The sequence below is a fragment of the Antechinus flavipes genome, chromosome X (genome assembly GCF_016432865.1).
Source record: "Antechinus flavipes isolate AdamAnt ecotype Samford, QLD, Australia chromosome X, AdamAnt_v2, whole genome shotgun sequence".
In the NCBI taxonomy this organism is placed as follows: domain Eukaryota; kingdom Metazoa; phylum Chordata; class Mammalia; order Dasyuromorphia; family Dasyuridae; genus Antechinus; species Antechinus flavipes.
This window is the reverse complement of record NC_067404.1, coordinates 27,652,953-28,229,668: the sequence shown is the minus strand read 5'-3', so window position 1 is coordinate 28,229,668 and position 576,716 is coordinate 27,652,953. Positions and strand designations below refer to the sequence as shown.

The window sequence follows — 576,716 nt, the reverse complement described above, 5'->3', positions numbered from 1 at the left end:
AATAGTTAACATTATTAACTTAACTATGTGCTATAAGGCTTTACAATTATTATCTCATTTGATCCTCACAACAATCCTGAGAAGGAAGTACGATTATGATCTTCACTTTACAAAGCAGAAAATTGGGCAGAGGTGAAGTGACTTATTGGAAGTCAAATTGTAAGTGTCAGTTTTGAACTCAGGTCTTCCCGACTCCAGAGAGAATGCTCTATCTACCATAGTACCTAATTGCCTTTAATAAATACTTATCAGATAGAATATAATCCAATTAAATGAAGACATGTAATAGTGAAAATAATAACAATAGCTAACATTTTTATAATGCTTCAAGGTTTGCGAAGCTCTTTCATTTGAACCTCATGCTATTCTCAAGAGCTAGATACAATCATCATTCCTGTTTTTCAAATGAGGAATGAGAGAAGTTAAGTTACTTTCCTCCTGTTAAGACTGGGTGACTAAGCTCTCCCTCTCTACCTCTTTTCCTCCCTCTGTCTCCCTCCACCTCCCCCCCCCCATGTCTATAAGAGATCTTTCTGTGCTTCATTTCTTACCTAGCTTTAGTCAGGGATTGGGCATTTCCGCAAACTGTGACATGTTAAAAACCTTAGCTTAAAAAGGTAAAGGTCTTCCTCTTTATCTAGAGCCATTTCCCGCCATCCTGATTCATATTTCTCCATTGGGCCCAGATGCTTCTGGAGGAGAAAGTGAGACTGGTTATTTTGCACAGAGCTTCCTCAGTTAAATCCAATTCACTTGCATGTCATGGCATTATCTCCTTGGTGTCATGGTTCTCTTCAAGAGAGAAGAACAAATGATAATAGCATTTTCTTTCCTTAATCTTTCCTTTTTCCCAAACTTGCCTCTCTATCCATTGATAGAAACCATCCTTCCATTTAGCTGTGATCATAACCTTGGAGTTTTATCTCTACTTCATGCCCCACATCCAGTCAATTACTAAGTCCTGTCAGTTTGATACTCATCTCTCAAATCTGTGTCCTATCATCCACCTTTTTATTCATAAGGCCCCTATCCTAGGTCAGGCCCTAGTCACTTCTTCCCTGGATTATTGTAATTTCACTCATTATAGGTGTGACCATAGTTTTAATTTTTGACCTACTGGAATGAAATTATTCAGGGACTATATTGATTAGGAGAAAAATAACAGAACAGGGGAGAAGGGAAGGGGATATAGAATCAAGATAAATATTAGATAAATGTCTCTAATAAGGCAGAAAGATAAGGTAGGTGGGTTCTGATAGTTGTTGTCCTTGTCTTCTCCAACTTCCTTACATTGTTGTTGGTCCTAATATACATTTAATTTTTTGAATAAAGTTCCAAAATATTAATAAACTTTCTTCCTACCTTTGCATTCTCTAAGTCTATTTATTTTTAATTTGTGGAATAAAGCAAGCTTTTTAGTAAAAAAAAAAAAGATTACACATGAAACTGCAAATCTATTATAACTTGCTATTTATTTTAAATATGTAATAAAGTTATTGTGTAAAAAAGATAAGTGGCTCTAAAAATAATGTAAAGTGAAATGAATGGTATATTTAGAGTCAGAAGAGACTCAGGCTCAATTCTCACCTCTGACAGTAACTGTATGACTATGGATAAGTCATTTAACATTAACCATGAATCCTCAAGCATCTTATCTAAAGAATGGAGATAATAGAACCTATAGTACTTTTCTACTAGGACTGTGGTACTTCTCACATTAAATTAATAAATTTCTTGGTAAACTTTAAAGCACTATGTCAGTGTTTGTGATTGGTAGTTGGTGGAAGCAACAACCTCTGAGACAGGTGATGTATGCAAGATGTGTTCTGGAATCAAGGGGTAGAGGAGGGTTTGTATAAGGGAGTAGTGGAAGAAAATGAAACTGGAGAAGTAGAGGCTGAGGGCTAGGATAAACTGTGGAACTTCCTGAAGCAATTAGATTTTTATCTTTATGCACTGAATAGCCCCAGAAGATTTTGTATCAAGGGAGCGACCTGTGTAAGTAGGAAGAAGATACCCCATTTTAGAGGAGAGAAAAAGTTCAGCTTTTGCTTGAGTTAGGAGAATAGGCAAGTACGAGAAGAAAGGAATGGTCATTAGTAATAGATGCTATTGAGAAGCAAATTGGGGAACAAACATTGAGAAAAGGTCATTGGCTCTGACTATGAAGAAGTAATGGATGTTTCAATACACCAGTTGGGAATGAAGCCAGAACAAAAGTAGTCAAGGAGTAAGTGAGTAGTGGAGTGGAGGGCACTAGCTAGGCAACCCTTTCTAGAAATTTGGCAGTGAAGGGAAATACAGAGGACACAAGCTTGAGGTGGTACTAAGGTTCAAAGGAAACTTTTCTTTAGGATAGGAAATGTTCAATTTGAATGTAAGTAGAGGCTATTGGAACCTTTCTAGAGAGAGTGAAAATGCAAGATAAAGAGAAATTCATCTTTATATACATATATAAACACACACAGTATATGCTGAAATTCTTCAAAGAAAATGTTCTGAACAATCCAAGTGTAGTTGTAAAAAGAAATGCTCAAAGAATTATTCCTGAAAACCTTAAAAGTCTTAAAAAAGAAACTATGGTTAGCACTCCATTCATTTCTCTCTAGTCCCAGGAGAACATTATTAATAGAGCTTATTGTAATAATTGAAAATAATATAGACCATTTCTGAGGCCTTCTCACTCATGGGACAGCTGATCTGCTGTGATACCTAACCTTCTAAAATAGATTGGGATACTAGGAAACAGGAGACCATGTACATTAAAGTAGGTTTTTTTAAAGTATTGATCTAAACCAGTTAACTCATAATTTCTATGCTAATGAATTTAGCATAATTTCCTAAACTTAAATAATATGTGTCAGATTTCCTTATTTTTGCATTCTCCTGAAAATGTACTCTTTCTCCCTGTACTCAAGTCATGATGGGAAATATGCCTTGAGCACTCAGAAATACATCAAAATTGAATTTGCTTGACAGCTGAATCAATAATAGGAAATTTGATGTTTCACAAAATGATCTGGTTGGAGGACAATGCTGATCTCTGCAAACCTGACCCTGATGGCTTTTTTGTGTTAGTTATGCAAAAGATACATTCATAATTATACCTTTTGTGTATTGGTTGTCTTATGGCAGACCAGAAGAGGATATCTGGGAAGAGTCCAATATTTTAGGAGGATACATGTCAAAATGTAGGAAAGATAGATAAGAGATAGATATGATAAGAGCCTATGTACTCAGATGCTTGGGGAGTAGTCAGTCCAGGAAGGAGTAGATATGTTTGGATTTAGGTTCACTACCTTCATTGTGTCATGGACTCCCAACATTGACAGTCTGATGAAGCCTATGGCTCCCTTCTCAGCTTTATGATTGTTGCCTACCTTAATGTCTTAAGGAAATGAGAAATTTCAGTTAGAAAATAAAAATGCACTTTCCCTTCCACATCGTAACAACCTATGGCCAAAGGTTGGTTGACCTGAGGATTCTCAATTCTTTCCATTTTGGACAGAGAAGAAACCATTATGAGGTTAGCTCTGGGACTGGAGGGGCCAAGTTTGACCACATTCCAACTAGGTTCAAAGGAGTTTTTAGATTATTGAGGAAAGAGAAGTTTAGGATGGGACAATAGCAACAGTGCAGATGTATTAATAGGCACTGTTGACCACATCAGCAGTTTCCACCACATCTGAAGTTTTTGTTTTCTAGGACCTGAGAAATGAAGCTAGTGTTCTTAATAGTAGTGCTGAGAAAAAAAAACAGCTGGAAGGAACAGGCTATCCATACCCCACTCTTGCCTTGCTTCTGTTTAATTGTGTGTGTGTGTGTGTGTTATTCTGCAAAAGAACACATTTATTTAATTTAATATTATTTCCAATAATACTTAAAATTTAATATAAGTTTATAATTTATATATTTATAATATATAATAATATTTAAATGACTGTGGTTGATCTCATCCTTATGTTGCCTGGTGTTCCTTTGTTTGTGCAATGGGAGCCACTCTGAAGAGAGAGGTCTTTCCCAGTTGCAGGACTAGGAGTTCCATCCTCCAGCCCATTGTTGGAGAGTTATGTACCCTCCACCTGGAGGACACAAGCAGGACCTATCTCATAACTACCTATCCAAGTATAGAAATGCTATGAATACAAATCATATCTTATAAAAATGCATTATAGAGTTGAACCTAAGTGATATTACCCCATCCAAATGCATGCATCTCAAGTTAAGGACCTCTGCTTTAAATCTTAGTAATCTGAAGTCACAAAGAGAAATAATTAAGAGAAGGACAATGAGGAGGAGTTGTTGAAAGAGACTGACAGCGGATGTGCACAGAACACATCAACCAAATCTAATTTTAAAAAGGTATGTACAGTTAAATGGAAGCAGCATCGTTTAATCAAAAAAATGAATACAAAACCATAGCCTGTAAGGATGATATCACAAGTTCCATGGGTCAAAATGGGTTGCTGCTGGAGAGAAAACTAAAAATGACAAATTGAAGGATTTTTCTAAACTGAAATGAGGGAAAGAGGAGGATCACTAAAGGAATAAGTACACTGCTCAGGACAATTCAGATGATAAACAGAAGCTAGATGGTACAATGAACAGAACACTGGATTTAGGAACACCTGAATTTGAATACTGTCTTAAGACAGTTACTTAGCTGTGTGACCCTTGGCAAGTTATTTAACCTGTCTCCACTTGCCATACTTTATCTACAAAATGGAGATAATAATATTACCTGTCTCACAGGCTTATTGTGAGGATTACATGATCTAACACATACAAAGCATGTTGTAAACTTTGAAATGCTACAGAATTCTTATTATTAGTTTAATAGATGACATGTAAACTCTATGTAAACTCCTCCAGGACAGGAATTTTTTTTTTGGTTTGCCTTTGTGCTTAGCACAGGGCATAGAGCTTATTGAATTAAATTTAATCCTGACAACAAGTCTGAAAGGTAGACAAGGACAAGTAACATGCTTTTGATGAGGAAAACAGCCTAGAGGACTTCCAGTGATTAATCCAATGTCATTTGAGCACATGACAAAGTAATGAATTCAAATCAAGCTTCCTGAACCTAATTTGTCTTTCATTTCACCAAGCCACCTTCAAACCCAGACTGGCTTTATTTTTCCTATTGTATGAGAATCAAAGAGGAGAGAAAATGCGAATGAGTTGTGATCTACGCTAGTGGGAGAGGTGGCCACATTAATGATGTGGCAGATCCAGGTTACTTGGAGATGCTTTGAAAAGGCTTGGTTGAGCACAGTGCCGCACAGCAGAGTCTGTAGGAAGATGAGAGTAAAGGTCTTTACAGATGGAAGCTCTGATTTGAGAATTCTAGGATGAGTTTGGAGCTTGTGTATGAATGTGAGTTTCATCATAGTAAATTTAAAATGGATATGAAGAAAAGGCCAATCTTCAATATATTTCTTTTTACCCCCTTCAAATGAATTCATGACTTTGAAAATCATAAATAAAATGACAGTTTTATGGTTCCAAAGAACAAATGCTTATATTTAACCAGAAAACAGTTGTGTGTCAAGAGTAGGAGGGGTGCCAGCTTTGGCTTCTAAAAACTGTTCTGCAAATGTGCCTCAATAATGAAAACCTAGTCTTCTTTAGAAGATTCTTGAGCTTCCCAAACTCTGATCTCCCACACTGGCTGGGTTCCCATGAATACTCATTGTGGGTATGATTTTCAGAGTATGTCAGGTGCGTGATGGTTGATGACCACCAACTGATTTCTTTTTTATCTTTTTTATTGATAATCTTTATTTTATGTCATGTTTATTTCAAAAGATGCCTCTCCCTCTCCTTTGTAAAAAAAAAAAAGCATAAAATTTTAAAAAGAAATAAAAGCAATTCAAGAAGCAACCAAATCTAATAGTATATGCAATGATCCACACCCATATTCTACCATTTTGAGGAGGTACAAACTTGGTCATTATAATTATACATAATTCAGTATTTTCCTTTTTTCAGTTTGTAAAGTCATAGTCATGTATGCCTATATATGCATATATTCATTCAGTCAGTCATTCACTAAAGCAGTAAACACTTACCAAATACTAATTCTATGTCAGGTACTAAGCTAAGTGTTAGAGAAACAAAGACTATATTGTTTGCCTGGTTTTGGTTACTTCATGCTATACTAGCAGTTCACATAAAGGCTTTCTGCCTTTCTGAATTCTTCATGTTCCTCATTTTTTATCCCCAACTATTTGCATTCCACTAATATCCCACAGTTTGGCCATCTATTGGCCAAATAATGGGTATCTACATTTTCCTACAGTTTTGTTACCAGAACAATTGGAGTTATAAATATTTTGATGTTGGTGAGACCTTTCTTCGTGTCTTGAATTTCTTAGGGGTATATGCCTAGCAATGAAGTATGGATGCTTAATCTGTGCTCTGTATCAAAGGCCATGAATATTTTAGTTGCTTTTTATTATGATTCCACTTATTTCCAGAAAGGCTGTACCATTTCAATTCTTCAGCAACTGTATTCTATAGTTCTATGGCTCCTCCACCATTGACTTTTTCCATCTTTTGATATCTCTGTCTATTCACACTAGACTTTTTCTGCCATGACCTCATACTGGAAACCTTTTCTTCTCCCCCTCTTTTCAGTTTTTTTCTGTATGTTTTCTTCCTCCATTAGAATGTAAATTCCTTGAGGATAGGGACTGTTGCTTGTATTCCTATCACTTAGCACAAATTAAGTTATTAATAAATGATTGTTGTTGATTGATTACCTGACATTTGTGTGAAACAAGATGACTTATTGTGCCAGGAACAACAAGGAGAGAGTAAAAATACTTTCTAATTTCTCAGTCTACTCTCTTCTTTCTGTTCAATTCTTAGTGCCATTGGTATATTTGCAGTGGATGTCACAGATTTATATGTATAGGTATGTACAGTGCCCTGAGATTTACTCAATATATTGAACAGTCTTCCAGTCGAGGGAGGGAAGGGGAGTGGAAATCCCCTGGGATCTCTTGAAAGAACTAGGGATGTTTAGTCTAGAGAAGATACAGTAGACAGCTAGGATGGTTGTTTTCAAGTATCTGAAGGGCCATTGAGTGGAAGAAGGATTTGACTTGTTCTGATAGGCTTCTAAGGCTAGAGTGGCAAGCTTTACAAGTGAAAGCTGTAGAGAGGCACTGAGAGAGGCACGTTCTGGCTTGATGAGAGGAAAAAGCTAGTAACATTTAAAGCTATATAAAAGTGTAATAGACTGTCTCTGGAGGTAGTATACTCTTTCTCAATGGATGTCTATGGTAATAACTGTGACAAGAAAAATAATAACTAGCATATTAAAGCATAGAGCTTTAAGGTTTATAAATATTATTTTATTTATTCTTACAACGACCTTAGGAGATAAATCCTATGAGTATTACCATTTTATAGCCAGGAAAACTGAGGCAGAAAGTGATTAAGTGGCTGTCCAGAGTAAGTGCCTGAGGCCAGATGTAAATGCAGATCTTTCCCACTCTGGGCTTAGCTCTGTATCCACTGCCCCATTCTTCAAAAAAAAAAAATGGATGATGGCTTGTCATGGTGGTTGTAGAGAGCTTTCTTGTTCAGATAGATGGATAAATAAAGTATTAATTAAGTGCTTACTATGTGTCCTGTGCTCTATGCTGAAGATACAAATCCAAACATACAACACAGTTTTTGCCCTGGAGAAACTTACATTCTAATAAGGAAAGATGAAATTTTCGTTAAGAGAGTAAAAGAAGAAGAGCAGAGTAGGGAATAGTCCAGAAGGTAAAAATATGATTGAGATAGTCTGAAGTCCCTGCATTTATTTGATCCCATAATCCTATAATTTTACTAAATATCTCTTGTTCAATCTTCAGCCCATGACTTTTAATCTTGGTACATTAGGTTGCTCGGTTGAGCTAAAATGATGAATAGATTGGTTTTTATCTCATGATATGTGATTATAAGCTTGGCTCTGGTGCAGTGGTCCAGCTCTGTCAGAATAGCCTCTTCTCCCAAATCAAAGATTTTGTCAGATAATAGAGAGGATCTTGGTATAAACAACTTATTTCTGCAAATATTTATTAAGCTCTGTGTTTGGTATGGGTAATACAAATGTGTAAAATCATTGCCACCAGAGTTCTTAGAATCTATCTAGAAGAGGGGTGAGACTTTTTGCTCTGCATTGCAAATTAGAAAATGATTAATTACGTAGGAGACATTGGTGGACATTACAGATTCAAGAAGGAAGACATCAATCTGACCAGAGCTGGAGTGACAGGTGCGTTAGTATCAGAAGTAATGTCATGGAGGAAGTGATATTTCAGCTGGGCCTTGGAAGACGAGAGGAATTTCAATATGCAGAAATGAAGGTAGAGAGTATGCTGCACACATGGGGATGTTTATGTACAAAAGGATTTGCAAGCTCCCCTGGGAGAATATTTGGGTATCATTCTCCTTGCAAGAAGCAGAATATTCTCTTTACAGATTATTTTATTCCTAGGGTAAAAGTAGAAAAGTGGACATTGCAGGTGGGATGGCCCATAAAATCATTAGACATGTAACCTCTTTGTTAGTAGGTAAATCAGTATCCAGCATATAACTGTGTCAAGAATGTGTAATCCATATTATGTTAAGTGCTTTCATAGATACCTGCTGAGAGCCATAAGCAGCTTGGTGTAACTGAGATTTTGCCTCAGGATGTCAGCATCCAAGAGGTTTACTTTCTCTCTGTAGCAATCACTACTCCTGAGCCTTGCCTCAAAGTGCTTTATCTCCTCACAGTACTTCTTTAAGGGGCCTTTCCTGACAGTGTCCCTCTCATGGGGTGATCTCCTCTCGATCCCCAAGAAGTGTTAGATTAGGCTCTCTGGGGAAAGGACTTTGCCCAATCTTACTACATCTTCAGCCTGATTGTCCTCTATATGGTCAGCACCACCCTTCCCAGCCCCTTTCCCCACCTTCCCCCGCCACTTACATCAGGTATAAACATTTCTTAGTTCTGCATTAACCTAACCTGTGAATTTCAAAATGTTATTCCGCCATCTCTCAGTTGCCCCTCCCACCTATGGCCTCAAGCACCAATCGTCTGGACAAAAGACAGAAAGACTGGTGATTTATGCCCCAATATAGAACCCAGAGAAATGGTGGTAGGTAGTATAATATGAATATGGTTGCCATAATTATGCTAATATCAAATGATCTAATCAGTCAAAAAATTTTGTGCTCCAGTGATTTTCCACCTAAAATGCCTTAAGAAATATGAACAAATTCTATCTTGTCCAGGGCTGCACAAAAGAAATGAATCAGCTATATAGTAGCTGCAAGAATGACCTTGCCTTATTGCAAGCATTCTTCCCTTCATTGCTTTAAAATGTCGGAACTCATCTCTTTATAGATTTATTTTAGTCACATCATTAGTTGAAATGATGTGATTGTTCATTGTGAAACCTTGGTAAATTGTGTGTGTGTGTGTGTGTGTGTGTGTGTGTGTGTGTGTGTGTTTAAATCAAATATTAGCCAAAGGGATTGTGGGCGGCAGCAAGTTACCTGCTTCAGCCAATGCCTCTCTTGATGACTGTTTCATTGATGTAAACTCTGAATATGGTAATTTATTTTTTCTACAGCCCTTTGGTGCAGTAGAAAAAAATCCAAGGACCTGAGTTTGAATCCCAGCTTGGTCCTTAACTCGCTCTGTGCCACTGGGCTCTCTAGATCTAAATTTTCTTTTCTGTAAAAGGGAAAAAATAGGACTGGATGGCCTTTATGGTCATCTCTAACTTGATATACTTTAATCTGAAAATAAATATGTTAAAACTGAAATCAGGAGATGTTGGGTTTGAGTTCCTGCTTTGACAGCTGGCTGTGTAATGACAGACAAATCATCCGATCTCTTGGGGCTTCAGATTTCTCATGTGCAAAATGGGGAAACATTCCTTGCATCCCTGTCTCATAGGATGGCTGTGAAAGAAATGTGTATAGCAATCTAGAAATGTGGCTCTTATGAAATATAGCACTAGAGAAAGTGGAACAATTATTAAAGGATCTCAGTATTTGATTTTATCATTTTATTCTAAATGTCCGTTGATCTACTTCCACCAGATATTTATTAATGCCTTGTTGTATGTATGGTGCTAAGAGCTATCAGCTTTAGATAAACCAATATCCCCACCATCATGGTCACATGGACAAGTTAAGAGATGTAAGTGTATTGGCCAGAGCCCACACATCTTGAAGCTCATGCCACATCTGTACGTGAAGGGACCAGGGGTGTGGCTGAGCAGTTGACAGAGAAAATGACCTTACCCCTGAGGCTTAACATGCCCCTACTTTTCTTACCCATAACTGTCACATACATTACTTGTTAGCACTTTTGTTCTGAGTTTTTAAGAAAGCAGCCTTGCTGGGTGGGATTGCTCTGAGAGGTGGAGTCTGGTTCTAGATAAAGTGCTGAACATCCAGAGACCTAGGTTTGACAGCTGCTATTTTGTGGGATTATGAGCAAGTCATTTTACCTTTCAAGGACTGTTTGCTCATTTGCAAAATGGCAATAATGATACCCTACTTACCTCAGGATAGTTGTCAGGAAAGCACTTTCCAAGACTTAGTGCATTATCATACATTGGTATTATTATATGACAGCAAATATGCAAAACAAATGCTGATAATTTTTAATACAACTTTGTGATATCATTGGCAAAAGGCATGCCTACTAATGCACGTTGACCTCTCCTCTGCAATTTACAGTCTTGGAGACTTGCCTTGGGGTACTGAGACATTAATTGACTTGTAGAGAGTCACACAGTCAATATGTGTCAAAGATGGCACTTGAAACCATATCTTGCTTATTCCAATGCCAGGCCACTATCCTTCATGTTGTGCTGCCTCTCATGAAAATTAGGAAAAAATAATTAGTGGATTAGGATGAGCTATGTCTCAGTTTAATGGAACATAATCAATCTGGTGGTCAGTACATTCCTAGGCCTGAGTGCCCTGGAAATATAGAAAAGGTCAGTCTGGCTGATCTGCCATGCATAATACTGAGTCTCCGAGCTTTAGATGGAGAGCTATTTTCTGCGGGCTGAGATGCAGGGTGTGGACAGCATCCCAATGGCCACTTTCCAAATACTATCTCATCGGAGTCCACTCTGGAGACCCAATAGCTTCCAGAGATGCCCTGTCCACTCAGAACTCTGCAGATGTTTTTTTAAGCACACCATAGCCTAGCATTCCAGCTCAACTTCCCGACCCTTCCCTCGTCCTGCTATCCTGAACCCTGAACAAAAATGGCATGTCAACATGCAGGATCTTTTCTTTAAGTTTAACTGGTTAATGAAATGTTGGTGTCTAGATTGGGAACTCCTCAAGGGAAGAAACTATATTTTCCTCTTTTTGTATTCCCAGTGCCTGGAATATAGTAGACACTTAATGAAAGATCTCCTGTTTGGCTGTTTTCACCTTTACAATCTTCTTACACTTTCCTGTATGCATTCTACAATCTATTAATACTGGCATTCTTCCTTTTTTCTCACAATATGCACTCCTTTTTTGATGATATATATTTTGGATGCTCTCTTTCCTCACCTCCACTTCCTGGCTTCTCTGGCTTACTTTAAGATTCAAATCAAATAATCTTGCTTTCTTTATCCTGCTCCCCTAATATCTTCCTCAACTAATGCTTTCCCTTTGATATCACATTTCATCTACTCTCTCTCTGTACATAGTTATTTGCCTGTTGTCTTCTTCATCAGAAGATGAGGAAGCTTTGAGAGCAGAGATGGGTGTTTGTCTTTCTTTGGGTCACCAGTGCTTGGCAAATCACCCTGTACATAGGAAATACTTAAATACTTGTTGGTTGGCTGGCCTTAATCCATGAAATGTCACAATATGGGAAGAATCATAAGAATCACAATCACCCAAAAGCAATGGAAAAACAAAGACTAGCATATTACCGGTGATGGCACACATGTGAAATGGAGTTTGAGCAACATCATCCCTGACATAGATGATGAAGAAAGGAGGTGGGATAGTTATTGATAAGTGAGAGACAGAAGTGATAGCTTGGGCATAACTTTGGTATCCACAAAATATAAAAAAAAATGCCTTATAACATATGGAAGATATTGCCAGTGCTTTATGGCAAGACAATGGGCTGAAGTTCCTATGGAGAGGATACTCACACTAATGAGTTCAGTGAAGTATTGTTGTATATGTATTTGGGAGGAGAGGAAAATCATCCCTCCCTCCCTCTCTCCCTCCCTCCCTTCCTTCTTCTTTTCCTCCCTTCCTTCTTCCCTCTCTCCCTACCTTCTTCCCTCTCTCCCTTCCTTCTTCCCTTCCTCCCTTCTTCCCTTCCTTTCTTCCTTCTTTCCTTCCTTCCTTCCTTCCTTCCTTCCTTCCTTCCTTCCTTCCTTCCTTCCTAACTTCCTAATGTCCTAACTTCCTAATTTCCCTCCTTCCTTCCTAACTTCCCTCCTTCCTTCCTTCTCTGCATGCCACAATTTATTCTTAGTAGAACATAAGAATTATTACATCAGGTCAGCTGCATTTCCCAGTCAGGGAACTTTCTTTTCTCAATGGTATTTCCTCAATGTTTAGGGAGGGCCTCCAAAGTAATCATTGTTTTCTTTAATGACACACCAGACTTATCATCCATGCATTTACCTAAACTATTGTGGATCTCCAATTACAGATGTGAACGTAGGACCACTTATAGACACAAACAAATTCTTTAACCTTACTCTTCATTGTGCTAAGGGGTGCTTGCTCTTAATCACTGCATTCTAGCTTTAAAAGGAGTCTACTAGAAGAGTCACTTTATGGAAATAATTGGTTTTGTTGAGATCAAGGTTTGTCTTTTAAATACCTCCCTTTACAGTGGAGGGAAAAGACAGAGTGATGTAACTACAGTAGAAAACACTGCTTAATGGTCAGAAGAGCAGGGCTCTAGTCTCAGTTTTGTCTAAATTTACTAGAATTAATTTATTTGATCATCTGTAAAATGGGGTTAATATTTGTTTTTACCTGTCTCACATCTAAAGGTGTTGTATATAGTAGATGTTTTCTGAGGTCTCTTCCAGCCCTGAAATCCTAGAATTTGGTGACCACAAACAAATGCAATATCACCCTTACAACTCTATATTTCTTAGAGCCAGTGATGAGAATTAGCATACAACTATGTCTAAAATGGGTCTGCTTTAGGGCTTCCCCTTCACTCATTCTTTATGCTACCCATTCCATCTGTAGCCTTGGGAAATTATTGGCAGTGCCCCAAATGTGTAGACGTTCTCAGACTGAATGCTAGAGTTCCCAAACATTGATCTTTTCTCCCTTAGTCCATATGTATTAGGCAGACTGCAAGTCCAAAGTGTGTGTGTTTGATTTTATAAATTAGATTGGTATGGTGTTGAGAAAATGCCTTAGAAAATAATCCAAGGAACACATTCATGTTCTGCCTTGTTTGGAGTAATGAAGAATATGGTCAAAGGACTTGATTTTCTCATTGACCTTTCCCAATTCAAATAAGCAGCATCCAGCTCATACTAGTCCAGTTGTTGCCTAGTAATTAATCTATCACCTGTCTTTTAACAGATTATACAATTCTTATTTATTAGCCTTTGTTTCTCAGGATTCTTGTAGAAGACTTGAGGTGGGCTATCACAATAGGATGCCTGCAGTTTTTTTGCATCTTATTCATTTTTTATTTCATATTTAATCCAAAAAGTATCTCTCTTAAGCTCATAAGTATTTGTTTTTTGAGGAGGTTCTTGTGAGATGAATGCAAATCTTCCTCTGGTTTTTGTGACATAACATGTATGTCTAAAGCCACAAATTGTAATATCCTTAGCAATTTTCATATAGACTAGATTTGAAGTATACCTGCTAGAGATCTCTAGCTCTTCTGGATGTCAGTTGTAAATGAACCTGTTGAGAATGAAGGGCATGTTCTTGAGATTTCTGTAGTCCTGGTATAGCTTTTTGGTTGCATTTTTGCTAGCCCAGTGTCCTTATTGTTGGTTGATACAAGTACAATGGAAGTCGTGATATTCTTTACATAGGATTGACATTGATACTGATTGAAGAGCACCAATATCATGGTGGCAAATGGCCTGAAAATTGGCCCCTTATCTATGCTTAAGTAGCAGAAGAGCATAGGAAAAGGCAGAGGGCTGATACAAATCCAGAGTAGCAGTTACAGCCTGGAATGAATGAAAAAGAACAATGGAAAGGAAGATAGATTTGAACATGGGGGAAGACATTCCTTTGTATATTATTTCCAAATTGACATCTTGCTTTCATGGCTTGTGGAGGATTCTCACATGAGACCACTTGCATCTCCTGAGGAATCCAGCCTCTTTAGTCCTGAGACATGAGGGGAATTTATGACTTAGAAGCGGTAACATGAAAAAGATCCCATAAATCTGCTAGAATTTGCAAAACTGACAGCCAGTTATTAATTTGGAATTGATCATTAAAAAAGAAAGGGAAAGTGGTTGTTAACAAAGTAGAGGCTAGTAGAAAGATATTAATAAAATAGCTAATATTTTAATAGCACTTATAATTTGCAAGACAGTATGCTAAACAGAGGGCATGGAGGCAAACAGAATTGCTTAGGTTCACACAGCCAATAAGTGTCTGAAGCAGAATTTGAACTCATTTCTCAAGCCTAGTGCTCTATCTACTGCACCACCAGACTGGGGAATCAGAGAAAGAAAAACCACCAAGAAGATGTGGGCCAAATATTATGGATTTTAAGTCACAAAACTGCTGAGATTCTTCAGATACTGATTTCCTAATTTATTTATTTATTTATTTATTTATTTATTTATTTATTTATTTATTTATTTTTGCCATTTGAGTTTCTAGTAAGGCAGACTATAGATAAGTGAGAAATGTTATGCTGTGATGAAGGGTAATGCTAATATTACTCCATTCCAGATAGTTATTTGAACCAAAGAAAAGCTTGGGGAAAAAGTACAAAAGAAAAAAAAATCAGTCAAGCAAATTACCTGGTCTTGTATATCCCAAATCCAGTTACCTTCCCTAAATTAAGTTTTGTTTCTTTATTGAATTCAGTCAAATTGTATGATAGAAAGAAGCCAAAAACTTCCTTTCACATATATGATTAGCCTTTAAAATGTAAGCTGATATGGGAATACATTTCTTGATGGAAAAATATTGTATTTGTAAGAATAACTTAAAACCCCACCAAAATATATTTATGCTTCAACCATGAGAGGTGAATCAAATACTTCTTTTTCATTAATGTGTATGTGTGTTGATCATTTTAACACACTCTATGACACATAGTTCTGCAAAAAGAGAAAAGGCAAACTAAGAAGAAGTTTGGAGAGGGAAAGAAAAGACACATTATAGATGAGGAGAAAGGAAGCTGGACATACAGATAGGCAGCCATGGTCCACTGTCAGATTTGTTTTAAACTCTCTGGGATTTTTCATAGCTTTCCTTTTTTGCCATTGAAATCTTGCCTCACTTACCTGCAGGGTGACCTTTGCAAGTCAAATAATTGCTCCGTGTCTCAGTTTCCTGAAGTGTAAAATGGAGATTGTATAATATGAGAGGGAAAATAATACTCCCTGAGTCTAGAAAGATTGGTTGGGGCCAAGTTTTAAGGGTCTTCAAAAGCTGCACCAAGTTTCTATTTAATCCTAGAATTAATAGTGAGCCATTATAGTTATTTAAGTAAGAGAGTGAAGGTCATATTTGCACTTTAAGAAAGTTATTTTGGCAGTAGTATATAATGAAGTGGAGAGAGATATGAGACAGGGGGACCAATTGCATGACTATTGAAATATACCAATACAGAGAGAGAATGGTTTAAATGGTATTCCTAAACTTTGTCTCCTTGGGACTTTCTCTGCATCCGCTCCAGCCAGCAGAGCGGAAATCATAATTCTTGGTCAGAGCTGATAAAGTTTCTCTCAGATTGGCAATCAGTTTTTGTTTATAGACTATAGCAGAAAGCAGCTCTATGTATCTCTTTCTAGAACTTCAACCTAAGGAAATGAAAGTCTGATTGGTTTGCTTAAGGGAGTAATATCAATAGATTTTTCCATCTCAGCACATGCGATCATGCTTTTGGATGCTGGCGAAAGTGAAGGGATTTGGTAGAGTTACCTTACTACTGACTTAACTCTGAGAACAATGAAGTTGACCATCCTGAAAATGAGACACCTTCAAATTAATTAATATCCAAAAGATACACTACTTGAATTTTATAGAAAATAAGTTTCATTCACTGTCTTCCACTATTCATATTGAAGACTAGAAATATAAAATATTGCATAGCTCATAAAATGATGCTGCTTACTGCAGTTAGGGAAAGTATGGATGACAGCCAACAGATGGTATGTCAGAGATGAAATGATGAAAAAGTCCCCAATTATATTACTTGCACACAAAATCGCCTTGATACTTAATATTAGAAGGTTTAAGTACAATCATTATTTTCATTTTTAATCATTGTCTATAATTTTGGGGGTAAAGTAAAGCCTTGGTCTTTTCCTTGAATTTTTTAAAGGATTATCCTACCCATAGTAAACTTAAAAGATACAGATATGTGATAAAGCCAGTCTTGACCCAAAGACCAATGTTCCAGGCCAATTAAGCAATGAGTTAATGATTAGTTTTCCCAGAAAATCCAAAACCATTTCCAACAATTCCTCAGGTCATCTGGCATGATAATCTAAGATTCATCTTTGGGTATTTTCTCTCCTTCATTCTCTCTATCTCATTCACCAAGTGCTACTGAGTCTCTTCAAATTGTCTCTCATATCACTCTATTCTGAGTTATTTAATCTGTCACATCAAACTTAGATTGTCACTCCTGCAAACTGGGCTCATTGATTTCACTCTCTGCCCCCAATTCATCCTATGCACTGCCAATAGACACGGTTCCCTATTTAATTTGACTCAAGATTTTTTAAGCACACACCACGTGCAAAATAGTGTTCCTAAATTGTCAATAGTGCCTCATTACCAAAAGTATCAAGGACACAACAGGCTATGGGTTAACCTACTCATCCAGGTTAATCTCCTCTTGTTTCCATCATGAAGCTTCTGCTCCATTATCATTTGTCTCTATGCAGGGGCAAGAACACACCATGTCCATCTTTCTCTCTCCAGTTTTGTGTTGTTCTTCTCTTAACTGTAATCTTATTTCTTCAGCCTAGGTCATCTATCTATGAAACCTTCCCCAACCACAATGGATCAGTTATGGATTGATTTGCCTAAGATAAACTATGCTTTTGTGATCAGAGGAATCCCTAAAGCCATTGGATCCAAATCATAAGACAATGCCTTGCATATATAGTAAGTGTTTAATAAATGTTGAATTAAACTGAATTAGCAACAAAAAAATCCCCTTCATTCCATCACCAGCAGGTGGCCCTCAAACCTCTACCTGAAGATTTCCTTTGAGAGGAACTTTTGAACTAACTTTTGAACACTATAATTGTTAGGAAATGTTTCTATAAATCTGCCTTTCTTCAGCTTCTATGTGTTGATCTTATTTATGGGTCCAAAGGTAATAAATCTAGTTCCCTTTCCCCATGACAGAACTTTAAAGACTTGAAAATGTCTCTCATCTCTAACGTAATCCCCAAATCTTTTCTTCTCTGGCTTAAACAGTACTATCCATTTCAACAAAGCCTCTTATTGAATGAAGGGTTTTGATTCTTCTTAGTGTGTTAGTCATTCTCCTGTGGACATGTTTGATCTGGGAACCATTGTTTCTAATATCTGGTAAACAGAATCAAGGACAATCCACATGTGGGCTTATTATGACAGTCATTCCTAGTTTTGGCCTCTTATGATACAGTGAAGAGTCATATATTGTGGCCTGGGGGACACTGGGGTGGGGTGGACTTGTGTGTTTTACTATTGACTCATTGAACCAGAAGTCCACTAAAGCCTCAGATCTTTTTTCACATACACTGTAGCTTAGTCATATGTTTCTCAACTTGTATTTATTAGGCTAATTTTAATACCTAAATTCAAAATTATAAATTTATCCCTTATTTTGGTACTTCATCATAAAACACCCCATTTCAGGTTATATTTTTATCCTTTTCCTTGCCATCACCCTGATTCAGCTCATATCACCTCTTAATCAACTTATTGTAATAAACTCCTTTTTTTAAAAAATAACATTTTATTGATAGAACCCATGCCAGGGTAATTTTTTATATCATTATTCCTTATACTCACTTCTGTTTCGATTTTTCCCCTCCCTCCCTCCAACCCCTCCCCCAGATGGCAAGCAGTCCTTTACATGTTGAATAGCTTACAGTATATCCTAGATACAATATATGTGTGCAGAACCGAACAGTTCTCTTGCTGCACAGGGAGAACTGGATTCAGAAGGTATAAATAACCTGGGAAGAAAAACAAAAATGCAAGCAGTTGATATTCATTTCCCAGTGTTCTTTCTTTGGGTGTAGCTGCTTCTGTCCATCCTTGATCAATTGAAACTGAATTAGCTCTCTTTAATGAAGAAATCCACTTCCATCAGAATACATCCTCAAACAGTATCGTTGTTGAGGTATATAATGATCTCCTGGTTCTGCTCATTTCATTTAGCATCAGTTCCTGTAAGTCTCTCCAAGCCTCTCTGTATTCATCCTGCTGGTCATTCCTTACAGAACAATAATATTCCATAATGTTCATATATCACAATTTACTCAACCATTCTTTAATTGATGGGCATCCATTCATTTTCCAGCTTCTAGCCATTACAAACAGGGCTGCCACAAACATTTTGGCACATACAGGTCCCTTTCCCTTCTTTAGTATCTCTTTGGGGTATAAACCCGGTAGAAACACTGCTGGATCAAAGGGTAGGCACAGTTTGATAACTTTTTGAGCATAGTTCCAAATTGCTCTCCAGAATGGCTGGATGTGTTCACAATTCCACCAACAATGTATCAGTGTCCCTGGTTTCCCACATCCCCTCCAACATTCCCCATTATCTTTCCCTGTCATTCTAGCCAATCTGACAGGTGTGTCGTGGTATCTCAGAGTTGTCTTAATTTGCATTTCTCTGATTAATAATGATTTGGAGCATATTTTCATATGTCTATAAATTGTTTCAATTTCATCATCTGAAAATTGTCTGTTCATATCCTTTGACCATTTATCAATTGGAGAATGGTTTGATTTCTTATAAATTAGAGTCAATTCTCTATATATTTTGGAAATGAAGCCTTTATCAGAACCTTTGAATGTAAAAATGTTTTCCCAGTTTATTGTTTCCCTTCTAATCTTGTCTGCATTTGTTTTGTTTGTACAAAAACTTTTCAATTTGATATAATCAAAATTTTCTATTTTGTGGTCAATAGTGATCTCTAGTTCTTCTTTGGTCATAAATTCCTCCCTCTTCCACAGGTCTGCGAGATAAACTATCCTATGCTCTTCCAATTTATTTATAATCTCATTCTTTATGCCTAGGTCATGATCCCATTTTGACCTTATCTTGGTGTACGGTGTTAAGTGTGGGTCAATGACTAGTTTCTGCCATACTCATTTCCAATTTTCCCAGCAATTTTTGTCAAATAATGCGTTCTTATCCCAAAAACTGGGGTCTTTGGGTTTGTCAAACACTATATTATTAAAGTTATTGGCTGTTTTGTCCTTTGAAACTAACCTATTCCATTGATCAACTAGTGTATTTCTTAGCCAGTATCAGATGGTTTTAGTAACTGCTGCTTTATAATATAATTTTAGATCTGGTATAGCTAGGCCACCTTAATTTGATTTTTTTTTCATTAATTCCCTTGAAATTCCTGACCTTTTGTTTTTCCATATGAACTTTGTTGTTATTTTTTCTAGTTCATCAAAGTAGTTTTTTGGGAGTCTGATTGGTATAGTGCTAACTAAATAGATTAATTTAGGTAGTACTGTCATCTTTATTATATTTGCTCGCCCAATCCAAGAGCATTTAATATTTTTCCAGTTGGTTAGATCAGACTTAATTTGTGTGGAAGTGTTTTGTAGTTTTGCTCATAAAGTTTCTGATTTTCCCTTGGCAGATATATTCCTAAATATTTTATACAATCAGTAGTTACTTTCAATGGAATTTCTCTTTGTAACTCTAACTGTTGGGTTTTGTTAGTGATATATAAGAATGCTGATGACTTCTGTGGGTTTATTTTGTATCCTGCAACTTTGCTGAAGGTGTAGATTGTTTCTAATAACTTTTTGGTAGAGTCTCTGGGGTTCTCTAAGTATACCATCATATCATCAGCAAAGAGTGATAGTTTGGTTTCCTCATTGCCTATTCTTATTCCTTTAATCTCTTTCTCAACTCTTATTGCCAAAGCTTGCATTTCTAATACAATATTAAATAGTAACGGTGATAGTGGGCAACCTTGTTTCACTCCTGATCTTATTGGGAATGGTTGCAGTTTGTCCCCATTACATATGATGCTTACTGCTGGTTTTAAATAGATGCTCCTGATTATTTTAAGGAAAAGTCCATTTATTTCTATACTCTCAAGAGTTTTTAATAGGAATGGATGTTGGATTTTATCAAATGCTTTTTCCACATCTATTGAGGTGATCATATAGTTTTTGTTAATTTGATTATTAATATGGCCAATTATACTGATAGTTTTCCTAATATTGAACCAGCTCTGCATTCCTGGTATAAATCCTACTTGATCATGGTGTATTATCCTGGGGATGATTTTCTATAGTCTTTTTGCTAATATCTTATTTAAGATTTTAGCATCAATATTCATTAGGGAGATTGGTCTATAATTTTCTTTCTCTGTTTTCAACCTACATGGTTTAGGTATCAGTACCATATCTGTGTCATAAAAGGAATTTGGTAGGATGCCTTCATTCCCTGTAATAAACTCCTAATTGATCTCCATAGTTATGACACAGTAGATATTGAACCAAGGCTGGAATCAGGGAGATCTCAGTTAAAACCTGGCCTTATATACTTACTAGTTGTAAGGGAAAAGTCATATAAACTCTGTCTACCTCAGTTTACCTAACTTTAAAATGGGGATAATACCATAATTGTTATGTGGATAAATTGAGATAATATGTGTAAAGCACATAGCACAGGGCCTGGCTCTTAGTAGGTATATAATAAATGATTTTTTTCTATTCCTGTACAATACAGTCTCCATATATTTACCTTAAGACATAGTTTTGACCATACCATTCTCCTCTTTGCAAAATCTTCATTGGTTCTTTAGCCTATTAGTTAAAGTACTCTTTAATTCTTATATTCTATGTTACAACCAAACTGGACTACTAGTTCTTCATTGCAAAAAGTCCTCTATTCTTCCCACCTCCATGCATTAATGTAGACAATTTCCCATGTCCATGTCATACTCTTGTTCTTTTTCTTCATAGCCTGCTGCCTAGTTTAGGTACCAGCTCATCTGTGAATCCTTTCATTTTATCTTAACTAGGCCTCCCTCCCTTCCTCCTTTCCTTTTTCTTTCCTTCCTTCTTTCCTTCCTCCGCCCTCCCTTTCTCCCTTATTTCTCCCCTTTCTTCTCTCTCTCCTTTCCTTCCTTAAGGTACAAGCCTTCTTATTGTACTTTGGATCTCTCCTTGTCCTCAGAGTGTGAGCATTCTGCCTTGTATCATATTTGTATACATGTTATATTGTTTATTCAGTTGTCAATTCTTTGACAGGCCAGGAGCTGTACCATTTTTCATCTCTCTATCCCAGTGCCTGGAACTTAATAAAAGCTGTCATTCTTATAGTGCTTCATTACTTACAAAGTTCTTTGTTCACTGTGGTGTTCTTTTTCTTCTTTAAAATATATAATATGATGATTCTCTCTGGGAGTGAGCAGGTTTCTTGGGGAGGTTTTTTGGAGCCAGCCTTAGTTGCAGTTCAGATCAATAATTACCCCAAATGCAGCCAGGTGATAAAAGTTCAGATCTTTTATTGTCTCCAATATAGCCCAGTTAGCTTAGAGGCCTATCTCTCTGCTTGGTTCTAAGAGCTCTTGCAGCTTTGTCCTTTGCTTCTGCTTCTGCTTTCTTCAGCCTCCAGAGCCAGCACAAAGGTGAATCTGTCTTGCCTCTGAGAGAGGGCTTCTTGCTCTCAATCTCCCAGAGTGCTCCTCTCTGACCCCAGTCAATGTTCTGAAGTAAGTCTCCTCACTCAGAGAGGGCTTCTGGCTGAACTCACTTGACGCTCCCTTCTCAATCTAAATTCAGCTCCACTCTCTTCTGCCACCAACCAGCCAAGTGGAAAATGGAATGAATCTTTCTCCAATTGGGCCTCTGCTTTCTTCTTATATATCAGAGAGCGGGATTATGGGTTTCTCCCAGAGTGCTCTCTGGCCCTAAGAGCTTCAAGGGAGGTGTGAATTCACAAAGTTACAAAGTTTACTTTGTGAATCTCCCATACTTGTGAACTCCAATGAGTAAAGGTGTAAACACAAGCATTGTATCAATTAGTTCTACTTAGTACCTTGTTTCAGGTTCTGGCCCAAAACATCTCCTTGTAAGATCAGATCAATAATCTATCAACTCTAATGAGTTAGCAGTTTGTAAAGATTCCAACAGTTCACAACAACCCTGTATGGTGAAGTACACGTATTGTTGTCATCATTTTACATATGGGGAAATGAAAATGAAGAAAAGTGAAAGAACTGAACAATGGCCACATAGCTGGTAAGGGGAAGAGCTGGACACAAACCCGAGCTTTTGGCCTATAATACCAGTGTGCTATTTCTACTAGGCTACAGTGCTTGGTAAAAGTGCGTCATTTGTCATTTGGAATCAGTCACCATGTCCCTCATGAAACTATCCTTTTCCACTTCCCTTCCTTGCTTCCAAATGAATAAAGCATTTTTTCCCTTCTCTAATTCCCTTAAGCTGGCCTTTTCCTTTTAACTGATCTCAGCTTCCCTTGTATCACCACAGCTTTTTTTTGACTTATTTTCTTCACCCCCATTAGCCTGTAAACTCCTCAAGAGCAAAGTCTGTGTTTTTTTTTTCCTATGCTTGTCTTCCTGGTAGTGAGTGGTGATGTGTACAACAGGTGCTTAATAAATGTTTGAAGGAATAAAAGAGAATAAGCAATGAAATGTAATAGGGAATAGCTAGATGGCTATGCCTTCTGGGAAGAAAGGAAGAATGTTTCAGATAAAAAAACACATACCTTGAACGTAGGAATGGCTTCTTTGGGGACCATGCTTTCGATCTTTTAGTTGCCATACATTCTGTGTTGAGATATAGATGATCATATGGCTCTTGTACCAGTCGGGAGAATCCATTTGCTTCAAGTTTCCCCTCAGGTAAAATGGGCATCATAGTTGTTGGACTTTCGTGCATTTCTCAGTTATGGAGCTGGTCTGTTCATTTTTTCTATTCCATGATTTCAAAGACCAAACGCACTGCCAAAGTGTTCTTTAGAATCCCCTTGGAGACTCATTGAAAATCGCAGATTCCATATGCAGGATAAAAGCTTGAAATATTCAAGTTTAAGTCTATCTTTCCCTGTGTGAAGCTTTGCAAGACCTCATGAAACTGGTTTTATGGTTATAAGCTTTTAAAATAAAGCAAACACCCATTGCCAAGAACCCAGGAGACTAAGGGGAGAACAGTTCTTTTTAAAAATAAAATGTTTTCAGGACTTAGTTCCTGAAGTGTTTACTTTCAAATGGAGTAGATTTTTAAAGGCTGGACTGGAAAATTCCCCAAATGGCAGGTTGGAAATAAATATAGAAGGATCTTCATTTACAGCAAATTTATAATTGGGAAAGTCTGATGGTTGTGTATTATGCTTAGAAATGCTCATCATGCTTCCTTTTTTGCACAATGCCAGGGTAGAGATAATGTAGCTGCTTTGGAGTTATATTGAACAAAACCGAAATTTACTGCTTCCATTATTATTTTTTATTATACTTTTAATTTTACTAGTTTGAAGAGCTCTCTGTGAGGAACTTCCTCTGGTAATACAGTTTGGCACCTTATCTGAAATATAGACTCTTCCTAAAAGATTAAGAGACTGGGAAGGGATCATATAGCTTGGAAAAGTCATAGCAGAATTTTAACCTGCTTCTTTCTGATTCTGAGGTTAACTAGCTAGCCTAGACTGCCTTCAGTGAGCTTCTCAAATATCAACTTTTGTTTTGTCAGAGAATTTGTTAGATAATGTGGAATTATGCAAGAAAAGTCACCCGATAGTTTATACCTTTGACCCAAATGATCCCATTATTAGACATGTACACCAGTGATGTCAAAGACAGAACTAATGAACATTCCACATTCCACAGTATTCACAATGTCATCCCCCATCACACCACCTAGCTGCATCCCAGTCATCACTAGTAGCAAAAAACCACATGATTGCATAAATAGATTTAGAAAATACCTAACCACAATATATCACTAAGTTCTGTAAAATGCTAAATGTGAATAGATGTATCTTTCCTAAATTTTATAAAAACAATTTTCTAAGACCAAGTGCTGGCTTAACCAAAATGCTAGGACCTTTCCCAGTAAAGAAGGTAAAGAAGGGTAGCCACCATCTCCACTATGATTTAATAATGGATAGCATTTCTATGTTTGCAAAGCTCTGCAAAGCACTATATGTATTATCTCATTTGATAATAATGACCATCCCTCCATTTTTATTTTGTAGCAGTTTTTGTGATGAGAACAAGGGGTATGCATCAATTGTGGAATGGTTGAATAAATGGTGGTATATGAATGTAGTTAAGAGCTCTTGTTAACTATATGAAGAACTTACACCTGTGAAGGCTCATAAAGAATCATGCAGTATGGAGTAAGTAGAACCAGGAGGACAATACACATAATTGCTACAATATTACAAATATAAAAAAATGCTAAAAAGAAAGCTTAACATTGAGTAATCATAATGACATAGATGCAGAGATTCTTGAAGGGGGAAGGGAAATAGAAAAACAAAACAAGATATTGAAAAAAAAAAAACATCATATCTCCTATTCCACATCTGTTATCCCTCACATATGCAAAGGAGGGAGGGAGGGAGGATATTATTATATCTGATGTAATGTAATATTGTTACACTAAGAATTGTCAAGAATTCAGAGAAACAAGAGAAGATCTGTATGAACTGATGATGAAAAAAGAAAACAGACAAATGAATAATGACTCCAAACATATAAAGACAAAGCTAAAAGGTAGTAGACATTAGGTCAAATACCTTTCTGTTAACAGACAGCTTACAAAAGTGGAAAGTTACATGTAGTGTTAGTGACAATCTCTATATTTGATAATTTCACTGACTGGTTTCTTTGGAAGAATGATGTTATTACCTGGGAGGTTTCAAAACAAGGTATCTATTCAAATTTTAAAAGTGATTTTATACCAAGATCACACAGCTAGAAAGTGTTGTGTCTAAGGCCAGATTTGAATTCAGGCCCTCCTGACTTTAGGACTAGTGCCCTAACCATCGTGCCACTGAGCTGCCTCCCAAAAGTGATTTTATTGAAAAAAAATATATTATTCAGAGATTAGAAAACAGAATTTGCCACGGTTGCTACCTATTTTGAGTGAAGGAGACCATGTTTTCCTTTGGAATATATTCATCTTTGAGATCTTGAACAAATAATCACTAAGTTTGTAAGATTATGTTGCCTCCAATACAGATTTCTTCTTTCTGTAGTCTATCAGGTCTAGATAACTCTTTTCACCTTTATCTCAAGTACCATTACTTCTCATAGTCGATCAGCTATTTGGGAGAGCCCAAATGTGGTGGATTTGCTGCCATTGTTGAACATAAATTGGCATAGAAATTCCAACAAACATTTCATTTAATGTCAATTGGCTTTCATTTTCTCACTTTCACCTATAGATGGTCTTGGCATGATTTTACAACATGCCTTGTACAGGTCAATTTTTCTCAGACTTCTTTTCATTATTTTTTTTTTCCTCAAGGCAATGCTGCTTGTATTCTTCTCTCTACAGTTTGCAAATGAATTTATACTCTAACCAGTGTTTCATTTGTCTACCATATCTTTCTACTTCAATTTAAATCAAGAAATATTTAATTTAAATCCTAAGTTGTGTAAGACTGCTAAGTTTTGAGTATTTGAAAACAAAACAAAAAAAAAAGGAATGAAAACAAGGAGATAAAGTACTTTGGAACTGAGGCAATTTCTGGGTTCTTTTGGTTTCCTCATTTTTGTGATTACTTTTCATTGTTTAACTTTATCTTAGAAATGATGACAATCATTGTTTTCCTCTTGTTATGGTTGATTACTTAAAATCAGGTCTAACTGGAAATGTTTTTTACATACATTGTCTTCTTACATTTGATTCTAATAATTTGAATCCAGGGATTGCCAAACTCAGGCTCCAAATCCAGCCTGATGCTTTTCTTCAGCAAACTTAGAGTATTTTTAAAACATATTTAATGAAGTTTTTATTTTATTTAAAAGTTTTAGATTAGAGTCTAATCAATGAGCTGATGACATTCAGACAAATGATTCAGAACTGACTCCCATGCCAGTAAACATTTGTTTCTAATCTGTTGAGATCTGATCATTTTTTATTTTGTTATAAGGTAGGGTTTTTAATGGGGGAAAATGTACATGGATAAATAATTGTGATGGGAAGAGTTTAAAGGGAAAAATTAAAAGTAAAATAGAATAATTTTGAGTATACATGTGAAGCTTCTGAGTAGAATATTTATTAAGCACAATATATTAGAATGAATATATAAGCCTCCTTTGATTTTCTCTCTCTCTCTCTTTCTCTCTCTCTCTCTCTCTCTCTCTCTCTCTTTTTCTGAAGCAATTGGGGTTAAGTGATTTACCCAGGGTCACACAGCTAGGAAGTGTTAGTGTCTAAGACCAGATTTGAACTCAGGTCCTCCTGACTTCAGGGCTGATGCTCTGTCCACTGCACCACTTAGCTGTCCTGGCTCCTTTAATTTTCATTGTGTTTTCAAATTTTCAAATGTTTTCTTTTTTTTTTTTTTTGTCTTGTGCCCACTTTTACAATGAAGTTGCCAATAACAATACTTGGTTAGTTTGAAAGATCTTGTCTTTACTCATAGAATTGTTTAATAATTTCATCCTCTGTAAAAGATATTGATACATACTTGTTCTTATTTTCATGATGGTCTTTTTATGTTTACCATAATCCCAGCAAGTTAGGGTGATCAAGTGTGCCATCAATCAATCAATAAGCATTTATTTTTGTTGTTCATTTCTTTTCAGTCATGTCTAACTCTTCCTTTTGGGGGTTTATTGGCATTGAAATAGTTTGCCATTTTTTTCTTTACTTCCTTATGTAGAGGTGGAAATTGAGGCAAAACTGGGCTAAGTGACTTGCTTTGTGTCACACATATAGTAAGAGTCTGAGGCCAGATTTATATGTAGGAAGATGAGTCTTCCTGACTCCAGGTCTGGCAACTCTATCTACTGTGCTACCCTTAAGCATTTGTTAAGTGCTTACAAATAGTTATTGTTATCTCTAAGAAACCATTCTTTTATAGAGTCTCTGGTGGAGAATCTCTGACCCTTTCTTTCACATAGCTACAACTTCTCCATTTTTTCTGTTTTTTTTTTTCTGTGTGTGTGTGTGTGTGTGTGTGTGTGCGTAAAATGTCAGCTTATGTATCAGTATAGTGCATACAGTGATTAACAATAATTAAATTATTTGTAAGTGATCTAAGAGCTGTTCTGTTTTTAGTACCCTCTGTCCCATTATGTACCTCTTACTACCATATGATTAGAAAACTGGACGCAACAGGACTGAGGGCCATTTTGGGTTTTTTTTTTACCTGTTTCCAGAATTGTCCTGGCCAAAAAAATTAGTCATCTAGTGGCCAGACATCTGGTGAAGAGCCTTTCTATATTTAACCAGGCTGTTCCTTGGACACCACGCACACTGGCTTATTTTTGAATCCTTTTCTGCATGGCATAACATTCCAGAACTTGGGCTCTGCTGAAGTAGCTTTTGAGAATACCCCTTCATGCCATAATTAAGCACAAGAAGGGAAACTTTGGTAAAAACATTGATTTTGGACACAAGAAAATAAAATCCAGCTCCAATTCTAAGGTCCTTTGAAATGAATAAGAAATACAACATTGATAAGAAGTCAGTCCTCCATTTGAATGCCTATGGCAACATCTCTCAAGAGAATTCTCTCTATCCCATTAGAAGCTAGAGATGAATATGTTCTTTGAGTGGTAAATTAGAGATGCAAGAGAAGGGGCTTTTCGTTCACTTTGTTCAATTACTTGAGGGTGACAAAAAATAACATTTCTTGGAAGCTGAATAATTTCATGATTATAAAGAAAATTTCAGTTGCATGTTCGCTTTCCGTATTCATTTCATAGCCATTAAGGGCAAATTATGCCACCTGATTTAGGAGGAAAATAAAAGAATTGGGATGTTTCTCAGAAATAACAGCTCTTATGTTTGACCCCTGTATTCAAGCACATTCAGCTGTATCTATTTGTACAAGAACCAGCAAACACATGGATTGAAAATGAAAAACAAAATGTCAACAACAAAGGTTAGAGTAGAAAAGAACAACTCTTTTCAGACACAGATTGGTATTTGACATACTTATCCAAAATCCCTTATAAATGTAGGCATTAAATTGTTGGAGATCATCTTTAGAAGGAACTAAGTTTCAATAGCCTATACCAATTGTATTTTCACAAGTCACATATTTACATCGATAACCATATTACTCTCTTAATTAGAAACCAAGATAATGCCTCAAATGAAAAACAAAGTCAAGGTCATATTTCTATCCCTTCAGAGAGACGGCCTTTATTCCTCAATTGAAAAATTCGTGTGCAGAATCTTCAATAGTGTCAACAAGTTGTTTTAGCATCTAAAAGAGAACATTCCTGTTAAATATTCAATCAGTTGATGTTTTGTCATTCCCCCACTTACCTCCCACAAACCCAAAAGATAAAGTCTTGAAAGTGTTTTCTCTGGGGGAAAAAAGGGTTTCAATTTTCAAGATTCACTTTTTCAAGAATGTTTTATGTCCTTCGTGTGAGCATTACTTCTGCCAATCCTGGTTAAGACCTTTCCTTGTAGAATTCCTCTCTACAATAATCCTGACAAGTACCCAAATTTTTCTTTGTTCAGATGCTTCCAGGGATAGAGAAACTCACTACCTCTAGAAGCACCACACTCCTTTTTTTCAGATTGCTCGAACTGTTAGAAAATGTTTCCTTAAGTTGGGATCAAACTTGCCTGCCTGTATTGTAGGTCACCAATTTTGCTTTCTGGAAATATACAGAATACTGATTCTTCTTCAGTAAGAGTTTTTCGATTCTGAAAACATCCCCCTATTTTCTCCTTTAAGTGTAAAAATCCTCTTTGCTTTCAAATATTGAATATAAGTTTTTAATCCCCCCCCCCAACAAAACTCCTGATTCTGCCTTGCACATGCCCTTGTTCGTCAATGTCTATCTAAAAGTGTGTTGGCCATAACTAACTTCAGAAGTGATCTCACTAGCCAAAAATACAGTAGGGCTGCTACCTTCCTGATTATATTCACCATATTTCTTTTAATGTACTCTGACATCACATTAGCTATTTTGACAACTATATTTCACTGGTGACTTATTTAGATCTCCAATAAAAGTCCTAAAGTACTTTGGGTTTTTTGTTTGTTTTAACATAAATGTTTATGTAACTAGGTCTCTTTCATTCTGTACTCATAGAGTTGATGTTTTTTTTCGATTTTTGACATTTTTAATTTTAATAAAGGGATAAAAATATTGACCTCAAAAAATTTAAACCTGGTGCCAACCAAATAAGGAGGGTGACAATTTTTCACTCAAAAAAGATAATTGTTCTGATATCGTGTAGCCACACTTTTGGGCAAGGTATGGTAGAACATCCTTCTATTAGTGTTAATAGCATCTGGAAGCCATATTTGCCTTTCAGAGATTTAACCTATATGTCCAAAATGTTTTAGCTTTACAACAAAATATTCTTCAAATGCCTCATGGTGGCAAGGATGTAAACTTTAGTACTCTAACACTTCCAGCTAGATGATGAACTGTAGATCTTATGTCCAAAGACAAAGCCTAGCTATGTACCCATTAGTGAAAGGTTGGTGAACAGTGGATAGTTTGGGGGTCTTTGTCCATAGTTACTTCATGAAAACCATTTAATAAGTTATAAAGAGATTGCAAAATGAATTCTTCAGAGAAGTACTCATAATGACAAAAATAAAATTTTGAAATATTGTTAATAGTGGTTCACAAGCTGTAAAACGTGATATATCCTATTTCTTGTATATATCAGTGTTAACAATATAAAAAGTTAAGACAATTTTTGCAAAGTGAGATAGGCAGATTCCTATGCATTCAACCAAAACTGCTTCAGATAATATATAGTGGTTTCTGTTTTCCTATCCCTCAGAGGAAAGTAAAACATGTGTCTTGCTATACTGGCCAGGCAGGGGAAATGACTTGGGGATCTTTGGACTGGTTCAGTTCTGGTAACAACTTGGATTAAACCCACAAAGGACACATGGATTTCATAGAGGATTCCCCATTTTTCATCACTGGGTATCTTGAGAAGTGATAAGAAATTTAAAAAGCAAGTCAGAGAAACAGTTAGAACAACTTGCCTGCAAATTTAGTCTGGTCATGGAGGACATATCATGTCACATCAGTAAGGAATGATTAAATAGCTAAAATGTGCCAGACATTGTGCTGAATGCTAGAGATCCAAAGAAAGTCTGAACATAATCCCTATCCTTAAAAAGATTCAAGTGAGAAAAACAAATAACTATATTCAAAAAAGTTATATGTGTGTGTGTGTATATGTGTGTATGTATATACATATTTTTTTTAGTATATAGATAGTAACTTTTTACAAGAAGGAAACCAGGAAATTCAAGAGGTGGAAATGAAAAGCAAGGAAGGAGGCCAATATCACTGGGTCTAGAGTGTGTGGAGGGGCATAAGGTATTAAGAAGACTGATAAGGAAGGAAGAGCTATGGTTCTAAAGGACTTTAAAAATAAGACAGAAGATTTGATATTTGAGCTTAGTAGGTACCCACTGGAGTTAGTTGATTTGGCAGCCAAACATGATCAGATTGCCATTTAGAAAGATCACTTTGGTAGGTGAGTAGAGGATGGACTGGATGTGGGGAGAGACTTTAGACAAGGAGACCAACCAGCACCTATTGCAGTAGTCCAGGCATGAAGTGATGAGAACTTGTACCCAGATGGTGGTAGTGTCAGAGGAAATTAAGGGGCATTTATGAAAGATGTTGAAAAGGTAGAAATCAACAGGACTTGGCAACAGATTGGATATGGGAAAACGTGAGAGCCTGAGATGTTAAGGATGACCTCTGGCTTTGAGCCTGGATGACTGAAAGGATGATGTAATAATATAACAGTGATGGGAAAGTTTGGAAGGACAGAGGTTTGGGGGACAAAGATGAGTTCAGTTTTGGATGTGTTTAAGAAATCTACCTGACATTCAGTCGGAGTTGTCTGATAGACCCTTCAGAAAGTGAGACTGTAGTTTGGAGGAGAGGTTAGAGTTAGTTAAGTAGATCTGAGAATCATCTTTATAGGGAAGATACATGAAATCATGGGATCTAATGAGATACACAGAAAGAGAATATGAGAGGGTCTCTCTGCAGTGTGGCTTCTGACCTTATTATTCAAATGAAACATCTCTCTCCAAAGATACTAGTGATCTCCTAACTGAAAAATCTAATGCCCTTCTCTCAGTCCTCATTGTTCTTGATGTCCCTGCAGTCTTTGACACTGTCAATAATTCTCTTCTCCTTGATACTTTTTGGCCTCGGTTTTTGTGATCTGCTCTCTCCTGGTTCTCATCCTATCTGTCCCACAATTCCTTTTTAGTCTTTTTTGCTGGATGTTCATCTAGATCTTGACCAATAACTATGGGTCATAGAAGTATCAAAAACTATAGTTACCTTTATCAAGTGGTAAATATGAATTGAAAGAACTTCAAAGGATGAGAGATTATTATTAAATGATGATGATAAAGGGAGAACCTGGAAGCGACAGCGGAAAACAAGGAGTATTTTTATGCTACCACCTTGATCACTGAGTTGGGGGCATGAATAAGAGTAGAACCATTGCTGGAAAGGGTAACCAGAGATGCATGCCATCAGAGTGGTATTAGGTCTCATTGAATGCAAGAAGATGGAAGGAATGAGAAAGGAACAGGTTTAAAATGAAAACAAGTTTGTTATCTATAGTGCAGAAAATCCAAAGAGTTACAATGGAAGGGGTGAATAGATCTTGAATGGAACTTTTGAAAGGTCAAGTTGATGGGAATAGGAACAATGGAATGGAATAATGGAGAATGGAGTTTATACAATGGTAACCTTGGTTTCAAAATCACTGGGATGGGGAGGTTAATGGTGGTTTGAAAGTATGATGATTTATTGAGAAATGAGTCTAAGGTAATCATTCTTTTCAGGGGGCCAGGAAGACTTAGTAGAAGTGGGACCAATCAGAGGATATCAGTAATAGAGAGGAAGTAGTGAGTGGGTAAGCCAGTAACGGAGAGCAAGTAGTGAATCTAGACTGGCTCATGTTATGAAAAGCCCTGATAGAGGTTCACCAATCATTGAATTAGTCAGAGAGTCATCTTCTCAGGGCCCAGGCAATGGTATGTAGCTGGAATTGTTGTGTGGGGTATGGAGCAGGCAAGTTCTGTGGAGTTGTAGCAGGTCCCTGGAGGACTGATGAAATGGCTCATCCAGCAAGGTCCTCCTTTTAGGATAAGTCAGTGTGAAGTATATTATAACTAAAATATGTCTACATGATCCTACATCCATGATAAGAAAGTAAAAATACCCTCCAAAAATGTGAGCTCTCTCCCCAGCAAGATGACATCGCAGATATATAGTCATTTAGAAGCCTAGATCCCTAAGGGTTATTTCCATTTCATGAGATTCTTTTCCTCCTATATTTTTGCCTTCATTCTGTAGTGAACAATTCATTCATTGCTCATGAATACATCCTGTAGAAAACCAGACTCTGAGTAAGTTTATAATCATGTAGCCCTTGATAGATGTTATCTCCTTTGATCCTCACAACAACCTTGCAGATGGGGTGATAATGATGATGGTGGTGGTGATTATCATTTTACAGAAGTTGAGACTCAAACAAGTGAAGCAACTGAGTTAGGACTTTCTGTTGGATATGGAAAGGGCTTTAACTATCAGTTAGAGTAGTCTTCTCATTACCTAGATGAGTTAACACAGGTCCAGGATAGGGAACTGACTTCCTCAAGGTTATGCAGTTCCTTAAGGGCCACTTCTAAGTTCTTCCAAGACAGCAGTCAAGTGCAAATTTTCCAATTCTGATGCCAGTTTTTCCTCCATTTTTACTATGTGGCCTTCTCAATTTTGATGTCTGTGAATTGCTCTGTCAAAAGTGAGGTTGACAGAACATTGTATGCAGCAGCAACAAGATTATATGATGATCAACTGTGATGGACTTATCTCATTTCAACAAGGTGATTCAAGCAAATGTTAATACACTTGTGATGGAGAGAGCCTTCTGTAAGAGAGAACTATGGGGACTGAGTTTGGATTGAAGCATAGTATTTTCACTTTTTTGTTGTTGTTTGTTCTTCCTTGTGTTTTTTTCCCTTTTGATTTGAATTTTTTTGATGCAGCATGATGAATATGGAAATATGTTTAAAAGGATTGCACATATTTAACCTATCAGATTGCTTGTTGTCTTGGGAAGGGGGGAGGTAAAGGAGGGAAGGAGAAAAATTTGGAACACAAAGGCTTTAGAAAAATGATTATTGAAAACTGTATTTACATATATTTGGAAAAATAAAATACTATTGAGAGAGGAAAAAGTAATTGATGTCCTGAATATATACATAAAGCAGTTAGATGGCTAAATTGATTAGTATTATTAACAAAAAACAAAAAGCAAAACAAAAAACCCTTGTTGACTTTTTGTCTTTCCGGAGGGAAGTGAATGGTCAAACTGATTTGTTTAAGCAGATGATAGAAAATAAGATTTTATACATATTATGTCCTTCTTCCAATATTTGGCTAAATATTGTGAAGAAACTATGTGCACTGGAAGGTTTGGGTCAAACATTGACAAAGGGTTTTAGTACTGAACACAAGAAAAAGTATGGGATAATTAGCCTGAGAAATCTCAACAAATGCTTATACTTGTTTCTGCTTATACTAACACAAAGGGGGAAAATCCTAGAACATATGCCAGGAAATTTTAAGCTTAAATGTCCCAAATTTAGGATCTTACTCAGTAGCTATGAACAAAAGAAATTCTGGAAGTTTTATGAGATTAATGATTTTATATTACATATTATATATAATAATATATTATTATACAATAGATATATCTTCCAATGAATATTTTGTTATTCTTTCTAAAGGCCCTCTTCTGGGGGAAATGATCCTAATTCTTGGCTCAAAGAATCTAGAGATAAAGAGGTAAAAATGGTTGGCTTCTCCCAACTTACTTGTGTCTTCAAGTTAAAAGATGTCCAGACTTGTCTGTTATTACCATAGCAACATCCCACCCTCACCCTGTATCCTCATGTGGTTAGGCAATCTCTGGCTTTCAATTCAGTCTAAAAACATTGTTCCACAGGTGAGCTAACTGTGGATCCAGTTACACAAGTTCATTTACAGTAAATTATGATGATCAGACAACCAGCTTGCTAACAGTCAATCCCTGAAAACAAATCAAAATTGTATTTACTCAAACTGAGTAAGAATACACAGAAAAAAGTTTCTTTAATTTCTTCAGATCACAGAGCTGAAAATGGTTTGCATTATTAAAAAAATAAAATAAGAGAACAGACAGTTACATTCAGGAGTTATCTGAAACTGTCAGAAAATGAGTATTGTATAAACTAGCTATTTCCCAGCAGTAAATATAGTAAATACTCTACTGTATCTATGATCTCACTGCTGTATGTATTCATTCCAGTGGTAAAAATTGCCACACATACAACCTGCTCCTCATCTTATGTATAAAACTCTCATCTATGTCCTCCCATGAGTTAATGGATATTGGGACGAAAATGAGATTCAAATAATTTACTTCACATCCCATTCTTCATTCAGTTGTTTGGCATTGGAAAAAGTGACCATAGTTTGAAGGATGCCTACTAATTGTGGATCCTAAAGTAAACCAATATAAATTAAATCCTTTTTAGTTTTTCCTTAACAAACAAAACAACAGATACTAATTCTGCCTATAGCTAGATATAAGCCTATATGCCTTAACATTTAAAATGTTAATTAAATAGCTTTCATTGAATTCTTTATCTGTTTGAATGGTGGTTTAAAATAAAATACTGCTGATTTCATAATTATCATGAAAGGAATTGGCTCAATCAAATCTAATAACATTGAAATGTCTGCGGGATTTTCATGAATGCAGAACAGGTAAGTGCCTTCAAAACTATCACCCACCATCGTCATTTCCCAGCGAAATGGATAGTCACACTGCCTGGTATGAATACAAGCTTTGTCTACATGCATGAACCAGTTTCATAGTTTGGATGATAGTCAGCCAAGTCCATAATTACACATCCTTCTCTTCTCTCCTCCTGATACACTGGTTTTCTCTGTACATAACATCTTATATGAAATAGTGATTTATCCAAAGTCATTATGATAAATGAGAAATTACTAAGTGGATTTTCTTTTTGTTTTTAGTGAGGGGCTATTTGACTGCAAAAAGTGTTGGGGCTTGAATTCAATGGCATTAATTATGAGGGGAGAAAGGTTTGATTAAACTTTTTACCTTGGTATTATAGTCTTTTCCTTAAAAAGTATGACTAGATAACAGTTGATGTACAAAAAGATCTGCTCTGGGGTTTCAGTGCACAACAAGTTCAAATGGAATTAGCATGTTTATGTGGCGGCCCCAAAGGTCACAGAGATCACAGATCTAAACCTTGAAAAGACGTTAAAGGCCATCTGTTCCAAAACCCTTGTTTTATACTTGATTGGCCACCTATTGGACCTTGAACAAGTGACTCCACCTTTTTGGGTCTCTTTTTCATCTTCTATAACATGAGGTGATTAAATGAAATTACATGTAAGTCCTCAATGGCTTAAATATCTATAGTCCTATGGCACTCTGCCCTAATCTGGCGCTGTTCAGTTCTGAGCACCAACCTTTAAAAAAAGTCATTGCAAAGGCCATGGAGTTGGAAGATAGAGTGTCATATGTAAGGAATCTCAAGAAGGCTACTATTGCTTATGGAGCTTTAAAAGCCAAATAGAGAAATTTATATTTTATTCTAGAGAGCTACTGGATTTTAAGCTGGGAGGAGTACACAAATAATAACATTGATCAGAGGCAGAATTTATTTGATGGAAAAGGTGGGGGTATTAATAAGGAATCTCAGTCAAACTTTTAAAAAATTCAGTTAAAAGAGAAATCTGCATTACATGTCAGCCTTGTTACTATTTATTGTTTTAGATATATGTGTACATATGTATATATAAATGTATATGTATATATATGCATAAATGTGCATATGTAGATTTGTGTGTGTGTGTGTGTGTGTGTGTTTATATATACACACACATATACCTATATACACAAACTTAACTGTAAATTCTTGGGGAAGGTTGGGGAGAGGAAGGGAAAAAATGAAAAGTAAAAAGTAAACAGCAGAGTACAAAAGAAAACATACAAAGAAACAAAGATAAACAGTTATGAATACAATCACTTCTATTATTATATTTGTTTTCTTGAAATGGAAATTTATTGTTACATATTTTGACTCCTTCCTGATATTCTGCTGGACACATGACAATCTTTCCTTTTTCTTTCTTGATTTTTCTATTTTTATTAATTTATTTTTATTTGTTTTATTTTATTTATTTTATATAAATAAAATGTATTTAAAAATAAGAAGAGAGGAATGATATGGTCAGAACTCTGATCTTTAGAAAAATCAGTTTCCTGGCTATATGGAAGCCTAAGTAGAGCAGGAAGAGACCTGAGACAGTAAGGACAATGAGGAGGTTCTTGTATTGATCTACATGAGGAGTGTTGGTTTTAAATACATTGCAGGCTTGCGCCTTTTCAATGGCCTGATGTTTAATAGTACTTTCTGGTTATCTTGGGTGATGTTTCTCTTATTAGTTTTCTAGACTGGGAGCTCCATGAAGACAGGTACTATGTTATATTGAAATGTTTGAATTTCCTTCAGAAGTGAGCACAGTACTCTAAGCCCAGAATGCTTAATTCAATGCTTCTTTTATTGAATTTGTTTTCAATCTTGTTCCCAATCTCAATTGATCAGCCTTCTAACTTGAATCTATGTCTCAGGAGGTAATAAGCTTTTAACTGCCCAGGTGTGCCTATTCAAAAGGGAGCAACACAAAGGAAACCTTGCCTTTAGCTCACCAAACTTCTATCAGGTACCTGTTCCTATGTAAAAGGCCCCTGTTCTAGCCTCTAAGTGAAAAATGAAGGGAAATTAACAAAAATATGTATAATTTGGTTGGAGAGATAAGACAAAAATCTCATTCACATTCACCTTTTCAAAACTTGTGTTCTAGAATTTTCTCCCTCCTTTCCTCACCCCCTCCATTAGACAGCAAGAAATCCAGTATATATTAAACATGTTCCATTCTTCTATACATATTTCCACAATTATCTTGCTGCATAAGAAAAATCAGATCAAAAAAGGAAAAACAAAATGCAAGCAAACAAGTAAAAAAGAGAAAATTGTGTTGTGATCTACACTCAGTCCCCACAGTTGTCTCTTTGGATGCAGATGGCTCTCTTCATCACAAGACCATTGGAAATGGCCCGAATCATCTCATAATTGAAAAGAGCCACATCTGTCAGAATCGATCTTCATATAATCTTGCTGTTGGCGTGTACAGTATTCTCTTGGTTCTGCTCATTTCACTCGGCATCAGTATCTGTAAGGCTCTCCAGGCTTCTCTGAAATCATCCTGCTGGTCATTTCTTACATACCAATAATATTCCCTAGCATTCATATATCACAACTTATTCAGCCATGCTCCAGCCAATAGGTATCCACACATTTTCCAGTTTCTACCTAAGAAAAGGGCCGCCACAAACATTTTTGTACATGTGAGTCCCTTTCCCTTCTTTATGATCACTTTGGGATAGAGACATAGTAAAAGCACTACTGGATCAAAGGATATATATATAGTTTGATAGCCCTTTGGGCATAGTTTCACATTGCTCTCCACAACAGTTGTATCATTTCACAACTCTACCAAAAATGCATTATTGCCCCTGGTTTCCCTCATCCCCTGCCACATTTATCATCATCTTTCCCTGTCATATTTGCCAATCTGAGGGGTGTGCAGTAGTGCCTCAGAGGTGCCTTAGTCTGCTTTCTCTAATCAGTAGTGATTTAGAGTATTTTTTCATATGACTAGAAATGGTTTCAATTTCTTCTGAAATTGTTCATATCCTTTGACAATAAAAGAGCTGATTTTCATTACATGAAATGGAAAACCTCTTACACAAACAAAATGAATGCATGTAGAAAAAGAAGGGCAATGGTTAATTGAGGAAAAACTCTTTGTAGAAAATGTTTATAAGGATTTGATAGCCCGTTATAATGTAGACCAATTGCAGAAAAACTCGGGTCATTGGCTCCACTGGGAATCGAACCCAGGACCTACCGCAGGCAAAGCAGATGTGATAAGCACTACACTATGGAAGCCAGCAAAGTATTTGGCTCTGCTTTCAGTCTTAAAGAGCTCATGCAGATTCATGCAAGTCATTTCATATTCCTTATTGTCAGTGGATGTGTATAGCTGGTGGTTCTGGCGTGACTCTGAGTGCTTCCTAATCAAGCAGGAAACATTTATTAAGTGCCTACTATGTGCTAAGGACTGTTGGAAGGCTGAGGATAGGTAAAGAGGAAAAAGACACTCCCTGATATTAGGGAGCTTACAGTCTAACTGAGGAGACAATATGCAAACAAAAATATACAAAGCAATCTCTCTGCCTGTTGAGTGGGAAATAATTAACAGAGGGAAGACACTAGAATTAAGGGGCTTAGGGAAGGCTTCCTGTGGAAGGTGGGATCTTGGGTGGGGCTTAAAGGAAGCCAGGGAGATCAGAGCAGAGGATGGAGAGCCTTCCAGGCCCCTGACAGCTAGGAACAAGGCAGGATCCCTTTCAGAGCTGTCCCTCATTTGGGGTGCCGATCAGTCATTTCCATGATGCTTTTTGACCCCATCTGGGGTTTCTGTGCAGACATACTGGAGTGTTTGTCATGTTCTTCTCCAGCCCATTGGGCAGATGAGGAAGCTGAGGCATTCAGGGTTAGGTCACATGACAAGGTCAGTCAGCTAGTAAGTGTCGGAGCTGGATGTGCTCTCTGGAAGAGGAGTGCTCCTGACTCCAGGCTATCCACTGTCCCAGGAGGTGCCTCCTCAGTCTAATAAAGCATGCACAGTACTTGTAGAGACACATGTACCAAATTCTCTTAAAAAATAAAAGATTATCTGAAGTTCATGGCAATAGAACCAACATTGATTTAACATTTTAATGTTCTCTCAATGAAACTATAAAAATAATGATTTCAAGAATTTATAAGATTATATGAAAATTCATTTGAAGGGACAAAAGATATCAAAGGAATTCATGAAAAAGGTAAGAATAAAGTGGAGCAAGTAAATGGTGGTTTCAAACTGCATTATGGAGCAGTAGTCATCAAAAACCTTTTGATACTGGATGAAGTAATAGGAAAATAGATCAATAAAATAGACTGAGGAAGTATCAGGAGTCATGTCATTCAGTTACCTAATGTTTGAAAAATCAAGAAACTTAAATTGTTTTGAAAACAATTTCCTGTTTGATATAAATTGCTGGGAAATCTAAAAATCAATATGGTAAAAATTAGACTTAGACTAATATTATATATTCGATCATTATGTTAAAATGAACAGATCCCTTAAATATTAAAAGTTATACCTTAAAAATTAGAAGAGAACAAATTATGTACTTTTCACTGTTTTACATTTTGCAAGAAATTCATTCTTAAGCAAACAAGGGATTGAAGTGATCACAAAATAAAATAGATTTTTCAAAAACTCTTTTGTTTATTGAAAAGAGGCTTAGCTGTTTCAGGTAAGTTTATACATACCACAATGGTACTTTAAGACAGTAATGAATATGTACCATTAAAATAAGGCTACAATTTATATTCTTTTTTTGTCAATAATAGTTTTTTATTTTCCTTTTCTGAAGATGATTGATGGATTATTTCACAGACTATTTCTCCGTCTATTTCCAATATATGAGGGCAGTTTTCCTTGATGATCTTTAGAAGAATGCTATTCAGGCTCTTTTTTTGGTCATTGCCTTGAGGTGGACCTATAATTTTTAAATTATCTTTTCTAGATCTATACTCCAGGTTGGCTGGTTTACCAATGAGGTATTTTTCATTTTCTTCCATTTGGTTCATCCTTTATAGTTTGTTTGACTGATTCTTGATGTCTAATAAAGGAATTAGCTTCCATTTGCCCCATTCTACTTTTTAATGTGTGATTTTCTCCAGTTAGCTTTGGTTTCTCCTTTACCATTTGAGTAATTCTACTTTTCAAGATGTTGTTTTCTTCAGTGGAGTTTTGTTTTTGTTTTTGTTTTTGTTTTACATTTGGCCTATTGTGTTTCTTAGGGGATTGATTTTTCAGTGGATTTTTTTTTTTTTTTTGCATTTGCAATTTGTATTTTTTCAGGAATTGTGTTCCTTTTCCAAACTATGTCTTCTGCTTACCTCTCATTTCTTTTCTCATTATTTCTTTTACCTCTCTTATTTGCCTTTTTACAATCTCTTATGAGCACTACCAAGAAGCCTCTTTAGGCTTGAGACCAATTCACAGTTCACTCTCTGAGATTTCCTCTGTGAGTATTTTATCCTTGTCTGAGTTGGTGTTTTGATCTTCCCTGTCACCACTGGAGGTCTCCCTGGTCAATGTTCTTTTCTGTTTCTTGCTCCTTTTCTTTCCCTTTCTTTTGGCATTTCTTCTTTTTTGTACTTTTATGGTCCAGCTCTGTACTTGGGGTAAAGGGGTAGCTGTCCTAAGTGTCTTATGTGGTTCTGAGCCCTAGCCTTGAGCACAGAGGCTGTTTGTTGTTGAAAGTTTTGCCCACAACAGGGGTAGTATTCTTGTTCTTTCCAGGAAACAGCCTGATTTCCCAGAATTCCCTTCTAGGCTTGAACTGGAAGCTGCCCCAGTGGTCTGCTGTGCTACTGAGCATCAGTCTATGTAAATCTTTCCTGGCCTTTCTAAAATCAGCTTGTTCATCATTTTTATAGAAGAATTATATTTCATTTCTTTTGTGCCCCACACCTTACTCAGCCACTGCCTGATTGATGAGCATCTCCTCATTTACCCATTCTTGGTCACTAAAAGGAAGGGCTGCTACAAACATTTTTGCAATGTGCACATTTTCCCTCCTCTATGATTTCTTGGGATATACACCTGGGAATGGCACTGCTGCATCAAAGCGTATGCACAGTTTGATAGCCTTTTGGATATAGTTCCACATTGCTCTCCAGAACAGTTGGATCATTTCACAAATCCTCCAGCAATGCAATATTATCCCTGGTTTCCCACTTTCCATTCCATATCATCTTTTCCTGTCATATTTGCCAGTCTGTGAGGTGTGTAGTGGTACCTCAGAGTTGCCATAGTCTGCTTTTCTCTAATCAGTAACAACTTAACCATTTTTTCATATGACTAGAAATAGTTTTAATTTCTTCTGAAATTGTTCTTATCCTTTGACAATAAAAGAGCTGATTTTGATTCTAGGAAATGGAAAACCTTTTGCACAAACAAAATTAATTCATGTAGAAAAAGAAGGGCAGTGGGTAGTTGAAAAACTCTTTGTAGAAAATGTTTATAAAGATTTGATAACCATGTTTATTTAGACAAATGACAGAAAAAATTGGCCCCACTGGGAAGAGAACCCAGGACCTTCTGCGGGTGAAACAGACATGATAACTATGAAATCTGCTCTGATTGGAGCCTCCATTCGGTCTTATGGAACTTATGCAGATTCATGTCAGATATGTCAGATTCCTTATCATTGGTGGAAGTTTATACCTGGTCGTTCTGGCATGACTTTGAGTGCTTGTAAATCAAACAGGAAACATTTATTAAGTGCCCACTATGTGCGAGGCACTCTGCTAAGGCTGAGGATACACAAAGAGGAAAAAGACAGTTCCTAATCTCAGGGAGTTCACAATCTAACTGGGGAAACAATATGCAAAGAGATATATACAAAGCAATCTGTCTTACAGTTGAGTTGGAAATAATTAACAGAGGGAAGACACTGGAATTAAGAAGGGTTAGGGAAGCCTTCCTGTGGAAGGTGGGATTTTCGTTGGGGCTTAAAGGCAACCAGGGAGGTCAGAGGTCAGAGCAGAGAAGTGAAAGCCTCCCAGGCCCCTGACAGATAGGAACAAGGCAGGATCCCTTTCAGAGCTGTCACTCATTTGGGGTGCTGGTCAGTCATTTGGGTGGGATTCCTTGGCAGAGATACTGGAATGTTTGTCATGTCCATCTCCATCCCATTGGGCAGATGAGGAAGCTGAGGCATGCAAGGTTAGGTCACATGACAAGGTCAGTCAGCTAGTAAGTGTCTGAGCTGGGTCTGCTCTCTGGAAGAGGAGTGCTCCTGAGTGCAGGCTATCCACTGCCCCAGGAGTTGCCTCCTCAGTCTAATAAAGCATGCATAATACTTGTAGAGACATATTTACCAAATTCTCTTAAAAATAAAGGACAATGTAATTATCTGGAGGACAGGTCAACAGAACCAAAATTGATTTATTATGTAAATGTTTTACATATTAAATTGTGAAAATAAACCTTTCCAGAACATGATAACATAATATGAAAATTCATTTGGAAGAGAAAAAAATGTGAAAATAAATGATGAAAAAAGGCACGAATAAAGGGGGCAAATAGCTCTAAGTCAAACTACATTATGAAGTACAATTATTAAACCATTGGTTACTAGTTAAAGAAATAGAAATATAGATTAATAAAATAGATTAAGCAAGGAAGAATCAGTAATTGACAGATAATAACTCTATGTTTGTTAAATCAAAAAAACTTAAATTAATTTGGAAACAGCTTCCTATTTGAGAAAAATTTCTGTGAAAAGGGAAATTCAGTATGGTAAAAAAAAGTTTAGACTAATATAATATATTTCATAATTAATTTAAAATGAATACATGACCTGAATATTAAATATTATACCATAAAAATTAGAAGAGAAGCAAATCATGTACTTTTTTCACTATTTCAGATTCTGCAGCAGATGAATTCTTCAGCACAGAAGGGATTGAAGTGATTACAAAAATTAATATAATTTTTTAAAGTTTTCTATTTATTTATTGAAAAGATGCTTAGCTGTTTGTGATAATTTTATATATAACACAGTAGTATAGAGTGTAATGAATATGTGGCCTTAAATTAAGGCTATTTTCTCTTTTTTTAAATAATAGCTTTTTGTTTTCCCTTTCTGAAAGTGATTAAGGGATTCTTTCAGGGAGTATTTCTTCATCTGGTTCCAGGATATCAGGGCATTTTTCTTTGATGATCTCTGGAAGAATGCTATTCAAGCTCTTTTCAGATAGACCTATAATTTTTAAATGATCTCTTCTGGGTCTGCTTTCTGGGTTGGATGTTTTTCCAATGAAGTATTTTACATTTTCTTCTAATTTGTCAATTCTTTGTAGTTTGTTTCACTGATTCTTGGTGTCTCATAAAGACATAAGCTTCCATTTGCCCCATTCTAGTTTGTCTTCAGTTAGCTTTTCTTTCTCTTTTACCATGCAGTAAATTCTCCTTTTCAAGGTGCTGTTTTCTTCAGTGGATATATATTTACATTTGGGCTATTGTATTTTTTTTTTAAGATTTTGATTTCTTCAGTGGCATTTTTTTGCATTTGGCTGATTATAATTTTTCAGAAATTGCCTTCCTTTTCCAAGCTGTTGACTTTCTTTTGCATACCTCTTATTTCTTTCCTCTTTTTTTCTTCTTTTTCTCTTATTTTCCTTTTTACAGTCTTTTATGAGCACTTTCAAGAAGCCACTTTGGGCTTGAGATCAATTCATCTCACCTTTTGAGATTTCCTCTGTTTGTATTTTGTCTAACAATTTGATTTTCTTCTTTCCTTTCTCTAATTAAATTAACTAAATTATCTAATTAATGGTTTATCTATTTTGTTGGGATTTTCATAAAATTAACTCTTAGTTTTGTTTATTAGTTCAATAGTTTTCTTATTTTCAATCTGATTAATTTCTCCTTTTATTTTCAAATTTGATATTTAATTGGGTTTTTAAATTGTTCTTTTTTCTAGCTTTTTTTAGTTGCATACCCATTTTATTGAACTTTTATTTCCCTATTTTATGCAAGTAAACATCTGTAGTTATAAAATTTCTCCTAAGAACTACTTTCTCTGAATCCCATAAATTTTGTTGTGCTTTCTCATTATTGTCATTCTCTTGCATGAAATTATCGATTGTGTCTATGATTTATTGTTTCACCCACTCATCATTTAGAATTAGATTATTTAGTTTCCAACTAATTTTTGGTCTGTTTTTCCCTGGCCCTTTATTACATGTAATTTTTATTGCAACATGATCTTAAAAACATGCTTTTTACTATTTTTGCCTTTCTGCATTTGATTTTCCTAACACATGGTCAGTTTTTGTTTAGGTTCCAGATACTGCTAAAAAAAATCAAATGCATACATTATTTTTTTTCTTGTTTTTTATTGTACTAAGGTAATTTATTTTTATACACATTGCATTATAAATCATGTTGAGAGAGAATAATGAGAGCATGAGGGTACAACCATAGGGAAAAATTTTAAAAAACCAGAAAAAAGAATTGAACATAGCATGTGTTAATTTATAGTCAGTCTCCTTAGATATTTTTCTGGATGCAAATCGCATTTTCTGTCCAATGTCTACTGGGATTGTTTTAAACCACTGAACCACTGAAAAGAACCAAGCCTTTCATAGTTGATCACTACATATTCCTGCTGTTATTGTGTACATTGTATTCCTGGTTCTGCTTGTTCCACTCAGCATTAGTTCATGTAAATGTTTCTAGGCCTTTCTATAATCAGCTTGTTCATCATTTTTATAGAACATTAATATTCCATTATCTTAATGTACTACAACTTTCAGCCATTCCCCAATTTATGGGCATCCACTTCTTTTCCAATTCTTTGCTACCACAAAAGGAGCTGCTACAAAACATTTTTGCACATGTGGATCCTTTTCCCTCTTTTATGGGGATACAGAACCAATAATGACACTGTTGAGTCAAAGGATGTGTACAGCTTTAGAGTTTGGGGGCATAGTTCCAGATTGCTCTTCAGAATGGTTGGATCATTTCACAACTACACCAACAATGCATTAATGTCCCAGTTTTCCCATATTCTCTCCAACATTTATTATTATATTTTCCTGTCATCTTAGCAAGTCCGATAGGTGAGAGGTAAGGTGATACCTGTATTGTTTTAATTTACATTTCTCTAATCAATAGTGATTTGGAGCATTTTTCATATAACCATAAATGGCTTTAATTTTGTCATCTGAAAATTGTTCATATCCTTTGACCATTTATCAATTGGGGAATAACGAATATACTTATAAATTTGACAACAGTTCTTTATATATTTTAGAAATGAGACCTTTATCAGGAATATTTGCAGTAAAGATTTTTCCCCAGCTTTATACTGCCATTTTGATCTCATTTCTGTTGGTTTTGTTTGTGCAAAAGCTTTTAAATTTAGTGTAAACAAAGTTATCCATTTTGCCTTTTATAATATTTTCTAGTTTTAATTGGTCATAAATTCCTCACTTTTCCAAAGATCTCATTGGTAAATTACCCTTTTTTCTCCTAATTCATTTATGGTATCATTCTTTTTTTTTTTTAACTATAGCTTTTTATTTACAAAACATATGCATGGGTGATTTTTCAACACTGACCCTTGCAAAACCTTTTGTTCCAAATTTTCCCCTCCTTCCCCTACTGCCTCCCCTAGATGGCAGGAATTCCAATACATGTAAAATATATATTATATCCAATGTATGTATACATATCCATACAGTTATCTTGCTGCACAAGAAAAATCACATCTAGAAAGAAAAAAAAAAAACCTGAGAAGGAAAACAAAAATGCAAGCAGACAACAACAGAACTAGTGAAAATGCTATGTTGTGATCTTCATTCAGTTCCCACAGTCTTCTCCCTGGGTGTAGATAGCTCTCTTCATTGATAAACAATTGCACCTGATCTGAATCAATTCATTGTTGAAGAGAGCCATGTTCATCAGAATTGATCATCATATGGAAGTGGATCTCTTCGATAAAGAGAGCTAATTCAGTTTCAATTGATCAAGGATGAACAGAAGCAGCTACACCCAAAGAAAGAACACTGGGAAATGAATATAAACTGCTTGCATTTTTGTTTTTCTTCCTGCGTTATTTATACCTTCTGAATCCAATTCTCCCTGTGCAACAAGAGAACTGTTCAGTTCTACACACGTATATTGTATCTAGGATATACTGTAACCTATATATCATGTAAAGGACTGCTTGCCATCTGGGGGAGGGGGGTGGAGGAAGGGAGGGGGAACATTGGAACAGAAGTGAGTGCAAGGGATAATGTTGTAAAAAATTACCCCGGCATGGGTTCTATCAATAAAAAGTTATTAAAAAAAAAGAATTGATCATCATATACTCTTGTTGTTGCCAATGATCTCCTGCTTCTGCTCACTTCACTTAGCATCAGTTCATGTTAGTCTCTCCAGGTCTCTCTGAAATTATCCTGTTGGTCGTTTCTTACAGAACAATAATATTCTGTAACTTTCATATACCATAATTTATTCACCCATTCTCCAATTGGTGGGCATCTATTCAGTTTCCAGTTTCTAGCCACTATGAAAAGGGCTGCCACAAACATTTTTACATATGTGGGTCCCTTTCCCTCCTTTAAGATCTCTTTGGGATATAAGCCCAGTAATAAGACTTCAGGGTCAAAGGGTATGCACAGTTTGATAACTTTTTGATCATAGTTCCAAATTGCTCTCCAGAATGACTGGATGTAGTCACAATTCCACCAACATTGTATCAGTGTCCCAGTTTTCCCACATCCCCTCCAACATTAGTCATTTTCCTGTCAGCTTAGCCAATCTGAGAGATTTGTAGTGGTATCTCAGAGTTGTCTTAATTTGCATTTCTCTGATCAATAATGATTTGGAGCATCTTTTCATGTGGCTATAAACAGTTTCAATTTCTTCAGCTGAAAATTGTCTGTTTATATTCTTTGACCATTTATCAATTGGAGAATGGCTTCATTTCTTATAAATTTCAGTCATTTCTCTATATATTTTGGAAATGAGGCCATTATCAGATCCTTTGGATGTAAAGTTGTTTTCCCAGTTTATTGCTTCCCTTCTAATCTTGTCTGCATTCATTTTGTTTGTTTAAAAAAACTTTTTTAATTAATATAACCAAAATTATCTATTTTGTAATCAATAATGATCTCTAGTTCTTCTTGGGTCACAAATTCCTTCCTCCTCCACAGATCTGTGAGGTAAACTATCTTATGTTCTTCTAATTTATTTATATCATTCTTTATGCCTAGATCACGAGCCGATTTTGACCTTATCTTGGTATATGGAGTTAAGTGTGGGTCAATGCCTAGTTTCTGCCACATTAGTTTCCAATTTTCCCAGCAGTTTTTGTCAAATGGTGAATTTTTATCCCAAAAGCTGGGGTCTTTGGGTTTGTCCAACTTGTTATAGTTATTGACTATTTTATCCTGTGAACCTAACCTATTCTATTGATCAACTAGTCTATTTCTTAGCCAGTACCAAATGGTTTTGATGACTGCTGCTTTATAATATACTTTTAAATCTGGAACAGTGAGGCCACATTAATTTGATTTTTTTTCATTGAAATTTTTGACCTTTTGTTCTTCCAGATGAATTTTTCTGATATTTTTTCTAGGTCAGTAAAATAGTTTTTTGGGGAGTTTGATTGGTTTAGCACTAAATAAATAGATTAGTTTAGGTAGTATTGTCATCTTTATTATATTTGCTCGCCCTATCCAAGAGCATTTGATATTTCTCCAATTATTTAGATGTGACTTTATTTGTGTAGAAAGCATTTTGTAGTTTTTCTCATATATTTCCTGACTTTCCCTTGCCAGATAGACTCCAAAATATTTTGTACTATCAACAATTATTTTAAATGGGATTTCTCTTTGTATCTCTTGCTGTTGGATTTTGTTAGTGATGTATAAAAATGCTGATGATTTATGTGGATTTATTTTGTATCCTGCAACTTTGCTAAAGTTGTGAATTATTTCTAATAGCGTTTTATTTGAGTCTCTGGAGTTCTCTAAGTATACCATCATATCATCTGCAAAGAGTGATAATCTGGTTTCCTCATTACCTACTCTAATTCCTTTAATCTCTTTTTCATCTCCTATTGCCAAAGCTAGCATTTATAATGCAATATCGAATGATAATGGTGATAGTGGACAATCTTGTTTCACCCCTGATCTTATTGGGAATGGTTCCAGTTTATCCCCATTATATATGATGCTTACTGATGGTTTTAAATAGATGCTATTTACTATTTTAAAGAAAAGTCCATTTATTCTTATATGCTCTAGTATTTTTAGTAGGAATGGATTTTGGATTTTATCAAATGCTTTTTCTGCATCTGTTGAGATAATCATATGTTTTTTGTTAATTTGGTTATTGATATAGTCAATTATGCTAATAGTTTTCCTAAAATTGAACCATCCTTGCATTCCTGTTATAAATCCTACTTATCCTGCAAATGACTTTCTTCAGTCTCTTTGATAATGTTTTATTTAAGATTTTTGCATCAACATTCATGAGGGAGATTGGTCTATAGTTTTCTTTCTCTGTTTTCATCTTACCTGGTATAGGTATCAGTACCATGTCTGTGTCACAAAAGGAATTTGGTAGGAATCCTTCATTCCCTATTTTTTCAAATAGTTTATATAATGTTAGAGTTAATTGTTCTTTAAATGTTTGGTAGAATTCACACATAAACCCATCTGGTTCTGGGGATTTGTCTTAGGGAGACGATTAACAGCTTGTTCTATGTCTTTTTCTGAAATACGACTATTTAAGCAATTTATTTCCTCCTCTGTTAATCTGGGCAATTATATTTTATATGTATTCCTCCATTTCACTTAGGTTATCAAATTTATTGGCATAAAGTTGGGCAAAGTAACTCCTATAACTATTGCTTTAAATTCCTCTTCATTTGGTGGAAAGTTCTCCCTTTTCATTTTTAAGACTAATAATTTGATTTTCCTCTTTCCTCTTTCTAATTAAATTTACTAAAAGTTTATTTTGTTGTTTTTTTTCATAAAACCAACTCTTAGTTTTATTTATTAATTCAATAGCTTTTTTAGTTTCAATTTTATTAATCTCTCTTTTTATTTTTAGAATTTCAAGTTTGGTATTTGATTGGAGGTTTTTAATTTGTTCTTTTTCTAGTTTTTTTAGTTGCAAACCCAATTCATTGATCTTCTCTTTCTCTGTTTTATGCAAGTAAGCCTCTAGAGATATAAAATTTCCACTTATAAAAACTTTGGTTTCATCCCACAAATTTTGGCATGATGTCTCATTATTGTCATTTTCTTGGGTGAAGTTATTAATTGTGTCTATGATTTGCTGTTTCATCCATTCATTCTTTAGGATGATATTGTTCAGTTTCCAATTACTTTTTGGTCTATTTTTTCCTGGCTTTTTATTGAATGTAATTTTTATTGCATCATGATCTTAAAAAATGCATTGACTATTTCTGCCTTTCTGCATTTGATTTTGAGGCCTTTATATCCTTAAATATAATTAGTCCTTAATATGGTCAATTTTACATAGGTTCCATGAACTGCTGAGAAGAAAGTGTACTCCTTTCTGTACACATTCAATTTTCTCCAAAGATCTATCATACCTAACTTTTCTGGTATTCTATTTACTCTAACTTCTTTCTTATTTATTTTGTGGTTTGATTTATCTAATTCTGAGAGAACAAGGTTGAAATCTCCCACTGTTATACTTTTGATGTCTATTTCTTCTTGCAGCTCTCTTAACTTCTCCTTTAGGAATTTCCATGCTATGTATTTAGTATTGATATTGCTTCATTATCTATGGTACCCTTTAGCAGGATATTGTTTCCTTACTTATCTCTTTTAATTAGATCGGTTTTTGCTTTTGATCTGAGATCAGGATGGCTACCCTGCTTTTTTTACTTCATCTGAAGCATAATAGATTCTGCTCCAGTCTTTTATCTTTACTATGTAGGTATCACTCTGCTTTATATGTGTTTCTTGTAAACAACATATTGTAAGATTCTTTTAATCCAGTCTGCTATCCATTTCCGCTTTATGGGAGAGTTCACCCCATTCACATGTATGGTTAAAACTTCTAATTCTGTATTTCCTGCCATCTTATTATCCCCAGATTATACTTTTCTCTTTCCTTTTCCCCTTTTTCTCCTCCCTAGTATTTAACTTATGAGCACTACTTGTGTCAAGCAGTACTCCTCTTTTAAAGTCCCTCCCCTTTTCTTATACCTTTCCCCTACTATTTATGTTTTCCCTTCTATTTAGCCTACCCATTCCCTTGTTGCCTTTCCCCTCCCACATTTCAATAAGGTGAGAGTAGGTTTCTCTGTAAACCAAATGTATCTAATATTTTCTGTTTGAGTCAAATCTGATGAGAGTAAGATTCACATCCCCCTCCCTTCTTTCCTTCAAATGTAATAGGTTTCCTTTGTCTCTTCATGAGATGTAATTTCCCTCATTTTACCTCCACTTTTCCCTTTTTCTGGAACAATCCCCTTTCCACCTCTAGTTTCTTTTTTATATTATAACAGTAAAATCCAATTATATGGGGACTCTCTCTGTATACCCATAACAGAAAAAGAGTTCTCAAGAGTTCTTTTACCTTTTTATGTTTCTCTTGAGTACTATATTTGGAGGTCAAATTTTTTGTGTAGCTCTGTTTTTTTTTCATTAGAAATAAATGGAATTTGCCTATTTCATTGAATGCCCATCTTCTTCCCTGGAAGACAATGCTCCGCTTACCTGGGTAGTTTATTCTAGGCTGCATTTCAAGTTCCTTTGCCTTTTGGAATATCAGATTCTAGGCCCTTTGATCCTTTAATGTGGATGCTGCTAGATCTTGAGTAATTGTTATTGTGGCTCCTCTGTATTTGAATTGTTTTTTTTTCTGCCTATTTGTAGTATTTTTTCCTTGTTGTGATAGTTCTGAAATTTAGCCATAATATTCTTTGGAGTTTTAATTTTGGGGTCTCTTTCAGGAAGTGTTTGATAAATTCTTTCAGTGGCTATTTTACCTTCTGATTCTATGACATCGGGACAATTCTCTTTGATGATTTCCTGAAAAATAGTGTCTAGGCTCTTTTTTTCCATCATGGTTTTCAGGGAGTCCAATAATCCTTAGGTTGTTTCTCCTAGTTATATTTTCCAGATCAGTTGTTTTCTCAATTAGCTATTTTACATTTTTCTATTTTTTTTTAAAAATTTGCTTGACTGATTCTTGATGTCTCATTGAGTCATTCATTTCCATTTGTTCAATTCTGATATTTAGTTAATTATTTTCTTCATTTGCTTTTTTCATTCTTTTTGTATTTGTCCAATTGAATTTTTAAATGAGTTGTTTTGTTCTATGGAATTTTTTCCCATTTCACAAATTCTATTTTTTAAGGAGTTATTTTCTTTTTTCATTTCATCAAATCCATTTTGTAAGGAGTTGTATTCTTTTTCCATTTGCTAAATCTGATTTTTAAGGAATTTTCCTCAAACAGTTTCTGTGTTTCCTTTTCCAAACTCTCCTGCAAAGTTTTCATTTCCTTTCCCCACTTTTCTTCTAACTCTCTTTTAAGATCCTTTTTAAATTATTCCAAAAGAGCTTTGTGGGATGGAAACCAGCTCATATCACCCTTTTAAACTTTACTTGGACATGTTTTACCTTTAGTGTCCTCGGGGTTTGAGCTCTATTGTTCTCTGTCTCCATAAAAGCAATCTGTGATCAGAGTTCTTTTTTTTAAAGGTTAAGGTCTACTCTTAGGGCAAAAAGGAGATTATCCCAAATTTCCTCTATAGGCAACAGCAGCTTCATGCTGCCTTGGGGCCAGTGTTACTGGCTTCTTGCTTGTGCTGGTTGTATGCGGCCAAATTCTACATTATTCTGGGTTTTAGGGGCTCACTATTTGCCTTTTGTAGTTGCATTGGGTGTCTCCCCTTACACCTCCTGGCAGATTCTCAGCACTTGGAGGGCACTCTGCCCTGGGTTCCAATATTGCATCTGTACTGGACCACCTCCCTTTGTGGTTGATTAAAACATCTTTCTTGAAATTCTTCCAAAATATCTTGTGTTGGAAATTTGTTACACTTTAGACATTTCTGACTTCTGTCCTTGCAAAACAAGTTGAGAGGCTTGATCTGGTATTGATTTGAAGGAAAGCATGAAGAGCCTAGACAAAGAGCTGCCTACTCTACTCCATCTTGACTTCCTAGAATGTTTTCTTTCAAAAAAAATTCAGATTGTGTTTCCCTGTCTTGGCAAGGCTGGAATGACAGGGGTTTCTCCTGTGGTGATCCCTCTCCTGATTCGCATTAGAACACTTTCCTGGGTTAGTTTATCCCTCCTTAGATAAGTTGGTGGCCTAAAGCAAACCAATTATATGGAAATAAAGGCATAAATTTTTCCCCATCCAAGTTCATTGATCTCTTGAAATCTTACCACAATCTAAGAAATATCAAAAATTTTCCTAATGCTAATATCCTATAGCTCTGCGTGGTTTAAAGTTGTATTTTATTTGGTTCCAATCTCATCAATAAGAAGACATCTTTTATGTATGCAAGTCATCACTCCACCAAACTTTCTGTTTTTATAGTCTTGCTTGGATCATAGAAAACTTTGTTTTTATAGAATCTTGCCTTTATCATAGAATCTTTACATAAGTCTTTCATCTGAGCTGTACCTAATGGCTTAGGACAACAGAAGTATTCCTCAGAAAATAATATCAATTTGTTGTGAAATGGATCTTATTTGGTAGACATTTTAGGTAGATCAGTAGATAGATAGGGCAGTGTGACATGGTAGATAGTTGGGAAAATCATGATGGTTCAAGTCCTTTTTATGACACATGCTAGTTTTGTCATGCTGGGTAATTCTCTGAACCTTTTTAGAGCCCTCTCTAATACTTGAAATTAGAGTTGAGGTTCCCATTTCTATTTGATCCTCTAATCACAACCCTGATTAGAACACAAGAAAAGTCTCCAGAATGAACTCTTCATCATTGGAGAGAAGGGCTATGTTGTGAAGATGAAAGCAGATAGATTTAAGTCTGATGCATTTCAATAAAACCTGTGATGTGGTAAATGCCTTTTTGAAAGGAAGTATATGTTTGAAAAATAAATAATCTTCCCTTTCTAACCCAACTCTGTTGGGTTGGGAAACCCTAATTTTAGTGGGTATATGAGATTTCTTAAAAACTTATGCAAACAGTTTTGATTAGTGGATAATAATGTGAATAATTTTCTCTCCCTGCCTTCAGTCTATTGGATTGGCAATCCCCAATTGCGCGCGCGCACGCGCATGTGTGTGTGTGTGTGTGTGTGTGTGTGTGTGTGTGTGTAAGTGTGTTGTGAGGTTTCTTTAAAAGTGACGCCAAGCTATTTCAGTTAGTGGGTAATGATGTGGAGCAAAGAAAAGCAGCTTAATCAGCAAAACATCAATGCTATTTGGCCTGTGTTTATGGCAGTGATCAGGGCACACTGCTTAAATCACACACATTTTGAAGGACAGTTTGAGAGATTTACTTAATTACATTGTCCATTTAGATTCTTAGTCTCTATATGTGTGATTGTCCTTTTAATTGCAGCTGTTGGATACCAGTTTTTCAGGTTAAAGGCAAGACAGAGCTTTTGTGTATATGTTGTATGTAGTTCCTTATAGCCCTGAGCACGAAGCTCTTGCATAATGATGATCCTGTGAGTGTTTTTCTCATACCATCCGATCTCTGGCAACATCTGAAGACCTAGAAGGGCTGCCAAAACATGCTGCTGGGAAAGCCCTTGTACCAGGCAGCAGGATTGTAGAGGATCCATGGGAAAGAGTTGAATTGACAAAGAGAATTGATAGCATTTCCATCAATCAACTTCCTGATGAGTGTTTTTAACCTGCTTGTGTCTGTGTTTATCATTCCTATGCAACAGAGATGCCTCCATGGTTTAAATGGTATCAAAGGGGACTCTCCCTAAGTAGAGCTATATGTATGCCCTGTACAAATTCCGTTGTCTCAGAAGCCCTCTGCTGAGTGCCTCTCAGAAAAGGTCATGTTTGACATTGTCCACTTGTGATTTGGGTATTTGTATTACGTATGTCAGTTCCTCTGACTTCTCAAGATTCTAAATACTTAGAAAAGAGCAATTACTCTGAAATTTTCCATTTGCTTTTAGAATGATTTTTAGATTGACTTTTCTCCCTTGCCAAAGTTCCCTTTGTTTTATGCTTTTTTACAAATCCAACTTCAAGGAACTTCATCTCCTCTCTCTGGGGTATAGTGGCAAGTCAGTCAGTCAATAAGAATTCATTAAGAGCTTATTATGTGCCAGATACTCTGTCTGCTAAGCAATGGGGGGTATAAAGAGAAGAAAAAATACTGATCTTCCCTCAGAGAGTCACTGTCTTCAAGAAGCTTACATTTTAATGGAGCAATAATATGCAAATAACTGTGCACAGACATGATCTGTACAGCCTGAAAACTGGTCTTGGAGTCAGAAAATAGGGTTATTAGGATTGGCTCTGCCATTTATGTGTTCCATCTGTGAGAAAATCACATCCCCTTTCAGAGCCTTAGGGCCCTTTTCTGTAGAATCAGGGACTCTATCCATCTGCATGATCTCAAAATTTCCGTCCAGCTCTGACTTCTTAAGATCCTGTGATTCATCAAACCTCCTATCTACCCTTTGCCTAGGCAGGCAAACTGTTTTCCTCTCTTCACCATCACATGATATATTCTACTTCTCCTTTTCTTCTGTCATATGTACAATTACAGTATGGATTACTAAAAATTACAAAAGGATTACAAGAATGTAATACTTTACCAAAGAAAGATTCAAAATAAACTTCTCTGGTGATATTGCCAAAAAGGATGGATTCTTAATTTCATGGGAAGATTTTTGTGTAGCTTGCCCAACAACCAGAGTTTAGGTTAAATTACCCATCCACCAATTTCTGTCATTCTGAGCTACTAAAACTCATGGGCTGCCTGTATTCTGCAACTTGAGATGCAACATAGGACAATGGAAAGATGACTAAATGTGGAGATGGAAGGTCTGGGTTAGTCCTGATTCTGCCATTTATGATACATGTGACTTCAGGCATATTAAAGCCTCTAAGACCTCATCTGTAAAATGAAGATAATACTTGTCCTTCCTAGGACTAGTAAAAAAAAAGTATATTTCTTTTCATTAGGAAGAGATCTTAGTCTTTTGCAGATAAATTATTTTGGAATTCAGTACAAATATTGAATTAATTAGAGCTCTGTCTCTATCATCTATTTCTGAACATACTATTGCCAACTTTACCAAAACCTATATTCTGGGCCTTTCATTGAATCTGACTTGGGGTTAGAAAATCTTTAAATTATACCAACTACTAGTGTTCAACCTGAATGCTCCTTATGTCGTTTCAGAGGCTGCCTTCCAGCAATCCCCAAAGGGTTGTCTGGCTCTGAGATACCATATTTTTCCTCAGCCTTCTAGAATTCTTTGGATCTTTTATGAGTCTGAACAAGTATAAAAGCTAAATAGAGAAGTCAAGATAGTTCTCTTTCTTCCATCCCTACATGCTGCCTTTCTTGTGTATATTAAGCTTGCAATAAGTCTCCTAGGCCTAGTGACTTCCTACACTTAATTTTCCATCTTCTACATCCATCCATTCATATAACAATCAAAGTTACTGTATGCTATGATATTATGGGAATATAAATGAATAAAATCTGAATCTGATATGATTCATATTAAAGCTCTGAGGCTCCCTTTTCAAGGATGAGGACCCTTTTTCAATGTCCAAAACTTTTATGGATCCTCCCATATGACAGCAGTTTTACTGTTACTTTATGTTGATTGAGAAAATATCACAAAATGTTGAAAAGAAACTACTGTGAATGAACACTTTTAAATGAATTTGTATTTCATTAATCATAGTAGCATCTGTATGATTTTGAAAAACAGCGAAACTAATATATGCAAGACATTATTCATTCAGCCTGCAGAAGGTATGTTTGCCTATTTATTAGATTGAATCATACTCCATATTTTATTGAATCTAAATAAAGATCAAAATGGCATATGGCTTTATAATCCCTCTGTTATAGCTCTGTGGCTCTCCAGGGGTCCTTAGCCTATAGTTTGGAAACCACTGGAATGGTAGAAACAGTATTCAGGGTTTTGGGAGGCCTGGATCCTGATTCAGATTTTGTTATTAGTGGTGTGACTTTAGCAACTCCTTGCTGAGCCTCACTTTGCTCCTTGGAAATAGAAGAGGATTAAATTAGATGAGTCTAGCTGAGATAGATCCTTTCAGCTATAACATTCTAGGGATCAGTGTAGTAGGAAAGAGAAAACAGACCCATAGAACAGTAGCAAGAAAAGACCATCTCATAAGAATGACTGATGGTTATATTGTGCTTTACAAACATCTCCTAAGATCTTCTTAGCAACCCTGTGAGATAGTTTCTACAAATCTTATTCCCATTTTGTTTTTGAAGAGACTGAATCTTAGAGAAGTCTGTAGTTTGTCCATGATTGTGCAGTATATAAGGATTAGAGTGGGAAATTGATGACAGGCCTTTGTCTGAAAAGCTTTAAAGCACCATATAATTCTAGCTATTATTGTTAGGGTGACAAAAGGGTAACTTTTAAGACTAACCTTAGAATCAATTCAATTCAATTCAATAAACATTTGTTAACTGCAGTTATGTGTCAGGCAGTGTCAAGAAATAAGGATCTATAAGAGAAAGAGAAACATTTCCTGCCCTCAAGGAGTTTGTAATCCAATGGAGGAAGACAACCCACAAAAGGAAGCTGAAGAGGAAGTGAGAATAGGAGTGGAGAATACCAAGTGGTACCTGGAGCTGAAGCATGTTGTTCCATGGATTTGAAAAGCTCACATCCAATTTTAGTTTGGATATTATGTAATTTCAATGGAGGGAGTCATAGCTCACACTAAAATAAAAGCCCCAATAAATGAAATAAAAGTAAAAGCCTCTGCTAAATTATGCCATAATCCTCTGTGAACTTTATCTCATGGTATAATTCTGAGATTCCAAGAAACACATGGAAGATCTCACTAGGGGCTAACCAGTTCTGCGAGGGTTGCAAAAATCAAATCAAATCAAATAAATGTGAGCCCTCTTCTCCTGTGAAGACTTCCTTTCACATTCCAAAATAATGCAACTGCTCAGACCCATTGTCCAGATGAACCAGTAAAGGGTAAACGGACCCCAGGTACTTGTGGATAGATCAATCAGAAATAACCCTGACAAAAATTGTTAGGTTGGTCTACTTCTTTGGTTGTTGAGTCGATTCATGTGCCTTATGGATTCTCTAGGCACTCTGGCTTCATTCCATCCAAATCTCACCAGGCTTCCTCACTGGTGGTTCCCACACATTTGTGGAAATTCATGACTAAAGTTTATTATTAAGAAAATCTTATATTTTGTTTTGGCTTGAGAGGGAATCAGTATCATAGCTTGGTTGTCTCACCCATTTATTTATAAGCTCCTTAAAGGCAGGGATCATCTTGAGCCTCCTTTTGTATTCCTAATGCTTAGCACAGTGCCTGGCACCTAGTAGATACTTAATCAATATTTATTGCCACTTATGAGGGATTTCCAAGCCTCCCTTTGGGAACCTCTAAGAATTTCTATGTGCTTGCCCTTTAAGCCTGAGAAGCCCTGTAGTGGAAAGGGAAGGAGCTCTGTGATTGACTAGAAATAAGAAAGAGATTCCAGTTCTAGTCCTGCTGCTAATTTCTTCACTCTCCTTCTTTCTCTTGGTCTTTGTTTTTGTTTTAAAGTCATTTTTAAAGGAGTTTGACTGGCTGATCTCAAAGATCCAGAGCCATAAAAGAATAAGTAAACCAATGCTTTGTCCCTATAGAGATAAGATTAGAGGGTGCTAAAAATATTTGTTGTCCTTCAGCAACATAAAAACAACCAAGATAAACACCTGGTTAGAAAGAATAATTGACTTAAATAGAAAGCTACCAGATGGTGAGCTGGAGTCTTGCCTTACTCTGCCTGAATAGAGGCCTCTGGAAATTGGGTAGCCAAGGTCTGTGTCTCCCTTTCATGGGGCAGAATATTCTTCACTCCTCCCTCCTCCTCCAGGGTATTCTTCATACATGGTTTAAGGTACCCCAGGTGCATAATGTCCTAGTTATGGCTATGCCAAGGTTCCTTCAGGGTCTGACCTTTGATTTTAAGTTCAACTCCTGTGTCCTATTTGGAGTACATCAGTTCCACAAGAGGGTGTGGAGGATGAAGAAAATTATGCCGCTTTGGCATCTGCATAGAGGTTTATTACAGTGACAAGAATCCTGAATTTTCAAGTAGTAGACATGGATTCAAATGCCTTCTTTATCAAGTACTTATCTTTGTGTGGTCCTTGGAGAACTTTGTTCTTTTGTCTGGCTCTCAGTTTCCTCGCTAGTAAAATGAAGGAACAATAAGAGATCACGTCTATGTTGCCTTGCAGCTCCAAATGCTCTATTGCTTTATTACTTTTGGTTTGACATTCAGCTGCAAATTCCTGGCTTCATTTCTTATATTTTCTTCTCTCAGTGTGTATGCATATGTGTATATGTTGTATATGTATGTATTTCAGGAAAAGGGCATATGGAATTTTATTTTATTTTACTTTTAATTTTGAGCCTTGAATTGCATTAGTATGTGAAAACTCCTGGTGTGGAAATGGAGATAAAAAATCTGCAGTTACAAATAGTCCTAGAGAGTTGTTTTGGGACTTAGGTCAAAGACATGCTAGTAGTCATGCAGCTTGTATATGTCAAAGGTAGGACTTGAACACAAGTTGAATTCATGCCAAGCTAAGCCCTCTGTTATTTATGGTGTGCTGCCTCTAATGGAATGTACTATATGTGGCACAGAACACATGGGGGAAATTTATCCCTCTGTACTATTTTTTCCTAAGAACTGGATAACTTTAATTAACTTTAATTCCTGATGACATTCTAGGACATCTTATTAAAGGTATAACCCGTGCCCCTGTTTTACCCTCATCTCTTTGGATTTTTTAATCCAAAAACCCATTTTTAAAAGTTTTGACTTGCAAATTCTATCCCTTTCTCCCACTTCCCCTTTCTCCTCCCTGAGATAGTAAGCTATGAGGATATAGGTTTTATATATTGTGCAATTTTAGAAAACATTTCCATATTAGTCATTTTGTACAAGAAGACTCCAAAGAAAGAAAAAGAAAAGCAGCGTGCTTCAGTCTGTATTAAATCAACATCACTTCTTTCTCTGGATATGGATCGTATGCTTCATCATTAGTTCTTTTGAATTGTTTTGGATTGTTGTATTGTTGAGAGTAGTTAAGCCATTCACAATTCATCATTGAACACTATTACTATTATATACACCATTCTCCTGATTCTGTTCACTTCACTATGCATCAGTTCATGTAACTATTTTTGGTTTTTTCGGCAATGGTACTGCTTGTCATTTCTTATAGTGTAGTGCTCTTCCATTATAACCATATACCACAGCTTGTTTAGCCATTTCAAAATGTATGGGCTTTCCTTTGATTTCTAGTTCTTAACTCATTATACAAAGAATTTCTATAAATATTTTTGTATAAATAAAACCTTCTCCCTTTTTTGGATGTCTTTGAGATATAGATCTGGCAGGAGTATTGCTGGATCAAAGGGCATTCAGCATTTTATAACCCTTTCAGCATAGTTCCAAATTACTCTCTAGAATGGCTAGAGCAGTTCACAACTGTACCGACTATGCATTAGCAAGTTTCCTCCTATCCCCTCCAACATCCAACATTTTTTTTTCCTTTTGTGTCTTATTAACTCTCTGATAGGTATGAGGTTGTACCTTAGAGTTGCTTTATTTTTCATTTATCTGATCCATAGTATTTATAGCATTTTATATGAGTATAGATAGCTTTGACTTCTTTCTCTGAAAACTACCTTATTCACATCCTTTGACCATTTATCAGCTGAACAGTGAGTTGTATTCTTGCAAATTTGACTCAGTTTTCCATATATATATGAGAAATGAAGTCTTCATCAGGGATGCATGTTACAAAATTTCTCCCCAGTTTCCTACTATCCTTATAATTTTGGTTGTATTGATTTTATTTCTGCAAACACTTTTAAATTTTATATAATCAAAATTATTTATTTTATATTTTGTAATGCTCATTTTATCTTTTTTGGTCCTAAATTCTTTCCTTATTCATAAATTTGACAGATAATCTATTCCATGCTCTCTTAATTTGCTTAAGTTATCATTCTTTATGTGTAAATCATGTACCCATTTTGATGGTATCTTGGAATATGATATGAGATGTTGGTCTATATCTAGTTTCTGCCATACTATTTTCAGGTTTTCCTAGAAGTTTTTGTTGAATAATGAATTTTTATTCCAAAAGCTTTGAATTTTGTATTTCTCATGTAATCAATTACTGTGTTCATTGACTATAATGTACCTTGCACCTAATCTATTCCATCACTCTATTTCTTAGCTGGTACCATATTGTTTTGATAATTAACTCTCTGTAATATAGTTTATGATCTGGTAGGGCTAGACCACGTTCTTTTGCATTTTTTATTGATTCCCTTGATATCCTTGAGCTTTTGCTTTTTCAGATGAATTTTATTATTGTTTTTCTCTCTAGTAGGATAAAATAATTTTTGACAGTTTTATTGATATGGCACTGAATAAACAGATTAATTTAGGTAGAATTGTCATTTTTATAATATTGGCTCAGCTTACCCATGAGCAATTAATATTTTTCCAATTATTTAGATATAACTTCATTTGTATTCGAGGTGCTTTATAATTGTGTTCACATAATTCTTGGGTTTGTTTTGGCAGGTAGACTCTCAAGTATTTTATATTGTCTACAGTTATTTTAAATGGAATTTCTCTTTCTATCTCTTCCTGCTGGACTTTGTTGGCAATAATATATAGAAATGCTGAGAATTTGGGTTTATTTTGTATCCTCTAACTTTTCTAAAGTTGTTAATAATTTCAAGTAGTTTTGTAGGTGATTCTCTTGGATTCTCTAAGTATACTATCATATCATCTGTAAAGGATGATAGTTTTGTTTCTTTATTGCCTATCCTAATTCCTTTAATTTTTTTCTTCTCTTATTGCTAAAATTAAAATTTCTAGTACAGTATTAAATAATAGAGGTGATAAAGCATCCTTGCTTTGCCCCAATTGTACTGAGAAGACTTCTACCATATCCCCATTACAGATAATGCTTACTGATGGTTTTCATCCTGCCATCTGGGGGAGGAAGTGGGGAGAAAGGAGGGGAAAAATTGGAACAAGAGGTTTGGCAATTGTCAATGTTGTAAAGTTGCCCATACATATAACCTGTAAATAAAAGGCTATTAAAATAAAAAAATAGATAAATATTACTTATCATTTTAAGATAAACTCCATTTATTCCTATATTCTCTAGTATTTTTAATGGGTAGGGATGCTCTACTTTTGTCAAAGGATTTTTCAGCATCTATTGAGATAATGTATGATTTCTATTGGTTTTGTTATTGATATGGTCGATTATGTTGACAGCTTTCCTAATATTGAACCAGACCTTCGTTCCTGGTATAAATCCCACCTAGATCCACTGTACTATTCTACCTCCCATTTCTTCAAACATTCAGCCAAACTCCTTGATCCAGAGTCCTACAGATGTACTCCTTTGAACATAGTTTGGTTGATGGTTTTCTTGTGGTGTGATGAACTTCAAGGGCCACTTTTCTTCATCCTGGAATGTTGTTAGATCATTGTTGGAGAGAATCAGCATGTAGATTGGAGGCACCAGTATGTCTTGATGATAATCTTGATGTCAGGCGGTGTCCTCAATATCACTTTGATCAAATGTTCAGTGTGGTCCAGTGATTTTTGGTATCCCAAGACTATTCACCCTAGTCTTAGAGTTGTATAGCCTTCTAATTATAGTCAAATCTTTAAAAAATCACCTTAATTTCATCCAGAGAAGAAATTATATAACTTTGTTAAAGAGAAGGCATAAGACTTGGAATCATTGTTTTAAGAAAGTAAAATTGTGTAGGTTTTTTTTGGGGGGGTGAGGATGGGAAAGAAAACATTTTTAGTAGAAGATTTCATAATTGTCCTCAGTAGAATTTAGATCTTTGCAGTGAAGTGACTTAAGTACGTGCTAGTTGTGGTGTGGGAGGTAGTTATCATTTAAGTTCATACTGTAGTTAGTTCAATTGATGTTGGTGGAAATAAGGAGCAGTTCATCAGAATATTATTTTTGTTGCCCCAGAGTTGTCTGTGATAATCCAATACTTGATTTTTATATTAAGATAGCACTTTTATATTAAGATAGCACTTTAAAAAATCATGAATCATCTTTAACTTATTAATTTACATTAATATAATTAATATATAGTGTAAGAGTTCAAATGTTGGGTTCTTGTTCTTCTTTAAAATATTAAAAAGTTCTCTCTGGGTGCCTTCCCTGGAATCAGGATTTTGTCAGGTCCCTGTTCGGGCGCCAAAATGTGGTGAGCTTTTTCTTCTCAAAACACAGCCAGGTGATAAAAGTTCAGATCTTTTATTATCTCCAATATAGCCTGGTTAGCTTAGAGGTCTATCTCTCTGCTTGGTTCCAAGAGCTCCCTTCGAATGTCACCAAATCCAAGGGTTTTGGTCTTTCAGCCTCTGCCTCTGCTTTCTTCTGCCTCCAACCAGCACAGAGATGGAATGAATCTCTTGTTTCCTTCACTTGGGGTCAGCTAGCTTTCTGGTGAGTCTTTCAGACCAGCTTGGTCTCAGTGGGGGGCGTGCAGGAGCCCAGCCACCTACCACAGTGGTGTGAGATGAAGATGAATCTGGTTGTGCATGATCCTTGCGATATATTGCAGTAATCTCTTTTCTAGTATTTTATTTAAAATGTTTGCATCAATATTCATTAGGGAAATTGGTCTGTAATTTTCTTTCTCTGTTTTGGCTTCTCTTTGTTTGGATATTAACAACATATTTGTATCACAAAATTTGATAGCACTCCTTATTCACCTAATTTTTTTTTCAAATAGTTTATGTAGTATTGGGATTAATTGTTCTTTAAATGCTTGGTAGAATTTGCTTCTGAATCCATGTGGTCTTGGGATTTTTTAAAGGAAGTTCATTATGGTTTGTTCAATTCCTTTTTCTAAGTTTGAATTATTTAAGTAATTTATTCTTTCCTTATCTGGTATAATTCTGACTGTAGCTCCATGATATTTGAATCGTTTCTTTTTGGCTGCTTGTAATACTTTCTCTTTGATCTGTGACCTGGAATTTTGTTATAATGTTCCTGGGAAATTTCAAGTCTTTAAGATGATGATTGGAGATTCAATTTTCATTTTACCCTCTGGTTCTAATATATGAGGGAAATTTTCTTTGATAATTTTGTTGTCCACTCTTTTTTATTGTAGCTTTCAAATAGTTCAATAATTCTTATACCATCTGTCCTGGATCTGTTTTCTAGATCAGTTGGTTTTACAATAAGAAATTTCATGTTTTTTTTTTACTTTTTTGATTTTTTTTTGTATCTTGATGTCTCATAGTCATTAGTTTCCACTTTTCTTTTTTCTTTTTACTTTTTAATATCTTAACATTTTGTTTGCCCCAGTTATGAGTAAAGAAAAATTTTGACACTTGTTTTTTAAAACTTTGAGTTCCAGATTGTTTCCCTTCTTCCCCAATTCCTCTCATTCAAAAGGCATATGCGAAGTTATGCAAGACATTTCCATAAAAATTATGTTGAGAGAAAAAAAAAACGACCAAAAAACAATCAAACAAAAAAAAAAACCATATATTTCCTGCCCTTTTTTTTTCAATTCTAATTTTTGAGGAATTGTTTTCTGTAGTGAGCTGTTGTATTTCTTTTTCCATTTAGCCAGTTTTATTTTTTAGGGAGCTATTTTCCTGTGTAAAGATTTTTTTAATCTTTTCCCATACTATTGACTCTTTTTTCATGATTGTCTTGTATTAGTCTCATTTCTTTCCCCAACTTTTCATCTACTTCTCTAATTTGATTTTTGAAATTCTTTTAAAGAACTTTCAGTAATTCTTTTTAAGCCTGAGACTAAATTATATTTTTTCTTTGGGGCTTGGTATATATACTTTTGGTGAATGGCTGAATAAGCCATTCACCAAAAGATGGACATCCACTCAGTGTCCAGTTTCTAGCTACTACAAAGAGGGCTGCCACAAACAATTTTGCACATACAGGTCCCTTTCCTTCCTTTAAGCTCTCTTTGGAATATTAAGCCCAGTAGAAGCACTGCTGGGTCAAAGAATATGCACAGTTTGATAGCCCTTTGGACATAGTTATAAATTGCTCTTCAGAATGATTGGATCAGTTCATAGTTCCACCAACAATGTATCAGTGTCCCAGTTTTCCCACATCCCTTCCAATATTCCTCATTATCTTTTTCTGTCATCTTAGCCAGTCTGAGAGGTGTGTAGTAGTACATCAGAGCTGTCTTAATTTGTTTTTCTCTCATCAATAGTGATTTAGAGCACCTTTTCATATAACTAGAAATAGTTTTAATTTCTTTTTCTGAAAATTGTCTGCTCCTATTCTTTGACCATTTACCTAGGTAAATTCTTAGGCAGTTTGTAGTTGTTTGGAAGGAAATTTGGAAGGGCTTCAGAGGATTCCTCTTTAATCTGTTCTCTTGGCTTCAGAAATTCCCTCTGTCCTATTTATGCATCCCAGAAGCTTGAGTTGAAGTCATCTCTATTAGAGAGGCAGTTTAATCCAGTAGATAAAACTTTGAACCAGGAGTGAAGAGAGACCAATACTTACTAGATGTATGGCTATAAGCAGGTCACTTAAATTGTATGAGCTTCCATTTTTTTAACTGTAAAATGTGGTTAATATAGCCTACACTAGTAATCATATAATATTTTGTTATTTTGAGGCATTAAGTGATCTGGCAACTTTTCAAGTGTGGAAGAGATGCCAGTATGACTATCCACAACCATCTCTTGTTCTTGCATAGAAGATGGCCTTTTTGGCTTTTTGCCCATGGTACTCCTTTTCCTTTGTCTTCAGGAATCTTATGTCCGGTCATTTGATTCAGGTCATTAAGCATTAAGTAAGCCTTTCTTAGTCCCTGGGATTACAAAGGCAAAAATGGAAATAGTCCTTTCTCTCAAGGAGCTTATGTTCCTCTAGTGTGAGTTTGTGGATGAAAACCCATGCATAGGAGAATAATGTGCAAAATACTCAAAAGGGACCATGTGGGGAGACTAAAGCCTACACCTATAATCCCTGTAGTTAGTAATTTTTGAGACACTGCCTTTATTAACATGGCCATAGACTCAGATTCCAAGATCACTATTGCAGCTTGTCATATTAACTTAACTCCATCTGCCACCATATTTGTATATCTGCCAGTACAGATGAATGTTATCCTTCAGAAAATAAGCAAGATTAGGGCAAATGAAATTACCAGTAAGTAATTTCTTCTTTCTGCACATAAACATAGAGGTGAGATGGAGGGTGACAAAAAGTAGTGCTCTTGATGGATACAGAAGCATAGATAGGAAATAATTAAATGTCCACCTATAAGATGCCAATAGAAAGCTTTTGAGTATTTTGCACAAGGCAGATGCCTCTAGATTTGACCAATTCACATTTATTAATTATCCATTGCAAAGTTGCTGATGGAGGAAGCCACTGAAAAGCAGGAAGATCTTGCAAAGTTGCCATAAAATGAAATGAAAATTTCTTTATCCAGATCTTTATGCTGACCTATTTTCCCCTTTTTCTTCACCTCTCAGAGGACGAAATGAGTGGAGGCAGAACTGAAGGAGATTAAAGAGATGATGGCTACTTGGAGCCAAGTTGCAGAGTCAACTCTTGGTAATTTCCATGAAAAACTAACACTTATTGAAATCTCTTGCCATGTCAAATAAGCAACCAGGAAGAGGCCTTGCTAATGTCTCAAGGGCACTTTAAACAGAATTATTTTATGTAGGATGAATGGAAACATCCTATTAGTGCAAATTTGCGACCAAAGTCTCCAAATCCAATTTAGGTCTTTATCTAATAGGACTTTGCTTCTCTGTGATAACTGTCTAGATATTTTTCTTTAGTAGATGCTGCCCCATTGCCTGACAATAGTTTACATTCCCAGAAATATTGCTGTTACCATTACCACCACAAACAGTATGAGTATGATAATTTTATTGTTGTTAGACTCAGTGGCATCAGAGCTGGGTGATGTCATCAAGACTTCCAGGCAGTGTCTTTAATAAACCGTCTTTGTTCCTCTATGCTGTAGTTTATTGGTTGCGATGTCTTCATGCATTTGTAGGGAACAGATAGCCTTTTGAATTGGAGGCATCCAAATGGGGCTTTGAAAACAATGAATATGGTCCCCATATATGACAATTCATCTCCCACCACCCTCTCTGCTTTTGTAGAGGCTCCTCCCCACTTCTGTCTTTGGAACCCTTCTCTTTCTACAAGAATCAGCTCAAATGCTTACCTCCTACAAAAGACCTTTCCTGATTTCTCCCAATGTTTAGTTTTCCTGCAGCCCTGGGGAATGACTCGGGTTTGACTTTGTCTATATTTTGTGTAACTTGGGGCAAATCAATGAGCAGTATCTCAGTGCTCTAGGCAGCCCTCTGAAATTCTGTATTGCCGAGAAGATGTTAATGTACATTGGTAGAAGCATTTACTCCCTATCTGCATTCATGTATATATATTTTTATTACTCTACATATTTGGGTTTTTCTCCCAGAAGCATATAAATTTATTGAAGTCAGTGCCCAACACATGGTAGTTGCTTACTCAATACTTGTTGTATTGAATTGAAATTAATACAGTTAAAGGTTGTTACATATAGTAATGATGATGGTTGACTTTGTACAGTGTTTGGAGATTTTAAAGGTGCTTTATATGCATTCTTGTATTCTTTTATCCAGTGTTAACCATCAGAAATTCAATGTAGTAATTTCAACCACAAACATTTTTAAGCACTTATTCTTGAGGGAGTCCTAAATATATGGAATTCAGTTCCTTTCCTCAAAGGAGCATGTAATCTAGTTGGGGAGATAAGGCAGGTATACAAATAGCCACAATATAAATTAGAATGGAAATACACAGGAGATGTACAAATCAAGTGTTTAGAAGAGAGAGATTACTCTTGTCTGGAAAAATCAGGGAAGGCTTCAAAGAGGAATTGACATTCTTTTATATGATTCTCTTGGACCACTATGTTTCTCCTTGTCCTTCTTACCTTTTCCATCTGTTACACTTGATCTTATCTAGATCTGATTATATATCGTGTCCATTCCATTAGTGGATGAAATTCTCAAAAGAGATATTATCCCTTTTCTCAAGATGTTTCAGAATTCTCCATCAGATCCTCTCTTTAACTAGGGGAGAATGAGATATGAAAAAAACCTACCTCGTAGTTTGTTATGAAGAAAACCCCTCAGAAACCTTAAAACAATAGAAAAATGAAAGATGTCTGGTTTTTGTCATTGTTGAACCCATGGTTTCTTTGATCTAGAAACTCCCTGTGCAAAAATTCTTACCACAGATGAAAACTGACAAATTATCTATGACAGGATTTAAAACAGGTGTTTGTAACTCCAAGGAATGCATGCTGTTTATTACATACCATCATCTCTCCTAGTAGTGATAGCATTTTCCTCATCTATTTCATTGGGGTTAAGATAGAAATTACCTTGGGATAAGTCATACTTCACTTCAATTACTTCACTTACAATTAAAGCTCTGTAGACATTATATCCCTCTCTGTTCTAGTATATAAAATACTAGGGCTTTGGTAATTTTCTGAAAGTATTGGTATGCAAGCTTATCTCACTGAAATCATCTTTGGGGTATCTAGTGGCATACAGGATGCTGGAAGTGATATTTATCTCATCCTTTCCTATACAATTTTGATTTCTTCTGCTAGGATTCTATATTTCAAAAGCTATTCATTCACCTAACGTGGAGCTTATGGGTATTTGGTGAAACAACATCTCTTTTTTTTTTTTAAAGAAAGATTGATATCATATCTACATGATTATGGGTGATAGTTTTTATTTGTTTTATAATGTTTTCATTCTATGACAGTTGTTGAATTTTCAATGGTAATTTGAGGTCATTCTTTGGAATTATAAGGGCTTATTATTTATTAGTTAATACGAGATAGATAGCAAGCCTCTAGTGGATAATTTTGGCCAAGGGACCATACCTATAGCTTTATAGGTACTGTAGGTTTTTAGTACAAGTGGCAGGTGCTATGATTCTTTGCATAAGCTTTATTTGTCAATATATCTAGACTCTTTAAGGTTAACATTTTTGAAATTTCTAGAGTTGTCTTCATCTTGTGTCCCTATCATAATCCCATTTGTTTATATTAGTGTTGCCATTGTGATTAATAGTGCTGATAATAATTGAAATAGCTAACTTGCTCTTGTTTGCCCCCTAACAAAATAAATAAATAAATAAATCATCAGCGTCATATTCAGCTTTGAAAAAGCTTTGAACTCATCTTAATTTCATTTGAGACAACGTAATAGGCCTTTTCCTTTGTTGGGAAGACCCATGGTTTAAAAATTTGACATTTCGATGATTCCTTTCCAACCAATGCCTTTTTTTTTTTTTTATTTCCAAAGCACATACTGAGTAGCTTTTCTCTCTGACAAGAACAGTTATAGATATTGATTAGATGAATACATTTGCTTCATGGAATTCCATTTCCCAAGGCCACCAGATGGACATTTTAAGCCTTCAGTAAATGCCCAGGAAACCAGATATTCTGCTTGGCTGATGCATGAGCCCAATTTAAGCTTTAGTTTTGGCTGAGTCCAAGATGAATGGGTCTCACTTGTTTAGCTAGATGGATTTAACTTGTTGAACTGGATAGTGAATAAATTCAGTGCTAAATGTTAATTTGCCAGTTTGTAATAATCATATAAATTAATCATATAGCAATTTACATATCGGCAGTTTTCTGTTTTTTTCCACTAAAGGTTATTAGAAGCAACACTGTCATTACATAAAAGTAGGGAGGGAAGGGTGATTCAAACACATTGCTAATAAGGAGCCACAAAATAAATGTATAGACCACACAGCTGCTTATTTCCATAATATATATTATGGAAGAGATCCTAGGGAATAACTGTCTTCAGTAGTTTTCTAATGTGATGAATTCATAGGCTTTTCTCATTTTTGTTTGGAACTTTCCTGAGTCTGGGAATGCTTAAATGATACATGCACAGAAACATATGCTGGAAACATTATGTATTTTAAAACATGGATTAAAGTTCAGTATAAGTGGAAGTGAGATTAACAAATCTTGGCATGGTTATCATAACCGGAAGCTTGAATGTAAAATTAACAAAGCCAGTCTCCAATAAGCTCCAGGATTAGCCTCTGAAATATTTGACAGGACCTAATGAACCACCATCATAAGCAACTGAGTGTTAAAATGGGAAAAAGAAATTGCTTCAAAATGCTTTTTTTTCCCCTCTGATTATTTTTAGATTTTTTTTTTTTTTTTTTTTTTTTTTTTTTTGCAGTATGATTGTCTTAATGCAAATGGCATGTGATGGACCATTCTTTCAGAGCTCATATCTGAAACTAATGGATTGTGACCAGATAATGAAGTATCATCATTTACCACAGCATAGTTTCTTTGATCCCAAACCCACTTTGGACATGCCTGTACGCCATATAGCACTATGCAAAATGTTATGATTCTGTATTCTTTAACTTTTTTGCCTCTTCAGTGCAATTCAGTGGGCATTGAAGTGCCTTTTATGTGTCAAGCACTGTACTAGGCTCTGAGTATACAAAGGCAAAAATGAAATAGGTCCCTTCTTCAAGGAAATTATATTCTTTTGGGGGAGGCTATATAAAAATATGTGTATATATGTGTGTGTGAATTTATATCCACACCTAAATCAACACAGAACAAGTCACTAGTAAGAGATGCACAAATAAGTTAATGAAGATGATAAAGGATTTGAATAATCAGTATCAGAAGGATTATGGAAAGACAGGCTCCTATAAGAGGGCCTGCCAACATTCCCCCCCCCCAGCCTTGGACATCGCACAGGGCATGGCTCCATAATCTGAGGGTAGCCTTGTACCTTCTTGAACAAGATGGCTCCGGGAGGAAAGGGGTCCCACCCAAAGGAGCACCGTGGCAGTTCCCAGGGGAGGAGTGCCGGAACTTAGAGGGAAGTACTTTGAATATCCTTATTAGGAAAGGAATGTACACAACACATCTACGTGTAGCTTCCTGTAGAAAAGCATGTACCTACTGTAGGCTAGAATGTGATTATGTATGAAGTAGTAACTAGAAACAAGATGATAAAAGGACCTGCAGTCTTTATAATAAACAGTCTCACACCACCCTGGTTCTCGCCCCTTGTTACTTATAGTCTTCGCCATTCAGGTGGACAGGCAGTGCTAGTCACAAAAGGCTAGTTCCACTCCGGAGTTAGGGCCAAGACTCCTAACAGCTCGCTAATACATTATTGATAAAGCTGGATTGACCTAACTATTCTGAAAAAGTTTCCAATTATGTTAAGCACGTAATAAAAATGTCCATACCTTTTTACCTAGAAATTCCATTACAAAGAAATACCTCAAGGAGATCAGAGGCAGAAGAAGAGGTCTCATATACATCAAAATATCTGTAACACTTTTTGTAATTGTAAAGAACTAGAACCCAGAAGCATTGGATGCAGCCTCCTTTCTCCAGGAAGTTGCTTGAGAAAGTGGAGAAAGATATTGGACATTAACTAATTGGGATGGTTTAAACTAATGAAGACTTTTTAAGGATGGTAGAGATGTGCATATGTTCTTAGGCATTAGAAAAAGAGCCAGTAGATAGGGAGAGACTGAAGATGAGAGAAGGGTGTGTGTGTGTGATTGTGTTGAATTTGTTAGAGAAGACTAAAGGGGTAAAGTCAAGGGGTACAACTAAATTACTTGTTCTTGTTAAGAATGAGGGTCATCTCTTTGCTAAAAGCTTAAAGAAAGGATGAGAGACTGAGGAATAATAGAAAAAAAAACTTGTCTTATTTTCTATGCTTCTCTCATTTTTCAACTCATTGCAATATTCATTTTCATTTCACCAGTTAACATTTAGTTAGCATCTGTTCTCTTCCAGGTATTGTGCTAAGCTCTGAGTATACAAATACAAAAAAGAAAGTCCTTGCCTTCAAGGAGTTTACAACATAATAGGAAAACACAACATACAAAATGAAGGAAAGAAAAATATATGGTGTTGTGGCATGATGAAATCTAGAGGAATGCAGATAGGCTGTATTGGAAAGATGGCTGACTTGGGCACCCTCCAAGGAGTTCTCCATTCCATCCTCCATTTAGAAAGGTCCAAGGAGAAGAGGGTATTGCTGTGGTTTGAGTATCAAGACTGATTTGATCCTATAGGATGCCGAGGTTCTTGGGAACATGATAAACAATGAAATACAGTTGGGTGGGAAACAAAACTCTCCAATGTTATTTCTGCAAACTTTGGCACTGATGACCCTTTCCTCTTGGCTATTCCATCTCTGAATTGTCATGGTGCAACTCTCTCTAGTTTCTTTTCCTTTCTATATAGCCACTCCCCATTCTCCTTTCCTCTCAACCTTTTTTATCACCTAGGCTAACTATTAATATTCCCTCAACTCTAATTTGGGCTCCCTTCTCTTCTTCTTCTTAGATTCTCTCTCTTGGCAAACTGATTGGCTGCCATGGGTTTAACTATCATTTCTATGCAGATGACTCCCAGATCTATATATAAGACTCTTTCTCTCTACTCACACAGCTACCATTATAGTTCAGTCCCTCATCACTTCTCATCAAGATTACTGCAACAGGTTCCTAGTTGGTCTCCTTGCTTCAAGCCTCTTACCATTACAGTTCATACTAGAAACTCCTTCTAAAGTAATTTTTACCCTTAAGTATATATCTGATGATATCACTTCTCTACTTAACTAATTCCAGTGACTCCCTATTGCCTCTAGTATAATATATAATTTTCTCTATTTAGCTTTTTCTGTCCTTTATAATCTTGACCCTGACAGCTTTTCAGTCTCATTGGATATTAGTTTCCACCCTTCATTCTATGATCCAATCAGAATGGCATTTTCACTTTTTCTTACATATAACACTTCATCTTCCAGATGGAAGACGTACAGATGTATGCCTTGACACTGACCATCCTTCATGAAAAAACACATCCCATTTCACTTCTTTTTCTTCGAGGTATAGCTGAAGTGCTACCACCTGCATGAAGTCTTTTCTGATCCTAACCCCTGATGCTCCTCCCATCTCTCCCGCTTTCTTTTGTTTTAGAACATAGGGTGGTCATGACCTCCCTGACTTCTTAAGGAGGTAAGAACCCCCCCCCCCAAAAAAAAAGGTGATCAAGCCTTCCCTGACTACTCAAAAAAGGAGTGAAAACACCATAAAAAGAAGGTGGTCACACCCTCCCTGACATCTCAGGAAGGGAGATGAAAACACCAAAGGAAATAGGAAATCAACTCAGATTAGCGGGTTTCTGAAGGGGCTCACTTGAAAAGGTACACATAAATCCATCAATATGGGCCAGAACTTGAAACAGATATACATGGTACACATAAATCCATCAATATGGGAGGCATTACACATAATTTACATAAACACATAGCAATATAACACAGGCTAGTAGTAATGTAACAAATAACATGAATCAACATGAGAATTTATATATGTCCATAAGTCCTAGAAATAGTCCAAAAGGAATCCATTGTCCATTAGTTCATGTTCCAGGAATCCAATAGTTCCTGTAAGCTCTGAAGTACTGCAATAGTCTCATCAACAATTTTTCATCTCAAGGAATCCAATGATTCTTGCTGGTTTTTCAAGAACTAAAACAGTCTCATCTTATGTTAGAAAATGCAATGATTCCTGAAGATTTTTAAAAGTTCTTTTAACAGTCTCATTGTCAGCCATGCTCTTTCAGTGTCAGATGTTTCTTAAATCTTCTTCTTTGTTTTGAGGTTTTTCTCTTTTTCTGTTTCTCTCTGATGGACAAGGCGAATACAGCTCATTGGCACCCATCTGATTCCTTCTCCTCCTGTAGAGATACAAGCAAACCCTCTTCCCATGCAGTTAACCTATTTAATTCCCTTCTTTTTACCACTTTTGGGATTTCTCCTTATCATCTGGTAATTACATTGGAGCTCTTTTGCACTGGATACTGCCTAGTTGGGTTAAAAAACCTATATTTTCCCCAACTGTAATCCTGATTGCTTTTCTGTTAGTTGATGACATCAGAGTCCTGAATTTCTAAGGACTCTTTGGCTGTAACCTCAGCTGCTATCATGTCCCATCTATCTTTTGGTTGATACCTTGGAGCTGGGCCCTGCCTCTCATTTCTCTGAGTCAATCTACATTCAGAGGCCCAGTGAAAGCCTTGGTTACATTTTGGTCATGGGGTTTGAGGTTTTCTCTCACTCTGTCCTCTCACTCTATCTCCATATCTGCATTGAGCTCTCAAATGTCCAACTTTTCCACATTGAAAATATCAACGAGTTTCTCTAGAATTCCTTTGACAAGAAGAACCCTGCCTTTCCATGTTCATCGTCGTTTGGGTATAATAAGCGTTTGTGCCCACTGTGGCACAGTGCCTTATGATCTCCTCTAAAGGAGCATCTTTGTCTAGCCCCCATATAATTCTTTTGCAAATCTCATTGGCATTTTTCTTAGCCAGATGGCTGATCATTATTTCTGTGGCAGCATTATCTCCAATGGTTCTTATTACAGATGTTTGTAAATGTCCCACAAAATCAGAAAAGGGTTCATTAGGACCTTGCTCTAGTTTTGTGAAAGCTTTATTTCCATCTTTCTGTCCAGGGAGAGAACTCCATGCTTTTATTGCAGCCTTAGAAATTTGCTCATACACTGTTATGGGATAACAAATCTGTTCTGAATTCTCTGCATACTGACCTTCACCAGTTAGTTGGTCAAAAGTGATTTGTCCAATAGCTCCTGTTTGCCTATTGTGTTGGGCTTGAATCCTACATAATTCATGATACTTTGAAAGCCACAACAAATTTTGTCGGTTCTAGGCATGTCCTAACTATGGATTTCCAATCATTTGGGGTTAGGATTTCATAAGACAAATTATCTAGTAACAGCTTAACATAAGAGGATGTAGCCTCATAAAGAGTGCAACCCTTTTTCAAATCTTTAATTTTTTCCAAATTAAAAGGAGTGTATTTTCTCTCTTTTTGACCTGAAGAGTCAAGCTTTTCAATCACAGGATATGCATTTATAAAATCAGATATGTCTTCTCCTTCATTTTTTGCCTTAATTAATGCTTTTTCTGATCTTGTCATATTCTGCTTTACAGGAGACGCTGACTGTGTTTCTGCCTCTCTCCCTCCCCTTTATTCCTCCACCCATGAAGGGTTAATTGAGTGGGGAGGGTCATGAGATGTGGAATGATCTAATTCCTCCTGCTGTGAAGTATCACACTCAGAATTGTACTTAACTCCATTCTTATCTGATTCTTGCTGATTTTCATCTAGTTTAGTTGGCACCTCTCCCTGCTGCTGTTTCTTCTTTTTCCTTTTTTTAATATTTATAAAATTTCCTAAAGCCAGTTGTATTAAATTATATGTATTAAGCATATCTTTGGAAATTGAGTTAAGTCCATTTTTATTATAGAATTGACAAAGATCCTCTCCTACTAATTTCTACTTGTCTAGATCCAATTCTTTTTCCAGAGAGAAACAAGGACATATGTTCTTTACAGTTTCTAAAAGTTCAGTGATCTGCTGCAAAATTATAATCAAACTTTGGCTTTCCATAACTTTGACAATGCTTTCTAAACATTTTCCTTGAAAAGAAACAGAAGGCTGTTTTCTTAATATCTGTCCCATCTTAGCTGAAATTCTACTTTAACTCTTTTAACAAAATTTGTTTGTTGTACTCACCCTAATTTCTGGGTTGAGGAGACTTTTCCACTGGATCAGGATCAGAGGCTTTTCCACTGCATCAGGATCGGAGCTTTTCCACTGGAATCAGGATTTTGCCCCATGTTGGGTACCAAAATGTGGTGTTTTTCTTCTTTAAAATAAAAATGGTTCTCTCTGGGAGCAAACAGGTTTCTCAGGGAGGTTTTCTGGAGGCAGTCTTAGTATCAGTTAAAAGTAAATAATCACCCAAAATGCAGCTAGCTGGTAAAAATGCAAATGTTTATTTTCTCCTTTCAAAATAGCCTGGTTAGTTGAGGACTATCTCTCTGCTTGGTTCCAAGAGCTCTTGCAGATTGTCCTTTGCTTCTGCCTCTGCTCTCTTCAGCCTCCAGCCAGCCAAGTGGAAAATGGAATGAATCTCTCTTGCCTCGGAGAGAGGGCTTGTGGGCTTCCTCCCAGAGTGCTCCTTTCCGACCCCAGTTAATGTTCCGAAGTAACTCTCTCTAACCCGAAGTAACTAACTAACCCAAAACTAAGAGCCCCTTTATATATGATCACCCAAAGGTTGACTCCTCCTTCTGGAGGCACACCTAAGGGAGGTGTGAATTCACAGAGTTACAAAGTTTACTTTGTGAATCTCCTATACTTGTGAACTCCAATGAGTACTTAAATACTTCTTGCTTATATGAGCTCTCTAAAGATGTGAACACAAGCATTGTATCAATTAGTTCTACTTAGTACCTTGTTTCAGGTTCTGGCCCAAAACATCTCCTTGTAAGATCAGATCAATGATACTGAACCAGGCTAAATTAGATAATTATTGTCTCTATCAACTCTAATGACTTAAAAGTTTGTAAAGATTCCAACACTCCCAGACTATTCTGTATTTATTTAATACTTTGTATTTATATTTAGTTTTCCTGTTAAAGTTTTGCTTGTATTTCCCATTAGAATATAAGCTTCTCTAGGGAAACTGTACTAGATGTCAGCCATATTAATCAATATTGTTTTGGACTATTGGAAACAACTATATGTTATAAGGTTGGAATATTGTTGTGATGTAGGATATCTACATAGAGATACATATGTGTGTGTGTATGTATACATACACCTATATTTATATCTATGTAAAAATACATACTTTATTCTAGCCATCTTAGGGGTAGGGTGGGGGAAGAAGGAGGAAAAAGAATAAAGAAAAAGGTGCACATCAGAGAAGAAAATAAAACCTACAGGGAAACAAAGAAAAGATGGACAACTCTAAATACAATGTGGAGTATTTATTTAGGTTTCTTTTTGAAATGGAAACTTATTGCTTTATATTTTGAATCCTCTTTTATGTTCTGCTATGCACATGGCAAATTTTTTCCTATTTTGTATTTAAGCTTAAATTAAATAAATAAAAATGGGAAAAAAGGTTAAGTTGAAAGAATAGAAGTTCCATACAAGTATGGATCATTTTATTCCTTTTATTAACATATCCAGTGCCTCATATAATGCCTGACAAATGGCAAATAATTGATAAATGCTTGTTTTTTGAGTGATTGACAGATACAAATCAGGAGCCATTCTCCATGCTGAGCTACAGTCTGAGAATGCCAATCAACTACTGGACAACATATAGACCTCTCCAAGTCAGTATGTCCAAAGCAGAGATTATCTTTCTCTAGCCACATTCTACTTTCTGAACTTTGTTATTTCTGTCAACTTTCTTGTCATCCAGATTTGCATCATTGATCAGTTTTTGACTTCTTGTTCTCCTTCATCACACATATCTAATCAGTTGATAAATCACATCATTTTTACTTTCACATACCCTTCTTTCTGCTCACACAACTACCTCCTAGTTCAGGCTCCCAACACATCTCGCTTGGCCTATTGCAATAGTCGTCTTATCTCAAGCCTCTTCTCTCTATAATTCATCTCCCATATGGTTGCCAAATTGATTTTGCTTAGGCACAGGTCATTCTTGCCCTCAATTGGCTCTCAAATGTTTTCAATTCATAGTGCACTTAGAGTCTCAGTAATTTTTCCCCTGGGCCAAAAGCAAATGATGATTATGATGATGATACCTAGCATTTATGTAATTCTCATTGTGTTGTACATTGTTCTAAGCCCTTTACAACTATTATCTCACTTGATTTTCACAACCACCCTTGGAGGTAAATATTATTATTCTTGTCTTACATTTGAGGAGACTAAGGTTAACAGAAGTTAAGTGACTTGTCTAAGATCACACAGCTAATTAGCATCTGAGACTGGATTTTAATTCACTTCTTTCTGATTCCAAGCCTTGCACTTAATTTACTGTGTCACCTACCTGCCAAGTTCCATTAATTAAGTTATGTTCCAAACAACTAATTAACTTTTTATATCCTGAAAACTTAGTAGCTGTTTGATAAAAAAACAGTATACATAAATTGGAAGAAAAAAATTTCTTTCTTTCTTTTTTTCTTTCTTTCTAAGCCTCTATTACTAATAGGGTGTATGTACCTGTTGGGCACTGCAAACTTGGAATCAGATTACACCTCATCACTGTTGTTTTCTTTTCCATACTGATTTTCACATGGTTCTTGGTTTTTATCATATTAACTGTCCTAAATCCAACTTTACAAAGATACTGTGTCTCAAATTAGAAAGTCTGAAAAGTTATTGGCCATGTTAAAATAAACAAAATCATAGCTCAAGTGTTCAAGAACATCATCCAAGAGAATGTAGTGAGATCCAATTTTGAAATTATGACTATTACTTAAACAGTGGTTTGAATAGTGTCCAGCAGATATTAAGTATGGTTTTGTTTCCATTAAAAATTTAAAATATGCAGCAGTATTCAATTTGGAAACTGTGGCCCTACTCAGTAAACCGAGTTGACTCCCTATTATCTTTAAGGTAAATTTTAAACCTCTCTTTGGTTTTTAAATCTCTTCACAGCTTGAACCTAACATAACCTCACTTTCCAGTCCCATATATTGCTCTTTCTTGTACTCCATGGTCTAGCTAAACTGGCTATCTTGCTGTTACTCATGACACTCCATCTTTCATCTATAGGTATTTACCTTGACCATATCCTGTACCTGGAATATCTTCCTTCAACATCTCCACCTTGTAGAATCTTTCTATTCCTCCAAAACTCAGCTCAAGCTATACCTTTTCCATGAATTTTTTTTTCAGATGCTGTTTCATTCCCTCTTAAATTTCTTCTACTTTGTATTAAATCTTTACATATCTATATTGCAGGCATTATTAACCTAGGGTCGTGAACTCTGGGGCTTTTTTGAGTCTGTCTCCCTATCTCACTTAGGCTGGAAGTTCATTGGCAACCCATTGGTCTGATCCCAATCCTGATTGGCAGGGAAGCTTTAACCTGCTCCATTTTTCTAATCTGAGATAGCTTATTCTTCCTTAGGCAGCTGTCCATTTCCAGGAACTCTTCATATTGGTCTCAGATTTAGTGTAGATTCCCAATTAATTTTAACCTAGTTATAACCCAGGACTCCCACATTCAAGAGATCCACTAACCTTTCCTTTCCTAGAAGCAGGCACTACAGAGCCATATGCTACAATGACTCCTCCAACTGTAAAAATATTTTGATAATAATATTCCATTAAAATTAATTAATTTTGTAATTGTATGAATTTTATTTTATACTTTGAAAAAACATTATTCTAAGAATTGATTCATAGACTTTACCAGCCATACTGGCAGAAAGATCCAGGATACAACAGAGTTGAAGAACTCTTGCTATATATAATTGAAAAGAATTAGGGAAACAGGACAGCTTTTGAGGGGATGGAGCCAAGATGGTAGAGAAGAGACATCTTTATCTGAGCTCTTCCTGATGTCCCTCAGATCAACACCTAATCAAACCCCTGAACTGGTTTTGGAGTGACAGAATCCACAAATATTTGGAGTGTAACAAATTTTGGAAGACTTCAGGAAAGGTCTGTTTCAATTAGACCAGGGAATCTACTGGGAAGAATCTACAGCAGTGTTGGCTAGTCTGTCCTGGTTTCAAGCCAGTGGTTCAGCAGACTAGCTGTCACACATCCAACACAAATACAAAAGGCAAATAGTGAGCCTCTGAACCCCAGAATTAAGTGGGACCTGGCCACACTCACACAGCACTGGAAGTTAGTTAGCACTGACCCAGCATAACCACTGTCATCTGTAGAGGAATCTTGGGACAATCTCTCCTTTGCCCTAAGAGCAGACCTCAACCTTTTTTTTAATGAGCAAAAAAGCAAAAAGAACTCTGACCATAGATAGTTTTTATGGAAAAAGAGAAGAACAGGTTTCAAACCCTGAGGACAATGAAAGAAATCATTTCCAGATGAAGCCCCAAAGGGTGATATGGCTTGGTTCCCATCTCACAAGGCTCTCTTAGAAGAATTCAAAAGAGATTTTAAAAGAGAGAAGAAAAATGGGGAAAGGACATGGGAACATTTTAAGAAAATGTGGAAAAGGAAACAGAAATTATCTGAAGAAAACTCCTTACACAATAGATTAAGTAAAATGAAAAAAGCATATAACTCCTTACAAAAGATTTGACAAAATGAAAAAAGAAAACAACTCCTTGGAAAACAGAATTTGTGAAATGTAAAAAAAAAATCCTTTGAACAAAACAAATAATTTAAAAATTGAATTGGCCAAATGCAAAAGGAACTAAAAAAAGTAAGAAAATAATTTACTAAAAATTAGAATTGAACAAATGGAAATGAATGATTCAATGAGACATCAAGAATCAGTTAAACAAAACCAAAAAAAAAAAAAAGAAAAGAAAAGAAAAGAAAAGAAAAGAAAAACTAGAAATAAATATAAAATACCTCATTGGAAAAACAAGAATTAGTGAAGCAGATCAGACTGCTTCATTGTCATTGACTGCGCTTAATCATGAAGCTATTTTTCTATCATATCCACTAATTATTCAAAGATTTTGGTTATACTAATTATAAATAAACTTCTTCTTTGATGCCAACCACTTATTTTTGCAAACTAATCAGGAAGTGTTGCATTTAACTTTTTAATACAAGTATAAATGTACATTTGATATATGTAGTTAAAAAATGAAATTCTTCATTTGGAAGATTTTTAAGCAGTTTGGAAAGTTAGGTTTCTAGTATTTAAAATATATAGATATAAGCGTTTCTGTAAATAACACACTTCATTTATGGAACCCAAGTTTAGTTTTCTATTGTTTTACTAATTATGTGGATTTCATATTATCATTAGCTAATAATAATGTTCAAGATACAATATACACTTAGGACATGATTCGTTGTTAATTAATAGTAGTTGCAAATCCACATTACAAAGAGTCCTCCTGACAATTTTGAATGTTTTAGTTTGACTACTTATCAGACATGATTAGATCATCATTGTTTTTACTTTGCAAATGTGGCTGATGAAGAACTCTTAGTAGGTATGGAAGAAATATTACTGTTCTCATTTTCTGCTTTGCTTTTGCTTACATTATTTTCTCACTATTTTCTATACTGGGGATTTCTTTGTGGGGATCCTTTTTAGCCTCTTGAATATTTTGTGAGGTCAAGTTTCATTAAAACTCGATAATATAGTCCAGGGATTCTTAACCCTTTTGGGTCATTGACCCCCCCCTTCCACCCCCACCCCCATATAGTCTAGTATGATTTTTTTAAAAAAGAGCCTAGGCATCATCTTTCAAGAAATCATCAAGGAAAACTGTCCGAATGTCCTAAAGCCAGAGAGTAAAATAGTCTTTGAAAGAATTCATCAAATACCTCCTAAAAGAGATCCCTAAATGAAAACTCCAAGGAACATTGTGTTTAAATTTCAGAATCATCAAATTAAGGAGAAAATATTGCAAGCAGCAATTCAGATATTGAGGAGCCAGGATCAAATCAGGATTACCCAGGACTTAGCAGCTTCCACTTTAAAGGATTGAAGGGCATGGAATCTGATATTCCAAAAGGCAAAGGAACTTGAATGGCACCCAAGAGTCAATAATCCAGCAAAAGTGAGCATCATCTTTCAGGGAAAAAGATGGACATTCAAAGAAACATGTAAATTTCATCTGTTTCAGATGAAAAGACCGGAGCTGAATAGAAAATTTGATCATCAAATACAGAACTCAAGAGATGCATAAAAAGTTAAAAAGGAAAGAAAAAAATAACTTTCTTTTAAAAGTTAAAAAGTTTATATCCCTATAAGGGAAGATGATATGTTTAACTCTTGAGATCTGTATCTCTGTTGTGGGTATACTTAGAGGATGCAGGTATAATTTGATTTTATTGTGATAATTGAAAAAAGAAATGAGAGGAAGAAAGGTGATTCTACTGGAACAAGTGGAAAATGGAGTTAAAATAGGGTAAATTACATCTCATGAGGAGGCTAAAAGGACCTATTGAAATAGAGGGAAAGAGTGGAGGGGGATGAGCATTATGTGTAACTTACACATTTGGCTCAGAAAGAGACTATCAGACACATTTAGCTTCACAAAGAAAGATGGAAGCTAATAGAAGGGAGAACAGAAGTAGAAAGTAAAAAGGTATATAAAAAGGGGGTCTGCAAAGAGGAGGGCTGTTTGAGGGAGAGAGTTATCAGTGACAAAATACTGGGCAGGAGGGAAAGGGGGAAAGAAAAGAGAAAAGTATAACTGGAAGGAAACAAGATGGCAGAAAATACAGAGTTAGTAATTTTAACTGTGAATGTGAATGGGATGAATTCTCCCATAAGATGGAAGCAGATAGCAGACTGGATTAAAAGCCAGAATCCTATAATCTGTTGTTTACAAGAAACATATTTAAAGGAAAGTGGTGCATCTAGCATAAAGGTAAAAGGCTGGAGCAGAATCAATTGTGCTTCATCAGAAGTAAAAACAAAACAAAACAAAAACAAAAAACAGGGTAGCAATCCTGGTCTCAAATCAAGCAAAAGCAAAAATAAATCTAATTAAAAGAGATAAGAAAGGAACCTACATCCTACTTAAAGATACCATAGATAATGAAGTAATATCACTATTAAACATATATGCACCAAGTGGTACAGCATCCAAATTCCTAGAGGAGAAGTTGAGAGCTGCAAAAAGAAATAGATAGAAAAACTGTACTAGTGGGGGGATCTCAAACCTGCTCTTTCTGAATTAGATAAATTGAATCACAAAATAAATAAGAAAGAAGTTAAAGAGATATGTAGAATCCTGGAAAAGTTAGAGATGACAGACCTTTGGAGAAAATTAATTGAGACAGAAAGAATATGCCTTTTTCTCAGCAGTACATAAAAACCTATACAAAAATTGACCATATTTAAGGGCATAAAAACCTCAAAATCAAATTCAGAAAGACAGAAATAGCAAGTGCATTTTTCTCAGATCATGATGCAATAAAAATTACATGCAATAAAAGGCCAGAAGAAAATAGACCAAAAATTAATTGGAAACTATATAATCTAATCCAAAGGAATGAATAGGTGAAACAACATATCATAGGCACAATCACTTATTTCATCCAAGAGAATAACAACAAGATAACATACCAATATTTGTGGGATGCAGCCAAAGCGGTTATTAGAGGAAATTTTATGTCTATATGCTTACTTGCATAAAATAGAGAAAGAGATCAATGAATTACGCTTGCAACTAAAAAAGCTAGAAAAAGAACAAATTAAAAAGCCCCAGTTAAATATCAAATTTGAAAGTAGAGACACTTGTCTTCAATTATTTTAAATGGAATTTTTCTTTCTATTTATTGCTGCTGGGATTTTTTTGGCTAAGTATATAAAATGCTGATGATTGATATGGGTTTCTTTTATATCTTGCAACTTTGCTAAAATTGGTAATTTTTTCAACTAGTTTTTAGTTGATTTTCTAGAATTCTCTAAGAATATCATTATATCATAAGCAAAGAGTAATAGCTTTCTTTCCTTGTTGCCTATTCTAATTCCTTCAATTTCTTGTTCTTTTCTGATTGCTATAATTAGCATTTATAATCCAATATTGAATAATACTGGGGTTATTTTTTCTGTGCTTTCTAGTATTTTTGATAGGAATAAGTGTTGTATTTTTTAAAAAGCTTTTTCTTCATCTGTTGAGAAAATCATATAATTTTTATTGTTTTTGTTATTGATGTGGTCAATTATGTTGATAGTTTTCCTGATATTGCATTCCTAGTATAAATCCCTATCACAGTGTATGATCTTTGTGATGTTTCAGTGATCTCTTTCCTTGTATTTTATGTAAAATCAATAAATGTATCAATATCCATTACGGAAATGATCTATAGTTTTCTTTTTTTTAAAAAAAAATTAAGTTTCAAGCTTCAGGCTTTGTTACACTGCCATTTTTATAACTAGTTCTGATGCTTTGGGAGTTTTCAGTACTTCCAAGGTTGTGTGATCTGGGGCGAGATATGGTTCTTGCTCTCTTGGTTCCTTATTCAGGAAAGGACCCTCATCCTGTAGGATTGTAATCAGTACTTTTCCTCAAGGTCCCTGCTCCCTTGGAGCTGGAAACAATATTGTTCCTCAGGATCTCTGATCTCTTGGGACCAAAAACACTACTGTTCCTCAGGACTTATGGTCCCTCTTGACCAAAAGTGCTCCATAGTGCTTGTGAACTATGACTGAAAAGTGAATATAGGCAATGGAGTTGCAATAGCACTTTCTCTTATGTCCAGTGCTAGCACAGAGTACCTTATAATCTCTTTCTGACCACCTAACAGATCCCCTTGCTTTCTCTGCCTTGAGAGTTCCTGAAGTTGCTGATGTTTCTATAATCACCACCTAGTCCCACTACTGGTGTTTCATCCACATAGGCTCCATGGCAGCCTCTGCCTCCATGTCACAAGTATATCTGATCTCTTATGTTGTCTTAGACTGTAAGAATATCTCATTCTGACCTTTTGTTGGCTCTGCCAGTGCACAATTCTATTTGAGGCATTATTTTTAAATTATTTGGAGGGGAATGTTGATAGAGCTCTGCCAAGGAATTTCTCTACTCTGCCACCTTGACTGTGCCTCTGCAAGTTCCTAAAAACTGCATTTTTATTTCTTGGACAGGAATCTCATACTTTTGAGTAGGCAATCCTTAATGGGGAGTTTACTGAAATTATGTAAATCTCTATGACTTCCTCGGTTGGAGACCTCTTTTCACAAAGACAAATAGTAACCCTACCACGCTTTTTTCTACTGTGTGACCCTCATCTAGCTTGGACTTTTAAATATTCCATAGATTACTTAACTACAGAGAAATTGGAACCATTTTTCCAAGTCAAACTTTGAAGAAGAGATAGTGGCATTTCTTATCTCCATCCAATTTGAATTAATTTCCAAATAAAATGTATGAGCAGTTACATGGAATATTTCATTAAATAACCTTTACATCAGCTATGTTCTGCTCATTTTATGATTTTATGATTATATCATTAAGTACAAAATTAATCTGGGACCATTTTATCTAGTTATAATCATTAATTGAAATCTAAGGAAATTGAAAGAAAATATACCCCCCCCAAATTGACCAGTTTCTATTAGTAGCTGTCAATATCATTAAGAATTTAATTTGATTAATATAAAAATACTTTCATGGATCCTGGCTGGACTGAGCTATAGTAAAGATTAATGTTAAACACTGTAGTTGACAGTGATATATTAAAATAGAAAATGCATTGAGTTGTCGTATATTGTAATATACATAATTGCACTTAGAAAGGGACTAGAGCCAACCATTTGAAATAGGCTTGAATCTTTATGGAAATAACTAAGTTTACTGTTAATATATTTCTTCTGCTCTGAGCACCATTTTTAATTTGAACATAATCACCTGATTCACTGTCATTGTGAACAATTATAGCTTCTATATGAGAATAATGTTAATGGATGATATTTACATAGCATTTTATCATTTGCAATGAGTTGTATATAAATTATATAATTTGATCAAAACACATGTTGTATATATGTATATTCATATTTAATATATACCACTATATAGGGAAAGGTGTATGGAGGAAGATAGAGCAAGCTTTGGGAGGGAGAAGAACAAAAGGAGGAGAGGAAAGAGAAAGAGCCAGGCCTATGGTCTGCCTAATCTAGTGTTCTGTTTCAGAGAGGATCACTGATGAACATTTTGAAAAAGAGTATGGTTTTCCTATTACTTCTTTGTCTCAGCTCTCTTAGGTAACATAGCTTGAGTTCAGAGAAGCATCATTTTAAAAGGGCAGCTATTTCTAGTATGACATACATACCTTATATGAGAACTGACTTTCGTTGGATCAGAAATGGCGCCAAGTTATACTATGAGACAGAAAACACCCCCAGAAAGTGACTCAAACACTCACACTCCCTCAATTGTTCCCCTAGTTACATCCATCCCATTGGGTGTTGTGGAAAAGTAAGACAGGAAAATGTCTTCTCAGAAAATGAAGACAGCACAGTGGTCTTTCTTACACCCTTGTACCCTCATTTGGGGAATACTGAACTGTTAAGAGGCATGAAATGTCAGGCAGTCCATTTCATTGTACTCACAACTAGCAATTGCTCTTCCTCTCCTGTTCCTTGACAGGATTTGTAGAGGCGTGTGAACCTCATCAGTTCCCAAGGTGCTTGGAGCATAAATTTCCAGCTGAATGGGATCCAAGATACCATCTAATTGAACTCTCAATAGGAACAAATTGAGTTCTGGGGTGGGGAAATGACTTGGCCAAGATCAAACAGGTAATGGGAGAATGGAAAATATTTATATAGGATCTACTATGTGTCAGATAATGCTAGAGCACTGGGCTTGGACTCAGGAAGACTGAGTTTAAATTTGACCTCAGACTCTTCCTGAATGTGTAGCCCATTTGCCTTAATCTGCTTGAGAAAAAAATGGCAAACTACTACAATATCTTTGCCAAGAAAAACCCATGGACAGTAAGGGCACATAATGGGCCATGGGGTGGCAAAGAGTCAGATGCCACTGAATAACAACAATATGCCAGGCACTGTGCTCAGTGCTTTACAATTATTATCTTCTTTTTATAGATGAGTAAACTGAGGCAAATAGATTCAGAATGACTTACTTAGGGTCACCCAGTTGGAAAGTATCCAAGAACAACTTTGACCTCAGGTTTTCCTAATTGCAAGACTAGCACCCTATTCACTGTGCCACCTAGCTGTCACAACTAAGTGACAGGGCCAGGATATGAATCCAGGTCCTTTGCTTCTAAATCTAGCCTTTTTTCAATGCAACCTGCAGTGTTCCCACAGAATGTATTGGTACCCAGAATATCCATAATTTTGCTTTAGTAAAATTTGCTATCCAACTCATTTTCCAGATAAATTCTTTTCAATGTTATTTCAGAAATCACACAGAAGTGGTTGAGACACCAAGCAGAATAGTGAAACATATTAAAATGCATAACAAAGTATTAGTTTAAAATTATTTAAATAAGTTTAAGCAAATATTGGAATACGTTTAGAAGAATTGCACATATTTAACCTATATTGGATTGGTTGCTGTCCCTGGAAAAGAAGAAGTGAAGAAGGGAGGGAGAAAGATTTGGAGCACAAAGCTTTTCAAGGGTGAATGTTGAAAACTATCTTTGCATGTATTTGGAAAAAATATAATACTATTGAAAGGCAAAAAAGAGAAATAAGTCTAAGTAAGCTCAGAATATGGGGTCTGATAATGCTAGCCAAGAGTGGAGGCATTCAGAGGAGATGTTAAGGATACATGGGTGCCTATACCTGCCAATTAAGCAGAACTATAATGTGATTTGTTTGTGTAGATAGTAGATAGAAATGTCTATTTGAATTGATAATTCAGGGTGCAGCAAAAATTACTTTACAGGTAAAATATTACAATATTCAGTTCATTTTCTAATTAGAAGAAAATCTTTGTTTTGTATTCTATTCACTTTTTTTTTTCTATTCTCAAAAGTGTACCATTCTATAGTACCTTTTGACTCACCTTTAATTAAAGAGGTTAGGCTATCAAAACAAGGCATGAACATCTGTGGTACCAATCTTTTTTGCAAAAATTAAAAAGGGATGATATACAGAACTATAACCAGGGTAAAGTGACTGGGTGTCAGATTTATAATGCTGCCAGTTCTTTGACTTCTTCAGCTGTTAGAAACAGTAGAGCTTTTCACATAGCAAAACTAATTAGTGAAAATTGGGAGCTATTAGATGGTGAACTGGAGTGACCTTCTTCCTTGCTTCTTCCTTGCTTTCTTCACCCAACCTAAGCCCAGAAAGTGTCTCTTATCCTATTTACTGCTTGTGGTGCTTACGCCAGGAACAACAGTTGCTAGTTTTAGCCTTGATAATTTGGTTCTTAACTATTAACTTTTTATGTTTTTTAAAATCTTTTATTTCATTGAACAGAGAGAATCCTGTGGTTTTCCTCATACTTTAGAGTATTTGGTTAACATTATTTGCTTAATAAAAGACAGAAACCAAAATTTTGAGTTGAATTGCCTTAACAAGTTCTTAGTTCTAGCCCTGGACAAAATGGCACAATAGGCATGAGGTTTTCCTGGCTCCTGCATTGCATTTCGGTACCATTTATTCCCCTCACATTCCCTTCTCTTCCCATTTGCTGTATGGGACTCACATATTTCTCCTTCCTCACTTGTCATGTAGGAAAGAAATTTCTCTTCTCTCCCCTTGCTCATCTTTCTGGTGAAATTGGTTCTCCAAAGTTACCAGTGATGTCTTGATTGACAAATCCAGTAACCTTCTCTCAATCTTTATTCACTGCCTCCAGGATCAAATACAAAATCCTCTACCTTGGGTCCAAAGCCCTTCTTACCATAATCCCCCACCACCACCACTATGTCTTTCTAGTATTCGTGCACCTTTCTCTCCCATTATGCTCATATTCTTTGTTCTGGTGACACTGGTCTCCTTGTGCTTCCGCAAATGAACATCTTTATATTCCGAGCATTTTCTCTGGCTATCTGGAATGCCTGTAATTCTTTTCCTCCTCAACTCTGCCTAATGGCTTCCCTCGCTAACTCCAAGCCCCAACTAAAATTTTCTTTTCTACAGAAAGCCTTTCCTAATCCCTCTTAAATCTAGAATATTTCTTCTTTTAATTATTCCTTATTTATCCCGTAGCTAGTTTGTTTATAAATATCTCTTTGCTTGAGGGACTGTCTTTTGCCTTCTTTTGTATCCCTAGAACATAAGCACAGTGCCTGGCACATAGTAGGCACTTAATAAATATTTATTGAATGAATGATATAAGCAATGTGGAAATTTGTTTGTTAAACTATACATATTTGTTACAAGTGTTTGGTCCTTCTTTTTCTTGTATTTCAATGAGGAATAAGTAGGAGAAAGAGGGGATTAATGGTAGAATTTTCCTCCCTTTCAAATGAAAAGAGAACAGAAGGTGGGCCAGAAGGAATCACAGACAAGCCGGACAGCTTTGAAAGTTACTTGCTAAATTTACTATATACTTGGAAAGCAAATTGTCCATAGTAGAGATTCATACTTTCATTTATGATCCTTTCAGTTTCACAGTAAAATTGCTTATTGGCTTTTCTTTTTATATTTATTAAGTTCAGAATAAGAAAATGGATTAAAAACAAACAAAAAAAATTAGGGCAAAAGAGACTTCTAAAAGTCTTTCAAATTATAACACTATACAATGGCAGTACCTCTGCTCAGCTGACCCAGCCTTCCAAGGGCTTGCTCCTCAGCTCTTTTTTACTGTATTCCATTAAGGGAATATTCTAATAACAAAAAACATGCTTAACTAATGCTTTACATACTTCATCTCTCTTCCTAACAGTCTTCCAAATCCTGGGCTCTTTGTGCTGCACTTGTTTATATAAATAGAAATAAGATTGCAAGATCTTTGAGATCAGAGAGGATTTCATTCATGTATTTTTACTCTCAGAACACAACATCATTTCTGGCACATAGAGGATAGTTCATAAATAGCCATTGTGTGTTTGAAGAATAACTAGGAGTTTATACTTCATTCAATTCAGTTCATTTCTTTGAGACTTCATATAGAATTTGGAAATTTTATTTTCTCCTCCCTAATTTTTCCTACCAAATGCCAGTTTGCTCTCTGGGAGGAAAATCTTAAATACTTGTATTTTCCCCTAGAAAAATAGTCGCTCAAGTAACAAAAGGCTTTAAGAAAGAGTGGCCCATTTTAATCTAATGATGCTTATTTAAATGAATATAATAACATTAATAATATGAATTGTATGATGTTCTACTAAAAATTTAGTGGACATATTTCCATCATTGGTATTTTAATGACTTAGGGTGATTTTTAGTTTCTTGTAAAACCATAGTTTATTCAATATTTACATTTCATTTTAGGGGAACTTAGTCATTTTATTGTTATTCAATTTTACATTGTCCTTTTATTATTTTTCACGGACATGAATAATAATTGGAAAGGGAAATATATGTGGAGATGGAAACATGTGCATTTAAGTATTCGGGAGGGGGATTTCATCAAGGAATTGGGTTTTGAAACAACAATCCTATTACAAAAGTAACATCTCTTGCTGTGTCATTGTGTCACTGAACAAAGCCGGCCCATAAAAGTTTACAATGTTGGCCTTCTATAGTTTCAGATGAGTAATTAAAAATGCATTCAATTTTCCTTTCACCATGAGTCTTTTTGGGATGCAAAGTATGTTTGTTTGTTTTTTTCCTTCTTTGTAATTATGACTCACATTTACTCTAGAATGAGTCTCATACCTGAAGGTTGCAAACACAGTCTTGAAGTCTGGCTGAACGTGAGCTTGAAGGTCAAGGTATATTTACAGATATATTGCTTAATTGGACAATTAAGCTCAGTGGTAAAGGGCCAGTGTTTGGGGGCAAAATATGGCACTAGAGATGGATAGTATATCTGTTGCACAGATAAGAGACTGGTAGTTCCAGAACAGGATTTTACTGTCATCTAGTCCAGGGGTTCTTAACTTTTGGGGGGGTTCTTAACCCCTTGGGCAGTGTCTGGTGAAGCCTACGGACCCCTTGTTAGAATTATGTTTGCAGATGCATAAAATAAAATACATAGGATTATCTAAATATTTTCTTTAAAAAATCCATACAAAAACATCTTATTAGTCTAACCTTTCATTAGAAAAAAAATCTAAAATGGCTTGTCCAAACCCATTTTGCTAGTTAGTAGCAGAGCTAAGAAAATAATCTATTTCTTTTGACTCACAGTTCAGTGTACTTTCTACTATAACACTGCCTCTTCACCTTTCTTAGATCAATAAGAAAGTTTAATTATTCCAGGCTACCTAACTATTTCTAAATGTCAGTACCCAAAATTCATTTTGAAATTTGCAATCTTTCTGCTGTATTCTGTGAGCCTTATTAACTATGTGTGGCCTTTACAAAGCTTATGAATACATAGCTGTATCTGAAGACTGTACATAAATCATTCTGCCTGTGTCTAAATTGGTGATAACTGAGACAACTGCTTTCAGGCTATACATAATTCTCATTTTTCATTGTAACATAGATTTAAAACTAGAATGGCCCTAAGAAGCCATTAAGTCCAAGTTCTCTTATTTTACAAGTGAGGAAATTGAGGCTCAGAGAGTATAAATGACTTGCTCAGGTTATACAGCTAGTATCTGAGATCAAATTTGAGCCCAACTGACTTCAAGTCTAGTGCCTTATCCATTATTCCATGCAACCTGTAATTCTTTTGGACTTTGGGGTTTCTGTACAAAAATAGAGGCTTTCCTCTCCAGTTAAGTTTACTTCTAAAGCATCACTATTTGCTGGAAATCATTCTAAGTTCTCCAAGGCTATGCTCCTTCTAATTGTTTCTATCAAGTTGGAAAGGTTTAGAACTGGATTACATCTCATAGATTATCTAGACTAACCCCATTATTTTATAGCTAAATAAAGTAAGGTACAATAAAATGAAGCACAGTCACACATGTAGTAAATATCAGAGGTGTTACCATGAACCAGGTTCTCTCACTCCAGAGAAAGTCTCTTCTAGGACCCAAGTAGTGAACCATGAGACTTGTTCCCCAAACTGGTCCAGCTAAGTTTACAGAGGCTCATTTCCAGAACTACAGACTACAAAATTCTATAGTAGTAGAATACCTACTGTTAACTTTGGAGAAAGCAAATCACAGTAGGGGACTGAAGAATTTTGAGTTGCAAGGCTTTATCTTTGAACCATATGAGACACTTAGAGGCTTACTCAGAAAAAGAAGGAAAAATTATTTCGGAAAAAAAAATTCTAAGAAAAAAAAAGATACATGCCAGTGAGATGCAAAGAATCTCTCCTGAAGAACATGCTATATTTTACAAAATGTCTATAATAATTTTAATTAGTGATTTTTTTTTGTTTTCTAGTTTATTTCATGTTATTTTTCTCCCTTACTTGGAAACATCTTAAATTAACCCATCATGTTGATTGTGTCCCTGTGTATAATGAGCATCTCTTAGGTAAGGTTATAAGTTAGGATCAAATCTAAAGTGTCAATTATTTCTAGTAAATTAATTTATTTTTTAATACACATCACTCTGTGAATCATGTTGGGAGAGAAAAACCAGAGCAAAAGAGAAAAACGATAGGAGTGATAAAAAAAAAAAACCAGAAAGAAGTGAACATAACATATGTTAATTTACATTCAATCTCCTTAGTTCTTTTTCTGGATGCAGATGGCATTTTCTGTCCAGAGTCATTTGAAGTTGTTTTGAATCAATCACCAGACCCCTGAAAAGAATCAAGTTTTTCATAGTTAATAATTACACATTCTTGCTGTTATTGTGTACAATGTATTCCTGGTTCTGCTCGTTACATTCAGCATCAGTTCATGTAAATCTTTCCAGGCTTTTCTATAATCAGCTTGTTCATCTTTTTTTTTTATAGACTAATAATATTCCATTATCTTCATGTACCACAACTTATTCAGCCATTCCCCAATTGATGGGTAACCATTTCATTTCCAATTCTTTGTTACCACAAAAAGAGCTGCTACAAACATTTTTTTTGCACATGTGGGTCCTTTTCCCTCCTATATGATTTTCTTGGGGTACAGACCCAGTGATGGCACTGTTGGGTCAAAGGGAATGCACAGTTTTATAACCCTTTGGGCATAGTTCCACACTGCTCTCCAGAATAATTGGATCATTTCACAACTCCACCAACAATACATTAGTGTCACAATTTCCCCACATTCCCTCCAACATTTATTGTTATCTTTTCCTGTCATCTTACCCAATTTGAAAGGTGTAAGGTGGTATCTCAGAGTTGTTTTAATTGGCATTTCTCTAATCAATAGTGTTCTAGACCATTTTTCACATAACTATAGATAACATTAATTATGTCATTTGAAAATTGTTCACATCCTTTGACCATTTATCAATTGGGGAATGATATGTATTCTTATAAATTTGCCACAGTTCTTTATATATTTTAGAAATGAGACGTTTATCAGAAATACTATCTGTAAAGATTTTTCCCAGCTTTCTTTTAATCTTGTTTCTGTTGGTTTTGTTTGTGCAAATTTTTTTTTAATTTAATGGAATCAAAATTGTCCATTGTTCCTTTCATAATGTTCCCTAGTTCTTCTTTGGTGATAAATTCCTCCCTCCTCCAAAAATCCGATAGGTATATTTCCCTTGTTCTCCTAATTTATTTATGATATTATCCTTTATGTCCAAATCATGTACCCATTTTGACCTTATTTTGGTATGGGGTGTGAGATGTAGGTCTATGCTGAGTTTCTGACATATTATTTTTTAGTTTTCCCAGCAATTTTTGTCACATAGTGAGTTCTTATTCCAGAAACTGGAGTTTGGAGCTTTATCAAATATTAGATTGCTATAGACCTCAATTATTGTGTCATGTGTATCTAATCTATTCTACTGATCTACCACACTCTTTCTTAGCCAGTACCAAATGGTTTTGAGTACTGCTGCTTTATAATATAGTTTTATGTTTGATACTGCTAAGCCACATTCTTTGTATTTTTTTCATTAATTCCCTTGATATTCTTGACCTTTTGTTATTCTAGATGAATATTGTTATTATTTTTTCCAGTTCTATAAAATAATGTTTTGGCAGTTTGGTTGGTATGTCACTGAACAAGTAGATCAATTTTAGGCAGAATTATCATTTTTATTATATTAGCTCGACTTATCCATGAGCAATTGATATTTTCCAGTTGTTTAGATCTGACTTTATTTGTGTGAGAAGTGCTTTGTAATTGTGTTCATATAGTTATTGGGCTTGTCTTGGCAGATAGACCCCCCAAAAAAAATATTTTATTTTGTCTACAGCAATTTTAAATAGAGTTTCTCTTTCTATCTATTACTTCTGGGCTTTGTCAGTAATGTGTAGAAATGCTGATGATTTGTGTTGGTTTGTTTTATATCCTGCAACTTTGTTAAAGCTGTGAATTGTTTCTAGTAGGTTTTTGGATGATTTTCTAGGATTCTCTAAGTATATCATTATTTTATCTGCAAAGAGTGACAGTTTTATTTCCTCATTGCCTATTTCCCCAAAGCCAACATTTTAGTACAATGTTGAATAATAATTATGATAATGGGCATCCTTGTTTCACCCCTGATTTATTGAAAGTGTAGCCAGCTTCAACTGTCAATAGTTATCTCTGGACCTTTGTGCAAATCAGTTAGCATTTCTGGTTCTCAGTTTCCTTTCTTGTAAAATGAGAATGTTGAACTAGATAAATATTCAAGATTCATAGAACTCTCTATCTGTGATACTTCTATGACATACTGATGAATTTCAGCCATTGCAGCTCACCACCTACTAAGATACTAAAATATACTTCCTACTTGGTAGGAAGACTGTACAAACTGAAAATTTTGAAGTATTAGAGACTTTTTTGGTCACACAGTAGATTTGTGGCTCTTTTATTTTATGGTAATTGTAAATGGGGCTCCTGAGAAACCAGTAGTCACAGAATACCTGTACTGAGAAAGCAGTCAATGAGTCCATCAGCTGGTGGTTTTACTCCAGCCAGGCTGATCTATTGACAATTTTAGATCAAACTTGTCCAGCATTTTGGAATCATACAGTCACATTTTTCAAATCCATCTCCAAATAAAAAAATGAAAATCTTGTCTAGATAATCCAAGAAATAAAATACCCATTCATTTTATTGCATGGGAAGGAGTGGTGATAAATTATCCATATTTCCTGTCTATGTTGTCCTAATTAACCCAGGTTCTATGACTCTCCAAGTGACTAGGGCTCTCTCTCTCCTTGTAGTTACCTTCTATCTGCTTTGTGCTATCTGTATGTAACATACATATACATATATATCTACATACATACATACACACACACACACACACACACACACACACACATACATGTGTGTGTATTTCCACCAGAACTGGACTGTCATTTGATTCCTTTACAGTAGCAATCAAGCAGTGCCTTTCATTAATAAAGAAGGATGGTTTTGAAATTACATTAGCCTTTTCTAAATGTCCTAGGAGGAAACTAACAGAGAAAGCCATCACAATGGCTGTTCTATAATGGCTGTCCTCTGTGTGTGTGTGTGTGTATGTATAGCCCCTCCTGCTATAATGACAACTCCTTGGAGGTAGAAGCTATCTTATTTTCATGAAACTAAGGCACAGGAACTAACTTATCCAGGGTGACCTAGCTAGTAAGTGTCTATGGTAGAAAATGAACTCAGGTCTTCCTGACTTGAAGTCTAGCACTCTCTCCACTGTGACTCCTGGCTATATTATTTAGCCCCGAATTCTATCTATATGACCTTTCTTCTCAGGGAACTATTTTTTTTTAAACTCCAAGAGATTTTGAGAAAGAACATTGCTCTGTGGCTTCTTTGTACTGTGAACATAATTGATTTTTGTGTATTTGAACAGTTTTCTTTAGAGTTTATAATTCTAGGTTGAATCATAACTGAAAGGTGCTGAATGCCAATTTTTTTGATGACTATAACAATATCTCTTGAATATTCTGACAAACATTACCCATGAGATTTGACGTAGACTTAACTCACCTCTTATGAAACAAAATTGGACTGTCATTCAATTGCTCTCCAGTGGCAATCAAGCAATGCCTTTCATTAATAAAAAAGGATGTTTTTGGAAAGACACTAACCTTTTCTAAAGGCCCTAGGAGGAAACTTATAGAGAAAGCCATCATAATAGCTGTGCAAGTGTTGCCATTCAAGGGACTACTACAATTGAATATAATATAATACTCAATTTTGCTTTTAAAAAAAGTAAATACCATTTCCCCCATAGTCAAGAATTCAAATCCTACTTCTATGGATGACTTTGTGACTTTGAGTAAACAAATATGACTGTCCCCTAAAAGGTCCAAAAATACTAACCTATGTTTATTGAATTGGAGGGAGGCATCTAGATCAAAGGTGATTGTTCAGTCCTTGACATTTCTATAGAAACAACTATTGAAATAGAAAAGGTGCTAGGTGCATAGCAGATTTAGTGCTCTCCATTATTAGGCCATTGGAAATATTTGGACTGGCTCTAGCTGTCCTTTCCTCCTGAGAGAAGCAAGATTGCCAAATATTGCTGACTGTGCAAAAGTAGACATTACAGATGTGTTTGTGTTTATAAGCAAATCACAGTAGGAGCTTGAAGAATTTTGTGTTGCAAGGTTTTATCTTTGAACCAAATGAGACACTTGGAAGCTTACCCAGAAAAAAAGAAGGAAAAATTATTCTAGGAAAAAAAAAATCTAAGAGAGTGGGTATCCTCATACATACATATATATATATGTGTGTGTGTGTGTGTGTGTGTGTGTGTATACTAGTGAGATGCAAAGAGGAACTCTGAGGTGACTAGGGAAGTACAGTAGAAAAATGCAGAGGACTTGTCTGACTTTGGTAGTTAGGTGATTAACCTTTCTAAGCTTTAGTTTCCTTATTTGTCAAATGAGGAGTTTGGACTCAGTCTTTTTTTTTCTTGCATGGCAATTGTGGTTAGGTGACTTGGCAGCTAGTAAGTGTTAAGTGTCTGAGGATGGATTTGAATTCAATCCTCCTGACTCCAGGGCCAGTACTCTATCCATTGCACCATCTAGCTGTCCCTTTTGGGCTCAGTCTTTAAGGCCCCTTCTAACTCTCATGTTCTATAACCATAATTCCACATCAGGTGAATTTGTCGTTTCTCCATACTGCTTCACTCCTTACTTCTCAGACATTTGCATGACTTTGAAGACATGGTCTACTGCAGAGAACTCTCTACAAAAGATTGCCTGTTTCTTGCTCATGTTTTCATCAAGAATACCGTAAAGGGTTTATAGACCACACTTATACATATTTTATAGAGATACAGAAGTAGGGATATAAATAAGCCCTTATCAGCCTTGGAGTGTGTGTGTGTGTGTGTGTGTGTAAAACTTTGGAAATTTCTATTCATGTAGTCATTATTTCAGGTCACTTAATCATCACTTCAGATCAATGCTCAGGGATGTTGAATAGAGTAATAGAAAGGAAGCTATACTTATAGCCAGAGGTTCTGGGTTCAAAACCCTGCTCTTATAACTAGGAACTTTGTGATCCTGGGCAATGTTCTTCCCTTCCTGCGCCTCAGTTTTCTCCTTTGTAAAATGAAGCAGAAGGGGAGGAAGAGGTTGGACTGCATTATCTTCAAGGTTCTATCTCTCTCTGAATCTAGAGTCTAGGTGCTTTTTAGTGGGTTTTGACCAAAATTACAGAGTCATTCCAGTGGTAGAAACAATGTCTCTGGATGAACAAAGGGGAAAAAAATCTAAACCCATATCTCGCATGTTGACAGTCAACATCTCAGCTATTCTGAGAGGTTTTGTAATATGCCCAATTACAAGTGTTCATTTAATTACTGTTTTGAGTAGGGCGATGTTCCTGCTTACCTTGTTCCTGACAAAAGCATGTACCTTATATAAAAGCCATCAGATATTTTTCCAATTAATTTTGTTTCCTTGATGTTGTTCCAGAAGAATGACAAATGTGCCTGAAAAATAGAAAAGCTACAATAAAGTCATCAGTCCCAGACTGAAGATATGGATCAATAGAATAGCAATGTCATAACAATGCCATCATTTATAGTGATACAACCAGAATGAAAGAAGGAACAGATGCTCACCTCTGGAAAAAGGATAGTGTTCATGACCATACCCAAGATAGTATAAGAGGAACCTGAGTAGTGTCAACTCATTCCTCTCTTGAAATGCATAGGGAAAACATTCCAATCATTATCTCATTACAGTAACAATAAACATGAATGAACTCATTTTTTAAAAAAATGTACAATCTGTCTTCTCAAAAAAAAAAAAAAAAAAGATTGGCATCTTGCATGATTAAAAAATAATACAAATCAGGAAAATTGAAGAGAAAACCAGAATAGACACCATCTAGAAGGAGCAGAGGGAGTAGATGTCATCAGGCACCTGAGATAAGTTTTCTGAGTTACTTGGCAATAGAGATAGAAGAAAACTCTGCAGGTTGCATAGTTTTGATTGTATGACAAAAGGAAGCAGACAAATTCATCTGCTGAGACAGACCTCTTCCTGGAACTAAACTGGAGGAGTGATTTATCATTCAGAGCTTTGTATAATGGGTATTGGATCACATGGTGATAATATCTTGAACTCTGATTTACCAAAGACATAGAAGCACTGCTCAAATGGGTCATTCTGATATCGACTGTCTATAAAGGCTGAGGGCATAACATTAAATCGTAACTCAGTGAAGACATTTCTGCAGACAGTTGAGATGATATGGCCCAAGTACTTGGCTTCCTAATAAGCTAACATAATAAGGGCAGAGACCTTGGAGAATCACGAGGAATGACTGGTTAACATGGCTCAGGTATGCCATGCATCAAAAGCAAACTTTTTGCAGATGATAGTTGTCAGTCAGTTCATGAGTAGATTCTGTGAGAAGTGTGTATAATGCAAATAGATTGTGTTGTGAATAAAAATGAGCTATAGTATTTTTAACACCCACACATACATACATACATACACACACATATATATTATATTTATATAAATATAAATATTTATAAATAATATAATTTATAAATATTTATATAAGTATGCAATTATATATATCTTCTGATTTTATTGGTGTCAGCCTTCCTGCTGAGGAAACCCCCTTAACCAATATATTTTAGAACCTAAAGTCTTAGAGAATTCCCTGTAGCCATTGAGAAGTTAAATGACTTGTTCAGGGTCTCATAGCCAGTGTGTTATCGAAATTTGTTTTGAACTCAGGTCTTCCTGACTCCAAGACCAATACTCTATGTACCAAGACACAGTATTCCTCTGTAGAAGTCATTTAAATGAGGGACAGAGATGAGACTCTTTTCATTCAATATTCTCACCTGTGGCTCCAAGACGTTGTAGAACACACAATAGCCAAATCCTGATAAATGGTCTCAGTGAAAAGGGCTGATCCAGGCTAATTGAGGGGCCACAAACCTGTCGGTGAGTTAAGGAACTCTCTCCCCAAGCATGTGAAGACTTCCTCTGGCAGAATGGGTAGATGAAAATGATTTGTTCCAATGGCCACAAAGGAGACTGAAACAGGTACTATGGAATGCTTAGAGCTTGATCAGACATTGAAGACACTAAGGTCATATATTGCATCCTGGACCATTACCAATGTCTAAACTTGCTTGCCACTAGACCTTGATGTCTCTGGAAGGGTGAACCTGACAACTCTGCTTGGCTCTGTCTTAACTTCAATCCAATTCATGCGTGAGTCAAGACAGCCCCTGATGGCATTGGTCTTCTTCAAAATGGAAGAATGACTTCTTTCATTGTATCGAAAAGACCTGAGTTTTAATCTTGCTTTTAACATTGACTATATTATCATTTATATTTTTTGGATCTCTACATCTAAAAATGAGTGGAGATGGTTACTAATATCTGTAGTACTTTCCTTACTCAGTGTCTGTATATAGAGTATTTTCTGTGCCCTGTAAAGCATATACAAATTTCATTTATCATCAAAGATTTTACAGAAAATAAAAGGGAGACCTAGAATTTCAGGCAACAGATCTGAGAAAGCTGTCCCTCTAAAAGCCAAAGAATTAGACCATTTGTGGGAGGTTTTAGAAATAAAATAAAGATCTGGCTCAGAGCTTAGCTTTCCAAAACTCAGAAAATAGTAACAGATTTACCCCAAGTATGTGAACTCCCTAAAAGATGGACAATTTTTGTGATGAGTCAGAGCTACACCATTGAAATCTTCATAAATTAAGAAAGCCTTAAATTTTACCAGGTACACACTGTTAGCTGGCTTAAATGACAAGAAACTGACTTAAGTTCCCCTCAGTGGGTTAGCAGTAATTGTTCTCAATTAACCCAGCTACTGTGTTCAGCAAAGACATTTTCCGAGTGGCATGAAAATTTTTTAAAGCAATATCCAAATTCAGCCATCAAAGGAACCTTGGGTTGACTTTTTGATGGAAACCAGAAATCTTAAAATGTAAGCTTTCAACTAAATTATGTCTAAGATTCTGTTCAAAGGGACCAGGCTCACTTTTAGAGGGTTAGAGGAGATGGAATTCCTCCATTAGTTAATGTAATTGCACCCAATATTTGGGCCATGAGTTCAATTTAGTTTAAATAATCATTTAATAAGTATCTGTTGTTGATAAGGCCCTGGATTTGAATATACTTAGGATACTTGGATGCTTAAAACAGTGAGAAATAGTCTTTGAGGGAGAAAGAGATAAAATAAAGAGGAGATCCCATAGGGAAAAGCTAAATTTTACTTAGATCGTAAGAAAAGATTTGATGGTAGGCTTTCAGGTTACTGTGAGGAATGAGGTAAGCATCCAGAAGATAGGAAGCAGAAGACAACTTTGTATAGGCTTACCTAAGTTTCTTCTCTTGGATGTGTCTCTTGAGTACTGAATGGAGTCTGGGGATGAGCTGAAGTTGAAAGTCTGGTAACAAAGGGGATATTAGGAACTTGATGCTCACCAGACCTTTGCTGATCTTATGTGTGGCTCTCTCCACTGAGAAGAGAAAGACCAAGGCAGTAGTCATAACTTAGCAAAGGGGACCAGGACTCACAGAAGCTTAAGAAGCCCTACTGTAAGTGACCCTCTTTATTTTAGGCCTGGAGAGACTGAAGCCCAGAAAAGGGGTTTTGACTAAGGTAACGCAAATAGTGAGTACACATGAATTCAGCCCTTCGCTCTGTAGGCACAGGCTTCTTTCTCTAGCACCTTGCTGTGGAAAACCTCATCCAGAGATTCTCCCCTAATTGGGCCAGAGTCACCAGCTGCAGTGTGTGCTATGGCATCCTGTAAGACATTTGTCAGAGAATTAATCAAATTCAATGATCATCTTAGTTCTTTTTGTAAAATGAACATTGCTAACAAATGTGGGGAGAGCTGTCCAGTTGAAAGATACCTACCCTAATTGTAAACACACCAGCCATTCTGGAGAGCAATTTGGAACTATACTCAAAAAGTTATCAAACTGTGCATACCCTTTGATCCAGCAGTGTTACTTCTGGGCTTATACTCCAAAGAGATACTAAAGAAGGGAAAGGGACCTGTATGTGCCAAAATGATTGTGGCAGCCCTGTTTGTAGTGGTTAGAAACTGGAAAATGAATGGATGCCCATCAATTGGAGAATGGCTGGGTAAATTGTGGTATATGAATGTTATGGAATATTATTGTTCTGTAAGGAATGACCAGAGGGATGAATACAGAGAGGACTGGCGAGACTTACATGAACTGATGCTAAGTGAAATGAGCAGGACCAGGAGATCATTATATACCTCAACAATGATATTGTTTGAGGATGTATTCTGATGGAAGTGGATATCTTCGTTAAAGAGAGCTAATTCAGTTTCAATTGATCAAGGATGGACAGAAGCAGCTACACCCAAAGAAAGAACTCTGGGAAATGAATATAAACTGCTTGCATTTTGGTTTTTCTTCCCGGGTTATTTCTACCTTCTGAATCCAATTCTCCCTGTGCAACAAGAAAACTGTTCCGTTCTGCACATATATATTGTATCTAGGATATACTGTGACATATTTAACATGTAAAGGACTGCTTGCCATCTGGGGGAGGGGGTGGAGGGAGGGAGGGAGGGGAAAAATCAGAACAGAAGTGAATGCAAGGGATAATGCTGTAAAAATTACCCTGACATGGGTTTTGTCAATAAAAGGTTATTTAAAAATAAAAATTAAAATTAAAAAAAAGAAAAGAAAGATATCCACCTTCCCCCTCCCCCTGCAATTTTTTTGGCTTGGACTATAAGCTAAGAGAAGTATAACAGCCTGCTCATCACACACACACAAACACACACACACACACACACACACACACATGCTGCAATTAACTTAGGACCCTTGTGTCAGAGGCATCTCTGACATAAAGGTTACAATAGCTTGACAGGACATATCCAATACTTAACCAGTCAGTCCTGATGGATTTTATGCCATTTCTCTGGCATGTTCCTGACTGTGGTATAATTAATCCAAAGTCTAGCCTTCTGCTCTCAAAACAGTGTGTGTATCCAACAGCTAAAGAGTGCCTGAAAAGTGATAGATGGCTCTCTGGTGACTCTGCATCTCTGAAAAGAGGCCATCGTAAGCTATATAAAATAGGACAGAATGAAAAAAAAAATTATCCATGTGCCTTCCTAGGAAAAGTGTGGGAAATGGGGTTCATGAGTGTGTCCTGCAGGGGGAAAGAAGTGAAGTAGAAGGAATCAGGAGATCCAATCTTGGTTACTGATGAGCTGTGTGATCTTGAAGCTGTCCCTCAATTTCTCTTCCTTTGTCTTTGAAATGAATAAGGTAGAGTGAACAGTCTCTAAACACTTATCCAGCTCAAACATTCTATGAGTCAGGGCAGCCTAAATTTTTAGTGTTTTAGCTTATATAGCTTAAAATTTCCTAAGGTAGAGAGTGAGAAAGAGAGACAGACAGACAGACAGGGAGAGTGGAGGTGGGGTGCATGAAGGGAAGGAGGGAGGGAGGATAAAGAAAAAAGGGAGGGAGAGAGGGAAGGAGAGGGAGAAGCAGAGACAGAGACAGATAGAGAGATAGAAAAAAGAGAGATGAGAGTCAGAGAGAGAGACAGAGAGATGAGGTAAGTGGTTAGAGAGGAGACCAGAGAAGACTCATGCATTTTCAAGTCTTGTAAGAGTTTTGTAATTGTGGTTAGCGTTCACTATACCACTCAGGAAACTCAGCTGGAGAGGCAATGTTAAAATATAGGACTTGTCAATACAATTTTTCTCTAATGTAGTATTGCAGAGAGATGAACCTGAGATAGGAAATCCTGGATTCAAATCTCACTTCATTCATATGCTTATTAGTTACATTATCTTGAACAAGTCATTTAAGCTTCTGGGAGTCAAGTAAACAGTAAATCACCATAAATCTCCCATATTTACCTACAAACAACCACAAAATAGCACTCCAAAATAAATCCTGGAATAGCCAAAAGATGGGGTGCAATTATTTTTTAGCCCAAGAAACCTGGAAGATTGACAAGAAAGGTTTATCTCATTCAAGGAAAAGAAGAATGCAGTCCACTACAGGAAGCAGCCCAGCAGGTCAGCAGCAAGCCCCAACTCAGCAAACCAGTGGTAGATTCTGAGACCCACTGTGGTAGAGTGGAGCAGACAGATGTTAACACTGGGATTTCTCACATGCTTCAGCATAGTCAGGGGAATGGGCAGACTCCATCTCCTAGACCTGCCACATGCTTCAGCATAGCCCCCAGGCAAACAGGTAGACACTAACCCTAGCATGCCTAAACCAACAGGCAGGCACCGTTTGCTTCATTATGGCCCTTGCCTATTCTTATATGAAGCTTATGGCCTATGCTTCAGCATAGCCTTGAGGAAACAGGCAGGCACCAGTGTTGAAGCACTCCACTAACCTCAACACCCACTAGATACCAGCACTAGCACTGTAGCTCAACATCAAGCAAGCTGCCAGACTCCTACTGCCTACCCCCCATTCCACTCTCTCAGTGAAGCCCCAGATACAAAGATTCCCCCATGGACTTAAGGGAAACATCCGTGGAATACCAGGTAAATAGCCAGGACCTGAAGCCCCTGGCACAGGAATCCCGAGACAGTGCCCCTTCCGTCCCAGGAACAGATTTCAAATTTTAAAAAGAAAGAAAAAAATGCCAAAAAAGATGAGCAAAAAACAGACTCCCCAAAAAGCATCATAGAAATTATGATGGCAGAGAAGATCAAGACAAACTGAAAAGAGGACAATAATGTCAAAAACCTGTAGGTAAAACCCCCAAGGAAAAATAGGAAGTGTTCTGTAGCCCAGAAAGAGTTCATGGAAGAGCTCAAAAAAAGGAGCTTAACAATCATATAAGAGAAGGGAAGAAAAATTGGGAAAAGAAATGAGTGATACAAGCTTGGAAAAAGAAAACAACTGCTTAAAAATAGAATTGACCAAATAGAAAAAGAGGGACAAAAGCTCATTAAGGAAAATAACTTAAAAGGTAGAATTGGGCAAGTAAAAGCTAATGACAATGAGACATCAAGAATCAATCAAAAAATTTAATAGTATGAAAAAGTAAAGGAAATGTAAAATATCTCATTGTTATAAACTGACCTGCAAAATAGATGCAGGAGAAACAATGTCAGAATCATTGGTGTATCTGAAAGCTATAATCTAAAGGAGGACTCTGATGGTATCTTTCATGTCCTGATATTCTGGAATCAAAGGGCAAGATAGACATTGAAAGAATCCACCTATTACCTCAGGAAAGAGATACCAAAATAAAAACTCCAAGAAACATTATATCTAAATTTCAAAATTATATGGTCAAGGAAAAATTGCTGCAAGTGGCCAGAAAAAAAAATTCATATTTCGAGGAACACAGAATTACACAGGAGTTAGCAACTGCAACATTAAAGGACTGAAGTCCATAAAACGTGATATTCTAGAAGGCAAAGAAGCTAAGACTACAAGCAAAAATCATATACCTGGAGAAATTAGGCATAGTACATCAAGGGAAAATATAATTGTGCCATAAAATAGAAAGATCTCAAGCTTTCATAAAAAGAAGACAAGAATTTTAAAAATTTGATCAGCAATCTCATGACCCAAGAGAAGCCTAAAAAGGTAAAAAGGGGAAAAAATAAGGGATTCAGTGGAACTGAACATTTTTTGTCCCTACATGAGAAGATACTTTCAGTTCTTAAAAAATATGCCACTAACTTACATGAATTGATGCTGAGTGAAATGAGCAGGACCAGGAGATCATTATACACTTCAACAACAATACTATATGATGATCAATTCTGATGGACGTGGCCCTCAACAATGAGATGAACCAAATCAGTTCCAATAGAGCAGTAATGAACTAAACCAGCTATACCCAGTGAAAGAACTCCGGGAAATGACTAGGAACCACTACATAGAATTCCCAATCCCTCTACCTTTGTCTGCCTGCATTTTTGATTTCCTTCACAGGTTAATTGTGCCCTATTTCAAAGTCCGCCTCTTTTTGTACAGCAAAATAACTGTTTGGATGTGTATACTTATATTGTATTTAATTTATACATTAACATATTTAACTTGTATTGGTCAACCTGCCATCTGGGGGAGGGGGTGGGAGGAAGGAGGGGAAAAATTGGAACAAAAGGTTTGGCAATTGTCAATGCTGAAAAATTACCCATGCATATATCTTGTAAATAAAAAGCTATAGTAAACAAGTGCCACTAATAAAACAGCTAGAAGGAATATACATGGATAGAGGGTACAGGTATAAGGTGAACTTGAGGGAATAACATAAAAATAATTAAAGAATGAGAATGAGGACTATACTGAGTACAGAAAGAAGGAAGAGGTAGAGTGGTGTAAATTATTTCAACTCTAAGAGGAGTGAAAAACCTATTGCAGTGGAGGGAAAGATGGAAGGGGTAGCATTGAGCATCTCTTGAATCTTACTCTCATTAGTATTGGTTCAAAGTGGGAATAATATACACAAACAATTGAATATAGGAATCTAATTACCTTACAGAAAAAATATGAATGGAAGCAATTAAGTAAGATAGGGAGAAGGATGACTGACAGAAGAAAGGGTTGACCAGAGGAAGAGATAGACAGAAGCAAAACACTGTCAAGAAGCAAAAAGGGTGAAAGGAGAGAGAAAGGATAAACAGAAAGAAATATGAGATGGACGGGTTAGTAATCATAGACTACTATGTGAATGTGAATAGGATGACCTCTTCCCTAAAATGGAAGCAGATAGAAGAGTGGCTAAAAACAGAATCCTATAATATGTTGTTCAGAAGAAATTCACTTGAAGCAGAGACACATGCACAGGGTAAAAATAAGAATTTATTACTTCAGTTGAAGTAAAAAAAAGTAGGGATAGAAATAGTAATTTTAGATAAAGCAAAAGCAAAAATAGACCTCATTAAAAGAGATAATGAAGGAAACTACATTTTGTTAGAAATTACCATATACAATGAAGTAATAGCCATACTAAACATTTATATATCAAGTGGTATACCATCCAAATTCTTAAAGGAGAAGTTAGGTGAATTACAGGTTCATGACCAAACAAGAGACAATGAGCATTACAAATGTAAAATACATAATTTTGATTTTATAAAATTAAAAGGCTTTTGTACAAACAAAACCAATGCAACTAAGATTTAAAAAAAAAAGCAGAAAGCTGAGAAACAATCTTTACACTATGTCTCTGATAAAGGCCTCATTTCTTAAATATACAGAGAATTGAGTCAAATGTACAAAAATACAAGCCCATTCCCCAATTGATAAATGTCAAAGGCATTAGGCAGTGTTCATATGAGGAAATCAAAGCTATCTCTGGGCATATGAAGAAGTGCTTTAAATCATTTTTGATTAGAAAAATGCAAATTAAAGCAACTCTGAGGTATTACCTCACACTTATCAATCTTATCAGATTGGCTAAGATGACAAAAAGGGAAAATGATAAATGTTGGGGAGGATGTGGGAAAAGTGAGACACTAATACACTATTGGTAGAGAGTTCTGAACTTATCCAGCCATTCTGAAGAACAATCTGGAACCATGCCCAAGGGGTGACAAAACTGTTCATTCCTTTTGACCCAGCAATATCACTACTAGGTTTAGATCCCCAAGAGATCACAAAGAAGGGAAAAGGAACATGTGCAAAAATATATCTCTCATCTCTTTTCATTGTGGCAAAATATTGAAAATTGAGGGAATGCCCATAAATTGAGGAATCCATACTGAAATAAAAAAATGATGGACTCTAAAAGCAGATTGAAGCACACTTTTTTATTTACCTTATTCTTTTTCACAGTTATTTTCCTTTCAATCTGTTTCGTCTTTCAGAACTGTGACAAATATGGATATATCTTTTATATGAAAGCACATATATAGTAAATTGCCTACTATTTTAAGAAAAGGAGAGGGGAAGGAAGGTGAAAGAAAAAAATTTGAACTCAAAATCTTATAAAAATGAATGCTAAGAATTGTCTTGACATGTAATTGGGGAAAAAATGAAATGCAATTAAACAAAACCCCCAAACAAAAAATAAAGTTGCTTAAACTTTTTGAGAATCAGTTTTCTCATCTGTAACATAGAAATAATAATAGTATTTACTTAGGTTAAAATATGTAAAGGACTTTGAAAACTTTAAAACACTATGTGGATGCCTGTTGTAGCATCAACATTGTTAACTTTTCTTTTTCCTTCTCCTCCTACTACTACAACTGTTGATGCTGCTGCTACTGCTACTACTACTAAACTCCCATCACCACCACCACCACCACTACAACTATTTTGTGTATAATGACAAGTATAATATGCTGAGCTGGGACATTTATGGCCTGCCATTTCTATGATGACTGGCCATAATCTGTGGCGACAGTCAGGGAAACTGTGGTGCTACTAAGCATCAAGGGAATTCAAGGCATCTTTTTTTTCTTAACTCTAGTAATGAAATACAATATGAATTATCTCTTCTATTTTGGACCTGCCGCACTGAAGTCACTAAATATTTCCCATGTTGTTAAAGAAATCTAACATAGAAGAGGCAACTCCCCCTCCCCCTCAAGATCTTGGTTATATTCTCTGACTTTTGAGGACCATGCTCCTATACTGTCATATTCTTTATCAGTTTATTACAGAAGATTTGAAAGCTGGCTCCCTAGGTGATTTGCTTGTGCCCCCCCTCCCAACTTCCTTGAAGTATCCTATGTGAGGGATAGAGCCTTTCTTCTTTCTTCATTCTGCCTGTCTACTTTCTATCACTACTTGCAAAAGTATATTCGGCACATTAATTTAATGCCCCAGAGCAGTTCCCATTCTAATGGAAAGGAAACCTGACCCCTTAGAATCCCGCAGTCTGAAGACTTATATTGTACAAAATCCAATATATTTTCTCTAGTGCTCACCGTTTTAACTTTTTCAGCAAAGCCCAGGGCTATGGAATATGAACCTTTAATACTTATGCCTAATATGAAAAATGTTCTAATGTGGTGTGATAGATGGGGAAAATATTAGTTTGCTGTGAGAAATACCTTCAATTGTGCATATCAAAAGGAAAAAAGAAAACATGGAGCAATTTTTTTCCACCTTTGGCTTGACAACTTGAAAGAATACGTTTTTATTCCAAAGAGACCATTTTGAAGCTTTTTCTGAAAGTCAATACTAGGTATTTTGGAGGAGAAAGGAAGATTACATTTCTTAGAGCCTTTTTTACATCATTATTTGGGTCCGTTTCTTTTTCTCTCTTGAATTGGGAGGTACTATGAGCTATGAAATCAGTGACTCTTAACCCAGAGTAAAATAATCCGAAAGAGGAGACTTATTCTTACTTTTTCTTCTTTTTTTTTCCCATTGGCATCTCCAGCCCTCTCAAAGGAATCCCAAGCACTTTAAACATGTTTTGGTCTCAGTTGACATTTGATTATCTCAGGGCAGGAGAAAGAAAGGTAATATTAAGGTAATCCTTGAAAGACAAAGAGAAGCTGAGACCTCATGGCTTGTGATTCCCAAGAGTAGAGATCAATGATCTCTTTGGCTGATGTGGTATCCAACAATTTTGTTTTACTTTTCTGATAAATATGAATCTTCTTGATGTTTTACAAATGCTTTCATCATCCTCTGTGCTCTCAAATCAGTGATATGTTTTTAAAAACTATAACATCATAAAGCCTAAATGTACATACAATTATAAAAGACATCTGTGGTCTCTTTATTTGATCAACCTCAATAATGAATACTAGGTGTTCATTTCCAAAATGACCTCTTTATTGTATTCTTCAGAGAAATGACATGGTATCATGAAAACAAACAAACAAAAAAACCTACCACTAGTGCTGGAGTCCAAGGTCCTGAGTTCAAATTCCATCCCTGGCATCCTATTCCACATGGGACCTTGGCAAGTCACCTCTCCTCCATGGGCCTCAGTTTCCCCCACTATAACAAGAAAAGGCTAGACTAGATGGCCTCTGAGGTCCCCTCCCATTGTAGATTTGTGAGAATACAATAACACAATCTTGCTTACTTTGACCCAAGCAATAACCATTTCCAAAATCACTGTTTTGCAGTTATGAAACCATGTTCATAATTATGTTTACTCTGATAAAAGACTATTTCAGTGACCATTTTGAAAACAGTTATTTGTTGTTGATTGTTATTTATTCTTGCAGAAGGCCATGACATGCAAGTGAATTGGATTTAAATGATGGTGAGCCATGTAAAGTCACCAACTTCACTTTTTCCTCCAGAACCATCTAGGTCCAGTGGCAAGATTTGGTGATTAAGGCTGGAACTGGGACAAAGAATGGTCTCTTTTACCTAGTCAAAAAGAAAAATCCAATCTGGGAGGAGATGACCCTCAGGGTTGCTGGCCTAAACTGAAATAATTGCTTATTTACATTCACTCTGAGTCAATCCTGGCCCAAACAATGACCAACTGAGGCTTGGCCTGAGACCTATTATTGGCCAATCAATGAATGCCAGAGTGATTTGGGTATGATACCTGAAGAAAGAAATCTAGCAGCTAATCCCAAGATATCTTGGGAGGTTTCAGCTATCAAAAAAATCCTTATTCCTTTCCCTATGAAAAGAGACAGAAAGACAAAGAAAGAGAGAGGGAGATGGACAGAGACAGAGGGGGAAAGAGAGAAAGAGAAAAGGAGACTGTATGAAAGACAGAGAGAGATAAAGAGCCATGTTGCCCAATGGAATGAGTTGTTGCATTTGGTTCCTCAGTGGGGCAGCTTTACTGATCAAAGTTGTTTGTTCTTCATTCTCAAAGAGGCCCATGACATCAGGGAGATGATGCCATGACATGCAAGTGAATTGCATTTCAGTGAGGGAGCCTGTGCAAGGTCACCAGCCAGTCTCACTTTCCCCTCCAGAGCCATCTAAGTCCAGTGGTCAGATAAAGATCAAGATGACTGGAGATGGTCCTGGATAAAATGGGAGACCTTGGCCTTTTTAAACTAAGGTCTTCAACAAGTTTCACTTTCAGGAAATGCTCATTCGTAATTAAGGCTAGGTAAAGAACTTTTCTTCAAAAGATAATTATATCATTAATCTCTTCTCCCTTTCCTTTTCTGTTTTCCTTTCCTTTATTTTCTTTTTTAGAGGTGATGAGACCCAGTCTAGACCTGTGATTTGATTACTGTGAGAAACTCCCAGTGAATAAACTCCACCTGCCAAAACAGATGAATGATTTGTCTACAACTCTTAGTCTTAGGATTGCCTGAGGATGCTATGAGTACTGAAAGGTCTAGTGCCTCTCCAATGGTCACATGATGACAATATGTCATCAGCAAGATTTGAAGACACATCTTAGTGACACTTAGGCTAGCTCTTTTATCCACTGCACCATTGCCATTATTTTCCTGTTGTGATTGCGTACATTGTAAAACTTCCAAGTTTTTGGGGGGTGACCAAGATCTAGCTTACAATCCAAATGCACCTGGAAGCCAGGCTATGTTCAGCTTGGCCAAGAGGAATATGTGATCAGTCTTTCCCTACTTTGAGATGTTACTTTTGTACCATGTAGTAAGATTCTATATGTGTTCCCCTTTATATGAAAACAATGCTCACATCCATTTATGTGTCCTTGGTTTCACTTTCATGCAGCTATACCCACAAGGGCTATTTGAAGAAGTTACAATTTGTTAAGCTTCACTATATGATGAAAAATGCTTAAGCAGAGAAACCCTTTAGAACCATCAACAGTACATAGTGCATTGAAATTGACCTGATGATTAATGAAATATGATTTAAGTATACATATCTGGCTTAAACACACATTTACTTCTTTTTATTTTGCATGTGTTCTCAGCATTCTGCACATGGAGACAAACTTAAAATCTAGACAGGGTCTATTGGAACAACTATTTGTAGATCAATCACCGAGTCCCTGCTGCTTCAAGGAGAGGAGAATGCTCATGTAGACTTGATGCTGCTCTCACAATACCAATAGATTCTGGTACTGGAAATGAGTTAAATTTGGAGGCCAACAATCTGGTTTGAAATCCTCCCACTGATTATTCATTCTTCTCTGAATGAACTTGGACAAGAAATTTAATGCCTATGAGTCTTAGTGTCCAAACTTGTAAAATGAGAGCCCAGGTTTGCCTCTGGGGTTCCTTCCAGCTCCAAATCTGTAATCTTATGAAGTAGTTTTTATTTTCATTTCATTATGACTATTCCAGAGATGATGAACTTTAACTATTCTGATTCTTTTGTTTAAAAAATGAAATATCTGTTCTTGCCTGAAACATATTGTGATCATATTAATTGGTGTTCAGATGCTAGTGGCTTTCTGTCTTAAATCATCCATTACATTGTCTCTATAAGAGGAATCATATTGGAAATAAACATAATAGTGTTCAGGCTGAGAGCAAGCTGGACTTAAAACATGCAGGTGATTGAGGAGGCAGAACCAAGATATCTTAGAGTAAATAGGTCTTTGTATGAACTCTTCCTGGATTCCCTAAAATCAATACCAGATCAAGACTCCGAACAAGTTTTGGAGTGATAGAACCCACAAATTTTGGAAAAAGAGAGGATATCAGATATATTTAATTTGAAAGACAAACTTGTCTCACCATATAGGAAAGTAGGAGGGGAAAGAGGAAAGGGAAGGGGGAGGTTAAAAGAAGGGAGAACAGAAGTAGAAGAGAAAAGGAATTAAAAAGGGGGGAAGGGATATAAAACGGAAGGGCTGATTGCAAGAAATGATGGTCAGAAGCAGAATACTGAGGAGGATGGAAAGGGGGAAGGAAAAAGAAAAGTATAACTTGGGGAAAATAAAAATTGCAGGAAATACAGAATTAGTCATTTTAATTGTGAATGTGAATGGGATGAACTCTACCATAAAAGAGAAGCAGATAGTAGACTGGATTAAAAGGTGGAATTCTACACTATGTTGTTTACAAGAAACACAGAGTAAAGGCAAAAGGCTGGAACAGAATCTATTATACTTCTGCTGAAGTAAAAAAAAAGAAAGAAAGAAAGAAAGCAAGCAGGGGTAGCCATCCTGATCACAGATCAAACAAAAGCAAAAATAGATCTAACTAAAAGAGATAAGGAAGAAAACTCTATTTAGCTAATGGGTACCATTGATAATGAAGTAATATCAATACTAAACATATATGCATCAAGTGTATAGCATCCAGATTCCTAGACGAGAAGTTAAGAGAGCTGTAAGAAGAATTAAACAGCAAAACTATACTAATGGGGCATCTCAACCTTGTTTTATCAGAACTAGATAAATTGATTCACAAAATGAATAAGGAAGTTAAGGAGGTAAATAGAATTTTAGGAAAATTAGGTATGATAGCTCTTTGGAGAAAATTGAATAGGGACAGAAAAGAATATTTTTTCTGGGTGTACATGGAACTTACACAAAAATTGACCATGTATTAGAGCATAAAACCCTCAAAATTAAATCCAAAATGGCAGAAATATTAATGGATCTTTTTCTAACAATCATGCAATAAAAATCACATATTAAAAAGGGCCAGGGAAAAATAGACCAAAAATTCATTGGAAATGACATAACCTAATCCCAAAGAATGAGTGGATGAAATCAAAAATCACATACAAAATTGATAATTTCACCCAAGAGAATAACAATAATGAGACAACACAGCAAAGTTTATGAGATGCAGCCAAATTAGTTCTTAGGGGAAATTTTATATCTCTAGATGCTTACTTAACTTGAAATAGAGAAAGAGATCGATGAATTGGGCATGCAACTAAAAAAAAAAAATAACAAATTAAAAAGCTCAAATTAAATACCAAATTTGAAATTCTGAAAAATGAAATAGGAGATTAGTAAAATTGAAAGTAGGAAAACTATGAAAATACCAACAAAATCAATAAAACTTTAGTTAATTTGATTAGAAAAAGGAAAGAAGAAAATCAAATTGATAGTATCAAAAATGAAAGTGTGAACTTTGCACCAATGAAGAGGAAATTAGAGCAATAATAAGCAGCCATTTTCCCCAGCAGAATATCAATAAGTCTGATAATCTAAATGAAATGGATGAATACTTACAAAAATATAAATTGCCCAGATTAAAAAAGGAAGAAATAAATTACTTAAACAGTCCCATTTTTGAAAAAGAAATTGAACAAGCTATTAATTCACTTCCTAAGAAAAAAATCTCTCATGTCAGGTGGATTTACAAGTGAATTCTACCAAACAATTAAAGAACAATTAATTTCAATACTATACAAACTACTTGGAAAATTAGGGAAAGAAGGCATGCTACCAAACTCCTTTATGATACACATATGGTGTTGATACCTCAACCAGGTAGGCTCAAAACAAAGAAAGAAAGTTGTTTCCCTCATGAATATTGATGCAAAAATCTTAAATAAAATATTAGCAAAGAGATTACAACAAGTTAAACCCAGGATAATACACCATGACCAAGTAGGATTTATACCAGGAATGTAGGACTGGTTCAATATAAGGAAAACTATAAACATAATTGACTATATCAATAATTAAACTAACAAAAATTATTTGATTATCTCAATAGATGCAGAAAAAGAATTTGACAAAATCCAACATCTATTCCTATTAAAAAAAATTAGAGAGCATAGGAATAAATGGAGTTTTCCTTAAAATGACCAGTAGCACCTATTTATTTATTTATTTTTCAGAAAATATTTATTTTTAATACACATGTAGTTGATGACTACAGTAATCTAGCATTTGATAATCCCAAAGATCCCAGCTTCTGGAGTGATAACTCACTGTTTGAAAAAATTTGGGGGAAAATTTGGAAAATAGTATGGCAGAAATTAGGCACTGACCAACATCTAACACTGGATACCAAAATAAGGTCGAAACGAGTTCATGATTTAGACTTAAAGAGTGATATTATAAGCAAATTAGAAGAAGAAAGGATATTTTACCTCTCAAATCTGTGGAGAAGGAAGAAATTTGTGGCCAAAGAAGAATTGGAGAATTTTATGAAATACAAAATAGGATGATTTTTGATTTATATTAACATAAGAAGTTTTTGTAGAAACAAAACCAATGCAGAGAAGATTAGAAGGGAAGCAGAAAACTGGGGAAAAAATTTTACCTCTAAGAGTTCTGATAAAGGCCTCATTTCTAAAATATAGAGAGAAATGACTCAAATTTATAAGATTATAAGATAATTATATAAGAATATGAGCCATTCTTCAATTGATAAATGGTCAAAGGATATGAACAGACGATTTTAAGATGAAGAAATTGAAATCATTTCTAGTCCTATGAAAAAGTGCTCTAAATCACTATTGATCCAAGAAATGCAAATTAAGACAACTTCTCAGATTAGCTAAAATGACAGCAAAATATAATGACAAATGTTGGAGGGGATTGGGAAAATTGGTACACAAATGCATTGTTGGAGGAACTGTGAAATCATCGATCCATTCTGAAGAGCAATCTAGAACTATATCCAAAGGACTATCAAACTGTGCATACCCTTTGATCCAGTAGCCTTTATACTGGATCTGTATCCCAAAGAGACCATAAAGGAGGGAAAGTAACCCACATGTGCAAAAATATTTGTGGGAGCCTTATTTGTAATGGCAAGGAACTGAAAACTGAGTGCATGCCCATTAGATGGGGGATGACTGAATACGTTTTAGTGTATGAATGTAATGGAATATTATTGTTCTATAAGAAATGATCAGCACGATGATTTCAGAGAGGCCTGGAGAGACTTACATGAACTCATGCTAAGTGAAATGAGCAGAACATTGTACATGGCAAAGGCAAGATTATATGATGATCAATTCTGACGGGCATGGCTCTTTTCAGCAATGAGGTGATTCAGGCTCATTCCAATAGTCTTGTGATGGAGAACCATCTGTATCCACAGAGAGGACTGTGGGAATTGAGTGTGGATCACAACATAGTATAAATTATAACCATAAAACATGTATTTTCACCTTTTTGTTCTAGTTTGCTTGTTTTTTTGTTTCTTCCTCATTTTTTTCTTCTTTTTTTTGATCTGATTTTTCTTGTGCAGCATGCTAATTGTAGAAATGTGTTTAGAAGAATTGCACAAGTTTAAGATATATTAGATTTCTTGCTGTCTAGAGGATGGGAAGGAGGAAGGGAGGGAGAAAAAAATTGGAACACAAGGTTTTGCAGGGATGAATTTTGAAAATTATCTATGAATATGTTTTGAAAATAAAAAGCTACAAAAATGTAGATGACTGCCTGACTACCTGAGTAATGTGATATTGGGAATAATATTAGGCCAAGAGATATTCCTGTTTCAGTCTTATTGAGCAGTGTTCTCCTTCATGCTAGGAAGGCGATGGTCCCTGGGAGAGGCAAGAAAAACTTCCTCCATTGACCCTCTTGGGTAAAATAAAAAATATAGATAGCTTTTGCTAAGAGACTTACTGAAGTTCCATGTATCTGGAAGCCACTGGTTCCTTGTGTTTTTTTTTTCTAAAGAGTAAAAATAAAGGAATTTGGAGAGCACCTGTCACTAACAGCTGGCAGATATCCAACTATGCTTGATACTTTTCCTTGCCTCCTACAGACTGGTTTCATCTGGGCCATGTACATTTTTTTAAAATTTTTATTTAATAATTACTTTATATTGACACTCGTTTCTGTTCCGATTTTTTTTCCCTCCCTCCCTCTACCCCCTCCCCTAGATGGCAAGCAGTCCTTTATTTGTTGGATATGTTGCAGTATATCCTAGATACAATATATGTTTGCAGAACCGAATAGTTCTCTTGTTGCATAGGGAGAATTGGATTCAGAAGGTATAAATAACCCGGGAAGAAAAACAATAATGCAGATAGTTCACATTCGTTTCCCAGTGTTCTTTCTTTGGGTGTAGCTGCTTTTGTCCATCGTTTATCGATTGAAACTCAGGTTCCTTTGTCAAAGAAATACACTTCCATCAAAATATGTCCTCATACAATATCGTTGTCGAAGTGTATAATGATCTCCTGGTTCTGCTCATTTCACTTAGCATCAGTTCATGTAAGTCTCGCCAGTCCTCTCTGTATTCATCCTGCTGGTCATTTCTTACAGAACAATAATATTCCATAACATTCATATACCACAATTTACCCAGCCATTCTCCAGTTGATGGGCATCCATTCATTTTCCAGTTTCTAGCCACTACAAACAGGGCTGCTACAAACATTTTGGCACATACATGTCCCTTTCCCTTCTTTAGTATCTCTTTGGGATATAAGCCCAATAGAAACACTGCTGGATCAAAGGGTATGCACAGTTTGATAATTTTTGGGGCATAATTCCAGATTGCTCTCCAGAATGGTTGGATTCATTCACAACTCCACCAACAATGCATTAGTGTCCCAGTTTTCCCGCATCCCCTCCAACATTCATCATTATTTTTTCCTGTCATCTTAGCCAATCTGACAGGTGTGTAGTGGTATCTCAGAGTTGTCTTAATTTGCATTTCTCTGATCAATAATGATTTGGAACACTCTTTCATATGAGTGGTAATAGTTTCAATTTCATCCTCTGAAAATTGTCTGTTCATATCCTTTGACCATTTATCAATTGGAGAATGGCTTGATTTCTTATAAATTTGAGTCAGTTCTCTATATATTTTGGAAATGAGGCCTTTATCAGAACCTTTAACTGTGAAGATGTTTTCCCAGTTTGTTGCTTCCCTTCTAATCATGTTTGCATTAGTTTTATTTGTACAAAGGCTTTTTAATTTGATGTAATCAAAATTTTCTATTTTGTGATCAGTAATGGTCTCTAGTTCATCTTTGGTCACAAATTTCTTTCTCCTCCACAAGTCTGAGAGATAAACTATCCTATGTTCCTCTAATTTATTTATAATCTCGTTCTTTATGCCTAGGTCATGGACCCATTTTGATCTTATCTTGGTATATGGTGTTAAGTGTGGGTCCTTGCCTAATTTCTGCCATACTAATTTCCAGTTATCCCAGCAGTTTTTATCAAATAATGAATTCTTTTCCCAGAAGTTAGGGGCTTTGGGTTTGTCAAACACTAGATTGCTATAGTTGACTATTCTGTCTTGTGAACCTAACCTTTTCCACTGCTCAACTAATCTATTTCTTAGCCAATACCAAATGGTTTTGGTGACTGCTGCTTTATAATATAATTTTAGATCAGGTACAGCTAGGCCACCTTCATTCAATGTACATTAAGGCTTGTTTTCTTTTATGCCCCTCCTCAATCCTTTGCCCTACTCTCACAGGTCTTCTGTCCTAAAGTACCAGAAAGGAAGGGTGATTGCTGTGAGGAGTATGTAGATGTGTCCTGTTACTCCCAACCTGAACTAGGGCAGAGTACATTTTTCGCTCTGAGATGACTCAAATTCTTTTCAGACTACAAAAGCTGAGCCATCTCAGGATTCTGGACTACTTTTCCTCAACTAGTCTTCATCTTCCTGAGCTGAGTGTATTACCAGGAAGGACAACTAGCAAGCCAAACTCGGTGTTAGTTTGAAATTGACTACTTTAGGGATTTCAACAAACTGGGTTACTTTTTCTCATGTTGTATGCAGGCCTTAAGGCTTATCTGAGCAATAACAAGGGCATGCTGTAAGTTTGGGATACTTTGTGACCTTGGGCAAGAAGCATGAAAGATATCCTTGTTTGAAGGAAGAGGCTTGCAAACAACTCTTACTTTTGTTTATTAATTCAATATATTTTTTTTTTACTTTCAGTTTTATTAGTCTCCCCTTTTATTTTCAGAATTTCAAATCTGGTATTTAATTGGGGGTTTTAATTTGTTCTTTTTTAAGCTTTTTTAGTTGCATGCACAATTTATTGCACTTCTCTTTCTCAATTTTATGCAAGTAAGCATGTAGAGATATAAAACTTCCCCTAAAGACTACTCTGGCTGCATCCCACAAGTTTTGGTATGTTGTCTCATTACTGTCATTCTCTTGGATGAAATTATCGATTATGTCTATGATTTGTTGTTTTACCCACTCCTTAGGATTAGATTATTTAGTTTCCAATTAATTTTTGGTCTATTTTCCACTGGCCTTTTATTGCATGTAAGTTTTAGTGGATGATCTGAAAACCATGCATTTACTATTTATGCCTTTCTGCATTTGATTTTGAGATTTTTATGCCTTAATACATGGTCAATGTTTGTATAAGTTCCATGTACTGATGAGAATAAAATATATTCCTTTCTGTCTCCATTCAGTTTTCTCCAAAGGTATATCATACCCAATTTTTCTAGAATTCTATTTACCTCTTTAACTTCTTTCTTATTTATTTTGATTTATCTAGTTCTGAGAGAGCAAGGTTGAAAGCCCCCATTAATATAGTTTTGATGTCTAATTCTCCTCATAGCTCTCTTAACTTCTCTAGGTATTTGGATGTTATAACCCTTGGTGCATATATGTTTTGTATTTATATTACTTCGTTATCTATGGTACTCTTTAGCAAAATATAGTTTCCTTCCTTATCTCTTTTAATAAGATCTGGTTTTGTTTTTGCTTGATGTGAGGTCAGGATGGCCATCCCTGCTTTTTTTTTTTTTTTCTTCAACTGAAGAATAATAGATTCTGTTCCAGGCTTTTATTTTTACTCTGAATGTATCATTGTATTTTAAATGTCTTTCTTGTAAACAACAAATTGTGGGATTCTGGCTTTAATCCAGTCTGCTATCCACTTCCATTTTATGGAAGAGTTCATCCCATTCCTATTCACAGTTAAAATTACTATTTTCTGCTATGTTGTTTCCCCCAGTTATACTTTTCTCTTTCCTTTCCCCCTTTCCCTCCTGCCCAGTATTTTGCTTTTGACCATCCCCTCCCTCAAACAACCTTCCCCTTTTACATCTTCTCCCCCTTTCTTATCCATTTCCTCATCTATTTCTGTTCCCCATTCTATTAGCATCTCCTTTTCCTTTTCCCTTTCCCCTCCTACTTCCCTATAAGGTGAGACAAACTTCTTTGTGAAGCTAAATGTGTCTGATAGTCTCTCCTTGAGCCAAATCTGATGAGAGTAAGATTCACACAGTGTTCATCCCTCTCCCTTCTTTCCCTCAATTGAAATAGATCTATTTGGCCTCTTCTTAAAATGTAATTTACCTCATTTTAAGTCCATCTTCCTCTTCTTCCATAGAATTACTGTTCCTCCTCTAGTTTCTTTTTTACATCCTCACAATTAAATCAAATTATACCTCTACCCTCTACATATACCCATAATAGAGAACAGATCTCAAGAGTTAAACATGTCATCTTCCCATATAGGGATATAACCTTTTTAACTTTTAAAAGAAAGTTATTTTTTTTTCTTTTCTGTTTACCTTTTTATGCTTCTCTTCAGTTCTGCATTTGAAGATCAAATTTTCTGTTCAGCTCTGGTCTTTTCCTCAGAAATAGATGAAATCCACCTGTTTCATTTAATGTCCATCTTCTTCCCTGAAAGATAATGCTCAGTTTTGATGGATATTTGCTGCGCCTTTTTGAATATCAGATTTCAGGTTCTTCAACCCTTTAAATTGGAAGCTGCTAGGTCCTGGGTAATCCTGATTGTGATTCCTTGATATTTGAATTGTTTCCTTCTGGCTACTTGCAATATTTTCTCCTTGATTTGATGATTCTGAAATTTAGCTACATTGTTCCTTGGAGTTTTCATTTTGGGGCGTCTTTCAGGAGGTGCTTGGTGAATTCTTTCAAAGGCTATTTTCCGCTCTGATTCTAGGACATCAAAGAAGTTTTCCTTGTTGATTTCCCAAAAGATAATGTTTAGGCTCTTTTTTCATCATGATTTTCAGGAAGTTCAATAATTCTTAGATTGTCTCTCCTAGATCTGTTTTCCAGGTCAGTTGTTTTTCCAATGAGGAAGTTTACATTTTCTTCTATTTTTTTCTTTTTTTTTTTTAATTTTGTTTGATTCTTGAAGTTTCATTGAGTTATTTACTTCCATTTGTTCAATTCTAATTTTTAGTGAATTATTTTCTTCAGTCAGCTTTTAAAATCTTTTGCTTTTGGCCAATTGAACTTTTAAATGAGGTGATTTTTTTTTTCATTGCATTCTTTTCCATTTCACAAATTCTGTTTTTCAATGAATTGGTTTCTTTTTCTTATTTATTTTCTAAGGAGTTATATGTTTTTTCCATTTCGTCATATCTATATTGTATGGAGTTATTTGCCTTTTCTATTTCACCAAATCTATTTTTAAGGAGTTTTCTTCAAATAAGTTCTGTTTTCCTTTTTCCAAACTCTCTTGCCAAGTTCTCATTTCCTTTCCCCATTTTTCTTCTAACTCTCTTTTAAGATCCTTTTTTGAATTCTTCCAAAATAGCCCTGTGAGATGGGGACCAACTCATCACCCTTTGGGGCTTCATCTGGAGATGATTTGCCTTTAGGATCCTCAGGGTTTGAAGTCTGTTCTCTTTCTTCATAAAAGCTGTCTATGATCAGAATTCTTTTTGCTTTTTTGCTCATTTTTTTTAAAGGTTGAGCTCTGCTTTTAAGGCAAAGAGGCAACAGCAGCTTTAGTTTGCAAGGGGACAGTGCCTGCTGACTGACTTCCAGTGCTGGGTAAACATGGCCAGCTCTTGTGTTTTTCTGGAGATTAGAGGTTCACTATTTGCCTTTTGTATTTGCTTTGGGTGTCCCAGAGTAAATATGCTAAACCACTGGCTTGTAACCAGGACAGAATAACTCTAAGAGTGCCTCAAAGTCCTGGTTCCCTGCCCTGGGGCTCCTTGCGCTGTGGTCTGGGCTTGGCAGCCAATTGAAACACACCATTTATGAAGTTCTTCCAAAGTATCTTCTTCTGGAAATTTGTTACACTCCAAATATTTGTGGATTCTATCACTCCAAAACCAGTTCAGAGGCTTGATGTGAGGGACACTAGGAGCCTCGGATAAAGATGTGTCTACTCTCTGCCATCTTGGCTCTGTTACCAACTTTGGATATTTTCAAAAAATATTTATTATCCAAGCTTATCATCACAGTCATGTCATAAAGAATGTCTGTAAATCAGTGTAATTAACTTAAAAGACAAAACAACTTGGTGGATCATAATCAACAATGTGTTGGGGTCATAATCCCCTGTTTCCTCTCTGTCTCAGGTTATATGCATTCCATCTCCCTCTGCACCTTGTATTCCTGTAACTTGTTGAAATAAAATGACTTTTCTCTGAGAATCAGATAAAATTTCTTGCTGCTATCACTCCCTTTCATAATTCAAATTACAATCTGGAGGCAAAGGTTCCTGATGTGACCCCAACCATAGTGGGTACGAAACATCAGATTCAATGTCTTTCATTAGCACGAGCTCAGTTATTGCAGTGACTGTAGCTAGTCCAGGTCCTAGACCATCAGCTTGGTCTCAGACCTTTAAAAACTGAAGGAACTTGTTCTAATACATGACAGGATCAAAAGCTCAAAGATCTAAAGTTAGAAAGGACCTTAAGCCCTTTCATTTTGCAAAGGAGGAAACTGAGGCACACAGGTGAAATGCCTGAGGTTATTTAGCCATTAGGTCATAGAAATAGGATTTAAACCTAGGTTTAAAGAGAATGTGTTCTTTTCATTACATCTTGCTATCTTTCATATTGTTAAATGCCCCTTATAGTTCTGTGTTCATACTTCTCTCAAGCATTTTTCCACACTGGTATTTTTCATATTCATTTTTATTTTTCTTATTCATATTTCACATTCATTTCAGTTTTATAACCTTTCCAACTCTCCCACCCATTCCTTCAGTTCCCATATTCACCAAACTAGATAGTAAGCTCTTCAAGACCAGACACAGTAGTATAAGCCTTTTTGTAGCGCACATAATAGATGCTCTATAAGTAATTATTGAGTTCAATAGAGTAAAATATTTTATACTGCAACTTTGTAGTTCTATATTGAATAATATAGATATCTATTAGTAGTCTCAAATAAGAGTATAATCAGATTTCCTGGAGTTGTTCTGGACCTGTTCATGTAGTTCGCTGAAACAAAAGGAATCCATTGAGTCAGAAAAAAAAAATGTGAACCTTTTTTTTTCTATCACATGAAAGTGAGAGCAACAGACACTTTCACAAAAGGGCTCAAATTTTAAGAGATACTGACTGCATCATAGACTTGAGAAAGGCAACCTCCCTATGGAATAAATTAACCTTCTACAGGTGTACCTACTTCATTGTCTTCTGTGACTCATGATGACACGTACTTAAAATGTTAGATATTACACAATGTTTTTATATTTGGCTCACATCCACAGAGGAAATAGTCTTATTACACAGAGAAATATAAAAATAAGAAATAAACCAGGTACTCTTGGGAACATACAAATCTTTAAGATTTTTATATTTTGGAGAGTTTCAAAAATGTTTTCTCATAAACTTCATGTTGCATATCCATACAAATAAATATATTTGCTTAGTTTCTATTTACAATTGCATGAAGTAATTTCAATTCACAAAGTGTGCAATACTCTTTTAGTCATTTCCTTTAAGTCTTGTTCAGAACTTTGTTCATTTGTTGTTATTCAGTTTTTCCCATATGATTGTTTTTATTATATACACCATTTTTCTGGTGCTGGTTGGAGGCTGAAGAAAGCAGAGGCAGAGGCTGAAGGACAGAACTTTTGGATTTGGAGATATAACTTTTATAATATTTTAAAGAAGAACATTTGAACTCCCCACATTTTGGCACCCGAACAGGGACCGACAAAATCCTGATTCCAGGGAAGGCACCCAGAGAGAACTTTTATATTTTATAGAAGAACAAGAACCCAACATTTGAACTCCCAACATTCCATTTTATCCAAAATATATTTCCAAGATTTTTTTAACACACCTTTTTGCCTCTCTTCATTGCATTACATTTATATACCACAATTTATTTAACCATTCTTTACTTTTATAGTTGTTTCTACTCTCTTAAGAACTTTAGAATTGATTGTATGACATGGGAGACACTGGCACAGGACCACCAGCATGGCATGGTTTCATCAGTTAAGGTGTTATATATACTCTATGAGCAAAGCAGAATTGAATTAACTCAGAAGAAAAGCGAGTTGCACAAAGTTAGAGAAGCTATCCCAAATGTTCATAGAGACTCTTTGTGTTCCCCTAAGGCAGAGCATTTTGAGCTCATTTGGGTCTGATCAGCCCCAGTCAGACACATTGTAATTCGACTCTAACAAAGTGATGTCATTTTGGTCCTTTTTAAGAACCAAGAACAACAACCAAACTGAACCAAACTGAAACTTTTTGCAATGTATGTATACATCCATGAATAATACTGCTATGAAAATAATAAAACAGCTAGGTCACATTTAGGTGATATAGTTCCCAGAATGCAATTATGGAATCAAAGAGTATCATTCCATACCTTTTATTATGTACCACCACATTGTATTCCAAAAAAGGATTCTATAGGTTTTTAGTGAATACATAATTGCCTGTTCCATACCTTTGCCAGTGTCTAATTTCATTGCTTTTAATTATGTGGGATAATTTGAAGGGTCACCAAATTGTTTCAATTTTTAACTCTTTAATTATTTGTAAGGTTAATCATTGTCAGGTGATTTTTAATTATCTGTGTTTTCTTTTGGGGTATTGACCATTTCTCCATCAAAAACTGGAAATTATCACCAGAACTTTTTTTTAACAGTTCATATGTGTATATGTCTAAGGTGTTACATTTTTACATGTCTTATTTGCTTTAAGAATTTTTCCTGATTTGTTTTTCTTTCAATGAGATTTCCTCTTCTATAAAGAATATTTTTACTCATTGAAAATATTTTCTCTTTCCAATTCTTGAATTAAAAAAATATATTTCTACAATGAGGATAATTATTTTATTTAATTTTCTTGCTTTTTATGTTTAAGTCTCTTATCTATATGAAATTGAACGGATTATGTAGTATGGGTCTATATCCTTTTTTGCAAAATTGGAGACCAATTTTCTCAAGTACATTTGTTAAATGATGAATCCTTTCCCTGGGAAGGTAGGAGGCACAGTGGAAAGGGTGCTGGGCCTGGAATTAGGAAGGCATGAGTTAAAATTAAGCTTTGTATACTTACTAGCTTTGTGACACTGGGCAATTTAACACTTTGCCTCAGTTTCCTCACCTGTAAAATGAGCTGGAGAAAGAAAAGGCAAATCCTCCAATATCTTTGCCAACAAAACTCCAAATGGGATCACGAACAAATGACTGAACCACAACAACAAGCCTTTCTTCAAATTTTATTTTTTAAGGTTTGTCTAACACTAATCATTTGCATATATTTGACTATATGCCTGGCATATAACCTTATAATTTCTGAATCATATTAATGTGATGGAGGCTTGGTCAATAGAGTACATCTTCAGAGCATGTATAATATGCTGTGCCTGCTATCTGTCCATGTGGCAGTGTCTGAAAAGCTTGCCTCCAGAAATGCATGATGACATATAATAAAAATGCCTTGCTCCCCAATTTGGTAGCACATATTTTGTAACTGATTCATTCTAATAATCATGCAGTTAAGAGATAGGCTGTTCATTGACTACTGAGCCAGAATTAGGGTACATTCAAAAGACACTAATCATCTATTTAAAACCAGCAGTAAGCATTATATGTAACGGGGACAAACTGCAACCATTCCCAATAAGATCAGGAGTGAAACAAGGTTGCCCACTCTCACCGTTACTATTTAATATTGTATTAGAAATGCTAGCTTTGGCAATAAGAGTTGAGAAAGAGATTAAAGGAATAAGAATAGGCAATGAGGAAACCAAATTATCACTCTTTGCTGATGATATGATGGTATACTTAGATTCTACCAAAAAGTTATTAGAAACAATCTACACCTTCAGCAAAGTTGCAGGATATAAAATAAACCCACATAAGTCATCAGCATTCTTATATATCACTAACAAAACCCAACAGTTAGAGATACAAAAAGAAATCCCATTTAAAGTAACTACTGATTGTATAAAATATTTAGGAATCTATCTGCCAAGGGAAAATCAGAAACTTTATGAGCAAAACTACAAAACACTTTCCACACAAATTAAGTCTGATCTAACCAACTGGAAAAATATTAAATGCTCTTGGATTGGGCGAGCAAATATAATAAAGATGACAATACTACCTAAATTAATCTATTTATTTAGCGCTATACCAATCAGACTCCCAAAAAACTACTTTGATGAATTAGAAAAAATAACAACAAAATTCATATGTAAAAACAAAAGGTCAAGAATTTCAAGGGAATTTATGAAAAAAAAATCAAATGAAGGTGGCCTAGCTGTACCAGATCTAAAATTATATTATAAAGCAGCAGTTACTAAAACCATCTGGTATTGGCTAAGAAATAGACTAGTTGATCAATGGAATAGGTTAGGGTCAAAGGACAAAACAGCCAATAACTTTAATAATATAGTGTTTGACAAACCCAAAGACACCAGTTTCTGGGATAAGAATGCATTATTTGACAAAAATTGCTGGGAAAATGGAAATCAGTATGGCAGAAACTAGGCATTGACCCACACTTAACACTGTACACCAAGATAAGGTCAAAATGGGTTCATGATCTAGGCATAAAGAATGAGATGATAAATAAATTGGAAGAGCATAGGATAGTTTACCTCTCAGACTTGTGGAAGAGGGAGGAATTTATGACCAAAGAAGAACTAGAGATCACTATTGACCACAACATAGAAAATTTTGATTATATCAAACTGAAAAGTTTTTGTACAAACAAAACAAATGCAAACAAGATTAGAAGGGAAAAAATAAACTGGGAAAACATTTTTACAATCAAAGGTTATGATAAAGGCCTCATTTCCAAAATATATAGAGAACTGACTCTAATCTATAAGAAATCAAACCATTCTCCAATTGATAAATGGTCAAAGAATATGAACAGACAGTTCTCAGACGAAGAAATTGAAACTATTTATAGACATATGAAAATATGCTCCAAATCATTATTAATCAGAGAAATGCAAATTAAGACAACTCTGAGATACCACTACACACCTGTCAGATTAGCTAAGATGACAGGGAAAGATAATGGGGAATGTTGGAGGGGATGTGGGAAAACAGGGACACTGATACATTGTTGGTGGAATTGTGAACACATCCAGCCATTCTGGAGAGCAATTTGGAACTATGCTCAAAAAGTTATCAAGCTGTGCATACCCTTTGATCCAGCAGTGTTTCTACACCCCAAAGAGATACTAAAGAAAGGAAAGGGACCTGTATGTGCCAAAATGTTTGTGGCAGCCCTGTTTGTAGTGGCTAGAAGCTGGAAAATGAAAGGATGTCCATCAATTGGAGAATGGTTGAGTAAATTGTGGTATATGAACATTATGGAATATTATTGTTCTGTAAGGAACGACCAGCAGGATGAATACAGAGAGGACTGGCGAGACTTACATGAACTGATGCTGAGTGAAATGAGCAGAACCAGGAGATCATTATATACCTCAACAATGATACTGTTTGAGGATGTATTCTGATGGAAGTGGACCTCTTCGATAAAGAGAGCCTTAATTGATCAAAGATGGACAGAAGCAGCTACACCCAAAGAAAGAACACTGGAAATGAATATAAACTGCTTGCATTTATGTTTTTCCTCCCGGGTTATTGATACCTTCTGAATCCAATTCTCCCTGTGCAACAAGAAAACTGTTTGGTTCTGCACACATATATTGTATCTAGGATATACTGCAACCCATTCAACATGTAAAGGACTCTTGCCATCTCAGGGAAGGGGTGGAGGGAGGGAGGGGTAAAATCGGAACAGAAATGAATGCAAGGGATAATGCTGTAAAAAATTACCCTGGCATGCGTTCTATCAATAAAAAAAATTATTTAAAAAAAAAAGACACTAATCAGCCTAGGAGGCTTTTTCTCTTTTCTTTCTTGATGGCTTTGTTGAGAACTTCTACAAGACTTCAGTGGAGAGAGAAGCTTTAAGCTTTTGTCTCCCCACCAGTCCTTGACCACATGGACACATGGAACTCTTGTTGGTTCTGTCCTTCTTGTGACTATTTTGATGGCTTTGAAAAAGGCATATTGGAGATATCTTGGATCTTCCCAGCTTCAAAATACCGACACAACAAAACCCAGAAATCTTGGCCCTAAAATCCATACTGGGATTTGTGAAAGAACAAGCCTGGGTAAGGTGATATTGAAGAGAGGCACTGAAGAATGACCTCTTAACCTAGCCCACTGGTAGCAGAGACTCAAACTCATCCATTTGTTGGCAATGCCATATTTGGAACTGAATTTGATGGGGAAAATGCTTTGTAGTAAGTTCTTTGAGTGTAATTCTATTTTTCTAGGGACTGAGGTGATAGGAGAATGTGATTTCCTTCATCCCCTACTTCAGGGGTTGGCCAAGAGGCTTTATAACTTTTGTTCTTCCTTTGTCTTTACAATAAATATCCCTTTCACAAATACAAAAACAAAAACCAAATTAATGTTTATTGTTCAAATTAATCTAAGGCACTAATAACTGTTGGTTGATATTGAAGAGAATACACTCAAATTGGGGCTTGAATTGATAGCAAATATCTTCTCTAAAAGATACCCCATTCTTTCAGGATACCCCTAGAATCCTGATGGGATAATAGAGGGGACTCAGCTTACCATTGAGAGTGGCAGTTATGATAAGGATCATCAGAGGGGCCAAGTAGATGATGCAGTGGATAGAGCACTAGCCCTGAAATCAAGAGAACATAAGTTCATACCTGGATTTAGACACTTAATGCTTACTAGCTGTGTGACCATGGGCAAGTCACTTAATCCCAATTGCCTCAAAAAATAAATTAAAAAAATTAAGGATCATTAGCATTTATAAATCCCATATGAGTTCATATAGAGGAAGGGAAAATAAATATTTAAATAGCACTTACTGTGTGCTAAGCACTATGTGCTTATTATCTTATTTGGTCCTCACAATAGCTCAAGGTAGATGCTATTATTATCCACATTTTATAGGTGAGTTGCCTCCAGTAACACAGCTAGTGAATGACTGAGGCCAGATATGAACTTAGGTCTTCTTGATTCTAGGCCCAGACCTCTCTGAACTGTACCACCAGCTGCCTTTGGTGAACTAGAAACTGTGAGGACCATTATACATTCTAACTTACCACTACAATGAGAATACTAGATATTACTGATAACACATCAGAGTTTTAACCTTCATATTCCTATGGAAAGAGATAGTTAAGGACTAAAAACAAAACAAAATAAAACAAAAATTTTTTAAAGCCCGCAAGATGCAGAAGAATTGAATTTAAATTCCAGGTTTGATCCTTCATAGCTATGTGTATTTGAGAAAGTCCTTTCCATTGTCTAAAATTTTTTTCTTTTCAATAGTAAGAAAATATTAGATTAAACAGTCCGTAAGGTCCTTCCAAGCTCTTAAATTTTGCTAAAAGCCTGTCACCCTTGCCGTGATAGTCTGGGACTCTCCTATTTTTACTCTGTTACCTTCAGTCCCCTTGGCTCAAAATCCCTCTCCCTCATCTGGCTTAGCTGCCCTCCACCAATTGAGAATGAATACCATCTATGAACGTTATGGAATATTGTTGTTCTGTAAGAAATGATCAGCAGGATGAATACAGAGAGGACTGGCAAGACTTACATGAAGTGATGCTGAGTGAAATAAGCAGAACCAGGAGATCAATGTACACTTCAACAACGATACTGTTTGAGGGTGTATTCTGATGGAAGTGGATCTCTTCGTTAAAGAGAGCTAATTCAGTTTCAATTGATCAAGGATGGACAGAAGCAGCTACACCCAAAGAAAGAACACTGGGACATGGATATAAACTGCTTGCATTTTGGTTTTTCTTCCTGGGTTATTTATACCTTCTGAATTCAATTCTCCCTGTGCAACAAGAAAACTTTCAGTTCTGCACACATATATTGTATCTAGGATATACTGTAACCTATTTAACATGTAAAGGACTGCTTGCCATGTGGGGAGGGGGTAGAGGGAGGGAAGGTAAAAATCAGAATAGCAGTGAGTGCAAGGGATAATGCTGTAAAAAATTACCCTGGCGTGGGTTCTGTCAATAAAAAATTATTTAAAATTAAAAAAAGAGAGAGAGAGAGAATGAATACTATCTAGTGGGAAATTTTCTGTGTGGTTGATGACAACTCCATCTGGAAGACTGAATTCAATCAATCCCAGTTGTAAAAAATGTTAATGAAAAAGGACAATGTGGGAGTAGCCTTACTCTTTTGGGCAGGTGATATACTGTTAATGGTGAAAAAAAACAGAACTACTCAGATCATACTTTGTATCTGTCTTCTTTTAGAAGGGAAAAGGTGTCAAAATGGTGAAGACAGACTCAACAATATAAGCAGGAAATTGTAGTCCAAGGGAGATAAGGAGCCGGTAAAAGCACACTTCAGTGGTTTGCATTGCATCCCAGGGTACTGAAGAAACATTCAGATGCAGTCTGGGAAAATTCTTGGAGCTTTGCCAGAAGTTCCAGAAGACTGGAGATAGTTAAGTATTGTTTGGTTTTCTAAAAGGGGCTTTATAGATCTAGAGAATTATAAAATCAGCTTGACACCAATACCCAGTAGCATTTTTGAATATATCATTAAAGAAATGTTTTTGACCAATAAGGTATAAACATAGTGATTGCTAGGAGTCAACATGTTATCTTGAAGAATAACTTTAGTATTTCGGTTATTCACCCTTTTTATGATCTTCAGCAGTCTGATTAAGCATAATAATACTATTGTGATTTGCTGTCTACATTCATTCCTGAAGGAAATGTTAAATTTCAGGTAGAGATTTGTAAAAGTAAAACTGAATTTTTTTCCCTTCCAAGTTTATAGACCCTCTGAAAGCTGTTCACAGACCCTCAGGGTATATGGATTTTGACTTAAGAATCCTTTCTCTAGCAGAAATAACACTGGAGTTGGAGTCAGAGAATTCTATATTGAAATTCTGACTCTAATATTCACTTATTACTTCTATAACCTAGGATAGGTAGCTTTCCCTCTTGGCCTCAGTCTCTCCTCCCTAAACCCCATAAACACGAAGATGATCTCATAGACACCATCAAGCTCCACTTCATGTACCATGTTCCAGCCAAAATAGATTGCTAGCTGCCTCCCCAACTTGCCATTAAGACTCTCCTCGCTACCACTATACACACACACACACACACACACACATACACACATTTTTCCCATGTCTAGAATATTGACCCTCAGTTCTGCCTCTCAGAATTCTTATTGTCCTTCTCTGTTGCCACTTTCTTTGTGAAGATTTCTTCTCCCACCCCTGCCCATTGTTGGTGTTCCTTCCCTCTGCAAATTGTCATAAATTTTTTTGTCTCCATCCCTGCTATAGTCAGTCCCCTTATAAAATGTGAGCTCCTTGAGGGCAAGAATTATTTTTTTTTGCCTCACAATGCTTAAGACTGTACGTTGTACATAGTAGAAACAGGGGTAAGCAATGAAGCTGCAATCATTGATATAAAGAACTTCTGGATGTGGAAATTTCCTCCACCTATGTAGGTCAGCACATTTTTTGTAATTTAGAATCTCAAAGATTTTCATAGAGCAATAAGAAATTAAATGGCTTGCTCAGAGACAAGAGGTGTGTCAAAAGTGAGACTTAAGCCCAGGTTTTCCTGAATCAGAAGCCAGCTACATGGCTTCTCTGCATAGTAGCTGCTTAATAATACTTGTTGACTGATAGAAAGTAGGCACTTATATTTTTAGTTGAATCTATGTCATAAAAATTTATGCCGTACTCATTTTATATATATTTAACAGAATTGTTTGACTGGTAGAGCTTAGCGATGCCATCGACATTGTGTAATTTGCTTTTAGCGAGGCATTTGACAAAAATCTCTTTGAATCCATGTGAACAGGATGGTGTATTTTGGTCTTTATGCTACTTCTGTTAGACATGTGCATAGTTAGTTGGGCTACAATATTGGTGACCATTAATTAGGGAACCTGAGTCCATTTGGATAGATAGCTCTGAGTGGATATCACAAGATTCTACCATCTACCCTCTGCTGTTTGGCATTTGGGTTGTTACCTTAGACATAGAAATAGCACTTATCAAATGTGTTCTTGACACAGAGGTTGGAGACATCAGTCATCAGCCCCTGTAGAGATGGAGCCTGGCAGCTGTTCCTGCAGGGCCTACAGCCACAGCTACTGAAACCCAGAAAAGAAACTGCTTGCCACCAAAGCCCATGATATTGTCAATTGGTTTAACTTTAGAAACTGATATGATTTTATAAGGAGAAATGACTTTAAAGAAGTGGTGTTACCATCTGCTTTTCTGCTTTACCCTAAGGATCATGAGACCTCTCCATCTGACTTGCAGCCAAAACCGCCAGTAAGTGTTGTGTCCCCCACTAGAATATGAACTGCTTAAGAGCACGGACTGTCTTTTCAGTGTTTGTGCACATTACTTTGTACATAGTAAGTGCTTAATAAATGCTTTGTTTATCAATTCATTCTGGAAGTAGATGAATTGAGATTCAAAATGATGTTGATAGGATGCAATACTAAACTCAAACTCAACAAGATGAAACTCAGTAGCAATAAATCGGATTGATAGAAAGTAGGCATTTAAATGTTTTTTTTAATGTAATCCATTAAAATCTGTCATGTAAATTTATGCCAAACTAATTTCACATACTCTTTTAACAGGATTATTTGGCTGATAGAGCTTGGGAATGCCATAGTCCTGGTGTAATTTGATTTTAACAAGGCATTTGACCACAATCTCTCTGTATCCATGTGGTGCATTGTCCATCTTGACTAGCCTTGATGCTAGTTCTGATTTTCAGTACAAGAACAGAATGGAAGAGACCTGGGAAGCTATCAGTTCATTTGAAATGTATCTGAGGTTATAGCTCACCACAAGTTCAATATGTTCAAGAGTGGAAATCTTGCCTAATGGATTTTTGGGGTCCAGGGACCTGGCTTTGTAATTCACTTTAGGCAAGTGAATTAAGCTTTCGAATCCTCAGGGTTATGTTTTTGCCTATAAAATGGAGTAATGTGACTTGTACTCATCACCTAATAGAGCTACCATTAAGGAAAGTCCTATACAAACACGTGTTGTTACTGATAATCAAAGAGCATGATATACAACTGTCAAAAGAAGTAACACAGCCCCAGGAGTACAACCTCCAGAACTGGGGAAACAATTCTTTGTACCACAGTTGAACTGTCTTAAATTCTAGAGGCCAGAGTTTATGAGGGACATTGGCCAGTGGAATCTAGTCCAAAGGAGAGATATAAGAAGGAGAGAGAACTCTAAACTCACCATAGTACTTAAAGCATCTGGAATTTTGTGTATCTGAATACTTCTTTCACCAATGCTAATTGCAACATCTCTGTGACTTAGTAGGGAGTCTTTCCGAGCCATTATGCTAAAAATAAATCATCCCCTGTGGTTGTTCTGGTGATGAAGCTCTCCAAACATAGCCAGGCTGCTGTCAGATCTTTCAGGGCTCATGTTTCACCAGCATTGTTTTTCAAGACGCAAGGATCACCTTTATGCCATAAGAATGAATTTCATACTGGGGAGCTTTTTTTTGAAGGCAGAAGACCCTAGAATAAAATCTCATCTCTCCTTACTGAATACCTTGGCTAGGCTGGTGATCCATTCACCAGACTTTGGTTTCCTCAGATGCAAAATTACGGGTTTGATACAGATAAAATTCATGGTCCTGAAGTCAAATTATTCCAGAAGGAATTAACAAGGCTCTGTGAGAGATTAAATATGAAGCATTGGAGCATGAATACAGCCAGAGATGGTAGTGTCAGAAAAATAATACCTGTGAAGGGTCTGTTGTCATTCTGATCTTCTTTATATTAGTCTTCCTTCCCCATAAAGTTGTATAAAGCAGGCCTGTGTGTTGACCTCAGTTTGCAACAATATTCTGAGCTGGAATGTGTTCTGCTTGGTCCTTTCAGCTCTTTCCTGTCTTTCATCTCCTCACTGGGGCAGTGCTAATCCCTGCAGTCACTCACAAGAGCACCAGTGTTTCCACTTTTAAGAACTTCTCCCTCCTTATAAAGAGGAAGGCTCATTGGTCCCCATTTGCAATCCTGGTCCTTGCATTGTCTTCCCATGAGCTTCTGCTAGTATCAGCAAGCACCAGATCTCCCTGTTCAACTGCCAGGGTCTCTAGGAGACTTTAGAAACCACACAAGGGCCTCAATGCTATTTGTAATGCTGTTTTAGGGGACTGTTATTTGGTGAGTTCTTGAAAATCCAAACCTTTATAAAGCCCAGCTTAGACCTTAGTGGACAATGTTTCACCAACATTTTTCTTCTAAGGGTCAGAGTCCAGATCAATACCTTGGGTGCAACTGTTACAAGGCAGTTTGTGCACACCAGGATGACTGGGAATATAGTTGGGTTGAAGACAGGAAATATGGACTTTTCTCCAAAGACGCCGAGAACCTCTAGCACTAAGTACTATTTCTAAAGAGGAGAAGGGGCATGTGTAGACATGCTGACCAATAAATTGATCTCAATTAAAAAAAAAACAAACTCTTCTTTATCCATGCCATAGTACTTATTGGTCTGGGCCATTGATTAAATATTTTTTCTCATAAAATCCTGCCCACCAGACTAACAGGGGACCTGTTATAATACCATTATCAGAATTAGAGAATTCAGATAGACATAGGAGATATTTTGGGATGGAGGAGGGATAATGAATTTGCTTTTGAATACAGTAACATATCCCACTGGAAATTAGTGGGTAGTTGAGGAAATATATTTTGTGCTTCGAAAGAAATCCAAAGTAGAGACATAGGTTTGAGAATCATCCATAAATACTTGATGTTTAAAACTAAGAAAGTGAGTAATTCTCCAAGAGCAGAATATTTTTTAAAAGAGCAGAAAGAAATTAATGGATGAGAGGAGAAAGAGGAGTCAAATTATCCAAAGAATTCTTATTCTGTGAAGAGAGGTGGGGGAGAATCAGGAGAGTAGAGTGTTGCAGATGTTTTAGAGGGAGAGAACATCAAGATGAGTGGTTAGGGGCATGCAGCATAAAGGAATGAAGGAGGGGTTAAAGGGAATGAGAACTGAGATAAGAACACTAGTATTGGTGGTAAGAGGCAGAAAGTAGCTTCATGTCAAGAGGTGAATATTGTTAACTATTAGAGCTATTCCAATGTGGAATGGGTTGTCCCAGGAGTGGAATGTAAGTAGAGATGTTTAGGTAGCATAATGTGTGAGAGATGGACTTGGAGTCAGGAAGGCCTGCCTCATTCACTTACTTGTTAGGTGAACCTGTCTTAGTCTCTAACCTCTGTCTGCCTTAGTATTTTCATATGGGAATAACAATACCACCTACCTCACATATAGAATGTTTATGAGGATCAAATAAGATAATAGATGGAAGGGCTACTCATGGTAAGCAAATTGACCACAGAAGGAGTTCAGAAGAAGTGACTGCTTCCACTCATCCCCATTTAAACAAGGTACAAGGAGATGATGCTGCAGTAGAGCAGTGGCTGGAAGGTAAATTTTTCTCCTTCCTACTTTCCTGTGGACAGTCTCACAGATGGTTGCTGCTTTTGTCTGCCATACTCAAAAGGTGTAAGTGTTATTTAATTTCCACACGTTATTCATGAGATGAAATCTGAGTATGGCATTTGCCAATGCAGTCATGTAAATTGCATTAGCAATAATGGGTTTGATGTAATTTTCGAATGCTAAAGACAATTTTTGTCGGATGTATTCACAGTTTAAAAGATGGGCTTGATTTGAGATGGGTAATACAAAAGGGAGATATTCTAAACATATACACACAGGACAGACAAAGGCAAGCATTGCCATGGCAACTAGAACCATGTGAGAGCTCTAGGCAAACTTCTGCTCTCCACCATATCCTCTCCTCCCACTCTTTTCCTGTCTGCCCAGGTTTTTTTTTTTTTTTCCCCTCTCTCCCTCTCTCTCTTTCTCTTCCTCAGCGGTTTGCAAAGCTTTGAAAATCAGACAGCCAGTCTTCGAGTGTGCACCATGGAAAATAGACTTCCAAAGGCAAGCTCAAGGGCTGCCTAAGGTTGAAATCGGTATCAATCACACCTTTGTCTATTTCAAGATGGCAGAGAAGGTCGATGATGGTGGAGGGCGAGGGTGTTAACTGTTATTTTAAATATTTGTCCATGACATCCCTTGTAGTCTTTGAGAATAAGAAACAAGCAGCTTTTCTGAGAGCCTTGGGCCAGACTTACCTGAATGAAATTTTAAGTTTTGACAAACAATGAAATAACCTGTAGAGCTATAGAGGCCACACGACTTTATGCCCCAAGGAAATACTTCATTAAAACCCTGGCAATGAGTTCAACCATCTGGTTTAGGGTTTCTTTACCCTCTTTTGCTCAGCTGAAGTTATCTGTTTGGCCAGCAGGCAACATCACTTCCTCCCACCCCACCTGCCTTTTCAATTGGGAAAAGTTGTATAATAATTATGCGGGGTATATTGAAAGAAAGACCCTGCCTTTAAAGGCTGCTGAACCAACTCTTTTCTTTGTTTAAGAGGGGAAACCAAGGCAAAGGGAAGATCAACTTATTTTACCGGCTTATAGTAAAAATGAAACGTTAAGTGTAACAAACTATAAAACAAATTGTTTGATTCTTTGTAAGGATTCAAAATGCATCTCCCTGTGATTTCATCCATGTGAGTATCCCTTCCAATGATGCATATCATGATCTATCTATTCCTACCCATCTCACATAACTGATGTATGTTTCTTGCCTTATTTGTCCTAAAGGATCCACCCAACATCCAAGGGATCTTCCTCAGGTTCTTTCTATGGTGATGATGAAAACAATGGTGATAGCAATAGCAATAATAATGATAAGTGCTGTAATGTTCACAAAAGTGCTTTATTTCAAGTTGCTATTATTATCCTTTTTGTACAGGTGGGGAAACTGAGGCAGACAGAGACTAAAGAATTGGCCCAGGATAGCCCATTTAGTAAGTGTCTGAGACAGTATTTGAACCCAGGTTTTCCTGACTCTTGTCTAGCCATCTATCCATCGTGGTACCTTACTGCCTCTTGATATCTTGCTAAAATACCAAGAGAGCATATGGACTATGCATGGGTAATTTCTGACTCTTGCCAAAGAACTAGCCCATCTTTTTGATACATGGCAGCTAGGTGGTACAGTGGATAGAACACTCAACCTGGAATCAGAAATACATGAGTTCAAATTCACCTTAGGCACATACTTGACTGGCCAAGTCATTTTACTTCTGTCTACCTCCCTTTCCTCATTTATAAAAAGGGGAATTATGACAGTACTTTCTTCCTAAGGTCATTATAAGGATAAATTGGTATATTTTTAAAAGAATTGTAAAACATTAAAGTGTTTATAAATGCTAGCTATTAATATTATTATTTTGCTCAAACTTTTTAAATGACATACTTATTTAATTTCTCCATAATTAGGTATTTGTCATGTGTGTTTTGTATTTGTATTCTCAGGGCCTATCATAGTACCTGGTGAAGAGTATAGAATAAATGTTTTTTTCTGATACGTTTCTACCCACTCATACCCACCATATGCCTTTCCATTCCCCTCAGTCTCATTTTTACTTCTTTAGAGATAATGGTGTTTGTTCCATGATTTACAGCTGTAGTGCACAGAAGAATATGGGTATTTAAAGATGAACCTACCTTTATTTGATTAGCTAGATGGTACAGTGCATAGAATGTTAGGCTTGGAGTCAGGAATACTCATCTTTTTGAGATCAGACACTTATTGTGTGACTGGGCAAGTTACTTAATTCTGCTTGCCTCAGTTTCCTTATCTGTAAAATGAACTAGAGAAGGAAATCGCAAACCCCTCTGACATCCTTGATAAAGTCAGACACAAATGAAAAACAAGAAAAGTGCATTTCAGAAAGAAATTGGGTTATTAAAAAACTTTTCTATGTTTGCTTTTAGAAAATGTCAAAGTGTATGGTTACCATATGATAATTTGTCTGAAACGTTACCATCAAGTCTTAGGGAGTCCTCATATTACGTCACAATATATTAAAAAATAACCCAACTACAATAATAATTCTTCCACTAATGTGTGTTCTTCTGCTATCTTGCTATAGGCTGCTGGTGACCTTGTATTCTCAAAAGTGATGTCCAAAGAGTGAATGCTTGAAAGGCTTCAAGTTTATGTGGGTATTAGCATTAGATGATTGGTCATAGACCAATGTGTTTTTTCAACTGTGGGCAATCTATGAAGTGCTTCCACTGAGGTTGTGGTTTGTTTCCAGGGAGGAATTACCAATAAAATCACGTCCCCTTTAAATAATAATGAAAACAATACTATTGGCAACAAAAAGATTAACAATTGAAGTCATTGTGAAAACAGGAAAATTAGAGTAAATCTCTCTCTTGCTCTAGCTCTCTCCCCCCTGCCCCCTTTCTCTCACTTTGGGAAACTCAGCACTGGACTTGTGAAGTTAATGTTTCTAGCCTTTTGCCAGATGAAAATATTTTTATTGATATGTTTTAAATATTACTTTAGATTTCTCCTCTCTGTCCCTTTCTACTCCTAGAGAACAATAAATTATAACAGAGATTTACAAAGAAAGGATGGAGAGGAAAAAAAGTATCCAAAATAGTCAATACACACACACACATATATAGATAAGACCTTTTCATAATGTATCATGATTTTGGACCTCTACCTCTGCACAATAGTGTGAGCAGAAGTCTTCTCATATCTTTTCTTTATGGCCTATCACCTTCTTTTTAAATTTTATAACATTCATTTTGATTCTTTCATGATGGTTGTTATTTCCATTTATGTCATTTTAGTCATTTTGTATATTGCTTTCCTAGCCCTGCTTTATATCAGTTCATATAATTCTTTTCATGCTTCTCTGTATTCATTATTTTCATTGTTTGTGTTGTTTTTTGGCAATAAAATAATGTTCTGTTTTATTCTTGTACTATTTATTTGTTTGGCCATTCTCGAATGAAGTTTGTTTCCCTTTCTTTACTATAAGAAAAAGTCCTCCTATGTATATAGTGGTGTATATGGAGACTTGTTTTCTGCAATGTCTTCCTTGAGGTATACACTTGTCAGTAGAATCTACATTGCCAAGTCTTCATCCTAACCAATTATTTAATGTGCTTGGTCAGTGCTACCCAAATATTTCTGTATGGAGTCTTCTGAATTCATCCCCTTCCTGATCCTGGTGAAAACATCTGATTTTCCTGTAAAATCTTGAATTCACAGCAGTTTCAGTATTGAAAAAAAAATTTATAGATGCTAACTATAGTTCTTCCAGTGTTGTTTTTATTGTTTATATCTTATATTCAATGGAATTCAAACAGAGATGGTCCTAAGAAAAGTTTCAGTCCTACTGCTGTTCTTTTATTTTTAATGTTCAGTAGACTACTACACAGGTTTATAAAATTGCAGCTTTTTATAATTGATGAAAAGTGATAGGATGTGAGTTTTTCCTTCATAGCCTCACTGAAAGCATCTTCACGATGAGTCTAGTAACAACAGAGCAATGAGGTGTGCTACATAAACAAAGAGGATGGCAAAGCTAATATTTTTCCTGAAATAGTGTTCTGAGAGATGCACTACATTGAGTATGTTCAGTGGTTTAGTATCCTTGTGTTTCCTATACTTAGTTGTCCTTTTTTTTCTTGCTGTACTCCATTATATGATTAATATTAGTACTCATGCATTACTGTAGTTTAGATCTGCCATTCATAGTTGAGAAACAAATTTCATAACATCACCACATGAAAAGAAAATAACCTACAAGAAGAACAGGTACAAATGGGCCACTCAAGAACTAAACATACTCCAGGGGTAATGTAGGTTATCAAAGCATTTTAAAGCTACATTAGTAAAACCTCATCACACCCTTATATTGTGAGTATTATGATCTCCATGTTAAGCTGTAGGAATTTGAGACAGAGAGAGTCTCCATTATTTTACCTAAATCACAGAGTGAGGAAATAGAACAATAATGTGTCAGCCTAGAACTGGCTCTCAATTCTGAGCTTGAACACTGAAACAACTTGCTTTCCTCTCAATGTCTCTAGTTCTCAGCTGTGCTCTAAAAGAAAATTAATGGTTGGGAGTTAGAATAAGAAATAAATAGAATCACTTAATTCTCAAATGCCAAATAAAGGTTCTGAATCTTAATGAAATGTCAAAAGAGCCAGTTAAATCAGTCAAAAAAGAGTTAATTTTGTGGGGAAAATAGTCTAAGTATGATATTTTTCCCTGTCATGTAAACCTTTTACTGGGAGAGTTCCCCCAAGGCCCTTTGCTCTTCTCTCTTGACATGTTTTCCCTCAGGGAACTTTTCTCCTGTCAACCTTTTGACTATTATGGGAATGATGCACAAATCTGTCTCCAGCCTTGACCTTCTGGCCAAACTCTAATTCTATATCTTCAGTTGCCTACTTCAAATATCTACTCATGTGGAAGAAATATTAGCCTTGTTCTGCTTGGCTAGGTAAGGTGGGTCAGGGCAGAATACTGGAATTGGGTTGAGGATAAAGGCAGATTTCATCTTAGTAAGAAAATATTCTAAATAATTAGAGCTGTCCGAAGGTAGATTGAATTGCCTCAGAGGGTAAGAAATTCCCCAACACTGGAGCTCTTCATTTGGAAATAGAAGGATTAGTTAAGTGTATATTATGGAAAGAAGTAGATTTTTCAAGCCCTTTCCATTTCTGAGATGCTGGGATTCTCTGCTTGACATTTTCACTTGGATGTCTTACTGTCATCTCAGGTTTAACATGTCTAAAGCCAAATCAGTAACCTTTTCCCCCTTAATCAGCTGTCCTAACTAAATTTCCTGTATCTTAGATAAAAACAAGTGTTCTCTTCTACAATAGAAAATACACAAGTTCAGAGATGTCCTTCCTTTCCTCCTTCCCTCCTTCCAATCTTCCTCCCTTCCCTCCCCCTCTCCTTTTTTTCCTTCCCCCTTTCCCTGCTTCCCTCTCTCCTTCCCCCCTCCTTCCTTCCCTCTCTCCCACTTTCCCTCTCTCCTTCCCCGCTCTTTCCCTCCCTCCCACCCTTCCTTCCTCCTCCCCTTCCTCTTTCCCTAATACCTGGCACAGAGCCAAGCATATGGTAGACATTTGATGAATGTCTGTTGGGTTATTGATTTGAGCTCTTTGCACTCTTAAGAGTCATAATGCAAAGGAGGGTCTAGGAGAAACACACCATCTCCACTGCCCATCCACTCCTACCCCATATCTAGTCACCAAATCTGATTAATTGTTCCTTTACAAGTTTTTCTATATCTATCTAGCCTTATTTGTTCTTACTTATGTAGAGGGCTGAAACTATTGAGTCGATGCACTGAGATCAGGACTGCCGAGCACTTGAGGCTAACTACCGATTGGATAATACTCTATGGGCATATGCTTAGAAAATGGTCCTTTCCATTATCTGTGCTGGCTCGATAATTGGTGTATACAGAGGACTGTAGGAGGGACTAGGGGGTGGAGTAAGACTAGCCAGAGTCACTCTTTGATGGTAGACGAGGGAGAAAGCAGTTACGGAGATTCTGCTTCCATCCTGTTCAATCCTGCATCTAAGACGAAGAATAAAGACTAAGGACTTTTGCTTATCCTAACTCCAGCTGGTTCTGGGGTGTCTGGGGTGCTAGCGCAGTCATCACATACTTACTTTTTCCTGGGAAAAAAGAGAGGAGGACCATAACAGTCTGAGGAGAAAAAAATGAATCAGAGCTTGACTTCTTGGACATAGTTCCCAGTTTTGGTGGGAATTCAGAGCAAAGCAGGGGAGATGAGGATGATGCCTGAAATGCAGGCTTTGTGGTAAGGAAATAGCAAGGAAGTAGATCACAGATGTAGAACTGGAAAGGACCTTGGAAGTAATTTAGTTTCTGACCACCACCTTCCTCTATCTTTCCTCTCTTTTTTCAGCCCCTCTCTTTCTTATCCTTTACCCCTTCTACTTCTGCCCTCCCTTCTATTAGTTTTGACCTTTTCTTTCTTCTTCAGCTCCTACTTCCTATAGGGTGAGACAAATATCTATACCAAACTAAATACGTATATTATTTCCTCTTTGAGCAAAATCTGATAAGATTAATGTTCAAACAATGCTCACCCTCATCCCTTCCTTCCCTCCACAGTAATAGGTCTTTTGTTCCTCTTCATGTGATGTAATTTATCCCCTTTTACTTCCCCTTTCCTCTATTAGAAGTTATTTAGAATAACCCCATTTTATAGATGACAGAATTGAAGTGCAGAAAAACGAAGTGGATTTCCTATAATCACACAGGTAGAATGTAGCTGAACCAGAGTTCAAATTCCAGGCTTCTGATTCCAAATTCAGTATTCTTTCTACTTTACTACAATGCCCCCCATTTAAATGGAATTGAGACTAATGCCTCCCTCCTATTTAATAAAGGGCCTGATCAGTTGTCCAACTGCATTATCTGTATAAGATTCATGTGACTCTTGACAGGGACCATGGCTCCTAATCCCACTACATGCCATTCTCTGGGCTGTATATGGCTTTCATCCACTTTATTTTTCTAGTAGAGATGACAAGACTGATGTTTTTCGGATGTCTATAGATCTCTTTGAGGAGGTAATGTAATTCTCTACAGCTTGATACAATCTCTACTGTCACTTAAATGCATCTAGAAAATCTTGCTCTCAGGAAAGTTTTCTATTTGGAAACTGTGCAGGACTTACTCTATAACAATTATAAGCATCTTAAATGAGCAGCTCCATCTTCTCCTACTTGGAAGAAGGTAGGTGTGGTTTCCTTGTCTATAGTTCCATCTCATTCTCTTTCATTTTAGACATCATCATCAGATTAAATCACCTTTTCTATCAGGTTTTTATCTGGCTCAAAAAGCCACTTTTCTCACTTCTGTGGGATCAAGTCCAAGTCCCCTCATTTACCACTTCATAAATTCTTCAATATTTTCCCAGTTTCCTCTCTTGTCATTTCCCACTATAACCTCATAACTCCAGACAGTCTAAATGTTTCATTGTCCTTTGAACAGACTTTGTATATTGCTGTCTTTGCGTCTGTTACCTGCTCACGTCTTTAGGAAAACTCTTTGCTTTCTTCTCTGCTTTCCCAAATCCTACCCACCTTTTAAGGCCAATTTTAAGGTTAGATTTTTACCTCCTCTGGGAAGCTTTTTTTTTTAACTGAGTCAATTTTAAAATAAATTTAATCTGTACTAATCATTTGGCACTTCACCATAAACTCTTATATCTATTTCACTTTGCGTAAATTTTTGTCTCCCCAACTAGATTATAAGTTCCTTGAAGGAAAGTTCTTTTTCTTATTTTTCTTTGTGTTCCTGTAGCACCTATAAAATGGTATGCACATAAAAGAACTTTGACAAATTATTTGTTGAATTTACCTGGGTGGGGGGAAAATGAGATTGGTTTAATGTTCCATTTTTCTTGGTCTGATACAAAGCTTACTTGAATTTAACTGAGTACTCTCTCATCCTTTGGGACAGAGATATCATTCACACATGTACAGGATCCTTTTTACTTTCAAGCACTTACAACATTTTCCCTGCCCTAGATTCTTTTTTGTCTTTTACACAAGTAGCAGAATTAGGAAGGATACTTTCTAACTACATATACATTAAGGTTTTTAACTTCTACCACAACTCAAAATGAAAAATCTAATTACTTAACATATTAGGTGATCATAACTCTAAAAGGGAAGATTGTAAAACAAAGCATGCTGCCAAAAAAGAAATCTGGTGAAAAACATAAAAGCTAATATTTTTCCTTCTATAGTATTTTATTTTTCAAGATATATGTAAAGATAATTTTCAAGATTCATTTTTGTAAAATTTTGTGTCCCAATTTTTTCTCATTTCCTCCTTTACTTCCCCTCCCCTAAGACAGCAAGCAATCTGATAAAAATTATACATGTATAATACTTTAAAACATATTTCCATATTTGTCATGTGCAAATCAGACCAAAAGGGAAAAGACACACAAAAAAGAAAAGGCAAATAAACAAACAAAAAGATGAAAATACTATACTTTGACCACATTCAGTCTCCATAGTTCTTTCTGTGGATGCAGATGACATTTTCCATCCCAAGTCTATTTGAATTGCCTTAAATGCTAATATTCCTGAAAACATCATATATTAGCAATCCAGTACTCCAAATGCTAGTTCTATATTCAGCCAGACTGGGAGTGATTCTTTTAGAGTTGGCAGCTTCCTAAATACTTACCACCTCTTTGGGTAACTCTTTGGGAAATGATTTTATGATGGCCCAAAAAAATCACTTTTTCCTTTTCTTGCTTTGCTCTCAAATGAACAGTTTTTTTCTCTCTTTTAGTTGCCTACTGGAATCTGGAGTCCAAGTGAATAATTAAAAGTTAAATATAAAGATTATATCTTGCAGGCTGATTTGTACTATTCCAATGTCAGTTACTGAGAAGCTTTTTGTTTGTTTGCAAAATTTTCCAGAGTAAAGCAAATAATCTGTTTGGTCAGCTGATTCCATTTTGACTAGAAACTGACATCGAAACAGTAAGACATGTTTGGTTGTGAAGACCCTCTTATCACATGAATTGAAAGTCTCTGTGTTGTCTCCAGCAAAACTGGTATATCACTACGTAAACATCATGATAGTAAGAAATCCTTAACAGTCACTGGTAATGTGTAGTAACTATGTGTAAGCATAGTAAGTAAGCAAGTAAGCATGTGTAAGCATGCCAGAAAAAGTTTGAGTAGTACCTCACTCCTTCAATGTATCTGTGATGTCATCATCAATTTGAATGTTGCCTCCAATGATATAGGCCCAGTGGTGCCATACTCAAATAGAAATGAATCCCTGTGTTCATATATGACTTAGCAAATAACAAATTAACAGACTCACTTTGATAATGTCTTGAACAGAAAATGTATTAGTACTCACACAACCTTTCCACTGAGAGACAATCAACTTGGTCGTTGTTACCATCGTTATCATTTCTCTTCTTGTTGAACCTACTATCCTATAGAAACTGTCATCCAAAGAGATTAACGCTTAGTTAATGTAATTATTTTTCCACAATATAATTAATCAAAGCCACTAGGGAAGTCATGTGGAAAATTCAATTTTTCACTCAACAGTTTTCTTCCCTAAAAAATTCTTTTGACTTTCATCAATGGCTCTATTTATGAGTCCAGTTCTCTGAAAGCGCTTTATGCCTTTGCATAAATTTCTGGAGAATTTCTGGAGAATCTGCTGAGACTATTTGTCTCCCAAAGGAGGCAATGGTTTCCATGGAAGTAGCTCCTCTTCTGCTCTCCATTTTATTTGGAATTTTAATGCCTTTTCAACAATGAAGGAATTAAAAGCTACCATAAGTGCAATTTCCTGACAACCCCTAGAGGGGCAGATTATCTTTGGGAATAGAAAACAACACAGTTTAAATTATAAAGACTAATAGCTTCAAATACAAATTATAGGTTGGCTTTAAACTCATGGCACTTACATTTTGTACCACTGGCTAATTCACAAAGATTTGTTAATCCAACAATGCAGTTATCTGAACTAGGGGTTAAAAGATGACACAATATACCTTGGCAGCTAAAAGAAGCCAGATGTTCCTCCTGGACTCAGATGACAACTCCAGATATCAGTGGCTGCCAGACATTTTAACCCTAAGCTACCAGTATGAGAGATTATTTTTGATTTTGATGATGTGAGCATTCCATTTCCTGGGAATCTGTATTCTAATGTTAGTAATAAAGGATCAAGAAAATTTTAATTTTCAGGATTTCCAGCAGTGGTACTCAACACAAAGTCTATTAAATTCTTTCTGTGGTCTGTAGGATATTTCTCAGATTACTTTCTTCCAACAATCATTGAGATAATAGGACAATATTTTTAAAATTTCTCATATGAATTGACTATTTACTTATGATTTTCAAAACTCACTGAACATTCCTTCAGCTGTATGTCATCAAAAATAAAATATACTCAGCCTCTTAGTGTTCTTTATTTAGCATAATCTTATCTATATAGGCATGGCTTGTTTGAGCTTTAAAAGTACTTCAAAAGTAAAAGAAGAGATGCAGAGAAAAAAATTGAGAAAATTAATGAGAATAAAATTATGAAAAAAGTTAATAGCTCAGTAAAAGAGGCACAAAAAGTACTGAAGACAACAATACCTTAAAAAAAAAACAAAATTGGCTGAATGGTAAAAGAAACTAAAAAAATCCACTGAAGACAACTCCTAAAAAAGCAGAATTAGCCAAATGGAAAAAAGGTATAAAAATTCACTGAAGACTTCTTAAAAACTAGAATTGACCAAATGGGAAAAAGATACCCAAACTCATGGAATGAAATTATTCCTTGAAAATCAGAATTGTGCAAATAAAAGTTTATAATTTTACAAGACATCAAGAATCAATGAAATGGAGTCAAAGAATAAAAATATAGGAAATGGGGAACGAAATATCTCATTAAAAAACAACTGACCTGGAAAATGGATCCAGGAGATATAATTTTAAAATTGTTTAACTGCCTAAAAGCATAATAAAACAAAGAGAATCTAGACATCATCTTTCAAGATCTTATCAAGGAAAACTGTTCTGATACTCTAGAAAAAGAAGGTAAAATAGAAATTGAAAGAATCCACCAATCACCTCTTGGAAGAAATCCCAAAATTAAGACTCCCAGTAATATTATAGACCAATTCCAGAGCTCTCAAATCAAGGAGAAAATATTTCAAGCAGCCAGAAAGAAACACTTGAAATCTCACCGAAGCACAGTCAAGATCTCACAAAACTTAGCAACTTCTACATTAAAGGATCAGAGGACTTGGAATATGATATTATGAAAGGCAATGAAGCTAGAATTATAATGAACAATAACATACCCAGCAAAATTGAGTATAATCCTTCAGGAGTTAAATAGATGTTATGCAACAGAGGACTTCGAAGCATTCTTTTTTTTTAATTTTTTTTATTTTCTTTTATTTTTTATTTTTTTATTTTTTTTAATTTTATTTTATTTAATAATAACTTTGTATTGACAGAATCCATGCCAGGATAATTTTTTTACAACATTATCCCTTGCACTCGCTTATGTTTCGTTTTTTCCCCTCCCTCCCTCCACCCCCCCCCCAAGATGACAAGCAGTCCTATATATGTTAAATATGTTGCAGTATATCCTAGATACAATACATATTTGCAGAACCGAACAGTTCTCCCGCTGCACAGGGAGAATTGGATTCAGAAGGTAAAAATAACTCGGGAAGAAAATCAAACATGCAAATAGTTCACATTCATTTCCCAGTGTTCCTTCTTTGGGTGTAGTTGTTTCTGTCCATCATTTATCCATTGAAACTCAGTTAAGTCTCTTTGTCATAGAAATCCACTTCCATCAGAATACATCCTCATACAATATCATCGTCGAAGTGTATAATGATCTTCTGGTTCTGCTCATCTCACTTAGCATCAGTCCATGTAGGTCTCTCCAAGCCTCTCTGTATTCACCCTGCTGGTCATTCCTTACAGAGCAATAATATTCCATAACATTCATATACCACAATTTACCCAGCCATTCTCCAATTGATGGGCATCCATTCATTTTCCAGTTTCTAGCCACTACAAACAGGGCTGCTACAAACATTTTGGCACATACAGGTCCCTTTCCCTTTTTTAGTATCTCTTTGGGGTATAAGCCCAATAGAAACACTGCTGGATCAAAGGGTATGCACAGTTTGATAACTTTTTGGGCATAATTCCAGATTGCTCTCCAGAATGGCTGGATTCGTTCACAACTCCACCAACAATGCATCAGTGTCCCCGTTTTCCCGCATCCCCTCCAAAATTCATCATTATTTTTTCCTGTCATCTTAGCCAATCTGACAGGTGTGTAGTGGTATCTCAGAGTTGTCTTAATTTGCATTTCTCTGATCAATAGTGATTTGGAACACTTTCATATGAGTGGTAATAGTTTCAATTTCTTCATCTGAAAATTGTCTGTTCATATCCTTTGACCATTTATCAATTGGAGAATGGCTTGATTTTTTATAAATTTGAGACAGTTCTCTATATATTTTGGAAATGAGGCCTTTATCAGAACCTTTAATTGTAAAGATGTTTTCCCAGTTTGTTGCTTCCCTACTAATCTTGTTTGCATTCGTTCTGTTTGTACAAAGGCTTTTTAATTTGATCAAAACTTTCTATTTTGTGATCGGTAATGGTCTCTAGTTCATCTTTGGTCACAAATTTCTTTCTCCTCCACAAGTCTGAGAGATAAACTATCCTATGTTCCTCTAATTTATTTATAATCTCGTTCTTTATGCCTAGGTCATGGACCCATTTTGATCTTATCTTGGTATGTGGTGTTAAGTGTGGGTCCTTGCCTAATTTCTGCCATACTAATTTCCAGTTATCCCAGCAGTTTTTATCAAATAATGAAATCTTATCCCAAAATTTAGAATCTTTGGGTTTGTCAAACACTAGATTGCTATAGTTGACTATTCTGTCTTGTGAACCTAACCTTTTCCACTGATCAACTAATCTATTTCTTAGCCAATACCAAATGGTTTTGGTGACTGCTGCTTTATAATATAATTTTAGATCAGGTACAGCTAGACCACCTTCATTTGATTTTTTTTTTCATTAATTCCCTTGAGATTCTCGACTTTTTATTGTTCCATATGAATTTTGTTGTTATTTTTTCTAAATCATTAAAATATTTTCTTGGAAGTCTGATTAGTATAGCACTAAATAAATAGATTAGTTTAGGGAGTATTGTCATCTTTATTATATTCGCTCGGCCTATCCAAGAGCACTTAATATTTTTCCAATTATTTAAGTCTGACTTTATTTGTGTGAAAACTTTTTTGTAATTTTGCTCAAATAATTCCTGACTTTCCTTTGGTAGGCAGATTCCCAAATATTTTATGCTATCAACAGTTATTTTGAATGGAATTTCTCTTTGTATCTCTTGCTCTTGGATTTTGTTGGTGGTGTATAAGAATGCTGAGGATTTGTGGGGATTTATTTTGTATCCTGCTACTTTGCTAAAATTATGAATTATTTCTAATAGCTTTTTAGTAGAATCTCTGGGGTTTTCTAGGTATACCATCATATCATCTGCAAAAAGTGATAGTTTGGTTTCCTCATTGCCTACTCTAATTCCTTTAATCTCTTTTTCGACTCTTATTGCAGAGGCTAGCGTTTCTAATACAATATTGAATAATAATGGTGATAGTGGGCAACTTTGCTTCACTCCAGATCTTACTAGGAAAGGTTCCAGTTTTTCCCCATTGCATATGATGCTTACTGAAGGTTTTAAATATATGCTCCTAACTATTTTAAGGAAAAAGTCCTTTTATTCCTATGCTCTCAAGTGTTTTTATTAGGAATGGCTGTTGGATTTTATCAAATGCTTTTTCTGCATCTATTGAGATGATACTTCAAAGCATTCTTGATGAAAATACCAGAACTGAATAGAAATTTTGATTTTCAAATACAAGACTCAGGAGAAGCATAAAAAGGTAAAGAGAAAAAGAAATCATAAGGGATTCAATAATGATAAACTTTTTACATTCATACATGGGAAAATGATAACTGTAACTCCTAAGAACTTTATCATTATCAGGGTACTTAGAAGGTGTATGGGTGTGAATTGACTGGTGAGATGATTTCAAAAAAACAAAAAGAAAGGATGAGAAAGAGGGATGCCTGGGAAGAAGGGTAAAGAGAAAGCAAGAGCAGGGGAAATTTTCTCACATAAAAGTTGTACAAAAGGAAAAAAAAATTTGTGTAGTGGAGGGAAACATGAGGAGAGACAGGCAATACTTGAATGTTTCTCGCATTGGAATTGGATCAAAGAGGGAATAATATGCATATTCAGTTGGGTATAGAAATCTATCTTATACTGCAGGGAAACAGAAAGGGAGGGGGATAAAGCAAGGGGGAACTGATAGAGCTGAGAAAAGATGAGAATCAAAACAGAATTGTGCAGGGACAGAATAAAAAAGAGAGAAGAATTAAACAGAGAAAATTAGGGATGGTTGGTAATATATCCTTAGCAATCATAACTATGAATATCAATGGGATAAACTCACCCATAAGATGGAAGTAGATAGCCGAATGGATTAAAAAACCCCAAAATCCAACAATATATTGTTTGCAAGAAACATACTTGAGATAGAGGGAGACACACAGAGTAAAAATAAAGGCCTGGAACAGAGTGTGTTATATCTCAGCTGAGATTTTTAAAAAGCAAGTCTAATATTCATAACCTCAGATAATACAAAAGCTAAAAATAAGCCTAATTAAAAGATATGAAAAGGAATCCTCCTTTCTCAGAATCCTTATCATATTTTCAACTCTCTTATATATTGATTCCCCACAGCAAGATTAGCTATGTAACTCCTTCAGAATTCTTGGAATATCCTGAGAGGATGAGGGTATCTTTTAGAGAAAAGACTTGCTATCAGCACCAGTCCCTATCTGAGTGTATTATCTTCAATATCTTCAATATCTCATAGGAGATGTTCCTCTAGCTAGGTGGTAGACTTGAGTTTAAATTCATTTACAACCTGTGCAATTCTGGTGAAGTTATTTATGTCTACCTTTGTTTCCTTATCTGTAAAATGGAGATCATAATAGCCTCTCTCTCCCAGGATTGTTATGGGATTAAATAATATGCTTGTTAAGCTATTAGCAAAGTGCCTTGCATCATAATAGGCACTTAATAAATGTTTCTTCCCATTCCATGAGGCAACTAAGAGGCATAGTGGATACATCACTGGATCTGGAGTTAGGAAGATCAAATCTAGTCTCAGACATCCAATAGCTTTGTGATTTTGAATAAGTCATTTAATTTCTGTTTGTCTCAGTTTCCTCAGTATAAAATTGAGGATTTATATAGCAGTTATTTGACACATGGTATGTGCTTTAAAAAAATGCTAGCTAAGATTATTAATTCTCCGTTCTTATGACCTCTTCCTTTTATCTAATATATTCCTTTAAATAAGTTATGCCCATCTATTGCTATATTTCACTTGTGAATCACATCTCTCTATGTCTTAGAGAAGGCTTTGAAGTTTAATTTATCTTCTTGGGTTAAGACCCCTACTTGACTGTATTTATCATCCATACTTTGCACATTGACATATAGATACCTGAAGCTCTGTTTTTTTTTTTTCCTTCAATGCAATTGTCTATCAATTACTGGATCTTTCCAAAGATGTTCTTATACTGTATCTACTAGTCTGTCTGATCTGACTTAATAGATAGATGAGAGCATTTCCCCTCTCCCAGTTCATTTGTCATCTTAAAATCTTCAATTATACCTACTAGTCTCCTGGCAAATATATTCTTCCCAGCCCTCTTTAGATATAATCTATTTCTCTAAGAGTTTATGATTTCTTTGTCTTAATCCTTGGTCAAGAAATCTAAGTTCTATTTTCTGACTCTGTCTTCATAAGCCAGGGACTAAGGTGGTTACTAAGTAATTCAAAGCCCAAAATGAAACAGTTCTTGCTCTCAAGGAGACTGTATTCCATTGGGAGAGACAACACATACAAAAATTTTAAATGTACAAAATGAATGCAAGATAATTGGGGGGGGGGGCGTATTTGAACCCAGATCCCCTGACTCTCAAAACAGTGTTCTTTTTTATAAATTCTTTTAAACTGACTAATTAGGAGATTTAACTAATTAAGTACCATAGATTCCAAGAAAAAGATTTATCTGGCATAGACACTGCTTTGGGTACTTGATTTATTTGAGAGAAGGCCTTGAAAAGGAAAAAGAGTTGAAAGCATTTGTTAAATAGCTTCATAGAAGGAGTGAGGTATACAAGAGGAAGGAAGAAGAGGTATGATGTGTCCTTATTATGCTTTTCAACAATGCTTTAGGGAAGCAACATATCATAAAGAAAGCCCCAGGCTTTATTGGCTGTATTTCAAAGCTTGCTTTTTGAGCAATACCCTCAACATATACACAAGGGTGATGAGGACTTTTCCAGTACAGAATCATGAAATGACTAAAAGGCAATGCCATTTCTACATTGTGGCTCCAAACTGACATTCAACAATAAATGTTCCCCTTGGCCAAATCCTCCAAGGAAAATTCAGCCCTGCCTAGTCACAGTAGCACACTCAGGACAGACCAACAGCATAGAGATTCAGACAAATAACAAGGCAGTGCTTCAGATGGCAATTATATATTGTGACCTTGTTGCCACCAAGTTTGCCAAATGGCATGCATGCATCCATGCATGTGTGTGTGTCTCTGCGTGTCTCTGTGTGTTGCATGCATTGATGGGAGTCCTTTCTGGTTGGAGTTTCCTACTTCTACTATCAAGTTGCCCACCAATCATACTTGCTCACAGCAACATTTATTTGTGGTACCTCCAGGAAAAAGGTCAACAAATCCCCTGTTTTAGTATGTTTCTTGTAGCAGTTAGGGTAATGGGGGAAAAAACTGAGAACAGTGAAGTATTCAGGAATAGGCGTTTTCTTCTTAGGAGGCAATAAAGACATTCTCAGTTTATTTCCACCAGAACTTTGTCTCACACTAATCAGAGGCAATCTTCTACTGTGCAGCCCTCCCTACCTCCATCATGCATGCCCTCAGCTTGACTATTCTGATTGTACCTGTATATATAGACTTGTGGGACTCCATTTGACCTGGACATATTCCCCCTGCTGATTGGTACATCATACCTGCCAGAGCTGGAACTAGTGCTTTTTGTGCCTAAGGTTAGCACCACAAATGATGCTAAAGGCAAGAAGTTTAAAGTGGACCTTCATTTAAAGAAAGCATGGCACCCCCTTTAGGAGGGGAAGGTGGAGAGGATATATGTGGTCACTGCTGCTGTGGGGTAGGAACACCATTCTGTGAGAAAAAAGCAAGGACCTGAGAACACTGGAAGAAGGATGCTGCTCGGGATAGGGATAACGGGAAGAGTAGAGCAGGGTATAGTAGAATAGTATTTCAACTAATCATTTGGTCGTTTCCTATATTGACTGGCTAAGTTTTATTGTTTCTATGTTGCTGAAGAAATGTGATTGCCATCATTACCCCCGTGCCATGGGGTAAAACCTCATAACCTTGTCCCTAATACTTGTAACAGTGACGCTAAGCTTATCCCAACAGCTTTTCCAAACAGCTTTATTTATTTATTTAGATTTTTTTGGACTAGATAAAAAAGAAGATTCTTTGACTCAATTGCTACCTAGACTTAATCACTGATTGGTTGCTGCCTCAGTCAAATTGAGACCTGTTGAAGACCTCAGCTTAAAAAGGCTAAGGTCTCTCCCTGCATCTAGAGCCATCTCCAGTTATCTTGATCTGAATCTTGCCACTGGACTCAAATGACCCTAAAAGGGAAAGTGAGGCCAGAGACCTTGCATTGCCCTCCATCACTTAAATACAATTCACTTGCACATCATGGCATCACCTCCCTGATGTCATGGCCTTCGTTGAGAATGAAGGACAAATAACAGCAATCATCAAGTAAGGGAGAAATGGATTATAAGATCATGAATTTAGAGCTAGAAGGGACTTTAGAGGCCATCCAAGCCAATTCCCTCATTTTACAAATGAAGAAACTGAGGGCAAGAGAGATTAACCGGAGTCACATAGCTAGGAAACATCTGAGTCACAATTTGAACTTAGATCTTTTTAATTCTAGGTCTAGCATTACAATCTCATGTGGAACCAAAGCACATTAATCCCCTGCAATCTGTGTACTGGTCATCACTGGCAAATCCAAATGAGCTAAAATTCATCTGGCATTCCTTAGAAGGAATCCATTTCCTGTACAAAGATTCTGGTTTTTCAAGGCTCAAAGTCAGAACTTAATTTTTCTTTTAAAAAAATCACCGTCCTCATTCAAAAGGGAATCTGAGGTTTTGGTTTCTCAGGTACAAACTCAGGAATCCTTGGAATATTAAAGCAAAAAGAGGCCTTAGAGAAAATGTCATCTAACTTCACTGGGAAATTGAAGGTCAGTGAGGACAGGTGCATCACAGAAGTTCACACAACAAATTAGTGGCAGAATTAACTCAAACTCAAGTTTCTTCACTTCAAATGCAGACCCCCATGGCCCTGTAAAATAAATTGTAGATCCTCTTACCTGAAGAAAACTTAAACATGGCTGAGTTGAGTATGATCATCCCAGTTCTCTAGAGTTCATTTAAATGACTTCAATGTTTTATAGGTCTCCATAGATTACAGGGTGACAGGAAAAACCCATCAGTCAGTTTAAATGATTTTATCTCATTCAACACAGTATTACAGATTTGTTATTAAGCATGGAAACATAGCATTGACTTGATATAACCTCTATAAAGACAGAATAAAGAAAAGAGAGTTGGTTTTGTCACCAACAAAAAGCCACAAAATGTTGTAAAAATATAGATTCAGCCAAAGATATCACAAGGTATCTGGATGCATTACTTTGAAGTTGGAGTTTCAGACTGTTTCAGGGATAGTGACAAGCAAATGTGATGGCATATTTCTGCATTGTCCTAAATATTGATAGTTTTTGTAGTGGGAATTTGTTCTAGGCCTCTTCCCTTGGGTGACCCCCAATCTATTCAGCACAATTTTTGAGTTGGCAAATAAAGCCTTTTTACAATGTCTCTGATATTGATTGAAAATGATGGAACTTGAGTGAAACCTAATGAGTCTGTTGCGTGATTAATGGACTCACATGATACATGGCTGAAGTTTAACTCCCCAACCCCACTTTCCTGCAGGAAGCTTTCTGTAACGTTACCTGACTCCAAAGTTATTATTATTATTATTAACAATATTAACAATAATAATAATAAACACCTCACATGGTTAATTTAGTTAAAGTAGCTCATGGATGCAAATATACCAGTGAAGAAAGGCATGGGGCAGAATCAAAAGGTTAAAGAGTTCTGGGCTTTGTGTTCATGCTGTAGACAAATACAAGAATGTGTTTGTTGCTGCTGCTTTCATGACCAGGTGGAATAGCTACCCTGTTCCTTTGGAAGGATGAAAAGAGTTTTTTTTTTTTTTAAACACTCACATAGCTTCCACAAAAGGAACACAAAATTGGACAGGTTATAACAAGTTAGAAAAACTAAACATATGAGTTCCTAAAAAGTACTCCCCTATGTAAAATCATGCAATAAAATCCATGGGCTTATGGGGAAATGGGGCTGAGGAGTACAATGCTCCTGAACTGTGAATTTTTTAAAGAAACCTAATAAAAATTTGTACATGTAAATGGTTAAAAATACGTATACAACAATAAGTGGTGATGGTGATGGTGGCCTCAAGTTGCTTTTCAGTCTGCACTCAGGTTCTCAGGAAACCATAGTTTGGCGCCTCAGTGAGTAATGGTAGGAGATGAGAGATGGGGTAGGGCCAGATTAATCTTCTTCAATCCACAGCTCCTAATATATCACAAGACATACAATAAGCATGGCTCTATACCTTGAAAAGGACCTGAAGTTTGCTTGTGGGAGTCAGTGTCAGAAGGGTTGCTACTAGCGAATTATTGTGAAATGGTATTATTCAACCTTGAGAGAGAGACAATGAACTCAATCTACTTGGGTAGCAGGTAATCGAGATGAGTGCATATATATGCTTGTGCTTGGTTCAACTGTGTACCATTTTCTTTTTCTCACTTATTAAATCACTCATAAATAAAAGTGAAATAGGCTCAACATTGTTCCCTAATATATAAATTTCATTGGAACAAATTTGTATTTTCAGAACAAGTGTTATAGCAAATGTGACTACATAGGACTAGTAATAATACACTATGTAAGCCCAGGGTCAACAGAATTAGATATAGAAAATATAATTGCCTGAAGGTTGGCCATTAGTTGAGGAATCTTTTGGCCTTGGCTACCTGTGAAACAAATGAGAATATGAAACATACCTAAATTCTGTGTGACCTATTCACTTGTGCCAATGAGGAAGAAAACATGGCAGAACTGAGACTCTTGTTCTTGTGGTATACTCGATCTATATATATGTACATGTGATCTCCCTAGAGCCACTTGAACTTCTCAAGTTTCACTTTGCCTCTATATCCTCAGCACAGTGCCGGGCACATAGGAGATGTTTAATAAATGCTTATTGATTGATAAGCAAACTAAGAACATTCTTTTTTACTGTTAATACTCCTGATGTACAATTTTTGTTCGCTGGCCCAGTACTGGAACATCTAAACCACATTCACATTGATATTTTTACTATAAATTCAGCCAAAAGATATAAGGAAGTTGGACCTAATTGACTGAGGAATGGCTAAACAAATTGTGGTACATAAATATAATGTATTACAATTCCATTGTAAGAAACAATAAATAGGAAGACTAGAGAGAAGCATAAAAAGGCATATATAAACTGATGCAAAGTGAAGTAAACAGAATCAGGAAAGCAATATGCACAAATGGCTACAACAAAGTATTTGGAAAAGACAAACAAAATGTATTGGATATGAGTTATAATCCTCAAATAGCTCCATAGAAGAGATAGGAAAATGTATCTTCCTTCCTTCTTTGTGATAATAGGGAATTGTAAGTGGAGAACCCTGAAAATAATGATGTACTTGATCTGTGTTCTTTTTGCTGAGTACATGCTACTTTTTTTTCTTTCCTGGCCTTAGGTAAATAAGTATCCAGAAAAGGAACAGACCAAGACAAGACTTCTTAAATTTCATAAGATTGGAAGAGCCATCAGAAAGAGGTAGGTCCCCTTGGCAACCTGTGTCAGTAAACAGACTGCAGGAGCTTCCAATAACTGCATCTGATAAGGAGCTAGCCTTGGCAAGTGACCTGCTTGAGTCAGGCCCCAAAGTGGATTGACCCATCAGGCTAGATGTTGCATCTTGCATGGAGATAGGCTGAGCAAGGGGAGAGAATCTCCCATTGGTGGAGATCTCATTGTTAAGAGAAAAGGACTTCCAGAGCCAGGAATCACTAAAGTATCCCTCGGCTCCAGGTTTTCTACATATGTGTTTCAAGAAATTTATGGTTTAATTTTTATTGTACTCTACCCAGGAACCAAATGCCTCGTTGTGGATAACATGCCCCCAATTGGGGTATGCTGGTGTTGATTTATGACTTCTGACTTCTTAGTAAACTTCCCTTTGAAAAAACTAATTGATATGCTGATGAGAGCTTGAGTGATGGTAAAAGAAGCCATAGTTTAAAATCCTATGAAACCTGAAGTCATTCTCCCAATGGGGACTCAATTGCCAATGTGAGCCAGGGATTTGCAGAGTAAGCCTAGAATAGTTGCTGCTGTAGGTCAAAGCTTTGTCTAGATTAAATTTGGATCTTTCTGATTTATGGGGAACTACTAGAGATATTCTCCATGTAGGATTCCCATTAATGGATATTCTAGTTTCAAGGATACATTATGGAAAAAATCAGCAGTTTATCTTTTGTTTTAGACCCCAGTCAGACAATTTATTTTCCATTATATTCTCTTTAAAAGTTTGATGGGTTTCTTTGAGATAACTTTTGATTGTGTGAATGCTTATGTACTAAAAACTGTTGTAGCACTGTACTCATTTGTTTAAGATCACCCAATTATTTAATTATTTTTATGGATCATATATAATAATTTCTTTCTTACATGTAAGCAGATATACATTGTTTGCTTTATTGTGGGATTCATATGGACTGCTGTTCATTAGAATAAGGCTTACTAATAGGTCTAGAGATCTTTTAAAAATTATAATAACTTTTTATTTTCAAAATATTGGCAAAGATAGTTTTCAACATTCACCCTTGCAAAACCCTGTGTTCCAAGTTTTTCTCACTCCCCTTCCTCAGATAGCAAACAATCCAATATATGTTAAACATGCGCAATTCTTCTATACATATTTCCACATTTATCATGCTGTATAAGAAAAATCAGTTCAAAAAGGAAAAAAAAATGAGAACAAAAACAAAAAGCAAGCAAACAACAACAAAAATGGTGAAAAAACTATATTGTGATCTAGATTCAGATCTGACAATCCTCTTTCTGGATGCAGATGGCTGTCTCCATCACAAGTCTATTGGGACTGTAGGCCCAGAGATCTTGAGTAATCCGTACCAATTTCATTATCCCTTTTACAGCCTCGTACATCTTTAGGACTTAACTGATGCTTTTTTCTTTCTTGTAAAACTGAACTTGTTTGTCATATTGTTGAGCAAGTGTGGAATTCCATGTGCATGTCTTTGCAGTGGTAGGAATCCATTGAGCAAATTTTAAGTGTCCTTTGATATAGGAATCCAGAAGAAATGTTCTTAGAGTTTTAAGGGAGAAGGACTCCTGGAGAATTTTTGATGTGCTCTATATAGAAAGAGGCAATTAGAGATTTTGTTCAGACCCCAGTTAGATAATCCGAAGTGTTGAGGGAATCTTGGAAGAATTTTTACACTGGACCATTTGATTTGTCACCTGAAGGTAAGGAGCCCCTATCCCTACTTTGTAGATTACAGCAATACTCTGCACTTAAAAGCCATCAAGAAAGAGGGAGATTGTCCCTGCAAACATGTTATATGCATACCTGGTTCTGGCTTAGCATTTAATAAGTCATCAGTTCTTTCAGCTACTGAACCAACTTGAAGACTTTTCATTATCAAATAGTACAAATCCCTTGGTTACCATGACTAAAAAGTGACATCCAAAGTTCTATATATTGGATTAGCAGCAGGAATATCATACATGCCCTGGACAACCAATCAGGAAATGTGAATCTGCTAATTCTTTAGGACTGACCCCTCAGTAGCCAATTCCTCTTTCATAAGGAATGGTTCTTTGGGTAAGGTAATGGAAAAGATATATTGGGCAATGAATTTGACATAAAAATAAAAGGCCATGAATTTTTTGAATTCTATTTTTTTTTTAGAAAGAAATTGGGGATAAATAGGTGTTTACCATAGTCATGGAATATATCTTATGCACAATACAAATGAAAGAGTCTCTTGGTGCTCCTATTTGCTCATATTATTGTGTTAATTACATTGAATCCTGGAAAAATACAAATCCTCCTTGATGAATTTCATAGTCATTGGAAAGGAATAGGCTGAAGCACTAAACAAACTAAGCAGGTGAAGAATACCAGTTCTGTAGATTATGGTCTCCATTTTTCCAGACAGCCCAAGGAGATTGTGTTCTTTCCCTTCCTCCCTCTTCCCCTTTTCTCTCTCCCTCCCTCCTTCCTCTCTCTTGCTCTCTGTGTCTCTTGCCTCCCTCTGTTTCTCTCTCTGTGTGTGTCTCTCTCGCTCTCTCTCTCTCACCTTGTCTATCTGTCTATATGTCTGTCTCTGTCTCTGTCTCTTTCTCTCACTTCATCTATCTATATCTATATTGGACAGCACTGCAGACAAATCCAGAAATAAGAACATGAGGCTATATTGCTTTGAGGAGATTGTGCAGTTTTCTTTATAGGTCTAAATGGCTGGCTGCCACTGAACCTATCTTTTAAAGCCAACATTCTCTCTGTGATGCTAGATTGGTGAGAATTACCACTGTAGGTGGTCCAAAGGGGAATAGAATGATTTTAGCAATGATAACTTTCACGCAGGGAGTGGTGTAAAAGACAATGTTGAGAACATGTATGACTCTAGCTGTAGCTAACATTTATACTTTTTTACCTACCAGGTGCTGTGCTAAGCTCTTTGTAATTATTATCGCATTTGATCCTTACAACAACCCTGGGAGGTAGGCGCTATTATTATATCCATTTTACAGATGTGGAAGCCAAGGAAGACAGAGATTAAGTTATTTGCCCAGGGGCACAAAACTAGTAAGCGTCTAAGGCGGGGTTTTAACTCAAGTCTCACTTAGTCCAGAGCTAGCCCTCTGTCCACTGAGCTATTTAGCTACCCCAAAAGAAGGTAGATGGAGCATAGGATGAGAATGAAGGCTAAATGACAGCTTTCCAGAAGATTCTACTTAAACAAAACAAATATTTGGAAGGTTCTTGATAGGGCTTGGTGGATATAGACACAATGTGGGTCCGGAAGAAGGGGATGCCAAGGTGTGCAGCTGTGGTGGAAGTGTCCATATTGATAAAAGCAATCTATTACTCCACATATTCTAGGGCCTTGGTACTTACCCCTGGGGAAACCTCTCAATTCTGTTCTGCTTCTGTGTCTTCAGTTGTGATGCTTAGAAAAAGGATATTTTTCGTGCCCAAAGTAAAAATAATACATGCAATAGTTAATTGTCTATAGTCACCTTGATGAAAAAAAGAAGAAAATATTTTGACTAGCAAAAGAGTACTTTAAAGGGTAATCATGGAGCTTAATTAACATTCCTAAAATTACCAGCAGATCCCCAGATGGAAGTGAAGTACAATGTGCTATTCTTTATATTAATGATCCCCATTCTAATGAGGTAATTAAGGGGGTTATCAGTACTCTCTAAATTTATGGTACAATGCATGGATTGGATTTTTAAAGCATATTTAAAAGTACAAGCTATTATCAAGTCTGTTTTCTAATTATGAAATATTTCTGTGTCTGATGTCATAGATCATACAATTTATAACTCCTCCAGGATTGTTGATTTGGCCTGGAATTTGGGAGAAAACAAGGCTGTGATCTCTCTTGATGTTAGTTTCAGATCTTGATTTCATTTTGTCAGTATAACTGATCCTGGATATACCGAGTACATTTCTTTATGAGCTATGAATTTGCTACCCAAAGATAGCACCTCCTCACCCTGGCATAGCTGAATCACCGCCATCTTGAAGGAGGAAGTCTATCAAATTAAATCCCACCAAACCTCAAAATTAGAGCTAAAAGACTGATAAAACTGCAAAACTGGAAGGGTCCTTAGAAGATCACTGAGTCCTAATTAGGATTCATAATAGAGGGCAAGGGGAAGAAATAATAGAAGACTAACTTTAAAATCAAGTATAATGTGAAACTCTATGTGGTAGACATGATAGCACATTGCTATTAATCCCAGCTGTTAGTGAGGCTCATCTAGAGTGAATCGCAGGGGCCCTGGAGCTGTGAGCTCTACCAGAGCTAAAGCTGATCAAATGTCTACAGTATCTGGCATCAGTATGGTAAACCCATGGAAGATATATAATGCATGAGGGCTACTGAGAGGGAGAGAAAGAGGAAAGGAGAGGAGAGAAAGGGAAAGGAGAGGAGAGGAGAGGGAGAAATGACAGATAGATAGGGACAGAGGCAGACAGACAAACACAGAGATACAGAGAGATCGAGAGACAGAGACAGAGATAGGGAGACAAAGAAAGAGAGGCAGAGACAGAAGGAGAGACAGAGACAGAGAGATAAACAAAGAAAGACAGAGAGAGCAAGAGAGAGAGAGAGAGGCAAACAGAGAGAGGCAGAGATGGAGAGACAGAGAGGAGAAAGACAGAGAAACAAAGATGGAGAGACAGAGAGAGAGACAGAGCAGAGACCGGAGAGAGAGACAGATAGAGAAACAGAGACAGATAGAGAGAGATAGAGACAGAGAGAAAGTATATGAAATATACATCTAGACATTATTGAAGGAATTCAAAGGAAGGCAAGACCTTCACAACTTGGGAGGTTGGGATTGATAGGGAAGGCTTAAGAAAGGAGTAAGCTTCAAATATAATATAGTGAATTCCCTGAGAGCAGGGATAGTTTCATATTTTGTCTTTGTTATCCCCCAAGCATAGTGCCTGCCACATGATAAGTACTTAATAAATGAATGAATGGATGAAGAGGTACATTGATAGGGTTTCAATTGTGAGGAGGGAAAGGAGGAGGGGAAGAATTTCCAAAAAGGCATGAGCGAAGTTTCTGACATAAGGCAATGCAGGACATGTTTGGGGATGGCATGTGGCTTGTTTTGTTTTGAGTTTTGGATATGTGAAGGGGAGTACTGGTACATAAGGCTGAAAGGGGAGGTCACAATCATGGTCACATTGATGGAAACTTTTGATAATTTTTTGATAATAACCTTTTAATAATAACTCTGGGAGACAGGCAATGGAAAGAGTTCTGGATCTGGAACTAAAGGATCCAAATTTGAATCCTGTCTGCCATTTACAACGTATGACTGGAGAAGCCATTTCACTTCTCTACATTTCAGTTTGCTCCTTGGTAAAGTGAGGGTCTTGGATCAAATGACCTCTGAGGCTCCTATCTCCAATAGTCATTGGTGAGTTATTGCACTTTTAAGCAGAAAGATGGAATCAGCCTTGCACGTTAAGCACATTTCTATTCCTTTGGCAGAGACGGGAAGGATGGTTGGCAGTAGGGAGAGACTGGAAGCAAGGGGATTGATTAGCTTGAAAGCTATTGCAGAAGTTCAGATGACCCCTAGTGAGGACCTAGCATGGGGTATAAGGGTGGAAATAGGAAGGGGGAGGTAAAAGATGCAGCAGCACTGACAGAATTTGGTGAATGAGTGGCTGCTGAGAGATGGAACAGAGGCAGAGAATTCAAAGATGTTTTGAGCTGAGAAACCTGGGGAAATTACTGTGCACTACATTGAGATCAAAAGGCTGAAGCAAGTGAAATCTTAGGGGAAAACAAGGCATAACTGCAAAAGGTCTTTACAGTTAGAGTCAACTCATTAAATGTTTCTACTATGACACACTTTGACAGCTGGCTAATTGTAACATATATATCTTGATTAGAGAGTGAATCTTTATGCATCTAAATTTTCTATAATGGTTCTTTCCGTCTGATATCTGTTACAAACTGAAGGAAAACATGGCAGATCTTTAATAAATGTAGTATTCTTAATCCCCAACAATCATACCCTTATTGTTAATAATATGGTGAAAATGCCAGATCATATTTAGTGAATCAAAGAGAAAGCTGACACTCACTTACTAAACAGGCCAGAATGCACTACCCTTGAATAATCCCACACCCCTTGCCTTCTATTCCCTCCAGTAAGATAAGAGTTGACATTTTCTACACAGCTTAATGATTTACAGAGTGCTCCACATAGACTACAAAGCAATAAATTTAGATCTGGAAGTCCAGTGACCTCCTTTTAAACATGAGGAAACTGAGTCCTAGAGAGGTGAATGAATTTGGTGAAAAACACGAAAAGAACCAAGAAAACATTGTACAGAGTAACAAGATTATGTGGTAATCAACTGTGATGGGTTTGGCTCTTTTCAATAATGAGGTAATTCAAGGCAATTCCAATAGACTTGGAAAGAACCATCCACATCCAGAAAGAGAACTATGGTGAATGAATGTGGATCCAACAGAGTATTTTTCACTTTTTTGTTGTTGTTGTTTACTTGGTTTTTTTGTTTGTTTCTTGTGGGGTTTTTTCCCTTTTATTCTGATTTTCTTGCAAAATGGACGAATATGGAAATATATTTAGAAGAATTGCACATGTTTAACCTATATCAGATTACTTGTTGTCTTGGAGAAGAGGGAGGGGGAAGAGAGGAAGAAAAATTTGGAATACAAAGTTTTGCAAAGGTGAATGTCGAAAACTATCTTTGCATGTATTTGGAACATACTATTTAAAAAGAACCAAAAAAGAATATATAAATAATAAAAGACAAGAGACAAGTTGAAACTGAGGCCTTCTACTTTCAAATTCAGTGTTCTTTCCCCTGTATTCTTACAATAACCTCATGAATAGGGATGGCAGGTCAGGTTATACTCATTTTATGCCTGAGGAAGCTGAGACTGAAGAAATTCAATGCCTTGCCCAGGATTGAAGTTCTCTGGTGTCAAATTCAGGATTCAAATCCAGTTCTACTGTGACTCCAAGGTCTGTGTCCTTTCTATTACACTATGCTGCTTCCCCAAGGGTATTATGCACTCTGGGCCTCATACATGGCTTCCCAAGGAGCAAGCAGAGTTAACTATAAAGAATAAAAAAGAATCCTCAGGAGTAGAGGAGTGAATTGTCTGAATGTCCTGATTCTTACAAAGATATTTAAAATATGAATATTATCAAGGGAGAAACTACATTTAACCACAGCTACATGTTCAAACATTTGTTGAATTCAATGATAAAAAAGGCAAAATAGTTAAGTGACAACTGAATTTTAATTTTTTTTAAATCAGCCATCAGGTTACATGGGGAAAAGGGCAGTGTGGGGGAAGTTTTTGCTAAACCAACTTATTCTTTGAATCAACAGAAAAAATAGAGTTTTGTCTTCTTTTTGGCCAGTTTTAACAACCATACTGGATCAAACTACTGGCCCAATCCATTTAATGTCAAAATCAGTCATTAACTTGATAAAAAACAAACAAATAAAAAAACAAGTACCAGATAAGGATTGTCTATGATTTCAGCTTATAGCCCAACAAATCAAATTCTTCACATAAAGAAATAGTTCTTTGAGGTTTTACAGAAAACCATGTTGCCATAATCTGTAATTTCATCAGTGTGTGAGTTCTTTCCACCAAAGCAGAGCACAAGTGGTCTCTAACATAGTAGGCTAGTTTTAAGAACTAGTTCCGAAGTTCAGAGAGATTAACTGACTTCTGATAGGATTATGCAACTAACAAATGTTCAGGGTGGGATTTGAACCCATTTTTTCCAAACTCCCAGTCCAGTACTCTAGTTGCTATGTCTCACTGTCTCTTGGGTTTCCAAATATGTTTTTAAAATAAGGGTAAGGGATAAAAGAGAACATGTATCCTCTGAGGCAGGACAGCTTACAGGCAAATAAGACAACCACACTAAAATAGAATAAAAAATGTCACTCCAGGGGCTTTTAAGACACAGAAGTGAATATTAGAAATGAAAAGGTCCTCAAGACATAGTTGGATCAGTTTTATCAGTGGGCAAACATGATGTCATTTCAAGAAAACCAAAGGGGGAAAAGTCAGATGGGCTTTTAGAAATTCTTATAGACTTAAGAAAAAAAAGATAAATCAACTCTCAAAGCATATCCAATATAAGGAAAATTTAACATCTGCAAACCGTAAAGTCTAGGTGATGAAATGTAGTAGCTAACAATTGCTTAAAGACCAGCCAAACACTAATATACTGTTGGTAGATCTATGAATTGGTACAAGTATTCTGAAAGAAAATTTAGAATTCTGGGAGAAGTCATTAACTTGTATATACTTTGTCCCAGAGATCCCACTCCAGGGTGTATGCTCCAAGGAGGCAAAAAGAAGAAAGATCTTATATATTAAAGTATTTGCAGAAGCTTCTGTTGTAGCAAAGAACTGGAAACAAAATGGTTGCTCATTGAATGGAAAATGTCTAATCAAGCAATGGTACCTAAATGTGATGGAAGATTATGGTTCTAAAAAAAAAATAGAAAGTATAGGTAATAAAAAGAAATTTGTGAAGACTTATATGCAGTAAATATTATAAGTGAATAATAACTAGAAAACTTAAAAACATGTGAACTCTCATGAATTGTAGTGAACAATCTCAATTCTGGAGAACTGATAATGATAGACACATCCCTCCCTTCTTGGGAAAAGGAGGTGGGGAGTGCTATGGATGTAGAGTGTACTGTATATTTTCTGATATTTTCTGACACGGGCACTGTTATTGCTTGACTTCGTTTACTTTTTTTTTTCTTTATTACAATGACAAATTCAGTGGGAGTGAGATTGAGAGGAAATAATTGGTGTAGACATTGAAGAAGCTGACAAACATTTAAGAAACAGGAAAAAATGGAATTGCAGTGGGCAGAAATGTTCAACTTTGCTGTGTTACGTGAAAGAGCATTAGACTAGGAGTTGAAGTACATTGATTTGAATGCTACATTTGACCCAGGCTAGGTATGTGACCTTGGACAATTTATTTCCCTAATGTTAGCCAAAGTTTCTTCATTTGTTAAAATTGATCACTGGTTCATATTCAGTGGTCTGCAAACCCATCAGTGGGCAATGGTGATCCAAGGGGTTTGTGCTAAAAATTTTTTAATGATTCCTTTAAAAATAAATAATTGTCCAATTATGTTACAAACATATTATTCTACTTTGACCACAAGCATACACATCATGAGTTTGTTTTTGCAGTGATTCAAAACCATAATGACCACAAGCACAAAGATAGTGGTGTTCAGACAGTGATCACATCAAACTCAACTGCTTCTGAGTAAGAGCAATGTGTCCCTCCAGTTTATCAAATTATCAATTGTTTTCAGTTTTTAATTTAACTGAAATTCCATCACAAGGATTTGACATGTCAGCTCAAACTGATGATCAGACACATGTGTGTATCCCCATTTGTATTCTTTCCATTATACCAACATAGTTCCTTTTACTCTTTGTGTCTCATCAGCCATGTAATCACATGATCAAAATGTGACAAATAGTTGCACTTTTATAGAACAAAGGTCAGGCAGTTTGAAAACAATATCATTGGACAAGACTTCTGAAGCCATCTTGAAACCATCATAGACCATCACAAACTTCTGCACAAAGAAATCTTATATTGTCTCTCAATGCAATAGTAAGATGGTTTTATTATTTACACTTTCTTTCTGCTTATGTCACTATTCTTCTATGGGATAGATTTTCAAGTGAAGTCATTGGTAACACTGGGTAGTCATTTAGTAGAATTTCTATGACGTAAAAGCCTATTGTGTTATTAGTAGAAGAGAAAAAGGTCACAGCAAAAAAATTCTTTCCTTGCAAAAATTAGTTTACATATAAATATGAGGCATCTTACATAAAAAATGAGGCAATATATGTAATTGAACATTAAGTACATTTATCATTTAACATAATGCTTGACATTAGGCAGGAGAAAATAAATATTTTATATTTATTCATGTATGTCAATTGACTAAGTAGCTCAAGATAAAAATATTTAATTACCATTTCTCATCAAGACAACATGTAAAATTCTATTATTCTACTATTTTCTGTAATAATATTCTACTATTGTCAGTGAACATCTTTACTTTTTTGTTTTAAATAAAAATATAGAAATAAACTTGATGTAGAATGAAATTTAAGGTGATGTTTGTTTAGTGTTAGGTCAAATATTATACACTTTTGTTCAAATGAAATGTCCAATATCAAAAATAAATGTACATATGAATATTACATTGTATTAAATATCTTTCAAGTAATTTATTTCATGAAAATTTTCAAAAATTTTTTTTCAACAAAATTTGTAGAATAAAGAAATTTAATATGATGACTTACAACAGGTAATGGATAAACACTTAAGATTTCACTGGATTATTTTTAATTCGTATAGCATACCCCACATAAAAATTTCTAACTATTTTATAATTAGTATTATCATCTTATTTTTCATTTTCATAATTGCAGTCTGATTAAATAGCATATAATTAAGTTATATAATATAATTTTAAATTTGGCACTTTAGGGGGGAAGAAGTTATCATTACTTACTGTAAGCACTTAATGAATAAATCTAAAAGAATGACAAACAAAAAGTATTAAGAACCACTGGACTAGATGATTTCAAATAACTAGTTTCAGAAGATTGTTAGGTATAACTTTTCACTGTATCAACTATAGCTCTTTTAACCTCTAATGGTGTCTCATCAGCTGTGCTGTGTGTCATCAACACATCAGTCAAGCACTACATCATGGATAGAAAACAGAATTCAGTCAGGAAGGCCTCTATTTACCTACTGTCTTTGTGATCTTGAGTAAGTGGGTTAACTTCCCAATGCTCCCAGGCAGCTATCTGAGATATAAGTTATAAAATAGTTGCTGATCTACATTAATATAGAGTTCCATATGGAAAATTCTGCATACTGATGAAAACACAAGTCTAGATATAAAAAACAATAATGGAGAAATACAAGAGACATGACAGAGTAAATTTGTGTGAAATTATTAGTTTACAGAAGAGAAAAAATATAGCCTAAAAAGAGATTTCATTGTAATTAATGTGACGTGCTTAAGATAATGTTAATAACTGCAGATTTTATGACTCTGACCTGTAAAAACCAAAGCAACAAAAATGAAAATCTTGTGAGTTTTCACTCACAAGAGCTTTTCACTTACAAGAGCCTTGTGAACCTCTGTGCTTGTAAGGAGAGTTGCCAACTCAGAAGTTGAACAGGGTGAGGATGGAGGTCACATAATGATGTGAAAAGTTCCTTGAAGAGTACTTAGGCCCTTTGTGCACAGAGGAAGCCTCTGCCATGGAGTTTGTTCTCCTCGATTCTTCTCATTATTTCTACAATGCAACTTTCCTTATAGTCTATGCTGCCTTTGGCTCTCAGCAGATATTACTAATCACTGTTCCCATTGTAGCCTCCTGTCCTGGTCCTTTTCACCCTTCTATTTTCATTGGCCTCATGCGTTCTGAAGTTTCCTCTAATTTCCAGAAGATGGCAGTCATTCCCTTTATTAGGGGATCAGCTCTTCTGGTGAACCCCACCTTTATAATGGAAACATTTTTTTCTGTGTACTTAAATTCCCTTAATATCTGCCTCATACAGAAAGGACATTTCAGAGTGTTGATTCCCACATACCTCATAAATGGGACTCCTTTTTTCCGTGTAACTCTTCATAGTCCAGCTCTTTTCTCTTCTCTTAATGCCTAATAGTATGCCCTTTTGCAGACACATTAATACTTCCAGTGGTTCTAATACTTCTAGAGGATACTCCCCAAATTTTACTTCATCATATCACTCCATAATAAATTTGTTATTTCAGTTGTTCATTCATTCCAAACATGCCTGACTCTTTATGACCTTATTTGGGGTTTTCTTGGCAAAGATAGCTTTTCATTTTCTTCTCCAACTCATTTTACAGATGAGGAAACTGAGGCAAATAGGGCCAAGTAACTTGCCCAGGGTCAAATAGCTTAATAAGGTCAGATTTGACCTCAGGAAGATGAGTCTTCAGGCCTAGCACTCTATCCACTGCAGTGCCACCAAGTTGCCATAAAAAGGCCCTTTCTCTGAGTATAATATGATTTATTAATAGGGCATGCAATCTATTAATAAAGGAGAGGTCAATAGCATGCCTTCATTTGTACCAAAAATGTACAAGAATAATAGCTAACAATCTATATAGTACTTGAAGGTTTGCTAGGGCTTTTAAACTATTATCTCATTTGATCCTCACAACAACCCTCTGAAGTAAGTGATATTATTTTTCCAGTTTGACAGTTGAGGAAGCTGAGGCAGACTGAGCAGTTAAATGACTTGCCCAAGATCAAACAGCTAGTAAGTTTCTAAGGCCATATTTTGAGTTCAGGTCTTCCTAACAGCGGCCTATTCATTGCACCACCTAGCTGCCTCTGTCACTTTTTCACCTAAGGCATCTGGGAAGGGTTATTCATATTGCCCAAGATTATATTCCAGCATATCTAGAAGAAGAGGAGGGAGCTATATATTATTATTATTATTATCCCCATTTTACAGATAAAGAAACTGAAACTCTGAGAGTTTAAGACTTGGAACATGTTCCCATAGCTAGTAGATGTTAAAGCCAGGATTAAAATCCTTGTGGTCCTGGTGATTATAGTGGTTAAGAAAAAAATAGAATGAAATAAACCCTAGTCTAGAGATGAATGACTTTGGAAAGTAGCAGAAAAGGAAACTTCCAAAATATGAAGAAAAATGAACCCAGTTCTCACCATTTTGAAGTGTGAGGCTAGTAATTAGCAGGATGACTCTGGCTACTTTTCTTTGTGGAGCTTATCAGAATAAAGGCCTTTCATTTTCTTCAAAGGGTTCTCTGCATTTGGATGAGTTACACGAGTAGTAAGCAAGATGAGAAAGAGGTCTCTTGCATTTATTACAAAAGCTTTTTTCAAATAGTAAAAGAGCTTTAAGGGTAGTGAATGAAGAGAAGGTAATAAATCTATTTTCTGACTATCATCACACACTGGCTCTAATGTAGACATTCATGAGACCATTCGGGTACACGTTCCTCCTCAATGATAATGCAGAAGTGTCGAGCATGACATGTTCATCCTGGGCTGTCCCTTTTGCCTATAAAATCAATTACAAACTCCTTAGCTTGACACGAAAAGCCTTTCCCAATCTGACTCTAGCCAACTTTATCTCATTCTATTCCCCCTCAGTTATTTTAGCATTGTGACAAATTGAAATATTCACCCTTTCCTTGTATGTCTTTCTGATTCCCACCTCAGTGAATTTCATTACCTCAATCATTATCCTAGGATGCCCTCCTAGCCCCGACTCTTACATCTATCTGTTGACCTGTTAATATCCTACCCATCCTGGGAGGTTCCCTGATTCCTCCCTCTCTCCAGACATTCACAGTGATCTTTCCTTCCTCCAATCTGTCATAGCAATTTGTAATTTTTCTCATGCACTTATTATTTATTTCATATTTTAGTTGCTGTAGGTATACATAGTTTGATTTCACATTACTATGACATACACATGACGATGTCACAGATTACAAGTCTGTTGAAAGTAGGGTCTTTGACTTTCTTCATAGCTCCCTCAGGACATAATAGGTTCTCAATAAACATCTCTTGACTCAAGTAGAATTGCTATTATGGTACAAAAGGGAGCATATAGCCTCTTTAAAGGGTAGCACCTTGCCAGGAAAGGGCAGCTTGATAGCATAATTCAATAGAGTGGTAGCAGAGTGAGCGGAGTGCTGGACTTTAAGTCAGGAAGATCCTCTTCTAAAGTTCAAATCTGGCCTCAGACACTTAGTAGCTATATGACCCTAGGCAAGTCACTTAACTCTGTTTGCTTCAGTTTCCTCATCTGCAAAAAGAAATGGCCAATCACTCCAGTATGTCTGCCAAGAAATCCCCAAATGGGGTCACAGAGAATTGGACACAACTGAACAACAGCAACAACTTGGGGAGGTGGCACAAACAAGGGAGACCTAAGTATTGGAGGAATATATAAAATCATCTTTCGATGCATTGGGAAAGAATCATCAACTAATATTCTCAGGGAAGTACTAGAAACAAGAAAAACTATTCAGGGCTTTAGTGATTGGTGGCACAGTTCTATAGCACCATACAAAAAGTAGAGTGTCTGTTTTCTAAAAAATGCACTTGTGACCAGATGTGATGTAGGCCTACGGAACTGATATATTAGGCCTAAGCCAGAGAGTCTGAGGCTGCTAGATGGCACACTGGATAGAGCCCTGGATCTGGATTTCAAAAAAACCCAGTGGAAATATGGCCTTAGGTGCTTACTAGTTGTATGACCCTGGGAAAGTCTGGGTAACTTCTCTCTACCTTAGTTTCCTGAATTGTAAAATGAAGATAATAATAGCATCTCCTTCTCAGCTTTGTTGTGAGGATTAAATGAGATATTTGTAAAGTGCTTAGCAAAAGTACCCAGCACTTAGTAGACACTTAATAATGCTTATTTCCTTTCCTCCTTCCTTCCTTTCTTCCCTCCCTCCCTCCCTTTCCTTCCTTCCTTCCTTTTTCCTCCCTCCCTCCCTCCCTCCCTTCCTTCCTTCCTCCCTTCTTTCCTTCCTTCCCATATATTGCATACTATCCCTGTGTTCCCATGATCTTTCCACATAGTTATTATCCCTGTATCCCTTGTTCAAAATTCAACAAACACATATTAACTGCTTTCTATGAGCTAAGCATTGTGCTAGGCTCTGAGGAGACACAGGCAAAGATCAAACAACCCCTGCCTTCAAGGAGATTGCATTCTACTGGGAAAAAATAAGAGTAAGTAAATATGAAATACAATAAATACAAAGTAATCTTTCCTTACTGTGTCTCACTCCCTGCCTCCATTCACTCCTTCATTTATATTTATCATTGAGATACTAAGATTCTTCTGTTTTAAGATACAGTTTCTCAATGTTTTATTTGAATCAGGACAACTTATTATTGTAGAATGTATTATTCTACAATGTTCCCCACAAACTGCATTAAAGTATAGGTATTCATGAGCTCCAATGGAAGACCATTTCTTTCCAAAATGATGTGATTGATGATGGTTTACTCTAGCTGAATAAGCCTTATGGGGTGACCTAGGCAAAAACCAAAAAAAAAAGTTATCCCTAGTGGAAAACCTCTTGGGGAAAAGATGGAGAAAACCTGAGGGGAAAAGTATGTGCAAATAGCTCCTAAGGCTAGTAGGCTCTTCATTCATTATTATGCTGTCTACACCTTGACAGAAAAGTAAGCCCAGTCATGGAAGACAAATATCCATGCATAGGGCTGGTGTCAGGAGTTAGAAAATTCCACTAGGAATGCTGTTCACCGGGAAGATAACTGGGCAAAAAGGAATATGGTCCAAATTGCCTAATACCTACTCCCTAAAATCTACAAATGAAGACCTATTCGGACAGGGAGAGAAGTTGATTCAATCTTTCAACCAGTTGCTTTGCACAGATTCCAAACAACCAGCTTGGCCGTTGTCCCTGAAATGACAGGCTGTCGGCCCAGTAGAGCATCTCCACGTAGCAGAGTTCCCTGAAATCTACTGAGAGAAATGTTTCCATCAGGACCACTATTGAGGACAAAAATGATAGTCTATTCTAAACATGAATATTTGATAGGGAGCTGGAGACCTGAGAGAAACTGGAATTTGTCTGAGTCCAGGGACCTTTCTCTGTGTGCATAATTACTTACGTTTGTATATGACTACAATTTTTAAAGTACTTAATGCTTAAAGCTTCCTTTTCACGTGACTCTGAGATTTTCTTTTCTCAATCAACCAGTAAGTAGTTATTAAGCATTTATGATATGTCAGCCATTGTAGGAAGAAAAAAGGAAGAGCCCCAGTCCTCAAAAGGGAGTGGAAATAGGGTTTTAGAGCATTTAGTGTATTATTTTGTTTATAATAGGTACTCAATAAAAATCTGTTCCATTGAACTGAATTCCTACTATGGCACAAGAAACATTTATAGGTATAAAGACAAGAGATACAGGATTGTTTGAGGGGAGAAACACACACTCTCAGTTTGTTGGGGAGCATACCCAACATAGGCAAAAATGAATGAAAGAAAAATCTTTTATAAGGTGTGTCTTTATTAGGTGTTTAAGGTAGGCCAAAGACTGGTAAAATTTGTACAATCTGAGATTTAGAGGATCTTAGAAAGTAAAGTGGGCAAGATCTTAAAAACCGTCTAGTCTTGTCCTCCTTTTTTCTAGATGAGGAAATGAGACCCAGAGTGGTTAGGTGACTGTCTAAGCTCCTGGGGTCAGGGACCTGGGCCATCGCCATCAGGCTCTAAGTGGAAGTGGTGGGCAAAGTGTTGGTGGCAGTTCGACTTGTCTAGCACTTGCTATCTTCTCTCTCTCCCTAGCAGCAGACTAGCTTGCCTGCACCATGTGTAGTATTTGGTGAAGATGGCTGACCCCTTTCCTCTAGGAACTGCTTCCCTAAATGATAGCTGGGAGAGATGAATTTAAAGCAGGACTTCTGTGAAGAGCTCTTCTGCTCACACACCTGTTGGTGGGAGCTGGTCAGCAGGTGACCAACCAGATACTTGACTACTTTGCCATTTCTTTCTCCAGCTCATTTGACAACTAAGGAAACTGAGGCAAATAGGGTGAAAGTGATTTGCCCAGAGTCACATAATAGTTAAGCGTTTGAGGCCAGATTTGAACTTTGGAAGAGGAATCTTTCTGACTCCAGACCTGGCACCGTCTAGTTGCTTTGAGAAAGGAATTAACTTTGCATTGACTTCATTTGATCTGCAAGTGTGATTTTGATGAGATTCCGCTCAGGGCAGAGAGTTGTGGGAACCCCTTTTGGTTGGCGCAGAGGTTCTTCGTGAAGGAATTCACAAACCTGAAAAGTTAGACTGGCAAAAAGAAGTTTATCGTTGGAACTGAGAAGTCAGCCTTTGCTAGGAAGACTGATTTCCTCAGTAGCAAGGTAAAGTTCCTAGCACAGAAACCCCCGCCAGAGAGGTAAAAGAGGGGTGTGGTCCTGTTAGAGAAATAGGTGAGAGAGATAAAGGGGTTAACACTGAAAAAAGAATGTCTTCTCAGTGGGCAGGGGCTCCTCACAGGCGGCTATTGCCAAAGGGAGAGGGGTTTCTTGACAAGGCATTGTCCTGCTTTGGCCCTCTGCAAAGAAGTGCCACAAATTGCCCCTTTTTATAAGGAATTTGAAACTTATTTTATCTTTGTTAGGGGCTGGGGGCAGTTTGAGTTGAAATCAGATGGAGATCTGGGAATTGAAAAGAAGTTTCAATTGAATGAGTTTATTATCCCCAGGCCATTATTTCCAGTAGAATGGGACAAGGTTACTGGGAGTGGTCTAGCCAATTTTCAGCTCAATAGAGGTCCATGGAAATCTAGATCTCCAGCTCTGGCTAAATAGGCGTGGTCCTGGACTCAACTTGTCCCACCAAGATAACAGAATGAAACCAACTTTATCTTGATTCCCTGGGGTGGGTCTTTCTCAGGGGAGAGCGAGCTTCTCTGAGGGTTTAAGGAGAATTTTTCAAGCGTTTCCCCCAAAGTCAGAGGACAGCTTCAGGGTTCCCCTCAGCAATATTATTGCATTCTAGACCCTCAGAATTTCATTTTTGATTGTAGCAAAGTAGGGAAAGGGAGGGTGGGCGGGGGCAAGGAAATGCCAGTGGGGAGGGTGAGTGAATCAGTGAGTGAGCTCAGTCTTTCAGTTAGGAAAAGATAGGGGGAAAAAAATTTGCTCTCCTAGATCTAGGCCTTTGATGATAGTCCCTTCTGACTTCATTTGCTTTACCATATTTACAGCTACATTTTCCATTTCCTTTTACTTACCTTAGCCTTTTTTTTTCTCTTCTCCCAATAAAAAACGCATAGAATGCCCTTTGGTTTCCTTCCCTATCTTGTGAGTTGTGTCTGTAATGTTTTCCTGGCTTGAATTGGACTAGAATGCGGCACTCGGAAATGCTATTCATGTTTATCTCCCTGGCTAGCCTGTAGAGTTTGTAGCACTATCTGAGGCTACTGAAGAGGAGATGTGCCACTGGTGAGCACAGGGCCAGTTCAATAGCCTGGGAAGCAAAGGAGGCCAGCCAGTCTCCCTGGTGACTGGATAATGTCTTCATGATGAAGCTCATTGTCAGTTGTCATCAAAATGAAGAAAAGGCCCCTTCCGTAATGATGATCAATGGACTCTTTAATATAGCTTGTGTAATAGTGTCATTCAGCAGCAAAATGAACAGTCTTTGCTGAAGAGTCTACCACATACCCAGTATGTGTGCGAGGCAGCTTGGCATAGCGGAAAGAGAGCTGACATGAGAGCCAGGAAGGCCTGGATTCAAGTGTGGCCTCTGGCACAGAGTGGTTGTGTGAATTTGGGCATATTGCTTAACCTCCCAGTGACGCAGACAACTTGTGCAGACTCTAGATTGCAGAAAAGGTGCCAACTTGTACTGGTGGATGGAGCTTTCTCAATTGGAACTTCCCTGTACCAGTGATATCACAGTCTAATCCCTGTTCCCAATCCCTTTTCTTCTACGTGTATGGCACATGGCTGTAACTAGGCATTGTTGTATCCAGACAAATAGCATAGCACAAAATGCTCCCAGGTCAAGTGGCACAGGAGGAGCCCTCAGAAGCTTCTGGGTAGACTGCCAATAGGCCAGAGGGAAATTCGCTTGGGATTTGGCTGCTGATAGGGTAGAGGAAGTACACGCCATCTGGTAGCCTCCTGTTTTAACAAATTATTCTTACTAACCAGGTGCTAAATTCAGTTGTTTCTGCCCTTGTCAGAGACTTCAAATGCTGTTGGCTCTTTCTAGAGCCCTAGAGCAAAGCTATCCTTACCCCACCCTAGTTACAGCTCTCTCTAGGTGCTTGTGAGAAAAAGACAGATCTGAAATAGTCCCTGCCTTCAACTTTTCAGCCTTTCTAGGGAAGAGGAAACTGGCCATTCTGTTATGAAGCAGGTGTCTGCCTTTGTGGTGAAGTGAGAAAATACTCCTCCAACTTGCTGGTTCTTTGGCCTGATGTCTTGTCTTTTGCTGGAAGAGGAACACAACACCATTACAATTAAGCACCAGACTCTTTTCTTCCTGGAAAGAATAGAACAGATGTTCCATTAAATCTCCTGCCTTGGAGTGTTTCTACTGGGCTTATACCCCAAAGAGATACTAAAGAAAGGAAAGGGACCTGTATGTGCCAAAATGTTTGTGGCAGCCCTGTTTGTAGTGGCTAGAAGCTGGAAAATGAAAGGATGTCCATCAATTGGAGAATGGTTGAGTAAATTGTGGTATATGAACGTTATGGAATATTATTGTTCTGTAAGGAACGACCAGCAGGATGTGACCCGTCCCAGCAGGTCATCAAAGTGTGGGTCTCGAGGTGGACATTTGCCTGTAAGGCTATTGTCTGAAAAGGGATGGGGTTAGAAATGAGGAGGGAGACGAGCTGAGGTGGAGCAAAGTCTCAGTTTATTGAATGAAGAGGGTCTAGTTTTATATGATTTCTGGGTGGGGGGTTGCAATGTAAAGAATGTCAGACCATAGGTGTGGCTGACATCCTGGGGCATACTCGTTATCTAGTTCCTGGGCGGGTAGGGCCAATTTCCTGGGACACACATTATCTTGTCTCAGGAATTTAGGATGTATTGTTTGTTCATGATAAGGTCTTAGCTCAGAGTTTACAGGCAGGTAATCACGTTCTTCTTTAGCTCTTTGTTTCCAAGGACATGTTTTCTGGCAAAGATGAATACAGAAAGGACTGGCGAGACTTACATGAACTGATGCTGAGTGAAATGAGCAGAACCAGGAGATCATTATATACCTCAACAATGATACTGTTTAAGGATGTATTCTGATGGAAGTGGACCTCTTTGATAAAGAGAGCCTTAATTGATCAAAGATGGACAGAAGCAGCTACACCCAGAGAAAGAACACTGGAAATGAATATAAACTGCTTGCATTTATGTTTTTCCTCCCGGGTTATTGATACCTTCTGAATCCAATTCTCCCGGTGCAACAAGAAAACTGTTTGGTTCTGCACACATATATTGTATCTAGGATATACTGCAACCCATTCAACATGTAAAGGACTCTTGCCATCTGGGGGAAAGGGGTGGAGGGAGGGAGGGGAAAAATCGGAACAGAAATGAATGCAAGGGATAATGCTGTAAAAAATTACCCTGGCATGCGTTCTATCAATAAAAAATTATTAAAAAAAAAATCTCCTGCCTTGGGAGAAGGGTAATAAAACCATATCTTTAATATGAGGCATCTGTCTCCGGACTGGAACTAAGGCTCCAGCTAAAGCCAAACCCTTATGAACAATTGAGCTCCTTCTCTCCCCCACTACTGAGTTCCTCATTCCCATCCTCTTCTACCCACCTCCTCTCCACATCCCCCTCTAAAGCTACTTACCCTTTCTATTGTGTTCTCTAAAATGCCTTCTCCATAAGCAACAGACTTGTTTTCAGCTTAAGTCTTTAACTTTCCCACTCCTTCCATCTTTGGGCTTTTACTGAGACAGGACTACTTCCTGAACACATGGTCTCTCTGGTTCTCCCCCCGCTCCCCCTTTCCAGTACTAACTACACTTTCACTCATTCCTCCCATCTCACAGATAGGCCAGGGAGTTGAAATCCCCCTCATTCCTTATTGCCACTTTTTAGAGTCTCCTTCTACCATACATCATAACCTCCAACCCTTCAGCCTTTTTCCCGGTCATCATCCCAACACTAGCTACACTCTCCTCCTTTCCTCACTTTGACCCTTTGGTGAATAGCTCAATTCTCCCCTGTCTTCTTCTCTTGAACCTCTTGTCACCTTTTCATATCAGTGAAATTGTCATTCAGAGTCTCATCCTTGAATCATTCCCACCAGCCTTCATTCCTACAATGTGCTGCTGAATGAAATTGGAGAAAATCACAAAACTCCACTACAAATTTGTGTCATATCATCTCAACTGGGTCATTTTTGCTTGAAAGCATTCTTTACAACATCCATAACTCATTATTCTCCCACTCATCAGTGACTCATTCAAACCTTTTCATCCTTCCTCAAACCTTCATGTTTCATCCTCCTTTTCCAAGTAAGACCATTTATAGAAGTTCATTTTTTGCTTTCCTTTTCATCCGACATCACCTGGATGCCCTCTGCCATTCTTTCCTCCTTTACCTCTGTCTCATCGAGTCAGGTGGCCTTCTCTCTGCCAAGACAAATTTTGTATTGTCGATCCCATTTCATCCCATTTTCTCCAGCATATCACCTCTGCCATCATCCCCACTGTCTGGCTCATCCTTTTCCTGTCAACTGGTTGATTCTCTCTCCTTTCTTTCTCCCCCTGGGTTTGCCCTACTCTGATCATCATTCTCATTGCTGATAGATTCATCTTCTAATGACACCTTGATGATGTCACTGTCTCTGTTCAGAACCCTTCTGTACTTTCCCATGACCTACTTTGGAAAGTCCAAATGCCTGAGACCCCGAGGTCATTATTGATCCCTGTTACTAGACTCTAAGCTTCTTGAGAGTAAAAATTGTGTCTTGTTCATTTTTTCATCTCACGTAGTCCCTTAGCCTTATACATAGTACATAGTACAGAGTAACAGTTTGGAAAACATGTTTGTTGAAAAATAAGTATAAAAAACTTTCCTGGTCTCTTTCAATATTTGTATTGGATTCACATTCATAATGTTGTTTTTCAGGGCCCTAATTCCAAGCCACTTCTTCCCACTACTTTTCTCTAGTTTCCCTGTCTTTCCTTTCTTCTCCTTCTCTAATCCTCCACACTGAGAGCTTCTCTGTGCCATTTCTCCTCCTTGCCCATTCTCAAACACATCTGAGCCTCTGTTTCATCACCTGCTCGTACTTCCATTCCTTCTCTTGTTCTTGCTGGTTATGGCCTTCCCTTTTTCTCCTGTTCATCTTTCTTCTTGCTGAGTTTTCTTCTTGTTCCTTCTTTGATTCCTCTTGGTCTGGCTCTTTGGCTCTCCCTCCCTCCCCAATTCTCTCTCTTCTCTTTCCTCTTTGGTTCTACTTTTGAGTCTGTTCTCACTTACTGGATTCAAGTAAAGTCACCTCTCAGTAGTGGGAGAGGCCAGTTTGAATGAATAACAAGGTGGAACAACAAACCATTACTGGAGTATTGCAATTGTTTTTTTTTTTAACCTCCAAATGTATGCACCCATTAGCTTCTGGGCAGGAAGTGGAGTGCAGGGCTGTCTTACCTAAAAAATGCTTATATATTTGAACAAATACTGTAGAGATGGCTCTGCAGATGCTGCAGCTCTAGTTCTTCACTTATGATTCCTATTTCCCTGGTTCCCATTATTAATTTGCATAGCCAACCTTTTTGAATAGATACAAATCAAATCCAATTAGATAGGAAAGGGTAATAGCTTTGTTTTCTTTCCTCCAGGAAAACCCACCTAAATTCTTAAGCCATAAGGAGATCCTGGGACTCAGGCAAGCCAAGAGGCATAACTGGGTAATACTTGGTACTGTGGAAACAGCACAACATTCAGAATCATGAGATCTGTATCAGAGGCTACTTACTAATCATGTGCCCTTTCCCTCTCTGGTCCTTAGTCTCTTTCTCTGTAAAATAAGAGGGTTGGAGTGAATGGTGTCCGAGATCCATTCTGTCTCGAAATCAATGAGACTCCCTCCTCCTGAGGGAGCATTTATAGACCTTCTCTTTACTTACTGACTTACTGGAACAAATGCTGAAGTATTTGTCTCTTTCCCTCTCTTATTTGTGAAGGGCAATAGGTGGGACTAGTAACGGGTAGAGACTAAAGAACGGAGAAGGAAGGCAACCCAAGAGGGGGACAGCAGCAAGAAGGTGACGGAGAGTTTTAGTCTTCATCTTACAGCAGTAAGATTGCATTGAACAAAGGAAAGGGAAGGGGAAGGGGACAAGCATTTATTAAATACCTAATATGTGCGGGGCACACTGCTAAGCACTTTACAAACAATTGGAAGACTCTTGAGATGGGCCTTTGCCAGACTAGAAAAACAGTGGCCTCAGTTGTCATCTTGTCAAATCACTAGGATTTGGAGAAAATTGTAGGCAAAGTATCCCCCTCTCCATTTGGAGAAGTCAGGAGTAACAGGGCAGGCATACCTAAATATGGATATGTGTATACGTGCACACATAGCTCATATATACATCCATAAGGCTTTGTATTGCATGGTTATGCATGTATATACATATATGTGTAATTGGAGCTAATGGGGGCTCCTGGCAAGCTCTGTGTTTTGTTTCCTTCTTTTTGAAAATAAAATTGAGAATTTAACAACGAGCAAATAGTATAAACATGTTGATATGTTTTGTTGAATAAGAGGATTCTTTTTCATAAAATGAACTCCAGTGACCCTGCAATCAGCATACTTGCCACTGAGAAGTTGGTATTCATGGGGTGCTTAGATTATATGATCCTAGGTTTCCTGTGTATATAGGGTGAGACAAGGGTGAGAAAATCCACTACTGTAGAGGTGTCAAACATGCAGCCTGCCATTTGTAGCCTACAGTACTCCCGAGTGCAGCCCGAACCACATAAAATGTAATTGGCAACTATTTACTAAAATGAATAAAAGCAAATATCACATTTTAGAACTCAGTTAATCTGTGGCCCACATGGATCCTTATATGTGCTTCAATGGCTTCCATTTGTATTGGAATCTGACACCATCGCCCTAGAATATACTACAGCCCTTGGCCGCATTAGAGAGACTTTGAATGAAGGAAGGCATCATTCGAGAAAGACAGGATTGGTTGGGCCTTGTTTTGATTCTAGTTATTCTAGATGTGACTCTGAACCCTTATCTGTAGTGACTGCTAAACTACCGTGGAATCCTGGAACCCTCCCCATGTCTTCTGCCCTATTTTACCCATACCTTCCTCTTCTCTCGCCTCCCTCCTTCTTTAGGAAGTGCAAGGATTGAGCTGGTATGTTCCTTAGCGAAGGAGAGGAGAGACACAGGAAAAAGGTCCATAGGTACCCAAAATTCTTGTAATGTCACTTTGGGAGTAACAAAGACCTGGAAACATGGTGGGCACTCAGTGATTAGGGAAGGGATGAACACCCTTTAATCTAAGAATATAATGGAGTGCTGTACCATAAGAAAGAATGAACATGATCAGTTCAAAAAACTTTGGGAAGAGTCATATGAAATAATGCAAAGGTGATAAAAACCAAGAAAACAACTTACACAATAATCCCCCAAATAGGATAATAATTAGCATTTATCTGGTACTTACACACCAGGCTCTCTATTAAGCACTTTACCTATCTCATTTGATCTTCATAACAATTCTGGGAGGTAAGTACCCTCACCTTTTTTTGTTATTATTATTATCACCATTTTACACTCCAGTACAGACTTACCCAGGATCTCATTGCTAATAAATATCTGAGGCCAGATTTGAACTCAGATTTTCCTTTCTCCAGGCCTACAGTTTTAGTTGTTCTGCCACCTAGCCTCCTCTCACATTCTGACATTGTTGATGTCCCAGTCTTCCTTGATAATTTCTTCCCTCTAAGTTTTCATGACACTACTCTCTCCTGGTTTTTTTCCTATTCCTGTGACCACTCCTTCTCTGTTTCCTTTGCTGGATCTTCATACAGGTCATAATCACTACCAATTGGTTTCTGACAGGGAACTTTGCTGAGCTCTTTTCTCTTTTCTCCCTCAAATAGTATATTGCACTTTGTGATGCTACCATCCTCCATGGATTCAGTTATCATCCCATAATTGATGACATTCTGATGATTCACAGATCTACCTATCCAGCCCTAACCTTTCTCCTGCCCTCCAGTCTGGCATCACTAAAAGTCTATTAAACATCTCCATAAATATCTTAAACTCAATATGAACAAGACTTAAATCCATTCTCTTTCTAGCCAAAGCCTCCCCCCACCTTCTTCATTACCAATGAGGGTCCACCATCCCCAAATCACTCAGGCTCAAAACCTAGATGGTTTCCTAGACATATCTCTGTCATATCCTATAGAATTCTGTTGCCAAGCCTTACCGATCATTCCTTCATAATAACCTCGTGAATATACCCCCTTTTCTCTGACTTCACTACTTCTGGTACAGATCCTTTTCACTTCAAACCTGGGCTATTTACGTCAGCCTACTGTTTAAGTTCCCTGCCGTAAGTCTCTTCCAGTTTTAGCTTTACCTCCATTTACCTGTCAGAGTGATCTTCCTAAAGCCTGAGTCTCTGTCAACCTGCCATCGCATCCACACTCTCTAACCTATAAGATTGAATATAAACTCTATTTGGCTTTTAAAGCCCTCCCCTATCTCCCCAATCTATACTATAGTATGAGACATACATTACTAAAATACAGTGTGCTGTTTTGTTTTCCTTAAATGTACTTCTTACTTCCCAGAAAAGATTCTATATAGGTAAGACAGGACTTTGGGAATCAAAAATGCCCTTTTAAAAAGCATTCCTAAAACTTTTTTTTTTGCTGAGGCAATTGGAGTTAAATGACTTTCCCAGGATCACACAACATTTTTTTTTAAAGAAGAGGCAATAAAAAGATTAACTGTTTTGAATGACTTTGAAGTGAAGTGAGGCTTAGTTTGCAAAGATCCCTAAAATTCATTGAGTAGGCAATCATCTACTTCACTGTTGCCATAAGCCATTTCCTTGGACACCAAGAATTTAGTGGTCTCCAGATGCCATTCCCTTTCTCTTAAGAAGTCATCTTTCCACTGATTTATTCAGATCCATTCTTTAGGACCACCCAACTAGAGAAAACAGCTCATTTTGTTTCTACTGTTAATATTAACCTTTAAACTAAAATTTTCCAAAACCCATTGCAATTGATCTCTCTCTCTCTCTCTCATACATACACACACACACACACACACACACACACACACACACACACACACACAAATTTCTACTTTCCCTACACTGTATCCTAAAGCAGACAGGGACTCAATTAAGAGTAGGTATATTCAAAACCTAAGGTTTCCTAATGGAAAAATGCATAGTAACCTTAGACTTCACATAGCAGAGAGATACACAACTGCTCTTTACTGAGAAAGAAGAAAAACACAGGAGGGATGGAGTGAAAAGGAAGAAGAAATTTCTAATCACAAAAACCAGGGGCTAGGGAGCACTGGAGGAAACTTAAAGACCCCTATGAGTAATCAGTGTGGGGGTTATGATATTTTTGTCTCGAATGGAATTGTGACAGGGAGGAAAGTAGGGAGAAAGGGAGGGAGAGAAAGGGGGGCAGGGAGGGAGAGAGAGACAGAGAGATAGAGACTGAGAGACAGAGACAGAGAGAGAGAAGGAAGAAGGGAGGAAGAGAGAAGGGGGAGGGGAAGAGAGAGAGAGACAGAGAGAGACAGAGACAGGGAGAGAAAGAGAGATAGAGAAATTCATTCCTTTCATCAGAAAATGCCTATAAGCACATTCATGGCAAAGAATTAGAAAAACACAAATCACAGCAAACAAAAGCTTGCCTTGTGCTTAGCAGAATACACCCACCAATGCAAGTGGGAGTAAAGCATCACCTTATACTTTCAAGGTTTGAAAAACAATAACCCCCAAACTACCTTAAGGGCTTCTTTGGTAAGAAGGAAACAAGTTTGATAGGAAAAAATACTGTGGCTAGGCCCTTATAATTCAACATCTGGACAATGAATTCAGTCAGTCATCTAAATGGTTTGCTTAAAAGAATGCCAAATATGTGGGTTGGATGAAATTTTGTCTGAATTGGGTACAGGAGAATTACGGAATTGTGAAAAAGGCCTTAGAGATCATCTAGTCCACCTCGCTCTTGCATTTGGCAGAGGAGGAAACTGAGGCCCAGAAAGAGAAAGGGATATGTCCAGATACATGTGGTACTAGCTAGCCCAAGACTTGGGGTATCTACTAGATGAACATATAGATACCTGGGGGGAGGAAACAAATCTCAATTTAATAGCCACGCCAGAGTCCAAAGAAAGCTTTGTATTAGGAATTATTTTTCTCTTATTCATTGCCCATGCTGTTCCTCTTCCCCTGATAAACTATTCAATGCTATCTCCAACTCCATTTGATCAGCTAAACTGAAGTAAGCAAAGGAAAGGGACTGTAAAATAGTAGCCCTGGACTGATATATGCTGAAAAAAAGTGAGTGTATGGAGCTTCTAGTGACACTATTAGTGCTCCTAATTAGGTGCATTCAGTAAGAAAACAAGAGGCCGATAGAAAGGTGTACTGAACATGGAGGACTAGATAAAGGTCTGGCAATCGATGCCTCTGAGAAGGCGCCATAGTATCTCCTTCATGCTACTTGCCTCCTCTGTGCAGTATTCTTTTTTTTTTAATAATAGCTTTTTATTTTCAAAATACGTGCAAAGATAGATTCCAGTGTTTACCCTTGCAAACCTTGTCTTCCGATTTTCTTCCTCCCTTTCCCCCACCCACTTCCCTGGACAGCAAGTAATTCAATATATGTTAAACATGTACAATTCTTCTATACATATTTCATTTATCGTGCTGCACATTGTTATGGGCCAGAACTCTGAAACAAGGATTCTTCCAAGATATTAGGCCAGTGGAATTGACTTAATAGTTCTCTAGTTCAGTACATGTACTTAGTACTTAATATAGTTCCACAAGATTCACATCTATGATAATGGACTATATAACAGCCAGCAAAGGCTGAGACAGATTTATTCCGTTGTCTGGCTGGAGGCTGAAGCACAAACTTTTGGACTCAGAGAGATTCATTCACTTCGTCTCATACCGCCTTGGTGGCAGGCTCTCCTCCTTCGCTTCTCCACTGAAACCAAGACTCCGGAAGGCTTCCAGAAAACTAGCCAAGCCCCAAGTGAAGGAGATAGGACTTTGAAGGAGACAATAAAGGATTTGGGCTTTAACACCTGGCTGTTCTTGTGGTAATTATTACTGAACTGAAATGAAAGCTGATCCCCAGAAAACCAACCGAACCAGAGAACAACACACAAAAAATCAGATAAAAAGGGGGGAAAATGAGAATAAGAACAAAAAGCAAAGAAGAACAAAAAAGGTGAAAAACTATGTTGTGATTCACATTTAGTCCCTGAAGTCCTCTCACTGGATGATAATGGCTCTCTCCATCACAAGACCATTAGAACTGGCCTGAATTAACTCATTGTTGAAAAGAGCCACGTCCATCACATTTAATCATCACTGAATTTTGTTGCCGTGCACAATGATCTTCTGGGTCTGCTCATTTCACTTGGCAGTTCACATAAGTCTCTCCAGGCCTCTCTAAAATCATCCTCCTGATTGTTTCTTATAGAATAATAATATTCCATAACATTCATATACCATAACTTGTTCAGTCATTCTCCAACTGCCGGATGGGCATCCCTTCAGCTTCCAGTTCCCTGCCTCTACAAAAAGGGCTGCTACAAACATTTTTGCACGTGTAGGTCTTTTTCCCTTTGTTATGATCTCTGTGGGATACAGGCCTAGTAGAGACACTGCTGGATCAAAATCCATGTAGTATTCTTGAGAGTCTGGTATACTTTTTAAAAACTACTATCACAAAGGCAACCTTGGATCATTTCTAATTCTTTTGAGCTAATCTTAGGCCTGGAAATAGAAAAGTCTTCCTCTGTTAATGCCTTTCTCTCTTGCTGTATGTTAATCAGTCTTTGGGTTTTAGGCAACGGGCACGTTGACCAACTGAGAATTGTTTGTCTCTTGTTGTGTCCTCATGTATGATGGATGGGTTAAAAGTCATAACCTCTAGAAGAGAGATCCATCCTAGAGAATGGGATGTCAAGTACCTAGGCAAACCACCAAAAAAAAATTTCTACTGTGCCTTTTGTACAAATGCCTTGGCATATTTTGCCAATGTTTCTGGGTGACATGATATCTTATATTTCACAAAGTATTGACCTATATTACATCTGAGCATATGTGCGCTGAGTGGGATCTGAAAGTCAGTTTGATTTGAATAGCAGAGCCAGAAGAGCACTAGAAAGCTAGAAATACATGTGGGATGTCATGCTATAGCAGGAACTACTAGACAGCAAAACTCAGTGCATGTTGACTTGAGTAGGCTGGGTTTCTAACTCTCAGACTCTAGCTTCTTGTACTCATTCTTTCCCTGGCATTCTTCAACCTGAGATCTAGAACCAGGTCTAAATCCTTTACAGAGTGGTACAGTGTCAAAATGCTCAGTTTGGACTTAGAGAGCTTAGGTTCAAATCCCAACTCTGGATTGGCCATTGTGGCACATGCCTATGAGTTCTGATGCTTGGGGAGGATAAGGCTGGCAGAGTTAGTGAGCTCAAGAGTTCTGAGATGCAGAGGTGCTAAAGCTGGTCAGTGGTCTGTGCTCAGTCTCAGAAGTGGGGAGGTTGAGACTTGGCTTTGTAAGGATGGATCATATCCAAGCTTTTTGATCTTTCACTAGTCTAGTTTGATCTTTCACTAAAGATTCAGCATGGGTGTTGATGTCGGCTTTGTTCAGAACCTCTGAGTTTGGGCAGCCTCCTGTACAAGTTGTGTAGGTAGTTGCCTCTGAGGGCAAAAACCCCTAGAAACCTCATGAGTATCTTCTTTATGACTGGAAACAATACCTTATGATCTGCTATTAGAGATGAATCATTGGGCAATATGGACTACATATGTCCTATATATAAATGTGAATACTTCTGTATTTATGAATATATTATGAAGATACTGGACATTGAATTCAACCCACTTTTCCTGAAGACTGGAAATATCTGAGTTGGAAAGGAATTCAGAGGCCCTTCAGTCCAACACATGGCTAGCCAAGAATTATATTCTACATCATAACTGATGAATGATCATCCACCTTTTCTTTGAGTACTGCCAGTGGGGGGGAGCTCACTGTCTCCCACACAGACCATCCTACTTTTGGATCATTCTAACTGGTGGACAGATCTTTCCTCATCTAAATGGGAGTGGGACAAAATAGAGTAACTCTGCTTCTTCTTCCTTATGACAGCCTTTCAAATATTTAAAGATAGCAACAGGTATCTGCTTTCTCTGAGTCTTCTCTTCTTTAGACTAAAAATCCTTGGGTCTTTCAACTAATCTTCTTTTGTTGTGAACGCATATGACAGGAGTTCAAAGCTCTTCAGCGTCTTGGCTTCCCACTTCTGGATTCTCTCTAGCTTCCTAAAATGTGGTGTTGTTGTTCATTTATTTTTAGGGGCTCACATTCGGGATTTTCTTGGCAAATATACTGGAATGGTTTGCCATTTTCTCCTTAGTTTATTTTACAGGTGTGGATACTGGGCAAGTCACTTGCCCAGGCTGATGTCTGAGGTCAGATTTGAATCCAGGAAAATGAATCTTCCTGATTCTAAGCCCAGCACTCTATCCACTACAGTGCCATTTAGGTGTGATCTGAACATGAAATAATATAGGGAGACTGTTACCTCCTTATTCAAGACACTGTTTCACCACTTAGCCTAAGGCCCCATTAGCTTTCTTACCTGTCATAGCACTCTATTGACTCTTTGAGTTTACTTACATAGCACCAAAGCTCCAAAAATTTTTTTCATACCAACTGCCATGTAACGAAATACGCCTCCTCATCATGTATTTGTAACATTAACATTTAATCCAATCTTTATTAAACTTGGTCCATAATTCTAGTCTGATGAACTCTTTAGAATTTGACTCTGTCATCCAATATGCTAATTATCCTGTTTAGCTGTGTCACCTTTCTATACTTTCCATGTATCTTCACCTTAATCCAATCTATTGATAAAAGTCTTAAATAGCACAAGGCTAAGGGCAGCTTTCCATGATACTTCACTACCTATATCCCTCTATGATGGCACCAAATCATTAATAGCACTTTTGTGGGATTCATAAGAATGGAAGAACTAGAATAATTTAGGAGATTTCTAGCCTAGATCCCTGGGAAGATGCTGCTGCTATCATAAAAAGAAGAAAAGGGCAATTTCTTAGGATAGGTGTTGGGTAGAAGGGAAGATGATGAGCCTAGTTTCAGGTACTGAGTTTGAAATGCAGGAGGAAAATCCAGGTAAAGCACACTGGAATGGAAATTCTGATTTGGGAGTCTTTTATTTTTTTCCCTCAGAGGTGATCACTGAAGCTATGAATACAAATGAAGTCACCAGTAAGAACAAGGGTAGGATCCCATACAGACCACCTTATAGAATGCCTGTACAAAAAGGTATTTAAACCAATACCATTACATTTGAAATGAGGAAAACTAGTCGTAAAGTTGTTAAATGACCTGCCTAAAAGCATATATATGACTTAACAACATACTGTAGACAAATCAAGGAAGGGGAAGATGGGGAAAAAAGGCCATTGGATCTGTTGATAAAAAGATCGTTAGCAACCTTAGATGAAGAAAATTCAGTAGATTATTATAGGTAGAGACCATATTATAAGGGATGAAGACAGAATTGGTATAGTGGAAAGGATTTGGAGTCAAAAGAACTGAGTCCCTATGCTGAAAAGCACTATTTGGTTCCTTTGTAGCTTTGAGGGAATCACTTTGGTTTTCTGGGCCTGATTTCCTCATGTGTAAAACAAGTGAATTGAAGTAGATGAACTGAATCTGGTGCCTTCTAATTCCATGATCTGATTCTGTGGGTTTAGGAATGGGTATACTGAGGAGGAGTGAAGACAATTTTAGATTCCTCTTTCTCAGAGTTTGTCAGCAAAGGTAAGGGAAGAGGCTATCATGGACAGTTTCAAAGGAGAGGGTTTTTTAAGTGCTAGGGTGCCTTCTGGTTCCAAGGGGAAGGGGACAGTAGAGGGAGAGATTGGGGATTTGTAAGAGAGGGGATGATTGATGGCACAAAGTCATGGAGGATACAGAAATGGATTTGATCATGGACACAAGTAGAGGGATTAGCCATGACAGAGCTACCTCATCCTCTGAACTGGGAGGATCTTTAATTGTCATGTTAATAAAATGAGGGGAGTGGAAATATTGTTAGGAAGGAGAAGGAAGAATAATGTTTGAATATAGGACACTGCTCTTCTGGGGCCAGTGGGGACTCACCTCGGGCTGCTGTGGCCCTGACGATATTGAGAAAGAGTGTGAATGTCAAGGCATTGAAGACAAAACACCTAAATCTCGGAACAATTTTGGTTTTTTGGGGGAACCATTTAACAAACTGTAACCAAGCAGACTTGCCAAGTCTTTCCCTCAAGTCTGCCTCCAGATAGAGAGGTGTGGTGATCTTTTTCTTCTTTAAAATAATATAAGAATGGTTCTCTCTGGGGGAGAAGGTAGGTGGCTTGGGGGAGGTTTTCTTGAAGGCAGCCTTAGTATCAGTTCAGATCAATAATTACCCCAAATGCAGCCAGCTGGTAAAAATACAAATGTTTATTTCTCCTTCCAAGTCTTGTCTCTTTCCTTGGGCCCGGATAGCTAGATTCTTAGAGGCCTATCTCTCTGCTTGGTTCCAAGAGATCCCTCCGAATGTCTAAATCCAAAGGTTTGTCCTTCAGCCTCTGCCTCTGCTTTCTTCAGCCTCCAGCCAGCACAAAGATGGAATGAATCTCTTGTCTCCTTCACTTGGGGCTCGGCTAGCTTTCTGGCAAGTCTTTCGGATCAGCTTGGTCTCAGTGGGGGAAGTGCAGGAGCCCAGCCACCAACTACAGTGGTGTGAGATGAAGATGAATCTGGTTGTGCCTCTGAGAGAGCCTTCTCAATCTTCAGCTCAACTCCGACTCATGGCTTTTTGTGACTTGACGCTCTTCTCTTCATGTAATTTGGCTGAATTCTGTCTAAGAGCCTCTGTCTCTTATATATGAGAGAGAGGAATTGTGGGATACGAGAGAGAGGGATTATGGGTTTTCTTCCCAGAGTGCTCTCTGGCCCTAAGAGCTTCAAGGGAGGTGTGAATTCACAAAGTTACCAAGTTTACTTTGTGAATCTCCCATACTTGTGAACTCCAATGAGTAAAGGTGTGAACACAAGCATTGTATCAATTAGTTCTACTTAGTACCTTGTACAGGTTCTGGCCCAAAACATCAACTCTAATGAGTTAGCAGTTTGTAAAGATTTCAACATCTCCCCCTTTCTTTTGTTTTAGAACATAGGGTGGTCATTACCTCCCTGACTTCTCAAGGAGGTGAGAACCCCGCAAAAAAGTTGATCACACCTTCCCTGATACCTCAGGAAGGGAGATGAAAACACCAAAGGAAATAGGAAATCAAATCAGATTAGCGGGTTTCTGAAGGGGGTCACTTGAAACAGGTACACATGAATCCATCAATATGGGCCAGAATTTTGAAACAGATATACATGCTATACATAAATCCATCAATATGAGAGGCATTACACATAATTTACATAAGCACACTGCAATATAACACAGGCTAGTAGTAATGTAACAAATAACATGAATCAACATGAAATTTTAAGTACTGCAATAGTCTCATCAACAATTTTTCATCTCAAGAAATCTAATGATTCTTACAATTATATAAAACACATAAGCACATAGCAATATAACACAGGCTAGTAGTAATGTAACAAATAACATGAATCATCCTGAAAATTTATACATGTCCATAAGTCCTAGAAATAGTCCAAAAGGATTCCATTGTCCATTAGTTCATGTGCCAGGAATCCAATAGTTCCTGTTAGCTCTGAAGTACTGCAATAGTCTCATCAACAATTTTTCATCTCAAGGAATCCAATGATTCTTGTTGGTTTTTCAAGAACTAAAACAGTCTCATCTTGTGTTAGGAAATCCAAAGGTTCCTGAAGATTTTAAAAGTTCTTTTAACAGTCTCATTATCAGCCATGCTCTTTGTTTTGAAGTTTTTCTCTTTCTGTTTCATCTCAGGGAATCCAATGATTGATGCTGGTTTTTCAGGAACTGAAAGCTGAAGATTTTAAAGTTCTTTTAACAGTCTCATTGTTAGCCATGCTCTTTCAATGGTGAACACAATCAGCAACAGGACCACCTGATATTTCTTGGGTCTTCTCCTTCGTTTCAAGGGTCTGCTCCATCTCTCTGCAATGGACAAGGTGAATACGGCTCGTTGGCACCCATCTGATTCCTTCTCCACTTGTAGAGATACAAGCAAACCCTCTCCCCCAAGCAGTTAGCCTATCTGGTCCCTTCCATTCACCACTTTCTGGATCTCATCATATCATCTGGTGATTATCTAAAGATAGTGAAGCTGCTCACACTGGACACTGCTCTTCTGATGGGTTATAAAACCTGTCTGCTGGAGCCAGTGCATCTTTGTCAAAGATTTAAAAATTAATGGTATAGAGAAATAAATTTAGAAGTTCTCTAGGGTTACCTGTGGCTCCCCCTTTCTTTTGTTTTTGGAGGAGTGTCTTAATGTCCCATTTCTTCTTTCTACGATTGCCTGACCTTGAGGATTAAAGGGTATGCCAGTAGTGTGTAAAATCTTATACTGTGCACAGAAGTGTTCAAAATGTTTGGAGGTATATGCAGGTCCATTATCTTTGTTTATTTCTTGTGGCACACCCATAATTGCCAATGCTTGAATGAGGAATTCAGTGACCACTCGGGCTGTCTCTTTTGCTGCTGGTATGGCAAAAGTGAATCCTGAAAAGGTGTCTACTACAATGTGGATAAAAGACAGACGACCAAAAGATTTATAATGGGTCACATCCATTTGCCAGATTTCATTGGGTCTCAAACCACAAGGGTTCTTCCCTGGAGGGAGCATAGGAGGGTGGAAAGGAAGGCAATCTGTGCAGCTTTTTACTATGCTCCTAGCTTCCTCTTTTGTTATCCCAAATTGTCAACGCAAAGCTCGAGCATATGGTATTTAGAATGGGATTCCTGGGTCTCCTGAAATAAAGGCATACTGGCTAACATAGTTAAAAGGCTATCTGCCTTTGAATTTCCATCAAAAATAGGACCTGGAAGTCCACTATGTGAGTGGACATGCAAGATATAAATCTTTCCTGGATGCTTTCTCACTTGCTCTTGAAGTTCCTTAAAGAGCTGATATATATTAGAAGCTGCAAATTTTATTTGGGCTGTGGCAATGCTTTGTAACACACCTACTGAATAGGCTGAATCAGATATTATATTTAGGTCTCCTGGGTAATAAGTAAGAGCTAGCATGATCGCATATAATTCGTTCTGCTGAGTGGACTAAAAAGGAGTTCTGACTACTCTTTTTATGGTTAAATCATGAGAGTATACAGCACAAATATTTTGTTTGGCTGCATCTGTAAAAATAGTGGGTCCTTTAAGAGGAACCTTAGAAACCTTCTCCTCAAAAGGAGAATTGTCCATTGCCAATTATGCAGTAGTCTGGTTTTCTTTAATGGAGATCCATGTGCAAAATTTGGAGCCATGGCCAATAAAATTTGCCACTCTGGGATGGTCTCGCAGCATATATTAATTTGTGCGTTTGTATAAAAGGTGTATATCTTGTCAGGTCTTGTCCCAGATAATTGCACTGCTCGCTTAATGGCCTTTAATAAAATTCTAGCCACAAGCACTGGGTAAGGAGTAAGGCTTTGTTCTGGTTGTGCCGGGAGGTTCACCCACTCTATCACACTGTCTCCTTGATGAAGGACTGCTGTGGGTGCTTCTTTCGTAGCAAAAACTGATATTTCCAAGGGTTTTTGAGTGACTCTTTCAACCACATTAGATAAAGCCAGTTCAACTTCTCTCAAAGCCTCTCGCACTTCTTTTGTAAGCTGGCATGGTGAATTTAAAGCAGTGTCTTCCCTTAAAATGTCATATAGGGATTGCAATTGATTGGTAGTCAAACCTAACACTAGACGCATCCATTGGATATCTCCTATTAATTTTTGGAAATCATTTAAGGTGTTCAACCTCTCTGTTCTTAAAGACAGTTTTTGTACTGTAAGTGCCTTAGGATATATTTCATATCCTAAATATTGAAAAGGAGCATGCCTTTGAATTTTTTCTGTAGCAATATGAAGTTTGTAGTTTCTTAGTCTTTCTATGGTCTTTTGTAGACATGCTTTTAACATTCGCTCCTCAGGTGCACATCCCAATATATCATCCATATAATGTAATAGCATAACTTTTGGAAATGCTTTTCTTACTGGAGCAAGAGCAGCAGCAACATACATTTGGCATATAGTAGGGCTATTTTTCATTCCCTGTGGCAAAACTGTCCATTCATATCTTTTATAAGGCTCAGCTAAATTCACACTGGGCACCGAAAAGGCAAATCTTTTCATATCCTCCTTATCTAGAGGAATAGAATAGAAACAATCCTTGATGTCTATAACCCAAAGAGGCCATTCTCTAGGCAACTGAGTAGGAGATGGAAGTCCAGGCTGAAGAGTTCCCATAGTTTCCATCTGTTCGTTCACTTTTCTTAAATCAGTGAGCATCCTCCATTTTCCTGATTTCTTTTTTACAACGAACACTGGTGAATTCCAAGGACTTAGAGAAGGTTGTAAGTGTCCTTGGTCAAGTTGCTCCTGTACTATATCTACTAAGGCCTGAATTTTATATCTTGTTAAGGGCCATGATGTTGGAATCTTTACAAACTGCTAACTCATTAGAGTTGATAGATTATTGATCTGATCTTACAAGAAGATGTTTTGGGCCAGAACCTGAAACAAGGTACTAAGTAGAACTAATTGATACAATGCTTGTGTTCACACCTTTACTCATTGGAGTTCACAAGAATGGGAGATTCACAAAGTAAACTTTGTAACTTTGTGAATTCACACCTCCCTTGAAGCTCTTAGGGCCAGAGAGCACTCTGGGAAGAAAACCCATAATCCCTCTCTCTCATATCCCACAATTCCTTTCTCTCATACATAAGATACAGACAGAGGCTCTTAGACAGAATTCAGCCAAATTACATGAAGAGAAGAGCGTCAAGTCAGCTCTCTCAGAGGCACAACCAGATTCATCTTCATCTCACACCACTGTGGTGGCTGGGCTCCTGCACTTCCCCCACTGAGACCAAGCTGATCCGAAAGACTTGCCAGAAAGCTAGCTGAGCCCCAAGTGAAGGAGACGAGATTCATTCCATCTTTGTGCTGGCTGGAGGCTGAAGAAAGCAGAGGCAGAGGCTGAAGGACAAACCTTTGGATTTAGACATTCGGAGGGAGCTCTTGGAACCAAGCAGAGAGATAGGCCTCTAAGCTAAGCAGGCTATATTAGAGACAATAAAATATCTGAACTTTTATCACCTGGCTGTGTTTTGGGTGATTATTTACTCTTAACTGAAACTAAGGCTGCCTCCAGAAAATCTCCTCGAGAAACCTTAGGCCTCTAAGAATCTAGCTATCCGGGCCCAAGGAAAGAGACAAGACTTGGAAGGAAAAATAAATATTTGTATTTTTATCAGCTGGCTGCATTTGGGGTAATTATTGATCTGAACTGATATTAAGGCTGCCTCCAGAAAATCTCCTCGAGAAACCTTCTCTCGCAAAAAGAACTATTATATTTAAAAGAAGAAAATCACCACAGAGAGGGAAGCCTTTATTATGAAGTTATTTATCCATTTGATAATTCAGTATGAAAATTTATTTTAGAGGGTCCAAACTTGTGAATTAGGACTTGAAATATAATTATTAGTACCTTCAAGACAGTCTGTGAATGTAGACTAAATCATCCCTTGTAAATACTGTTTTTCTGTATATTTCTCAAAGTAAAGTTTACTTGTTTTTGTTCTCTCTCTCTCTCTCTCTCTCTCTCTCTCTCTCTCTCTCTCTCCCCTTCCCTCCCTCCCTCCTTTCCCCCCTCCCTCCCTCCCTTTCTCTCTCCCTCTTTCCCTTTCTCTCTCCCTCTTTCTCTCCCTCTCCCTCTCTCCCCTACTCAAGAAAATCATTTGACTACACAGAACCAAATTCAGTTCAAAATTAGAAAGAGAAATTTCTGTCCATAATTAGCAAATTTTTTTGGTGATGATTGTTCAGAAATAGTCTGGTGGGCCATAGCCTGCCACCAGAGTCTCTGTGCTATATTAGATTCTCCTTTAAATGAAGGAAAACTGTGGAACTAGAGTCTCAGTTTAAATTACAGTAGAAGAGTATTGCAAGAAACTAACCTTTAGATTACATTTGCCAGGCTCACAAAATAACTCCACATTTTCAATCCTGGATTCCCACAACAAATGCCAGAATATCTTATCATTTCTGGTATGAAATTGTTACTAGACTGCCATCTTCAGTGCAGTATACAAAGTAGATTTTTTCCCCCTTTATAGAGTTGTACACACGTCAAAGAATTTTCTTTAGGGAGGCAGATAGTCAAAAGAAAATATTAAGAACTGAAGAAAGTAAGATTCCATCTGATTGTGTTTCATGTGCCTAGCAACTGGGCTAGACTGATTTGTTACTGAAACGATACTGTGGTGTCACATAGATGCTATATATAATTGAACTATCCCATATCAAGTGACCAAGCTTCAGAAGAAAAAAAAATTTTTGTAAAAGTTCTAGTTGAAATTAATTATAGCTTCTTGAAGTTGCAAGGGCCTTCAAGGTCATCTAGATCATCCTCTCTTCTATAGCAGGAAAACTCTCTACAATATTCCTGGAAGTAAATCTTCCCTCTGACTGAATATTTTGAGTGACAGGAAGCTCATTACTCACATGAGATAGCATGAAAGTTCTACTTTGTATGGACCCCAAAAATAGCGCCCTATTTTTGGTAAACATATCGTGCCCCCTTGAGTCTCAGAGAATGTCTCCTTCTGCCATGATAGTCTTTCAGCTATTTGAAGAGAGACATCCAACAGAATATTTTTAGGTCCTCCCTGCTCATGTCATCTTTGGAAAGAAACCTGTATCTTTGCATACAGATGGATTTAGCTACATTTTGAGCAGCATGTTAGAAATGAAGGTTTGTCCTCCATATGTGTTGATTACTGTTGGTATCTACATGAACAGCTGGATGTGTGTGTGTGTGTGTGTGTGTGTGTGTGTGTGTATTTGGGATTCAACAACTACGATAGTGCTTCCATATTTGAAGCTACAGTAAACCCAATGAGCCTGAGCCCAAATGATGTACAGAAAATAGATCTGCTATATGAGTGGGGACTTCAACTTCCCTCCAAATACTGACATCCAAGCTTAAGATAAGAGAAAGGAAAAAGTTCAATACTTCAATTCTTTCTGTTGTTTGAAAGGCTTTTGTCCTTTGAGAGGCTGCATTGGTATTTCTGTGAACCCTGATGACTTGATCCAATGCACAGTGAATCTTTCTAGTTCTACATCAGAAAGGCAGCCTTTTGAATTTCCATTTTTGAGAATTTCTACGACAGGATTTCAATAGTTTCGGGTCTGTGCCAAATGGGAGCCAATGAATATTTGATACAAGGGGAGACCTTCTCAGAAAGGATTTGTACAATCCTAGAAAAATAACAACAGGGTTTATGGCAACACATGGCAAAGCTCACCATCTGTCAACAAGCATACATTTCTTTAGTTATTGCAATGAATCCAAAACTAAAAGCCCATTTCCTCTGGTAAAGTTACACATGCTAAAACTTGGCTTTCTATATAAAGGAAATCTTAAGTACCATAAGAAATAGCTCCCCAATTTTGATGTTGTTTCTAACGATTTCACTACTATCTTGTCTTATTTCTGGGTAGGCATGGCTTCCTTTGGCACTTCCTTCCAATGTTGCATTTTCCATTGCCATTGGTTGCCTAGAAGTCAGAGAAGGAATTGGGTGGATATAAACAGATGCCTTCACTATATAAATAGCCAAGAGTTTCCAAATGATCTTTCCCTAACTGGATCCACCCTTTGTAGGTGGGCAAAGAATAAGGCTCTCTATTGACTAATAAATATTCAAATAGGCAAAGACAGAGATTCAACATGGGAGTAATGGAAAGTGAACTAACTAGATTCTGAGCCAAAAGAACCTGGCTCTACTATTCAGTAGTTGAATAACCTGGAGTGACTTAACCTTTTTCGATCTCATTTGACTCATCTGGAAAATGGGAGCACTCCTAAATCAGAGAGTTCCTATGAAGATCAAATGAGATTATGTATATATGGGAGTCTCTAAAGAGTTTTCTAATTGTAGTAACATCCACAGAACCAGGCTAGGTATTTCTAGAGAGTAGAACTGACCAAGTTGGACTGTGCTTTCTGACTTTGCTTTTCCTTCTGCAACAGACTGAAAAATATCCATAAGCTACCTGGTGCCATAGGTTGTATCTGCTGTTTATAAACAGCAGAAGAGAAGAATTTCCAGCAGTGAGGACTTGGCAAGCCTGAGTCATCCTGCTATGGAACAAGGGAATCTGTGGCAAAGTACATTGGTTTCCTGGGGTTCTTCACATGAATTGGCCTCTCCAATATATCCTTGGTGATTTTCATTGATATGAAGCTTCTAAAAATTAACAAGAGCCAACAACAACAAAAACAATAGTCTGGGAACCTATTATCTCATGTTTTAGAATTCTCATATTCATTGCAAATTCTTTGCAGTTCCCCATCAAAATGAAATGTATGTATGATGGCCAAAGCTTCATCTTTCTATTCCCCACCCCCCTGGAAAAGAGCAATACTTACCTATTCAGGACTAAGGTTCTATCCAGACCCGGAGGACATAGGCCTTTTTGAATAATTCCACCCATCAAGCAGTTAATTCCTCAGCCACTGACTAAGGGTTTCTGCCAAAACAGCCAGACTGGTTCCTTTGTGTGGATACAGCCCTAATTTCATCTCGGTTTAAGAAAAATAGAAGATTTGGCCATGATCCCAATCCAGCAATTGTTTCATCTGACAAGTAGACATTTTCTCTTAAGGCCCTTTAGCCATCTACTTCCCTGATCTTACACTCACACATTACTCTACACACAGTAGGAACCCAATAAATGTAGTCGACTATCCACTTTAAAAAAAAAAAAAAAAAGGAAGTCTTCCACGCTGTGACTTAATACAAGTTCTCACTTTGGGGCCCTTCAGCTGAGATCGAGATGTCCTCATAAGCCTCCCCTGAATAAAGTCTATTACAACCCACACTCTCTGGTTGCCCAGGGATTGCATTAAACACTAAATTTTGCAAGCTTCTCAACATTGAATTGGAGCATGTCAGAACTAGCAAAATTTCAGAGAGATCATTTAGTTACTAGGTGCCTAAAATGTAGTCTCCAGGCCAGATGTAGCCTTCCAGATCCCAGGTAGTGTAATGGATGGAGATCAGTTACCTAGTTAGCTAGCATGCACCTGTCCATCACTAACTTTGCTTAATGGACTGCTGCTAGCTGGCATATTAACAGGACCAATTTGTAATTGTGAATGTGACAGCTTCATGTGGTCTGCATACATCTGGACTTCTGATCGCATGCCTGTTAATTGAAAAAGCTTGGATGGCACTTTGCTGGTTCAATTCCCCCACAGAAGAAGAGAAAGAGAGGCTATACATGATAAGTGACTTGCCCAAGATTATAAAGATGAGCAGCAGAATTGGGAGTAGAACCCAACATTCTGACTTGTTGGCCAATACTCTTACATACTGACTGACACCACCACCAATGATGATGATGATAACTCGCATTTAAATAAGCCCTTAAAGTGTAAAAGTCACTTTGCATATATTATGTCATCGATCCTACTAGGACAACTGATGGTATACTAGGACATATGTGAGAAGGAACAAAACTGTAATCTTAGAGAAAAACAAATTACTGGAAATCAACGAAGTCCCAAGAGGCACACAGAATCTCATTTGTGTTGCCTGTAACATAACAGCCTAGCTTAAATTAGAAAAAGAAATGGCACACTGAGGCAGCCAAAAAGAATCCAACCTGAAGCACCCACTTTTCTTGGAAACTGAGGCAAAAATAATCATCATTCTTTTATCTAGAAAATTACTTTAGCACCCCAAATCATCATGTCTGGGTAGGTACAGTTCTAGCTTTTTTGAATCAAAATCTGCCTGAAGTTCTGTTGGGCTAAATTTCTAAATTCAAAGGTGTAAATAATTAACTAATAAACACACTAATGTATATCCTTGGTGATTTTCATTGATATGAAGCTTCTGAAAATTAACAAGAGCCAACCACAACAAAAATAATAGTCTGGGAACCTATTATCTCATGTTTTAGAATTCTCATATTCGTTGCAAATTCTTTGCTGTCAGTGTAACCTTTAAGAATTATTTTTATTGGTAAAAAACAGCATTAAGAGTAGCGAATGGTCATACTAGAATTCTTCCCTTGAGTTTCAACTCACATACTATGTGCCTGTAAACAGGGATAGCAGTTCTGAAAAAAGAACAGAGCCTTAGAAATGCATTTTCCAACAGGTGCCATAAGTGGCTCCTAAACAATAAGCTTGCCCTAAGGTGTTAGCCTAAGTGGAAGGCTAATATGGGAAGGAATAAGCCTGGAAAGTAGGTGTAGTCTCACAGATAAAAGGAAAAAAATGCAATTCCATATGTTGCAAGGAATCTTTCTCAGAGCTAATTGATGTCAAAAGTGACATGATCAGTGTATTCATTTTATATCTATGTGTGTGTATGTGTGTGTGTGTGTGTGTGTGTGTGTGTGTGTGTGTGTATGTGTGTGTGTGTAATGCAAGGACCATTTCAATGTCTATATGACTAAACAAGGCAATTTTACAATTATGATATAGATTGGGATTATAAATATGCTAACTGCACTGTATTTGGATAATTTAGATATTTTCTAAAAAGGGAAGCTACCATGGACTGTTGAGAAATTATCTGGTGAATTGGAACTGTGTAGACAATTAAACTGGAATTTGGCTTCAGAAATGTTTCTCAATAATTGTTGTTTTGTTTTGTTTTCATTTGGGACAGAGTGGGGAGAGGAAAGGAACAGGCCAGGCAGAAGGTGGGGAGGGAGAAGGACAAATGTTTTCAAATAATTTGTTTCAATGTTCCACTTCTTTTTTTATCCTGACACCAGAGTCACCAATAAAAAATTATTTCCCTCCTCAAAAAGGGATATCAACTTATTTGTTATCAGGCACATGCATACACATACATACGCACAGGCACACACACACACACACACACACACACACACACACACACAAACACACCCCCCCCCCCAAAAAAAAAACCTCACAGGTTGTTTTTGTTAAATCAGCGTTTTCCAATGTAGTTCAAACATATTGTGCACACAAGCATAGTTAACACTTAAAAAGAAATGACATTGAAACTAAGATAAAGTACAATTCTGTACAGTTAAAACAATCCTTCTAGACACTCCACATAACCTATTGTGTGTTTTGTATGAAGGCTAGGTCTACACTAGTATTTCAGAGTGGAGAACTAAAAAATTACTCAAATAATTAAAGGGTTTTTTTTGTTGTTGTTAAGAATGCCTATATAATGTAAGAAAGAGTATTTTGAGGATTTATGTGCACACTTGCAATAATTCTCCACTTCATTTCACAAATATAGACCTAGCCATAGAGTAGCTACTTAATTCTGTTCTACACAGCCAATCTGAAATGGAAGGTGGGGCAGTTATCCAGGTAAAGCAAGCCAAAAATTATGTTCTGACCACAGAGAATTGAATCCTTTCTGGAAAATAGGACTGTACTCCCTTCCCCACTCCCCAATCCCAACCATATAACTGGATGGTTGGGAAACAAAAACCAGTAACTCAGCAATTGTTCCTTAAGGAAAGCCAAGTATAGTAGGGAAAGCCTGCAAGCCTTTGAATGAGCTGCTTGTAGCTTGAAAACAAAAGCAACAAAAAAATTAAACTGAGACATGTCCCGACCTACCCAGATTGACTGTCTATGCTGTTAGATAATTGCATGACCTTTTCTTTAAGGTGGTTGTGTAGATCAGATCCCACAGTAATACATCTTTTTTTCATTGCTATTTTCTATCAGGTAATGTCCTGTACATAAATATATTCAGTTAACATTTATTGATTAATACAGATGGTTCACATTCATTTTTAGTTTCAAACAACACTGATCAAACAAGATTCAATCAGTTCATCTTTTTTCCCCTACATTACAACCACAGTGAACTGATGAACTGGTTATTTGGATAATTTTTGAAACCAAATTGTATAGAAAGTACATTGCCATGGATGGGTAATTGGACTATAAAGAACCAAGCTGGTGGCTTGTTATAAACTCAGCTAAACTCTATGATACAGTATCTGACTGTTATTTTTTATGTCAAATAACAATATTTGCCAATCAGCAATGATGCCAGATGCAAAACAATTGTTCCTAACAATTCTCCAAGGAGGTTGCTGGTTAGAGAGAATATAAATTGAAAATATGGTTGAAAACAAAACATTTCTTACCATAGGTTTGAGAATAAAATCAAATAAATAAAATATCCTAAGCAACATATCTTTATCCTCAAACCTCAGAGAAATAGCAATTTGTTCACCATTGCCTGATTTCTTCTGATAATGAGTGGAAGGATAAATATATTTAACAAACTCTAGCTTCAAAAAATGAATGTCCCAAACAGTTTTATTAATTTCCCATACAAAATGGCATTTAGTAAATTTTGTCTAATACCTTGATGTTGCTGAAAGCAAACAGAGGTCATTAAAACACTTTCTTTTCAGTGACCAAATAGCATTAACTGTATTTTATACTATAAACTAATCTAAAAATATTAATGATCAAAGCAGGGTAAAAACAATACAATTTGTTTCTTTACTTTATTTCAAAATAGTGATTATAAATACATTCTTATTATATTTCCTCCCCCAGCTCTTTGGATGCAACAACAATAATGACAAAAAAAAAAAAAACCTCACTGTGCTCATTTCATACAATATCAATGTACAAATCATGCAAAAGATAAGATAGATTAATAATATCACCACCATAAATTTCTAGTGTGATGTTATATCTGAAATATCTGTTAACATTAGTCATGAGGCCATGCCCTTTATAATGTATGCATCCTTATGGCTTTTAAAACAAAAGGAAAATAAAAGGAAACAAAGGAACAAATCTAATAAACCTGGCTTTAAATGATTTTCTGATTAAGATTTTTATTCTGTTTAATATTCAGCAAGAAAAGCTAAATTTTGACTACACATCAGCTTACACTGTACTTGAACCACTGTTCTTGAATAGCTGCTTTCTGATGAAATTACACAAAGATGTACTCTTTCAAAGAAATGATTAATCTTTATTAATTTTCATAAAAAAATAATTTGAGACTTGAGAATACATGGACACAATATATTTTTGTAACCCTTCCATTACTGTTTATACCAGCTCATTTCCCTTGCAACAGTTCTAAAAGAATCCATTCAAATGTGTACAGAACCAAGAAAGCCATGCTGACAAGCTGTGGTTCTTGGGTTTTTTCCATTTGAATGCAAGGTCTACTAGAAATGTTGAACCAAAATATATGCACTACCTCTCCAAGGATTATACTAACATCAAGATTGTATTTATACCGACAAAATGTGGAGATATAGTATCTTGACAGCTTTTGCACTCAACCCAAAACTTACACCTAAGTACAATACTGTAAAATTTTCAAAAAAAAACTGTGGACAGACCTGTGCAAAATAGTATACACTATATAATGTAGGCACAATGAATTTGGTTAAGGATAGCATCTCGGCCTTAACACTAGTCTTCTAACCACCATTCAGTTACAGTCAGTACCTCCAAATAACCATGCTTCTGGAATTTCCTTTTTTTCATTGAACATTTTATTTTTGTTTTTTCGATCTTTCTTAAGAGACCAAGATACAGGCAATATGCCAGCTAGTTACAGTCTTCAGATTGTGGCAGGAAGTCTTCTCACTGCCGATCTTCTGGCAACCTTTTAGCCTGCCCACACTGGATAAAAGGCATCATCCCAATGGCCTAGCGCCCCCCCTCCCCAAATCGCTGATGAAACTAAACTATTAGTGTTCACTACTGAAGCGTCCACTTCAGGTTTCACAGTCCTTACTTCATTGATCAAAGGATCAAGTAAAACACTTCAGAGTTTTTATTCCTTTTTGTCTTGTAAGATCTCTATACATTTAGGAAGCCTTGACTCCATGGATGAGTACTTGTTTGGTAATGACATCATAGAATTTCAGATGGCATTTTAGTTGAACACCGTCTGTTACACATGTAACGTAATGCAAATTTTAAACCTTGGAATTCAATAGCTGTTTCAGGCTTTTTGTAAATGTGTATAAATTTCTCACACAAATTTTGTGTCAAGGAAACCGCACATCTTAAAGTTCTAGGAGCACCACCAGCAAGAAGATGTGAAAACTGAGGAGAGAATTCTTTTCACTCTCCTTTTAAATATGTTTAAAACCAATTACATATATATATATATTATGTATATATATATATATATATATACATATATATACACACACACATATATATGCATACATATATAGATATACACACACACACACACACATATATACACACACACACACACACACACACACACACACATATATATATATATATTTTTAATCTAGATTGTATGCCAAACATCCTCCCAGAGTAAATGCAGAAGGCCCTGGAAATGAAGAGTTTATCACCAAGATTGTTGTTAGAACTTCTGCCACAGTGTCATCTCAGAAGTGCCACTTGAAAAGCATGAAGAAAATCTGTTTACTTTCCTTGTCACTGGATTGATCAATGTATTGATTAGAGAAGGTGGCAGAGGGCAACATTATGGAGGCAGGTCAAAGCAGAATGGCTTTCCCATTGGTATTTTGCCAAGAGGGAGAGAGTCTCTGTATCTTGCAAACACCTTCGATGAATGGGTGTTTGAGTATCTTGATCCGTTTGACTCCCACCTTATCTGCCAAAACAACCACAATGGTGTCATTTGGGGAGTCATGGGACTATAAAATACTGTGAACTGAACTGAGACCAATAAATTCATTTTACAATGAGGCCTCTACCAGCCAAGATTACCATGTTCACTGTTCCACTTGATTATCTGACCTTGATCAGAGATTGAAGGAACAGTATACTGGTGCATATTTAGATTAAGCTATTTATTTACCTTACTTTTTAGTTTTTTTGTAAATATTTGTAGTGAAAACTATTTATATTAAACTGTAGAACCCTGAAAAGCAAGACAACTGATGGCAAATACCAACTGTCCAAGAGACACGATACTATAAAACTAATGAATCTATTTTAAAATGAACAATTGGTAACAAATCTGAAGATAATATGCTAATTTCACAAGAATAGCACAGACAACCTTTTGTTTGTTTGTTTGTTTGTTTGTTTGTTTTAAATTATACCTGATCACATTATTCAGAATAGTTCTATACATTTCATCTCTTGCTTTCGGTTTGGTATATTTTCTCTGTTTAAATGTCTATTGAATGATAGATGCACTGTGATCAGGAAAATAACTCAGGCATATTAAATACATATTAAGGAGTACATATTTTGCTATTTAGTGTACAAGGTATTTCATAAATATGAATTATATTACAAAAATAGTTTCTGGTGCGCTCACATGGTAAGCATTTGGCTAGTTTTGGCCAACCTTAGAGGATTGTAGCTATTTCACATAACTGAGGACAAACTCTAGTCATAGTTTGAATTTTGAGTTGTATTTAATTCTGCATTAACATCAATTATTTCTTCAGGTCACCACAAATGCTGTATAAATCACATTGATTTTTTTTCTCTTTTAAATTTTATGTATAGACAGGTATGCTTAAAGTGTTCAAATTTATTTTCATCAGTATGTAATGCATGGTATATTTTAAACAAATGTTTGCACAATTTAACATCAGTAAATCCAGTGGTTTCAAGATGCAGGCCAGAAAGGTTACCGATTTACAAATACTACCGAATGTTCTCTCTTTGCATGCTTTTAAAAAACTTTTCAGAGAATCTTTAAACAGAGTTGTTACAATGCCACAAATCAAAGGATTACTCCAGTTCCACCACCAACTTAATCCACGTGCAAGATGAAGGACCCAGCTGAGGTACAAATACTGCTACCAGTTTGCTTGTGTTTGCTTTAACAAATCACAGGGAGGCGAAGGTTTTGCAGTGGGGGAGGGAATACAAAACCAACTTGCCCCTTGTGGTTAAATTCAGCATAATATGTATATAAAGCATCCCTTTGGCAATAGAGTTTGCAGTATCCCCACAGGATTCCACAGTCTAAGTTTTATGGAGTGAAATCCATTAAAGGTCAAAATCCTTCTCTATTTGACAACTCATATATGACTATAGTTAATCTGACACCCTTGGAAACACCTGCCTCTATGCCTATTGATAATATAGAATTTGGAAGTTAGAAGTCAACAAAAGGCACTTTCATCATTAAATAAATGTCCTCTGTAGGAAATAAGACTGCATGACCTATATTTTGTTCAAAGCTGTTTGCTCTTCAAGGACTTGTAGGTAGTCAGGAGAACTCTGAAGTTTTGCTTTTAGTTCAAAATATTCACTCTTTCTCTGCTCTACAACAATTTTACTATGATTACCTCCTATTAGTGATTTCTTATTTTTCTTGTCTTGCTGCTTTTCTGGATAGCGGATCTCAAAGCCACTGACCCCGATGCTGTTGTACTCCTTTTTGCTCTCCAGAAAATTCTGAATGAACACATTTGAATCTCGGCCAGGGAATAATTCATCCAACTCATCGATTGTGCTCAGTCTTTTCCTGGTATCCACATGGACAAGATCTTTGTCCTTTTCAGGAGCATTTCTCAGGATGACTTTCTGTCCTGGTGGCTCAGAGAACATGAAACCTGCTTCAGACTCTTTCAAGCCACATGTGTGGCTCTTGCTCATCTGCTCAATGGTCTGTGGGATGAAGGCTTCTGCTGCAAGCCCATCCTTCTTGTTGGTCTTGTGTTCATGCTTCCTTAGCTGCAGTTGCATAGAGCTGCACTCTGGGTTTCCAAGGCCTTCGTGTTTCACGATTGGCTTTTTGTTGCGCCGGAGCACAAAGACTAGGAGGCAAAAAGCAACAAACACAGTTAAAATCAAGACCACCAGAATGCTCAAGATTAAAATGGACAGAGGGACTGGGCCTCCAGGAGGACTTCGGATGGGTCCCATGGGTGTCGTGAGGGTAATGGCAGGTATGGGACTAGTGAAGGGAGAAGAAGGCCGGTTGAGCAGCTTTGGACACAGGATTTCGTTTTTGAGGGACTTCAGTTCGATGCTGGCAAACTGTACAGGTGTTTCACATTTCAGTTCTTTCATCACAATGTCATCTTTCAGTTTCTCTAGCCACAGCTTTAGGGCCACTAAGTCACAAGTGCAGTCCCATGGGTTGCCCTCAAGGTCTATCTGTGTAAGGGACTGAAGCTGATCGAGCACCCCACTCACAGGCAGGTACATGAATTTGTTGTTCCTCAGGTTCAGGCGAGCAAGAGGAGCACCTGCAAAAATGTAAACCGGCAGGCTCTTTAACAGGTTATTGTTCAGATACAATAACTGCAAATTGGGCATGGAGTCAAAGGTGCCAGCTAAGATTTCGATGATCCAATTGTATTCCAAATAGAGATACTGCAGGTTGTACAGACCTGCAAACATTTCAGGGTACAGCCGTTCTAGCTGATTGCCATTGAGATAGAGTCTGCGGAGATTGGTGAGATTCCGGAACACCTCTCCCTTGATCGCTGTAATCTGATTGCTACCTAAATGGAGTAGATCCAGACCTTCAAACTCAGTGAAATCTGAAGTGTCCACATCTTTAATCTGATTGCCATTGACGTGCAGCTTCTTGGCATTTAAGGGTTTGGGCATCAACTCCGCCATCGACTGGATGTTTTTTTCTTGGCAATTGACACTTAAGCCTAAATCGGAAGGATGAGTTTTGCAAAAACAAGGGATCGGGCAAGGTGTCAGTGGTGGTACCCTAGTTTGATAAGATACAATTTGACTCAGATTACGATTTGAGAGGGCTTTGCCTGCAACTATGCTAGAGATCTTTGAAGGATTAGTTGTTTTAGGGGGCTTTGTCACTAATCTCTGTAATGAAGTTTGGGTTGTATGGCCATTGGGTGTGGTATAGCCATTTTCCAGCTGAGAGGGTGGTAGGATCCGCACATCAAAATCACTCCCAGTTCCCATGGAACATAATTCCTGTTTATTGGTTTCCTTCAGAAGCCTCCCATACAAGTCACTGGGTGTTTCACAGATAGCTTCTCCTATGTAGATGTTATACGGCATGTTCTCCAGCCATGCTTTCAAAGGCAGCAAATCACAACTGCAATTCCAAGGGTTATCTTCGAGCTGTAATTCAACGACACGGCCAATGTGTTCCAGCACACCAATGTAGGGCAGCTTCTGTATTCGATTCCCACGGATATCCAGATGGGTCAAAGATGCGAATCGGAAAATATTATCAGGAAGGAACGAAATCAGATTGTCATTCAGAATGAGCACTTTCAGTTTATGGAGTTTATTGAAGGCTCCCCGTTCAATATACTTGATTAAATTGTAGTCAGCCTGGAGATACTCCAAGTTCTCTATGCCAAGGAAAGTGTCAGCTCGGAGAACCTTTAATTCATTGTTATTCAAGTGCAACTGTTTTAATGCACTGAGCCCCAGGAAGGCCCCTCCCTCAATGTTCTGCAATTTATTATTCCCCAGCTGCAAGGAGACTGCATGTGAAAAATTTAGAAACGTATTGGGATAGAGGACAATTAACAAATTATTTTGAAAATTGAGGTGGTAAAAATTTGACCAGGGTGGTTTCAATTGATTTGGTCTGAAGACAGAAACCTTTTCACAGTTGACATAGAGCACATTCTCCACCGACACACAGGAGCATACATTGCAAATTTCCACTGAGGGGTCAGACTCTGCATTTGTCGAAGCAGAAATGGGGGGAGACAAAACCAGAAAGAGCCAAAGTAACATCTTCTTGTATTCAGCAAACAACTTTATGCTTCTGAATAAAGATAAAGAATCTAAAAAAAAAAGAAAGAAAACATTTTTTTCAATGGTCATTCTCTTGAAAATTCATCTGGGCAGAAACTAAGCCCTAGTGAATTATTAGGCAATATATGTCTTTGTGTGTGTGTGTGTGTGTGTGTTTGGAGAGAAAGATGTATTCATATATATCTTTATATATATGCGTACATGTCTACACACATCTATATATGCATACACAGATATACATACACACATATATAAAACATATATATTTAAATCACCAAAATTCAATATCTACTAAAACACACCAATGATCCCACCCAGAAAACCCAATCTAAACAACATACATCTTTGGCTTTAGTTCTAATGATTTGTAGGGAATGTACACGATTGGATAAGGCAAAGACAGCAAATGCAAGGAAAGATTCCTAATTATGGCAAAAGCCCGACCACTCCATAAATATTTTTCCTACCTAACTTGTGCCAGAGTCTTCTTTAGCCTCTACCCCAGGAAACGTCCCTAGTCTTTGTATGCTCAAGTCCAGAACAGAACCACAAAGGAGTTCCAGTGTGTGAATTTCAATTCGCTAGGTGTTAGCATAATTAGAAAGGTAGATCAGAAAGCAGAATAGCATAAGGTCTGAATGAGGAACAAAATAAGAGGGCTAGATTAGTGTGGAGCCCAGGGAGTTAAGAGACAGAAGCAGAAGGGACATAAGATAGATATGAGCAGCAGCAACAAGATCTTTACATCAGTTCAAAGTCTGCAAATTCCTTTCATATCCCTCATCTCCTTTAAGCCTCACAGTATCCTTGTCTCGGAGATAGTGTAGTCAGTATTGTCTCCCTTTCTATGGCAAGGAAACTACATTTTAGAGAAAGAAAGTGAGTTATCCAAGGTCACTCCACTTTTCCTTCCAAGTGCCATGGTCTTTCAACCACACCATTTTGGTTTAGCTTAAGTCTATGGCTGAGCTGAATTCTGTTGAATAGTTCCCTCCTATGCTTTTCAATCTAAGAGAAAGCAGATGTTGTTATAGGAAGAGGAAAAATAATCTGAGTGATAGAAGGGGAAACATTTGTTATCTGGATAATGTCTCTAGCTACTGGACAGCCATCACACACACACACACACACACACACACACACACACACACACTAGCAACGACCAAGAACAACAAAACTTGTCCTGAGGGAGTCCACAGAAAGGAATTTTCTATTTGAATATAGAGATGAATAGCTGATCTATCTTGGCATTTAGAGAGACTGTTGCCTTAGTTTACTTCATGTCTCTCTTCCTTTTCCTTTTTAGCTTCAGTCCATATGGTGGCTGCTACTTAGTCCAAACTCCTGCTCCAGCCTCCTTTTACCACTGTCCACCACTGCCTAGGATATGGAGTTCACACAGCGGCATTCCTCTGTGGCTCTAGCTGGGGAGCTAGATATATTCTGTAGTCACAGCAGATTCTTGTCTTAAATTAATCAGTTCCCAGCTGTTCCCCCTTCCCCCACACACCCTTCTTACCCCTGATCTCTAAGCAAATAGAATAACATTTGTTGGTAGAGTTTATGCTTAGCAAATTAGCCCATTTTCTCCAACTCTTCACATATTTCAGCATAGATACACGAATTTCTGCAAGACAGATTTCCATAAACATATAAAGCATGTATTTTCTTTTTCTTTATGCAGGTTTAGCCATGTCATTTCTTTTCACGGTAAATAGCAAGAAATTGCTCTTTCAAACTGGTTACCTTCATACCATAATGAAAATCTATAAATTACCTAAGAATACACAAGAGGAAAATTTTGCAGTGAAAGACACATCCTATAGACACCCCTTTGTTTATTTTGCCCATGAGGGACGTCTATAATAATAACATAGCACATCTATAAAAGTAGACAAGCCATTATGCATGACCTACAGAGATCTGTAGTTTTAAGGTGGGCCAAACAGAAACACAGAAGAATGCTGCTGCCAGAATGCTAATTGGATGCTGGGAAGACATACATTGACCCTAGTTGGTGTGATGACATGACTGGTAGTGCAAAAAAAAAGTCACAATTCATAAGAATGACATCACCAAAATCTCAAAACAACTCTCTTTGTCAAATCCAAGATTTTTCCAGGACCATTTGCTTTGACGTGACCACGGATCCTGGGCTACCCACGTCCAGTTCGGCCATTTCTAGACACTTTTCTTCCTCAGGTATAGACCTAAATCTTCACCAGAAACAAACAAAAAAGCACACCAACAGAGCCTCGATTGAAAAGGGGGCTCCCTTCCCCCTCTGCATTGCTACCGTGGGTAACAAAAAAGGGGGGGGCAGGGAAGAGCTAGGAGGAAGTTAAAAAAAAAAAAGGCAGCTCCCTTCGAAAAGGAGGAAACAAGAGCCACTTGGAATGGGAGAGAATAGGAAAAGAGGGAGTTCCAAGGAGAAGAGAATGATGAGAAGGAGCCAGAAAAAGGAGCGAGGGATTAAGAGAAACTAGAAAGAGGGCAGAAGGGATGGAGGAGAGTGAAAACAGGGCAGAGGGTAAAAGGTCAAAGTCAAAGAACCGTAGGACTAAACAAACGTTTAGCAAACGATAGAAAAATCAGGCACTACTTAAAGCACTCTTGGGATGCTGCTAGGCACCTCTCCAGCCTTCCCAACTATCCTGTGGGGTGCTTTGTCAGCCAGATGCCCCTCTCGAGCTCCCGGGGACAGGCAAGCATACACATAGGAAGTCTTTGCAAAAATCATTCACCCACTCTAGGAACGTATGATCGCATCTCCTGCCTGCCCGGAGAGGGTGGGGGAGGGAAAAGAGAGGGGGAGCGGGGGAGCAGAACAGGCACAGGGCTAGTGGGAAGATGGCAAACGAAACCGCCGCTTGCCTGCTAGGGAGAGGCGGAAGGAACAGAGATGCTGCCGCTCCGAGCTCCGAAAGGAATCCCGAGGTGGCCGATGACAGCCACAGCGAGTACCGCATTGCCGCAACCCCATGCCCAGGGCCGGGGTTGGGGCCGGCCGGGCTGCTTTCCTGGGTGCCCCCTTCAGCCACCTAGGCTGAGCCACTGGCACAGGGGCAAGTCTTATCCCAACCCACCCAGGGTAGCAGCTGGAGTTTCCCAGACGCCTTTTTAAAGGCACGGAGAGATGAGGGGGGAGGGGGCAGGGTTGAGGAGGCCAGGCTTCGAAGACTGGAGTCTCTCCGCAACCCCCCTTTCTTCCCCCCTCCCCCCTGTCCTAAGTACCCAGCTCTCCACCACCCACCCACCCCTGACTCTCAACCCGTGCCAGCCTAGAATGAACTAGAGCAGAAGGGGAGCGGTATTCGGGCATCTCCATCCTGCCAGTGATCAGAAGGTCCCCCCAGATCCGGCCAGAACCCCGACCTTTCAAAGTCCCTCTTTTCCCATCTCCACCCTGGCTTCGGCTCCTCTGTTCTGGAGCCCCCCTGCTTACCCACCAGATCGAGCTAGCTGCAGCATCTCCTTAAGGTCCCAGGCAAGTGCCGAGCCCTGGCCCGACGAAGTGGTGGCGAAGAGTCAGAGGTGGAGAGAGAGAGAAAGAGAGAGAGAGAGAGAGAGAGAGAGAGAGAGAGAGAGAGAAAGAGAGAGAGAGAGAGAGAGAGAGAGAGAGAGAGAGAGAGAGAGAGAGAGAGAGAAGAGAGAGAGAGAGAGAGAGAGAGAGAGAGAGAGAGAGCGCACCTAGGTGGGCCAGCTGGCGGGCAGCGAGCGCCTGAGCCAGGAGGCGACTAGGTCCCCTTTGGGTGCCCGAGCCGCCGGAGAGGATTTCCCCGGTACCCAGGGGCTAAGGAGGCAGCAACCGCACGCCCTGCGCTCCGAGGACACCCAGCAAAGTCGGGATGTTCCCCCACCCCCAACCACCTCGCCGCCTCCCCAGTGTGCCTGGATGGGAGGGCAGGCCAGGGTGGGGGATGGAGCGCCCAGCCTGCCTCCCACTGGCCGGGCACCTACCTCTCCTCTCCCCTCCTCTCAGCTCAGCTCCGCTCTCCTGCCCTAGTCTGCTTAGCTTGGCTGCTTTGGTTGGGCTGGTCGCCTGCGGTCCCCTCCCCTCTGCTCTGCTCGCTCTCCTCTCCTCTCTTCTCCGATCCGGACACATCTAAGCCTGCCCGGCTGCTCCTGCCTGCCTCCCTCCACCCCTCCTCCTTCTCCCTCCTTCCCTCCCTCTCTCCCTCCCTCCCTCTTTCTCTTCTTCCCTGCCTCCCTCCCTCCCTGCTTGCCTTCCTATCTGCTCTGCAGTTTTTGCGATTGTCTGTCTCTACGTGATCTGGACTTCTGCTCCTCCGCACACTCTCACTCCTGGTGCGCGCATACACGCGCACACACTCATACATACACATCTACCCGGAGAGAGGGACTCACAGACAGGAACATACACACACATATACACACTCACAGCCGTGCGCACTTGGGCGCGGACAGACAGACGGACAACATACCGATTCCTCTGACAGCCAGGGTGCACCTTTATATACACTCACAGAAGTCTTTCCTCCTCTCTCCTCTCCATGGGCATACGAGCGCGCGCGTGCACGCGCACACACACACATACACACACATATAACCCCTCCACAGCACTGCCTCTCCCCAAGCACATTCCTGGTCCCCTACCTCGGCCACGGTGCCCTAGTCCCAGGCGCGCGCACATCTGCGAGCGCGCGCGCGCGCACACACACACACACATAAAGAGCCCACTTTTTTTCTGTCCTCCCCCACTGCACACTTTCCCCAAAGAGGCTGACCCCACACACACACCCCGCCTCCAGGGACCCCCTAGAGAGCGAAGGTCCCCGCCCCCCCCCCCAAGTCATTGCTCCCACCCCCGTCCATCCTAGCGGGAATGCGCGCCGGCACACATGCACGCACACATACATACGAGCGCGCACTCACAATCAATCAATCAATCGATCGATTGATCAACAAGCAGATGTCTCTGGGAACATTCCCGGGAGACGGCAAGCAGGCACTCACAGCTGGAGAAGGACCCCTTCCAGGGCGAGGGGTGTGGGGTGAGGGCAGGGGGTGGGGTGGGGGATGGAGGGGGTGGGGTGTCACGCAGCCGCTGCCACAGCCACGGAATTAAGAACTACGAGGCTAGGATGCAGGAGGGGGTGAAGACACGACAAACAACGCCAGCACTTTGGGATCTAGTTACCGTACCTTTCTCCTTTCTCCTTCCTCCCTCCCTTCCGTCCTTCCGTGACAGCTGATCAGTCCGAAGCCCAAGGAGAAGCAGCGGCACTTCTGCAGAGCGAGCGTTCCTTAGGTAGGGGCTGAGTTTCCAGAATCCCAGAGGCGTCGCGCTCGCCCAGCCTACCTGTGTGTCCGGGCCGGGGCTGGAGCCTGGAGTGAGACTCCAAAGTGGAAGGGGGGGGGGGGCACGAGGCTCGTTGACCCCTACCCCCACCCCCGCAGAGCAGAGGGTGGCCTCCGGCTGGGATGCCACAGGGTTTAAGGGGGGGGCAGCCGGGGGCTCGGGCCCGGGAAGGGACTGGGGAGCCGGCGGAGGTGTGGGACCGGGGACATGCCGCACTTGCGACCACAAACCTGCCGGGGCTACTGAGCATGCCCAGATCCAGGGCTATAGCCCTATAAGAGAAGCATTGTGTGCATTCCACTCCTCCAGGGTTTGGCTGTGGCCAGGAGGGGCTGTGCGGGGGACAGGCAGGGGGAGAGGACCCCGCTCCGAGGCGGGGAGGGCTGGCTGGGAGGGACTGTAAGCCGCCGGCCGGGGAAGAACGGGCCCAGGAAAGTGGCTTCTCGCTTGACAGTAGTTCATTGTCGTGATCAATATCCGAAAAAGCAAAAGCCCCAGGCTCCCGCTTATCCTGGGCTTGAGCTGGCCACTATGCGAATTATCTAGGCCTCTTCCCTCTATCTATTGCCTTTTGGTAGCGAGTCCACTAGGGGGTAGGAAGGGTCAGAGAAAAAGCGTCAAATTCAAACAAGTTATTTTTTCTGCCAGTCACTAGCTATGGCCAAAAAAATAAAAATAAAATGAAACTCAACAGGGAAAAAGGCTCGGTGGGACAGGAGGGTTAAAATCAAAGTGACTTGGGGAGCTCTGTGGGCATTTCCAGGCAGGCTGCAAAAATAAACCTTGACACAAGCCTCTCTTCTATTCTCCCCAAGCCCTTGCTGATATAGGCTCTTTGCAAATGAAATCAACTGCCTCTTTTTTGTGAGGTGTAAGTGAACAGCACCCCCATTCCCTCATCCCCATGCAACAAATATTTATCAAGGCCTACTCTATTCAGAGCCCCTTGTTACTATATGTGGGGTGGAGTGCACAGGCACAAATAAAACTGGTTCTTTCTCTCTCTCTGTCTCTGTCTCTGTCTCTGTTTCTCTCTCTCTCTCGTTCTCTCTCTCTCTCTCTAGCTCTCTCTCTCTCTCTCTAGTTCTCTCTCTCTCTCTAGCTCTCTCTCTCTCTCTCTAGTTCTCTCTCTCTCTCTGTTTCTAGCTCTCTCTCTCTCTCTCTCTCTCTCTCTCTTTCTCTCTCTTTAGTTCTCTCTCTCTCTCTCTCTCTCTCTCTCTCTCTCTCTCTCTCTCTCTCTCTCTCTCTCTCTCTCTCTCCCGCACACGAGCCCTGTGTTTAATCCAACCTTCTGCCCGATCTACCAGCAGCATTCCTTAGTGGCACTAGCAGCATAATGGGATCTATCCAGTAGTCAGCAATGATTTCTGTTTAAACATATGAAACCCCTAAAGCTGAAAGAGGCAATGGCTTTGGGACCAGACTTTGGATGCTGGCTGAGATCTGCTGCCTGAACATTAACCAGAACCACTGATTGTTTAAAGGGCCTCTTTCTCCACATGCAACCCTGATGGGCAAACACTTTGTGAGAGTGCAGTCCTACCCCTTTCTAAGGAGCTAATGCGGCATCTTTCCATGTGCAAGGGACTTCTCTGTCATTCAGTGCAGCCATACCTCTTTCCCCAAATGCATATATATATCTCAGGCCCGAGTTTGAATTCCTCCACTGCCTTGTGCACATGTAACTACACTTTTTACAAACATGGTTATGTGTTACACCTTGTAAAAAGGGAAAAAAAGGAAAAAAAAGAAAGAAAAAGAAAAAGAAGACTTTCCAGAGACACCCCTCTTTCTCCTGTCCTATTAAAAACAATCTAGGGAAGAAATTGAGTGGGCAGCAGTGATAACATTTGCTATATGTTATGGGAGATCCATTCTGAAACAGCCCTGCTTAAAGGAAACACCAAGGGCTTTCCCCTCTAACACTATGAGTATTTGTGCAGCTCATCTCTGTGAGGTGAAATTCTTCTCCACCATAGGTAACAGCTGCACCGTGGAAAAATTCCCTCTACTGTGCTCTACTCAAACAAAACAGACTCTGCTAATTAGGAACTCAAAATTTGCATTATATTGCATAATGCAATTGGGAAGTAACAACGGATACCAAAACAATGTGGCATTTCTTCTAACTCACTCTATACATCTCTAGCTATATATAGCTAGAAGATGTATTCATTATCAGGATCCTGGGATTGTTTGTACTTTACCATAAATGTTAAGAAGACTATAGACTATAGGGAAAACCCAGACCTGCCACAAAAAAAGACACAGTACAAGGATTGAGGGTATCTGCCAAGACCCGGGCAGTAAGTAGCAGACAATTTAAGGGCCGATCTCTCTGGAGCTTTGGAGATAGCTAATTGAAATAATCGTGGGCAGTTCTCCCTTCGTGTGGATAGGTGGAGACCTGAAAACTACGGTGTGGGGAAATGTCAGTAAGTTACAGAGCATCATAGTCCCTAAGAGGTATTATTTTTAAAATATCATTTAACTAATATGCAGTCTATTCAGAAAAACTGTTAGAAATGAAATACTGGACTGTTTCAAGATAAATTCTCTCAGAATGAAATTGAAACAGCACTCCCAGCTCTTATAGGTTGCACATATCTTGCTTTCAGATGATGGGAACCGTCCGTTCTTTAAGACCCCTTCTCTTTCCTGCTCCCCACCACCACCACCATCACATACACACAGTCTGCCTCTTGGAATCATGAATACATGACTGGTTCCTGCCGGCAAAGGGGAAGGGGTGTCCCAGATGCAAGCAATCCAAGTTTATAAAACTGCCACTCACTATCCTTGCTCTTCCAAGAAAGATGCAGGTAGGATCCCCCCTCCCCAGCCCCTTTTTAATGCATTCTTTTCCTAGTCCTTCACAGTATGAGGTTACCTGAGATCGCATACGATGCACTGATATTTTTACTCTGGGTCTTAGATAGGGAAAGTCAGATCAGGGATAGAAAGCTTTCCTTATCGCTTCTCTACTGGAGGGGGAAGCCCCCAGTGGGGTCTAAATACAACTTTTAACTTGTTCACCTAGTGGGTGTGCCCCCAACGACTCCTCCACTTGTAATCGTTACCTCAAGTTCCACTTACTACGCTGGTCCCTTTCTGACTCTCCCTCCCCTACAACAGATTGTGACTATCCTCTCCCTGTCCTGCCATTCTTTTATATAACTTTTGTTTTTGCTTACCTGAGCGTATGTTATGACCTTACTGGACACCCCCAGTAGAATGTTAGCGCCTTGAAGGTAGGCAATTTGGGGCTTTTTCAGTTTTGTCTCTGCATTTACAATGCTTGGCACATAGAAAGCATTTACTAAAGGCTTATTGAATTGAATATGAGGTCTTGGAATGGAAGTTGGATAATCACTTGCTAGGATGTTAAAGAGCAGATTCTTGTTCTGGCAGGAGCTGAGCTCTATGACCTCTGAAGCCTCTTCTAGCTCTGACATTCTGGGATGCTGTGGACAGCCTCAATTTGGAGAATGGGAAGCTGAGTTCCCACAGACTCCCTGCACATAGCCAGCCAGCAGTCAGGAACCCCAAACTCCTTATAGAACTTTGTTTTCTTTTAGGTTACTGTAAAAAAAAAAACAGTTTGGGATATTATTTGTATGTTTTATTTGAATCTTGGAATCATTCAGCAGTTGTCCTACACAAAGTTGTCATTATCACAAAGCTGCTGTTTTAAAACTGATCTGGTTCTTATTCTCTCCAAAATACTGTTCTCCTCCAAATGGTCCATGCTACTGGAACTTGGCTTTTTAAAGAACTCCTTAACTGGGACCATAGGGCAGCTCTGTTCTGTTCACTCTCCTTCCTTAAGATACATAAACTATCACATTAGAGTAGAAACAATCCCCCAGACAACTCTAAGTTTAAAGGCAGTTGCCAATGATTAAAACATGAATGGTATCAATGTCAAACACTGTGAAATGAAAATAATTATAACAGCAACAAAACTTTGCCATAGCCTCCAGTGGCATTCACTTTCACCTGATTCATTATTTATCCCCGCTCTTTACAATCATAACAAGGCTAAGATTTGCCATATACCAGTCAAAGGGAATGCATTTTTTTTTTCTTTAAGGGAGAGTATACTTTGTCACTGTTCAGGTTGCTAAGTATTCATTTCCACTAGAGCTGGAAGAGATCATAAATTTAAAGCTGAGAGGGACCTTAGAGTTCATCAAGTCTAAGTTTTTCATGTTACAGATGAGAAAATTGAGGTTAACAGAGGAGGAATAACCTGCTAAAATTGAAATTCAAGTCTTAAGAACATGGATCTTAGATTTAAAGCTAGACATTAGAGGCTAGCTAGTCCAACTCTTCCATTTTACAGCTGAGAAAGTAAAATGACTTACCTGGGATCACACAGCTAGTAAACAACAGAACCAAGGCCCAGTGACTCTGAAAGCAACATTCTTTCCACTGTATCATGATATCACCACTCTAACTTCAAATTCAGTACTATTTCCACTATACTATCCACTCTAGAGAACATCATTAACCCTACCGTACTTTACAAAGGAGGAAATGAAGGAAATGTAGGCTTTTGAGTATATTGGTGGGGGAGAGGGGAGAGTAATCTTTGTTTTTTAAACATTCAGAAAACCAGCTTTCACAGGTTTAAATACAAATGCTCAAAACAAGATTGAAAGTAAAAATGACATGAAAAGTCCTGGATGTAAAATATTCCTGATGAGGCTATTTTCAATCAGCTAGATCGAATCTCAGACAGATATGGAATTTCTCCCCATTTAGAATCCATCACAGTCTCTGAGTCTGAACTTGCAAAGATGATTTCCACCACTTTCATTGTATCTTTTGTCATTGCACGGTGGAAGACCTAGGAAAAAATGACAGGCACATCTGTAACCTTCTGGAAATACAAAATAATAAAGAACTGTGGGGACTTTACATGTACCCCTCTGTGGGACCAAATAAATTGAAAGAAATGTGAAATAGATACCTATTTGTTTCATCTCACTTCTAACTAAGCTGGCCTTCCATTTTTTCCCAGGATATCTTTCTAAAAGTCATGGCTAGTAAGTAACCTGTCACCTTTTCCAGAAATCATTATTTCAGCTGTGAATACATAACAAGTTTTCTTCTCTAGGCAGTGAAAAATAAAACAACTGGATACCATTTGCTGATTATTGGGGAGGATAATAGAGGAGTATGCCATCCTTTTAGGGTCATGGTTATTTCGTTGCCAATGAGTACTTGTCTGGTAAATCCTTCCTGTACTGCAGATACTTTCTAGAATATCATTTCACTAAATCATAGCTACCAATGTGACATTGTCAGGGCTGTGGTTTTCTTTTTCTTTCCATGTACTCTGTAACTTGGAGAAATTTCATCTTCCTTGCTTGCTGTCAGAGATTACTGCCCTCAGACAACTCAAAGATAATAAAGATTGGGAAATAAAAAATAAGACGTTAATAGCCAAACAATCCACTGTGAGAATTACTCCCAAGGGCAATACAACCCTATAACACCAACTGAAGCTCAGTCAGAGACAGAGAATGTTCTTCCGTTTTTACCGTGCCCTATTCTATCTGGGGAACCAGCATGTTGTCTTTGGCTGACAGAACCATTTCTTCTTTAAAAAAAACAAACAAAACAACTATTGAGGGTCTTTCTCTTCAACCCTTTCCAAAATGGATTTTTCATTTTCTTTTTCTTTCTTATCAACAAATAGAGCAACCTTTTCTTTCTTTTTTTGTACACTCAGAATTTCAGAACTGAAAGGAAATGTTAGGATTTATTTCGAAATGTTCTTTTGGATCAATTAAAACTTTTATCAACATTATGTGGGATGAGGAACTTAAAAAAGATGATAGAAGGATGTTTTCACATATGATGTTCCACAGATATGACTATATAGAAACTCCCTTTATCAGTGCAAATTTGTAACTGCTCTGCAACTTGTAGTCTTAAAGAGGCTCTTGGGCTTTGCTCAGGGTTCCATAGCCCATATGTGTCAGAGACAGGGAACTGAACCCAGAGCTTCCCAACTCAGAAACTGATTGTACCATACTATTTCTCAAAAAACAAAACAAAACAAAACAAAACAAAAAAAAAAAAACTTTTACTCAGAATTTTGGGATGTTAAAAGTTATCCACACTTTTATATTTGTGAAGTTGACTAAAAATAATGGAAAATCAAAAGAACTCCATGACAAATCAAAAATCCTATATTGATTTTTAAATACTTTTTTTTTTTTAAATAAGCATCTAGGTTGGAAAAGATGCTGTCTTGAGGGCTCATTTCTAATCATGTATCCTCTGCATATATTCAGATAAGATGATACTCCTTCAAAGATGTAAGAAGAAATGGTAACCTTGTTTGATCTATTTTCTGATGAGTAATGTCAAACAAAACATAAGATAGGGAGACATATGCTTGGAAAAGGTGGTTACTGCCATCTCTAAGAAGAACATCCAGCGCAGTTAGAGGAAGACTTCCCTGTAGGAGGTGGTGTGGTTCCATATATGATGTATCTGTTTGGCATTGTATCAAGCCCTAGAACAATAGAGAACCCACTCAATGACCTTCACAATTACTCAAATCCATTTGGGACAACTATCCATACATGAAACACCAACTGGATGAAGAATGCCTAGTTATGAGCCTATGGTATACAGTTAGATGAACTGTGCATAGAGCTGAAGGAGAGAGAGAGAGAGAAAGAGAGAGAGAGAGAGAGAGAGAGAGAGAGAGTGAGCCCAAGCTTGACTGAGGATATATAAATGAATTGGGCTCAAAAATGAAAAGGAGAATTAACTGGATTGCTTTTGGGAAACAGCACAGTTCTTCTCATGACTCCAATTTTCCCCTCAAAACAAAAGCCCATCTTTTTACCCCCATATTCTTCAGGCTGTCCTATATACCTGAGAGACACAAGATACCTCTGATTCTGGTGGATTGAATGTGCTGGTCACCCAAAGCTCAATGAAGAGATTCATAAAAAGGATAAATAGGCTGAAGCATATTAATTACACTGTGCTCAGTACCTTGAACACTCTTGATGCTTGATAAATATTTGATTAATTTAATTGATGGCATTGATAGGACTTACAAGAGCTTTTCCTTTGTTGACATGGGATTCAAGTATCCCAATTATACACAAAAGGGGTCTATATACATAAAAGTTTTAGGGTTTTGAGCATTTAATTGTCAAGGTATCAAAGTGGGGAAGATACCAAAAACCGAGGACAAAATCTAGGAAAGGATTACATTTTTAATGTGGTAATGAGGAAAGTATCAATGAATACTGATCCAAATGTCTAGGATCAAATGAATTAACGTAGGGAAAGCACTTGGAAAACTTGTACTATATAAATGCTATCGTCACCATCATTCTATCAAGCATGCATTCATAGATGATGTCCTACAATAGACTACATCTTTAAAGTTATGCAATAGACTGGAAAGTGTAGAAAGTACATCTTTGCTATTTGTGATGATTAAATTAATTCAATAGAACAAAATAATGCCTTAAAGGACTTCCACCAACAAGGTATCTCTCATGCAAATGTTAAAATCATGTATGATTTTTTTTTTGTTGCAAAACAATTGGGTTAATCCACTTATGTGACTTGCCTAAGGTCACACAGCTAGGATATGCTAATTGTCTGAGGGCAGATTTGAACTCTGGTCCTCCTGACTTTAGAGCTGGTGATCTATGCACTACACAATCTTGCTGCCCCTGATTTCTTGAAATACATAACAACAGAGATAACTCAGTTCAGTGGCTCTCTAGTTATTAGTATCAAATAAAGCATAAAGTAGGGAGACACATGCTCCAGAAAGATGTTTGCCTCTGCAATAGAGGAGGTTCGAAGTAGACTCCATATTGAAGAGGAACTTCCTATTCATTGTGAATCACTAAAACAACTTGTCACTTATGGATATTTCACTATACAGAGAATCAAAGAGGATTGATTGTATATGAGACTGAACCTCAGTTACAGTTTTAAATATCTACTGAATATCATATTGTAGTAACAATACTGCCCTATTTTCTGTGCCTCAACCTTTTACCTGAAACAAAGGTCCATCATTTTAACATTAGTTTTTTGTCCAATGGTGTTGTATGAATATGAGTCATGAAATATCAAAACTCTAGATAACCTAAATTGAAGATCACCCAAACGGAAATACAGAAGCATATATATAGTGAACATAAGCTGGTTGGATTACATTTTAAAAGAAGAATTATACAGAAGTGATGTCAAAGATTTAATAACAGAAATATTTGAAAGGAAAAATATGATGGATCAATCATAATCATGAGGGGTACTCTTTGGATAGCCATATATTCCATTTGTATCTAGACAAAGTTAAGAGAATGAAAGGAAGGCCCCAGCAATGTTGTTAATTAATAAGAGGATATGGAGAAAGGATACAGAGGATAAGCAGGCATGAATGGGTTGCTATCCACATGATACTCCTATCATATCTAAATGATAATAGTATCTAAATTAAAGGGATATCTAAAATGAAAGTTATCACAGTTCCATTGGAATATTAGAGTACGATATTTACAAAATTAAAATTATTCGACTCAACAAACATATATTAAATGTGTTTTATATGTAAAACATTGTGTTAGATGTTAAGAATACAAAAACAGAAGTTGAAACATTGCCTGCCTTCAAAGATCTTATGATCTACTATGTGAAATACCATATATACTAATAACTGTTTGATATAAGCTAGGAAGTAATGAGGGCAAAGGAAAAATCTAAGAACAATGCTTTAGGAAAATTTAAGGAAAGACAGGAAGAATTCCAGCTGGAGAATATTAGGAAGGATCCAAAAAGACTTCATAGAAGCAGCTAAAGTAAGCCTTGAAGAGAACTATTCTGAAAAGTGGAGATGTGGAATCAATCATGGAGAAATATTCTCATTCTCTCTTCCTCCCTCTCTCTCTCCCTCTCCCTCTCTCTCCCTTTTCCTCTCTCTCTCTTCTTCTTCCTCTCTCTCTTTCTCTCTTCTCTAAGTCTCTGTCTTTCTCTCCTTCTCCTGCTCCTCTTCCTCCTCCTTTTTTTCTTCCCTCTCAATTTATATCTGTATAGCTATCTATATGGGTATCTATCTCAATATAAATATATCTCCTTTTATATAGAGAAATCATCTTTCTGTCTCTTTCCCTGCTCTTCTCCCTCAAGTGATATCTGTATATCTATGTAAATAGCTACCTAAATGGGTAGCTATCTCAATATAAATTTATCTCCCTCTAGAGAAATCATGTCTCTCTATATGTCTCTCTCTGTATGTCTCTGTCTTTCTGTCTCTGTCTCTCTGTATGCCTCTCTCTCTCTCTCTCTCTCTCTCTCTCTCTCTCTCTCCTTTTTCTCCCTTTCTGAGTTGCTGCTGGGACCAGGGGGACTGGAGCACTGTTTCTACCCTGTTCTGTACCAAGGGCTCCTCTATAACAAACCCCTGCCAGTCTTGGGGGAGCCTGATTTCTTAAAATAGGGGTCAGACTTCTCTTTTTGCTTGATTTAGCTCATTATACCCTCTCTCCCACTTCGTGATGGCCTAGGAAAGAGTTACAGTTTAGTTTGGGGCTTGTGTCTAGAGTCTCATCAAAAAGAGAAATAAAGAGTACTCAGTATTCAATATAAATCTCAGGTACAGGCCATATATTTATTTCCTACACTCAAAGGAAATACTGACAGGACACCCAGGTAATGTAGTGCACAGAGCACTAGGCCTGGTACCAGAAAGACCTGAGTACAAATCTGAGTTCAAACACTTTCTAACTATGTGACTCTGGGCAAGTCACTTAATCTATATTTGCTTCAGTTTGTAAAACGGGGATAATCGTAGCACCTACTTCCCAGGGTGAGTGTGAAGATCAAATGAGATAATGATTATAAAGAGTTTAGCATAGTGCCTGGCACATATTGAGGTATATGTAAATGTTATCTATTAGCTAAAAAACACAAAAATCTCACAGTCCTCATTGATAAGCCTAAAGCAATCAAATGATTGCTTCGTCATCCTTAAAGTGTTTCAGTATTGAGTTATACTTGGCATTCAGAAGTAGCCAGAGAATTCACTGAACTAATACCCAAGGTCAGCTTGAAGCCAGGGCAGTGTCCCTGTCCTGTTACATGTATAAGCATTTATATGCATACATATAGGTGCAAGAATGAACAGTGTGAAGAAGGGCCTGATGAGTTTGTTTGTTTTTGAACAAACAGTCCATTTTTGAATCCTCTCTAGAAAGCTGGGTGACATAATTTGAATGTGGTCTAATTTTTTCTCCTTTGGTATTTTCTTCTTGAGTTACTTTTTTCTAATCTAATTTCATCTACTATTAGGTTTTCATTCAACAAAAGCCTTTGTAGGGCTGAACTTCAAAAACTATTTCATTATTTAAAAGAAATAGTCTTTCTTACCAGACAGGTTTCCCTAAGCTCTCACTCACAAGACCATAAAGAATTCTGAGTTACCACAATCTGAACAAAGCATCTTGTAATCAACCAACAGAAGACAGCAGAGAATTTCTTTTTCCTCTGAAAATTGTGACTGAAGATTTTTCTTAGAAAAACAAACTGAAAGAAAATTGATCAATATTTCCTATAGGTTAATAAAACTGTTTACTATATAGCACAAAAAAAAAGAATTCAAAACTGTATTTTCCATTATTCACCATCTGAAAGTCAAGACCTTTGCTGAATACTATCTAAAATGTTTTCCAATCCATGCTTCTGAGGATGAATCAGAGAATGAAGGCCCTCTCAGAGACTACTGCATATCCTGAAGTCATGGTCCTATTTCTTGAGTCTGTCTCAGAAGATTCATGAGATGAGAAAGTCTAAAACATTACACTGTTAGCACAGCAAGAAAGGCAGGGCTGCTGAGCTGTGGCAGAGATGAGGTAATGTTGCAGGCATTTACTCTGACAGTAGAGAGACTAGTATCTCTTCCACAGTGGGATTATCTGCAATCAACCCTTAGAAGAAATTTACTGATGCTGCCAGAGACCAGCCCTTGGGATGCTTCTTGTGCAAGTCATTTCTGTGTTAGAGGAGGAGGAAAAAGAGACAAGTGGGAAATTGTCATGGTAGAACAATGTGGCCGTGGAGTTTGGATATTCTAGAATGTGTTTTCCTGTGTTTGAGTGTGTTTCTCTGGTGTTTTTTCTATGTTCCCTAGGGGATTTTTTGTTGTTGTTGTTCTGGAACATGATGCTAAACTAACAATGACCTGAAGTGTAGGGGAAGACCAAAAGGTATGATAGTGATGAAATTATGTCACAGAGATACCATGTCCTTCATATTAAGTTGTTATCTGTTATTTAGTATTTTGTATGTTGGTATATGAAATTGAGAGATGCCTGTAATCAGTACCTGTGGGACTCTAACAATAAAATCAATTAGGCTAGGGTGAAACGCAGAATGGTCCCCGGAATGAGGTCATTTTATTTACCAGGGAAACTCCATCAATATAACTGACCCTCTTTGGAGAGCTCTTGGTAGATTCTACCTGAGGATGATCCTTGTCTTTCCTCCTTTGATTCTGGTCTAATTTCTTGATCCTGACTCTGTCTATGCCTTTTGGACACTAAATCATTTACCTTGACTCCTTCAATAAAGAACACATTCTTGACTTAACTGACCTTGAACCTTAACTTTCCATGACTATAAAATATATGTTCCATTTCTGAATAACAAGTCCCATTTCTTCACCCACTCCACTTAGTCAAGTAGAGTACACTCATCTCACTTCAGGCAAGAAAGATATATCCTGGGGAAGACTTAAATGCCTTAAACTTTTCATTGATAGGAAGTGTTTTTTCTAACATGGCCAAATAATATTAGTTAAATAATACTCAGAGCTGGCAAGCCTCCTTTTAAGCATATTTCAAATAAGTTCTACATAGTAATAATAATAAATGGCATTTACATACCACCTTACATAGATTATCTCTTCTGATCCTCACTACCATCTTATGAAACCAAGGCCACTGGTATTTGGATCCCTATTTTACCGGTGAGAGAACTGAGACTCAGAGGGATTATGATGTGCCATTGGTCACATAGCTAGTGAACATCAGAGGCAGATGTACGCAGGTATTTCTGATTCCAAGGCAATTGTCTTTCAATTAGATCATGCCGCCTCTGAGATGACTTCAACCTGTATCATCCAATAATGATCAAGGGGAAGTAATGGAGAAAGACAATTTGCTTTAAGCCATGGTTATTTTTATTTTCTTTTAATAAATCAGTCATCTCAAATGTTGAAGTTAATTACTTGCTTTCTGATTTCTGTTGGTACCTTCTGTGGATGGAAAAGAAATTTGGGAGTATAATACTGTGAAATCTGGGATACTGTGGTGAGATGTCCCATAGTCATTATTTAAAATCTATCTTCAATAACAGGAAGGATACTGCTTATTCTTTTAGGAAATCATCCCTTCTTGCCATCAGTTTATTTTTTTAATCTCATAATGGGAGAAGCTTTTTATAATCTAACTACTTTTCCACTTATTTAGAGAGACATAAAATTGTTGGGCAACTTACTCCCAAAGTCATTTTCCTGAAGTATAATTTCCTTTTCATTGACTTAAAAATTGTTGTATAGATAGAAGAAAAATCCAGAAAGCAAGAGCTGCCACAGCAGGACCATCAGAAAAATCAAGACCACCAGCAGACTATATTCATGGAGGATCTTCTCAATCCTCTCTTTATATATTAGGAAATGGGTGTTCCTTAAGTACAGATGAAGAGAGGCTAATTAGTCTAACATCTGTAAAAGATTCCCTGCTGCAACATTACTCCTAAGGTGGCCATCCAGAGTTAGCCTGAAGCTCTCTAGTGATATGGAGTCTACTCCCTCCAGAAGGCCCATTCCATTGGAGGATAATTCTGATTGATAGTATGTTGCTCCACACATCAAGTCTAATTTATTTACTATGTATCTTCTACTCATTTCCCCTAGTTCTCCTCTCCGAAGTCAAGCAGAATGAGTCGTATCTCTTTCCTATATGATTCCTTTTTCTGAAAGGACTTATGGCTGTGGCCTAGAATCAAGGGTGCTCAGAACTAGAGGGATTTCAGTGGGCATCACAACTAGTTGAACAGGAATCTCCTCTACAAAATTCCTGAGAAATTGTCATGCAACCTTTACTGAAAAAACACTCTCAGCAGAAACCTAAGAATTCTTCCCCTTTGCTGAGGCTGGCATCAATAAAAAGCCCACAAAACTTTCTGCTGCCTTTTTGGTTATTTACCAAAACATACCACCTCCCTGGGATGGCTATAACATGAACTTGTGCTGGAATGACCGAGCAGAACAGATGGCCTCCTAAACATGTCCTTTGCTGTCTGAAAAGTGATCTGCCTGTCACTGGCAAAGGTCCTCCAAGTGATGACCGTTGAGCAAGATAAGAGATATGTATATTTCTCTGCTGTTCTGACTAGTGTTGTATCTCTGAACTATTACTTTTGTAACTGATGGAGGTCAGTCCTATCTTTGCCACTATTTTCCCTGGATAGTGACACTTATCCTTACAGAGACTGATTCTACTATTCTATTATCCTACCCATGCTAGCCTATGGGGAGAGGATTGACTCTCAAAGACAGTTGCCGTAGACCTTAGGATCATATGATCACGATTTTCAAGCTGGAGGAGAACTTAGGGGAAATCAAGTCAAATCCGCTTATTTTAAAGATGTGTAAACTGAGGTCTGCCGAGGTGAAGGGATTTGTCCAGAGTCACACATGTAGTAAACACCTGGGGCCAGATTTTTATGTACATCTTTCTGATTCCAAGTTGTATGAGCTATCCATTCTAGACACTGCTTCTGTTGGATTATCTTTCCTCTGAGGAGTTCCTTCACAACCTGCAGATATGAGCAGTGCAACAATGCAAGCAGCTTCTCTGCTCTCCAGATGGAGATGAAGCTGGGCCTTCTTCTCTGTTCATCCTACCTTTCCAGATTTATCTTGTATTACTCCCCTGCACATATTCCATGTTCCAGCAAAATTGGCCTACTTTCTACCTCTCCCACCTCACATCTCATGCTTGCTTGCTTCTGTGCCTTTGGTCACTTGTTTCTCATCTCTTGAATGCATTTCTTCTCCTCATTTGGCACCAACGGAATACTTTGCCTGCACTTTAAAGCCCAATTCAAATGCCATTGCCTCCACAAAGCCTTCCTTTCTCTTCTATGTTGGTATTGCCTTTATCATTACAAATACTCTTTTGCTACCTTGCAGGAAAATAGCTAATATTGTGTACTTGAGCCATTTGCGTCCTACTTGAATGCCTTATCATGGTATGAATATGATTGTTCTTGGGAACTGTGCCAGTACATTCTCCTAAGTGGGGAAGACTTCCCTTCTATGCCCAATGATAGAATGTTTCTGTGTTTGTTTTTGCCTTTCTTCGTATCCCCAGTGCTTAGCATAGTTCCTGATACATAATAGCATTTCAATAAAAATGTTGTTGACTGACTGTCAGAATGGGACCAAACTAACTCCCTATCACCAGAACTATGGCTCCCATGTAACAAACTTATTTGTTCTAATGACTCAGGGTAACCACCTACTTCTGGACTTGCCATCTTCATTGGTTCAGGGAGTAGCCGCATCCACAGATTCACTGAACTACTGAAGAACATGGTCATTTCTGTCTGTGTCGTATTTCCATAGTAGCCTGACGAACTCCATTAAGACATCAAGTTAGTCATCGGTCTTTCTATGTCTTCTGTCATGTCCAGAACTTTTTCAGTGTTTGTTGAACTATGAGTCTAAATGAATCATAAACAGCAAATATACAGAATTCATATAAACATAGGAAGCTTTGCATGGACTGAATCAAAGCAAAGAATGCAGAAACTGCAGATTACAATACTATCAATGAAAATAACCCTAGAAGTGAGAGGAACTTGGACTGAAAGACAATGTTCAATATTGATGCTGGTGGAAAGAGAATAACATGTACCTCCTTCCTCTCAGTATAGGATTCTACACATGCCAAATGTTGCATATGCTGACAGATAGGATTACTCTTCTTTCAGTTTTCCTTGACTGTTGAGATTGTCCAAGTAGGGAAGTAGATAGAATGCCAGGCCTGGAGTCGGGAAGATGAGTCTTCCTGAGTTCAAATCTGGCCTCACACACTTACTTGTTGTGTGATCCTGGGCAAATCTCCTAATCCCATCTGTAAAATGGGCTGGAGAAGGAAATGGTAACCCACTGTAGCATTTTACCAAGAAAACCCCAAATGAGTCACCAAGAGTTGGACACAACTGAAAAACTGCCTGAACTGCAATGATGGTTCTATTGGATGAGACGGGAAGAATGGATTATAATAGTTCAGCATATTTCTGGGTTGGAAAAAACCCACCAAAAGGCATCTATAACCTGTTCTTGAAATTTAAAAGCAAAAAAAAAAATATGATGCAGAAAATTGTCAGTCTAAATTGTCAGGCTAAAGTTTAAAAAGATTTTGAAAGATCATAAGACCGGGTGAAGGTCTTGAAGTCATACTCTGTAACTAAATTTTAACGCTTAGATTCATAAAGCCTTGGCAAGAGCTTCTCCTATTTTTGTTAATTAACAGTTGTACAAGGTTAGGAAATTTAACAAAAGGTGCACCTACAATGGTCTCTTGCTCTAAAAGAAGAAATTAGTTTGGAAAAAGTCATGAAAACTCCATAAGGGGAAAATTTCATATCTAATCTCCATGGTAACAAACAAAATTTGTGATTAAGTGGCTCTTAGCTTAAAAGGTAAATGGTATTTGGGTCTCTTTTAAGCTCATTGTTAAATATTATTTTAAAGATATCTCCAACTTATTAGAGGTCCTACTTTTATCATTTATTAAAATTTGTAGCAGTAACAGAATAGAACAAGCCTAGAATGTAAGACTGGGGAAAAAAGGGAGAGACTCAGATGACATTTTTAGTGTAATATAAATATGGCATATTATGTTACAGATTTTAAGTATTTTATTTTTCATTCAATTCACTAATCATTTTTGATGTCATCTTTTCTTCAACCGTTTTACCAGTTTTATTCATGACTAAAAGTTCTGTATGAATTACATTGCTACTCACAGCTCCTCTGAGTGAATTTCTCTTTTGTATTTCAGTTATCAAATCTCTAGATAGACATTTTAACTCTCATATCACTTAGGCAGTTTCATCCCCTAAATCCAGAATTTTCCACAGCATGGTTGAACACATAGAGGGAGTGAAAAAATTACATTAAAAATCAGTATTCTTCTAATTAATATCAATTCTCGAGTACAAAAAATCCATTTATAGACTTCTAGATGAGATTAATTTCAGTTTATTTAAAAAAAAACTGAAAATGAAGGTTGCTTGACCACAAAGCAGGTCATAATGGCCTAGTAGAAGGTGCCTTGGATTTGGAGTCAAGACATTTGGTTTTGAATCTCACTACAAATACTTCATTCACTTGTTCACCAAATATTGATTATTGTAGTCTACTATATACTGGGCCATGGAGATACAAAAATGTCTAAATTACTCTAGGACCTTACTTACCTTTTACTAGATGGGATATAACATGTGTATAAGTATATGAGAAGTGATATATGAAGACAAAACTCAGGGTGGATTGTGTGTGTACGTGTGTGTGTGTCGTGTGTGTGCGTGTGTGTGTGTGGTGATGATGATGATGATTACTACCCTCATGAATCTGAAAGATTGTCATATTCAGGAGAGACTTGTTGCATTTGGCCCCAGAGAGCATCCAGCAACAGTAGATTAAAATTGCCCAGAGAACAATTTTGACTTCATGTCAAAAAACCTTTTTAAGAATTATAGCTGTCTAAAAGCAGAAAGGGTCACCACAAGAGATGACAGACCTCCTAGGAGGTCTTCAAACAGGAACTAGATGGGTGATTGTCCAGTATATAACAGAAGGGATTTGGGAAGGAAGGTGATGCTGGTGGATTAGACTAGTGATTCTTCATGTTTGGGAGTGTTGTGGACTCATTTGGCAGTCTACTAAACTCTATGAACCCCCCTTCTCAGAATAATGTTTGTAAATGAATAAAATAAAATCCCTAGAATCACAAAGGAAAACATAGATTAGTAAAAATAAAGATATATTTTTTTTTCCCTATCCAACTTTATGGATCCCTTGAAATCTACACACAGACTTCTTGTGTTCTGTTGACTACAATCGACAAGTTAACAAGCATTTATTACGTACCTACTATTTGCCAGACACAATGCTAAGTCAGGGTGATACAAAGAAAAGCAAAAGACAGTCTCTGCTTTCAAGGAGTTGCTAGTCTACCATGGGAGACAAGATGCAAACATCTGTATACAAACAACATATATGTAGGATAAAGGGAAAGCAGGAAAAAGGAGGTTAAGAACCTCGGTGTTTACTAGAAAACAGTTTGGCAGAAACTATGGCCCAACATTTCATACCATAAACCAAGATAGAGTCAAAATGAGAACATGATTTAGACTAGAAGAGTGCTTCCATAAGAAAATTAGAGAAGCCTATGATAATTTACCTGTCAGATCTATGAATAAGAGAAGAATTTATAACTAAACAAGAGATAGACAGTATTACAAAAGATAAGCTGGATCCTTTAGTTTGTATTAAATTAAAAAAGATTTGCCAAGAAAACCAAAACCAATGCAGCCAAGATTAGAGAGAAAATAGAAAGCTGGAGGAAATGTTTATAGCAAGTATTTCTGATAAAGTCCTCAAATATTTAAAGAACTGAATCAAATTTATAAGATTACAAGTTGTTCTTCAAGGTGGCTGGACCTGGAGTTGGGAAGATTCATCTTCATGAGTTTAAATCTAGCTTCAAACACCTAATGGTAGGTGACCCTGGGCAAGTCACTTGACCCTGTTTACCTTCGTTTACTCATCTGTAAAATGAGCTGGAGAAAGAAATGGCAAACCATTTCAGTATCTTTGCTACTGAACAACAACAAAGGATATGAACAGCGATTTTTCAAATAAAGAAATCAGCTATCTCTAGTCAGATGAAAAAGGGCTCTAAATCACTATTGATTAGAGAAATGAAAATTATAAGAATTTGGAGGTGCCACTTCATGCCTATTAGAGGGGCTAATATGGCAGAAAAGGAAAACGATCAATGTTGGAGAAGATGGGAGAAAATTGGGACACTAATGCATTGTTGGTGGAGTTGTGAATTGATCCAGCCATTCTTGAGAGCAATTTGGAACTATATCCAAAGAGCTATCAAACTCCATAACCATTTGACCCAATAATAAGACTACTAAGACTATATTCCAAAAAAAAAAAAAAAAAAAAAAGATAAAAAAGAGCCTATCTGTACAAAATTTATAGCAGCTCTTTTTTTTGTGGTGGCAAAGAATTAGAAATTGAAGGAATACCCATAAACTGGGGAATGACTGAACAAGTTGTGGTATGTGATTGTGATTGAATACTATTGTATTACAAGAAAGGATAAGCAGAATTCTTTCAGAAAAGCCTGGAAAGACTTACAGAAGGTGATGCAAAGTGTGATAAGCAGGACCAAGATAGCAATATTATACTTAGCTTTTTTCACCAATAAGTGATCCAAGACAATTCCAAAGGACTTATGATGAAAAATACTATCCACTTTCAGAGAAAGAACTGATGGAGTCTGAATACAGATTGAAGGATACTATTTTTCACTTTATATTTTTCATGTTTGGGGGGGGGGTCTGTATTTTCTTTCAAATCATGACCAGTATGAAATATGTTTTACATGATTGCACATGTATAACCTATATCAAATTGCTTGCAATCTTGGGGGATGGGGGGGAAAGGGAGAGTAGGAGGGTGAGAATTTGGAAGTCAAAATTAAAAAAAAAAGCAATGAATGTTAAAAATTACTTTACATATAATTGGAAAAATAAAATATTATTTAAAAAAGAACTATTGTTCTTTGATGGCTGCTGAGGTCCATTTCAACTCTTTCATTTTGCAATACTATGATTATACAATACAAAGTAATTTTAAGAGAGAAAGAATGTTAATAACTAGAGGGACATGGTACTTTAACTTTTTAGACTCAATTTTCTCATCTGTAAAATAAGAGTAGCCATGTCTGCATAACCTCAACCTTGAAATTCTATATGAATCTGAATTATGGTCTTCACGAAAGAACTGTTCTCGACCCCATAAGTACTATACAAATATTAAAGTACAATTTTCATGATATGACAAAAGATTCAACACAGAAAAAACTTCTTACTTGTATAAAATCCTGTGAAATCCTATATTTGAAGGCAATGAGGGTAAGCTTTCATGGCACTCATTCAAGGAAATTAAGGAAATAAGAACAGAGCCTTCCACCAAATGTCAAGGTCAACAGCTCTTATGTCCTTCTAGAGATGACAAAGTCCAAAACTTTGGTTTTTCTCCAGAAGACACAGTCACAATTTACTATGTGCCAGATATATTTGGAAAGAATATTAACAGGAAATGTTCTATAAAATAAAAAATGAAATCATTTAGGAAGCCAGGAATTAGAATAACAACTATAAAGGGAAAAAAGCCAGTTCTAACAACAAAAAAAAACAAAAAACAAAACCCCAAATCCAAAAATATCATGGTAAAAAATATCCTAGACAATGAAGAAATTACCAATGAGGACCCCCAATTCAAACCTTAGAAGAACATAAACTAGAAATGCAGAGACCTAAAAGACAAGGCTGAGGATTAGTTATAAGAGAAAGAACTATACTTGTATCAAGTATTCTCTCCAGAATTAGCTTGATGAGGACACTTCCTGTTTAAAAAACAAACAGATCATTAGACATTGCTAATTTTGAGCCAGAAGGGATCTTTAAAGTCATCCAGGTTAGTTCCTTCATTTAAAAAAGAGGAAACTGATCCACAGCAATAATCAAATAAGTGGAACTCAGGTCCTTTATCTTTAAATCCAGAACTCTTTCCACTCATTCACTGCCGTCAAAATGATCCTATGTTGTCATGCTACTGCTTTCTCTTAGTTCTCCTATCTGTGTGGCTGCTACCACTTTATCTCCTTTGCTGGTTATTATCCATATATTCCTGTTGATGCACACTATCTCACAGGACTGTTTCCTCTTCTCGGTCTACTTTCAGCTGATGACCTCATCAGTTCCCAGAGATTTGTTATCTCCATGAAAATGATTCCCACATGTATATATCCAGCTTTACTTTTTTTTCTTCTGAGCTCTTATCATACATCAGCAACTAACTGCTGGACATTTCAAACTGGATGTTTCATGGGGCTCAAATTCAACCTGTGCAAATCATAGCTCATTATCTTTACCCCAAACTTAACCATTGTTCCAAAATTTCCTATAATTAATGAAGGCACCACTATCCTTTCATCAGCTAGTTTCACAAAGTCAGCATTATCACTGATTCCTCAGTCTCTCTGACTTTATCCAATCAGTTGCCCTTTTTTGTTTATATATATATATTATATATATATATATATAAATATAAATAATATGTATATGTATATATATATATATAATATACATGCATGTATATATGTATATAAATATATTTGTATATGCACACACACACATATATATATATATTTATCTCTACAACAGCTTTCTCATCTGTCTCCTTCTCTCTACTCACATACCCTCCACCTTAGTTCAAGCCTTCACCACCTGTCCCTGGACTATTTCAGTACTCTCCTAATTAGCATCTTTGCCTCAAGTCTGTCTTCAACCCAAATGAAATATAAACATACCACTCCTCTACTCCCAAAATACCAATGGCTCATTGTTTCTTTTAGGATCAAATATTGATGCCACTGTTTTACTTTTTAATGACCTGTCCCCAATCTACCTTGCCAGCCTTATATGTTATTATCCCTCTGACACTGTGTTCTCCATACTAACTGACCTTGCTGTTCCTCAGACTTTGTACTCCATCTCCCACCCCCATGCCTTTGTACTAGCTGGTCCTCATACCTGGAATCGATCCCCTTGTCTCCTCTACTTATAGTCCCTTATTTCCTGCAAAATTCGTCTCAAGCACTACCTTCTATATGAAAACCTTCCTGAAACCCCAGCTACTTCAGTTCTCCTAAATTATCTTTCATTTATTTAGTATATCATAATATATGTAAATTCTATCTTCCCTGGTAGAGTTAAAGTTTCTTGAGGACAGGGACTGTTCTGGTCTTTGTCTTTGTGGGTGGGAGGCCACCATTGTACTTAGCACATAATTGTTTCTTAGCAAGTGCTTCTTGGTTAGCAGATTTTGGATCTATCAATAAATTGTGGGCCTATTGTCCAAGAATCTATCTCTGCCTGACAGTGATGCCCTCTAATTGTTGTGTATAGATGCTAAGAGACTTCGCACTTCTTTGGGATTTAGCCCAGTCTAAACTTAACTTTCTCTCCTCCTTCTCCAGAAGCTCCTCCTTCTCCTCCTCTTCCTCTTCCTCCTCCTCCACCTGCTGCTACTGCTCCTCCTTCTTTTCTTCTTTCTTTTTCTCATTCTTTTCTACTTCTTACTCTTCCTCCTTTCTTCTTTTTTTCCTTCCTCCCCCTCTTCTCCCATGGGTTATCTTTCTTTCTCCTCAGCTCTCCATCATTTGAGGGAATTTGGCACTTGTATTTGTGCTTAGGTCATCAGCTGGGTGCTACTGCTTCATAGCAACTTCCTGCCGCCATTCTGAACCCACCCACAACCCTTCCCCCCACAACAACAACATTCGGTATTTTACATCTTATGCTGGAGCTCCTTTTTACTCTTCAATAAACTGGATGCTTTTTCATTAAGGAAATAATTTAGGGGGGAAAAAGCACATTTCCTGGGTTGTTTTTTTTTTTTTTTGACTGATTTTCCATTTATTAGTCATTCATCTGGATGGATGCCTGTACATTTTCCAAAAGGTTTGATGTGGAAAATTATATCTTTGACCATATGAAATCCTTGCTCAAAATTACATTTTTTTCCATATCTAAGGAGCTTAGGGTACTCTGCAGATATTTTCTTATTAATGCTCAAAACTCACTGTGAGATATATAGCAACAATTATAGAACCTATTTAGAAAGCAAGCAACAAAGAATAGAGGAGGTTAACTTCTTTAATGTTCAGGTAAGCTATGAAATATGGGGAAAAAAAACCTGACTTTTCCTAAAATTTGTCAAAAGTAGGAAATTTACCTTTTTCATATTAGTATAATTATGAATATAAAAAGTCATACCAACCATTACTGCTCTGTATTTATCTTGTTTAAACTAAGTTATGTATATGTTGTCTCCCCCATTATAACTTGTTTCTTGAGGGGAATGATTTTTTTTTTTTGGCTTTTTCTTTGTATCATGAGCACTTAGTGCAGTGTCTTATGCATAGTGAATACTTAATACATATTTATTGATTGATCTAGAAAATTCCTCTGAGAGGGGGGAGATGGAGTTAGCAAGTGATATGAATAATTTGTGGCATAACCTTTGATGTGGATATCATATATAGTAATAATAATAAGTAATGTTAGCTTATTTATGTAGCACTTTGTTTGCAAAGCACTTTCACAAATATGATCTCCTTTGATCCTCATCAAAACACTGGGAGGTAGGTGTTATTATTATTGCCATTTTACAGATACAAAAACTGAGACAGCAGAAATTATGTGAACTCCCCAAGGTCAGACAGCCAGTAAGTTTCTAAGGCAAGATTTGTACTTAGGTTATCCTAATGCCAGGCTCAGCCTACCACTCTATCCACTGAACCTCTATCTGCCTAATACGTTCCCCTTTGCGATCTCTAGCTCTCTGAGGAAGAGCAAAAAAGAAATGTTGGCAAAAATGTAGGGCAAGCTGGTGACTATTGTGGGATGGGCCATCGGAAAATATTGCGATATGATTGGCTGTGTCAAGCAAACAACTTTGTGTCATTAAAAGAAAAGTAGGATTTCCCAAAAGATGATAGATTAAGAACCAGAAAGAATTTCTTGGGTGTAATAATCCACTGCTTTCATTTGACAGAGAAGAAAACTCAAGCCAGAGAAGAATTGACCTTCCCTAAATCTCATCGGTAGTCAGCAGAGTCATGATGGAAAGCCATGTCCTTTTAGTCCTGCCTATTCTTAGCCTCCTGTCCTATTATGAGTCTGTACATATACATACAATACCTATGTATATACACATATACATATATAATTGTATATATACACTCTCTCTCTAGTAGACTAGCATTATGGATTGTCAATCTAATTGTCCATCCTAGGAGAGCTATAAGCCTTTCTTGTCCACTTAGTTTTTCCTATATTTTTTTTCGAGTTTTCCCAACCACAGGAATGGAAAAAAAATGCTAAAAACATTGTATAAAGCTTGAGTCACTTATAGCCAGTTGCCCGTCAATTAAAGCAAAGTATTAACTGGCTAAGAGTTTTTGTCTGGAAACTTTTCTCAAGGTAGACTAGCAAAGGCTTTGAAACAGAAATGGAAATAAAGATTTTTTTAAAAGTTGCTCATGTCCACATGTGCAAGCTCATTCTTTCTGTATACTTCTAAGTTCTGTTGTCAACTTATTTGATTAATTTTTTAAAAGTCCCATTAACACACAAAATGATTTTCTCACATTCCTTTCCCTTACAATAAAACCTTCTGGAGTTATTGATTTCCAGCATTTGAAGTGATAGTATCCACATTGGAAATGATTTCCGTTTTCCCCTCAAGTAAGTCCTTTTCTAATTTAATGCAAATTACTTTGGAAGGTGGAAAATTCAAGGTACTTTAATCATCTTTTCCTTAAATAATTTTTAATCAACCAAAATTATACAATCTTGCATGCAATTAAGAATGTCATAGATGATACTTTGAGAAATCCTCTTGGTTCAGTACTTCTCTTAATATAGTTTTGGATTGCAGGGTTTGGTTTTCTTTCAATGTTTTTGTCATAAGGGAGGCAGATAATAGTTCAGGAGGACAATATAAGCCATTAGTGTCTAAACAGAATCACCAATTTAAGGTAAAGAACTCTTTCGGTGAATGTGAATTCGTTTGTCCTTTTATTTAGTTATTTTGATTCACTGAGTATATTTTTATCAATATTCAGTCCCAATCAAAAGAACATCAGCTACTTGGATGCAAAGATATTTTTTTTCCCTGGTGGCTAGCATTGTGCCTACAATATAATCATGGCTATTTAATACATGTTTGTTGAATCTGACTGACAGTATAAAACCTTTCTCCTCAATCAGCATATCCCTTGTTAACTTCTCTTCACTGTCTCTGTCTGTCTTTCTCCCTCCCTCCCTCTTTTTTCTCTGCCTTTCTCCCTCTCCTTTTTTTCTTTCTCTCTCCCTCTCTTTCTTCTCTGTCTCTCTCTGTCTCTGTCCCTGTCTCTGTCTTTCTCTCTGTCTGTCTCTGTCTCTCCCTGTGTGTCTCTGTCTCTGTCTTTCTCTCTGTCTCTGTCTCTCTGTATGTCTCTGTCTCTGTCTCTTTCCTGCCTTTTCTTGCTCTTATAAGGTTGTAGACCCATTTTCAATGGAATATTGCAAACTTCTATCACATATCTCACAGGACTCTTGTCTAGTTGATTGACATCAGGCTACTGAAGTTGAATTCTTTCTTGCAATAGCATTACCATGATTCTCAAAGTCCTTTGGTGATTACACATCATTGGCTTATGGACAAGATATAACCTTTGGTGATCTTCACCAAAATGGACAGAATGTTCTTTTCTTTCATTAGAAAATATTTTTAAAATATTGATTAAACATCTCAATGTGTGTACGACACACTGTTAGAAACTATGGGGAGAGTCCAAGAAGTATTAAAATATCAACTTTGCCTTCAATAAGCTTTTAATCTACTTAGAGAGAGAAGAAATGATTCTGTGATAATATAAGTGGTAATAGAAGAATAAAATGATAGTCTACAAAATTGACCTTGACAGACAGAGATGGCTCTAAGAGTTTGGAGGCAAAGGTCACTTTTGGTTGGGATAGTAATAGAAAGTTATGGAATGGCAGCAGCCTGCAGGATGACTGAGATTTTCACTGGCAAAGCAGAAGAGGAAGAGGTGGCCATTAAAGGTAGCTGCCTTGCTGAGTAGAATATAGTTGTTAGAATAGTAGCCTATTTTGCTGTCCCCATTTGTCTTAGACCTATTTGTTCAAAGTTCCTGTTGTATAGTCATATCATTGCTTCCCCTGAGATTTTTCCAGAGTCGTGCCTTGCCTCTGGAGCAAACATTTCCATTCCAAACCAACAAAAGTGATCTCTCATCAACATTGTGGTACTGAAATCTTGCATCTTTCACAGAGGAGAGCTATATATTTTTTCTCTTTCTGCTTCATTTGGACATACAACTGCATTGCCTGGCTATTCTCCCAAATCTCTTACCTGCATGGCACAGAGTCCTGGCTTGAGAATCAGGAAAACATGAATTAAAATCCTCTCTCAGACATTTATTGACTGTGTGACCTTAGATAAGTCACTTAACCACTCTCCACCTCAGTTTCCTCATTCTTTTCAGGATTGTTGTGAGAATCAAATGAGATGATATACACAAAGTATTTTGTAAACATTAAAGCACTATCTAAATGGGAGTTATAATCATTATTGCCCATTTCTTCTAAAATTCATTGATATCACTGAGCATTTTGTTTATCTCCTTACATGTTTGCTCTTGTATCTATCGGGTTGATGTTTCAATTCTACTATCTTCATTTCCTGGATCTGTGCATTCTTTTCCTTGCCGTTGATGTCGGCAACCAGGGGAGCAAGGTCTGTGCCCCACAGTTGGCTTTCTTACATCACATCTAGTCTAGCACTGGGCATAAGGATGCATGGTGATAACTCCACTCTTTTCTAAGAGGGAAAGCCCTCTTTATCTTTATAAGGACTGTTTCTCCCTTTAAAGTTTATACTGACTTCCTTGGATAGGCATACATCCTCTAGTTGTCAGCCTTTCACTGTTCCATTGTTCCTGACCATATTTGTCTGAAAAGGGTGACTTTTCCTTGCTCCATTGTTGTTGTTTAGGGGGAAGAATGTCAGGGTTTTGCTAATATTACATTGTGTTTAAAACCTCCTTCACTCCTTATCTCTTCTAACTTACAAAGCATGTTGCATTTTCAAGAATTCTGCCCAGCAGTCAGCAAGATTTCCTCTTTAGGGATGAATTTAAAGCCATTCCGGCATCCAGGACAACGGACTCAAATATTATGTGATCATTATATCTGTACCAAAAGATAACATGCTGTACTTTTTAGTTTCAGTGTAATGCAACAAATAAGTACTTATCGACTACCAAGTGGCAGAAACTGTGCCAGGGCCTAGGTTTATCATGACAAGAATAAATCAGTCCCTGTTATCAAGAAACTTCTTTTTATTGGAAGACAAATGATGTGTGACAGTTGGGTGACACTGCAGTGAATAGAGGGCCAAGCTTGGAGTCAGGAGTACCTGAGATACTTCCTAGCTGTGTGACCCTGGGCAAGTCACTTTACCTTGTCTGCCTCAGTTTTCTCATTTGTAAAATTAGCTGGAGAAAGAAATGGCAAACTATTCCAGTATCATTGCCAAGGCAACCCCAACTGAGTTTATAAAGAGTTTGACACAATTCAAAAACAGCCAAACAGCAATAAAAGATGATGTGTTCAGAGTCATACAGGGCATCTTCAAACGTAGAGAGATTTAACGAGTAGAAAGCTTAGGGTAAATCTCAGCTCGCAGTAACACCTTATCTGTGCATCGAAGAAAGCTAGGAATAACTACAATAACAACATTTATGAGGCACTCTGCAAAGTTCACAATGAGCTTTACACGTGTTATCTCATTTGGTAATAAGAAACTGAGGTGAGGAAGAAAAGGAGGAGGGTGGTACCTTCCAGGCAAGGGGACCACTTTATGCAGACCTAGAGGCTAGAGATGGAACTTCCTGAATGAGGAACTGCTCGATGTACACGAAAAGTCCAAATAAATTTCCCATTGCTGCAAATGTTGTTCTAATTCCCCACGAGAGGGAAAACCAAGTTTATAAAAAAGTTCTTTCTGAAATCTGCTAGCACCTCCAATTTAGACAAACTATTTAAACACAGCTTCCTTCATCACAGCTGGCTTCTTGTGAATGAGAAATATTTCAATGCACTGCTAAAATGTCCTAAATGGAATTTTTAGAAATCCCACATTATGCATCTGCATATGCAATTTCGACTAAATCATAATACTGCACAGTAGTAATGTATTTCTTACTTTGCTAATTACTTTATTAGCTAATTGGTATTAAAACAGATTGTTCAAATACCTAATATGATTTCCTAACTGCTGCTTGGTGTTAAAGTGTGAAACTGCAGCCACTGTTAATTCACTGAGAGACTTAAGGAAGGCATCATCATGGCAATAAACATTGTGAATGATCAGAATATGCAGAGAACCCAGATATACAAACTCTCCACCTAGATGAGTTCCATGAGTCATTTGATTTCCCTACAGAATTCACTTGTGAATTTGTGAACAAAGGTCAACTCATCAAAGGCCTAACCATTTCCATCTTATGAGACAGCATGGCAAAAAAAAAAAAAAAAAAAAAAAAAAAATCATGGATTGAGGCTTGGCTTTGAAATCAGAAAGACTGGCTTAGAAACCTACCTCAGATGCTAATTAGTGGTGTGACCTTGGTCAAATACTCCACATCTGTGAACCTCAGTCTTTTCATCTATAACATGGGCTCATCTCCCCAAGTGCTAATAATAACACTTCTCTCCCAGGGTAGTCATGAGGACTGAATGAGATAATATGAGTAAAGCTCCTGGCAGACTTTCAAGAACTCTATGGATGCCAGATACTATTAATCTAGGCAGGTACTTGGCCCGCAGTGCAGTGATTGGAGCTCAGCATCACCAGCTGCTCTTCTCTTCCTTTCCCCTGCTTGGGCAGCCACACAGACCTGGGATGGGGTGGGAGGTGGGGGGTTCCATGGGGATGCAGCCCATAAGTGCTTACCTTTTTTCCCATAGGTGGAGAGGTGCCGCTATTTGACTGTAAGCTCTCCAGGGGCAGGGATTCTGTCTTAGTTACTTTTGCATCTGCCCTGGTGATTCACATATGATAGGTAGTCGATAAATATTTGTTGAATCCTCCTCAAATGACCGTGGGCATATGTATGGGTGTAAATTTATCTATATTTTAACATCTATTGTCCCTCCCACAAGCAGAATGCAGGTTTTTGAAAGGCAGGATCTGGATCTTTCTTAGCACATAGCACAGCACATATCGGAACTGAAAAAAATGATTTTTTGATTATTGAATCATAATTTAATTTGGAATCTAATTTGCGTCCACACGGGGCATTAAGAACTCTCAGGGTACCTAGTGTGTGCCTAAGCCTGTTTTGTTGAAAATGGAAAAGAAATCAGTGGCCCAGCCCCAACCCACAAGGAGCTATAGTCTATTTAAGGGAGGAAAATATATAGAAAATTTCAATAAAACATTTAAACATTTCAGGAAGAGAAATATTTATCTGAAATAAAAATAGTAATGCTAGAACATTACATGGAATGAATGGAAGGAAATGGTAAAATCTTCACTACCAGTCCCTCTGTATTTCAACAAACAATGTGCTTCAGACTTGGTCCAGTCACCCATATTTCTGAACACCTTTCCCCCCCCCCCCCAACAATATTCAGAGAAATGTGCATTCATTCAAAGAGTATTTTTTATCTGGTGGAATATGCCAGAGACCATGCTAGCCAGTGGAGAGCCAACTAGTTTAGAACTTTCAGACAGGCAATCCACTCCCCAGTGCAGCACAGATGAAAATGTCATTGAGAAATATTTAGCAACATAAATAATGGTACAGTTAGTTGTAAAATATATATATATATAATATATATATATATATATATATATATATATATATATATATATATATATTTTAAAACTAAGTCAGTTTGCAGTCACAGTGATCCTTAGGTACAGTTGAGTGGCCCATTTCTATTAGAATTGGACAGTACTGCTCTATTCTCCTCCCTCAACAATCCATCCTCTACGCAACTTGGCCAGAATGATCCAGGAATAACTCTGATCATGCCATTTTTCTGTTCAAAACTCTTCCATGGCTCCCTATTACCATATAGAATAAAGTATTTCCTTCTCAGCCTACTATTTGAGATCCTTCACAATTGATTCTACCAACCTTTTCAGTTTGTTTCATATCATTCTTCTTTGTTCACCCACGTTTCAACATGAGCTGTTCCCTAAATTTGACTTGTCATTTCTTGCTTCTAGATAGGACACATGCCATTTCTCCTACCCTGGATTGCATTCCTTTCTTAGATCTAGTTTTCAGAATCAGAGGTGCTAACTCTGTCCAGAAGTTTTCACTGACTGACCTCACCCCTTAGGCATTAATGCTCAATTAATTAATTAATGTTCCTGGCTAATGCTTAATTAATGCTCTTACCTCAAATCACTGTACATTAACTAATCTGCAAATGTATTTAATTGCTCAGTAAAAGGTAAGCACCTTGAGCATAGATCATTGCATTTTGGTGCCTTGTACTGTGTTCTCTACGTTCCTTCTACATATTAAGACCTTAATAAGTATTTGTTGATTTGAATTTCATTATTATGTAGCTTTAAAATGTTTCCATTCCTAAAATCATATATTTAGACCAGTTTCCAATTTGGGGCATTGAAACGTCTTTGTTGTTTGGTTGTTTTTCAGTTGTATTCAACTCTTTGTGATGCCATTTGGGATCTTCTTGGCAAAGGTATTGGAGTGGTATGCCATTTCCTTCTCCAAGTCATTTTACAATTGAGGAAACTGAGGCAAACAAGGTGAAGTGACATGCCCAGAGTCACACAGCTAGGAATTGTTGGAGGCTAGATTTGAACTCAGAAAGAGGAGTCTTCCTGACTCCACTGCAGCGCACTTAGCTGAACCTTTACTTGTTCAAATATTCGATGATGCCCTACCATTCTTAATGGTTCCTTTTCTACTTACATTGCCAGTTATAATCAGTTCAACCCTATGATATGTATCACCAATATCTTCTCATTCAGAAGGATAAATGGGCACCCATCTATCTATATTTGTAGATATCATAGTATCTTTATATTGTGTGTGCTTTGTAGGTGCAATATTGTAATGTACAAAAAATTAACTGGAGAAATGTTTAGTAAAAAGAAAAAATAATGTATATACTTGAAGTGGGGAAATACTCAAATCCAAATCCTACCTCTGGCACCCATTAGTCACACAACCTCTAATAAGTTGACTAACCTCTTTGAGATTCGTTTTCTTCATTTGTAAAATGGGAATAATAAGACTTATTTTGTATACTTTGTAAAATCATTCCCTAAATGTCTTTTATTTTTATGAACAATCTTATTACACCAACTCTGGATGTCCTTTCAAGTCATAGCTGGTTTTTATGACAACAGTTTTTTTCCTTTCCAGTTTTCCAGTCACATAGAGATAGAGTTAGACATGGGCAGAATGTCTCTCCTTTAACTGATGCGTGGTCTGCCCCCTCCAACTACAAATCATTGACCTTGTAGGGCTTTCAGCACAGAAGGAGAATCATCCTCAATTGGGCCTATTTTCAGATATCTCTGGGTCATGTTACAGAAGGCATAGTATGATCCTCACCTGTGAAGATGGTCATAGTTAGTCCAGCAATCTTCACCAACTGAAAAAAAAAGCACTCCCTATTTTCAGCTACCTCCTTCTCATTTTAACAAATGATTGCAGTGGAAAAGTAGACCTATATTTCATAGGTTCAGAGCCACAGTTTTCATTTTGGTGACATCCAGGGTAAGACCATCTGAGAAAAGAGGAGTCGGGGCACCATTCTTGTATTAGGCTGAAGCCATCTAGAGACAGTGGTCATGGGATCTGGAGAGACTGAGGACCTTTGTAGCCAGGGTGTTTGAAGGCAGGACGAATTCTAGAACCCATTGTGGAGGAGATAAAAGTGACCTGGAAGTCTCCAGGTATCAGGAACGCATCACTGGGTAGGATGGAGTGAACCTGAAAGGAGGTGAGGATGTGAGAAAAGGAGCAGCCAGCCTTGGTTAACACATGGTGAACAAGTGAAGTTTTCTCGAGAAAGCCTGGCTTCTGTGAGCTACAGTAGAATGGATGTGAGAGGAAGAGATCTAAGACCAACAGGAGTTTGGGAATAATAGAGTAGGCTTCCAGAGAGCTATGTGGAAAAGGAAGGCAAAGAAAAGAAGAGAAAAAGGAATGATTTATGCTTATGACCCTTACTTCTGATCCCCCTAGTTTTTTGCTAGATCCCAAGCATCTTTTATGATACAGGCTACCAGTGGGAGCAGTCCTCCCACCCTTTGATAGAAAGTCAGATCTCAGCAAAAGGGCATAAATCCATGGGACTTGGTAGTATAGTATCTCAGAGGCTTTGGGGGTGGAGGGGGTGTTAATTCAGTACCTGGTGTTAAATTCCTATATCTTAATGCTAATTCTTACCCCCCACACACAGTCTACAACTTAGTAACTAAGTGATGAGATTCCCTTGAGGTCCCAGAGTATATGACTTATCCAGTGACACAGCTAATAAATATCAGAGACAGCATTTGAACCCAAATCTTCCTAACTCCAAATCCACCACTCTATCCACTCTGATAAGTTGCCTCCAAATGTTAAAAAAACCAACTATAATAATATCAAACTAAGTACTTGACAAGAAAAGCAGATGAGCATGGCAAGAATGTCGATTGTTCAGGCATCCAGAATATTTGTCTAGTTGAATGCCGGATTCAAAAGTGGTCAATGAGATTTCCCATCGTTCTTTGGCTACTGTGTAGTAGGAAGTAGAGAAATGCTTGTCGCTTATGTCTTTATTAGAGTTTCCCACTGAAGTCTTTGAGACTTTGACTTATAGGTTTTTGTGGATCCACTTCTCTGTCTGTTTTTCTTTCAGCCACCAGGTGGCATTGTCTTTGCTACCGAAATGCTCAGTTGTAAGACCTAACCTAAAGATGTCCCATAGAGATCAATTTTTTATCTCTTGCACAAAAATAATGAGGGTGAGTTTTTATAGCTCATACCATTCTAGATCTAGGGCAAAGGGACCTCAGAGGCCATGTAGTCCAACCCCCTCGTTTTTCAGAGAAGAAAACTGAGGCCCAAGAGATAGAATGACTTTCCTAGTCACATAATTAATAGTTGTCCAGAGTGGGTCTTCGTATTCTGGAGCTAGAGAAGATTTTTCTCCATTATGCTGACCCGTTAGCAGGCTGGTGAAGCCTGTGGACCGCTGCTCAGAATAAATGTTTTACAAGCATAAAATAAAATAAAATACAAAAGATTAAAGAGATAGGAAGAATGTTACCCTTGTAGAGAATTTGGAATCAAGAAGATATGGTAGGATTCAAATCTTGCCTCTGCTACATACTAATTATGTGACCCTGAGCGAGTCACTTATGCCCTTAGTGGTCCCCAACAACCTTCAGAGAAAACAAATTGCTGATGGACTGTCAATCTGAATTGAGAGAAGTTTACATAGGATGTTATGCACATGGATAAAATCCCAGGCCCAGAAAGCTTTCTGTCACTAAAAAAATTCAGAAGTAAGATTGTCAACTGAAAAAAGCTACCAGAATTGCACAATTATGTAGGATGATATAATGTTTATTTATGAATTTAACCTCATTAAGGTCTTGGCATTACTAAGTCAAACTAAAATATCTGTTGTCTCAAGAATTTTGAACACTACTTATTGAAGAAAGATCTATGACTTACTGTGAATTTGGAAATAGAACAAATAAAGGTAGAGGTTTATCTTGCTTTTATAAAATAACTCTACCTAGAGAATGATGGTTCATTTTATAGCGATAATGGCTGACATTTCTATAGCGTTTTAAGATTTACTAATTCTTCGCCAGTATTATCACATTTAATCCTCACATCTACCCTGACGGATCGTTATTGCCATTTTATAAATTAGGAGGTCATGTAATTTGATTCAAGTCATCAATTTAAGAAGTCTCAGAGTCTGTATATGAACCCAAGCCTTTTCTGACTCTACTTTGAGGTAATCTTTCCACTATGCGGGAGTTAACTACAGAGTTCCTTTAACTAATGAATACTCTTGGTGCAGCTGAACTATGACTTGATTTAACAGATAACAACAACAAAAATTTACTTATAACTTTGCAGAAACACATTTTTGTAAACATTATTAAATCTTTTGTTTTAATCAAAACACTAAAGTTTCTCTCAGTGTCACTCTCATTTCTCCCTCCCTAAGAGCTATTTAACTAAAATAAAAACTAAAAACTAAAAATTCCATTTAATTAAAAATATTTTTAAAATAAAAGAAGAAAAAGAGAGGGAAAATGAGCAAAACTAAAGAGCACATAGAAAAAGTCTGAAAATATGTGCAGCTCCTCCTAGCTGTGGACCTCTCATCTCTACAAAGGGTGGGGTGGCTGTTCTTTCTTGTAGTGTTAGCACTAACCTTATCTTTGATCATTTTGATTGTTTTATGGTTGTTGCTGTTTTTCCCTTGTTGCAAATTTTACACATCATTTTCTTGACTCTGCTTACTTTATTCTGCATCATTCAGCTCATGTAAATCTTTTCATGTTTCTCTGTATACATCAAATTAATCCTTTCTTATAGCACAATAATATTCCATCACATTTACACACCACATTTTATTTAGCCGTTCTCCCACTTGATAGTAGTCAACTTCTTTATAATTCTTTTCTACCACAAAAAAAAAAGTACTGGTACAAATATTTTGACAATTGTCTTCTTATCAATGACCTATTTGGAGTATAAACCTAGTAGTAGAGTCCCCTCTGTTGAAAGGTATGGGCATTTCAGTCACTTTATTTAATTCCAAATTGCTTTCTAAAATGGTTGTACTGGTTCATAACTGCAGGAACACATCTCTTAAGGAAAATGCTTACCTGTATTTTCTTAATTTAAAAATCCTCAGTGAACATTTGAATAAAGATACTATTAAATCTTTTATACCATTTTCTGTTTTATTATATATATATATATATGTACATATATATATATATATATATACATATATATATATATATATATATATATACACAATGAAAAATAATCATCTTTACTCAGTAGAGACTTGCTGTAATCACACAAGTAGATTCCAAACAGTTTTTATGGCTGAACTCAAAGAGTAATCATTAGTAACTTGATGTCAACTCATAGGAAGGTCTCCCATGAAGCATCCCAAAGATCTGTACTTGGTCATCCATTACTAAATATTTTTCAATAACTCAGATAAAGCCATAGATTTTATACTTGTCAAATTTGCAGGTAACCCAAAGCAGGGAAGGTTATTTGGAATTATATTGACTAGCTAGAATGGTGGACTGAGCCAAATAAAAAAGAACCTAGTAGAGATAAATGTGAAGTCTTACATTTGGGTTAAAAAAATCAACCTGACAGGTATAACTTGATATTTGGATTTTAAAAATACTGACCCAATAGATATAAGAGCCTTTGTAGTCATTGATCTAAAAAGTTTTTGAGAGTTTAGTAGATTGAAAGCTAAAGATGACAACCAAAAAACCAATTGTGATCTTAGGGTCCATTAGTAGAGGTATAATTTCCACTATTTAAGAGGTGATAGTTCCATTATCTTATGCCTAGAGTAGACCAGTTTTGGAGTACTGTATGTAGTTCTATACCATATCATAGGATGGGTATTAGTAAAGTGGATGATATTTAGAGGAAGATAATCTGGAAGACAGAACCCTTAAGTTCATGTCATATAAAGAGTAATGGCAGGAACTTAGTCTTACCATGGACAGCACTGATATGAGGTATGAGAAATATTTTGGTCATTGACGCTGTAAATAGTCTGTAGATTTTGTAACCCATGGAGGCATAAGGGGAAAATCACAAACTCCCAAGGTTAAAAGGATCTATAGAGGTCCAATTCATATCTGAATTAGAATCCCTTTGCACTATACCAAATGAGGGAGCCTTTGACTGGACTTTCAATAAGGAGCAAACTACTGCCTCGAGGATGGTCCTTTCCACTTTTGGCTAGCTCTATTCATTTGGAAGTTTTTCCTTACATTAAGCCTAGACAGCATGCCTATCAAATTCACAGATGAAACAAAACTAGGAAGTATAGCTAGCACACTAAGCTCTTACTGGCTAAAAAATTAGATCGAATCTAATATGACAGAATGTAGTGTTTGTTGTTCAAAGGAAAGTCTTATATTTGTCTTCAAACAATTAACTTCACAAGTCTAAGATAAGGAAAGGTGAGACAATTCATTTTAAAATGATCTGGAGACTTCAGTAGATTTCCATGCTCAGTGTTCAGCAGTGATCAGACATGGTGGTCAAGAAAATTAATGCAATTTTAGACTGTATCTAAAGAGACATAGTATTTAAACCTAAGGGGGTACTCTTGCACACTCTTTTCTGGAATATGTAGAACATTATGTTCAGTTTCAGTCACTAGCATTTTAGGAAGAATACTGATAAGGTGGACTGGGGAGCATCTGAAGGAGTGTGTTCGAGATAAAAGGCCTTGAGTTTATATTAAGTGAAAATCACTTGGGTTCTGGAATGTTTAGCCTGGAGAAGAAAAGATGTCCCCAAATTTTTGAAGGGTTGCCATGTAGAATTAGTAATAATTTTTGTTTGTTTGTTTGCCCCCAAAGGACAGAGCTAAGAACAGTGGGCAGAAGTTGCTAAGAGATAGACTTAGGCTTAATGTTAGGAAAATGAGGGGATTCTTGTTCACATATAGGTTGGACAAAATGATTTCTGAGGGCTCTTTCAACTCTGGGTTTCTGTGATTCTCTCCTTATGCCTCCACAAGCTACAAAATCCATATACTACACATAGCTTTAGTGAGCAAAGTATTCTTCATGCCTCACATTAGCTTTGTCCTCAGTAGGCTCTCAGACATCATCTTTTGGGAGCTCCTATAGGACTGGATGAACAAATGGAATGGATTAATTAATGTTCTCTTTGCCTTCATTGTCTATATCAACATTTGCCTCCTTTGCATCTTTATGGTGGCAATTGTTCTCAGTTTTCATTTCACCATTGCTAGAAGCATGTTTATGGTTCTTCTTTGTTTTTCTTTAGGCTCAAAACTGGAACAGAAGATAAGGTATTTTTAATCAAGGATGAGAAAATTTAATTTTGACAAGTTTTTCCTGAATCACTTTTTGTTTGTTTTGCAGTGAGGTGTTTTAGAAAATCTAATGCTTCAAGTACTGTACTTTCTGCCAACAAGTAGATATGTTTTTTTATTTTTTATTTTTTTGCTTTGAACCAAACACCAAAAAAGAGCATTTCCAGACATATCAGAAAAAAAATGAGAATTCTTTATGAAAACATGAATCTCCATGTCACCTTACTTGCTTTCTTTTTAGTATTTAAGAAATTCTGCACCTTAGTTTCTTTTTTAATCAATCAATTAAATATTTTCCCAGTTACATTTAAAGCAATATTTTATATTTGTTTTTAAAACTTTTGAGTTCCAGGTTCTCTCCCTTATCTCCATCCCCAATTAAGAAACCACATGTGAAGTTATGCAAAATATTTTCATAAAAGTTATGTTGTGAAAGAAAATATAGATCTCCTGCCTAATTTTAAAAAATCAAGAAAATTAAAGTTAGAAAGAGCGGGGATTGGGGGGGCGAGGAGAAGAAGAGGGAGAGAGGGAGAAGAGGGAAAGAATATGTTTCAATATGTATTCAGATACAATCAATTCCGTCTCTGGGTATAGATAGGATTTTTTTTATAAGTTCTTCAGAGTAGTCATGGATGATTGTACTAGTGAGAATAGCTAAGTCATTCAAAGATGGTCATGCAGGAATATTGCTTTTACTTCATACATAGTATATTTCACTTGGCTTGACTTCATGGAGGACTTTCCAGGTTTTTTCCTGGAAGCATCCTGCTCATCATTTCCCACAGAACAATGATATTCCATCACAAACACATACCACAATTTACTCAGCCATTTCCTAATTGATGGCCATCCCCTCAATTTCCAATCTTTTGCCCTGAGAAGAGAGCTGCCATAAGTATTTTTTGTACATACAGGTCATTTTCCTTTTTTGAAAAAAATATTCCTTTTGATACTCATGCCTAGAAGTGGTGTTGTTAGGTCAAAGAATATGCATGAATTTATAGCACTTTGGCATAGATCATCTTTTGATCATTTATCAATTGAGGCATAGCTCTTGGTTTTTTTTTTTTTTTATTAGTTTGACTCACTTCTCTCTGTGTTTGAAAAAGGAGGCCTTATCAGAGAAGCTTGATTCAACATTTTGTTTACAATTATTATTGTTAATTGTATTTTCCCCTCCATTTATTCTTTCTCTCTCTTTTCATCCTATCCCTCTTCAAAAGTGTTTTGTCACTGACCACTCTCTCCCCCAATATAACCTCTCTTTTATCGCCCTCCCTCCTTTCCATAGTCCATCCCCCTCCTATTTTCCTGCATGGTAAAATATATTTCTATATCCATATTGAATGTGTATGTTATTTCCTCTTTGAGCCAATTCTGATGAAAGTTAAGAATCATTTTGACTCTTTTTTTAATGTCAGATAATATACATCACACTATTTCTCCCTTTCTTCTCTATTCTTTTTATGGCAGGTAATTTATACCACCTTACTTCTCCCAGTATGTTACTCTCTTACTTCTCAATTTCATCACTTTTTAAAAAGATATTATCCTTTCATAGTCAACTCTCACCCATGTCCTCTGTCTATATATACTCCTTTTAACTGCATTAATGAGAAAGTTCTGAATTACAAGTATCATCCTCCCATGTAGGATATAAACAGATAAACCTTATGAAGACCCTTATGACATCACTTTCTTGATTATCTCCTAATGCTTCTCCAGAGTCTTGTATTTGAAAATTAGCTTTTCCATTCAGTTCTAGTTTTTTCATCATGAATACCTGAAAATCCTCTATTTTGTGGAATAACCACCTTTTTCTGAAGAATTATACTCAGTTTTTCTGAGTAGGTGATTCTTGGTTGTAATTCTAGCTCCAATCCTCTCTGGAATATCATATTTCAAGTCTTCTAGTCCTTTAATGTAGAAGCTGCTAAATCTTGTGTTATCCTGACTGGGACTCCATCATACTTGAATTGTTTCTTTCTGGATGGTTGCAATATTTTCTCCTTGACCTGAGAAATCCAGAATTTGGCTACAATATTGGCTATAATATTTGGGGATCTCTTTCAGGAGGTGATTGGTGAATTCTTTCAATTTGTTTTACCTGCTGGTTCCAGATTATCAGGGCATTTTTCCTTGATAATTTCTTGAAAGATTATGTCTAAGCTCTTTTTTTTTTATCATGACTTTTAGTAGACTAATAATTTGTAAATTTTCTTCCCTGAATCTATTTTCCAGGCCAGTTGTTTTTCCAAAGAAATGTTTCACATTTTTTCCTATTTTTTCATTTTTTGTTTTGCTTTATTATATGTTGATTTCTCAGAAAGTCATTAGCTTCCATTTGCTCAGTTCTAATTTTTTTTTAATTAGTTCTAATTTTTAAGGAATTATTTTCTGTAGTGGGGTTTCATACCTCCTTTCCCATTAGGCCAATTTTGCTTTTTAAGGCATTGCTCTCTTTAGCTTTTTGTATTTTCTTTTTCATTAGTCTCAGTTCTTTTCCTAATTTTTCTTCCATCTCTCTTGCCTGATTTTCAAAATCCCTTTTGAATTCTTTCATAGCCTGAGACCAATTCTTATTTTTCTTGGAGGCTTTGGATATAGCAGCTTTGACTTTGTTATCTTCTGAATGTGTGATTTGATCTTCCTTGTCACCATAGTAACTTTTTGTAATCAGAAACCCTTTCTGTTGTCTGCTCATTTTCCTAGCCTGTTAACTTGGCTTTTAACTCTTTGTTAAGATAAGGCTCTGTTTCCAGGATGGCGGGTATACTGTCCCAAGCTTCAAGAGGTTTGTGCAGCTGTTTTCAGAAATCCTAGGAATCTGACCACAAGCCATCTTTTCTATTCTGGAGCTGTTAGGAGTGTACCCACCCCACTGGAGCTAGAAGATCTAGTGTGATAAAGCAACAGAATCTTACTTAGTTTGTACTTGGGCCAGGGCCTGAGTCTAATTCTGGGAGCTGGGACTGGGGCTGTACCTTCCTGGCCTATCTTAGAATTGCATGCTGGACTCCTACTGTATTGCCACAGATCTTTTCTTCTGACTTTCCAAATCCTTTTTGATTTGTCTGGGCTGAGAGATCTAGAAACCATTAGTACTGACTCTGATTTAGAGGTCCCTAGAACCATTCCTGCTTTACTGTTTTGGAGCATGGGCTGGAGCTGGAGCCAGTGAAGCCACTACTAGAGGCTGCACTGGCACAGCCTTTAACCAGGACTGCATGTTGGACTCCCACCCTAGTGTCAGAGATCTTCTCTACTGACCTTCTAAGTTGTCTTTGGCTAGAAAATGTTCTACTCTATCTTTTTGGATGTTGTGACACTCTAAAATTTGTTTAGTGTCATTATTTAAAAGAATTGGGGAGCGTTTTGGGGAGAGGTTGGGCTTTGCCTCTCAATAGCCTTGCATATCACTTTCAAAATTACGCTGCTTGTTTGTGCTTCGTTCTGACCTTCATTTTGTTTTCTGAGCATTTGTGAAGATGTTTTGATGGTTCTATTATTTTGGGCATTATTTCTGTTAACTCTCTTTTCTTCTCCCTTACTCCCCCAATTAAAACCGAAGGATCCCTAGCCCTACCCTCCCCCCAAAACCAAGCAAACAAAAATCCTTGTAACAAATAAGCATAGGCAAAACAAATCCACACAGTGGCCATGACCAAAGATGTGCCTTTTCCTGTACCTTCTGTTAATCACTTTTCTGTTGGGAGGTGTGCAACATGTTTACCATGGATCCTTTTGGAACATCATTGGTTATTACATTGATCAGAATTCTTAAAGTTTGAGATAGATTCTTTGTTGTTTTGTATTATTTTGTCGTGGTTCATACGATCATAAAGCCTTAAACAACCCTTGTAGTTTCCTATTTGTAGGCTGAGATTTGTAGCTAGCTCTTCTTTTCTCTTCCTCCAAGAAAATCCTACCCAGACAATCACAATTTGTTTGTTGTTTTCACCAGGGGGCAGTTTGTTTGCATGGCTCTCTTGTGAGTTGGATCATGTCCTACATCTTTTTCTTTGCTTTATTATTTCATAAAGGGGAAGCTTTTCTCTTGTGCCTGACTGTTGTGGCTTTCTGCCTTATGGGCACAACTGAATTACGTGAATGGAGAGTGACTACTTGAAGAAATCAATGATTGGTTTCCTCTTGAACAACCAGGCAGAAAAACTGCAACTTCATTTGGTGTCATTGGCCCTAATTTTGATATCATTACTAAGTAATATGAAATGATTTTCTAAATGAAGGAACAGTTTACATATTAAAAATCAAAGAAGTTTGATAAAATCAATGTACATTAGGCTTTCATTCCCCCCCACATACAATTCCACCTGATAAAGCTCAAGTGTCTTTAAAATATCCTAGAAAAGACTTTATTGAACTATTTATAGCCAACACACATGATTGAAAATCATGATTTAGACATTACTAGAATGCTTTATATACTGTGAGTCAATCTCAGATAAGTTCTGCATGTTTGAAGGCATCTTGGACCTGACCATAACACAATCTTCAAGTATTCGGTCAAACTGAAGAGTTCAGTAACCTCAATAATAATAGCAAATCATCATAGTTAGAATTAGTTATGCTTGATTCCTCCATCTACCCTACACATTCAGCTATGACCTTTTCTTTTTTAAAGAATTTATTTTATTTTATTTTTCTCAATTACATGTATAAACCTTTCCAACATATTTTTGCAATAATTTTTGAGTTCCAAATCTCCTCCCTCCTCTTCTCCTACCCCCTTCATTGAGAAGAAAAACACTCTGATATTGGTTATACAATGTGCATGTGCAGTCATGAAAATATTTCTATATTAGCCATGTCATAAAATATATAGACCAAAAAAAAAAGAAAATTTTTAAAAATGTATGTTTCATTCTGCACTCAGACTACATCAGTTCTTTCTCTGGAGGTGCATACATTTTTATAAGTCTTTCAGAATTATCTTAGATCATTCCATTACTGAAAATAAGTCATTCACAATTGCTCAGTGTACAATATTGATATTACTGTATGCTATGGTTCTATATCTTGACTCTGCTGACTTCACTTTGCATCAGTTTATATGTCTTCCCAGGTTTTTCCAAAACCATCCTACTTGTCATTTCACATGGCACAATAGTATTCCATCACAATTTTATACCACAACTTGTTCAGCTATTCTACAATTGATAGTATCACTTCAATTTCTAGTTCTTTGTCACCATGAAAAGAATTGCTTTAAATATTTTTATACATATAAGACCTTTTCCCTTTCCTTTGATCTCTTTGGGATACAGAGCTAGTAGTGATATTTATGGGTTAAAGGATATGCATAGTATTTTAGTCCTTTGGGCAAAGTTCCAAATTGATTTATGATCTTTCCTAAATAGTTTGTTGAATAAAAAAATAGTATGTCTAATATCATCCCTGTCCTTGACTTTTTAAGTCTTGGTCTCAAACAAATCAGATCTGAGTTTCATATTTTCTCTTTCACTCATCGTGTCCACTGAGAGTTTACACTGAGAACATCACTAAATATAGATTAGTTCTACCTCATGATAGGTTTTTTTTATTTCACACGTGTGGGTGACAGGGTCTCCAACACATAGACAAGCATTCAGGGTAACGAGTTTAAAGTAAGGACAAGTCAACTTTTATTTTCACCTAACTTAGTTTTATGCTTTTTCAGTTATTACTTTCTTTAGTGAAGGAATTTAAAATTATTTACTGGTTACATTTCATTACTTATTTTTATTCTCTTTTCATTACAGGTAGGAAGAACCTATAGACAATAGGTAAAAATTAAGTCTCTGTGTCCATATGTAAAGTGCAGTAGAGAATTAGGACAATTCTCCATTGTGAGTGAAACTGATTCTCTGAAGGAGGCTGATGAAATAGGCACCATGCAAAAGCTAATAGGGATAGTTTCCAGGGACAATAAGTCATTGTTGCCGATTCCTCCATTCTTGGAAAAGGACAGAGGTACAAAAGTACAAAAAAAGGACTGATTCCATGTCTAAGTCACCAAGCTGAGACTTTCTGGACTTTCTGGACAGGTCTAATTTTGATTCAGATTAAAAATACTTTCATTCAAAATATACAGGTAATGGAGGCAAAGGTAGCTGCTTAATTGTCTCCATCCTTCACTTTACTTTATGTGTGTAGTCACCTTCTAAGAGGAAATTGAAAAGAGATATTCCAATTACATTTTTTTTTAATTTTTGAAAAGTGATCCATTTGGGCTCGTGGCACAAGTGCCTTATGGGAAATGATAGTCATACTATATTTCAGGCACAGATGCAAAATGAAATAAAATAGGATATTTCAGGGGAAAAACACATTTAGGAATCTGAATTATTCACAGAATTTGACTCAATTTTGCACTTTACTTGGCATGTAAAAGCTCATAACCAAAATAACTGACCTGCAATAGGAAGCATTAGGCTCAGCCATAAACTTCCTGTGTTACCTCAAACAAGTCATTTATACTTTCTGAATCTACATTTCCTTAAGAAATCAGTGGAATCCCTTTCAGCACCAAAACTGGGTAATGTGGATGATGCCAAAACAAAATTTTAAAATTAAATTAAAAAGAGATCTTTGATAATGTTAGAGAGAGCACTTTGAGTGGAATGATGAGGTTGAGGTCAGAAACCAGACTGCAAACTTAAGGATGAGTGAGAAGAAAGATAGTGGAGGCAATGAGTCTATATAGGTAGCTTTTTCAAAGAATTTGGGACATGGGGATTTGGGCCTCAGTTTCCCTTTCTGTAAAATGAGAAGGTTAGACTAGATGGCTTCCAAGATCCCTGCCACCTCTGGGTGATCTTGTGATGTTGTACTGTTCCTCCTGTGGCACTTGATCATTCTCAGAGAACTCCTAATGAACCAGTTCACGTGGAATAGAGGAAGTGAGAAAAAGAGAAAGTATAGCCAAATGAAATACATGGAGTGAACTAAAGGATGACATAATCTCTGAAGATGCTATGTGTCATGTGGTCTTAGGCTTCTCCAAGAGCCATCTAAGGATCCAGTAAAATGAAATCATTTGATCTTAGGGAAAGAAGGGATGGCATACATTTTTGCAATTTTAAAAATTTCTTTGCTTTAAAAAGCAATTTCCAAGTGGAAGTTATTTTATATTTAGGCAAGATAGATAGGTAATTATATCATTGTTCTGGACTATCTTCTCTTGTCCCTCTATATTCTCTTAAAGACATTATCAGCTCCCATGAGTTTAACTATAATCTCTTTGCAGTTGACATTTATATGTATACTTATGCATATGCATACATATATATACACACATACACACGTACACACAGATACATACATATGCCTCTATGTATGTTTGTATTAGGACTGGAGATATAAGTATGTATACATATATGTATATTTATATACATATATGTAGTCTGTGTGTGTGTGTGTGTATATGTCTATTTCCAGCCCTAATATCTTCTCTGAGCTTTAGTCCCCTATCACCCATTGCCTATTAGACATTTTCAATTAGATGTACTGAAGACAAATTAAGCTGCCCAAATATGAACTCATTCTTTTTCTCTTGAGACTTCTCTCCTTTCCAGATTTACCTATTTCTTTTGAAGGCATCAATATCTTTCAGGCATCCAAGATTCCTAACCCAGTATTGTTTCAGACCCTCATTCTCCTTCCCACTACACATCTAATCAGTAGCCAGATATTGTCACTTCTACCTAAACAACATGTCTTGCATTTAGCCCATTCTCTCCACTCACATAGCTACTACCTTAGTTCAGTTTGTTACCATCTCTTTCCTAGCTTATTCCAACAATCTCCTAATTGTTCTCCCTGCCCCAGGTCTCTCCCAATTCTGGCTTATTCTCTCCTTGGACTTATTCTTTCCCATGGACTGTGAGATCCAGCCAAAGTGAACTCTTTGTGCCTCAACTAGAATGCTTCATTTCTCATATCCTTACTTTTGCAAAGACCAGTCCCCGTACCTCTTTCACCATATCTCATAAAGCCAATCTCTTCCTTTAAGATGATGCTTGACCTGCTTTTTTTGAATGAAACCTTTCCTTGCCCCAACCCCTGTATCCCTGACTGGCTAGAGCCCTCCCTCTCGGACTGCTTTGTATTTAATTACTTTGTAAATAGTTGTATTTATATTTTTATAAAGAGATACACAATTAGATATTAGAGAGGAAGTGAATTGCCTAAAGTTACAAAAGTAGTAAACGGAAAAAAAATAGAATTTGCACTCAGGTCCTGTCACTGCAGATCTAGTCTTTGTGTGACTTCTTAGGATTGAAGTGGGAAAAGAGTAGAGGCATTAAGACCTTTGGGGAAAAATGCTTTCAATTTGCCCCAATCCTACCCATAATCATTCAGCTTGTCTTTGAGATCATTCATTTTGATAGTGCTTCACCCATCTTGCTTTTTAATTATGTTTTTTAAAAGGATTTTTCAAGTTAAAATAGGCCAATCAGAATTTAAATGACAAAACTTCAGTTCTATAGCAAGATCTGCATGGATGTTAAATGGAAATTTAACATCTTCATCTCTCATTACCTTTCAACATTTTCATTTGCTGCCATGGATTGGTCACTTATTTTATCTCTATCCATTTTTTTTCTTATGGCATATAAGTAGTTCAGGTAGGGAAGTGCCTGGCATAACATCAATTTCCTTGGCATTGAGTGCTTTGTATAACCGTGAAATGAAGGCTTATGGTCCCCCAAGACTATCTTTAAGAATTCTCGACTTTGCATGTAATGTTTTGATTATTTCTGAAGCCATTTTCTAGGCCTATAATAGCTCCATGACACTTGTCTGTAGCCACTTTCAAAGTGGGTCTATTGATCTATTTTTTCCTGAAATGCCGGAGCAACAAGCAGTGGCTGATGAAGAATTTCAGACCAGTTAGTGTGACAGCTCTAGGTTGTGTCTGTGACAAAGAATGGGATAAAAATCACAGAAAGTACATTTCCTAGATGTTTTTAAATAGCCAGATGTGTGATGCTGTATCCCATGAACATCTGGATGATTGATTTTCTTAAAAACTTTAAATCTGTGATATTCCAAGGGACTAACATAGTTTAATGGAAGATGGATTTGGCATCAAAGGGCCTGAGTTCAAATTCTGGTCCTGATAACCTCAGAAAAGTCATTTGCCTTATTTTATCCTCTGTTTATTCATATCTAAAATCAGCGGATTGGTCTAGATGACTTTTAAGGTCCCTTCCAGTCAAAATTTAATAATCCTATGCTTCTATCCACTAAACAACTCTAAAGAAGTGGGCTGAACAGTTGGTCCCAGAAAATTATCTTGAAGATGACTTGGATGTATTGCTTTTGGTTAAAGGGCAGTTCCTTCCTTTAGGCCTCATCAATTCTTGTTCTCACAGTAGTTAGAATTGCTAATGATGGTAGAATTTATTAGTGAATCTGATGGGACTTGTGGCACAGCCCTGGAGCCAGTGTCAAAAGAAAAGGAATATTGCCACTTTATTTCCCATGGCCCCCAAAGCAGGTAGAAATGGGGTGGCTTTAGTTTTCTAAATCAGAGATCTAGCATGCTCAAGTCTATCAGAGGTTATTCTTGACACTGAAATTTACTTGAAAGGCTGCCAGACTGTAAGATTGGCTCTCCAGGGAAGAAAAGAAATTCTTGGTTCTTCCATCACTTTTTTTCTCCCCCAAATAGCGGTGTGGGTGAAGAACTCATATTCCAAACAACAGAGCACCTCATCTCTCTTTCCATATTGCTTCTACAATCTTGGATAAGCACCCAAAATTCTCAAGAGATGACTTGTCATCTTAGTAAATTATAGCTAAGGAAATGGTACAACTGGGAGGGACCTTCGGGTCATCTAGTTGGGTTTAATTTTGCATTGGCCAGGGTAGTGCTATATTCTGAATATAGAGGATTAAACAGATGCAGTGTCTGCTTTTTGTCAGCTCCAAGGCCAATTCCAATTTAATAACTTGGAATAAACAAAAAATTTGAAGAGAAACTTTTAAAACACTGTTCCTAGAATCGTTGAGTAAAAGAGTTAGAAGGGACTTCAAAGTTCATCTGATCCAGTCTCCTATGGGACTAGTAAGTCTTGGCTTAAAAGGCCTTTTCAGTTTGGGCTGGACTCCTGTCACTGGGTAATCATTTGCCAGAGATGAGATTCCTGATTTGGACAGGAACTTGATTATGTGACCTTGAAGGTCCTTCATAAATTTGAATTTCTGTGAATTTCCTGAATGAGCCAGTAAAGATTTTGTTGTTGTTGAGCCTTCATTTTTGAAGTAGGCTGGTGACATCATGGCATGTTTGGGGTGGCACAGTGAAAACCTAGCTAGACCTCTTGAGCTCCCACCCTGTTGACTCATGCTGCTTGTATTTAATTTGTTCTTCAGTTATCTTTGATCTAACTAAGGTGGATGCTTCCTCCATGGTATAGATCCAAAGCTAGCAAATGCCCTCTCAAAGGTGCAATCCTGGTCCATATTCTCCCCTAAATCCCTCACCCAATATGCTAGAGGTCTCTTTTTTAAAATTCAAGGGTTCTTAACATGGGATCTGTGTACTTGTTTTTTTTTTTTTAATATTTTGATAAAAACTGATTGCAAAAATGTCTTTACATGTAATTGGGAAATAACAAAATATTATTTAAAAATATTTTGATGGCCGCATTTCAACCTGATTGGTTTGCACTGTTATGAGATGTAGTCCATAGGTTTCCCCAGCATGCTGGCCAAAGAGCTCCATAGCACATAAAAGGTTAAGAATTCCTGCTTTAAGACTCAACATTTTGCAGGACAGCACTTCAGCTGTCCATCACTTCAGCCCTCTGTTCTTGTGTCATAAGCAGCCCACCTCCTTTTCTGATCACATATTTCCTGAGATATGTTTGATAATGCTGCAGAGTGCTTAGGTGAGTCTCCATTATCATTAGGGTTATTTCCAGTTTTGATTCTTCAGAGATGATGATGTTCCCTATACCACAGCTTGATGGTGTCACTGAGAATATTGGTGTTAAAAAAAGATATTTTTTCCCATCAGGTAGCAATTTGGCCTCACTGACAATGCCAGAGAATTTCTTAACTGCAACCCGAGTGATCCCTTTCTCCTGTTCACTTATGGCCCCAGCTCAATGTCAGGCACTCCCTCCTTCCCCCCCACCCCCAGCCTCCAGTATATGTTGTGATGGATTCATCTAAAAAGCTATCCACTCAACTCTGTTTCATGTAATGCCAGAGAAATTGAGGCAAGATAGAGATTAGAGAGTATTTAATAATTTATTACATGGGAGAGATTTACTGGGACCAAATGGATCCATATTTGGTCCCAGGACTGAATGAGACTATCGTCTCCAAGAACCCAGCAAATAATCAGAGTTCTCAATGACGTATATACACATGGCTCAGACTCAGGGGATAGACTGAGGCAGAAGCGGAGTCAAGGTGGTGAGAATGGGAATTGGACTCTGACAGGGTGGGGTGAGCCTCCAGAGATGAGATGACAGCATCTTGATAAGACAGTATCTGATATTCCAATAGCTTGGGATGGGGAGAAGCATTCTGATATTCTAAAACATAAGATCTTTTATCCTTATCAAGTATTCTGATAAAGAGGGAGGGGAGGTTTTGCAGGACTGAACTTTTAGCTGAAGCAGAGAGACTGAGTCAGGACTGGGTCAGGATACCAAGAGAAACTGAGAACTGTGGCATAACAGTCACAGTCTGAGCAAAAGATGGTTTTTCATCGTTTCACAACAACAATGTGCATTTCGTTGTTTGTTGGGTATACCTCTCTTAAGCCTCTGACCACTTGGAAGAACAGAAGGTTAGGAGTTTGGAGCTTTGCAGTTCCATGGTCCATTCCATCCACTTCTACCTAGCTTCCTTCTGTCGTTGCATACTCTGATTTTTTCTCATGTTTCAATGTGATACCTATTGGGCCAATTTGTCTGACTTCATGTCCTCATAACAGTAATTGTAGTCTCCATCTCAGAAAGATTTGGCTATACTTACCTTTTCTTCTGAACTTTTTTTTAACTTTAAAACTTTGTGTTCTTCTGTAACTCGTGAAAGTTATTTTCTGAAGCATGTGGTTAAATTGGCTTGGTGAGAGAAACAATTCCCTGGAAATGGTTGAAACTGTACATCTTGCCTGCTCTATAACAGAAGGCACTATTACTGGTATTTTATTATTATTTGAATTCTGCCACTTCTGTGTACTTTCCTGATGAAATAGCCCAACCCTGAGCACATTTCCTTGATGGGGAGGCTCATTTACATTTTACTTGATTTTATTCAGTGAATAAACAGCTGTGCAGAGTGCTTAGGTGAGTCTCCATTATCATTAGGGTTATTTCCAGTTTTGATTCTTCAGAGATGATGATGTTCCCTATACCACAGCTTGATGGTGTCACTGAGAATATTGGTGTTAAAAAAAGATATTTTTTCCCATCAGGTAGCAATTTGGCCTCACTGACAATGCCAGAGAATTTCTTAACTGCAACCCGAGTGATCCCTTTCTCCTGTTCACTTATGGCCCCAGCTCAATGTCAGGCACTCCCTCCTTCCCCCCCACCCCCAGCCTCCAGTATATGTTGTGATGGATTCATCTAAAAAGCTATCCACTCAACTCTGTTTCATGTAATGCCAGAGAAATTGAGGCAAGATAGAGATTAGAGAGTATTTAATAATTTATTACATGGGAGAGATTTACTGGGACCAAATGGATCCATATTTGGTCCCAGGACTGAATGAGACTATCGTCTCCAAGAACCCAGCAAATAATCAGAGTTCTCAATGACGTATATACACATGGCTCAGACTCAGGGGATAGACTGAGGCAGAAGCGGAGTCAAGGTGGTGAGAATGGGAATTGGACTCTGACAGGGTGGGGTGAGCCTCCAGAGATGAGATGACAGCATCTTGATAAGACAGTATCTGATATTCCAATAGCTTGGGATGGGGAGAAGCATTCTGATATTCTAAAACATAAGATCTTTTATCCTTATCAAGTATTCTGATAAAGAGGGAGGGGAGGTTTTGCAGGACTGAACTTTTAGCTGAAGCAGAGAGACTGAGTCAGGACTGGGTCAGGATACCAAGAGAAACTGAGAACTGTGGCATAACAGTCACAGTCTGAGCAAAAGATGGTTTTTCATCGTTTCACAACAACAATGTGCATTTCGTTGTTTGTTGGGTATACCTCTCTTAAGCCTCTGACCACTTGGAAGAACAGAAGGTTAGGAGTTTGGAGCTTTGCAGTTCCATGGTCCATTCCATCCACTTCTACCTAGCTTCCTTCTGTCGTTGCATACTCTGATTTTTTCTCATGTTTCAATGTGATACCTATTGGGCCAATTTGTCTGACTTCATGTCCTCATAACAGTAATTGTAGTCTCCATCTCAGAAAGATTTGGCTATACTTACCTTTTCTTCTGAACTTTTTTTTAACTTTAAAACTTTGTGTTCTTCTGTAACTCGTGAAAGTTATTTTCTGAAGCATGTGGTTAAATTGGCTTGGTGAGAGAAACAATTCCCTGGAAATGGTTGAAACTGTACATCTTGCCTGCTCTATAACAGAAGGCACTATTACTGGTATTTTATTATTATTTGAATTCTGCCACTTCTGTGTACTTTCCTGATGAAATAGCCCAACCCTGAGCACATTTCCTTGATGGGGAGGCTCATTTACATTTTACTTGATTTTATTCAGTGAATAAACAGCTGTGCAAAGTGACACCACTTCAGCATCAATGGTGCAAAAAAGCAAGTACTGTCATCATTCGTCCAGCTTAGGCTCAGATCTATGTACATAACCTGAGTTTTCTTGGGTTTTTCTTTTTAGAGAGAAAATAGAGCGCTGAGCTGTGTTGCTGGTCACATGATCAGTGCCTATGTCATTCTGGAAAAATCAGATGATCCCCAAGGTAAAGGAAATGGACTACTATCAAGTGACCTATGTGTAGGGCCATAGATTTTGGCCAGATGACATCTCACAGGCCATGGGATCTAGATTCTATCTCTGGACGGGACTTCAGACATCACCTAGTCCAAGAGTCCTTACTTAGGGGTTCACAAACTCCCTTACCCCCATCAGTGGATAGATTTCAAGAGGTTCATGAATGTGGATGGGGAAGAAATACCTCTTCATTTTCATTAACTTTTATGCTTTTGTAAACATTATTCTGAGAAGGGGTCCATAGGATTCTATAAACAGCCAAAGGAGTCCATAACACAAGAAAAAGTTAAGAAGCTCTCATTTTACTGATGAGGAAAGAAAGTGTTGAGGAGGTAAAATGACTTGTCAAGGGCCACTGAGCCAGGAAGTGTCAGAGGTAGGATTTGAATCCTGGTCTTCCTGCCACCAAATCCAGTACTCAGTCCACTATACCAAGGTTCCAATTCTAGCATTGCCTATGCTGAATTATCTTAATTCTGCTCCTCCTTGCCACCCTGTCATATGCAGCTGGGTTTTTGGACTTTTTACATCACATCAGAGGCATACAAAGACAAGTTGAATTACTCATTAATTTTATTTCTTTCTTTTTATTTTAAGTTTATTGGAATTTCACTTACCCTTGTAAAAATACACACCGAAATGCAGCCAGGAAGTAGAGAGCCAAATACCAAAGTGATCAGCATTGCAGAAGCATTCAGACTCAGAGAGAAAATGTCCTTGAGCCAGAACCAAAGACTAGCATGTCAATAAATGCTCTGAGAAGCCACGGCTCAAAGGCTGAGGAATCCTAGTTGATTTTCCCAAAGTGAACAAGAGAATCATAAATTCAGATGATTATCCATGTACAGCTGAAACAGAATTTGGATGTTATCAAGTTCAATTCCCTTATTTTTCAGATGTAGAAACTGAGGAACAGAGAAGTCGAGTCACTTGTGTGTCACACAGTTGGTCAGTGTCTGAAGAAAGATTTGAATCCAACTCCTATGGATTCCAATTTCATTTTCCATATTCACTATGTTAAAAAATATCTTTCAGATTTCTAGTCAAATACCTAAGCATTGAAACAAGGGGAAAAGGGAAGTATGTATTCTAAGAAATGTTGACATTGTTGACTTGACAAGTTTGCCCTAATCTGTTCTGCTGATCAACACAGTGAAGAAATGCTTTATGGGAAGCTCAGTGCAGTGGACTCAGGAACAACTCAAAAGCTGAAGAGTAGACAGAATAGAAGCATTGTGGTCCAGTGGAAAGAGTCCTGGATTGGGACTGGAAAACATAGCATCTAGACTCAGCCTCTAGCATCTTACCAGTTCCCATGGATTCAATTATCATCTCTGTACAGAGCTACATATCCAGGCCTCACCTTTCATGTGATCTCCAGAGCCACATTTTAACTGCCTTCTGAGCATTTTGGGCATGTCCCAAAGACATCCAGACTCATCACATCCAAAACAGAGCTTGCTATCTTTCTGCCTCAACCAGCTCTTCCTGCTTACTTACCTGTTTGTTTCTGAAGAGAACATTCCCATCCTTCCACGCCAAGCTCAAAAAGTTGGCATTTTCTTTAACTCTAGCTCCCTCTCCCCTTCACATGCAATCATCTGTCAAATCTTGGCGGTTCTACCTTCACAATAACTCTCAGGGGGTCCCTTTTGTCTCCTTATGGCAAAATCATCTTAGGTCTTCCTTCTTTTAGGGAAATGGCATCCTAATAGGCCACCTTATATCTAACCTCTTCTCTGATGAATCCATCATCAATTATCAGTGGTTTCAAACTCAAATAGAAATGGGAGCCACTAAAACATGCACAAGAATCCTTATTGGCTGCATATTGACTTAGAAAAGCACATATTAACATTCTGTCTATTTTATTCTCTTTTTATTTATTTTGTTAAATATTTCCCAATCAAATTTGAATATGCTTTGGGCCCATTGGGAGTGATGATGCTGCAGTGAAGCCATTTTTGACACCTCTCGTCTATATGGTTGCCTAGTTGATATTTTGAAAGCACAGTGTCACTCCTCTGATTAAGAAGGCTCATTGGCTCCCCGTTACCTATAAGACACTTAAAAAAAAAATTGGCTGCAACCTGAGTTTCATTACTCTTCCTAATGCTCTTTATGGTCCAACACAAGTAGCTTAATTGCTGTGTTCTGTATAGAATATTCCATCTAAGGACTCTGGGATTTTACATAGATGGTGCTTCATCCCTGGGATGATGTCCCTCCTTAATTCTGCATCTTGAAATTTTTAGCTCCCTCTAAGACTCAGCTCAAAGCCCAAACCCTATAGGAGGCTTTTCCTGGTTCTCCAAGTTTGAGTTTTGTCCTTCCAACTATAGGATTATAAATTAGAGATTTAGAATCTTAGGGGGCATTTAATCCAACCCTCATTTTATAAAGGAGAAAAGTGAGCTCTAGAGAAATAAAGTGATTTGTTCAAGGCCATTTGATGATTTTTCAGATCCCTTACCAAAAAAAAATTGGAATTTTTTTTTAAAGAATCTGGAATGGTTCTTTTTTCCTCTGGCTTCAGGGCCTACAGAAGTTGTTGTCTAAAAGTCCTCTTTTGCAAACCCAGTGATTTGGTTTGGGACCTGTTTCTTCAAGTTTAGGGTATTTTGGAAGTCATTAACAGCAATGCTGATAAGCCAATGAGGTTCTTTCTATTAAAGTTTGACAGTGTCCTCACTGAAAGCAGTGGTCGTGGCATCTGGCATCTGCCAGTCATGTGTCAAGATGGTCCTACTAACATGCTGTTCAAAAGGCAGAAGCCTCATATGATTTTCCCAATGGTTAGGATTGAATTTGTGTTTCTTCCTTTGTTTTTTGACCCCATGGCCTTATTCATACCTATTCATATCCATACCTATTTCAGTTTGAAGGCTGCTAGCCAATCATTATATAATAATAGGATGAGGTGAAATGAGTTCAGGGTTACCACACTATCTAGCCCCCAACAGCTCTGTGCTAGGTGGCTTTCTGGTTTCAGTTGCATGAAGTAAAAAGTGGGAAGGTGGAGAGCTGAGGATCAGAAGGGCAAGAAGGCTGACAAAATGGCTAGAGATTAAGAAGTGCTTTGAAAACTTTGAAGTATTATATAGGGATGCATTATGATTCCTGGCAGCAGCAAGAATAAGTGTCCATTGAGGATCAATCTGTTATACTGGGTGGTTAATACTGTGGCAAGAACCAAAACTTGAATATGATCTTGGGCTACATTGAGAGAATGTCCAAAGCAAAGGAGGTGATGCTTGTGATGTTCTTTACACTTGTCAGACCTCATATGAGTATTATGTTCAGTTGTGAATAGCATAGATTAACATAGATTTTGATCAGAAGTAAGACAACTGAGCACCTATCCTACAATAATGTGTATGAAGGAACTAAAGATGTTGAGTTTGGGAAAGGCTGAGAAGGTATCCACAGGTAATTATTGTCTGAATATTTGAAGAGCTATGGCCATGGAAGGGTGTCTTGTGGTGACATTACTTTTTTTGTTTGGTCACAAGGGAGCAGAATTAGTGGAATGGGCTTCCTAAGGAGGAAGTGGGGTAAAGGTAGGATGGTTATTTCCTAGGGATTTGGTAGTGGAAATTTCAGTTCAGGTGAAAAATGTGTGTTGAATGGCACTTAATTTGGAGCTTTGATGTCCCTGCCACTTGAGATTCTGGGCTTCTGTGGTCTCCAAGGGCTTCATGGCCCAGGCAAGACTTGGACTGAAAGATAGGAATTAGTCATGCCATGACGGGAGGGAAGCATTCTAGAAGATATTTTTGTTTTCTCTCTATGGCAATTTGGATCCTTGCTGGGTGGCTAAGGAGACCATGTCTGCTTTTGTAACAGGAGATGTTCTCAGGGTGACCCTGCCCTCTTCAAAGCAGGGTCTAGGGCTTCACTGCAGACTGAAGGAAAGCTGCCAGGATCAATTGCTGCTGACAGTGCAGAAGCCCAGCCCCTGGCCAAGTGTGGGCTCATGCTCCTCCTAGCTTTGGAAGCAGCCCAGGACAGCAGGGACAGTCAGAGACAGGGTTTTCCTTGGGGCTTTCAAGCCTGCTCCAAGCAGAGCCAATCTTCCCCTTAAGCCAAGTCTGTGGCACTCAGTGTGGTGTCATTTCAGAAGCCCGGCAAAAGCTTTGCTCCGTTCATTTCAAATCAGTATAGCTTCCATCTGGCCCGAGGAGAGTGGCACTCCGACAAATGTCAACACTTCTTGGAGAGGCAGCAATCAAGCCCGGACCATCATCTGTATTGGGATTAATAGCCATGGAGTCTACTTGGCAGTATTGGTGGTCCTGAGTCATGTGGGCCTGAGTTCAAATTCAGCTACAATTATTTTCTAGTCATGTCACCTTTCTGAGTCTCAGTTTCCTCATTTATAACATGTGAGGCTCTTGGGCCACAAATCCCAGTTTCCTTTAAAATCTGGCCTTTAATAATTCACTGAACCCTCCTGGACTTTGGCAAATTTCTGAGGATCAAGATAAAGCACAGATGGATTCAAATATATATTTATGCATGTGTATATATAGCTTTCTTTCTCCTTCCTTTCTTCCCTCCTTTTTTCTTTTCTTTCTTCTTTCTTCCCCTCTTTATTTCCTCCCTACTTCCCTCCTCCCTTTCTTTCTTGCCTCCTCCTTCCCTCTCTTCCTTCCTTCATTCCTTCCCTCCATCCCATCCTTTCTTCCTTTCTCTTTGTCTCTGTCTCTTTCTCCTCAATCAACACCCACCATAATGGATAGAATGCTGGGCCTAATTCAAATTCAGCCTCACCTACTAACTAGCCCTATAATCCTAGCCAAATCATGTGATCTCTCTTTGCCTCACTTTCCTCAACTGTCAATGTGGATCATAACGCCACCTGCCTCTCAGGATTGTTGTAATGAGCAAAAGAGATACGTGTGTAAAGCAGTTGGCTTAGGCACTTTATAAATGCTTACTCCCTTCCCTTTTCCTCCTGCAAAACAGTAGCTGCTTAATTTCTGACAATTGTATTGAATTGAATTCATCCATTTATCCAAGGAACTGAAGCTAGAAGGAATTAACTGACTAGCCCAAAGTCACATAAATAGTAAATTTCTGAGGCAAGATTATAAATATTGATTTTCTAGGTTCCAAATATATCACTCTATCCCCTTTCCCAACCTTACATGAAGAAATAAAATGATGCAGGAAGTGGACAGCTAGATGATGCAGTGATAGAGTATCAGCCTCAGTAGGACCTGAGTTCAAATCCAGCCTCAGACCCTTAACTTTTACTAACCGTGTGACCATAGGTAAGTCATTTAACTCCAAATGCCTCTCAGAAGAAACACTGCAGAAAGCTTTTCCAATAGGCTAATTTTCTCGTTCCTCATTGGATGCATATCTGAGCATTTTGATGGGTTTTCTTTTTTTGTAGTTTGTATTCTGTTGTGAAGAAAGAACACTACTCACAAACTGACCCAGTAGTGTAGCAATAGGATGGCAAAGGCCTGGGATTCCATTGGAGAACTTGGCTTTGAGTCGATATTTTTATATAGCCTGGGAGACTGTGACGAAAAAACTCAGCTTCCAAATTTTATGCCATTCCATATCCTTTTTCATATTTTCTGCTTATGGGGAGATCATGACATATAGATAGCAAAGTCCCTGCAAACACACCAGAAGCTCCGCCCCCCCCAAGGGACTCTCAAAGACTGTACAATATAAATGAAAAGATCAATAAAAAAGACTGAACTCTGAGTAACTCAAAAGTCAGTAATGATTCCTGATAAGATAATGAAAAATCCCTCCTCTATGCAGACATGGGAATATTATTACAACACAAAGCTCCATACATTGCCAGACATGGTGACCATAGGGAATATTTTTTTGCTTAATTCTATCTTACTGTTGTTGCTACAGAGGAAGGTTTGGTTTTGAAGAAAGGGAAGAGAAAGGGTCAATATTTTCGGAAATACATGTGATTTTTTTTTTAAATCAAAAGACATCAATAAAAACAAATACAATTTTTTGTAAAGATACTGATTGTTTTGGTAGAAAAAAATACTCTTTGCTTTCGATTTTTTCCCCATGTTTTCAGGGAACATATTCGCATACATATATAGATATAGCACTGTTCAAGTGGAAGTATGCAAGTATTAATAATTAATATCGCTGTAGTGATTTACACAGTCATTTCTTATCCCTTTTCTCATTCATTCCTCATTGCCACCCTGAAATATAGATAATATCAGTATCATCATTCCCCTCATACAGATATGTATATCAAAACTCGAGGAGGCTGAGGTCACACAGCTAGTAAGCTGGGATTTGAAGCACAGTCCTGGCTTGGATTCTGACTCTGTATGGAGATCTTCATTTTCTACAATCAGTGTCTCCCTCCCAAGTCAGATAGGAAATGAGTGATTGCAGATAGAATAGTATCCAGGAATTTTTTTACTTGTCCCTTAATGTCTCAGTTTTGAAAAGGCATGTTTGCTTATCGTTGTATATCCGGTGGTGTCTTTATACATCAGGGCCACACTCTCCTTTTCAGCAGGCAGCCCTATGGACATTTGGACCAGATAGCTAGCATAGAAGATATAGTCTCATATTTATAAGATATGTGGGTGAAAGGGGCACACATGTTGAGCAAGCACACCAGAAAGCAATTACAGGACTGGTGCCAGGCTGCCCGATTTGCATAAATTTGCATGGGTTGTGCATAAGGATGTGCTCCCACATTTAATCTTAATTATATTATTTGGCTGTCTTTAAAATGAATGAGATCTTGTGTTGTGAAGAGACAGAGGTGAATAAGGACAGAGAAATGGAGGTCTATTTTGGTGTCTGGTCATCCCTTTTTATTCACATCTGTCTGGTTAAGGAGAAACCTGCAGTCTCAAACTCTGAATATAGAACATCCTGATACCTCCCTGGTGCACTCATATGTAAATGAGTATGCAAATGACCCAAAAAATAATACAGCCATCAGTGTTCCTATAGAAAATAACTTCCATTTCTACCACTAGGTTAAAGTAGACACATAGAGGGCTAACTACAAATGAGCTCTGTAGTACTTGACCAAGGCCCCTGTAGTAGATCCACAAATTAGAAAGAGAAATAGCTCCTCACTATTTAGATGATTTAAATTTCGCTCTGTTTATCTAGGGAACAGCAAATATCCACAGAGTGCTCGCGTGTGCTTGCACTCTCTCTCTCTCTCTCTCTCTTTTTTCTCTCTCTGTCTCTCTCTTTCTCTCTCTTTCTCTCTCTGTCTCTGTCTCTCTCTCTTTTTTCTCTCTGTCTCTCTCTCTGTCTCTGTCTCTCTTTCTCTGTGTCTCTGTCTCTCTCGTTGTGTGTGTGTCTCTGTCTGTCTCTGTCTCTGTCTCTCTCTCTGTCTCTGTCTCTGTTTCTCTCTCTGTCTCTGTCTCTCTCTGTGTCTCTGTCTTTCTCTCTCTGTTTCTCTCTCTCTCTGTCTCTGTCTCTCTCTTTCTCTGTGTCCCTCTCTCTCTCTCTCTCTCTGTGTCTCTGTCTCTGTCTCTCTCCTCTCTCGCTCTGTCTTTGTCTCTCTCACCTTCACTGACCTCTCTCAGATGACTGGTGTGTCCCTATATAGACAGTTCATCTGGGATCTTCAATCTCAGTGTCAAGGCAGAAAGATTTAGAATCATCAACAAATCATCAACCCTATCCTCTTCCCACTGAGAAGGTAGAAAATGACTGACTTTAGGTACCCTGGGGCAGTGAAGGAAACTGCTGGAAACCTACTCCACCTGATGCACATGCTGCAGGCCTGGAATGGGACACTGCACAGAGATAGGGCTAGCTGGGAGTCCCCAGTGGAGGGAAAGCTCTCTATCAAATTTTCCTTGAGCCTTCTGTTGGGGAAAATCAGAAAGAAACTGCAAGGGGAGCAATGGACACTTGCTTCCGGTTTGATGCAACTTTAATGTTTATGATAGACCTGTTCTGTGCTAAAGAGGAGGAGGCTGGAGGGCAGAAAAAGATTCAGCCAGACCCTGCCCTTTGGGGGCCCACAGTCTTTTGTACGTTTGTTAATTGTACTCGGTATGGGCTCCTTGAGAGTATAAACCTCCAATCTGAAAGGGATCTCACGATCATCCAGTCTGACCTTTGCCTTTTACCAAGAAGGAAATCAAAGCTCAGAAAGAGTAAGAGATAATTGCGGATGAAATGCTGAGCCAGGGAGAAGGGAGAGACAGACAGAGAGAAACAGAAAGGGAGAGGGGGAAGAGGGGGGGAGAGGGGGGGAGAGAGAGAGGGGGGAGAGAAAGGGGGGGGAGAGAGAGAGAGAGAGAAGGGGGGAAGAGAGAGGGGGGAGGGAGAGAAAGGGAGAGAGAAGGGGGGTGAGAGGGGGGGAGAGAGAGGGGGGAGAGAGAGGGGGGGAAGAGAGAGAGAGAGAGAGAGAGAGAGAGAGAGAGAAGGGGGGAAGAGAGAGAGGGGAGGGAGAGAAAGAGAGAGGGGGGAAAGAGAGGGGGGGAAGAGAGAGAGGAGGGGGAGAGAGAGGGGGGGAGAGAGAGGGGAGGGAGAGAGAGAGAGAAGGGGGGAAGAGAGGGGGGGAGAGAGAGGGGAGGAGGAGAGAGGGGGGGAGAGAGAGGAGGGAGAGAGAGGGGGGAGAGGGGGGGAGAAAGAGAGAAAACAAACAAGACCCCACCTCAGTCCTACCTCGTGGCTTACAATTCCCACCCCCACCTAAGTTCTCCTGCTGTTGATTTTAGAGATAATGAAAAACACCTGAAGCATTTCAATACAAGTAGAACTGAAGAACCTGGTTTTTTGTTTTTGTTTTGTTTGTTTTTGTTTTTTGTTTTGTTTTGTTTTTTCTTTTAATCTCTCAATCCTTCCTAGAATTTCTGGGAGATAAACTTTAGGAGACAGCTGCCTGATTTATATCTACACAACACCCCTTTCTCAATCCCCCAGAAGTCACACCTTTAATAGTTTAATAGTTTTAATAGTTAAAAGTTTAACAGATTAATAGTTTTAATAGTTTAATAGGGAGGCCACTCCCTCCACCACCACTCCAGTAGTCTGCCACGGTTTCTCTAGTTTTAACTCTTTGCCAGTGTGAGAACTACTGGAAATGATTCAGGAGCTCCTCTAGTTTTCCTCTTCCCTCCTCCAGAATACTGAGGCCTATTAAGGAGAAGAGCCCCTTTTGGACATGGACTTCAATGGAGGTAAAATAGAAGCTTCTTGAGAGTAGGGGGTGTTAATTACTTTTTGCCTCCCTATCCCCAGCAGGATGCCTTGTAGGCAGTAAGTGCTTAATAGGTGCTTGTTAAATTGAGTTGACACTTATTCTGTGCCTTATTTTCTCTGAATACATTGAACATGACTAGCAACAGTTTAATTAGTGCTTTCTTAAGAGTGACAGAACTGAAGCAGAAAGAACTGCTATTGCAATTTCAAAAAAATTCAGTACAAGACATAAACTAAGCATTTCTGTTCTATAGTTGGCCGGGCAATTAATGTCCCTGCCCAGCCTATCATTGTTATCATGTCTTCTGTTTGGCTGGGAGTCAGAGAGCACCAGTTGTTCTTTCCTACTCAAAGGACCTATTGCCCTATAGATATGAGAGATAATGTTGGCCAGTTGATGGAGCTCTGAACTTGGGGTCTGAAGACATAGGATCACAGTTAACCTTATGACCTTAGGCAAGTAATTTTACCTCTTTGAGTCTCCTTTACCTTCATGCTGCCATAATTAACTTCATAGAATTGTATCCTGTAACTGAGGTTTAGGTTTTGGGGGTTCCCTTTTCAGGAAACCAAATGATGAGGTTTAGAGTTAGGGAACCAAAATGAGATTGGGGTTTCTGGTGGGCAGGGAGTTCAATGATAAGGTCTAGTGGCAGGTTCGGGGTTCAGGTAACCAAATGGAGAGGTTTGGCTCCCCTACACCCCCTTGGGATTCAGCACAAGGGTAGGGAGTTTTGGGGAACCCCCTTCTGGCGGTCCAGGGATTCTCTGTAAAGGAATTTATAAACCCAAAAACCTAGATTGATAAAAAGAGGTTTATTATGTTGTGCCACCGTTCCCTTTTAATGTCCTGACCTATTTTCTCACAATTGTCCTATTTAGTTACTCTGCCTCAGGTTATAACCTTTCCCTCTTAATGTTTGATGAGATAAAGGTTTATATCATTCCTTCTTAATGTTTGACAGGATAAAGGTCTACCCATTTTAGACATCATTAGAATATCAGTAACCTCTCCAGTACCTCCCTCCATTGTGTCATCCTAGGTGCCTCCCCCCATTAGGTTATCTTCATCCAGGTACCTCCCCCATTATGTCATTGTTCTTGTTACCTTATAAAAATCTTGCTGTCCCGATACTCAGGACTGGATTCTTTGAGATGATAGTCTCTTTCAGCCCTGGGACCAATCATGGATCCATTTGGTCCCAGTATATCTCTTCATTTAATAAACTATTCAATTGGCCTCTGTCTTGCTCAGTTTCTCTGGGGATTGGGAAGTAAAGTTAGAAATCCCAACAGAGGCATAAAGTCTCTTTAGGGAAATAGGTGAGGATAAAGAGAGGGTAGTACTGGAAAAGAATAATATTCCAGTGGGCAGAGGCCTCCTTATCATAGCATGGCATAGCATGGCATGTTTAGAACTTCAGCAAAGAGGATTTTAGATTGGCTATTTTATAATAGAAACTTTTGCTATAAACTGGGTTTCAGTTATTTGAATAGAATTGAAGGAGTTTCTTTAGTTGAATAGGGTTGGAATTCTTTTGCTCTGGACTGAACCGACCCCACCTAGATAACAGAATGAAGCTCTTGTTTCCCTCAGGCAGGGTCCCTCACTGAGGCAGAGTCCAAGGAGAATTTCTCCTTCAAGGTGTTTCAGAGTTTGGGATCCCTTCTTCATAACCTTTCTGATTACATTCAGAGAGTTGAGGGTTGGGAGGGGATCACATCTCCTTTCTCTATTTTACTATATGAAGGTGCATATCAGTAACCTTTCCAGTACCTCCCTCCATTGTGTCATCCTAGTTTATTACATTGCTGATGAGTTTTTCAGCATTTAAATGTATTTATATATCATAGGCCCAGGACATCTAAAGTAGGGATAAGCATGTTATTCAATATATGATGCACCAATATGGTATCATATAGTAGAAATGGTGTTGGATGTGCAGATTGAAGATTAGCTCTGCTACTTTCTACCTATTTTAAGTTGGGCAAATGACTCAAGGGTCAGCTGGGAGTCCTCTTTATCACTTGATCTAATTCCCTCTTTCTCCTAGTTACATCAATGATATCAGCTAAGGCTTCCTTGTTCCCCTCAGTCATTAGCATATAGCAAGTATGGCTTAATTATCCCCTAAACTATGTGAAGATTCATTTTGGAATTTCCAGAGATTACAGAGTTCAACATGTGCTTCAATTCTTCATCCCCTATCTACTAAGAAGGAACCAAAAAATCAAATAACAGAATATTTAATTTGGGTAGAATAGCAAAGGAAAAAGGAAAAAGCCAAGGAATAGATATTATCAGCCCTCTTATATACAAATAAACATAATTTCCTACAGATGAATATGCCACAGAGAAGTGATTAGGGACTCTTTCCCAAACAAATCGGTAAAGTATTCAGGTTATGAGGTAAGGGAGCATTGTCTGTCCTGCATCAGTATTGGAGGATTTCTGCTGTTTAGGCCCTCACTGTCTTATGTCCTAGCAGGCAATTCTAAGTCACTGCTTTTGGTCCTATTTTCCTCTGCTCCTTGACTTGGTCCTTTGCTGGTGTTGTTCTATATTTGTTTCCTGTCAAGAACTGAAATTTTCCTACTCCGTGGCCATATTCCACATCTCTCCCAACTATCCACTAAAGCTCTACATGTTATTTCACTGCAGCCTTTGTTATAGGCATGTTGCCCAGGTCTTCTGCTTCCCATAGTCTCTATGGCTTCCATGTGCTCAAGTTCTGCCTGTTGCTGCTGGGAACAGGGAAGTGTCCTAGCTCTTTTAGAGCTTTCTTTTAGAATGGTGCCATTCAGATTTTGTTCTGGTGGTTTTGCTGCCTCCTGTGGCTGGTGTAAAAAAAATGCTCAGGGTGATATAAGACTTCAGATTTACCATTTCAGGAAAAGGTCCTCAGACTTTAATGTTAGCTGACTAAGAGAACAGAAGAGCTGAATCAAGGAAATTCCAGATGCAAATGAAGGAATTCTCCTAAACAAACTGAAAAAAAGGTTGTAAAAATATTTCCCTAACAATCTAGTGAGATAATAGCCAGTTGGCCATTAGATAAAAGCAAGCCACACTACAAAAGAGACCCATAGTGAATGACTGAGAAACATCGATCTGACTTTTGGCCTTTAGAAATCAAGCTGGTCCTACTCTCAGTCATTCTGAGGATTGGTAAGGAGAAAGGACTGATTTCTGGGTAAAATTCTGAGGACTTAGGACTTGGTTTTTTCCCTTTGACAGAGTGCCCAATTTGAGAAGGGATCTCTCCCTTTTAACTGCCTTTCATCAATAGGAATCACTCTTAGAAGCAAGGCACAAAATAATCGTGACGTCAAAGGACTAATGATGAAACCTACCCTATATCCCTTGTCAAGAGGGGTGAGGGACGAAAACTGAAGAATGAGATATACTTTCTCACATGTTTATAGTGATTTGATTTTGGGACTAACCTGATTTGTTATGAGGGTAGAGTTTCTGGGAGAAAATGTGTGTGCATGCTGCCCAAAGAGGGATATTCCTTTAAGGTCTTGCCTCCTAAGCCATAACTTTCTGTGGAGAGGAGGAGGGGTTCAGAATTTCCCAGGTAACTTAAGACCATAACCTAGTCTTTTAACAGAGAAAGGGGGCTTCATTATGAAAGTACCAACTCTGAAAGTTGTCTTCTGGCTTATTTCAAATTCAAGTATTTCTAACTTCAAAAGTTTCAGGTGCTAGAACTCATAGAGATAAAAATTTTCCTGATGCATCCTGCTCCCCAGAGGATAAAAAACACACTTCTCATGATTGTTGTATATTTTCCTGCCAGGAGGGCAAGACCTACTGTGCCAGCATGTGAAGATGGTAGACTGCAGCCAAACAGTGCCCACCAGTGATCGGGGTGGCAACATCCCAAGGATACTCCAAGATCAAGGTCATTGAGAGAACTTGGGGACATCATTGACCCTGCAGCACTGGAGGGTGAGTTCTCCTTCCTCAAAAATGCCTTGGCCACCAGTGTTCTCTATATTTGTAGCCTTCCTCAAGAATTCATTGAATATATCTAGTTATTTATAGATATACACTATATGAACTATATATATACACACACACACACATATATGTGTGTATATGTATATCCCCAAACAAATATATGTTTGTCTCCCTATTTATGAATTCTTTGTACATCCATTCTTTGCCATGTGTAATTATAATTATGTATATATAAAATATATAATGATAGTGCAAATTAGAATATTATACACAATGCACTAAACAAATTATGCTTAAGTGGGTTGAAGAAAAACCTCATGGAAATATTTGAATCGGGCATGCTTTTGACAAACTAGGTTATGATCTTAAGTTACCTGGGAAATTCCGATGGTTATACCTTTAGACTCCCCGCCCCTCCTAGAAGGAATCAAGATGAGGTACCTTCTTATTTTATATCTCGGTGGCTTTGCAACTTTTCATTTTGAAATATAACATTCTGAATTATAAGGCCTTTAGCCCTCTTTGTACACATACATCTTTTGAAGTGAACTTGGCCCCAAAATATGGTGTTCTTTAATTTACTTATTACACGCCATAATTTTTTTCTTAATGCTATGTTGATCAACCAATCTGGAACCCCATTTTTGCCTGCTAAGGCTAATGTTATTGTTTCTAGATTTTAGTTGATTCTGTAGTGTGTTTGGAGGGGTCAGAGATTAAGAATGAGGGGGGGGGGTCTAGAGCTTGGTGATCAGGTAAAAATCAAAAGCTGTCCAGAAGCAACCATTCCCCTAGTGTAAAATGGCTGGCAATACTGAAGCACATTTATTCAAGTGTAATGAAAATTTTCATTAGATAATTCATCTACTTCCTAATCTTTACTGTCTTGCTGTCCCCCTGAAGATTTTATTATTGGTTCCTGATTGCCTCTCAGGTGGATCACCTTCTTATTTATGTGACTTACTGGAGGTTTATAGACCCTAGTGTATAATTCATTCGACTTCTGGCTTGTTTTTGCCCGAGTCTACACAAGGTTGCTTTCCTTTGGGGACTAAGCCCTTTCTAGATATGCTTATCTGAGCAAAATGCACAGAACCACAAAAGAGCCAGCCAAAAGGTAGCAAAATAAAGTTTGGGGGCTTCTCAGTGCTTATCTCTTGTCGGGATGTACGTTGGGTGCTGTGGGTGCACTTAGGGAGAAGTCTTTGGAATGGCATAGGGTTTTCAGCATTTGTACCTTTAGCAGCAAAGTTGAGATTTGTGATTTGGAAGCTTTGTGGAATGGATAATCTCAATTCTATTGAGACCAGTTTAGTAAACAGCAAATCTCAGTGGGGAAAGCAAGGCATAGTAGTGTCCTATTTCTGGGGGAGGAGAGAGAGGAGGCGGAGATGGAGGGGGGAACGGGAGAGAGGGAGGGGGCGTGTATGTGCACGTGCTGCCTCTCTAACTCCAAATTTCTTTGGGGTACAAAACAAGTATTTGTTTATCTTTGGGTCCCCTATGCTTAAAATGATAGATTTAGGACTGGAAGGTCCCTCAAAGGTTGCCAAGACTAACCACAATAATGTTTCAAATGAGAAATATGGGGCTTGGAAAAGAGGTGGGATTTAGCTAGTCACATGGTAAGTATCAGGGCAGAGATAGGAATCCAGTCCTCTGACTCCAAATCAGCCCTCATTCCATTGTATCCATGGCACTTACTTGGTATGTTGATTTGAATTGACTTCAAAAGGGGAGGCAGTACTAAAGAGGGAAAAGAGTATTGATTCAGAGATTAAAGAGTTGGGTCAGGTTGCTGCTGCACTGCTCATTAGCCCTATGACTTTGAATAAAGCATGTAATCTCTCTCAGCATCAGTTTGCTTATCTGAAAACTGGGGAGAAGTTGGTCAGTGATAAAATACATAATCTCTTATGATGCCTTACAGTTCTAATATCTTAGAGACGTGCCAAAGATTTCTCAAGGACAATGTTGATAGCAGATCTTGACAAAGGGCTTGTCATCATTAACAGTCCTGCTGATATTGGGTGGGTTTTGTTTTTTTTTTAAATTTTGTTTTTGGTCTTGCCTCTGTTCTTTGGCTAGTGCGGAAGGTTATTTCAGTATTTGGTTTCCACTGACATTTGTCTTGGAAAACTATTTCTCAGTGACAGAAGTGGATATTTGCAAGTCTGCAAGGGAATTTCCATGCTCTGGTGGAGCCTAATGACATTCCAATTCCTGGGAAAGTATCTACCATGGAGGAAAATTCATCCTATCCTGATTGTAATAATAGAAATGATCTTTGTGATCATAGTACCCTTCACAAGTTTTCTGTTTAAATTTTGTGTGTTTATAGGTGTAGCTAAGCTAGAAAAAAAATTTTTCAAAAGATTCATTTGAACCCATTAGCTATAATTAATTCATTAAGATAATGATAATAGCTGACATCTACATAGGGTGGAAGGTTTGCAAAGCTCCTTCCAGATTCTTGTACCAGTTCTGTGATGTAGATGCTATTAGTATAATCCCCTTTTTACAAATGGGGAAACAGAACTTCAGAGGCTTAAGCATTTGCTCAGGATTACCTTGGTATGTGACCAAGAGGGAATTGAAACCCTGATCTTCTTGACTTCAAGACCCAAACTGTGTTCCCCAAGTCCCACTACTCTCTTGTGCTTCTACCCCTTACCTTTAGAGCAAATGAGTTCCTCACTAAACTTAAGGATATTCTGCGTAATTTTTCTCCCTACCTTGCAGATGAAGAAAATAAGGTGCTGAAAATTTACATGATATATGTGAGGTCACACAGCTAGTAAGTCTTCCTTGGCTTCCAGTTTATTGCTCTCTCCATGGACTTGTGAATGACAGCATTCATAGTCCTCTGTGATAGTTTGTTTGAATACGAATGACTGAATATTATCTAATGCATAGCACAATTGTAAGTGAAGAGATATGCTGTAAGCCAGCTAAATAATCCCAAGAGTAAATGTTTTAATTCTTATCACTTAAAATCTTTCTTAGAGACATTATGACATAATGAATCAAGTTGGAGAAACTTGGCTTCAAATCTTTTTTCTAACTTTTATTATATTATTATTATTAATAATAACTAGCATTTATATAGCACCTGCAATTATTATCTCATTTTATCATCACACCAACTCTGGTAGGTAGGTGGTAATAACATCCCAATTTTACAGGTGAAGAAATTGAGCCAGAGGTTAAATGACTTGCCCAGGTTCACGTAGCTGGTGTGTGACTATTGATCTTCCTAACTCCAGGTCCAGGACTCTGTCACTGGTACCACTCAGCTATTATGTAGGTATACGATCATGGTTCCTTAGTTTGCTCATCCATGAGAATGGGATAATATCTCAAGTAGCAATCTCTTAGGATGGTGGTGAGATTTTTTTTTTTTTTTTTTTTTTTTTTTTTTTTTTTTATTTAATAATTACATTATATTTACACTCATTTCTGTTCCGATTTTTTTTTTCCCCTCCCTCCCTCCACCCCCTCCCCTAGATGGCAAGCAGTCCTTTATATATTGGATATGTTGCAGTATATCCTAGATACAATATATGTTTGCAGAACCGAACAGTTCTCTTGTTGCATAGGGAGAATTGGATTCAGAAGGTATAAATAATCCGGGAAGAGAAACAAAAATGCAGATAGTTCACATTCGTTTCCCAGTGTTCTTTCTTTGGGTGTTGCTGCTTTTGTCCGTCATTTATCAATTGAAACTCAGGTCTCTTTGTCAAAGAAATCCACTTCCATCAAAATATGTCCTCATACAATATCGTTGTCGAAGTGTATAATGATCTCCTGGTTCTGCTCATTTCACTTAGCATCAGTTCATGTAGGTCTCTCCAAGCCTCTCTGTATTCATCCTGCTGGTCATTTCTTACAGAACAATAATATTCCATAACATTCATATACCACAATTTACCCAGCCATTCTCCAATTGATGGGCATCCATTCATTTTCCAGTTTCTAGCCACTACAAACAGGGCTGCTACAAACATTTTGGCACATACAGGTCCCTTTCCCTTCTTTAGTATTTCTTTGGGATATAAGCCCAATAGAAACACTGCTGGATCAAAGGATATGCACATTTTGATAATTTTTTGGGCATAATTCCAGATTGCTCTCCAGAATGGTTGGATTCGTTCACAACTCCACCAACAATGCATTAGTGTCCCAGTTTTCCCGCATCCCCTCCAACATTCATCATTATTTTTTCCTGTCATCTTAGCCAATCTGACAGGTGTGTAGTGGTATCTCAGAGTTGTCTTAATTTGCATTTCTCTGATCAATAATGATTTGGAACACTCTTTCATATGAGTGGTAATAGTTTCAATCTCATCCTCTGAAAATTGTCTGTTCATATCCTTTGACCATTTATCAATTGGAGAATGGCTTGATTTCTTATAAATTTGAGTCAGTTCTCTATATATTTTGGAAATGAGGCCTTTATCAGAACCTTTAACTGTGAAAATGTTTTCCCAGTTTGTCGCTTCCCTTCTAATCTTGTTTGCATTAGTTTTATTTGTACAAAGGCTTTTTAATTTGATGTAATCGAAATTTTCTATTCTGTGATCAGTAATGGTCTCTAGTTCATCTTTGGTCACAAATTTCTTTCTCCTCCACAAGTCTGAGAGATAAACTATTCTATGTTCCTCTAATTTATTTATAGTCTCGTTCTTTATGCCTAGGTCATAGACCCATTTTGATCTTATCTTGGTATATGGTGTTAAGTGTGGGTCCATGCCTAATTTCTGCCATACTAATTTCCAATTATCCCAGCAGTTTTTATCAAATAATGAATTCTTTTCCCAGAAGTTAGGGGCTTTGGGTTTGTCAAACACTAGATTGCTATAGTTGACTATTCTGTCTTGTGAGCCTAGCCTTTTCCACTGATCCACTAATCTATTTCTTAGCCAATACCAAATGGTTTTGGTGACTGCTGCTTTATAATATAATTTTAGATCAGGTACAGCTAGGCCACCTTCATTTGATTTTTTTTTCATTAATTCCCTTGAGATTCTCGACTTTTTATTGTTCCATATGAATTTTGTTGTTATTTTTTCTAGATCAATAAAATATTTTCTTGGAAGTCTGATTGGTATAGCACTAAATAAATAGATTAGTTTAGGGAGTATTGTCATCTTTATTATGTTCGCTCGGCCGATCCAAGAGCACTTAATATTTTTCCAATTATTTAAGTCTGACTTTATTTGTGTGGAGACTTTTTTATAATTTTGCTCATATAATTCCTGACTTTCCTTTGGTAGATAGATTCCCAAATATTTTATGGTATCAACAGTTATTCTGAATGGAATTTCTCTTTGTATCTCTTGCTGTTGGGTTTTGTTGGTGATGTATAAAAATGCTGAGGATTTATGGGGATTTATTTTGTAGCCAGCTACTTTGCTAAAATTATGAATTATTTCCAATAGCTTTTTGGTAGAATCTCTGGGGTTCTCTAGGTATACCATCATATCATCTGCAAAGAGTGATAGTTTGGTTTCCTCATTGCCTACTCTAATTCCTTTTATATCTTTCTCGACTCTTATTGCCGAGGCTAGTGTTTCTAATACGATATTAAATAATAATGGTGATAGTGGGCAACCTTGCTTCACTCCAGATCTTACTGGGAAAGGTTCCAGTTTTTCCCCATTGCATATGATGCTTACTGATGGTTTTAAATATATGCTCCTGACTATTTTAAGGAAAAGTCCATTTATTCCTATGCTCTCAAGTGTTTTTATTAGGAATGGATGTTGGATTTTATCAAATGCTTTTTCTGCATCTATTGAGATGATCATGTGGTTTTTGTTTGTTTGGTTATTGATATAGTCAATTATGTTAATAGTTTTCCTAATATTGAACCAGCCCTGCATTCCTGGTATAAATCCTACTTGGTCATAGTGTATTATCCTGGTGACAATTTTCTGTAATCTTTTTGCTAATATTTTATTTAAGATTTTAGCATCAATATTCATTAGGGAGATTGGTCTATAATTTTCTTTCTCTGTTTTCAGCCTACCTGGTTTAGGTATCAGTACCATATCTGTGTCATAAAAGGAGTTTGGTAGGACTCCTTCAATCCCTATTTTTTCAAATAGTTTATATAACATTGGAGTTAATTGTTCTTTAAATGTTTGGTAGAATTCACATGTAAATCCATCTGGTCCTGGGGATTTTTTCTTAGGGAGTTGATTGATAGTTTGTTCTATTTCTTTTTCTGAGATGGGACTGTTTAGGATATTTACTTCTTCCTCTGTTAGTTTGGGCAAGCTGTATTTTTGGAGGTATTTTTCTATTTCATTTAAGTTGTCGAATTTATTGGCATAAAGTTGGGCAAAGTAACTCCTAATTATTGCTCTAATTTCCTCTTCGTTAGTGGTGAGTTCTCCCTTTTCATTTTTAAGACTAACAATTTGATTTTCCTCTTTCCTTTTTTTAATCAGATTTACTAAGGGTTTGTCTATTTTGTTGGTTTTTTCATAGAACCAACTCTTAGTTTTATTAATCAATTCAATAGTTTTTTTACTTTCAATTTTATTGATCTCACCTTTTACTTTTAGAATTTCAAGTTTAGTGTTTGACTGGGGGTTTTTAATTTGTTCCTTTTCTAGCATTTTTAATTGCAAACCCAATTCATTGACCTTCTCTTTCTCTATTTTATACAAATAGGCCTCTAGAGATATGAAATTTCCCCTTATTACCGCTTTGGCTGCATCCCATACATTTTGGTATGATGTCTCATTATTATCGTTTTCTTGGGTGAAGTTATTAATTATGTCTATGATTTGCTGTTTTACCCAATCATTCTTTAGTATGAGATTATTTAGTTTCCAATTATTTTTTGGTCTACTTCCCCCTGCTTTTTTGTTGAATGTAATTTTCATTGCATCGTGGTCTGAAAAGGATGCATTTACTATTTCTGCCTTACTACATTTGAGTTTGAGGTTTTTATGTCCTAATATATGGTCAATTTTTGTATAGGTTCCATGAACTGCTGAAAAGAAAGTGTATTCCTTTCTGTCTCCATTACATTTTCTCCAGAGATCTATCATATCTAGCTTTTCTAGTATTCTATTTACCTCTTTGACTTCTTTCTTATTTATTTTCTGGTTTGATTTATCTAATTCTGAGAGTGCAAGGTTAAGATCTCCCACTATTATAGTTTTACTGTCTATTTCTTCTTGCAGCTCTCTTAGTTTCTCTTTTAAGAATTTAGATGCTACCCCACTTGGTGCATATATGTTTAATATAGATAGTGCTTCATTATCCATGCTACCCTTTAGCAAGATATAGTGTCCTTCCTTATCTCTTTTAATTAGGTCAATTTTTGCTTTAGCTTGATCTGAGATCAGGATGGCTACCCCTGCTTTTTTGACTTCACCTGAAGCATAGTAGATTTTGCTCCAACCTTTTACCTTTAACCTGCATATATCTCCCCGCTTCAGGTGTGTTTCCTGTAAACAACATATTGTAGGATTCTGGCTTTTAATCCATTCTGCTAACCGCTTTCTCTTTATGGGGGAGTTTACCCCGTTCACGTTTATGGTTAGAATGACCAATTCTGTATTACTTGCCATCTTGTTAACCCCGGTTTATGCTTTCCTCCCTTCTTTCCCCTTTCCCCCCCTTCCAAGTATTAAGCTTGTGAGCACCCCTTGCTTCTCACAGCCCTCCCTTTTTAGTATCCCTCCCCCCTCCTTAGAGTTCCTCCCCCTATCTTACCCCTTTCCCTCCCAGTTCCCGTATTCCCTTCCCCTTAGCTTATTCCTTCCCTTTCCACTTTTCCCTTCTCACTTTTCAATGAGATGGGAGAAGTTTCACCATAGATTGAATATGTCTTAAGATTTTTCACTTAAAGCCAATTCTGAAGGCAGTAAGATACCCACTATATTCATCCCCCTCCATTCTTTCTCTCAGATATAATAGGTTTCCTATGCCTCTTCATGAGATGTACTACCCCCACTTTACCCTTTTTCTGGTACAATGTCCTTTCCACATCAATTTCTAGAACAAGGTATACATGTATTCTTTATACATCTATATAGTCAAAATATAGTTCCCAAGATTAATCTTTACCTTTTTAGATTTCTCTTGAGTTCTATATTTGTAGATCAAACTTTTTGTTAAGTTCTGGTTTTTTCATCAGAAATAGATGAAATTCGCTTACTTCGTTGAATGTCCATCTTCTTCCCTGGAAAAAGATGCTCATTCTCGCTGGGTAAGTTATTTTTGGTTGCATACCAAGTTCCTTAGCCTTTCGGAATATCATATTCCAGGCCCTTCGATCTTTTAATGTGGATGCTGCCAGATCCTGGGTGATCCTTATTGTGGCTCCTTGATACTTGAATTGGGTTTTTCTAGCCGCTTGCAATATTTTTTCTTTCACCTGAGGGTTCTGGCATTTGGCCACTATATTCCTTGGTGTTTTGATTTTAGGATCCCTTTCAGTGGGTGATCGATGAATCCTTTCAATGTTTATTTTTTCCTCTGTTCCTATGACTTCTGGGCAGTTCTCTTTGATGATTTCCTGGAAGACAGTGTCCAGGCTCTTTTTTTCATCATGTTTTTCTGGGAGTCCAATGATTCTCAGATTGTCTCTCCTGGATCTGTTTTCCAGGTCTGTTGTCTTCCCCAGAAGGTATTTCACATTTTTCTCCATTGTTTGATTTTTTTGGATTTGCTTGACTGATTCTTCTTGTCTCCTCGAGTCATTCAATTCCACTTGTTCAATTCTGATTTTCAGTGAAGTATTCTCTTCACTCACTTTTTTAAAATCTTTCTCTAATTGTCCAATTGAGTTCTTTTGTTCTGTGGAATTTTTTTCCATTTCGCCAATTTTGTTTTTTAGAGAGCTGTTTTCTGTTTCCAGTTCACTAATCCTATTTTTCAAGGATTTTACTTCTTTATCCACCCTCTCTTTAACTTTCTCCAGGCTCTTTTCCCATTTTTCTTCTAGCTCCCTTGTGAGAGCCTTTTTAATCACTTCTATGAGGTTCATCTGTGCTGAGGAACAGATGATTCCTCCTTTGGGGAATCACCTGGGGACTGCCTGTTTTTAGTCTCCTCAGGATTTAGAGTCTGCTCTCTATCTGTATAGAAGCTGTCAAGGGTTAAAGTCCTCTTCAGCTTCTTGCTCATTCTGTCTATTAATCAGAGACAAACTACCAAAGAAAAACAGAAAAAACTGGAGTCTTTCTTTGGGGGGGGGGCTGGGTGTGTTATCGAGCTTCCTCTACAGACTGCAGGTGGCAGCAGTGAGGCACTAGCAGGACTGTGCTGCGCCTGCGCTCTGAGATCCCAAAGCGTGCTGAGTCACTGAGGGGGGGGAAGGGGGGGGGGGCAGGTCCTGAGAGACTCCAGCTGTTTGCAGTTGTATTCTTCAGCCCCGGTGTTTTTAGCTTCTCTGCTGGGCTGTTGACTTGCTGCTGGAGGAAATTATCCAAACCTGTAGCGAAGCTCTCCCCGCAGAACGGCTACGATCACTCTCCACCCCCTCTCCAGTCTGCTCCCGTGCTCTCACTGCTGCTGCCCGCCGCCTGCGCCCGATCTAAAACCGCCCCAGCCCTCCAGTAAAGACAGACCTTTCTTGGCGGATCTCAAGGATGGCTTCTCTTGGTAACTATTTGTGGGTTTTTTTCAGTCAAGCATTGATTCAGAGGCTTGTAATGAAGTGGATAGTGAGAGAAAGCGCGGAGCTTATGCAACTGTGAGCCTCCTCTCCGCCATCTTAACCGGAAGTCCTGGTGGTGAGATTTTCAAGAGATAATGTTTGTCAGTCATTTTATAAACTTTAAAGCTCTATATCAATGTCCATTATTATTGTTCTGATCCATAGTAAAACCTCATTTTAAAAAAGGTTAATTGGAAGAGAGGCCTGTGAAATGTTTATTTTTATTACTTAAAACATATACTAGTGTTTCATTACTTCTAGTGTATTTCATTGCTCCTAGTGGGGCCGTTTGTGGTGCTACAGTAGATACAGTTCCCCATCTGCAATCAGGAAGACCCATCTCCCTGAGTTCAAATATGACCTCAGATACTTCCTAGCTTGTGACCCTGGACAAGACACTTCACCCTGTTTCAGTTTCCTCATCTATAAACTGAGCTGGAGAAGGATTTTTTCTAAGAAAGCCTCAAGAATTAGACATGACTAACTGACTGACACAAAAATACTCTAAAGCAGGAGTCCTCAAACTATGGCCCTCGGGCCAGATGCAGCAGCTGAGGACGTTTATCCCGCTCCCCCAGGGCTATGAAGTTTATTTAAAGGCCCACAAAACCAAGTTTTTGTTTTTACTATAGTCGGCCTTCCAAGAGTCTAAAGGACAGTGAACTGACCCCCTATTTAAAAAGTTTGAGGACCCCTGATAACGTGAAGAGCACAGGAATTAAGAACAAAATCTGTCTTAGTTTCCTCAAGTGGACAAGCTTTTGTTAAGTGCCTAATTTTTGACAAGTACTGTGCTAAGTGCTTACACAGTACACCTCACTGGGCTGATGTGAGAGAATCACTTAGTGAACATTAAAAATCTATGAAAAAATGAAAAATGGCGAGTGGTCCTGCTTTGATTAATAAAGATCAGTTTTAAGTAGTATATTACACACAAATAGACATTGCTAAGATGAAAAGTTGGCATGGTATGGTAGAAGCTTGGACCCAGACTCCAATTTTGATTCTGACACTTTCTGTGTGAACCTGGGCAAGTCATTTATTATTTCTGAGCCTCAGTTTCCCTATGTGTTAGGTGATGATAACTATAGCTGAAGGGGTTTTGTAAGTTCTTTAGCACAATAATATTGTTAATCTAAGAGTTATTCAAATATTCTGCTGAAATTATATTGATAGTTTTAATTTATCTTCTGCACTGTTTCTTCTTCAAAGAAACATTCCTTCCTTGATGATCACAAAACCCAAATTAAAAAAGGACAATGACTTCCTAAAGTTCCTCTTTATAAGACATTATTATATCAATCCAGCAGCAAAAAACCCCCAAAACCAAAAAAAAAACTTGGCTGATTTGATGAATTTGGTTAGCCAGCTGGTCAATCTAGTTAAACAATGAACTTTACGTTGTTTGAGTGAAGTAACCACTTTTTCCTAAAACAGCTGACTCAATAGTTCCAGTATAAACAGCATATGTATAATGTTAATAAAGAGGAGGACTTTTGTACTGATAGTAAAAGGAAGTTTGACATGGAACTCCCACCAAATAAATCATATGGGATGTATGGATCACTGTTAACTACCAGTATTAATTGAGCACCTAGTCTGTTGGATGAGCTGCAAAAGGTAAAGAAGAAATATTCCTTGCCTTCAAAGAATTTATGCGGAGTTGTGAGAACAATACAGGCATACAAGTTTCTGGGATAAAGGTCTCATCTTTCCAGTATATAAATAACCAAGTCAAATTTATTAGAATACAAGTCATTTCCCAGCTGATAAATGGTCAGAGGATATGAACAGGCACTTCTCAGATGAAGAAATCAAAACTATCTATAATTATATGAAGAACTTCTCTAAATCCCCCTCGATTAGAGAAATGCAAATAAACCAATTTTGAGGTATTGCCTAACTTTGGATTGTATGACAGAAAAAGAACATGGGAAATGTTAGAGGGGAACTGAGGAAAATTGAGATGCTAATGCTCTGTTGGTGAAGCTTGTGCACTGATACAACCATCCTGGAGAGCAATTTGTAATTATGTCCAGAAGACTATAAAACTGTGCATACCTGCAATAGCACTACCAGGTCTGTATCCCAAAGAGATTCTTTTAAAAAGGAAAAGGACACTTGTGTGCAAAAATATGTATAGCAGCTCTTTTTGTGGTGGCAAAAATTTGGAAATTGAGGGGATGTCCGTCAATTGGGAAATGATTGAACAAATTGTGGTTTGCGAATGGGATGGAATACTATTGTGCTATAAGAAATGACAAAGCAGGATGCTTTCAGAAAAACCTGGAAAAACTAAAATAAACAGATGCAAAGTAAAGTAAGCAAAACCAGGAGATTGTTGTATACAGTAACAGCAATGTTGTATGATGATCAACTACAAATGACTTAATTATTCCTAGTATAATACTAGTATAATGATCTAAGACAATTCCAAAAGACTCATGATGAAAAATGCTCTCCACTTCTAGAGAAAATACTGATGGAATCTGGATGCAGATTGAAACATACTTTTAAAAAAAACTTTCCTTATTTGGGAGGGAGGTATGTGTTTTCACAAAATGACTAACGTGGAAATGTTTTGCCTGACTGTATTGTGAATAACTTGTATCAAATTTCTTTCCTTCTCAATGAGGGGAGAGGAGAGGGAGAAAATTTAGACCTCAATTTTTTTTTAATTAAAAAAATCTACTTGGAATTGGAAAAAAATTTGGAAAAAAAATCACAATAGAAATGTCAATTTAATTATTAGTGACATGCTGGGAGTGCATGGAAGTCTTAGTCACCAAGCATTTGTAAGTCCTAATGTGCCAGGGGTTGATCTAAGAACTAGAGACAAGTTAAAAAACAAAACAAAACAAAACAAAAACTTACCCTCAGGGAAAGTATATTCTAACAGGAATGATGACAGATAAATAACTAGATACATATAAGACAAGATATGACAGTAGTTTGAAGATAGGCCTGAAAGTGGAAGGCACTGACAGCTTGGGGAAGCTTCCTGAAGAAAAGAGAATGGGATTTGAGCTGAGTTCAGAGAAGGGTGAGATGAGTCTCTCTCGGAATAGTTGGGAAGAAAACACAGAAGATGTAGAATATGAGTCAAGCCTTGATAGATAAGCAGGATTTTGCCAGCTGGTAGGAAAGGAAGGGAGCAGGATTTCAGATTGTGGAAACAGTATGGAGAAGGTACTTAGTATGGTATGGAATGACAGAAAAGTTCAAGAGCACAGTGTTCATGTCAGACATCTGTGGCAAATGAGAACATTTGGGAAGAGTGTGACTGGATTCCAGTAGGTATTGAACATTAAGCAGAAGATTCTGGAATTCATACCATGTGCCATGGGGAAGCACCTTATTTCTTCCTCTGTAAAATGAGGGTTTGGGCAGATGACCTCAAAGGTCCCTGCTACCTTGAAGTCGATCATCCTGTGCTCTATTCAGTCATAGACGGTTCTGAATTCCATTGGTGGAGGAAATTCACCTACTGGAAGTTTACCACCTTGATATTTAAAATAATACATAATAATGCCCATTGCACTGAACTCATGATCTCTATTTTCCACTTTTTTTTTCTTACTTGCAAAGACCCAATCCTGCTTGCTCATTTCACGACTTGTATTCATGGGAAGAAAAAAGAAGGAAGTTGAAAGGTGGTTCAGGCAATTTGATCTTTGAATTATTTAAACCCTTGCAGGAATCTTTGTGCCCTGCCTCATCCCCAGACCACATGAAGTAATTATCTCTGTCCTCTACTCTGCTCTGCCTGAGCAAAAATAGTCTAAAAGTTCAGTTTTCCTTCTTCCTCCTTTCTCACCTAACAAACTCATAAAAGAAATGCAGTTGTTTGTTGTTTGAGAGAGGATGACCAAAGGTATCTGAGAGCTCTCCCCAACTCTTCATCTCCATGCACCCTATAGTTTTACTTCTCTACTTTCAGATTTCAAGTTGACAGCCATAATTAATCATAAGAAAAGCTGGGGCCCCAGTTCCGGCAGACACAATGGCCGGTTCCCTTTGTACTGGTAATGAATGCAGCCTGACTCAATGTACTTTTCCAGTGGGATCTCCAATGGGGCCAAGAGATAGCTCTGTCAAAGCCTTGCCTGCTTCTCCCTTGGCATTTCTCCTTGGACCGACATTCCTGATTATTTATTGTTGATGCTTTCCAAGAAGTTTGATTTATTGACTCTGGGGAAAGTGCTGACTTTTTTCATTAGGAATATGTATTTGTAAATGTACTGTAATATGTGCATACTCATATACATACACACACACACACACACACACACACACACACATATATATATATATATATAAATGTGCGCGCACACACACGCACACACACACATCCTCTCTTCTCAAATGTACATGTAACTGGAATGAAATCTACTACTTAGAGGGCAGATGTTTGTGAAACCAGAGTTAAAATTCTAATGGGACTCCAAAAAGGCAGACATATGGCCCCCAAATTGTATTACATTAGAAACAAACAAACAAACAAACAAACAAGCAGCCTCTCCTAATTGTTTCCTTTTTCAAAAAATCTAATACGTTAGGCAATTTTTTTTTCCTTTGGAGGCAGCATGGCTTAGTGCACAGAGTGCTGAATTAGGAATTAAGAGAACCCTGGCATGGATCCCTGATCTCACACTTCTAGCTCACTGAATGAATGTTGTCTAAGTCAAATTGAGGCCTGTTGAAGACCCTAGCTTAAAAAGGCTAAGGTCTCCCATCGCATCCAGGGCCATCTCCAGTCATCCTGATCTATATCTTGCCACTGGGCCTAGATGACTCTGGAGGAGAAGGTGAGACAGGTGACTTTGCACACTCTTCCCTCACTTCAGTCCAGTTCATTTGAATGTCAAGGCAGCCTCCCTGATTTCCCCGTTGTCTTTACCACCCAAGGACAAGCAACATCCCCATGACCTTGGCTTGTTGTTCTGAGTCTCACCGAACTGGTGCAGCAGAGTTGTGATCAGCAAATGAAATAATGCATGTAAAGTGGTTTACAAACTTTAAAGAGGTATTTAATCTTTTTTAGTGTTTGAACACCTCGTCTGCTGAAGCCTTTGTACCCCTTCTCAGAATTCTGCTTTTAAATGCAATGAAAATAAAATATGATCACAAAAGAAACAAATTAGGGAATGGAGTAAAAAGTTATATAGCATATGTTTCATGTAGTATATATTCCAGGCATTGTACTGAGAGCTTTTACAAATACAATCACATTTGAGCCCCTCAAAAATTCTGTGATAACTCACAGGTGCTCTTATTATCCCCATTTTGCAGTTGAGAAAATTGAGGCAAAGACCAAATGACGGGCCCCAGGTTACAAAGCAAGCAAATATCTAAGGCAGAATTTGAACACAGGTCTTCCTGACTGCAGGTTCAGCATTCTGTCCAAAGCATTGCCTAGCTGCCTTTCAGCTATATTGAATTGCAGTTGTCCAAATCTGAATTTAAAAAAAACAAGTTCATAGATTCCAGGTTCACAACTCATGTTTATAGTGTGATAGGTTAGTGAGCTTATATTACAATACTTCAAATCTTTACCTGTGCACACTCTGTTCATTCACCAAGACAGCTAACACTTGCACTCCATCCCTAGATTCTGTGTATTTTCTCTGGAAATTCTCTGAAAACTCAAGCCTGGAATGCACTTCCTCCTTTTCCTTGGCCTCCTAGCTTCCTTTAAGTCCCAACTAAAATATTATTTTCTACCGGAAGCCTTTCCTAATTAGCCCTCTTAATCCTAGAGCCTTCCCCACATGAATAATTTCTTTTTTTCTTCTCTATATCGCTTGTTTCTTTTTATTTGCTTGTCTCCCTCTTTGGAATGTTAATTCACTGGGGGCAGAAAACACCTTTTTCCTTTCTTTGTATCCCCAGTGCTTAGCACCAGGAGTAAGCTTTTAATAAATTCTTATTGACTGAGTACTGTGTGACAAGCTTTGGGTTAAACTCTGGGAATACAAAGACAAAAGACTAAAAAAATCCCTCACCCCAAGGAATTTGTATAAATATCCTTCTGGGGGCTTGGAATATGGACAATGTGCAGACAGATAAGTAAGTTCCAAATATAGGCAAAGCAAATATAAAGTGTCTGAGCTTTAGTAAGGGAGTTATGGGGTGGCTGTGGTTCTAGAGCACTTTAAGGATTATAAACTCTGGGAGGGATTCAGTAGAATAATCTTTTTTTAAGCTTTTTATTTTCTAAACATACACATGGTTTTCAACATTCACCCTTGCAAAACCTTGGGTTCTAAATTTTTCTCCCTCTCATCCCCCACCCCTCCCCTAGAGGGCAAATAATCCAATATATGTTAAACATGTGCAATTCTTCTATAGTAGTATAACCATCTTTAGTTGTATCTTAGTCCTAAATTTCTTGGAAAGGTAGCATGGAGTAGAGAAATGGATGCTGGCCAGGGCCTGTTAGGAAGTCTGAGTTCAAATCCCACCACAAATAATGTGACCACAAGCAAATCATTTCACCTTATAGAGACACAGTTCCTCCTCTGGAGGGAGGGAGAAAGACAGACATAGAAAGAGAGAGGGAGAGACAAAAAGAAGGGAGGAAGAGAGACAGTGACAGACATATAGAGTGAGAATATCATATGTATACTTCTGTCTCACAGTCATTATAAAGAAAGTATTTCCCAAACCTTGAAGCCTTGGAGAAATGTAAATTGTTGTGATTATCAGAATTATTGGTAGACCCTTTGAACTTCCCAGACACCCATCAAGAAAACCAGTTTCTTCCATTCTAGCCATAGAATGTAGAGTTGCTTCATAGGCATCGTGGAGTCCAATCCCTTCGGTTAATAGAGGAGGTGGCAAAGACGAGATCAGGGGTCAGGAAACCCCAGCAGATGGGATATGAACCCACGGGACAGCATATTTCAGAGTCTATTCCTGCTCCCATAGTCCATTGGCAGACTCCCCAGTCTTGTCTTTTGGACTACATGATATCACCTCCTACAGGAGAGCAAATGAAATGCTACAGGTGTGAACTGGAAATGACAGTCATTAGGTTGCATGTGCTTTAGTGTACATCTTATGAATCGACCATAATTGCCATCATGGAAAGAGTACTAGCTTTAGCATCAGAGAATTTGGATTATACTTATTTAGCTTGTATGCTCTTGAGTAAGTTCCTTTATATCTCTATGCCTCAGTTATCTCTTCTGTAAAGTAAAAGAGTTGGTCTAGATGACCACTGACATACCTAAGATCCCGTGATCACGTGATCTCATTTTTTCTTTGTGCAGTAAATTTAATCTCCATTATTTCAACCCCCAAGGCTCAGTTATAGTGAAAATTTGGGCTTTGTCTCCAAGGGACATGAGACTCTTATAATTACTCTAATATGTATTCTCTGTGTGTCTTTTATTCTGATTCATTTTGCCAGGCTGAGATAGGAACCATGCATTTGGTATCTTTTTACTTACTTGAGGGGCATTTTAGGTAGCTTAGTGGATGGGATGTTGGGTCTAGAGGCAGTGTAATGCCACAGTAATGCCACAGTCTCCTTGAACTGCCCTACCTCAGTCAGATTCTGCTCCAAACCTCAGGCTATCATACCACCCTTCCCTCTTGATCATCAAATAATTGATAAGGATAAGAGATCTTATATTTTAGAATATCAGATGCTGTTCCCCATCCCAGTCTATTAGAATATCAGATACCTTTCCCCATCACAATATCAGAGAATCTTCCCATCTCCGGTGCCTCCCTATCATGTCATCTGCTCCCCATTATGTTATTGTTTCTGATTCCCTGTAAAGAATCTCTATACCCTACATTCGGGACTGGATACTTGGAGACGAGAGTCCGATCCAGTCAATTGACTTACTCTCCAATAAATTAAATAATTATAACTCTCTAACCTCTATCTCGCTTCAGTTTCTCCGGCATTACAGCAGGAAGAGCCGAGTTCCAATTCAGCTTCAGATACTTACTAGCCATGTGACCCTGGGCGAGTCACTTAACCTGTTTGCCTCAGTTTCCCCATCTGTCAAATAGAAACAAAGTAGAAGTGACCTTCTAAGGTTGTTGTGGAGATCAAATGAGACGATAATTGTAAAGAGCCTGGTACCACACCAAGTACATAGTAAGTACTGTTTTGAATCATAGGTGAAAAAAAAATCCTTGAGGAGACACTATATTTTTCGAGAACTGACTATAAACCACCATTAACTATAACACTATAATGTTGTCATTGTTCAAAAGTATCCATTGGCCACAGCTGATGAAAACTTTCTTGTGTTCTCCATAGTCTTGATTTTGATTTTTGATTTGGAAGGGATCTTAAAGGTTATATAACACAACACTATGCCTCTTTTCATAAATGAGAAAACTGAGGTCCAAGAAGGTTAAGTGACTTGCTCTGTTTATCACACACACACACACACACACACACACACACACACACACACACACCCCACACAATGCTCACTCCCCCCTTTCCTGTCTCTGTTTCCCTCTCTCTCTCTGTCTCTCTCTTTTTTCTTTTACTTTTTAACAATAGCTTTTAATTTTTAAAATACATGCAAAGATAGTTTTCAACAGTCACCCTTATAAAACCCTGTGTTCCAAGTTTTTCTCCTTCCTTCCTCCTTCCCCCCTCTCTATCTCTGTCTCTCTTAGTAAAAGTCTTAGGCAAGATTTAAACCCAGATCTTCCTGACTCGTAGGCTAGCACTATATGAATTACACTACCTTCTGCTCTTACCTCTAACATTGATCAGTTGTATGACCCTGGGCAAGTCACTTAATTTCCATGTGCCTCAGTTTCCTGAAACATACAATTAGGAGGCTATATTAGCTGGTCTCCAAGATCTCTTTCATGTCCACATTGAGAATCCTATGGTTTTATGCCCAGCGTTCCAAAACTTTCATCAATTTTTTCTCATTGAGCATCCCTGAACTATGACAACTTATGACAATTAGTGTTTCTCATTGCTTCTTGAAGAATGCAGTAGTTCCTTTAGGATTTGTTTCCATGTTTCTAGCCCTCTTTGGCCTTCTAGCTATTAGGTTGAAATTATTTCCAAGTCATTATCACTTAAGGGCTGAATTTAATCCATGAATGCTCATACTCTCTATCTCAATCATGAAATTCACATGTCTCCAGTTAAGTTCTGAAATATTTGTAATGCGCTGATTATTCTGACCTTTGACTGGAGTGTTTATGAAGATAAAGATAATGTAAGCCTCGATTTTCCTGCTCACTTTTTAGTCCCTGCTGTTGTAAATAAAAGATGTTTGCTTCCGGTCTGGGGAAGACAGTACATCAACCTATTGTTTTCATCAAAATTAACCGTGCCACTTAAAATGAAGCTTGAATTGAATCCTGTAACAGCATCCTAATATTAATTTCAAGTAAAAGACAATCATTCTACAGTTACAGCACTGCTATTATGCAAATGTTTCCCAAAAGCAATTAAATAAGAAACACTGGGCAGGGGAGAGAAGCCAAGGTGATAATTGATAATTGAGCAGTTAGGTGAATAGTCCAGATGATGCCAGCCCCAAATGAAATACAATCAACACAATACTTGGGCTAAACTATCATTACCTATAATTTCCGTTTTTAGTCGTCTTAATCACTAGAGCAAAGTATACCCAAAGCTCCCAAATAGTAACTTAAATATCAATAATTTTCCATGCATTAACAAAGAAGATTGCGCAGAGGTCCCTGAAAAGATACTTTGGAGGAAGGCAATGATATTTTGCATTGAAACACCACAGTTGGTTCATAAATGTATGGTCCTGGGACAAATTTCTGGGTTTCTTTTCAAAGAAAAACCATGTGAATGAATAGCATGAGATCATAGAACCTTTGTGTTAGAGTTTTAGAGGACATTTAGTGTAACCCATTCTTTTACTGATGAGAAAGCAGAGGTCCATGCAGGAGAGAGAACTTATCCAAGGTCACATAATGATTAGTGGCAAGAGTGAGACCAAAAGTTGGCTCTTATCAACAACAAAATGATTCGGGCCAATTCCAATAGATTTGTGATGGACAGAGCCATCTGTATCCAGAGAGAGGCCTGTGGGAACTGAGGGTGGTTCACAACATATCATTTTCCCCTTTTTCGTTGTTGTTTGTTTGCTTGTTTGCTTTTTCTTTCTCATTTCCCCCTTTCTGATCTGATTTTTCTTGCATGACATGAGTATGGAAATATATTTCAAAAAATTGCACATGTTTAACCTATATCTGATTACTTGGTGTGTAGGGGAGAAGGAATGGAAAGAAAGAGGGAGAAAAATTTGGAACACAATGTTTTGCAGGGGTCTGTGTTGAAAACTATCTTTACGTGTATTTGGAAAAAAATAAAATACTTTTAAAAAGAGAGTGGGACCAAACAGAATGTGAGTTCTCATGGGGACTGGGGGACAAGGATTGTTTTGTTTTTAATCTTCTTATACCCAGCATCTAGTGTAAGACCTAGGCCGTAAAGTATCTTGCGTATAGCTCATAGCAGACATATAATGAATGCTTATTAAGTCAATTGTTTATCATAACTTCCTGAAAATCCTGATGCCTAATTCATTGTTCTTTTTCCTGCACCAAACTGCTTCTCTGAAAGCAAATTTAGAAATTGAGAGTTGAACAATCATGTGTTCTTTATAAACTGCAACATTTATGTTCAAAGAGGCACAAGTAAGTTTAAGGAAAGAATGCATTGTAAGGAAAAGCTCATGAAGGCCCTTATGTTTCACTGTGGCTAGTCCATAGATAGGGTTATAGGAGGCTCTTTAGAGCTTTGTGTGGCCCATAAGAGAAAAGAAAAAAGAAAAACTAATTAGCAATGAACCAAAGACTGACTGGTCATGCAATGAGAATGAGGAATAAGAGATGAATAGCATGAAATAGTTGAAGAACCAGGAGAAATTCTTCAGTATGTTGAATGAGTCTACCATGGAGGGTTTTTGGAAAGTCATTGTGTTGTGCCACAGTTCTCTTGAACTGTTCTACCTCAGTTTCCCTGTACTAGTTTCCCTTGTCTTAAAACCCCTCCTCTGGTCCATTATTGTTCCCCTTAGTTGATAAGAGGGAGATTAGACTTTCTGGCTCCTTCTGCTCTCAGGAATTTGTGACACTATCCCTCTAAAATATTCCAAGAGATAAGATTATCCCGATATCTCACTGACATCTTTACTTCTGTTTATTCAGACATCCCGACTCTGGCTTTTAGTAGGAATTTATAGCCTCCCCCCATCTTGACAGAGCCAAATGGATCTGTGAAGAAGTTTCCCACTTCTGTCCCCTTCTTTGTCTGTAACTTCCCACTCTCAGTGTTCTGACTCTGCCCCTGCCTTGGTCTACCCCTGTAGTTGAGCCATGTGGCTATATATGTCATTAAGAACTCACATTCAGTGCTGGATTCTTTGAGATGACAGTCTCGTCCAGCCCTGGGACCAACATGGATCCATTGGTCCCAGTATCTCTCCATTTAATAAACTATTGAATTGGTCTCTAATCTCTGTCTGACTGGATATTTTGAGACGAGAGTCCTATCCAGTCAATTAGGCTCTCCCAATTAATAAAATATTAAAAAACTCTCTAATCTATCTCCTGCCTCAGTTTCTCTGGCATTACAGTTGGTCTCAAACATTAGGTGAGCTCCAAATTCTTCTGTAACATATGACCCTATTCGTGATGATAACCCTATATTCTTGAGCTCAGGGCTTACCCTAATGGTTGGATTCTGGTATTGTGGTTAGGGCTAGACTTAGGATCAGGAAGTTGCTGTTGTTCATTCATTGTCATGTATGATTCTTTGTGACCACATAGACAATAACACTCTAGGCCCTTGTATTGCTTCCAAGACACTATTCTATCCATCTCATCCTCTGCCATCCCTTTTTCCTTTTACCTTCACTCTCCAAAGAAGAGAATCTTTGCCAGAGTCCTCCTGTCATTTCATTACATGGCCATGTATTTAAGCTTCACCTTCAGCATTTGTTATTCCAGTGAGTAGTCTGAATTAATTTCTTGATTCATTTATCCTCGCATTTTGCATGATATATACCACATATAAGTTAAATGAGCTGACAATTTACAGTCTTATTGTACTCCTTTTGCAATCTCAAACCAATCAGTTGTTCCATGTTTAGTTCTAATTGTTGCTTTTTGATTTGCATACAAGTTCCTGAGAAGAAATGTAAAATGATTTGGTCCTCCTATCTCTTTGAGGATTTGCCATATTTTGTTTAGATCCACACAATCCAAAGCTTAAGTGTAATCAAGGAAACAGGAGTAGGTTTCTTTTTCCTTCTGGAATTCCCTTGATTTCTTTATGATCCAATGAATATTGGCAGTTTGTTTATTCTTGCTCCCTCTTCTTGGGCTTGGGGGCAACAAGCAAACAACTATGCAATGCAGGAAAAGTTGGAGGTGATCTCATGGGGGAGACCTTAGTGGAAAGGATGGGACAAGGAAAGTCCTCAGATAAAACAATAGGATTTGAGTTGTCTTGAAGTAAGCTAAGGAAGTCAGGAGGCTGAAACAAGGAGGGAGAAGCAAGGAATAGCAAGAAGTCTAGGGTCACCCCAGTAGAAAGTAAAATATAAGAAGTTTGAATATACAATGGATCCAGATTATGAAGGGGTTTAAAAGACAATAAGATTTACTATTTGATTCTGGAGATAATAGGGAGTCACTGGAGTTTATTGAGTAGGTGTGACATGGTTACATTTTTTGTTTGTTTTTTTAAGAAGATCATTTTGGTAGATGGTAGAAGATGGACTGCAGGGGTAGGAGACTTGAAACAATCTGAAGGTGTTATAATACTCCAGGCACCAGGTGATGTAATGAAGTGAGAAAAGGACAATTGCAATGATTTGAATATATGGGATAAGTGCAAATGTGATGAAAATGACGCTAAAGTTTCCAACCTGAATGATTGAGAAGAGAGTGGAGCACTCAGTACTGCTAGGGAAGTTTGTTTGGAAAGGATAATGAGTTCAGTTTCGGATATGTCAAGTTTAAGATATTTAGAGGATATCCACTTCATGGTATCCAGTAAATAATTATTAATGTGAGAATGGAGCTCAGGAGAGAGGTTAAGATTGGATAAATAGATCTGAGAATCATTTTCAGGGAGATGATGATTTTATTAATTTTTTATTAAACTTTTTTATTTTTCAAAACATGTGAATGGATAATTCTTCGACATCAACCCTTGCAAAACTTTTGTGTTCCAATTTTCTTCCCTTTTCCCACCTCCTCCCCTAGATGGCAAGAAGTCCAATATATGTTAAACATGGTAGAGATATATGTTAAATCCAATACATGCATACATATTTATATAGTTATTTTGCTGCACAAGAAAAATCAAATCAAACCAGAAAAAAATGAGAAAGAAAATAAAATGCAAGCAAACGACAACAAAAAGAGTGAAAGTGTTATGTTGTGAACCACTCTCAGTTCCCACAGTCTTCTCTCTGGGTGTAGATGGTTCTCTTCATCACAAGATCATTGGAACTGGCCTGAATCATTTCATTGTTGAAAAGAACCACGTCCATCAGAATTGATCATCATATAATTTTGTAGCCATGTATAATGATCTCCTGGTTCTCAGCATCAGTTCATGTAAGTCTCTCCAGGCTTCTCTGAAATTATCCTGCTTATTGTTTCTTACAGAACAATAATATTCGATAATATTCATATACCATAACTTTTTCAGCCATTCTCCAATTGATTGGCCTCCACTCAGTTTCTAGCCACCACAAAAAAGGGTTGCCACAAACATTTTTGTACATGTGGATCCCTTTCACACCTTTAAGATCTCTTTGGGATATAAGCCCAGTAGAAACACTGCTGGGTCAAAGGGTATCCAGAATGGTTGGATACAGTTTGATAGCCCTTTGGGCATAGTTCCAAATTGCTCTCCGAAGTGGTTGGATCTCTTCACAATTCCACCAGCAATGTATTAGTGTCTTTATTTTCCCCACATCCTCTCCAACATTCATCATTATCTTTCCCTGTCACTCTAACCAATCTGAGAGGTATGCAGTAGTATCTCAGAGTTGCCTTAATTTGCATTTATCTGATTAATAATGATTCGGAACAGCTTTTCATATGACTAGAAATGGTTTCAATTTCTTCATCTGAAAATTGTCTGTTCATATGCTTTGACCTTTTAGAAATGATGATTCTAATATAAGGGAGTTGATTAGATATCCAAAAAACCATCATCTAACACTTTATATACCGAGATAAGGTCAAAATGGATTTATGACTTAGACATACAGGGTGATACTATAATCAAATTAGGAGAACAAGGGATAGTCTACTTCTCAGATCTGTGGAGAAGGAAGAAATTTGTGACCAAAGGAGAACTAGAGAACATTATGAAATCCAAAATGGATAATTTTGATTACATTAAATTAAAAGGTTTTTGCACAAACAAAACCAATGCAGCCACAATTAGAAAGGAAACAGAAAGCTAGAGAAAATTTTTTACTGCTAGTGTTTCTGATAAAGACCCTCATTTCTAAAAAAACATATAGAGAATTGACTCAAGTGTATAAGAATATAAGATTCCCCAATTGATAAATGGTCAAAAGATATGAATAAGCGATTTTGAGATAAGAAAATTAAAGCCATCTATAGTCATATGAAAAAGTGCTCTAAATCAGTATTGATGACAGAAATTCAAATTAAAACAAGTTGGAGGTACTATTTCATACCTCTTAGATTGACTAAGATGACAGGAAAAGGTAAAGAAAAATGTTGGAGGAGATGTGGGAAAACTGAGACAATAACGCATTGCTGTTGGAGTCGTAATCTGATCCAACCATTCTGGAAAGCAATTTGAAACTATGTCCAAAGAGTTATCAAACTGTGCATACTTTTGATCCAGCAGTGTCCCTACTGAGTCTGTATCCGAAAGATATCATAAAAGAGGGAAAAGACCTACATGTGAAAAATGTTTGTAGCAGCCCTTTTTGTAGTGTCAAGAAACTGAGCCTATCAGTTGGAGAATGGCTGAATAAGCTTGTTATATGAATGCAATGGAGTATTATTGTCTATAAGATGTGGTGAACAGGCTGATTACAGAAAATTGAATTGATGCTATGTGAAGTGAGCAGAACTTTGTACACAATAACAAAAAGATTATGTGATAATCAACTGTGATCTGACTTTTTGTTCAACATGATGAATATGAAAATATGTTTAGAAGAATTGCACACATTTAACTTATATCAGATTGCTTATTGTACCAGGCAGGGGATGGGGGTAAAGGGGAGAAAAATCTGGAACACAGAGTTTTTCAAAAGTGAATATTTAAAACTGTCTTTGTATGTATTTGGAAAAATGAAATACCATTTTTAAGAAAAGGAGAAAAAATATCTTTAAGCAAGACAGTACAGAGGGAGAAAAGAATACATCAAAGGACAGACCCTTGTGGAACACTAAACTTAGTAGACCTAACATAGAGGAACATCTACCAAAGGATACTGAGAAAATGTGGTCAGAAAAGGAGAAGAAATAGGTGATAGCAGTGTCATAAATACAAGGGAAGAAGGATCTAGGGGAAGAAGGCGGATATCAAAGGCAGTGGAGAGGTTGTGAAAGATAAGGATAGAGAAAGGCCATTGGATATCACTGGGAGAGAACAGTTTCGTTTGAATGATGAAAATCAAAGCCACACTGCAGAAGGTTTAGAAAACAGTGAGAGGAAAGGAAGTAAAGGTATCAGTTGGCCAGATTTCTAGGCTAAATTAATAGACTCTGTTTAAAAAGCAGTCTTCTTCATACTTTGGCTTTTATTTTAGCCATTTTCCCCAAGATTTTCATTGTGATGAAACTTTGGTCTTTCTAAAATGAATTCACTGTCATCTTAGCTGGAACAAAAGGGATGGAGTAGGTGACATCTTGAGCTTTCTTTATCTGAATATCTGTATTAAACCTGTTAAGGTAGAATCTTTCACTTTATCAAATGTTCAGTGGTTAGTGCTTTGTGGTCTGTGTGTATTAATTTAGCTTTGCTTTTTCAAAGCAAATATTAGAAGTATTAGATTTAAATACTTTAAATACCTGTTCTCCAAAATGAGATATAACCAAGCCACTCAAGAAAAGTCTGCTCCTAGAAGGCACATGTCACCAACCTTGTTCCCCCCTCATCTATAATTAGCATTGTATTTATGTAATGACAACACAGATTCCATGCAGCCACTCTGTTTGGTGACTTGTTTTTAGCATATTGCAGATGAAAGCAAATACATTGTGTTTTAGTATGATAAATAAATCCAATTCTGAAGGTGCCTTTGAATTAGAAATTTTTATTGCTCTCTAGAAAATTTTATAGCTACAAAATATCAATGTTGATAATAGAGGAATTGGTCTTAAGAGGCTGGCTCAGTAAACTAGCACAATAACATCATTGTGTAGACTGCATCTTAAATTCAAGGTCAGGGTCTCCCAATCTCCAACATCACATCTCCAATTTCATTTTGAACTGCATGCATGTCTCATAAATATCTCATACTGAACATATCCAAAACTGAACTTGTCCTTTCTCTCAAACCATCTCCATTTTCTAACTTTCCTAATACTAACTAGCATACCACTATCTTCCCAGTCTCCCATGCTCCCAACCTAGGTGTCATCCTCGACGCCTCATTCTCATTCACTCCTGACACCCAATTAATTTTCAAGTTCTGCCATTTCTACTTTTATAATCTGCACAGCGTCTTGACAGGGTCCCCCACGAGGTCCTCATATCGCACCACCAAGTAGTGGCCCCGCAGCCAGTCCGGGGGCTGCAGCGCCGTCTGCAGGGTCTTGGCCATGCTGTTGCAAATGACTTCCATGGCCCCCAAGGCGTGATAGTCGGCCGGCCCGCCTACTAAGCCCTCCTTCTTGCCGCCCAGCTTGTGTCCCGCCGCCTCGAGGAAGGGCATGCGGTGCGCCCGCGGGTCCCGACTGCGCACCACCTGAAGGCTCTCCCGAATGAGTCCGTGGCGGGAGCGGATACGGGAGCTGGCCACCGCCCGGGGATCCCGCACCAGGTGGATGACCTTGAGGTCCAGGGCCGGGTCCCGCAGCAGCGGGGCCAGCACGGCCACGTCCAAGATCCGCACCCCCTTGATAACGAGGGTGCGGTTTTTTTATATTTGACCCTTGAGCTAAGATGGAGCCACTGTAATTTAATGAATAAGGGAGTGACCCAGTGATTCCTGCCCGTTTAGGAAGATCTATTTGACAACTCAGTGGAGGATGGATAGAGCAGCAGGGAAGACAACCAGCAGGCTATTATAATAGGTTTGGTGTAAGGAGATGAGAGTCTGTTCCATAGTGATGGTAGTTACAGAGGAAAGAAAGGGATGTATACAAAAGCATTTTACAATGCTTGTAAAACCAAACAAGAACAACAACCAAAGAAGGCCTTTTAGACTTCCTTTAAGTCTTAAGTAAAGGCTTGCCTTCTGCAAGAAGCCTTTCTTTAAATCCTAGTGCCTTCTTTCTGAGGCAACACTAACTTTTCTTGTATTTATCTTATTTATATATAGTTGTTTGTATGCTTTATCTCCTGTTAGACTAAAAACTCCTTGAGAACAGGGACTGATTTTTTTGGTCATTCTTTGTATCCCCAGTTTTTAACACGGGGCCTGGCATGTAGTAAGTGCTACATAAATGTTAGTTATTGTTATTATTATTACTATTAAAAGCTATTTGTATTATTATAAGTAATCTAGGTTCTGGTAGCATTAAAAGAGTATATAAATCATAAAATTTCCATAGTATTCCCAACTCCTTGACCTTCAGCATCAATCAGCTTGTTCAAAAACCCTTGAAATGAAGAAATATCTGGTGTAATTGGCCAAAGGTGAGCACTTCTAAAGAATAATGAATTTATTTTTGTGGAATCTGTTAAATGTTTAAAATAACTTTTCTGGGTTTTGCTGGTTTCTTCATTCTATAGAATTTAAGCACAAGAGTCATGACCACTACCATTGTCTAGAAGTAACATACTGTAGCTCTGCTTATACCATGTCGGTAATACCAGATGAATGCTGAAAAATTCAATTGCCTATACTCTCTATAAAATATTAGAAATGAGACAACTGAGAAATTAGACAACTACAGAAATTCCATTTTGTAGGGAAGACAAATAAGCCTCAGAGAGGGGAACTAACTTCCTGAAATGTTAATGGTGAATCCAGAGTTGGACCCATGTCTCCTAATACTTAGCCCATTGTTCTTTCCAGTACAGCAGCCTGCTTAGACCACACACCAATATCTGATTATTGGGAAACATTTATGTAAGTGACGATAATTTCCAGTTTTCATCTAGATTCATCTGAGTTCTATGGCAAATTACTGATGCTTTTGATGATTTTCTTCTGAGTGTTATGTGGAAATAGAAGAAGAAAAACATGAGACACAGTGATGCCACTCAAAGCATATTTGCTTTGCATAGCAGGGGAGGCAAGGTATGAAGCAAATGGGGTATGATACAACAAATGTATATGAACAAGGGCATGTGATTGAAGAATTAACAGTCAAATAGTAAAATGGATTTGTGTTCTCATACATCCCTGTAATGGTATAAACCTGAACCCATCTATCTCTTGTGACTTTTGTCCTTGTCCTTCCATAAATTTGTTACTGGGATTTTTTTAGTTGGAGGCTTTTTAAAAACTTTAACCTGAGATCACAAAAATACCAATGGAATATTCAGGTTGTATACTCATCATCTCTTACCTTCTAGTCATCTGACCACCTTGTCTTTTCTTTTGATCAACCATTCCCTTTATTCATCTTTGAAAATCCTTGTTATATTTTGAATACTGTTCATACCCACCATGTGCTTCTTCATTGTACTCTGTTATTTTCTTTTTTCAGCTTTCAGGGACTATTGTTTTTCACCTCTTATAACCATGTAACAAGATTTGTAGAATACTGTTATTTAAAGAGTTGACATTTGTTTCTGGAAGAAATTGCATCATTTAAAAGAATCTTAAAATTTTCTGAAGGCTGAACCTACTTTTCTTCTCCTATTTAATTATAGAATGAATTTATTTTCCATTTATGTCCATCTCAGGTGCTTAGAGACAAGCTCTATATATCATCTCTGACTGCATACCATCATCTGGGCAATAGATAACCTTCATCCATTTGGATTTTTTTCCTGTGTGGATGGCTAGGTCAAATTCTTTTGAGTAGCTATAAGTCTCTTCCAGTAGGCTCTGCAATGTCCTGGGACTTGGTTAAACCAGTAAAACAGTACTGTCTTTTATAAACAGAAACGTCTGGAAAATGTCACAATCTCTAGGGAATGCATCTTTGACTTGGAGTCTCCTTGGAATCTTCCTTCATCCCAGTGAAGATAATCAATGGTGATTACATATCTGCCTCACTTGATATTTATGATCAGACAATCATTGAACAAGGTACTCTCTATTGGCATATTTTTCAAGGAATCTAAGTATTTTGTTATATGAATGGAAGACACCATGTTGAAAGATAACTTTGAAGGTGATCTTTTGTTCTACTAAATAAAATGTCTTCTATAATCAAAAAAGTATTTGTCTTCATATTTAAAAAGTCTTTCAATCAGTTGTTGGGTGGTAATGATTTGTTCTGTTGTGGAATGTTGCTTGCAAAAGCCTCTCTCTTTCCAAGTGGCAGCCACATCGAGAATGTCCTTGATCTGTGTGTACGTTATTCTTGTATACATATTATACTGGATATCCAAGTAGACTTGGCCTGAGCCCTTCTGTTGGCTAATCAATGAGACCTGGAGTGATTAGGATTTAATCCTAATCTAACCCATGAACCCCAAGACACCAAGGAAGGAAGGAAGCCAGCAAGTTCTGTTCCTCAGTTCTTAGTGGGCAGCTCCTGCTGACAGAGGTTGTTTGTCCTTCATTCTTGAAGAAGACCATGATAACCGAGAGGTGATGCCATGGCATACAAGTGAATTGGATTTGAGCGAGAGAAGGCTGGGCAAGGTTGCTAGCCTCACGTTCTCTCCAGTGGCCCTGATTGTCTCAAAGTGAATATAAATAGAAAGTATTATTGCTTGGCCAATCCCAGCTTGATTCATTTTTTAAAATACTAATTTATGTTTGACAAGATATAAAAGGCCATTTTTTGCCTCATTTCTTTCTTACCTAACCTTAATCGCTGAATGGGCATTGCGTCAATCAAACTGAGACCTGTTTTAGTTTTAAAAGTCAAGTTTCCCATTGCTTTCAGAACTATTCTGCATCTGGCCACTGAACCCAGATGGTTTGGGAGGAGAAATTGAGGCTGGTGACTTTGCACATCCCTCTCTCATTTCATTCCAATTCACTTGCATATCATGACATCACCTCCCTGGACAAACAACAACAGGATATCCCCAAAGTCTTAGTGAAGCTTTCTGTAATTAAAAACTTAAAGCTGTACCAAGACTTGTGGGAAGCCTTGTGTAGATGGTAAAGGAGGCAGGTAGGCAATTATTAGTGTTTTCTCAGGTATTTTTCAAGCATCAATAAAGTCTGTGATGTTTTTTCTACATCTTTGATATCTTTTATCACTGTTCCTGCTACTTCCCCAATACCTTAAGAATCATTTTCTCACCCTGTTTATAAATTGTATCACCACTAAAGCAAATCTGTTCTTTGAACTCATGGTTTAATCCAATATCCTTGCTCACCTTTGTTCTCTTTGGTGTCATATCTACCTTTCCTGTAAGTACGTCTAGTAATGATGGAGCTCAAGTGTGATGGCTCCCAATGTACTTGGAGGTAAAAACCATTGTTGCAAAACTCTCGGTAGATAATTTCTTCTTTGTTTATCTTTCTTCCATTGTCATCCTTAAATACCCTTGAGAGGTCTTTGCTTAGTTGGAACTCTTATCAAACTTTTTATAAACTATTTTTGGCCTCCACTGCTTCTGTCTTTTTTGATATCATACTATCATTTAGTGTGACAGAATGCTTCAGGAAAGCTTTGATTCAGAGGATGCAGTAATATTTCATTTTGATAGCCCTAGATAGATAGATGCTATGGCTCCCTCTATTTTTTTCCTATTGTGTGCTCAATTAGAGAGGGCATGCGAAGTTGTTACATATCATCAGCTAGTGTAAGCAATATCCATGAGTGCCTTTGACAGCTTTTATTCGTAGGAAGGAATTAAAAACAGCAGATATTTAGGCTAGAACTTTAGAGTTCAGTCCCCCTTATTTTATAGATGAAAGTTCAACCTTCTTGTATTACAGATGAAGAAACTGAGGCTCAATGAGATTATGTGACTTATTTACCTAAGATGACCTGCGTAGTATGTAGCAAAACTGGGATTTGAATCTTATATTTTTTATGCCACATCTTTTCTTCTTTGTACTATATGACTAGTGAAAGAAAGGAGAGAGGAAAGAAAGAAAGAAAGTGGGAAAGAGGAAAGAATATACTTGGAGATAACAGGTTTAAAGTTAGAAGGGATGTCATTTAGTATTTCCTCATTTTTCAGCTAAAGAAACTGAGTCACAGAGAGAGGTGAAGTGATTTGTCCTAAGCCACAATGATAGATGATAACATCCCCAGGATTTCAGCCCAGATGCTCTGACAAGAAATCTGGTCGTCTTTCACTGCTTTGTGGGAAATTGTAATAACGAGGACACCAAAAATTAACTCTGAGTTTGTTATGCCACAGTCTCCTTAAACTGTTCTACCTCAGTTTCCCTGCATTAGTTTCCCTGAATTATATCTCCATTGTCCTGAGTGCTACCCCCTCTAAACATTCCAAAAGATAAGACTATCTCAGATACCTAATTGACATCTTTCCTTCTGTTTATTCAGACATCCTGACTCTGGCTTCCTAGTAAGAATTTATAGTCCCCCCCCCCCACCGCCCCAACCTGTTAGAACCAAATTTATAGTCCTGAAACTTCCCACTCTTTGCTTCCTGCCTTTGTTTCTCTTCTTACTAGAGTCCTATTAAAAAAAAAAAAAACCTGGGATTCTCACATTCACCGATAGATACTTTGAGACAAGAGTCCTGTCCAGTCAATCAATTGAGCTCTCCAATAAATAACATATTAAAACTCTCTAATCTCTATCTTGCCTCAGTTTCTTCAGCATTACAACTTCTACCTTCCCCTCTCCAAAAATAAGACACAGGCACAGAAAAATTCACTTTGATAGCTAGACTGAAAATTCTTTAATGCTCTCTTGCACAAGGTCCCCTCTCCTTCTCTTAATTACTATCTTACCATGCCCTTGATTCCACTTGGGATAAGTTAAGATCCACTCACCTCCCACTCTAATTTGCATAGGCCACTGCTCTTCTCGTCCTGAAGCACCTGGAATTTTAGAACTACTTTTCATACCCTGAGATCTATTAAGTGTCCTTGTCTGGCTCATCATGCCACACATCCTTCATTCTCAGCCAGGACCCCATGGTGAGTACCCTCTTATGATTAGATTAGGTTCACACTCAAGCTTTCCAAAGAGGGCATGCTTTGAATGAAGGACTTTGGATTTTGAGAAGCTCTTCAGACTTTTTGAACAAACTTTTTTTTTTGCTTTGTAAAAACTGTAATCTCAAAGGAAATGATGAGGCTTTGCTAGCCTCCCTGTGATTTGACTTAAGTTTCCATTCTAATTGCTGTATTGACCTTTCGTATTACTAAGAAAAGAACAAGAAAAAGTCTTGTCTATTGCTGTATCTCATTGTATTAATAGAAGAGAAAAAAAATTGAAGGAAGAGAAAAATTAACAAAATCCCACATTTTACTTAAGACCGTTTGATAGAACATAATATTCTATGTAATTTGAATAGCAACATACAGCAAGCAGAGTTTAATTAAACAAAAAGCATGATGAAAACCCTTAGACAATGGCACTAAATGGTATTTAATAATATCTTCACTTAAGCCTTTTTTGATTAGTTTAAATGACCAAATTCTATTACTTTGGGTCTCCACTTACATAAATGGGAAATTGTAGATGTCAGCTTGCTTAAAAGGCAATGAATGAAATTTGCAAACTTTAAAACTAAACTCTTGGCTTTATGTGGTTATTGCTGAAACATAAATGTATTGTTATAGTCATTATTAGAAAGGGAAGAAGTAGTGTGATATAGGAGATAAGAATGCTGGATGTAAAGTCACAGGATTACTGTCCAGTAGAAGCTGGATTAAAGTCCTACCTTCCTTAGTTGTGAGATCCTAAACAAGTTGATTAGCCTCTCCTTGCCTGAAGCAACTCCCTAGGACCTAGCTATTATGTCATTGACCAGTGGCCATCTCTGCTGATGAAAGAGAGTTGTCTGTGATGAACAGACTTTAAAACCTTCATCTGATCATGCATAATGGAATTAGAACTCAGAAGAAGTTGGTATTTCAGTGCTGATGATCGTTCATTATGTTGAAGTGGGTTCAAGAATTTGTAGTGGGCCATCCTGCCTATTTGCTTTGTCTTCCCAGCTTTCTAGGCACAGGACTATGGTCATTCCTTCACTGAATTTTTTTGCTACTTCCATCTGCACTGGAAAAAATATATCATCTAGCATATATATAGCAGTAAAAATGGACAAGAGCTTCAAGATGAAACCACAAAAAGCATTGGTTGTAGGAAATGAAATATTTAACACAGAGGGGGAAGGCCTTAGTGGGTATGGGCTAACTATCTTGAAATATCTGGAGGGTTTCAATGGGGAAGAAGAAGGGTTGGGCCCATTGTGCTTAACAATAAAAGGCAGAGCTCAAAGTAATGAGGAGAAGTCCCAGAGAGGTAGATTGAAGCTTTAATATGAGGAAACACTTTGTTAACAGAGCTGCCTGAGGGAGGAATAGATTGCCTTTAGATGGGTACATACTCCCTTGACCAGAGTTCTTCCAGTAAAGCTGAGATGACCACTTGCTGGGGATGCTGTGATTGCATGTTTAGCAATTTAGCTGTGTGACTGTTGAGCTTTCTTTCAACTCATCAATCCTGTGATTCTGTGAACATAGCAGAAAGAAAGGATTCTGAACCATCTAGCACACTGAGGCCCAGGGAGCCATCCCTATGTACAGGTATTCAATTCAACGGAGCAATTAGACTCCTGGTGTGTGCTGCAGGCTGTGCTAATTGCTAGGAGAGAAAGAAAACTATGGGCCTTGCCCTCACAGAATGAATTTACTAGTTCAGGATTGAGTCCTTCATCACCACTTGCCTATGGGGTATTTCAAATTGGATTTCTTGGAGACAATTCAAACTCAACATTATCTTTATTATCCCTCATTATCTTTCCCCCTAAGCCCTCCCTCCTTGTAAGCCTCCCTAGTTATGTCAAAGGTACTACCATTCTTCTAGACTTCCAGGTGTCTAACCTTGATGTTATTCTCAATTGCTTACTATCCTTCCTGCCCTACCTCAAATCAGTTAACAAATATTGTGATTTCTCCTCTCACAACATTGCTTCCTTCTGACTCCTTCTTTCTACTTGCACAGCTATCACTCTAGTTGAGAACCTCATCATTTTTCTTCTAGATTGTTCCAACAGCCTCCTAATTGGTCTCCCTGCCTCAAGTCTTTCCCTGCTTCAGTCCCTTCTCCCTGCTGCCCCCAAAGTGATTTTTCTTGTGTGACTGTGTAACGAGCCTACTCGAACAACTCCAGTGGTGGATCCCTATTGTTTGTCTGATAAATTATCAGTGCCTCGGTTTAGCTTCTGAAGCTCTTCACCATTTTGCCACAATTGATCTTTCCCGCCCCTTTGGACACCACTTCCCACACTCTGGAGACCAGGCAAACCGGTTTTTCCCTCCTTTCCTCATTTGGGACACTCTGGGCCCCCATCTATGTGCCTTTGAGCTGGATGACTCCCTATGCATTGAATAACACTCTCCCCTACCCTTACCCTTGCTTCAGAGAGTCCCTGTCCTCCTTAGAAATGCACATCAAATACCACCTTCTCCATAAATCCATTTCTTATCCTCTCAACTGCCAGCACTCTCCCTCTCAAACTACTTAGGATTTAACCACTTTGAATAGATGTGTATTAATTTCCTTTATATTTTTCTGTCTGTACTTATATATGTCCTATTATCTCTTCCATTAAAGTGGAAGTTCCTTCTGAATAGGGATTGTTTTATTTATTTTCTCCAGATACGTGTCCCTCATGACTGGCACTGTCTCTGGCACGATAGTAGGTGTTTAGTAAACACGTGTTGGTTGATTTTGTAAATCACATAATTGTCTAAAAGGTATAATTGTAGAAATATCCAAATGATTGTGATGTCAAGAAGATCATTATACTCACATAAAAGAAATCTTTTTAAAAATTACTCCGTGTAATTTTAAGGGATGTCGTTTCTCTCTTGGGAGCCAAGGAAAGGCTTCATGGCTGAGGTGACTTCTGATATGGGTCCAGAAGTACAGCTAGATTTTCACCAGATAGAAAGGAAGAGAAGGCATTCTAGACTGGCAGAGGTAAAGACTTAAGCACAAGCACAGAGAGTACGAATGTTTATGATATACAGGAGAAATGATAAAAAGTCCAGTTTGTCTAGGCTGTTGAATTTGGGGGCAGAAAGCAGTATGAGATGAGAGTAGAAAGGTGTTTCAAATTCTGAGGACATGGCACAGTGCTTGGCGTAGAAAGATAGTTCTTGTATACAAATGAATTGAATTGAGGTTGGGCAGGAGGCCCAACATCTTATCTTTGATCCCATAGAGATATGCAGAATAACCAAGTTGGTAGTGGTGGTGATAAAGATAGGAATTGGATCTGTGGTTTCATTGTTAGGGCGAATTCCCAGGTGAGCAAATCTTTTTTCTACCATTTCAGGTTGGCACCTTGTCTTCAAATCTGAGAGAGTTTCCTGGAACCATTAAGAGCTTAGGGGATTTTCTCACAGTCACAAAGCCATAATGTGGCACAGAAGAGACACATTCAGATCTTCCTGGTTAGAAACCTAGCTCTCTACTATTCCCTGTTGTCTCTGTGATATATAATATATATTAATGACTAACATTCATATTGTACATTAAAGCAACTGATGATGCTGCAGTGGATAGAGTGCTGATCTGGGAGTCAACACTCCTCTTACTGATGAGTTCAAATGTGACCTCAGACCCTTATGTGTGATCTGGGGCAAGTCCCTTTGCTCTGTTTGCCTCATTTTCCTCATCTGTAAAATGAACTGAAGAAGAAAATGGCAAACCACTTCAGGATCTCTGCCAAGAAAACCCCAAATTGGGTCCCAGAGAGTCAGATAGGACTGGAAAATGACAACAAAGTTTTCTTTTTTCTTTTTTTAAATAGTATTTTATTTTTCAAGTACACGTAAAGATAGTTTTCAACATTCATTTCTGTAAAACGTTGTGTTCTAAATTTTTCTCCCTCTTTCCGCAAGATGGCAAGCAATTTAATATGGGTTAAATATGTGCAACCCTTTAAAAAATATTTCCATATTTGTCATATTGTGTAAGAAAAATCAGAGCAAAAAGGAAAAAAAACACAAGAAAAAAAAACAAACAGGTGAAAATACTGTGTTTTGATCCACATTCAGTCTCCATAGTTCTCCCTCTGGATGTGGATGGCATTTTCCATCCCAAGTTTATTGGAATTGCCTTCAATCACCAAATTGTTGAAAAGAGCCATCACAGTTGATCATCACATAATCTTGCTGTTACCGTGTACAATGAAGAACAAAGTTTTCAAAAACAGTTAACATATATTTTCTCATTTGATCCTCACAACAGTCTCATGAAACAATTGATATTATAATCCACATTTTAGAGAGGAGCAAAACTGAGTCAATTAAGTGAATTTCCTTTGGTCACACAGTTGCTAAGTGTTTTGAGAAATCCAGATCTTCCTGATTCGAAGTCCACCGTTGTATTTAGTCTACTATATTGCCAAGTGAAATCAAAGATCCCTTGGAGATTGGAGCTGATGGGAGAGGTGATAGGGGAAGTATGGGAAGCAGCAGGTATTGAGGGTGCCCAGAAGTCAAGTAAAAATCTGGATGTGGTAAGTGGGGAAAGGCTATGGAAAGCAGGTAAATCAGAGCTAAGACCATGGGAGGCAGGACAAAGACAGGCCTGAATGAAGGGATGGGTCAAGCAGGTGGGCCTTGCTGCTAGTGTGGGTAAACATGTCAAACTCCTGTGTCAAATATACACATGAATGGAGGACTTCAATTTCATATGAAAATCAGTCTTATAAGAAAGAGATTTTATTCCAAAACCGTCATTTTCAATGATGTTCTATCCCAATGGGTATAATAAGCACTGCCCGGCAAAATGCCTACTTACTCAGGGTGATTAATTAGGAATTACACGACAGACACAGTGTCAGTCTCAAATGTTTTCTGTCATCAGCTTTCAAAAGAACTTTTATCTTGTTCCTGTTGAGGAATAAGGAAACTCAACCACCATAAATATTTCAGTCTGCTTATAATTAAAACTTCATGTGTTTGGCATGAAAACAAGTCAAGAAAAAGGGGGCCAATTGTCTCCTGATTACCCTGTCAGTCTGAGCCCTTTCATGTTAACAGCTGGGCAGTAAACGTAGTGAGGCATTGGCTCCCTGCTCAAATGTTAGCAATATGCCAGTGGCAGAAAGGAAATCTTTTTCTTTGTGTCCGAAGCATTAATATTAAAGGCAGAGGGTCTAATGCTCATCACTTATGACAAGCCAGGCTCACCTGACTATAGGGGCAGCTGAACCCTCTGAAAGGCTGGGCCATGAAAATTGGATTAGGCTGAACAGTACTGCGAGGCAATGGACTCACTGAACTCCAAGCACTGCCCAGAGAAGAGAGTGCGAGGACTGGATTCAGGGACAATCCCTGAAATGGCTGACTGAGAAGCATGTTCCCTTCCTGCCCCCATTCATTAGATTGGCTTGTTTTCCCATGCCAATAAGGAAGAGCTGTTTGTAGCAAGAGTGACAGAGGGGAATTTTCAGGCAAGATAATGGAGAACATGCACATCACTAAGCCCAGTTCCCTCTCCACCCTCACACCCTGCCCCCCATCACTTCAGAGCAGTGAGAAAGGCACCAAAAAAAGCAACAGCAGCCAGAAGAGAGGAAGGGAAAGATTCTTCTGAGGAAATGTTACCAGGAAAAAGAGGAGACAAACCTTTTAGGTAGGGCCCATGTGGGAATTTGTTTTGCTTGACTATTTGTCTTTATTTTAAGGGTTATTTTTTCTGATGTGGGGAAAGATAGGAAGGAGAGAAAATACTATCAGTTAAAAATAAAAAAAAAAAACTTTTTTTAAAAAAGAAAAGAAAAGCTAGTAGGGAGACTGAGGAAATGAACAAGCAACGAAATGTCTTAGTGCAATAGAGAACTACTCTGGGATAAAAAAAAAAATGGGGGAAGGCAGGGAAAATCTCCAAAAGAAATTAACTCTGTAGGAAGAGCAACTGGAACTTCAGAAAAGACATATCAGTGGCCACACAAATTCTAGAGCAGATGGAAAATCTTATCAAAAGCCAGGAAGAGAGATCCTGGAAAGCCAATTTTTTGAAGGTACTAAAGAAAAAGAGTGAAGTAAAAGAGAGTGGTGGTGAGAGAATTTGATAGCTCTCCCTTTCAATTCCTTTGAAGAAGGAATACATTTGTTCTGATTGACCCCAGATGCTATTCACTTGTTTTTTGTTTTTTTTTCAGTCATGTCTGACTCTTTGTGACCCCATTTGGGGTTTTCTTGGCAGAGATGCTGGAGTGGCTGCCGTTTCCTTTTCCATCTCATTTGACAGGTGAGGAAATCGAGCCAACAGAGTTAGGTGACTTACCCGGAGTCACACTGCTAGTACAGTCTGAGGCCAGATTTGAACTCAAGAAGAGGAGTCTTCCTGTCTCCAGGCCGGGCACTTTATCCACTGCAGTGCCACCTAGCTGCCAAAAGGACACAACTAAAAGAATTTTCTGTCCTTAGCTTTTTCATCTGTAAAATGAGTGGGTTGGGTTATAGATGACCTTAGGCATTTTTTTCCAGCTGTAGATCCAGGATAAGTTATTCTGTAAGTTCCAAAGAAGCAAATGACCTGCCAACAATAATAGCTGTTCTCCAGTGGACTGAAGCGCTTCAGGCATTGGAATTCCCTGGAGATCTTCCAACTAGGCTGGATGACTTGAGTCTAATGTGGAGAAGTTCTTGTTCCAATACAGGTTGGAACAGATGCCCTGTCTTGGAGGTCTATAATGTGTAAAAGCAAAGATCCCCATCAATTTAAAAGGCAGCTGGGTAGCAAAGTGGAGGAAACACTGGATCAGGAATCAACTGAGCTCAAGTGAGGCTTCATACACTTATGAGCTGTGTGATCTTGGGCAAGTCACTTCATGTCTGCTTCAGTTTTGTCATCTTTAAAATGGGTATTATAATAATAACTTTCCAGGGTTGTATATTACAAGGATCAAATGAGATGATAAACATCAAGCATTTAGTATAGTTCCTAGCACATTGTAAGATCTATCTAAATGTTAATTATTTTTATTTCAACCTCTAAGCATTTTGAAATGCCATCCTAACTTGTAAGATTCTCATTTTACAGCTGAGGAAGCCTGATATCAGAGAGGAAGCCAAATTTCCTTTATCCCAGAAGGGTCTCCACATGGGCTGGCCTTCCTGTTTTCTGGGCATCTGGAAAAATGATCTCATTCATTTCCTTGCTCAGTCTCAAGCAACCGGTTTGCAAGAATTTCCTTTAGGTTTGTGCTAGCTGTTGATTACTGTGCTCCTGTTCTGGAGAGAGGCTTTCACTAAATCATTCCTAATAATATCGAGCCAAGGTCCGTTCAATTTACAGAGTTGTATACAGCCATTTTATTGTTTCTTCCAGAGCTTATAATTATTTTCTGCGGTAAATTAAGGTGAAGGGGAAAGAATGCAATTTCCTCTAATTCTCAGCATAGTCAGGTCCATGTGTACATTGATTTTGTGGCATATCGATTTTCATAATTATGCTAAGTAGCAAAGTTCTGTTTGCTTTTGCTGATATAAAAACACAGTGACCGCCACCCGACATAGACAGCAAAGGTGTTGTTCCTGCATCCCTGTCGTTTGCCAAGAGAACAGGCCAAAGAGAAGGAAAAAAAGAAACTATAATAAATATGCAGTCCAGTGTTAGTATTTTCTGTCAGAGTTCTGTCCATATGGAATATACATGATTACAGTGGGCTTTGAAGGTATTTACCCTTATTTAGAATACGTGCCATACGTTTAAAGCTTTAAGAGTCTACCATCATAGAACAGGCAATAAAGCAGTCTGTGGTGTTTTAGTATTCACAGTCATCAAGCATTTATTAGACTATGTGCGTAGTTATCATACTAGTTATTTGATCGTTTCAGTTGTGTCCAACTCTTTGTGACCCTTTTTGGGATTTTCTTGGCAAAAATGTTGGAGCAGTTTGTCATTTCTTTCTCTGGCTCATTTTAAAGTTAAGTAAACCGAGGCAAACAAAAGTGACTGACTTGCCCAAGATCACACAGCTAGTAAGTGTCCAAGGCTGGCTTGGAGCTCAGGTTTTCCTGACTCCGGGTCCAGCACTCTATCCACTGCAGAGCCATCTAGCTAGCCCCTAGGCAGTGAGGAATAAACAAGGAAGCAAATCTTCCTCAGAAGTTTATGTTCTCCCGTGGGCTAACACATACACAGAAAAGTAAAAGTGGAATACATTCAAATTCCAATTTGTTTGGGGGAAGGTGATAGGTCTGTAGAGAGTGCTCTTAGGCTTCAATGCAGAAGGTGGTGCTTGAACAGATTTGAGAATTCCAAAAAGCCTGAGAGAGGGAGGAGTGCCTGGCAAGAGTAAAAAAGATTGCCTTGTACAAAGACTGAGAGGTGGGGGATGAATCAGCTGGAGATGAAGTGATATGAAATCATTCTGAAAAAGATAAGGAGGAGTAGGGTTATCTAGAGCCTTAAATGCTAAGTCCTCTGTTTGAAGGAAATCAAAGAAGACTTGGCAGTTTTCCTAGAGGAAGTTAGTTTCAATTTTTAAAGGAAACTAAGGGAATGGCCCCAGGAAGGAAACTCTTTCAAAGAAGGTGCAGAAGAGGGAAAAGATCTTTTTGGCTGCAGCCAAGAGAGAAGGGTAAATGAGAGAGGTGGTTATGGGAAGCTACTCTAATAAAGGACACTGGCCCTGGATCTAACCCAAGAAATTTCCATAGACAAATCCTACCTAAATATTACAGAATGGGCAACACTTCAAAGGAAATGTCCCCCAATTCCTTCATTACTTGGGAGGTCTTGGAAAGTTCCCTCAGGCAAAACTATTGTATTTCTGAGAGCAATGTGAGGAGTCATCTCTGAATTTCTCCTCTTCTTGGACAGCAGTCTCTCCACTGGGCCTGTTTTTTTTTTTTTTTTTTTTTTTTTTAATTCTTCACTACAGTTCTTCTCTGATACCTCATAGTGGCGGGAAACTAGGCCTACTTCTAGAAGTTACTGCCCATGGAGTGTGGACTCTGGTAGGTCCAAAAGCAACATCAGAAAATACGATCTACTCTGCCATCGAATATCTCATGAATCTCTCTTGACAAAGGCTGTTCCCACAGTGGTTGGATACCAGCCTGCTTGTTTTTCTCTCAATGTGCCCTCAGTTATCATTCTGAAATGTATGAAGGCCTGAGTGGCCCCAATACTTGGTCCCCTCAGGAGCATGTCAGTAACCAACACCTGACTAGTAAAGTATGGAATCACTCATCCACCATCATTGGAATGGAGCTTGGGGCATGCCCATTTCGACTGCCCACATCTTGAGATGTGCCAAATTGCCAAGTGCCAAAGCAATGAGAGGGTTCTGAGAAAGCTAAGGCCTGGACCTATTATTGCTATTACTGCTAAGTGAAATTCAGGCTATGCCTATATTCAGAACAGATATAGTCAAAATATGTATATAGTCAAAACCATAATAATATACCTCTAATAATCTCATTATTGCTTTCAATCTAGCTACCTATTTATATATTTACATCTCTTAATGTCAGAGCTCTTTGATCTTTGGTGGAGGAAGTCCCTTCACATGTACAGAGTGGAACCTTTTTATTTACCCAGGAGTCTTAGAGACATGCCCGAGGCCCAAAGGTATAGTGCTTTACCCATGGTCAACAGCTTCTAAGGGCCATAGGGAGGATTTGAACTCAGCACTCTGTCAAGCATGCCATGCTACCTCTCATATATATATATATATATATATATATATATATATATATGTGTGTGTGTGTGTGTGTGTGTGTGTGTAGGTGTGTATATGTAAATATGTACATGTGTATATGTGTGTGTATTTCTATACACACACACATATATATATAGAATCAGATAAATATAGAGATAAAGATCTACATAGGTTTCTATCTATATCTATCTTTATGTAAGTCTCCTTTTGGCAAGTCCACCTGGAGCAGGAAAGGGGCTGATTGCAGCCTGTGCAGGCATCTGTTCATCAGAATAATCACCACATTACTATAGCCCTTTGAGGCTTACAATCACTGTCTTCACAACAACCATTGAGATAAGTTGTTCAAGTAACATTATGTTGATCTTGCAAATGAGGAAATCAATTCCAAGGCTAAGTGACTTAGCTGTGGCCACACAAGCTGACAAATGGCCAGGGCAGGCCGGGAACCCAGGCTTCTGGTTCCAAGGCCAGCCTTCTCTCCGTTCCGCTGCTGTTCATGTTTATATGTAATATGTATCTTCTCAGACAATGCCTTGCACACAGGAGGCATTCAATGAATCTTAGAAAATCAATTTCATTTAATTTACGCATATAGCTTCGACTCTGGGTTATAATCTGTTTACCCAACTGTGTGGTGTGCCGAGAGTTAGAAGTGTCTGGCTCCCCGACTGTGCCACGCAGACATCAGTTGGAAAGGCTCAGGAATGTTGGGTAGACCCACTCTCTGAGTTTTATGGCTCCCTCTTCAAGCAGAGACTTATGATTAATCCAAAAGGGAGCCTGAGCACGTGTGGGACCTCAGGAGTATTCTAGGCTTGATCATCAGCTAATTGGACAGGAATCTAGCTGGAGTGTCAGAATTAAGCAGGAATATGCAGATGAACTAGTAAAAAAAAAAAAAAAACCTTTGTAGTTAAGCAGGCAGGATTATGCAAAACCAGTGTCTAGAGGCTCCAGGCCAGTTCTCTGGCTGAATATTTTGCAAGCTGCAAGAGCTTTGCAAGACCTGGATTCCTTCTGTTCACACAGCCTCCTTACTCTGCATATGTCCAAAACGCAGATCTCAGGATTCATGGAACTGGGGGTCTGCAAAGAAGGGGCCAGAAGGAAGTAGAAAGGGAGGATGAGAAGGAAGAGGGGGAGGAAAAGACAAGAAGAGAAAGGTGAGAGATGGAAGGAGACAAATGAGGGGCCAGGAAATCTTAGAAAATGTCCCAGAAGAGGTCAGTGTCATTTATCTGAGGTGCTGCGTGTTTCTCATATTTTAACAACCCATAGTAACAGACACACACACACACACACACACACACACACACACACACACCCTTTCTTCTAAAAATCCACATCTCTAAATAGCTAAATCATCTTAAGTATCTGATCTTTACTTACTTTCTACTAGTTGAAAGTTGGGTGTTGCTGGAAGCAAGCAACCAAAAAAAGGCAATCCCACTGCCTCTTAACTCTTTTCCCACCCTTTCCCAAGACACAACAACCAAGGCAATAACAAATAGTCCTAGATTGAAGATGTTCAGCAGGAGGAATAGAGGGGAAAGATGACCCGAAGTTACTTGGTTTTGCCAGTCACTGTGCCTTGAACTAATAGGAGCTAAATAAAAGTCTGTGGATTGGTCTGGGAGGCTCAATAGATTTGGAGAGGCCTTCTAGGGCCAGCTAATCTGATGCCCGAATTTTATAGTAGGGCCAGAGAGGGTCCCAGGCCCCTGACTCTATAAAATAGGAGCCTCTGGTGTTATTTGAGCTGTTGGGATCCCCAACTAGTCTTCTCTCCACACCCTTGACTCAGCCCCTCTCTAGGTCTGGCCTACCTAGTCATTATTCTGAGAGGTGGTCAGAAATCTTTTTTGTGTCCTAACTGGCTGCAGGTCATTTCCTTTACTTCCTAAATCAATGACCACATAAAGAGAGTTGTGCTTTATTCTTTTTATTTCTGAATTATGAGTTTTTAAACTTCACTTATTAGTTTTAATTGGATTTTATGGCTCATGAGCACCTATTACCTTTTTTTTTTTAATTTTATTTTATTTAATAATAACTTTGTATTGACAGAATCCATGCCAGGATAATTTTTATACAACATTATCCCTTGCAATCGCTTATGTTTCGTTTTTTCCCCTCCCTCCTTCCACCCCCCCCCCAAGATGGCAAGCAGTCCTATATATGTTAAATATGTTGCAGTATACCCTAGATACAATACATATTTGCAGAACCAAACAGTTCTCCCGCTGCACAGGGAGAATTGGATTCAGAAGGTAAAAATAACTCGGGAAGAAAATCAAAAATGCAAATAGTTCACATTCATTTCCCAGTATTCCTTCTTTGGGTGTAGCTGTTTCTGTCCATCATTTATCCAATGAAACTCAGTTAAGTCTCTTTGTCATAGAAATCCACTTCCATCAGAATACATCCTCATACAATATCGTTGTCAAAGTGTATAATGATCTCCTGGTTCTGCTCATCTCACTTAGCATCAGTCCATGTAGGTCTCTCCAAGCCTCTCTGTATTCATCCTGCTGGTCATTCCTTACAGAGCAATAATATTCCATAACATTCATATACCACAATTTACCCAGCCATTCTCCAATTGATGGGCATCCATTCATTTTCCAGTTTCTAGCCACTACAAACAGGGCTGCTACAAACATTTTGGCACATACCGGTCCCTTTCCCTTTTTTAGTATCTCTTTGGGGTATAAGCCCAATAGAAACACTGCTGGATCAAAGGGTATGCACAGTTTGATAACTTTTTGGGCATAATTCCAGATTGCTCTCCAGAATGGCTGGATTCGTTCACAACTCCACCAAGAATGCATCAGTGTCCCCGTTTTCCGGCATCCCCTCCAACATTCATCATTATTTTTTCCTGTCATCTTAGCCAATCTGACAGGTGTGTAGTGGTATCTCAGAGTTGTCTTAATTTGCATTTCTCTGATCAATAGTGATTTGGAACACTCTTTCATGTGAGTGGTAATAGTTTCAATTTCTTCATCTGAAAATTGTCTATTCATATCCTTTGACCATTTATCAATTGGAGAATGGCTTGATTTCTTATAAATTTGAGTCAGTTCTCTATATATTTTGGAAATGAGGCCTTTATCAGAACTTTTAATTGTAAAGATGTTTTCCCAGTTTGTTGCTTCCCTACTAATCTTGTTTGCATTTGTTCTGTTTGTACAAAGGCTTTTTAATTTGATATAATCAAAATTTTCTATTTTGTGATCGATAATGGTCTCTAGTTCATCTTTGGTCACAAATTTCTTTCTCCTCCACAAGTCTGAGAGATAAACTATCCTATGTTCCTCTAATTTATTTATAATCTCGTTCTTTAAGCCTAGGTCATGGACCCATTTTGATCTTATCTTGGTATGTGGTGTTAAGTGTGGGTCCTTGCCTAATTTCTGCCATACTAATTTCCAGTTATCCCAGCAGTTTTTATCAAATAATGAAATCTTATCCCAAAATTTAGAATCTTTGGGTTTGTCAAACACTAGATTGCTATAGTTGACTATTCTGTCTTGTGAACCTAACCTTTTCCACTGATCAACTAATCTATTTCTTAGCCAATACCAAATGGTTTTGGTGACTGCTGCTTTATAATATAGTTTTAGATCAGGTACAGCTAGACCACCTTCATTTGATTTTTTTTTTTCATTAATTCCCTTGAGATTCTCGACTTTTTATTGTTCCATATGAATTTTGTTGTTATTTTTTCTAAATCATTAAAATATCTCTTGGAAGTCTGATTGGTATAGCACTAAATAAATAGATTAGTTTAGGGAGTATTGTCATCTTTCTTATATTCGCTCGGCCTATCCAAGAGCACTTAATATTTTTCCAATTATTTAAGTCTGACTTTATTTGTGTGAAAACTTTTTTGTAATTTTGCTCAAATAATTCCTGACTTTCCTTTGGTAGGTAGATTCCCAAATATTTTATGCTATCAACAGTTATTTTGAATGGAATTTCTCTTTGTATCTCTTGCTCTTGGATTTTGTTGGTGGTGTATAAGAATGCTGAGGATTACCTATTACCTTTTTTGAAGGCACAATAAAATCACCTCAAATCTGCTCAACTAAGCCTTAATATTCTAAATCGAACCCTCTTTCCATTGGATCATGTGGCTACTAGTGCATTGCGGGGAAGATTTTTCTTAAGGACCTTAAACTGAAGCCCTTAGGTAGTTTGGGTGGTACTCTCAGTGACCTCCATTCCTTGCCTCTGATGCCTTCCTCCTTTCTACCATCATCCTCTTTTTCCTTTATTTGAGTAATCCTCTAATATTTCCAACCAGGATCTCAGAAAAATCCAAATGACAAGTAACAAGAGGTGCAAGCCTTGTGTATGGTATGTGAGCCTGTCAGTAGTGTTAACAGGCTCTGTCTCCTTGGAGGTCTTCACACAGAGGTTGCTAGAGCTTTTGTCAAGCATATCTTTCAAGTTAGTCGTCCTTACGGACGTTGGGTTAACTGATTGGCTTCTCGGGTCATTTCTTACTCTCCAACTTACAACTCCAACTTATTCTAGATGTGAGAAATAGTTATGGAGGACTTGAGAGAAGGCTAGTCATGTTATAAAGAAAGGGTTAATACGCATCTATATAGTACCTATTGTGTGTCAGGCACTGTCCTAAGCATTTTTATAAATATCAACTCATTTGAGCCTCACAACAACCCTGACAAGTAGGTCCTGTTATCATTCCCATTTCATAGTTGAGGGAACTGAGGCCGACAAGTTAAAATGACTTGCCCTGTTTCTCACAGCTCATAAGTGTCTGAGGCATCATTTGAACTCATGTCCTGACTCCAGTTATATGGATACAGTCTAAATAGAGGGCTTTATCGAAAGCCATGGACAATAATCACACAGGATAAGAAGGATGTGGAGAGAATGTCATCTGTATCAATAGAGAGAATATCTAGAATATGAAATCACAGATCTATCAAAGGGTCATTGGGTAATGTATTTATTTTAGAGAAATGAAAGAATAATTACTATAAACCATTCCACCATTTCAGATATATCATTGAGATTTGGACACTTAAACCCCAATCCCTGTATCATGAAAGAAAGGAAAAACATAAACCCATCTCTTTCTTGAGCTCTGCTTCCATCACTTTGTATCACAGTTAGTGAAGGTAGGACTTAATGTCTCAAAATCAGTCAACTTTTAGCAGGAATCAGAAGATACAATTTAGGGTGAAATTCGAGTTGACAATCATGGTATCCCTAGGTTCTCTTTTTGTCCCTGTTGCTCATTTTCCCATAGGTATGTGTGTGTGTTGGTGGGGGGTAGTTGAGAGGAAAAATGTTGATCCCCACTGCCACATCCAAGATCAACTTCTGCCGCCATAATGTATTAATTTCTCCTTTGAGTTTCACTCAGTGCTTCTGTTCTATTGTATTAAAATCCGGATAGGGGTTGTTGTCAATCTCAAGAACTTCTCTTTTTATCCTCAGTGACTTGAGGACATAGTTCACATCTTTCTCTCCTCCTAATCTCCTGCCTGCATCCTAGGAAATGTGTCAGCATACATATTGATGATACTCTTTAAAAAACACTTCTCAATTCTATACCTTACTCATTTCCTGTAACCTACTCCTCTACCTCACATCAGGTACACTCACAGATGATTATGGGATTGATCTTGTCATAACCCACAAATGTACTACTTTAATATTTGTGAATTCAGAAAGTCCCTTATCTGAGCACAATCTGTAATAACCCCACCTTTTCACTGGCTCCTCCTCATGACTGTAATTTTCTCCTTCCCTTATGTCTGCCTCCTGAATTTCCTGCCTGCCTTCAATCCCAGCTAAAATTCTACCTTCTATAGCAAGCTTTTTTCTAATCCTCTTTAATTCAAGAGTTTTCCCTCTATTGATTATTTCCATTTTATCCCATATATAGCTTGTTTATGCATAATTGTTTGCATGTTATTCCTCCTTTCCTCCATTAGACTGTGAGTTCCTTAAGAACAGGGTCTGTCTTTTGCCCTGCTTTGTAACTGTAGTGCTTAGCATTGTGTCTAACACATAATAGATTTTCAGTGATTGATCCTGGACAAGTGAGGAAACAGGCCTATTCTGTTTTGATGGGTCATCATAGTAATAGTCCCAATTATAGTTGAGGAGTCATCTGCTTAGAAAATTTAAAATTAATCATTTGTCGTTCAGTCATTTTTCAATTGTATTCAACTCTCCGTGACCTCACTTGGGGTTTTCTTGACAAAGATATTGGAGTGATTTGACATTTCCTTCTCAAGCTCATTTTAGAAATGAGGAAACTGAGGTAAATAGTGTTAAGTGAATTGCCTAGGGTCACACAGACAGTGAGTGTCTGAGGCTGCATTTGAACTCAAAAAGATGCATCATCCCAATTCCAAGCCAATTCTAATCTACTGTACCATTTAGCTGCCCCTAGCCCGTGTAATGATTGCCATCTAGTTTTTGAAACTTCCGATACTTTGCATACTTCCTATCACTTAGAACAACACACTACAGAACAATGTAACAATGGTTACAACAATGTAAATGAAAGGAAAAAAAAACACTAAAAGGTTTAAGGTGAAGCTAGTATGTTAAAAATTCTGGATACATTGTTAAACATGGTCAATATAGTGTAGTAGGTATTTTGCTTTATTGTTTTTATTTCTTAGAAGTGAAGGTTCCTTTCAAGGCTGAGGTAGAAGAGGGATAAGTAGGAAAGAAGGGGAGTGGCAATAATTTCTAGAAGACTGTGATTATAAAAACAAATGTCATTAGTATGTTGAAAAATAAATTTGTTTAAGGAAAAATTCAATCAATGAGCAGGATACCATCAGAAAAATCTGAAATATCCTCAAAGAGCTCAAGCAAAATAAAATGGACTATATACATAGTGATAGCAAAGTTGAGGTATGATCAGCTGGGAATGACTTTACAATTCTCGGCAATACAATGATTCAAGACTATCCTGAAGGACTAGCAATGGAAAATGCTATCTATATGCAGAAAAAGAACAGATTGTGTCTGAATATCGACTGAAGCATACTTTTTTTTTTTCTTGAGGGTTCTTTTTTTGGCGGGGGGAGTGAAATCTATGGGATTTTTTTTTGCAACATAACTTTTATAGAAATATGTTTACTTAACTTCACATGTGCCTTTTCAATGGTAGGGGGAGGAAGGGAGAGAATCTGGAACTCAAAGTTTTAAAAACAAATGTAAAAATTGTTTTACATGTAACTGGGGCAAATAAAAATATTAAAAGTTAAAAAAAAAAAGGAAAAATCCAATCATTTAGCTATCAATAAGCTATTGATTAGCTATCAGTAAGCTATATTTTCGTCCCCTCCCTCCAAAAACAGTAGTGTTTAGTTTATGTGAATAATATTCAAATGTGGGGCTACTGAAGTCACTGTTTTGATTCTATTTTGGTTTTGTTTACATACATATAGATGGCTTTGATAAACGTGATTAGTCCAAGAAAGGGAAAGATAGTTGTCATATTTCTCTTTTGTTCCACTCTTCTCCTAACTCAGGGTAATGGGCAACCTTTTTTCTGCCAAGACCCATTTGAATATTTACAACATATTCTTGTTCCCTCCAAATTCATCAATTTATAGAACTCAAGTAGTGGGAAGACCAAAGCAAATGATTTTTGAGGGCTGGGGCATTCCCCACCCCTGCCCTAACTCATCTCTTGAAATCAGGATTTTTTAAAAAAAAATTTATGTCAAGTCAAAAGGAAGGGTTGGGGTTTTTTATTCAGAGATTTCTCCTTTTTATAAAGAAAAACATAATCACTAATAGTGCTTATTATTAGTTGATATAATTAGTGATATGGGGATTTATGTTGACCCTATTACGTACCAGGAATTGTTCTAGGCATTTTTTTTTTACTATTATCTCATTTGATCCTCACAGCAACCCTGGGAGCTGTTATGATTATCCTACTTTCATAGTTGAGGAAACTGAGGCAAAGAGAAGCTTAGTTAAATTGATCAGAATCACATAGCTATTAGTGTCTAAGGTCAAATCTTCCTGACCCCAGGCCTAACATTCTTTTGAATAACTTAGCTCAAAGAAAATAAAGAATTATAGAGTGTTGAAAATGACCAAATCTCCCAAATTTCATTGACTCAAAGGTATGTCACTTAAAGATATAAATTATTCTCTATTAGCTGTATTAGCACCCCAGGGCATATCATGTCCAAAAACTAGATTGCTATCAGATGGTGGGGTATTCCGTGAACATCTTTGAGTAAGTGTAACACACTTCAGATCATTTGGTCCTTAGCTGGTGACAGAAGTCCTGAGAATGTGCAGTGACTCACACTTTCAGCTGGATGGCCTGAATAATCTCAGTACTGCCCTTTGGCAATCAGAGGGGGCCTACCTCATACTCACCAGTTCAGTATCCTTTGATTACATCAAATTAAGCTGTCATTTAGCAAAGCCTCAGCAGCCATAATTTACTCAACTTTGGCGTTTTCTTGGTTGAGTTACTTGGTACAATCATAAAATAATAATGATATTTTCCATTGGAGAACAAGCCATGCTCAAAACATTTCTGTAACTCAACTTTTGCTGTGGCTGATAATGAGATGTGAAATAATGCATGCAAAATTCCCCTCAAGAATCATGTGAGGGCTACCAGAGCTGAATCATTCATTGCCCTTGATAGAAAATGGGTGAATTGCTTCAATATATACATATGCAAAGCTGTGAAGAGACAGAAAGATGGCACTGTATATATATATTACATACAACAAACATATTTATGCCCATATTCACATCATCTGTTATTTTGTCAGCATATAGAATTCCCAATGTGGGAAAGCCCTTCACCAACCAAAACTACAATCTGTCTTTGACTTAGTGTATAATTTCCAGGATGTTGTCTGACACACATAGACATTACCTGTCCAGGGTCACAAAGCTAGATAGCTAAATGGAATCTTCTTCTTCAAGCCTGGCTCCAAGACTGGTGTGCTGTCACTTTGCAACACATTCAAATCACACGTGTGTGAGTACTCAAATGTACATATATACTTATGCATAAGAAGGCAAAGGAGAAAGAAAGTGAATCACCCCCCCCCCCAACATTTTGTTAGCTATATGTCATGGGAAAGGTTACTGAATTTCTCTGAAACTCAGGTGATTTTCTAAGATTATGTTGGACTGGGTTGTGGTCTTCATCAGCAGGAATGTATACACACACATACATAGACACATATGTATCACTGCATATATGTATATCTTCTTGTTCATATTCAAAATGATGCTGTATTCACATTTGCACTGCCTTTGAGGAAATCCTCATTGGCTTAAAAGATGGCATTCCTCCATACCTTTCCTCCCTTTTTATCCAGGAGCTCTGAAAATGGTTGTTTTTCTAGGTTATGGAAGCTTTTTTAAAAACTTGAGTTTCCTATGCTGTTTTGCTTTGTAAATTTTCATTTGTCAGAGTCTGTAATCTGTCTTTAAAATTTAATTTGAAGAAAATTATGGTATTCAAGATTTTAACTTTGAAAAAAATCACCCTGTAATTTCTTCCTAGACTATAAATTTGTAAATGATTTTCCTCTACAAATTAGTTCTGGATTTCTCCTCCTTTCAATTTCATCATCTAAAATTGTCTTTGGTTCAGGAAGTTGAAGGTGATGACATGAACAGTTAACCAGGGACATGATGCTTGACTCCCATCAGCATGATAGGAAAATAAACTGTGCAGGCAGACAGACTCCTAGAAGAGGTGAATGGATAGAACTGGAGAGAATCTGGAAAAGTTTGCTACAATTTAATGACTTCTTGAATACTAACCCCTTCCTTCTCTTTTCCCCGCTCGACTCTCATCAGTGTATTCTAAGAATGAAAAAGCATGGAGTTATGGTGCACTGGACAAAGGCATTATTTAAAATAAGGCCCAATTCTTCTGTTCTCCCTCTTCCCCCCAATACCAGTCCGGTAGTGGTTAAGATGATTCCTGAAATAGATAGAAGTTACTAATTTTAAAATGATATACTGAAAGTAACTTAAAAGTTGGGAAGGGGGAGAATTTTATTGTTTGCTTAAATAACATGCTAAAAGAACACACTGTATGCACCCTTTTAGGGAAGCATCAAAAGCACCAGATATATTCCAACCCGCTGTACCCTAAGAAATTTCTAGAAGAGTCTGACTTGTATACAGAAGGTTTTCCTAAGAGATCCCAATGTCAGATTAGGAAGAGAAAAATTATCTTTATCCTAAAGTAGTATCCCAAAGAGTTTTGCAGCAATGCTAATTTTTCTGTAAATATCTCGTTTGTATAGAGTGAAATTATTTATTTTTAAAGAGTTACATAATAGGTGAATATTAAACCTTTGTGAGGAAGGCAGTGACTTGATCAGATGTGGGCTGTATGATGGTCTGATTGGAGAGGGAAGAGGCTGAATTCAGGGAGACAAATTAGAAGGCCAGAGGTAATGAGGGATTGAAATAAGGTCATCAGTTGTATAGCTTGTATATACCTAGTTGCTGGCATATGGTCTGCCCCATTAGACTGTAATCTATTCAAGAGCAGATTTCTTTGAATCCCCATTGCTTAATATGGTGTTTGGCACACAAGCAGTTAATAAATGTTTATTGATCATCTAAGTGGAGAGCATTGGATGGATGCAAGAAATATTATGGAATAAAATGGATGAGACTTGGCAAACGAATGAAAAGTCAAGTATTACTCCAGTACTGCAAATCTGAATGACTACAAGGGTGATTCCATCTTTAATAGGAATAAGGAAGCTAGAAAAAAAAAGTTAGAGTAGGATTTCTGCTTTAAGATATAATGAATTTGAGGTGTCTATGGGGTGTCCAGTTTGAAATATTCAGTAGGCAGTTAGGTTCACTGATAAAAAAATATTCAGTTTGAAATATTCAGTGAGAAGTTGGAAATGTATGGCTGGAGCTCAGGAGAGATTTGAGGGCTGGATATATAGGTGTGGGAGTCAAATGCAAAGAGATGATAAGTTAAATGCACAGAAGTTGATGAAGTCAGAGAAGGAGAGAGATTGTGCAGAGAGGAGGGTCCAGGATAGAGCTACACGGTAAGATGATGGTCTACCAAAAAAGACTGAATGACCCAACAGAAAGGAAAACAAGCAGTGCCATGAAAACCCAGAAATAAAAGAATATTCAGAGGGAGGGTATGACAAATACTGTCAGCTTTATTCATTGAGGTCAAGAGGAACGGGGACTAAAACTCTGAGAAAAGATCATTCTATAAGGCAATTAAGGAATCAGGGGTCAATTTGGAGAGAACAGTGTCAGTTGAGAGATAAACCTAGATTGTGAGGAAGGGTCTGAAAAGTATGTGATAGAAGAGGAAGTGGAGGCAATAAATCTAAATAGCTTTTTTTCAAGGAATTTAACTGTCAAGAAGTGGTGAGATACAAATTGGCTAAAATGACAGGAAAAGATAATGAGGAGTGTTGAAGGTCTTGTGGGAAACTGGGATACTAATGCATTGTTGGTGGAGTTGTGAATGGAGCCAACCATTCTGGAGAGCAATTTAGAACTATGCCCAAAGGGCTATCAAACTATGCATACCCTTTGATCCAGCAGTGTCTCTACTGGGCTTATATCCTAAAGAGATCTTAAAGGAGGGAAAGGGACCTATATGTGCAAGAATGTTTGTGGCAGCCCTCTTTGTAGTGGCCAGAAACTGGAAACTGAGTAGATGCCCATCAATTGGAGAATGGCTGAATAAATTGTGGTATATGAATATTATGGAATATTATTGTTTGGTAAGAAATGACCAACAGCATGATTTCAGAAAGGCCTGGAGAGACTTACATGAACTGATGCTGAATGAAATGAGCAGAACCAGGAGATCATTATACACAGCAACAACAAGAGTAGACAATGATCAATTCTGATGAACGTGGCTCTCTTCAATAGTGAAGGTGATTCAGACCAGTTCTAGTGGTCTTGTGATAAAGAAAGCCATCTGTACCCAGAGAGAGGCCAGTGGAAACTGAATGTGGACCATATAGTATTTTTGTTTTTTGTTGTATGCTTGCATTTTGTCATTTTTTCCCTCTTGGATCTGATTTTTCTGGTGCAGCATGATATTTGTGGAAATATGTATAGAGGAATTGCACATGTTCAGCATATATTGAATCACTTGCTGATTGGGGAAAGGGGTGGAGGAAGGGAGGGAAAAAGTTAGAACAGGGTTTTGAAGGGGTGAATGTCAGAAATTATCCATATATATATTTGAAAATAAAAATCTTTAATTAAAAAAAGAAGGGGTGAGATATAGGATGAAAACTTAAAGGAATGGTAGGATAAAGTGAAGGCTTTGAAAAATATTATGAACTGTGGGGTATTGTGTCATGGGATAAACTTTTATATAGGGAGTGATTTGGGTAGCTAGGCTGCATGGTAGTTAGTGTGCTGGGCCTGGAGTCAGAAAGACTATCTTCTTCAGTTCAAATCCAGCCTCAGACACTAGTGCTCTTCTTTGTTTCAGAACTCTAACCAGAGCCCCTGATACCTTTTCATTGACCACACTCCTCTCTACCTTGGAACTATGACTCAAAACAGCATATGGGCAATAGAATTGCCAATCAGTGCCATCTATATCTATTGCCAGCAAAGAATCCTTGGTAATCTTTTTTGATCAGTTGTCTGATCCTCTTACAGTCTCTAGTCTGAGAGTTCCCAAAGCTACTGCTACTGCTGCTGCTGAAGCTGCTGTTGCTATCCGTGTCTGTGCATGCTACAGACAGCTCTCCATCATGATGTCACAGACCTCTTCTGCCAACCTCTCAAGTTGATTTAGGCCAGAAAAATGTCTCACCCTCACCCCTTGTTGCCTCTATCACTGCAAAATATGATTTGAGGCATTATTTTAAAGTTGTTTAGAAGGAAATGTTGGGAGAGTTCAACTGGGTGACTTGCCCCAAACTACCATCTTGACTCTTATTATTTCCTTTTAAGTTTGTAAGCTCTCCCAAGCAGAATTTTATAAGAACAATCTGGAGTATTTTTCCTCCCCAAATAGACTTTCATTATTATCATAAGAACTAGTGATGACAGTGTGTTCAAGTTGCAGTTCAGTTACATTAAATAAGTCACATCATGTTTCTGAATCTTAATTTACTCATCTATAAACTGGGATGGGGGAAAATAATACTCATACTTTTTCTTCACTTTTTTGGCATTCAACATCCTGATATTCTCTGTCACTTTGCTCTTATCAAAATGTGATGAGTTCAAAGCATTGCACATATTTAACCTATATTGAATTGCTTGCTGACTACGGGAGGGAATGGAGGAGAGGGCAAGAGAAAAATCTGGAACATAATTTTTTGCAAAGTTGAATGTTGATGGTGCTTCCTCTCTCTGGAGATCTTCAAATAAGAGTTGGATGATGATTTGTTGGGAATGTTATCCAGGAAGGGAGTTGTAGGAGTGGAAACAGAGGTGGCAGTCTCTTTTGTGGTTGAACTGGACAGCTTCTGATATCCCTTCTTACTCTGAGGTTCTGGGATCTGAAAGTGACACACTATACACATGCTCTCTCTACTCTAGAAAGTCCTTAGCTGACCTAGCAGCCCATTGATTTGGAACCCTGATCACTCATTAAAAAGTCTTCTTTTGGAAACTAGGTACTCAGAGTCCAATGCCTTTTTTTTAATTTAATTTTATTTAATAATAACTTTGTATTGACAGAATCCATGCCAGGATAATTTTTACACAGCATTATCCCTTGCAATCACTTATGTTTCGTTTTTTCCCCTCCCTCCCTCCTCCCCCCCCAAGATGGCAAGCAGTCCTATATATGTTAAATATGTTGCAGTATATCCTAGATACAATACATATTTGCAGAACCGAACAGTTCTCCCGCTGCACAGGGAGAATTGGATTCAGAAGGTAAAAATAACTCGGGAAGAAAATCAAAAATCAAATAGTTCACATTCATTTCCCAGTATTCCTTCTTTGGGTGTAGCTGTTTCTGTCCATCATTTATCCAATGAAACTCAGAGTCCAATGCCTTAAAGAGACTGGGTTCTAAGTGATACCAATTCCAGTAGGGGCAGAGAAGATTTTTCTGAAGACACCATGCTGTTTTAAATCATCTTTTCTTTTCTTTCCCTAAAGCCTCTTAAGCAATTTGTAAGTTATTTTCTTCCTTTGCAGCATATGATAAAACTCTAGTTGGAATGTCACTTTAGGCATATTCATGGGGAATTAGCGTACTAATTACAAGAAGTTTCTTTGAGAAGTTTTATTATGTTTTTAGTTTTGTCTGCTTTTTAAAAAAATCATCAGTAAGCAAGGAGAGAAGTAAAACAAACCTGAGTTCTTCTAGACCAGAAGCAGCCCTTGGTGGGAAATGGTGTACCAAATGGGAATGATGGGAGGGACAGTTGCCTACTTGTAAATCCATTCACATCATTAGAATGAAGAAATTAATGTAGTAGAAAGATCTTCTAATGGGATAGTCCAAGAGTTGGAATCCAATACCATCTTTTATTAGTACTATGTGATTATGGGAAAGTCACTTCTCTGGTTTCAGATTCCCATATTAACACGAGTAATTAGGATTAGATGGCCTATTAGGTCCCCTATTCTGACCATTCTAAGGCCAGCTCTCTAGCCACCAAAAACTGCCTCTTTGTGAGTACCATTCATAAAGTGACATACTCTAGAATATAGACTTTAATCCTTTTTTATGTCATGGACTTCTTTGATGGCTTGTTGGTGAAACCTATTTGACCCTTTCTGAGAATAATGTGTTTAAATTATTAAAATATATAGGATTACAAAGGAAATCAGTGATCTTGAAATATATATACACTAATGCCAGGTTACCAAATTATCTTTTTATGGGGATATGCTTCCTTCCTATTCTACAGTAAAGTATAATAGAAAGCAAGCTGGTTTTAGGGTCAGGGAACCCGGGTTCAGATCTAGAATTCTAGGAAAGCCATGGATTTAGAGCCAAAAGGGACACTCCTTAGAGATAATTTGGTCTAACATTCTTATTTTTGAGATGAAGGAACTGAGGATTTTAAATAGGAAGTGATTTCCCAAAGTTCACACACGTAGCTAATGATTGTGTCAGGATTCATGCCTAGTTCCCCCGACTTGAAAGCAAATATTCTTCCCCATAGACTCCCACCTATTAAGGATGTATTCCAGGGATGCTTTAGAATCCCCTTCAAAGAGAACTTAATAGCCAATTGATTTGGCTCACTTCAGCTGTACATTTTGTGGACTCTTGGACTACATGTTAAAATTAGTCATTCCTAGTATTTTTTTTCCTTTAAAAAGTTCATTCCACTTGGTAGAATGCCCTGGATCCCACGAGGTATATGTGGCAGACCAAGTCACATTATTTTCTTTGTGTCTGTCCAAATGTGATGTGCAGATGTTTCTTTCCATCAGCAGTATGTGGAAATAGTTCTTAAAACATTCAGATATGAACACTTTCTTTCCTCAGCCATATTACACTATCCTGAGTTACCTTGTATGGTACCAGATGTAGATAACTTGCGTTTCAAATGTTTTAATTTGAAAAAAAAAATCATCCGTACTTTTCAGAAAACTTCATAAATCCCAGTTTACTTGTTTGTCCCCTCCATTGATTTCTATAACTGCTTCACTAAGGTGTGCTATCTCATCTGTGTGCACATTGATGGTTACATGGACTATTAATAGGGGCTGTGCTTGGTCTTCTTTTTCTTGTAGTAGTGATGATTTAGTTGATTGTTGATACTTACATCTGATCAGCTTTGTGGCCATCTTAGCAAGAGGGCCACTGTTGGGGAATCACTAACACCATGAAATAGAAAATAAAAGCAAACTGATGTTCCTGCATATCCTTGGTAGTATTTTTTTTAATCAATACCTGTTATTTCATTGGCTTAGAGAACTTCTATTAAGAACATTCTTTCCAGAAATGGACTTTTCTAGTCTTAGAATTTCCTGTGTCACTGTGACATACAGTGAGCACCATCATTATTTGTCCCATACAGACTTTCAATTCACAGAGCTACATATCTTTAATCAGCTTAGTTATCCTGTCAAAAAAGGGAATGGGGTTAATCTGGCATGAAGTGCTCCTGAAGAAGCTCTGCTGACTTTTAGTGAATGTTGCTTCCCTGTCCCCAAGTACTTTATTGATACTTTTTGTCTTTAGGTGAAAATTCTATTATACATAGGACCCTAGAAATCATTGCATGGAGGCCACTTCTAGCAGCTCAGTCAAATAATAAATAGCAGTGTCAGTGAAAATAGCACTGACAGCAAAGTTGCAGGATATAAAATAAACCCACATAAGTCATCAGCATTCTTATATATCACTAACAAAACCCAACAGTTAGAGTTACAAAAAGAAATTCCATTTAAAGTAACTACTGATTGTATAAAATATTTAGGAATCTCTCTGCCAAGGGAAAATCAGAAACTTTATGAGCATAACTACAAAACACTTTCCACACAAATTAAGTCTGATCTAACCAACTGGAAAAATATTAAATGCTCTTGGATTGGGCGAGCAAATATAATAAAGATGACAATACTACCTAAATTAATCTATTTATTTAGTGCTATACCAATCAGACTCCCAAAAAACTACTTTGATGAATTAGAAAAAATAACAACAAAGTTCATATGGAAAAACAAAAGGTCAAGAATTTCAAGGGAATTAATGAAAAAAAAAAATCAAATGAAGGTGGCCTAGCTGTACCAGATCTAAAATTATATTATAAAGCAGCAGTCACCAAAACCATTTGGTATTGGCTAAGAAATAGACTAGTTGATCAATGGAATAGGTTAGTTTCAAAGGACAAAACAGCCAATAACTTTAATAATATAGTGTTTGACAAACCCAAAGACACCAGTTTCTGGGATAAGAATGCATTATTTGACAAAAATTGCTGGGAAAATTGGAAATCAGTATGGCAGAAACTAGGCATTGACCCACACTTAACACCGTACACCAAGATAAGATCAAAATGGGTTCATGACCTAGGCATAAAGAATGAGATTATAAATAAATTGGAAGAGCATAGGATAGTTTATCTCGCAGACCTGTGGAAGAGGGAGGAATTTATGACCAAAGAAGAACTAGAGATCACTATTGACCACAACATAGAAAATTTTGATTATATCAAATTGAAAAGTTTTTGTACAAACAAAACAAATGCAGACAAGATTAGAAGGGAAACAATAAACTGGGAAAACATTTTTACAATCAAAGGTTCTGATAAAGGCCTCATTTCCAAAATATATAGAGAATTGACTCTAATCTATAAGAAATCAAAACATTCTCCAACTGATAAATGGTCAAAGGATATGAACAGACAATTCTCAGACAAAGAAATTGAAACTATTTATAGACATATGAAAATATGCTCCAAATCATTATTAATCAGAGAAATGCAAATTAAGACAACTCTGAGATACCACTACACACCTGTCAGATTGGCTAGAATGACAGGGAAAGATAATGGGGAATGTTGGAGGGGATGTGGGAAAACAGGGACACTGATACATTGTTGGTGGAATTGTGAACACATCCAGCCATTCTGGAGAGCAATTTGGAACTATGCTCAAAAAGTTATCAAACTGTGCTTACCCTTTGATCCAGCAGTGTTTCTACTGGGCTTATACCCCAAAGAGATACTAAAGAAGGGAAAGGGACCTGTATGTGCCAAAATGTTTGTGGCAGCCCTGTTTGTAGTGGCTAGAAGCTGGAAAATGAATGGATGCCCATCAATTGGAGAATGGTTGAGTAAATTGTGGTATATGAATGTTATAGAATATTATTGTTCTGTAAGGAATGACCAGCGGGATGAATACAGAGAGGACTGGCAAGACTTACATGAACTGATGCTGAGTGAAATGAGCAGAACCAGGAGATCATTATATACCTCAACAACGATACTGTTTGAGGATGTATTCTGATGGAAGTGGATCTCTTCGATAAAGAGAGCTTTAATTGATCAAGGATGGACAGAAGCAGCTACACCCAGAGAAAGAACACTGGGAAATGAATATAAACTGGTTGCATTTTTGTTTTTCTTCCTGGGTTATTTATACCTTCTGAATTCAATTCTCCCTGTGCAACAAGAGAACTGTTCGGTTCTGCACACATATAGTGTATCTAGGATATACTGTAACCCATTCAACATGTAAAGAGCTGCTTGCCATCTGGGGGAAGGGGTGGAGGGAAGGAGGGGAAAAATCGCAACAGAAGTCAATGCAAGGGATAATGCTGTAAAAAATTACCCTGGCATGCGTTCTATCAATAAAAAGTTATTTAAAAAAATTTGAAAGTACAGAAAAAAAAATAAACCAGAAAAAAAAAGAAGAAAATAGCACTGACTCTCAAGTTCAAGGACCAGAATTCAAATTATATCTTCTACTTAATACTTGAGTGATGTCGTACAAGTTACTTAGCATTTCTGAACCTTGGTTTCCTCTTATTAAAAAAATGGTGAGAGACTAGATAGCTTTTAAACTCCCCTCCAGCTCAGAGTCTCTGACTCCTTAATGAACATTGAAAACAAGTCATTGACAGGCAACAATACTTTTTTATTTCAGTTGTTCTCACTTTCAAGGCATTGGTCATCTCACTCTTGGAAAGTCAATTATTTCAGTGCACATGTATGAATGGGGTGTAGTTATGGGGAGGATGCATTGGTGGGTTCAATACAAACTGGTAATTGCGGGTTTGCAAGGTCATCTTGACTAGAATAGAAAATCTATTGGGGGTATAGAAGTCTGGGAAAGAAGGCTGAAGTTAGAGTATAAAATGCTTTATATGTCAGAGGGCATAGGATTTGATTTTTGAGGTAATAGGGAGCCACTGGAAGTTTTTGAGTAGGCTTGTGACAAGGTCAGAACTGTGGTTTAGACATGTCATTCTCACAGCAGATGAATGAGAGCAGAGAGAGAGACACAGAGAGAGACAAAGGAGCTAGGGAGCCATTGGACATTTTTGAGTAGGCTTGTGAAAAGGTCAGAACTGTGTTTTAGACATATCACTATGGCAGCAGATGAATGGGAGCATGTGGTGAGCTTTTTCTTCTCAAAACACAGCCAGGTGATAAAAGTTCAGATCTTTTATTGCCTCCAATATAGCCCGGTTAGCTTAGAGGCCTATCTCTCTGCTTGGTTCCAAGAGCTCCCTCTGAATGTCGCCAAATCCAAGGGTTTTGTCCTTCAGCCTCTGCCTCTGCTTTCTTCTGCCTCCAACCAGCACAGAGATGGAATGAATCTCTTGTTTCCTTCACTTGGGGCTCGGCTAGCTTTCTGGTGAGTCTTTCAGACCAGCTTGGTCTCAGTGGGGGAAGTGCAGCAGCCCAGCCACCACAGTGGTGTGAGATGAAGATGAATCTGGTTGTCCACTGAACTCTCGACTCATAGCTTCTTCCTCTGAAAACTCTTCTTCTGCCACCAGCCAGCCAAGTGGAAAATATTCTGCCTTGCCTCGGAGAGAGGGCTTCTGGCATAATTCCGCTGAAATCTCAACTTGTAGCTTCTTCACTCTGAAAAACTTCTTTGACTGGCCCATTGAAGCTCTATTTATGCTCCTTCAAGAGAGGGATTGTGGGTTTTCTCCCATAGTGCTCTCTGGCCCAAAGAGCTTCAAGGGAGGTGTGAACTCATAAAGTTACAAAGTTTACTTTGTGAAACTCCCATACTTGTGAACTCCAATGAGTAAAGGTGTGAACACAAGCCTTGTATTAATTAGTTCTACTTAGTACCTTGTTTCAGGTTCTGGCCCAAAACATCTTCTTGTAAGATTAGATCAACTCTAATTAGTTAGCAGTTTGTAAAGATTCCAACAGGAGCAGACACACACACACACACACACACACACACACGCACACCACACACACCACACACACACACACACACACACACACACACACACACACACTCTCTGGATGTAAGGGGACCACACTTGGGACACTACTCTAATAGCACAGATGAATTGATGAGGGCCATAGAGACTGTGAGAGTATAGCAAGAGAATGGATAGCTAATAATTGCTAGCATTTACAAAACCTTGGCAGCTTGAAAACCCTTTACAAATGTGAATTCATTTGAAATGGGTGCTATTTTATCCCAATTTTACAGTTGAAGAAACTAAGCTTAAAAGAGATCAAATGATTTGCCCAGCTGGGGTCACAGGGCTAGTTAGGTACCTGTGATAGGATTAGTTAGTACACGATTCTTGCTGTCACATCTAGTCACATCTAGTGTTCTATCAACTCCTTCTCTGTTCAGCGTTTTCTGTCATGTATGAGTCTTTGTGACCTCATTTGGATTTTTCTTGACAAAAATCCTGTAGTGGTTTGCCATTTTCTTCTGCAGTTTCTTTTACAGATGAGGAAACTGAGGCAAACACGGTGAAGTGACTGGCCTAGAGTCACATAGCTAGTAAGTGTTTGAATCTAGATTTGTATTTGGGAAGATGAGACTTCTTAACTTCAAGTCCTGCACTCTAGCCACTGCAGTGCCATTTAGTGCCTAGCTGCCTAGGTGAATGCCAAAGACGTGGATATAGTCTCAACAAACCTTGGCAATTGATTATTGGCTATAAGAGTGAGAGATAAGAAAGAGTTGAGTGTGATTCTAAGGTTGTACATTAGGATGACTAGAAGGATGCCCTTGACAAAAATGGGGAAGTTATATCTAGGAGTGATTTGGTGGGGAATAAAAGTAATAAACTGTCATAGCATGTTGAGGGGCAAGCCACAAGTATCTTTTCGAAACTTTATATACCATGTCCTGCGATGTGTCTTTACATTTTTCGAATTGGTATTTGTGAATGATATTGGTCTATTTTTATCTTACTTTGCTTTATTCTTCCTTAGTCTAGGTATATGGACTATATTTGTCTCAAAAGGAACTTGGCAGAGTTTTTTACTTTCCTAGTTTGGGAACTAATTTGTGTAGCTTAACTATTTGTTTTTCAATAGCCTAATAGCATTTTCCCGTAAATCCTTCCAGACCACACATTTTTTCATTTGGCAATTTTGCTGGTGACTTTTAATGGCCATAAGGTTGGCTTATCATTGGCCAGTATCTCTGGTCATCTGAATTGTATACTCACTCTGCCATCTTGTACCCAACCTGGAGTTATAGTTAGAGGGCCACCATCTTGATGGTGATAGACAATTGAACCCAGATGGATCACTTTTTGCCTGGAGTATGCCTCTGACCATGGCCACCTCCTGGCTCTTCCAGAAGGAACTCTTTGGATTCACAAGTCTTCTGTTTTATATCATTTCCTCTTAGTGTTCCCAATTTATCTCAGACTTTTAGATTATAGTTTCCATACACTATCAGGCGAAGATTCCCCTTTCCATAGTATATTCTCCCTAGTCTAAGGTGCAGATGGAGTACATGTCCTGAACCCTAGTGAGAAACCCCTTACTACTAGAATGTTTGGCCTATTTATGGAGTTGTGTTATTTTGAGTAGGACTATTTATCCACTTGGAACCCATCTGTCCAAGGGAATTCCCTCCATTATTTTATATTCAACAGCCACACTTCAGTCCCTACAATCAAAAACTCCTGGGAAAGTTGGCGGCTGTTCAGGCTGACTTATACAGTCCCCTCCCTATGAGCAGGTTCTATGGCCCTTACATAGATTTACCACTACCATAGCAACAGCAGGGAGCTTTAGACTATAGGGGAGAAAACCTAGCTCTCTTCCTGCACCTTCTGTACTAACAGCCTTTTAAAGGCCAACAGACTCTTCCCCATCATGGTGGTAGTCAGATCTGTGTTCTTCCCTTTGGGTTTTCCATTCTCATTCTCTTATTTCTTTTTCTGAGTATTTGTTGGGGAGTGTTCATCTTTCTTTAAACTATACCCTTTTCACAGGAAGAAGATACCATTTAGGGTAACCTTTAGTCTAATTAACTCATTGAGATGTCTCGTGAGAGATAATGAGGCAGCTTCCAGTATATAAGTGTTCTGGTAGTAGTATAGACCGGTGTTTCTCAAACTTCTGTCTCTTTGTACTATTAAAAAATGATTGAGGATCTGTCCAAAGAATTTGTTTTTTATATGGGCTATTTTTGTAGATATTTAGCAGATTAGAAATAAAAACTAATTTTGAATTTATAGACCCTCTGAAAGGATTTCAGAAACTCTCAGGATTCTCTGGAACACATATTGAGAACCACTGGTATAGACCAAAGGAGAGAATTTGGGAAACCAGCACACAATGTCCATACCCCAGAATTGGTATTAGTATTCCACAAGTGTCATCCCAATGAAGTTCCTCTTTGGGATCCAGATGGCCTGAGGGAATAATGGGAATAGGATCCTAGTAGGCTTGGTTAGTCGAAAGAGCCAGGACCTTGCCCCAAGCAAAGACTGAAATTTTTGGGGAGAAAGCATTAGCTGAAAGGACCTGCTTCTATCATTCTTTATTTGTACTATTTCAGTAAGTTCTTTAGTCAAGAAGCATTTATTAAGAACTTACCATGGTACTGGCACGTTGCTTAAGCAGTGGTACAAAGACCACTTCAAGACAACCGACTGCATACATACAAGCTATTTCCAGTGTAAATAGAAGGTAATTTTACCTTCTAATTTAGTATCAATTTGCTACTCTTGCCATTTTTGTTATTCCCATTCATGCCATTTTGGCAGACTCAGGGACCCCCTGATACCAACCCTGCCTGGTTTTGGGTTGCCGCTCTTTCTCCTCCTGTTCCCTCTCCCTGCTAAGCACCGATTCCCTTGTCCTCTCCCTAGATATTGGCCCATCTTTGGGGACACTGCCTCTAGCAGATATGTAACTGATGTGTGCGGTCATTCTGGAACTCTGCTTTCCATTTATATGTAACATCTGGTAACACTGGAGGAAATGCACTGTCTGAAATACCATCAATGAGAGTCTTCTGTTAAGAGCCCACACAATTGGCAACTCCCCTTGAGTTCTGACTTAATCCTTCTCTCTCTCTTCCATGCTGGTGATCACACAATCACTCAGCAGAAACACAGGAGAAATCTGCTTCAACTCACCAGTTAATGGCACACAGGAAGAAGGAAGACAGCTGGGTACTTAAGTACAGGGATGAGCAGCAGGAGGACCCTGTATGGAGTTATAGAGCATGGCCTCTGTGCTTGGCAGTCTGCCACAGGCTGGGCCGATAGGGACCGAGAAACACAAGGGAGAACTTACATCTCTATCGTGAGATACATGCTGTTGATAAGAAGGGAGAGTATTCAAATATATCCTATTTATAAAAGGATATTTACATGTCTTCATGCACATGTATGGAAGACTAAATCATATGTTTGCTGAGAATACTAATGGAAGAAGGAATAAGAAGTAAATGTTTAACACTGAATTCATCATTGGATCCATTGGAAAGACTAGAAAGTGACTTTTAAACTGAAGTGTGGGTGAATAGAAAAGTCATCACTGAAAACACATAAGGAAATACCTCTTTTGAAGTTTTTTTTTAAAACCACATACATCTTTAATTCTTTTTGTGTTGCATTATATTTTTTATTTTGTTGAACATTTCCTAATTCCATTATAATCTGGTTCTGACTGTACTGCTTCCAGCCCAGGACTTGATTGGACACTTCAACTATAAACAGTGATAAAAGAGATGGTTTTGGAAAATGTGAGAAGATTTACATGAATTTAGCAGGGTGAAGTGAGCTACTACACTAATACAATAAGAAAAACTAATACAATAAGAAAAAAAAATTATAAAGAGAAGCGACTTTGAAAGACTTAAGAAGTCTTATCAGTGTAGTGACCAATTGTGGTTCCTTCCATAGGACTGATTGAAGAAGCTGGCTACCCACTTCCTCACTGAGAGATAATGTACTCAAGATATAGAATCAGACATGTTCTTTTGATTGTAACTTAAGGTGGGGATTTGTTTCTCTAGACTATGTGGCACAATTGTTAAAAAAAAATTGCTTTTCTTTTTTCAATTTGGGTAGAAAGAAAATAAATGCTTGCTAAAAGACAACAGAATCTGGACTTTCTGATTAAAAGGCAACTTCTTGTGTTGTATGGATGAGGCAAATTCACAGAAACCACCAAGATCAAGGGCTTCTATTATTGGTTTTGTATGAGGATATAAACTGTGGTGGACAATACAGACCTCTAGGGGGATATTATATTATCAGACCTAAAGAAACAGGAAATTTACTTCTTCCTGAAGCCTAGATCTAAGTTGTGACAGAAAACTGTCTGAGATTTGGCAAACCTGTGAGCCAGGCCCCATTACTGGTGAATCACAGGGGATAAATGGGACTGCTGGTAGGATTTAAACAACTGATTTATGGCAGCCAGGTGGCTTAGTGGATATAATACCAAGCCTGAAGTCAGGAGGACTTGAATTCAAATGTGAACTCACTTACTAGCTGTCTGATGCTGGGTAAGTCATTTACTTTTACTTGTTCTATTAGTTTCCTCATCTGTAAGAAGAGCTGGAAAAGTAAATAGTAAACCATTCCAGTGTCTACCTCTTTTGTCAAGAAAACCCCATATGAAATCATGAAGAATTGAATATAATTGAAAAACTACTGACTGAAATTTCTGCTTGAAGACCCAAAGTAATGAGGAGCTCGTTACTTCTCCATATCATTTCATTCTAGAATGGAAAGCCTTCTCTTGAATTTTAAAAAGAAAACGTTCTGGGCATGAAATGGAAGGATTTGGGGGACATAGCTAGTATTTTCATCATTGCTTCAAATTGAATGGAACAAAACTAGTCAAGGTAAATACTTGGGTTGAACCAGCAGCTGCAATCTCTCTACTGCTCACTGAAGACACTATTGTCTTACTTTTTAGGTTCACATTTAATTTTTTTTTCTTTGAATAAGTGTTTTCTTTCTCTTTTACCCACTCCCCAACCAGAGAAAAGAAAAACAAAATCTTTGTAACATATATACATAGTAAAGCAAAACAAATTCCCACATTAGCCACATTAAAAAAATGTATGTCCCATTCTACATTCTATGCCCATCACCTCACTGCCAGGAAGTGAGTAGCATGCTTTATCATTAGTACCCTGGAACCACAGATAATCAAAGTTAAGTTTCAATATTCATTGATCCCTGCAATATTGCTGTTGTTATATAAATTTCCCTCCTGGATCTGTTCATTTCACTCTGCATTAGCCTGTACAAATCTTTCCAGGTTTCTCTGGCACTGTCCCTTTTTTGTCATTATTTACATAACAATGATATTCCATTACCTTTACATGCTGTAGTTTTTTCAATGAATCTCCATTTGATAAGCACATCCCTAGATCCCATTTTTTAAAATGACCTATGGTATGGGTGATAAGAACCACAATAATCATCTCAATATTTGGGGCATAGTAGCAAATTATTTTCCAGAATGGTTGGACCAGTTCAAAGCTTCACCAACAGCCTTGAACATTTTTTTAAACTTTTATTTATTTTTTGCATTCTTTTTTTAAAATTTAGAATTCTACATTCTCTCCTTTCCTCCTACCCCATCCCACATATACTGAGAAAGGCAAGCAATATGATATCAATAATATATGTGAAATCATGCAAAACATATTTTCATATTAGCCAGTTGAAAAAAAAACCCAAGAAGAATAAGAAGTAAGAAATTATATTTTGATTTGCACTCAGATTTCATTAGTTGTTTCTCTAGAGGTGGATAGCATTTTTTTTCATCATGAGTTATTTGAAATTGTCTTGGATCACTTTATTGATTAGAGTAGTCAAGTCTTTCACTGTGGATCATAGTTACAGCATTGCTGTTACTGTGCACAATGATCTCTGGGTTTTTCTTATCTTTACTTTGCATCAGTTCACATAGATCTTCCCATGTTTGATTTAATTCTCCCGAAATCGCCATTGCCATTTCTTATAGCAGCACAGTATTCCATTGCAATTATATGCCACCACTTGTTGAACCATTCCCCAATTTATGGGTATCCTCTCAATTTTCTAATATTTGCCCCACAAAAGAGAACTTCTATAAATATTTTTAAATTTATAAGTCCTTTTGATTTAAAAAAAGTCTCTTTTTGTTATCTAGAATCATTCCACTAACTCACTATACCAACAATTCATTAGATTAACTATTTTCTCATCCTTTCTAGAATTTGTAATTTCTGATAGGTTTGAGATGGTACCTTAGGGTTGTTTTAATTTTCATTTCTCCAATTAGTAGTGAGTTAGAGTATTTTTTTCAATTGACTATAGTAGATATCTTTATTTCTTCTTCTGCAAACTGCCTATTCATACCCTTTCTTTGGGAAATGGATCTTTCTTTTAAAAATTTGATTTAGTTCTATATTCAGTATATGTTTGAGAAATGAGGTTGTCAGAGAAACTTGCATTTTTTTTATATTTCTTCATCATCTATGTACCTTTTAACAGAATATAATTTCTTTGACTATCTGTTTTAATTAGGTCTATCTTTGTTTTTTCTTTGTCTGAGATCATTATTGCTATCCCTGCATTTTTTTAAATTTCAGATGAAACACCTTAGATTCTGCTCCAGCCCTTTATTTTAACCCCGTGTTTATCTTTATGTTTCAAGCGTGTCTCTTCTCCTGGTTTCTAATCCAGTATGCTTTCTGTTTCTGCTTTATGGGTGAGCTTATATCATTCACAATTATGTTTATTAGTTGTGAATTTCTCTCCATACCATTTTCTTTCCTATCCCACTTTTCCCACATCCTCTCCAACATTAGTCATTATCTTTTCCTGTCATTTTAGCTAATCTGAGAGGTGTGTAGTATTATCTCAGAGTTATCTTAATTTGCATTTCTTTGATCAATAGTGATTTAGAACACCTTCTAATATGATTCGAAATAGTTTTAATTTCTTCATCTGAAAATTGTCTGTTCATATCCTTTGACCATTTATCAATTGGAGAATGGCTTGGATCTTATAAATCTGAGTCAATTCTCTATTTTAGAAATGAGGCCTTTATCAGAACCTTTGAATGTAAAAATGATTTCCTATTTTATTGCTTCCCTTCTAATCTTGTCTGCATTACTTTCATTGGTACAAAAACTTTTTAACTTAATACAATCAGAATTATCTATTTGGTGTTCAGTAATGAGTTCCAGTTCTTCATTGGTCACAAATTCCTTCCTTCTCCACAGATCTGAGAAGTAAACTATCCTATGTTCTTCCAGTTTGCTTATAATATCACTCTTTATGTCTAAATCATGAATCCATTTAGATCTTATTGTGGTATGTGGTGTCATGTGTGGGGTGAGCCCTAATTTTTCCCATACTAGTTTCCAATTTTCCCAGCAGTTTTTGTCAAATAGTGCATTCTTATCCCAAAAGCTGGTGTCTTTGGGTTTCTCAGACACTAGATTGCTATAATTATTGCATATTTTGTCGTATGATTCTAACATATTCCACTGATCGACTACTCTATTCCTTAGCCAGTACCAAATGGTTTTGATGAACGCTGCTTTATAATATAGTTTTAGATCTGGCACAGCTAGGCCACCTTCATTGGCATTTTTTTTCATTAATTCCCTTGAAATTCTTGACCTTTTGTTCTTCCACATGAACTTTGTTATTATTTTTTCTAGTTCTGTAACATAATTCCTTGGGAGTTTGATTGGTATGGCACTAAATTAGTAGATTAATTTGGGTAGTATTGTCATTTTTATTATATTTGCTCAGCCTACCCATGAGCACCTGATATGTTTCCAGCTGATTAGATCTGACTTTATTTGTGTGGAAAGTGTTTTTGTAGTTGTGTTCGTATATGAACTGATTTTCCCTTGGCAGGTTAATTCCTAATTAATTCCTAAATATTTTATACTATTGATAGTCATTTTGAATGAAAATTATTTTTCTATCTCTTGCTACTGACCTTTGTTGGTAAAATATAAAAATGCTGATGATCTATGCGAATTTATTTTACATCCTGCAACTTTGCTAAAGTTGTGATTTGTTTTTAGTTGTTTTTTAGTTGATTCTCTAGGGTTCTCTAAGTATACCATCATCTCATCTGCAAAGAGTGGTAATTTGTTTCCTCATTACCTATTGTAAATCCTTTAATCTCTTTTTCTTCACTTATTGCCAAAGGTAACATTTCTAATACAATATCGAATAGTAATTGTGATAGTGGACAGCCTTGTTTCACTCTGGATCTTATTTGGAATAGGTCTAGTTTGTTCCCATTACATATGATGCTTGCTGATGGTTTGAAATAGATGCTATTGATCATTTTAAGGAAAATTACATTTATTCCTATACTATCTAGTGTTTTTAATAGGAATGTGATTTTATTTATTTATTTAATAGGAATTTGAATTTTATCAAATGCTTTTTCTGCATCTATTGAGATAATTATATAATTTTTGTTAGTTTGGTTATTGATATAGTTGATTATGCTAATGGTTTCCTAATACTGAACCTGCCCTGCATTTCTGGTATAAATCCTACTAGGTCATAGTGTATTGTCCTGGAGATGACTTTATCGCTTTGCTAATATTTTATGTAAGATTTTTGCATCAATATTCATTAGGGAAATTGGTCAGTAATTTTCTATATTTTCACCCCACCTGGTTTAGGTATCAGCATCTAATAATATCAGTGTCATAGAAGAAATTTGGTAGGACTCCTTCTTTCCCTAATTTTTTTTCACATAGTTTGCATAGTATTGGAATTAGTTTTTCTTTAAATGTTTGGTAAAATTCGCATGTAAATCCATCTGGCCCTGGAGATTTTTTTCTTAGGGAGTTGATTAATAGCTTGTTCTATTTCGTTTTCTAAAATGGGACTGTTTAAAGAATATATTTCCTCTTCTGTTAACCTGGATAGTCTATATTTTTGTAGATATTCCTCCAGTTTGGTTAGATTAGCAAATTTATTGGCATATAGTTGGGCAAAATAACTCCTAATTATTGCTCTAATTTCCCTTCATTGGTGGAAAGTTCTCCCTTTTCATTTTTCAGACTAACAATTTGATTTTCCTCTTTCCTTTTTCTAATCAAATTAACTAAAGATTTCTCTATTTTTTTTTATAAAACCAACTCTTAGTTTTATTTATTAATTCAATGGTTTTCTTATTTCCAATTTTAATAAGCTCCCTTTTTATTTTCAGAATTTCAAATCTGGTATTTAATTGAGGGATTTTAATTTGTTCTTTTTCTAGCTTTTTTAGTTGCAAGCCCGATTCATTGATCTTCTCTTTCTTTATTTTATGCAAGTAAGCCTCTAGAGATATAAAATTTCTCCTTAAAATTGCTTTGGTTACATCCCATAAATTCTGGTATGTTGTCTCATTATTGTCCTCCTTATTTCTTTACAGATTTTTGGAGGGTGTTATGCCCTTCATGGTATATATGTAGTGTTGCCAATTTAACCCATTCTTTATGTGAGACTTGTAGAACTACAAGTCCTTCACCCCCATATAATGTTTCTGTGTCTGTTCTTTTTATGAACCTCATTTGTATAACATAATAACTATTTTTACCTTTTCTTAGACAGTTTTCCTTTTTAGAGTCCGATAACACTCCTCTGCCCCAATCTTTCTTTTGTGCTACCCACTTACTCCTGTCAATCTTAAACATGCGGTATGCTTTTCCACATAAAAAACATTAGCACTTTGTCCATATTGAGTTCCTTGAAATTAATCTTTGATATTGGCTCTTACAGGTTAAATTTTCTAATAAGATCAGGTTTGGTTGCGAGAAAGTTCTTTAGATTGGCAAATTCACTGAATGTCCATTTTTTCATTATAAATTTTTATTGACAGTACATATGTATGGGTAATTTTTTTTACAACATTATCCCTTGCACTCACTTCTCTTCTGACTTTTTCCTTCCCTCCATCTACCCCCTCCTCTAGATGGCAAGCAGTCTTATACATGTTAAATGTTATAGTATATCCTAGGTACAACATATGTGTGCAGAACCAAACAGTTCTCTTGTTGCACAAGAAGAATTGGATTTAGAAGGTAAAAATAACCTGGGAAGAAAAACAAAAATGCAAACAGTTTACACTCATTTCCCAGTGTTCCTTCTCTGGGTGTAGCTGATTCTGTCCATCATTGATCTATTGGAACTGAATTAGATCTTCTCTTTGTTGAAAATATTCACTTCCATCAGAATACATTCTCATACAGTATTGTTGCTGAAGTGTATAATGATCTCCTGGTTCTGCTCATTTCACTCAGCATCAGTTCATGTAAGTCTCTCCAAGCCTCTCTGTATTCCTCCTGCTGGTCATTTCTTACAGAACAATAATATTCCATAACATTCATATACCACAATTTACCCAACCATTCTCCAAATGATGGGCATCTATTCATTTTCCAGTTTTTGGCCACTACAAAAAGGACAAACATTTTGGCACATACAGGTCCCTTTCCCTTCTTTAGTATCTCTCTGAGATATAAGCCCAGTAGTAACACTGCTAGATCAAAGGGTATGCACAGTTTGATAACTCTTTGGGCATAATTCCAAATTGCTCTCCAGAATGGTTGCATTCATTCACAACTCCACCAACAATGCATCAGTGTCCTAGTTTTCCCACATCCCTTCCAACATTCATCATTATTTTTTCCTGTCATCTTAGCCAATCTGACAGGCGTGTAGTGGTATCTCAGAGTTGTCTTAATTTGCATTTCCCTGATCAATAGTGATTTGGAACACCCTTTCATATAAGTAGAAATAGTTTCAATTTCATCATCTGAAAATTGTCTGTTCATTTCCTTTGACCATTTATCAATTGGAGAATGGCTTGATTTCTTATAAATTTGAGTCAGTTCTCTATATATTTTGGAAATGAGGCCTTTGTCAGAACCTTTAACTGTGAAAATGTTTTTCCAGTTTATTGCTTCCTTTCTAATCTTATTTGCATTAGTTTTGTTTGGACAAAGACTTTTTAATTTGATGTAGTCAAAATTTTCTATTTTGTGATCAATAATGATCTCTAGTTCTTCTTTGCTCACAAATTCCTTCCTCTTCCACAAGTCTGAGAGGTAAACTATCCTATGTTCCTCTAATTCATTTATAATTTCTTTCTTTATGCCTAAATCATGGACCCATTTTGATCTTATCTTGGTGTATGGTGTTAAGTGTGGGTCCATGCCTAGTTTCTGCCATATTAGTTTCCAATTTTCCCAGCAGTTTTTGTCAAATAGAGAATTCTTATCTCAAAAGCTGGGGTCTTTTGGTTTGTCAAACACTAGATTGGTATAGTTATTGACTATTTTGTCCTGTGAACCTAACATATTCCACTGATCACCTAATCTATTTCTTAGCCAATACCAAATGGTTTGGGTGACTGCTGCTTTATAATATAGTTTTAGATCAGGTACAGCTAGGCCACCTTCATTTGATTTTTTCATTAGTTCCCTTGAAATTCTTGACCTTTTGTTCTTCCATATGAATTTTGTTTTTATTTTTTCTAAGTCATTAACTATTCCTGCCTTTCTGCATTTGAATTTCTATGTCCTAATATGTGGTCAATTTTTGCATACATTCCATGAACTGCTGAGCAGAAAGAATACTCCCTTCTGTCTCCATTTAGTTTTCTCCAAAGACCTATCATACCTAACTTTTCTAGTATTCTATTTACCTCTTTGACTTCTTTCTTATTTATTTTGTGGTTTGATTTATCTAATTCTGAGGAGTGCAAGGTTGAGATCTCCTACTATTACAGTTTTGCTGTCTATTTCTTTTTGTAGCTCCCTTAATTTCTCTTTTAAGAATTTAGATGCTACACTACTTGGTGTTTAGTATTGATATTGCTTCATTATCTATGCTACCCTTTACCAAGATATAGTGCCCTTCCTTATCTCTTCTAATTAGATCAATTTTTGCTTTTGCTTGATCTGAGATAAGGATAGCTACCCCTGCTTTTTTGACTTCACCTGAAGCATAGTAGATTCTGCTCCAGCTTTTTACCTCTACTTTGTATGTATTGCCTTGCTTCAAGTGTGTTTCCTGTAAACAACATATTGTAAGATTCTGGCTTTTAATCCAGTCTGCTAATCGCTTCCTCTTTATGGGGTGTGGTGATTTTCTTCTTTTAAAACAATAGCTCTCTCTGAGTGAAGAGCAGGTCTCTCAGGGAGGTTGGGGGAGTTTACCCCATTCACATTTATGGTTAAAATGACTAATTCTATATTACTTGCCATCTTGGTAACCCCTGCTTATGCTTTTTTCCTTCCCTTCCCCCTACACTGCTCCCCAGTATTAAACTTGTGAGCACCATTTACTTCTCACATCCCTCCCTTTTTAGGATCCCTCCTCTCACCTTAGAGTTCCTCCCCTTTCTTACCCCTTTCCCTCACAGTTTCCGTATTCCTTTCCACTTAGCTGATTCCTTCCCTTTTCACTTTTCCCCTCTCACTTTTCAATGAGGTGAGAGAAGTTTTTCCATAAATCGAATATGTCTAATATTTTCCTCTTTAAGCCAATTCTGATGAGAGTAAGATATACACTATGTTCATCCCCCTTCCTTCTTTCTCTCAGATATAATAGGTTTCCTTTGCCTCTTTGTGAGATGTGGTACCCTCACTTTACCCTTTTACAGGTACAATTTCCTTTCCACCTCTAGTGTCTAGAACAAATTATACATGTGTTCTTTATGTATCTTTATAACAGAAATATAGTTCCCAAGATTTCTTTTTATCTTTTTATGTTTCTCTTGAGTCCTATATTTGGAATAAAACTTTTTGTTTAGTTCTGGTTTTTTCATCCGAAATAGATGAAATTCACGTATTTCATTGAATGTCCATCTTCTTCCCTGGAAAAAGATGCTCATTTTGGCTGGATAAGTTATTCTTGGCTACATACCAAGTTCATTAGCCTTTTGGAATATCATATTTCAGGCCCTTCGACCCTTTAATATGGATGCTGCTAGATCCTAACTAGTCCTTACTGTGGCTCCTCTATAATTGATTTTTTTTTTCCCTAGCAGCTTGTAGTCTTTTTTCCTTGGTGTGATGGTTCTGGAATTTAGCCACAATATTTCTTGGAGTTTTGATTTTAGGGTTCCTTTTAGTAGGTGATCAATGAATTCTTTCAGTGTCTATTTTACCTTCTGTTTCTATGACATTTGAGCAGTTCTCTTTGATAACTTCCTGGAAAATAGTGTCCAGGCTCTTTTTTTCATCATATTTTTCAGGAAGTCCAATAATTCTCAGATTATTTCTCCTAGATCTATTTTCCAGGTCTGTCATTTTCCCAAGAAGGTATTTGACATTTTTCCCCCATTGTTTCATTTTTTTTTTTTTTTTGCTTTTGCTTGACTGATTCTTGGTGTCTGCTTGAACCATTCAATTCCATTTGTTCAATTCTGATTTTTAATGAATTATTTTCTTCACTTGCTTTTTTATTTTTTTTCTAATTGTCCAATTGAGTTTTTAAGTGAGTTATTTTGTTCTATGGAATTTTTTTCCATTTTGCCAATTTTGTTTTCCAGTTCACTAATTCTGTTTTCCTTGGAATTGTTTACCTTTTCCAGTTCACTAATTCTGTTTTTCAAGGATTTGATTTCTTTATCCACTCTATCTTTAAATGAGTGGGATGACTTATCCAGACACTCTTGCCAAGCTTCCCTTTCCTTTGCCCATTTTTCTTCTAGCTCTCTTGTGAGAGCCTTTTTAATTTCTTCTATGAGAGTCTTGTGTGTTGAGGATCAGATCATATCCCCTTTGGGATTCATCTGAAGACAGTATGTTTTTAGTCTCCTCAGGATTTAAAGTCTGCTCTCTATCCATATAGAAGCTATCAGTATTAGAACATGCTTTAATTTTTTGCTCACTTTGTCAAAGAAGAATCAAAGAAAACTAACAAAAAAAAACAAAAAACAAAAAACAAATGCAGTTTGCTTTTTATTTGGAGGGCAGGGGGGATCTGGATGGTATTACCAGGCTTCCTCTACAGACTGCAGGGAGTAGCAGTGAGGCATTAGCAGGACAGCAATGGCTGCGCTGAGTCTGCACTCTGAGACTTTGAGAGCATGCTGAATCATTCCGGGTAGGTGTGGCCAGGTCCTGAGTGACCCTAGCTTTTTGGGATTATAGCATTTACCCTCTGTGTTTATAACTTCTCTGCTGATCTACTGGCTTGCTAACAGGGCAAAGTAGCCACACTGTGGTAAAGTTCTCCCCGCAGAAATGGCTGAGATCACACCCCAACCCCCTCAGGTCTGCTCAGTGTGAGTTGCCTGCCTGATTCTAACCTGAGCTAACCATCCCTGCCCACGAGCAAAAACAGACCTTTTCTGGTGAATTTTGAGGATATCTTCTGTTGATAATTATTTGTGGTTTTTTTCAGTCAAGCACTAATTCCAAGGCCTTGTTATGAAATAAAGTATTCTGAGAGCAAGAAGGAGCTTAGATAGATGTGTGGGTCCTCTCTGCCATCTTGGCTGGAAGTCTGTGAATGTTCATTTTTTTTAAATTCAATTTTACTGGTTGTGATATTTTTGGCCACAAGTCTAATTTTTTTGATTGCTGGTATATATGATTCCGGGACCTGTGGTCTTTTATTGTGGCTGCTGATAAGTCCTATATTCCTGTATATTTGAATTGTTTTTTGGTTTGTTTGTTTCTTGAAAAATTTTCTCTTGGATCTGGGGGTTTCAGAATTTGGTAATAATATTTCTGTTTTTTTTTGTTTAACCACAGTAGTTTTTTTTATGGTCATTTGTTCTTGTTTGTTCTTTTTTTTTCAGCCTATTTCTTGACTGAAATTTATGTTCAAGTTGGGTTTTGCACACTTAGAATTAGGGAGGCTCTGTTTCAAGCTTCAGGCTTTTTTCAGCTGTTTTCAGAGCTAGTTCCAAGGATCTGCACTTTTCAGTGCTCCCAAAGTGGTATGATCTGGGGAAAAGTGTGGTCATTGCTTTGCTGGGCTATGCTGTGCTGTGGCCTTTACTTAGTAGGGGACCCTGTTCACCTGCAGCTGCAAGCACTAGTTCTCCTTTTTGCTTTGAGACTCTGACCAGGGCTCCTCCTTCCTTATGAATCACTCTGGGGTCTCTTCTCTAATATCAAACTGCAACTGCGTATCGATCAAGTTGCCACTTGGCACCAGTTCTACCTAGTCCTGGTGAAGCATTACCTGTAATGTCTTTCTGATCAGTTTCCTGATCCCCTTACCATCCTTGGGCTGACACCTTCTGAAGTTACCACTTTTACCTCCGAGGCCTGATGCTGTTGTTTTAAGTCACCATGTTAGTGTACTCTGGATCAGCCTCCATCCTAGTCTGGCCTCTACTCTGGTGTTACAATAATAAGCTTTTTCAGGCCAGAAACATGTGTTTCCCTGATCTTTTCTTAACTCTGCTGGTCCAAAATTTGATTTGAGGTCTTTCTTAAACAATGTTTGGAGAGGAATATTCAGAGAGTTTAGCTGGGTTTTTGCCTCTAATCTGACCTTAACTCTTTAGAAACTCTTTAGAAAAGTAATTTTCTACATTTTTTACCCTTTTAATCAGTTAGGAAGCATTTATTATATGCCAGCTAATAGGAATACAAAGAAAAAAGAAATAGGCCTTGCTCTTGTGTTGCTCACATTCTACCATGAAGCGGTGACATTAGAAAGAAGTAGATTTTCAGGGAGGAGATGAGGGAAACCCTGAGATTTGGGAGACTCAGAAAAGGCATCTTGAGGGCAGTACCAATTGAGCCGAGGCCTACAGCAAGATCAGGATTGCCACAAGTGAGCTGGAGGGAGAGACCTCTTGGCACAGGGCACTGCCAGTGGAAAAACTTGGAGGCAGATGGTGGGATGTTATTTATACAAAATAGCAGATTTATTTAATGAAATAGCAAAGTTCTGATGTGAAGTATATAGAAGTACAGAGACAGCAGCATTACCATCATCAAAATATCTGATATCTATTTGTTAATATAAACACTAGATCTGAAGCATGGCAGAACACAACTCTGCTCTCAGAGGAGTTTCTGGTGTAATGGGGCTACTTCCCCAGGGGGTATCAAGAGGACATATGCAAAGCATTTTTGCCAAATTTAAATTGCTATTAAAACATGATCATTACTATTAGCAGAACTGACTAGAGAAGCTGGTTGTTTGGATATGGTCTCCTGTGGGAATGTTAATAATAACTCATTACTCCTATTTGGAGAGTGCTGTAAAGCTTACAAAGAACTTTCACCCACTGCTCTTCTTTTTCTCCTCTCGTGCTCACAGATAATAGCCAAAATATAGCAAGTTTGGTTTGGGGTGGACATGTACAACTCTGATAGCTCTTGGGCAGTTCCTTGGGACTTTGTCTGAGATCTCCATCAGGGCCTTGAAACCCATGCAGGGTAGAACTCTTATATATTGATTCAAAGAAGGCATGTGACTGAGAAAACCACTTATCTCTGAGCACAAGATCCCACAAATATGGAGTGGGTATGACCTAAATATTTTGTTTTCTTTAAAGTGGCTGTATGACTTTGAGAAAATGGATGTGTGGGATGGATTCATTGATCTTTTTGCTAGTTTTAACAGCCTAAAAACTATCCCCCATTACCTGGACAGATGGCAATCTAGATAGAAAAATATTTTCCTTTTCAAAAAAAATTGCAATATTACTAATTAATGAAAAAATCCAACAAAAATCTTTGTTTTTCTGGAAACTTCCCCCAAAGACACTTGCCAATCAGACCACAACATAAATTGGTATATATATTGTTCCTCATGGTTAAAGCTGTTCAGCTGTTTCATATATCTCAGTTCATAAAATAAATACCTGAAGCATGGTATAGGGGGTCTCCTTATGCCAAAAATAAGGGAACAAAATGAAGAAGCATAGACTGTTTTTTTCAGGTAATCAGGATTGCCCAGACTAGCACAGCTACTAAGTGTCTAAGGTGAGATCTGAACTCAGGTTCTCTTAACTTTAAGACTGGTATCCATAGTCTCCCTAGCTGCCCTGTGGGCTACTTCTTTTTCCATTTCACCAAATTTATTCTTTAAGAAGTTGTTTTTTCTTCATTATATATCTATATCTATATCTACATATATATATTTTCTATTTCACCATATTTATTGTTGAAGGAGTTGTTTTCCTCAGTCTCTGTGCTTTCTTTTCCAAGAAGTTGGCTCTTTCCCCCAACCTTTCATTCTTTTTCTGTATAGTATTCATTTCTTTCCCCCATTTTTCTTCTCTTTCTCTTTTAAGATCATTTTTGAACTCTTCCAAGAGTTGAGAGTTTGAGTTGGAGACCGGTTCACATCTCCCTTTGAGGCTTTGCCTGTAGGCATTTTGCTTTTGATTTCCTCTTCTACATTTGTGTTCTGATTTCCCAGACTCCATAGTAGCTTTCTATGGTTGGGACTCTTTTTTGCTTTTTTGTCCATTTTAAAAAATTGAACTCTGCTCCTAGGGCAAAGGAGAGATGATCCCAAGCTCTTTTGCAGGGGGACAGGGGCATCTCACTGCTTGTACTGTACTTGGCCTGGAACTGCTTGTGCTGTGGGCTTTTCCGAGTTCTGCCTCTGATGCTGGGGCATACTTTCTGTAGTTGTGTTGAAGGTCTCCCAGCTGGTCTGCTGATCCACTGGCCTTCTGAACCAGGAAAGTGTAACCAAATCTGCTGTATTTTGGTTTAGAGCCTCCTACTAGATTCCTGTTATTAGGCCTTCCCCACATTGAGCCTCCCTGCTCCTGGCCTCTCCATTCTGTGCCTGCGCTGTGCCAAATGTCCCTCCCCCACCCCCCAATGAAACAGACCTTTCCTGAAATCCTTCCAAGATATACTATCTGAATGTCTGTGGGTTCCGTCACTCCAAAATCTGTTCAGAGGCTTATCTAGTGTTGATTCTGAGGGAAGCTGGGGAGAGTTCAGGCAATGTCTGGTCTATTCTCTGCCATCTTGACTCCACTCTCCATGGGCTGCTTCTTAAACATTATTGTTGCCACACCTATACCAGGTAAACTTTTGTATTGTTGTCTTCTTTTGGTGGGATTGGACTGGACATCAGGACGACCTGTACACAAATCCTACTGCTTATACTAGCGTTGTCATCTCTGAGCCTCAATTTGCTCATTTGTAAAATGGGGATAATAATAGCTAGAGCACTCACCTCCCAGGCAAATAAAATAATGCAATAATGCATGTAAAATGTTATATAAATGCCAGTTTTTATTGTGAGTTGGAATTAAATGAAAAAAAAAATTAAATAGACTGTGTAATGCAAAAGTTCACAACATGCTGGAGGCCAGTTCTACCTACCCCAAGATAGAAATTGCCTGCTTTTCTTTCATGGTGTCATAAATTTCAAAAGTTACAATTTTAATAAAAACAAAACCAAAATGGCCTCTGTAGCAGCTCAGTTTTCTCATCTTTCCAAATAGTGCAATTAAGGAAACACTACACGAATTAAAGGGACAAAGCTATTAGCACATCTCACCATGAATCAGGCGGAGCTAATTGCCATCAATTACAATATGTTCGCTTCCTGAAAGAGTTCTCTCTGACATTTCATCATTTTGTTTAACAAAAATAAATCAATCCCCACACTCTTCATAAGAAGGATGCATTATTCAAAGTCATATAACTCCTGAGAGTAAAAAAAATAAATGTTAACAAACAAAGGAGTATATAAAATTATACTAGCAAGAAGCAAACTCCCTTGTAATTAATGTCAACGAGAGGCATGTATTGACATTTTTGTCCTCACATGTGGTGGAACAAAATATCCATTTTGAAGAGGAAGTGCCACCAGTTCTGAAGTCTTCCTGTGATGCCTTCCTGTAGCCTGGAATTCTCAAAGGCTTCAGCCCTAGGATGGTGCTTCTTGCAGGCCCTTAAGTATTGGCAGAGTTTTAGGGATAGTTAGAGATTCATGGCCTTTGACCCTGATATCTGCTGGGACTCTGGAGGGATTTTAAAAGCCTCAGCTGTCTCTGCCCTGGAGACCTAGCATGATCACCCCTCAAGCCTTTAGTGTATGCTGAGCTTGTAGCATTGCCTGGTGCATGGGATGTTAGCACTGTCATTTCCGAGTCTCAATTTGTGGAGATGATAATAGCTAGATCGTTTACTTACCAGGCAAATCAATTAATGCAATAATGCATGTAATATGGCATGCAAATGCAAGTTTTTTTGTGAGTGAGAATGCTCTGAAAAAAAAATTAAGTAGATAGTGGAGCACAGACAAGCTATCCTTAAAACCAGCTTCTGTAGAGCTGCCCAGGGTTCTTGCCTGGCTCTTCCTTCTGTCAACATGGTTCACACTAAAGCATAAAGGTTAGTTTTTAAAAATAAATATTGCTCCATAAATCTGGACTAGCTCTGCTTTTATCCACTGGCTTTTGGAAATAGAAGATGGGAAGGCAATGGGGGGAAGGACACAAAGTGGACAAGAGGCTGGTTGCCTTGTCAGGGATTTTGGGAAAAGCTGCTGATTTCCTTTTCCACAGATCACTTCTCCTTCCTCCATTCTTATGGAGGTAACAAGACCTCCAAAGGCCAGTCTATTTAAGGTCCTATCACCAGGGAGTTTGTGTACAAGGTAACACTGTGTGTCTGTCTATCTCTCTGTCTCTTTCTTTTAATAGAAACTGACAAAAACTGTTGATTCCACTGTAAACTATGGAGGATTATAGCATCATCTATTTAGAGCTAGAAGGGCCTCAGTGGCCATGTAGTGACTTCTTGTCCTAGATATATGATGCTATGATGTAGTCCACTTCTCTCACTTTACAGAGAAGTAAACTGAAACTCTGGGATGTTAACTCATGTAGTAAGTGGCAGAGATGAGACTGAAACCTATGTCTTCCAGTTTCATGTTTCATACTTCATTCAGTGGAGAGAGGATCTATCCTTATGCAGTTGTAGAATCTCAAATGATTACAATAAGTGCAGAAGCAATGGGAAATTTTTAAGGGAAGGAAAACAACTACCTTGGTGTTGATAAGGTCATTGCTTTTTGAAGTGAGGAAACTAAAGGGATGGGGTCATCTTCTACTGGTGGGTAGACTGGATAACCTTGAAGGTGGTGCTTCTGGATTGTGTTCTGTGAATCTATGATGGGATGCATCCAAAATGTGCCTGGCTCCATAGCTTTTAGCATTGTACAATTAGAAGAATGATTTATTTGATTGTCATTGCTGAAGAATCTCCATCTGTGCTGTCTTTCAGTGCAGGAAACAATGGGGAGGCTTCATATACTAAAAGAAAATTTGAAATCGGAAACATGCCCCATATACAGTCTGTATGTACATCATTTTATACTGTCATTTTGCTGTGATTTTAAAGTGCGATGCCAACTTTTTTTTCTCTAATTGGTCAAACAGCAGGGCTCCTATTGTTCATCTTTCATTTTTGCAGAAGACTGATGATATCACAAGGTGATGTCTCAACTTGCCTGCAAATTGGATTTACATGAATTTCAGTCGTCAAGTGTAGCAGCAGGACGACAGTCATATTGACTGGTGATGGTCCAGGATATAGAGGATGACCTTGGCGTCCTTGATGTCTGAATGAGCTCTGAGCAGTTCACAGCACGTGCTTCAGCCACCTTCATGGTTGCTGGACCAAATTGGTCTCATCCACCCATTCCGCAAGGAAACGGCTTCACTTCTTTTGAGATAGATCCCCCTCCCCCACACCAGTCCATGATGGGTCTGAGGCCTGTCAGTTATCCTCAATCTATTTTAGGTGGTCTGCTGAATTGGTTTTTACCAGGGCGTGGCCATGCATAATAGAGCTTCTTGGAGCTAGGTGAGAGTTGAGTAGCAGGTAATCACCAAAAGTAGATGAGAAGCCCTGAAAAGGGCATAGCAAGTTCTCCTTAGTAGGGGTTCTACTCCTCCTTGAAGACAATTGAGCACAACACTTGTGAAAAAGAGAGTTAAATGGCTAATGATATGGGCTCCGTGAAGGTGGTGCTTATCTGTCTGGGCCTTCTGGTAAGGCCCAGTCTTAATTAATTCTATCACTAATACCCTCTCTATTGCTCTGAAATAATTCATGTATGTTTTGTACTTAGTTTTCTGTAAAAAAATTTCTGAGACAGTGGGATCTGGGTTCAAATCTTCCATGGGAGACCTGATAGCCTTTGTAACCAAGGATACTTAACTTTTCAGAGTCTCAGTTTCTTTATTTGTAAAATGCAAACAATGAGATCTATGACGCCTTTCCCCACAGGGTTGCTAGGAGGCTCAAAAGAAAAGCATACAGAAAGTTCCAGGACAACTTGAAAGCTAGATTTGCACATCAGTGCAAATATTGTTCTTTACTGATTGTGGCTCATTAGCGTGACAGGCCATGGCAGAACCACATAATCCTTTAGTTGATCCTGCTCTGATCACATACAGATACATCCCTAGTGCTAAGTGTTACGTTCACAATGCAACAACGTTTAGACATTTAGAAGCTGGATATCTCCAATGGGGGTCTTTGACACTTGAAATCATGAGGTGATAGATTAACTTTTTCATCAATAAATGGGGTGTTTATTTCCACCGTGCCACTGCCATATTGTGTATTTGAATTTTTTCTTCAACTGAATTGGCCCAAGCCAAAAAAAGGTAGGTTTTCTTTACCATGCCTTAGTCTTCTTTTCTGGGAAATAGAATCTCTCTTGACAGGCAGTCAAGCTGAGGTTCAGAGGCCTTGAATAAAAGTATTTTGAATGGTCTCTGGACTTGAATCTTTACCCCCACACTGAGGGTTCCTTGGAAACACGTGTTCCTTAGGGAGAGTCAACTGAGCCTTGTTTATTTTACCACTAAGAGAAAAACAATTGACTTGGAAGCTTTTAAATCCATTAAAGCAATGAAGCCTATCACCTCCCTAATTCTGCTCCATCCTTTATTCTTTTCATGTTCATGTGCTTTATCATAGATGACACAAAAAAAGCACATGATAATCTTTCAGAGTTCATACTCAAGTATTGGGTACCAGAAGACAAAATTATAGTGGAAAGAGTGCTGAATTTGGAGTGAGAGTTACAGTACTATAGTCACTAGCTGTATGATTTTGAGCAAGTCGCTTACCTTAGTTTCCTCCTCTCTATAAGGAACATGAATTCTGCAGTCCCTTCTGTCTCTAAATCTATAATCTGATAATGACTCTCTGAAATACCAAAGCTCCTTAACAGTGCACTCTGAAATCTCATCACCAGATGTGGGGGGAGGAAGGAGAAACATAGAGTTTGCCAATAAGTGATGTGAGAGAGAATCTGAAGTTTTGCCATGATGGGAAAAAGCCATTTGAACTGATGGTGGGAGGCAGTCTGTAGGTTAGTGGACAGGAACACTGGCTTTGGAGGGCAAAGAGAGACTTCAAACCCAGTTTTGCTTCAAAAGAGTGATACTCTGGGACAAGCCACTTCTCTTTTTAGGTCCTCAGTTGCTTTATCTATAAAATGTGAGGATTGGACTATTTGACCCGCTGAGATCCTTGCTAGGTCCAAATCTTTGACTGCTTCTCTTTTAAGAACAAAAATTGATTCCAAAGAGAATGACTTTCAAAATGAGTCGATTTGTTTTTAAATGCACACAGAGGAATGAGTCATGAAGAGAGGGTTAATCAGCTTTTTATGACTCAATACTTGAATCCCTTAATACCTGTTAATAACATATATTTGATATCATATTTACAGAGAGGGCTGCTGAGCCACATAAAGACACTAAGGGCTACGTTAAAGTATCTTTTCACTGAATATGCCATTAGTTTTTCTTGTTTAAGCTCTCATACCAGAGATCTGAGTCAGACATGCCTTCAAACAAGCAAGTGGCAATGATGGCATCATTTGAATGCACCTGTCACCATATGCAAAGCAAGCATCGTCCCACGGAATGGGCACCCTGCTTAGACAGAGAGGGCAGTGTGTTTGGTACATTTGGAAACTCACTAGTCTCAGAAAGCATGTAGAAAAATTGTTTGGAATTCAGTTCATTTGTGGGCGTTTAGCGGGTTGGTTGGTGGCCAATGCCAGTCTGTTTGGAGATGCCCATAATTCCATGGATTCAATTCAATTCAATTCCATAAACATTTAAGTGCCTGCTGTGTGCTAAGCATTATGCTGGATGTTGTGACTGCAGACAAAAATTAAATCTCCTTTGTCTTTAAGGAGTTCATATTCTATTAGGGCAATATAGCACTTATTTGAGTAAGTAAATACCAAGTAATTTCAGAAGAGACAGTGGGCTAATAACTGAAGGGGGCAGTAGTAAAAGAAGAAAGGCTGTATACAGAAAATGGCATCAGAATTATGCTTTGAAGGAAACTTGGGTTTCTTCAATGTGGTGTTGAGGAGGCTATACACTGCAAATAAGGGACATCAGTTTTGCAAAGGCATGGAGGTGGGAGATGGCATGTCCTCAATAGGAAACAGCTACCAAACTGGTTTGTCTGGAATAGTGTAATAGTGTATGTGGGAGGGTGTGTGTGGGGTGTGTGTGTGTGTGTGAGAGAGAGAGAGAGAGAGAGACAGACAGACAGACACACACACAGAGAGACAGAGAGAGATGGAGACAGACACAGAGAGACACAGAGAGAGATACAGAAGTACAGAATAAAACTGGATAGATAGATTAGGAGCCAGATTGTGGAGGAGTCTAGGATTATGTCTCTGCCTCTTAAAATATTATCCATTCTTTTTTTTGTCAAGGCAATTGGGGTTAATTCACTTGCCCAGAGTAACACAGCTAGTAAGTGGCAAAAACTGGACCGTGCAGCTACCCAGCTGCCCCAATATGATCCTTTTTTTTTTCCCCAAGGCAGTTGGGGTTAAGTGACTTACCACAGAGTCACACACAGCCAGGAAATGGTTAAGTATCTGAGGCCAGATTTGAACTCAGGTCTTCCTGACTTCAGGGCTGGTGTTCTATCTCCTGTGCCACCAAGCTGCCCCAGTACTATTCATTATTAAGAAATAATTGAGTACTGAATACTTTTTCTTTCATAAGGTATTTCCTAATTTCTTGAAATCAGAAGTATTCCTTTCTCCACAGATGCCCCAAAGTACTTAACATAAACTTAGAAAGTCCATATGCTGTTGCTTTCTAGATTAAAGTGAGACTCCACAAAGGTCACTGACTTACCTAAGATGACACATGAGTGACAGAGCCAGGGATTTGAATTCAGATCCGTTAGGCTAAATCTAGCATTCTGCTGACTCTCTTATTATGCATTGACCTATTTTATTCTTCTATTGTATTTACATTAAAATTATACTATATCCATATTCTATTAGTCTATACTTTTCTGTACTCTATTCTATTAGCCGTATTATATTATGAAATTTGTGTACATACATCATTCCTCTAAGTTCTTTGAGGGCAGGAATTGTGCCTAAGCCATCTCTCTATCCCTCAGAGCCTTTTCTGTGAGTAGCAAGGTAGAATAAAGTGCTAGGTCTAGAGTCAGTAAAATGGAAGTTCAAATCGAGCCTCAGACACTTATTATCTGTGTTTTTCTGTGCTAGTCATTGTTTGCCTCAGTTTCTCCATCTGTAAAATGATAAATCTTGCTGTGAATATTAAATGAAAACGATAGTTATAAAAGGCTTAGCATAGTGCTTGTCACATAGTAAATAGTATGTAAATGTTTGTTCTTATTATCAGTTGAATCAGATTTGACAGGGATTGTCAAGATCTCTAGAACAGTGATGTCACATTCAAGTAGAAATGAGGGCCTCCAAACTGTAAATTAAGATCTGTGAATTATAAGAGCATTATTAATGTCAATTATAAGATCCTTGACTGAAAACACATATCAACATTATCTATATTCAGCTGTATTTTTCTTTATATAATTAAATATTTCCCAGTTACATTTTAATCTGCTTTGGACTGCACTTAGGAGGGTTGCAGACCATAATGCAGCCGATAGACTATTCTGCCCTACTATAATTTTACAGTAGAGGTCCAGGGAGGGGTAGTGACTTTTTGACTATTGAAGTCTTTTTTTCTCTCCAGATATTTTAAAAGCATGAAAAAACAGTAACGTTAATCTTCTCTGAAAAAGGGCAAACCACTTAAAAGAATGAGTGCCATGTGTTTATCCATCGGTTCAGATGTGTGCTCTGTAAAATGACATTTCAGAATATTTCATTTTCTAATGCCCTTTATAAATGTTACTAGACTGTTTTAAAATCACACATTCTTAAGAGCTTGGTAGGAGCATCTAGTCCAACTCTTTGCTTTTACAGTACAGGGGACTGAGGCCCTGAGAACTTGAGGCCATTCAGCAAATCAGTGGCAAAGGTGTAACTGTGTCATTGTATGTTACACCAAAAAGCCACTGGCAAGAAGTGAGTGAGAGGCAGCGTGGTGTAATGTCAAAAGTGCTGATTTGGTGTCAGGGATAGCTGGGATGTCATGCCCAATGGCAGTTGGTGTGACCTTGGGCAATTAATCCAACTTCGCAGTGCCCTAAGACTTATCGACTGAGTCCTAGTGAAGGAGTTCTCACCCTAGGGGTTCTCCCACAAGGGCAAAATCCAAGGACCTTCAGCTCTTCTTGTGAGATAGGAGTATCAAACTGTTCTATGTTTGACTGCTTCAAGGATTTGAGTTTCCTGGGATGGGTGCCTCCTCCATTCACCTGTACTCCAGCCTTGTAATCAGTACAAGCCTTTGGGAGCTACTCTGGCCAGGAAATCTTCCTCACCTGACAGGTAAACTTTTTTTTCCTACTCTTGGCTTCTGATACCAAGAGGTATCCTTTCATTCCCAGGCTGACACCAAGATCCTACAGCCAGAGATTCAGAGCTAGAAAGGACCTTAGATGTCCTTTAGCTTGTCCAATGATGAAACTAAGGCTCGGAAGGTATATGACTTGCTCAAAGTCACAACATAAATCTAATTGTGACTTGGGGCTCATCGTGCGATAAGGGTTAGACTTGGAGTGAGGAAGAACTGAATTCAAATCTTGCCCCAGGATACTTATTATTTCATGATCCTAAGTTACTCATTTTTTTTGTGCCTTAGTTTCCTCATCTACAAAATGAAGAGGTTATATTCTATGGCCTCTGATGTCCCTTTCTAGCTCTAAGTCTGTAATCCTATGGCTTTAGAGGCTAGGACATGTGGACACAGTCAACTAATTAACTTTCAAGTTGATGGAGGAGACCCAATAGACTGACTTGAGTAAATGATACCTCCATTTCTGCCCAACAGCCCAAATTAACAGTCAAAGAGAATGGGAGTTTTTAGAAGCAATTACCATTTTCAGGTGAGTTTGACAGTCTCAGGCTAAAGGGACCAGGAGAGCTGATGGGCATGAGTCCCAACAGGACTTGATGAAAATCAGGGCAAAGGGGGAAGGAGGAATAGAACCCTAATGGATAGTGCTGACAAATGGCTGTATTTATTACTTCTATGGGATGCTTCAGGTTTCCAAATCATGCCTTTCTTTTCTTCTTGAAAACTATTTTCAAAACAGGTAGATCCAATCTTCCCTTATTCAATGTCTCTAGGAAAACAATATTCACTTCTACAAATATATTGAGAAAATCAGTATATTAGCACAAGCTACTATTGATGGACTGAAAGGTTCAACTTCAGTCAACCAAGAGAAGCCAGGTTAGATCATTTCAGGAAGTAGATGATGAGTTCTGAGCTTGTAGCACAACAATACGTCTTTGTCTCTTGTTTATAGGTTGTGCAGTAGCTTGTGAATGTTAATTGCCTCATGTTCTAATTCAGAGGCGGACAAATAATTTCCTGCCTCTTGACAGGTGATCACATATGAAGAAATAGAGAAGGAAAGGTCAGCAAGAAAATGAATGTGAAAGCCAAGAAAATTCAGCTGTCCTGGAATGAAATTCCTGCCTAATGCCCAGGGTGAACTTCTCCCTTTCATTCTCATATGCCCGTCTATTTTATCTCTACCCTGGTGCCCCAAACCCTGACTCTGGTAGCATGGTCAGATAGTCTGACAATTTGGTTTCCAATCCTAGCTGCCACCTGTTAATTGTATAGCCTTAATAAGTATGTCACTTACTGTGTCTGGGCCTCAACTATAAAATGAGGGTCCTGGGCTAAATCAAGGCTTCTTAAACTGGGGTTTGTGGACAATGGACAAATTTCTAGAGGCCCAGGAATTTGGATCAGGAAAATTATATTTTATTTTCATTATACTGTAATTGAAATTTAAGATTTCTTTCAATAATAAATTTTAAAATATTCCGAGAAGGTAAATCAGCTTCACCAGACTACCAGAGTGATTCAGATAAAGATTAAGTACTCCTGTGGCCTTAGACCAAAGGATAGATAAGATGATGTTTTTTTTTTCAGATGATTGTTTTAGAAGGGATAAGAATGAAAGTTTCATGTGCATGGAGGGGAAAGGGTTGGTAATACCTAAAACAAAGCTCTTTACTATTGGAACTCTCGTGGCTTATAAAATAGGTTGTCAAGGAAGCTCAGGGGGTTGCAAAATTTCACATGCACACCCTTTAGAGATACAACAAACATTTAATATTTACCAAAAGAGCTAAATATAGGAAAATAAAATTATTCTAGATGTGAGTGCCTCCACTTTATTATTATGAGAGAGTTAGTCAAGTTTTCATGACTAGTTCCTTGAGTCCTTTAGTACCTGCTAAGAAAACACATGAGCCAACTGCTGCTCAAAGAGGTTAGTGATTTACTTCTCAGATTGGCAAAGATGACAGGGAAAGAAAATGATAAATTTCGGAGGGGGTGTGGGAAAACTGGAACACTAATGCATTGTTGGTGGAGTTGTGAAATGATCTAGCAGTTCTGGAGAACAATTTGGAACTATGGCCAAAGAGCTATCAAACTATGCATATCCTTTGATGCATCAATGTTTCTCCTGGGTCTGCATCCTAAAGAGATCGCAGAAAAGGGAAAAGGACCCACAAGTGCAAAAATGTTTGTAGCAGCTCTTTTTTTTTTTTGGTTGACAATGAACTGGAAATTGAATGGATGCCCATCAGTTGGGGGATGGCTGAATAAGTTATGGTATGTTAATGTTATTGAATATTATTGTTCTATAAGAAATGATCAGCAGGATGGTTTCAGAAAGGCCTAGAGAGACTTGAACTGATGCTAAGTGAAGTAAGTGGAACAAGGAGAACATTGTACACAGTATCCGCAAGATTGTGTGATGATCAACTGTGATAGGCTTAGTAATTTGCAACAATGCATCGATTCAAAGCAATTTCAATAGATTTGTGATGGAAAATGCCATCCACATCAATACGGAGAACTATGGAGCCTAAATGTCAATCAAAGCATAGTAATTTTTTTTACCTTTGTAAATTGTTTATTAGGTTGCTTGTTTTTCCTCATGCTTTTTTCTCTTTTGATCTAATTTTTCATGTACAACATAACAAATATGGGAATGTATTTAAGATAATTGCACATAGCTAGCCCATATCAGATTGCTTGCTATCTTGGGGAGGAGAGAGGTAAGGGAAGGGAAGGAGGAAGAAAAAATTGGAACACAAAGTTTTACAAAAATGAACTTTGAAAATGATCTTTACATGTATTTGGAAAAATAAAATTTTTTTTTTAAAAAAGAGGTTAGTGATTTGCCCAAGATCATATCAGTAGCAAGTAGAGCCTTTTCTACTCTATCATATCATAATGAAGTGCTTGGTTTAATGTACAAAGTCTAATCAGTGCAGTAGTTTGAGTGACTTCCATATAGACTGGATAGCAGAGCTTGGATTTGGTCTGATGGGGTATCCAAAATGTGTATGCAAGGCCATTTTCAGCATAGGTTCAGTTGTCAGGAATTGACATATGCCCGTAATAACTTTCAACAGAATTATACCTTTATTTATCTGGCCTCTGATGTCTACCTCAATGCTGCCTACTGAAAAAGATGGCTGTTTCATCAAAAGATTTTCCCAACTTTCCCTCTTATTTAAAATTTGCTCAATATGGGTCTTAAGAAAGGAATCAAGGTAGAATGAAGATATTTTATAAGGATATGATGAAAGACAAGCCAATTATGTGAGCATAGTGGGGGAAGAAGGACATTCTCTAAGAAAGTCACCAGGAACACTATATGATATTGAATGGGCTGCTTGTAGGGCCAACAATGTCACCCTTGCTCATTTCATTTTACACATTTCTGGTAGTCTCTCATATTGATTGTTGTTAATAATAAATAATTCAAGAACTGTGATTTCATTGATGTGAAAGTTCCCTCACCAAGATAGATCACAGTCCCTTTGTGACTTAGCAAGTGGTTTCATGAGTTGCTGTGACCAGCATTATAAGATTGTTGGGATATATTAGGGTATATATTATAGGTCATTACAAGATCATAGAAATAGAGTTGGAAAGGACCCTAGAGGCCATCTATTTCACCTTTCCACCCCCACCCATTTTCCAGATCAGGAAACTAAGGCTCAGAGAGGGAATGTGACTTGTCTGGGTACTTTGACCTTAATTCTAGAACTCTTTTCACTGGATCATTCTTCCCTCTAGGGCCTAGACTGTGGCCAAAATTGCCCACAAAGACTCTTGACCATATTCATATTAAAATCTTTTGTAGCTTAAGAAGACTTGCTGAAGCTAGCTCTCTTTAGACAGAGCCTTCACGAGCTCAGCTTACCTCCCCACAACAACGTGATATTGGAATAAAACACTAGTGGATTCATAGCCATTGCCATGCAATCTGAGAATTGTAGGAAGGTAGGGGGATCAAAAATTACCTAGTCCAACTCCCTCCTCCCTCTCTCCCTCTTTTCACTTTATCTGCCTCCTTCTCTGTCTCTGTCTCTGTCCATCTCTGTCTGTCTCTCTCTCAATTCTTCCTCCTCTTCATGCTTTTCATTAAGGTTTTACTGATAGCTTTTTATTCGTGGTTTTTCCAAATATATCACCATACCCACTTATGTCCTCTTTTGGTATCCTTTTTTCTCTTTTCAGTGTTATCCAGTCTCTTCTCTGGGGCCTCTCAGACTCTAAAGCTCTCATCTCTCTTTTCCCAGAAAATATCTAGAATCAAAGGGAAAATGATGTTTTGCCTTAACCCCCAGGGGAGAAATGACATTTACCATAATAGGGGATAGAGTCAGCTATGTGTATGGGCAAGCAGGTCTTCCCACAGCCCCTCACATCCTTCTGCACTGGTGGCCACCTACTCTGTGTATAGAGCCAGTCTTGGGATCCCCATGTTCTAAGGAGAAATGTCTTGTAGCCTAACCATGAGGCCTTCCCTCCCATCTTCCCTTCAGTCTACTTTTTACTTCCTCTGTCTAGATCCTGCTTCTATATTGTTGTTTGTGATTTCTCTACCTTTTTAGAATGGGAACTCTTTGAAGGGAGACATGCTTTTGCAATTCTTTCTATCTTCAACACTTTGCCCGGTGCCTGGCTGAAAGTAGCCAACTGCTGAACGCTTGTTGACTAATTCTGCCCCAATCCCAAAGCCACTGGCAGTGCCCAGCCAGGGCATTTTAAATGCTTCCAGGTAGCTGAGAGCCAGGGAGTTCCTCTGCAATTCCACACAACACAGCACCCAGGTGACTACCCACTCTGACCAGCCAAAGGGCTAATCTGGGAAAAGCCAGATGGTCATCAGCACCAGAGAACATATCTTTTAGAAGGACAGAACAGAGGGAAGTAAGTTTGTACCTACCATTTTGTTAGAACAGAGGCTTTGTCTTAAGGATGGCCTCCAGTTCTGAGGCATGGGCCTGGATGTTGGAAGCAAGGTCACAGAATAAAAATATCTTCTTTTTTTTCTTTAAAAATGAAGAAAATCAGAGGGAAAAGAGAGGGGGGGAAAGGGGAAGAGGAGATTCCACTGGGCCCTTGCTGTGAGGCTGAGGTCAGCTTGAGAAAAGATGTGATTTTCACGCAGGAAAGACATGTGTCAAGGTGGCTGTAATCCTGTGAAGTCAATAAGGGGAGCTCAAGGTAAGGCTTCCTATCTTTTTTAAGTCCATACTTTTCTAACTGCTTTGAGTAGCTTTGTTTTCCAAAAAAGCTAATATACTTTGCTTTGAGATTTGTGTATAAACAGACAAAGAACTGTTTGCCTTTGGGATCATTTTGGTACCATGCTAACAGAGCAATAGAAACTAGGCTTCTGATGGAGCAAGACAAGATCCCTCACTTCCATTTGATCAGCTCTTTGGGAGCTATGAAGAATCCAGCTTTGGTTTATACTTGAATCCCTAGTGATATGAAAAGTTTTTGTGGTTCAGCACATTCAACCTAGCTGTCTACAAGAAGTTCCAGACTATCCAATTTCTTCTTTTTTTTTTTTAATTATACCATTTTGTCACTACTCAATTAAGCCTGGTTTGACCCATGCTATAGTCACAATGTTATCCAATTTCTTTTGGGATAGCATCAGAATCTCTGAAACTTAATCAGGAATTATCTGTCCACTTGACAAGGGGACTCAATAGAAAGGTGTCTTCGTAGGTCCCAGCCTAAGGGGCATTTCCCTATGTGCTCAGTAAGTTGATAAAAGAAGCTCATAACCTGGTTCTAGTCTTGACCTTTGAGTCTTAATAACACATGACTTTTTTTTTTAACTCAGTCATCAGTATACACAGAATTCCTTGCTTCCTGTTCCTCAGGTACATCTCCATCTCCCATCTCTATTCTTTTGAGCACATCTAGACATCATTTTCTCCTTAGTTCTGTGTCTTAGAATCTCTATCTAAAATCTGCCTCCTTCATGAAGCCTTTCCAGATCTCTCCTCTCAAGCGTCTGCTATTCCAAAGTCCTTTATATTCAGTTTTAGATATTGTATATTTATTGTACTTGTTTCCCCATTGGAACATGAGCTTCTTCAAGGCACAGTATGATTAAGGAAGCTAGGTGGTACAGGGGATGGAGTGCTGAGCATGGACTCAGGGAGCCTCACATCTTCCCAGTCAGTTTTGGGTAAAACCCTAACCTAGCTCAGCCTTATCTTCCCCATTTGTAAAATGGGGAGAATAATACTATTTCCTTCACACAGTCTTTGGAGACATGAGAAAATATTATATATTAACACTATATATGTATATACACACACACATATATATACATATATGTGTGTGTGTGTGTGTGTGTGTACACACATACATACACACAAACATATATTTTATATACATGCATACATTAGAGGCAGCTAGGTGGTACTGTAGTGGATTGAATCCAGGACCAGGAATCTGGAAGACCAGAGTTTAAATGTGACCTCAGATATTTTGTAGTTGTGTGATCCTGGGCAAGTCATTCAACCCTGTTTGCCTCAGTTTCCTCATCTGTAAAATGGGTTGGAGAAGGAAATAGCAAACTAGGTCAGTATCTTTGACAAGAAAACTCCAAATGGAGTCACAGAGAGTTGTACATGACTGAAATAATACAATAGTAAAATAAGTATATATATATGTGTGTGTGTGTGTGTGTGTGTGTGTGTCTATGTGTGTGTGTGTTTGTGTGTATAATATGTGTACACACACATAAACATACACACATATGCTAGCTATAATTTGCATTTTGTTCCCTACATCTTTCTCAGTACTCTCAGGCCATACCTGTACTCTCTATAGAAAGAGAGGATGACACATATACCACACGTCAGTGGAGTTTAACCCCAATTTTGGAGCTACAGACTTTGTCATAGTAAAATGCTATAAGCTCATAAGCAAACAGATCAACTCTGTGTCCAGAAACTGGGGAAGGGATGAGCAAACCAAACTGCTGAGGGTAAAGTCACTGGTGTGTTGTCATCATAAATAGAGCCACATGAAAGGGACAGTAAAGGTGAATTGAAGGGATCCATCATCCTCTGGTGCCAGGACAAATGAGCCTTGACAGCCACTGTTCTCTGGGCCTAAGTTACTCAGAATGGGGAGGGTGGCTCTGACGGTTGTCCTTGTGACACCTTCTCTGGGGTTCAGTTCATTGTTCTGTGAAATCTTCAGGTTGGACTCTAGGGTCTCAAAGATCCCCTTCGAATCTAAGTTCTAGCTTAGAATCTGTGGTTTAAGCTAACCAACAGACATAGGAGGCAGAGAGGAAAAAGGGAATTTGTACCTTTGGTGGACTTGCAGTGGAATTATAGCTACAAATAGTTTTAATTTCTTCATCTGAAAATTGTCTATTCATATCCTTTGGCCATTTATCAATTGGAAAATGGTTCGAATTCTTATAAATTTGGGTCAGTTTTCTATATAGTTTAGAAATGAGGCCTTTATCATAACCCTTGAATGTAAAACTCTTTCCCCAGCCTATTACTTCTCTTCTAATCTTGTCTGTATTAGTTTTGTTTGTACAAAAAACTTTTTAACTTAATATAATGAAAATTACCTATTTTTTTTATCATTAATGATCTCCAGTTCTGCTTTGGTCACAAATTGCTTACTCCTCCATAGATCTGAGTGGTAAACTATCCTATGATCTTCTAATTTGCTTATGCTATCACTCTTTATGTCTAGATCATGAAGCCATTTCAACCTTATCTTGGTATAGGGTATTAGGTGTGGGTCAATGTCTAGTTTCTGCCATACTGGTTTCTAATTTTCCCAGCAGTTTTTGTCAAATAGTGAGTTCTTATCTGAAAAGCTGGGGTCTTTGGGTTTGTGAAACACCAGATTACTATAGTCATTGACTATTTTGCCTTGTGAACCCACCTATTCCCCTGGTCAGCTGCTCTATTTCTTAGCTAGTTCCAAATGGTTTTGATGACCGCTGCTTTATAATATAATTTTAGATCTAGCACAGCTAGGCCACCTTGATTTGCATTTTTTCCATTAATTCCCTTGAAATTCTTGACCTTTTGTTCTTCCAGATGAACTTTGTTATTATTTTTTTTTAGATCTGTAAGATAATTTCTTGGGAGTTTGATTGGTATAGCACTAAATAAGTAGATTAATTTAGGTAGTATTGTCATTAGTATTACATAAGCTCGGCCTACCCAAGAGCAACCATCTTTTAGTTTTATTTAGTAGTGCAATATTTTTCTTAGTTTCTATTTTATTAATTTTTCCTTTGAATTTCAGAATTTCTACTTTGGTATTTGAGGATTTTTTATTTGTTCTTTTTCTAGCTGTTTTAGTTGGCGTGTCTAATTCATTGATCTCCTTTTTTTCTGTTTTATTCATGTAGTTATTTACTGATATAAAATTTTCCCTATGAATTGCTTTGGCTGCATCCCATTGGTTTTTGGTCTGTTGTGTGATTATTGTCATTCTCTTGAATGAAATTCTGTATTACTTCTTTGTTTTTTGTTTTACCGACTCAATTTTTAGAATTAGATTATTTAATTTCCAATTGGTTTTTAGTGTATCTTTCCCTGGTCTTTATTGAACATAATTTTTAGTGCACTGTAGTCTGAAAAGGAAGTGTTTACTATTTCTGCCTTTCTGCATTTGATTGTGAGGTTTTTATGCCCTAATATTTGTTTAATTTTTGTGTAGGTGCCATGTACTGCTGAGAAAAAGGTGTATTCCTTTCTGTTCTATTTAGTTTTCTCCAGAGGGCTATCATATCTAGGATTACAGTCAGCTCTTTAAGAATAAAATTTGTTGTTGCAGGTACTAGCCTGTGTTGGTAGAGGAAGTTTGTTCATTCATGAGTTCTTTGTACTAATGGTATCACATATCCAGTTGTTATCCTTTCCATTAGACTGTCTTATCTACAGACCCTTTCCCCACTTTATAGCTGGTAAAACTGAGGCAGCTTGAATACACACCATTGTTTGTGTTCTTTCTTCCCTTACTAATTGTGTGATACTCGACTAAGATCAACTTATGTCTAATGACTCCCAGCTCCTGACTCCCAGTACATTCACCTTTTCCATGAGTCCATGGGCTTTTATTGCCCAGTCTGGGATTAACTGATGAAAACTAAGTGATTATCTATTCTAAAGGTTTCTGTACTTTCAGAATGTGCTCAGATTCTTGTGTTTTCAGTAGTGGATTCATTTTTCAAACCATACTACTTTAATGGTCTGCATGTGTCTAAGGAAAATGTCTGCCTTCTACCCTAAACTCTTTCATTTTTCATATCGGGAAACAGAAGTCCAAGGAGGTAACATTCTTTTCTCTGAGCCTTCAAGGAACTGATAGTCTGCCTCTTTTTGATGAATCCCTGGAGCTAATTCATGGATCTGTTTATGTGAGTGTTATGAAAACTTGACCAGGATCTCTCCTGGTCAATGGAATTGATGAATGTGCAAATACTGTAATGGTATACTTAATACCAGACTCTCAATAGCTGAGGAACATGGAAATTTTGAATCAGTCTATTTCAAAGCTTGAAGGTCTCACTGCCAAAATGCTTTTGTTCTCAAATTTATTTTTTTACTTTGTGTCCAAATGCCAAGAAACTGCTGTCCTAAATATCCCCTCCTGTGGCTCCCCTCACCCAGACATGCTTGTTCAGCTAAATGAATGTGTGTCATTGACTTTGGCTTCACAGGGTTTGTTGTGTTAACTCATCTTTTAACCAAAGCCTTCCATTCAGAGAACATTTATTGCCATTAAACTGTGAATGTAAGAATAAGATCTGGTTCTTCGAGTTGGTTCTTTGAGTGGTTTTCACTATATCTCCAGCCCTTAATGCTGACACATAGTAGGTGCTTAATAAATACCCATTGACTGATGCCAAATCAGAAAAGTGACACTCTCCCTACAAAACGCAGAATATGAAGCCATATATATGTATTGGGTTAAATTTTTGAAGTACAATTGACTGGCTCTCACCCTGGGTGTGAGAATGGCTGCTAGAAAATGGATTCCTTTGAAAGGACTGATAGACTGAATGCAGATTGCAGCATATTATTTTTCTTTTCTTTTTTTGGGGGGGGGGTGATCTTTTTTCCCTTTTTTCTGTTTCTTCCTTTACAATATGGCTAGTGTGAAAATGTTTTACATGATTGCACGTGTATGATCTATAACAAATTATTCACTTTTCTAGGGAGGGGGTGAGCAAGGAAGGGAGATAATTTGGAATTTAAAATAATGTTAAAATAGTTTTGACGTAATTGGGGAAAATACTGTATATGCATATATGTTTGTGTATGTATATGGGTTTCCTTAAGTGTGGTCCTATTAGAGTCTCTTGAGGCCTGACTTCAGGCCCAATGCTTATTCTAATTAAATTCCAACAACTGGAAAGCAGGTCCATGAAGAATTCAGTGACCTACTATATAGGCCATCTTCTTGCTCTGACAGGTGGGCTATAATCTTTGTCATTTGGACTGCTTTCAGAATCTCTATATTCCACATGGGACTGAGAGTCAGAAGCAGACTTAAAGTATAGCCCTATCATTTTTATAGGCCTGGGTAAGAGATTTTTTTTTTAACCAGAAATTAATAAAAGCAGTTACCTTGATTCTCTAAGAAATCCTTGAAGATGGTCTCTGTGAAGAGACATTCTTACTTACCCACGGTCCTGAAATGGTGGTGGGGCAAGATTTTAAATGGAAACCTTCATTAGGGACTCAACGATGGGCAGAGATTGAGCAGTCTTAAGCATTCAAAGTTAATTGTGAATAAGAAAAATTGTGTATAATAATAATAAAGCTAGGGTATAAAATATATATAGCTGTTGAGTTCTTGTTCTTCTTTAAAATAAATATAATATGATGGTTCTCTCTGGGAGGGAGCAGGTTTCTCGGAGAGGTTTTCTGGAGGCAGCCTTAGTTGCAGTTGAAAGTAATAATCACCTCAAAACACAGCCAGGTGATAAAAGTTCAGATCTTTTATTGCCTCCCATATAGCCCGGTTAGCTTAGAGGCCCATCTCTCTGCTTGGTTCCAAGAGCTCCCTCCGAATGTCTCCAAATCCAAAGATTTGTCCTTCAGCCTCCAGCCAGCCAAGTGGAAAATGGAAGGGATCTCTCTTGCCTCGGAGAGAGGGCTTCTAACTCTCAATCTCCCAGAGCACTCTACATCTGTCCCAGCGTACTCCTCTCCAATGTAATTCAGCTGAACTCTGTTCAGAGCCTCTGTCTGTTTTTTATATATGAGGGAGAGGAATTGTGGGATACAAGAGAGAGGGATTATGGGTTTCTTCCCAGAGTGCTCTCTGGCCCTAAGAGCTTCAAGGGAGGTGTGAATTCACAAAGTTACACAGTAAACTTTGTGAATCTCCCATACTTGTGAATTCCAATGAGTAAAGGTGTAAACACAAGCATTGTATCAATTAGTTCTACTTAGTACCTTGTTTCAGGTTCTGGCCCAAAACATCTCAACTCTAATGACTTAACAGTTTGTAAAGAGTCCAACATGTAGCTATCTATGTTTCCCACTTCTAACAAAAGAGCTCCCAGACTAAAATGATAGAAATAATAAAAAGTACCTGTATATAAGGGATCTACAAGATATTAGTGCAATGCTTAGGGCTAATTTATCTGCTTTAAGTATTTGGTCATATAAGTGTCTAAGCAAAAGGAGTTTACTGACTTGGTTGTTTTGGGATTTGGATTAGGTTGACAGAAAGATGAAAAACAGCCCTTTATTTAAAAATAAAGGACTCATTAGAGTCTGAGGGATGAAGTGGAGGGTTTTTGCTTTATACTCTCTTGGGGTGGGGTCACAAATCCTGTTTCCTAGTGTTTGTAGGAGATGGTGAATTGGCAAGAGGCAAAAGAAGATTTCCAAGTAAATAGATTACACTGGGAGTTGAATTTTTCAGTCATAACCATTCTCAAAGACTCTATTAAGTCACAAAGACCTCTGATCTGCCTCACTGTATGGAATAGTCACATGAATGAGATTAAAGGTCCTTAAATGCACTTTAGTTTATGTGCTATATCCTTTTAGTGGATTATAAGTTCCACCAAGGCAGGTGTATTTGTAATTGATATCAAATTTGAAAAACAGGTGCATTCAGCTCAAATTATGTAGTGGTGTGTATGTGTATGTGTATATGTATTCATTCACACATAATAAAATAAATGTATGATAGATCAAATTTTAAGAACTGGCATATATAATGTAAATTATGTGGACATTCTATTTCTCTACATACATATACACATACTGTATGTGGACATATGTGAATATACACATTTATCAAAATATGTGTACATTTGTACATATTGTTGAAATATACTAGAAAATTTTATTTAGTTCTCTACTTTTTCACTGGGTGCTTCCTATAGAGAGTATGTTCTGCTGACTTAATGAACTAACAAAAAATATATCCTTTAGAATAAAGGAATGCATTGCTTTCCTCTACCTATCTCTAGGATAAGGAGTAACAATGCATTACACATAAAAACTGGTTAATTTTCATATATTCACAATAAATTATCACTGTTTGTTTCTAAGTGTTTACAAGAGAGGTACCTCCAAAAGCCTTAGGTGAGTTTTCTACCTTAAAAGGGCAATGAACAAATGAATATATTTTTGTTCCTGGTTCCATGTTGTCAAAGAGAGAGTTCTGGGCTCTCAGTGAAGCATGCATGCGTTTAAAGAAAATGACAATTGGATCTAGTAATAAGATGGGAGACAAAAGTGTCTTTTGCTAATTGCTTTTTTTTTCCAAATGAAGATATCAATGGATGTTCTGATGGAATATACGAAGATGAGTACATGCCATTCTGAAAGGGCTTAGACCCAGCAATAAATAAAAATAAATAAAACAATGTATTTTTGTAAGAGTCAGCTTAGATGAGTGAAGAAAAGCAAACATGAAGTGATTTTTATTTTTGCTTTTTATTCTCAAAAAATATATATATGCCCAAAAATTATCAAAATGTGCATATCCTTTGATCCAGCAGTGTTTCTATTGGGCTTATATCCCAAAGAAATACTAAAGAAGGGAAAGGGACCTGTATGTGCCAAAATGTTTGTAGCAGCCCTGTTTGTAGTGGCTAGAAACTGGAAAATGAATGGATGCCCATCAATTGGAGAATGGCTGGGTAAATTGTGGTATATGAATGTTATGGAATATTATTGTTCTGTAAGAAATGACCAGCAGGATGAATACAGAGAGGCTTGGAGAGACCTTCATGAACTGATGCTAAGTGAAATGAGCAGAACCAGGAGATCATTATACACTTCGACAACGATATTGTATGAGGACATATTTTGATGGAAGTGGATTTCTTTGACAAAGAGACCTGAGTTTCAATTGATAAATGACGGACAAAAGCAGCTACACCCAAAGAAAGAACACTGGGAAATGAATGTGAACTATCTGCATTTTTGTTTTTCTTCCCGGATTATTTATACCTTCTGAATCCAATTCTCCCTACGCAACAAGAGAACTGTTCGGTTCTGCAAACATATATTGTATCTAGGATATACTGCAACATATCCAACATATAAAGGACTGCTTGCCATCTAGGGGAGGGGGTGGAGGGAGGGAGGGGAAAAAAATCGGAACAGAAATGAGTGTCAATATAATGTAATTATTAAATAAAAAAACTTAAAAAAAATAAATATCTGGTTATAAAAAAAAAAAATATATATAGAGGCCATCAACTCAGGCATGAGCAGAGGGGTGGATGGTGAGTCTCTGATGGATCTTTGGGAGTTCCATGGCTTTTCTGTTAGAATATATGCAAGCTTCTCTGGGACACAGGGGCTATTTCATTGATTTGTGTACCCCTTCCTCTTCATGTCTCGTGTAGTCCTTGGTTCATTGGAAGCACTTGCTAGTTGTTTGTGGATCTCCCTCAATCTTATACTACATTTACACTAAGACCCTTCACCACAGCTGGACTTAAATCAATGTTACATTATTTTGTGCTTATTAATATGCCACCAGTTGAGAATCCAGTCAATTCTATGCCCCACTAACAATGGGATATTATAGATACACAAGAATTCAGTTATGCTTCAGAGGAGAAAAGATATTACTAATGTTTGGAAGGTTATGATTGCATTTGATGATCTCTAATCTAATTTTTTATTCTTTCCTGTTTTATTGTCTCATCCCTTCCCTCCTCCCCCCCCCCCCCCGCAACCTTCCCATTAGGCTATCCCAGATTGAGATATCTAATTTATCAGCATCTCATCAAGACCATAGTTCCTAATATGTTTCCTTTACTATTTCAACAAAAGGATGTACACAATCCAAGACAAAGATATCAATAGCATTATCAAAATAAGTGCCAAGACAGATTCTTCCTAAATTAAGTACTTTAAGTTAACTCGAGCTCCAACCTTTAAATTAAGCCTTCAATTCATACAGGGACATAGTCTCCCAAGATTCCCCAGAGCACCCAGTAATGGAGGAAATATACATGGGGATCACAATAGAGTCAAGGAAATAGATTTTTTATTTCCTTGGTATAAGGAACTTTCAGGCAGGAAACTCCTTCCACCAACGTAGATTGAAATAGGTGCAGTAACTTAGTGTCTCATAAAGTTGCCTGGGTGAATTTAAGGAGTTAAGCGGCCTCTGGGATGCATCACTGATAGAACTCACACTCAAATCTTTTAGACCTTGAGATGGGCCCTCAGTTTGTTATGCTTTTTCCTCAGCACCATGTTCTAGACCTCTATCTCCTTGCTCAGGTGTTTTTGACACCATATTGCCACTGATTTTACTATGAGCTCTTCTAGTTGAAGTTGTTGTAGGCTAATGTCTTAGCCAAGTACATTAGTTGTGAATTTTCTTATGTTCACCATCTTCCAAGACTTGGATATATATCAGATATGTGATAATCCTTTGGCACCATTCTAGGTGGCATTGTATGTATTCCTTAAGGAAGATATTACACCTCTCAGCACAGTGCATGTTCCAGTCAAATGGCTCTGATACTGTTCGTAGAACAGAGAATCCCTTCTCCCACTTGCACGTTTTGTTTTTGTCCCCTATGCCTGGGATGCTTTCCCTCTTCACCTCCACCATCCCTACCTTCCTTCAAGGCTCATCTCCCTGAACCCGTCTCCTTGGAGAATCTTGTTCTTATCTTAGTAATAATGATGTTTCCCCACTTCCTCCTGAAGTGATTAGATTCTACTTGTGTTTCCATTTATAATGTCCAATTTAGATTGTAAGCTCCTTGACACCAGGGATTGCTTTTCATTGTATTTATATCTTCAGCACCTGGCATGGTTTTTTGCATATAAGTGCCTGATAATCTCTTATTGGATGAGAATAAATGATATCTAAGTTCATTCTGCACAAAATAGCATAACTACAGCAAAAGAGTGATGTGGTCAGTAAAAGTCATATTGGGAAACCCTGTTCTCACATCTTCAAAGGATCCTTACAATTCTAAGGCATCCACAAAGTGGAACACCTTAATGAGTATACAGGGGTATACAGTGAGAGAGGAGATACAGGGAATATGTTTGATTAGAGCAAATACATGGAAAGGCAGAAAAGTAAGGATCATGCTTAGCGTGGGTAATTCACACCAATGATAATCCCGAGCTGGCAGTGGATTTGGATGATACCGTGTGCTGCTGCTCACAGCTAAGCTTTCTCTTTTGCCTTCACCTGCTCTCTATAAATGAATCGTTTTTGGTATGGTGATAATATAAGAGGAAAAGTTTGATGATATAATTTTTTAATGGAAAAAGCAATTTGGTTTCTCTTGGGGATCTGATCTTAAAAAAAAAAAAAAAAACAGCAATGTGGTAGCCAGGTGATGTGTATTTAGAGAATCTGAGAGTACAATACCAGACATATAAAATTATGGCAAAAGATACCAGTCAGGAGAAAATAAAATGCTAAATTGTATAATGCAAACTTTAGGGATTCTAGTTCTGAGGGCAAGGTTTTCGAACAAGAGGTTAGGCAGGAAGGGTGAGGTTTCCTCGTTCTCCAAGGTGCAAGTTCACAGTGAAGGAATTTTGCTAAACTCAAAGGCTGTGGTAAAAAGCTTTTATTGTTAAAGAAAACACCAAGAGACACTTCCTTGGTGGGCAAATCATTCTCAAGAAAGAAGTGATCTGCAAAGAGACATTTTCTGAAGATCCATTTTATACATGAGTGTAAGAATTAACATCCTGTCTGACTTCCCCCAAGCGCTTATGCAGGATCATTTGGGTTTGTATAGCAAAGGAGACATTTTTTGAAGACTCATTTTATGCGTGAGTCTAAGGGATTCCTGTCTCTAGAGTATGCAAGACCATTTGGGTTTGTATATACATTTTGTTGGTGATTTTCCATAACTTTACAGGGCTGTCTCAGTCAGAGTTTTACTCTCATCATTAGGACTTCCCCCTCTCCCCCCACATCAGTCAGTATTCTCTCTTCCTTCTGAACTACCGTAGAATTTTAAACTGTCAGGGCTAGAAGGAAAAAAATAGAGATCATTTAATCTGACCCTGTCTCCCTCCTCGTCCCTTGCCATTCATTTTACAGATGAGAAAACTGAGGTTTAACATGATCTGCTCAACTCTATCATTTATCTCCTCTGCAATGCTTAGAATAGTGTCTTGCATACAATAGATATCCCATTATAATTTCTCCAAAAGAAATGGCTATAATGCTATCTGAAGTCTTGAGTATTTAGGCAATATTTAGGCCTCCTGGAATAGGGGAATCCCCTAACTTCAACCAATTATTGTCTGCCTGGCCTGAAAACTCTTTGGGGACCCAGACTCCTGAGACCTCATTAGACTTTGGTCATAATGTGCCTGCAAAGCTGAATCCCTTGAATAATTACACAGTTTTGCTTGAGAATGAGAGTGACCTTAGATCAACATATTCACTGTGGAAGAATTTTTAGCTCAGTAATCAAGTATAGTATAATTTTATTTTTTAATTGTATTGTTTTCCCCTAATTATACATGTAAAAAGAATTTTAAACACTCATTGTTTCATTTTTTTAAATTTTTGAGTTTCAAATTCTGTTCTGCTTGCCCTCTCCTTTTCCCCTCCCCAGATGGTAAGCAATCTGATATGTTATACATGTGCAATCATGGAAAACATCTTCATATTAGTCATTTTGTCAAAGAAAACCCATAATAAAAAGAAAGACAGTGAAAAATAGTATGTTTCCTATGCCACCAGTTCTTTCTCTGGAGATGGATAGCACTTTTTCATCATGAATCCTCTGGGATTGTTTTGGTTCATGGTATTGCTGCTCAAAATAGCTGTCATTCACAGGGGTTCATGATACAATGTTGTTACTGTGTACAATGTGGTTGTTATTGTGTACAATGTGATTGTTATTGTGTACAGTGTTATTGTTACTATATACAATGTGGTTAATGTGTACAATGTTGTTGTTACTGTGTACAATGTTGTTCCTGTGTACATTGTTTCTTTAGTTCTGCTCATTTCATTTTACATCAGTTCATATAAGTCAACAGGTTTTCCTGAAATGTTCCTGTTCATTTCTTATAGTGCAATAGAAAGTCATTATTCTCATATTCTCTAATTGTTCAGCCATTCCCTAATTGATGGATATCTCCTCATTTTCCAGTTCTTTGCCATCACAAAAAGAGTTTCTATAAACATTTTTTGCACAAATAGATCCTTTTCCATGGGAAAAAAAAACTCTTTGGGATTTAGACCTGTATTAACAATATAATTGGATCAAAGGATATTCACAGTTTAATTTCTTTTGGAGCATAGTTGAAAATTGCTCTCCACAATTATTGGATCAAATTCAAAATTGTACCAACAATGCATTAGAGTTCCACTTTTCTCACACCCTACTCTAACCTTTATCATTTTCTTTTCCTGTTTTATTGGCCAGTCTGATAGTTATGAGGTGGTACATCAGAGTTGTTTTAATTTGCATTTCTTTAATCAAAAGAAACCTTAGAGCAAACCTTCTTAAACTTTTTCCAATCATAACTCCTTTTCACCCAAGAAATTTTTACGTGATACCCAGTATATAGGTACCGTGTTTCCCCGATAATAAGACCTATCCCGAAAATAAGCCCTCCCCTTACTGTGTAAGATTCCTCTAAAATAAGCCCTCCCCCAAAAATAAGCTCTATTGAGATTGCTACTGTAGTGAAGGTGATCCCCTGCACTACACGCTATATTACGGTACCCTCTGTATGCACTGCCCTCCCCCCCTCCACCCCCCCCCCCATGAAATGCATGCTGTGCTCCGAGCTGCATCCATCCAATCAGAGCTGCAGCAGTGAGTGAGTCATCCTGTTCTTCCCCAGTGATTTGCTTGCTGGCGCCATTGAGAGCAGTGCCGCGGAGGAGAGCTGAGACAGGACAACATAAAAACCCGGTATGTAAGCGGGAGTGACAGGGCATGATGGAGGATAGAAGGAGCACTCAGGGAGCATTGTTGGCAATGTTCATTAAAATAAGCCCTCCCCTGAAAATAAGCCCTCTGGTGTTTTTCTGTCCAAAAAAATAATAAGATGGTGTCGTCTTATCGGTGAAACATGGTATGTAAAATAGGCATACAAATAAAAAATTTGCTGATGATAAATCACAAAGATATTTATTTAATAACAATTCTTTGGTGTGTGTGTGTGTGTGTGTGTGTGTGTGTGTGTGTCTGTATAATTTTACCATCTATGAAAGCAAATTTTCATACTAATAAAATGAATGTACTTGTTCATTTTTACTTAAAGAATTGAATTTTGGTGGAATATTTGATACCTTTTACTGTTGCCAAATGTTTTACAACCTCCACATTCATTTATGTGACCTCACAGTGTAAGAAGCTTTGTTTAAGAGCACTTCTTCAAGTGACTATAATAACTTTGATTTCTTTGTTTGAAAATTACTTGTTCACATCCTTTGGCCATTTATCAACTGGGTAATGACTTGTCTTATAAATGACTCAGTTCTCTGTATAGTTGAGAAATGGGTTTTTTTTGGTACAAAATCTTTTTAATTTAATATAATCAAAATTATATTTTCTATTATGTAATGCTCTCTATATTGTAAGTCCTAAATTTGTCCCTCATTCATGGATCTGACAAGTAAACTATTCCACACACTCCCAATTTGCTTTCGGTATCATCCTTTAGATCTAAATCACATATTCTTATCTTGGTATATGGTGTAAAATGTTTGTCTATATCTAATTTCTGTCATACTGTTTTCTAGTTTCTCACCAGTTTTTGGAAAATAATGAATTTTTGGCCCAAGAGCTTAGATCTTTGGGTTTATAAATACTAAATTACTGTGGTCATATCCTATAATGTATTGTATACCTAATATATTCCACTGGTCCACCATGCTATTTCTTAGCCAGTAGCATATTGTTTTGATGATTTTCACTTTATAATATAGTTTGAGATCTGCTTTCCAGCATAATTTTGAATTCCAAACTTAAATACTGTAATCTGTAAAAAAAAATAATGTAGTGATAAACATGCAGGTCTAGTAAAAATAACTTTTAAAAATAAAAACAGAATCTTTAACAATCCTAAGATGAACAGCGTATTTTCCTAACCAGAATCATACAGTTCTGTTTATAACTTTTTACTTGAGATTTGATTTGGTAATTAGGCTCTCTTCCTTCCTACTTTTTCCATTTTTCCTTTTAGACTTTTGTCATTTTATCACCTCCAGTTGGTCAGTTGAACAAGAGTATTTGATGCTATGTTGTGTTTCATAAATCAAAGAACTTTAAAACTCCTGGAATAAGGGCTCCCAATTCAAGAAAAATTACCGGGGAAAACTGGAAAGCAGTTAGTTAGATTCAGATCAACACCTTACACCATGTAACAGAGTAAGCTCTAATTGGATATATGACTCAAATATGAAATACCTTATTATGAACAAATTAGAGAAGGGAAGGAGATACTTTTTACAAGCATGAATAGGGGAGAAAGTTTAATTAAACAAGTGATAGAGATGATCAAAAGTAGGTCATTTTAATTACACAAAATCACAAAATTTGCACACACACAATTGATGCAGTTTAAATACAAAAGAAAAAAAAGTTAATTCAAAACAATCTTTGTACTAAATGTATCTGTTATAAAGGCAGTCTGTCCAAGATATAGAGGAAAAACCCCAGAAAATTTGTCCAAGAATGTGAACCAGTATTTTTCAAAAGAAAAAAGTCTAAATTCCTAACCACATGATGAATATTCCAAATCTCTAATAACAGGAGGACAAAATTCTGTTCAGTATCTCCATTATTAGCACATCATATTGGTAAAGTTGACAAAATATGATAGGATCACAGGTTTAAGGCTTGAAGGGAACTTTAGATATTATTATTTAGTCCAACTCCTTGCTTTAATAAATGAAAACAAAATGGAAGCCTTAAGTGGCTGATTTGTGCAAAGTCACAAAATGAATGGTGGAATTTGAAAGCAGGTCACCTGATTTAATAGCCAGAACTCAAATGAAAATTGCTAGAGGGATTGTGGTAGGATAGACAAATTCATTTGGAGTTGTGAGTTGATCTACTTATTCAGGAAAGCAGTTTTGAACTGTATTCCAAAGGTCAGTGAATGAACATACCTATTGACCAAGAAATTCTACTCCTAGAATGTACCCCAGAGAAGTAAAAGACTGTACAAGAATATTGACAGCAGTTGATGGATCATTCAACAAGCAAATAAGTTTTGTAGCACAAAAGTGGGGGGGAAAGTTAGTATCAATTGTTTGGAAACTTGTTGAATGAATACAACATTGAACGAGGCAAATATAATGGAATATTATTCCTCCCTAAAAATGATGACTATCATGGATTCAGAGAAATCTGGGTAGTAGAAATGAAACTTACTAATGTAGTCAGGAACCTTGACAATAGACCTTGTTGTAGAGCCCAGAACATGCTTTTCCTAAGGTTCCTTGGAGGAAGCTTATTGATATTGGCCTTGAGGCTTAATTGATCCAGGAAGACCAAGTTTTGAAACATGGAGATCACCTACTAGCCAAATGCATAAAAATCTAATGTAAATTAAGTCACAAAGTATTTATTAAGCATCTTCTATGTTTTAGTTATTGTGTTAAAAGTTGGGGGTTCAAAAAGGCAAACCAAAACCAGAAACTAGCTCTGGCTTTTAAGGAGCTACAGTGTAATGGGGGAGCCAGTAAGTGAAGAACTACTTACAAACAAGCTATAAGCAGATACAATTGGAACCAATCCACAGGACAGAAAGTGCTAGAAATAAGAGGGATTGGGAAAAGCGTCTTCTGACAGGCCAGATTTTAGCTGGGACTGAAAGGAAGCCAGGAGGTAAAGATGAGGAGGGTCCTAGTTCCAGGCTTGAATGATGGTTGGTGAAAATGCTGGGAGTTGACTGATGGAGTATCTTCTTTGAGGAACAGTAAAGAGTCCAGTGACACTAGATCATAAATTACTTGGCACATAGGGAAGGTAGGAAGGAAGAAAGTGTAAGAAGACTGGAAAGGTGGGAGGGGGGCACGTTATAAAGAGTCTTAAAGGGAAACAGGATTTTATATTTGATCCTGGAGCTGATAGTGAGCTGATAGGATATTACTGCATAGGGGTGGGGTGTGTGTGTGTATGTGTGTGTGTGTGTGTGTGTGTGTGTGTGTGAGAGAGAGAGAGAGAGAGAGAGAGGCAGGGGGAGGGGAAGGGGAAGAGACATGATCAGAACAGTTTTAAGATACCTTTTATATTCTAATGCAGGATGGAACAGACTGGGGAGAAACTTATGGAGGGCAGACCAACCTGCAGGCTACATCAGTTGTTCAGATGTGAGAAGATGAGGGCCTGTAAAAGGGTGGTGGTGATGTCAGAGAAGAGAAGGGAGAGCATACTGGAGATAGCCCAAGGTGGAACCCAAAGGACTTGTCAACAGGTCAGATATGAAGAGTAAGAGAGAATGAGGAGAATGATAAGTTGGGGGCCAAGTACCTAGAAAGATGGTGGTACCCTTTACCAGTTTGTGCAGGAGACATAATGAGATGATGTGCCTTGAAGCTTTCTTGCTGGCCATACTGGCTCACTGATCAGAAGGCTGAAGGAGAAACTCCTGATTCTTTTTGTCCTAGCTGTTTGTATTTGAAGTATCAGGAAGTGACATCATTAGTTAGCCCTGAGAGAATTCAACCTCAAAGATGCTTTTACTGCTTTTTAAGGAAAAACTAACCTGGCTCCTATCACAGAGGTGTTCAAGCAGAGACTGGATTATTGCTTCTCAGGAAACTGGGAATGCTTTTTTCAGGTATGGGTAGGATTTAATGGCCACTGAGTTCCTCTCCAGTTTGGAAATGATATATTTCTGTGAATAGTGTTAGTTCAGTTCTTAAAAGTCTAATGAAACCCTTTCCAGAGATGCATTTCATTCATTAGCAACATGCCATGCCTATGGTTTTGTCCCTGTTTCTCTCTTCTCTTAATTGTAAGCTTTTATGTGGGAGGGCTGGAGATCTTTTTAAAGGTATCTGTTATCAATTGAAACATTTGTGTGTACTTCAATAAAAAATCAGATTAGTGATTAAGACTGGACATCAAACAAGTAACGGAAGGGCTAAGTTAGAATTCTTTTGGGCTGTACATTAACAGGAATTTATTTACCTCTGATAAATTTGCAATGTAATAGGAGCACAGCACTTTCTAGACTGAGCAAGGATTATGGGATGGAAAAATAAAAATCAGGATATTGTTAGGCTGTAGGAAAAGAAGAAACATTTAGTAAGTGCCCACTATGTGCCAGACAGGATCCTAAGCATTTTCGAATTAGGTCATTTGAAGCTCATAATAACCCCTGGAGATCGGTACTATTATGAGTCTCATATTACAGATGGGGAAACTGAGGCAGATAGAGATTTAAGTGACTGGTACAGAGTCACACAGTCACTAAGTGTGTAAAGCATGATTAAACTTGTGACTTCTGACTCCAGGTCTGGTGTTCTATCAACTGAACTACTTATCTACTTCTAGGTATTTATATGGTTTAATTATCTCAGCATCCATATAATCGCTAGATATCCATGCTTCCACTTCTTGTTCAGTCAGGTCCTGTGTTAAGCTTGAGGGTACCAGAAAAAAAAAAGATCAAAATTAAATTCAATATAGTATTTTCTCTTTGACACAAAAAGAAATGACCACAATATTTTGCTGCTGTGCTCTTAAAAGTTTCTGGGGTTCAAAAAATGGCAGCCAATTTCTTTCAACTTTTCTGAGCTTGGTTCTCTCTCCAGGTTTTATACAAGATGAAGTATAACTGTTTTTATTTAGTAATTTTTCAGTCACATCCAACTCTTCTTGACACCATTTGGAGCTTTCTTGGCAAAGATCCTGTAGTTTTTTTTTTTTTGTTTGTTTGTTTTGTTTTGTTTTGTTTTTTTTTTCATTTCCTTCTCCAGTTCATTTTATAGATGTAGGAAACAGGGTTAAGACACTTCCTGCTTCCAGACCTGGAGCTCTACCCGCTATCGTGCCACCTAGCTTCCCCTGAGCTATAACCTGGAAAAAGAAAAAAGGTGTGGTGAGGCAAAAGGAGGCAGCTTTCCTGGGTACAACTTTGGAGAAGATGATGCGGGAATGGAGTAGAAAAAAAGTGTGGCTCCCATGGCCGGATTCCAAGCTCTTTTCTAACCTTCCTGTGGTCATGGTTTCCTCTACCATCACTAACCCTGAATAGTTCAGGTCTCAGTTGGCTCCAAGGATATGAGTAAACTCAGATACAATTCTCAGATTTGGATGTGTTTGTGTGTCATGTCCTAGAATTCACCCAAGCTTCTCCCCCCTTGCCCTCCCCCTGTCCTGTATACCTTCAGTGTTTTACCTTTTTTCTAGAGCTATATGCAAGGAAAGGCTGGGGAGCTGGTTCTCTTCACACACTTTCACGTCGCTCCGAGATTATTCTTCATCTCCATGCTTCTCTCTAGAGAAAGCTCATCTGCAACACGCTATTCGAATTTTTATTTATTAAGACCAGTCAAAGAGCAAGTGACCATACCTATCTGAAAAGCATAATATTTGCATAATGAAGGATGATCTATTATCTCAGTTCCTGGACAGCCTTCCTTATACTTCAATAGTGATATCCCCTGGAGGTCAGGCATCATTATAAATCTAAAGTGATTTGTGCAGGAACTCAATTAAGAACAAATCCAAAGAAAGTTAATGCCCCTGAGATTCATCTACTTGCTCTCTTAAACAAGGAGCATTACAGTGACTAGAAGGATAATAAAATGGTGCTGGACTTGTAAAAGTAACTGAACAATTAGGAGTAGAATGTAATCATAAAATAGTTGTCAAAAAAAGCATCCTACAACTTTTTTCTTTGTACAGCTTCTAAAGTGTGTGTATGTATGTGTGTGTGTGTGTGTGTGTGTGTGTGTGTATTTCCCCTAGATGAGATGGGGAAAAGTGTTCTCTATGGCAGTGAAAATTATTTGACTCCAAGTACTCAATCAAAAAGCATTTATTAAGCACCTCCTGTTTACCAGGCAGCTAGGTGATACAGTGAATCCAGGTTTTGGAGTCAGGAGGAGCTCAGTTCAAATATAGCCTCACATAGTTATATCTGTGAAACCCTGAGAAAGTTCCTTCACTCTGTTTGCCTCAGTATCCTTTTCTGTAAAACAAGTTGGAGAAGGAAATAGCAAATTACTTGAGAATCTTTGCTACAAAAACCCTAAATGGGGTCACAAAGGGACAGAACTAAAATGACTCACTAACAATTTGTGCTTGGTCCTGGGGATCAAAATCCAAAGTATGAAACAATCCCTGGCATGTTATGCTTTTCTTTTAGAAGAGTTATATCAGGCCAGAGGTATCTATAATGTGAATTTCAGTAAAGCAAATCCTATTTTCCAAATGGCTTCCATTATAAAGCTGAACATGAGTTCTCAAGGAGAAAAAAAAAATCACCTAGTGAACTGAACTGAGAAATTTTGGTGAGGAAAAGGGCAGTCCCTTTGGAGCAGTTGATTTTTCTTGGTAAATAGTTGCAGGCTTTGTAATTCTTTAACACTCTTGAAGAGTGCTGGAGTTAGAATTAGAGGAATTTATTACCTGTGTGACTGTGGGTATGATTTGCCTCTTTAATCCTGAGTTTTCTCACTTATGCAATAAGGGGACAGGACTAGCTGGTTTTTAAGGTCTCTTCTAGCCATAAAGCTGTGATTGTCTGGTTCTTTCCTTTTTGATTCCCCTCACCCCTATAATATACATATCCCCAGAACTTCTCCAGTAAAAGAAAACAAAATGTAAAGTAATCAATATTAATACTTGTTATTATCTATGGTGCAGAAAGAGACTGCAATTCACTAAAATAAGGTTTAGGGATTATCTGAGGGTTCCAATTATCCCTGGTATACCTGTCACCCATTCCCAGAGAGATGTCTGTGTTCATTAAAAATTAAAGTTAATGTCTCTTAAAGGCAAGCTCAAATTGCTGTAGTTGAAGAATCTTTTTTAGAGGAAGAAATGCCTGGATAATGCATTTATTTTTCAATATGTGTGCCAAGGTTTAATATAAGGAAATAAACCCAAAATCCACAATAAAACAGAGGGTAGAAAACAAGTTGATGTTTAATGGCATAGGAACTGACCCATTATTTCACTGGTATGAGGATCTTCCGGGTTAAGAAATCCTAGTGATGCAGGCAGACACCTTGTCAGTAATTTATAGTCTTAGAGAGTTCCCTTAAGGCACCGAGAAAGTAAATGATTGCCAAGTCACATATCCAGGATGTGTCAGAAGTGGGCTTTCAACACTAGTCTTCAAGGTTTTCAGACCAAGAAAAAATCCTGAAAAATCTGTCTAAGCAGCCAGGTTTCTCATTATATAGAAAGCGGAGCATCAGAAAGACCTGATTCTGAATTTGTCAGAAGACACTTAATGACTTTGGGCAAGAACAACCCTTAATCTCTGCCTCAACTTCCTTGTTTGTAAACTGGGGATCATAATACCACTTACCATCCAAGGTTGGGAAGATCAAATGAGATGTTTCTAAAGCAATCTATAAACTTCAAAGCCTCATATAAACGAATAGCTATTACTATTACTGATAAGATGGATTTCATGTTATGGAAGTGGCTTTTAGTGATTATTGGGTTGTGTTGACTGCACAATCTTGTTAGGGATGATGTTAATGGGCAAAGCTCTGGTTGCTCATGACATTCAATTGCAAACCTATAGCTAGGCTCCCAAGCAGGTCTATTACTACTCCATTGTTTCATAGAAACCATCAGAATCTGTCCCATTTGTGGGGCCCAGAATAGAAGCCATCTGATTCTTTTTACTGTATGTTAACTTTACCTCTGTAGGAAATATCCTTTTGTTCTTTATGGAGTGGCAAGGTGATGTTGCTGAATTTCACCTGAACACTCATTGGCATCCATTTGGAAGGCAAGTCAGAAGATAACAGGCCATTTTAGCTGTGGACTTAGAAAAAAAAAACACCAAGAGGGAGAGATATTGGATATTAAGAGGATATTGGAAATTAGAATAGCTTATAAAAAGGGATCAGGCCAGAAATCCTTCAAATCCATCTCGTGCTTTGCTAACAGGGGGTTTTGGTGTAAAAAAGGATGAAATGTTATATTTGTGGTGCAACTACTGGATCAGTTTTGGTCTTTTCTTCCTATTAATGTGAAAATTCTTAGTATTAGTCTACAGAAATGCTTTCCCCCACCTCCAATAAAAGTCTAAATCAGTAGATTGAGCCTAACGTCAAAATGCTTCTTTTTAATAACAGGAACCCAATTTTACCAATTTGTTGGAGAACCTGATGTACAATTCAGGCCCAGTGTTGACTTACATTTACACGCACAGATATTTCCAGTTTACCAAGTTTTTGTTCTTAAAAATACATTTTATTGCTGACTTTTATTTTTGTGTGACTTATATTTCACATTCCCCAATGTATCATTCCCCCCTGCTCATAAAGAGTCATCACTTAAAATTTTTAAATAAATAAAAGGGAAAAATATTTAGCAAAACCAATATGGTAAATAACACAGTATTTAGCTTTTTGTAATCACATTCTGCTCCTTCTACAAAAAGAGGAAAATTGACCATATGTTTTACTGTATATTTGTTTTTAATACAATCATTTATTATTCATGGAAGTATCAACTGGTAATTAAGGCATCTAGGTGGCTCTACAGTGGGAAGAGTGCCAGGCCTGGAGTCAGAAAGACTCATCTTCCTGAGTTCAAATCTGGCTCCAGATACTTGCTTTGTTAACCTGGGCAAATCACTTAACCCTATTTGTCTCAGTTTCCTCATCTGTAAAATAAGCTAGAGAATGAAATGGCAAACTAACCCTGTATCTTTGCCAAGAAAACTCCAAATGGGCTCACAAAGAGTTAGACATAATTGAAAAAATGGCTGAACAACAAATCAACTGGTATACATTTGTACACATGCCTATGCACACTATTTAGTTAGAAGCAAATACTTAATGATGTAACTGAGAGAGATTGTAATGACCGCATATTTAAAATCAGCCAGAGTCAGGAATTCAGGTAAAGAGAAAAATCTTCAATCTTTATTCTCAGTAGAGAATAAAGAAGGATTGAGATAGCAATATGGGCAGCTGCGACAGGAAGCCAGCCAGCAGAGGTGAAGGGGGATTGCAGGTGAAAAGGGGATCGGAGGTGAAGGGCGGTCGTTTTAGCAATGTGAGCAGCCATGACAAGACGCCAGCCAGCAGTCTCTTTTTCTGCTTTCCTTTCCACTCCCCTGCCTCCACCCACCAAAATCGTCATTTCCTATACCACACATTAGGACTTGCACAAAGAGTGGGCGGGGGCTATTCTTTCTCCAAGCATATATATTAACAGAATATGGTCCAATTACTATTTAGCCTCATGTGCTTGGGACCTCAGTGCATCAACTCAAGCCTCAGCCCATTACATCTCCCGTTTTCTTTTGTTTTAGAACACAGGTGGTCATGCCATCCCTGACTCCTCAGGGAGGTCAGAGCCCCCAAGGGGAGGTGATCACACCCTCCCTGATTTCTCAGGAAAGGAGGTGAAAGCACCTAAAAGGAGGTGATCACAACCCCCCTGACTTCTCAGGAAGAGAGGTGAAAGCACTAAAAAGGAGATAATCACGTCCTCCCTGACATCTCAGGAAGGGAGGTGAAAAGCACCAAAGGGAAGTGGGGGTTGCTAGTGGGTTTCTGGGCTGAAGGGTCTTATTATGCACAAACCCATCAGCATGAGAGGTATTACACAAGCACATAGCAATAACACAGAGGCTATTAGTGATGACTCTCCCCACAGTCAGTGCAGGCTTGATGTGGTGTAACAAATATGAATTGTACATGCAAGTAACAGTATAACAAACAATATAAATCAACATGGTATTGCAAAATATTGCCAGAAGTCCTAGGAGAGTATATAAACAGCAGTCATGTGTATGCCTTCTTCAGCAGCCAAGAGATAGTCCAAAACCAATCTATTGTCCATTGCTTCACATATCAGGGAATCCAAAGATCCCCCCCCCCAAGTTTTTGAAGTCCTGCAAAAGTCTTTTTATGTGTTAGGGAATCCAATGATTCCAGCAGATTTTGAAGTTCTGTAACAGTCATCATTTCTCATAAAATCCAATGATTCCTGAAGGCTTTCAAGTCTTATGTCTCAGAGAATCCAATGATTCCTGAGGGTTTTCAAGTAATACAACAATCTTATGTCTCAGAGAATTCCTGAGGGTTTTGAAGTCCAACAATTTTCTATGTCCATGGGTCAAACGCCATAACTGCCACGCTCTTTCAATAGTGAGCACAATCAGCAACAGAACCACCCGATATTTCTTGGGTCTTCTCCTTTGTTTCAAGGGTCTGCTCCGTCTCTCTGCGATGGACAAGGCGAATACGGCTCGTTGGCACCCATCTGATTCCTTCTCCACCTGTAGAGATATAGGCAAACCCTCTCCCCCAAGCAGTTAGCCTATCTGGTCCCTTCCATTCACAACTTTCTGGGTCTCTCCACATCACCTGGCGATTATCTAAAGATAGTGGAGCTGCTCGCACTGGACACTGCCCTTCCGGTGGGTTATAAAACCTGTCTGCCGGAGCCAGTGCATCTTTGTCAAAAATTAAGAAGTTAATAGTATAAAGGGCTAGATTTAGAAGTTCTCTAGGGTTACCTGTGGCTCCCCCTTTCTTTTGTTTTTTTGGAGCAGCGTCTTAATGTCTCTGGTTCTCCTCTCTACTACCGTGTTTCCCCAATAATAAGACACTGTCTTATTATTTTTTGGAACAGAAAAACACCAGAGGGCTTATTTTCAGGGGAGGGCTTATTTTAATGAACATTGACAGCAATTTTAATAAACAGGTAAATGTGAACAAAAAAAGTACCTTTATTCAATAATGATCATGTCATCTTCTTCAACAACATCGTCATAAGTGTCCATACCCTGAATTCCGTCCTGGATGTCTTGCGCCTCTATTTCCTTCAGAAGAAGTGGACCCAATCTGTCATGTTCAGCAATATAGCTCTCTTTAAATGAACATGTCTTGTCCAGGTAACCTGCTCGTAGGGCCTTGGCGACACAGCTGTCAGTAATTTTATCCCATGACTTCTTCACCCAAGTCACAACTTCTTGCAGACAGGGCTTCACAAAGTTTCCACGCTGATTTCTTTCCATTCTATTTTCAGTGTAGTAATTGACTTCTAATGGTCCTTGGAATGGCTTGTTTATTGCAATATCAAGGGTGTGGAGATAGGCAGTCATTCCTGCAGGAATCATTACTTGATCTATTCTTCTCTCTGCAAGGAAGTTCTTCATTTCTTTAGCGTGGTGAGTGCTGGCTGAGTTCTTCTTTTATCCTCCATCATGCCCCTTTTATCCTCCATCATGCCCCCTCACTCCCGCTTACATACCGGGTTTTTATGTTGTCCTGTCTCAGCTCTCTTCCGCGGCACTGCTATCAATGGCGCCAGCAAGCAAATCACTGGGGAAGAACAGGATGATGCGCTCACTGCTGCAGCTCTGATTGGATGCAGCTCGGAGTGCGGCGTGCGTTTCACCCGGGGGGGGGGGGGTAGGGACGGTGCATACAGAGGGTACTGTAATGTAGCGTGTAGCACAGGGGATCACCTTCACTACAGTAGCAAACTCAATAGGGCTTATTTTCGGGGGAGGGCTTATCTTAGAGGAATCTTACACAGTAAGGGGAGGGCTTATTTTCGGGATAGGTCTTATTATCGGGGGAACATGGTATTGCCTGTCCTTGAGGATTAAAGGGTATGCCAGTGGTGTGTAAAATCTTATACTGTGCACAAAAGTGTGCAAAATGTTTGGAGGTGTATGCAGGACCATTGTCTGTTTTTATTGCTTGTGGCACTCCCATAATTGCAAATGCTTGGATAAGGAATTCAGTGACCACTCGGGCTGTCTCTTTTGCTGCTGGCATCGCAAAAGTGAATCCTGAAAAGGTGTCTACCACAACGTGGATGAAAGACAGACGACCCAAAGATTTATAATGGGTCACATCCATTTGCCAGATTTCATTGGGTCTCAAAGCACATGAGTTCTTCCCTGGAGGCAGTGTAGGAGTGTGGAAAGGAAGGCAAGCTGTACAGGCTTTTACTATGCTCCTAGCTTCCTCTTTTGTTATCCCAAATTGTCAACGCAAAGCTCAAGCAGCCTGATGATATTTAGAATGAGATGCCTGGGCTTCTTGGAAGAAAGGAGTATTGGCTAGCATAGTTAGAAGACTATCTGCTTTGAATTACCATCAAAAATGGGACCTGGAAGTCCACTATGTGAGTGGACATGCAAAATATAAATCTTACCGGATGCTTTCTCACTTGCTCTTGAAGTTTCTTAAAGAGCTGATATATATTAGAGGATGCAAATTTTATTTGGGCTGTGGCAATTCTTTGTAGCACACCTACTGAATAGGCCGAATCAGATATTATATTTATGTCTCCTGGATGATAAGTAAGAGCTAGAATGATTGCATACAATTCATTCTGCTGAGTGGACAGAAAAGCAGTTCTGACTACTCTCTTTATAGTTAAGTCATGAGAGTATACAGCACAAATATTGTGTTTGGATGCATCTGTAAAGATAGTTGGTCCTTTAAGAGGAACTTTAGAAACTTTTTCTTCAAGAATCCATCGCCAATTATGTAAAAGTCTGGTTATGTTTAATGGAGACCGATGTGTAAAATTTGGAGCCATGGCTAATAAAATATGCCACTCTGGGATGGTCTCACAGCCCACATTAATTTGTGTATTGGGGTAGAATGTGTATATCTTGTCAGGTCTTGCCCCAGATAATTGTACTGCTCGCTTAATTGCCTTTAATAAAATTCTAGCTACAAGCACCGGGTAAGGAGTAAGGCTTTGTTCTGGTTGTGCCGGGAAGTTCACCCACTCTATCACACTGTCTCCTTGATGAAGGACTGCTGTGGGTGCCTCTTGTGTGGCAAAAACTGATATTTCCAAAGGTTTTTGAGTGACTCTTTCAACCACATTGGATAAAGCCAGTTCAACTTTTCTCAAAGCCTCTTGAGCTTCTTTTGTAAGCTGGCGTGGTGAATTTAAAGCAGTGTCTCCCTTTAAAATGTCATATAATGGTTGTAACTGATAGGTAGTCAAGCCTAACAGTGGTTGCATCCATTGAATATCTCCTATCAATTTCTGAAAATCATTTAAGGTGTTTAGCTTCTCTGTTCTTAAGGACAGTTTTTATACTGTAAGCACCTTAGGGTATACTTCGTATCCTAAATATTGAAAAGGAGCATGTCTTTGAATTTTTTCTTCAGCTATGTACAATTTGTAGTATCTTAGTGTTTCTATGGTTTTTTGTAGACATGCTTCTAACATTTGTTCCTCAGGTGCACATCCCCATATATCATCCACATAATGTAATAGCATAACTTTTGGAAATGCTTTTCTTACTGGAGCAAGAGCAGCAGCAACATACATTTGACACATAGTGGGGCTGTTTTTTCATTCCTTGTGGCGAAACTGTCCATTCATATCTTTTATAAGGCTCAGCTAAGTTAACACTGGACACTGAAAAGGCAAATCTTTTCATATCCGCCTTATCCAGAGGGATAGAATAGAAATAATCCTTAATATCTATGACCCAAAGAGGCCATTCTCTAGGCAATTGAGTAGGAGATGGAAGTCCAGGCTGAAGAGTTCCCATAGTTTCCATCTGTTCATTCACTTTTCTTAAATCAGTGAGCATCCTCCATTTCCCCGATTTCTTTTTTACAACAAATACTGGGGAATTCCAAAGACTTAGAGAAGGTTGTAAATGTCCTTGTTCAAGCTGCTCCTGTACTATATCTAATAAGGCCTGAATTTTATCGCTACCTAAGGGCCACTGTTCTGTCCACACTGGTGTATCAGTTTTCCATTGGATAGGAACAGGTGAAAGTGTTGGCAGGCCTTCAACAGCAGCTCTGCCTAAAAAAAGAAGTACTCATTTTTAACCCTAATTGCTGTAAAACGTCTCTTCCCCACAGATTGATGGGGATTTTTTCAAGTATAAAAGGAGTAAAAACTGTTTTGCCTTCAAAAGTCCATCTCATAGGGGCAGCACTAACTTCAGCCGCTATTGATCTTCCTACTCCAGACATGTAGGTGTCTACTTTAATCTTTGGCCAGTGACTGGGCCAATTGGCACCTCTAACAACTGTACAATCTGCACCTGTGTCTACCAATCCTTCCAATGGTAGGCCATTTATATAGATCGTGAACATAGGTCGGTCAGCTATTACAGCTGCTGTCCAGTATATTCCTGGATTTTGTGGTTTGGAGCCAGAATCTCGGTGACTATCACCAGGTTGCTTGTTAGGATTCTGTATGAGTAAACCTGATGCTACTACTTCTCCTGGGTGATAAGTCATGCATTGTCTACCTGTATTAGTGACTGGGATATTATCTACACATTCCCCAGTTTCCCACATCAGTGTGTGGATGGACATTGTTTTGTACGTACTCTCAGGAGGAGAAATGGTCAAGCCTACTGTGCCTGGAGGCAAGGGATCCATAGGCTGGAGAGGAACAGATTTCACCTCTCCAGGGGGTATCTCAGTTGTCCCAGCTGCATACAGCTCTATTCTCCCCAATTGTAATTCCCTTCTGCCCTCAGGTTGCTTCCTGGCTGGTTGATTGTGTAATCCCCTTCTCCATCATATGGCTTTCTGGCTGATTGGTCATGTCTGGGTACTGGACTTGTAGGCACTCTCTGGGTGCACCATTGGCTGCCATCATGCCCCAAGTGTTTTTTGCCTTGGGCCCTGAGGCTGGGCCCCTCATCCCATTTCCCTGAATCTGTCTACATTGAGGCCCAATGGAAGCCTCTGTTGCATTTTGGACATGGGGTATTGGGTCTTGTTCTCCCACCCTGTTTTCCCATTCTATCTCTATACCAACATTGAGCTTTCAGATGCCCTACTTTTCCACACTGAAAGCATCTACGAGTCTCTCTGGAAGTCCCTTGCCAGAAGGGACCCTGCCTTCCTATTTTTGGATTTTGGGAAGTCTGCATCATAGCCTGGCTATAAAAGGCACCTGTGCCTACTGTGGCACAGTATCTTATGAGCTCCTCTAAAGGAGCATCCTTGTGCAGTCCTAGTATAATTCTTCTGCAAGCCTCATTAGCATTTTTCTTAGCAAGTTGCCTTATCAAAATATCTGTTACTGCATTTTCCCCATTAGTTTTTGTGATAGCTGTCTGCAAACGTCCCACAAAATCAGCAAAGGATTCATTTGGCCCTTGTGTTATTTTTGTGAAGGCCTCACCCTTGTCATCTTTATTGTGGAGAGAAGCCCACGCTTTGATAGCATTAGCAGCAATTTGCTCATATGCTGCTATAGAATAATTAATCTGTACTACAACGTCTGCATAAGAACCTACACCTGTTAGTTGGTCACAGGTGATTGGAGTATGAACTCCACTTTGACTATTTTGTTGGGCTTGTATCTTACAGAGCTCACTATATTCAGAAAGCCACAACAAGTTTTGTCCAGGTTCTAAGCATACCCTTGCCTAGTCATTAGGGGTTAAGATTTCAAAAGCCAAATTCTGTAATATCTTAACATAAATTGATGTAGCCCCATAAAGAGTGCAAGACTTTTTAAGGTCTTTGAGGATTTCTATATCAAAAGGAGCGTATTTTCTACTTTCTTGACCTGAAGAATTAAACTGTTGAATTACAGGAAATATGTGGTGTTGAAATTCCGATACATCCCTCCCTTCCGCTTTGGCCTTAATTAGTCCCTTTTGCAATCTAGTCATAGGAGCAGCTGGATGCTAGAGGGCAGGTGCTGTCACTGCCCCCTCCCTCCCCCCCCACCAGCCACTACCCCTCCTCCCTCTATCCCAGAGGGTGGAGTTGATGGAGGAGAGTCAATTACCTGCTCCTTAGGTGGGGCTGAAGCTGCCTCAGATTCACCAAACCCTTGAGCCTCACTTAAGTCTCCATGTCCTGTGGGGATATGGCCATTAATCTGTTCTTTGTCTTCCTCCTTTATCTCAGGTTTCCCCATTTGGCTATTCCTAGAGTTTTTTCCTTTTCTTCTATAACTTATACGGTTTCTTAAGGCCAACTGTATGATATTGTATAAATAGAATGCCTAGATGGAAATTGAATGAGGACTGTTTTCATTGTAATATGCGGAGAGCTGTTGCCCAATTAATGTCCATTATCTGGAGAGATTTGCTCTTCCTCTAAGAACCAAGGGGAGGTGCATTTTAATGTAGCCAGAAGTCTAGATGTCTGTTCCCAAGTTATAAGTAGCTCTTGATCTTCTATCAGCTTAAGCAGGCTTTCTACAGTGTCACTCCGGGGTGGGGGTGGAGGATGGAGAATCTTTAGCTAGCATCTGTCCCATTTCGGCCAAAAAAGGTTACTAGTTTAGTCTCTAAGAAAATAAGTTCCCTGTTTGTCACTGGAGACTTCTTCAGTGAAAGTAGGGTCCTTGGTTCCCATGCTTGGGCGCCAAATGTGATGACCACGTATGTAAAATCAGCCGGAGTCAGGAATTCAGGTTAAAGGAAAAATCTTCATTCTTTATTCTCAGTAGAGGTGAAGAAGGATTGCGATAGCAATATGGGCAGCTGTGACAGGAAGCCAGCCAGCAGTCTCTCCTTCCACTTCCCTTTCCACTCCCCTGCCTCCACCCACCAAAATCGTCATTTCCTATACAACACATCAGGACTTGCACAAAGAGTGGGTGGGGGCCATTCTTTCTCCAAGCATATATATTAATAGAGTATAGTCCAATTACTATTTAGCCTCATGTGCTTGGGACCTCAGTGCCTCAACTCAAGCCTCAGCCCATTACAAGAGATGGGGATGATTTTATAAAAACCACTCCTTCCTCTATCACTGTAAAAGTTTCTAGTTGGCTTCTTATTTATTACTGATAATCTTTCCCTACACCTTCCCATTCTTCTCTACCCCACCCATAGCTTTCTAGTATTGTTCCCCTGCCCCCTCCCAACACACATTGAGCAGATAAATTAAAAGCAAAAATAGAACCCTCAATATATAACTGTGTGGTCTGGCAAAACAGATTCATAGATTGACCAAGTCTAAAAGTATGTCTAGCTCTGTATTTTACATCATCTCCATTATGTTGGGAGGTGAGCAGCATGCGGCATCTTTACCCCGTAGATCAGAGTTGTTGTTACACAGTCATTTTGGTCACGTGCAACTCTTTGTAACCCCATTCAGGTTTGGTGGTGGTGGTGGTTGGCAAAGATACTGGAGTGGTTTATCATTTCCTTCTCTAACTCATTTTACAGATAAGAAACTGAGGCAAGTAGAGTTAAATGAGCTACTCAGCATCCTATAGTTAACAAGTGTCAGAGGTCACATTTGAACTCAGAAAAATGAGCCTTTCTGACTTCAGGTCCAGCATTTTGTCTACTGTCACCTAGTCTTGATCAGTTCTAGAATTTTACAAAGTTGTTTTTCCCAGTTTCCTCTGAAATGATTTTTTTAGTCCTTTCTAATGTCACAATACTTTTCCTTTCCACAGTTTGCTTATTCCCTAATAAGACATGCTTTTATTTTCCCAGCTTTGGCTGCTATGACAAAAGCTGCAAGAAACATTTTTAAGTTCTTTTCTTTTTTTTTTAATGTACTCTCCTTCACAATGATTAGTTCACATATAAGAGCCTGGGTTTTATGAACTTTGTCACAGAATCTGGTGTACTGTCTCTTGTATTAGCTCTTATTTTTACTTGGAATTTTTAAATGTACAGAGTAGAATTGCTTCTTTTAAATTTTTATTATTAAAGTTTTTTACTTTCAAAACATATGCATAGGTAGTTTTTAACATTCACTTTTGTCAAACCTTATGTTCCAGTCCCCTAGACTGCAGATAATCATATATATGTTAAATGTGTGCAATTCTTCCATATATATTTCCACAATTATCATTCTGCACAAAAAAAAATCAGATCAAGAAGGAAAAATATGAGAAAGAAAATAAAATGAAAGCAAAGAACAACAAAAAGAGTGGAAATATAATGCTGTGATCCAGTCAGTGGAATTGCTTCATAAAAATTTCTAAGACATATTTTAGTAGTATCTTGTGTTTTATTCTACCTAATTTCCCTGCCCTCAACCCTTGCAGAAAGCATTCTCTTTATATAAAATACAGAAAAAAATATATGTATCTATATATTAGTAAAACTAGTCAAAATGTGGATATATGTACTGCATGATTTCATATATATAATGGGTATTATATTTGTTGCCTTCTGAGTAGGTGAGGGAAAAGGGCCAGAGGGAAGAAGAAAATTCAGAACTGAAAATAAAAAATGTTCAAAAATTAACCAATCCATCAAAAAACTCATGTTTCATACCCATAGTCTTCTACTTCTGCAAAGAAGGGAGAAGAGGTACTTTCTCTTATTTTTTCTTTGAAGCTATGCTTGGTCATTATAATAATATAAAATTTAGTTTCAATGGTTTGGTTTGATCTTTCCATTTGTGCTATTGTAGTCATGCCTATTATTTGTTCGATTCTACTTATTTTACTTTGCATTAGTTAACTTTAGTTTTCCAATGCATCTCTGTGTTGATCTTATTCATCTTTTCTTATAGCAGTGTAATATTCCATTACAGCCATGTACTAAAGTTTGTTGAGCTATTCCTCAATCAGTGGACATGTACCTAGTTTTCAGAGTTTGGCTACTTTAAAAAGAAAGTCATCATAAATATTTTGTATACAGAATGACTTTCTATTTGTCATAGACTCTTTTGGGAATCTCTGAGTTGAAGGGTATGGAGAATGTAGTCCATTTCTTAGCGTAACTATAAAATGCCTCTTCAGAATGTTTGGGTCAATTCACATAGCTGAACTTCCAGGGCATTATTGTGTCCATCTTTATGTAACCCGTTCTAACATTGACTATTCCCATCCTTTGTCATTGTTAATTTGCTGAGAGTGAGTTAACTTGAACAAATAACAGTGAAGAAAGAGGGCATTCTTTTTCTATTGCTGTGACTTTTGAGAAAACATCTAGTGTTTCCCCTTCATACGAAAACCTTTTAAAATAATATTTTATGTGATCCTTTTATAGTATGGTTCATAGTATTATTAGTAGAAATTAGTATTATACTTCATCAAAAGGTTTTGTAAAAAAAATTAATATTATCTTGTGATTTGGGGTGTTTTTATTTTAATATGATTGTGTTAACTGTTTTATTAATGTTGAATTATCCTTGCATCTTTGCATTTGAATGAACAAACTTTTGATCATAATGATTTAAAAAAATAAGTTGCCATAATATTTTTGTTAGGATTTTATCTAAAATATTTGTTTGCTATTCATTACCAATATTTATTTATAGTTCTCTTTCTTTGCTTTAGTCTTCTTTTAGACACTGGAACCAGATTTTTCTCACAAAAAGTGTTATATGGTGTTTGCTTTCTCATTTATTGAGATTAACTATGGGTAACTATGGGTTTTAATTTTTCCTTAAGAGTTTGATAGAAATTTGGTGTAAAGCCAGATGGCTCAGTATTTTTGTTTACCATAGGGAAATCCTTTATAACTAGTTCAATTTCCTTTTCTATAAGAGGATTATTTAATATACCTATTTTGCATTCTGTTAATTTGGATATTTTTACATTTTTATATGTAACCCTTTTTTTCCTTTGTATTGTGGAATTCTGCAGAATTGTTGTTCTTTAATCACTTACAACTCTCCTTGACCTCATTTGGGGTTTTCTTGGCAGAGAAACTAGAGTGGTTTGCCATTTTTTTTACTAGCTCATGTTAGATATGAGGAACTGAGGCAAAGAGGGTTAAGTTATTTATCCAGGATCACACAGCTAATAAGTGTCTGATGTATAATTTGAACTCAGGGAGATGAATCATCTTGACTCCAAATCTAGCATTCCATCTAGCTGCACTGGATTCTGCAGAATAGATTATGATAATTTTTAAAAGTCTCTTCTGTCTTTATGATTTCATCCTTCTCATTTTTATTTTTTCCATCTTCTTTTTTAAAAGATTATTTATTTATTTTTTTAGCGTGCATTGCTTTATAAATCAGCTTGGGAGAGATGAAAAAAAAAACAGAAAAAAAGAAGTGAACATAGCACGTGTTCATTCATGTGCTTTTTCTGGACGCAGATGGCATTTTCTGTCCAAAGTCTATTGGATCTTTGAATCACTTAGAGGAACCAAGTATTTCATGGTTGATTATCACACATTCTTGCTATTATTGTGTACAATATTCCTGGTTCTCCTTGCTTTGCTCAGCATCAGTTCATATAAATCTTTCCAGGCCTTTCTAAAACCATCTTGTTCATCAGTTTTTATAGAACAATAATATTCCATCTTCTTCATTATCACAGCTTGTTCAACCATTCCACAATTGATGGGCAGCTACTCATTTTCCAATTCTTTTTTTATTTTAATGTAATTCTTTTTAATTTAATGTAATCATCGTTGTCCATTTTGTCTTTTAAAATGTTCTCTAGTTCTTCTTTGGTCATACATTCCTCCCTTCTCCAAAGATCTGATGGGTAAATTAGCCCTTGTTATCCTAATTTGTTTATATTATCATCCTTTATGCCCAAATCATGTATACCTTTTGAGCTTATTTTGGCATGTGGTGGGAGATGTAGGTCTATTCCAAGTTTCTGACATCATTTTTCAGTTTTCCCAGCAAATCTGGTCAAATATTTAGTTCTTATTCCAAAAGGTGGAGTTGGGGGGGGGTATCTAGATTTTTATAGGCCTTGATCTTTGTATCATATGTATCTAATCTATTCCAGTGATCCACCACCCTATTTCTTGGTACCAAATGGTTTTGATGACTGCTGCATTAAAATATGGTTTTAGGCTTGGTACTGCTAAGGCACCATCCTTTGTATTTTTTTTTCTTATTAATTCCCTTGATATTCTTGACCTTTTATTCTTCCAAATAAATTTGGTTATTTTTTTCTAAGTCTATAAAATAATGTCTTGGCATTTTTAGTGGTATGACACTGAACAAGTAGACCAATTTAGGCAGAATTTTCCTTTTTATCATTATCTTGGCCTACCCATAAAATAGTTGATACTTTTCCAATTGTTTAGATCTGACTTTATTTGTGTGAGAAGTGTTTTATAATTGTGTTCAAATAGCTCTTGGGTTTGTCTTCACACATAGATCCCCAAATGTTTTAGTTTGTCTACAGTAATTTTAAATGGAATTTCTCTTTGTATCTCTTGCTGATGGGCTTTGTCAGTAATATATAGAAATGCTGATGATTTGTGTGGGTTTATTTTATATCCTGCAACTTTGCTAAAGCTGTGAATTGTTTCCAATAGGTTTTTGGATGCTTTTCTCGGATTCCCTAAGGATATCATCATATCATCAACAGCAAAGAGTGAGTTTTATTTCCTCATTGCCTATTCTAATTTCTTTAATTTCTTTTTCTTTTCTTATTGCCAAAGCCAGCATTTGTAGTACAATGTTGTAAAACAATGGTGATAATCAGCATCCTTGTTTGACCCAGGAACTTATTGGGAATATGTCTCTCCATTGCAAATAATGCTTGCTGTTGGTTTTAGATAGATACTGCTTATTATTTTAAGGAAAATTCCTTTTATCCTAGTGATCTCTAGTGTTTTTAATAGGAATGAGCACTTTATTTTGTCAAAAGCTTTTTCTGTATATATTGGGATGATCATATGGTAATAGTTTTCCTGAAATTGATCCAGTCCTGCAGTCCTGGTATATATGACGTGGTACAATTATTCAGCATGTATTATTCTGCTGATAAGTTGTTGTAATTTCTTTGCTAATATTTTATTTAAAAATTTTGCATCAATATTGATTAGGGAGTGTTCTATAATTTTCTTTCTCTGCTTTGGCACTTCCTGGTTTGTGTATCAGTACCATATTTGTGTCACAGAGGAATTTGACAACACTCCTTCTTTACCCATCTTTTAAAATAGTTTCTATACTATTGGAATTAATTGTTCTTTAAGTGTTTGGTAGAATTCATTTGTGAATCCATCTGGCCCTGGAGATTTTTTTCTTAGGGAGTTCATTAATGACTTGTTCAATTGCTTTTTTAAAAACGGGACTATTTAAGTAATGTATTCCTTCTTCTGTTAACCTGGGCAATTTTTACTTTTGTAAATATCCATCCATTTTGGTTAGATTGTCAGACTTGCTGCTACGGAGTTGGGCAAAATAGCTCCTCATTATTGCTTTAAATTCTTTGTCACTGGTGCTAAATTCAGCCTTTTCATTTTTGATCCTGGTGATTTGGTTTTTTCTTTCCTTTTTCTGACCAAATTACCCAAAGGTTATCTCATTTTGGGGGGGTTTTCAATAAAAGCAACTCTTAGTTTCTATTTTATTAATCTCTTCTTTGAGTTTCAGAATTTCTAATTGGGGGTTTTACTTTCTTTTTCTAGCTTTTTTAGTTGCATGTCTAATTTACTGATCTTTTTTTTTTTATCAATTTTATTGATGTAGCTACTTAGAGATATAAAAATTTCCCTAAAAATTGCTTTGGATGCATCCCATAGGTTTTGGTATGTTGTGTCATTATTGTCATATTCTCTTGAATGAAATTATGCATTGTTTCTGTGATATATTGTTTTACCTACTCATTTTTTAAAAATTAGATTATTTAATTTCCAATTGAATTTTAGTCTATCTTTCCCTGGCCTTTATATAATGAATATAATTTTTATCACATTTTGTCCTGAAAAAGAAGCATTTACTATTTCTGCCTTTGTGCATTTGATTGTGAGGTTTTTATACTCTGACACATGGTCACTTTTTGTGTAGGTGCCATGGACTCCTTAGAAAATGTATTCCTCTCTGTCCCTATTCAGTTTTCTCCAGAAGTCTATCATATCTAGGCTTTCTAGGATCCTGTTTACCTCTTGGTTTCTTTCTTGTTTATTTTGTAGCTACAATTGTCTGTTTCTGAGAGGGAAAGATTGAGGTCCTCCACCAGAATAATTTTGGTGCCTATTTCTTGCTGTAATTGGCTTAACATCTTCTCCAGAAATTTGCCTGTTCTACCACTTGGTACATACACATTTAATATTGTTCCTATTTCATTATTCATGGTATTCTTTATCAAGATGTACGTTCCTTTCTCATCTCTTTTAATAAGATCTATTTTCTTTTGCTTTATCTGAGATCAGAATTGCTACCTCTTGCTTTTCTTTTACTTCAGCTGAAGCAGAATAAATTCTGTTTCAGCCTTTTACCTTCAATCTATGTGTCAAATGTGTTTCTTGTAAACAACTTATTGTAGGATTCTGTTTATTTATTTATTTTTTAATCTACTCTGCTATTCGATTCCCTTTTATGGGAGAGTTCATCCCATTCAGATTCATAGTTATGATTACCTCCATCCTATTTTTCTCCCCTGTATATACTTTGGTTTTCTATTTCCACCCTGTATTCAATGTTGTTTTTTTTTTTTTTACCCACCCCACCTATACCTTTTCCCCCTTCTCTTACTTTTTACCCTAGTGTTTCTGCCCTCCCTTCTATCCTGACCCTCCCTTTTCTTTTCCTCTTTATCCTCCTCCTCCTTCTTTATAGGGTTAGATAAATTTCTATATCCAAGTGAATGATTGTTATTCCCTCTTAAAGCTAAAACTGATGAGGTCAAGCTTCAGATAGTGCTCATCCCCTTCCCTCCTCCATTATAATAGGTCTTTTGTACTTCTTCATGTGAACTAATTGTCCCATTATACTTACTCTTTCCCCTTTTTCCAGTACAGACCTTTTTGCATCCCCAAATGTCTTTTTCTTTGATGTCATCACATCATAGATCATTCATAAACTACACCCTCAGTCCATGTGAGCACCTCTCTGCCCCATTGACAGATACAGTTCTCAAGAGTTACAGATATCTTCCCATCTAGGGATGTAAACAGTTTAACTTTTAAATTATGTATACTTTCCCCCTGTTTACCTTTCTGTGCTTTTCTTGAGTCTGGTGTTTGAAGATTAAATTTTCTGTTGACTTCTGGTTTTTTCAATAGAAATGATTGAACGTCTCTTACTTCATTGAAGCGCCATCTCCTCTCCTGAAATATGAAGCTTGGTCTCTCTGGGAGGTCAATTCTTAATTATAACCCCAGGTCCTTTGCCTTCTAGAATATGGTATTGTTCCAGTCCCTTTAATTTTTTATTGCAGAAACTGCCTTATCCTTGGTAATCCTAACTGTTGCTTTTTGGTATTTGAATTGTCTTTGCCTGGAAGTTGGGAGTATTTTTTCCCTTGGAATTGTTTTTTGGAGTTTCACAACAATGTTTGCTCTTTCCAGAGGTGATTGATGGATTCTTTCAATCAGCATTTCCCACTCTGTTTCTAGAATATTGGGGCAATTTTCCTTAACGATCTCTTCTAGAATGCTACCCTGGCTCTTTTTTTGGTCATGGCCTTCAGGTAGACCAATAATTTTTAACTGTCTCTTTTGGATCTATTTTCCAGGTCAGCTGTTTTTCCAATGAGGTATTTCACATTTTCTTCTACTTATTCATTCTTTTTAGTTTGGTTGACTGATTCTTGATGTCTCATAAAGCTATCAGCTTCTATTTGTCCTCTTCTAATTTATAATGTGTGATTTTCTTCAGTTAGCTTTTGTATCTCTTTTTCCATTTGGTTTAAATTTACTGTTTAAGGAGTTGTTTTCTTCAATTTTTTTTCTGTCCTCTTTCAAGCTGTTAACTGTCTCACACATACCTCTCATTTTCTCTCTCATTTTTCCTACCTCTCTTTATTTGCCCTTTAAAGTCTTTTATGAGAACTTCCAAGAAGCCTCTGGGCTTCAGACCAATTCATATCACTCTTCGAGATTTTCTCTGTGGACATTCTATTCTTGGGCTGCCCTGACCATAGCTTTCTATGGTCAAGATTCTTTTGTTTCTTGATCATTTTCTTTCCTTTTCTTTTAGTATTGCCTCTTTTTTTCTTTTAAGGTGGAGCTCTACTCCTGGCGTAAAAGTGGTGCTGTCCCAAGCTTCCTGTATAGCTTTGAGCCCTGGTTTTGAGCACAGGGGTGCATTGCATTTGTAGAGGGTAGCTTTGCCTGTTCTGTTTGGGAAACAGTCTGCTTTCCCAAAATTTGCCTCCTGAGCTGGGACTGGAAGCTGCCCCATTGATTTGCTACTCAGTTGAGCCAGAACTGAGGGCCTTAGTTGCTGGTTTGCTGTGATTAAGACCCTCTCAACCACTTTCCCAGAATCTGAGCTGTGCCAAACACTGTTTTTAGTCAGTGAGATTGACCTTTCTTGAAGTTTTTTCAGTCTATTTTGAGCTGGAAAGTGGTTTCATTCTGTCGGATTGTTGGAGGCTTGGTTTCATGTGGTTTTCAAGGGAAACTAAGAGAGCTCGAGCAGCTTCCTGTGTTTACACTACTATCTTTGCTCCTATGGCTGGCTCTCTCTCTGTCTCTCTGTCTCTCTCTCTCTCTCTCTCTCTCTTTTTAAATCAGATTGACCAAAGGGTTATTATCAATTTTGTATTTCAAAAATAAGTATTTTCCCAAAAAATCAGGTTTGAGTTTTGTTAATTTTTTCCAGAGTCTTTGAGTTTCCAATTTGTTTATTTCTTCTCTAATTATCAATATTTTTTAGTTTTTTGCTTATTTGTTGGTGTCCTATTTCTGAAGTTACACATTTAGTTAATTTACCTCTATTTCTGTTCTCTTAATGTATGTTTTCAGATATAACTGTTCCTCTGGAGATAGAATTCGCTGCATCTCAGAATTTCGTTGTCTTAGGTATAATTATTGTCTCCATGAGTTGCTCTTTGATCTATTCTTTGTAAGTGATATTATTAAGTTTCCTTTTAAGGCATGTCTTTTGCTCATACTGTAACACTTTTTTTGGCCTGTGGTCTTTAAAGGATGTTTTGTATTTTTACATTTATTTTTAATTTTCTGTGACTAGGTACAAGTTCTCTTTTTGTAAAGGGTCATGTGGCACTGAGAAACTGATTCCCATTTGTAGATCTTTTAACCTGAAATTTCCCATTAACTTGTCCATTTCTTTTCCTACAACATACACTCTACTTGTCTTTCAGTTAAGACTTTCCTGGCCCTGAAAATTAAACATTAAATTCTTTTTCTGATTATTGTCCTACTCTTTATGTGATTTTATATTTTATTCTACCTTTCCGTTATGAATTTAGGTATTATGACATTTGATTCACATATATCTCATTTTTGATAATTGTTCAAGGTTTGTTGTTCATATGACTTCCTTGTTTATTGAATATGTGAGTTTTTATTTTTGAATTTGAATTTTAAATGTTTCTAATATTCACAAAATTGTTATACCAAAAAAAATCACTTGGCTATCCATTGATTGGATCAGAGTATTTAGTTCATTCCCATTTAAGATGTTAGGAGTATTGGTCTTTTAGTTTTTACTCTTTTTCATTGTTATTGCTTTAAAATTTGTATTTCCTTTCCACAATTCTCAGTTTCTCTTTTTCTGATTACAGTCTCTTCTCAAAGGCACTTGCCCCCATATCTCATTCACATATCCTTTAATACTTACTTTGGAGCTTCTGTTATTGATTTTTTTTTATTCACCTATCTACATCTTATCTTTTCTTTATCCCTTATCAGTTATTAGGAAACAGTTATTTCCCTATTCAGTAGTCAGTTTAAAATTCATCTCTTTCATATTCCCCCCTCCAACCTCTTAAGTTTTTATGAGTTGTCTTTTACTATGCCTCATTCTTGAAAGCTTTGCTTTCTTCTTTTCACTAATTCCCATCTCTTCTTGTCTGAAATGTTATTCTGATTTATCACTTATACCTTTATTATTACTTTTTTAATGGCTCTCTGATCCTCATGGGGTGAATCTGACTGCCTTTCAATTTCTGTTATTGTGCTTATACAGTATATATCTTGTTTCATTGTCCTTTTTTTCTTGTTGTGCTTTACTCTGAAATATCTGTTTGTGAAGAGCAGCTAATGGTGCTCCATGGTTCCAGTCTTGCATCACGAATCACCTATAGCCTAGCTCATCTTTGGCCCTCACCATTGTTGTTTGCTCCTCAAAGAGGACCAGTGACCTCATGGGGTAATATCTTACCTTGTTTGAATTGGTTTTGAAAAGGCAGAGTGGTGCAAAGTTGTCAGCCCCACTCTGTCTTCCTGAGTCAGTGAAGTTCAGTAGTTTTCATCCCAAGTGCTTTGCCTTTTTGTTTCGAGAACTATGTCCATCTCAATAGTCTTAAGGCCAGCTGTCTGTGGAGGCACCACAGTGCCAGGGGTCCTTAAACTAGGCCAGATGTGGCAGTTGAGGACGTTTATTTCCCTCACCCAGGGCTATGAAGTTTCTTTATTTAAAGGCCCACAAAACAAAGTTTTTGTTTTTACTATAGTCCAGCCCTCCAACCATCTGAGGGACAGTGAACTGGCCCCCTACTTAAAAAGTTTGAGGACCCCTGCATTATACTGTCTCAGAGCAGGCAGCCTCCCAATATCTCAAGTCTCTCCTCTGCCTTCAGAGGAAATCTATCATGAGTTTGTTATCTATCTCCCTTAGATAGACCCTTTCCCCTACTCCAGTGATACTCTATTCTACTCTCTTAGACACAATCGCTTCCTCATACAGTTTCTCTGATGCTTTAGAAGCAACTCTTGTCCTCTTATATAAATGTCCACTTCCAATTATTGTACCCTTCCCCCTGTAGTATGATAAGAGTTTTATTCTATGTTGCTGTCCTTGTCTTTCACTTCTTCTACTTAAAGCTTTATTCCATGTTTATCCCTTTTTGGAGGCTTCTTTTTAAATTTTTTACCCCATAGGTCAGTTTTTTCTCTTCAAAAAGACCTTTAATGGTTTCATTCCTGATTCTTTCCTGAAAACAGCTGAACATTCTTCTCTGGTTTGCAACAAGGTCAGTCTCCCTTTTAAAACGACATCTACCACCCCTTCGATGCCTGTGTTTTCTGTTGCTTTGAGACCAATCTTAGGTATTTAGAATTGACTTTTTTTCCTTCATCTGTGAAGATTTTTCTCCTAAGCACTTGTAAAACTCCTCATTAACCTTATTAAATCCCACCCCTGTTTTTCTTGAGGTTTGGGAAGTTTCAGGTAGTGTTTTGGGAATATTTTATGGCTACTGGTAGTATCCTCTTTAAAGCCTCTCACCGTATGCTGACTTAGGTCAAGGTCATTTATTTGGGATTGTATACAATTTGTATTTTTAAAGCATCATGAGTTTTTGGTATCAAATCTTTCACTTTTTACTTCCAACTCCATCACTGATTAGTTTTTTTTTCCTTAATCTGTTCTCTGAGGCTTTAAAAATTCTGAATGGTTAACTCTAATTTGTAACCTCTGTTCACTTTTAATTGATTTGTTTATAGATTTTATCTATTGATCCTGTTCTCTTGTGAGTCCCCGGGTTGCTGTTTACCTCACATTTAGTGCTGCTGTCTCTCACCTTGAGTTCTCAGCATCTGCCACACTTTGTGTATTAGGGATAACACAAAGAAGATGTTCTGAATAGAGTCTCTGGAACCTATGTAACTTTTGGTAATCCCAGTCAAAAGATGGCACTCCCTCCTTTTCCCCCCAATTTTTGTTGTGTATCTCGGCAAGCTGATGCTTGTGTAGGAGAGAATGGGGTCGTTTTGGTAGAAGATAGGAATCCTGCAATGTGGCTTGCACGGAGGCAGGTGTCGGTCTCTAAATGTCAGTCTGAGAGCTGGAGAACCCCAAATCTGACCTGATATTTTTTGCTATGTCAGTCTCCTTTTGCTTATCTCTGTAATCAGTTACATCTGAAACAAGTGAGGCCTTTTTGGATTTCTCTCATGGGATATAAACAAGACTTAAGACTCTACCAGGCACTGGGAATAGGAAGAGGGCCTTGAGTCTTAAGATCTGACCATTCAAGTAGCCATTGAAGAAGTATGTATTACCATAATGAGAAATGATTGTAGCAAGCTGAAACTCTTATTTGGGGGAATTGTTTTCCTAAATAGAAGAAACGTTTGCATTAAAAATAATTTATGGGCTTCTTTTGCACTTGCATCTTAATAGATTTCTTTGAAGTACTGCTGCTTTTAACCCCAGGCTAAGTGTTCAATAGTTTTGTTTTTCTTGCTAGGGTTGAGAAAGGCCCCTTCATCATGCACCCTCATGGGAGTTCTAGCCAACTGTATGTATATGTTGCATAGGAGGCCATTGGATTCATTCCAAGGCTTCGGGGTCTGAAAGAGGCATCTCTCATCTGTCACTCAAGAAGCATTTATTAAGTGCCTCTATCTGTCAGGCAAGGTTCTGCAGATACAAAAAGCACATGTGCAAATATAGACAGAACAAATACAAAAGTTGGATGTGAGATAACTGGGGAGGGAGGGAATCCCACTGTGTAGAGTCCTCCTCACACACACTTTTTGACCAGTGGGGAGTCTTCTACCTCCAGGGTCAGCGGAGTCAAACTTTTTTTTTCTTCGGCTTCAATTATACTCAAAGAGCATTCTTCTGAGGATTTACCTGCTACAGAGAAGAGGTGACATGTGTAAACAATCAGCAGGGACTGATGCGGCACTCCTATGCTCCCGCTATTGTATTTATCTATCAAGAAATCTTTCTGGGATTCGTAAGTGAAAACTAGATTCTTCACCCTAACTTTAGGGGGCCCACTCACCAGTTTACTTGGTTCTGGAATCTTTATCATTCTTTGATGTCTTCTCTCTAACAGTGCCTGCCCCGCTCTTACTTCGAGGAGATGGATTGTCTTCCATTATTCTCTAGTATAGGAGTTTGTAAGAGAATGTATTTGGACATCTGGTTAGCTTTATTAGGTGTTGGGTTTTGTAGCAATATAAGTCGAGTAATTTATTTGGCACGTTTCTTGGTAGCTAAGAAGTCTAATATTTAAACAGCCAAATTGTGTCATCTTGCAAACAGAAGTAGCTATGTAATGATTGTTAGATAATGCCCTTGGGTGGGATGACATGTGTTTCATGCTGTGTTTGTAACTTCTGGGCAAGTAGGCCAAAAGCAGAACTCATCGGGCTTTATGTGCCCTTAGATAATGGTAGCTGGGTGTAAGTGAGCGTAAATGAATATCTATGACCCTGTGGTGTTTGCATGCTTCTAATTGTTTGGCAAAATTAGGCAATCGCATGTTTCCTGAGTAAGAAGCTTTGAAGGGGCAATTTGAAAAGAAGAATCTGCATAGGAGAAGGAGGAGAAAGAAAAACAGTTGTAAAGGTAAGTGCATGGTGTTCTGGTGTTGTATATATCTCTATCTGTATTTCTATCTCTCTCTGTCTCTCTATGATATCTCTATATATCTCTTTATCCCTATCTATCCCTCTGTCTTCTTCCTCTTCAGCTATCTATTTCTCTTCCTCTAATAGTTCTCAGTTATCCACCCCTCTCTCCATTTCCTCTCTGCATCTCTAGCTATCTCTCCTATCTGTCCCTCTCAATCCTATCAAACTATCTTCTCTATCTCTTTATCCACTCTATCTATCCATTCCATCTGTCTATCTCTCTGTTCATTGTCTATCATCGCTCTATCTTTATCTGCTTTTCTCTTACTTGTCTCTATGTATGTCTCTATTTGTCCCTGTCCCTCTCTAGCTATTTATCCATCTTTTCCTCCTTCTATGTCCCTGTCTATTTTGTCTCTTTCCATCTATCTATCCTACCTCTCAATCCATTTCCCTAGCCCACTATTTTTCTCTCTAGGGAGGGAGGGTATTTTTTATCTTACGATATCATCTATTCATCTCTCTCTCTCCTCAGCTATCTCTAACAATATGTCTCTTTTTGTCCATCCATGACTCTATCCATCCCTTCTCTGTCATCTATCCAGTCTCACTGTACTGCTCTATCACTGTATTTCTATCTTTTGGTATCATCTATTCCTTTCTCTCTCTCTCCTGTCTATCTACCTCTCTGTCTCTTTAGCTATCTCTAACAATTCGTCTCTTCTTGTCCATCCCATCTCTGTCATCTATCCAGTCCTCCTCCACCTCTCTATCACTGTATTTCTATTTTTCGATATCATCTATTCATTTGTCTCTCTATCCTGTCTATCTACTGCTCTTTTTCTTTAACTTCCTCCAAGTATATATCTCCTCTTGGCCATCCACCTATCCATCCCGTCTCTGTCATCTATCCATCTTGCTGTACCTATCACTTTATTTCTAACTTTTGGTATTATCTATTCGTCTATCTGATTATCTGATTCCTTCTATCTACCTTTCTTTAGCTATCTCGAATATGTCTCTTCTTGTTCATCCTGTCTCTGTCATCTATCCAGTCTTGCTGTACCTCTTTATCACTGTATTTCTATCTTTCGGTGTCATCTATTCATGTCTCTCTCTCCTGCCTATCTACCTCTCCGTCTTTTGAACTATCTCCAACTATATGTCTCTTCATGTCCAGCCATTTCTCTATCTATCCCATCTCTCATCTATCCAGTCTCACTGTACCTCTTTGTGACTGTATTTCTATCTTTCAGTATCATCTATTCATTGTCTATCTATTTCTCTTTCTCTTTAACTGTTTCCAAGTATATATCTCCTCTTGTCAATCCATCTCTCTATCCATCCCGTCTTTGTCATCTATCATTCTTGCTGTACCTCTCTAGCACTATGTTTCTATCTTTCGGTATCATCTATTCATTTGTCTCTCTCTCCTGTCTATCTACGTCTTTGTCTCCTTAGGTATCTCCAACAATATATCTCTTCTTGTCAATCCATTTCTTCATACATCCCATCTGTGTCATCTATCCTTCTTGCTATACCTCTCTATCATTGTATTTCTATTTTTTGGGATCATCTATTCTTTTGTCTCTCTCCTGTCTATCTACCTCTCTGTCTGTTTAGCTATCTCCAACTATAGGTCTCTTCTCGTCCTCTCCTCTCTGTGTCCATCCAGTCTCTGTCATCTATTCAGTCTGACTGTACCTCTCTATAACTATATTTCTATCTCTCTCATCTTTTCATTTTTCTCTGTATGCTGTCCATCTTCCTGTTCCAGTTTTCCTTCTGTTCATTTATCTTTCTCTTCTATAGCCTCATCCAGTCTATCTCTCTTGTCTATCATCCATCTATCCTTTCTATCTGTCCCTCTCTATAACTATATTTTTATCTTTGCCTCTTTCCAGCTTTCTGTCTTTTGCTTTCTTTGCTATTTATTTATCCAGCCTCCCTCTTTATCAGCTTATCTCATCTGTCTCTGTCCTGTTCATGTAACTCTCTAGCCTGTCCTTTAGCCCTCTATCCAGTCTATCTCTCAATTCATCTATCTGTCCCTCTGTCTATCATCATCCATTCACCCTTTCCTTCTCTATCTCCTATCTATTTATATATCATCTGTTTCTATCATCTATTCATTTGTCTATCATAATTATCCATTCTGTCCCTTTGTTCTTTTCTCTCATCTATTCCATCTGTCTTTCTATCTTGTTTTCCTTAATTTCTCCATCTGTGTTTAATTTTTTTCAAATGACTAGATGGAGGGGAGAGAGGATAAATTATAATCTATCCTGTCTCTCCCCCATCTTATCTCTATCTAACTGTATGTCCCTCTATCATCTTTCTTTCCATTCTGTCTACTGTGCCTCTCTCTAACTATATGTCTATCCTTCTCTCTTGTCTATCAATATAGTTCTCTATTTTTCTAACATCTCTTTATCTATATTGTCTGCCTCATCTATATTGTCTCCCCCTCTGTGCGTGTGTGTGTGTGTGTGTGTGTATATATATATATATATATAATATATATATATGTGTGTGTGTGTGTGTGTGTGTATACATATGTGTGTGTATTTCTTTCTCTATCCCTGTTTTCAACTCTCTATCTATAGTTTGTCTCTATCTCTGTTTATCATTTATCCTCCCATCCATCCAGTCTGCCCTTCTGTTCATGTATCTATCTCTATACACCTTTTATATATTCATTTGTCTATCCATCTCTGTCTATAACTATATAACTCTCTATCCAGTCTGTATCTTGTATCTATGTCTCTGTTCATTTATCTAGCTAAGCAGTCTATCCTTCTTGTCTGTTTATCTATCTCTGTCTATCCGTCTCTCTATCCACCCTGTCCAACTATCCTGTCTCTCAGCCCATTTTTTGATCATCTATTCAGTCTGTCCCACTTCCTCCCCTTTATTCATCTATCTATCCCCTATCTATCTCCCTCTATTCATCTTTCTATATTGTCCATCTTTTAATCCCTCTCCCCATTAATCTACTCAGTCTTCCCCTCTATATTTCTCTCTCTCTCATATCTATTCATTTGTCTATCTGCCACTATCCCTCTTGTCTGTCTTTCTATCCCTCTATACTGCCTCTCTACCTCTCCATCCATCTTGTTTGTTCATATCTCTTCTTGTCAATCCATATATTCGGCCAATCTATCATCCATCCAATTCATCTATCCTGTCTGTCCCTCTCTCTAACTGTATTTCTATCTCTTCCTCTGTCAGTCTAACAGCTCTCTCTCCCTCAATCCATGTACCTTCCTACTATATCCATCATGGAGTCATGTGTCTATACTGTCTATCTATATGCCTCTCTATCCATTCTGTCTGTCCCATCACCATCTACCTCTCCATCTATCCCTTTACCTACCCCAGTATCTCTCTTCATTCTGTACTGCTCTCCATCCGTTCATCTATCTTCTTTCTTTCTATCCATCCTGTCTTTTATTCATTTTTCTGTCATCTATTTATCACTTTATCTACCTATTTCTCTCAATCTACCTAGTCCCGCTGTCATCTAATCTAGCCTGTCTAGTTCTTTCTCCCTCTATATATTCCTGTCTATCTAGCTATCTTTCCATTCATCTCTCTCCACCATCTTTTTACTTCTCTCCTATGTATATTGTCTATGTCTGTCTGTCAGTCTCTCCCATCTTTCTATCCATCCTGTCCATCTCTATAACTATATGTCTCTCTCTGCCTGTCTATCCTAGTGGGTTCTACTATTCTATTCATTTGTCTAATATCTTTATCTCTATGCACCCTATCTATCCCTCTCTCCATCTAGTCTCTCTTCTATCCATCTTTTCCTTCTATCTACCCAACTATATATATATATAATATTCGTCTATATAGTTCTTTATCACTGACACCCATCCCTCAATCCCTGTACTTATCCCACTATCTCTCTCCCTATAAATATATTTCTGTCTCTCTCTTCGGTTTGTATCTATCCTGTCTGTCAACCTATCAACTCTTCTGCTTATCCATCTATCATTTTCTATCTATACAGCTCTCAGTAATTATATGTTCCTCTGCGTATCCAGTCTGTCCCTCTATTCATCTATCTATATAGCCTGTCTCTGTATTCTATCCCATCTCTGTCTCTCCACCTCTATTGTCTGCCAATCTATCCCTCTCTATAACTGCATTTCTATCTATCTATATAACTCTGTGTATCCATCTTTCTATTTATCTGTTCGTCTGCCCATCTCTACCCACCCAGACTCTCCCTCTGTACTTTTGTCTCTTATATCCTATCTGCCTCTGCCAATCTTTCTCTCTTGCTTTCTATTTGTCTGTCTAGTCCATCTCTCTCTCCAGCTAGCAGTGTTATCATCTGTATCTCTGTCTCTATCAATCTATCTATGCATCTGTCCCATCCCTCTATTCACCTATATCTCTCTTTAGCGATCTATCCATTCTGTCATCTATCGATATTGTTTATCTGCCTGTCTCCCTTGTCTGTTTCTCTTCATCCCTCTACTCTCTGTTTGTTCCTCTTTGTCCCCCCCCTTTCTTTCTCTCTCTCTCTCTCCCTCCCTCCCTCCCTCCCTCTCTCTCTCTCTCTCTCTCTCTCTCTCTCTCTCTCTCTCTGTCTCTGTCTCTGTCTCTGTCTCTGTCTCTGTCTCTCCAGTCTGTCCTCTGTTTGTTTACCTCTGCCGCCGGTATCTATAGCTTTATGTCTGCCCCTCTCTCTATCCTGTCTCTATCTAGCATCATTCTCTATTCCCTGTCTGCTATCTGCTGCCTGTCTGCTTCTCCATCCATCTAACTAGATGTCTGTCTCTCTCTTTTTTGTCTATGTATCCTACTATAAGTTTATCTCTCTAGCTATTCTTCCCTCTTTATTGTTCATTTATCTCTCTCAACCCCTCTATCAGCTATTTCTGTATTCATCTATCTAGGCAGTATGTCTCTCTGTATTTGCCTGCCTCTCCCTCTCTTTATCTCTCTCTATCCAACTATATATCCCCCATCTGTCTCTGTCTCTCCCATCTGTATCTCTTTGTCTCTATCCCTGTGTTCATTTGCCGGTCTACCTAGTATCCATCTTTTCTTCCTTCTCTCTATCCAACTCCATGTCCTTGTCTATTTTATCTCTGCCTGTCTATCTATCTAGTCTGCCCTCTTGTCTATTTATCTATCTATATTGCTTTCCGCCTCTCTCTCAATCCATCTCTCTATCAGTCCTTCCATCTGTTGTATCCCCTTCTTGCATCTATTCATTTGTTTAGCTATCTCTCTATGTATTCATCTATCTATATTGTCTATCTATCAGCTTCTCTATCTTTATCCACCCTGTCTATAGAACTATATGTCTCTTCCTCTGTCTATCTGCCAGTCTTTCTATACATCTGCTTATTCATTTTTCTATGTCTATCTGCTTTTTCTATCAATCTCTCCAGTTATCTCCGTCTATCCCATCTATCCTTCCTGTCTACCATTTCTCTATCCATCTAGTCTGTCCCTCTTGTCTATCTCTCAATCCATCAAGCTATCCCACTATCTGTCTATCTAGTCTGAACCTCTCTTTGTCAATCCATTCATTTATTAATCTATCCTCTCTGCCTATCCATCCCTCTGTTAATCTACTCTGTCCCTTTCGGTAAATGTCTATCTTTCTGTTTCTCTCTCTTATCTGTAACTACCTAATTGTGCGTGTATCTGCCAGTCTCTCTATCACTCACACTATGTATCTCTCTTACTGTCTCTCTCACTCCACCTAGCCCTCTCCTGCCAATCTCCCTACCTGTCTCTATCTATCCACCTATCTCTCTATTTCCGCCTGTCTGTCACCAACTCTCCATCTCTCCGTCTCTCTAACATCTGTCTATCCTATCTCTCGATCCAGTCTGTCCATCCCCTTTGTCTGCCTAACTATGTCTGTCTCTCACCTCTCTATCATCTCTTCAGTCTGTCTCTCTCTTCATTTCTCTCTCCATATCCCTCTCAGCTATCAGTCCGCCGTCTATCTGCGTATCTCTCTCTCATCCATCCATCCTGTCTGTCCCTCTCTCCAACTATATTTCTATCTCTGCCCCTCAATCCATATATTTATCCTACTATCTCTCTCCTTTCTTTTTATCTCTATCCATTTATCCATTCTATGTATGTACATCTATCTATCTATTGCCTGTCTCTCCATTTGTCATTATCTAGCTTTATAAATATCTATCCATCAGCTATTATTTATCTGTCTCTGTCTATTCTCTCAATATCTCTTTTTTCTGTCTCTATCCAACTGTATGTCCCGGTCTATCTCTATGCAGTGTGTTGTTTAGCATCTTTCTATCCATCCCGTCTATTCATCTATCTGCCTCTTTCTCTCTCTTTGTATAGCTCTCTATCATCTATCTTTCCTCTCTGCATGACAAGTATGTCTCTCTCTTGTCAGTCTCTCAGAGCATCTCTTTATAGTTATCTTTATGTCTATCGATCCAAACATCTGTCCCTGCTTCTCTCTCTCTATTCATCTATCTATATAGTTTATCTGCCTATCTCCCTTGTCTTTATCTCCCTATCCAATCATATATCGTGTGTGTCTCTCTCTCCCTCCTGTTTCTTCAACCCTCTCTTTTTCTATCTATATAGTGTGCCTGTCTCTCATCTATTCATTTGTTTATTTTATTCCTCTGTTCATCTATCTACCCATCATTCATCTATATGCCAATCTATCTACCCTGTCCCTCTGTTCACGTATCTATCTGTGTCTGCCTGTCACCACCTAACTCTCCACCTCTCTATCCATCCTTATTATATGTCTATCTGGCTCTATCACTCACACCATCGACCTATCCGACTGTTTGTGCCTGTTTATCCCTCTTTCTCTCTCTATTCTGTCTGCCTATATGTCTGTCTCTCTCTCTATCATATCCTTCCATTCATCTATCTATATTATCTATTTGTCCCTGTTCCTCTATTCATCCATTTGTTATCTTTCTGCCTGTCTGTCCATCTATTCTATCCCTCTCTCTCTAGCTATCTGTCCCTCTATTATCTATTTCTACTGTTTATCTGCCTCTGTCTATCTATCCCTCTCTCATTATTTATCTATATATCTCTCTTGCTATGCAGTCTAACCATACGGCCATCTCTATTCACCTCTCTCTCTCTCTTGTTATCTCTTTCTCTATATCCAGTCTCTGTCATTATATGCCTATTTGTAAATCTGTCTGTCCCTCTGCTCATCTCTCTCTCTCATCCATCTGTCCTCTATGTCTCTCAATCCATTTATCTATTCTATCATCTATTTCTCTGTAACTACAGATCTATCTCCCCCATCCTGTCTCTCCATCCATCCCTCTATTCACCTATCTCTCTGTCTCTCGAGCTATCCCAGTTATTCATCCCATCTATCCCTTTCTCTCTATATATTCTATCATCTATTTGGTCTGTCCCTCTGTTCATTTCTCTCTCTAGCCTTTCTATCATTTTTTCTCTTCATCCATGTTCTCTCTTATCCATCTATTTGCCTATGTCCCTATCTATCTATTTATCCATCCATCTGTTAATCCATCCTGTCTTTCTCTATCTCCTGCCTGTCTGTCCATCCTCTGTCTCTAGCATCTATCTTTCCTCTCTATCCAGTCTGTTCCTCAATTCATCTCTATCCTTCTTGTCTAACATCATCTATATCTTTTTATCCCTATGTATCCTGTCTGATATCTGCCTATCTCACAATTCATCTACCTCTTTCTATCATCTATATTATCTATCTAGTATTTCCCTATTGCTCTTTCTCCTGCATGTGTCTATATTGTCTTCTTATCTAATGTTTTGTTCCTGTCTCTATCATCTCTATAGCTCTCTCAGTCCTGTCTATCTATCATCCATTCATCTAATTCGTCCGTCCGACCCTCGATCCATGTACCGATCCTCCTCTCTCTCTTCCGTCTATCATCATCTCTGCAGTCTGTCCCTCTGCCTATCTCTTAAGTCTGTCAATCTGTCATCTGTCTCATCTATTCATTTGTCTAATTATTATGTCCCTATGTTCCTGTAACTATCTTTCTCTCTCTATTTTCTGTTTCTCATTTATCCATGTCTCCCTCTTCATTTATTCATTGCTCTATCTATTCTATCCATCCCTCCATCTCTCTATAATATCTACCCCTTATATGTCTATCCCTCTCTATTCTGTCTCTATCTTTCTGCCTATCTATCCCATTCCTATCTCTCAATCCATCTTTCTATTCCTCTTATCTATCATCCTCTATATCTCTTTCTCCCTCTCCAGCAATTCTGTTTATCCTTCCTATCATCCATCTATATTGTCTGTCTACCCATCTCCTGTCTGTTTCTCTCCTTCTATTCATCTACCCATTCCATCTGTCCCTCTGTTTATTTCTCTCTCTGTTTCTGTCATCTGTCTCCTCTCTTTCTGTCCATCTCTGTCTGCCTTTCTCCACCTAAGTCTCCACCTAGCCATCCGACTCCATATGTCTGTCTCTCACTCTATCTGTTTGTCATCTGTCCTCTCTGTCTGCCTGTCTATCGCTACCATTCACCTACCCCACTGTCTATTGTCTGCCTATGTATCATCTATCTCTCCATCCCTCTATTCGTTTGCCTATCACCTCTCCTCTGTCTCTCTCAATCCTTGTAACTCTCTTTTGCTTTCTATTTGTTTATCTGCCCAGCATCTATGTCTCTCTCAGTCTCTCTATTCAGGCGGTCCTATTCATTTACCTATCTCTGCCACCACTTGCCATCCCCATCTCTCTGCCTGTCTCTCACTCCCTCTCCCTGTCCCTTTCTATCCATCGTGTCTCTCCATTCAGCTATTTATCATCTCTTTATCCTTTCTGTCTCTCAATCCATCTCTCTATACCTTCCATCTCTTACCTGTCTACACATCTCTCTGCCTGTCTGTGCATTTTTTCTATCCCTCTGCCTATCCTACTACGTATCTATCTCTCCATCCATTCAGTTATCGATCTAATTCTGTGTCTGTATATCTCTGTCTATCCATCCATCTACCTACCATCTCACGCTATCTTTCCGGTCTGTCATCATTTATATCTCTTTATCTCTGTTCATGTATCCTGTCTGTCCATCTCTCAAACCATCTACCTATCCCGTTTGTCCCTCTGTTCATTTATCTATCTCTCCCTCTATCTGTAAGTATATGCTTATCTGTCTGTCTATCCATCTGTCTTTCTATCCACGCCGTCCCTCTCTCTACTCCCTATGTCTGCCTGTCTCTATCCCTCTTTCTCTATCTAGCTAGTCACCTATCCAACTATGTCTATCTATCCAGTCTGTCCCTCTATCCTATCCATCCATTCATCTACATTGTTTATCTGCCTATCTCCTTGTATGTCTCTCCCTCTCTCTATTCTGTCTCTGTGTATCTGCCCATCTATCCATCCGTCTATTCATTTGTCTATCACCTATTCATTCTCTGTCCACCTCTCTATCAACCCTAAATATCCAGTTATAGCTCTCTCTCTCTCTCAGCTTGTCCACCCATCTATTCATCTGTCCTGTCTCTGTCCCTCTAGCTATCTTTCCTCTCTCTCTATCTATATGTCTATCCCTTTCTTGTCTATCAAGATAGCTCTCTATCCACCCTTTCTATCTGTCTGCCTCCCTCCATCTCTTATTCCATCCATCCCTCTCTCTCTATCCAATCTGTACATCTATTTATCTCTGTCAGTCTATCATCTATCTTTCCTGTATATGCATCCAACTATGTCTCTCTGTCTCTCTCTCTAATTACATTTCTCTCTCTATCCATCTTTCCAGTCTGTTCCCCTGTTCATTTATCTCCGCCTGTATCTATAAGTTTATCCTTTATTCTGTTTCTCTCTATCCACCCCTCATCTATTCATCCTGTCTCTTTGTCTATTCATCTTTATTATCTAGCTGCCTATCTCTCTCTCTGTACTGTGTATCTAGTATCCATCTTTTTTTCCTTCTGTCTATCCAATTATATTTCTCTCTACGTCTCTCTCCCCATCCATCTATCCTGTCTGTTCCTCTCTATCGTGTTCATTTATCTGCCTCTCTCCATCCACCTATCTATACTGTCTCTCCATCTCTCCAACCACCCCGTCTTTCTATCATTTATTCATCTACATTGTCTATCTTTCCAATTATATGTCGCCATCTATATATTTTGTCTCTCTGCCTCTCTCTAGCTATCTCCCTGTCCCATTTATTCATCTTTTCTATGTTCTATCATTTTTCTGTCTCTCTGGTCTGTACCTCTTGTCTATTCATCTATTTATTTCTATTTATCTCTGTCTGCCTGTCACCATCTATCCTGTTCCTCTTATGTCTGTCTCTCAATCTACCCATCCCAGCATCTCTCTATTCAGTCTACAGACTTTGTCCAATCTTTATCCATTTATCTGTCCCGTTTCTTTCTATCCATCCTGTGTCTCTATCCATTTGTCTAACTATACGTCCATCTCTACTCACTCTCTCTCTCTATCCATCCATTCATTAATCTATCCTGTCTGCCTGTTGCTCTCTATAATGATGTCTATCTCTACCTACCCTATCTGTCCAACTATATGTCGCTTTCTCTCTTTGTTCATCTTTCTCTATCAACTCCTATGTATCCATCTGTGTGCCGGTTTATCATCTATATCCATCTCTATCAACGTCTGTCCCTCTCGATAATTACATCTAGTTTTACCTGCTATCTCTTATCTCTCTCTCTCTCTGTGTCCCTGTCTATCCATCCATCCCATCTCTTTTCTATCATCTATCTCTTCCTCTCTCAATCCATCTATCATTATGTCTATTGATGCAACTCTACATTTGTCCCTCTTGTCTATCATTGTCTGTATCTCACCCGTTCATCTTTTCCTCACATCTATTCGACTATATGTCTCTGTCTGTTTTGTCTAACTGTATGTCTGTCTCGATCCGCCCATCTCTCTGTCTGACTGTCCACCTCTCCAGTCTGTCCCTCCCTCTGTTCATTTATCTATCTCTGTGTTTCTCTCTCTTCAGCTGTCTCTCTACCTCTCTCTCACTTTAGCGACTTCCAAGTATATGTCCCCGGCTGTCCATCTCTCAATCGTTATTTTTTCATCCACCAGTCTGTCTCTCAATCGTCTGTCTCTCCGATTATCTCTCTACAACAGTATTTCTCCGTCTCTCCTGTCTACCCATCCATTTGTCTGTCTCTAACCAACTAGATGGCCCTGTCTATTCTTTCCATCCCTCCTCTATTTCTCTCTACCTCTCTGTTCATCTATGTGCTGATCTATCATTTTCTATCTACATAGCTCTCTGTCCACCCTCTCTCTCCTGTTTGCCTAACTCTCTCTATCATCTACCTATTTGTCCAGCCCTCTTGTCTATATGCCGCCATCTGTATCTCTTTATCCCTATCTCTCCTGTCTGTCTTCTCTCTTTAGCTATCCATTTGCCTGTCTCTTCCTCTGTCTAATAGGTGTCTCGGTTATCCACCCCATCTCTCCATTTTGTCTCTCTGCGTCTCTAGCTCTCTGTCCCATCTGTCTCTCTCTATCCTATCATTCTTCTATCAAAATCTCTTCTCTAGCTCTGTATCTGTCTACCCTTTCTAGCTCTCTGCACCCTGTCTTTTAATCAGGGCGCTCTCTCTCTCTATCTCTATCAGACTAACATCTTCTTATCCATCCTTTCTCTCTGTTCCTCAATCCATGTCCCTCCTGTCTATCATCTTCTCTCTTTATCCATCCTGTCTCTATCTTTATCTGCTTTTCTCTTACCTGTCTCTATGTATCCCTCCATTTGTCTCTGTCCCTCTCTCTAGCTATTTATCCATCTTTTCCTCCCGTCTATTTTGTCTCTCTCCATCTATCTATCCTACCTCTCAATCCATCTCCTTAGCCCACTATTTCTCTCTCTAGGGAGGGGAGGGAGGGAGTGGGGAGAGGGAGAGAGTTGGGAGGGAGTGGGGAGGGGAGGGAGAGGGAGGGAGTTGGGAAGGGAGGGAGGTGGGAGGGGAGTTGGGAGGTGGGAAGGGAGTTGGGAGGGGGGAGGGAAGGATTTGGGAGGGGGAGGGAGTTGGGAGGGAGTAGGGAGGGGGAGGGGGAGAGAGAGAGAGAGAGTTGGGAGGGGGAGGGGGAGGAAGGGAGTTGGGAGGGGGAGGGAGGGGAAGAGGAAAGGAAGGGAGAGGGGGAAGGATATAAGAACTAGAAAAGACTCCCCCCTCTAACTCCCTCCCACTCCCCCCTCTAACTCCCTCCCATTCCCCCCCTCTAACTCCCTCCCACTCCCCCCTCTAACTCCCTCCCACTCCCCCCCTAACTCCCTCCTCTAACTCTCTTCCCACTCTCCCCCTCTAATTCCCCCCCCAACTCTCTCCCACTCCAACTCCCATCACTTTATCTCTATCATCTAGTCATCTATCTATCCACCCTATCTATCCTGTCTGTCCCTCTATTTCTCTCTCCCCTTTTATCATATCCCTCTATTTATCCATCTCCAGTCTCTCCACCTACTTGTCCAGCTCTCTATCTATGTCTGGCTCTGCCTGCCTGTCCATGAATAAAGGCAAGAGAGGGCTACAATACATGTCTCTCTCCTGTCTGTACCTCTCTCTGTCTATCCCTCCATCTCTCTTTTCATCTATATATCCAAATATGTCTCTGGCTGTTCATTTATCTATCTCTGCCTGCCTGTCAACTCATCCATCTATTCATTTGTCTTTATCCATATTCCCATCTCCATCATCTCTTCATTTCTCTATCTATTCTGTCTCTGTCCCTCCTTATCTCTATTCACCTATCCTGTCTGCTTCTCTCTCTCTCTCTCTCTCTCTCTCTCTCTCTCTCTCTCTCTCTCACACACACACACACACACACACACACACACACACACACTCTTTACCTAACATGAGGTCACGAGGGACTGAAAGGTGCTGCTGAGATGGTGGAATAATACAACACTCCAAATTTCCAGAATGCAGTTGAGAGGACAGAAGCCCAGCCGTAATCTAAAATACAAAGTTAGAAAACAGGCTCTAAGAATGAGACAACGATTCTACCCTCAAAACCTATTATGACAGTGATAAGAAAACTAATTTCTAAACTTAAAGGGAAGGAATGGCTTTTATTCATAAATTTCCCTAAAGAATATCAATCCAAACTTTTTTTTTTACATAACATTGATGAGACAATTACAATATTTTATAAAGATCGTGCACAATAATCAAATAGGATTTACACCAGGGATGCAAAGTTAGTTCAATATTTAGAAAACTATCAATATAGTCGACCATATTGGTAAAAGAAGGAACACAAATCATATGGCTATCTCGATACATGGGAAAAAACTCCAATCACAAAATACAGCCACCATTCCTATGGAAAACAATAGACAGCATAGCAATAAGTAAAAATTTCATCAAAACGATAAGTGATGTTGATCTAAACCACCAACAAGCATTTGTAAATGAGGACAAGCTGGAAGCCTTCCCAATATAATGAAGCAAGAATCATTGCACCAGAAATGTTAACCTTAGCAACAAAAGATAAAGCAGTAATTAAAGGAATTAGAACAGGCAGTGAGGAAACAAAAACATGACGAGGTGCTTCAAAATATAAGCTCCCTTACCCAAATTAGATGAGCAGAGAAAGAAAATTATAGACCAATCTCCCTAATGAATATCGATGCTAAAATCTTAAATAAAATATTAGCAAAAAGGTTACAGAAAATCATCCCCAGGATAATACACTATGACCAAGTAGGATTTATACTAGGAATGCAGGGCTGGTTCAATATTAGGAAAACTATTAGCATAATTGACTATATTAATAACCAAATGAACAAATACCATATGATCATCTCAATGGATGCAGAAAAAAGTATTTGATAAAATCCAACATCCATTCCTAATAAAAACACTTGAGAGGATAGGAATAAATGGACTTTTCCTTAAAATAATCAGGAGCATATCTTTAAAAACAACTGTAAGCATCATATGCAAGGGGGAAAAACTGGAACCTTTCCCAGTAAGATCAGGAGTGAAACAAAGTTGTCCACTATCACCATTATTATTCAATATTTTATTAGAAATGCTAGCTTCAGTGATAAGAGTTGAGAAAGAGATTAAAGGAATTTGAGTAGGCAACGAGGAAACCAAATTATCACTCTTTGCTGATGATATGATGGTATACTTAGAGAACCCCAGAGACTCTACTAAAAAGTTATTAGAAACAATCCACACCTTCAGCAAAGTTGCAGGATACAAAATAAACCCACACAAGTCATCAGCATTCTTATATATCACTAACAAAACCCAACAGTCAGAGTTACAAAGAGAAATTCCATTTAAAGTAAGTGCCGATAGTATAAAATATTAATCTATCTGCCAAGAGAAAATCAGAAACTATTTGAACAAAACTACAAAACACTTTCCACACAAAGTCACATCTAACCTATTGGAAAAATATTAAATGCTTTTGGATTGGGTGAGCAAATATAATAAAGATGACAATACTACCTAAACTAATCTATTTATTTAGTGCCATACTGATCAAACTCCCAAGAAACTATTTTAATGATCTAGAAAAAATAACAACAAAATTCATATGAAAAACAAAAGGTCAGGAATTTCAAGGGAATTAATGAAAAAAAAATCAAATGAAGGTGGCCTAGCTGTACCAGATCTAAAATTATATTATAAAGCAGCGGTCACCAAAACCATTTGGTACTGGCTAAGAAATAGATTAGCTGATCAGTGTAATAGGTTAGGTTCACAGGACAAAATAGGCAATAACTATACAAATCTAGTGTTTGACAACCCCAAAGACCCCAGCTTTTGGGATAAGAACTCACTATTTGACAAAAACTGCTGGGAAACCTGGAAATTAGTATGACAGAAACTAGGCATGGACCCACACTTAACACCATACACCAACATAAGATCAAAATGGGTCCATGATTTAGATATAAAGAACGAAATTATAAATGAATTAGAGGAACATAGGATAGTTTACCTCTCAGACTTGTGGAGGAGGAAGGAATTTAAGACCAAAGAAGAACTAGAGATCATTATTGATCACAAAATAGAAAATTTTGATTATATCAAATTAAAAAGGTTTTATACAAACAAAACTAATGCAGACAAGAGTAGAAGGGAAGCACTAAATTGGGAAAACATTTTTACAGTTAAAGGTTCTGATAAAGGCCTCATTTCCAAAATATATAGAGAATTCTAATTCTATATATGATTCTAATTTATAAGTCATTCTCCTATTGATAAATGATCAAAGGATATGAACAATTTTCAGATGACAAAATTGAAACTATTTCCACTCACATGAAAGAGTGGTCCAAATCACTATTGATCAGAGAAATGCAAATTAAGACAACTTTGAGATACCACTACACACCTGTCAGATTGGCTAAGATGACAAGAAAAAATAATGATGAATATTGGAGGGGATGCGGGAAAACTGGGACACTGATGCATTGATGGGTGGAGTTGTGAACGAATCCAACCATTCTGGAGAGCAATCTGGAATTATGCCCCAAAAGTTATCAAACTGTGCATTCCCTTTGATCCAGCAGTGCTACTACTGGGCTTATATCCCAAAGAGATACTAAAGAAGGAAAAGGGACCTGAATGTGCCATAATGTTTGTGGCAGCCCTGTTTGTAGTGGCCAGAAGCTGGAAAATGATTGGATGCCCATCCATTGGAGAATGGCTGGGTAAATTGTTGTATATGAATGTTATGGAATATTACTGTTTTGTAAGGAATGACCAGCAGGATGAATACAGAGACGCTTGGAGAGACCTACAGGAACTGATGCTACATGAAATGAGCAGAACCAGGAGGTCATTATAGACTTCAACAACGATACTGTATGAGGATGTATTCTGATGGAAGTGGATTTCTTTGACAAAGAGAAGATCTAAACTCAGTTCCAATTGACCAATGATGGACAGAAGGAGCCACACCCAAAGAAAGAACACTGGGAAATGAGTGTAAACTGTTTGCATTTTTGTTTTTCTTCCCGGGTAATTTTTATCTTCTGAATCCAATTTTTCCTGTGCAACAAGAGAACTATTCGGTTCTGCACACATATATTGTATCTAGGATATACTGTAACATAGTTAACATGTATAGGACTGCTTGCCATCTGGGGGAGTAGGTGGAGGGAGGGAGTGGAAAAGTTGGACCAAAAGTGAGTGCAAGGGATAATGTTGTAAAAAATTACCCTGGCATATATTCTATCAATAAAAAGTTATAATTATATATAAAAAAAGATGAGCAGGTCTTAGAGGAAGAAATTCATATGGCCATTGGAAAAAAAAGTACCATGCCAGTAAAAAATGGAAAAATGCAAAATCAACCATCTTTGATCCTTAGGTTCTAGATTACATCTATGAAACTGGCAAAGCTGACAAAACAGAAAAAAATGACAAATGTTGAAGAGGCTGGGAGAAAACAGGAACATGAAAATACTGTTGAGTGGATCTGTGAATTACTTCAACCATTCTGGAAAGCAATTTGGAACCATACTCCAAAAGTTATCAAACAATGTATACATTTTTATTTGACATTTGATTAACATTTTCCTAACATTAATATGCTTATACTCCCAAAGAGACTGAAGAAAAAAAAATAATCCACACATACAAAAAATAAACCAGCTCATTTTGTAGCAACAAAGAACTGAAAACTAAGGGAGGGGATAGAAAATTAAATAGAATATGGCTGAATAGAGCATGATATACAAATATAATAAATTGATTACGCTTTAAGAACTGATCAAATGGATAGCTTCAAAGAAACCTGTGACAACTTGTGTGAGATGTTGGAGAGTGAAGTGAGCAGAACCAGGAAAATCCTTTCTAACAGCAACATTATAAAAATACATACCTTTGAAAGATTTAAGAACTCTGATTGATGCAATGATAAACCATGATTCCAGTGGACTGATGATTAAGAGTGTTACCTACCTCCTGATGATGGTGGTCGATTAAACATGTAGAATGGGGCAATTTTTTTTTTAATATGGCCAATTTTTTTAGCCTTTTTTTCTTGTTCTTTTCAGCCCAGGGAAGAGGAAGGAATAAACGTTTAGTAATTGGAAAAAAATTAAAAACAAGTATAGATGTGTAGTTGGTACTTGTCAAATTATCTGCCTCTTCAGAGATGGCTAAAGAGTGGAAAGCTTGGGGATTCTTGAGGGTCAACTCTTCTACAAGTAAGAACAAGGTGATATTGAAGGCTGTCTGAATCATTATAAATCTCTCAATTCTGCAAGGGAAATCAGGTTTTTAAAAATAGTAAAGGGACTCTAAATAGAGTAAAAGTACAGCATTATGTAGTAGAAAGGATGCTGGACAGGGAGTCGGAAGAAGGAGGTCTTGCTGCCAGCTCTGCCATTAACTTTGGGTAAAACATTTCAGCACTTCCATTTCTCCATGTGCAACATTTATTCCTCATTTGACCTTGGGCAACTTACAACTTGTCTGGGCCTTAGTTGCCTCCTCTGTAAAATGAAGGGACTTAATGATATCAAAGCTTATTAAACCATGGGTCACGATCCCATGTGGGGTCAGAACCTGGGGATCACTTCTCATCAGTAAATGTTTGATATGCATACCTATTTTCTATATTTATACAACCTGGGTTGCATAAAAACTTCTCAGGCAAAAAGGGGTCACGAGTGGAAAAACTCAGGAAGTCCTGACCCAATGGCCTCTGTGGTCCATTTCAGCTCTAAACTTGTGGCTGAGTATTAAGTCTCCTTTTCCAGCTCTACTCCTGACCCTTCATGCATGTCTGTTATACCTCGGGCTGTCTTCTTACCCATGAAGAACACTTCTACTTCAACAACTATCTTCTCTAGTTGATATGTTGCCCATTTCGAGGCTGTGGTGGCCAAGTCAGTCATGCTCACTCCTCTGCCTCTGCCCTACCCCTGACTCTGGTCAGCTCTCTTTTACCATGGTCTTTCTCCATGAAAATGTCAACTTCTTGAGGACAGGTTTTATCTTACTTTTCGCTTACATTTGCATTCACAGTGTTTACCTAAATGCCCGATACATTTCCAGTGCTTATTTAATTATGTTTGACTTGTACAAGTCACTTACTCTCACTGAACCTCAGTTTCCCTGTCTGTACAATGAACTTGGCTGAATTCCTGATAGATGATGCCATCATCTCATTGAGTTCCTGTGAGGATTCAATGAGACAAGACATGGAATTTCTTCCCAAATTGAATTATTTCTCAAATGTAAGATTATGAAGCAAAAAAAGAGAGGAAGGAGGAAACTACACAAGACTTGTGTACAGTCTTAGACAGATCTTGGTGAGAGATGAACATCTCCATTTAATTCAATAAGCCTTTATCAACATGTACCTCTGTGCCAGTTCTTCTTCTACCTAGGAGCAACACAAAAGTGGGGAAAAAGTCTTCACACCTGCCTCTCCCTCTGAGCACTTGAAGAGCTTCTAATCCAACAGAGATGAGAATTGGGGGCTTTGAACAGCAGTGCGCTCAATCCGGACTAGCTCCTGGAAGACGTACCCCTTGAGTGGCTCTTAGAGGAAAGAAAAGTATTCAGCTGCCCAAAATGAGAACTCAGAGCTTTTTCAAAGGGAGAGGGGGTGCATCGCCTGCAGAGAGGTAGGGAAGTAGGAGAGTTCAGGGTGAGATTGGGGAGCAACGCCCAGTATGTCCAAACAGAAAATGGGATGAAATATAGCTGAAAAGAAGGATGAGAAAGGAACAAGCATTTATAAAACACCTACCACGTGCCAGGCACCATACTAATTTTTTGACAAATACTATTTCATCCAATTCGCACAACCACCCTAGAAAGTAGGTGCTGTTATCATCCCCACGTTACAGTCGAGGAAACTGAGGCAAAGAGAAGGTAAGTGATTTGCCCAAATTGATGAGCTAGTAAGTGTCTGGAGGCACATTTTAACTTGGGTCATCCAGACTCAAGGCCCAGAGCTCTATCCCCTGTGACACACCGAAAGGGAAGTTGGAATCAGACTGTGGACTCCCTGGAATATCAGGCTTAAGAGTTTGTACTTCATCTCTAGGCGGTGAGGTGCTGCTGAGGGCTTTTGAATAAGAATAAATTGACTTGATCCATCATTACTCGACTACTAGGGAAGCAGCAGGAAAAGTGGAGAGCAAAAGGAAGAGGCAGGAGGCCAACTAGGGCGTGATTATAATAACCAGGGCAAAAGGTGATAGGCCTGAACTACTAAGGAAGAACTGGGAGCCAAGAAAATAAAAGAATGGCCGGATGTTAAATAATTCCTTCAGGCAGACTCTACATGATTTGGCATGTACCATGTGATACAGAAACTGGGAGAACGGTGCAAGACCCTGCTCAGAAATAGCCAACTCAAAGAGGGTCAAATTTAGGCAACAACAGTGCCTTCCATTTTGGCCATGATGACCCCTTCCATTTAGTCCCTTGGGAGTCTGAGATGCCAGGGGCTGTCCACATGCAAGTTACCGTGCATCTCTCACTCTGTAGAATGTCCAAGACCTTCTACAATATTCTGTTTGGAAGATGGTACTGATGAACGCTTTAAAAAAAGCAGGGTATAAGGCACTCCCAGTCATTTTTAGCTACTTTATAATTTATGTCCGATATAAAAAGTCTTATTTCACATAGACTGCAAATCTAGACAGATCAAAGATCTGGTAGAAACCTAAATTTAGAATAATTCTATTTTATGTTGAAGGAAGGAGCAAGGAAAGATTTTTTTTGCTGTTAATAGTGTGCCACTTAAGAAGTGGGAGACAAAGAAAACTAGGTCAAAGGGAAGGGTTCACAGCAAAGCAATAAGCACGGTAAGCAATGACTATCTTGCGCTTCCAGAGTCTGAGCCATCGATGATAGATCATATCAGCTCAGATTCCACGCAAGAAGCATACTTTAATCATTTAAAACATCTTCCACCAACCCACCCTTTTTTTGTCTCAAATTCTTCAACTTCAATTGGTTTGTTTCAGGAATTTTGGACTAATCAGGACCCAAGAACTACCAATGCCAATGGCACTGGCCGGCTGAGCTGCAAACAGCATCAGGGAAGTCAGTGACCGACAACCTCACTTGCTTGTCATATTGTTCCGAGCTCAGCCAAGGACAAACAGACTTGCTAGAGATCCCCAGACAGGCTGCCTCCTTCCCTACTACTTGCTCTTTCATCACACAAAAAAAAGCTCTCGAACAGCGGTCCAAGGGCAAAGACCATCTTCTGTTCCACCTGAAGAATCAGACAACAGCAAAGATCCTTGGACAGCTATCCCCTTTTCAAAGACTGGGAAAAGAGAACTAGCCTTCCTGCTCGGGCTTGTCGATATCTTCCAATATTCCCTACGACCCTGGTTTATCGCCTCAGTATAGACTGCAACTTCATGACCATACAAGAACTGCTGTGGAAGAAGCTTCCCAGATTTTCATTCAGTCCAAGTCCTGTCTGATCGAGCATTACCAACCAACAATTATCCAGCTTTTGCTAGAGGACCTCAAAGGATGGAGAACTCAGTATCTCCTGCTGTCGGTGATTCATTTCCCCTGTAATTACATGTCTGAAAATACCTACTATGAAACCGTGACAGTTCGAGGTACTGCTATTTCAGGAGTCAGTTGCCTTCCCCTCCGTCCATTTTCATCCATAGCATGTGTCGGATGTTTGTATCATTAGATAACAGAAATGACTTCTCCTCTAATTTCCAAGGTGACAATCTAATCCACCTTTTTCACACTGAAAAACCTAGTGGCGTACCCTAGTTCTGACCTTGGGGCCCCCTGACAGCCAAGTGACGGGGAAGCTCATCGCCACTTGTCGGGTCCAGAACTTTTCAGGGAAAGTGGATTTAAAGTATATTCTCCAATTCAGGCACAGGGAGAATCAAGGCACTGGCAAATAAGCTTCCAATGTCAATTGAGGCACTTGAGGGCCTGCTATATACCAGTCACTGTTAAGGTAACAAAAATCAAGCAGTCCCACCCTCAAGGAGCTTATCTATTTAATTTTTCTGGGGGTGGAAATCTAAATATATGACACTAAGATCCCACATAAATGAGTAAATGTGAATCATATATAAATTCGAAAGAAAATAAATATAAAGAAATTTTGAAATATGAGGGCGGGACAACTAACAACAACTTGCAGAGTACATGAAGGGAGAGTAACACATTATCAGTTCTGAATGATTTTTAGCCTCCGCCCTTCAGATCAGCTAGCCCCAGGACTGACCGATGAATTCTTTTTTATGCTACCAGAAAACAAGTTACACTTCCCGGCAGTCATCAGACTAGAATATTTAGTGATCAACTGACACAAATGTACCTGTTGCCATTTAAAAACAACAACAAAAAAGGGCCACATAGAAAGATTTTCATATCACCAAGGCCACCGAGAAAGCACTAAACAGGAACACCTTTTAAAAAGCACAAATAATAGAAGAATAATAGTCAATAATAACATCAAATTTCCTTCTTCAAAGAACAATCTTTCTTACCCTGTCGGATGATTTTTTTTCGTCAGGCAATTGGGATTAAGTGATTTGTTACATGTCTGAGGCCAGATTTGAACTCCAGGACTGGGCCACATAGCTGTCCCCTTAACTTATGTAAGAAATAACTCAAACACCCCTTACTACACACTCTTTCTTGATCCCCTTAGCTTTTGATTCTTTCCCTGTTTGCCTCAAATCGATTTATTTTAAATTTATTCATTATATGCTCAAGAGTATCTATGAGGTCTCCTTGTATAGGACATAGAATCTCCTTGTGGGTAGGGATCTTCCTTTTTGGCCTCTGAATATCCTAATGTCAACCCCAGTGCCCATCACCCAGAAATGCTTAATCAGTGCTTTCCCCTCTATTATGCAGAGATTCGAAACTGCACATCTCTTTTGACTCAACTGATTCTTTTTTTCCCCTTTTGAACACTGAATACTTCTCTCTGGCCTTGGATCTCCAGAACTGAGATCTGGCTGAGGGGGAGAGTGATGGAGAGAGAATTTTTCTCTATTTTTTCCCAAGGAGCAGGGAATAGTGCCTTGCACTGAGGGCACGGGGGAAGGAGCATCATGCTTCTTCAGGGGAGCCTGAACTTCCTGGCCACCTTCCTCTGCCTTTGAATTTTCTTTTCTGAGCTAAGGAGACTGGGAACAAACATTTCTCACTTGGTGGTTATCTCATAAATAATACTGACTTTGGAATTCTTGAGATCAACTGCTGGGTACTGGTGTCCAAGAGGGAGAATTCTTCAAAAGCATACGATGTAAAACAAGAGTACTGTCTTACAGAAGGAGATAAAGAACTTATCTATTTTCCAGAGAAGACGGGGGAATAGTTGTTCAACAGTTCTACAATGCCCACTTCGGGCACCTTCATGGCCATTGGATAGAGTTGTTCTTATCTGCCCAATCTGCCAGAGGAAGTCTTCGCGCGCTCGGGGTGAACGTTCCCCCAAGTCACCAATCTTCAGAGGCCTGTTGGTTCCCCATGACCTGGTTTAGCCCATTTGCCAAGATGCCTTTTTGGATGTGTCTGCTGAGCATGCTACAGCTACTAGCTCGGTGCCTAGCAGAGAATAGAGGCTTAAGAAATGCTCACGGAATGGATTGGACTGGTGGAGACTCATACCAGTCCAACACCAGGGTTTGGCTGCTTCCACTCCCTGAGCTAATTGACTAATTTGACCAAATGAGCCAGTTGCTTTGGTGATAATAAAGACATAGTCTTAATTCACTGTGTACATCTTAATTTGCTGCTTGTCTCAATTTTCTTCCATTAATAAGATCTCCACATTTGGAAATCATGTTTTTGGCATAAATAATTCATATACACAAAATTAAATTGGATGAGATTTAGCCCGAAGATACAAGTAGAAAGTGAGCTTCTCTGCCCAAGTAGCCACTTTCCGATCGACTGTCACATTGTGGATTTAATTGAAGCCAGTGCTAGGAGCTTTATATTACTTCCAAGCACTCAACAGTCATGAGTAGCAGAGACAGACAAGCTCAAAGCTAGGCAATTTGAAAGTTCCATAATTATCCAAAGTCAGAGAAGGAAAACAAAAGTGTTGGAAGTCAAGAGAGGAGAAAGCATTGTGCTGAATTCAAATAAAAGAGAATGGAGCAGCAGCAGCATCAGTCAGTTAATACACATTTCAGAATCGACTAAGTGCCAGGCACTGTGCTAAGTGCTCGGGATACTTAGAAGGAGGCCAAAGACAGCCCCTGTCCTTCAGGAGCTTAGAAACTAATTGGGAGAGAAGATATCTTGAGGGAAAAGAGGGAGGGCATTACAATGACAAGGGGCGGGGAAAGGTTTCCTGGAGAAGATAGAATTTTAGCAGGAACTTCGAGGAAGCCAGGAAAGCTAAGAGGTAGAGATGAAGAGGGAGAACATGGAAGGTATGGGAGAAGGACAGAGAAAACGCCTGCAACAAGAAGGCTGGGGTCACTGAACACAGCAGGAAGTAACTTTGAAGTTTGATACTGTTGCTAGGTCAGAAGTAGCCAGAGGCTTCTTATTGTAGTCTGAGCTCTGGTAGATTCTGGTAGGTTGAAGAAGTTTGCCAAGTTCAAGTCGGCATTAGAAAGACCCGAGTTTGAATCTTGGCTCTTTCTACTTGCTATCTTTGTGACTTTGACCACGCCATTTCAATTTCCGTGACCTCTAAGATCTTTTCTAGCTCTAGATCTGAGAGCATATGATCTACTGACCAGAGACAAGAAGGGATCTCAGAGGTCATTATGTGGGCAAGAATCCCATTTTCAAGATGCTGGACAAGTGGCTATGTATATTTGGCCTACAGACCTTCAGTGTAGGGCTGTTTATTTTAGTTTTACATAGCTTTGTCACAAAGTTTGTCCCAACCATGAGCTGACACTTGGATCTCCAGGCTTTTCTGCTTCCTGTCTAACATGTTGGTGGATGGTGGTGTCTGTGCCTTTTGGGATTTCATGTGGCGTGTGTTTCTTAGAAGGAAGAACAGAAGTGGTTGTCGAATGAGTGGAATTTTGTGCCGAGTACTCAGGTCACCTAGAAACACAGTGGGAAAGGCAGAATGGTGGGGGGGGGGAGGTCTCTGGAACTGACATTTCGTTGTGACATTTAATAATTGCATGAGTATTTCTAAGAAGACCCTCAAAACCCCCACCACATCACATTTTTAGTCACATAGACTCTTTGTGCAGAAATGAAATGGGTTAGCCTCAATTTTAGCCGTGATTTTTCAAGCAAACTCCATAACTGATCTTCTTATATGATTTCCTAAGTACAAAAGTTATAGCAATTCAGATGTAATTTTCCTGGAGGTGTCCCTTGATTCCTTCTCAAATAGTATAATTATCTTGGTCATTTTTCAGTCTTTGGGGACTTTTTTTTCCAAGCTGAAATCATTCAAATGCCTAGAAAAGTCTTTCTTTTTAACTTGTCTCATTTCCTCTACCCCCAAGTGTTCAACAGTCGGGTCATTTCTAGGCCTGGCAATTTGTGTTTCTTAACATTCACTGAAAAGCCATTTCCTTTGTTATTTATAATTTTTTGCTGCATTAGAAAAAAAAGTCCCAGAATGCATTCCGGTTTGACTAAGGAGACGACAGGGCCAAGAATTATCAGTGCCATAACTATAAAGATGAAAAGAACCAAGAAAAGCATATATTATTAGCTAATTGAAGCATTTTTGGTGACCGGTAGAGCACAAAATGAGCCGGCCCTAATACTTGACTATCTGCCAACACATTTCTGACTGTGATGTATTCCTGTGGTCAGGGTTGGACTAGCACAGTAGAAAAGCACACGACCTGCTAATCAGGCCTACTACCTCTGCTCTGTGACCATGGCTACAGCAGACATCCTTGACCTTTCCCAGCCAATTTTTCCTTCACGGTGGCAAAGTTAATGTTCTCCTACCAATCCTCCTCCTTCCAGATGTAGAGCTCAAAAGGACCTTTGAGGCAATCAAGTTCAACTTATTGATTTGATATATGTGAGGAAATAGGCTGGAGAGACCAAGAGATCTGGAACTACAAGCTTACTACCTCCCCCTCCCAAAATCATAATCAGAACTATCAAATATAATGAGTTCTGTCTTTTACTTTTTCAATCAACTAGCATTTATCGAGCACTTGCTATGTCAAAACCACATTTATTAAGTACTCATTACTTCAGAGACACAATAGCAAGTATTAGGCACTCACTACAACATCAGAGATACAATAGCATGTATCTAAGCACTTATTATGTCCAACACACAACAGCACGCATTAAGCACTTACTACGTCAAATATCAAGCTAAGCGCTGGGGATATAAAGTCCAAAGTCCTCCCTGTCCTCAAGGAGCTTACATTCTAATATGGAAGATGGCATGTAAGCAGCTTTTTACAAATATTGGAAACTGGAGAGCTATACCTTGAAAAAGTCAGACAAATCAGAAAGCATATGTGAAGAAGGGTAAAACAAAGGTCCAGGACTGCAAGATGGAGCAGTGGGTTTGAGAAACAGAAAGACTGGTATCACTAGATCACTGATAACATGGAGAAAATAAAAGTAAAATATAAGTCTGGATAAGTAAGGAGTAATGAGAGAATTTTCTATCTGAGCCAGAGGCAACAGGAAGCCCCTGAAGTTTCTGAGTAGGAAAGCGCCATGGTCAAATTAACACTTTATGAAGATCATTGTGACAGAGTGAAGGATAGATCAGAGTAAGATGAGATCAAGACAGGGAGACCAACCAACCAAACCAGGAATAAGGTGATGAGGATCGGTTGAAAAAAAAATATGTTTGTGTTCATACAAATGTATGTGTGTGAATATGTGTGCTTTAATCTCAGAGGCCATCTGGTCCCATCCCTTCAGAGAGATGCTTTAATGTTAGCAAGTGGGAACTCACATCCTACTCTGTTAGATCCCAGTTTTGTCGCCTTCCCGTAATATCTTCATTTATATTGTAATAACCATCGACTAAGGTTGTGCCAGGGGCTGGCTCACAGGCTGTCTCTCCCAACTCCTGTCCTCATAGTAGGAGCCTTCAGTGTGAACACCGATATTCTTGCAAATACCCTAACTTCTCCACTCTCCAATCTTTTGAATTTCCATTTATCTTATCTGCCATTTCACTGAGCCACACATAAGGATGACCTTGTCACGAGGTGTTCCATCAATTTTCCCTGTCTACATTATGACTCCTGATTGTATTCTTTCTTCTTACTGTGAGCTTCCATTATTCTGCCCCTGATGGATTTTAGACCATCACCCTTTAACTGGCTATATTCTCATCCCTTCCCTTTCTAGGCACTAAGGACAATCAGTGAAATCATATATTTTGTGCTCGATTCCCTCCCTAACCCCTTTATAAAACAGCCATACTTCACATTTGGATTCTTTCATATGCCATCCATTTTCACTACCATTCTCATGCTTCTGAATTGAAGCCATACAGATTGGACCCACCAGAAATTAATGATATATAATTTCAAATGGGCCCTCACTTCAGCAAAACAATCCTACGCCATCCCCAAATCAATTCATTCTCCCATTCATCTTAAATCTCCCTTTTTCCTATCGGCTAAAATACACGAGAAATCCATCTACATTTGTTGCGTTTACTTTATTTCCCTTCACTCCTAAATCTGCTGCAGTCTGCCTTTGAACTTTATCATCCGACAGAAACTGTTCTTTTCCAAAGCCACCAGTGATCAGATTAATGTCTTTTCCCCAGTCCTAACCCTTCTTGATTTTTCTTCAGCTTGTGACACTATTGCCCAACTTCTTCTAGATTCTCTTTGCTTTCTAGATTTTCATGACATTATGATCTCTTGGTTCTCCTCCTATTTATTTGACAGTTCCTTCTCAATTTCCTTGGCAGAATCTTCATTCAGGTCATTCTCACTAAACATGGGTATTCCACAAGGCTCTGCCCTAGACCCCCCCCTTCCATCCATATAAGCAACTCTTAATCTTTTTATCTTTTTATCTTTTTTCTTTCTTTCCTTTTTTTTTGGTGTCACATATATCGTTGGCAGTCTGAAGAAGTTTATATACTCCTCAGAATAATATTTTAAGTGCATAAAATAAATGGACAGGATTAAAAACAAAAACAATCATATTACAATGTACTTCTCAAAAATATGAACTCATGCAATGCATATTTCTACATGAGCCATGATCCCCAAAAAAGAGAAATATTTTTTCCTTCAATCTGTCCTCTTAGGATTAGTTAGCTGATATTCCCTATTCTAAAACTGCACTCATTTTAAGCTTATCTTAGTTATATGGTATGAGACATGGTTTATGTCTAGTTTCTGCCAGACTGCTTTCCAGTTTTCCCAGTAGTTTTGTCACATAGCGAGTTCTTGCCCCAGTATAGGAATATTCAGGTTTGTCGAACGCTAGAGCGCTGAGAGAGAAAATGACTGGCCCAGGGTCACCCAATCACAGTTAATATATGTCAGAAATAGGACTTGTACCTTGGTCTTTCTGGCTTAGAGGCTGCCTCCCTATTCATGTTATTCCTGCCTTTTAAGGAGCCCATAGCCAGTTCTTTCAAAATGCTTGTTGAATTTCCAAGATGCCAGAAGTAATAATCTTAGATGTAGGGTGTTACTAAGATAAAATGAAGTCCATTGTCACGAAACTCATTTCCTGTTAACAAGAGCAACAAAAGTCAATAGGAGTAACAACTCTCCACAGAAGGTTTCAAAATATCCTGACAGGAAGATAGGCTATTCCCAGTCTTGAAAGTATTAATCTTTTGGATGTCACGTGATGATCTTCACCCAACCACATTTCCCTCATACATTTTCATGTTATCACTCAACTACTCTGTAACAAATATCCCTCAATCAGCTAATGGTCAAAGAATAAGAACCTGCACTTTTCAAAGGAAAAATTATCAAAACTTTTGATATACAAATTATCAAAATTCACATCCCCAAATGCTCCAAACTATTAATCCTGAGAAAATTCAAAAGAAAGCAACTCTGAGGTTTCATCTCACATCTATTTAACAAATGTGACTCAAAAAAGAGGAAATGACCATCATCGGAGAGCATGTGGGGAAAAAGGCACATTAACATGCTACCAACGAAGCTATCAATTAGTCTAGACATTCTGCAGAACAATGAGAAATTATACCCAAAACATCACCAAGCTTTGCACACCCTTTTGACTCAAGGTAACCACTGCTAGGCCTGCACCCCAAAGGGATCAGAGAAAGAGGAGAAGGACCTATATGTACCAAAATGTTTACAGCTGATCTTTATGTAGTGGCAAAGAACTAGACACGAAAGGTAGAAGCAAGTTGTGATAAATGAACATAACAGAATAATACTATTACAAGAGGAATAGATAGACCGATAGATAAATTAATGTAAAAGAATATTACTAATAATTCTGGCGTCAGAAATTACGAAAGGGAGAGTTTCAGAGAAACCCCAAAATATTTGCGTGAGCTGATGAAGTGAACAAAACTTGGAGAACAATTTATACAACAACATTGAAAGACAAACAACTTTTTTGGGAAAATTTAAGAAAAATCACCAGTGCAACGAACAAGGATTCTAGAAGACTGATGATGAAGCAGACCAATGTGATTTTAAGATGCAGGAGGAATTTATTTTGCTTAATTATGCATGTCTGTCACATGGATTTTAGGGGAAAGTGAGGGAGGACAATGGTTAATTGAAAGAAATTAAATTAAAAAAAGAAGCAAATATTATTTGGACAAATCTTTACCATTTAATGACCAATTTCTGCACTTGACCATTTCAGCACTTAGCACAGACCATTTCTGGCACTTAGTAGGTGCTAAATAAACGTTTATTAACTGAGGGACTGCCCGATCAATAAGGCTGAACTGCACAGGACTTCCAAGTCATTTGTCGAAACGAACAGAGCTGCCAGAGTAACCATTTTTCTCTTCGTGGCACTTTTTTTATGTGTGAAGTTCTGCCTTGCAATGTCCAGTCATCCTCAGATCTATCAGAAACAGCTATTTTGGAAAATGGATTTGTAGGACAGATCTGTGTGAAGGTATCCCATATTGTTTGCAAAGAGAGGAAGATGCAGTTCAAACAAGCCCAACTACCAGCTTAGGGAGACATCGGCACATTTAGGATCGCTTCCCCAGCTCTGTCAGATATACTGTAATGACTAAGTACTGTGGCTGGCTCCGAGGGCATGGATAATTAGGGGCCACTGTACTGAAGAGAAATAGTCCCAAGAAACTGTTCCCTCCAGAACATTTTTTTCCTTCCCCTGGAAACACCAAACCACAGAGGAAGCTGTAGCATTATCTGCTCATCTTTTTGGAGTCAAAGCAGAAAAGCCATTTGTCATGGCAAGCATCAGAAGTTTGGCTCCGGTTACGGTATTTCCAATGTACCGTGCCGGCTGGTTCTTTCTATATATATATCCTTTCTTTGACATTGGACTTCCCTCACCAGACAAATAACATATGATGCTAACCTCTGATTTTGTATCGTTATTTAAGGTATAGCAGAAGGGGCAAGAAAATGTGGAATGAGAGTCATCGACTTCTCCAGCACTTGCAAGAGTCTGGATAATGGGGTCTTCCTGGGAGTGGATAAGGGACGCAACAATGGGCTTCTTCTGAGAATTCCCAAAGGTGTTGATGCTATCTGTTCAGATTTGCTAAGGCAGCCCAAGGTGATACACGGTGAAAAATAAAAGCAGTGAGAACCAAATTTGAAGATGAACTTTCATTCCCCTAGACCAAAGCTCTTTAATTAGCTTCTTGTCTTAAATTCCTTGGGCAGTCTGGTGAAAAAAATGTTTTATAGGCATAAAATAAAATGCATAAGATTATAACCAATTAAAAGAGTTCACTGACCTCTAGACTATGTCATACACATGTCCACAGGCTCACGTGGCCTACCACACTCCTGAGTGCAGCCTGAACCAAATGAAAATATAGTTTCTATCACAATTTAATCTGTTTATATATTAACAGAAAAAGAAATGTATAAATGTGTGGTTTTCTAAGTTAACGTGCCGCCTTTAGAGATCCTCACCCATGGTTCAGTGGCCTCATTTCTAGTTGCACTTAACACTATTGCCCTAGACTGCCCTAAACTGAATACTGATCACTCGGTCCATATTTTACATAAAACAAAAACCAAGGACAAAGGGAGGATAGAAGAAAGGAGTTATTCTGTGTCGAATTCTTTTTCCCCTGGGCACTTACTCCTGTGCTGCTTGTATAAACTTCACCTACTACAATGGCAGCATATTCAAAATACTAAAAGACAACAAACATCATATAAGGTAACTTCAATAGTCTGTCCTGTTGAATAACTGTATGACCTTGGGCAAACCATCTAACTTTACTGAGCCACTACTTGTCACCTGTAAGTGGAGGGAATTTGATTCTGAGATCTGTTCCATCTCCAAATATCTGGTCCTAGAATTTGTTTCTAAAACTATCATAAGGCTGGAAATACTTGAGCCTTGAACGTTAAGATGTGTGGGAGAAGAATAAAAGGAGGAACCCTCCCATCCTTAACTTTCACCAGCTCTCGAGTCTGTCGTACATATGAATCTGCTGGAGTGCTGTATTTTATTACCTTGTTCTTAGCATGTCATCTAGAAAACAATCTCCACTAGAACGCCATCATTTTGTTCTAACTAGAAGGCTATTTAGATTGCAGTGGGATACGAACAACAGTGGAATCCACAACTCAGTAATGAACACACCATTCTAGCATACTTCCAACTACCATGGACAGAGATCATCTGGGGAAACTTTAGCTTCAAAACCTACCACTCCATCTGTGATGATTTGTTTTGAATCAATCAATTCACAAGCAAACATTGAGTTTCAGGCACTGGGTGCGGTGGTAGATAGACAACAAGAATGGAATAATACTTCCTCATTAGAAACTTATATTCTAAAAGAGGAGCCAATGAGGTCACATAGAAATATATACACAATAAATATAAAGAGAACAAATATTAAGAAATACAAAATAGTTTGGGAAGAGTGTCCTAGCAATAGTGGGATGAGGAGGTACTGTGATCAGATAAGATCTGGTATAGAATGTACACTTGAGTTGTACTCAGAGAGAATTTCTATGAGGTCTGGAGGTAAGAAGGGAGTGAATTTAAGGAATCAAGGGAGGGGTATCCAGGGCAAAGGTACAGAGACGGTAAATCAATCCTCACGTATAAAGGACACAGACATGGGGCAGCTAGGTGGCACAGAGGATAGAGCAGCAGCTCTGAAGTCAGGAGGACCTGAATTCAAATCTGGTCTCAGACACTTAGCCCTTCCTAGCTGTGTGACTCTGGGCAAGTCACTTAACCCCAATTGCTTCACGAAAACAAACAAACAAACATAGAGATGGCCAATCTTCTCTTGATCACAGAATAGAAGGGTATTATACAATGGGGTTGAATTAGGAAGACCAGATGATATTATTCTTATGTAGAGGATCACAACAGATGAAAATCCCTACCTTTAAAAAAATACATAGTGATGAATTTTGACTTCACAAGGCAAGGGTCCAAACCACAGTAGCTCAGCCTAATATTCCTATTTAAAGGAGGCCTTATGATCATCTGCGTGTCCCCACTCAGCTCTACATCCTTGGAGCCGAGAAAAATCTATCCACATTGGAAACAGCCTAAAATAAGTCAGTTTGTTAATAGGGCAGCCTGGCACCCCTCTCTCCCCGCCCCTTCCTCCCCCTCCCCCCGTCCCATTCACTGAACAGAAAGAACCATCCTCTACCCAGAGATCACATAATTTAATCTAGAAAGTCCTTCCCTGTGTTTATAAACAGCTGCTCTCTCAAAAACATGATCCAGTGATTTCTGGCCTGGCAAGCAACTAGAAAGTGATCCTGACTAACCATTCGCAACCTCATTTGAACATCTCGAACTTTGCCATTTCAAGAAAGAGTAGAATTGGAGATATCTTGGAACATTCCTTATGGGAGCCCCTATAACAAAATGATGCGTAGGAGTCAATAAGACTCACACAGCACGAGAAGATGTAGATAGGTTGCAATTGCAGTCATTGGAAAAAATGTCCACCCTGATGAAGTTACAGATCTGTTGTTGGATTATATCATGATAGCTTTCTTTCTCCATATATACAGAGTGCCTCAAAAGTCTTGTGAAGTTTTAAGCTTTAATAATTTTGACCCTCATAAGACACTCGGGACACCCCGTATATGGACACAGCAATACACATAATTAAGTTTGCAAAGTGATTTGTACATATCTTCTTTACTCTCGACAACAATCCTGCAAGGTAGGTGCTACAGATTATACACCATACTACAGAACCTATATTTTACAGATGCCAAAACTACAGCTCAGTGAGGATATGAGATATGCCTGTGGTAACAGCTAGTAAATACCACTGAGATGATTGATTTGTAAACCTCTTCTGATTCCTCCTCCAGCACTCACTTGAGTCATAGCTCCAAACTACAACTTCCCCACACCATAAAGAGTCGGCGTAACTTTGGCATCCAGCACCAAATCTGGCCGGGTTGCGTGTGGGTCTCTTCGAACCATCCCTTTGTTGCCAGAGTGAGGGGAATCGTGGAAATCTACCAACCTGTTTGGAAGAGCAAAGTAGAAGCTTTAACAATTCCAGTTGCTTTTTCTATACATGTTGTTTTCCGTGATTCTATTCTACAGCTCTTTCCTTACTCTCTCACTTGCTTTTGAGGGTACTGCATGGACCACAGGTGGAAATGGATGTTAAGTCCTCTCTAGCTTCTCACCATTTAGCTATTTGGTGTCCAGCTCCCCAACCCCTTATGCATAAATCTCTATACATAGGCTTGAGGCATTAGTCTATTGACTAAACAGAAAGAAGTTGGAGAGTTAGGGTATATTGTGAGGCAGCAGAGCATAAGAGAAAGACCAGTAGGAATCACAGAGTGTGGATTGGCATCTTGTTCCAGGTTGCTTCTTATTTCTATCACCTAGGAGAAGTCATTGCCTGACTCTGAGCTTCAACTTCTTCCTGTTTAAAAAAAATAGGGCATTGGACTAGATGCCTCTGAATTCTCTTCAATTCTATGAATTCCGTAAGATTTGTGGTTCCCTTTGGCTTGTCCCACAAGATCTAAAATCCCCGTTTTCATCCTTTGGCTCCCATCTAGCCTCTGCTCAGCCCTTTTGCTCACTCAGTTCAGAGTGATTGTTGGGTGCTTAGTGAAGTCTATTTGTACCTAGAGTCCAGATCTTCTAAGAACGTCAAAAACAGAGACTTGTAAGTCTTCTGATAACAGCTGGGATTTATCAAACACTACAAGGTTTACAAAGTTCTTCACTGACATCACCTCATCTGATCCTCATGACAACTCTGTGATGAAGGTGCCGCGAGCATCATTACTCTGGTTTTATGGAGAGAGAACATACATGACATTCCCATAATCATACAGTCGCTCAGCACCAGAGGGGAGACTAAGACTCAATTCTCTCTACCGCATTCATGCCTTCCTTCTACTCTTCCTGGCTAGCTCTCTGCTGTCAGCAAGAGGGATATTTTACAGTCTCCTATTCAAAAGTAGCAATAGGATGAATTGAAATGGTTAGTAGGTGAAAATAAGGACTTCATGTATCAGGGACGAGATAGTATATAGGACGCTGTGGGCAGCGGGGAAGAAAGGGAAAAAAAACACCCTGTAATCCTTTGTTTCCTGACTCTAGTACTCCACAGATTTGCCAGATGTCATTGTTTCATGATACAACGACAACAGCTTCTCATAACAAGTAAAGACCTAAGTAGCTGAGCTTGACACTGGTCAATAAGACTAGAAACTGGAATTCTGACACTGTTTCTAAAAAGGAGCTTTGGATCTCAGTGACTCGGAAAGAGTCGGGCAGTCACCTGATTTTGTCATGGTTAGGAAGTCTTTAGGTTTTCAGGAAGTGCAGGAAAATGTGCCCGTGACATAGCTCACCATTTGCTTTCCCGACCGCTCCGGAAACGAGGCTCAATAATGCAGTCAGTCTGACTGATGGACACTCCAAAAGGCAGCACCCTCTGCTCTCAAGGTAAAAGGATATGCTTATTCCTCAATTGGGAAGATGCCAGAAGAGGAGATTATTGAGTGTAAAAATCATATTTCAAGGATGTTCTGAAGCTTTTCAGAGACATCATTTTGCAATCCTTATGTAAATGTCAGCCTGGGCTCTGAGTTCAGAAAAGTATTTTTAGACCTTGAAAAAATTCGAAGAAGCTCCAAGATAGGAGGAAAATAGGAATTTCTGAAACGTTGCAAACATAACTTCAAAACCGACAGCTGTCAGATTATTTTTTTCAGAGCAACAGTTGAGGTTGGTTTGGAAAATGCCATATAAGGATTCAAAAGCCGGACACGTTCAGCTCTTACTCCATCGGCTCCTATAATTACCAGAAATTTATCAGGTGGAGCAGGCCTTGGGGTTCAGAGAAGATGAAAAATCCTTTGACTTTTTGAGAGTGTTGATGAAGGGTCATTTTGATGCCACTGATGAATCATTTCTATGAAATTTTACAAAGAATTTTACTGGGTAATTACAAGAGAACTAATATGTATGAATATTATGCCAATAAATTGTAGGGAAGATGCTGGACATACAAAGGCTTTACCAATGGAACACACACAAGCTCTGTTAAAATGAAAAGGCTGTGTAAGACTGTATTTTTTCTCCAAAGACCAGCTGGCTATGGAGAGGGAGGTTTCTCCCAAGAAAACTGGGTACTTGATAAGTTGTTGTTATTGAACTGTGTCTTACTCTGTGACTTGGTGGACCATACTGTCCATAAGGTTTTCTTGGCTCAAATACTGGAGTGGTTTCCTATTTCCTTCTCTAGCGGATTAAGATAAACAGAGGTTAAATGACTTGTCCTCAAATCTGAGGCCAGATTTAAACTTAAGCCTTCCCGAGTCCAGGCCCAGACCTCTAGACGCTTGTTCCTCAGTTATCCTCAAACTATGTCCTCTGAGAAGTGATCCCATTCGCTCTGAGCAGTGATTTTATTCCCTTTTCCAACTTTTTCCCTTCTCCCAAGAGAGCTAAAACATAACCTCTTTTTGTCCTTAACTTTCCTTGCCAGCCTTGGTTCACTCTGAGCTTTATAATTCCTGTTCTTATTACACCGTGCCACCTTTTTGTATTCATTCTGGTACCTGTCCTAGCTTCTTGTCTATTCAATTGAACATCATCATCTGAACAATATGCATTCTTCAGTTCCAGGATTTTTCAGCAACTCTGAGCTTTTGATACTTTTTATTGGGGGGAATCTATTTAATATAGAGCTTTAAAAAAACTAAGGTGCTTGACAAGGTGCTTACACATCCATAGTAGGCTCAATTCAGCTTGAACCCCTAGTAATAGAGAACCCACTGCCTGCCAAGGCAATCCATGCCACTTGGGGACAACTCATTTCTGTGAGTCTTTATTTTTAAATAAAAAAAAAATTCTTCTCTGTAACTTCTACCCATTATTCCTTGTTCACCCTACTGGAGCCAAGGAAAATTAAGTTCTTCCACAGAAAAGCTCTTCGAATACCCAAGACAGCTATGATGCAGAGGACAGAACTGTCAAAAAAGGAGCCTTCCCTTATGACCAAAGAAGAACTAGAGATCACTATTGACCACAAAATAGAAAATTTTGATTATATCAAATTGAAAAGTTTTTGTACAAACAAAACAAATGCAAACAAGATTAGAAGGGAAACAATAAACTGGGAAAACATTTTTACAATCAAAGGTTCTGATAAAGGCCTCATTTCCAAAAAATATAGAGAATTGACTCTAATTTAAAAGAAATCAAACCATTCTCCAATTGATAAATGGTCAAAGGATATGAACAGACAATTCTCAGACAAAGAAATTGAAACTATTTATAGACATATGAAAATATGCTCCAAATCATTATTAATCAGAGAAATGCAAATTAAGACAACTCTGAGATACCACTACATATCTGTCAGATTGGCTAGAATGACAGGGAAAGATAATGGGGAATGTTGGAGGGGATGTGGGAAAACTGAGACACTGACACATTGTTGGTGGAATTGTGAACACATCCAGCCATTCTGGAGAGCAATTTGGAACTATGCCCAAAAAGTTATCAAACTGTGCATACCCTTTGATCCAGCAGTGTTTCTACTGGGCTTATACCCCAAAGAGATACTAAAGAAGGGAAAGGGACCTGTATGTGCCAAAATGTTTGTGGCAGCCCTGTTTGTAGTGGCTAGAAGCTGGAAAATGAATGGATGCCCATCAATTGGAGCATGGTTGAGTAAATTGTGGTATATGAACGTTATGGAATATTATTGTTCGGTAAGGAATGACCAGCAGGAGGAATACAGAGAGGACTGGCAAGACTTACATGAACTGATGCTAAGTGAAATGAGCAGAACCAGGAGATCATCATATACCTCAACAACAATACTGTTTGAGGATGTATTCTGATGGAAGTGGATTTCTTCGATAAAGAGAGCTAATTCAGTTTCAATTGAGCAAAGATGGGCAGAAGCAGCTACACCCAAAGAAAGAACACTGGGAGATAAATATAAACTGCTTGCATTTTTGTTTTTCTTCCCGGATTATTTATACCTTCTGAATTCAATTCTCCCTGTGCAATAAGAAAACTGTTTGGTTCTGCACACATATATTGTATCTAGTATATACTGTAACCTATTCAACATGTAAAGGACTGCTTGCCATCTGGGGGAGGGGGTGGAGGGAGGGAGGGGAAAAATCGGAACAGAAGTGAGTGCAAGGGATAATGTTGGAAAAAATTACCCTGGCATGAGTTCTATCAATAAAAAGTTATTTAAAAAAAAAAGGAGCCTTCCCGCAACACTTCCAAGTTGAGATCAGATCAAAATGTAATCGGGAGGTATTTAACAAAATAAACAAAATACAGCAAAACATAGGTAATGCTCATTTATGGTTTACCAAGTCAATATGTGACCAAGAGGGATCCATATATATGGTTTAGCGGCTTTTTTTCTAGTAGAGTTTGACACCACTGGTACAGGAAACCTCTGTTCAACTGGTTTCTCCCCAGTCTTGTGTATGAAATTACAAGATATAAATGGCATTGAACTCAAAAACGTCAAAAAAAACCCCAACCTTTCAAAGGTATTTCTTGCTTTTTAAAAGGCTCACCTGAGCTTGAACAAGTCCTTTCACCATTTAAAGACTAACTTCCCTTTGACTTCATCAAGCTTGAATAAAGAACTTCAGATCCCACAAAGAAACAGAGCATCCATACTTCTCTGCATTCACATGAGAGTATCTTTTAAATATTCAGTATTCCATTACTCCTTTTACATATTAATTCTCTATTCTAGGACATTATGTCTTTCCTAACATTTCCCAAGTTGACGTTAGTTTTGTGACTTCCAGCACACACTTGGAATTTTTAGTCAACTAGCACTCTGATACTCTGACATCTTTTTCACAGGAATGATTGACAGACCAGGCTAGACTTGTTCAGTCAAATTTGCAAAGTGAAAGACAGGCCTCGATTTTTGAGGGGTGGGGCAGTGGGTGTAGAGATTTGTGATTTCTATAGTACAGGAAACTCCCAGTGTGAAATCTCAATCTAACAGTTCTTACCAACTACTTACCTGTGACTGAAAATCAGAAATTGTCCCAGATGTTAAGTGATTCGTCTATGGAAATACACCTAATGTGTGACAGAAACACCACTTGAAACTTGGTTTGACTTTGAAGCTGGCTTTCTACCAATGATGCCACATTGCCACTGAGGAATTTCACTTATTTCTATTGATTTCCATCTTATTAGCTTTGGACCATTATTCTAGTCTGCCAAGTACTCTTTGTATCCTAATTCTGTCATGCAATGTGTTAGCTATTACTCATGGCTTCCTGTCATGTAAAAATTTGATAATTATGCCATTTACATCTTTATTCAAATCACTAATAACAGTATTTAGCAAAATACGACTGAATATGAGCCCCTGAGGAAATTATCCGAAGTCAAAGAACCGCACACCTTTTTCTAAGGAAGTTCAACAAGGTAAATCAATCACCATAATGAAGAGGTCAAAAGACCCCAGAAACGTCCTGCACCAACTAACACTTCATCTCCCTACTAAGTGGTGATATAACATAGCTAAAGAAAATGATAGGTAGGCTAAAACACGCAGTTGTTTTTAACATCTTATGAAGGAATAAAGTGGAAGATTATCAGCAGTATTGTCTTATAAAAGTGAGAAGTCCTGGAATGGAAAAAAAAAAAACCCGAGCTTCTAAGAAGCTTAATAAGAGACCCAATAAGCCCAAAGTAATTAAACTGAAAGTAGAATAACAAATAAAAGCCAACTGAAGTTATCTGTCAATATTCCAATACTCTTTTCTCCATCAATGACAATGAAGGCACCTTTGTAATTCACATCTGGACTACAATATCATAGATCCCAATGTGATAATTAAGAAAGGATTAATGTCATTAAAAAAAAAAGAATGAGTAATTTAAGAGCATAGTTGGATGACTTCTCAAGGTATCTGAGAGAAGGAAAATCAATATTTGGAAAATGTTTTCCAAATATTGGGAAAAAAAAACCATGGACCTTATTACAAAAATCTCACCAAAAACAAAAAAAAGAAACATACCAAGAACTATTGCTCAAAGTCTGTCTTCATGTGTCTACAAAATGTTTAAGAGGATAATGAACACAAGTATGGAAGGCATTCTTGATGAAGGCCTCAGAAGAAAAGAGACTCTCATAAATAATATTCTATAGCAGCACACACCTTTAAAGTTACATCCATTGGAAAGTGCAGTTAACAGGATCTGTTGCTTACTGACTAAAAAAACATATAATTTAGTCAAGAAAAAAGGCTGCCCTAAAGTCTCATCTCCCAAAGGTGTTTCCTATGCATAGAGGAGGAACACAAAAGAAGAGGGCCAAGCCTGATGCTCTATCCACTGCGGCACCTAACTTTCTCATTGCTACAAGCTTCCCTGGTTTTCCTAATAAAACTCTCCTTGTAAGGTCATCTGCCTAACAAAGAAGACAAACTACCGTTTCAGAAGAATCAAAACTGTCAATGATCTAAAGGGCAAAAGAAAGTCTCGATGCATCAGCAACAAAAGCTTACAAGAGAACAGTATTGTAAAAGAGATCATTAAGGATACTCAAGATGGGGAAAAAGCAGCAGGCCCGCCTTGGAACTACATGCAGACATTTTACCTTATTCATGATTTTCTCTCCTTTGGCTGGCAATGGATTCTGCCTGGAAGAACTATCATCACCAAGCCCTCCCAAACACCTCTTCTAAATGTTTTCAGGAAACATTCAAGGCTTTCTAGCCCAGAAGCTCTGGTGGAAGGGAACAGGGGGTTGCTCTAAACTACTATCTGGGTTAAAATTTTAAATCTGTCTCCCATGTGACCTTGGGACTTCTATGGGGCCTTGGTTCTTTTACCTGTGAAAAATGAGGGGTTTGGGTTAGCTGACCACTGAGGTTACTTCTAAGCCTTAAAGATATTATCCTTTTACACAGAGGAAGATGTTCGCAGAACATGACTTGCAGTGCTCAGATGAGAGGGGAGAGATCAAGCAGGCAACCGTGATTTCCCATAACTCTGGGGCTAGAAGCAGACTTTGCTATTTCATAGAAAGAGGGGTTGCAATGAATTCCCTAGGAAATTTGCCATCTAGGTTCTGTGGACACTGTGTCCATGAGAGGGCTTAAGAATAATGGATGTATATTCTTTATTTTGGGAACCAAGGGGAAAACAATCACAAAAAACCTTTCTCAGAGGACAGATGGCTGGTCTTCTGGGAAATGGGACCAGAACTTTCTGCTGGTGGAGAGCCCCAGCAGAAGACTAGGAGTACAGAGAGAAGAATAAAGGAAAGCTGCATATAATGAACACCACGTGCCAAAGGAAAAAAAAATCTAAGCACCAACTACAACCAGAATTGCAATCAGAGAATAGCTGACAGGATCAGGAGCTAGCTGAGAAAGGTGGCAAGTGATACCAAGGTGTAATCAAAGCAGGGCACAGGAAAGGCCAGACATGATTAAACATCAACCACCCCCATTCAGGGTAGCACCAGGTAACAAAAACCACGCCTCCTGGGAGAGGGATAGCCATTGGGGGGGAGGGGAATGTCAAAATGCCTTTCTGCTAGCTCACATAGGTATTCTTTGGTTACATTAATTTGTAAATAAAACTTTAGGAACCTCCTTGTCTGCCAGGAGCACTGGGCACAAAAATGTCTAGATCATCTGGATGGAGGTAAGAAGCCAGGAAGCGAGAGCCCCACAGAGTATATATGGGTGCTCCGTGACAGCAGCAAGCCTCAGACACAAGGGTTAGTGTAATGATCGCGTATTTAAAATCAGCCGGAGTCAGGAACTCAGGTTAAGGGAAAAATCTTCAGTCTTTATTGAAATGAAGAGGTGAAAAAAGATTGCGATAGCAATATGGGCAGCTGCAACAGGAAGCCAGCCAGCAGAGCAAGTGGGGCCTGAGCTCTCCTCCCCTTCCTTTTTCACTCCCCTGCCTCCACCCACCAGAATCGTCATTTCCTATACAACACATCAGGACTTGCACAAAGAGTGGGCGGGGGCCATTCTTTCTCCAAGCTTATATATTAATAGAGTATGGTCCAATTACTATTTAGCCTCATGTGCTTGGGACCTCAGTGCATCAACTCAAGCCTCAGCCCATTACAGGTTAGGTCACTAGCGTTTTCCTATTCCTTTGGGTTTCGGAGCATCGGTTACATTGCTTTTCTTATATTTAGTGTTCTTCTGTCATTTCTTTTATTGGTTTCTTTATAAGGAATCATCTGCCATGTTTCACTATGAGTGCATTGATCATTCATTTTCTTTTTCTGAGTTTCTTTCCTTTGGATGACGACTAAGCCTCTTTTTGGACTACCTCTGAAATACCACTTGTCAGGAAAACAGCCAAAATATTGAAACAGATGTCAAATACTATTTTCTCAACTTGGAATAGTTTAATGAGTCTCTATTCATAGAAAATATGAAATATAATTATAAGATGCGACTAAATATTCAAATGCAATGTTTTCCTTCAAAGCCATTTAAAGCAATGTTGACTGCTGCAAGGTTCCCCTGTCAGGAATCTGTCTCTTGTCTTAAAGAGAAGCCTCTTCTGGTACCCATACTGTACCCGGATTTCAAGACAGATTTTTATTCCTAAAAATTCTCCTGCAGGTCAGGCTGCAGAGTTCTTGTCCAAGGTGCTCATCCTCAAACTGTGGTGACCACTGTAAAAATGGAGCATATTTTGACTCCTTTAGGGTAGATTCCTTATCTCTAAGTATATGTATATATGTGCATGTATGCACAAAGTAAGCTACTAGTTAGAAGCTAGCTCTCTCTTTTCAAATTTCTTGAGCAATTTCATCTTTCCTTTTCTTTCTTGGTTCCCTGGTGTGGTTCAGATGGGTGATCCCGATAGAATATAAGCTCCCTGAGGCTAGAGACCCTTTCAATTTGCTCTTGGCATTCCTAGGACTTACTTAGCCCAGCAAGAGGCATGTTTTTTTACTCTTGACTTCTGATCTTTTGGTTGCAGGAAAATGCCCCTGGGAAAACTCTACAGTTGTGGAGATCTACAACTCTTCCAAAATCTACAGTCTTGGTGACTTGCCTGGAGCACTGAAAGGTTAATAATATGTCCCAAGTTCCACTAGAAACCAGATCTTTCTAACCCTAAGGCTGACCTTTCATTAAACAACCCCCCACTGTTTTGCATAATGTACTGTGGGTGCTAGAAAAATGCTTATTTTAAATCGAATTATATTTTTACTGAATGTATGATATGACTAGGACCAAGAAACCTGGTCAAGCCAATTGTTTAAAGGTCACATTGAGAAAACAAATTTCAAGAATTTCAGAGAAGAGGCATATAAAATCATGATTTTGGAGTTAAGAAACCTAGGTTCAAATTCTGACTCAGTCACTAACTACAATTATGATTTTGGACAAATTCTTTTGTTGAGGTTGGGAAGGGGACCCCAAAAGTTTGGGCTCACAGATCGGGTGTCCCAAGGTGTCTCAAAAGAATTCAGAGACTTGAATCCATTTCCTGGTCAAGGGGCAAAGTATTGTTTTTAGCCAGCTGAAGCTGGCTAAGTGCCAAAAGAATTCAGCGGAAGTGCTAGTAAGGAGAAGATACCTTTATCCAGCTTTCAATCACTGACCTGCTCATTCTATGGCCCAGGGGTAGGGGTAAGGATAGGGCCAGAGAGTGGTCTCTGGAATTTGGTTCTCACAGATCCAGAGATTATCATTATTGTCCCAGGGGGTTGATCCATGAGACTATCCTGAGGCCAGAAGCTACCCGACAGTTAGCAAAGAACAGGGGAGAGATCTATTCAGAATCAGATAGATTGTCGTTCTGTTCTTAGACTGGGTATGCCTGAGGCAGACTCCAAAGCCAAAAGATTTAGGATCACTGATTTATTGTTAAAACAGAAGGCCCCCTCAGATCAGGGAACCTCAAAATCATTGCTTTCTCTCCAGAAGCCGTATTACATCACTGTCACCTTACTATTCTGAGCCTGAGTTTTCTGAGGTATGGAGTAAAGGGATCGGAATACGTCCTCTCTGAGGTACTTTCTGTGCCTGAATCCTATGATACAAAGATGCATGCAGCTCATGAGGGATGGATTTGTGTTGGAATCTTTACAAACTGCTAACTCATTAGAGTTGATAGATTATTGATCTGGTCTTACAAGAAGATGTTTTGGGCCAGAACCTGAAACAAGGTACTAAGTAGAACTAATTAGTACAATGCTTGTGTTCACACCTTTACTCATTGGAATTCACAAGTATGGGAGATTCACAAAGTTAACTGTGTAACTTTGTGAATTCACACCTCTCTTGAAGCTCTTAGGGCCAGAGAGCACTATGGGAGAAAACCCATAATCCCTCTCTCTCACATCCCACAATTCCTCTCTCTCGAATAAATAGAGCTTCAAAGGGGCCAGTCATAGGAAGAAGCTATGAGTCGGGAGTTGAGCAGAAGATTGAGAAGGCTCTCTCAGAGGCACAACCAGATTCATCTTCATCTCACACCACTGTGGTGGCTGGGCTCCTGCACGCCCCCCACTGAGACCAAGCTGGTCTGAAAGACTCGCCAGAAAGCTAGCCGAGCCCCAAGTGAAGGAGACAAGAGATTCATTCCATCTTTGTGCTGGTTGGAGGCTGAAGAAAGCAGAGGCAGAGGCTGAAGGACAAAACCTTTGGATTTGGAGACTTTCGGAGGGAGCTCTTGGAACCGAGCAGAGAGATAGGCCTCTAAGCTAACTGGGCTATTTTAGAGACAATAAAAGATCTGAACTTTTATTACCTGGCTGTGATTTGAGTGATTATTTACTCTTAACTGAAACTAAAGCTGCCTCCAGAAAATATCCCTGAGAAACCTGCTCTCTCCCCCAGAGAGAACCTTCCTATTATTTTAAAGAAGAAAAAGAACCCCACAGATTTGACCAATAAAAATTAGTCAGGTTAGGTTCCACTGATAGTATCTATCAAAGAATTGCTCCTGTCATGAATTTTGTTCCTACTGAATGGTTTGAAGATCTTCCTCAGGTTAAAGGGAAGAATGATGAACTTGAAACCAGAAGATGGAGGTATAAGTCCTGACTCAGCTACATAAGATCAGGAGATTTCTGGCCTATTACTGCACCTCTGTACAAGTCATTGATTTTTATAATGCTCCGGGCATAGCTCTACTTGGGGTTAGCCAGTGTTAAATCACATCAGAGCGATCACATGTCTCCAAACCTTCCATCCTCGTGCCATGTTGCTTACTTCCAACAGCTCTTCCCACACTCACCAATCTCAGTCATGGGTACTGCTGCCATCTTTGCCCTTACACCATCAATTTTTCAGGGTTATTGTGAGAATCAAGTTCATCAGTGTGAAAGGGCTTTTTAAGCACTTGGACTTTCTAGAGCACACTTTCCACATTTTGGTTCCGGTAGTGAGGTTTGGGCAATTTTGAGTTACAGTCAGAATAGCTTTGGACTGTTCTTCCAAACATGCATTTAGGTATGCTAACAGATGATCTTCAGGAAGGGGAGGGACCAAAGTCCACTGCATTGGGATTGAACACCAATTTTTGGAAAACCACGATCAATCTAGAGCTTGAAGGAACCCGAGAGGTCATCATGGTCAACCTTCTTATTTTACACACTAGAAAATTCAGGACCCCAGAAATGAAATAACTGGTCCGAAGTCATAAAGCCAGCAAGTAATAGAGCTGGGATTCAGATTTGGATACTTTTATTGTAAATCTACAAGTGAACAGATATGTAAAAAGCTACTGGATAATATGACACTGAACATAATATAATGCACTTTACCACAGTTTAATAATTTGAGGGAGCTATGTAAATTTTAGTAAAAGCTTTATCAATTAGAATTTTAATCATCCAGAAGAAACCTCAAATATAGTTTTCTTTTAGCAATTATTATAGCATTTTGAACAGGATTGGTAATGTAAACTTGATTAAAAAAAACAACAACCTGCAACTGTCACATGAATTCCAAAGACCTTTCATGTTGCTAAGTAGTTTTTCAGTCATTTTCAGTTCTTCCTGAATCCATTTGGGATTTTCCTGACAGAGCTTATTCTACAGATGAGGAAACTCAGGCAAACAGGGAAATGTGACTTGCCCAAGGTGACAGGGCTAGCTAGTAGGTGCCTGAGGCCAGACAAATTCAGGAAGGTGAGTCTTCCTGATTCTCAGCCAACACTCTATCTGTTGGTAGTTGTGGTAATGTTAAATTCCAAACATACCATCATGCTATTTCCTCTTCTTGGGATAAACACTATCTTCACTGTCAGGAAGCCCTTTTCCAGAGCCCAGTTGTGTAACAACTCACTGATTCACAGGATGCTATTAGTAGGAAGGACCTTATTAACAACATATGTTGATAAGACGTGGGTAATAATTAGCATGATACATGCCAATGAGTATAGAGGATATTGGTTCTACAGTCAGAAGGTCTGACTTTAAAGCCTCATCTCTAATGTATACTAATCAGTGTGACTTTGGGCATGCAGTTTGACCTCCCTGGGCCTCTATTTTCTTATCTGTAAAGTGAGGGGAGGGGTGTGAGATAGCACACAGGAGACTGGACCTAGAGTTGGAAGGGATGTCAGAGGGCAGCTAGTTCAAATTTGTTAATTTACAGATGAGGAAACTGAGGCTCAGAGAAGTACTATAACTTTTTTTCCCTTCCATTTCAGATTAAGGAACAGAGCCAGGAAGTTAACCCAAGCTCTCTGGCAAATGCAAACAATGGGGGTTCCTTCAATCTCTCATTCTCAGTTCCCGTGATCTTAAGGCCTGATAGGAATTCCTGATTTCAACCTCTCCTTCCTCCAATCCATCCTTCTCACAGCTGTCGCAATGAATTTGGGTAGTAACACCACCACCACTGCCACCATCATTGCATCCAAATCTCACAGGCACGACATGGACTGCATCATTCCTGTAATTCTGCTACTGGACTCATACTAAAGTACTCTCGGTGAGCCTACCCACAGTCAGCTCAAATCCCAACATGCTTTCTCAATTACAAAAGAGTATTTTTTTCTAATTGTGCAAAGCTCTGAGGGATATTAAATATAAAGTAACAATAGCAAGATAATGGATCGGCGAGAAGAGCTCTTTAAGATTCACCAAATAAAGGGAATGCTATTGTGCTATAAGAAATAACTTACAGGCAGATTTCAGAAAAACCTGGAAAGACTTACATAAACAGATGCAGAATGAAGTGAGCAGAACTAGGAGAATATTGTATACATTCACGGCAATACCGTATGAGGATCAACCATGAACAAATTAATTTTTCTCAGCAATACAATGATCCGAGATAATTCCAAAAGACTCAAAAATAGTATCATTCAATCTGCATTTAGATTCTAACTAATAGACTCTAAATGCAGATTGAATGATACTATTTTTCGCTTTCTTTATTTTTAAAATTATTTTTGGTCAGTGTTTTCTTATAACCTATATCAAATTGTTTGCCATCTGGGGGAGAGGAGAGGGAAGAGGGAAAGAATTTGGAACTGAAATGAATGTTAAAATGTATTTTCACATGTAACTGAAATTAGTAAAATATTCAAAAAGAAAGGAGATTCACCAATTACATTCAAAGTTTTCTTATGTGAGCCTCGGGGCAATGGTTATGTTTGGAGGAGAGTAGAGCAGAAAGAAAGATGTACTTGGAGTCAAGAGAGCTTTGGATTCAAACGCTGCCCCATATATTTGCTAATACTGTGACCATAGATGAGTCATTTCACTTTTGCAAAGTCTCAATTTCCTGATCTGCATAAGGGGAATAAGAAAAAGCCATCCCTCATAGGACTCTTGTGAGATTCCAATGTGATGTTGTCTTGAAGATTTATCTACATAAATTGCAGATATCATCAACATAATTCTTCTTCTTCCCATTTAAGATATGTAGACATAGAGGCTAAGAGGGATTCAAGGATGCTCTCATTGTTGACTTGAGCTGATAGGACTGGAAGCCAGGACTCGCAGACCAAGGTTTTCTACTATACCAAACTACTGCACTTTGGTCAGGTCACTGTTCCTCCCCAATATCTTCACTTGAGACAAGGCCAAACTCCTTTTTCCTGGCTCTCAAGGTCACATCTACCATCTGACAACACCCTCTCTTATTATTCTCTTCAATACACTCTCTACCACCAGCCAAAATCTGGCCTTCTGAGCAACCCCTATGTAATCTTCTCTAAAATATAATGTTCTCTGGAAGCAGGTTTCTTAGGGGACTTCTGGAAGCAGCCTTAAGAGTAATATTCTTCTCTAAAATATAATATTCTCTGGGAGCAGGTTTTTTGGGGGGCTTCTGGGAGCAGCCTTAGTTTCAGTTCAGTTCAACTATTACCCCGAATGCAGCCAGGAGTTAAAGTCCAGATCCTTTATTTCCTCTTTCCAAATACTGGCTCCTTCCTTGGGCCCACTTTCTTAGAGGCCTCTCTCTCTCCTTGGTTCCCAGAGCTCTTGCCGCTAGTCTTTTGCCTCTGCCAGCTTCAGCCTCTTCTTCTTCAAATGTCTCCAGCCAGCACAAAGGGAGAAGTTGGAATGAATCTGACTCCACCTCCGAGAGTGGGCTTGTGGGCTTCTGTGTCTGTCCCTGAGAGCTTCTTGCTTATATACTTTGCACTGAGTGTACACCAATCATTACGTCACTAGGAAGCCATTATTTGTTGTAGGATTAAATCAATGCTAAATTAGATTTAATCATTGTCTCTTCAATTCCACTTAGTACCTTGTTTCAAGTTCTGGCCCATAACATCTCCTTGTAGGATCAGATCAATCATACTGAACCATGCTAAATGAGATAACTATTGTCGGGAAAATTGGAAATTAGTATGGCAGAAACTAGGCATTGACCCACCCTTAACTCTGTACACCAAGATAAGGTCAAAATGGGTTCATGACCTAGGCATAAAGAATGAGATTATAAATAAACTGGAAGAGCATAGGATAGTTTACCTCTCAGACCTGTGGAAGAGGGAGGAATTTATGACCAAAGAAGAACTAGAGATCACTATTGACCACAAAATAGAAAATTTTGATTATATCAAATTGAAAAGTTTTTGTACAAACAAAACAAATGCAGACAAGATTAGAAGGGAAACAATAAACTGGAAAAACATTTTTACAATCAAAGGTTCTGATAAAGGCCTCATTTCCAAAATATATAGAGAATTGACTCTAATTTAAAAGAAATCAAACCATTCTCCAATTGATAAATGGTCAAAGGATATGAACAGACAATTCTCAGACAAAGAAATTGAAACTATTTATAGACATATGAAAATATGCTCCAAATCATTATTAATCAGAGAAATGCAAATTAAGGCAACTCTGAGATACCACTACACACCTGTCAGATTGGCTAGAATGACAGGGAAAGATAATGGGGAATGTTGGAGGGGATATGGGAAACCAGGGACACTGATACAGTGTTGGTAGAATTGTGAACACATCCAGCCATTCTGGAGAGCAATTTGGAATTATGCTCAAAAAGTTATCAAACTGTGCATACCCTTTGATCCAGCAGTGTTTCTATTGGGCTTATACCCCAAAGAGATACTAAAGAAGGGAAAGGGACCTGTATGTGCCAAAATGTTTGTGGCAGCCCTGTTTGTAGTGGCTAGAAGCTGGAAAATGAATGGATGCCCATCAATTGAAGCATGGTTGAGTAAATTGTGGTATATGAACGTTATGGAATATTATTGTTCTGTAAGGAATGACCAGCGGGATGAATACAGAGAGGACTGGCGAGACTTACATGAACTGATGCTAAGTGAAATGAGCAGAACCAGGACTTCGACAACAATATTGTATGAGGATGTATTCTGATGGAAGTGAATTTCTTTGACAAAGAGACCTAACTGAGTTTCAATGGATAAATGATGGACAGAAACAGCTACACCCAAAGAAAGAACACTGGGAAACGAATATGAACTATTTGCATTTTTGTTTTTCTTCCTGGGTTATTTTTACCTTCTGAATCCAATTCTCCCTGTGCAACAAGAGAACTGTTCGGTTCTGCAAACATATATTGTATCTAGGATATACTGCAACATATCCAACATATAAAGGACTGCTTGCCATCTAGGGGAGGGGGTGGAGGGAGGGAGGGGAAAAATCAAAACAGAAGCGAGTGCAAGGGATAATGTTGTAAAAAATTACCCTGGCATGGATTCTGTCACTATAAAGTTATTATTAAATAAATTAAAAAAAAAAAAGAAGAAGAAGCCTATCCTATTTTAGCTAACCAAATGCTGGCAATTATGACTGACTGAAACAATGGGCAGTCTTTGACAGTGCCTTTCTTATAGGCAATCCTTATTTTTATTTGTCACTGAACCACTAAGTAGGGTCTGAAGAACTAGCCCTGAAACTCCACTACAATTGTTATTCAAGCTAAGACCAGTTCATTCCATGTGAGTGGTGAATCTAAACATACATAGAAAAGCCACAAGCTTTTTTCAAACCTGAGGGAGCTGTGACTTCAGGAACTATGATTAGGTATAAAAGGAAGCAATGATTTGAAGGAGAAAGCTGTCATTTCACAACTAATTAAATCACTAACCTTGCAGGTTAAAGAGAGCCCCTCAAAAGGAATTATAAAGCCAAAATCTAATACTTTGGAAATGAGACAAAAGTTTTTATAACCTTACTATTTAAAATGATGGAAGCTCTTATCTTCCTCTGTTGGAAAAGGTTCACTTATTCGTCTACTCAATCCAGACATTTAAGAAAATCTTCATTCATCTGATCTCTATTGCATTCAAATCACCATGCCAAATTCTGAGGAAGATGCAAAGAGGGAAGCTCGCCTAAGCCACCAATCTTGCAGGGGAGAAAAATAAAGGACCAAAATAACTATAACACAAATTAAAGTGTAAAAGAAGTGTGAACAAAACATTGTGAGAGGTCTACGGAAGGGCTGTCCTTCTCTGGAAAGACTTCATGAAGAAAATGGCTTTTGCCCTGTATCTAGAATGGTGAGATTTCCACAAGGAAAGAAGATGACAGACAACCTCCAGTTGGTGAGGACAAAAGGAAATTACAGATATAGGGAATGCTGTGGATAAGGGTAATGGTAGGAAAAGAAGGGCCATTATTTGGGGAATAGAGAGTAGCCCAGTTTCTTTTTTGTTTTCTTCAGAGGAATAAGGTGTGTGGGGAGAATGCTAGTGTAAGTCAAGTTAGAAAAGGTAATTTCTAGTCTGTTTACACTAAGAGGTCTATGTGTGGGTTTCCATTTCATCTCGCTTTGAGGGATTTCTTCCCACAAGACCCTTGAATATTTCAAAAGTATCAGTGCAACACTTGACCTACATATGACTAGCTTATCTTTGGTTCACAGCATATCCTTGATGCCAATCTTTAGGCCAATTATCATTGGCAAAATGCATCTTTCCACTGCCTTTGGGTCATCTGCCATTGGAAAGCTTTCCTGATGATGGTATTTCATGATCCCAAACTAACATAGGAATATTTGCAGCAGTGAGTAACTTGTGAGAATTCAGTTTCCCCAAGTATAGTTTAGGTTGATCCCTACTTTTTATTTTAGAAGCCTAAATTATTTTCTATCCATAATGCGAACCCAATACATATGTGTATTTTACACATATGTATTTACATGCATATATACATTTATACACATGCATATGCAAAACCACATGCATACACACACACACACACACACACACACACACACACACACACCAAAGGACTAAATCAATGGTTTATCCATTTATTTTATTTTTGCAATTTGGAGAATTTGCATTTTGGGTTCACCTTTGCTCACAGTGTAGACACTCAGGACCATCCTTTTCAATTGGTTCACTAAAGTCATTTGTAGCATTTTAAGAGACATTACAGCATAATATAACTGGCAAAAAAGAAATTTTGGAGGAACTATCCATCATTAGGAAATTTCTCTTCTATTTTGATTCTGTATAGGACATCAGCTATGGCAGATAAATTCAGTCAGCATACGTTCCTGTGTTTTATGCCTCTCTTGATGCCAGTACTCAGTAAATGATTGAGTAAAGTTACCATCATATTTATTATAAAATTTGATTTAATTTTAAGATATTGTTGAAACATATCATATTTGACAAGATCCCTTCAGACTACATTTTGTTCTACTCAGTCAACAAGCATTTATCATATGCCTACTATGTGTTGGGTCCTGTGAGAGGCTTTGAGGAGATAGATAAAAGTGTGTGTGTGTGTGCGTGTGCATGTGCATACATGCAAAATAATGGATCTTAAAAAAAAAAGTCTTAGTCCCTAGGGGACCTCTTTTAGAAGATAGTGCTTGAAAGAAACTGGGGATTTGAAAAGGTGAAGATGATATGAGAGAACATTCCTGCAATGTGGGACAGCCGCATGTGCGTAATGCATAAGGAAGAGCAAGTGGATCAATATGGTTCCACTGAAGAATGCGTGAAAGGAATAATGTGTAAGAGACTGGGAGGTAGGAAATTATGAAGAGCTTTGAATGACAAAGGTGATTATATTTGATCCAGGAGTCACTAAAGTTGAAGGAAGAGTTGGGCCTACATTTTGGAAAATCATTTTGATTGTGCTGAATAGGATGGATCAGAATGGGGAAAGACTGAAAGTACAGAGATGAATTTGGGGACCATTTTAACAGACCAAGAAAAGATGACGAGGGTCTGAAGTAGGGCGCTCCCTAGGTGAGTGAAGATATTTATGAGGCATGTTACAGAGATACAGATGACAAGATTTTACAACTTTACCTGGTCAAATGCTTTTTTGAAATCAATAAATACAACACACAGTGGCATCTATCTTGTATCCTCCTTGTGACTGTGAAGATGCTGACAATTTCTGATTAAATCTTCTACTTTTTTTTTTCCTTTTGAGATTTCATTTAAAAAATGCTCAATAAGCAAAGAGACTACCTTAAGTTCTCAGCAAGTAGGCACATGGGTCAGTAGTTGCTAAAGATTAATCAATTATATTCCTCACTTTGAGAGATCTTGATATCTGATCCCCAAAGACCTTTAAAATACATTACTGCTAGCACAAATGCCTTCTAGATATATTTGATTAAGTACAGTAGCCATTCTTATGTTAATTATTTGAAGTTCCATTTTCACTACCTCAAAATTTAATAGGTAGAGTGGCAGAGCCCAAATGTGGTGATTCCACTTTCATCACTGATAACATTACATTAGCATAGAAATGCTGAGAGATTTACTCCATTTCGTGTCTATTCATTACTTTCCAGTTTCTTCTGCAGATGTTCTCAGGATGATCTGATTTAGTTTACACTCCTTCTAAGTTCTGTGTAGGCCCATATTCGAATCAATTGTTTTTCAGGGTTTTGTGCAATGAGAGTGCTTCTAATATCTTTAATAATTGGGAAAATGCATTCCTAAATCATGGTCTTCTTATAAGCCATGGCTCATTACTTGGTAAGGCTAGAGAAGATCTGCTGACCTACATGGTTTCTGGGCTCATTCAGCCTTTATGCTTTTGTATCAGTTAAGTTTGTCAAAAAAGGGATAGTGTCCAAGTTAATTTTCATCCACTTTCCATCTTCCAAGATCAACAGCTTATTGAAGCAAGTTAGGTTGGAAATGCAGTAATTAGATAAATTATCATTTCATTCATCTGTTTTAATTTGATATTATTTTTATCTTTGTTCTAATCACTTCTATTGTTCAGAATTAGTTAACTACAAAACACCAGCTACATAGGTAGTCATTTCTTTTCTAAGAAATTCATTTTTTTGTCATGTGGATTGGAGTGCACTCCATATCCAACACCTTTAAATTTCCTTCTTGCAGAGAGTATTTTTGAAATAAGCTACAAATGAGACTTTTCAGTAGTTCAAAAGGCTCTTCCATTTCTTGATCCAAAGCAGCTTTTTTCATCACAATTTTAAAATATCTTTGTTCCATCTTTTGTATTAAAGCTGCTAAGAATTGCAAAAAAATGCAATTTAAATTGGAACTTGGCAAGTCTGGAGGATGGATTGAAGAGGGGAGAGATTTGAAGTAGGAAGTTCCATTAGGGAAGTATTACAATAGTCCATGTGAGAAATTATGAAAACCTAAAATGATGGTGAAATGTTTGCAAACCTAGATGACTAAGGATAATGATACCATCAATGAAAATGAGGGAATATAGAACATGGGGAATTTGGACAGGAGAAGATAAGTTCCGTGTCACACATGTTAAACTTGTACTGATGTTGATGATGACAGTGACGATGAGAATCCAGGAGGAGATGTTAAACAGACAGCTGATGATGTGAGCCTACAGTTCAGAGGAGAAGTTGAACTAAATACATAGATTTGAGAGTTACGTCTGGAGACATTAGAACCCATCGGAATTCTTAACAAAGACAATGATCTAGAGAGAGAGAGAGAGAGAGAGAGAGAGAGAGAGAGAGAGAGAGAGAGAAGGCACAGAATAGAGGCTTGGGTAGCATCTACACCTAAGAGACAGGAGATGCTGAGCATCCAACATGAAAGAGTAAAAACTTTTTAGAAAGAGAGGAGAGAAATCAGAAAGAACAATGCTAAGGACAAGAACAGAGAAGATCACATCCAGGAGGATGGGGTGGTCAACAGTGGCCAAAAAACTGCAGAGAAGCAAGAAAATGGCATCGGGGTGAGAAAAGGCCACTCGGAATGAGAAGTATGGATAAAAGGCAAATAAGTGGGCCAATGACTACAGACAACTTTTCTTCAGGAGGTCAAATATGAAAAGGAAAAGAAATATAATGTGACGGTTCCAGGAAGATGGCAAGGTTAAATTAAGCAAGAATTAAAGATGAGAGAGAGCTGGGTACATTGATGGGCAGCAGGAAAAGTGAGAGCGAGAGCAAGAGAAATAGCATATGAACAAGCTATGAGAGATCAAAGGTCTAAAGAGAAGGATCTGCTTTGCAAACTTAGCAACCTTTTCTTTACAGAGTCTGGGGAAGGGTGAACATGTATAAAGGTGTTTTGAAGTACAGAGGAGGGAAGAAGAGTAAAACCTCTCTGCTCATTCTTTTCTTTGCCTTTTTATTAAGATTCATATAAATGTGATAAGCGCCCAGATTTTACTGCTGTGAGAATGCCCATCCCCAACATTTGCAGGAGTAATCAATGAATTTTGAAATATTTGGTAAATCAAGCTCTAAGCCATATCTGGCCAGGGTGATTTGGGAGTTCTGTGGAAGCACACAAATATGCTCATTAATCAGGAAGAACACCTCTATCACGTTATTTATCCATCTACCAATCCATTCATCTGTTTTTTCCTTTTATGTGACTATTATGACCATGCCCAAGTGGCCAAGCCATTATTTCCAATGTTTGAGATCTTTTCTTTATGTTACACAGGACCCCCCCCCCACAGATACAGGCTATTAAAGGGGCACCTACTGCCCTAATGCCTTCATACTACAATTATCACCAACAGATGCAACATAAAAATTATTGAATGACAATTAAAGAACTGTCTTGATACTCTTTCTAAAAGAACATCATGAAAAATTTTCCATCTCAAAATGAATGGATGCCCATCAATTGGAGAATGGTTGAGTAAACTGTAGTATATGAACGTTATGGAATATTATTATTCTGTAAGGAATGACCAGCGGGATGAATACAGAGAGGACTGGCGAGACTTACATGAACTGATGCTGAGTGAAATGAGCAAAACCAGGAGATCATTATATACCTCAACAACGATACTGTTTGAGGATGTATTCTGATGAAAGTGGATCTCTTCGATAAAGAGAGCTAATTCAGTTTCAATTGATCAAGGATGGACAGAAGCAGCTACACCCAAAGAAAGAACACTGGGGAATGAATATAAACAGCTTGCATTTTTGTTTTTCTTCCTGGATTATTTTTACCTTCTGAATCCAATTCTCCCTGTGCAGCAAGAGAACTGTTTGGTTCTGCACACATATATTGTATCTAGGATATACTGTAACCTATTCAACATGTAAAGGACTGCTTGCCATCTGGAGGAGGGGGTGGAGGGAGGGAGGAGAAAAATCGGAACAGAAGTGAGTGCAAGGGATAATGCTGTAAAAAAAATTACCCTGGCATGGGTTCTGTCAATAAAAAGTTATTTAAAAAAAAAAAGAAAAATAAAAAAAAGAAAAATTTTCCATCTCAGAGCAGCTGGATCTACAGTAACCTATTTAGGCTCTGATCATGTCATTCTTATGCAAGCAGAACTAACTTTGCCTTCGATGCAAATTATGTATGTGCTAGGGCTGCAGGGTCATCAGATTTTAGCAAATGCACCACTTGCAAAGGAAGCAGGAGAGCTGGAGGGGAGATACAAGATGGCCCTTTCTCATTTCCAACTCCCGTGTGCCTTGCCCAACCATCCTCATCTCTAATTCCAGGAAAGTTAGAGTAATGTCATGAATATTGATAGCTACCCATATGAAACCAAAATTGATGGGAAAATTTGTAGTCCTACTTATAACCACACTAAGAAGTGCAGCAACATTCTGAATGACTGACCAGATGAGTATTAATCAAGGGATATTCTCTCTTACAGAAATCATATAATCAATGTTGACTTCCTTGGAACATGAATTTTTCTACCTGTTTAATTAATTTTAACTGTAATCTAAGGGTTGGGGGCAAATATATTTTATCTTATGGATGATGATGACGACGATAAGATCTGAAGCCAAAGAATCTGAATTCAAAGCCTAGCTCTTCCAACTTACTATCTGAGTTATCTTGGTCAAATCACTTCCTGTCTTTGAGCCTCAGTTTCCTCATTTGCAATTAGAAGATATCTAAATGTTCTTTTCAACTCTATTAAAATAATACTTTCATTTCTATTTTAATATTATAAAAAGCACTTTTCATAAATTACTTTCTTTTACTCTCCAAACCAAACTGAAATAATTAGAGTACATATTGTTATTCTTACTTCATCTATGACAGAATCGAAGTGCAGAGATAAACTGAGGTCACACAATTGCAGAGATGGAAACCTGGGACTTGGGGCCCAAGTCCTCTGATCCTCTTGGATGGATCCAATACTCATTTTGGGGTACATATCAAAGTGCCTTGAAAACACTATTGAAAAGTTAGGTAACTCAGTCCTTAATCTGTTTCTTTTGGACTGGTTTATTGGTGTGGGAAACTCCGAGTAAAAAAACCTCCCTCTAAAAATCTAAGCCCAAACTTTTTTCTGCAATTTGGTCTCAGTATTTCCTGGGGCACTGAGAGATCAAGTGAACTGTCCTGTGTCATAGAAGCACTAGACGTCCCTCTATTCTCTTGGAGCTTGGCGAATGGCAAACCGAAGTCCAGAGTTCGCAACCTTCCACTTGACTAAGGTGTACTTGTTTCTTATTCTGGCACATAACAGACATTTAAATACTAGTTCAACGATTGCTACTTTTACCCAGTTACTCCAAGGGGGCGGGAATATACTCCCTCTCATATTTTTTTATAAATTAATATTTGATCAGATTCTTGTGAATGAAACTGAATTTTGATAATCAACAAAAGCCACTGTATTTTGGTGTGATCAGATTTTGCATATATTCTGACTGTATTCTAGGAACTTCGGTAGAGATCAGTACAGCCCACTACTTCCCTAGGGCTTCGGGAATAGGTAAGCTACTAGAGGGTAGGTACTGATTCATGATTAGCTTTCTATCCCCATTAAACAGTACATTACTTGTCACATAGTAAGTGTTAAACAAACTCTTGAATGAAAGACAACAGTAAATTTAAATTGGGAAAAGATATCTTGTCACAGAACAATATCACTAAAGAAATTGGAAGGGGGGAGGGAGTTGGGGAGTCTATCAGGGTACAAGCCAAGCCACGCCTTGGCCTTTTGATTCTTTTCTATTCTTTCTCCAAGTCGGAATTTTCTTCCCATGCTTAACTGGGATTGCGCCTTGCAAAGCTGCATCTAGATAATAATAAAAATAGCTGACATTTATATTTTGCTTTAAGATCTACAAAGCACTTTATATACATACTAAAAAGCAAGTTTATGTAGATTGCGTTTTAAAAGTCTAGATGTCAGTTCCAGTGCTTCCACAATGAACACCAGTGCCATCTGAATCGCTGACTTACTGGAACTGTAAATGAGTGGCTGTTGGAGTCAATCAATTCCGGAGACAATTTAGAGCTTGAATCATAAAAGGATCTTGAAGGGGACTTTAAAGATCATTTTGCAGGTGAGGAGAATGATAATCAGAGAGCTAAAGTGAAATGTCCACGATGACACGACTAGTGGCAGATCTGGGACTAGATCTCTTCCTTTTTAGGAGATAATCAACATCACACCACTAGTAGAATTACTAGAATGTGATATGCCATAGTTGCTTTGGCATAAGCAATTTATGTGTGATCTGAACAATAGCTTTTCACTTACAAGTCACTGAACTAGGGAGATACAGACAAAATTCAAATAGTCCCTTCCCACAGGAAGCTTACTTTCTTCTGGGCTAATAACAGGAACACTGATTTGTGACTATGTCATGAATATTATCACTATTATCTGTCTTTATTCTTTCACTTGACTTTCAAGTCCTTCAGGGTAAAAGGTTCTAGCCCTAGCCACTGGGTAGCCACAGGAAATTCCACCATCATCCAACAACTGTCCACAATTCCTTTTTTTCTCCTATCTCAAATGAAGCGGGCAATGTTTGCGCTCGTTAACTCATCCAAACCACTGGTTTAACAATGTCACACTCCATTCTTATTTTCCTTCCCGTGTGTCTTGGAAAGCTAAATTAAAGGTGACAGAGTGATTGGCCTAGATCACCAAACAGCTACACAGCTCAGTCAGCCCAGATGCACCACAGGGTCCTGGATTTCATCTCTATTTTCTCCTAAGATGCCTGGAGCCTGACCAAGAGGGAATATAAGCCTAGAGGCACGGAACAGTGCAGTAAGAGCATCTATTTGGCACCCATCTCCCAATACAGTTGCATGACTGGTAAGCTCCAGGTGAATAGATGATTTTATAACCTGATGATTGCTAACACGACTCTGTCGAGGTTCCCGACATTGTTGGACTCCTTTCCCATCCGAACTACTGTGTGCCAGGCTCCAAGACTGAGCTAGCGAATACAAAGCAATGACCTGGTAGAGGAAGGCCACATGGCCAAAACCCACAGCACTGAACTCGCTTCTCTCCCCCTGCTCACTGCTTTGAATGCATTTTTATTCTGAGATACAATTCTTTGAAATAAACACTGTGTTTAATGTGTCTGCTTGGTAATTAGGTAGTCACATACATGTAGTTGAAAACAAGATCATAATACTCTGCTCGGAAACATATAATTTCAACAAGCACAAGGTTATGTATTCTAAGCAGCCTTTTGTTTCTTGAACAACTATTTTTAGTATGCAAATATACAGATGTGCCCACTTGTTGCTCTCTAATGAATAAATTGTGTCAGATTGCACAAAGACACTGGATCTTGTTTCGTTATAATTTTAAAGGGAAAATTTCAAAGCGTCTTTCTTTTACTCGTTTTATTTATATGAAGCATCCATTTGTGCTCCAGCATCCACAAAGATCATCAACATGGATATTGTTACATAAAAATAACCAAGATGCTTCAGGCTGCCATGGCAGCAAATGTACCGGCAATCCTTAGGGCTTTGAAAGGGCTTTCAATAGAGAAGGATATGATTAGGTCAGGTATCCAGCTCAGCTTTCCCACAACACAAATCTCACCGTTGATTAGAAAAATTACTGTCTGATGTTCCTGGTTTCCTCCAAATTGGGTACAGTCCACAAATTCTACATCCTTTGTTTGCCTGTGTTTTTCAGTAAGACTCTCTGGATTAATCACACCGCGAGATGTCAAGTATCTGGAACCCAAGAGTCTGGCACTGACACTAACGAGAAGCAAAACTGATAATGTGGATCCGTGTCTCGGTGAGATGTGCCTAGCTTGGGGGATGAGGAGATCTCATTTCATGTCTTGGACTCACTAATAATGACCAATGACCAAGAAGGTTGAAAAAGGAATTTGTACCAGGGCTCTCAAGCTCAAATTGTACATCTTGAAGGTTCCAACGGCAAGCTATCTGCACTACTGCTCAGTAGGTCTTTGCTTCTTGTTGTATTGCACACAGTGAATAAAGTGACTAAAGGCAAGAGAAGAACTGGGGATGGGATAGTGCAAGTAACCAAAAGACAAGGGGGCTTGAGACAACCCATCTAGAAGATCCCCTCCAGTTCTATGAGTCTATAATTTAGTTTCATGCCACTGAGACACTACACATCAATAGAAGAAAATAAAAATATTGCTTGGTGGAAACAGTAGTCCACCAACAAGTATGGCCAGCTTTCTTTTTTCTCAATAAATTGTACAGTTATCTTTTATTATTACATCATCTCCATTTCTGATTATGTCCTTCTCCTACCCCCAGGCCCCTAACTCCAGCCATCCAAAAGTCATTTCCTCACGATGAGGACAGAGTGTGGACTTGTCATTTCATGGGTCTAGGGAACCTACATGTTCAGTACCTTCTATGCAACTTATGGCCTTAGAGATTTGCCTAGAGTATACATAAAATATATATATATTATATATATATATATATATATATATATATATATATATACATACACACACATATATATAATATATAATAATTATATAATATATATATATACAATATATATATACATAATATATAATAATACATAAGTGACTTACTCAGGGTCATTCATCTAATATATCAGAAATGAGACTTGCAACCATGTCTTCTTAGCTTTGAAGCCAGATCTCTAGTCACTATTCTAGAAGTTTTCCAACTTTTTAGTCTCATCTACTCTCCCTGTCTTTTGTCAATATGTTAATTTTTCTTGATGTGAAATAAAACCTCAGGGCTGTTGGATTTGGATTTCATTTCTCATTAGTGGTTTGGATCATTTTCCGGTACAGTCACGAATAGTTTGCAGTTTTTCTTTTGGGAATCCATATCCTTTGACCCTTTATCCATTAGGCAACATATTCTATGGATTGTCTATATAATGTGGAAGGTCAGCCCTTTATCAGAAATATCTGATATAAGTATTTTCCCAGTCAACCATTTTCCCTTATTATCCTAGTCGAATGCAAATCCTAGTTCATGCAAATACATCTCAATCTCATGTTTTAAAAATGATCTATTTTATTTTTAGTAACCATTCCTATCCCTTGTTAGGTTAAGACTTCATCTCCCTCTGTAGATCGGTGACATCTCAAGAGAAATACAGGAAGTTAAATTTTTGGGTTTAACAAATTCCACTCTTGTACACATTTCCAATTCTAGGAACTTGTTCCTCTGCCTTATCTTGCATGGAGTCGTTTCAAAACTATACTGGCTAATCCAGATTTTCCTGTTCTTCTGATGGATCCACATTTCACTTGTGCCATGCCCAAATGCCACAAAGTGGGTAGTGAAAATGTGACAATTTTCTAATTAAAAAGCAATTAAATTAGCCTGATTGGAGACAGTCCGGTACGCTGAGTAATAGGTGAGGAATTCAGACAGATGAGTAGAAAGCAGCATGGAAAAAGAGATACAATGGTGAGATAGAGAGAAGGAACAGAAAAGAGAAGAAGAAATATGTTTATTGGGGGGGGGGAGAATCAGTGAAGAAGGTATAGGAAACACAAAATAGAAGCACTATTTTGACCACCAGTCTGATGTTCTTCCCTTTCAATGATAAGAAGTTCCCATCTGAAGTTGGAGGAGATTCACAAAGGCTTCAGGTATTATTCTTGGATTACAGTCTAAGTCCCTTAAGGATATTACCCTTTACCATTTATAAAATTTTATTTATTCCTTTATAAAACTTTTAATGCCCACTACAAGATGTCATATTCCTGTATGCATTTCCCACGGGGCCCAAAATAATGTCTTACGCAAAGTAGTTTATCCTGGAAATCTATCATGAACAAAGTAACCGTTCATCATATTAAGCCTTTGGCCAAATTGCTCGGCCTCTCCGTGCCTCAATTTGTGAAATGAAGTCATTGGACACTCAACTGCCATGTGATCATCGACAAGTCACAACCTCTCATGCTTCGATTTCCTCCTCTGTAAAATTCGAACAATAAGAACCCTCCACAGAATTGTGGGAAAGATGAGGGCATATGTACCAAGCAATGTGCACAAAGATAAGTCTTCTATAGGATTAGCTATAACTATTGTTTTCATCCTTTTGGTATTCTGGGAGATTGTTTTTTCTGCATGGTATGTATAAGTTCAAGAAGTTATTTATGTTTTATAAAGCAGACTACAGATTGGCACATTAGGGGCGAGACAAAGCCAAGAGAAATTATTAGAGAGTAGGTAAATGTTGACTGAACACTAGTCTGAGCTGTTGCAGAGGGAACTCCTTTTTGGGATGGCCTAGACTGGATGGTCTCACACGCCCCTTCCAAGTCTTGAGATTTTCAGATTGTTTATGAATGACACCTTTAAGTGCTTATTATGTACATACACAGTGTTTAAAAAAAAAAAAACAAGGGATACAGAAAGAAAAGTCGGGTGGTTCCTGCTCTCAAGGAGTTCACAGTGATGGGGTGACAACACATATGGAAAGTTTCAGCTGCAGTCCTTTTTGGGAAGGTCCCATGATACTTAGGGTGCAGGAGCAATGTAGCGTGGTTCATCCTTAATTCTTTTTTTTTTAATTTTTATTTAATAATTACTTTATATTGACACTCGTTTTTGTTCCAATTTTTTTCCCTCCCTCCCTCCACCCCCTCCCCTAGATGGCAAGCAGTCCTTTATATGTTGGATATGTTGCAGTATATCCTAGATACAATATATGTTTGCAGAACCGAACAGTTCTCTTGTTGCATAGGGAGAATTGGTTCATCCTTAATTCTTGAAGAAGAGGACCGACGACATCCACAAAGTGATGTCTTGACTCACAAGTGAATGGACTTTGCACAGCCCTACCTCACTTAAATTCATCAGCCTCATTCCCTCCTCCAGGGCCATCAGACTTCATTCACTGACAAGACAAAAGTCAAGCCAACTGGAAAAGGCCCAGGATGCAGAAGGAGACAAATACAGCAACACAGTATAATACAGAGGCAAAAAAAAACCAGGTTTGCAGGCAGTGTGGGCTGCCAGCACTGCCAAATGCCACCAGAAACAGATTAAAATGTAGTTCCCTCTCTGATCTTAATGTATTGATGCATTAATAAAAAAAAGCTATAAAGATGAATGGTTTTCTAAATCAATATGTGTACCACAAGGATACGTATGGTTTAGCAGGTCCCATTTTTATTGGAATTTGACTCTACTGCTGGAGAGGACTGGGTGCTGAAGTCAGAGCAAGGACAACCTTGTTTAAATCCCACTTAAGAAGTTTCCTAGCTGGGTGACACAGGGCAAGTCAATGGACTTTTCTAGGTTTTACTTTTCTCATTTGTAACATGAGGGAGTTGGAATCTCAAGTCCCTTCCAGCTTGAACTGTACAATCCTTTGATCTGTTCCAAGGGACAAAAAGGCTGGGTTATATGGATCAAGTCAAGTGTTGAGAGTTGAGACAACTCTCCACTTAACTCAGGTAGATTTTTTGATGAGGGCTGTCCACAAACAAATACTGCAAGGGGGATGTAGTCAAGTGACCTAAATGAAGTCAGCTCCAGCCAAATAGAATAAGGCAGGATGAGATTAGCATACATAACGAATCCCTGATAATTACTTAGGATGTGTACAAGGAGCTTTACAGTTGGAGAAAAAGGTTACATCTCTTCCCATTCTGATAACCAACTTGCATTTCAGGTATTTCACATATATTAGAGGCTCAGGGATAGAGGGGGAAGAATAACAGATCTGAGATCAGAGGGCTTCCCGGACCTTCTATTTATGACCCATGTAGCCTTGAAAAGGTCAATTAACTGCTCTCAGCCTCAGTTTGCTTTTCTGTCAAATGAAAGGGTGAGGATTACTGGTGTCTGAGAATCTTTCCAGCTCCCAATCTGGAATCCTTGATTTCTGTGTTCAAGTGGAAGAAACATAACATCTCAAATTACAGTCCCATAGTGTAGCAGGAACAATATTTGCCCCAAGGTCTTGACCCCAAATCCGATGTTCTTTTTGCTAACCCACTGCAGCTTTTAATCCTAGTCCAGTGCTTATTGACTTCCACCAGCCTACAATCCCAAAGCACAAGAAGGGCCCAGAGAACTGGGTATACAGGGACAAGGGGCTCTACACAACTACCTCTTCATTTAAATCATTCCCTTTCATGGAATTTCATCCATCCAAAGAGAAGCTCAATTGAAAGACTGTCACTTGGTGGTGATTTACCAGTTCTCTCTGCTGACAAATTCCTACAGGAGGCAATAATGCTGACTGATGTTTATGCCAGCATATCCAGAGAGGGATCTGTGAAGGAGGAGGAAGCAATTCCTAGCCTCCGTTTCTGATGGCCTTCCCCTGAATTCATTCACTGATTCTGTGTCTCTAGGCCCCTTTGTTGCAATCAGACTGACCCTCCAGTGGGAGGGCTGGTTAAGAGAATGCCTGGGATGAAGCTGAAGTAGGTCAGCTATTAAGGAATCAAGCAATTGAATGGTGCCCGAAATCTATAATTTAAAGGTTCAGAAACCTCATTTTTGAAAGTAGTAAAACTCAAAGGTCAGAATCATAATTTTTCCTTGCCTTTTTCTTCCAATACCATTTACACTAAAAATTATTATAATGTTAACACTTGTGGCTTCTAGACAGTCAAGGTCACCTTATCTGGCAAAATGCAACAGTTCGTACCCCTGTGTGTGTTTGAAGCAAGTGTAGCTGTGTAGGCTGTCCACAAACACAGGCAACTATGGAAGGCCGTAATAGGTGAAGGGAATCGAGAGCTTATTTTGTTTTCCTTGACCATAATCCCAGGAGATGGCTCATGCTACTCAACCCAACTCTCTAGTATCTGGCAGCCACTCCCGGCAGCTTGACTTTTCTCCAGGAACATCATGCCTTCCCCAGGAGAAACTCATCACCTGAAATTTCCTCATCACACACAAGAACTCAGCCTCCATACGCCATACCTTCTAGGTACCCTCAAGTTGCCTCTCCCCTCCTTCTTCCAATCTTCCTTTGTAGAAGGCTCAGAACCTCACAGCTAATTCTTCCTTTTCTGTCAACTGCTCTGCTTGACCCTCTAACTCTGGGAACATCAGGTCCTATGCCAGGAATCGCTGATGGACTCCATCACTTCCCCGCACCCCCAGCAGCTTCCTTGTGTGTACTGTCTTCCTCCATTGGTTTGTAATCTCCTTGAGGAAAAATGTCTTTCTTTTTCTTATTTTACACCTACCACTCAGCACAGTGTCTGGTACACAGGAAGTACTCAGTAAATGTTTCATGATGAAATGACTGACCGGCAAGGTGGATGTAAAACACGACACGTTACTGGGTGAGAAATGCCTAGAGAGGTTTGGGCCAGTAAAGCATTAGCAAAATGCAGGACTAGAAAAGAATCTGGGCTGGTCACTCGGTGAAAGCAAGGGATAACGGAGGGAGAATTGGCGCGTTTCATGGATGTGCTTCGAATGGAGAGAATTAGAAGAAAGCCTTCGGTAGGTTAGATGAACCTCTGTGATGAATTTATGGGAGGACATAGACAGGAGATCTCCAGGATGGGACAGCATGGCTGGGAAATGATTAGCATGACTGGAAAGATCTCCCATATTGAGAAGATCACAGAAACATTTTATCATAACCCCAAAGTATACTTATGTCTCAACACCATTAACATCGTGAGGAGATGGAACAAGAAGATCTTTCAGCAAGAACTTCGTTTCAGATCTAGTCTAAAACTGAATTTGCCTAAGGGGAAACGAGCAACCAGTTCCAAACCACTTGTTCCTAAATAAGCCAATCTGCCGGAATTCAGGGCCAAAGAGAGCCAGCATCAGAAAGAACCATCACACGACACCCAACAAGCAACCTTCAAAGTGAAACCCACTGGTAGATGTGTAGTCCGTCACATCTACCATGCAGGTCAACAGCTGGTGAAGATTTCAGTGCACGTGTGGAGGGACTGCAAGAATCTGCACACGCAGGTGCACCAGCCCTCTCTCTCTTCCCTAGATGTGGCTGCTGTCACGTTCCTCCTTGGCTCCTTTCCAGGGGAAAGTTATTGGCAGCCCAGACAGAAAAGTCAGTGCAAGACGCAAGACTCCATTGGTGACCTACTTCCTGAAGCACCCCTTTCTGCCGATAATCCAGAGCATACATGGCATCCCTTAGAGCTGGCTATTGAGCACACACAATATTCATCTCGGTCATTAGGGATTTACCTCCTGGCTTCTCTACTTCTGAGTCCCCCTCTGCTTCCAGGCTGTTCATGTGTGTTCCTGGCCAACTATTTTGTCTGCATTTCAAAACCCACAGAGGACACACCCTGTGATAGGTGCCAATCTGTCTGTCAAGTGCTAAAGAAGCTAGGGGAGGCCACGGTTTGGCTAGATCACCAAGTGTGAGACTACGCGGCAAGCTGGCCATAGATAGTGTTCCAGAGCAAGTGGCTACTCACTAGTGCTTCTGAGGGTTTGTGGCTATGCTCACCAGAGAACTCACATCTGGGAAAATGAGTCACTGACATTCTTTCAGGTTAAGGCAACACATACACATGTATGTGTGCATGTGTGTGTGTGTGTGTATGTATGTAAGTAGGTGGATGGATGCAGTATACACACACACACATATACGTGTGTCTCTGTGTAATTATATATACACACATGTGTATACATACACATACATACATATATGTATACATATATATTTGTGATGTCTACTGACTAGAAGAAAGGCATCTTTCTCCCCCTGTGTTTTTGTATCCACATGGATCGGCCTTAAATGGGGATTCCTCAAGGGGAGGACAACTTTCCTATTTTTTCACAAATGTTAGAAAGTTCAGAACATGCTAATTGGGCAAGCTTGAAATTCCAAGGATCTGCAAATGGAACAGGTGCAAATGTAACTGGTGATAATTGATGGCTAATTATGCAGGCAACAGGCACTCCAGGGTATGTATTCATCTGCCAATACACACATGGCTTGGGTGTGAGTTTATTAGCAAGCAAAGGCAGAGCATGAAGTATATAAAATGCTTAGTAAAGCACAATATAGCTTCAAGTGCAATACAGGTATTCTTATAAGATGCAGGTACTTTAAATAGAGTAGTCTGACTGTAACCAAGTAAAGAAGCACAGAAGGGACATTTGCAATAACCCCTTTACAAAGATGAGCAAGTGCACACATGCGTTATATAACCTATGCAAATGTTCAGAGGTGGAAGATAGTATCTAAGCTGGAAACTTTAATTTGAAAATCCCCCTAAGCCACCCAACCTACTGCCCCTAACCCAACAACTGGCAAGGGGATCAGATGTCTTCTTTGCCTTTAAAAACTGAGTGAGATTGAGGTCAATGGACATTTATTGCACAATCTAAACTTACCTTTGTCTGTGTCTCAGTGATGCTTCTGCCCAACCTGCTAACCTGGCACTTGAGACCCCTTTTTCTTTTCTTTTGTTTTATCCTCTGGGATGTGATTTGCATTTACAGAAAAAAAAAAGATTTCTGTTTCAGAAAATACTCTTCATCTTTGAAACCTGGCTGAGAGCAGAATAGGGCAGAACAGTTTGAAACAATTTCTTTAAAAGTTACTAAGAACAACAAGCATTCTTAAAAGGGAATCTAAACTATAGGTCATTTCTCCCCACTTTTTAATTAGTGTTTTTGTTGCTATATCTACTTCAGTGATAAAACTATATCTCTCTTTTCTCATCACTCATTTTAATTCAACCAGGATTTATTATTGCAATGTTCCACATTACGAGTTAGCTCCCAGAGATATAAAAACAAAAAGAAAACTGTCCCTCTCTTCAAGATGCTTATATTCTACTGCAGCGGTATAGAAGTAACGCATCACTGGGACAGAGAAGTAAACATCAGACAATTTAAGGACAACTAGCATTAACAACTCGGGGTGGGCATCAGAGGTCACTAAAAATACTATTTCAACTGAGCTTTAAAAAAGATAAAAGATGATGAGAAGTGTACCCCCATACATGAGGTACATCGCCTGTGTAAATGCTCAGAGCTGGAAGATGGCATATAGAATTTAGGCAACAGGAAGCTTCCCAGTTTGCTTGAAATATAGAGTACCTAAAAGAGAGTCACAGTGAACAGATTTAGCAAAGCAAGTTAGAACCCTATGGCAGAGGAACTTAAATGCTCATTTGAGGCATATATCTTTTCTCCTAGAAGCAAAAGGAAGTCACTGAGGACTTTGGAAACTGGAAGTGACACGGTCAGAAATGCCCCTTAGGAGCAAGACTTTGGCACCTATTGGGAGAACGTACTAGAGTAACTGGGAGCATAATTTAATATTCCACATGAGAAACTATAAGGACCTGAATTTAGGACACAGTGGTATGAGCAGAGTGGGGTAGATGGAGGCGAGAAATGTAGTAGAGGTAAAACCAACAAAATGAGGTGAGTGATGGGATGCAGTAGATTTTAAGGGAGAAATCTTCTAATGACCCCAGTGTCACCAACTCGGGTGACTGGGAACATGTGGAAGTACCCATAACAAGAAATAGCAAAAACTTGTAGAGAATGCCAAGAAGATTGGGTTTGGAGGTGGATAAAGGGGGTTGGTTTGTTTTTGTTTTTTGAAAAGTGGTGAGTTTGAGATGCCTATGGGATATCTAGGGGGAGTTGTTCATCAATTGTTATGTAGTACAAGACTGGAGGCCAGGAGAAATATTCCAACCAGAAAAAGAGATCTGGAAGTTATTTGCATAATTAAATTCCTGGGAGTTGATGGGAGAGATTATGGAAAAGAGGAAAGGGTCTAGGACAGAACTCTGACGGATAGCACAATTAAGGGAGGCAGGAAACAGATAATTGGCCAGTAGTAAAGACTAAAAAAAAAGACTCAGACATGCAGGAGGTAAGAGAAGTGTCATGGAAGTCAAGGCAGCGGGGAATACCCTCCAAGCAGAAAGTGGCCAATAGTATTAAAAGAACAACAAACGTTAAGAACTTAGGGTGGTAAAGGAAGAGGAAAACTGAAAAAAAGCTCCCCGTTTAGCAATTAAGCGATTACTTGTAATCTTCAATCAATTTTCCCATCTCAACAGGTACATCTGTTAACTTGAGCACTGAACTGTGTTGGGCGTGGAGCAGGACAGACTGCAGGGACACAGATGGCAGTGACACAGACGGCTGAGAGACAGCAGCAAGACATACGCAGTGAGACACACGAGATTCTAGAGTCAAATGAGCATAAGGTTGTTTTGGGTTTTTTTTAATCTTTCCATGAGACTAATTGGTAGAAGAACTAGGGAATGAGGCAAATCGAGGCTCTGTCTCATTTCTCTTGACACTAGTGAGCTCTGAAATGTCTGGGAAGGAGTCTTGGCTTTCATTTATTTCTGCCTCTGCTATACAGCAATCAGACTTAGTTGGTCCTCTAAGACCCCACATCATAATCAATGTCAGATGCCAGGTAAAAAATGTTCATAGAAACTATTAAAACCAAGAGAGACCTTGGAGACCAATTACCTAGGCCGGTTTCATTTTAAAGTAGGCAAATGGACTGGAATAGTTCAGTGACCCACTCAAGTCAGCTAACAACTGAGGTGGATCTTGAACCCTCATCTCCAGACTTCCAGTCCAGTGTTCTTGCTTTTGCATACAATAGGCATAAATAAGCACTTTATGGCTTATGGTAATTGGCTAGACTGATAGTTACAGGATTCTTCTGAGAGCCATGCTATTGTTTTGTATATGGATTTAATCCTGGAGAGATAAGGCAGGAAATTAAATCTAATTCCAATTTTCCTAATGTGTTTATTAGAAATTGTGTGTAGAAATATTTAAAATATATGCGTGTACATCGAGATATATATGCATATATTATAGAATCTAGCTACAGATACAGAAATCCACAGGCATCTATTTGTCTCCTAATTTTATCACTTTCTTTGATGAAATTAGCATGATAGCAAAGAATGCTTCTCTTGGAGATGGATGTAAATGCTTCCTATCCTTGCCATGAATCATCCAGGGATGGCTTTGGCCACTAAGAAACAGTACAAAATAGAAGTTCCTTCTACATTCCAACTGGGGACTGGCAACTGTCCATAACATGCTATATAGCCCAGGAGATCACATGTTGCAAATGCCAAGTAGCACGCTCCAAGGTCCTATTCAGCAAGGAAACCAATTCCCAGATTGAATATCAAAAGACATTACTGAGTTTGAGAATGCAATCTCTCTCCCTCTCCTTCTCTCTTCTTTCCTCCCTCCATCCCTTCCTCCTTCTCACCTTCTCTCCCTCCTTCACTCTCTGTCTCCTCACTTTCTCTCACTCACATACACATCCCTACACCTCTTGCACCTCGCTGCCCTACCCCTACCCCCAGTTGCCCTATTAATAAATGAAGACGAGAATGAGTCAGAAAATCAGATAGAAACCCATTGTCATGAAAATCCTCCAATCAAAAATGTAATTTGCTTCACCCCAACAGAATGATACTCTAATCCCAGTCGGTGACAGCCACCAATTGCTGGCACATCAACGGTGATGGTGTCAACCTTTAATGTAACTCTCCAGGAAACCTGCATGTTCAATTTGTCCGCTGGAGCCACACATCACGAACTCCCCTGCCCAGGTTTTGCCACGGAAACCTCGGCTGGCTTCAGTGACGGACACACAAGGAGTCTTGGAGCATAAAGCCTAATTCCCAGCCTTATGGTACTAAAACAGCTTGACGAGGCCTCTATTTAACATGCTGTAAAGATGTCTTCACTACCTCATTTCATTCTGAAGCAAGACTTTCCTCCTGCCATAAAGCCGACAATGGGGTTAAATAAGGCATTTATTCAGAGGCGCATTTATACAGCATTTGAGCTGTGAGTTTGGATCATGCCAGAAGCTTCAGGGGGGACCATGGGACAGCCAAGTGCATGTGACAGGACGGGGACCAGCTGAAAACACTGATTTGGCACAGCAGTCCACTTCAAGATAAAAAGAGAGGTTTGGCTGAATTTCCCCTTTGGGTCTCCCGAGATAGGGTCAAAAGGCAGGTGGGAGGGAATGAGGTATAAAAGAAAGGAAGTAACAAGGTGACTTGAAGGATGACCTATGCTGGGCTTCCAGTCATGAAGACCCAGCTTCAAGTCCCACCATAGATACTTAGTAGCTGTGTTACTGAACAAGTCACTGAAGTCTCTAAGCTCCAGCAGTTACTTCAGAGCATTGTTGTGAGGATCAAGGGACATACTATAGGCAAAGCACTTTACAAACCTTAAAGGGCTACATAAATGATAGTCAATGTGGTTATTATCATCATCGTTATCATTAGTTTAAGGAAGTATGTTCAAAATTTAGCTACTGCATTTGACAGCTTTTACAGCTTTTAACAAGACAATTAACTCTTCTGGGATTGTTTTCTTACTTGTGCAAGGAGAGCAAGGAATCAGATACCCTTTCAAGGCTCCTCCTGGATCTAAGTTTCAGATGTGAAGGCTGAAGTCTGGAAAAAGTCAGCACTGACAATCCAAACTTTTTTCTTGCTCCCTTCTCTCTGGGCCTCCTAGAGAAATTCCCAATTGAGCAACAGACCTGTTCTCACCAGTTATTTAGAAAAATATGGGAAATTGACTAGAGAACTGTTCTCAGAAACAGAAAAGGCTGGCTTTGGATCCTGAGGGACAAAATGGCAGAGTGATCCTGCTTAAGTCATTTTGCCATTGCAACATTCTGTGGGGCTCTCAAAGGTTAGAAGTTGCAGTGAAAGTGTACACCATTTCTGATAGAGGTGAATTTCCCCCAAAAGCTCCCTGTGTGTGTAGACATATAAGTGATGCAGACACTTTTTATTTCTAAATTTTACTTTTATTTTCACTTCCAAATTCTCTCCTTCCCTTCCCTTCCTTTTCCATTCACTGACAGGGCAAGAAATACGATTCTGCATATACTCATAAATACTTATGATCTCTTCCAAATAGAATGTGAGCACCTTGACACCAGGAACTAATTCCCATTTTTATTTCCAATTCCAGTCCTAGAATAACGCCTGGCACACAGAAGACACTTTATAAATCCTTACTGATTGATGCTGTTAATGTCTCATTTCTCCTTCCGCATTTACTTAGTTCTATTGAGATTTTTTAAAGAAATCCAGTCAAGTAGAAGAAAAAATATATGAGGATAAAAACACTGACAGCTCTTCATGATCTCTGACATCCCTGATGGTAGTGAGATCCTGAAACCTAGGGTCTGATCTCTTATCCTTTAAGGTCTAGAACTGAGTCTCAACTCACCCAAGTTTATAAACTTGATATAAAAATATTGAGCCAATAGGCTCTTGATACTTAAAAATCATGGGAAACTGACACCTCCTTAAAACAAGTTTTCATTTTCAGAACATTTACAATGAGGATATAATTCCCAAAAGGAGTCAATTTTATCACCTCCGGTCAATGAGGTTGGGAGGGGTTGGGAGAAGTCCCTAATTGTGACACTAAACTAAAATGTATATTTATAATCAGAACCCAGATCGGGAAATAATGCTCCAGCTAGGAATCTCTAATGAAACACCATTCTCTGCTACTGAACTACATACTTTAAACCTCCAAGAATGAAAATCTGAGGTCATCCTACTCCTCGCACTTATATTATCTTTTCTCACACATCTTCCCAACACCTTTGCAATTGGTTAGATGACACTTCAAACAGCTGTCTGATTAATTCCAGTAGGACCCCTAGTAACCATCAAGTTTCTTACAATATGGTATGGGTTACTGCCATCTCCAATCCAAGAGGCTGGCCCTTCACTGACCTCTGGTTCACCTCTTACCCCATAGAGGGCTAACAAAGTCTCAGAGCTAAAAGGAGGACTACAGGCAGACCTCATACCCAACCCCTATACAGACCAAAAACCTCTCCGGGATGTCTGACAACACATTGTCCAGTCTCTCCTTTGCACACTACCATTGACAACAACAGCTTCTTCCCAAGGCACCGGAGTCCACAGTCAGAAACCTGCCATCATTAAGAAGCATTTCTTTGTTTGAGGTCAAGGTCAGCCTTTCAGCAACTTCCAACCTTTGCTTTTAAGCACTGCTTCTGCCCGAAATGCTGTGAGAAAAAATGAAACACAGACACAAAGATAATTTCTATCCCAAATGAAATCAACTATGGGTGTTCAAACTGACACTATTCAAGATTCTAATTATGTAAAACATGGAGAATGGTTGCAAACCAATGGAACCTTGCTGTGCAAATTTGAATAATGAAACCACTTTGCAGGGGGCTTTATTTGTACTAATGGGGTCCTGGCTATAACCAGGTTCAGGTTGCTCTTATGCAATCTGTCTGCCATATATCATTTAAGGTAAGACAAGTTGTGACACTAATTAGGAAGGGGAAAGCTCATGACAGGAAGGGCTGAAGCTTGAGATGTGAGGAAGATAATTTCAGAGAATGGTATCCAAGGGGCTGAGATGAGACGGTCCAAGAATTAAGGAAGTTGAAATATGGATTCCAAAGACATGTGCAATCCAATTCACTTAACATCAACAGCCTATGTGGTCTAGGAAGCACCCATTGCTTCCTATTGAATAAGGTAGCCTCTGCCCATTCAAGGATCCCTGGGACTCTAGATGAATCGGTGAAGATATGCCAGGTGTCAAAGGGTACACATATGGGAATCATGAGATCTGCCTTAGGCCAAAGACCTCAAGAAAGGGGATGAAGTAGTCCCATGATGAAGGATCTAATATATTCAGAGAAATACCATGGTAATAAGCTTCTGACTTAATCAAAAGCTAGATAAGATCCTCTGTTGCTGGCAAGTTCCCACAGCTCAGGGGTATGAATGAGATGACACTGGATATTTCATTTAGAATCATTGGCAGACAAAATGATTGTGGCAGCCCTGTTTGTAGTGGCTAGAAGCTGGAAAATGAATGGATGCCCATCAATTGGAGAATGGCTGGGTAAATTGTGGTATATGAACGTTATGGAATATTATTGTTCTGTAAGGAATGACCAGCAGGACGAATACAGAGAGGCTTGGAGACACTTACATGAACTGATGCTAAGTGAAATGAGCAGAACCAGGAGATCATTATATACCTCAACAACGATACCGTTTGAAGATGTATTCTGATGAAAGTGGATCTCTTCGATAAAGAGATCTAATTCAGTTTCTTTTTTTTTTTTTTTTTTCTTTTTTTTTTTATTTTTTTTTATTTTTTTTTATTTTTTTTTATTTTTTTTTATTTTTTTATTTAATAATTACATTATATTTACACTCATTTCTGTTCCGATTTTTTTTCCCCTCCCTCCCTCCACCCCCTCCCCTAGATGGCAAGCAGTCCTTTATATGTTGGATATGTTGCAGTATATCCTAGATACAATATATGTTTGCAGAACCGAACAGTTCTCTTGTTGCGTAGGGAGAATTGGATTCAGAAGGTATAAATAATCCGGGAAGAGAAACAAAAATGCAGATAGTTCACATTCGTTTCCCAGTGTTCTTTCTTTGGGTGTAGCTTCTTTTGTCCGTCATTTATCAATTGAAACTCAGGTCTCTTTGTCAAAGAAATCCACTTCCATCAAAATATGTCCTCATACAATATCGTTGTCGAAGTGTATAATGATCTCCTGGTTCTGCTCATTTCACTTAGCATCAGTTCATGTAGGTCTCTCCAAGCCTCTCTGTATTCATCCTGCTGGTCATTTCTTACAGAACAATAATATTCCATAACATTCATATACCACAATTTACCCAGCCATTCTCCAATTGATGGGCATCCATTCATTTTCCAGTTTCTAGCCACTACAAACAGGGCTGCTACAAACATTTTGGCACATACAGGTCCCTTTCCCTTCTTTAGTATTTCTTTGGGATATAAGCCCAATAGAAACACTGCTGGATCAAAGGATATGCACATTTTGATAATTTTTTGGGCATAATTCCAGATTGCTCTCCAGAATGGTTGGATTCGTTCACAACTCCACCAACAATGCATTAGTGTCCCAGTTTTCCCGCATCCCCTCCAACATTCATCATTATTTTTTCCTGTCATCTTAGCCAATCTGACAGGTGTGTAGTGGTATCTCAGAGTTGTCTTAATTTGCATTTCTCTGATCAATAATGATTTGGAACACTCTTTCATATGAGTGGTAATAGTTTCAATCTCATCCTCTGAAAATTGTCTGTTCATATCCTTTGACCATTTATCAATTGGAGAATGGCTTGATTTCTTATAAATTTGAGTCAGTTCTCTATATATTTTGGAAATGAGGCCTTTATCAGAACCTTTAACTGTGAAAATGTTTTCCCAGTTTGTTGCTTCCCTTCTAATCTTGTTTGCATTAGTTTTATTTGTACAAAGGCTTTTTAATTTGATGTAATCGAAATTTTCTATTCTGTGATCAGTAATGGTCTCTAGTTCATCTTTGGTCACAAATTTCTTTCTCCTCCACAAGTCTGAGAGATAAACTATTCTATGTTCCTCTAATTTATTTATAGTCTCGTTCTTTATGCCTAGGTCATAGACCCATTTTGATCTTATCTTGGTATATGGTGTTAAGTGTGGGTCCATGCCTAATTTCTGCCATACTAATTTCCAATTATCCCAGCAGTTTTTATCAAATAATGAATTCTTTTCCCAGAAGTTAGGGGCTTTGGGTTTGTCAAACACTAGATTGCTATAGTTGACTATTCTGTCTTGTGAGCCTAGCCTTTTCCACTGATCCACTAATCTATTTCTTAGCCAATACCAAATGGTTTTGGTGACTGCTGCTTTATAATATAATTTTAGATCAGGTACAGCTAGGCCACCTTCATTTGATTTTTTTTTCATTAATTCCCTTGAGATTCTCGACTTTTTATTGTTCCATATGAATTTTGTTGTTATTTTTTCTAGATCAATAAAATATTTTCTTGGAAGTCTGATTGGTATAGCACTAAATAAATAGATTAGTTTAGGGAGTATTGTCATCTTTATTATGTTCGCTCGGCCGATCCAAGAGCACTTAATATTTTTCCAATTATTTAAGTCTGACTTTATTTGTGTGGAGACTTTTTTATAATTTTGCTCATATAATTCCTGACTTTCCTTTGGTAGATAGATTCCCAAATATTTTATGGTATCAACAGTTATTCTGAATGGAATTTCTCTTTGTATCTCTTGCTGTTGGGTTTTGTTGGTGATGTATAAAAATGCTGAGGATTTATGGGGATTTATTTTGTAGCCAGCTACTTTGCTAAAATTATGAATTATTTCCAATAGCTTTTTGGTAGAATCTCTGGGGTTCTCTAGGTATACCATCATATCATCTGCAAAGAGTGATAGTTTGGTTTCCTCATTGCCTACTCTAATTCCTTTTATATCTTTCTCGACTCTTATTGCCGAGGCTAGTGTTTCTAATACGATATTAAATAATAATGGTGATAGTGGGCAACCTTGCTTCACTCCAGATCTTACTGGGAAAGGTTCCAGTTTTTCCCCATTGCATATGATGCTTACTGATGGTTTTAAATATATGCTCCTGACTATTTTAAGGAAAAGTCCATTTATTCCTATGCTCTCAAGTGTTTTTATTAGGAATGGATGTTGGATTTTATCAAATGCTTTTTCTGCATCTATTGAGATGATCATGTGGTTTTTGTTTGTTTGGTTATTGATATAGTCAATTATGCTAATAGTTTTCCTAATATTGAACCAGCCCTGCATTCCTGGTATAAATCCTACTTGGTCATAGTGTATTATCCTGGTGACAATTTTCTGTAATCTTTTTGCTAATATTTTATTTAAGATTTTAGCATCAATATTCATTAGGGAGATTGGTCTATAATTTTCTTTCTCTGTTTTCAGCCTACCTGGTTTAGGTATCAGTACCATGTCTGTGTCATAAAAGGAGTTTGGTAGGACTCCTTCAATCCCTATTTTTTCAAATAGTTTATATAACATTGGAGTTAATTGTTCTTTAAATGTTTGGTAGAATTCACATGTAAATCCATCTGGTCCTGGGGATTTTTTCTTAGGGAGTTGATTGATAGTTTGTTCTATTTCTTTTTCTGAGATGGGACTGTTTAGGATATTTACTTCTTCCTCTGTTAGTTTGGGCAAGCTGTATTTTTGGAGGTATTTTTCTATTTCATTTAAGTTGTCGAATTTATTGGCATAAAGTTGGGCAAAGTAACTCCTAATTATTGCTCTAATTTCCTCTTCGTTAGTGGTGAGTTCTCCCTTTTCATTTTTAAGACTAACAATTTGATTTTCCTCTTTCCTTTTTTTAATCAGATTTACTAAGGGTTTGTCTATTTTGTTGGTTTTTTCATAGAACCAACTCTTAGTTTTATTAATCAATTCAATAGTTTTTTTACTTTCAATTTTATTGATCTCACCTTTTACTTTTAGAATTTCAAGTTTAGTGTTTGACTGGGGGTTTTTAATTTGTTCCTTTTCTAGCATTTTTAATTGCAAACCCAATTCATTGACCTTCTCTTTCTCTATTTTATACAAATAGGCCTCTAGAGATATGAAATTTCCCCTTATTACCGCTTTGGCTGCATCCCATACATTTTGGTATGATGTCTCATTATTATCGTTTTCTTGGGTGAAGTTATTAATTATGTCTATGATTTGCTGTTTTACCCAATCATTCTTTAGTATGAGATTATTTAGTTTCCAATTATTTTTTGGTCTACTTCCCCCTGGTTTTTTGTTGAATGTAATTTTCATTGCATCGTGGTCTGAAAAGGATGCATTTACTATTTCTGCCTTACTACATTTGAGTTTGAGGTTTTTATGTCCTAATATATGGTCAATTTTTGTATAGGTTCCATGAACTGCTGAAAAGAAAGTGTATTCCTTTCTGTCTCCATTACATTTTCTCCAGAGATCTATCATATCTAACTTTTCTAGTATTCTATTTACCTCTTTGACTTCTTTCTTATTTATTCTGGTTTGATTTATCTAATTCTGAGAGTGCAAGGTTAAGATCTCCCACTATTATAGTTTACTGTCTATTTCTTCTTGCAGCTCTCTTAGTTTCTCTTTTAAGAATTTAGATGCTACCCCACTTGGTGCATATATGTTTAATATAGATAGTGCTTCATTATCCATGCTACCCTTTAGCAAGATATAGTGTCCTTCCTTATCTCTTTTAATTAGGTCAATTTTTGCTTTAGCTTGATCTGAGATCAGGATGGCTACCCCTGCTTTTTTGACTTCACCTGAAGCATAGTAGATTTTGCTCCAACCTTTTACCTTTAACCTGCATGTATCTCCCGCTTCAGGTGTGTTTCCTGTAAACAACATATTGTAGGATTCTGGCTTTTAATCCATTCTGCTAACCGCTTCCTCTTTATGGGGGAGTTTACCCCGTTCACGTTTATGGTTAGAATGACCAATTCTGTATTACTTGCCATCTTGTTAACCCCGGTTTATGCTTTCCTCCCTTCTTTCCCCTTTCCCCCCCTTCCAAGTATTAAGCTTGTGAGCACCCCTTGCTTCTCACAGCCCTCCCTTTTTAGTGTCCCTCCCCCCGCCTTAGAGTTCCTCCCCCTATCTTACCCCTTTCCCTCCCAGTTCCCGTATTCCCTTCCGCTTAGCTTATTCCTTCCCTTTCCACTTTTCCCTTCTCACTTTTCAATGAGATGGGAGAAGTTTCACCATAGATTGAATATGTCTTAAGATTTTTCACTTAAAGCCAATTCTGAAGGCAGTAAGATACCCACTATATTCATCCCCCTCCATTCTTTCTCTCAGATATAATAGGTTTCCTATGCCTCTTCATGAGATGTACTACCCCCACTTTACCCTTTTTCTGGTACAATGTCCTTTCCACATCAATTTCTAGAACAAGGTATACATGTATTCTTTATACATCTATATAGTCAAAATATAGTTCCCAAGATTAATCTTTACCTTTTTAGATTTCTCTTGAGTTCTATATTTGTAGATCAAACTTTTTGTTAAGTTCTGGTTTTTTCATCAGAAATAGATGAAATTCGCTTACTTCGTTGAATGTCCATCTTCTTCCCTGGAAAAAGATGCTCATTCTCGCTGGGTAAGTTATTTTTGGTTGCATACCAAGTTCCTTAGCCTTTCGGAATATCATATTCCAGGCCCTTCGATCTTTTAATGTGGATGCTGCCAGATCCTGGGTGATCCTTATTGTGGCTCCTTGATACTTGAATTGGGTTTTTCTAGCCGCTTGCAATATTTTTTCTTTCACCTGAGGGTTCTGGCATTTGGCCACTATATTCCTTGGTGTTTTGATTTTAGGATCCCTTTCAGTGGGTGATCGATGAATCCTTTCAATGTTTATTTTTTCCTCTGTTCCTATGACTTCTGGGCAGTTCTCTTTGATAATTTCCTGGAAGACAGTGTCCAGGCTCTTTTTTTCATCATGTTTTTCTGGGAGTCCAATGATTCTCAGATTGTCTCTCCTGGATCTGTTTTCCAGGTCTGTTGTCTTCCCCAGAAGGTATTTCACATTTTTCTCCATTGTTTGATTTTTTTGGATTTGCTTGACTGATTCTTCTTGTCTCCTCGAGTCATTCAATTCCACTTGTTCAATTCTGATTTTCAGTGAAGTATTCTCTTCACTCACTTTTTTAAAATCTTTCTCTAATTGTCCAATTGAGTTCTTTTGTTCTGTGGAATTTTTTTCCATTTCGCCATTTTGTTTTTTAGAGAGCTGTTTTCTGTTTCCAGTTCACTAATCCTATTTTTCAAGGATTTTACTTCTTTATCCACTCTCTCTTTAACTTTCTCCAGGCTCTTTTGCCAAGCCTCCCTCTCCTTTTCCCAAGCCTCCCTCTCCTTTTGCCAAGCCTCACTCTGCTTTCCCCATTTTCTTCTAGCTCCCTTGTGAGAGCCTTTTTAATCACTTCTATGAGGTTCATCTGTGCTGAGGAACAGATGATCTCCTCCTTTGGGGAATCACCTGGGGACTGCCTGTTTTTAGTCTCCTCAGGATTTAGAGTCTGCTCTCTATCTGTATAGAAGCTGTCAAGGGTTAAAGTCCTCTTCAGCTTCTTGCTCATTCTGTCTATTAATCAGAGACAAACTACCAAAGAAAAACAGAAAAAACTGGAGTCTTTCTTTGGGGGGGGGGGGCTGGGTGTGTTATCGAGCTTCCTCTACAGACTGCAGGGGGCAGCAGTGAGGCACTAGCAGGACTGTGCTGCGCCTGCGCTCTGAGATCCCAAAGCGTGCTGAGTCACTGGGGGGAGGAAGGGGGGGGGGGCCAGGTCCTGAGAGACTCCAGCTGTTTGCGGTTGTATTCTTCAGCCCCGGTGTTTTTAGCTTCTCTGCTGGGCTGTTGACTTGCTGCAGGTTCCAAACCTGTAGCGAAGCTCTCCCCACAGAGACGGCTACGATCACTCCCCACCCCTCTCAGCTCTGCTCCGTGCTCTCACTGCCGCTGCCTCAGCCTGCGCCCGATCTAAAACCGCCCCAGCCCTCCAGTAAAGACAGACCTTTCTTGGCGGATCTCAAGGATGGCTTCTCTTGGTAACTTTTTGTGGGTTTTTTTCAGTCAAGCATTGATTCAGAGGCTTGTAATGAAGTGGATAGTGAGAGAAAGCGCGGAGCTTATGCAACTGTGAGCCTCCTCTCCGCCATCTTAACCGGAAGTCCCATCTAATTCAGTTTCAATTGATCAAAGATGGGCAGAAGCAGCTACACCCAAAGAAAGAACACTGGGAAATGAATATAAACAGCTTGCATTTTTGTTTTTTTTCCCGGGTTATTTCTACCTTCTGAATCCAATTCTCCCTGTGCAACATGAGAACTGTTCAGTTCTGCACACGTATATTGTATCTAGGATATACTGTAACCTATCCAACATGTAAAGGACTGCTTGCCATCTGAGGGAAGGGGTGGAGGGAGGGAGGGGAAAAATCGGAACAGAAGTGAGTGCAAGGGATAATGCTGTAAAAAATTACTCTGGCATGGGTTCTGTCAATAAAAAGTTATTTAAAAAAAATAGAATCATTGGCAGATGGAATATATTATACCTTGAGTGAGAATAACACACAAGCAGATACTGGGAATCCTCAGAAGTTTCTGACTTGACAGTGAATATTTTTAAGCCCATGATATGATGATTCAATTGAACGACACCATTTTTCTAGTTATCATTCCGAGAAGGAACATATTCCAAAAGGGAGCCATGTGAGAAAGCTCTAGAGATTCAAGAATTCCAGCTCATAGCTTCAGATAATCACAATGGAGCCCCATGCGTGAGTGGATGGCACAAAGGAGAATGCAGCTGGTGTACAATTCAAGAGTTTGAGAAATGCCAAGACTGGTGGGAGAGGGGAACAGAAACAGAAGGTCTAAGAACTGGTGAAGATTAGTTTGCTGCTGGAACTTTGTACTTCAAGATTGCATGCATCCTCACCCTAAAGATGTGAGATCAGAATCTGGGAGAGTGCTTTGGCACATGTAGGTACAGTTTATGATTGACAAAGTCTTGACCCTCTTCCCATCAGCGGTCTCAAATGATATGACCCAGAAGCTGGATTGGAAAATAAAGAAATGTTAAGTTCATATGCATGTGAGGCAAGGAGGTCCCAGCCATTTACATTCTCTCTTGTGGTCCCCCCCGCTCCATCAACATCCAAAGGTTCAATTGGCATCTCTGTATGATGATCCTTATATTCCTATATCCAGCCTCTGTCTTTCTCCCGAGTCTCACATTTTCAATTGTCTTCTATATATCTATATACCTAGAAGTCTCATGGACACCTGAAACCTAACATATTCCAAACTTAATTCCACTTCCATCCCCACCATACCTTCACCAAATTCTCCTCTCCTTCTAAGTGCTTTAAGTTGGTGACTTTGGAGATATCTCCATCTCTCCTCTCCTTTTTACTTTTTATCACTGTTATTTAAGCTGTTTTTCCCCAGACTGCCTGGTTTTGTTATTGTTTCTTCATTTGCAAAGATGATCATTCCATCAGGGAGGTGACACTGTAACATGGAAGTGCATTGGATTTAAGTGAGGTAGGGCTGGGCAAGGTCACCGGTCTCACTTTTCCCTCCAGAGCCATCTGGATCCAGTGGCCAGATATAGATTAGATGACTGGAGATGGCCCTGGATGGCTTATTTTACAGGGATTGCAAAGGCATACTCTCAATCTGAAAGACCCAAATGGGTAACTATCTGTTGCTTGTTGACGTGTTGCTTCATAATGCAAAAAGGCCATGGGTTACAATGAACCAAGATAATTCTGAAGGACCTATGATGAAAGGTGCTGTCCATCTCCAGAGGGGAGGAAAAAAACTAGGGGAATCTAAATGCAGATCAACAATATTTTTCTTTATATTATTTTTCTTTTTTTGTCTGTGTTTTCTTTCATAGCATGACTCACATGGAAATGTATTTTGTATGACTATGCAGGTCCCACTTATGTCAAATTTCTTGCCTTCTCAATGATGAGAGAAAGGCAGAGAGGGAGAATTTAGAACTCAACATTTGAAAAAAAAAGTTTAAAATATTTCTGCATAAAATTGGGGAAAATAAAATATTAAATATTTTCAAGATCTATTGTTTTGGGACTGACTCTTCAACCTAAACTGTAAAAACCCTCTAAACATTGGACTACTCCCTTGTTTCAATTAACCTATAGACAGGTCTTAGAATATGAGCCAGGTCTAGTACCGGCAGTGCCAATGATGATTTCAACTCCTAGTTTGTGACCAGGATAGGAGATCTCCTCCATGCTGGGGACACAATCTATATTGGAGCCATAAACATATTCTTACAGAAAATAAGGATGAGAATTTTAGGGGCCTAGAAGGTATGGTGAAGCCACAGTGCATGATGTTGCTACATATCTCCCACAAGTAAACAACCTGTTGTATGTGCACATTCTCCCTGACTCTCTTAAATCTGGATGGAAAAAAGTGCTTTGTACCAGTGTTTAAGGCCTAGGTGAAAGGACCAGTAGAAATGGTTACCCTCTTCATTAAGATTCTCATCATCCCTAGCATGCTTTATAACAGCCGTCTAGATTCCAAAATCTTCTCCTTCCCAAGTGTCCTTACAGAAGTCAAGATCATTCTATAAGGTATAAGTTGCACCATATATATTTTCTTAGTCACAACGAAAGTTCTCATCTCCACTATTACCTACCTCTTCCTCCTCAAGCCTGTGTAAGATGGATTACAAACTCATTACCCTATTAAGACTCTTAGGATATCACGGATGCTTTGATATTATTGACCTCCTTGCTTCCGTGACATTGTGACAATCTGGCCACTCTCAGACCCGTCTGCCAGATTATCAGCCACCTCCTAGTCCTGAATTGTTAAGACTGCTCCCTCCCTGAATTCTTGGTCAAAAAAAGGTCCAGAGAAAACTGAGTACTGGCTTCTCCACTTCATGATTTCTGCAGCCCAGCCAGCCTAGACCACTTGCTAGTCCTTTAACTCCATACTTCCTATCTTCCGTTTTGGTTCAATTTCATTGGTCCTTTTCTATATCCAGAAAGTCCTTCCTTCGTCCCCACAAGTTTCTTCTAGATTCAGCTCAGGTACCACTTCCTCCACAATAGTCATTCTCTGAATTCCACATCTCCCATCTCAAATAGTACAAGAACATTTTCCTCTATCTGTCCTTTGCCCCCAGAAGTCCCTACCTTGTATCATACTCATCTATGGTCACGTCACATCCCCATACCCCCACCAGTAGACTGTAGACAGCTTTAGGACAAGTACTATGTCATTGTTGTCTCGGTATGCCCAGTGGCTAGCACAAAATGTACACGGGGTAATGAAACACACATTTACAAAGTGATTGACATCAACAATTGGAATCTTTCCCTTAAGTCCATTTAAAAGTGCAGCTTTTCCATTTTCCAATTGATGAATGGTCAAAGGATATGAACAGACAATTCTCAAGACGAAGAAATTGAAACTATTTCTAGCCATATGAAAAGATGCTCCAAGTCATTATTAATCAGAGAAATGCAAATTAAGACAACTCTGAGATACCACTACACACCTGTCAGATTGGCTAGAATGACAGGGAAAGATAATGAGGAATGTTGGAGGGGATGTGGGAAAACAGGGACACTGATACATTGTTGGTGGAATTGTGAACACATCCAGCCATTCTGGAGAGCAATTTGGAACTATGCTCAAAAAGTTATCAAACTGTGCATACCCTTTGATCCAGCAATGCTACAACAGGGCTTATATCCCAAAGAGATCTTAAAGAAGGAAAAGGGACCTGTATGTGCAAGAATATTCATGGCAGTCCTCTTTGTAATGGCCAGAAACTGGACAATGAGTGGATGCCCATCAATTGGAGAATGGCTGAATAAATTGTGACATATGAATATTATGGAATATTATTGTTCTGTAAGAAACGACAAGCAGGATGATTTCAGAGAGGCCTGGAGAGACTTACAGGAACTGATCCTGAGTGAAATGAGCAGGACCAGGAGCTCATTATATACTTCAACAACAATGCTATATGATGGTCAATTCTGATGGATGTGGCCCTTTTCAACAATGAGATGAGCCAAACCAGTTCCAATAGAGCAGTAATGAACTGAACCAGCTACACCCAGGGAAAGAACTCAGGAAAATGAGTGTGAACCACTATATAGAATTCCCAATCCCTCTCTTTTTCTCCACCTGCATTTTTGATTTCCTTCACGATCTAATTGTACACTATTTCAAAGTCCAATTCTTTTAATACAGCAAAATAACTGTTTGGACATGTATATTCATATTGTATTTAATTTATACTTTAACATATTTAACATGTATTGGTCAACCTGCCATCTGGGGGAGGGGGTGGAGGGAAGGAGGGGAAAAATTGGAACAAAAGGTTTGGCAATTGTCAATGCTTAAAATGACCCATGCATATAACTTGTAAATAAAAAGCTATAATTTAAAAAAGGAAGAAAAAAGTGCAGCTTTTGCCATTTAACAAAGACTTTTCTCCTGACTATCAAAGATGGCAGATATTAACACTTTGATTTTTCCATTTCACATATGAGGGAGTTGAGGCTTAAGGGACAGAAGTGACTTGCCCAAGATCACGTATCTATTAAATGTCAGGGTCATCATCTGAACTAATAGACAAGTCCAGAACTCTTTCTACTATGCTATGTTCCTGTAAGAGTTTTCTTCTGCTATCTCTTTTTCATGTTGCTCCATCTCAACTCATAGTCCTACCGTGTTAGACAATTATGGATATTTGCTTAGGTCAAGATAGTTGGCATTTATGTATCACTTTAAAATCTACAAAAATACATATATTTTCATCTGACCCTCAAAACAACCTTGTAGTTATAGTTAACATTAGCCCCATTTTATAAGTAAGAAAAGAGGTTTAGTGACTTGTCCAAGATCACACAGCTATTATGTGGAGGATTGAATGTTAGGCCTACTTGACTCCACTTTCACTGCTCTATCCATTGTACCACCTAGTTGCTACTAGCTATTAAGCATGCTATGGATTGGTACGGATGAAAGAGATACTGTGGAAGGAAAATTGATAGTGCCTGGCAATCTGCGAGACGCGGGAGGGGAGAATGAAAGACAAAGCAGTATTAAATATGACCTTTTGGGTTGTGCACCTGAACAACAGGAAGACTGGTGGTATCTTTGATTGTAAAGGAATGAGGCAGCTGGAGTTTGTGGAAGAAGGGGTGGGACAGGAATAATTTTACTACCCTGGGAAATGTGCATTTGGGATGCTTATGGGAGGCTTTAGGGGAAGGATATGTTGATCTGGGAGTTAAGAGTTTCAAGAAGGGAGCTTATGACAGAAATCATGGCTGTATGAGATTTCAAAGCTATCTGCATAGCATACGTAGTCATATTATTGGTTCCCATGGGCTCAATTAAGAGAAAGATTACAGAGAAAAAAGAAGGCCCAAGGGAGTCTTGAGGTGTAGCAGTGTTCAAGGGATAGAATGTGGATGACAATTCAGCAGAGAAATCTGAGAAATAGTATTCAGATAGGTAGGACAAGAACCAGAGAGAGAAATGTCTGACAAATCAAGGAGGTGAGAATATCCAAGAGGAAGAGTGTAGAAAATGGTGTCTGATACTAGAGAGTTCAAGAAATATGAGGACTGAGGAAATCTCATAGGATTTACAAATTAAGAAATCTTTGGTCATCTTGGAGACAGAACAGTAGGTCAAGTTATGGGGATGAAAACCAGAATATAAGGAGTTGAGGAGAAAATGAAGAAGTAAAGGCCAAAGTACAAATGTTTTGTTCTGTTTTATTCTAAGAGAATGGCAGCCATGACAGATGACAGGATCAAATAAAAGAATTTCTTAAGGTTCAGGGCGAGACCTGAAAAAGTTTGAAGGCAACACAGAAGACACTGTTAAATAAAGAGAAATTAAAGATTAGCAAGAAGGAGCCATCACTGGGGGAAGATCTCAGAGGAAGCATGAGAAGAAAAGACAGTACCAACAGAGGGTCGGTTTTGGTAAGAAAGGTCTCCTTTTGCTGAAAGAGTGGAGCAAAGGGGAACAAGAGTGAGGATGACCAAGGGGATCTAGATGAACTAGAGAGAAAATGGCCTATGATCTTTGTGGTCAGGTATGATAAGATCCTGTGTTGAGAGGAAGGACAGCATAGCTTAAGGAGAAAAAAGATCATTCCGAACAACCACTTTAGGGAATAAGAATCAATAAGCAGGGGAGGGGATGAGGTGAATCCAAGATTCCCTTCAATGGAGATTCTCTCACTCAGATACTTGTTGACAGTTCTATGTGGCACATATCCCTTATGGTATATTTTTCCTCTTCCCATTTCCTTTAAAACTAAGCACATATTTCTATAACAAAATAATCTGACTTTTTTGGACTGTTTAAAAATAAGTGCCTCACTCTAATAGACTTGTGATGGAAAGTACTATCCACATCCAGAAAGAGAACTACGAAGACTCAATGTGGATCAAAGCATAGTATTTTCACTTTGTTGTTGTTGGTATTTTTTTTTCTTTTTTCATGTGGTTTTTCCCTTTTGATCTGATTTTTTTTTGCTCAGAATGACAAATAAGGAAATATGTTTAGAAGAATTATACACATTTAACAGATATTTCATTGCTGTGTTGGGGAGGTGGGAGGGAAGAGGAGAGGGAGAAAATTTTGAAACACAAGGTTTTGCAAAGGTCGATGTTGAAAACTATCTTTGTATGTATTTAGAAAAAGAAAATACTATTAAAAAAAGAAAAGAATAAATATAAGTGCCTTATGGCAACAGAAAGCATGCAACTAAGATGGTGGTTCTCAAATGGAAAAAGCTTTACCAATACTTTTTTAGAATACAAGTTGGCATTTCCGAAAAGTTGGGCACATTCCATGGCTCAAGTTAAGATTTTTCTTATCAATATTTTGGCTTCTTTTGTTGATTTTGAGTTCTGCTTCTTATTGCCACCTTAATACTGACCTGGGCTTTTTTCTTCTTTTGTGATTCCAGATCTGAATCAAGTCCAATTTGCTACCTAGCTCTGCTTGCTGTAATCCATCATTGCTATCCTCTTCTTTCCCTAAAAGATATAGGAGCTCTTGGTGAACTCAACCTGTGATTTGTTTAAAAAAAAAAAAAGATACATCCAGGCTGGAAAGTGCAGATTGGACTCCAGCGCCTTAGAGCTATCTTGTCATTCAATAGACATCGTCTATTCCAGGGACTTGCAGACATATCATTCTCATCATCAGACATTTGCCTCTGAGTTTAGTACTTCACCAAATCCAGCATTAAATCAAAACCATGCCTTAAGTTATCTGCTTTTCCACTGTAGTCTTTCCCCTAACTGCTACTCAGAGACTCCCCAGCTCCCACTCTCAGGCCACACACACACAATGCTAGGGGGAAAAAACCAAAGAAACGAGGCTGAATCATAGAGCCAGTTACTTTGAAAACCATCCAGGCAAATCCTAACACCTTGAAGTCAGAAGCCTATGACTACAAAGCTCACATGTGGTTTTAGTATGTAATAAGCAGCAGAGTTGGATAGCATGCCCTCAGATAGATGGCTGGCTGGAGGGCACAAGAACCAATAATCATAGTATCATAGGTAACTACCATCTATTTGTTTGTTTGTGTGTGTGTGTGTGTGTGTATACACATACATACCTCCTCTATAAATAAATTATATATGTAAATATATATATATATATATATATATATATATACAAATTTATGTTATATAAACAATATATGTAAATACCTCTCAGCTTGTTTGTGTGTGTATGTATGCATATTATTTTATTTTTTTCCTAACAACTAATATCTCCATTTAAGAAGTAAGGAAACTGAAGCTGAGAGAGGGTAAGTGACTTGTCCAAAGGCCCCATAATTAGTGTCTGAGGGCTTCCTGACCTCAAGTCAACCATTCTCTCTACTGTGTTACCCTGAAGCCCATGATAGATCACAGTTGTCTCTCATAAAACTTAGATTTAAAGCTGGGATAGGATCTGAGAGGTACAGCCCAGTATTAGGAAGCCAGCTTTATAAAAGCTTAGTCTCAGAAAACACCTAGGTTATCAAGCCCTTTTTCCCAAGCATATTAACTATTTGGAATTCAATGCATGTTAAGTGCAAAATGGCAGAATGTCTTCGTTTCATCAAGCTTTTTTTTTTTTTAATTTTTATTTAATAATTACTTTATATTGACACTCGTTTCTGTTCCAATTTTTTTTCCCTCCCTCCCTCCACCCCCTCCCCTAGATGGCAAGCAGTCCTTTATATGTTGGATATGTTGCAGTATATCCTAGATACAATATATGTTTGCAGAACCGAACAGTTCTCTTGTTGCACAGGGAGAAGTGGATTCAGAAGGTATAAATAACCTGGGAAGAAAAACAAAAATGCAGATAGTTCACATTCGTTTCCCAGTGTTCTTTCTTTGGGTGTAGCTGCTTTTGTCCGTCATTTATCAATTGAAACTCAGTTAGGTCTCTTTGTCAAAGAAATCCACTTCCATCAAAATATGTCCTCATACAATATCGTTGTTGAAGTGTATAATGATCCCCTGGTTCTGCTCATTTCACTTAGCATCAGTTCATGTAAGTCTCGCCAGTCCTCTCTGTATTCATCCTGCTGGTCATTTCTTACAGAACAATAATATTCCATAACATTCATATACCACAATTTACCCAGCCATTCTCCAATTGATGGGCATCCATTCATTTTCCAGTTTCTAGCCACTACAAACAGGGCTGCCACAAACATTTTGGCACATACAGGTCCCTTTCCCTTCTTTAGTATTTCTTTGGGATATAAGCCAATAGAAACACTGCTGGATCAAAGGGTATGCACAATTTGATAATTTTTTGGGCATAATTCCAGATTGCTCTCCAGAATGGTTGGATTCGTTCACAACTCCACCAACAATGCATTAGTGTCCCAGTTTTCCCGCATCCCCTCCAACATTCATCATTATTTTTTCCTGTCATCTTAGCCAATCTGACAGGTGTGTTGTAGTATCTCAGAGTTGTCTTAATTTGCATTTCTCTGATCAATAATGATTTGGAACACTCTTTCATATGGGTGGTAATAGTTTCAATTTCATCCTCTGAAAATTGTCTGTTCATATCCTTTGACCATTTATCAATTGGAGAATGGCTTGATTTCTTATAAATTTGAGTCAGTTCTCTATATATTTTGGAAATGAGGCCTTTATCAGAACCTTTAACTGTGAAGATGTTTTCCCAGTTTGTTGCTTCCCTTCTAATCTTGTTTGCATTAGTTTTATTTGTACAAAGGTTTTTAATTTGATGTAATCAAAATTTTCTATTTTGTGATCAGTAATGGTCTCTAGTTCATCTTTGGTCACAAATTTCTTTCTCCTCCACAAGTCTGAGAGAGAAACTATTCTATGTTCCTCTAATTTATTTATAATCTCGTTCTTTATGCCTAGGTCATGGACCCATTTTGATCTTATCTTGGTATATGGTGTTAAGTGTGGGTCCATGCCTAATTTCTGCCATACTAATTTCCAATTATCCCAGCAGTTTTTATCAAATAATGAATTCTTTTCCCAGAAGTTAGGGGCTTTGGGTTTGTCAAACACTAGATTGCTATAGTTGACTATTCTGTCTTGTGAACCTAGCCTTTTCCACTGATCCACTAATCTATTTCTTAGCCAATACCAAATGGTTTTGGTGACTGCTGCTTTATAATATAATTTTAGATCAGGTACAGCTAGGCCACCTTCATTTGATTTTTTTTTTTCATTAATTCCCTTGAGATTCTCGACTTTTTATTGTTCCATATGAATTTTGTTGTTATTTTTTCTAGATCATTAAAATATTTTCTTGGAAGTCTGATTGGTATAGCACTAAATAAATAGATTAGTTTAGGGAGTATTGTCATCTTTATTATGTTCGCTCGGCCGATCCAAGAGCACTTAATATTTTTCCAATTATTTAAGTCTGACTTTATTTGTGTGGAGACTTTTTTATAATTTTGCTCATATAATTCCTGACTTTCCTTTGGTAGATAGATTCCCAAATATTTTATGGTATCAACAGTTATTCTGAATGGAATTTCTCTTTGTATCTCTTGCTGTTGGGTTTTGTTGGTGATGTATAAAAATGCTGAGGATTTATGGGGATTTATTTTGTAGCCAGCTACTTTGCTAAAATTATGAATTATTTCCAATAGCTTTTTAGTAGAATCTCTGGGGTTCTCTAGGTATACCATCATATCATCTGCAAAGAGTGATAGTTTGGTTTCCTCATTGCCTACTCTAATTCCTTTAATTTCTTTCTCGACTCTTATTGCCGAGGCTAGTGTTTCTAATACGATATTAAATAATAATGGTGATAGTGGGCAACCTTGCTTCACTCCAGATCTTACTGGGAAAGGTTCCAGTTTTTCCCCATTGCATATGATGCTTACTGATGGTTTTAAATATATGCTCCTGACTATTTTAAGGAAAAGTCCATTTATTCCTATGCTCTCAAGTGTTTTTATTAGGAATGGATGTTGGATTTTATCAAATGCTTTTTCTGCATCTATTGAGATGATCATATGGTTTTTGTTTGTTTGGTTATTGATATAGTCAATTATGCTAATAGTTTTCCTAATATTGAACCAGCCCTGCATTCCTGGTATAAATCCTACTTGGTCATAGTGTATTATCCTGGTGACGATTTTCTGTAATCTTTTTGCTAATATTTTATTTAAGATTTTAGCATCAATATTCATTAGGGAGATTGGTCTATAATTTTCTTTCTCTGTTTTCAGCCTACCTGGTTTAGGTATCAGTACCATGTCTGTGTCATAAAAGGAGTTTGGTAGGACTCCTTCAATCCCTATTTTTTCAAATAGTTTATATAACATTGGAGTTAATTGTTCTTTAAATGTTTGGTAGAATTCACATGTAAATCCATCTGGTCCTGGGGATTTTTTCTTAGGGAGTTGATTGATAGTTTGTTCTATTTCTTTTTCTGAGATGGGACTGTTTAGGATATTTACTTCTTCCTCTGTTAGTTTGGGCAAGCTATATTTTTGGAGGTATTTTTCTATTTCATTTAAGTTGTTGAATTTATTGGCATAAAGTTGGGCAAAGTAACTCCTAATTATTGCTCTAATTTCCTCTTCGTTAGTGGCGAGTTCTCCCTTTTCATTTTTAAGACTAACAATTTGATTTTCCTCTTTCCTTTTTTTAATCAGATTTACTAAGGGTTTGTCTATTTTGTTGGTTTTTTCATAGAACCAACTCTTAGTTTTATTAATTAATTCAATAGTTTTTTTACTTTCAATTTTATTCATCTCTCCTTTTATTTTTAGAATTTCAAGTTTAGTGTTTGACTGGGGGTTTTTAATTTGTTCCTTTTCTAGCATTTTTAGTTGCAAACCCAATTCATTGACCTTCTTTTTCTCTATTTTATACAAATAGGCCTCTAGAGATATGAAATTTCCCCTTATTACCGCTTTGGCTGCATCCCATACATTTTGGTATGATGTCTCATTATTATCGTTTTCTTGGGTGAAGTTATTAATTATGTCTATGATTTGCTGTTTCACCCAATCATTCTTTAGTATGAGATTATTTAGTTTCCAATTATTTTTTGGTCTACTTCCCCCTGGTTTTTTGTTGAATGTAATTTTCATTGCATCGTGTTCTGAAAAGGATGCATTTACTATTTCTGCCTTACTGCATTTGAGTTTGAGGTTTTTATGTCCTAATATATGGTCAATTTTTGTATAGGTTCCATGAACTGCTGAAAAGAAAGTGTATTCCTTTCTGTCTCCATTACATTTTCTCCAGAGATCTATCCTATCTAACTTTTCTAATATTCTATTTACCTCTTTGACTTCTTTCTTATTTATTTTGTGGTTTGATTTATCTAATTCTGAGAGTGCAAGGTTAAGCTCTCCCACTATTATAGTTTTACTGTCTATTTCTTCTTGTAGCTCTCTTAATTTCTCTTTTAAGAATTTAGATGCTACACCACTTGGTGCATATATGTTTAATATAGATAGTGCTTCATTATCCATGCCACCCTTTAGCAAGATATAGTGCCCTTCCTTATCTCTTTTAATTAGATCAATTTTTGCTTTAGCTTGATCTGAGATCAGGATGGCTACCCCTGTTTTTTGACTTCACCTGAAGCATAGTAGATTTTGCTCCAACCTTTTACCTTTAACCTGAATGTATCTCCCCGCTTCAGGTGTGTTTCCTGTAAACAACATATTGTAGGATTCTGGCTTTTAATCCATTCTGCTAACCGCTTCCTCTTTATGGGGGAGTTTACCCCATTCACATTTATGGTTAGAATGACCAATTCTATATTACTTGCCATCTTGTTAACCCTGGTTTACACTTTTCTCCCTTCTTTCCCCTTTCCCCCCTTCCCAGTATTAAGCTTGTGAGCACCACTTGCTTCTCACAGCCCTCCCTTTTTAGTATCCCTCCCCCCGCCTTAGAGTTCCTCCCCCTATCTTATCCCTTTACCTCCCAGTTTCCGTATTCTCTTCCGCTTAGCTTATTCCTTCCCTTTTCACTTTTCCCTTCTCACTTTTCAATGAGGTGGGAGAAGTTTCATCATAGATTGAATATGTCTTAAGATTTTTCACTTAAAGCCAATTCTGAAGGCAGTAAGATACCCACTATATTCATCCCCCTCCATTCTTTCTCTCAGATATAATAGGTTTCCCATGCCTCTTCATGAAATGTAGTACCCCCACTTTACCCTTTTTCTGGTACAATGTCCTTTCCACATCAATTTCTAGAACATGGTATACATGTATTCTTTATACATCTATATAGTCGAAATATAGTTCCCAAGATTAATCTTTACCTTTTTAGATTTCTCTTGAGTTCTATATTTGTAGATCAAACTTTTTGTTAAGTTCTGGCTTTTTCATCAGAAATAGATGAAATTCGCTTACTTCGTTGAATGTCCATCTTCTTCCCTGGAAAAAGATGCTCATTCTCGCTGGGTAAGTTATTTTTGGTTGCATACCAAGTTCCTTAGCCTTTCAGAATATCATATTCCAGGCCCTTCGATCCTTTAATGTGGATGCTGCCAGATCCTGGGTGATCCTTATTGTGGCTCCTTGATACTTGAATTGGGTTTTTCTAGCCGCTTGCAATATTTTTTCCTTCGTCTGAAGGTTCTGGCATTTGGCCACTATATTCCTTGGTGTTTTGATTTTAGGATCCCTTTCAGTGGGTGATCGATGAATCCTTTCAATGTTTATTTTTTCCTCTGTTCCTATGACTTCTGGGCAATTCTCTTTGATAATTTCCTGGAAAATAGTGTCCAGGCTCTTTTTTTATCATGTTTTTCTGGAAGTCCAATGATTCTCAGATTGTCTCTCCTGGATCTGTTTTCCAGGTCTGTTGTCTTCCCCAGAAGGTATTTCACATTCTTTTCCATTGTTTGATTTTTTTGGATTTGCTTGACTGATTCTTCTTGTCTCCTCGAGTCATTCAATTCCACTTGTTCAATTCTGATTTTCAGTGAAGTATTTTCTTCACTCACTTTTTTAAAATCTTTTTCTAATTGTCCCATTGAGTTCTTTTGTTCTGTGGAATTTTTTTCCATTTCGCCAATTTTATTTTCCAGTTCACCAATCCTATTTTTCAAGGATTTTACTTCTTTATCCACTCTCTCTCTAACTTTCTCCAGGCTCTTTTGCCAAGCCTCCCTCTCCTTTTCCCAAGCTTCCCTCTCCTTTTGCCAAGCCTCACTCTGCTTTCCCCATTTTTCTTCTAGCTCCCTTGTGAGAGCCTTTTTAATCACTTCTATGAGGTTCATCTGTGCTGAGGAACAGACGATCTCGTCCTTTGGGGATTCACCTGGGGACTGTCTGTTTTTAGTCTCCTCAGGATTTAGAGTCTGCTCTCTATCTGTATAGAAGCTGTCAAGGGTTAAAGTCCTCTTCAGCTTCTTGCTCATTCTGTCTAATAATCAAAGACAAACTAGCAAAGAAAAACAGAAAAAACTGGAGTCTTTCTTTGGGGGAGGGGCTGGGTGTGTTACCGAGCTTCCTCTACAGACTGCAGGGGGCAGCAGTGAGGCACTAGCAGGACTGTGCTGCGCCTGCGCTCTGAGATCCCAGAGCGTGCTGAGTCACTGTGGGGGGGAAGGGGGGAGCGTCCAGGTCCCGAGAGACTCCAGCCGTTTGGGGTTGTGTTCTTCAGCCCCGGTGTTTTTAGCTTCTCTGCTGGGCTGCTGACTTGCTGCCGGAGCAAAGTATCCAAACCTGTAGCGAAACTCTCCCCGCAGAGACGGCTGCGATCACTCTCCACCCCCTCTCCAGTCTGCTCCCGTGCTCTCACTGCCGCTGCCCGCCGCCTGCACCTGATCTAAAACCGTCCCAGCCCTCCAGTAAAGACAGACCTTTCTTGGCGAATCTCAAGGATGGCTTCTCTTGGTAACTATTTGTGGTTTTTTTTTCAGTCAAGCATTAATTCAGAGGCTTGTAATGAAATGGATAGTGAGAGAAAGCGTGGAGCTTATGCAGCTGTGAGCCTCCTCTCCGCCATCTTAACCGGAAGTCCCCTCGTTTCATCAAGCTTTTAAAATCAACAGTCAAGTGACTTGGGCTCGTGTATAGCCAGTCCCGGTCCTCCAATGAAGAAACAAGCATTTAATGAGACCCTTGAACTCAAACTATTAGAGGTAGAAGGATCTTTGGAAATCATGTGGTCTAGCTTTATCACTTCAGAGCAGGAAAGGCAAGTCCTGGGGGAAAAAATAACTTATTCAAGGACACACATCTGCCAAGGAAAGGGCCAGAACCTGAAACCAATCCTTCTGGCGCTAAGGCTGATGCCACCATATGCACTGCACTGGAAATATATCCAAATAGATTTTGAGAAATGTATGGGACAAATAATGTATGGGACAGAACTCAATATAGCATCCATGTGCTGAAGAGACAATTTATGGCAGATAGCAAACTTCCCATCACTACACAGCTTCTAGTCAAGTGTGGATGATTGCTTCTTCGAGATGCTATAGGGAGGATTTTTTGGTGATGTAGGATCTTAAAAAAAAAGAGAGTCTAGGATTCTGCAGCTTCTAGGTGGAGAGGAATAGCAAGAATCATGACTTGGAGGTAAAACCAGGCAAATTCCATGGGGGTTAAGTGGTTTGATGGTAAAGCTGACACAACACACTGATATGTGATAGGAATGGAGGACAACTTTGTAGAAGGCCCTAAATCCTTGGCTCACAGTTTTAATTTAATGCATTAATCAAATAAGAGTGAGCAGAGGGAATAATATGGTTGAAATGGAAATGGTGGAAAAAGCTTCTCTCTACTGCGGAGGAGGGATTGGAGGGAAGATTAGAAGCTGGAAAGAGACTGCTGCAGGAATTCAAGCATGGAAGAAAAAACTATTGGATGAAAATCTGGCAAAATTTCTTTCTCATTTTCTCACAGAAAATTTATTTCTCATTTGGGAACCTTAAGATGTTCATTAATATTTTCCATGCAGCTACAACAACAGGGTTAAACTAAATGCAACTCATGAATTTAAAAGCAATATTAAAGCCACCTAGGTTCAATTCAATTCAATACGTATTTACTTATCACTCAATATGTGCCAGATACCTTGCTTTGTGAGAAGCTGGAGGGATAAAGGCCAACTGAAACAGTTTCCTCCCACAAGATGTTTATACTCGACTGAGGGGGAATATAGCATCAACACAGAGAAGTGGATACTTCCAAACTAAAAAGTGAAAGGAACAAAGGAAGAAGCCGACAAAAAGATCTGCAAATATTTGAGGAAGGACAGAATAAGAATAATCAGGCAGGAGAGAAGATCAAAGAATGCTTCAGAAGAGGTGGCAATTGAGCTGACCCGTGAAGGAGAATACAACTTCAGAGAGCCTGAAGAGCTACTTCATCCTAGGTATGGAAATCTACCTGAGCAAATACACACAGATGAGAGACAGCCTGTGGCACGGAAGGCACAAACAAAAGATCAGTTTGGGGGGGAATTTAGGAATGATGGGAAGGCTACTGAATAGGAGCCAAACTACAACCAATCAATCAACTGGCATTTCTTAAGTGCCTACTGTGTGTCAGGCACTGTCCTAAGAAAGAGAGAAGACAGTCCCTGCTCTCAAGAAGCTCACGGTATAAAGGAGGAGACGAACCCAGAAAATTACACACAGACAAGATACATACAAGGTAAGTTGGAGATAATATTAAGTGGGAGGCCCAATAATTACAAAAGTCTGGGAACGGCTTTCTGCAAAAGGTGGAAGCCAGGAGGAGAAAGTGATGAGGAAGAAGAATGTTCCAGACACCGGGGACAGATATGGAGCATTTTGAATGTTCAGAACTGCAAGTTGGAGTATTAAGTGAGAATAGCAAGGAAGCTACCCTCATTGGATGGCAGGGCATATGGTGTAAGAAGACCGAGAAGGTAGGAAGGGACCAGGCCATGAAGGGCTATGAACATCAAACAGAGGATTTTATATTCAATCCTGGAGGTAATAGGGAGCCACTGGAATTTGTTAAATTGGGGGGGAAGGTCAGACCTACACTTTAGATAGATTTGAGAGTTGAGCATGGTACCCTTGACAGTAATAAAAAAGTCAGGAGATGAGAAAGAAAATGAGTTCAGCTTGATGTCTACTGGATATCCACTTTGAGATGTCCATCAGGCGGTTGGTGATACGAGACCAGAGGTCAAGAGAGATATTAGAGTTCTGAATGTCAGGTTAAGGTATTTATTTAGCTCTTAATCTCGGTGGCAAGAGAGCATCATTGTAGGTTTTTTGAGCAGGAAAGCGAGTCAATTCTACGCCTAGAAGAGTTTCTAACTGTGGAGAAGGGGAATAGGAGAAACTTAGAAAGACTGACCACAAGGCAGCAGGCCAAGGGAAATGGGAGGACTTTTGCATAGTTATCTGTAAGATGATATCATTAATTGTTTGATGATTTGAGGTCTTCTTTCAAATTCAATTAACCATGTCACATATTATATAGTTAATTAGGTAGGAAAAACTTCACAACAAATCATTTCAACTCATGACATAATAAAATCTCAGAGATTACTGAATCCAAAGTACCGGGTCAAGAATTAGGAAATTGTTCAAACCTGGATCTGACGCTTCCTTCCACCTGTGTGACCGGGCAAGTCCCTTTACTTTCATGTACCTCAGTTTGTTCATCTCTCAAATAAAGGAGTTGGACTCCAGGGACTTTTCTAGCTTGAAATGTAGGCTCTCTCTACCGGACCTCAGCGATAATTCGTCCAAGGTCACAAGCCAGTCAGTGACGGAGTAATTATGATGATAATCTTCATGCCTTTGACACCTCCAAGCCAGAGCCAGACAGCCAACTCTTCTGTTCCCGCACCCCTCCCTGGGGAGGCTTCCTGAAGGCAGGAGAACAGAACCATTCACGCGCTCTTCCAAACCAAGACCCATATTCCTGACCTTTCAGTGTTCTCATCATCTTCCCATGTCACCTTTTCCCTTCTGCTTTATTACCGATAAGTGTTAGAACAAATCATTTTTATATGTGCTCCGCACAGACTGCCAAGCCATTGCCGATGCCAACTGCTATCAGGGACATATGGGGGGAATGGAATAATAGAATCATATCTCAATTAATGCCAAGTGTTCCAATCAGAGTCACGGGGAGTCCTCACTTGAGGATCACACTCCTCCTACAGAGACACAAAAGAAATCACAATGACTCAGGATCTCGAGCGAATAGCACTGGGACTTCTAGAATACATTGTGCTTCGACCCGTCTAAGCAGGTTCGAGTGCTGCCCCCTCCACAGGCTCTGGCTTGATGGCTTGAGCTTTTCAGTACCCTCTCTTTCTTGACATCGCTTTGCATTTTGCATGACACCTCCACCCCCATTCCCTCCATCAGGGCAATCCAAGCTCTTTGAGCTCCCGGGCCATTTCATCTATTTCATCTCTGGATTCCCAGACCCGGGCCATTTCATCTATTTCATCTCTGGATTCCCAGACCCAATCATAGGCTCTCGCTCACAGTAAATTCTGAATAAATGCAACTCACTCGACTCAAATCGTAGGCAAAGAAAAAGGCTCAAGGCTAAAGCTAAAATTGAGAGACAACGTCAGGCTAGAAGCAAAAAGAGAACTAATTGGCATTGAGGACTACACACCCTCCAATTCCAGAAAGGGCTAAAGCTCTTTCCTTCCGAGACACAGGGTTGTAGAGTGGAAAGTCGAGTTAATCAGCATTTATTAAGCACCTATGATATGACACTGGGGATACAAAGCATTTGTCCTCAAAAAAATCCAGTTCAGGAGACAATATGCAGACAACTACATAGAATGAATGCAGCTATGTGGCGCTGTAGCGGACAGAATTTGGGGTGTGGAGTCAAGAGTCAGGAAATCAGTTATTAGCTCTGTGACTCTGGACAAATCATTTAACTGTGCCTCAGTTTTCTCATAATGAGTTGGAGACAGTAATGACAAACCTCGACAGTATCTCTGCCAAGAAAACCTCAAACAGGTCACAGAGTCAGCCGCAAGAAAAAACTACACAAAAAATATCTAAAAAAGAAGATATATCTATTTCTCTATCTATATATGAGATAAATTGCAGCTAATCAAGAGTGAAGGCACTAACATTAATAGGAACTAGGAAAGGCTTCCTGTAGAAAATGAGATTTTAGATGGGTCTTAAAGGAAGCCAGGGGAGCTGGGAGACAGAGTTGAGGAGGAATAACATTCCCAAATACAAGGGACAGCCAGTAAAATTTCTGGGAGTAAGGAGACGGTGTCCTGTGAGAGGAATGGCAAGGAGGACGGCATCACGAGATGGCACAGTTCCCGGGTTGGGGTAGTAAGGTATAAGAATGCTGGAAAGATAGTAAGGCCAGGTTATTTACAACTTGAAAAGTCAAATACAAGATTCGGGGGCAGGTAGACCAAAGAGCAAACAACCATAACAGACCAGGTACGAGGTAATGAGGATCTGCATCAGGGCAATGACCATGTAACAGAAAAGAGAAGGGGGTTACATATAAGATGTTATAAAGATTAAATCAACAGGCCTTGACAACAGAATGGAGCGAGTGTGAGTGAGGAGCCATGGGTGATGTCTCGTTGGGAGTAGTAGTGACTGAAAAGATGGTAACAAGTCAATTCTTTAGCAATCAGTTACTCCTTTTAAAAAAATTAAGAGGACTAAACAGATACTGGAAATGTATGATCATGGAGAAAACCCAAATTAAGAGGGGGAAAGACTAAAGCTCAAGGTGGGAAAATAATCGGCTTCTGATCATAAAACTCTGAAGACAATGAAGGAAGAGGTCACTCCAGGTCTCCTGACTCCAGGAGCAGCTCTCTTGCCATCACATTCTGTTCAGTCTTTCACAGACCAAGAACCTCAGACCTTTAGGGAGAAGACCCAATTTGCTAGTCCTTTTTCCTTCCAGCCTGCAGTCCTTCCCTTTTGCTGTGCTGAAATCACTTCGGGGCAGCCAGTCACTTTCATTTGTACAGGGAGAAATAAGTTGACAACTAACATTCATTTACAACTTCTCTACACGCAACCACAAATCGTTTGGCTTGGTATGCGCTTGGAATCCTACTGACCGAGCCTCTAATCAGCCTTCAAAGGGGCCAGAAACAAGGGCGCTCTCCAGCACCACCAGGACCCTGCTGGGGGAGCCTGTTCGCATCTGGCCCACACTTGCAAACTGTCTTGGGATCACCGATCTCTGTTACCCCGAAGAAAAGGATGTTCCAGGATTTGCAACCATGGGGTATAGCATTAAAAAACTAGACCTCGATTTCAGAGAAAATGTTGGGCTAATTAGAGGAGGAGCTTTCATTCTAAAGGGAGACTTGAAAGCATTCTGATGGGAAGAATGGGGGGAGCTGGATGCGCTTCTCTCATCCCTACTAATGTGAACCAGCTTCTTTACTTGCAAACCATGGCAGGTACAAACTAGAGGAAGCCCTTGGGCACTGGCTTAAGTTCCATTTTCTTTAATCAATACACAATGACACACATATCTATATATTATACAGATACATACAGCTATATACATACACGTGAGTGTACATAGGTCTAGGTGTGTCATATATATATATATATATATGTATATATCTATATCTGTACCAATAGTCATGTGCACATGCATACACATAATATACCTCCCCCCGATTCCCAGCAAGCCTCTGGTTCTTATCTCATCTCCACCGACAAATATGCTTCGGTGACCTCCGTAAACAAATCATCCCACAACCTAATCAGCACCATTGTTAGAAAGCTGCATCCTGTCCAACTTCTTCCTTTCAGGTGTGAGGATTCTGTGTGTAAAACAAAACCTCTTGAAAAGGATGTGGCGTGTTCATTTGTGAACAAAAGAATGCTGCCTGTTCTCCCTCTGGGGGAGGGGAGCAGGCAAAAGGTTAGTGACTTGCTGACATTATCTGACAATCTCAAAAAGGGGAAGAAACCCCAGTGGCATTGAGAGGGATGGGTATGACCAGCGGCTGGCCGGCCAGTGTTGGCTATCACCGGAAGGCACATCACTTACTGTCAGCAGCTTAGCCGTGGCCAACAGGATAACACTCAGGATCTGGATCCAGAGAGGTCAAATCTAAGAGAGTTGCCTTAAAAGGCAAAACTGGCTAGATTTCCAAATACCTTTCTGGAGTCCAGGGCTTCTTGGTTTCCTCGGCACAAGGCAAGTGAGTCTAGACGACAGGAGATCAGTCAGCGCCAGCACTCTGAGCATTCAGCAAGGGTTTATTCGGCATCTACTACACGCTAGTTGCTTTGCTAAATGCCAGAGACACATAAATAAAAACCAAATGGTCCCTGCCCGTAAGGAACTGTTCTAGGTTGTATGTGTGTGGAGGCCATGGTAGTGAAGTGGGACATTTATATAGAAAAAGAAATACACACTAAAGTAGAGAATTATGGAGAGAGTTGCTGTCAGCTAATGTAAAAAGCTTCATCTCTAGAGTTAGAAGAGCTGGATTCAAATCCTAGGTCAGGTATTTACTATCTGGAATCTGGGACAAGTAACTTCACATCCCAGCTTCTAAGTTTTCTTATCTAAAATGAAGGGGAGGGGTAACTACTTCTGAAGCTTCTCTGCAGAATCAGGGAAAAGACCCAGGGGAAGCTCAAAGGCCCCAATACCTTGTCAGACTTAGACTTGCAATAACTGCCCCTTCTCCCAAACCTGGGGAGTTTGAATAACAATTAGCCATCCATTAAAGCCCTAGGCATCCCTCTCACGGGACTGCCAGTCCCCAGGTTTCCTTCTCCCTCTCTAATGGTTAGTCCTGCTGGACCCAGATAAGAAATCGATCGACACCCACTAGACTCTGAAGACTCACTGTGCCCGCCTTTGTCCACTGCCTAATGGCTTCTTGGTAAAGCTGCTTTGTTTTTCTTCCTATATGTTGACTCTGTTACTTGGCCCTAGGCTTCCCTTAAACTTGTATTAAGATGGGAGGTAGGGTGTTAGGTTAAATATCTCCCAAGGTCCCTTTGGACCTGATCTCTAGGATTCTTTGATCCATGATCTTAATTTCAGCAGGAAAGGCTTCTAGCTATTTATTGGGAAATGTGAGCTTTGTAAGGAAGTACAGTTAGTGTGAAGACACGTGAAGGAGCCTGCTTGAACCAAAGAATCAGGACTTTGGGGAAGATTCAAACAGAGAATCTTGTCTTTGTCTCTTAAATCTTGAAGTAGACCACATATGCGGTGAGTAGCCCTCCCCTCTCCAGTGTCCCATAGCCTTGGGCCCCGGGCCTCTGCCGTAACCCCACACCTGGCTGGCCTGTGCGCCTGCCACATTTGAGAGCTTCCGTCGAACCATGGCGGGGGCGGCTTGCACCAAGTGGCAACGTATGCTTTAAGTCCCTGCAAAAAGGTACTGATTTTCTCTTGTCCTTTTCCAATAGCAGGGCTCATTAGTTGGCAAAAAGCACTAAAGGTTCAATGTGCCAGCAAGACAAATGAAAATCAGACGGGGCCTGCTTTCCTTTCAAATAAACATGGTTAGAAAATGAATTCATCTCCCCAGTCTCCAATCCAAAAAGCTACTCCTCTTGGCAGTGTCTCCAATTCCATTAATGACCATCGGGTTCCTCCCTCCCTCCCCACTCTGTTAGTCACCAAGTCTTATCTAGTCTTCTTATTCTTCTCACTTATTCTAGTCTCTCCATCATTCCCAGAGTCCAGGCCCTTTTTATCTCACACTCCAGTAACTCTAAAAGCATTGACATTATTGCTCCTGCTCGAAAGCTGGCCAGAAAAATTTTTCTTCCTTTCACATTACATCACCACACCATCAAGGATCAACAGTGGTTCTTTTATTGCCTAAGTGCCACAGGTCTGGCATTCAAGGCCTACGCCAATATGGCTTCATATTGCCCGGAAGCATGCCAGGGCCATGGAAAGAACACGGAAATTGATGTCAAAAGACGTGAGTCCTGCCTACAAAACTTACAAGCCCTGTGATTCTAAGTAAGATACTAGGCTTCTGTCTCTCCATTTCCTCATCTGTAAAATGGATATAATGGCACCTGAACTGCCTACCTGATAGGACTACAGTAAAGAATATTATGTCTCAGGGGATGGTTAGGTGGTGCAGTAGATAGAACACCAGCCCTCAAGTCAGGAGGACGGGAGTTCAAATCTGACCTCAGTCACTAACACGTCCTAGCTGTGTGACCCTGGGCAAGTCACTTAACCCCAATTGCCTCAGCAAAAATAAATAAATAAAAAATAAGGGAAAAAAAGTAATGTCTCTTTAATTATCAGTCATCTTCTTTTTTCACTTTTCTCCAACATGGCCCTCATAGCCACGACCAGACACAAAAGCACCTTGTTCTACTTCTTTCCCATTCTTGCTCATTGTGTCACCCTGTCCTTTTTTTCTCTCTCTATCCAAGTCTTCCCCTCTGGTCTTCTGTATCAAATTCATTTCTATTCCCTCCTTCAGAACTTGACAGCAAATACCAATCCTCAAAAAATGATGGGGAATCATTGACTATTAGAGCTCAAGAAGAACTCTTAATAGATTAAAAAAAAAACTGGAACAAGTATAATGAATTAGTGTTTTAAGGACTAGGTTTGATATCAGCAAGTCCTAAGTTTGAATCTTATCATTTCCTAGCTGTGTGACTTTGGGTAAGTCACTTATTTTTTCTGGGTGTCAGTTTTATCATCAGTAAATGGAGATGATCAGGCTTGATGGTGTCAAGTCCCTTCTCTTTGAAATCTACCATCCAAATACAGCAGGACTAAGAGCCATTTCCATATAGATAAGTACTCAGTGAGTATAGACAGTGGTAGAAAGAAAATCAATATACCAAGAGCTATAGCAAAGCATGCTACATATCACTAATAATAAGAAAAATGGACATGAATGTTGCTCTGAAGTTTTAACTCCCATCATCTGACTGGCAAAGATGACAGAAGAAATAAATGGATGTGAGAAGACAACATGAATATGCTCTTGGTAGAGGGCTTAATTAGTGCAGCTAGGTTAGAAAACAATTTGGAATTGTAGAAGGGAAGTGCATCCCCTTTGATGAAAGGAAAAAAGAAGCATATAAGCCAAGTAAGACAAAGTCAGAGGTAAAGTCCCATATATGCAAAAATATTTAGAGGACCACTTATTTATAATAACAAGGTATCAGAAGGAAAGTGGATACTTAACTAAGTGGTTCAGTGGATAGAGTACTAGACCCAGAGTCAGGAAGACCCAAGTTCAAATCCAGCCTTAGACATTTGCTAGCTGTCTCATGCTACACAACTCACTTAAGGTCTGCCTGCCTCAGGTTCTTCAGTTATAAAATGGGGATGATGATATCTCCTAGGGTTGCTGAGAGGATCAAGCTCTTAGCACAGTGCCAGACATAGAGTAGGTGCTTAATAAAGGCCTGATCTCTTCCCCTTCTTCACCCACTTATTAGGGGAATGGTTTAATAAATTATTGCATATCAAATATATGCATATATACTAAAGCAAGTGAAGAATCAGAGAACTTTTGAAAGACTGATATGAAAGGACAGAGAGTGAAGTAAGCATACCCAGGAGAACAGTTTAGATGGTGGCCACAATAAGATGAAAGAAACCAGAATCATGATCAATTCAGTGATCAACTGTGGCTTTGGAGAGCTACGGGTCAATCTGTCAATGGCCTCTCAGCAGAGACGTGGTGGATTATGGGAGTGGGCAACCAGACATATGCTATCAAACATGCCCAACATGTTAATCTGCCATCTTATTGTAGGAGAAGAGTTGCTGAGAAGAGCAAAAGCCATGGAAAGAAGCAACAATAAATACTTCTCCCCAAACGAGAAAACATAATTTATCCAAATCAGCCACATTTGGACACAATGTAACTTAACTCCAACATGGTGATGTCATTTGGGTTCTCTTCAAGAACAAAGGACAACAACCAACTTTAAATGTAAGGATATTGAAGTTCAGAGACATGGGAAGAACTTGTCCCAAATCAAACAAATAGATAGTGGCAGGATTGGAATTTAAACAGGTCTTACATTTCCTAATCTGGTATTCTTTCTACTATACCATGCTGCTTCTCAAAATAACATTACTTTGTCTAGAAGGAATCCAGATCTCCAAAGGGCAAGACCAAAATTCCATACTACTTGTCCCCTCTCCTCATTTTTTCATCCCCTCATTGCATTGTCTCATCATTTGCTAGGAAAGGGAAGGAGGAAAGCAGGAGAAGGAAAGTTGGGGGGAGGAAATGAAGGGAAGAGAAGAAGGCAGTTCATCAAGCATACTTAACACATGGGTAGATTTTTCTCGTGAGATAGTGGTAGGATGAGGAAACAGGCATGTGGGTTAGTAGTTGAAATTCTTCTGATTGCTTCTTTTACAATAAGGTTTGCGGTTTTCTTTTATTTTGTATGCACTCTCACAGACATCTTGAAAACTGATCCCTCAACTCAATCAAAATGTATTACTTTTATCTAGGCTCTTTTCTATGCTGATTTGATCTAGACTGGCTGCTCTTTGCAAATTTGCTCTTTATTGTCATTTCAATGTCCCCATGCACCACATAGGGGACTGTGATGTTATAGTCTATGGAAAAAGAGCAAACTGATAAAATATTTTGACTTTCTATCTTTACTGTCTTCCTTCAATGCCTTTGGGTTGGCTTTGCATAATTAAGTCTCTCCTTACGCTTTCTCTATATTTATTTTCCCTCCACTGCAACTCCATCTTATGAGATTATACTGCTCAATCTCCCATCATCTTTCCCTGGAAAATCTTACAACTGAGTTTTTCATCATAAACCTGCATTTCTCTTCTTTTAACAATGCGATCAAGCGTTTTCTTGTTAAGGTGGTTTCTTGACTCTGGTGATTTCTTTATTGCAATAGATGATTTATATTGCTTAGGCTTTCTCAAAGAATGGTAAGAGATTGTGCCACTGTCTGTTGTTTTTGTTTTTTTTAAAGCTGGTGCCATTTTGACACCAAAAACTTGGTTAAATAATCAAGGTTGGAGTTGCTACCATTTTTTTCTTTCTTCTAATTTGGTATTAATTTTGATATTTGCTCCAATAAATTGGAGCTCAGATGGTACAAGTGATTCAGAAGTGACTGTGACATCAGTAAGTACTCATTCCCTGTACATTAGAACACTTATCATGAGCGCTGAAATAATCACCATGAGCATTGCCTCACAATGTTTATTGCTTCCTTGGGACAGGTACAGAAACCAAATCTAAGGACGCCATTGTTTCTCAAAGCACCGTCCCTTTATTTTCTTGCAACTTCCTCTTGCCTTTGAGTTTGTATTGGTAGTGAGAAAGGGATGAGAGAAGGGTAACTATATTCAGCAAGTCAACAGACATTTATTGCCTTACTATGTGTCATATATTACACTAAATGCTGGGGATAAAAACAAAGAGGAAAAAACATGGTCGTTGCCACCAAGCGATTAACATTTTAATGGGAGGGGATGAGAAGCAAACTCTGACAATATAAGATATATACAAAAATAATCTGAAAGGCAACTGAAAAGCAACTGAACAATAACAACCCAGGGCTGTTGAAAAACCAAATGTGTTAATAATTGTGAAATGCTTAGCATAGTGCCTGGTAGATATTAAATGTTACATAAATATTAGCTATAATAAAAGTTATTATTTTTAAAAATCTGAGAGAAGGCAATAGTCTGAGTGACTTGAGTTAGCCATGACATGTGTATAAGTGTATGTATTACATATAAAGCAACTGTACGAACATATCTTACTGCCTGTATAGACTTTACATAGAGATGTTTATATGATTATTACATAATATATATGCACACACATATTGTGACACTTGCTGGCTAAATGTTTCCATAACACACACATATGAATAGCTATATTGTAACCTTTTTTTTGGCTTGATTTTATTTTTTAAACTTCTGAGAAGACCCTTAAGAAGTGAGGTCTGTGTATGAGATGCAGGCACCTTCAGGACCATGGAGAGTAGCTATGTAATGGGAGCCATTAGACTAAGCTTAAACCAACTAACTTCTCAACCTATTAAAATACCAAAGCCTGCAAAGTGTGTGGGGGGGGGGGGAAGGGGGGGAGGAAGGGAGGAAAGAAGAGAAGGAGGGAGATGAGAGAGGGGAGGAGGGAGAGAAGGAGAACATGATTATCTCACCAACCAAAAAATAGAAAAGTACCAGGTAAACACTGAGACTAGGGAAATAAGACAGCACTTCACAAAGTGGGCCCCTTACAGTATAATGGTACACCATATAAGATGCTTTACACTGGTGTGAATGAGACAGTTATGCTGAAAAACCATGCTTCCAAGCAAGCTAGTGATAACCAAGAGCAGGGGTCAAACTGTAGGTCTCCCCCAGAGTTCTTTTCTTCTCCCTCTATATATTACACTTCACTTAGTGATCTCAGCTCCCATGGATTTAATTACCATCTTTATGCAAATGATTCTTAAATCTACAGTTCTTATGCCAATCTTTTTGCATCTTCAATTGCCTTGTAGACATTTCAAACTGGATATCCAGTAGTCATCTTAAAACTCATCTTTCTATCTAACTCTCTTTCTCACTCCTTCTTTCACAGATTCACAACCCAGGAGTCACCCTGGCTTCCTCACTACATCTCACCTCCCAGACCCACGCTATTGAGAAGACTTGCCGATTTTACCTCTGCAAAATCTCCTTAACTTTCTCCCTTCTCTTTTCTGACCCGACCATCACTCTAATGTAGGCCCTGATCACCTCACACCTCAGTTCTGCAAAAGCTTGATGGTGGATCCGCTTGCCTCAGATTTCTCCCTACTCCAATCCATTCTCCAGTCAGCCACTTAAGTGATTTCCTAAAACGATCATTTCAACACCCTATTCAATAAACTCCAGTAGGTTCCCTATCACCTCTAGGACCAAACATAAAATTCTATGTTTCTCAACTAAAGCTCTTCTAGGCTAGCCTCCTCCTGTCTTTCTAGTCTTCTTACATGTTATTCCTTCACATGTACTCCTAGAGCCAGTGACACTGACATCCTGGCTATTCCAGAATAAGATATTCCATCTCTCAGCTCTGGGCCTTCTCTCTGACTGTCCTCAAGCCTGAAATTCTCTCTCCTGCCTCTGCTCTGATTTCCCTGGCTTCCTTTAATTCCCAATTAAAATCCCATCTCTTATAGGAAGCTTTCCTTAATCCCTCTTAATTCCTGTGCTTTATCTTGGTTAATAATTTCCTATTTACCCTCTATGCAACTTGCTTTGTGTATGTTTATTTTCATGTTGTCTCCCCCATTAGACTCCAAGTTCCTTGAAAGCAAGATAGTATTTTGCTTCTTTTTGTATCTCCAGTGCTTAGCACAATGCCTGGCACCTAGTAAGTGCTTAATAAGTGTTTATTGAATTGCATTTTTAAAAGCAGCCCCATTTGAAAGAGCATCAAGGATTGGCCACTGTGAGTGTGCAGCCTTGATATACTGCTAGAGAACATCAAACTAAGGGTTTTTACAAGTACATATTGCTTTTTTCTCATGCTAAAGGAACACACTGTTTTTGACTAAAGTACAGATTTTTGAAATGGGGAGAGATTGATCACTACCACCCACTTTGGCAAAGGTTGAACATAACATCTGTCTGTTACTGAGCAATGGTGTCTCTTGCCAACCCAAGTCATTATTTTACTGTGCATCATGTGCATCAGTTTCCCCACTAGCAAGTCTGTTTATTTGTTGACAACTTACAGGGAACCTTTATTAACTGTGATTAAGAATTTCCTATTTTTTCTCTAATCAGGAAAACCTGAATTCAAATGCGGTCTCAGACACTTATTAGCTGTAATGATGGGCAAGTCACTTCACCTTATTTGAATCAGTTTCCCCATTTGTTAAATGGGGAAAATAATAGCACCTGCCTTCCAGGGTTGTTGGGAGGATCAAATGAGATAACTATAAATTGCTCAGTACAGTGCATCTCACATAGCAAGCATTACAAATGTGTTTTTACTACTCCTACCATTACTGTCTTTGCTGCATCCATATGTATGACCACAGAATGGCTTTTCCATAACTTTTGATTAAATAAAAGCTGTCTTTTCAGGGGCTCATGTCCTTTGACACAGGCAGGATAAGACAATAGGCACAGACTAGGAATGTGGTTTCAAGGCTGCAGTTGTCACTGGTGGGTTTTTGGAACAGTCTTCACTGTCCAGTTGTTTGGGGATACTCTCTACATCTAAGACAGTATCTTTGAATAAGCAGAGCTGAATAAGCAATGCTTTTCCAGGAGCAAGTAGACACCCAGAGCCACCACACTGTTCTACTCCCAAGAAACGTCACCTGACTCTCTGGCTTTGTCTCCTGTCAGCACAACCAGCTGAGCACCCTTACTCAATAGGTTATGAGTCTACCTGTTTTTATCTATTGCCTCAATGTAGATTCGGAGACAGAAAGAAGCCTGTGCACTATTTTTTTTTTTGGGGGGGGAAGAAACAGGGCTTTTCAGTACCTATTGCCTTCCTGTTCTGACCAATCAAACACCCTGCCTCCTGGACTGTGCTAACAATGACAACCTGGGTCTGACTGCCAGCTTTGCCACTGCTAACTGTGTGACCCTCAGCATGCTTCCTCCCCTAAGTCTCTTCCCTCATCTGATAAAAAGGAGGGAGATTCAGTGGCATTCTGCAGCAGAAAGGAAATAGAAGAAAGTGTGCAGGCCACAGGGTCACAGAAGTTGCTAAAGGTCAGACTTGTTCTTGTGGGAAAACATTTTTCTTTGTTATTAATCATATCAAAATTCCCTGTATGGTCAGGAAATTCCAGGATGGTGGAAGCCCCTTTTGAAATAGAATCCTTCTTAATCATCCTGTTGTTTTCAGGAAGGAAATGGAGGATCTCCTCTTTACACAATCCCGTGGCCCTGTTTCTTTGGTCTCAGAGGCTACTTTTTCTTGGGAGACCTTTCTGAAAAACTCAGTCCTTATGTTCTCTTTTTTCTCCACAATGGTAACTCATGAATTCGTGTACTGAAATTTGGTGGGATGAGATCTGAGACCAGAACATGGCTCTGTAAGGATATTTCTTATTCAAAAGTAACATCAGTGATAAAGAGCAGTGGGAAAGTATAGTAATTAAAATATAGTAATGAGAAATTCCAGAAACCAGAGGAGAGAAACATTAAGTGAAGATTAATAGAAGCAATAGTCTCCTTGATGTATGCTTTGTCTACTACAGACCACCTAGACAGAATGAGGAAATAGATAGGAAATCCTATCAAAAAAAGCTGTCAGATTCAGTTCTTAAGGATCCCGATGTCTGACCATTCAAGTGAAATCAAATAGAGAGAAACAATGAGGCTGAAGCCTTGAGTTTGAAGCCAAGAGTCACAGGGAGGACTGGGCAAGAGAGTGTGGGTAGAGGAATAGCACTCCACCATACAGTTGTACAGCTGATCTCTGTTGCTGATGGTTCATCAAAGTCATCCTCCTGTAGGCACCATCAAACTCAGGTATAGTTTGTCAGTAGGTAGAGTGAGCCATGGGAAGAACTCATCTTAGCATCAAAAAACATAGGTTTTAACTTCAGTCTTTCCCCTGTGTGACTCTGGGAAAATGCCTCCCCTCTCTAGATCTCTCTTTTTTCCTCTATATAATAAAAAGATTGAATTAGACAAACAGATCTTAACCTGGAGTTCATCAACTTGTTATTTAAATATTTTGATAATTTTATCCTAATCTAGTTGGTTTCATTGGTATCTTTCTGTGTTTCATTCTATGTATTTAAAGTCATTGTTGGAAGAGTTGATTGATGGGAAGGAAAATGTTCTCTCAGACAGCCAACAGGTCCAAGACACAGAAAAAACGTGAACGATCCCTAACTAAATGATCTTCAGGAGTCAAGTGGACACCCAGAGCCACCACGCTGTTCTATTCCCAAGAAATGTCATCTGATTCTCTGGCTTTGTCTCCTGTCAGCACAACCAGATGAGCACCCTTACTCAATAGGTTATGAGTCTACCTGTTTTTATCTATTGCCTCAATGTAGATTTGGAGACAGAAAGAAGCCTGTGCACTTTTTTTTTTTCGGGAGGTGGTGGGGGGGAGGGAGAGACAGGGTTCCTCCCAGTTCTGATGACAGAATCCTAATGAAAGTCACAAAAGTGTAAAATTTAATGGAAAACTTCTGTGCTGCAGCCTCAGACATGAGGCATTGGTATGTGCTTCAGACATCCTATGGCATTTCTCCTATTTTGTGGAGATTTTTCTTCTGTGCTTTCATAAATTTGTTGGGGGTGGGGGGTGGGCGGGAGAGGGAGAGCAACAGCTAAAGGCAAGCTACCAGAGGCCAAGGTCAGCAGCTTCCTAGGTGAGCCTCTCCAAGGCACCGGCCATAGAACAGGCTGATTTCCCATGATGGGCAGTTTAAGGATATGGCCCATCTCCGACATCATTGAGGAAGCTTGAGCCAGCAGTTCCTGGGGCCCCAGGCATGAAAGGCAGAGGACATAGGGAATTATTTATTATGCACATCTGACGAAAGGAGGAGCAAAATGGAAGGAGTCAAAAGAAAACACAGAAGTGAAACATTTGCAGCTATGACTCAGGTACCTGGCCACTCTGCCAAAACACTGACATTTGTTTAAGAGAAAATGGATATAACGGGAGCACAGAGGACTAGGGCTGTTTGAATTACGCAGAAAGGAATTAGCAGCCAAGATATTACGTTTCAATATTTGACCTTGTGGTGGGAAAATGGGTTAGGTCCTGCTCAAGTTTTCTCCTTACTCTTGTGCTAATCTATGGACTGATCACTTTGAGGCACATTTGGCATGTCACAGAATTGGGAGGCACAGGAAAGAGAAAGGGACAGCTTCATTTCGAGATTTCAGCAAGAGAACACTGACTCTCTTGCCCTAGTGGAACAAATCATAGCACTGTAATTATAAATTGGGTCACTAACTAAGCTCTAAGTGAATGGTAATTAGCCTTAACCTTCCTGAAAATCAGCAATTCCAGTCAGACTGGATGTGGGCAATAAAACCTTGTCCCCATAGAGACACTCTCATTTCTTCACGGAGTAGGTGTCCTTCCCTGAAGGCTTCTGAAGTCAGCAGCCTAGGAGAGCAAAGCTTTTAATGAAGGGAAATATTAGCATTGTCAAATGATTAAATAAAATATACAGCTGGGCTCCACACTAAATAAGTTATTGCAGAAGCTTTGAAAGAAGACTCTTCTCTACATGCAGCTTTTTGAAAATATGCTTTGCATTTATCTATCAACATACATATTAGTTCCCCTCTCCTCATCTCCACTCTCCAGGAAAATGGGAGCTTTTGGAAGGAATGGACAACTGCCTGTTTGTTACATCCCCTGCAACTTGTAAAGTGCTTCACTTGCTTTTGACGGGAGAAGGGGACTTCTTATTTTAGTACCGGAAGGTCCTCCTGGCATGTAAATTCAATCCACTAGGACACATTAGCAATTCTAAGTGGGACCAGAGGTCAAGAGACTTGCAAAGGGTCACTGTGACAGAGCATGTTGACTCCAACCCCAAACCTCTCTCCACTGCGCTATGTAAACTTGTGCGTAGAAATGTTCTAATGTAGACTATGTACCTTTAATAACATTTTGCTGAACTGACTTTATATTACCATTCTCTTCTTTTAGGTCAATTCCAATATCACTTGAACCTACAGAACCAGAACCTTCTACACATAAATTATTATGATTATCAACTGTATTGGGGTATAGCCCTAACACAGGTGTGACCCCGAACAAACTCTGACCCCTTTTTACCCGTTTGTTCAACTGTAAATTGTGTGTGTGTGGGGGGGAAGGCTTGCCCTGCTTGCTTCACATGGTTGTTTTGTAGGTTAACATGGGATTAATGTATACAAAAAGACTTTGCAAATAGAAAACCACTAAATGGGGGTAGAAGAAGAATGCCCTCCTTGATGGCAGCTGCATGTTTATCTTTCTTGGAATCTACGGGGTTTACTGAGCACAGTGCTATGTACACAATAAGTGTTGAACATGAGTGCTTTCTGACCATTACATATTATTTTAGCCATATAGTGGGCACATATACTGGTGCAGTATCTAAGTTTAGCCCATAATGGCATGGAAGTTGGAAGCCTGCCGAGTTGAAAAGCTGAAAGAAAGCAGGGAGTGAGTATAGCAGAACTGCCTGAATCTCTCCTTGGTCCTTTACAACAAACATACTGATCCCAATCCCCCATCAACAGTCACAATCATCATCGCATATTTTACTTCCACCATTCATAGTTTTCTCAATCTATCCAAATTTCTGTTCAGCTATATTGCTTCAGAGTGTGACATATTTTTACTATACAGTATCTCCTCGGTTTGAAAATAGAGCTCCTCTCCACCAGGAGTACCATCTTTTTCTATCAGCTGTAACAACCTATTTTCTCAATATGTAACTCCTCTCTATGAATGGTATTCCTTTAGAAATAACAGCAGTGTGTCTAACTAGCTGTTTACCTGCCTAAGATATTTATGAGACATATTATATGTAATTTGTACATGTGTACATGTATATATAGATATAGCATTAACATACACACTTCCAAAAATAAATATTTGAAATTTAGATCATTTATGCCATTTTAAAACTTTGTTGCTATATATTCTGTTGCCATCTGTTCCTCTCCTTGAATTTATATCCCAGAAAAAAGAAAAGCTTCCCAGTAGCAAATGAAAAAGCTAAACAAATCTACAAAACCAGGGAAATCTACAAGAATTTCCAAAGTATTCTAAAACCTAAATTGTCCGTTTATGGAGTTTGGAAGACCTCCAATGACCCTAAGGGAGTTTTTTCAAATATTTTTTCATTAATGTGCTTTGATACTATTCTGACAAGAATCATTACTACAGAAGAGGAAAGGGAATGAAGAGGGCTCAAGCAAGTAATAAACTGGAGCTATGGATGCTCAACACTGTTTGTCATTATCATGGAGGACATCTAATACAAAGTCCAAATGGAAGAGTACTCCCCTATATGTGATGAGGTCCTCTGGACCTTATTTGCCAGTGACAGTATGATAATTCTATCAAATTCCAACACAAAGAGTCCCCAAAATGGGATCTATGATCACTCAAAAAACGAATCTATTCACACAGGAAAAACCAAGTGGATGAAGCCTGACATTCAACTGAAAGATGCATCTTCCACAACTGGATAGATAACCCAATGCTCACCCACCAGCACACATACCTAGGACAGCACTAAATGGATAATGGACTTGACCCAGATTTAAATTGGACAACAGGCTAGATTAGCATTGAGAACATTTATAATTCCTTTAATGGCTCAAACCTTCTCCCCAAAGCAAGGGTTCATCTTCATTAAAAAAATATCACCTTTATTGATGCCTTTTCCTTTACTTTCACAGTCACTTCAACACCCCCATTTTAACACTACCTTTTGATAAAACCATGAAATAAAACAATGGATATACATGATCATACTGGCTACCATATACATTATTATATCTCTGTAGTAACCTGTCTTTCTGACCTGAGGGGCTGGGGGATGGAAAGCCCCATCTCCTCATCTGTTTTCCAGAGATTTCATTTATTTTTCATTCAGAATTCAAGTTTCTTTGAGTGAATTTTAAATCTCCATTGTTTCAGTGGTGTGCATAGTTTTCTTTGATGTTTTTACGATATTCCTCATCAGTTCATCTTCATGTTTTTTGAATCCCACATATTCCTCTTTTCTTACTGTACAATGTTGAATTCCATTCATATGTTCTTGCATTTACAGAACCCTGTTTCTTCAGCTAATCCACATATATTTTCCAGATTTGTTTTTTACCAGAAAAAAATGCTGACAACTTTTAAGTATATGTTAAACTTCTGATTTTGTCTTTGACCTGTTTAGGTTCAATGCACCGAAACAAGTATGGACTGTTTAGATGATTTCCTTACACAATTCCAAAATGAGATTAAGAACAACTAAATTAATTCAATTATACCAAAAATGAATTAATTCAATTATACCAACAATGAATTTATGTTCCTATCTTCTCACGGCCCCTCCAAAATTAACTGGTCATGTTGAATATTTGAACTCATTCTCTGCTTTGTTGTTGTTATTTTTTTAATGACTCCTAAAGTCACAAGCTAATAATATTAACAGTGGACGTTTTTATAGCACATGTGGTTTTTATTTTTTGGCTGAGGCAATTGGAATTAAATGACTTGCCCAGGATCAGACAGCTAAGAAGTACTGTTAGTGTCTGAGGGCAGATTTGAACTCAGGTCCTCCTGACTTCAGGGCTGGTGCTCTATCCACTGCGCCTCCTGCCTACCCCTGTATTCATTCTCTCTACATTTCGTCAGTTATTTCTAATGAAAATACATGGTATTCCAAAAGTTTTGGTGCAGTTTCAACCTATAAGAATGAAATTATTATAGCTTAAAACTGCACCAAACGTTCTATAACATTCTGTATTTTCCCTTCACCATTTTTCATCTAATTCTGTCTTCATTTATCTTATTCATGCCAAACTCTTTAATCTTATGGAGTCAACTTTCTCTACATTTTATGAGCTCTTCTAACTCTTGTCAAAAATTCTTCAAGTCCTTGTTATGACAGGTATCTGATGTTTGCTTTGAATTTATTACATGGTGACCTCTAATATTCAGGTGACTTATCTGTTTTAAACTTATTGAGAAATATGGTGCAAGATGTCTGCCTAAATTTGATTTCTGCCAAACTCTTTTTCTGTTTTCCCTAGTGTCATCCAAATGGGAATTTTTCACCTCAAACCTTGGGTTGTTCTTTCATTGATTTTGTTCCAAAATATGGCTGCACGTTATGAAATACGATAGTTGAAAAAGAAATTGAAGATCACCCAAAGGTCAATGGAATATCAAGCATGCCATCAGAAAGAAGAAACAATCAGAAGAGGAGTGGTTAGTCCCATAAGAAGAATGAGAGTTAATGGATAAACTGTGTGCTCTTTTAGAACAAGCTGGTATCATGGACAGGGCACTGGATATGAAAGCAAGAAGACGTGGGTTCAGGTTCCACCATTACTAGCTGTGTGACTATGGGCATGTCATTTAACCTCACTATTTTTTAGTTTCCTTAGCTATAAAATGAGAGGGTTGAAATTGAAGCATTTTAAGATGGCTTTTAACTAGAAAACTTTGATCCTGGATATGCAGGTAAGTATCAAAAGAATGGGGAGGGGGCAGCACATTAGGTCAACACTCTGTGATTTGTTGGGAGATTTAGGGGAGGATGTGCACAAGAGCTGCCCAGGAGAGCCTGTAACCTACCTCACAGAAGGGTGTACCACACTAATGAGATCAGGGAGCAAACACAATGGAGTTTGCAACATGACAAAGGGGGAATTTCAAGTATCAATTCATTAATGCATTTTGATCCCAGTATGAAAGGAATGAGAAGCAGAGTAGTACCTGGACAAAGAGGTCAAATGAGAGGCGCCGGGTAGGAAAGGATCTAAGCCTTTTTCCGGGGATTCTGGAGCCCAGACAGGCAGAAAGATGCTGCTATGGTGTGTCCCCCGATGAGGCAAACCCCAAATGGCAGATGACTTATTCGCCTTTCCTTTCCCAGGCTCTCGCAGAGGTGCTAACAAGCAGCTAAATGAGGAGCCCAGGGACAAGAGGGGTGAAGAGGAAAAGGAAGGGGCCAGATAATTCATGTCCTGACTAGCTGGCTTCAAAATCTGTGCTTTACATCCATTTCTCTGTGTGCCCGTGTACTGAATGCCAGGGAGGCTTTGCAATCCCAAGACCTTCAAGGGAATGAAAACAGGCAAAACCAGCGCTTGAAATTCCATGAAATTCATGTATAAAGATGAGTATACTAATGCAAATTTTCCCTTTAACCTAGAGGCTGTTTGGCTCCTGCTCCAGCTCCATCACTGCCGCAGCTGCTGCTGTTCTGTCCTCCCACTGAGGCAGGGCAAAATGCTAACAGTGGTGGCAGTCGCTGGTAGCCCAAGTGGCTGCCACAGTTCAGTGTTCTGAGGAACAGGGGTGCCTGTGAAGCAAAGAGATGGGGTGACACATAAAAAAAGATCCTGGCTGTGAACCAGAAAGACCTTGGCCTTTTCTAACCTCTTGATCCTAGCTGAGCCAGCTGACCTCTCTGGGCCTTAGTTTCCTAATCTGTGAAGATAGGATGAGGAAAACAGAGTACACTTATCTCCCAAAGTCGGAGTGAGGAAAACCCTTTATATACCCTTAAGAACCATGGCCCTTTAATATTACTCTCAATGTGAGGGAAGTGAACCTCCCTTTTAAACCGCTTCTTCCTCACCAACTCTAAGATCATTCAACTCAGTCTGGCTCAAAAGCCAGACAGTGAGGATGACATCCTCTTCATTTTCAAATTGCATTTCTGTCTCACTGCTTTTTTTATGCATTCCCTAGATGACCAGGAGAATAGGCAGGTAGGATATTGCATCCCTTTCTTTCCAAGGATTCCCACAATATACCCCTGGAGATTTTATTTCAATCATGACTCAAAGTAGTCAACCAATGCTCAAACTACAGAGGTTTAGATCCCACCTACACATTTTATTCTACTGTGGATCTGGATAGAATTTATTGCCAATCTCCCTTAGCACCAAAAAAATGATCATAATGGGAATATCCATCCCCTAGTTGTGGCTGGAATGCTAGTTATTTGAGGGATACTATAAGCAACTCACTAAATTTCCTAATCCAAAAATTATATCCTGACAGTTTTGTCCTTGGTTAATGGACTCCTTTGCCCTAATCCCTGAATGAGCCTAGCTAGCAAATCATTTCAATTTCAATTAAGAGCTTTACTTGGCCCCAAGCTACAAGACTTTAACTATCTCCATTTCCATTGAGCTTGGATGCTTTGGGGACAGTTTCCAGTCTGGATTTAATTCACTGAGCCAACTAAACTTTCTAAGTCAGAGTGGTTAAACAATAACAACCACCATCCCACAAATGCATGAGAAAATCTTTAGGTGAAAAAACTATAAAATTTCCAAGGAGCAAAACCACCAAGATTTGAATATCCTAGCCAGAGACATCGGGCATGGTATTTTTTTTTTCTATCGAAGATTCAGATATGAGCTGCTTTTCCGCCCATTTGATTATTTTATTATAAGTCCAATTTGCTGTCACAGTAGTTTGCCATCAAAGTAGTTTTCTCCAGTACAAATGCATTTGCTCATGCAATACGTTGCTGTCATAGAGTAGCAAATAGAAGAAACTGACCCAGTAGACCAAAAAAAAAAAAAAAACCCAAAACCTATCATGTCACGTCAGAGCTTAGCATCGTTCTAAGTCTGTAAAACAAGACAGGAGAGAGGAAGAGAAGTTCAAAAGCCAAGGGGTTAACATGGAGTAGATTAGGGGTGATTGTATTACGAAGGGGAGGAACAGACGTGTCCCTCTTCCTCAACAAAAATGGGAAAGATCCATTTCTTGCTCTGTTGTATTACTGTTGCCATCAACCCCGATGAATGACATAGCTACTGCAATAGTTTTGCTGTATACATATCATGCTAGGAGACAGGAAGCTTCTCAAGAGTTGTGATTACTTTGTTTCATTCTTGCCTCCCAGGACAGTGTTACATACCTAAAAGGCATTTTAATAGATGCTTTTTCAGTTACCAGATTGAGTTGGATGTGACCAGATATAAGACTAAATGGCATGAAAATAGAATTCAATTCAACTCAGCAAACATTTATTTACCATCTACTTTGGCCACGGCACTAGGGATGCCAAGGCAAAATCATAATCATCCCTGTTCCTAAAAGAGCAATGTCTTCTGGGAAGAAATCACATGCACACAAATACAGAAACACCAAGTCAGTTCAAAAAGGGGACATGAGCTGATGCAATGAGGATCTTTCTTTTTTATTGAAGTTTTTTAAAAACCAGAAAGTCATTTCAACTCAGTTTGGAAAAGTGGTAGGAAGCCAAATTGTAAAAGGTTTTCAACATCTAACAGAAAAGTATGTATTTTGTCATTAAGATAATGGGGAACCATTGAAACTTCTTGAGCAAATGGAATAACAAATTAAATCGAGCAGACTTTTGATCCAGTATGGTAATCAGGATCGCAAATATTTTCAATTACGCTTTTAAAAAATCAACTCGTTTAACTAGAAATTTAACTATTTAGATCCCAACATAGGGGACTGAATTTCTTTAAAAATGTCTTTCTTGCTAAGTCTCCACTGGAAGATAAAACTGGAACAAAGCATGATCGATACCTCAAAAATTTTCCAAGTATTAGAAACTAATGAATTTTCCTGCTTATTTCCAGAAGTCAAAACTATGGGCATTTTATGAATCTAAGAAGCTATAGTTCCAGGGAAGCCAATTTTGACTGTTACCATTTTATAAGAATTTCAGCAAAGGAACAAGTAGAAAAGTCAACAAAGATAGACTTTCAAAACCAATGAATGAGGGGGATTTATGAATTAAAGCCTACTTGACCTCAAAGTTCCCATGGATTTTCAAGAATTCCCAAGGCTGATGAAACCTGTGCCAATTTCCTGAGAAGAGATAGTTACAGGCTGCATTGTTATTTACACCTGGCCTGAGTACTTCCATTGCCATTGACTTCCTGAGAATTAATAGTACGGAAATGTCGAGTTTATAATACACACCCAAATTAGATTAAGAGCAACAAAGGACATGCTTTCCTTTCAATTTGTGCTCAGGCTTTACATCCATTAACAAGCATCCTAAGCTGGAAAGGGAGAGGAAGACTTCAGCAGACATATTTCACAATTAAATTAAAATTCCCAAATGAGAGCTGATCTGCTTTTATTGGTCGGAAACAAGGTTGCAAAACTGTAAGCAGTTCAGTGGCCAAGTTGGCCTATGTGACAATAATGCCCAGGGAAGAGGCATAGAAAGGCAGTTCATGTCTGCAGGGTGATGCCATTTGGCAGAATGGAAAACAAACAGGAAGCAGGGCATTGATTTAGAGGAGCTTAAGTTGTCTTTGTGCCCACAAAGATCCAGGATTGAATTTATTGTCAGAAAAAAGCAAAGGTACTTCTAAATACATCAAGAATGATAGAGCAGATATAAATCTAAAGCTTTCCCAGGACAGCACTGGGTATACTGTATATATTTTTCTTAAAGAATATTTGAGTACAGGAGCCAATTTTCTGGGTACTGTTTTTCTAAGGATCTGTAAAATAGCAACATGTTAAGTGCTACCATCTCTGCATTTCCTTTCAACATCTATTCAACCAATATTTAGGGGAAGGCAAAATAGGCGATCTTTTACCTTAGTTCTTGCCTTACCTCTAATTACTGAATGAACTTTGCCTCAGACAAACTCAGACCTGGGAAAGACCTTAGCTTAAAATGGCCAAGGTTCCCAGCATTCCACATTCAACTCCACTATCATAGGACTCTGATGACAAGGATGACACTGAAGACTTTGCACATCCTTGCCTCATTTAAATTCAATTCACTTATAAGAAAGATACTACTCTCCTGATGTCACTGTTCCTCTTCAACAGTGGACAAACAACATCAAAACAACAACAATTTTAAGTAGTAATTACATGCCATATACTACCCTAGGAAGGGAGAGGGATAAATTTTGTGATTTAATAGATACTGGGATCTTCCAAGGGAAGAAAATCCCTTTAGCAGTGGAGAGCAGCACCATGGAGTCTTAGAGGTCTACCTAGAATACAGAAAGGTTCAGTGACTTGTCCAGAGTCACAAGACCAGTATGTATCAAAGGCAAGTTTTGATTCCAGGTCTATGCACTATCATAGTTCCCTCCCATCCAGGAGCTTATAATCTACTTAGCTTGACAAGGATAAGTTTGTAAAAACAGTACAGAAGGGAACAGCATTCTAAGATAACAGAAGTGAGTGAACACAAGACAAAGTGTCTTTATGGATGCAATATCCAAGTTGGATCATGAAGGATGAGGAAATAAGCAGAGAGGACGATGCTTCTAACTTGAGAAAGCAACATTTCAGAAGTTACAAAGCCTGGACTGTCTGGAGCAGGGGACATTTTCTAGTTTAGACACAGCATTAAATATCTAGGCAAGGGTTTTATAAGAAGCCTGGAAAAAATGTTCAGTGCTGGGAGTCTGGTAGAGAATTGCTTTTTTTCATTATCTAACAAAAAAAATATGCAATTTTCGAGTTAGAGGAGACCACCCAACTTCAGGGGTTCTTAAGCTTTTTGTGTTTCAGACCCCTCTGGTAATCTGGTGAAACCTAAAGAACTTTTTTTAGAATATTATTTTTAAATGCATACGCCAAAATACATAGGAATACAGATTAACCCAATTGTAAAAAAAAGTCACAAATCAAAATATTATAAAGTCCAGCTTAAGGTCCCTTGACTTAGTCCAACCACTTCATTTTTTCAGACTAGGAAAATGAGGTTTAGGGAGGTTAAATAAGAACATTTTCACACAGCTCTTTTCAAGTCAGCTTTACTAGAACTAAAACTCTGTGAGTTAAGCTGGGCAGGGATTGTTGTCCCCACTGTAGAGATTAGTAAAGGAAGGTCCAGAGCCAAACAGTTTAATTAAAGGGAAGGGAGAGATCCGTCAACTGAGACTACACTAACACAAGTCAGGAGCAACAATGACCGAAAGGGGATTAGATCACAGGTTCTAGATTAGTGGTTCTAGACCACAGGATGAGTCCAACTTGGGTACTAAAGTCCAGGTCCTCTCAAGTACCATTCCCTCTATGCCTCTGGCCAAAGTGACTCCGCCTCATGACCCCACTTCCTCATACCATCATGACCCAACCATCAGAGCTACAATAGTACATTTCAACAATTAATCAAATGAAGAAAATATAGGTGAGATTAGACATCCTGATGAACCTACACCCAAAGGGGTCTGCCCTTAGCAGTCTGATGACAAATCTATCAGCAGAACAAATCAGCATCTCACCCCATCTTTCTCTTCTAAGATTAAGGAGACCTTGGAAGTGGACTGCAAAAAAAGATGACAACAGTTTTCAATGGTAGATCCAGACAAATGGCTGACTGCTGGCAGCCAGGAAGGGGCATGGCATCATAATCCCCAGGCCAGAAAGCAGGCAACTCAGAAGAAAGGAGGATGGCCCGTTGGTTAGTTGACTGTATTTTCATTTTCTGTTAAATGAAAGCGGTAGCTAGATCCAGGCATCAGAGGCTCAAAAATTCATATGACTAGTTCTGATAATGCGGCAGGATGAATAATCTTGGTTTCTCTTGTCCCCCTGTGTATATCTGGCCATATGTAATTTTTAAATTGCAGAGTTCTAGCCAAAGGCCCACAGAGGACTGCTCCTTGAAGTTAACATTTTAGTAACTCCCTTATATTGAGAAAATGGATGTAGGGAAATATTAAATTCAAGGAAAATTGGTTTAAGAGCTTTTTGACTAGAAATTTCAATGATGTACCCGCATATGAGAAAAAATGGACTAGAGAAAGAACACTAAGCCAGCCTTTTAATTTTTGCTGACAAAAAGCACCCAATTGGAGCCATTTAAGTCAATATAGCACGAAAAGGACACAGGCAGCTTATCAATGGAATAGTGCAGAGGTTAAATTAACTACGTGACAGGAACACCGAGCCTGGCCGCCCAAGAGAAGGCAAACAAAACCTAACCTCTCTCTGGAAACTTTCAGGCATGTGTGATCATGGAAGTAATAGCAGCCTGTGACTGAGAAGAATGTGGTTTTCAACCTACCTCTGTTCTCCACTGGAGTCATGTGACCTTGGTGGAATCACTTCCCATACTCTGGACCTCATTTTGTTCATGTGAAAAAAAAATGAGGAGGGTTGGATGAGATAACATTTAGCTTGAATATGCCGTGATTTTTAAATCAAGCATGGATTTGATTTGATAGGATAAAACATTCTGCAAAGTCACAAATGAAAATCAAGCTGTGACTTTGTATTCACACATTAGGAGGGTTTCTGGACATACTTCAGGGGCGAATCAAAAGGGACAACTTCTCTGACATATATCCATATACACATACACATGCAAGGCACGCCTGAGGAGAAAAGTGGGGAAGGCAGGAAGGGGATAGTAGAAGAGAAAATGTCTGTGCTAGAGGAACATGGAGAGAATAAGACAAAAACAAAAGGGCCTTTTGGGAAATGTGGAAACATCCAGGCAACTAAGGGAGTTTTCACTGGAAGGTCTGGCATTGTGTAGATACAAGACTCATTGCCATGGGGCAGATTTTCAAAATCATAACATGAAAAAGCTTCCCCCTCCCCGAGTCATCCTTGGATTTCTCCTCATAACATGGGATTGCTGGAGAGATTGAACCTGGGGAGAAGGTGATCCTGAAGGCCGTGTATGAATTTCTGGCAGTTTCTACCATACTGGAAGAACTTCAATCTAGGCCTTTGACTACGTCTTTGTCCAAGGACCATTTGAAGGTCGCATAAATTCAACAACAGGTGGAATGGAGTGTAAAGAATGGTTTGGGCCTAGCAACCTTTGAAGAGCAGTTACTCATAGATACAGGAGATAAAATGGCCACACTGAAGAAATATTAAATATTTTGATAGACTTTCTTTTTTTTTTTTTTTAAAGCTGGGCAGTTTTTTTTAAAAATTTTTATTTAATAATTACTTTATATTGACACTCGTTTCTGTTCCAATTTTTTTCCCTTCCTCCCTCCACCCCCTCCCCTAGATGGCAAGCAGTCCTTTATATGTTGGATATGTTGCAGTATATCCTAGATACAATATATGTTTGCAGAACCAAACAGTTCTCTTGTTGCATAGGGAGAATTGGATTCAGAAGGTATAAATAACCCGGAAGAAAAACAAAAATGCAGATAGTTCACATTCGTTTCCCAGAGTTCTTTCTTTGGGTGTGGCTGCTTTTGTCCGTCATTTATCAAGTGAAACTCAGTTAGGTCTCTTTGTCAAAGAAATCCCCTTCCATCAAAATATGTCCTCATACAATATCGTTGTCGAAGTATATAATGATCTCCTGGTTCTGCTCATCTCACTTAGCATCAGTTCATGTAAGTCTCGCCAGTCCTCTCTGTATTCATCCTGCTGGTCATTTCTTACAGAACAATAATATTCCATAACATTCATATACCATAATTTACCCAGCCATTCTCCAATTGATGGGCATCCATTCATTTTCCAGTTTCTAGCCACTACAAAAAGGGCTGCTACAAACATTTTGGCACATACAGGTCCCTTTCCCCTCTTTAGTATTTCTTTGGGATATAAGCCCAATAGAAACACTGCTGGATCAAAGGGTATGCACAATTTGATAATTTTTTGGGCATAATTCCAGATTGCTCTCCAGAATGGTTGGATTCGTTCACAACTCCACCAACAATGCAATAGTGTCCCAGTTTTCCCGCATCCCCTCCAACATTCATCTTTATTTTTTCCTGTCATCTTAGCCAATCTGACAGGTGTGTAGTGGTATCTCAGAGTTGTCTTAATTTGCATTTCTCTGATCAATAATGATTTGGAACACTCTTTCATATGAGTGGTAATAGTTTCAATTTCATCCTCTGAAAATTGTCTGTTCATATCCTTTGACCATTTATCAATTGGAGAATGGCTTGATTTCTTATAAATTTGAGTCAGTTCTCTATATATTTTGGAAATGAGGCCTTTATCAGAACCTTTAACTGTGAAAATGTTTTCGCAGTTTGTTGCTTCCCTTCTAATCTTGTTTGCATTAGTTTTATTTGTACAAAGGTTTTTTAATTTGATGTAATCGAAATTTTCTATTTTGTGATCAGTAATGGTCTCTAGTTCATCTTTGGTCACAAATTTCTTTCTCCTCCACAAGTCTGAGAGATAAACTATTCTATGTTCCTCTAATTTATTTATAATCTCGTTCTTTATGCCTAGGTCATGGACCCATTTTGATCTTATCTTGGTATATGGTGTTAAGTGTGGGTCCATGCCTAATTTCTGCCATACTAATTTCCAATTATCCCAGCAGTTTTTATCAAATAATGAATTCTTTTCCCAGAAGTTAGGGGCTTTGGGTTTGTCAAACACTAGATTGCTATAATTGACTATTCTGTCTTGTGAACCTAGCCTTTTCCACTGATCCACTAATCTATTTCTTAGCCAATACCAAATGGTTTTGGTGACTGCTGCTTTATAATATAATTTTAGATCAGGTACAGCTAGGCCACCTTCATTTGATTTTTTTTTCATTAATTCCCTTGAGATTCTCGACTTTTTATTGTTCCATATGAATTTTGTTGTTATTTTTTCTAGATCATTAAAATATTTTCTTGGAAGTCTGATTGGTATAGCACTAAATAAATAGATTAGTTTAGGGAGTATTGTCATCTTTATTATGTTCGCTCGGCCGATCCAAGAGCACTTAATATTTTTCCAATTATTTAAGTCTGACTTTATTTGTGTGGAGACTTTTTTATAATTTTGCTCATATAATTCCTGACTTTCCTTTGGTAGATAGATTCCCAAATATTTTATGCTATCAACAGTTATTCTGAATGGAATTTCTCTTTGTATCTCTTGCTGTTGGGTTTTGTTGGTGATGTATAAAAATTCTGAGGATTTATGGGGATTTATTTTGTAGCCAGCTACTTTGCTAAAATTATGAATTATTTCCAATAGCTTTTTAGTAGAATCTCTGGGGTTCTCTAGGTATACCATCATATCATCTGCAAAGAGTGATAGTTTGGTTTCCTCATTGCCTACTCTAATTCCTTTAATTTCTTTCTCGACTCTTATTGCCGAGGCTAGTGTTTCTAATACGATATTAAATAATAATGGTGATAGTGGGCAACCTTGCTTCACTCCAGATCTTACTGGGAAAGGTTCCAGTTTTTCCCCATTGCATATGATGCTTACTGATGGTTTTAAATATATGCTCCTGATTATTTTAAGGAAAAGTCCATTTATTCCTATGCTCTCAAGTGTTTTTATTAGGAATGGATGTTGGATTTTATCAAATGCTTTTTCTGCATCTATTGAGATGATCATATGGTTTTTGTTTGTTTGGTTATTGATATAGTCAATTATGCTAATAGTTTTCCTAATATTGAACCAGCCCTGCATTCCTGGTATAAATCCTACTTGGTCATAGTGTATTATCCTGGTGACGATTTTCTGTAATCTTTTTGCTAATATTTTATTTAAGATTTTAGCATCAATATTCATTAGGGAGATTGGTCTATAATTTTCTTTCTCTGTTTTCAGCCTACCTGGTTTAGGTATCAGTACCATGTCTGTGTCATAAAAGGAGTTTGGTAGGACTCCTTCAATCCCTATTTTTTCAAATAGTTTATATAACATTGGAGTTAATTGTTCTTTAAATGTTTGGTAGAATTCACATGTAAATCCATCTGGTCCTGGGGATTTTTTCTTAGGGAGTTGATTGATAGTTTGTTCTATTTCTTTTTCTGAGATGGGACTGTTTAGGATATTTACTTCTTCCTCTGTTAGTTTGGGCAAGCTATATTTTTGGAGGTATTTTTCTATTTCCTTTAAGTTGTTGAATTTATTGGCATAAAGTTGGGCAAAGTAACTCCTAATTATTGCTCTAATTTCCTCTTCGTTAGTGGCGAGTTCTCCCTTTTCATTTTTAAGACTAACAATTTGATTTTTCTCTTTCCTTTTTTTAATCAGATTTACTAAGGGTTTGTCTATTTTGTTGGTTTTTTCATAGAACCAACTCTTAGTTTTATTAATCAATTCAATAGTTTTTTTACTTTCAATTTTATTGATCTCACCTTTTATTTTTAGAATTTCAAGTTTAGTGTTTGACTGGGGGTTTTTAATTTGTTCCTTTTCTAGCATTTTTAATTGCAAACCCAATTCATTGACCTTCTCTTTCTCTATTTTATACAAATAGGCCTCTAGAGATATGAAATTTCCCCTTATTACCGCTTTGGCTGCATCCCATACATTTTGGTATGATGTCTCATTATTATCGTTTTCTTGGGTGAAGTTATTAATTATGTCTATGATTTGCTGTTTCACCCAATCATTCTTTAGTATGAGATTATTTAGTTTCCAATTATTTTTTGGTCTACTTCCCCCTGGTTTTTTGTTGAATGTAATTTTCATTGCATCGTGGTCTGAAAAGGATGCATTTACTATTTCTGCCTTACTGCATTTGAGTTTGAGGTTTTTATGTCCTAATATATGGTCAATTTTTGTATAGGTTCCATGAACTGCTGAAAAGAAAGTGTATTCCTTTCTGTCTCCATTACATTTTCTCCAGAGATCTATCATATCTAACTTTTCTAGTATTCTATTTACCTCTTTGACTTCTTTCTTATTTATTTTCTGGTTTGATTTATCTAATTCTGAGAGTGCAAGGTTAAGATCTCCCACTATTATAGTTTTACTGTCTATTTCTTCTTGCAGCTCTCTTAGTTTCTCTTTTAAGAATTTAGATGCTACCCCACTTGGTGCATATATGTTTAATATAGATAGTGCTTCATTATCCATGCTACCCTTTAGCAAGATATAGTGTCCTTCCTTATCTCTTTTAATTAGATCAATTTTTGCTTTAGCTTGATCTGAGATCAGGATGGCTACCCCTGCTTTTTTGACTTCACCTGAAGCATAGTAGATTTTGCTCCAACCTTTTACCTTTAACCTGCATGTATCTCCCCGCTTCAGGTGTGTTTCCTGTAAACAACATATTGTAGGATTCTGGCTTTTAATCCATTCTGCTAACCGCTTCCTCTTTATGGGTGAGTTTACCCCATTCACATTTATGGTTAGAATGACCAATTCTGTATTACTTGCCATCTTGTTAACCCCGTTTATATGCTTTTCTCCCTTCTTTCCCCTTTCCCCCCCTTCCCAGTATTAAGCTTGTGAGCACCACTTGCTTCTCACAGCCCTCCCTTTTTAGTATCCCTCCACCCGCCTTAGAGTTCCTCCCCCTATCTTACCCCTTTCCCTCCCAGTTCCCGTATTCCCTTCCTCTTAGCTTATTCCTTCCCTTTTCACTTTTCCCTTCTCACTTTTCAATGAGGTGGGAGAAGTTTCACCATAGATTGAATATATCTTAAGATTTTTCACTTAAAGCCAATTCTGAAGGCAGTAAAATACCCACTATATTCATCCCCTCCAATCTTTCTCTCAGATATAATAGGTTTCCTATGCCTCTTCATGAGATGTACTACCCCCACTTTACCCTTTTTCTGATACAATGTCCTTTCCACATCAATTTCTAGAACAGGGTATACATGTATTCTTTATACATCTATATAGTCAAAATATAGTTCCCAAGATTAATCTTTACCTTTTTAGATTTCTCTTGAGTTCTATATTTGTAGATCAAACTTTTTGTTAAGTTCTGGTTTTTTCATCAGAAATAGATGAAATTCGCTTACTTTGTTGAATGTCCATCTTCTTCCCTGGAAAAAGATGCTCATTCTCGCTGGGTAAGTTATTTTTGGTTGCATACCAAGTTCCTTAGCCTTTCGGAATATCATATTCCAGGCCCTTCGATCTTTTAATGTGGATGCTGCCAGATCCTGGGTGATCCTTATTGTGGCTCCTTGATACTTGAATTGGGTTTTTCTAGCCACTTGCAATATTTTTTCCTTCATCTGAGGGTTCTGGCATTTGGCCACTATATTCCTTGGTGTTTTGATTTTAGGATCCCTTTCAGTGGTGATCGATGAATCCTTTCAATGTTTATTTTTTCCTCTGTTCCTATGACTTCTGGGCAGTTCTCTTTGATAATTTCCTGGAAAATAGTGTCCAGGCTCTTTTTTTCATCATGTTTTTCTGGAAGTCCAATGATTCTCAGATTGTCTCTCTTGGATCTGTTTTCCAGGTCTGTCGTCTTCCCCAGAAGGTATTTCACATTTTTCTCCATTGTTTGATTTTTTTGGATTTGCTTGACTGATTCTTCTTGTCTCCTCGAGTCATTCAATTCCACTTGTTCAAGTCTGATTTTCAGTGAAGTATTCTCTTCACTCACTTTTTTAAAATCTTTTTCTAATTGTCCAATTGAGTTCTTTTGTTCTGTGGAATTTTTTTCCATTTCGCCAATTTTGTTTTCCAGTTCACCAATCCTATTTTTCAAGGATTTTACTTCTTTATCCACTCTCTCTTTAACTTTCTCCAGGCTCTTTTGCCAAGCCTCCCTCTCCTTTTCCCATGCTTCCCTCTCCTTTTGCTAAGCCTCACTCTGCTTTCCCCATTTTTCTTCTAGCTCCCTTGTGAGAGCCTTTTTAATCACTTCTATGAGGTTCATCTGTGCTGAGGAACAGATGATCTCGTCCTTTGGGGATTCACCTGGGGACTGTCTGTTTTTAGTCTCCTCAGGATTTAGAGTCTGCTCTCTATCTGTGTAGAAGCTGTCAAGGGTTAAAGTCCTCTTCAGCTTCTTGCTCATTCTGTCTATTAATCAGAGACAAACTACCAAAGAAAAACAGAAAAAACTGGAGTCTTTCTTTGGGGGAGGGGTTGGGTATGTTATCGAGCTTCCTCTACAGACTGCAGGAGGCAGCAGTGAGGCACTAGCAGGACTGTGTTGCACGTGCGCTCTGAGATCCCAAAGCGTGCTGAGTCACTGGGGGGAAGGGGGGGGCGGCCAGGTCCCGAGAGACTCCAGCTGTTTGGGGTTGTATTCTTCAGCCCCGGTGTTTTTAGCTTCTCTGCTGGGCTGCTGACTTGCTACTGGAGCAAAGTATCCAAACCTGTAGCGAAGTTCTCCCTGCAGAGACGGCTGCTATCACTCCCCACCCCCTCTCCAGTCTGCTCCCGTGCTCTCACTGCCGCTGCCCTCAGCCTGCGCCCGATCCAAAACCATCCCAGCCCTCAAGTAAAGACAGACCTTTCTTGGCAGATCTCAAGGATGGCTTCTCTTGGTAACTATATGTGGGTTTTTTTCAGTCAAGCATTGATTCAGAGGCTTGTAATGAAGTGGATAGTGAGAGAAAGCGTGGAGCTTATGCAGCTGTGAGCCTCCTCTCCGCCATCTTAACCGGAAGTCCCCTTGATAGACTTTCATTTGCAAAAACTTTCTTCTGCTTCAGGCTTACTTGATCTCTATTTTCATTGGCTCCTCTGAAATGCCCTGACCTGATGACAAAAAATGACTTCAGTTGGATTCAGTATCCAAAATGTGGTGGCCAACTGATGTCCTGGGAGTGAAGAAGGAAATACAACACAAGCCATCTCCAAAGCCAAAAAGGGATACTCCCTCACAAATAGAGGTAAAAAAAATGAAATGAGCAGAATCAGAAAAAAACAAACAAACAGAGGTAAAGACTCTTGGAACTAGTCATAAATAGAAGAAAAAGAAACATTTATTCTTAGGAATTAATGGCCAGACTTAAAAAAAATTGACAATAAATTTATGTCATATATTATGACATCATTGAAATTCACCATCTTAAGCTTTACAAATTTAACCTTTCTCTTATTTTTTTCTATCAGTTCTTCTAGCTGAATGTGTCTTTAGTGAATTATTGCATATTAGACAAGCTTTTGTGTGTGTGTGTGTGTGTGTGTGTGTGTGTGTGTAACTACACACATGCCTGTGGCAATGGTTAAACTCAAAAAAGGGTCGTATATGTGTGTATGTGTGTTTCTTAATGAATAATCTCAGCTTCTGAACTGAATAGATTCTGCTAACTAAATATGCCATCTATTTGTTCCTTTTGATTTTTGAGAAAATTGCTGAGGTTTGGTTTCCTAGGAAATAGTTCTCTGGCAGGAGGAATGAATTTGGACTGATTGGCTCCTCCACTTATTTGTTCCCCTAACATTTTGTTATAGGATTAACTATACTGCTATGAGATGAAATTCACTGGAATGGGAAGCTTTTTGTTGGGGAGGTCATAGCAGAAAGAAAGTGGGCTGGACAGTTCCAAGGTTGGGTTTCATGAAATCCACAAAATTGGGGATTTGGAAGGGTCCCCAGCAGCAGTTCAATTTAAGACTTACCTAAAAAGGAATCCCTACCATGACATAGCTAACAGAGAACCATGTAGACAGTGCCTGAGGACCTCCAGAGAGGGGGACCCCATCCCTTCTCCAGACAGCTCTTGCTCTTAGGAAATCTGCCTTGACCTCAAGCCTGAACCTGTTTCTCTACAACTCCCTCCCACCATCTTCTGGGGTTGATGCCAGCTATCAACCACTTAACAACCATGTGAGGAGTCCTGTGCTAGGCTTCTGGGATACAAAGACAAAAAACCAAATAGTCAAGGAACTCTGTCACTAACCCGCTGCGGGATCTTTTACTTGCTTTTGCCCACTGGCCAAATGAGAGAGTTGCTGATGATAACTAAGATGTTTTCCGGCTGTAGCTCTTACTATCCCGTGGTTACTTTTGACATAAACACCTTTTTTAGCTTGTGGCAGAGTGGGAAAAGTTCACTTCAAATTCTCCGAAACCTATTACTGATATGATCTTGGACAAATCACTGGTTGCTAGCTTTAAAGCTAGAAGTGGTCCTAGGTATTCTAACATCCACATCTCCCAGAAAAGGAAAAGTTAAAGGCTGTTTGTGTGGTATCCATGAGCAGGGTTAGCATTTGGACTCTGCCCCCTGTGCTTCAAAGTGCCAAGGTCCTTTCCACTATACACTTAGGCCTTCTAAATCTCTATGTTCTCTTCTATAATAAAGAAATGGTAGAGCACTAGCCTCAGATGCAGGAAGACCCGAGTTCAAGTCTCAAATTAGACACCTATTGGCTGCATGACCGTATGAGTAACTTACCATCTCGGTGCTTTGAGCGACTCTCTTAGACTAAATATCAGAGAAGGTGCTGCCCTGCATTGGCAGAGAGAGGTTCCTCACTGGGAATTCCCTTTACCAATGAATCACAGATTTACTACCTGCCTGTAAGTACTTAGTTCCCAGAGTCGTTGGGAGGATGAAATGAGATAATGTATGTAAACTCTCTGCAAACTTTAAAGGGCTTTATAAATGTCAGATCATATTCTTATTCACCAGCCTCAATTACCTATGCTGAAGATGAGGGCATTACATGGATTATCTCCAGACAGGCGATGGCAGCCTCCAAACAAAATAAACAAAAAAACCCCATAAACCAAAAAGTGATAGGAATGTGGCAACTGACTATGTAAATAAGGCAATCAGACAGCATAAGGGGAGGCAGTAATCGGAAATGAACAAGAGAAATGGTAGTGTTTCTGTTTAGCGAGGCCAATTTGTTTGAATTAAAAGATTGGAAATTCCTTAATAAACACTTCAGACTTGGTGAATTTTTGGGGATTCAAAATCAGTTTTCAAAACCAAGAGGGGAAAACTAGAGGGCGCTGCAGCGGACAGAGCACTGGCCCTGGAGTCAGAAAGACCAGAGTTCAAATGGGACCTCAGACACTTAATACTGTGTGACCCTGGGCACAGCAAAACAAAACTAGCCTAAGAGCACTTGGCTTGGCTGCTCACATATCGCAATAGCAATCCTTGGATCTTTTGGGCCCAAAGGCCCCAAAATGGGGAGTCTTTTCTCATTCTGAAGTGTGACCATTACTAGGATACTGTTTCCAGTTCAAGGTATTATGGTTTTGTCTGGACACGGATAAGCTGGAGGGACCGAGCAAGAGTCTCAATAGCCTTGAAATCATCCCCTTAGAGGATCAGCTGAAGAAACCAGAGCAATTTCACCTGGAGAAAAGAAAGCTCGGAGACTCAGCAACCAAAGTTTCCTAACCCTTGAAGATGTTGAAGGAGAAGGGGGAGGGGGCTGTGTTGAGTCCCTCTCCCTAATGGAGATTCAGGCAAAGGCTGGATGACTGGGCTTGAGGCAGGAGCGTGACTACTCCTTTAGGTACAGGTTGGACTAAATGGCTGTCATGCAGGTATGCTGATGAATATTTAACAATTGGCTTTCCAAAAGGAAAAAAGCCAGTACAGCATACTCTCAAGTTTAATCTGCAGTATAAACATTTTCCTCATCAGTTTGCTAAGCTTAGACAATCAACAAAACAGTATTGCAAGCCCTCATTTGTAGTGTTTACTGATTTCCAACTTACTAATGCTCGAGCTGCAAATTTAACAATAAGCTCTTGATTGCCACTGAACTAGCTGCAGCATGTCCCTGCCCCCTTAGGTCCCTTTCAAATGCAATAGGATTCTTCCTGAGCATCTAGTCTTTTTCTCCCTAGAACCATTTTCCACAGGATGATAATAAGAATAAAAAATAGCCACTATTTGTCCAGTGCTATAATGCTCCCCAAATGATTTACACACCGTATCTCAGGCGATTCACAACAGCCCTTTGAGGTAGGTGCTTTTATTATACTCATTTTAGAAATGAAGAAACTGAGGCAAACTGAGATGAAATGATTTACCCAGAGGCATGAAGCCATTAAGTAACAGTCAGGATTTGGACGCAGGAGTTCCAGACACTATTCCCAACCCCATTTTTAACTACCATGATCGGTACAATTACCCAACTATTCATCTATCCGGGCCGATTCCATTAGCCAAATAGGTTTTCCAACTGGACATCTTGTTCCACTGGCAGGAGACCAATTCTGTAAGTGGCTACAGCAAAGATATTAAGATAGACATTTTCAAATCAGTATCAACAATGATACTGTAAAAGAGGGCTTTGAGAGCAATATTTTTTCTTGTATTCTTTCCACTTCTGGGCTCTTTTCATGTTTGCCCAGGCACATTTCTTCTCCACTCAGTTGTTAGTCATTTTTCACCAAATCCTTTGCTCAGAGGGAGATGTGTAATGGGACTGACTTGCCCCTAAACTTCTGTATTCAAGAAGAGGAGATTATATTCAATGGGAGGAGAAGAAGCAGGATTTATTCTATCTTTTATGAAGATCTGATTTCTGAGGCGGTTGCAGAAATTGTTACCTCTGCTCTGAGTCTCTTTCTGATTTAATCTTACCAAGTCTAAATGCAGTCTCTAGAGGCCAAGAAAGAAAGAGAGATGTGCTAATGGAAAGGGCTGATCGACACTTCTTGAAGCTTTCATATAGGAAGGCAGCAAGGAAAAGATGCTGAAAGTCCAAAAGCACACCCCATGTCTCTTAGCTCAGGCTCATTCTGGCCCACGGTACAAGTCAGCTCCCCGCTCCCCCCCGGCCCCATCCTTTGGCCCATCATTTATTGAAGTCTGATGGAATAACGCCACTGACAGCATAAAAGGCATGAGGTATATGTGTGCGTATGTATGTGTTTGTGTATCCAATTGTGTCCCCATGCTCTTGTCCCACTTTTTGATGATGAAGACATATGACAAATATGTAGCTTTGGGCAAACCCAATGCTGATGCAACAGTACATAAATCTGGCATCATGGGGTTTCTCTATATGCCATGCCCAGAGTATATTGTCCTATTGGTAGCCAAAGTGATGAGTATTGGAGATGTGATATACTGCAAACTAGCCCAAACCCTCCCCCCCCCCAATTTTCACATATTCGACGGCTTTGTTCTCTGAAATGAAGTCCTTGGTATTTGCTCATGCTTTCAGGAATTCCATCATGGGGTTTAAGGGTTTTGAGCTCCAAGGCACCTTAGAAATCAGCTTAGTGCAAGTCCCTGGTATTATTATAGAGGAAGTGAGTTGGAGAGAAAGAGAAATGAATGGCCCCAGGTCACACAGATGCAGCAATTAAGGAAGAGAGTTGGAATCTTAGCATGCAAAGAAGATCTGGGCCTAATTATCCCTCCACATTATTCTTTACCATTATATCTGCTCAGGCTTCCTGCACTCAATCAGAATATTTTCTCAGAAATTTAGCTTATGCCTTTTATGAAGCCCCTGGAAATTCTGCTACATCTATCCCCCCACAAGCATCAGAAGACTTCAAGAATATCAGAATCTTGAAACCAGAGCCATGTCTTCCAACCATTCCTGAGCATGAATCTATGTTTTATCTCTGCCAAGTGATCATCTAACATCTACTGGCAAGCTCCTAGTGGTTGGAAACCTACCACAGGCAAGCCATTCCCCTTTGGGAGAGCTCTAACCATTGGAAGTTTTGCTGTTGTTTTTTACCCTGACATCAGGCCTATATCTGCCCATCTATAAATGACACATCTTGTTTCTACTTCTGTCACCTGGGACCAAACAGATCAAATCTTCTACTTCCATGTGACATCTCTCTCTCTCTCTCTCTCTCTCTCTCTCTCTCTCTCTCTCTCTCTCTCTCTCTCTTTTTAATAAAAATTGTTTTTTATTTTTCAAAATACATGCACAGTTTTCAACATTCACCCTTGTAAAACCTTGCATTCCAAATTTTTCTCCCTCCCTCCCTATCTCCCCTCTTCCTCTAGACAACAAGCAATCCAACATAGGTTAAACATGTGCAATTCTTCTAAACATATTTCCACATTAATCATGTTGTGCAAAAAAAAAAAAAAAAAAAAAAAAAAAAAAAAAAAAAAAAACAGATACAAAGGGAAAAAACAAGAAAGCAAGCAAGCAAGCAAAGAACAACAAAAAAATGATGAAAATACTATGCTGTGATCCACATTCAGTCTCCACAGTTCTATCTCTCCATGTGGGTGGCTCTTTCCATTCCAAGTCTATTGGAATTGACTTGAATCACCTCAATGTTGGAAAGAGCCAAGTCTATGACAGTTGATCATCACATAATCTTGTTGCTGCTGTGTAAAGTGTTCTCACTCAGCATCAGTTCAGGTAAGTCTCTTCAGGCCTCTCTGTAATCATCCTGCTCATCTCTTCTTATACGACAATAATATTTCATTAATAATCCATACACCATAACTTATTCAGCCATTCCCTGACTGATGGGCATCCACTCCATTTCCAGTTCCTAGCCACTATAAAAAGAGCTACTGCAAACATTTTTTGCACACGGGGGCTCTTTTTCTTATATGATTTTTTTTGAGAAACAGATCCAGTAGAGACACTGCTGGATCAAAGGGCATGCACATTTTGATGACCTTTTAGAAATAGTTCCAAATTTTAGCTCTCCAGAATGGTTCGTCTATTCACAAATCCACCAACAATGTATTGGTGTCCCAGTTTTCCCACATCCCTTCCAACATTTGTCATTATCTTTTCCTGCCCTATGACATCTCCTAAGATCAGCTATTACAACCACAGCCTTTTCTTCTCCTCTTTACACTAAAATTCCCTCCATTCTTTCAACTGATCCTCACAGGTACAGGCTGAGGACCATCTGCTAGCATCTCCTGGATCACTTCTTCTAGACACTGTAAAGGTGATCAATGCCTTTTCCAAAATTCGACCTCCAGAATGAAACACAAAACTTCAGAGGCTGCCTGCCCAAAGCAGCATACGTAGGTTGGAGGAGTGGGGATGCTATCGTGGCCTCCTTACTGAAAACTGTGACTCTCTTTGTGTAGCCCCAAATTCCTACCTCAGATTGATTTGGAATGCAACTCACCAAGTTGGCCCATGGAGAAAATTTCACCCACAATTAATAAGTATGTAAAAGATAGACACTAAACACTGGAGATATAAAGACTAAGAGTCCTTGACATCAGGCAACTTACATTCCTGGGTGCCTGTGTTGGGAGGGTATGATACGTTCACATATTTATACACGCAAAATACAGACAACAAAAATACAAAGGCATTTTGCATAGAAGATAATGAGATGTGGCTTTGTACAGGAGACAGCATCTGAACCAGGCTTTAAAGGGGATAGGAGTCCTTAGAGGCAGAGAAAAGGAGGAAGCATATTCCTATGGGGGAGAGGTTAAGAAGATATGGTATGGGATACAGGGTACGTGGGGAGCTACGTGTGATCAGCCTGAAAAGGGAGGTGGAGATGCTTTCAACGCCCAACAGAAGCATTTGTTCTTTATTTAAAGGGAAGAGAGAGCCACTGGGCCATTTTGACAAACAGGTGCTTTAGGAAAATTTTGCTAAGGTACATGTATAGAGGGCTGAAGTAGGGACAGATTATAAGCAGGGAGTCAGATTTGGAGGCTACTGTAACAGAGCAGCCTGGAAGCAGGATATCAGCCTGACGCAGTGCTTAATGTGTCTGCTGCCGTAGCCATTTGAGAGCTAAAAGTGCTTTGTTCCTTGTCTTGGGAGCCCCTGTGCCTAGCACTGGGGCTGCAAACATCAGGTGCTTAATACAAGCTACTGGGTTGGTTGTGTTACTGAGATCCCCACCAGCAGGCTAGGAAAAAAGAACAAGAGCTTCATCAATGACTCTACCTGCTATTGTCAATAGCATGTTATAAAACACGATGCTGCAGAGCTGACCCATTTTTATCATCTCCTGGGTTGTTAGGAACAGACAGTCCCTGGTGTTTTGATGGTGTTGTTTATTTGGACAAGGCTGGCAGTGGGGTGGGGGATGAAGGGAGGGCTGAGATGGCATTCCATCGTGTGGAAAACAAGGGACATCCACTTGCACAGATTAGTATGCAAAGGCTTTGGTTTCAATTCATGGCAATGGATGTGTCATCATTGGTTGTTCTGGTTTTCACTGCAGGGTTTTTTGAGGCCAGCTTGAAGCAAGAGGGTGGGTGGACATTTCACACCCTTGCAGCCACCTGAAACCAACTGGGTTTTTTTCCTCCTCTTTTCTGTGTAAAAAGCTCATCAGCCCAACTGTGGCTAACAAACAGCAGGCCTAGTTAGTACAGGGTTCAGTGACCACCCCTCCATGCTTTTCCCACAGCTGATTTAGGCCTTATATTCCAATGGCTCAAAGATCTTGCAGATGTAGGAAATTCCCTTCATCCGAGGATGACAGGTGAAAACTCGGGAGTCGTGTGGCCATACCCTTTTCAAAACCCTGGCCACAAAGTGTCACCCTGAGCTTTTGCTGTCCTCCCTTCTCTTATCTTTTTCTTTGTTGTATGCCAGGGAAGCCTTCAGACTGGCCATTGGTCATCCCTCATACATGCTACGTGAGCAGCCCCTCTCCTGCCTGTATACTTCTCACTCCACTTGGGCAATTATAAATTTCTTAAATGGTTCCCTTAGCTCCAATTCCCCTGTATAATTGCTCGCCTCTCCTTTGCACTCTGGGTAACACACCTTTTTTTTCTCCAGATACCTAGATTTTTGTTTCACTAACAGTGATATTCATTTCAAGAAGGAAATAGGACACCTAAACTTACAACCTAGCCAGTTCCAACGATCTTGTGGTGGAGAGAGCCATCTGCACCCAAAGAGAGGATAATGGGAACTGAGTGTGGTTCACAATATCGCATTCTCACTCTTTTTGTTGTTTGCTTGCATTTTGTTTTCTTTCTCATTTTTTCCTTTTTGATTTGATTTTTCCTGTGCAGCAAGATAAGTGTATAAATATATGTATAATACATAAATATCTATATCTAAACATATTTTTAACATGTTTAACACATATTGTATTACGTGTAGGGAGTGGGGAGAGGGAAAAATTTAGAACACAAGGTTTTGCAAGGATCAATGTTGAAAAATTGTACATGCATATGTTTTGAAAATAAAAAGCTGTAATAAAAATTTAAAAAAGAAATGATTATTAGGTTGATTTCAGAAAAGACTTACAGGAACTGATGCTAAGTGAAGTGAGTAGAACCAAATGAACACTGTTCACAGTAAAAATATGATTATGTGATGATCGTCTGGGATGGACTTGGCTTTTTTAAACAATGAGATGTTTCAAGACAACTCCAATAGACTTAAGATGGAGAGTGCCATCCACATCCAGAGAGAGAATTATGGAGACTGAATGTGGATCAAAGTGATAAGGTTTAGATTTAGGGCAGGATTGGGGTTCAGGGAACCAAATGGAGAGGTTTGGCTCCCCTGCAACCCCTTGGGATTCGGCACAAGGGTAGGGAGTTTTGGGGACTCCCTTCAGGAGGCACAGAGTTTCTCTGTAAAAGAATTTACAGACCTGAAAATCTAGACTGATAAAAGGTTTCTTATGGGGATTGGAAGTAAGGTTAGAAATTCTGACAGAGAGGCATGAAGTCTGGTAATGGAAATAGGTGAGGATAAAGAAAGGATAATACTGGAAAAGAATATTCCAATGAACAGAAACCCTTAGCATCCCGAGCATGGAGCTGGCATGTTTGAAACCTCTGCAAAAAAAAAAAAAAAAAAAAAAAAAGATTTTAGTTTGACTTTTTTATATTGATTGTCTTAGTGGGGGCTGGGACAGCGAGCAGATCAGAACCAGTGGGGGCTGGGCAGCCCAAGCAAGTCAGAATGGGGACTGGGACAAGCCAAGATCTCCTATTGGAATTCAAATGGATGCTTTCTGACCAGGATTTGCAATTGAATCAAAGGCTCTGGCATCCTGGAAAGATAACTTGTCTGGAGAGGATATGCCTCAGCCAGGAGGGGCTAGGAATCTGAAAGGAATCACAGATCAATAGGAAATACAGTTTCTTAAAGGGACCACAACCCGCTTCAAAAGTATAGTATTTTCACCTTTTTGGTTGTTGTTTGCCTGTTTTGTTTCCACATGTTTTGTTTTGTTTTTTCCCGCTTTTGATCTGATTTTTCTTGTGCAACGTGATGAATACAGAAATATGTTTAAAAGAAGGGTGAGGAGTGAAGAGTGAAGAGAGTGAGAAAAATCTGAAACACAAAGTTTTGCAAAGGTGAATGTTAAAAACTACCCTTGCATGTATTTGGAAAAATAAAATACTATTAAAATTTTTTTAAAAGAATTGCACCTAGTTCTTAAAAAAAAAAAAAAAAAAAAACATGGGGTATGAATACCCCATCGAGGTAGACTATTTTCATTTTTTGCTTGTTTTTTTTAATGAATTTTTTCTTTTATATCATTCTTTCATATGAATAATGTTGCAATGTTTTACACAAATGCACACTTATTATAACCTATATCAGATTGTTCGCTGTTTTGGAGAGGGGATGAAGGGAGGGAGGCAACTGAACTCTGGAATCAAAAAAATGAATGTTGAAAACTATTTTTACATGTAATTATAAAAAAATAAAATTCTATTTAAAAAAAGAGAAACCTATATTTGGAGCCAGAGGACTTAAAACTCTACACACTGTTCTATCACTTATTACTGGTACAAATTTAGATAAATGCTGTCTTGAGTTCCTTTATAAAATGAAGGGATCAAGCAAAAATGTAAAAATCACAGCATTAATCAAGCTTAAAAATAGTCATGAAAGTGTGTTTAAAGGAACCCTGTAAATCAATGGGGTGTGATGGACAAAGGTGTGGCCTAGAGTCAAGAAGCTCTGGGTTCAGCTTTTACCTCTAATACCTGGGCTGTATGACTAGGCAAGTCATTTAACTTCCTAGGCCTTTAAGTAACTTTCCAAAACTAAGATTTCTAAATGACAAAGTATCAATCTGCATTCCTAGAAGAAATTGCTCCACTTGGGAGTCCCCTGTATCAGTGATATTACAGATCTAGTTCTTATCCTTAATCCTACAGGAACTACAGAAAAAAAGAACCACTATCAATACTAATCACAGGCACTAAACATCTTAGAATCTAAAGCCCTAAAGGAAAAGCTAACTGAACTGCAAAAAGATAGATTAAATCACATGATGATAATAGGGAATTCTGATGTTCCTCTCTGAGATGAACAAAATTAAAAGCATGATAAATATACAAAACTGATAACACTGTATTGTTGGGAATTTCGAGCTAAATGCTTATAATGCCTGTCAAAGGGAATATTAAGCCTAAAATGTCTATTATAATAACGTATATGAATGCATATATTTCTCCGAAACAAATGGTACACTTACAAAAGATATACCATGTCCTAGGTAACAGAAGAATTATAAATACAGACAAAAAAGTAAAAATACTAAACACATCCTTTAGAAACTATCATGTGATAATCAATACAGAGAGCATAAGCAAAACACGACTTAAATGAAGATTTAATAATGGCATCCTGAACAACGAATGGGTCCAAGAACAAATATGGAAATAACAGTGACACGAAAGACAACATGCCAGAATTTGGAGAATGTAACTAATGAAGTCATCAGAAAAATAATTATATTCCTAAAAACATAACTTCACAAAATGGGAAAAAAGGCATAATGAATGGCATATGTGATTTTAAAACTGGGAGACCAAAAAATAAGCCATTTCAAATTAACCATAAAAGAGGTAATCCTGAAAATCAAAGAAATACATAAATTGTAAATTGTTGGAATCCTTACAAACTGCTAACTCATTAGAGTTGATAGATTGTTGATCTAATCTTACAAGAAGATGTTTTGGGCCAGAACCTGAAACAAGGTACTAAGTAGAACTAATTAGTACAATGCTTGTGTTTACACTTTTACTCATTGGAGTTCACAAGTTTGCCAGATTCACAAAGTAAACTTTGTAACTTGGTGAGTTCACACCTCCCTTGAAGCTCTTTGGGCCAGAGAGCACTATGGGAGAAAACCCATAATCCCATTCTCTCAAAAGACTCAGATATAAGGCCAGTGAAGAGAGAGCTATTCAAGAATATTTTCCACTTGGCTGGCTGGTCGCAGAAGAGAGTTCAGCTGGTTGGAGAGGAGCGACTCTGGTGCAGACACAGAGCACTTTGGGAGATTTCAGCTGAATTATGCCAGAAGCCCTCTCTCCGAGGCAAGGCAGAATATTTTCCACTTGGCTGGCTGGTGGCAGAAGAAGAGTTTTCAGAGGAAGAAGCTATGAGTCGAGAGTTCAGTGGACAACCAGATTCATCTTCATCTCACACCACTGTGGTGGCTGGGCTCCTGCACTTCCCCCACTGAGACCAAGCTAGTCTGAAAGATTCGCCCGAAAGCTAGCCGAGCCCCAAGCGAAGGAGACAAGAGATTCATTCCATCTCTGTGCTGGTTGGAGGCTGAAGAAAGCAGAGGCAGAGGCTGAAGGACAGAACCTTTGGATTTGGAGACATCGGGAGGGCTCTAAGCTAAACCGGCTGTGTTCTGAGAGAAGAACAAGAACTCCAACATTTGAACTCCGACAGTAAATCCCAAAGACTCTCCAACTGATAAGTAAAACTTAGAAGATAACACTAAGATATCTGAAAACACTAATAAAATCGTTAAACCTTTAGCCAATTAATTAAAAAGAGGGCAGAAAATCAAATTAATAAGATTTTAAGAACCAACAGGGTGAAATCACAACCCAGAAAAAAAGAATGTATTACACAGTTATACACCAATAAAACTGAAAATTCAAAACAGAATTATCTACAAAATATAAAATATCCCAAATAACAGAATACTAGAAACCTTACATAATCCAATTTCTGAGCATGAAATTGAACCAGCTTATAAAGGAGCTACCAAATCAAAAACAAAAAATTTGGTCCAGATCTATTTGAAGAATTCTATCTAACATCAAAAGAATAATTAAGGAAACAAATTATCCTCAAAATCTGAGAAGGCAAAAGAGCAACTTTCTTTAAAACAAACAAAATCTTAATACTCAAACCTGGGAAGGATAAAGCAAAAAGAGAATTGTAGACCAATAATACTGATTACCAATTCAATTTTTAAATCTTAAATCCTGACAAAAGACTACAAGCATTTAAATAATCATTAGCGTTAGAGTTCTATGTGCTGGGCCAACAGTTAACATAATCATGTTAAAACAAAACATCTGAACTCCACTACCATACTGATAGAATTCTTTTAAGCTTTTGACAAAGTGCAAAACATTTATGCTGAAATCTCTACAAAGTACAGGCATAGAAGAAAGTCTTAAAATATGATTCATAACTATTCAAACCCCAAAAGAGAGTGTTGCACATAAAGGAAAACACTAAAAAAATTGTCCATTGAATACACAAGCAAAACAAGGATGCCTTTCTCATCTGTTATTTGGCATACTCTGAGAAATCCTACAACAACCTAGAGTCAGAAAGACCACAAGTGAAATCTGCCTCAGATACTTTACTGTGTAACTGTGGACAAGTCACTTAATCACTATCTACCTCAGTTTCTTCTTCTACAAAATGGGAATAATTATAGCATTTATCTCCCAGAATTGTTTTAATGATAAAATGAGGTATTATTTGCAAAACAATATTTGTAAAACTTAAAAGAACTATACAAATAATAATAATGATAATAACTGTGCCAAAAGGAAAATGGATAGAATGAACATTGACATAGACTTTATTATTCTTATTACAAAAAATAAGCAAAAGGGGAGAAAACTCCCTATTTTCTGGTGACACAGCAGCTTTATTAGATTACCTTAAAACAAACAAATGCGTAGTTGGTGTAACTTATAAACTGACCCAACTGGCTTGGACAGCAATTTGAATTTATCCAAATAAAAATACTGCAATCCATAACTCTCATGTACATACACTCCCAAGAAGGTCAAAGACAGACAGATAGACACACATACGCCTCAACAATGTTTTTTGAAATAGCAAAAAAGTAGAAACAAAATAGATGCCCACAGAATTGGGAAATAGCTAAACAAACTGTGGGGCATGAATGTAATACAATATAACTGTGCTGCAAAAAACATAGTTATTAATGACTATTCAAATTTTTAAATTAAAATTTTTACAAAAATTCTGGCAGAATATGATGAATTTGGAGAAGCAGGGAAAGACTAATGCTGCAAATGAACCAGCACTAGGAAAACAATATATGCAACAAAATGGTTCAATATGAATTTTGTGAAATTCTGTCAAACTTCTGTTAAAAGCTTGACCCAAAGAGGAGATATGAAAACTGTAGCCCCTGCCCTGCTACTTTGAATAAAAGGGGACTTATGAGTATGGAACATCACATGCATTGTCAGACTTACACTGTTTATGGCGAGTACTGCAACACTGCTTCCTCCCTCTCCCCCCCCCTTTAATTCTTTGTCATAAGGAATGGTTCTCTTGGAGGGGAAAGGAAGAAGAATACATTGAGAATTGTAAATGATATATAAAAGTACCAATAAAATCTGATTTCAAATACTAAAATGAGGGGATTTAACTAAACATTTTTAGATATTCTTCTAAATTTAACCTAATGTAACCAACATTTATGAAGTCCTTATGTTGTGCAAAGCACTATGGATACAAAGACAAAGATTAGATATCTCTATCTTCAAGGAGCTTTCATTCTCCTAAGAGATGGGATGGATGTTGCACAGATAAGTAAATACAAGATAATTGTAGGGTGTTTAGAGCAGCAATAGCTGGGAAGATAACAAATGTCAATGAAGAAAGGAAAGCATGAACTGAACCTTGAAGGAAGCTGGGGATTCAAAGACACAAAGGTAAAAATAGAGAGTATTTTGAATGTAATGATGGGGCTTAGAACACTGACTTCAGGAACCAACCCAAAGGAAGGTATGTCTATGGGAGATGGTGGTTGTTGAACTTGATCCTTCATTTAGGGTGATGTCTTTTCCTGTGTGGATTGGATTTAAGTAAGGCACAATTGCACAGTCATCAGGCTCCCTTTCTCCTCCACTGTCACAGAAGTCCAGTGGCAAGGCAAAAGTCAGGATGACGGGCAATGACTCTGGATGCACTGGCTGACCTCTAAGAGCTCGACAATGCTTGCTTCCGCCACCTGCATGGTGACTGGATCAGACTGTTCTCATCTGGTGACTCCAACAGGGGAAGTCTTGGGGTAGACATCCCCTTAACTCACCTACAGGTTTGTGGCTTGTTGATTCCCCTGAACCTGCTGAGATGGTTTTATCATACAGGTAGCCACTGTGCATACTACACCTTGGAGCCACAGATGAGATTTGGATGACAGGTGAACACCAAAAGGGGATGATCAGCCAATGAGCTCTAATGGCAGAGATGCTAGTCTCTCGAGATGCTAGTCTCTCAAAATGCTCCATACACCCGATGAATGACTCCATTAGAACTGCTGAACCATGACCTAACCTGAATTGTTGAATTGTCAGATTTTCAGGAATCACAAGAAGAGTTTGAAGGAGAAAAAGAAAAGACAGACAAAGCAATAGATATAAGTGGGGCTCAGGCCAAGCCTTGTTGCTCATTGTTTGGATTTTGATCACTGAGAATGAATGCAAATACTAATTGTTTCCCGCTCTGGCCAGAACTTCTGAGATTCTTTCCCTCCAAGATTAGTAGTTTTGTGATGGTAAATTAAGTTATCTTTTCTCCCACTTTTTACCTAGCCTTTAATCATTGAATGGGCATGTCCTTAGACAAACTGAGACCTGGGAAAGACACTAATTCCAAAAAGGCCAAGGTCACCCAGGGCATTCTGGGCCATCAGCAATTATCTTGACTCTTGTCCTGCCACCAGACTTCAGTGACTCTTGAGGGAGGGAGGCTGAGGACTTTGTGCATCTCTGCCTCACTTAAACCCAATCCGCTCTCAAGTCAAGACATCACCCTCCTGATAGCATTTGTCCTCTTTGAGAAGAGAGGACAAACAGGGGGAGGGGTGATACTTAATCCCTTGCCCTTGTCAGCAACAGAGCTGTGAGAATCTAACCATCATGCCCCACACTGTTAGTTTCTAGGCCATTTAAGAGCATCTCTTTTCAACTTTGGGTTTGCAAGAATAGAAAGACACATGCCCTAGATGTGGAACTAGAATTCTCAGGATTCTAGAACCAGTGAGCTTCTTCTTTATCTATCCAGCTACAAACATGAAGATCACTGAAATTTTCCAGTGTTGTTCAGCGTAATGTTGATAATTTGTCGTAAAAAAATAGCATGTGGCCTGTTTTTGCTTTACTGGGATACAGGGGATCTGTTAAAATAAGGAACTCCTGGCTTAGTTCTCTCCCCAAACCAATGAGGTTGCTGGGGAAAGGAAAAGGGAGGAATCCAGCCTGAGCAGATTCTTCTGCCTTGGAGGATTGAAGATGGATAGCTAAGATATTGAATTTTACAATATGTGTCAATGACTGTCTTAATTTAACCATGACACTCCTAATTGAAATGCTTAGCTATAATCACTGTGATATGAATAAGGTTACACTGATCTGGAAACAGTGGGAGAAAATGGTAGGTCTGAGCAGAGCCACGAGGAACCTGACAATGGGCACATTCTCCAAGGCATGGAAATTGAACCACAACAAGAGGCTGAGGATTGTGCACTGTTGGACCATCTTCCCCTAGCCTCCATGATCATGATTCCTTGCAGGGCCAAATTTTGACATGAGCTAGGTCTGAAAGGGAGCCAGACTATAAACGGGTTTCAGTTTCAGGCTAAGAAAGTTCAATTTTCCCCTAGAGGCAGTAGGGAGCCGATTAAGATTATTGAGTAGCAGCATGACATGGTCAGATCACCGTCTTAGGAGGGCTGCCATACTAATATTCTGTTTTCCATTTATGGTTCTATCAAACTAGAAAACTGAACTGCTGGGGAGAAGGAAACCCCCAAATGTAATGTATTTCCTTTTCAGAGCATCTCCCAGCACCTTGCCTAAATTTTCCATGACTGTAAGAACAAAAGCTGAATCGCATTATCCTTGTCAGGCTTGTAATGGAGAAAAAACAAGAACACGCTTTCATTAGAGAAGAAAATAAAGACGACAAAAAAGTTACTTCATGCACTGAAGCAAGGAAATGTTAAATTACCACAGCAATGAAGCCAGGTGATTAAAAGAAATTAACACATTTTTGTGACAAACAAAAGAAATTGGGGAGCAGAGAACTGGCTGGGTTGTGCTTCTACTGTAGTATTATAAATGGATGCCAGTCTGTTCCCCCAAGTTCCTTAATTTGTGTGCAACATTTTCAGGATGTTAAATTTATAAATTAATCTTCACAATCCTGAGCTGAATAGCTCATTAACTTTTATTCCTTCTCACTTGAGTGCAAGGTCTTGTGTCATCTCTTTCCAAAGGTGTCTGAGCAAACAATGCCAGAGCTGGAAAGCCCCAGTGTCAGCAGGAATAGCACCGGGTGGCAAGGCACTTAACGGATTCCACTCTTGCTGACTCACAGAACTCACAGGTGAGTTAGTGCATGCCAGTGGCATCATAAAAACTGATGGACTCCCCAATGCACCAATGGGAGCTTGCTCTTCATTAGCTGAGAGCAAGAAGGCTGGGAGTTTCCAAAGACTAAAAGAGGTACACGAAAAAGTTCAACTTATTGGAAAAAGAGGGCACATGATGCATAATGAGAAGCCCCATCCAAGTATAGAGGGGATCTTCCCTGCCATCCTTTGTTTTCGGCAATTAAGCTACTCTTCCACTAAAGACATTTGTATCTGGGAATAAGGGCCAGGGAAATTACCCCCTTGGAAGCCTGGCATAAAATAGGACAGAAAACCAGTGAGAATGCCAAGGGTCAGGACTTCAATCCCACTCCACATCAGAGAACTGATGATGCCTGATGATGGAAATAAACTTCAGATGAAGAGGTGACCCTGGTGAGAAAAAGGAAGCACTCAGGCATCCCCAAGCTCTCACAGTGGTAGCCTTGGAGAAGTTTCAATAACAGCTATTCACGTCATTGCTGATTCATCTACTTCCTTTTACCTTCCTCCTTCCTCTCTGCCTCTGCCTTTCCTTTTGTTCTGTCGTACGAGGGATGTTTTACTTTCATGTTACCCTTCAACTCTTTACCCCTTTTTATCTTGGCATTCATGTACATTTCCTTTGCATTTAGGGAATTTCCTGGTCCTCCTTCTTGGAGCACTGGATCCCCAGGAATGCAGCTAAATCCTTCAATTCAGAGAATATGTCATTTGATCTTTAATAAATATTCCCTGAATGACCAGCAGGATGAATACAGAGAGGACTGGCGAGACTTACATGAATTGATGCTGAGTGAAATGAGCAGAACCAGGAGATCATCATATACCTCAACAATGATACTATTTGAGGATGTATTCTGATGGAAGTGGATCTCTTTGATAAAGAGAGCTAATTCAGTTTCAATTGATCAAGGATGGACAGAAGCAGCTACACCCAAAGAAAGAATGCTGGGAAATGAATATAAACTGCTTGCATTTTTGTTTTTCTTCCCGGGTTATTTATACCTTCTGAATTCAATTCTCCCTGTGCAACAAGAGAACTGTTCAGTTCTGCACACATATATTTTATGTAGGATATACTGTAACCTATTCAACATGTAAAGGACTGCTTGCCATCTGGGGGAGGGGGTAGAGGGAGGGAGGGGAAAAATCAGAACAGAAGTGAATGCAAGGGATAATGCTGTAAAAAATTACCCTGGCATGGGTTCTGTCAATAAAAAGTTATTTAAAGAATTAAAAAATATATATATATATATATATTCACTGAGCTGAAGACACAACCATAATCCTATATATATATATATAATATATATATATATATATATAATATATATATATATATATATATATATATATATATATATATTCATTCATTCACTGAGCTGAAGACACAACCATAATCCCAACCCAGGGCTAGGCACATGACATTCAGTACAAATCTTGGGGACTGGTCCCTGGGGGCCTGGCAAAATGAAGCTTCGACACGGGGATTCTTAACCTTGGGTCCATGGACCCTGAAGGGGACAGATTTCAGGTGGTCAGTGAATTTGGATGGGGGAAAATTACATCTGTATTCCAATGTCAGTTATTTGCTTTGTAATCCTATGTATTTTATTTAATACATCTAAAAACACTATTCTGAAGAGGAGGACATGACACAAAAAAGTGAAGACCTTCTGCTCTATAAATTGTTTGCTCTGACATATACAAAGCAAACCCAGACTCATAGGCTATCCAAAAGTCTATGGGGTTAAAAGTTACTGAGGAATCAGATCTAGAATCAAGAATGACAAATTCTGGGTCCTCAGAGGCCATTTGGAGCAAAGCCCCCATTTTATGCAAGAGAAAATTGAGAACCCAAGAGATTAAGGGGCTCTCTTATTTGTTTTTTCTTGCCCTGATTATAGGTATCCTCTGCTCTTAGTGTACTCATTCTCCCTCATTGACCTGTTGGAAGTGCCTCCTAACTGATCTTACTACCTTCATGTCTACCTCTGCTCCATTGCCTACTTACTGTCATTCCTCCTTATCCACAGAAGAGACCATGTTCTCTGGCTTGAAGACTTTCAGAGGGCATTTACTCCCTATCCAATAGAGTATCAATTCCTTTCCCTGTTGTCCAAAGACCGCCACAATGTTACTCAACTTATAAGGGAGCCTCAGCATGTTGGGCACATACACTTTGGAGGATTTATTAAAATGCACATACAAGAGTTTCACAGGATGAGAAGGTGTTGGATGGACTATGTACAGTGGTAGTATACCTGTACCAATGAGGTCATAGGTTAACGATACATCAAAATCTCTCTCCCACTAACCATCTTCATGTAGGCTATGCTCTAGTCAAACTGATCCTCAAACACATCTTATGCCATATCTTTCAAGGAACACCAGCCTTGGAGTCAAACATCAAGGCACTGCTATTTGCTGTGTCTCCTTGAAAAAATTTTAAAATGTGTTTCCCTTTGCCACTCCTCAGTTTTCCTTAAAATGAGGAGGTTGACGTTAAGTTTTCTCTCCATCTAATTCTACGATCCTATAACCTATCTCTAAGTGCCTGCTGGTTCCTCACCCTCAACTGTATGGCACAATCCTACCCACCACGTAAGATTTCTCTCAAATACCCTTTTTCCATATAGGCTTCTCTAATGCCTAAGTAATATCACCTTCCTCTGAAGTGGGAAGTTACTTTATTTATGCTTCATAAGATTCCTATCATTCTGCCTTGATGTAAAGCTTTTGGTTTGCTCAGTCATCTCTCCTGCTAAATTATCACTCATAGTGAGGATATCTTTCATTTTCCTTTTAATCCTCTCCTAACACCATGGCCATTTAGTTGTATTTAACATTCTATGCATATGGAACGACTCATAAGAACTTTAAGCCTGGAAAAGGCTATGGGGATCATTCAGTCCAATACCCTTTATTTCTTCTGTTCAACAGACGATGTCATTCTTTGATAGTCAGAGGAGCTCGGTTCCAACCAAGGTTCCCTATCGATTTCTGTGTGACCTCAGTCAAGTCATTTTACTCACTTAATCAACCAGCTGTAGGGGGTGGACTCAAAGGCCTCCACCTTCCTTTCCAGCTCCAAATCAATAATCTTAAATAGCTACAGAACACCTTCTATGTATAAGATACCATTATACTTCCTGAGACTAAAGCAAAGGAATGACATAATCCTTTGTCCTCTATAAAATCTTAAGTTTAGAGGGGAGCATATGTACGAAGTAGGTGTGACTTACAAAAAAAAAAGTTTCATTGTGCGAAGAGCATCATTCTCCTGAGCTTCCCACTGCTGAGAGCCAAAAGACAGAAGTGAAAGAATTGGGAAGCTGTTCAAATTGCCTGTTCCTCATTCACATCATGGTTATTTCATAACTGACAAACTCAAGACTTCACTGTAGCTTTAAAACACAACTAGTGGACAAAACAGAGAAGGAAAGAAGAAATCTACTGATGATTCCTGTTTTTACTCCCTTTCTATTCTAACCCATTTCAATCTGTTAGTTCCAGACATCTGTGTCTATTATCAGCAGAAATGAAGATAAATGAGGCATCCTCAAGATCTTCTGGGTTTGAGTAGAAGTACTCAAATACAGCCAAATGTGGATGCAATTCACTCAAAATGCAGAAAGGCAAGAAGTTTATAATCACTTGCATTTCAGCTGTGGAAAACCCCCAATGTCAGGCTTGCTGATTTAGTTGTGCTACTTTACATGATTTCTGTGAAAAACAATTAACATGAAGACTCAGAAAGGCCTTGATCACAAAACTAGGTTCATGGATGGACAAGCAGCATGGGTTTAAGAGATTTAATAAAACTTTCCTTCTGATATCTAAAAAATTCAGCCTTATCACTTATCAGTCCAGATCTAGGCCTGAGGATGGTGGCAAATCCCTAAGGATATTGCATAAATCCCCCAGAGTGGCCTGGTCAGTTCTTTATACCCATAAGGAGAAGGGATTTGAAAAACGGCCAACACAGGCAAAATTTTATGAAAAGCCACAATACTAAAAAAAAAAATCAATAAGCTTTTCTTAATCATTTACTATGTGCTTGGTAGTATGCTACTTTAGGGAAAGATAGAAAGGCAAAATCAGTTTCTGCCCTCAAGGAACTTAAATTCAAATGTGGGAGACCAGATGTATACATAAAAGACAAAGTATAACGATAATTACTAAAGTAAAACTTATAATCTTGGAAAGTTAAAAATAGATGCAATGGGTCTGGGAAAAGCCCTCCCAAAGAAAGTGACACTTGAGCCTAGTTTTTAGAAAGCCAGAGATTCCAAGACGGAGAGGCAAGCTAGGGAATTATAGATGAGCAGGATAGTTAGTGCAAAGGAACGGGCATGGAAGCTGAAGCACTGTGTGTGCAGAACAGTGAATAAAATGATATGGCTGGACTGGAGAATGCGTAGAAGGAGCAATCTTTTTAAAGATTAGAAAAATTGGAAAGGCCCAAGCCATAAAACAGAGGGTTCATCTTTGATCTGAGAGGTAACTGGAAGCTTCTGGACTTGACTGAACAGAAACATGATATGGTCAGTTCATTTTTGGAAAATTACTGATGGACACATCAAGGATTAATTGTGGAGAGGAAGAGCCTTGAGGCAGGGCAACAACGGTCGGGGTGCGAATGGGAAAGCAAAGAGATAGTGAAGTCTATGCATAATATTGAGGAGGTAGAAACAACATTTGGCTACTGGTTTGATAGGTAGGGTGAGAGTGAAGAGTTGAGGATGACACTGTAGTTGGGAACATGGATCCTATGGTTGTGACTTTGACAGTCACAGGGGCCCATTTTGTGTTAGGGAAAGCAATAAATTCTTACAAGAATGTACACTTTTTTATTTTATTTTATTTTATTTTATTTTTACTTTTACTTTTATTTTATTTAATAATAACTTTGTATTGACAGAATCCATGCCAGGATAATATTTACACGACAAGAATGTACACTTAGACATTCGTACCTTCACTGCGGTTTCATGGAGAACTCATTGACTAGTAATGGGTATTTATATATAGCTAGAAGACTTATAAAGTTTTTTTTATATAAAAAGGGATTCATCTGGAAAACTTGCCCAACTCCAAGAATTTAGAGGGAAGTTCTTTGCAAGAAAACCATCTTTTCCTATGGAGGATGTGCATATGCCCATTCAACCTTGTTCAGAGAATGGAGGACATCTCCTTAAGTGGCTGGTGGAGTAGAAGTAGTTGGACAATCAAAAATAAATAAGGGTAATTAAAAGATAGAAATCACTGGGGAATGAGCTCTCCAATAGAGTATCCTAGGAATCTGTCCTTGGCCCTGAGCTCTTTACCATTTTTTTTAATCAATGACTTGTATGAAGGCACAGATGGCATGCTTGTCAAACTTGCAGATGGTAAAGATAGCAGGGATAGCTAAGATAGATCCCAAATGACACTGACAGGCTAAGATGATGGGCTGGATCTAATAACATAAAATTTAACATGGAAAAAGAAAATTCTGCGCTTCAGGATATGGGGTAGGGATGGGCTATGGAAATTTTAGTGGCGAGCCAGGTGAGGTAAGCTAGTAGCATAGGGGGAAGCCAATCAAACCAGTGAAATCCTAGGCTGCATAAAAGAGATCAGAAGACCAAGGACCAATATCTAGTGATATTGGTCCCCCCACCTTGATCATACAGAGCCCTTCTAAAAGGGCACGATAAGTTCTGACATCCATATTCAAGGAAGCACATTAAGCTGGACAATATCCAGAGAAAGGTAAGATGATGAAGGAAAAGATTGAAAGTGAAAGGGACTTATTTTTCTAAAGGAAACTGAGGTCTAGAGAGGCAGTAAAATATTGTAGACTTGGAGAAAAATGGAGACTAGTCTCCAGTGGACCTGGAGAAAGAGGGAAGAAATGGCTTCAAATCCCACTTTTGAGACTTATAGGTAATGGGATATTAGGTAAAGCCCTTCATTTCTCTGAGCCTTATTTTCCTCACCTGTAAAAGGGATCTCATAATATCACCCACAAGGTTTTTCTGGGGAATAAAAGATGTCTTTAGAATACTTTGCAAATCTCTAACTTAGTAGAACTTGATTGATATTCCTGATCACTGTTTTTATTAAGTTACCTTTCTCAAGATGGAATCCAGGCCCCCTGACTCTCAAGCCCTTTTTCATTTCACATACTCTCAGCCTCAAGGAGCCTGCAGACTATGGCCTATTTTCACTCAATTGAAGGGAATGGGCTTTTTAGGTAGAAGAAATGATTTTAAGAGAACTTAATTTTCTATAAACATTTGAAAAGTTGTCTCATGGAAGAGAGACTGTATATATATTCTGTTTGGTCTCAGATGGCAAAAATAGGAGGGAGGATGAGTTGCAGCAAGTTTATCTGCCTGTAGTTTCAATTTTTTGATGTCAACAAATTAACTTAACATTTTGAAACTACTTCCTCCTCCCAAAGTAGAATGAGCTGTCCCAACAGAAAACAGGTCTCATTTTATTTCAGGTAATCCCGCAAGGATCGATGAAACATTTTTGGTTTCTTGTGCAGACAGCAGCTGGAGATGAATCTGAGATGCCATGAGCTAAGAAGGTATTAGCAAATATGTAGCTTTCATGGAACCTGATAAAGGAAGCTTCACAGACTAGCTCCCCAGCGTGGTGATATATAACCTCAAGTCATGGGCTGACACATACTAAACTTCCTCTGGGAAAGATGAATGGGACGATCACTGGTTACCCTAGTACAACACTGGCAAGACAGTCTTTAAAAATTAAATTCTTAAGTAAGTCATATTTCTGCATCAATTATTTCCATGCCCCACTCTGCCCCACTCTTAGATTCTGTGACGCTACAGCAACAAAACTGGGATGGAAGCTTTCAGCTTCAAACTCATGAACAATTCCACTCCTTGTTACTACATAAATATGCTTCTTCATATTTCCTCTCTACAGGTGGAAACACAAGTGCATCTTGTTGGTGCATTTAGCAACAGCTCCTTCCTTCCTGTTCTCACCCTTCTGCTACATTGATTTCTCTACCATGTTGTTAGCAAGATACTTTAAAAAAAAAAACCATAGAATCGAATAATATTAGAGCTGGACAAAACCTCAAGGATCATCTACTCTGATGCCCTGATTCTACAAAGAGGGAAGCTGAGTCCCTGAGAAGCTAGAAGCCTTAAATAAAATAATAAAGTTCAAATTAGTAGAGTATAAGAGTTTTAAAAACATTTTTCTGCAGCATTTTTTGAAACAGATTTGCCTTCCCAATTAGGGTTTCCTCAAGGTACTAATTAACGAATGCTCCCACCCAGAATTAAAAAAAATTCTGGGACAAGCTCCCCAGGTCCTCTATAGTGGAAAGGGAGGATAGGGCTTGGAAATAATGGAAGATCTCTGTGTTATTCAGAAATGTCTATAGATAATTTACATTGTGACTCAGCCCTGTTAAGCAGCCCAACAATCAGTAATAGGGCTGAGACTAGAATTGAAGTCCCCCGAGTCCTATAGCAAGATTCTTTTAATACTATGTTAGCTCCTATACTGGACAACTTGGGGTCAGACAGCACCGTGGCCTTCCCTGGGGTTCTGAGGCAACATTACATGTCATACTCCTCTGGATACAGTCTTCCCCCCTCCCTCCCTCTCCTCATACCACCTTGTTACAGCCATTTTCTTAGGCTGTACTTCTACCACCATGGCACTATGAAAAGTTGCCTCTCCATATCTATCCAAATTTGGAAGTTTGCTTAGAAAACGGAGCAGGGGGGTTGAAGCCATTCACAGGATTCAGCACAAAGCAAAAAAAATTCACCCTAGTCATTGTCCTTCCTTACTTCCAGGGACAGTAGGGAAACAATTTACAGGGGAGGCCCATAGGCTAGTGAAGCAGCCTCAAGTTTTATTTGAACGACTCTTTTGCCTGACAGTTTAAAATTTCCCCAAGATAAAATTGAGTGAATATTGACCTTTGGCACTCTGTTCTAGGAAGATTTATTAGGGTAGTGATAAAGAGGAAAGTTCAAACCTTATCTGAAGAACTAGGTTTGTGTGAATTAATATCCTGTCATTGGGTTTATATTTTCTTTTTTATATATCTTTAATGAAAAATGTGCTTCCATTCATTTTGCCATATGCTGATGCCAGAAAAAATTCATCCCCATTTTGAGACCCTTAATTCAATTTACATGAGAAATACATAAGCAAGCATAAGAAACAGACTCTAGTTGGGGCTCCAGTGAACAGAAATAAGTTCAAGTCCATTTTGCATTCTAGTCAATGACAGGACTTTGATTCTCTTCCATCACCAATGAGGAATATTGTTTCCTGTTCTAGTCTGTCATGGACAACTTCGTCCTTGAATTTATGGAGGTAACATATATCCCAGTGGTGGTACAGTTGAGATGAATATCCAGAGTCAAGACAGAATAAACAGGGATTTCACAACCTGTAGAGCACATTTAATTCCATTCCATCCCCAACAAATTTTAACTCAAGGTCCCAATTTATTCACTGTCCCCATTTCATTCAGTGTGTATTCTATACATTCATTGGATTGTCATGTAAGGCAGAAGCTAGGGGATGAACTTTGGGGGAGGGGGGAGTGGAGGAACAACAAGATGACTGTGGCATGGGTTCTTGCCCTCATGAAGCCTCTAATGGAGTACAGGAATAAATAGATGACAGGATTGAGAACTGTAAGTAAAATGAGGCATTAAAGATGTATTCAAAGGAAATGAAGTTAACAAGTCCAACCATTTTATTTAACAAGTTCAAAGTTCCAAGGGTGAGGTGGGAAAGACTTCTAGGCATAGGAATTGGCCTGTGCAAATGCACAGAGGTAGGGTGAGGAATGGCACAGATGGAAACAACAACTGAAGTTCTAGGAGAACTCCAAAAGACAGGCAGATCTAGAAGGTTTTGAAATGCCCAAGAGAACAGTTTATATTGGATCTGAGTGATAATTGCAAGCCATTAGGATTTTTTTTTTAATCAGGAGGGTGCCATTGTCACATTTATGTTTTATAAATGAAGAAGAAAGAGACCACCAAAGGGGTTAAAGGTGACATCAGAAAGCAAACAGCAGACCACCAAAATAATCCAATTTTGCTATGCATGGGGAGGGATTTGACATTTGACAATGACTTTGATCCAGTAGTATCTCTACTGGGTCTGTATCCCAAAGAGGTCATATAAAGGAGGGAAAGGAACCCACAGGAGCAAAATGTTTGTGGCAGCCTTTTCTGTAGTGGCAAGGAACTAGGAACTGAGTGGATGTCCATCAATTGGAGAATGGCTGAATAAATTGTGCATATGAATGTTATGGAATATTACTGTTCTATAAAACAAAACAAAATACAATCAGCAGATGATTTTAGAAAGGCCTGGAGAGACTTACATGAACTGATACTACATGAAGTGAGTAGAACCAGGAGAATGTTGTACACAGCAACAAGAAGATTGTGTGATGATCATCTATAATGGACGTGGCTCTTTCCAACAATGAGGTGATTCAGGCCAGTTCCAACAGACTTGTGATGTAGAGAGCCATCTGTACCCAGAGAGAGGACTGTGGGAACTGAGTGGGGATCACAACAAAGTATTTCCACCTTTTTTGTTGTTGTTTGCTTGCATTTTGTTTTCTTCCTCGTTTTCTTTCATTTTTGATCTGATTTTTCTTGTGCAGCAGGATAATTGTAAAAATATGTTTAGAAGAATTGCACATATTTAACATATGTTTGCTATCTAGGGGAGAGGAAAGGGGGAAGGGAGGGAGAAAAATATAGAACAAGGTTTTGATATCACTCTGTCACCTAGTATCACTCTGCTTCAATCACACCACAGGTCACCGCCCCCTGACTTCTCAGGAAGGCAGAGAGCCCTTAGGGGAGATGGGGAGCTGAACCAGACATTGTTAGCAGATTCCCTCTGGGCTGAAGGATCTTATACCTCACCCAAAGTTCCCCCACTATCTCTGGCCCCTACAACTTAAGATATCTATAATCTTGATCTTATTTAACTCATTCCTCCTCTCCCTCCCCTCTCCCCCCCGGACCTCAGTTTTTCTATCTGTGTGGAAAATCTGGGGTGGCCAGATGATTCCTAATTTTCCTCCCCACTGGAAAATTCTCTTAATCATTATTAGTCCCTTTTTAAATCTAATTTTAAAAACATGCTAAGACTCCCATCTTCTCAGTTGAATCCTTCCAAGGAAGCTTCTAACTCTTTTGAAAAATATTAAATGAAATTTAAAAAGAAGGTATGCAAGTTCCAAGAAAAATGAAATGAACAAAGAAAAAATATGCAGAGTGAGGGATGCCTATCCAGACAACCAAGGACTAATTTGGCAGTTGCAAAGTATACTGACTTATCAAGAGTTCTCTATCCATGCACAAAACCCCCACGGATATACATTGGCAACAAGGGAGATCTTGAGTTAGGAAGATGCAGCGGTAATCCAGAAGCCAAGCAAAGGTCCAGTGTGTAAGCGATTGTAGGTTGCTCATGCACAAGGGTTTGAGGTGAACACGTGGGTCAGTTACCAGTCCAAGATTTCAAAAGCTGAGTGAACCTTCTAGGGCGAGAAACAGGGCAACAGGGCAAAAAATTGGGACATGATAAGGGGAAGGGGGTGAGAGCTTGCCTTATTTTTGTCATCTTTGACAACACTGTAATTATCAAAACAGGAAGGGGATCTGGAATTTCCTGGGCATACACAATTCTTGGCTTTGGTTCTATCTCTTACTATACCATGCTCCCTTCCTCTGTATAATAATAAATGAGGAGCATCAAAATTTGCCCCAACCTGAACTTGGCTCCAACCAGAATAGCGGGCCTCAATGAGTCATATTGGCTGGGTCGAAGAGCTGTCAACAGTGCAAGAAATTCACAAAGGATATGTCCTTTTGACACATGGGGACATTAATCTTCAGATCCATCATAGAGTGCCTAGAACAGAAACTATGGTATTCCCAACCTGCAGCAGAGAGGATTTAGAAAGCAGACGTTAACGGGGAAATGACTTCCTTGTGGCCTAAGCACAGATCCCAAGAAGGACATAAAAAGAAGACAGAGCTTAAATAAGCTGCACTTGAAGCTTCTTTCCTCCTCCTTCCTACCATAACAAAGAAGCAAAGCTCTCCTACTCTCCTCTGAATCTCTCCCCCTTTTCTTGGAACTCAAAAACACAAAAGGTAGTTTCATCTTATCCTTCCTCTTTCCTCTAGGACACAGAATCAGGGATTTTCACAGCTTTTTGTCTTCTTTGTGAGTAGTGATATGTTTAAATTAGTCCTACTTTACTACCAGATAGGAAGACAAAGCAGCGGTTGCCCTTTCTTCTGTCTATATTGCATTAGAGCCCTGGTTACGTGAAGTCTTTATTGGGACCAGCCACAGTATTGCTCTGGCAAAGTCTTCCATCTATGGGTTCTCCATGTTCAGGTCCATTCTTTCTGTTATTGCTGTGTGCATTGGGGAGGGAGGGTGCTCTAAGTTTATTACTTGAAATATTGTCTTGCTACTGTTATAAATATTGCTAATTCATGAAATAACTCTGCTTTAGAATTAGTTTTTCCCTCAGATTACCTAGTAAAGATAAACATATTGGTGCAAGACCAGCAGTCTAAGACTGTAAGTTAATATCTTCAATTCAGTACCTCATGCCTGTGGGTTCACACACAGCACTGAGGAACTGCGGGTATTAGAGTTTCTTTAGCCACACCACCACACTGTGGACTCAAGAAGCTAGCAGTCTATTAACATCTCAGATCTTTGTCACACAGATTTGTCTAACTTGCAGATCTCATAAGCATGTACCCCTCATCTTTAACTGGGCTATTTATAAACCAAAATGTGGGGATTTATACATATGTATACTTTAAATACACACACGTACATGTTTGAGCTTATTCTATATTGCCCAGCTTACAGATACTATCATCCAATATATTCTTTCTTCCAGCTCATATCATCGTCCTACTTGATAAAAGGTCCCCTTCCACTGCCTTGGTCCAAGTCAGTAAGTCAATGACCAAACTGATAAACTTCCCTCGCTTAGAGACACATCAGTGGATCAATGACAGGTAAGGTGGCATTAACCCATTATTGAAATTTCTTTAGGTTCAGTCATTCCAGCTCTTCTTAATCTAGCCAACTGAGTACCTAGCCAAGTTTCTCCATCTTGTCCTCAAGGACAGCATGAAAGAATCTGAAATGCTTTGCTAAAATTCAGTTATCTCTGAGTCTTATAACCCCACCACAAATGAAAATGAGGTTTGTCTCTCACAATCTGTCCTTCCATGAAACCTTGCAGATTCTTAAAAATCACAGTTTTCCTTTCTAAATGTTTATAAACTAGCATTGGAAAGAAATGCCTTAAATTAGGACAAATAAACAATATTAGAAAGCCTTGTATGTGAAGGTCATCTTTTTCTTGAGCCACTCATTCATTATGAAATGGAAATTTTTTGTTGAGACCAGCATAATGACCAAGACCAGGGCTTCCTCATACATTGGATGCTATCTCCTAGATAATCTTCTTAACAACCAAAAGACTGCAGCAGATATATAGAAACTGAAGAACGGCTTGGTGGCTAGATGGCAAATGAGCTATATAGGATTTTGGTGAAGCACTGGCCTTGTAGTCTCCTCTATTCTGAGGTCAACTAAGTCATGTTTACTCCCTTCTTCCTACTCCCTGTTCTGTCTTCTGCACAGACTCCAACTGCTTCTTTTCAAGGTTTCCTTTTCTCCCCGAGTTTATTTACTGTGTTCTTGGTCATGCTGTGCTTGCCAAGTTCCTAGTGATAACTCTAAGCAAGCTTCTTTGAATTGCGAATAATAGATCAATATTCTTCTTAGCATGCACAGTATCGAAAGGACTCTCACAACAGGAAGATGCAATCTCAAAGAAGACAGAAGTCCCCAAGTGTATCTATCTTTTCAAATGTAAAGCTTTTTAACATTAAATTGCAAAGCGCAGTAGCATGCTCTTTATAAGCAACATAAATCATTTTCTAATGCAGGAAGGCAACTAAAGGCTTCCATCCTTTTATTAATTTGAATAATGGTTCAAATCTAGTAGAACTTTAAATTTTTAAGTTCATAGAAAAAAATGAATTACTTTATTTAAAAATTTCAATTCATGGTATATTCACCTCCATCATCTATTTGTTGACTGTGTTCCACAAAATAAGTATTAAGTGATATTTTAGGGACTTATATCAGTATGGACAATGTGGCCATATCTTTTGAAAATGATGACTAATTCCCAATTAGCAATGGTGAGAGAACAAAAAAAATGGCTTGAAAAATCGAGGAAACATTAGATTTAGGTTTTTTAAAGACCTTTAAGATTATAGCCATTTAGACTCAGCCCTAATTATCAAACTCTATAAATTATTTCTTCAGTAGTATTAATGCCATACGTGTAACTACAAAACTTCCATATTTCCAAGTCAGTAATTTTATGTAGCAAAACAGGTGTATATATAGACCTGACTTAAAACATTTCTTGATTTATATTACAGATTAGAGCTGGAAGGGACTTTACAGACCACATATTCCAACATCCTCAGTGTTAGTAAACTAAGTAAGGAAACTTAATAAACTAAGACCCAGATTTAAAAAGGGACCTATTCAGTGTTAATCATAGCAGGACTGAAAATTAGACCTCAGGTCTTAAAGACTTCCCATCCAGGATTCTTTGTTCATTTCACTATACCACCTCACCTTACTATTGGCCTCCCTTCTTTTTTTCCTTTTCTTCTTTCTTTCTCTTTCCTTCTCTCTCTGCTATTCTTTCCTTCCTTCCTTCTTTTCCACCAAAAAATATCAATACCATTCTTCTTATAGGAATTAATATTAGTGGAAGTAGTATTATTATTATAGGAATAATATTTCTGATATTCCAAATTTGAATTGTTTCTGTCAACTTCAATACATGCAAAGGAAACTTATCTCATAGATATCGCATCCTACAACACCCAGTCATTCATTGCAATTTTTACCCCATCTCCTCTGGAGCATATTACATAGAAATTTGTCCTACAGAAGTTTGTCCTATTTAAGCATATAGGATGAGGATTTCTAACCTTTTTGTGGCCTAGATCCCTTTGGCAGCTTGAAGTAGTTTATGCACTCTTCTTAAAATTATGTTTTAGAAACTCATAAATAAAATAAATATTAATTTAGAGAAACTTCAAAATTAAGATTCATTTTTTTTCCAAAGCAAGTTTACAACCTCCCTGAATCTCTACAATCCCAACTTTAAGAAGCCCTAATATAAAGTAAGATTTCTGGGCAATCTATTTTAAGATAGCATAAGTGAATAGTGGATATACAACTTCAGTGGAGAGGCAAACCATTTTTAGTGGATAAGCATATAAAAGACAAAGGGTAACTCACATATGTTAATTCTCTGGCCACTTCATGCTTTCAATTGTTTAGTCTTAAGCATAACTAAGCATCCTAGGATCATAGATTTAGAGATGGAAGGGAACTCACAGTTTGAATCCAAGCCCACCACTTTACAGATGAGCAAGAGATCGTCACAGAGATCCAAGATGACACAACTTTTAAACATCCAAGAGGCAGAATCCAGGTCTTCCTCGCTCCAAGGCCAATGCTTTATCCATTTCAGTGAACTTCCTCTCAAATACTCTTTCAAAACAACGGGATCTACTGGGACCTAGCTGGGATAAAAGTGAGAGAAATCAGGAAATATTTGCCTGCGGTTATAGCCGTTGTTTAATGTTATATAGAGGTTGCTGCGACCAGCAAGCAAACTGAATTGCTCCATTCCCTTGGTGAGCCATACATAGCAAGGTGGAATAAGGCTGTGTCTGTGAAACTCTCATATCACTTGCATTTTTCTAATACAGCCAGATATCCAAGGTAGGAATAGCTGTTGGAATCTTTACAAACTGCTAACTCATTAGAGTTGATAGATTATTGATCTGATCTTACAAGAAGATGTTTTGGGCCAGAACCTGTAACAAGGTACTAAGTAGAACTAATTGATACAATGCTTGTGTTCACACTTTACTCATTGGAGTTCACAAGTATGGGAGATTCACAAAGTAAACTGTGTAACTTTGTGAATTCACACCTTCCTTGAAGCTCTTAGGGCCAGAGAGCACTCTGGGAGAAAACCCATAATCCCTTTCTCTCTCGTATCCCACAATTCCTCTCTCTCGTATATAAGATACAGACAGAGTCTCTCAGACAGAATTCAGCCAAATTACATGAAGAGAAGAGCGTCAAGTGAGAAGAAGCCATGAGTCGAGAGTTCAGCGGAAGATTGGGAAGGCTCTCTCAGAGGCACAACCAGATTCATCTTCATCTCACACCACTGTGGTGGCTGGGCTCCTGCACTTCCCCCACTGAGACCAAGCTGGTCTGAAAGACTCGCCAGAAAGCTAGCCGAGCCCCAAGTGAAGGAGACAAGAGATTCATTCCATCTTTGTGCTGGCTGGAGGCTGAAGAAAGCAGAGGCAGAGGCTGAAGGACAAAACCTTTGGATTTGGAGACATTCGGAGGGAGCTCTTGGAACCTAGCAGAGAGATAGGCCTCTAAGAATCTAGCTATCCGGGCCCAAGGAAAGAGACAAGACTTGGAAGGAGAAATAAACGTTTGTATTTTTACCAGCTGGCTGCATTTGGGGTAATTATTGATCTGAACTGATACTAAGGCTGCTTCCAGGCAGAAACCTTCTCTCGCAGAGAGAACTATTATATTTTAAAGGAAAAAAATCACCACAAATAGCCTCTCCAATATGTCTCTTGATTGAGTAGTCATCCCACCTCTTCTTATATACCTCTAATAACTGTAAACTCAAATGTTTCCTGAATAAGCCCACTTCATACTGGGAAGCTTTAGGGGGAAATGCCTTCTTCCTATTTGGCCAAAATAGAGTCCTTCTCACCCCCCCCCTCCCCCGCCGTCTTCTCTCACCCTTTGGGCTGAATGTTGCCCTAAAGAATGAAATCATCTTCCTTCTTTCTCCTTAAAGTCCCTTCACATATTTGAAGGCCATTAGCACATCCTCCTTACTAACCAGTCTTCTTTTCTCTAAGATAAATATTGCTCTTCTTAATGACTTTCAGAAATGCATTTGTACAATACTAATACTTAATTCATTTCCACAGCATGGGGCAAGATTCATAGAATGGTGCTATTGTTAATGTGGAGTAAACTGAGTCAGAGCCAATTAGGACACAGTCAAAGTCTGCACAGCAAGTCAGCAGCTGAGTTTAGCACAGATATGAAGAATGATTTTTTCCCCTTGCTCTCTTAAAAAAAAGCACTTGGCAAGTCTGATGGGATATTGCATAGAGGCTGAAATATCAAACTAGCAAGGTGGGGGAAAAATGAGTCCCAAGACACATTTTGCCAGATGGAAAGAAATAGAGATATCCAATGGTGAACTCCACCTTTGGTGGTAAACTGAAAGCATCCAGGGAACATGAGCTGCATTTGTCTCTCTCGCCATAATTTCAAGCACCACTCAGTCTAGAAATGTGTCAGCCATCAGATGTAGCAGCTACCAGGCCCCAAAAGAATTAGGCCATGGCTGAGCATGTATTAAGGGGCTCAGGCATTCCTTGTTTTAACACATACACAGCTGTGATTGAAAATGTTAATTGGAGTGATGTGTGTCCAACAGGAAAGGGGATGCGATGGGTTTGGGGGCGGGGTGGAGAGGGTAGTGGCTAGATTCTCTAGGAATGTAGCATGAATAGTAACAGGCTCTCTGGTTACTAAATCACAGCCGGCATAAAGTAGATAAGTCCATAACGCTGTCAAAATATTGTTTGTCATTAAGTTGGGCAACCAACATGCTCAAAAAGGATTAGGTTCACTTAGCCAGTGGAAGCATTTGTTTAAACCTCTGAAGAGTTAACGGCCATTTATCATCCGAATGAGGCAAAGCCCAGCAGTGGCTGATTCCAGGAAAGGCTTAACACTCTGCAGAGTCAACCACAGAGTAATATGTGAAAGGTTTAGAGGGGGAGGAGGAAGAGTGGGAAGGGGGTGACTTTCATAGCAGGGGGAGGTTAATCAGAAAGATAAGAGAGGTTCTTGGCATTTGGAAGAAAGTTCAACTGCCTGCCTCCACAGATGTGGCAGGTGGTTAGTCACACGGGAATGATGCACACAAGGGGCCCAAACTGACCCTTGGTGCCACCTAAAAACCCATGGGGGTATAGAGCCAATTCCCAGGAACTGGCTTGAGGTCTGGTGTAGAGTTTTTCTTATTAGGTTTTTAATTCATCAAAATAGATTGTATTCTATCCATGCAGTCAAGATGCCTGGGGGAGGGGTATAGCTGTTTAGCAAACATATATTAAGCACCGACTATGTACGCTACAGCAGCAAAGAAAGCTCATACCTGCTTAAGGCTTTTTACATTATTAGTGTAGTCAGACACTCCTGAACCTCAGTGGAAGAGAGGTAGGGCAGGGATTAGTATCCACTGGCGGTGAGGATAAAGCTTTATCTCTAAGAGGTTAAGTGATTTGCCCAAGATTCCTAAATGAATGAAGCAGCAGAGTAGAATTCAAGTCTTGGTCTTCTGATGCTAAATCCAGTGAAATAGTGCAGGAGAGGGAAGGGGAAAAGAAGGGAATAAATGTTTATGTAACACCTACTAAGAACTAAGGATTGTGCTAAATGCTGTTGACAAAATTCACCTCATTTATTCCTCACAACAACCCCGGCCAGTAGATGCCATTTTACCTCCATTTTGTAGTTAAGGAAACTGCGGCACACAGAGGGGTAAGGGACTTGCCTGTGATCCCACAGCTAGGAAGTGTCTGAGGCTGAAATTGAGTTCAGGCCTTCCTGATTCTATGGCCAGGAGCCATCTAGCTGCCACTGAAGTGGCAGGTAGCAAGCACACACACATACCCCCTACCCAGGAGCAAGGCTAAGGGCTTAGGCTTAGGCATAAAGCAGACCAGAATCACAAGAGAGATGGACTAGGAAAAGATGCCTAGGGCTGACTCAGTCATACAACTTGATCAGTATTGACCCACTCATTTAGAATTGGTCCATGCTCTGCTCTGTATACATTATTAGAGCAGATTGTAATCTAAAGGTCTGCCCCAAACCATTATCAGGTCTCAATGCATTCTTGGACCAGATCTCATCATTAATACTCTTTCCTAAGTTACTACATAAACATAACTCTCCTCTAGAGGAGAGCATTTTGTGCTCAAATCAAACTGTCTCCTCCACTTTCCATCTCTGTGCCTTTGCAACTGGTCGTCCCCAACCCCTTTTACCTTTCCTCTCAGACCCTTTAGATTCCCTCAAAAAAAAAAAAAAAGAGGCTCAAGCCTCTTTCTGCATAAAGCCTTACATGATCACCCTAGCCATTTGGAGTCTTCCTCTAGCAATCACCTTATACATACCTACTTATATGTGTACATGTTAACTCCAACTGAACATAAGCTTTTTGAGGGCAGGGGCTATTTCACTTTTGTCTTTTAGTCCCACGGACTAGCAAGATGCCCGATACTTAGCTTGGTAAATGCCTGACATACCCAAACAGTCATCTGGCTTTATAAGTACTGTCTCTTTCTGCCCTAACCAATGCTCCCTTTTCTTTGGGCTATATAACCCTAACTTGACTTCCCCTCCCTTCACAGTTCTGCCTTTTGAATACGGGACAAGAGATGTGTTCAAGTGATTAGCTCTCAGTTAGAACTCAATTACGTTTCTCATTATTTACATTGACAGGAATATGCTGTAGATAAAAACCATGTTCTTGAATTACAACTTTATACATTAACATCTGGAGAGAATCTAGTCCCTAAGGCAAAGGGGAAGTCTTAAAATAACAATAACTAACATTTATGTACTCACTTGATGTCTTGCCAAGTGTTTGTAGACAGTATCTTCAAGCTCCATCATCATCTCATGAACTAGGTATTCAAGAAATTATCATCTCCACCTTACGAATGAACAAAATGGAGGCTGCATAACTTGTCCTTGTTCCATTATAGCACAGCCAAGTATAAAGGTTTCCCTAGCTCTCAGGGAAATAATTCCCTAATTTTCTGTGGCTTTAACCCAATTCTGCTATTTCTAAGAAATCTTAAATGCATTACGTGCATATATACAGGTTGCATTAGAGATGGACACAGGGCCAACCATTAACAACAAGAAAAAACATACTTTCAATTTCGCACTCTATGGAATGGGAGATGGAAGCTGATGAAATGACCAAGGGAAATGTCACACAGGGAGAAGAGATGCTCCAGAAGAAAAATTCACAAGTAGTGGGTATGCCTGGATGACAATCCAGCAAATTAGATTGCTAAGGGGCAGTGAGACCAGTTGAAGGACAGGCAAGGAAGAATGAAAACCAGGAAAAGAGAGAGATCAACTGCCTCAGAAGACGCAAGGAGATTAAGAGGCATGAAGCCTCAGAAAAGACCAGAGGACTTGGCCACTAGGTCACTGGTAAGTTTGACAAGTTTCAGTGGAATGATGAAATCAGAATTCAGACTCGAGAGAAGTAAGAAGTTCAAGGTAAATGGAAAGGAATTTTAGGCCCTGAACGTGGACAGCTTTCTCGAGGGGTTTACCTAACAAGGGAGTGGATGTTACAGAAAAACAAGGAGCCTGGAGCACAAGATTATGGGGTTTGGTTTTATGGAGCGTCTCCATTCATTTGTACCAGTGGTGCTCACCTTCTCCGCTGACCCTTTCTGCATTTATCTAAGAGTACGTATACCCCCGGCAGACTAGTGGGGGAGGGGTGGAGAGAAGGTGTTTCTGAAACTGCTTCTTATGCTAATTAATCTCAGTAAAGGCTTTAACTAATTTTCTTTAGGAGAAAAATAGGGGTGGGGGAGAGGCAATTATCACTCACTGGGTGGAGTTGGGAAAATGGGAAAATGGGTAAGTTTAGACAAAGCTCGACTGGATCTTTTCTTCTTCTGCATTTTCAAATCAGCAGCTTTTCAAAATATTTCAAAATTAGCTCTAAGAGAAATCTCACTCCCGTAAGTGGGAGTCTTTAAAGCGCTATTCAATCAGCCCAAGTCTGCTTACCTTTTAGCCGAAGCGGCCATCTGCACCATGCAGTCAGTCACGTCGTTTCCCTTCTCTTATTAAGGGGAGCGGCCTGGAGGGACCCGAGAAGGCTTTCGGAGAGTCCGAATCTCCTGGGCCACGCACCAGCTCATCCTGCGCGGGGCGGGCAACAGCAAGGAATAAGCCAAGGAGGCCTCAGCCCAGAGCCTCGATCTCATAAACTACGAGCCTGGCCTTTCCCCGCGCCCAAATCTCCACTGCTAGGACCCTGTCTCCTTCCGGTTGCGGCGAAGA

The 576,716-nt window shown here is 38.2% G+C and overlaps 1 protein-coding gene and 2 long non-coding RNA genes across 6 annotated transcripts; 1 reads left to right on the top strand and 2 right to left on the bottom strand.

Annotated features, from left to right (window-relative positions):
• Nucleotides 1–201,830: 201,830 nt before the first annotated feature.
• On the bottom strand, nucleotides 201,831–211,511 carry SLITRK4 (SLIT and NTRK like family member 4). 4 transcript variants are annotated; one of them, XM_051968283.1, is made up of 2 exons: nucleotides 203,848–206,387; nucleotides 201,831–202,187 (listed from the first exon to the last, which is right to left on the bottom strand). In XM_051968283.1, the coding sequence occupies exons 1-2, from the start codon at nucleotides 206,327–206,329 to the stop codon at nucleotides 202,069–202,071; spliced, it is 2,601 nt and encodes an 866-aa protein (XP_051824243.1). In that variant the 5' UTR covers nucleotides 206,330–206,387; the 3' UTR covers nucleotides 201,831–202,068. The 4 variants fall into 4 exon arrangements, with proteins under 4 accessions (XP_051824243.1, XP_051824245.1, XP_051824246.1 ...); XM_051968285.1 differs by lacking the exon at nucleotides 201,831–202,187 and adding an exon at nucleotides 211,427–211,511 and having other exon boundaries at nucleotides 202,941–206,289; XM_051968286.1 differs by lacking the exon at nucleotides 201,831–202,187 and adding an exon at nucleotides 210,706–210,768 and having other exon boundaries at nucleotides 202,941–206,289.
• Nucleotides 211,441–413,495, top strand: LOC127542574 (uncharacterized). The gene is made up of 4 exons (XR_007948723.1): nucleotides 211,441–211,532; nucleotides 274,650–274,801; nucleotides 402,098–402,156; nucleotides 410,904–413,495. It is a non-coding gene; the product is annotated as an uncharacterized LOC127542574 (long non-coding RNA).
• LOC127542573 (uncharacterized) lies at nucleotides 410,014–571,041 on the bottom strand. The gene is made up of 4 exons (XR_007948722.1): nucleotides 570,882–571,041; nucleotides 423,848–423,953; nucleotides 410,431–410,959; nucleotides 410,014–410,279 (listed from the first exon to the last, which is right to left on the bottom strand). It is a non-coding gene; the product is annotated as an uncharacterized LOC127542573 (long non-coding RNA).
• Between the last annotated feature and the right edge of the window lie 5,675 nt (nucleotides 571,042–576,716).

Excerpts from the sequence above, each read along its gene's own strand:
- SLITRK4 (XM_051968283.1), bottom strand. The coding sequence starts at position 206,329 with ATGACCATTGAAAAAAATGTTTTCTTTCTTTTTTTTTTAGATTCTTTA. Across the intron at positions 202,188-203,847 it reads TAAGAAATCACTAATAGGAG|ATAAGGTGGGAGTCAAACGG; the intron begins GTAATCATAGTA and ends TTGTTTTGGCAG.